At 38.2% G+C, this 553,114-nt stretch overlaps 3 protein-coding genes across 8 annotated transcripts; 2 read left to right on the top strand and 1 right to left on the bottom strand.

Moving 5' to 3' along the window:
• Nucleotides 1–37,490: 37,490 nt before the first annotated feature.
• Nucleotides 37,491–42,522, top strand: LOC131075438 (uncharacterized). Its single transcript, XM_059220564.1, has 2 exons — nt 37,491–38,238; nt 38,567–42,522. The coding sequence occupies exons 1-2, from the start codon at nt 37,491–37,493 to the stop codon at nt 42,520–42,522; spliced, it is 4,704 nt and encodes a 1,567-aa protein (XP_059076547.1).
• Nucleotides 42,523–68,218: 25,696 nt separating this feature from the next.
• On the top strand, nt 68,219–392,869 carry LOC131035216 (uncharacterized). 5 transcript variants are annotated; one of them, XM_057966868.2, is made up of 24 exons: nt 68,219–68,444; nt 75,093–75,223; nt 79,255–79,339; nt 101,608–101,661; nt 117,425–117,513; nt 117,609–117,712; nt 149,120–149,192; nt 208,046–208,514; nt 210,337–210,675; nt 211,040–211,246; nt 211,470–211,565; nt 211,784–211,856; nt 245,161–245,288; nt 245,508–245,754; nt 245,966–246,135; nt 246,238–246,359; nt 275,773–275,896; nt 276,325–276,383; nt 353,168–353,261; nt 353,360–353,555; nt 353,643–353,744; nt 389,929–390,050; nt 392,355–392,414; nt 392,520–392,869. In XM_057966868.2, the coding sequence occupies exons 1-24, from the start codon at nt 68,406–68,408 to the stop codon at nt 392,613–392,615; spliced, it is 3,279 nt and encodes a 1,092-aa protein (XP_057822851.2). In that variant the 5' UTR covers nt 68,219–68,405; the 3' UTR covers nt 392,616–392,869. The 5 variants fall into 5 exon arrangements, with proteins under 5 accessions (XP_057822851.2, XP_057822853.2, XP_057822852.2 ...); XM_057966870.2 differs by lacking the exon at nt 68,219–68,444 and adding an exon at nt 73,817–73,987; XM_057966869.2 differs by lacking the exon at nt 68,219–68,444 and adding an exon at nt 73,817–73,990.
• Nucleotides 392,870–404,911: 12,042 nt separating this feature from the next.
• LOC131035237 (uncharacterized) lies at nt 404,912–497,154 on the bottom strand. Of its 2 annotated transcripts, none has more exons than XM_057966900.2 (6): nt 496,955–497,154; nt 496,734–496,834; nt 469,013–469,103; nt 420,484–420,568; nt 420,222–420,378; nt 404,912–405,267 (listed from the first exon to the last, which is right to left on the bottom strand). In XM_057966900.2, exons 2-6 carry the CDS (start codon nt 496,795–496,797, stop codon nt 405,155–405,157), a joined length of 510 nt encoding a protein of 169 aa, XP_057822883.2. In that variant the 5' UTR covers nt 496,798–496,834; nt 496,955–497,154; the 3' UTR covers nt 404,912–405,154. The 2 variants fall into 2 exon arrangements, with proteins under 2 accessions (XP_057822883.2, XP_057822882.2); XM_057966899.2 differs by having other exon boundaries at nt 496,734–496,821; nt 496,955–497,153.
• Between the last annotated feature and the right edge of the window lie 55,960 nt (nt 497,155–553,114).

The raw sequence follows: 553,114 nt of genomic DNA, 5'->3' as shown, positions 1-553,114 counted from the left end.
GACCTCTCTATTACATAAGCAATTCTTACGTACCTCGAGCACCCAGACTGACTCGATCATGACTACCCTTGGGTCTTGTACCTACAAGGAGTTCCAATCAATCATGTGTGCAAAATCATATAATACTTCTTCAAGTAAGAAACATGAAACACGTCATGCAACCGAGCAAGAGTTGGAGGTAAAGCAATTCTATAAGTGATCGAGTTGATGATCTCCAAGACTTCAAATGGTCCCACATATTGAGGTGCAAGTTTGGAAGACTTTCGAAATTTAATGGCACTTTTGTTGGGTTTAACCCGTAGAAGCACTTTCTCTCCCACTTCAAATTGTCTGGGTTTGCTTTGCATCTGCATAGCTTTTCTATCAATCATTAGCTTCTACTAACCTTTTTCTGATCAGCTTCACTTGCTCTTCCATTTCTAAGAGCATTTCTGGACTGAGGGTTATCCTATCTTCCAGCTTATCCCAGCTGGTAGGAGTTCTACACCTCCTTCCATGTAGTGCTTCAAAGGGTGTCATCTTAATGGATGACTAATAGGAATTATTGTAGACAAACTTAACCAAGGGAAGTAATCTTCCCACTTATATTGTTGATCCATGCAATACATTCTTAGAAGATCCTATGACACCTGATTGACCCTTTCTCTCTAGCCATCTATCTCTAGGTTATATGCAGAGTTGATATTCAACCAAGTACCGAAAGTTGCAAACAAATTTTGCTAGAACCTGGATGTCATTCTAGCATCCCTATCTGAAATAATCTTTTTGGGTATCCCATGAAACCTAAATATCTCCTATAGAAACTTGTAGGCAATATTAGGCGCTCTGCCTGGTAGGCTTCCTGGTATGAAGTGAGCTACCTTGGTTAACCTATCAACCACTACAAAAATGGCATTATGCTTATTCTTGGACATAGGAAATTATCGGACAAAGTCCATACTGATTATCTTCCATTTCTAATCGGGAACTACATTGGGTTGCAATAATCCTGTAGGGTGTTGATGCTCTGCTTTAACCCTTTGGCATTATTCAAAACAACTAGCCACAAACCTTGCAGCATATTTTTTCATTCGTTTCCAAAAATACAAGGATTTAGTATCAGCCAGGAGTTAATTAACTCTCGAATTTCTAGAGTAGGGTGATGAGTGTACTTCTTTCCATACTAAATTCTTTAGTTTGTAAGATTTAGGTACATACATCTTGCCTTGATACCTTAGTAATCGACCATTTTCTATTTGAAAACCCTCGTATCTTGGATCTTGAGGGTTAATTCATAGGGCTTCTTTAATCTGTTGGTAGTATTTATCCCCATCTAACTGTTGAAGCGCATGATTCTTGAAATTAGTATGTATTGTAGTCATGGCATTAATGTGGCATCAATGGCTCAAGGCACCTGCCACTCAGTTTTCTTTATTTTTGATGTAGTTAATCTCAAATTCATAGTCGAAGATCAAATCTAACCATCATCTTTGTCGTGCATTGAGATTGGGCTGAGAAAATATATTTCAACCCCTGGTGGTCAAATCAAAGCTCAAACGATTTGCCTAACAAATAGTGATGCCACATTTGTAAGGTGTGTACTATTGTAGTGAGTTCCAAATCATGAGGTGCATAGTTTTGTTCATAGTTTTTAACCTTTCAGGGTTCATAGGCTATAACCTATCTATTATGCATTAGGAATTCACTCAGTCCTTCCCCTGATGCATCAATTACTACCATGAAATGGCCCTTGGGATCCAACACTTTTACAATTGGTGTCATGGTCAATTTTTCATATAGGAGTTCAAAAGCCTTCTGACACTTTTTCAGTCCACTCAAATCTCCTTCCCTTCCTCTGAAGTGAAGCAATGGGGTAAGCTATGTGTGAGAAGTTCATTACGAAATTCCTGTAATAACTTGCTAGACCCATAAAAATCCTCACTTCGTGCATGTATCTTGGAGTTGGCCACTCAAAAATTGATTTAATTTTCATTAGACCTACTGATATTCCCTTAGCTGAAATAACATTTGTGCCCTAGGTATTGTAATTCTTTCTGAAAGAAAGTACATTTGGATAACTTCCTATACAACTTATTTTCACTCAAGCACTAAAGAACAATGTGCATATGTTGCAGATGTTCTTCTTCATTCTTGGAATATATCAAGATATTGTCTAAGAATACCAAGACAAACTTTTCAAGGTAATCCTGAAATACAGTATTCATTAGGTTCATAAAGGCAGACGGGGCTTTGGTTTGCCTAAATGGTAAGACAATGAACTCGTAATGCCCATAACGAGTCTTGAAGGTTGTCTTGTGGATATCTTCATCTCTCAGTCTCAACTAGTGGTACCCTGAGTGCAAGTCTATCTTGGAGCATCCCATAGCCCCACACATTTGGTTTAGAAAATCATTGATGTAGGGTAAGGGATATTTATTTCAGATGGTTAGTTTGTTTAACATCCTATAGTCGATGCAAAGATGGAGGGTTCATGTCTTTATTTTTTACTGAAATCATTGGCGCACCCCATGGAAACACATTAGGTCTAATCAATCCCTTACTCAAAAGTTCTTGCAACTGTGCTTTTTGTTAGCGTAAAAGTTTTTATTTACTTAATTAATTTAATCATATTGATTAATTAATTAAGTCACTTTTTTCTTTTTTCACTTAAGCTAAATTTAGGAGCTTTTATTTTTAGGCATTTAATATGCATGCATCCCTTATGTATATTAATAATTAATTTATTATTAATTAATAATTGTTTTTTTAGGGTTTTTATCTTTAGAATTAGATTTCTTTATATGCATGCATCACATATTTACTATGGGTAGATGCACTTTTCATGCCCTAACCTAGACCCATGATGCAGTTAGTGAAGAAATTCTGGCATTATCATGCCCTAGGCGGTTACAAATTAAAAATTTGCCACCTATATTATGAAATTTTATCCCACAGATTATCGAACCCATTGGGAGGGTCATAAGGATGGATAATTATCCCAGCCTTGTCCCTCATTTGGATGCCAGAGTTCTGGTTTCCATTAACCCTAGTTGTGATATTCCTAGATTCATCGATATTAAAATCGATGAGGATCCCATCTCTTGTCTTATTGAAACCCTACGCAAGATCAATGTGTGTTTCCTCTGTAGAAGATAAGGGCACATTAGAATAAATTTCCCTATCATGTCATCTAGAAGAGGAGTCTCAAAAATCCCCAACGATGGAAATGTGAATTCTGACCGAAGCAAAAAGGATCCTCCCCTGCCAGTGTCTAAACCCGATGATTCTTTGACGTTGATTTCCAAGCTTAATTCCTTGAGGGAGGTGGTTAATGAGACTATATCTGAGCCTCCCAAAGAGCTTCTTGTTCTTGAGAATAATTTGGACTTTGGAACCTTTAATGTCGACCCCCCTCCTCACTCTGCAATTTTTGAAGCACTCTCTCAACTTCAGGAGCCTCAAAAAGATGGCTTTAAACTTGTTGTGCCTAAATATAAAAAGAATAGAAAGAAGAATGCTTAGCAATTGGCTCTTGAGAAGATTAGGGAGTCCATTAGATGCATAGGTGAAAACATTCAGGATATCCCAATGGGTAAGGATTCTACCTCCATGCCCATGGACGATGATGTGTTTGTTACTCCGCTTGAGATTAAATTTGTTGGTACAAATAAGAAAAAATCTTTGGTTAAATCTATTGTTCGTGAATTTGAGGGTTTAGATCATACCATCAATGAGCTAGGTGGGGTTGGGAACTCCCCCCCCACCCTTGGCGATCCAGAGTCCATTAAGGTCTCTAACAAATTTGACATTCTCTCTGATTCTTTGCCCCTAAATGCGGACTCGGTTGAACATCGTGATACTATGGATTCCCATGGGGAAGAAGGAATTCCTCTCCCCCCATCCCCTTGATGATATGACACTTACCTCCCTTGTGATTAACATTTGATTTGATGCAGACATTGCCTTTTTTGAGATCATTACAGTTGACCCCTTTGTTGGCAAAGACAACCCTAATGGCATTCCTACCCTCTCCAACTTGAGAATCTCTTATGCTAATATTAATGTAGAAGGCACAATTGATGGTGTCTAAGGGTTCAAAGTGGAAACTGACATGGCCTCCAACTTCTTGGTCACAAGTGGGGAGCTTGACAATGGTAAGGATACCATGTATGATGGTGAGACTGGAGGAGGAGAGATTGAGGATATGGATGGTGATGATCTCAATCCTCGTCCTAGGAGGAAGGGGGAAGACCTAAAAGGCTCTAAGAATAAGGTCTCTCCCCTTCCCAAGAAGATCGATGGGAAGGCTGATCTCCCCAAGTGTTTCAGCAATTTTAAAACTGCCAAGGAGTCAAAGTAAATACCCCTATTTATGATGAAATATATATCTTGGCACATTTGTAGAATTGAATCCCCTGACAGGAAGCAAATCATTAGGATATTCCTTAGCTAGCATAAGGATGTTGATTTAGTAATTTTGAAAAAGGTTAAAGCTATCAACTTCACTTTAGAAGTGAATCTAAACTTCATCTGAAGAGATGCAATAAAAAAATTCACTAAGCATGATAGAAGGAAAGGAGGGACTGCGTTGCTAATCAATGTTAAATGGAGGGACTCCATTCTTAGCTATGGTCATTCTCCATGTAATATAGTGGCTTGGGTCTCTCTTAAGGTAGGAAACTCTACCTTTGGAGTCTGCTCAGTTTATGCACCTAATGACTATAGAGAAAGGTTGGAGTTGTGGAAATGGTTATGCACCCTTCCTGATATGCCTTGGATTTTTTTTTTGCGGGGGGAATTTAATATGATTGAGAATCAGGTTGACAGGATGGGTGGATTTGGCTTCGAGTGGAAAGGTGGTGAAAGGCTTCATTGGGATAAGATTAAGAACATGAGGAGGCTTTTTGACCCCCTTGAAGGCTTGAGACATGTTTACAAGGGGATTTGGTTCACTTGGTGCAATTATCAGAAAGGTCGTAATAGGATCTACTGTAGACTTGACAAATTCTATGCTGACAAGTATTTCTTCTCCTGTATACTTGATAGTCAAGGTATTTCGATGGTGGTGTGGCATGTCTCTCTCTAGGACCACCATCCAATTTTTGCTCAAATTTTTATGCGGCATGTCTCTCTCTAGGTGCATGGGGCTATGACCAAAGCCAGGGTCCAATGGCTATAATATGGTGACAAAGGGTCTAAATTCTTCTTTAATTTCCTTAGACAAAAACATTGCAAAGAGAAAGTGGACAGACTATGGGTTGATGGTAGAGATATTTCCAATGTAGATGATATCAAGAATGAATTCTTGTTTTTTTTATCAAATTTTTTTTTCTGAAGAGTCACCCTCCTCCTAGGTAGCCAGGGAGATGTTTAGAAATCTTACCCCCAAACATCTAACCAATGAGGATAGTCAGAAACTTAAAAGGCCCATCTTAGTGGAAGAGATCAAAAGGGACATCAGGACCCTTAAGGATGACAAAGCCCCAGGTCCTGGTGGACTCCCCATAGAGTTTTACAAGGCAAACATTGACTAGGTTAGTGATGATCTCCTGGATATTTATGATGAAGCCTTAAAACAAGGTTCTCTAGGCTTTGACATTAATAAGGGTATCATTAAACTTCTCCCCAAAGATCCCAACAAATCCTTGATTAAGAATCAGCATCTCGTCACCCTTTTGAATGTCTCATATAAGATTATGGCAAAAATCCTTGCCCTCGGACTTGAAGGTGTTCTTCCTAAGTTTATTTACTCCACTCAAACTAGTTTCATTAAGGGCAGATATATCCTTGAAAATCTTATTACTAGCTGGGAAGCTATGGAATAGGATAAGATGTCCAATCAAGAAGTAGCTATGTTTTTACTAGACTTTGAGAAAGCCTATGATAGAGTGGAATGGGGGATTCATCATGATGATGCTAGAAGCATTTGGTTTTCCCAAGGGGTTTTTCTAGTTTGTTCAGGTCCTCCTCAAGGGTGCCTCTGCTCAGATAAAAGTTAATGGTTCGATGTCACAAGATTTCAAACTTCGCAGATCCATTAGACAAGGATACCCTCTGGCCCCTACCATGTTCGTCATTGCCTCAGATGCACTTTTCTATTTGTTAAGAGAGGGTAATATTTCACCAAGAATCAGAGGGATTTCATTACCAGACAATTCTGACCTACTCAATATTCAGTTTGCCGATGATACTACCCTATTCTTAATGATATTACCCTATTCTTAGAGTTGTCCAAAAATAATATGGACTCCTTGGTCACTAAGCTTAGAATTTTTGGTCAAGCCTTTGGGGCCGAAATCTCACAGTCTAAATCCACCCTATTGGGGTGGAAAGAGAAACCACCTAACTGGTTGTCTCACTATGGCTATCAATGGGGCGTACCCAACAAACCTGAGATACTTGAGAATCTCATTCTCTATTTCCCCTTGCTTAAAAGATATGTGGTTGTGGGTTAGAAACAATATTGAAGGTAAGTTGAATAAATGGGATAAGCATTATCTCTCCTTAGCAAGGAGACTTTAGGTTTGTCAGAAGATATTGTCCTCTTACAACATATACTATGCCTCGGTGTGGATGTTTAGCAACTACCAGGTTAATGAGATTCAGAAAGTTATAAGGAGATTTCTATGGTCTGACGGGAAAGGCAATATGAAGATGCACTCTGTTAAATGGGACTTGTTGCATGGAGATAAAAGTAGGTAGGATGGGGTTGAAGGATCTTAGAGTCCAAGGGATTGCTCTTGCTGGGAAATGAATTTTCCATGCCCTAGAAGGGAATGAGCCCTAGAAAGTGCTTGTTAGGAATAATATTAGTATGACGGTTACTAAAGTGTCTAAGGCTTAGAAATCTCTCCCCTAGCTGGTTGCTTTCTCGTCTCCACAGTGAGATCTCTTGTCTTCAAATCCATACAAAGAGCTTGGGAACTTGTTCGGTGTTAGATTTCTAACAGTAGGATTAGTAGTAATAATCTCATTAGCAGAGAAAGATCTGTTTGGTGGAACCTTTACCACAATTCTAAGCCCCTTGCACTCACTCAGAGCTACTCTACCAAAAGGTGGGCTAGTAAAGGTATTTGTTGTTTTAAGGATATTATTATTGATGATCATCTCATTTCTTGGACTGAGCTCTCTAGTAAGTTTGATATGTTTGCCTCCAATAGGAGGACCTATAACATGATTTGTGATGTTTGTCAATCCTTGCATCTCCCTAAGAAGTGTATGGTTTGTAATGACGGGTTCCTTACTTATACTTGGATGGATGGTACATTGTTTTGTAATGTTAAAGATAAATTTGTTTATAATGTTATGACTCATAATGATAACATTTTACTTCATATCAATTCTATTTGGCATTCTGAATTTTCTATCTCGCATTGGCATAAGATGTGAAGTAGCTCCATTGCTCCCAAGAAGAAATGTTTCAAGTGGTTCTTTATGCTTAATAGGTTGTCTGTCAAGCTTGAGCAACATAGTGGAGATATTTGCAGTATTTGCAAAGTTGTTGAGAATACCAGACATATATTTTTTGATTGCATTATTGCTAGAGAAACCTGGCTTATGTTTGGTTTCTTTGTTCCCTTCCCTGTTAATATTCTGGAAATTGTATTTGGCTACATTCATGGTGTTGGAAAAAATAATAACCTTTCTTGGTTTATTCTCTCATGTGACATTCTTTGGTATATATGGAGAATTAGGAATCATGACAAATTTCAAGGCAGAGCTAGGGTTCTTACTGAGTTTTTTCGTAGACTCATTTACTATTCTATTGTCACGTAGGTCACAATGGTTATGTGGATTGAAAAGAGGAAATTTCAGAGATTCCTCCAAGACAGACACACCGAGGTTTTTATGTATGAGCTCTCCCATGGCTATACTTGGGGGAGAACCAGTAGGGAGAGGACCCCATTTATAAACGCTCTTGATACACTCGTGGAGGAAATCCAAGGAAACAAAGAAGTGGTATGACAACATATTGTTTAGCTGGCATACATGGGTGATGGCAAGAGGATCATTTGGATGGAGGGACTGATGGGGTGGACAACATGGATGGATCACTAGCCCCCATGCCTCCCTACAACTAGACTTTTTGTCTTGTATTTTGGTGCTTAGATGGTCATATTTTTTAAATTTTCATATATAATTTGTATACTTGTTGTACAATAGACATATGAACTGTATAGTTGTAGTTTCTCCTAGGATTGGAGGCAAATAAGTTTGTCTGCCTACTCATTTTTTGGACCTTCGTATGGTTATGTATGTTGTTGATCACCTTATATCTAATGTAAAAAAATTATCATTATTACTTAAAATATATTAACATGTTTGTAATTACTATTTTTCATAAGATGGTGCAAATGTATAATATGTTTTTATATAATATGCTAAATTATGATAATATTGAATACTTTTAAATTTTATGCAAAATAAAATTTAAAAAATATTACAATTAAAAGAAGATTTCTAAATTGATATTACAAAATTAGTTTAGATAATGTTGTTACAAATATTCTATAAATTTAAAAATATATATTTATAAAAGGTATGTACTATCTATTAGGTGACTCATGTTTAATTATTTATTTTTAGGTTGAAATTTCTCATCCCCTTAAATACGTGTTTGTAATATTAATTCTTATTTTTTATTATTATTAATTAATTTAATATATTTAAAAAGTAATTTATATATTATTATAATGATAATTTTAACTCATTATTGCTGGAGTGCTCTCTAAGGAAAGAAATTAAAAATCTAACTATATTAAAACCCTTAAAACAATAAAAGATTATCGTTTACCTATTTCCATAATTTACGTGCAAAAAAACTTGGATGTCTTGCAGATAATTTGTTAAATATTTGTTTATTTGATGTGTAAAATAAATTTGATAAGAAAATTTAAACATATTAAAGATTATGTTAATGTATCTAAAACTTTGCCTAAAAAAATCATTTAGATTGTGGATCCCTGAAATCTGTGTAAAATTTTTAGCCAATTAGATTAGAGAAAAAATACTTTCTATAATTTAGAAACTTAAAAATCATGCATCTTAATTTATTAAAAATTGAAAAAAATATCAAAAAGAAAAATTCATAATTTTAATTGGTGAAAACACAATTTGAATAATAACAAGTTAACCAAAATTGAATGCAACTGATAGTACTAACCTAATAAAATCTTTAAATCGGCTATAAAAATGTATCAGTATAATGAAAGGTGGATTTGTTCAGTTGTGAAAAATATGGAACAATTCAAATATCTATTAATGAACTTCATAGAAAATGTGCTTATTAACGGATGAGAATATCCATCTCAAATAAAACTTATTAGATTTAAACAGAAACGAGACAGAAGCAAAAGAAAAATCGCATGGTATTGAAAGGCAAAACCATTTGTTGAGGAATTTGAATATTGGTATTGGTATGCAAAGACAAAACCATTTGTTGAGGAATTTGAATAAACTGGTTTTTCTAGAACCATTTTCACTTCAACTCTTGCACATGGAGATGCTATTGAATTAAAAAAGGGTTTATTTTAATTATTAATTTTTCAAATGGTTAAAAGTTAGTTATGAAAAAAAAATGTTATAAATAATTTTTTTTAATGTCATAAAAGTTCATTTTTTGGATTTTTAACTCTTAGTTATTGGTTGGGGAAGGGTATAAATTTTTTCACATTATACATATAATACAAGAGTTTATAGATCTCCTTTTGAAATTGAATAAAGAATAGATTTTGCTAGTTTGTATGTCTATTGATTTTCTTCTTCATTTCATTAATTATTTGAATGTTCACTTTGCAAGCATACAAACCCCAATTGAATTCTTTATACTTCAATAATATTTTTGGAGAATGAATCTTTGTGTTTGTTATTCTTATTTTCTATGTTTATAGTTATCTTTCCTATTTCTATTTTAATATAATTATATTTATTTATTTTTTGGTTAAAAAAAAACCCTAATCTTATATTATGTGGGAGCTACCCCTCTCAAACTCAAAAGAAGATTGTTAACTCAATAATAATCTTTCCAATAGTTGGGACATTGTTGCTACCCATTGGATGAGTCAAGGTTGTTTGTAGTAAAATATCATGTATTGAAAAATCTATTTAGTAGCTACCCATTGGAAGAGTCAAGGTTGTTTTATAGTGAAATGTCATATTGAAAGATCTTTTTACCAACAACTATCAAAGTGTGTATAGATTTTGGGGACACCAATAGGTATGCCCTAAAGATGACTCCCCTTACCTAATATTGACATAATTGTGTTTGACGATAGGGAATGTGATTTCCTCTCTTTCATGGATGGTTTTTTAGGTATAATCAAATATTCATTACACTTGAAGATCATCAAAAAATACCCCTTATCACCTTACGGGGCCATTTTCTACCAAGCCATGCCTTTCAATTGTTGGCATTATACACTTAGATGAGAGTAGTTGATGTTGTCATTGATGGCAACCAACTAGTAGCATGGTTCACAGGTTACACCGGCAACAAACATCATCTACCGACACCGGCAGGCACTACAAGTTTATTCACACCAGCATCCAATCTACACCGACAACAGATTATATCGGCACTCTAAGCTGACTTGAAATAATATTGTTTTGTATTGTAATTATATTTGTATAGCCAACATGATGTATTGTAAAGACTCATATATGTATGAGATCTTGTAGGTCATTATGAAATGTAATTAGGTAATGTAAGGAAGCGATATATGAGATGTGATAGGTTCTGATAGCGAATGAACTGTATATGCATTGTGATTTAATTATCCTATGAGTGAATAAGAGAAGAGCAGAGTGAAGCAAGGTTTATGGAAGAGGTATCTGACAGAGCTTAAACTGGTACTGAATCCAGCATTGCAGATGTTATTTTGAGCAGTACATTGTTATTGGATTTAACCATCCAATTGTAGTCAGTGAGACTCCATTTTTGTATTGAACAGTGCGCTCTAGGCTGTTGGTCTTCCTGCATGTGTAGGCCCCTATTGTACAAGTAATATTTATTCATATTGGCTAGTGAGTAAATATTGTGGATCACAAATCTCATCGAGGTTTTTCCCCTATCGAGTTTCCTTGCCAAAAATATTTGTGTTATGGTGTGCATTGATGGTTATACTTTTGTTTCTCTTTACTGCATTATTATTTGTTTACCGGTATATTAATTTGGGTTGTAAAGTTGCAAATAAGTTTAAATATTTCATCTACCGGTTAGACATTGATTCACCCCTCCCCCCCCCCCACCCCCCTCTCAGTTTCTTTGGGACTATCCTAGCATCTAACATCAACTTGAATTTTTTTGTGCAACCTATCAAAGAGATATGATAATAATATTTCATGATATGCTCCATGAAATAGTTGAATATTATGTACATGACATATTTAGTAATTTCAAGACCACAACTAAACATCCTATTATCCTCTAATTAATTTTTGATATTCAGAGAGAATATAAAGTTTATATATATCCCAAATAATTATTTATTTGATCTCACATCTAGAAAACATACTTGTATTGTTGTATCCATATTATAAATTTAAGTGAATCCATATAAATTTAAGTATATCATAAAGATACCTCCTCCTAGAAATCTTAAACAACTTCAGAGTCTGCAAGGTAAACTACAAGCTATTTGTAGATTTATTTCGTAGCTTTCCAATAAATACCAACTTCTCTCACACTTGTTAAAGAAGAAAATAGTGTTCCATTAAGATGATCAATTTCAAAAATTATTTGATTTACTCAAATAATAAATTATAAATAACCTAGTATTTATCTCACCTACTCCAAATATACCTTTGTTGTTAAGTATTCTATCCAGTCAAGTTGGCATAGGAGCTCTCTTAGCTCAACAAGATGATCAATGAAAATAAAGAGCTATATATCATAGATTTAGTACATTGGTTTCTCATGGAATCAATTATGCCCTCATGGAAAAAGTATGTTTGGTTGTGAATTTTGAATCCAAAAAATTATGATAATGCTCAATAACAAAAGATATCTTGTTTCTAAAAGTTGATCCTCTCATTTATACATCCTCTCCAAAATAGCTCTTACATGAAGAAGTTTCTTAATGAATTTAACATTAAATACACAAAGCAAAAGATAATCAAGGAAAAAGATCTTGTAGATCAAATATAAAAAGCATCTTAAATATTAGATCACCAAACTTTAATCATATACTTTCTAGACAAGCTCATTTTATCTCTTGAATAATTGTTAGAGTTAAAATAATATTTTAATGGTTCTGTCTTTATTGGCTTAAGGTATATAATCCTTTTCCTCACACTATAAGATCTCATACCAAAAGTCTAAAAAATTATTCCCTTTGTGTAAATTACAATATAATTTCCCAAGTTGATACACCTAGGAAAAAACTTGATAGAACAACTTTTTTCTTTAAAATAACAACTAAGATGCAAAAAAATGTCACACTACACAAAAAGTGCACATAAGTGTTTTTTTTAAATACAATAGAACAATGATACAAACCACACAAATGAACTCACCATTTCTAAAAGAAAAGTGGAAGTAGTGGTTCAAATATACCAATTATAGAACAAATCCACCACAATGAACTTATGAGAGGAGGAACAACACCTAAACAATGATCAAGTACTCACTAATGATAATTCTCATGTTCTACACAACACAATGGTAGGATGAGTAAATCATCAATCTCTAATAAACACCAAAACACACTAAATAGATTCTTACAACATCCACAAGAAACCCACATGAACAATGCAATGACTAGGAGATAACACACCTCAACTAGTGAACCAACCACAAGTTTTTAGAGGATGGAGTATGATGAGGGTACATTCACCTCCAATCCATTTATCAACAACCACAAACATTACCTAAACACAAGGGCCAACCTTCACAAGAGGTTAGCTAATAAGAAGAAGTTGCATACCCTCTGCCAATTGGAAGGATGTCATGTTGCTTCCAAGCCACAACACACTTCCCTAAGATAAGGAGATCCCATAAAGTTTGATGTATGACACTCATTGATGAAACAATAACATAAGAATAATCTTAAGGACAAGGAGAACAACTTTCATGTACATGATTTCCTTAAGAAATGATTGAAATACATTTCCAATGATGAATGAAGGGAAAAAAAGCACTAGAGGACACTAGCACATATACTTGAAAGTGACTTAGTTTAGCATTAGAGTCCCAATATAGCACTAGAGTCCAATTTTGGTGTTGGATTCCTTGCCAATAATTGTAGTACTTCCTAGGTGTTGTAGTCTTATTTTAGTTTTGGATTTCTTGCCAGCTCCCAAATACATGTAAAATACTAAAGAACTACTAGGAGAGTACCACGAACAAAAACAAACTCCAAAATAAAGAAAATAAATGGATTGATAAGGTCCTAAATATCCAATGTTGCCTCACACTAACCTACAAAATAGATCACTTCTAAGAGCCAAGGTGACTATAAGAAGCTTCAACATGAGGCCAACAACACAAGGGGTAAAGGTAAAAGGTTTTCAAGACCTTCCAACCCCACCAAGACCACTTGGATAAACCTAAATGACCCTCTATGAGGTAGTTTTCTATAAAACATTACACATACAAAAAGAGACCTAAAGGCTCCAAGATAACAATATGTTTGATCGAACTTGGGATTCATTTTAAAGCACAAATTGAAGTGCACTCCATTCATTCTTAACCAACATTGTAATGACATTAAAGATAATATCTAACAAGTATGTTCAACACCAACATCAAAACCGCATAAATACATCCAAACCACAAACCTTTCCTTCCACTTAAGGAGGTTCAATTTACATATAATAATTACATAGAAGGATTGAAATAACCTTTAAATTTATTTTATAATATCTTGCAGTAATGAAATGAAACCTTTACCAACTGCATCAAATCTTGGAACTCATCCCAAGATCCTTCATACCCAATGGTGTTTTCCATGCTACCTAACCTTGTGGAACCCTTAGGTCCACTTCCACCATACTAGTAGATATTAGATAGTCACACGAGCCACAAGTACATTGCCAACAAACAAAATAGGAGAAGATTACACGCATTACACTTAACATACACATATCATACAAAATCACTCAATCAATGTCACAAATTGGATTGAATATAAATCCTCATTGAGAACAAACAATAATTTCATATAAAAGAATATAAAATTAGGCACACTCACTAATGGAGCAAAAAAAATATCATCATTGGGTATAGTCACCAATGACACAAACCTAAATTCCTTGTTGGGTTAAGTCACTAATGACACAAACATGGAATCATCATTGGGCACAATCACTAATGGTGTAAACAATGCATACTCATAGCCACATGCACACAAGGAATAAGGATAAGATTCTGAGGAGGGAAGGATTTTCATCATTAAGATTGAAGGGATGTCTAAGAAAAGTTGCATATAATCATTATCGAGCCTTACTAGACCAATTGAGATTTGAGACAAGTTATAGATCTTCACTACTCAAGGACATCTATCCATGTTGAGAAATCCTTCATGACTTAAAGGTTACACTTACTTGTCAAATCGGGGGTCGTATAACTTGAAATGGGACAACACTATATGTGCATTGAAAATCTATCTTGGGTTGCTAGATCCTATATTGACTACAAAAACTACAGTGAAAGAGAGTGTTGTGAAACAACTATTGAAAATAGTTTATTGAAATAGAGATATCAAACAAAGAGCAAGTGCAATGTAAACAAAAAAATATACCAAAGTAATGCAGTCCCAACAAAGAAAGATTTACAATTTGTTGAGGTTCTTCAAACCCAATTATGGATAAAAATTTGAAGCGTCAAGCTAATTCAAGAAGCTTGAGACCACCAAAATTTAGTGTTGAATCAACTAAAATTTCCTCTCAGATTGTCCAAATATTGTCTCAAAGGGTTAAATCTCATTGCATCAATCATGCAAATTATTGTGATACTTTTTGTGAAAATCTTCTCATATGGGCACCATAGATTCAATGGTCAAGCATCTTTCATATACTTTAGTAAATGATGAGGATTCCCTCTTTTTTGAGGTTGAGAGCGTTACTTCTCAAGCTCTACATCTTAAGGATCTAAATTTGGAGATGGAGTTAATGAATGGCATACTATGCAGTAAAAGAAAAAGAATGCCAACATATGTGTAGAAGGTAGCAACATAATGCATCTTCGATCTCACACCTAATCTGGTGCTAAAATCAAAACTCAAGTAGTTCAGTGGTGGGAAATATTTAATGATATTAGAAATATTTAGATAAGCCATTAAGATTGATGGTTGAGTAGAGTAGTCTTTTGCACCCCTTTGGCAAGGTTATGCACTTTATCATGTATATTTCTAACATAATTTTATGTGGTAGAACTCCTTTATGCCCTTCTTGTAGATAGAAAAAATAAGTGACATGCATACATCTTTTTGTGCTTTTTATAACTACCTTGTTTTCTTATTTTTTGGGGTACATAGGTCAAATATATTATAAATTTATAATCCTATTATTGTTGTATGATTAATTAAATCAAGCAAAAATAATATCCTCTATAAAGTATGTTATCTTATGATGATTTTGCCTCAATCTTGTTTTTAAGCACCACAGATCCATTATAAGATTATTAAATATCAAGCATACCAACAATGAGCACATGCATAATTATTTGCAAGCAAAGTTAACTTTTTTGGGAAATCTTCGGAAAAAATTAGAGGATCCATAGGTGTGTCTCTATCAAAAAATTTAACATCTTCATGATGCATAGATAAATCCATTGGATTGACTAAGGAAAGTCCATTGGAGTATGTGGGAGACGTAAAAGCATCATTAGTCAATATGTCTTCATATTCATCATGAGAATATAAAGAACTATCAGTGTATTCGTCATTACACATATCATCAATAGAACATAAGACACAAGATAGGAAAAATGTCTACCAACCTCATGTGAATGTGATAATGTGTAAGGAGGAATCCAAAATCAATGCCAAATCCTCTAGCATGGATTTTTCATGTACCTATGAACTTACACTATGTGATCTAAAAAATCTATTTCTTCATTTCGTTGGATTTGCCTTGACTTATTTTGTGCTTCCTAACAGTTGGGGGTTTTTAGGATTATAAATACACTCGTAAACTATTGATATTTCAACAAGGAGACATGTTCTCCTAGTTCAACCTACAAAAATATGTAGAAATGATAAAAAAAAAAAAAAAAACACTCCTCAATCATGCACATGCTTGTTAAATGTTTGTGCAAAAAAAGATTCGTTTAAAGTGTGTAAACTGAATGATAATCAAACAATATCTCAAAGTGTCAATGATTAAATGAATGCATTGAATGTTTTTAAATACAAAGGCATTGAGCAATATAGCACACAAAATCCTACTTAGTTGATTCTTGCAAAGAAATATTTAACTTTGAATTCTCAGTCTTGAAATTAAAAATATGTGCATAGCTAAATGTAATTAGGATACAAATGAGGATAATGTATAGGAATATGCAAACATAAAGGTGATATAAGCATAAATATGAATGTGTAAATCATAAGAATGAGGTAAGAAATAAATGTTTAGGAATATATATAAGCATAGAACAAGAAACTCAACTTTATTAAATTTATGCCATTTGTCAATATATCCTTGTACCTAAGCACTATCCTTCAACTAAATAAAAAATGACACAAACATATAAATGTTCCCATTACAATATTAGAAAAAAAAACCATTAATTTTAAGGATGCATTAAATGTTTTGATCCTAAAAATAAAAGCCACCGGCGCATGGCACTACACTACAAATATAAGAAAGCGAAATTCGTAAATATAATGAAATATTAAATGACCTCTAATAAACTTTTGCCGTTGTTTTCTTCTCATTGTTCATCAAAACTACTTCTGTTAAAATAACGAACGGATTTGTCCAGGCCTATCCTTTTCCCTAGCTTTCTGTGTTTCTGAAGGTCGCGAGTTCGAAACCTTGGGGGTCAGAGAGAGCGATCTAAGCAGGGCAGAGGAAATAATTTCTGAAGGTCACGCGTTCGAAACCTTTGGGAAAGAGAGAGAGATCTGAGCAGAGCAGAGGAAATAATCATGTTCATGAAGAAGTTGATCACTAGAAGATCAGAGAAAAAGGTGCACCCTGCTATATTTAACATTACTCGCTTCATTTATTAATTGTTTACTTTTGCTGTTTTTGAAATATGTTTTGCTTTTATACGATTTATGCAGAATTTGATTTTGAGTAGATGAAACTATTTTTCTTGCCTTTAACCAGTAGTAAAAATAAATTAATAATCTAGTGATTTATCTGTTCTTTAGGTAAATATTTCGATGAATTGAATTTTGTTTGCTTAATTTTTTTCCGTATCGAGCTCTGTGTGAGACCTTTTATTTTCTCAGAAGCCATGAAAACATACTTGAGTAGACAGGATGGTTCCTGTGTGGATAGCCATAATCTTTAAAAGGTTTTTTCGACTTTTAATTACCAAAGTTGCAGACAAAGAAACACGATACACCAGTCAAATATCACAATATTTAAACATAAATTATAATTTAAAATAGTGAACATTTATTCTGTTTTTATTAAACAAAATTGATCAGTGACTGTAAACTGATTATGTTTAAGAATAGCTGTCTAACATAATTCACATCAAAACAAATATAATTTAGATCAAAGCAAAGTAGTTAAACCCCACAACTCAGCGCAGTCTCAAAATTAATAGACAAATATTATTTTTATAATGCACTCTTATAATATATTTTCATTGTTTGGCATTCCTTTGAAATCATTACAGTCGGTCATTGAATTAATTTTAAGTTATATAATTTAACAAGGTATTTGTGAAGTTTGTAGAAAGAGAAATTTTCTAGATTTTTTTAGTTATAAAAGAAGAGAATGGAGATCAAGTAAACAAAAAGAAAATATAAAATCATTTTCAAAAGATCTTTAGGGGTAGATTAATTAGTTAATGTCAAATAAAATCTACTTTTAGAAAATAGATGAGAATATGCTTTTCAAAATGAAATAGATGGATTCAAGTTACTTAGTTGTAGGTGTGTCTTGATGTTATTGTAGTACAAACTACCACATTGTAGTATAAAATGATGATGTACTATTAGCTCTATATCTATTATGCTCTAACAAATAACGACTTCAACTCTAATTTGATATTAGAAAAAATTACGGTGCAAAAATGATCTAGATTGATTATGTGGTGTGAAACAGGCCTTTGTGCAATAAATCAATTTGTACTATGCAAAGTCAACATGACATGTCCAAGGATCCAAAAACTAGCTTGCATTGCCTTCTTATGTCAAAATCATGTTCTCCTTAGTCAAACCCCTAAGTAGACCAATTCAATAACTCGCGAACAAGGATCAAAGATAACAAGAAACCAAGAAACCATGCAATATGTCTATCGTTCATTAAGTATTTAGATGGTAATGCCGCGGTGAATGCTCACATTTTTTCCTTCAATAATGATGTGAGTAGTAAGTTAGAGCTCAATGGATCTTGATTTTTGAAAACTAAATTTATCCTTATATACAATACCCTAGAATACAATCTAAAATGTTTCACACTTGAATTAACACATAATGGTTAGTTGGAGGGGGATGACATAAGCTCAATTTGAGTTTTTGAATTTTAATAGGGTATAGGTTAATATTGTCCCATGGAATTGAACTAGATTCAATTTAATGCCACATAATTGAACCAAGTAAGTAGAAAAATAAACTATGCATCACTTCGTTGATTCTTGGAGATACTTGGAGGTCAAATCAATATAGGTTTATAGAACATGTCACCCATTAGTAAATATCAAATTCTAAAGAACATCGGTAATGTAACTTGCAAGGTGGAGTTACTATCTACAATGAAGATACATTGATTTTTTCATGTTTCTTGATTAAATAAGATGATTGGTTAATAAATTCCTCCACAAATAGTGTTACTAGAGTTATATGATAAAGCAAAAAAAAATTGAATTTACTAATTAAATATTCTACATGGGAAGATGAAGATTTTATGAAGAAACGTCCACACTTAATCAACAATGAGTATAATGCTTCTCTAAATGGGGGGCATATTATTCTCCCAATCTTATATAGCATGCATAGGGTTATGGGCAATCAGTTTATGGCTACCATAACTTAATTAATTCATATGATCATTCTTGTTTTCTTATCTAGTTTATTCGGTTAACTTAAGTGTTATATTTCAGTATCTAAGTCAGCCTAAGCGATATTTAAGGTATAAGTAGGGTATATATAAGAGGTAGTGATTTTTATTGGATCATCATATTGTGAATTGAGTTATTCATTGGAGACTTATTGAGGTTGCACCCTCAAAATGGCTTATTCAACTATCTATAACATGTTATCTATTATATTTCTTCTCTTATGTGGGTCTTTTTATTACAATATCCCCAAAAAAATATAGACACAATGTTTTTGATAATTTATTAAGAAAAAAAAACTAGGGTGTTGACCCTTGAAACACAAAAGTCCCCTAAGATAGACAAAATGGCTAGTAGCCCTTTAACATCACATTAACAATGCATAATTATCAAAGTTTTTAACATAGTTTCCATCAAAAACAAAAGAAAATAGGAAAATATGGAGTTAATGAAACAATTGTCCCTAATATTTAGTAAAGAATTTGAAGAGTTCCTTATGGTTGCTAGAGCTATCTTGAGCTAGCTCTATTATCATGACCATGTTTTTTGAGTTTCATCTCTTATAACACACATAGAGTATTTGTAGATCCATGCATCATGAATTTTGAACTGAACTTAGAGAGGGTGACCAATTTTCCTTCGAGATCATCAACTTTTTCTTTGAGGGATGCAACCTCCACAACAGTCTAGGTGCACTTATGATAATTATTTTGTGCGGATTAAGTAGATTGACTAATGGGTGTGATATCCAAGCTCTTTGATTTGGTAGTGGGGGCAATCATCTCTAGGAAAAGACTATCAGCTTCATTATCAAAATCCTCATCATCATACTTGGAGGCCTTATTTTACTTTTCATTTTCTTTTTTATCCATAGTGCTAGATAGAAGTTTCATTGATTCTAGTGTTGGGGTTTGGGCATCTAGCAAGCCTATTGGACCGCCAGGATCGATAATTCATAATGTCATTCATAGTGTTAGAAATAGAGACAGTTTTATCTTCCTCATCTTTATCCTCTAAACCCTTAGTAGACCCTGTCTCCACTTCAAAATTAACTTCCTCAACATAAAACAAAGGTTTTTGGTTTTCTTAGTGTGCCCCCTCTTGCCAAAAATAAGGGTCTTTAAAGGATTTTCATCATGTTGAAAAATCTTTCAACAATTGTCTTTTTGAAAGAGGAGCAAGGGGTTTTATGGTATTTGGTTAACATAGGAAAAGGTGGGGGCTATGGTTAGCAGTAGTGCCTAATAAAGAGTGGGTGGAAATATGTTGGCGTTAATTTTTTTCTTTCCTTTAATAGCCAGAGAGGAATTTCAAAAGTGACATGCCAGGAGGCAATTTATTTCTTTTCTTTTGCAATTTACAACCCTTCTTTTGCAAGTAGAATCTCCCATGGGAGGAGAAAAAGGAGGAGTATTACTCAGTCGGTATTGGTCAATTAAGAAAGCCTTGATGATTTTTGGGGGTTGAGAGCTAGGTGAAAAATGAAAAGGTAGAGAATTAGCCTCTAATGGACATAATGTTAATCATGTCATTACTTGTAATTTTCACTAATTCTCTATAGGTCTCATGAGTTAGTTGCTAATTATATTAAATATTATTTAAAAAAAATATTAGCTACATCTAATTATTATTTTTATATTTATTGATGTTTCATATAATGTTACAAGTGGTGCTACATAAGTAGGCATCAATGTTTACAACCCAAAGAAAATCTATAATGGACTTTGTAATATGGGGCTACTGAGAGCTCAATATTAATCATCATGGACATATGGAAAGCACTCGTTCATGCATAAGGATGCTTTGAGTGATACATTTATAGAAAGCATGAAATCATGTGATTTAAACATATGTTTATCCGTCTTTATGTTATAGATTTCGGTAATTTTAACCATCGTGAATCATAGAAAAAGACCAAAATAGTTAAGAAACCTATTGTCCCTTTTAACACAATAATATATGGTAAGTTAAAATAAACCCATACATTTTAAAAGAACATATTAATAGTGCCTTTTGTAAAGAATCATTTTTTGTAGGGCATCATAAAGGACATATTTGAAAACCTATAAATGGCAATGTATACATAATCATGACCATGTATTCTCTCAAGGAGAACCTAGTGATGGTGGTTTTATCACAACCAACACAATTAGAATGATAGGAAATCTATTACATTAGGATCAAACTTTAAACTTACCAATAGCAAGATAATTTGTTAATGAAATCCTTAAAATTAAAATTTTGAAAATTATAACTAAGAACTAATTTAGGACTAGAGTTTGGAGAAAACTCTAACAAGGTACCACTATAAAGACATTCCAAAATAATGACTTTGAAACTAATAGAATAGTAACTATAGATTCAGATAAAATTTTAGACTAATCCTTAACAAGGTATCTCAACAAAGTAATCTTGAAGGAGAATGATGCTAGTACAGTGCTACCATGATGTCAATATTAGATCACCATACTATGTCTCAGTAGGTTTATGATGTAAATGTGGCATAAGCATGATGCCATTAATGTATGACACAAAGAGGGTATTTAAATAGTTTTTGAAAATCCTAGGCCACCTCTTACCCTTTTTGGCAGATCGTCTTATTACTCTCATCTCCTTGAGCTCATCAAATTTCTATATAACTTTAGATAATTATTTTTTATTGACCTCCTATTTTTCATCATTTTATTATCTCCATGGTTACACTTATCTTTACCTCCTAGTGATTCTCCTATATATCTCTAGTCATATTTTCTTACTACCTCCAAGTCATCACTATGGTATTTAGTCACCATTCTAGAAACCCAACAAATATTACTATGCAATCTCTTGATGAATAAATTGACCAAATTTAAATCGAAACCAATATAGAGATGAGGGAAATCAATGCAGAGATACAAAACACCAACAACAAGATCTTCATACCAATAGAATAGGTGACACTTTTTAACAGTCATCTTTAGTTCAAATAAGAACTAATCCTCTACTATTACAATGGGATCCCCCTCCCCTAATTAGGGAGGATTTTCATACCCCATAAACTATATTTCATCAAATTTTATGTTGTAGATCCTACAAGTTGTTTGTATGGGGTTGACCAATATTTTACATTACATTAAACTCCTCACTTATATCAAAACATACCATTAATGGTTATGTGGGACTCACCTGTTTCTCATATGGACATAATTTTTCAAGGAATCCCTCGTCTAATTTATCCCTAGCTCCTATGAATAATTCAATGGTGCCCTCATTAAATTATACTTAACATAATCAATACATGAGAATATCAATTTGAATTTAATAAATTGATTAACTAGCCTCATGGCCTCAATGAATCATTTTTTAATCTATTTCATAAGTGACATCAAGGAGGACCTTTGGATAGAGGTTTAATGTTTAAATTGGGCTTTTATTGTGATTCTCTAGCTTTGGCTCAACTTTTATATGATATATTTGTAATACAACAAAAGTTCTTAAACGTCTCCTCTTTCAAACTTGAAAAGGAGGCATCAAATTATAGAAATAAACCCATCACAATTTATTGACAATTCTTATTAGAAATAGAAAAGATATATGCAAATAGTTTATGTTTTAACTGTGATAAAAAGAAGAAGAAAATATTCACAGATATGAAGAGCAACATTTATATCCCATTGACTCTACATTAATGTCTAGTTGATTCAAATTTTAGATGTGAAACATGAGTTAGTTTCCATATAACAAGAATTGACTCCTAGTCTCATATTTTTGTTCATTCATTGATATGACGCATCAAATGCTAAAACATAGTGTTCTTGATAGATAGTGGTAGCACTCATACCTTTAAGTAAAAAACTTGTCAACCAGTTCTACATTGTTATGTCCATGGTTGCAATAATTTATAAATTATGGTGACCAATTCTAAAAATGTGTTATATGGAGTGATTTTTACAATTTAAAGATTGTTCTAAGGTATCATCAATGTACCATGCATATTTTTTCTCCTTCCTTTAATGGAGTTGATGTGGTTTTGGTTGTCTAGTGGTCACAAACTTAGGCTTAACGACTTGTGACTAATTCTAACTATGGCCCAAATTCCACCATGATGGCCAAGAGTATACATTACAAGGATCAAGTGAGTTTTATATCGTAGTATTTCATCATATGGAAAAATTATTCTAACACGGGTGTTCTAGCATCTTTGTCCAATTTCACTCTACAAGTTCAAATTCTTCCTGAATCTTCTCTATCAAAATTACAATGCCTTCTTAATAAGTATCAAAATGTATCTAAGGAAACCAAAAGGTTTCCCCCTCAAAGATCCCATGATCATACCATTCCTCTCCTTTCTCATAGCCATCCTCCAAATACCCCTTTGAGAAAAATAATTGCAAAGATAGTTAAAGATCTCTAAGAGACAAGGGTCATTTTTCCTAGTACTATATTGATTTTGAAGGAGTACAATAAGTATTATAGTTTGATAAGTAAGACAAGAAACCATGAGAAAGGGGTCAAGAATGAGGCCAACTATATAAATTAATTATGGAAATCCATCTAAGAGGAGCTAGTTATGCAAACTATTCAAATAATAGAAGAGACATACATTTGGCTCTCACTGCAAAGAATAAGCTAAATTGGAAGTGAGAGGATAGGTGGAACTACCAAAGAGTGAGAGTGGAGAAGAACCAACAAAACCAAATAATATTAGTGATTAGAGTTCAACCCTAAGAGGTCAAGGATTCAGTAATATAGTAAAAGAGAAGGCCAAAGTTACTATTGAAAGGAAAAAAAATATGATATTAGCTGTCATGTCAATTAGGGAGATGACTTAACAACTACAAGGGTAGAAACAATGGTGAATTAACCCCAAATTTAAAGGAGTACAAAGTACCTATCACAAAGAAACACAAGAGGAGCAAGGACAATATTTTTAGTAGGATAGAAAATGATGTGAGATGAAAATGCAAAGAATATTAAAAGGAACCCATTTTAGGTGTGGCGAGGAAGGAGACAAAGTGTTTGAATGCTAAGAAAACTAGGTATAAGATGGAATTTTGATCACATTCATTGATGAGAGGTCATCTACTTTAGAGAGGAAGCCTAAGGATTGGGACTCATTGGTTTTGTAGAGAGCTTTAAGGTTTGACAAGAGAGGTGAGATGGTAAATGTTATGATATGGTGGTGTACAATGGTATCCCAAATAATTTGTTGTTTATGGAAATTATTGATGAGTTAGGGTTGAGGATGAGACACGTGCATTAGTACCAACTTGGTTTGTTTCAATAAGGAGACCATTTTTCAGAAGAGGAATAGTGTTGAGTAAGATTCAAAAATGGATTGTACCATGAAGAGGTGGTGTATGATATTATGCTAATGGATGCATGTCATTTACTATTGAGAAAGTCGTGGAAATTTGATAGATATGTGATCCATGAAGGGAAGGATAACATCTATAACATATAAATGAAAGTATGGTTAGAAGAATAGGTAAATATCATTGAGGGAAAGTGAGAGATAGTTTTAGAATTGCACAAGGGTGTTTTAGGAAGGAGTAGTATGTTGATTCCAAAGATGTGTGGAATTATTGGAATAGATGGCAACATACACATGCAAAATAAATTGTGTAAATATTTATATTTCAAATGGGAAGACACGAAATGGATGTATTTAAAGGATGAGATAGAGGAAAACAAGGATGGGGACTTATATTAAGGATCCAATAGTCACTAGGGGTCAAATAGAAGGATATATGATGGGTAGGAGGGAGTTTAATGATTGTGAGGGATTGGTAAATAGAAAAAGAAGTGGTTCGTGACCAAATACAAGCCCAAGGTGAGTAGAGTGGAGTATAATTAGTAGAAAAATGACATAGAAAAGGGGTAAAAGTAGTAGTCAAGGTGGGTTGCTTCAAACATACCTAAAGAGGTGGAAGAAACAAGGTGAGGAGGAAACAAATTGGCATTCCCAGGGTGGGGTAGATTGCCCTATAAATTGAGGAACTAATTTTTTATTTACCCTAAGTGTCTGATGTATGAGCATTGTGATGAATTTACATAGCGTCTGGAAAAATAGAAATTTAATATAAGTTGTGTGTTTTAAAAATAGTTAACAATCTCTATTATAGATAAGTTGATGCTTTTCATGACGCTGATTCTTTAGGTGTTGCAATTTCAATAGTATTTTTGTGTGTGATTAATTGTTTATTGACAAATTTTTAGGTGATTTGGATGGGTCTACCTCCCCAATGTAGTGAATGTGTTTTTGTGGGTTGATAGATATGCTCAATCGAAAGTGTTCTAAATTATAGAAGGTTATTTTAGGTTTGTGACAAAGGATAGATATTCAATTAGTTTGTGTGGACCATTGGAAAGGTGTGTGTTGAACCACATTAATATTATTAACTACTAGGCAATCAAAATTCATATTTTTTTTTAACTTTCTGGCATATTTCACATGATTTTGAGTTTTGTGCCATCTTGAGGCCAACATATATTACTTGGTAAGTTGGACAAAGGAATAAATATGTGATCTCACTTATTAATTAGAAGAAAGGTGAAGGAGGTTGAGGATAACATACATGTAATCTAGGCAAGGTGGAAATAAGAGAGCAATTTTTAAGAGATGAATGAGATAACACGAAGTGTAATGTAGTCTTCCATCATGTGAGTAGGTCACATAAGAATTATGTAATGTTATATTGTAGCACATGTGGCAGCTATGGAAGTAGTGTTTCTAAGTTATATGTTTATGTATGTGATAAAATTCATTGTGGAAATTTGTATTTATGTTTGATTTAATAAAATAAGAGATCTTTTGCATTGTAGGTTTTTCTCTTGCTGAGGGTTTTCCCAACATAATACTGAAATGTTATTTTGGGATATTCTTCTATTTTAGGTGTGTTTATAAATGTAGGTTTCATAATTAAATATCCTTTGTTGGTACAATTTTTTCATGATTGCATCAACATCAAAAAGAGAAACCATTTAACAAGGGGAAAGAGTGACAAGAAATAAAAATAATCATTCACAACCAAAACATTACATGTATCATCATGATAGATCATGCACAAAGAAAGGGGTTCATCATCAAGACAATTTTGTGCATCTATCATGAATGAGGATATAGATGAATCAATATAATAGATTTACTTTCATATCTAAATAACAACATAGGGCAAAATATTAGGTGGGCTTAAAATGTCAAGTATCATCAAATGATGTAGATAAATAAAGTGCACACTAGTGCAAGAGCACCCCTTCAAGATGATAAGTTAGACTTAGAGGAGGAAGGATAAGGCATAAAACATGTCTTTAGAATGTTTTGTATTTTTTTCAATCATGCATTGTGTGCTTCTAATAAAGAGCCCCATCTTGTGAGCCAAAATCCTATTTTGGCATTTCTATAACCCAATTAGGACTTTTGGACAATAGGGGATCAATTGTGTGTAGGACATAGTTATCCTAGTTTTTTTAGTGCTTCTAGGATGTTTTAGGAGGGGTTAGACTTGACCCAAGGCATTAGGAGGTGAAAGATGACATTTTCACAACTTTTGCAAAAGTTGTCAAAAGTTGTCATGAGCAACTTTTTATGCACTTTTTGCATTTTTATTTGTTTGAACTCCTCCAACGGCTCTAACCTCTTGTTTATAGTTGAGGGAAGTTGTGGAGTTGTTTATACACCTTGTGGATCCAATTCCCAAGGAGAGACTGTACGAAGGAAAGTTGTGGTGACAACAAACTAATAAAATTCTAAGTTTTTCCTGTAATACTGGAGTTTTGGGACGGGGTACAGTTCTATACAGATTGGGACCAATTCCCAATGATGTTAATTGGTTGGAGAGGAGATTTATCTTTTTTTTGGCTTTGTTTTGAAGTTCTAATTGTGTGTTTTTCTCCTAATATTCAAATTTTGTTGTAGGTGCCCGGAAAACCAGGGTTTACCTTGGGTATTTCCCCCTCCATGGCCATAACTTGCAATTTATCAATCTGAGACCCATGGGATTTGGTGAAAGGAAAGTATGTTCAGTGTATTCTAGGGTTCCTAAAGTGTTTTTCAGGAGGAGAAAGGGATAGGTGTGTTTTAACTGACCCTAGGTAGACATCTCTATGTGGCTACCTAGACCTTGAATAGTAAAATTACCCTTGTATGCAAATGGTGATGATTCCAGGCATGTAACCCTGGAATCCATTATGGTTTATGGTTCCCCACATATCCATGGGGTTTTAATTTCCTGGTCTACTCGTCTAGATATAGGTGCTTCACAAATGGAGGCCTAATTAGCCCTTTAAGACAATCAACATCCTACCGGTTCAGACCTTTGTTTGTTAGAGCTTGACCCTTCCTTTTGGGGAATTGTGTAACTTCCAAAAGGGTATTTTAATCCATAATTTTTTTCTAGGGTGTTTGGTAAAGTTTGAACTTAAGGTCCCTTTACTCAATAAAAAGGGCTACAAGCAAATAGGCCTAATTGTGAAGGTACTATGGGAAATAGGGTTGCATCCTCAAAACCAATGTTGTATCTGGTTCAATTGAGTCATGTTTGACCCAAAAAAAAGTGTGCTAATGGTCCATAACCCTTGGATATCTCAAAGTGTATGTTGGAGCCATTTACCCAAGTTGAGTAGGTATGAGTCTTGAAGATGGTGAGATGATTGAACTAATGTTGTAGAGCCTTGTCTTGATAGGATCCTATTATTGTTTTGAGGGGTCAGTGTCATACATTTTGAGGTGTTTGGCAGGTTACAAGGAGGGCTCTGCATCAAGTGGTATCGAAGCTAGTAAAGGCTTTGGTAAGGAGATAGACAATTGAGAGATGTCAGAGGGACAAGAATAAGAAGTCCCTAGAGGACCAATCACTAACATGGAATTGGCAAATATTGTGAGATAGCAGGCCACTTCTTGCAAGGCAATGCAGAGGGAGATAGAGAGGTTGAGAGGCAAAGTAGATGGGAAGGAAGATGGAGGAACATGTAGTGGTGAAGAAGGGGATGAGGATGAGATCCCTATGCCGAAGGAAGAGGCGATTCCTCTTGACCAGAGGGACTTCCTTAATGCCCTAAAATCCATGGAGCAGAAGATTGATCTGCCAACTTTCACTGGGAAGATGGAACTAGATGTTGTGGTAGATTGTATAGACTCCATGTCTAGTTTCTTTGAATGTGAAGACATTCCAAGACACCATAAGGTGAAGATTGCTAAGTCCATGTTGAAGGGAGAAACCCTAACTTGGTGGAACTTTGTCCAAGAGGAAAGAGAGAAGGACAACAAGCCCAAGGTTGTTTCTTGGAAGAGGATGGTTGCCTTAATAAAATAGGCCTATGTACCCAAAGACTATGAAATACAACTCCATAAGAGGAGACAAAATCTCAAGCAAAAGGAGATGGATGTGAACTCATACACTGAGGAGTTCCAAAGGCTATGTATGAAGTCTAAAACAAAAGAGGAAGAAAATGAGAAAGTCGTCCGGTACCTGAATGGATTAAGGTACAACATTCAAGAAGAACTAAACCTTCTTAGCCCGGATACCATTGGTAGATGCCATCAAGTTGCCATCAAGGTGGAAGAGAAGATCAAAAGGAGACAAAAGCAAAACAATAAAGGAAGAGGAAGACAACAGAGGGGTGGAAGAAATTTTTCAGAGGTAAGGGAAATGGTTTTGGAAACCAAGGTGAAACCAGTCAGGAAGGCACTAAAGGAGAGAGTAGTTCCAATAGAAATGGAGGATACAATAAGAGAGGTAACTTCAGAGGAAGAAGACCACCATTTAGAGGGAGATCTCAAGGTAGAGGTCCGATCAGATGTTATAACTGCAATCAAGAAGGACACATGGCCAATAGATGCACTATTAAACCTACTAGTTCCATGGGAGAAAGGAGAAGTAACCTGGTTTTAGAGGCTGACTGCCAAAGTGTGGCAAGTGCAAATACATACCAACAATCAGATGTTATAACTGCAATCAAGAAGGACACATGGCCAATAGATGCCTTGATAAACCTACTGGTTCCATGGGAGAAAGGAGGAGTAACCTGGTTTTAGAGGCTGACTGCCAAAGTGTGGCGAGTGCAAATACATACCAAAGATTCAATACCCCTGACAGCTATGGCTACCCTAAAAGAGGTGAATCTTTGATGATCAAGAGAGTAGTAACCACTATGAAGATGTCTAATAAAGAACCCCCACAGAGGATTTCTCTATTCAAGACCACTTGCAAAGCGGGTGGAAAAGTATGCAAGGTCCTAATAGATTTCGGTTCAATTGAAAAAAATTGTGTCTCTAGAGATGGTGGAGAAACTAAAGTTGAGGAGACTGCCTCACCCTTTCCCCTACAAGGTCTCATGGCTCACACAAGGACATCAAGCTATTGTGGAAGAGCAGGCTTGGGTAGAATTCTAGATTGGAACCTATAGAGATAGGTCAATGTTTGACATTGCAAAGATGGATGCTTGCCATCTCCTATTTGGGAGACCATGGAAATTTGATTTGAAGGCACAACATGATGGTGCTAGGAACACATATTCCATCACCAAAGATGGTAAGGTGATTGAGTTGTTACCTTTGATGGAGAATGAGGAGGAGACCAAACAAAAGGAGGCCAAGGTGTTGGTGTTAGGAGGGAAGCAGTTCATGAAGAACATGGAAGATGAAGGCATGGTTTGTTATGCCCTTATCCCTGGTCCAACAGTAACAAAGGTGGAGAGGTCTGAAGACAAGAAAGAGGACAGATTGAGGTTGATTGACCCTATAGTACAACAGCTATTAAACAAATACAAGGGTATCATCTCTGATGGCATGCCAAGGTCACTACCTCGCATGAGGGACATAAACCATTGTATAGACCTTATACCTGGATCCACTTTTCCTAATAAAGCAGCATAGAAGCTCACACCAGATCAAAATGTTGAGATGGAAAAACAGGTGGAAGAATTGTTGGAATCCGGATTGATTGGCAAAAGTTTGAGCCCATGTGCAGTCCCTGCAGTCTTGGCACCCAAAAAGGAAGGCACTTGGAGGCTTTGCAATGACTCAAGAGCTATCAACAATATTACTATCAGGTATAGGTTTCCAATACCTAGGATTGAAGATTTATTAGATTGTTTGGGGGGTGCTAGATATTTTACAAAGGTTGACTTAAAGAGTGGCTATCATCAAATTAGGATTAGGCCTAGAGATGAGTGGAAGATTGCATTTAAAATAGATGAGGGGTTGTATGAGAGGAAGGTCATGCCCTTTGGCTTATCCAATGCACCTAGTACCTTTATGAGGTTAATGAATGAAGTCTTGAGGGATTTCATAGGGAAATTTGTTATAGTCTACCTAGGTGACATTCTAGTTTTCAGTCGAACCAAAGGAGAGGATCTAAAACATGTAGACCTAGTCCTAAGAAGATTGTATGAAGAGCAAGTAATGATCAACTTGGAAAAGTGTTTCTTTATGCAAGAAGAGATCATTTACTTGGGATTTGTAATCTCATATGGTGAGTTGAAAATGGATCAAGAAAAGGTGAGTACCATATTGTCTTGGCCTACACCTAGAACAATGAATGATGTTAGAAGTTTTCATGGCTTAGGTACCTTCTATAGGAAGTTTATAAGAGGCTTTATCCATATTTGTGCTCCTATGCTTGATACCATAAAGGGAGGACAAAAGTGTAGGTTTAGTTGGACAGAAGAAGCAGATAATTCCTTTGAAACATTGAAGAGAAAGGTTGCAGAGCTGTCGGTCCTTGCCCTACCTGATTTCAACAAGATCTTCCAAGTGGAGTGTGATGCTAGTCACATGGCTATTGGGTCAGTGCTCAGTCAAGAGGGAAGACCTATTTCCTTCTTCAGTGAGAAGTTGAATGAGGCAAAGAGAAGATATTCATCCTATGACCTAGAGATGTGTGCTCTAGTACAATCCTTGAAAAAGTGGAGACACTACTTGCTACCAAAAGAATTCATAGTCTTCACAGACAATCAGGCCCTTAGCTTTATAAATAGTCAAGAAAAGTTGAATCACCGACATATGAAGTGGGTAGAGACCCTACAAGCCTTCACTTTCATTCTTAAGCACAAGAAAGGGGTCAAGAATAAGGTGGCAAATGCTTTGAGCAGAACAGTCCTAACTGCAAATCTGATCCAATTGGAGAGTGTTGGAATAGACTCCTTGAAAGCCATCTATGAAGGTGATGAAGACTTTGGAGAGGCCTATAAGGTATGTGCTTCATTTGATGAACGGTTTCATGTTGAGTACTCTAAATTTTTTATTCAAAATGTATTGTTGTTTAAGGGTGCACAACTATGCATACCCAAATGCTCTATGAGACTAAATATAATTAAGGAGAAACATTGTGGAGCAATGGCAAACCATTTTGGTCTTGAAAAGACACTAGATTTGGTGAAGAGACACTACTTTTGGCCCAAACTACAGACATATATCAGGAGATTTGTGGAGACACGTGTGATCTGCCCAAAGGCAAAGGGAAATTCCACAAATGCAGGCCTATACCAACCTTTACCCATACCTTCAAGACCATCGGAAAGCATAAGTATGGATTTTGTTTTACGATTGCCTAGGACAAGGAAAGGATATGATAGTGTTTTTGTAGTGGTGGATAGGTTTAGTAAAATGGCACATTTCTTGCCATGCAAAACCACTTGTGATGCTTCTTATGTTGCAGACTTGTTCTTCAAGGAGATTGTCCGGATACATGGTTTGCCTTTGACCATAGTCTCTGATAGGGATGTGACATTTATTGGTCACTTCTGGAGGACCCTTTGGAAGAAGCTTGGTATAATTTTATCCTTCTCCTCAACCTAGCATCCCCAAATAGATGGCCAAATTGAAGTTGTAAACAGGTCACTAGGAAATTTGCTAAGGTGTTTGACTAGACAACATGGAGAAAGATGGAATAGCATATTGTCTCAGGCATAATTCTCCTATAATGATACAGTGAGTAGGAGTGAGTAGGAGTACCAGTAAGTCACCCTTCCAGATTTTATATGGCATCCACCCAAGGGGTGTGATGGAGTTGAGAGAGCTACCTCAAGGAGAAGCTATTAGTGCAGATGTGGAAACCTTTGCGACCACCATAAAGGAAATCCATGACCAAGTTAAAACTCATCTTCAATAATCTGCAGAAAGATATAAACCTCATGCTGACAAAAAGAAGAGAGATGTTCAATTTGATGTGAGAGACTTGGTGTGGGTTCACTTGAAGAAGGAAAGACTTCCAAAAGGAAGATATACAAAGCTTATGCAAAGAAAGATTGGACCCTGCCAAATCTTGAAGAAATGTGGTACAAATGCCTATGAACTTCAACTCCCACCTGATCTTGGTTTGTCACCCATCTTTAATGTATGTGACTTAACTCTTTATAAATTTAGTGTTGATGCATGAGAAGACACAATTCAGGTTATTGCAGATGATGACATTCCCAAGCATGAACCACCAAAGTTGCATAAGGTTCTAGACACTAAGGTTGCAAATCTAACAAGGAAAAAAGTCTACATGGACTATTTGGTGGCTTGGAAAGGACAACCTAATTCTGAAGCAGTCTAGATGATAGAACAACAGATCAAATACTATGGTGCAAACCTACAGACTCTCATCTCAAGTGAACTTGAGATTTCTTCTTCCAGGGAGTATGGTGCAAGAGCACCCCTTCAAGATGATAAGTCAGACTTAGAGGAGGAAGGATAATGCATCAAACATGTCTTTAGAATGTTTGGTATATTTTTCAATCATGCATTGTGTGTTTGTAATAAAGAACCCCATCTTGTGAGCCAAACTCCTATTTTGGCATTTCTAAAAGCCAATTAGGACTTTTGGACAATAGGGGATCAAATGTGTGTAGGAAATAGTTATCCTAGTGGTTTTAGTTCTTCTAGGATGTTTTAGGAGTGGCTAGACTTGACCCAAGGCATTAGGAGGCGAAAGATGGCATTTTGACAACTTTTGTAAAAGTTGTCAAAAGTTGTCATGAGCAACTTTTTATGCACTTTTTGCATTTTTGTTTGTTTGAACTCCTCCAATAGATCTAACCTCTTGTTTTTAGTTGAGAATAGTTGTGGAGTGGTTTATACACCTTGTGGATCCAATTCCCAAGGAGAGACTATACGGAGGAAAGTTGTGGTGACAACAAACTAATAAAATTCTAAGTTTTTCCTATAATTCTAGAGTTTTGGGATAGGGTGTAGTACTGTACGGATTGGGACCAATTCCCAATGATGTGAATTGATTGGAGAGGAGAGTTATATTTTTTTTGGCTTTTTTTTAAAGTTCTATTTGTGTTTTTTGCTCCTGATTTTCAAATTTTGTTGTAGGTGCCCAGAAAACCAGGGTTTACCTTGGGTATTTCCCCCTCCATGGCCATAACTTGCAATTTATCAATTTGAGACCCATGGGATTTGGTGAAATGAAAGTACGGTCAGTATATTATAGGGTTCCTAAAGTATTTTTTAGGAGGAGCGAGGGAGAGGTGTGTTTTAACTGATCGTAGGTAGACATCTCTATGTGGCTACCTAGACCTTGAATAGCAAATTTACCCTTGTATGCAAATGGCGATGATTCCAGTCATGTAACCCTGGAATCCATCATGGTTTATGGTTCCCAACATATACATGGGGTTTTAATTTCCCAATCTACTCATTTGGATATAGGTGCTTCACAAATGGACGCCTAATTAGCCCTTTAGGACAGTCAACATCCTACTGGTTCAGACCTTTGTTTGTTAGACACTGACCCTTCCTTTTGGGGAATTGTGTAACTTCCAAAAGGGTATTTGAATCCATAATTATTTTTTAGGGTGTTTGGGAAAGTTTGAACTTAAGGTCCCTTTACCCACTAAAAAGGGCTACAAGCAAATAGGCCTAATTGTGAAGGTACTATGGGAAATAGGGTTGCATCCTCAAAACCAGTGTTGGATCTGGTTCAAGTGAGTCATGTTTGACCCAAAACAAGTGTTCCAATGGTCCATAACCCTTGGAGATCTCAAAGTGTATGTTGGAGCCATTTACCCAAGTTGAGTAGGTATGAGTCTTGAAGATGGTGAGATGATTGAACTAATGTTGTAGAGCCTTGCCTTGATAGGATCCTATTATTATTTTGAGGGGTCAGTTTCATACATTTTGAGGTGTTTTGCAGGTTACAAGGAGGGCTCCGCATCAAGTGGTGTCAGAGCTAGTAACGACTTTGGTAAGGAGATGGAGAATTGAGAGATATCAAAGGGACAAGAAGAAGAAGTCCCTAGAGGACCAAACACTAACATGGAATTGGCAAAGATTGTGAGAGAGCAGGCCACTGCTTGCAAGCCAATGCAGAGGGAGCTAGAGAGGTTGAGAGACAGAGTAGATGGGAAGGAAGATGGAGGCACATGTAGTGGTGAAGAAGGGGATGAGGATGAGATCCCTATGCCGGAGGAAGAGGCGAATCCTTCTAACCAGAGGCACTTCCTTAATGCCCTGAAATCCATGGAGTAGAAGATTGATTTGCCAAATTTCACTGGGAAGATGGAACCAGATGTTGTGGTAGATTGTATAGACTCCCTATCTAGTTTCTTTGAATGTGAAGACATTCTAGGACTCCAGAAGGTGGAGATTGCTAAGTCCAAGTTGAAGGGATCAGCCCTAACTTGGTGGAACTTTGTCCAAGAGGAAAGAGAGAAGGACAACAAGCCCAAGGTTGTTTCTTGGAAGAGGATGGTTGCCTTAATAAAAGAGGCCTATGTACCCAAAGACTATGAAATACAACTCCATAAGAGGAGACAAAATCTCAAGCAGAAGGAGATGGATGTGAACTCATACACTGAGGAGTTCCAAAGGCTATGTATGAAGTCTAAAACAAAAGAGGAAAAAGGTGAGAAATTTTCCCGGTACCTAAATGGATTAAGGTACAACATTCAAGAAGAACTAAACCTTCTTAGCCCGGATACCGTTGGTAGATGCCATCAACTTGCCAACAAGGTGGAAGAGAATATCAAAAGGAGACAAGAGCAGAACAATAAAGGAAGAGGAAGACAACAGAGGGGTGGAAGAAATTTTTTTAGAGGTAAGGGAAATGGTTTTGGAAACCAAGGTGAAACCAATCAAGAAGGCACTAAAGGAGAGAGTAGTTCCAATAGCAATGGAGGATACAATCAGAGAGGTAACTTCAGAGGAAGAAGACCACCATTTAGAGGGACATCTCAAGGTAGAGGTCCAATCAGATGTTATAACTGTAATCAAGAAGGATACATGGAACTATAGGATGTGGATGTGGATTGCCTAAATGATAGGCAGTTTGTGTAGTATCTATTATTGCATCAAATCTCTTCAATGATCAATCATAATAATTAATATCCTAGAACTATCCTTAAACAAGATCTTAGGTAGTTCATTCCAAAATATGTTAATATACAAAACAATGGATAAAAAATAGAATCCTTTGAACAATTAGCAAAAAAGTTATAAAAATTTTTTTTTTTAAGAATAGGCTAAAAATATAATCTAAACATGTAGCCTAATCTAAAGGATTGGACCATACATACTACTCATCCCCCAAAAAAATCTTTAAAAAATACTCTTATTTATACATTTCCATGAAGATGATTTGCATCCTAAAGAAGGATAAAGTATGATTATTCATTTGATGGTTGATTTACTTCTTTCATGTTGTCATTAACCAAAGACATTTGTATGTTTAGCCACTTGGATGGCCAAAAAATGCAAAAGATGTCTCTCATAGTCTTATTTATTTATCATTTGTACCTATAAATTCAAAGATTCACATTCATCATAAGTGTGTCTTAGTATCTTGTATTTTGTGTAATTCATAGAGTTTGTAATTATCCAATTCATAGTTATATGAAGTAATTTTCTTTTATCACCTTGTGCAAGTAAATTCAAAAAGTAATTCATATTTCCATTCTATAATTGAGTTGATGTGTAGCCATCTAATGAAGTATGAAATTAGACGATTCAAACAAAAAAACACTCGCATTGTATGTAAATGTATTAATTCTAGATAGTCTTTCATTTCTCAATGCGCAATCAATATCACAACATTGTACTTGACATATTTCTATATCTATAATTACTATTTCTTATGTCTATTGCTCCTTTTGTCCTTTCATTTTTTTCTTCAAATGATCAATCTTCTTTTTTAACCAACAACCAAACATGGGAAAGAAATTATACCTGTGACCTATAGTAAGTCAATCCATATTGAATTGTTTATTATATTGGCTCTATAAAAAAAATATATCATTCTTATTTTGGGCTAGATTTTTTTCCTTATGTAATACAACATTTATATTATTTTTACAATTCCATTGAAATTCAAATTGAAATGATAATCAAGCCTATCGATTAAGTTTTGGAGATCAAGGACTGCGATGGGAGCGTTGGTCGGTGTCTGTATTCCGTCGCCGAGCTAGGGCAGTCGTGCCCTAGCTCCTTCTTGTTGTGTCTGCATCTGCGTAGGGGGGGTGTTCGATCGCGTGTGTGGGGGGGGGAGCCATTTTTTGCTGTCGTAGGTTCTGTTTCTTCTTTTTTGGCCGCCGATCTGTGCTGGGACGGGATTGTTTGGGCTGTGCATGCGTGCGGGAGTTGTGCGTCTGTGCTTGACGCATCTGATCTCTCTTTTTCTGATTGCGGATTTGTGTAGCGCCTGCGATTTGGTTGTAGCGCTGTTGTGACGGGTCGGGGCTATGTTGGGCCTGGACGGATCCTATCGCTGTGGGGTGTCCAGGGCTAAGAGGGCTAATGGCCAAGGGGGAGCCGCCTAGGGCGGTGCCTGGTTCAAAATTTCAAGAAGCAGTGGGTATGAATTTGCCAGGTCAGGAAGCAAGGGTTTTTGAAAATGCCCTCTTCTCACAGAATACAAGGGCTACGGATCAAGGCTCGCCTGTGGGATCTCGGATCACGAAGATTAACGGATGTCTTGAAAGGTGCAAAGATAGACCCAAATTGGTAATTCCCTTTGAAATGATTGCTGAAGATGTTGAATATTACTCTAAACATTCATTGTATTGCAAGTTCCTGGGTTTAAGAGTTTCTCTCCAATTTCTGGAAAACTGGGCTAAGGAAGTGTGGGAACCAGAGGGCGAAATGGAGGTTACGCTACTAGCAAATAATTTTTTCATGGTAAATTTTCTTTGTATGGCTGATCGGAATAGGGTTTTTGAGGGTGGACCCTATTTTTATAACCAGGTGGGGCTATTCGTCAAACCATGGCATGCAGGATTTAATCCTTCTGAGGAGCTTCCAAATCGGGTTCCGGTGTGGGTTCGGTTACCCAGATTTCCTATAGAATGATGTCGCGAGGATGTTCTCCATATGCTTGCATCGATGCTCGGGAAGCCGGTGGGTCCTTCATCACAAACCTTGGGTAAGAAAGTTATGACTTTTGCTCGAATTTGTGTGGAACTTGATTTGAGTAGACCACTGCCTGATGCGGTAGAGATGTGTGCGGGCTCACATTCCTGGGTGCAACAACTGGATTATGAGACCCTTCCTTTTCGATGCCGCCTTTGTCATGAATATGGCCATCTTGTGAGAAGATGCCCAAAGGCCAAGTCAGTGGAACAGCAATTTTCGCCTCCTTCTCGTGATATTCCTAGTGTGGACAAAGGGAAGAAGCCTGTTGTTGGGGAGGGCAAAGATGCTGAGGGCTTTGTTCAGGTTAAGGCTCGTAATCGGAACAAAGGCCAGAAGCGGACTCTAAGGGAGCGACAGGAAGAAGATACCTTTAACAGGTTCGAGATCTTGGATGAATTGGGTCAGCCAGAAGTTAATCCTGGATTAATTATTGAGGATGAACATGTAGGGGATTATAGAATGGGGACTATTTCTTCCATCCCTCCTGCTGATTCTCATGTGGAGCCTGCCATGCCTATGGTCACGGATGGGCAAACAGGGGTTCAGATGATATTAGAGCCAAATGTTGAATTGGGACAAGGGGTAGAGAATGTTTCTATTCCTGCACAGACTGCAGCTCCAGAGTCGGATAAGCGAGGTAAATCTTCTCCTCATCTGGGCATTCTTCAAAAACATGGCAAGAAGGGGGTCTCAGAGAAAAATGTTAAAATGGGACGAAAGAAGGACTTAGAAAAGATTAAGATGATTGGGGAGACATTGGTGGAGTCAGGTTCTGTGAAGACCTTGGATTCCCACTTTTCGACCCCTTCAAAATGATGGTTATCTCATGGAATGTAAGGGGCTTGAACAGCGGCCCTAGACTAAGGTTTCTGTGGAATGCATGATGAGTATTGCATCTAAGCTATGGAGGAATGGTCTATGTCAGTGTATTGGAGCTCAGGGATCTTCGGGGGGTGTGGCATGTCCCTGGAACCCACGAAAGATCCAACCTGTGTCCTAGATTTCCTTTAAGTCCTCCTTATCCTTGGTTGCTCTGTGCACTGAGTCGGGGGAATCTGTTCTCTTTTCTAATGTCTACGCTCCTATTGACTTCCAAGGTAAGCTCCTTGTCTGGAATAATATTTTTTTGGTTCGTAGTTTATTTCCTTACTTGCCATGGATTGTTGCTAGGGACTTTAATGCTATTCTTGATCTAACGGAAAAACGAGGAGGTAATAAAAGACTGGATCCTTCTTCTTTCTTGCTCCGAGATAATATCTCAGCACTCAATCTCGTGGATATCAAGCCTAGCAATGGCTGCTTCACTTGGAATAATAGAAGGGAGGGTGACAGGTGCATTGCTGAACGCTTAGACCGCTTCATGGTTTCCTATTTTTGGGTGGGTGGATTGTGGTCTTCCAGTTCTGAAATTTTGGATTGGAGAGGCTCGGATCATTGGCCAATAAAGCTTGTCATTTCTTCAGCTCATCTGCCTCAGAAGCTGCCTTTTAAGTTCCAGCTTATGTGGCTTCGTGACCCGGACCTCTATGGTTGTGTTGCCGAATGGTGGCAGGTTGGCAGGCCGGCTTTTGGTACAGCAATATATGTTTTTGCTAAGCTTCTCCAGTATGTTAAGTATCAGCTCAAACGGTGGAATCGACAAAGCTTTGGAAATATCTACCAGGCAAAACATGAAGCTCAAGTCGAGTTGAATGGCATTACCAGATTGATTAGGGAGGAGGGAGTGTCTGAGTACTTGTTGTGGGAAGAAGCCAGAGCTTTAAGAGCTTTGGAGGAATGGGAGTTGAGAGAGGAAATCTTTTGGAAACAGAAAGCTCGGATTGAGTGGCTTCAGGAGGGAGACAAGAACACTGCCTTCTTTTTCAATTCAGTGAAAGCCAGACAACATGGTAATGCTATTTCATCTTTGGTGACTGATAGGGGGGAGGTTATTTCTTCTACTCAGGGTATCGCTGATGAAGCAGTGCAGTATTTTGCTTCTTTATTTAGAGAGGAAGCACAGGGAGACTCTGTTGCAGAGGCCCAGGTCCTTTCCTGTATTCCTTCTTTGGTTTCTTTGGAAATGAAACAACATCTTATGAGTGTCATAACTTTGGAGGAGTTAGAAAAAATTGTTTTCCAGATGAAAAAAGGTAAGGCTCCTGGTCCAGACGGTTTCCCGATTGAGTTCTTCCAGGAATTTTGGGACATTATCAAGTTTGATTTATTGGCAGTTGTTCAAGAATCCCAGAAGAATAAGCAAATGCTTCGGGCCCTGAACTCTACCTTCTTGGCACTCATTCCCAAGGGGGAGGGGGCTGACCGGTTAAGTCAATTTCACCCAATTTCTCTTTGCAACGTAACTTATAAAATTATATCTAAATTGATTGCTGAAAGGTTGAAAAAGTGGCTTACTGTGCTAATCTCCGAAGAGCAGAGTGGCTTTGTGGAAGGTCGTCAGATTTTGGATGGGGTGGTGGTGGCTACTGAGACTATCCATTCCATGGCCAGCTCTAAAGCCAAAGCTATGTTCATCAAGCTGGATATGGCCAAGGCGTATGACAGAGTTCGTTGGTCCTTCCTGCAAAAGGTTTTGAGTGCCTTTGGTTTTGAGGAGGAATGGATTTGTTGGGTTATGAGTTGTGTGGGGTCGACTTCCTTCTTAGTTTTGATGAATGGGGAGCACTCCAACCTCTTTGGGGCCTCTCGGGGTTTGCGGCAGGGTGACCCCCTTTCTCCTTACTTGTTTCTTCTTTTGGTGGAAGGTTTGGGTCGGTTGATTAAAAGGAATGTTGAAGGAGGCTTTATTCAGGGCTGGCAGTGGGGAGGGGGTATTCCTGTTCAGTCTCACCTACAGTTTGTGGATGATACAGCTTTGATGGGTTTGGCTACTATTAGGGAGGCTTCTAACATGCGCAGAGTGCTAGATGTCTACCTTGCTGCTTCTGGTCAGTTAATTAATGAGGGCAAGTCTTCAATTTTTTTCTTCAACACTCCGCCTTCAATTCAACGAAGAATTGCTCATATTCTCAGGTTCCAAATTGGAAGTCTTCCTTTGCTATACCTTGGGATCCCCATCTCTACTGGCAAGCAGTCTAGGGATTCCTGGCAGGTTATTCTGGATAAGTTCAATGTCAAAGTGAACCACTGGACTCATCGTTGGCTGTCCTTTGCTGGTCGGGTCCAGTTACTTCAATCTGTGGTGCAGGCTCTTCCTCTTTACAGATGTTTGATTCAGGTGGCGCCGATGAGCTTTGTTAAGAGCCTTGATTCCTTAGCCAGACAGTTTTTATGGGCTGGTAATTTGTCATCAACTAAGTGGAGCCTTATTAAGTGGGAGACTGTTTGTAGTCCTAAAAGATTTGGTGGTCTTGGATTACGTCAATCATTGCTTTCTGGTACTGCTCTGGCAGCTAAATTGTATTGGCGATGGTGTGTGGAACAGGATCGGGCGTGGGCTAGGATCTTGTCTCACAAGTACTTTTTTGGGATCCCCCAGCGTGATATCCCTCGATATAGCTTGGCAGGGAAAGGCTCAACGATTTGGAACACTCTCAAGAAGGGGGCTGCGCTCATTAAGGGTGGTCTCTTCTGGATTTGTAAGAGTGGGACAGAGGCACAGTTCTGGCATGACTCCTGGGATGGCTACCCCCCCATAGTTTCCCAATATCCTCACCTGAGTATATTGGCCCAGAGGTTTTGCGAAGCTGGTTGGACTAGGGTGTGTGACTTCAAGTCATTTTCCCTTCAAGGGCAGGTTGTGGAAGCAAGATGGAAGACTTCAAGGGAGTGGCCTATTCTTGGGTTGGAAGTTGAGTGTGCTGAGCTTCATAACATCCTTTCGGGTCGTAGCTGTAGCGCCCTGATGGATAGTGATGTGTTGGCCTGGTCCCCTAATCCCAAAGGTACATACACTGTGTCTTCTGGTTATCAGGCGCTGCTCTCTCAACAATTTGTTGGGGGGGAAGTCCATTGGTGGAAGAGAGTCTGGAATAATTTCTCTTGGCCAAAATGTAATTGCTTTTCTTGGACTTTGGCTTGGAATAGATGCTTGACCTGGGACAATATTCAGAAGAGGGGTTTTGCTGGACCTTCAAGGTGTGTTCTATGTGGTGGGGGGGAGGAAGATTCTCCACATTTATTCTTTTGCTGCCCATTCACACTGCAACTATGGCACTTCTGGTGGGATGCCTGGAAGAGTCAGTGCTTTCATGCATCCTCCCTGGCTGAGTTTTGGATGAGACTGAGAAGGCCCCCTTCCTCGGCTCCCTTCTTGCAGGATGTCTGGTATGCTGGCCCTATCTTTTTGCTATGGCAAGTTTGGTTGGAAAGGAATCGTAGAATCTTTCGGGGTGAACAATTGGGGATTCAACAGGTTTGGACTAGAATTATGGGAATGGTCCAGGAAACTGTGAAAGCTAAGAGTGAGATTATTTTGCCGATGGAGGAAGGCGATGCGGAGATAGTTAATAGGTTTGGTATACAGGGGATATCTCCAGCCTCAGCTTGCGCCAGGAGAGGTAGGCGTGTGAAACATAGAGTTCAACGGATGGGGAAATGGCTCCCCCCTCCTGCTGGCTTTCTGAAAATTAACACGGATGGTTCTTCTAGGGGTAATCCTGGTCCAGCTGGGATTGGTGGGATTGGTAGGGATTCTTCTGGATCTGTGGTCTTTATCTTCTCGGCTAATGAGGGGGTGCAGACTGTTAATAGGATGGAAGGCTTGGCTATCCTATATGCTTTGAAGCGAGCTTATGCCCTAGGGTGGCGGAAGGTGATTTGTGAAGCTGACTCTCAAATTCTAGTTAATTTGCTCCTTCAGAGGAAGATGTCTGAGGTTAGGTGGCAACTATCTGTGTTAGTACAACAGATATTACAGGTTGGCTCTGTAATGGAGTCGGTGTCGTTTACCCATATTCCAAGGGAATGGAATAGGGCAGCTGATTGTCTGGCTAAATGGGCGTCAGAAGATGTTGATGGTCGGAGGATTGATGAGTGGGAGCAGTTGCCATATGAGCTATGTCAGGATTTGGAGAGGATTCTTGTTGAAGATGAAAGTGGTGTTGGGGAATGAATTTCTCGTTCTTGTTCTTTCTGTAATCTCTTGTAGTTCCTAGGGCTTTGGCCCTTTGTTGTTTTGTACTCAGCTATTCTAAATTTCAATAAAGTTTTTACCCCTATTTTTCCAAAAAAAAAAAAAAAAAAAAATTCAAATTGAAATAATTGGATCTACTAATATTTATGTAGAATTGTATAATATGTAATTTCTACAAAAATTTAAAACATTTTATTTATATACACTAATTTTGCATGCCTATAATATATAGTTGTTTAACATGTTGTATATGTTCAATTAGTAATGTGTATACAACTTGTAAACACAATTTGTGTGCTTACCAAAAATATAAAGAATGCATAATCATATACAAATTAATATGTTTGTTGATATAGCTCTAAAGAAGAATGCAAGACTTTAAGATAGTTAAGAAAATAGACAAGGCAACAAGATTTTTCCAAGCCCAACTCAAACCACTGCAACCCAACAATTTTCTAATCCTAAACCAACATAATTGTTCTACTAGATCAAAAAATATTACTATGTCACATTTGTTATCAGAGAAACAAGATCTATAAATATTATCTAATGGATTCTTTCTAATAAAAATATTTTCTAGTCAATGGTGTAATATTTGGCTATGAAGGTAGCCACCCAAGATCTAGAGGCCTAATGGAAAACACAATAACAAGAGAAATAATATGACAAGAATAAATTGTATTCCTATCAATAATGCAAATAGAATCAATTAATTGGTTTGAATCACAAAGGATGAAAGTACATAGGATTTCCCTTGATTAAATAGGCAAAGGTGAGACATAGGAGTGCATAACATTATGACAAGTGTCATAATCTAATGACATGAGACAAAAAAGGATAAATTATCATCCCACCTAAAGTGGAAAAGTGATAGTGTGATACGTCCACTAAAGGTGGATCACCAACCAAATATGGAAAAGTAATCACATGATAAAACAACTAAAGGTGGAAGAACCATTTAACATGGAAAATGATAACATGATAACACCACCTAAAGTGGAGATGATCCTAAAAGATCCTATGTGGTCCCTAAGTGAAGAATAACCAAGTTAAACACCATAATTACATCAACACCCCCCCTTAAGCGCAACTTAGGGAGAATGTATACAAAAGATAACAATGCAAGACGAGTCTTGACAACCAGGACATGTTTGATACCCATGTAAAAATGCAATTTAATCTCTCACAAACAAAGAAAAGAAGAAAATCCAATGGGAAAAAACTCCTCACCAAAAAAGAGATGAAAATAAAAAATACTCTCAATGATGAATGAGAAGAAAAAATCTCATGTGAGAAAAAATCCCCCCATAAGAGAGAAGAAGAGAGAGCATGTAGCTCCACCTTAATGTAGAAGATTCGCCAATAATCGATTTTCCAAGATGGATGTAGAAGATGCTCCACAATCATCAAACAATGTTCCTCCCCTTAGGAAGAAACAAAACCAAAGGTGTATATATGAAATCTTCCCAAAACTCAAGATGTATGAAATCTTTGAAAGTGTCTCAAGTGTCCCCATGTCAATGCTGGAAGTTGCCCCTTCCGAATTAGGTGTACTAGGCCACATTGCTGAAAAAGACAATCTAGGATCTAGTGAAGATGAATGTAGAACAAGATCCAAAGACTCAAGTATCTCCTTTTAAGATAAAGAGACCTCCTTCAAATGTTGTACATAAGTATCCATAGTCATGTCAACCTTCAAAGAATTATCATGTAGAAAATGAACAAGAGGGTCAAAGTACTCCCTCACAACAATTGAAGAAAGATCATCTCCACCAAAGAAAGGATGAATCACTAACGATGTCTCCCAAATCTGGAATGTAGAACTCCACAAAAAAACTTGCAATGTCTATCAAGTAATCATCCCAAGGAACTATATTTGTGAGACAATATATATCCTCCTACACTTAATCACAAGAAGCCAAAATTGTAGCAACACAAGCATCATGAGGAGCAACAATAGATGTAATATCAATAGGAGGAGATGGAATATAAGGCTCGGGAACTAGATCACATGTGATAATACCCAAGTTGAAATAGCCAAATTTCTCCTTAATAACCAAATCCACACTAGAAGTGTGATCGTCATTTGAAGAATCATAGTCATTAATAGAAACAAAGTTTGAAAATGAGTACAATCGAGATGCATGATCCACCACCCAAGTAGCAATGATAGCCCTAACCTCCAAGTCTCTAATGACAACTTAATCAAGAGTGAACTCCACAGTTTTCCTTGTTGCACCACGAGTGATTTGATAGATGGAAAGGAGATTATTTGTCAAGTGAGGTACACGCAACACATGATTGAAGGTGTCATCCCAAATATAAATAGAACCTTTCTCAATTACATTGTATATATGTATATTTGTCCATCAAAATTGGTGGCATGTTGCAAGGCTCAAATGAAGAGAACATAGACTTCAAAGATGTCATATGATGTGAAGCTCCTAAATCTAAAATCTATCTCCTTGAATCATGAATTATAGTAGCACAAAGAGCTTGTCCTTTGTTCTTGTCCCAAAAGTGTGGCTCTTTTCCTTATCAAATTCTATTTGTTTGGAAGAAGAAGTTGAAGTAGACATTTTATAAGGAAATTTGATTATATTCTTATCAAGAAGATGATTATATTCATCAATATCCTTCTTATAATAATAGTGTTCTTCGTGTCCTATCATCTTACAATATGCACAAGTAATCTTCTCCTTCTTAGATGATTCCCCTTGAGAGGGAGAGGATTCAAATTCTTTGTTTAGCTTGTTATTTTTCTTCTTTTTCTTCTTATCAAGATTCCTTGTTTCTTTCTTTGCTTTAGGCTCCATTACCATAAATTATTAGTGTGTAGAAGACTTTATTATACTTATGTGAATTAACTTTGCTTCCTCTTGGATTAGGACATTTTCCAAATCATCAAACTTAGGATCAACAAATAATGCTTCCACAAAAAGCCTGTGTAGAAGCTAGAAACAAACACTGAATACTCAGGACAAATCTTGGATAACACATTGAGAACCAATTGTAAATCCTCCTTTTTAATATTGCATTCCTTTAGTTGTGTTCTTTATTGCTTGATTTTGAAGATATAGTATTGGATGTGGTCAAACCTACTTAGACCAAGATTCATCAAATAATTATCAATCTAATATCTCCTAATCTTATCAATTTTACCATACAATATTTCAAGAGTCTTTCATGCTTCTTTAGGTGTTTTACATGATTCAATATGAAACTGCAAATCAAATGAGACTAATGAACATATACAACCAAGTGTATTCTCTCTTTCAATCTCCCATTTTGATAGTGCATTAGGATCGATTAATTGAGAAATGGTTTCTAACCCTTTGCCATGAGATAATTTGATACCCATTTTTTCCATGATGCATAATTATGTGATGTTAGGAGTTCGGTTTGAGATATCCCCATCTTTAGAACACACAAAAATGCAAAACAATGCAATCAACCACTGCAAAGTTACCTCCCAAATTCACTCAACAAAGAACCTTCCCAATAGCAATGATTTGACACTTTATACTTGGTACAATTACAATGGCCACTTGCAAAACAAAGGCAAAGTGGACTTCCAATTTTGATGTTTACAATACCCACAATTGGGCTAGATTAGACTCAAATCAATCTGTAAAAGACCAAACTATGATCTATAATTACAGTACCAAAAATAAACCAAATAAGGTCACGTATTGAAAGTGAAAATTCTGAATCACAATGACTGCAAACTAGTAGTGCCACTACAAAATAAACAAAAATCATGCACTTGCAAAAAAAAATTGCACTTGAAAAGGAGTCCACATGAGATCGAACGAGGCCCTAAAAGTTGAAAAAATAGAGATCTTGTAATTTTCTAAAAAATTTGTAGACAAATCATAAAAAAACCCGCACTACTATGAAGAGCACTAACTTCTACCCCAAATTAAAAAAAAAAAAATCTCGCAAAAAGGAGTTTGGATGACTGAGATAATGTTGTCTGAAAATCACATGTGTAATATTGATGCATGTATCATTGCAACACCTCGAAACTTCAAACTTTCATAGATTAGACATACGATGTTCAATTTGTAAAAACAAAAGGCAATCTTATCTTTCTCAAACCTTCTAAATCTGATGGTGACCTCTCATTTGACCCCTCAAGCTTTAACTATTAACTGCAATATTAAGCCACAAAAATAAAACCCCAAAATGCACTAAAAATTTCTCAAAAAGACTAACCAATGACACTCTAAAAGATCTGATATCATAAAAGATTTGGCTATGAAGGTAGCCACCCAAGATCTAGAGGCCTATTGGAAAGCACAATAACAAGAGAGAAATAATATGACACAAACAAATTTTATTCCTATCAATAATGGAAATAGAATCAATCAATTGGATTGACTTATAAAGGATAAAAGTACATAGGAGAGCCCTTGGTTAAATAGGTCAAGGTGAGACATAGGAGTGCATAAGATTATGAAACTTGTCATAATCTTATGACATGAGACAACAAAGGATAAGTTATTGTTATCCTCGTTTTTAGCATTAGCAAAAATTAGGGTACCCCAAAAAATTTGCTCGTCTGTGGTTTTTCCTACTCTATGGTTCATTTTTCGAGATGTTTTGTGTAGTTGAAAGCATTTTTTTTCTTGTTTTACCCCATTTTTGCTTTTTGTGAAGTCTAGGTCTAAATCGGGTCCATAAACTTGATTTATAGCAAGTTTCACAATTTAGGTGTAATTTGGGTCCGTAGACCCGATTTACACCTTTTGGCTAATTTCACCTTTTAGATGCAACTTGGGTCTATAGACCCGAATTACACTTCATAGGTGCAAATTGGGTTCATAAACCCGAATTGCACTTATTTAATGCACTTTCAGTCTTTTGTGGGATTTTTGAAGTGTTGGATTAAGAGTCTAATTTCCTCTTTTAAAGGCTAATTTATCTCCTTAATTTCCATTTTAATCCCTCTTAGATTGAATTTGTGGCTAGAAGGAGAAGGATTCTCAACTTCCATTTCTAGGTATGAATTTATTCCCTTTGATTTAGGGTTTTTATAACCCTTTTCATTTAACTCTTTTCATGAATTTATGTGTTTATTAAATTGTTTTTTCATAGCTTTTCATCCAATCGGATCTTTGATCCAAGTCAGGTTTTTGTTTTGATTCATCGATTTATATCAGTATGGTGTCATGATGGGGCCATAGGGCTGCCACGCACCATTTCTTGGTTTGTGGTGGGTATGTGACTTCACCATGATAGCAAGTTTTCCCTGCATGTTGTATTTTTAATATTGTGGAGCTATGGAGGGCCGACAACCCGCCACACACTTGTCGACCCACCACATTGTTTTTATATCACAACCGTCATTGTGGTGTTGACAGGGCCTTCGGTCTTCCATACACTTGACGGGTTGGTGACCCTGACCAACACCCCGTCATGCCCTAGTTTACTTGCAATACTCCCGTGGTGTTTGGCGAGGCCGTAGGCGACCCGACCCGACACCACTTCAAAATATTTTAGTTGCAGTGCGGTCTTATGAACATGCCCTACCTTATATGATATTTATGCCATATTTTAAGTGTATGGTGGGTCTATAGACTCGACCAACACTTTGGTGCTTTTTTTTTAATATGTGTATTTTGGATCTATGGGTCCGAATTACATTTGTTTTTGGGGATTTTTTCCAAAGTGTAATTACATTATTTTAAATAAATTTTAATTACTTTCATTTTTTCTACACTTTTATAAATGGATTTTTTCCAATAATTTTATTTGAAATTCGTTTATTTGCACACACGTAAATAGTGTTTTTTCATTTCATTTACTTTGGAAATATTAAGTTATTTAAAAATAGGTTTTTGGTAAACCTAATTATCTCAAATGTACTATTGTTAGAGTTTGTTCAAATCATATGAACAAAAATTAATTTATCAAGTGTATCGTGTTGATACTAATGAATTTCTCTCTCTCAGTATTGTTATCATAATAACGACAGAGGTATCTCCAAAGAAAAGAGGGATGAAATTCAAGAAGCAAGACCTACATCCAGTTTTTCCTTCTTCTTCAGTTACTTCTAATATTGATCATATTAGAGACATGGAGATAGGTCATGTTGACTTGGAAGAATTTCTCAAAAGAATCAAGAAACCACCTTCATGTTGGGATATGGAAGCAGTTATCAATAGTAGTATAGACTTAGTTGCAAATTTTCCCATCACCACAGGATCCTGAGTTTGTGATGGCAGTAGTGAAGCATTTTGATCCTGAAAAACAGAAGCGTGAAAGATGAATCTGGAAAGAAGTTAATTAGGCTTGATGAAGAGTTCTTTGATTCAGTGTCAAGTGTTCAAGTATTGAGAGATATTCATATATCACTATGTAGTCAACTATAGTTTACTTTGACAAAAAAATTGAGAAGTGTAGGCGTAATATGAATGACAATTGACTTAAAACTCCAAGGCCAACTATTGCAAGATGATCGAAAACTCTTCCCAAGTGTGAATTCATTGAAGAAGTGAATGATTTGACAACTCTTTTAAGTAGAGTTAAAGGACTCCCCACTTCTAATACTTTCCATAAGTGGATGTATCAGTACATCCATGTGATCAGACAAAATAAAGAGAAGATATTTTGGGGAAAGCAAATCAGTGGTGTCATTTGTGAACTCACCAAGGTTCCCACTACTCTCAAGTTCTACATGACTTCTTACTTGGTGTACATTGTGGCTTCAATGAGACACTTTCCTCGCTTAACTACTACTGGTGACAGGAGGGAAGTTGAGGTACATGAATACTATACCTAGTTGGTCTTGAAAGAAAGTCATAGTCATTTCTCAGGAGTCAATGATGCCTTCTTTAGTTAGTAAATGGTTATGATGGATAAAAACCAATATAATAAGAGGGTATTTGATCTCGCTTGGGAAGTTGTCAATCAATATGGATGCACGTTTCTTCAGTTTCCAACTTTTACCTATATTAGGGTTGGATGTTTCAATGGTGAGCCCTTCATGCTCCCTAGATATCCTTCTGACAAGATTGTGCTAATGAAGCTTGCTCATCAGATGACTTTTGTACATGAGTCCCAATCTGGTTCTCATAAGATAGGTTTGAAATTCTCTATCTTGATTTGAATATATTCCATCAATTATATTTTCAAGGCCAGAGCCATGGAGGATGAGATGAGAAGAGTCACTATAAGATTTTTCAAAGCCAAAAAGGACTTTGACTATAGGGGTATGAGAAACAAACTGAAGAAGGCCTATGTGCATGTTCATCGGATCAAAGATTTTTGGGCTGATTTTAGATCCGAGCATGATATAAGGAAACTTGATTATTGTTGCTTGACAGTTGAGAAAATTGAGAACTTTGGTCTTGTCGATGTTCCTGATGATCTCGAAGAGGATGGTGATATCTTGGACCCTTTATACGAAAAGAACAGGGTTTATTCTACTCCTTTGCCTCTTATTTAGTGGTCGCAAAAGGAGTTTATTTCCATTAGAGCACGTTTTCAGAGTATTCTCATGAATACTAATATTTGGTTATCTTTGCATGGTGTTCCTCTAAAACCTTTCTCCTCTGGTTCTGATGATGATATTGTTGGCCCAATGGGAAATAGATCTGAGATTAGAACTAAGAACAAGCAGGATGTTGTGGTTCCAGTGAAAGCTCCTAGATTGAAATTCACAGTTGGATCCAAGAAAGGTAAATCTCAAGAAGAGCCTTCAAGTTATAATGTTCAAGAGATATCAAAATTAGATGTAACAAATGAGCAGGAGGAGGGTGAACTTATCGATGAAGATTTAGTTCATGAACAAGAGGTTGATCAGGAACAAGAAGAGTTGAATGTAGAAGAGTTTACACAAACAGATGAACCTTTACTCCAGGTATCTTCTCCTACATCTACATTGCAAGTTCCTGTCTCTACTTCTGATCCCGAGCCTCCGATATTTGCAAATGTTGTTTCATCAAGTGTTATTCATGTATCTTCCACAAGTGGTAGTGAGTCGGCCCTAGAAACACCCCGTAATAATATTGAGAATGTCTTCTTGGCTTTTCCCACGTTGTTTAGAGTGTCTACATCTATATTAGATTATTTTGATAAGTTCATCAATGAGTCAGCTCCTAGGTCAAATGAATCTTCATTAGAAAATCCCATCAATGTGATCACCATAGCCTCTCCTTTTGTGACTACAACCGTTCATGATTCTATTAATCCTTACCAAGATGTGTGTGGTTGGTGGGGAAGATGATTCTACCTTTCCATCTTGGTTGTTTTCTAATGCCCTGAAAAGGAAGAAGCAAGTTGTTTCCCCTAAAGATTTTGATTTTAGTCAACTTGTTCCTGTCAAACCCAAAACTACTAAGAAGGCTAAGACTCTATCAAGTGTTAAGGTCATTAAGGATAAGAACAAGTATGTTGAGGTTGTTATTCTTCCCCAAGATGCAATTATTGGTCAAGTACAGGATACCGATTATACTATTCAAAGGGTTGAGTTGGGAAAACAAACTCACGATTCCTCTTCGGGTGATGCAATATCAACTTTGAAAGCTCTTGTTGCCAGATATGATGAGTAAAGACCAGCTCAAACAAGGATCGAGAAACTCACTCCAATCTTGATCAAGGTAAATAAATCTTCTGAGACTGTTGAGCCAATAACTTCTTCCTTGGATGAGTAGGTTGTTAAAAGAGCCGAGCAAGCTTCATCTCGTAGTAGAGTTGTGGCAGAATGGATGGATTGTATTTTGAGTCAAGGCACAAAAATCATAGGCTCATCTAGTACCATTGTCAACAACCTTGATACCGTAAGGACAAAGATAGAAAGCACCATAGAGGCCTTCTCCCAGGAGCTTGAAACGCAAGACAAAAACTTTGAGGCTTGGTTGAAATTTGAAGATTATGATCCTGATGAACTCATACAAAATAATGTTATTCCTTCATGATGCATGTATGTGGAGCAGTGAGAAGCCTTAGAACACAAAATGAACATCCTTGAGCATCCAGTCAAGGATATGAGGAAGGCTTTAAAGGAATGTGTTGACAAGAAGATAGAGATTGTTACAAAGGTTTCAAAAATTCCATGTGTGGTCCTTGATTAGGATGGGAAAGTGCTACAAGTAAATGAGGTTATTAACGAATTCAGTTTGATTGTAGCTGTGGAAGTTGACAGGGAGGATTTCTCTTTATCTTTGATAGATAAGTTGGTCGACCTTCAGTTTGTGTTGGATTTCCTGGACACTATTCTAAGGAAGCATAAGAAATGTTGTACTGATTTAGAGGATTCCACTACTAGAGTCAAGATCATCACCAATAATACCCAGGGACCTGATGGAGTTCAGATGAAGCATGCTTTCCAGAAGTTTGAGGAATTTCAGAAGAAGAATTCTACCTAAGGAAAGTGACACTTAGTCATTTTCGTGATTCTCTAGTGGCTTTTTGTTTTATCTAGCGACACTTCAAGTGTCTTTTTGTAATTGCTCTTGTGCACCTGTTGAGTGCATAAGACCTAAGTCAAATCTAACTCTTCTTTGAATTAGTCATAGTTTAGTTATATTTTCCTATTTTCATGTTGTACCCCTCTTCTATATATATAAGGGTTATTATTGTAATAAGGATCTTTTTTCATCTTTTTTTTATGCAACAAAACTCTGCCCAAGTGAAGAACAAATTGTGACTTTGTGTTCTTTTTGTGAATTTACAATTTAATCGAGAAGGATTGAAGCTTGGCATTCATTCTTTGTTTTGAATTCAATCTTTGTGTGATATTGATGTTCTTATGTCATTTAATATCATATGCTCTTAATTGATTAAAGTTGGTGAAAGTTATTGGTGATAGATATTCAAGAACTTTGGATTTTTACAAGTAATCTTTGATTTACTTTGAAGATTCCATAATTGGAATCTGGTTAAGATAATATTGTTTCAAGTCTTTGTGCTTTTGCAAATTATCCCTCAAGTTAAATTTTAAAAGATAGAAAGTGAAGTCTTTGTGCTGCACAAACTATTTAGTTAGAGTAGAATATCTTTCAATATATTTGTTAGTCTTTGAGCTAACGGTATATTTGGGTTATAGTGGTTGATAGGAGTTATAATACATAAAAAAAAATTGTTGAGTTCTTAAGTGTGTGAGTTCCCGTTCGTAGGTCATTTTTAGAAGAGGAAAGTAACATGAGATTTTGTTCTTTCATGGACACTTTACTTTCCAAAATAATTAGTTTAACTATTACTGCAAGTTTTCAAGTTGTTTAGATTAGGGAAAAATTCTATTCTTATAAGAGAAATGGATGGAATTGGTTCTAAAAAAAGAGAACCAAGTTGGTGTTGTACCTTTGATTAGTGCAAAGTTAGCATGTAGAAGAAAGTAGAATAATTGCAATAGAAAGGGAGAACCTTCCCTTATAATTAGGAGGGGGTGTATCTTGCATTTTGAGAGATATTATCCTGAGTGTTGTCGTGAAACACTCTTTTTGTAACCCTTTACAAGCTTACAAAATTTTCACCCAATAGTTATCATCCCACCTAAATTGGGAAAGTGATAATGTGATATGTCCATTAAAGGTGGATCACCCAACAAAGGTAGAAAAGTAATCACACAATAAAACCACTTAAATTGTAATGCTCCTAAAAACTCCTATGTGGTCCTTAAGTAAGCTTAAGTGATGTGTAATTAGGACCTAGGTGATGAATAACCAAGGTACAACACCTTAGTTATACCAACAAATGGGCCAAATACTTTTAATTTTGTAAATTACTTATCTAATTGATCTAATGAGCCAAGAAAGACACTTGAAATAAATTTAGTATCAATTATTATATTGAATAAAATGTTGACTAAACTTACTAGTGTAAGTAAACATATTTATTCATGTAGAAAGCTTTATGTCAAAGCATGATACTCTAAATGGAATTATGCCACCTATAACAAGATGCACATGAATTAAAACATAATGCAAGGTTTTTTTTGCCACATATTAGCCATGAGATTGATACACACATAGTAGTTAAGAATTTAGGCCTAAAATGACTTTGTTAGTAACAACCACCCTCTCAACAAGGAAAATAGCTCAACCCAAAAAAAATTATGTCAAAAAAATGCTCTTAATCCATCCAATCATGAGTGAATGTATACCTAGAATACAAATTCATTTTATCATAGCATGAATACATATTCTACATCTACAATCTTTCATATTTGCACACAAAATAATCACTTTTATTGCAACAAACAAGCAATTTAAAAAATCAAATTACTTAATTGCATGGACCAACAATAGTTTTATCATAGTTACAATAATTTCAACAATAAAGTCAATAATTTTACACCTTGATTATTGACAATGTTGGTATTAGACTCGTCGTTGACACCTCACAATAATTGATTTACATAAAGTTTTGATTGATGTCCATTTTGAATCAAAGTGTTTTTCCCAATACTAGTCATGAATTTAATAACCATACACTCAAGAATTTGATTATGAAATAATTGACGTTGTTGTTGTCAACCGCCTTCTTAATTAGGAAAAAAAGCTTCAAATCTATAAACCATGTAGGTGCCACAAAACTACTCTTGGTCCATGCAATTATGTTCTCAAATTACTTATTGTGGTTCTATGAGTGTAAAAAATAATTGACAAACTTTTGTTTTCACATATTTGTTCCAACAATCCTTTTTGGTCTAGATAAATGATACTAACAAATTATAGATTTTTGGTTTACATCATCTCATAACTGCATTAACTAGGCAAAACATGTTTTAGAATCTTTCTTTTACGTACACACTAATTCATAATTGAACACAACAAATAACATATTTGACAAACTTCATATCCTAAAAAATAACAACACAAAGTGCAAAACCAGATCTCATTTGTACAAAATCCTTTCCAAAATTTAGAAAAACTAATAGTTTGTATTTAAAATGTCTCTCAACAACTCCTTTATAATTTAAAGACCCAAAATTGTTTGCTCAAATTTTTGGCCTTCTTCTTCTAGAACAATTTACCCCACCACTGAAAGTCTGTGTAAAATGAAATCAACACATTTTCCCTTTAGACTACTAACGTACATAAGTCATAAAAATGTGGGGAGACCTCTCCTCGGAATTGAACATGACGTATTAGATGAGCAATGCGGGAGATCATGACACGTGTGAGAATACGATGACATATCCTGATACGCGACAAAGACAACGTCCTTTTCCTGAAAAAAGACGTGCTTACACCGTCAATCCACTGAAAACTTTTAAAGGGGTTGGTGAAAGGATTTTTGAAAGGTGTCAGATGACCATGCTAGCATCACAAGATTCGTTAATTTGACAAAGCGAATGCTTTGAATTTATTTATTTTTAAATCCACAAGGGGATGTGCTGGCTCTGATAACCCAGTGTTCCAACAAATTGCTTCGGCCGATCTTTGACTCTTCATTTCTATTTCACTAACGATATGACCTAATTTTGGGTAAAGGACAATCTAATAATAATAATAATAACCGACTTTCATTCTCTAAGCTTTTTTTGGGTGGGAATCCTTTCGGTTCTATGATCATGTCGAGTGTGTGGTCTAGGTAATTATTGATTGACAACCCCAAATCATATATGACTCTAGTAAACATCAATGTATATTAGTTTTCTGTATATAAATGAATTGCATCTTTCTAATTATAATCTTTTAGAAATGATTTTATGTACATTTAATTTTATTAATCAGAATTTCATTTTTAAACAAAGTTTCAATGTTAAAATTTAATTTATATTGTTTCTTTACATTTATATCCATGTCTTATCTTAAGCATCCAAGCAAGTAAGGTATGAATGTTCCATAGTCTTCAAAGGTAATTCTTCAACCAACTTTTGTGACATGAGGTTAGTTTGTAAGCTTGTATCAAATAAAGAATCCGCCTTCTTACCCTTAATTCTATTTTTTTTTCATAAAAAACTTGCCAACTCTTCATTTTGATTTCTATTAAACATTTCAGCAACCATACAAGAATCCTTATGCATCAGACAATAAATTATATCTTTGAATAATTATATATTCAAAATTAGAATCATTGCTAATTTCCTTTGTTCATGAAGGTTGAATTGGTGTCCTTCTACCACAAAAATCCAATATCTAGATGAAGCTTCTAACACTTCCCTTTTCAATGACCATCCTTTTTTACAATGTGAAGAATGCAATTTTCTTTTAACTTACCCCTTATCTTAAAGTATTCACCTTTTTCATAGATTTTTCACACTTTTTCCTTACTTTTGCCCCCATCTTCTTATTGTCCTTATTTTCTTTACCTTTTTGCTTTTAAGAAGAAACTCTCTTATTTTCCAATTCAAGATAGTGTGCTTAGGTGCATGTTTCATCAATGTCTTCTATTTTTACCATTAGAAAAAGTCTTTTAAGATGCATAAATAACCCTTTGATGTTTCATCAATACTTCCCTATCCATGCCATCATTTTCCAAATGAATAAACCCACTTCTATGATTCACTAGTTTTCACTTGTACACATTGTCCTTGCCTTTATGGAAGTATTGTCATTGCATTACACACTCCTAATGGCAAATGGGATAAAATTTCTTCTCCAAAAATGATATGAAGTCATCGCAATTATAAGTAGTTGCAACTTTATGAGATTCAAGGATAGCGTCTAATTTTCATACCATGTCCAAAAGATACTTGTTGGTGTAAAGCGAGTTTATGAAGATTGAAATAGATAGTCATTTGTAAAATCCATTAGTCCAACTTATTGACATTGATTTCCCTACCATGTGGATGAATATCCATTTTAGCTTCAATATTAATGAAACTATCCTTAGAATATTTTCCCATTCCAATTTAATTTTTTGGCTAACTCCTCTTCATGAGTTTCCACCATCCCTAATATCTCTATTAGGAAAACTACAATAGATTGTAGCCTATATATTTTGTCTATCATGCTAGAATTTCTTGCACTACATCATCTTTAGGGCTCTTAAATTTCAATCTTCCTCTTTCCTTACAATGCTCTTATTTGCCTTGTCTAAGTTTTAGAGCCAATATTACCTTTATGGAGTTCAATATCATCACTTCTACTTGATCTAATAGATGTCATACCATGTTCACAAACTTCTTTTTAATGACATTGTGCTCTAATTCCATCTAATTAATTAAGAGTTGAATTTTATGCTTCTAATTCTTAATAACAAATGGATAGTCGTAGCTCCATTTATCTCATAAAAATATTGACTATTATATACACCATAATGTTAAAAATATACAATGAATATAACATGCTCAAAATAAAATAAGTACAAGGAAACATATAAAATAGAGTCCACAACATGAAAATAAGACAAGCATATAACTATATATCTAGAGAAACACTCCAAGGGAAGAAAAATATAAGAACACACAATTTCTTGGCTCATGTCACTATATAATCTAGGTTAGATATGAGTGTTACATCATAGGTTCATTGGAACATACAAAACATGTCTATTTTCTCCTTCACACCTATTATGCTTCCAAACTTGATAAAAAATTATCCAATCTCCAATGAAACTCCTTCCACAAGCATAACTAGTATTTCATGCCGAGATCCAATCTTGCAAACCTCATGAAACAAACTCATATTGACCATTCCCAACCTCCCATAGCTAGTGGAGGGCTGAAATACATTTGTTTGAAGCATTCAAACTTCAAAAACCTTTCAAATTCTAGTCAAACCTCTCATAGAATGAGTTAATTAATTTACCAACAATTACTTTCCTACTCAAGAGGTATGTTCATTAATGTCCAGAAAAATGAATTTTCCTTCCATGTAAGTATTGAAAATGTCAAACTTATATGTCTAGGTGTACATTTAACATCACCCAACTAGATCAATGTATAAGGAGATGTTATGGACTACCCTTTACACCTTCTCAACCATTTTGCCTACTATTTTTAACTATTTAAATTAATTTGGTGATAATATGGTTATCGATGTCAACCCAATGATCTATTTTACTTTGATCTAATTCATAGTTCACATACCTAACTAATTAAAAAAAAAATGCATATGCTACTCCTTCACACCAATTATGCTTCCGAATTTGAGAAAACTTAAGTCCCAACTCCAAGAGAACTCCTTCCACAAGTGTAACTAGAAATTTGAAACAAGATCCAACCATGCAAAACCTCATGAAACATACTCATATAGACCACTCTAAACCTCTCATCATTAGTGAAGAGCCAAAAGAGATTTTTTTAAGCATTTCAACTTTAAAAATATCTTAAAATCTAGCTTTAGCCTCTATCCGAACAAGTATACCACTTTACTAGCAATTATTTTTCCACCTTAGACATGTCTAGTGATGGTAAATGATGAATTTACCTTTTTTGCATAGTGAGGGGACATGCCAAACCTACATTAATAGGTTCATTTGACATCACCTAATTAGATCATGATCAATGGGATGTCTTGGACGACCCTTAAACACCTTCTTGACCATTTTGCCAAACTATTTTTATATTGCTTCAATCAATTTGGTGATGATTTTTTTCTCCTAAGTCAATCTTGACTAGTGACCTCCATGTCAAGCCCAATAGTCCAATGTGTTTGACTTGATGCACATACCACATACCTAGATAAATTTAACAACAATGTTAATATTTAGATACTTCAATCTCTATAACAAAGCCTTCAACAATATCTTTTCTTAACCCTCTATTGGTTAACTATATTTATTTGGCTCTCACTTCAATATGTGTGTGTGTGTGTGTGTGTGTGTGTGTGTGTGTGTGTGTGTGTGCGCGCACACACACACACAAATATATATATATATATATATATATATATATATATATATATATATATATATATATATATATATATATATATATATATATCAAAACTCTCTTTTTACTAAATAATATTCAAATAATTATATATCAATGGTTATAACCCCATATAATTATTTATATTCTAAAGGCATTTTAGTAACATCTAACATGTAGTCCTTATACTCAATACACATCTTATATAAGACCTATAGATACTTAAATTGATTAATTAATTTAATCAAATTTAATTCATTTCGTCGCCTATATTAATTGAATAATTAACATTTTAATTAATTAATTCCCTTTACCCTTCTCATAATAAATAAAATAAATGTATCATTTATTTTATTTTATTCATATTTCCTTTTTTCCTCCTAGTCATCTTATTTGAATATAATAATTTAAATAATTTAATTAGAGCGCATGGCTCCTAATCTTGATCCTCATCTAACATCTTATCTAACCTAACCCATTAACCACCTCTGGGTTCTAACTGACCCTATCACTTCAATCACCCTTGTCACATGTGTGCACATTCCTAATTTTGTAAATACTTGGAAAAAAAATTAATTTGTTTGGGTGTTTCTCTCCCAAACCGACATGTGGCTTATCTTCCACTTGTCATTTCTTGCAATGATACTTGCCCTCTTAGAGGACACTTGGAACTCCTTGCATTTCCACTTGTCCTCAATTGAGACAAGTGGCACATTCTCAAACCTCATCTCAACTCCAATAAATGTTATTTAAACTTTCCAATTTCCTTCATTAAGCATCCATTTTTTGTGCTATTGTAACGACATAATGCTAATTTGATTACTCTCATCCATCCTTACATCCATATTGTAGCTTAATTTGCACCTTGCATTTCATATTCACATATCATGGAGCATTTTCAAGCACCTTTGAAGATGTAGCATCGAGCACACATTCAAATCAAACCTAACAATCAAATCAAGGAAAATGAGTTTGCGCTTTTTATTGTTTTTATAATTTTCTTATTTGGTTTCCTTTTTAGGGTCCTGATCATGAGTTTAGGCTTGATAATTGTGTAGTTTTAGGTTGTCATTTTCATTTCAATCTTTTTAATTTGCACAATTTTTTGCTTACAAGACCAAGTTTCAATGATAGACAAACACTCAAATAAAAGAATTAAGCATATGAATACTAATAATTTTGTGTTTTTTATCATTGAACACGTATGATAAAAACAATTGAAAACATGTCAAACACAATTTCAATCTGATGAGGAAATACTAAAGCATTTAAAGTTGCTCATTGGATTTTATTAATTGTGGACTTACAAAAGGGCTAAATACCTTTAACTTTCTACCCCCTTTGTTACATATTTATGACAATACCCTCTTGTATGACACTTTACCTTCATTCAAGAATGATGTACTTCATAAAACTTGGCAATCAACAAGTTAGTCATCATCTATATATGTGTGTGTGTATGTGTATCTCTGTCTTTGTCTGTCTGTCTATCCGTCTGTCTCTCTGTCTCTATCTCTGTCTCTGTCTCTGTATATATTTAAATATATAAAATCAAGATAATCAAGATATTTAATTATGACACAATTAACAATCATTATGTTTTTTAATCTACCATGTGTAGAAGTTAGATATTATATTATTAAATCATTTAAGTCAATAATAATCATTTAATTTTTCTCAAGAAGTACTACAAAAAGATGTTACAGTACCATATTGAGGTGATCATGAATCCTACATTTACTTTTTGTGACATTTTTGACTTTATGAAAATGAAATTAGAGGTCATTTAAATATTACAAATATTATACAAACTAGACATGTTTTAAATTTTTTTGGCATGTCTTACCCTCTTAAAATAATTATTTGATTAAAATTTAGAAGGGTAAGATGAAAACAAGGAAGTGTTAGAAGAGTCATACCTTAATGCATTTTCCTTTAAAACTTAAGCTCAATAACTATAACATTTGCGCATGAGATTGAGTATAGCATAACTAAAAAGGTAAACCTTGTCATTTATTTTAGAGAGCAAATTTTGGAAAATAATGTTTGTAACTCATAATCAAGTATTGGGTAGTTTGTCTTAGCAAAAAAAAGATTGGAATAATGTAATCAATGATTCCCTCATTATCAACTTTTATTTATTCAACCAACTAAAAATAGCAATCTTAAGACAAATTTTGTACAAAATCATTTGCATGTTCTACATATGAGTGAATGAAACCATGCAACAATGAATATAACCAATCAAATGCATAATCTTATGTATGTAGAAATAATTCAGCAATAAAATAATCATTGTTTATACAATCCAAACATATAGCTCTAAAAGATCAAATATGGGTCATAGGATCCCCTTACTATTGCATTTATATTTGAAAAAATGGAACTAGAAAACCCATAAGAAATGGATATGTCAATGTGTCATAAGAAAGAGTATTATGCATAATTTCACTAGTAATGTCATTTGTACTTAAATCCAACATACTCACTCTACTTTGAAAATCAAATGTTGAGTAGTCGATATAGGAAGAATTATAGTCACAATAGGTTGTGTATATACATAACATTTTTATGGAGTGGTGGAGGAAGGAATAATAGATTTAAAGGCATGAGAAAGTATAATGAGATTGTGTGGGAGGTAGGAAAAAATAGGGGAGAAGTGATGGTGGAAGCAATACAAGGTGGATAAGATTGATGGAATATGTGAAAGGTGTAGATTCTAAAGAAGTGAAATGTGGAAAGAAGTAGGTGGGAAATTGATTTTGGGAGGGAACAACATGGATGAAGAGGCTTATGAATTAGGAGGGAGAGAAGTACCATGGAGAGAGCTTGAAGCAATCATATTTTGAGTTATGCATTTAAGATATTTCATTACATAAGATTTAGACATGAGTATATTATCAAGAGCATTAGCTAGGTACAAAGGATAACCATTATCATTAAGATTGGAAAGATCCTCCTCAAACATATGAGTTGTATTAGAAATACCCCTTTGAACCATTGTAGCAAGATGTATTTCATGGTCAAAGGAATCTTCTTAATTCAAGTAAGCTATTTTTATTGTTATTATATAAGCCATGATTTGATTTTTGTCTATTTTTGCATTAAGTCTGTGACTTATCCTAAATAGAAAGGAAAATTTGTTAATGTTTTGGAATTAAAAAATTTAAGAAATGAGAGGAAGAAATGTATGTACAACTAAGTTAAAATCTAAAATATAAATATAAATTAGATTATAAAAATCTATAAATTAAAACAGGTTGAAAACCACATAGTAAATCTAATAGGAATAAAAATGTCAAGGTTCACCAAAATTTAGGAAAGGAAATGCACCTTAAGGTCCTTAGAAGTAATTTGATGTTAATCTAGTCCTAACAATGATAAAAATTAATAACATACTAATCAAGCCTAGACAATCACAATGAGCTAAGGCTAGTGAATGCAAATAGAATGGTTTAGATTTCTTAGCTCTTTGATGATGTCAAATACTAATACATAATGGATTAGACTATGTAGAGGCATTCCACAATAATTATAGAATTTGCATATCAAACTTGAAATATAGTTTATCTATCTTTTATGTATTCTTTACTAGCCATACATGATTATGTAGTTTTATCCTTATCTAGTGAAAATTTGTCTTCATTATTAGGTTTCCATATGTTGCAGTACTAGATCCTTTTCAAACTCGTGGTCATGTGTTGATATCTATTTTTACACATGTAGTATTATTGAACACCTTTGGGTATCAATTATATTAGGATTGAAGATTCAAACTTATTTAAGCTTTGGTCAAATCCCTAATGTTGTTTTTCACAATAGTTGAATGTGTAGAAGACTTACAAATGCAAGATTACTAGTGTAGTATATGTTGATGTGAATTCAAATTACTCTATATGATATCATGGTGCTATTGAGTATGATGATTCTAAGATAATCTATTAAATTCTCTTTACTAATGATTGGATGATTTTAGTGTCCTAGGAACTATCTTTAATATGGCATCCTAGGCACTAAATTTAAATACTTTGGCACACATGCAAGCTTGTCCACATGCAAATTTATGCCATGTGAGTTCTTGTGGAATTTGGTAGGAGACCTAAATGATGAACTAATCCTAACTAAGGTAGTGAATAAGGAAATCCATATTATAGATTTGAGTATGGAATTGATATATGAATCGATTTGAATTAGGCACCATGACATTATATTATGATAGTAACTAAATTGGTGTAAAAGTGAATGATATGCACTTTTATCCCTTAATATTTTATGCAAGCGTTTTCAATTGACTTAAAAATTTGATTTTAATTTAATCAAATTAAATTACTCCATATTACAAAAATTTAAGAATTGTATTTTTAACTAATTGTAACTTGGGTAAGGGTCCTAAGACCTTTGAAAAATGCCATCTAATCACTAAGTTCTTATAATATTACTAAAGGCAATCAATTCCAAAAAGTGTTGTGACTTAAGAGTTGTCAAGTTGTACACAATTCTAGGTAACCATATGCACACAAAACCATAAATTACAATTGTTTATGGCTATTTGATTTAGTATATTCTTAGGTCTAAGATTAAATTTTATCATAGGAGAAGGAAAATTACTTAACCATACTCTAGGCTTAAGCCACTAGTATACATAATAACTACAAATTACATATCCCATCCCTAACCTTGATTCACCCAAACTTTATAAAAAAATTGTTTATAACATTTTATTGATATTATCCATATTAAGTCATCATATTCAAACACTTATATGGTTGCAAACAAAAGGAAGAAATATTTTCTTTCATTCCCTTAGAAATTCTTACCAAGTTCAGGTTTAATGGGTGAAGGATATCCTTAAAGTCCCCTCTAGCATTTCCTTGTGAATCTTGCAATATATGCATGAATTATAAAGGGTCATGCTTGATAACAACGATGCATAGCGAAGGCTCTATGCCATGTGAAAAATGTTTCATCTACCAATCAACTATCCCAAGTCCATCAATATGTTTTGATAATGCTTCTTTCACCATCACAGGATATTTGAAATGCATTTCCTTTCCTACAATTCATATTTGCATCATCCACATTTATAATTATGGTTTGGAATCTCTTTGCGAGTACACTCCATAGTTTATAAATATGTTAGACATTATCAACCCTTATTTCACCTTCTTGTATTCCTCAAACTCTCCCTCTTTGCTTCATTCCTCTTACTTCCTTCTCATTCCTCCATGTCTTGGGTCAATTTACATCCTAATATGTTATGTATTCCCCAAAATTATATAATCTACATTCACTTATTTACATTACCCAAAAACTAACCTAAGATGGTGGCCCAACAAATTTAGAATATATTCTCTCAAATTTGGCAACTACATCAAATATGACATACTCTTATAACTTTAGAGATATACTCTACATGAGTAGAAATTTTAGAATTTTTTTTTATTAGTTTAATAAATTCAAATGGCAAAATTATAAAATTGAACTATATTGCTATTTTTAACTATTTGTTTTAGATAGAGGCTTTTCTATTGGATTTTTACTTCTTGCACCTAATCTTGAATGGGTAATAACTAGGCATAAAAGCTCCAAATTCTTTGCAATTTTTTTGGCTAATTTTTCTTCTAATTTATGGTGGCATAGGTATTTTTTCTATTAATGCATAATCTTTTTAAATATTATATATTTTCACAAGGGTTGTTGCATAGTTTTAATTTTGAGAGCTTTAGATGCTCCATTTAGGTTCATATGATCTCCTTTTAAGAACCTTTTTTTGGCATCTATAAAGCATCGTTAAAAAAATTCCACTAAATATGGCAAATGGCAAATGTGCATGCACTAAATATAAATTGTTAATTTGTGTTGGCTGGTTTCATGATTGAATAATTTTGGGGGTGTTGTTATGGTTATGCATTTCTTTTATTGGAACCATTTGGTGATAATTGATAATGGGTTGTTAGATTCATCCTTCCATCATCCCCTTAAAAAAATGGAACTATAAATCTTGGCAAGATGGTGGCTTCAACTCTTTCTTTCTTTACATGTTCTTGAACTAGGTACATTGGCCAAAGACTATATGATCTACTAAGAATGATAATGTTCTAGGTTTTATCAAGGTTATAATGGTAACAATGACACTTTGTGGCTTGTCTCACATATTCAATTCCTTTAAACTCTTTGGATCATAGTTTGGAGATGCGAGAAGATTGTAATAAACTCCCATCCTTAAATGGTGATGCCATGAATTGAATTCCATTAGTGATTATGAGAACCACCATGTGATGATGTTATAGAAGAGGGGCTTGCCTTTTTACGGATTCTTAAATGTAATAATGACACGAAGACTTAAAAAAATACCCTTTCTCCTCATATACATATTTTATCTTATTATTTAGATTTGTTTTCTCCTTAAGGTAGATTCAAAGGATTTGGGTTCTACATCTTTGAGACAACAATATGAGGCTAAGGATCACCTTTACTATCATACTTTGTAAAACAAGGTGCCACAAATCCACTTGCTTTAGAATTAGTGAAAATGTCACATACTAAAAGGTTATTCAATGCCTCGTTAATATCATATTCAACTCATAAGAATCAACACAATTTTATATATGATTAATCATATTATTGATTGAGCAAAAATAAAGGGAAATAAGATTCTTGATATTTCTTGCATCCATACATATATGCATGTCATATGTAATAGTGGGTGAGGATGGGAATCAATATGTTATCAACTAGTGACAAATTATTCGCATGTTGCTCTTCCTACTCACACATCTCTAAGTCATGTGCTTTCTTAATAGGTGTAAAATAATGTACTCCACAATGACTTAAGGATACATTACAAGGAATCAAAAAATGATGTAACAAAGGGTTTCCATAAAAAGTAATATATCATCATGATGCATTTAAAAAATTATTGGATCCAAGTGAGAATGAGAACCATGAAAAAAAAGGATTTAGATCATTAAAAAATTAATTATTAAAGCACATGAAAAACTATGGAAGGATGCATAATAATTAAACATGAATTGAATCATTGTTTAGCTTTATCAATCAAAGTAGCACCAAACACAAGCATCCAAGTGTCATCTGTTATGTATTTAAACATAATATTATTAACATGCAAATTTACATCTTTATTACCATTAAATGATTTTATCACATGTGTAGTCAAATTATGTGCATAAAGAAAATCATCATAGAACAAAGAGTGATCAATCACATTATGAGAAGATAAAATTTATCACTATGCTCATTAGAGAACATACCATCAATAAACCAAGAGCCACAAGAAAGGGAAAAGGGAATAATAGGTGCACGTGGATGTGAAACATGTATATGTCAGTAGGATCCTTAAGGCAAGAAGAAGCAATAGAAGAACACGTAGGAAAACTCATCAAGTGAACTAGGAAAGCTAGCATATGAGGTATGAAGTATATGCCACTAGGTATATCATCATCACATAAAGGGAGATTCGTATGTGATCGTGAGAGGTTAGGGATAAAAGTATCATCAACATGAAGCAAAGGATGAGGGTCAAAGCTAGAAGATCATTGCATTCTTATGAACATTATTATCACTAGTCATGGGTAAATTAAAGGTAACATGAAGCATATGGACAATTAAATTAATTATTTCTAAGAAACAAGGAAAGATAAAACTAGATCTATGAAGGAGGAACAATAAAACATATGATTCAAAATATTGCTTCCATAAAAAAATACAACCTTAATCCATAGGATAAAAATACATACAAGTGAGTATTAAGGATGGGGGAATCATATTTAACAAAACATAAAAAAGATATCAAAATCTATAACATAGCATGGATGGAGGCTAAGGATAATGAACTATGGGAATCCATGATAAAAGACAAATTAGTGATGTCCAAATAAGGGTAGATGGTATGAATCAAAGAGAGATCAATAAATAAAGCCCAACCCCTAATAAAGATAAATTTATGGGTAAAAAAAAGTTTGGATACAAGCCTTAATTAGATTTGATATAACAAATAATAATAAATATCAACTCTAAAACCCTAATGAAGATAAAATTTAAACCTTAAGAGGATTATCTTATGAGATGTAGGGAAAAATTCTACTGAACATGCAAATATTGAGCAAAGTACACGCCTCACATAAAAATATGTAGGCTACTTAAATAATTTAATCATCTGCACACAAAATTGACCTATTTAAACATGACATAGTCCACTTAAACAATAAATATTGAATTAAATGAAGTTAAATGTGATACTTGGTTGGATTTCAAAGGTGGGAAAGTAATGTAGAAGACATAAGTAATTGATTCAACATAATGATGGATTTTAGAGCTTACTATAATGACTACCTGAGAATCTACAAACTATGTTTTGCTCTAATTTAGGTTGCTACTTAAAAAGTCAATATCTATGAATATAGAAATTATTTTAGCATGTAGGCTATAACTTATACTATGTAAACCAACTAACAAAAATCTTACCATTAAAAATCACTTGCCTTGATCTTTTGGTATTTGAATTTTGTTAAAGAAAAATAATGTTTACAAACACCTTTGGGGAAATTGTTCACTTGCAAGGCTTGTGTTTTTCTCAATCAAGCCCTTGGTTAGATTGATTCGTTAGCTTAAGATCAATAATCAAAGACAATAAACAAGAGACGTTCAATGAGTCTAGAATGATGTCACAAGTAAATAATGCAAAATGAACTCCTTTATTTGATTCTTTGACCTAGATTTTTTTTTTAAAACTCCAATATTCCTAAATAATCTCAATATCGAATGAATGTATGCCTTTGTACAATAATGTAATACATAAATCAATTCAAACATCACTAAATCAATTTACAATAATTTTTACAAAGGTCAACAATATCTAAATTTAATTTTTTAATTTAAAGAAATAAAATTACAAATCATTTTTATAATTATGGATCACGAAGATCACACAATCAACTTAATAGATTGTGGAAATCTACTATAATTGATTGACTTTAATCAATTAAACCTAAGATTCTAATTCACAATAATAAATAAATAAATAAATTATTTACATAATTAATTTGGAATAATACCATAACAATGAATCCATTAAAAAACATATTATTGAAGAAGAAGACAATTTTAATGTTCATGAGGCTAAACATAGCCTATGAGATAGTCTGTCCAATCAAACTGACTTGCAAATTGATCATTTTCCTGTGCAATTTGATGATGAGCATTCCCAACTTCTCAATATACTCTTCGCTGAATAAATTATACCATGAGCTAGTTGTTAAGATACTAACAAGCTCATCCCTCTGTCCTTGAAAGCATCACACTCTAAAATGATACCATGAGAGTGAATCCATCGAAAAACATATTATTGAAGAAGAAGACAATTTTAACGTTCATGAGGCTAAACATAGCCTATGAGATAGTCTGCCCAACCAAACTGAGTTGCAAATTGATCATTTTCCTATGCAATTTGATGATGAGCGTTGCCAACTTCTCGATAGACTCCTCACTAAATAAATTATACCACGAACTAGCTGTTAAGATATTAACAAGCTTATCCCTTTCTCCTTGAAAACATCACACTCTAAAATTAAATGTGATTATAAAATTATTTTAACAGAGGCGGGAAAAGGGTATGATCAGTTTTCGGATCAATTTTATCTTCAACGGATTAATTAACCCATTAAATGATAACTTACCTCGTTACCCCGGGCCTCCAAAAGCGCGATTATCAAAAGCCAAATAGCGTCTGACACGTTGCATAGAGATACTTCGGGTTAAGTGAAGGAGACCAGCAAGATAAGTGATCACCTTAGCCTTTTAAAAGATATGGTTAACCGGCTTAGGCCAAATCAAAACCAGCACGTGTCAGTATTAAAAAGTTGACGTTAAGCATCAAAAAGAAAGGCGTTCCCGTAAATTTGAAACGAACTAGTATTTCTGTTCTGTTTCCTCTGTAACAAAGTATTTCTGTTCTGTTTTCCTCTGTAACAAAGTTTTCGTTCCAGTTTTATTTCTCAAAGTTGCGTGTTCAAAACCTCGGGAGATTTTATTATTTAACGGCAGTCTGTTGAAGAATATTTGGAAGAAGATAAACATGTTTGTTAAGAAGCTGATCGGTAAATCAGAGAAAAAGGTGCACTTTACTAAATCCATTACATGTCAATTCTTGATTCCGCGTTATTTGCGAAGTTGTGTTGATTCTGAAAGCTTTTCCGATTGATTTGCATCTTTGATGAATGCAATGTAATGTGGATGAAAAACCTCGCGATTAATTTTTTTGAATGCCTGTAATGTTTGATTTCCTAGTTCAGAAATGTTAAATATCTGTTAATTTGTCATCAAATTTTTCCTATTTCGAGCGCAGAATTAAAAGGTTATTGCCGATTTGATATCCTACATTGTTTCTTCATCTCTTTAAATGTACTTAAATTTTTTTTCCTAGTTTGAGCTCAGAATTTAACGTCTTTTCGGCCGATTTGAGACCCTAGGGTGTTTCTTCTCTTTAAAAGATTGATTTAAACTACAATCTTATAGAACCTTTGGTTTTGTCCGTTAGAGAATAACTAATGTCATACGATCAACATGCTGAAAATACTAATCCTCTGCAAGACTGCATTCCAGTACATTCTATTTAGGATAAATCTGAAGCTTAGTACTCCTGACTGTCCCATCTGGCGATCTTTGTTATTTGAAAGTGAATATACAGTAACTATAGTCAAATTTAGCGCTAATTTAAAGTGAAAAAATAGCGTCTGTACTCATATTTTGGTGCTAATTGAAAATGAAAGAATATTGCCTGTAGTCAAATTTAGGAAAATGAAAGTAGCGACAGTAGTCAAATATAGTGATATTTTTTTAGGACGGTGATTACACCGGGGGGCGCGGCATTTTATGTTGATACAAGCTGTTGATGTGAGCAGCTTGTCTGTTGCGACGGTTTCGTTTATGGTTGTTTTCCGAGGGTATTGGAGGCCCCGTTTCACGGGAGGCAGTTTTAGATTGAGAGAATAAATTCATGTGAGATTGGGCGCCGTATGAAAATGACGAGTCAGTTTGGACTTGTTAACAGTATGCTTTAATAAAGTCGATTGCACATTTTCAATGTTGAGTTATTACCTTTAGACGAAAAAGGTGGGTCTAAGCATTTTTTTAATTGTAAATGTGAAAAGTGTATTTTAGTATATATGATATAGAGGAAGGGTATTAGTAGTGGACACTTTTTTGTCAATCCAATTCTCTATAGTAGATTGTAAAGGAGCCCAAAAAATGTAATAATAGTGCACCAGTAGTGAATATCATATGTATCAATAGTGGATTTTTTAATAAATTTTTTGCCCTTTTTTAACTCATTTGTGCACCACTGACATTTGTTCAAAACTACTGGGGCATTTGTCCATTACTACTAGGCTACTACTGGATTATGAGTTATGAGTTATCTACTATTGGCGCAAAGGAGTTCATGTATGGGTAGACACTTTGAAATGACCACTTTTTGAGCTTTCGACACATAACGATTTCTACAGCATGCATCGTTACTACCTAGAAGTCGGATCCTTAGTTATAAGAAGTTAAGTTGTATACGTAGACAACCCAAAAAATAAAATTGAAATCCGACGTACGGTTTGAGAGTTCTAAGCGTGTGAAGTTAGCTATGTCCACTACTGGTACCCTTCCCCTAGGTATTCTTTTTTTAAATGAATTTTATTATTTTAAGATTTAATTGCATTCAATTTTGTATATTTTGAGAATTTAAAATTCATTTTTTCGCTTAATTTTTTTTGGTCCAGAGCCAAATTCATAGAAATTTTTTCAAAATTGTAAAAAAATATATCATTTCATAAATATCTAAATAGTACGAAATGATGTCTTTTTTTAAATAATATTTTAATAATAGTTAAGATAAGCAAACTAGTGTGTATATTTTAGAATATTTAATTATTTTAAGAAATAATCATTTTTTAAGATTGTCTTTAAGAAATCATGTATGTTAATGAAAACACTTATTTTAAACTCTTAAAAATAAAAAATTAAAAGAAACGTTTATAATATTTTTTTAACTAATTATACAAAATTGTAAATTAGGTAATTGACGTAATGCCTCATTAAGATGAGATAAGATAATGATATTATTGCTCATGGAAGAATAAAAATACTTAGGTTTGAGAAATTATGAAAATAAGAAATATAGAGGGCAAGTCTAGCTCCAAGTTCAGGAGAACAAAAACAAGCACTAAAAAGAAAGTATTTGAAAATTAGTGGGAAACATTTTTAGGCCCACCTCACACCCAAATACTGAAAACATAAAATTTAAAAAGTAGGGACTTGTATTTTCTAACATGAAATTCTTATTTGTCATGTTGGTATATTATCCTCATAAAAACATGTCGCTTTATAATTATAGATCCTAAAGAAACAACTCTCAATAAGTTAATTTAGGATGTTTATCCTTTCAATTAAAAAATGCATCATCCCTAGGTAAGGCTCTTATTGGAAATGGTTTCATGGATAGGGGGCTTTTGAAATATTTATCGATTATCACTAGAACCTTTTAGGAGCCATTTAGAAATGGGTAGTCCCATATATTTTATAGAAATTGACAACTTTAAGCATAAAAAATTAGGAATTTGTTGGCCCCATATAAAGGAATGAAAAATGGCTGAAAAGGGATAAAAATGCCCTCCAAATTTTATTAAAATTGAAGTGTCGCAAATTGTACACCTTTAACTAAGGTGTACAATTTCACTCTCCTAGCACTCATTTTAGTATTTCTTATTCCCCTATGCATTATGGGACCTTTATTATGTGAAATTAATATTTAATTCAATATCATGAGTCCTATTTCACTTTTATGCATCAACACTTTATCATTTGGGCCCTTAATTAAAGTGTGCCCTTTATCTTATTTCATTTCATGCTTATATGGGTCATATGTCATTTCAAAGTGCACCTAAACATTATTATTTTTCATATATATTATATTTTTGGTATTAAAGCCCTATTATCTCATGATCCTAAAAGTTCGGGCTTAATTTTTGGGACAATGTCGCTTGGGACACCATTGTCTGATGCTTTTTGGCTAAAATTTTGGGAGGATAATATGTTGGTCTTGCCATTTCTAGAGCTATCTCCAATGTGAAAATATGATAGCTCTAAGTCGACCAAAAGGTGATTTTACTTTGAGATCCCTATATAAGATATCTCTCCTAATTCATTAACACATCATATTCCTATCTCATCATTATCATCTCACTATTATCATTTCAATTCAAGAGCATATCCGAGCCTAAAGAGCAACGAGCTACATCAAGGCATCTTCAATTATGTTTCATGATGGATTTTATGACGATTTATCATGTTATTGCATCAACACATTGAGACTTATCTTAAGAGAATTGCATCATCAATTGAAAGTATAATAATTTCAATTAAGCATTTCCATTCAAGCATTTCGTTTCAGATTTCTACTTCCACTTCATCATCATTGTCGTTGTAGGGTTGAGTCCCAACCTGAGGTTTGAGTAAGTTAAACCCTTATATAGCCCCAAACACCACTTTCTCCTCTCGTGTGTAGATTTAGGTTTAGCTACATGCTTTTGACATAAACCAAAGACGAAAAAGCGTTTAGGACCTAAAGCAGAGGATTCCTCCAAAGCTCATCAAAAGCCACCTAGACAAGGGCATTTAGGGTGCCATTGTCCTAGACAAGGGTGTTCAGGGAGCCATTGTCCTCCTAGTTTAGGCTAAAATTTGGCAGGAAGTAGGCACATGATCTCAGGGTTTCAGATCCAATTTGGTGCTAAAAAATTCACCAATTGGATAGGGGTGCCTAATCATTATTGTCCACTACATTTCAAATCAATTTTTTGTGATAGGTTGCTCTCCATATCCCCTTTCTAGTTTTTGGTTGGTTCCATGGTTACCAGTTCTGCATTTAGTTGTTTATGTTGTACATTGCCAATTTTACACCTTTTAGCCCTAGGACTCACATTCAATTCACATCTTTTCAATTGCTCATTTTCAACTCAATCAAGGAGTACTAAAATCACCTTGTGCTTAATCCTTCCTAATAAGTTTGAGGCTGAGCTTATTGAGTTTGTTATCCTTCTAATGTAATCATTATGAAATAGGTTTAGTTCCCAGCTTTCATGCATAAACTAGTGAACCCTATTTCCCTCCATTACAAAAAGTAGTAACAATAATACAAAAATTGTAGATGCACATAACTCGTGGCAAAAATATCTCCTAATTTAATAGATGATTCCCAAAGACAGCCATTAAATATTTAGTTAAAAAATAGGAATTCCTATTTATCTAATGTTAAATTAAGTCATTTTTTTCTAATAAAATTCTGATTTATCATGTTATATATTCCCCCCCATCTTATACAAAATCTTGCCTTACGGAAATAAATCTTGAAACCTTCATGTGAGACTACTTTCTTATAATAATTTTTTTTAGAAAAACTACGACACTTTTACGATTAGCTTCTCAAGTAGGAATTACAAATCATTACTAGTCAAGTGCCTATTTGATGTTTAGTTATCAAAATAATTACTTATGATCAATTATCAAAATTATTTGGAGTGACAAATTAGTAGTTAAATTTGCTTCTTAAAATGGTGTCAAAATTTTTACTACTCAGTAAACAATGTCATCGTAGAGGATAATTACTTAATGAACTTTTTATCAAAATTATTTAGAGTGACAAATAAGTAGCTAAATTTGTTGCTTACTGCTTAGTAAACAAAGTCATTGTAGAGGATATCCCAATATCTTTACATATTATAACAATTGACTTGTTATTATGTTGTCCTTTGCATGTGTTTTTCCCTTGTAGAGATCCCTCCAAAAATCTCTTAGAAGTATAGCACTAGGAATAAGATGATTTTAGTTTTTTTTAGCTTGGAGGGGCTTGAGTCTTTGTAGTTCTTACTTAGGTGGTAGATGAGACATTTAGTTCTGATTTGTTTTTCCAATAGTCTATAGTTAGCTTCTCAACAACTTTATTTAATACTATTGATTGAAGATGAATAACCTAATTAGCTGTCATAAATTAAGATGTGATTTCTTTTGATTGTGGATCACCCAAAAATAGGGACTATAAGAGCTGCTAGAAGGAAAGAAGACTTATGCTTTCTATTTTAATGTATATATTTACATAAAGATATAGAAATTAAAAAAATATCTATTCTTAAATTCTTAAAAATTTTATATAACATTAAATTAAGACCTTTATAAACCTTCAAAATCTTAGTACTTTGAATAGATTTCTTTGAATCTCTTGAATGACTTATGAATTTCTTATTACTAAGATTTCTTTTTACATACATACTGAAATTAGAGCCATTAGTATAGAGTTTAACACCCCTAAAATAGTCAACATGAACAACCAAATTGATTTCTAAATTAAGTCGCCACACATGTAATAACATGCTACAGTTTAAAATTCGGTGATAGCGCTATAAAAATTAGACCCTAAAAATATATGTGATAAAACTCGAAAAGAATCCTACGACAAAAGACAGCCAACAGTTCTAAAAGCAATGACAAATTTATAAGTGAAATCTCGTAAACCATTATTTTTAAAAATAGCTGCACTTGGATTTCCGGCGACTTCAGCTTTACAGAACTTCGTCAGCAATTGAGACAACTTCAGCAGCAACCAGGTCTTCAGAAGTAGTAATTCACCTTCGTCAACCTCAGTAGTTTGATTTGTCAATATCACTTCACTCTATTCTTTATTTTGTCTATATTTTGTCGTTCAACATCGGATTTCCTACACCCAATACTAGTTGATCCACTCCACAATCGGCAGCTAGGTCTACCACTTAAATTTTTTGATTTAGGGCTATATTTTAAGGTTATTTCATGAATCTTCTCCAGCGAATATTAAATATAACATTGTTTTAATAAACAGAATTAAGCCTCCAAGTCAGATAGCTCTCTCTCTCTTACAAGAGACTAACTAAGTTTGGAAGATAATAACAGAATTGAGACTTCAAGTCAGATATATCTCTATCTCTATCTTAAAAGATTAATTAAGTTTGGAAACTTCTTCTATAATCAAGATGCTCATCCTTTTTCTAGAGCTAATAATTCTTTCTTTCTTCAAGTCCCCTTTATCTAAGTTAGTGGTAATTACTCCCAAATGGGCAGCATAAATTGGCATGGCTTGCCCTTTATGCTTTCTTAATAATACCTTTGGTGAGGTGGGGATTTCCAATTGACAACATGATCTTGGACTCTATTTGATCTAGCCCAATCAGCAGGTAAGTGTTCCCATATTTATATTGTAAGTTTTTCTATTCTAGAGATTGGAAACTTTGTCGACCATATTTATGTAGCATCTTTTATTCCCACATTTTTTTCCTCTTTGGTTGTGGACTAGTATTCTATACTAAAAGGTACTCGATACAACCTTCTGGCTGGCCTTAACTTTATATTTATCATAGATGTAAATTTTAAATTATCTTATTAAATAGCGTTTTATTGTAGCTGACCAGAAGGCAATGTGGACTGTTGTCTTGTCATAATGCTTGATACATATTTTTATAATGTGCTCTTCTTGGAATTCATGATTGAATAAGAGAGAGATCACGAATCCTAATTTCTTAGATGGATTAAATCATAGTTTCTTACATGCCGTGTATCTTTGTTTATAGTGATTGATAACTATATGCAACATTTTTGTAGTCTGTGAATGTTTGCGCCTTTATTTTGTATAATTTATAATATATAGATATTAAGCCTTAAGATCAATCTTGTGTTCTTTATTTTCCAGTATCAATTACCTGAAGGGACTTTGAAGTCATCTGATCTGGAGCCACGATTAGCAGGACATTATGGGATCCCAGCAAAATCAACCAACTTGGCTTTTGATTCAATCCAGGGCATTCTTGCTATAGCCTCAGGGTAGAATATCTATTCTCCTATTGTAAACTTGATGTGAGCTTACAGAAGTACTTTTTAAGGAATGTGAAAAGAAAATGGATTTATAGCTATGTATTTCAGTCAGGATTGCATTTAATTTTGTATCAGAACATATTGTTTAGGTTTAAGGGTTGAATTCATCTAGTGGTTACATGTTAATTGAAGTGCTTTTTTGTCATGTGCATAATCAGTTCTGTAAATTGTGTGTAACAGATTTCCCAACGAGGCTATTGATAATCTTTGAAACATCTACTTTATGCATTGTTTTAATTGTTTTAGTCCGAGATCTGAAATCTCAAACAGATGTGTTCCATCCAAACAGACAAGACCAAAACCAGAACAGAATCATATCTAAAATGATAAACAATTGAATCCTGAAAACACATTGGTATTTGCATCATTAATATCTTGAAAATAAATTTGTGTTTTGCATCACTAATATCCTCCCCTTTCCATATATTCATGTATTATGAGGCACTAGTTATTATTATTGTTTTATATTTATTTTTTCGTAAGTGAATTTGGCCATGGGGGATCCCATAAGCTCAAAGAATAAAAAGGAACCATTGTAGATCAAAATCCTTTAAAGGAGAGACATAATTCTCTATGTTACCTCGAGTTTCCAGGACAGGGGGACGGGGAAACAGGTTTCCGGGACGGATTTTTTTTTCCCAGAGTAGGGGACGGCAGGAGACGGCAGTGGGGACAGCTATATAAAAAATAGGGAAAATTTAAAATATATAGGGAAATTTTAAATATTCGTATAAAAACATGGATAAAGCATGCTTATATACATTATAAAACCTTAACATATAACGTTTGTGTTAAATAATTAAAATTGAGAGTTTGCTTGAGATTGGAAGTCAAACAAATAATCAAAATTCAATCATTAATTTTATGGGACAGCCAAAGTACGTGTTTCCGAAAGTTTCCGAGTTTTCGGGACGTCCCTGTTTCCGGGATGGGTTAAATTATGCTGGAAACATGTCCCCGGGTAACATTGATAATTTGTCATTTTGACAATAATGCCCCTGAAACAAAATTTTCACAATGGGATACATGATACATCCATTAAGATAACTTTATAATATTATATTGATGATTTCTTTTTTACCAAGGTTGCCCCAAGTTTCCCAGATGACGATTTTTTTTGCCAATTTTAGGGACGACTATACAAAATAGAGGGAAAATTTAAAATATATAGGGAAATTTTAAATGTCCATATGAAAAATGGACAAAGCATGCACATATACATTATATTCATACGAAAACATGAATATATACATTAAAGAACTTTAACATGCAACATTTATTCATATGAAAGCATGCATATATACATTAAAGAACTTTAACATGCAACATTTGTGTTTAAAATTCATTGTTAGTACTCGATATACATTCACAATTCATTGTCAATATGCATGCAATATTAAAAAATAACATACAAAATGCCCGAAGGCTACACTACTGCCATATAGTTTCATTTTCAATTACGTATGAAAAGACAATAAAACAAAGTAAATAGCTGCCCCTAATTTGCCCCAACACTGCATCAAAATTAGAGTCCTTTGAGTCATTGCGACTGTCATGGTCCACCTTATCCAACGGAATTCCAACCAATCCTCTTGGTGTCTCCTCCTCGTCAACCCGTGCCATGTCTTTGGGATCAACATCCCATCGTAAAGCTGGAGTATGCCAATACTCGGGAGTCTAACGATTTTGAAGTCGAAGAGCGCTATGCACAACCACTACCTTCTCTGCTCATCTAAGGTAAGCCTATTCCTCTTGATGGAGTGGATAGATCCATATGTAGACCAATTCCTCTTTGCAGCAGAGGAATTGGCAACTTGTGCAAGGAGGCAAGTGGCAAGCAACTTCAATTGTGGTTTATCCCTCTTGTGCCATATCCACCATCCAATAGGGTCTCTTTGAGCTAATATAGCTCTATCCATCCTTGCCTATGGTTTCTTCAATGTTGGACCACAAAGATTGTAGAGTCAAGGAATTGTGTGCAAAGTATTGAAATCTACTCCTCTGGATACATCTTATCAATGGCCTGAACCCATCTCCCATGTGTTCCATCTAAAATCTCTGGGTCATCACATGGAGGCACCCTTCTATCCTTTGGTGCATACCATTTGGGATTTAGAGCATAGGCTGCCATATGAAGCGGGGTGTTCATTGTGTTCCACCTCCACGTCACAATGGGCTTAATATGCTGTTCATATAACTGCAAAGTAGGATCTTTAGCCAAAATTGTTTGCTTTATCTTCCCAAGCATACTATCAAATGTCTCATATATCTCTCCAAGACTAAGAGAGTCTGTATTGGCATATCTAATGACATCTACAATACATGAGATGAAAGAGAAAACATATTTGCAAAATGCAAACAAAAAGTTCAAAAGAATTAATTGACATGTTAGAAATTTCAAAAGTTGGAACATTGGACAATAGATAAAATATTAAAATCAGAAATTTAATATGAAAATCAACAATCTAGTATTTAATTTTTAATAAAATTGACAATTTAATAATAAAGTCAGCAAATATCAAGGAATTTGGATGCTCTATTATGATCTATTTGTTGATTGTAACTAGGTAGAATGTGGATTCCAATTGCCTTAAGGCAACATTGGAATCCACCAAGGGCTGGGCCCTTCTCTCCCTTCTCACACGCCACTCTTAGGGCTGGGCCCTTCTCCTCCCACACGCCACTCTTAGGGCTGGGCCCTCTCTCTCAGCCAACATAAAATAGGGCAGACCCTATCCTCACGCCACTTGATGTGGCTTTATAAAAACATGATAAGGAATAATAATAAATAAAATAAAGGTTATTTTATGCTAAGCCGACTTCAGAGGTTTATACCTAGAGGAAGATATATATATGAGTTCATCAAATTAAGTAAATATAATTTTCATATCACACATACAATGCGATCTGCTCTGCTCCTAAATGTGATCTGCCCTCCTACACTTGGCGAATTGCTTCTTGGTGAACTGCAAGAACATTTAGCTACATGCTGCTTCAGCCTATCGAAGTTATCTTCTGCTGGTGGATGTCTTGATCATCTACAACTAGGGCATCACTCTACATCACCTTGGCAACTTGCTGTTTGGACAGCAATAGAGATAAGTGTTGTAATCAGAATATTGTATTTAAGGCATAATCAGATCTGAGGATCTTTCTTGCTGGGTTTTTCCTCCTAGGAGGTTTTCCCAGGGTACTTGTGTGTTGTGTGTTCATTTTGTTCATTTCTTAACTTTTACTTAATTCTGGAAATTCCTAAGTACTAACAGCGATTCATATAATCTGGAAATTAAGTTAAATTCCTATTTTCTGAGTATTGAATTAATCTAAAAGACTAAAATCAACACTATTACGATCTCTTCTATCCAATAGCAAAAATGAGAAAGCTTGTCTATGTATCCTTATTGATGAAACTTTATTTACTAAAGTCCTTTTTCATTACAGAAGTTCTACTCGGTAGTAATCTGTTCATTCAAATTCAAATAAGAAAGAGGATCATGTTTTCTCTTGGATATAAATTTATCCATATCTTAAATAGATGTTCACTTTGTCATGGTGCAAATTGAATTCTATTTAGTTGGAATTTCTTTGTTATGGTTTGAGACCTCCTTTAGTATTCTTCTAGTACAATATGATATTTTTCAGAATACCATCAAAATTATTTTAATTTTTGCATTCATTTCAATGTATTTAATCACTGAGTGGGGCTCATGTGTATTTTTGATCAACATCACATACAAATGTAGACAAATGAGGCTATTTTAAATTGTAAAATAAGAGTTTACCAAAGGTGGTAAATACTTCAATCCTAAGTAGTTATTGCATGCTCTTGAATTATGTGTCATTATAATACAAAACTTGATGGCAACAATGAATTTCTCCCAGAAAAGATTTTGTATTATTTCAACTTTACTTACTATACTTTTCTCTTATGCATTAATACATTGAAGAAAATAAATGTATTGCTGTATTCTTGCTTGAAGGGATGGCATAATCAAGTTATTTGGTGGTGATGAGGCTCAAGTATTATTACAATCTGCCAGCCCAAACACTTGCAAGTTCTTGCAGGTTAGCATTTGCGTTTATCACTACTTCAACCTATGAAAATTGAAAAACTAAATGTTCTGTTAGAGATATGAGTGAATATTTGGTATTCGATATGATGAGCCATGCCAAGATTATTTCTCTTGCTACTTTTGTTGTTTGGCAATTATGAATTTCCATATTTAGAATGTGCTTTAGAGGATTAAAACAGAATCATTGTGAGGTCTCTTTTTTATGTCGTTCTTCATAAATATTAAGATTGTTTCTTAGTGCTAGCCCCATGGGGTACATAGGTACTTTCATTAAAACCATAGTTAAAAAAATGCTGTTGCTTGGTTCTAGCTCAATGTGATAGATTCATAGGTGATTTTGTTGAACCTAGTCTTATAAAATGCAAGGGAAATTTCACATTACCCTATTTCAAAGATTCTTCTTTACTTCACATGGTTAAAATTTAAAACATCACCCATTTGTGCTCACGGTCACAGCCGCTCTTCCATTTAATTTCCTCTTAGTTTTTTGTCTGAGATGGTTGAAATCCTGCAAAATATTGATTGACTTTTACTTGTAGGGATACTCATACAACCACTAAAAATTCAGTATAAAAGTGTACAGATCTGTTTTGGAATGCAGAGCACATAGAAGCATGCATCATTTTTCATCATAAATCAACAACACATGAAATAATACAATAGCTAACCTCTTAGCAATCATAATGCAGTACTATTGGACATTAGCAAGAAGACTTTATCTATTAGAAACTGGTACTATCATCACTGGTTTCCTTTCAAAGTACATCCAGTCTAACAACATTATGAGCAGAAAAAACCACTTCTTAAATTTTGCCTTTCCCAAATATTGGTTTTGTGAACCCTCATGAAAAACCAGTTTGTTTGTACACATTCAAAGAAAACAAAGCCTAACAAGTGGAATAGTAGCTCACTCTATGGGCTTGAAACAATGCAAGATCCATTTTGAGTATCTGTTGTATTTAATTTCGTTGCTTTTGTTTGCCTTATTATCTTGGCACAAGTAATCTTAAACATGTAACTTTCTTCAAATTTTGAATATATGTATTGCAGCTTGACTTCCCTTGGATCTAGAGACTTAAGGTTGCAGCTCTAATAATTTTGCTGTCGCATCAGATTATTGTTGATAACAACTTAGTTACACCGTCATCCTAAATTGAGCAACCTCTCTTTAATCTGAGTGCCTAAACAATCATATTTAATAAAGAGAATGGCCTTAGGCAGAGTTGAAATTGATCTAACTCCTGTATACCTTGGTTGGACGTTTAATATGCTGTTAGAAGAGGTCAGAATTCCTTCCAAAAACAATCAACAAAAAATTCAAATTTAGATCAATAACAAGAGTTTTAAACTTGAAAGTTATCACAAAATCAGCATTACCGATAGACCATTCATGATGTCCCTACATCAAGGTTATATTTAGGTTCTTTGGTTGCTACTTAAGATATCTCAATTACATTTATGTCCATCAATGGGAGAATAGAGAATTTCTAGGGATTCAGTTAGGCCTTCCATGGAAACCAAAAGCACTAATATAGGGTTCATATTGAATGAACCAACTAGCCCCACCATTTGATTGTCTTCATGCCTTATTGGGAAAGTTGAAAATATGAACAATTTTTGTTTAATTTTGACATCACTTGAAAAAGGAATCCACAATTGAATATAGGATAGCTATTTCTTGATGTCATAGGCAGGCAATCTATTAATAGGATGCAAGATGTCATACACTAGCTAAGAAGTTATATAAAATGATTTTGTGTAAGTGACTTTGGCCAATTGCCAATGAATTGAATCATCGATGATATGGGCCCATCTAAAATGGCTATGCTCTCAAAAACTAGTTTCATGAAAAATAATATCCAAGGGAGGAAATTATTTGTTTGGACCCCCATGACCTTGCTCAAGAGACTATGGCATGCATAAATTATTTTCAAATTCTTCCCATTTAGCACATTAATCTTGGAGCAATTCCTTCTTGTCATTGATAGCCAATCTTTACTGATGATCCGTTAGTTATCTGCACTCTTGGCACAAAAGGTATTCAAAGACCAATGCTGACTTCTACAACTGCCTTAGGAATCAGCAACATCACTTAGAAAAACTCTGGGTTGAGCTTGACAATCTGATTCTCATGAATTGTCTTGATGGTGTATAATTTTTTTGTGCAATGCATTTAAGCACCAAATTTGGGCATTTGATTGTATATAGGAAAGTAGTTGTACTTACTAGGCTAGAAGAAACGAGGATTTTCAGTTCTTTAGCTTAAGTTTTCATGTCAACTTACCTCAAATCAGTACCTCAGATATTTTTTAACCTTCTTGAGCATTTCTACATGTTTAGTTGCCATTTGGTATTTCACGATTTACTATTTTGTGGGCTATGGAGAAAGATTTCAAGAGTAACAATAATTGGTAGAATTAAGTAATTTAAACACCAAAGAGTAACAATAATTGGTAGAATTAAGTAATTTAACCTCTTAATTGGTAGATAATTTTTATTTTTTTTATCATTAGAAGAGAACAATCTTCCAAATGCCAGACCACATCACAAGGAGGAAATTTTGACCCTTAGGCAGATGGTTTTGCCAACCTTGAATTTGCTATTTAAAAGATTGAAAACTTTAGATAAAGACTTCCATACCGGAATCACCCATGCACAATAGAAAAATAGATGTGTGTTGATTTCCTCATTGTCCAACCATAAAACATAGCAAAAGGGGCCATAAAAGCCACTTTTTATGAGCCTGTTCCTAGTTAAGACTCTATGCTATAGTACCAACCACACAAAGAAACTCACCTTGGGCCAAATAGAAGGCTACCATACGAGTGAAGAAATCCTTCAATAGGTGGCAAGTAGTCTTTCTTAGAGCAACATAGCCTAAAGATATTGTATGTTCACTTGCAAGGCTATTTCCCCAAGCAAGGGAATTGGACATGGAAGTTGAAAGAGGGCGACCCAAGAGAATTGTATAAATCTAAGAAGGCTATTTCCCCAAGCAAGGGAATTGGACATGGAAGTTGAAAGAGGGCGAACCAAGAGAATTGTATAAATCTAAGTGTGCTTGCCTTACATGGATTGGCCATTCCAAAGAGGGAGTCCAACTTTGCCCAATCTCCCAAGCTGAGCAATGGGTTGATGGTAGTGAGCAACATTGATCCATCTTGCTTCATGCAAAGAATCCATGTTATTCTTTAATTCTAGGAGTTGAATAATAGCTGGATGTTCATCCCAAGAATCAATCCAGAAGTTGGCATTTTGACCTGTTGTGCATTTTGCACCCCATCCCCGTCTTTGACCGGGGACCCCCCATTGCCTTGGTGAGATAGAGGAGTGCCGTAATAGTTCAGTCAAGTCAGAGCCTTTCATTGCCAATAATGTATTGAGTGTGGGTTATTTGTGCTTTGTGATTCAAATGTCTTCTTCCAGACCACTGACAATCACCAAATCCCCTTAGAGCCCGGAGTTTGCAGAATAGCCTTGTAAGTCGAAAACAAAATAGGCTAAAAAAAAAATTCACAAAGTTCAAAAAACTTCCTCATAACCCGAAAATGGGGTGAGAGTTCAAATTGCGCAATCTCCTTGGAGATCGAAAGTTCAAAATCGCGCCATCTTCTCCTAGGCTGCAAATAAGGAGACAAATCGTGCAGAAAGACCAATAATGCCGAAAATAATAAGTTCGAGTTTGCAAATGAAATGTTAAACCCGAAATTTCACTTAAAGGCAAAATCAGCTCATAAGCCGAAAATGTGAAAAAGGACTTAAAACTCTCAAAATCTTCTTCAGACCTGAAAATGCCAAGTCCACCATTCGGCCTACTAGCTCGAAATGGTAAGGAGATAATTTCAAAATCGGCCTCCGAGGCCGAAGTGTGAGTTCGAGTTCACAAAAGAGCTTGTGAGCCGAAATACGTCAAGGCTCACCAAATAGTCTAATAGCTCGAATTTTATAATGGGGGGGCATTGGGCATTAAAATAAAATCACGCATTCTACACAAATGCGAATTCCTAACCCGAAAATAGTTTAAAAGAAGCTCTCGCAAAAATGAGTCAATAGGCCGAAGATGGCATCACTCAAAGTCGCCCAAACACTTCATCCAGGCCGAAAGTTCAAAGCCTAAGTTCGCATTTTAAGCTATTGAGCCGAAAATCATCTTTTAGCCGAAAACTTATAGCTAAAGTCCAAATTCGCGCCAAACACCTAGTATGATGAGAATGATAGAAAGCCAAGTCACGCTAAAAATCCTTAGTTAGCCCGAAGTCATGTAAAGGACATTTGGACGAAAATGAAAGAAGTTTGCCAAAACCTTCTTCAGGTCGAAAACCGCTTCAAGCCTGCAAATCGGCCCAAAAGGCCAAAATGTGAGGTAAAACTCCCGATATCGCCAAATAAGCCAAAAAACACAAAAGCTCAAAATCGCGCTATAGAGTGAATTTAGCTGAAAAAGATAACTTATGGTGTCAAAATCACAAAACGTCCAATAGCCTAAAAGTTCTCATAGTGTAAAATCACTCATCTTCCCATTTGGCCGAAAACACCAAATGAAAATGTAATCGCACTATCCAAAATCTCTCATTTCGCTTGAAATGTTTGAAATCCATAAGAGTGAAGTGTTCAAAATTAAATCTCTTAAATTGCCTAAGGGTCTCGAAATCCGAAAGAGAAGGCGAAAAACATATAAAAGATACATCTCACAAAGAGCTTCTCAAGCCCGAACTTGACCAAGACGAAGCTAGATGTTGAAAATTTACTGTTTGTTAAACTAATTAATTTTTCAAATTGATTTATTTAAGTGAAATTGATTGTTCGCAGGTCAAAGCTAGGCGTTGGAAGAACTAGGAGAAAGCCTGAAACGTCAAGGAGCCTTGATCGCGATTAAAGCTGGAGAAGAAGATGCAGAGCGCGAGATTGGAACCAAGCATTGGGAAGCGTGCTGCTGAACCACCTAGACAATGAGTTGAAGTCCACCACCGATACCAAAAGACAAAGAACACAGAATGTTACCAACTCTACACAGTCTTGAGAAATGCACTGCTGGATTTAATTCCAGAAATTCAGTTTTAAAAATTGAAATTGTTTAATGTAAAACTGCCTGTGGGCCCCACTCAAGATATTTTGAAACAAAGGGGAAACAGGTCAGTTATGGACAACTATTCCCAACCACTAGGAGGACCGAATTAATGCCAAACGGTTGTAGGCAGTTGAGATGGTGGCTGGGTAGATAACTGAAAATTGAGTGGGCATGGGTTAAGGCTGCCAGCTTCTGGAAGGCAAATCAGGGCCCTTGGATGCAGTCCATCTTGGCCATCAATTCAAATTGTAAATTCTATAAAGGAAGAGGCGTTTCTCTTGTAAAGGATTAGATTGTTAGATAGTTAGACTCTAGTTAGATTATTGTTAGATTTTTAGGCAGTTAGAATAGGCTAGATTGTAGAAGGTTAAATTTTAGTAGCATAGAGATGCTGCAGAAATTGTTGTAATAGGCAGCTGAAATCAATATATAGACATTGATTTGGTGTTTATCATCTTGTTTTCATCCGGTTTGCATGGTTTCTTTCAGCATTCTAGATAGATCTTTCTGTTTTGGGTGTGCAGGTATTTGATGGATTCAGGCTCATACCATTGAGGATATATTGATTGTGTATCCTTTTGTATGGTTAACCCGAGCCTTTGAATCGTGCTTAGTTCAATTGCAGGTGTCCGTCTGAGCTGCGCTAGAATTGGGTGCTTAGCCATTCTCATGCAGTCTAAAAATCTTCCAAGTCCCCTTGAAGATTGCACTGTTCCTCCAAGGTTGTGAGCTATTCTGGCCAAGCAGGGATTGGTTATGTTGAATCTGTCTACCCGCATACCAGTCTTGTTAGTTTTAGGTCTCCTATCCCTTCCCCTTTGCTTTTTTTTATTTCGCAGTCTGATAATCGCAGCTGACCAGCTTGTTGCAAAGCGTAAATCTCCTTGTGCTCCCAGTAAAAAACACATTGACCGTTGAGTTATCCCGCAGTCAAGAATTGACATTTGGAACCTTGAGGTTGTCCCCTTTGATCGATTGAAAACAACATTAGGGCTTCCTTATACAAGAGAGGATAGGATACTCGGCAAGATCATTCTATTCTGCGTTGGCCGGATAGAGTTGCAGCGATGCGACTTTAGCCACGTCAACAAAATTGGCACTAGAAGGAGGGTCCCCTTGTTAGGTTCCTTGTAGTAAGTTAGTCTATTGAGCCAATTTAAATGCTATATTTGGGATATGCAAGATCCCTGTTAAATCAAAAAAGCCAAAAAAAAAAATCAAAAAGTCTGAAAAATTCCAAAAAATTTTGAGTCAGTATGTATGGTCAGTCACTTCATGAAGACTGTTCGCAGTTCAAAATTTTCCAGATACAGCAAAGGCTAAGTCTGCAGCTATATCCCAAGCACCTGCCCGAATTTGCATTTGCAGGATTCATGTCACCATAGAGCATGATGAGTTGAGTTGCTTTACGTTTCTGTCAAGAGTTGAGCTCGCATTGCAGGGGCAGATATTTTTTTGGGATATCCCCAAACCGGAGGAGCTAGCACAGTCGGATATCCCCAGTCCTCTATCCAACACTGATGAGTTTACAAGATTTAAGGACTGGATTGAGAACCAATTTGGTCCCGATGATGAATTATGCTTGGAGAGCGTGCTATCACCTTGGTGGTGCAGAATTCACCGCCCCTCACATTTGGAATTCACTTGCTTGCTATGCATGGAGGCAGTCAGTCAAGTTAAAGCCCAATTTGGATTGCCAGAAGAACCAGAGGAGAGCATCACTAGCAAGGTGTGGAGTGCCTACCTTGCTGCAGACGAGTATAGACGGACGCAAAATCAATGCAGCGCCGCATTCCCCGATGATGAAAGGATGGAATTGCCCAATGTTGACCAAGATGAACTAGTCAATCAGACTGTGGCAACGAATGATTTTGCTATCCTTGTGCCAAAAGAAGATGTGACCCTAATTTTTCTCATTCTCAGGCAGAGGTTGTAGTGAACAAAGACGAGATCATTCATTTAAAAAAACTTTTTAAAATGTTTTTTTTGTCATTTTATTTAACCCTACCAATAGCCGAGTTTCAAGTATTGGACTCGCCGAGTTTGGCGAGTCCTGGGCGATTTTTTGATCTCTGGTTAGAATAGGCTAGATTGTAGAAGGTTAAATTTTAGTAGCATATAGATGCTGCAGAAATTGTTGTAATAGGTAGCTGAAATCAATATATAGACATTGATTTGGTGTTTATCATCTTATTTTCATCCTGTATGCATGGTTTCTTTCAGCATTTTAGATAGATCTTTCTGTTTTGGGTGTGTAGGTATTTGATGGATTCGGGCTCAGACCATTGAGGATATACTGATTGTGTATCCTTTTGTATGGTTAACCTAAGCCTTTGAATCGTGCTTGGTTCAATTTCAGGTGTCCGTCTGAGCTGTGCCAGAATTGGGTGCTTAGCCATGCTCCTGCAGTTTGAAAATCTTCCAATTCCCCTTGAAGATTGCACCGTTCCTGCAAGGTTGTGAGCTATTCTGGCCAAGCAGGGATTGGTTATGTTGAATCCGTCTACCCGCATACCAGTCTTGTTAGTTTACGGTCTCCTATCCCTTCCCCTTTGCTTTTTTTTTTTTTTTATTTCGTAGTCTGAGAATCGCAGCTGACCAACTTGTTGCAAAACGTAAATTCCCTTGTGCTCCCAACAAAAAACACATTGATCGTTGAGTTATCCCGCAATCAAGAACTGACATTTGGAACCTTGAGGGTGTCCCCTTTGATCGATTAAAAACAACATTAGGGCTTCCTTATACAAGAGAGGATATACTCGGCGAGATTATTATATTCTGCGTTGGCTGGATAGAGTTGTAGCGATGCGACTTTAGCCACGTCAACATGACCATTATGGACAATCCAAAGCAAATGGTTTTTATAAAGAGCTTCCCCCACTTTTAGAACAACAAGAATGGGTGAATACTTAGAGATAAGAGACAACTTGATGATACTCTCTAAGGTGTTATTCTTTGTATACTTAGCTCATAGATTAGCTACCCACAATGGAGGAGTCATAAGCATTCTCCAATAAAGTTTAGCTGCCAAAGTCTTATTGTGCTTGGTGGAGGATTGAAAACCTACTTCACCTTCCTACTTGGGTTGACAAAGAATGTCCCATTTAACAAGGGATCACCACTTTCTTTTTTCTTGCAAACCACTCCATGTGAATTTTTGGCAAAGGTAATGTTTCAAAGTTTGACCTAGAATAGTTAGGATAGAGAAAAAAATGTGTACAAGGCTTGAAGGACTTCCTTAACCAATGACATTCATCTTGTAGATGAAAGCCTTTTATTAGTCTACTTTTGCAATTTCATCATTGATTTGTTGATAATCCAATGCTAATCTTTAAGTTGTTTAGTTGCAGGAGTCACCTTGAAGGACTTCCTTAACCAATGTCATTCGTCCTGTAGATGAAAGCCTTTTATTAGTCCACTTTTGCAATTTCATCATTGATTTGTTGATAATCCAATGCCAATCTTTAAGTTGTTTAATTGTGGGAGTGACCCCTAGATATTGACATTGAAGAGATCCTCTTTTAAAGTGGAAGATGTTGAGAGTTTGATCCTCTATTCTATGGGATCAATGAAAGAAAATGATACTAGATTTGGCATGATTAACCAACTGATCAATAGCTCTAAAAGAAACATAAAGAAGCTTCTACAATTGTTGAGCTTTCAAGTAAGTAGCTTTACCTAGGAGCATAGAATCATCCACAAATTGAAAATGGGAGGGAGGACAGGAACCTTTGGCCAATCAAAACCAGTGATCTTTTTTTCCTTACAAGATTTAGTTGCCAATTTGCCAAGGCATTTTTCCCTAACGAAACCCCCTAGAAACCAATAAAAGCTGGAGGGAGTACCATTAACTAGGACATAAAAAGTTAATTGAAGACAAACAAGCTCTAACCTGTGCAATCCAATCCTTAGAGAAACCGAATTGAGCCAAATATTTACATAGAAATACCCAATCCACTCTATCATAGGTATGCTTTGGAAAAATCCAGTTGATAAACATAGAGGAAGATTTTTTGGTATCCATGGAATGTAGGGCCTCCTGGGCTAACACAATCTCACCATGAATTTGATGACTTGAGACAAAACTGCCTTGTTCTAGAGAAATGATCTTGTGAAGAAGAGGTTTTATCCTAGCTTACCGGGTTCGCCTCCCCCCCTCCCTGGGTCAGGTCCGGTCCGGCCTTGGTTCGACTAGGGTTCGAATTTCCCAGAGGGGGTTCAACCTGGTTCGAACCCAGGTGGACCAAGATTGAACCCGGGCGGACCCAGGTCGAACCCGAACGACTGGGCAGCCCAAAACGGGTTTTTTAATGCAAAATTTAATTTTTTTTTGAAATCCGCCATGTAAAAAGTCAATTTTATACCCTAAAAGTGACTTCTAAAACATAATCTTGACTCATTTCTCCTCATTTGTGTTGCAAACAAAAGTTTTTTGACAGCAGGTTGAAGAAAGGGTGAACAAAGTTTGGCTTCCAAGATCAAATAGGAGTTGAAGACTGATTTTTGAAGCTTCAACAAGTGTTTCAGCATCATTTCCATACATTTGCAAGCTCCCATTGGCTACAAGAGGTAGGTTTTTTAACATTTTTTTCCAACTATTTTTGTTTCACAAATTGTCAAACATGAAACATTAATTGTTTTTCATTATTTTGTTTTTGTTTTTGAATATGTTTATGTTATTTATTGCCATGGGAACTAGAATGGCATCTACCTCTTCCTCCGTTGGCAATGAACAAACAATTACAAAACAAAGAAATGATCCGAATTCTCCCTTATGGAAGTATGTTGACATTTTAAACCAACTTCCAAGAGGTGGGAGATTCTGTTGGAGCAGCCAAGGATGTGGTATTGAACGTAATAGTTCATATTATCGGGTGGTAGGCCATTTGTGTGGAATAAAAAGAAGAGGCATCAATAAATGCCCTGGAAAAGATAGTAAACCTATACCAGATGAGACAGTGATGAAATATTTTAAGGAGCATGAGGAGGCAGCAGAGAGAGAAGCCCGTAGATTGAATCAAACCGCAACAAAGAAAACAAGGGGAATGCAAGCCCCATGTAATCCCGATGTTGTAGTACAAGACCACCCCTTCTTTTCCACAACTGAACCTGAAAATGAACCACCCTTGACACGCAAAAGAACAAAGGGCCCTTTAGAAACCGCATTTCAAAATGAGAGTAGAGACATTGCTGACCAAGATATAGAAAGGTGCATTTGTGGAAATGGGTTTGCTTTCAATGTTGTTCGCTCCCCATATTGGAAGCAAATGATAAAAAGTGTTAATGAAGCTCCAAGAGGGTACAAGGGCCCAGGTTATGAGAAGGTACGTGGAACATTATTGGACAAAGAGGTGAAGAGGGTTGAAGATGGATTGAAACCCATAAGGGATTCATGGGCTGAGATAGGTGTAACAATTGTTTCAGATGGGTGGAAAGATGCTAAAAATCGTCCATTGATCAATGTCATAGTGGTGTCCCCTAAAGGGGCAATGTTTTTGAAAGCTGTGGATTGTGAGGGCCAAGTAAAAGATGGCCAATTTATGGCAGAAATTCTCATCTCCGCCATTGAGTCAGTGGGACCCCGCAATGTTGTCCAAGCCATAACGGACAATGCAAGAAATTGTAGAGCTGCTGGTTTGTTGGTTGAGGAACGCTCTGATCACATCTTTTGGACACCTTGTGCGGTCCATTCACTCAATCTTATGCTACAAAGGATTGGGACTAAAATAAAATGGATCAGAGATTTGTATGCAGAGGCTGAGGACATCCAGATGTTCATCACAAACCACCACATGTCTCAAGGGATTTTTAGATCCTTTTCGAATTTGGAGCTATTGAAGGTAAGTGAAATAGAAATTTAATTTTACATTTTCTGATTTTTTTAATTTCAATGTTCATAATATCATCGTGTATTCTTCTTTAAAGTTTGGCTTTATTTTTTAATCATTTTGGCATTAATTTGTGTTATAGGTTGCTGGGACCCGTTTTGCATCAAACACAATCGTCTTAAGACAACTTGTGAAAGTTAGAGTGGCACTATGCAATATGGTGATCAACAACAATTGGGCTATATGGAAGCAGAGTAGCAGTGAGAGGGTAGAAAAAATTAGGGAGAGAATATTGAATGAGAAATGGTGGGATCTTGTTACATATCTCCTAAGTATCACTGAGCCCATTATGAGTATGATTCGCTATACCGACATGGATAGGCCTTGCATTGGTGAGATTTATGATGGCATTGACTCAATGCTTGAAAAAATAAAGTTCACTATAAATGCAAAAGAGAATGACCCCGAGGAGAAATTCTTCAAAGAAGTGAAAGCAATTATTGTAGAAAGGTGGAATAAGATGACCACTCCTTTGCATCTTCTTGCCTATTCCTTGACACCAAAGTACTATAGCAATCAGTTTCTTGATAAACCAGGAAGGATTCCACCATGGAGAGATCTAGAAGTATCTGATGGGTACAAGACAACATTTCTTAGACTATATCCTGATGATGATTTGCGAGATAATGTTACAAATGAGTTCATAGAATTCGCAAATGGGAATGGTCTAAGTGTTGAGGCACTCCGTCATAGATCCAAGAAGGATGCTCATAGTTGGTGGTACTTCCATGGTGCATGCTTCCAACACCTACAACCCTTCGCTGTAAAAGTTTTATCACAAGTAAGTTTAATTAATTAAAATTTATCACAAGTTTATTTATAGTTTACTTTGTTTTCATAGGTTGATAGTAATTTTTTATTTTAATTTTATTAATGTATAACTTTAATTGTTTACTTTGTCTTCATAGGTTGCTAGTTCATCTGCTTCAGAAAGAAATTGGAGCACATACTCTTTCATCCACTCAGTAAAGCGCAATAGGTTGCTATCAAAAAGAGCGGAGATTTTAGTATATGTGCATTCCAACCTACGTCTTCTTTCACACAAACAACGTGACTACACACAAGGGGAAACAAAGATGTGGGATATAGAGCCAGAGCATACTGATTTGGATGCTCCTACTTCTCAGCTTCTTGCATTGACACTTGATGACTTGGAGGGCGAGCAAACTTATAGTGCAAGTGCAAGTGGCGTTGGCTCATCTAATGTCAATGTCAATGATGAGGATGAGGAGGAGGAGGAGGAGGATGAATTAGCTGATCCATTTGATGATTAAACTTTATATTGTTGAAAGTTGAAACAATGATACTTGAATATTTTGTCATTTTGATATTAAACTTGATGTATATGATGCTATTATCAATTATGGTATGATCATGATGCTATGATTACAAGTTTATGTTTGTTTTGTTGTTTATATGATGCTATGTGACATGCTAATCTTAATTCATGCTTATAGGCTGCACAAATATTAAAATATATATATATATATATATATATATATATATATATATATATAAAATTTACATGTTTTTGTACTAATGAACCCAAACAAACCCAAACCTCTTTTCAAAATTTTGCTGTACCGGCGTACCGGTTCTTTGAACCCGAACCGGTGCCCGAACCCGAACCGGCAAGCTAGGTTTTATCCTTTCTACCATATTTTTAGAGACTATTTTATTATCATACAAAACATTGCATAAAGCTATAGGTCTAAAACCTGAAATGTTCACCACTTTAGTTGCATTTGGAATTAAGAGCTATAAAAGTTTTGTTGATTTCTTTTGGCATTGTTTTTTCTGTCCTTACCTCTTCCACCACTTCAAGGAGCTCCCCTATAATAACGTCCTTGAATGTTTGATAGAATTTAATTGGAAATCCATCTAATCTTGGCATTTTGCCTTTCTTTGTATTGAACACCATTGACTACAATTCACCTTCTATATTTGGAATGTTTAGGTTTTCATTGTTTTGATCTGATATTATTTTAGGAAGGATATCTAAGACTATATATTGGGTCATCTCATCTAGAGGTTAGGCTCTAAATATCTGCTAGAAATATTGTTGGGCAATTTTCTGCATACCTTCCATAGAGTACTCCTTCCCATCTCACATAGTAAGAGCGTTGATGTAGTTATGAGCTCGTCTAGTCAGCAATAATTTATGAAAGAAGGCAGAATTTTATCACTTTGTAACAACCGAATCCTAGATACTTGCATGCACATAATTTCTTCTCTAGTTTCCCATTCTTGAAGAGAAGCTTTCAAAAGGTGTTCTTTATGAAGCATGCCATCAATGCTTCCAAAAGTTCTAAGGTTCCGATTGAGCTCTTCCAACTATTCAAGGATTTTTTGTTTTTTCTCCTTGATGTCACCGAATTCAGTCTAGTTCCAATTTTTGACCTTGAGATAGTTTAACATTTAGTAAAGGAAAACATGTCTGTTCCATACGTAGGTTTACCTTGCAATCATCATTGTTGAATGAGTTGACCTATGTTTTCATGACAGAGCCACATCAACTAGAACCAAAAAGGAGCGTGACACAAAAATGATTTACCCATGTCCAAAGATATCGGCTAGTGATTAGAACCAATGTTGTTTAGAATTTGAACCTTAGGGATGTATTCCTTTAATGACCATTCTTCTGACAAAAGGAATCATTCCATACATTCCAAGATGCATTCTAGTTCTTGTCTTTTATTGGTCCATGCCATTAACCCATAAGTATTGAGAAAATCCACTAAGTTAAGAGATTGTATGTAGCTAGCCATATTGGATGTGGTAGAATCCAAGAGTAACAATCTACCTTGTTTTTCCTATAGAGTAAGGATGGTATTGAAATCTCTACCAAGGAGGACAAGAATATCAAGAAATCAACAAATCATAGATTCTATATGTTGCCATTGCAGTAGCTTTTTCGTTGATAGCATTAGGAGCATAAACATTTATAAAGAAAAACCATTGTACATTCACTCAAGAGTAAGCATGTAGAAGAAAAATTGAATAATGTTGAGTATCAAGAGATATTGCTCAATATTCATTCATGATGATCTACCAAGTCTACAAGTGCAAGTCGAGGTGTCATCCCAGTCACTACTCCACCAAATCAAGGAGGTCCACATTAGTACATCCAAATTCACTGAACCAAACTCATCATATGGATGGTGCAAACTCCAATGTACCTACCCCCACTATCTATTGGTCGAATGTTCCAGAGATGACATGTGTCAAAGCGTTGTAATTATTTCATTGGCTAGAATAAAGTTTGTTGTAACAAACCCTAATTAGGGTTTTATTGTAAAATCTCGTCCATTGATCTCAAATCCATCTGAGCCATTCATTGTAAAATGAGCTCTCTATTTAAAGCTCAAGCTCTTCATTTGTAAAGGTTAATAGTAATAGAAGAGTTAATAGCTCAAGAATAGTAGAGTGAATAGTAATTAGAATAGAAGTTAGATTAGGAGAAGGCAAAGATTGTTGCCAAAACCTTGTTGTAAAGAACAATTGATTTCATTGAAGTTATGGTGAATTTGTTTTGTTACTTCAACAACTTGCATGTCTTTACTTCTCAATTTACTTTCATGTTGATTAGATTGAATGGAAAAATTTGTTGAATGCATTTGGGTGGAATCCGTTTAGTCCATACCACTAGCGTCTTGCTGATTGTAAGTGTGCCTTGCGTGGTCAACTGGAGTGATGTGAGCTTAACTTCAAATTGTTATATATCCGTTGTTTATGCATTAACTTGAATGCTAATCAATGTTTGATGATAGTGATTTGAACATCTCTGAATTATCCCTTAGAAGATTGCGCTGCGTTTGTGTCAAATTGTTCAGTTTGATGGCGAGTCCTCGCCCAGTAGGATTCCATCGATTCATTCACTCTTCTCTTGCATTCGTAGGATTAGAGTAGACTCCCTAAACCCCATGCCTTTTGCTCTTTCTTTATTCTCCAAGCAAGTTGATAGAATCTAAGTTCCAGTGATTCAAGCATTCAACAATTCAGCATAAGTCCCCTTGTGATTCCAGCATAATCACATCAAATCATTGAGCTTATCCACACTTCATTACCTGACATTCATGAACCTTGGAGTTATCTCAAGTGATCCTTAAGCTAATCTTCAGCATTTGAGTAACTTTGTTTAAGAGAGGATAAGATACTTTTGGGTATTTTATTCTATTTTTGCATGTGCATAAAAAACACATTAACAGGGTCCAAAAGGAAAAATTTACATGGCCCAAAAAATTAAAAATGTTGACCAAAACTGTGAGAAGCTTGTGAAAGTTCTTTGGGAATAAAGACAATATATTTTTTGATGGTTTTGAAATTATGTGTTGAAAGTTATTGAAAATCAATAGACTACAAAACAAACACCTGGACCCTAGTTGTGCAAAAAATAGAGCTTTAGCCATGCCACCAAGAAGTGGAGATTTTCGGGATTAAAAATGGTAAACATTTGAGAGTGAATATTTTAAGCCCTTGGAGAAATGTGTAGGTAGAAATCCATTAACCCTCATGCACACAAAAAAAAAAGTACAAAAATCGCATGACCTTCAAATTTTTTTGTGTCATTGACAATCACTAGAATTCTAAACTACCATGTGACCTTGGATACTCAAGTTGTTTTTTCTAAAACCCTAACTAGTAGCATGACCTCAAGAACTCAAGGAGTTGTTTTAAAAAAAACCCTAATCCGTTGAGTGACCTCTAAAATTCATGATGTTTTTTCCTATAACCATAAGCTATTGTGCAACCTTTGAATTTGGAGTCAGTTTTTTTGAAACAACATGATTTCTGAGTAAGAAATCTAAAAATTGTTTTGGTAAAAACCCATGCGAAAAAAAAACCACGCAATTTTACCAAATGAGGCTCACTATTTTTGTGTTTCATTTTGCCTTCCAAATTTCTATTTGAGTATCATGGCAAAAACTGCATGTTCTTGACTTAATTTTTCAGTCTTCATGGTGAGAGCTTTCTATGAAAATGGGATTTTGGGCATTTTTTTGCACGTTAGTAACACCACAAATGACTTAAAAGTTCAAAACTTGTATTCAAGAGTCCTTTCTGAAATGTGATCTTGATTTGGTTGATTCCTCATTAACCTTGTGAAACTACATTGCTTGCTTTGTGTTAACACATAGATGCTTATAGTAGACTACTCTAGAGGGGTTTTTAGTCCAACACATTGCAAGGTCGCCATTATTGGTTATGAATCTAGTGGAATCAGAACTGTTGTTTCCAATTTACCTAAGGAAGCCAGCTGCAAACCACCATGGAACAAAGAACATAATTATTAATGGAGTTGATAATTATTTTGTTGAGGTAATAATTGTCAATAGAATCCAAAGAAGTTAGCCCTTTACTAAATATTTGGGTCTTCATACTAATGTTCACTTCTTATTATTCTTCGATATTCCATGATGAAAGTGCACCCCTGATATGTATGTGTTAGATGACTGAAATTCTTGTTTATTGAATGTGAAATTGTTTTACCATCATCAAGCCAATATTTGGTGGTCACAAGATCAGCTAATTAATTATTTACCGAGTTCCTTGCAATAAATTTATCCCCGCACCTTACTAATAGAATCCAACGAAGTTAGCCCTTTGCTAAATGTGTGGGTCTTCATACTGATGTTCACTTCTTAATACTCTTCGATATTCCATGATAAAATTGCATGTAATGTCCCTCCTAGTTATGTATTAATCTTCCTGTCAAAACCGAAGTTAGAAGAAGATAAAATGGACAATATATATATATATATATATATATATATATATATATATATATAATGTAGTTAACAAATTTTGATTTAAAGAATTAACAAGTACATGGGGCGAAGTCTCAAGTTATGTCCCCAGGTCGGGTTTCATACACTCAGGCCCTCTAGCTTGGAGAATATAGGATCCATCCAAAGCGACCCTAGCATATTGACCGTCTTCCCATGGAGAACTACTCCCAACACTCCTCTTGGAACCATACATGGATCCAAGTCTACCAGGGAGGATCGATAGATAATCGATTCCCGTCTTGGATGTTACATCTTACATCCAAGCCTACCAAGGAAGAACGTCATATGTTCCATTCCTGTCTTGGATGATACATCTTATCTCCAAGTCTACCAGGGAGGATCATCAATGACCACGTCCCGACTGGGATGAGGCATTCCTACATCCAAGCCTACCACATATGCATATGATTAATCAGTATATACTGCCTACCAGAGATTATAATAATCCTGAAATTGGACTAAGAGAATTATGTCAATTCCCCTTAGTCCCCATAATTCATTTAATAATATCATATTACTATTTGTCAAGTAATCATCATTAACATTTATAGCTTCATAACATTTCCTAATAGCTTATTCAATATTGTGATCATCTGCTTACATCTTTGACTCTAAAATGTTCATTAATATATTTATATATATATGAGTGTGTATACACACACACACACACACACACACACACACACACACACACACACACACACACACATATATATATATATATATAATTCTCCATCTTACACAGATGGCAGGAATCATATATATATATACTGTGTGTGTGTGTGTACATCCACATACATACCAAACTGTATTAACAATTCTTTTACTGCGTTATCATTAATTCCCTACAAGACAGAACTTAATTATTGTCCCTATTCACCTCTATAATCTTTTACAGACTTAGACTCCCGAATTATTAATATTCTACTCACCTCAAAATTCAGTGCTGTGCTGCTTTGTCAGTTTGACTTCCACCGTGTATGCTCTGCCGACTTCCCTTTTCTTTCCTTTTTTTCCGTCCCCTTCTCTGCAAGCATTATCGGGTTATTCGTACCCATGGTAGGGAAGGGTTGTGTCCCACCACGGGGTCCCTTCCGCAGGAAAGGGTGTGATGGTGGTCACAGCCCCAGAGCTGCGATCCCCATCCCACCACTTCCCACGGGGTGGGAAATAAAAATAGTTGTTTTCGTATTATTAATATATTACTTCTTTATTAATATATTAACATTATTTTAATGTATTACTTCCACATTTAATATATTACTAATAAACTTATTAATATATATTATCATCATTATTAGTGTATTCTTTAGCATTTACATTAATAAAATTATTGATGCCAATTATCATTAATATATTCATATATATATTATCACTGATAATAAGCTTGTAAATTTCAATGAATGCATTTATAAAATAGAGATTAATTTTTATGATTCCTAAGAAAGTCTTACATCATGTGATATAATCGAGGGTTATCACATTGCACCCCTGCCATGCACATGTTAGGTGACTGAAATTCTTGTATATTGAATGCCAAGTTGGTTTATCATCATCAAGCCAATATTTGTGGTCACAATGTCAGTTAATTGAATCTTTCACCAAGTTCTTCCTTGCAATAAATTAATCCCTAAGATAAAGTGCACCAACTTAGGTTGTCCCCCTTTATCAACAAGACTTCAGATTTAAAAGTTGGTCCTTATTCATTGCTTGAACATTTATTGGCATTGGTAACCGATTTCAGGGAGAATGCCCAAGATTGACTTTGCAAATTGTAAAATTGGTTATTTTAACTGTTCATACTTGTTTGCAATTTGTGTTGCATGCCATGCACCACACATTTTGTCTTTTTTTGCCTTTTCTTTTAGGTGTTTAAACTTTAGATGTGCTCATCGTGTCCTTTCTTAGCATTGATATGGATGTAGGCTTTGGCAAACTTCAGTACTATTATTAGTATCACTTAATGTATCTGTTGCATTCACCTTATCTTCACTTTTTAAATTCAAGGCTGTCATCGGCATTATGTTGTTGGTGGTACCATCTTGACCTTCATGTAGTACTTTGGCCATAATTGCTCATTCACCAACCTTTCTTCAATCCATCTGTTGAAAGATTCTCTAAGTTGGAAATTGGCTCCTTAAACCTTTCGTATCATACACTGACTGTCATCTTTTCTGCTTGGTATTAAAGATTTCTGCAACAATCTTGTTATCCCTCAATGATTGAATTAGTTTTCAAATTTAATTCTCCACTTAGGCCATGTATCAATCATTGTCTACTGTTGATTTTTCTGTAGCCGTTGTGTTTGGCAGCTGTTCTCCTCCATCAGGACACACTCTCCGAATATGGTGCAGTAGTCAGTTTTTAAGTTTTTGTTTTATCTTTGTTAATTTTAGTACTTTCAGATTGAATAAAACTCAGAAAATCAGAATTAGTTTTAACTAGGTTAATTAAATTTATTGTTTTCCAGATTTAAGCATAGTAAAGGAAATGAATGCATAAAGACAAAACACGGTTACCCTGGGAAAACCTCCTAGGAGGAAAAACCCAGCCAGAAAAGATCCTCAGATCTGATTATGGTTTTGAATTCAACTGATAATTACACACTTATCTGGAGTATAGATGTTGCAGTCACAAGGAAGATGACATAGAAGTCTACACAATTAGTTTGCTAATGGAGATCATGATTTGCAGTCCTCCTAATCAGACTTGCTGTGTGTAACAAGGGTAGCAGCACCTTTCAAGTAGTTCACAGTCCTTCTATAGGGTTTGTTTGGGCCTTAATGGAGTTCACTATCTCTTGGTGGTGATCTGCTGCCTTTGATGAAGTTCGCTGTTATCAACTGCCTTGAATATATATTTCGCTTCCTTAGAATATATTTCGCACCTTCTTGCAAAATTGAATGAATGATGTTATGTGAAGTATATGCTTTATTTATAGGAGTAGTAATACTTCTTAATCATGTCGGCCTTCTTTGCAAATTAAGCATATTAATTTATTTAATTCCTTTTAAGCGAATTGGATAGGGTCGGCCCTATCATGGAGGCGAGTTGGGTTTGGATGTAGCGTGGAGACCTTTTAGGTGGAGCCGAGAGGTATTGGGCCTGGCCCTATATGTTGGAGGCGGATTCCAATGTTGCCCAAGGCAATTGGAATCCGCCAGCCCTAATTACAAACAACAATCTTTTCCTTTCTTTATCTGGCCACAGATCTCTTGTGTTTTTAAGGGTATGCTGTTTTCTTTTTCTTATATTTAGATTCAATTCTAAATTCTGAGAGAAGCTGAGAGAAGCTGCTATTCTTCTTAGTATAAGGTGCTTTAGTTGCTTTTTTGCTTTAGATTCTTCTTCTAGCCTAGGCAGTATCCTGAACTGGGGAATTTTATTGTGAATCATGGAGTTCTCTTGTTGTATAAAAGAGACCTAGGACACACCATCGAAAGAACAGAGATAGAGACAGCAGACAGAGAGTGCATATTTGAGTGTTGAATTTGTACAGTGTAATTCTTCCAGTTTTAATGAAAAGGTGGATGCAGTTTCAAGAGTTCAGATTTGTGAGTAATTGCTGTTCATATTTTGAATTTTAAGCGGTATGTGTTTGTAGATTAGCATACTTAGATCTGCTTTTTTAATTAGAATTTTTCATTTTCTGATACTTTGCAGCTAGGATTCATTTTCTCTGTGCACATGATACTTTCGCTTGACATGATACTTTCGCTTGTAATTTCAGACGAGGTCTTGGTTGGCATCTGCTGAACTTTGGTAGTTTTTGTCTATCTTGGGTATCAGATTTGCCTTGATGCTTTGGTTTTCCAAGTTTTATAACCCTTATCTGATTAAACTAGCTCTGCCTGGCTTAATTTCATCTTTTAACCTACAACCCTTGTCTTCTTTGGTAGAACTGGCTGATCTGTACTTTAGCTAGTATCTTTTGTCAACTTGACCATTAGTTGTCAAAATAGTAACACCCATTGTAATGTCAAATAAGGTCTTGGTTAACTTCTTCTGTGAGCTCTGGAATTTTTTGTCTTGTTGAGTGTTGGGATCACATGCTTTTTTTGGCAATCACAATGGCCTCAGTGATGAAGTTGTATAACCCTTCTCAGATTCTCTGATTAAACTAGTTTTTCCTAGCTTCCATTCCTCTTTAAACCTACAAATCTTGTCTCTTCTTATAGAATTGGTCTGTCTGTAATTGTTTTGGTTCCTTATCAGTTCTCCATTCCATAATCTCTCAGGAAAAATTAAAGCCTTACAACTTCATACTCTAAGTTGATGCTTAATATCTTGTTTTCTTCACTTCCAATCCTTCCCTTTCCTTTGATAGCCCTTTGATCGTGGAGCTACCCTCATTGTTGTTGAATCTCTCCTCTTCCTTTTCCTTATTACCCACAATCTTTTTATTGTTAGACTTACATTCATAATTGTTGGTTTTCCTTTCCTTAACAACAATCCTTCCCTTGTCATTGACCTTGTTATTTTTCTGAGTCCAAATGTTTTTTTCTTTCCATCTTTGGATTTAATATAGTTTTTTTTTTTTTTAATGTATTCTCAATTTTTGCCATATCAGGAATCACAAAATCTTCTTCAGCTGTCTATGTTAAACACTGCCAAATTTTGGTTCTTTTTCTGCTTTTGCAGTCTTTTTTGACCATGTCATTCCTCTTTGGACTTGTTTATATAGGGGTACATGTGTAAGTTATTATCAGTTATGAACACAAAACTTATTAACTCCTTTGATGAAATTGCTCTCTTTTCTTGTTTTCTTGGTTTTTTGTTAGACAGTCTTGGTATCAGTTTTGAATTCGATGTCTCTCAGCTTCTAGTTATTCTATTTCTATGCCCTATGAAGTCCATGCAGCAGGAAGCCAGATGTTGGTAATTTAACTAGTATTTGCTTGATAGGTTCATTTGATATGAGATTGTCTTACCTAGTATGGTATGAAAACTAAGAAAGAGATCCTTTCAGGATAAGGAATACTTTGAAATTACTATTTGTAATTTCCATTCTATATTCGAATATAATGATATACGTGTATATGGAACCCTTTTCAGCCAGCAGGAATTATTATAAAGACTTTAGTACCATGTTTATGGAGTACAAGTATTTGTTTTCTGTTCTAGTAAGTGGAAAAATCTTGAAGGGAATACTTTTTTTTAAGGATTAAAGGCATTTCTCTTTTTCTTTGAAAATAATATGTCTAGAGGAGAGGAGATGATTATTATAAACACAGTTCAAATTGTTTCATTAGTTATGATGATATATTACAAATAACTCTTTTATCCTAAATGATAACTTGAATCCTCTAGGGTTGTTGCCCTTTGTTGTTTGACAATTTTGTTATGAAGCTTACTCACTTGCTGCCATTACTATATTTATGTTTACCTCCAACATTTGAAGTTCTCTTTCTGAATACTTTGTGTTTCTAAGTTATTTAAGTATTGAATTTATGTTTTGTGACTATGCTCTAATGGAGATTTTACTTACAAAGAGAGTTTCTTTTTGTTTTTGTAGTTTCTTGAGAACCAAGGTGTCCTACTAAACGTAACATCAGAGAATGCAATTGAGGTAAGTCTTCTTCTCACTTACATTACATGAAAGAGTTTAAGGCAACTAGATAAACTTTGAATTCTTTTCTTATCATACATATACCTACTATTATGTCGCCTTCTCATACCTGAAAAATATAAATAAGAGCTCTTCATAAAGCAATCACTAGATCTTGGATTTTCTTATTGAATTGGTCTTTTAATTCTCCTCAAAATGGAATACAAAAATGGCACACTTTGTATATACAATAATGAATTAATTTGTGGTGCTGGGTCGTTTATTCAAAGCTAAGACACATTTTATAGTTGAGAGATTAGAAGGTATGCAACCTTTGTCAAGCACAATAAACAATGAACTGACTTAGAAGAAAAGGATAGGCACAAAGAACCCAAAAGGAAGCTAGGATAACAGAGAATAGACTCTAGGGAATGAGAACACAAAAGAACTTGAAACTATACAAACTGAGAACCCCCAATAAACTAGAAAAGGCCATCACTTCCATTTGGCTAAGCCCTTCCTTTTGCTCTTGGTAGAAAGGGCATCCATGGACCATTGAGATCCATTATCAACAGTATCCCTATCTTCGATCCATAAATTCTCTGCTTCAGATTTTTGTCCTTTCTTCTAATATTTGGTTTTGGGATGCAACTTGTAGTTTGGGCAATGGAGCATTTCCTTAATGGGACAACCACATCAACATGGTCATTGAAATCTAGAAACTTTGCCTCGAGATCTTCCATAAAAGGAAAAATACCCTCTATGTGATGTCCTCACTTTGAAATAGAATTTAATGGCAAATAATAATAATATTAGTAAAATTCAAAAGAATAATAAATAAAATTAAAATTTAAAATATAAAAGAATATAATTAAAATTTAAATAAGTCAATGAATGGTCAAAAGATATGGAATGAAAAGTTGTGACTTACTCAAACATGAGATATAAAAGGGAGAAGAGAACCTCATTAGAGAGGGGATGATTTGGGAATCATAAGTGCAGATCAGATTTAAATAAGAAGTGCAGATCTGATTGTGAAAGGTTGTGTCCCTTTCAAAGGGCAGAAATAATGAAGAGTTGCGCTCTTTCAAATGGTGCTAATGGTGAAATGGTGTGTCTCTTGCCAAAGGGCATACATGATGAAGAGATGTGACCTCTCCCTCAGTCACATTGAGAGATATAAATGAAAGGAATCAAAAGCCTCTAGTGACATCACCATAGATCAGATCAGATCAGATCAGAACTGTTATTAAGTTACAGGCAGTAACATCTTTGTTCTGGATGGTATGCATGGGGATGTGCTGAATATGTATGCTTAACATATGAAGCCTGATAATGTTCTTATGCAGAATTTATTAGTAATATTAATATAGACTGCAATATGTATTACAGTTGTACTTAATTTCATATACATTAATAATAAATGAGTAGTTAGTATACTCATAGCCTAATCCTTGTTTTTTTGCTAATACCTATGCTAGGATTGGATGTGGAATTGTTAGGGAAGGGCGATATTAATACCTCGCAAGGTAGATAAGACCTGCAGTGGAATGGACATGTGCTACATCATACAAAGGCAATGGATAAGGCCTACGGTGGAATAGGCATGTGCTAAATCATACAAAGACAATGGATAAGGCTTGGGTGGAATGGGCATATGTTACATCATACAAAGGCACTACTTGTGGAGGATGGTTTTTTGGCACCCTAACAAAGATACTTCGCAATCTCCACTAAGCTTGATCATTAGGATTGATTAGGGATTAGACCGGGCTATGTTGATTATCCCTTGTACGATATATACTAATTGTTCCCCTAGAGCTAACAAATGCATAATAAAATATAATAAGTATGATGAGTTGTGTTTAATTATTTGAAAATTCAAAATAGGCTATCTCCTAATAGGGGACCTTACACTCTATGTCTAAACAAGTGGCCTCCCGCTCAACAAGTTGATTAATTCCAAAAAAATCTTTTGTAGGAGGGTTATGAGAGTGGGGAAGTTTTGCAGAGATCGTGATATCTATTAAAATCGTAGGTTTAGGCCTTGTCTCCATTAGAGATTCCATGGACTTACCCTGATTATGCTAGATGAAATCCACGTTTGGGGAGCCAAACTTCTTAATCCATTTTTTGAGTTAGATCTTCCTTGATCCTAGCAATTTAAATTATTTAATTGAAGAGAAACCAGTGATTTTATGTCCAATCACGTTGGATCAAATCCATCTAAATGGAAGGTTTTCATAGTTTAAGAATTGAGTCCACGTGTCAAAAGAGGAATGAATTGTGATAGAATGAGGTACAAGCTGTTGATACATGACAGCTTCGGTAAGATAAATGATTGAATGAGAGACTTCGGTAAGATAAATGATTGAATGAGAGATAAATGAAGTCTCTCATTCAATCATCTATCTCATCGATAGACTATAATAGATTTCACTTATTATTCTTTTGTTCTATCATCTGATATTACTATTATAATTGCTCTACTTATATATATGGTGCATTATCGGTTTTTTTAAGATTATAATCATACAAACTGATGTTAAATTTATGATCATGCTAGGATCGTATTTCACTATCTGTGTTAATATATAAACATTGCAATCTAACAATAAACAGTAATTTTGATATCCCTATTGTTATCGGGCTTCATTGTTAATGCTACCGATTAGTTATTGGGCTTCATTGCTAATGCCACTGATTAGCTATCGGACTTCATTGTTACACATTGACACCGATTAATATCGGCATTAGATTGGTTACGTATTGCAAATGAAAAGGCACGATCAAGTGGCATCTTGATCGGCCATGTCTAATAGACATGTCCGATCAAGGTGTCACTTGATCGTCCCTATTTTTTTATATATACCGATTAATGATAAATGGAGAAGACATCGAAATTATTAATGCTCTATCTCCACCTGCAATACACAGAATATAATTAATCACCAGAACAATTATATTGTGATAAACATTTACATTGAAATACAACAACATTATATATATACCTTGATCATTGAATTGGAATTTGAAAAATATTTACATGGTATCAGAGCGCCGATAGATCGAACCCGCGTCTTTCAAATTTGTGAAAAATTCAAGTCAAGAATATATCTAACATTGCATTTCTCCAAATGGCCAACACTATTAGATTTGAGGATAGGCTTGAAGGAGGTGACAATTTCTCAGCATGGAAGTTCAGAATTAAGATGATTTTAAGAGAGAATAAAGTTGAATCATTTGTAAAAGCTGAATCTAAAGAACCTGAGAATGAACCTGACAAAACGACATGGATCGAAGGCAATGAAAAGGCCATAAAAATCATAGTTGATGGGGTGAGGAATAATATTATGCCTATCATAAAGAAACATGAGACGGCCTACCATATGTTCAAAGCACATGAAAATGCATTTGAGATATCCAATGCAAGTAGAACCTTGGCCTTAAAAAGAGAAATAAATCATATAAGTATGATCAAAGGGGAGTCAGTCAATGCCTACTTCATGCGGATATCAGCCCTAAGGGATGAACTAGCAACACTTGGATATGAGATCCAAAGCAAAGAGTTAACACTCATTGCCCTAGATGGGTTGCCTAGTATATGGGAAATGTTCGTCCAAGGTATTAGTGCAAGGGCTAAATATCCAAAATTTGAGAGGCTAAGAGCAGATTGTCTTCAAGAAGAGTCAAGGTTAAATAAGAAAGGGATCAAACAAAAGAATATAGATGAAGATCTCCAAGTCCTAAATACGAACTTCAATAAGAAAAGCAAGAAGAAACAATTTAAGAAGAGCAAAGGTCGTTAAGGCAAGAATACCTCCAAGAAGGATCTCTCCCATATTCAATGTTACAGGTGTGACAAATTCGGGCACTATGTTGCTAAATGTCCTGAAAGGGCTAAACAACAAGCTACATTTGCCAAAGCTGGAAAATCAAAGGGAGAAGATGACTCTGAGAAATATGTACTCTACTCAACACTTTCAAACCAAGCATCAAACAAAGCTAACTCATGGTTGATCGTCAGTGGCTCATCCAGACATATTACAGGGTTTAAAGAACTCCATGATAGAGGAGACTGATGAGGAAGTGACAATCGGGATGACTCTGCACATCCGGTCAGAGGAATTGGAACCTACACCATCAGACTGAAGTCAGGCTTATCATTACAACTTACAGGAGTACTATATGTCCTAGGCATCAAGAGGAATCTAGTCTCCATCTTAGCACTAGAGGATAATGGGTATAGGGTGACCTTCATGGACAACAAAGTATTGGCTTGGCCAAAGAATTCGTCCATTAAGAAAGCCAAAACCATTGGTCAAAGACAAGGCTACCTGTATGAGCTGTGCACAGAGCCCAACCTAGCCCTAATCCATGAAGGTGCAGATGCTAATGAAGTTTGGCATAGAAGACTAGGGCACCTGAATTTCAGAGCTTTATCATCTATGGAAAACCTTGTCATAGGTTTACCCAAGTTAAAGCAGTATCATTCAGGGGCATGCAAGGGATGTGCCCTAGGTAAAAATACCAAGGGTTCTTTTCAAAATAGTACTAGGAAAACAAGTAATGTTTTAGAATTAGTCCACTCTGATGTATGTAGACCTATGTCTGTGCCCTCTTTAGGAGGATTTTTGTATTATGTAATATTTGTGGATGACTACTCTAGAAAGACTTGGATCTACTTTCTGAAATGTAAAGAATCAGAAGAGATCCTTAATAGGTTCAAAGAATTTAAATCACTAACAGAAAACTCCTCAGGAAATAAAGTTAAAACCTTAAGAACTGACAATGGGGGGGAATACACCTCAGATTTGTTTAAGGATTTTTGTAAAAATGTTGGGATTAAGAGGGAGCTTACTATACCTTATAATCCTCAACAAAATGGGGTAGCTGAGAGGAAAAATAGGACAATTGTAGAAGCTAGCAAAGCTATGCTCCTTGATCAAAACCTAAATACCAATCTTTGGGCAGAAGCCACCAGCACTGTCGTGTATATGCAAAATAGATGTCCTCACTCTCATATTGAAGACAAAACCCCTGAGGAAGTTTTTACTAAAACAAAGTCAGATATCAACCATCTTAGGATATTTGGGTACCCTCTTTATATTCATGTACCTAAAGAGAAAAGGTCAAAACTAGAGCCTTTTGGAAAAAGGGGAATACTTGTTGGGTATAGTGAAACCTCCAAGGCTTACAGAATCTATATACCTGGTCAAAGGCATGTTGAACTTAGTAGGGATGTAATTTTTGAAGAAGACTTAGCCTCCAAAAGATCCCAAAGTTCCATGGAACTTGAAGTCCATGTTCCTACCCCTAGCATAGATGAAGATCCTGGCCCCCTGAGCTTCAGAGGGAGAATCTTGAGGAAAATGAAGGTGAGATTCAAAACCGACGTAGAGAAAATCTCAAGAAAAGACCACTATGGGCCACCAAAACTGTAGAAGAAGCTCAGAAGTATGCTGCCCCTTCACGAACCTTCAGAGAAAGCAAAAGGCCTAATAAATTCACCAGCTATGTTGCCCTCATGAATGATCTTTCAAAAGCTAAACCTACCAATGTATCAAATGCACTTAAACATCAAGTATGGAAGAATGCCACGTTTGAGGAATATCAGTCCATTATGAAAAATGATGTTTGGGAGATTGTTCCTAGGCCATCTGGAAAATCTGTGGTTTCCTCCAAATGGCTTTTCAAGATCAAACATGTTGCAGATGGCAGCATTGAGAAACACAAGGCCAAATTTGTAGCCAGAGGGTTCTCACAAAAGGAAGGAATTGATTATGAAGAAACCTTTGCACCTGTAGCTAGATACACCTTAGTAAGAGCAGTCTTAGCCATTGCAGCAACAAAGGGATGGAAAGTACATCAGATGGATGTAAAGACAACATTCCTTAATGGAAAGATTGTAGAAGTAGTATATCTAGAGAAACCTGAAGGGTTTGAGAATCATGATGCAGAGTTTCATTTGTGTAGACTCAAGAAAGCTCTTTATGGGCTTAAACAGGCTCCCAGGGTCTGGTATGAAAGAATTGACAATTATCTCACAGGGCTAGGCTTCTCAAAGAATGATGCAGGTCCAAATCTCTACTATAAGCAAGACAAAGGTGATATGCTGATATTGATTCTATATGTTGATGATTTGCTCATCACAGGAGAAGATCACCTCATAGATCAGTGCAAGAAAGACCTTGCTAAAGAATTTGACACGAAGGACTTGGGACTCCTTCATTACTTCCTAGGATTGGAAGTATGGCAGAATTCTGATGGCATTATACTAAACCAGGGTAAGTATACCTTGGACATTTTGAAGAGATTTGAAATGTTGAACTGCAGACCTATGACTTCTCTGATGGAAACAAACCTTCATAAACTTAAGGAAGCAGCAATAGAATCACAACCCACAGATCCTACTCTATACAGGCAAATGATTGGGTCCCTAATGTATCTGGTAAATACGAGACCAAATATTTGTTATGCAATTAATGCTTTGAGTCAGTTTATGTGTGATCTAAAGGAGATACACCTGGTAGCAGTAAAACATATCATGAGATACCTACAAGGTACTCTAAAGCTTGGTCTCAAGTATGAGAGAGTTGATCTAAATTTACACGGATTCACAGATTCAGATTGGGCTGGAAGTGTAATTGACAGGAAAAGCACCTCAGGATGCTGTTTCAGTTTAGGTTCAGCCATGATATCCTGGATCAGCAGAAGGCAGTCATCAGTAGCACAGAGTTCCACTGAGGCCGAATATATTGCAGCTTCCATGGCTGCTCGAGAGGCAGTATGGCTTAGGAAGTTGCTTGTGGGATTATTCGGTGAACCAATGAAACCTACAGTTTTTCATTGTGACAACCAGAGTTGCATAAAACTTTCAGTGAATCCGGTGTTTCATGACAGATCCAAGCATATTGAGATTCCTTACCATTATGTGCAAGATATGGTAGACAGGAATGTGATCCAGTTGGAATACATTTGTACAGGAGATCAGACAGCAGATATTCTTACCAAACCACTTTCTAGAGTCAAGGTTGAGCACTTCAGAAAAGGTCTTGGTATGATTGAAAGGTAATTTTCTTTGTAATCTGTACTTATATATTAATAAGATGTTTAATGTGTAAACTTCTTTGTCGTGCTATGACTTTTATGGGCTCCACCCCCTGTGTACATTTCTAAAGGGTGACGATCTCTCAGATAATGAACACTTGTATGAAGACATTATAAGGTGACGATCTTATAATGATCAAACCAGATATCATGTGTGATTCCTAGTATGTCATGGATGTGCCATGATTATATTGTGGTAAAGACATTTGAAAATGTCAGTGCACATACCACAATTTGGATAAAGTGAGGATTTAATTATTCTCATGCATTTATCCTTAGTATTGCTTGCTTTGCAACACTGATAGCACGTGCGTAGGTGATATCTTGTCATCACAAGTTAATGTGGTGAACTTCTTGTATCACGTGTTTAGGTGATACTTCATGTCACGTGCTTAGGTGATATGACTTCTTGTATCACGTGTTTAGGTGATACGTCATGTCACATGTTTTAGGTGATATGATCCTTTGGAGAGAGTGAGATTATAAAACTACATAAGGAATATTGATCAACATGAGAAATGTGATGCTAGATATGTTGTTTGTCATTCATCTTCCCGAGCTAAGAGGGAGTGTTGATACATGATAGCTTCGGTAAGATAAATGATTGAATGAGAGATAAATGAAGTCTCTCATTCAATCATCTATCTCATCGATAGACTATAACAGACTTCACTTATTATTCCTTTGTTCTATCATCTGATATTACTATTATAATTGCTCTCCTTATATGTATGGTGCATTATCGGTTTTACCGATTATAATCATACAAACTGATGTTAAATTTACGATCATGCTAGGATTGTATTTCACGATCTGTGTTAATATATAAACATTGCAATCTAACAATAAACAATAACCTTGATATCCCGATTGTTATCGGGCTTCATTGTTAATGCCATCGATTAGTTATCGGGCTTCATTGTTAATGCCACCGATTATTTATCGGGCTTCATTGCTAATGCCACCAATTAGCTATCGGACTTCATTGTTACACATTGACACCGATTAATATCGGCATTAGATTGGTTATGTATTGCAAATGAAAAGGCACGATCAAGTGGCATCTTGATCGGCCATGTCTAATAGACATGTCCGATCAAGGTGTCACTTGATAGTCCCTATTTTTTTATATATACCGATCAATGATAAATGGAGAAGACATCGAAATTATTAATCCTCTATCTCCACCTGCAATACACAGAATATAATTAATCACCAGAACAATTATATTGTGATAAACATTTACATTGAAATACAACAACATTATATAAATACCTTGATCATTGAATTGGAATTTGAAAAACATTTACACAAGCTTCAAAATGTCAACCATGGCATAAACCCTTGTGTATTTGCATGAAGATTCCACTAAGTCAAAGTCCCACTTAACAAAGGATCCAACTTGATCAATCATGTTTTGGATGAGATTTGAATCCCAAACAATTACAGGGAGATTATATAATTTGTTCCAGAGAGGAATAGAACTAATTTTTGTAGCTATTGGATCAAAAAATGGGGACCGAGGGGTTAAGAAAAGGCTTGACTAATCATAGAACCAAGGGTCTTTCTGCTTCACAAAGTTGCAATCATCTATTGATTTAAAGCAAAGAAGAAAGAAACCATAATCCAAAATTTTGATAGCAATAGGAGCTAAGTTGCTCAAAGTTGACTTTGTCAATTCCACAAATAGATCAAGAGGCAGGTGCTTCCTCAAGAAATTTAGGATAAGGGAACGGATCCTAATTGTTTAGCCCTTAATGTGAGGTTGTGTAAACTCACGGGTAAAACAAGGATTTCCCACATGTACCAACTATTCATGTAACAAAACATTCATATATCAAAGCATAAGTAACAACAAACAGCTATACCAGAAGAATGATATCTTTATTGAATTCTCGAGAATATGTCTGTACAATACCATCCTTGCCGAGGTTCCATCTGAATCATATATAGACTCGACGGTTGGCCAAGTTGCCAACCGTCACTAACTACCAACTACCCACGGGAACCTCTTAGTGACTCAAACATAAACACCCATCCCAACTACAAACTAACATGTAAAATGTTTAGCCCTTAATGTGAGGTTGGTAAACTCACGGGTAAAACAAGGATTTCCCACACGTACCAACTATTCATGTAACAAAACATTCATATATCAAAGCATAAGTAACAACAAACAGCTATACTAGAAGAATGATATCTTTATTGAATTCTCAAGAATATGTCAGTACAATACCATCCTTGCCGAGGTTCCATCCGAATCATATATAGACTCGACGGTTGGCCAAGTTGCCAACCGTCACTAACTACCAACTACCCCACGGGAACCTCTCGGCGACTCAAACATAAACATAAACATAAACATAAACACCCATCCCAACTACAAACTAACATGTGTTATTGACCCCTAACACTAGTGTTGATGAAGTTGCTTGGACAAAGGATTTAAAAATGTGGAAATCAATGGGTTCATTTGCAAAAGCCACTTTAGATTCACCTGAGGAGAATATGAGTTTTTTTGAACAAGGGGAGGAATTAGGATTTGAATTGGAATCAAGTGCCTGGGTGATATCTTCAACCAAAAGCTACGAGGGCATTTTGGGAGGGTTAGGGTTCACCATCTTGTTCTATTCCTTGTAGAAATCACTCCATTTGTGGTATGGGTTTGCCTTATTCTTGCAAGCCGCAAATGATAGAGGTGTCAAGAGGGGAAAGGACACTGCTAGGATGGGTTCATTTGATGCTTGGAGATCTAAAGGATTTCCATCCTTTTGCAAATTATTTGCCATTGGCTCACAAGGGTCGAAACCCAAGCCAAAAGTCATAAACTTGCCCTACAACTTCTTTGTACCCTTTTTTGAATCAAAACAATGTGGAATATGCTTTTGTTTTCCATTCTCCCCATCCTCCTGTCATTTGCATGCCTCCATTCGCCATTCTTCCCATTGTCATTTGCTCTGTTTTGGTCATTGCACTGCACCCTTGTGGGTATTTCTTTACACATGATCTCTATTTTTTTTCTGCATAGTTGCAACTTTCCCTTGTGGATTTAACTAAACCAAGTATAATAAAAAGTGCCTAGAGAAATAGGTATCCATATGGATTAGTATGATATAGTGTAGATGCAATTTATGAGTTTATCCTTCAACACAGATTAAAAGTTTGATGTCTTATTGTTGTGACCTAACATTTAAAATGAAACTAGTTTTGTCCAAAATATAAGCTTCTCTCAAGTAAAAGAAGAATATATAGTACTAATACTTGTATCCAAAGTTCGCAGACTTGGATTTGAACAGTACTTGGCAAGCTCAAAATTTTTGACTCCGCAAAAACTCGGCAAATTAGAAAGTCCTAAAAATTATTTTTTTGAAAAAAAACATTTTTTTGCAATATTTAATTATACAATGTATTAAATTGAAAACTGATGTCTCAAAAGAGAAAATACACGGTTTTATAGCCAAAAAACATGTGAAAAATGTGTGTTAACCAGCGTTTTACCGTGTTGGCGTTTTTACCCATGTTTTTCTTGTGTCTAAAAATTCATGTGTTAAAATTGTAAAAACTCGCAGAGCAAAAAAAAATAGAGTACTTAACAACTTGGAGAGTAATCACAGAGTTTGCAAATTATGCTTCTATCCATACTAAAGGGTAAGGCTGTCTATGGTTACGCAGCAACAAATTGGCTTTGTTTGACACATTCAATAAAATCACTTAAAGCTTTAATAACATCTGTAACTGAGACAACATGATAGATTTTTTTTGATATCTCAAACACTACTCAATTTTGCTTTCTGCACTTTTTATTTTTGACTTGCATCTATCCCTAATGTTTCTTTTTGGCTTAAGTTCATATTCTTATATTACATCAAGAAATGATCATTAATAACTATAATTCACTGACAAATAAATACCCTAGACTCTAGAGCAATATTGTAATGTCATTGTCTACTTGAACGTGGGTTGCCGTTGGCAATATTTTCCTTTTAAAATTTTCTCTATGAATGTGTCTTGATCTGATTGTCACCTTCCAATATTATTGGTGTACTTGGTGGATTGTACAAACAACCCCTTCAAGGCTTGCCTTTGATCAATAAGAGAGATAATGGATGCAAGGATTAATAACACTGAAAATATTGATAATTCACTGACAAATACTCTAGAGAAATATTGTAATGTCATTATCTACTTAAATGAGGATTTCCATTGGCAATATTTTCCTGTTGAATTTTTCTCTACACATTTCTGCTTGAATGTGTCTCTATCTGATTCTTACCTTCCAATATTATTGGTGGACAGTAGAAGCAACCCTTTACGGCTTTCTTTTGATCAATAATAGAGACAATGAATGCAAGAATTCATAATAGATGCAAACTACAATGTTGTATGTCTGCAGGAAATGATATATAACATTTACACAAATAATAGCCATCATATTTACCAAGTTGACAATATTTCTAAAGGTTGGGAATGTGATTGTACACACCTTTGTGATCTACTGCTATATCAATTTTCACATATTGAATAGAACATTATTTTTGACTTTTACGTTGTTGTCTCTGTGAACATCAATGTGAAAAGTTCAACTCATATATGTAATCTTTGTAATCTTATAACTTTGTCGATGAACATTATCAAGGCTTAATTGGTTGGTTTGGAAATCATTAAAATTGTTTAAGATATTAAGACTTTGTTTATTTGTTGATGCCTTGATCTATATGATCAAAATTGAAACCTATGTTTCTAAGTTCACTTCCGTTTATAGTTGTCACAATTTCTAAGTTTGCAGCTTGGAATTTAAGTATCTTTTCTCTTGGAATGAAAAAAAAAGAGATGCTGATCATTAAGAAGAAATCAAAAAATATGTTTTCTGCCAATGAGGGAATAATGTTTCAAGATCAACACAATCTAAGATCTGCGTTTACAAGGCTCTAGCGTTTCTGCATGGAAGGGCCAGGCCAGAAGTCTTGGACCTAGTCTTTTCTATTTGTTAAGCTCCATGATCTTCACTTTATATGGTTCAATGGAAGATGCTATATTAACCACATACACAAACATCAAATCCTAACTCTAATTGTGGTCATGGTAAATGATTGGAGTTGCAAATATTGACACATTCAACTCATGTGGTTCTAAAAAAGACAATGTGATCTATGAAAGAAACTGACAACTCATATGATATGCATGTGGAAAGATTTTGCCAATATTTTCTCGTGCATTGATTTGATTGTGTTGCTTCAAGATGATAGAGTATGAATACAATTTACATATAGACTCGGAACTTGAATATCCAAAACCTGCAACACTGGTAGTTCAAGTATCTATCCATCACACCGAAATGAGTGAGCAACCCCACTCTTCAGTTTCATAACATTGAAAGGGGTATTTCCAAATCTGTATCAACTATTGTGCTTGCTTACTAATTTAGCTACCTGTCTGTGACATGTCAAGCAACATACACCAGTAAATGTGTGGCCTTTAAACTCCTGTAAATCGCCATTCTACCACCAATTTCTACATCAGTTTCTATTTCTCAGTTGCTGGATAGTTGTAATGTCCCCTACTATGTTTTAACCATAATTAATCCATTTCAATATACTTATGACTCACACTAAATATATCAGGAGACATTTCCATCTTAACATGAATCCAATCAGTGATATTCCACTGCTCACTCGATTAACTATAAATAAATCATTCATCTATCATACATCCATAATTCTTAATGCAAGTGTCAAACCAACTGTAATGTCCCCAACACGAAAACACCTCCTTTCCCAAGTTCTTAAACACTGACAGTAGTAACATACTAACAAGGATTAGGCATATGAGCATATTCTCCTTACCATGTATTATCTTCTGAGCTCTTTCTGATTTACAATCTAATAAGGCTATTTGTCTGATTAAGACATTATGTGTGTATATAACATTATTGATATTACATCATTATTAAATATATATACTTATCCTTATTCTGGTTTGAATATATACACATAAATAAATATATTAATTAAATAGTAGAACCAATTATTGAAGTGATTGCTAAATACCTATTATATACATTATTGAAACTATCACGACTTAAAACATTAGTTATAAATATTTTTAATGGCTGGTAACAGGGCAGACAGATCTGATGCATGACAGATCTGGTCTGCCACTGTTATGAATTAAGTATTACTATTGTACATGTTGCAGTCTATGTAATATTATTATTAAATTCTGCATACAAACATATTCGGGCTACATATATTAAGCATACTTACTAATCACATCCCCTATGCATACCACCCAGAACAGGGATGTTATTGCATGTAACTCAATAACAGTTCTGATTTGATCTGATCGATGCTGCCAGATCATATATATTCCCTTTCCTAATCTACTCTAAACTCAGAAAAAAATCATTGAATTTGCCCCTTGTTGAGCCAATTTATGTTTTACCTTACTTTTAATGGTTAAGTGTCTAATATTGCCAATGAATCAGTGATCTCCAAGAGTTGTTTTGCTTGGTACAAATGATTATATGAATATCTAAATGTGTTTCATTAATGGCTTAGTAAAGGAATGATGAATTCAATTAATATTATCGCTAAGTGATCTTATGATGGCAAGATCTGAGTTTAATATAGATTCTGCTCTCAGTAAGAAATCTGAGATGCATCGCAATCTGAGAAAGGGAAGGATGACTAATATATCTACCAATCAATCCTTCCTAGATGCCAATAAAATGGTGTGGATTTGTGAATGTATATCTATATATGAACAGATCTATGAATTATATAGATGGTCACTGTCTTAGATTAATATTAATGTAATCACATGAGTATTTGTATGAGAGACACTAGTCTCAGTCTAATCGCTATGACTGATTATAATTCTTAATTCCTGTGAGAAAGATGATGCTGTCTCTTCTTATCAATTTATTTATTTCACGGGTCTTTTGGTCTGCAAGGATGGATTCACCACTCTTATTCGTCATCTTTGTCCAGTCAGCTATCGATTCCCCTAAATAGTTAATCCCGTCATAGTTCCACACCCCCTGCTGTGGACGATTTCAGTGACTTCTTATATCTTGGCAGAGAAAGGGTTGCATCGTTCCAAACAGATCGCATCTCCCTATAATATAAACAAATCGCATCCTCTACAAAATGATTTGGGGTTAATGATACAGTTTTTCTTTCCTTTGGGGAGTCTTATTAGGATAGCAATATATACGTGATGCCTAAATAGGCTTCTTATTAGTCATTGTCTATTCTATTGTATTTTAATATTATTGTTATTATTTATTATTGATTGTGTAAATTATGTGTATTATTTTAAATAAATAAATGGTGTTTACAATTAAGAATATGTAAATTATGTTTATGATTTATAAGATATAAATATGTTAATAATATAATATTAATTTATTTTATTTGAATATTAATTAAATAATAATATTTAATATATAAATAAATCTCAAATAATCATTCTTTGGTAATTATTATATTAATTAATAATAATTGTTTTATTTAGGATATATATATATATATATATATATATATATATAACGATCAAGGAGGGGACATGACAATAGTTTTCCTTTTCTATCAGTTTTTCTTAGGCATCATCTACAACCTGATCTCATTTCATAGAATCTGAACCATTAACAAATATGAATTAACTGATGCAGGTCAACCAAATAACCAACATCAACAATAAAACTGGAAAGGTAAGGAGTTTTATCGATAGGGCAACAACTGAAAATAGAACTCCTAGAAGTTTGAAGTGTTTTAACTAGCTTCAAAATTTGAGTTCTTGTTGCCATAACATAGGAAGTGTTGTGATGATAGAGGTAAAAAGTCCAAAGTGCAGAGTGATGGGTGGGCAGTCTTGCCAGATTCTATTTAAGCGTAAGTACCAAAATAATTGAACCAAAAATGATGCTTCAGGGTGTGAAAGTGGTAAAGCCACCATCCGTATTATTCTTTAATTCATCTAAACATCACTGTTTTGAGAATGGATGTCTACTGCATGGTTGAGTACAGAAAGAATCTCTGAATTGTATTCTAAATCAAAACGTCTACCAGTGTACCTTAAAAACTTAAGTATTTTTATTAAGTGGTTCCTACTTTGTTTTCAGGTCCAGTCAATTGATTATACATTCTTTGATAAAATATAGACACTATGGCAAAGTTGGGTTAACTTTTCCTTCCCTCTCCAAAGTTGCAATTTATTAAAAGATCCTCCTAACACCATTAATTCTATAGATCATTTGGCCATCAGACTGAAACCCATACCCTTCCAAAACTCCATGTAAGAATCCAAAGAATTTACTATCTGACTTTGACTCGCAGGTAATTTATGATCATTTTAACTACAAATTTTTTTCAAAAACTGAGCCTGTCTTACATTGATAGCAACTTTAATCTTGACAATAGCAATCTTCATGCCCCATATATCTCGAGTTTGACTTTGAGTTTTATCACAATGTTGAGTGCAACTCAAGTCCAAACATATAAAGTTTAGTATTCTCTTTCTTTGAGGTTAATGCCCAATTAGAAATGATTCCAAATTTTCAATTAAGTCTTGATATATCCTTTACTTAAATTGAAAGTGAGGCAGGGAATAAAGAGTTGAAATGCATGACCCTTTGGCAACTGATTACTCTTCCTATGCTGACTATATTGACTAGGTGTGGGATGTGCAAAAGAAAGAGTTGGCTCATGTATATCGCTGCAAGGGGATTACTGCATTTACAGTCCTACAGGGAAGTTCTTTCATGTATGTAATAAAAACTTAAATTTGAGATACAGAAAATTAATAAGGGATTTATTAGAATTTACGAGGGAAAGTTGAATGCTGGTTTTAATTGACAGGTATATTGGAGATGAGAAAGGGAATGTTTCTGTTTTGCAGTTTGAACAAGAATCAAACAAGATTTTGTGTATGCAGTATTCCATTCCCTCATATGTTACTCATGGTAATTCATATTTCTTAACTAGTACATTTAGTTTAATTTGGCTTCAGCGTTCTATATCTAGCATTGCATAGTATTACAAGCAAAAGAATTTGACAATATTTTGGGTGTGCATACATTGATTGTTCGTGTCTGTAAAATAGTAAATGTGGAGATGTGGAGGACTAATTTGACAATTTTTTGGGTGTGCATACATTGATTGTTCGTGTTTGTAAAACAGTAAATGTGGAGATGTGGAGGACTTTTTCTCTTGCACCCATAAATTCCTCAAGAAGCACAAATCAAATTAAGAACTCACCTCTATAGTCTTAGAATTATTATTTTCAAATGTGACTTGTGTCTACCTATTCCATTGCCACTAATGTGATCCCTGTTGTCTTCCAAAACAGCTCTAGCAGGTGCATCAACTTTTTCTCCTTTAATTGTGGTAAACTGTAACAAAATTGTCACAATATCTTTATCACCAAATTTTCTATTATCAAAAATTTCCATCCTCAAAAGCATTTATATTATTTGAACCTGAGATGTTTGAATCAAGCTCAGACATTTTATAGTTTTTCCTGTTTGATTCAAAACAAGTCTGCAATCCGCTAGATGTCTCATACAATGACTTCAAATTTAATCCAGTCCTCACTCCATTTCTCTAATCTGTTTATTGAGTTATTTTTATTAACAAAATCAACAAATTGTTGATTGATAAATCTTCAATATGTTTTCATGCGTGATCGTTTTATAAGTTATGTAAATTAGTGTTACAAGACTCTCACTCGTATCAGACTTGGCAAGCTGATTTTTGACTCAAACTTGGTGTCGAGACTTGGCAAATTGAGAAAACCATAAAAATATAGAGATTTTTAAGGATTTAAAACTTGTTTCATGCACCCTTTACTAAATAAACTTTAAAATCGCAATAAACTAATCAAATAAAAGCTACCTTGATTATATACAAAAGTATATATTGAACACATGTGTAAAAGATAAAATTGGATTTGAATTTTACCTGAACGAAGCAACATCGTTAGACATATAAAGTTAAAAATATTGTCAAATGTATAAAAATCTCATGGATTATGAAATCCACAGCATCAAAATAAATATCAAAACTGAAAATATATCTCTATGGCTCAAAGGATCCTACATCACTTGTACCATGTCCAACATCATGACAAGTCTTGGATAATGTTGCAGCCATGATACCTGTCTGTGTCTCAATGAAGCTAACATCCAAGGGGTCTCCTCATGCTCTGTCCTCCTCCTCTGCCATGGCTACTTCCTCTACTTTTGATCCACTAGATTAACCCATGAAAAGTCATCATCACTGAAGATAGGATTGTCAACCTATATATATATATATATATATATATAGAATTAAATTTAGAATGTCATATACCAATACATATGCTAAACAAAATCATTCCAAATTTCAAAATTTGAAACATAAGTTAAGTTTAGAATGTCATATTACCAATGCATATGCTAAACAAAACCATTCCAAATTTCAAATTTTGAAACATAACATACTAACTTAAATTCAGTTTTCAATATCAGAAAAATCAAACTTGAATGTCATGATAAATAATTATTGTTTAACCTTTAAATAATAAAATTACTAATCAATTCACTAATCAGTGCCATATAGCTCATCATCAAGACCAAGATCATCATCAACATTAATGTTAGATGATAGTACCCCACTGCTACTTGCACTAAAAGTATGCTAGCTACTTGACTCCTCGATAATTGAAGATTGTGCAACAAAATAAAGATCCAAGTCAATGCACTCTAGTTCTACATCCCACAACTTTGTTGCCCCTTCCTTGTATTCATCATTTTGTGAGTAAGAAGGTGCAAATTGGAATGCATGTAAACTAGCTCCTTTGCTTTGCTCGATGTCAATTGATTGCGCACTGAGTGGATGAAGAAGTATGTACTTCAATGTCGTTCAACTGAAGAACTAGCAACCTATTGAAACAAAGAGAGATTTCATTAAAAACTAGGGAGCTTTCATTAGAGTTTTTGAATTAATATTTTTATAAATCAAACTTCAAATCCAAAACTAGTAATTTTCAAATGGTAACCAATTTTTTTTTTTGAAAAAGGGGTAAAAATTTATTAAATCGGGAATAACATTACATAACAGAGAGCCTACCAGCCAGGAAAAGAAAATAAAGCAAGAGACTCCATCAAAGAGCGACCCCTAAGGGGTCAAAAATATCCCATCTTGTCCTCCCGAACAATCCTCTCTAGATCCTAAACATAATCCTGAGGCAATTAGCCCCAATCTCCCACATTCCAACCATCTAATCCTTCAGAGGCCCACCTGCCAAACAATCAACAACCCTATTCCGCTCACGGGGAACATAATGAAAGGAAACAAACTCAACGGAATCTCTCGAACTGAGAATCTGACGACCCACCATAGCCAAATCCCAATCAACATCATCCATCCTCTGTTTATTCAACATATCTACAACCACTTGGGAATCAGACTCACAAATAATCCTTCTCCAACCAAGAGCACACCCCCTTTCAAGAGCTAAGAGAACAACAAGAGCCTCCATATAATTATTAGTCTAATGTCCCCTATACTTCGAGAGTAAAAAGATAAGATCCCCAAAGTTATCCCTGCCAACTCCTCCAACTCTAGCATGCCCTGGATTTCCCCTAGAAGATCCATCAGTATAACTCTAAGAATTTCCAAAGGTGGAGGAGACCACTTACCATCCCATTGAACCTTTTGCTTATCATGTCTACACCTTGCCCGCTATCGCTTGAGGGGACCAACTCCAGAAATCACACCAAAAATGTTTAAATTCTGAACAACTTGCACATCTCCAGGGTCAACACTCTTACATTGATCACACTTAGCCATAAGAGTTTCTCGTATCATATGAGCAACCCGCAACCAAACTTGCTCCACCAGCATCCTCTTATCTTGAAAAACCCTTCGGTTTCTTTCAAGCCATAACTACCAAATAATGAAACAAGGTTCAATATCCCATGCAACCTTAAGAAATGAAGTCTTAGCAGGAGGTTTGCTCAAATTATTCCAGAAGTCAACTAAAGAGTTGGCATGAACACAAGAGTGCCTCCAAACACCCCACCACCAATGCCAAACCTCTCTAGTAAAAGAACACTGAAAAAACAGATGAGGGCTAGTCTCCTCACTTTTTCCACACAAAAAACACATTGAAGGGCCTTAAAACCCTCTCTTCCTAAGATTCTCCCAGGTAAGACACTTATTGTGCACGACTAACCACAAGAAAAAATTACACTTAGGCCAAGCCATCCTATTCCAAACCCGCTTCCCCCAGGGCGCATGTGATGTGCCAAAAGCCAGTTTGTCCAATTCTTGATAACTTGAAGCCACTATAGACTTACCCTTCGGATTTGGACCCTAGGCAAGAATATCAGCTCCATTGAGAGAGTTACACATTCTATCAGCCAAGATTTCAGAAAGCTCCTTCCTATCCTCAACGGAACCTCACGTAGGCCACTCATGTGGTTCCTTCCATCTAGCCCCCTGTCCATGGCCCAAGTTCATAGCCACCTTAAAATCCTCTACTCTAGTCCATCCCGCATCAAGGAAATACTTACACAAAGAATGCAAATGGGGAAATTGTGACAGAATACGAGGGAAGCCATCCCAAGAGTCTTTCCAAAACATAGCCTCAACACCTTTATTACAAATCCAAAATAAACCTTGCTTAACCAATTGGGCTCCTCTTTTGAGAGTATGCCAAATCATAGATCCACTTCCTTGAAGACTATACCGAGGCACTTCCTTTCTTTCCACTCCTCCCAAATATTTTATGTTAAGGATTTTAGCCCAACATTGATGTTGATTAGGACACCTTCTCCAAAATAGTTTAGCAGCTAGAGCACGACCATTCATTCCTACATTTCGCAGTCCAAGACTCCCATCCATTTTTTTTCCTACATATAGAGTCCCATTTGACCAAACTCCATTTTGATGAAAGTAGATTACTTAAATTAATGATATCAAGTTTCCACAATCCATAGAATTATTATCAAAAAATTTCTGGATTAGATTGTGTAGAATTTTTTTACATGAACGTTTCAGATCACACTCCGTGATCCATCATCAGGATGATAAAGAGAGCTGAAGGAGAAAAAAATCTTTAATTAAGCTTGCCAGAGCTGTCTGCACCAAAGTTTTAAAACTCGGACTCGGCAAACCAAAAAATTGGACTCGGACTCGGACTCGTGAAAGACTCGCGAAAGACTCGGCAAAAAAACAAACCCGTAGTTTTACAAAAAAACATAAAGTAATGCATTTAGAGAACCCAACCCCAACCATGAATTGAAGATGGGAAGAGGGGGGAATACCATGACCCCAATCCCAACCATGAATCAAACCCTGCCTAACTTTGGACTTTAAAAATCTTCCCAACCCTTCAGCCATTAGAATGAAGAGGTACGGGGAAAGGGGATTGCCTTGTCGAAGACCTCTCAAAGCACTAAATAACTCCGTGGGCTCACCATTAATAAGAGCCGTAAAAGAAGAGGAGGTGATGCAATTGATCATCCACCTGATCCATTCAATGCCAAATCCAAAGGCATTAAGCACTTTATGCAAAAAGGTCCATTTGACTCTATCATAAGCTTTAGCCATGTCCATTTTTATAAACATAGCCTTCTACTTAGAGATAGCCATAGAATGTACAACCTCTGTAGCAATTATAATCCCATCAAAAATCTGTCTTCCAACAACAAAGCCTCCTTGCTCCTCAGAGATTAATCTATTTAGCCATGGCTTAAGTCTTTCTGCAATCAGCTTGGTGATAATCTTGTAGACCACGTTACACAAAGCAATAGGTCTAAAAGAATTAAGGGATTTTGCTCCTTCCTTTTTTGGAATAAGTGTAAGAGAAGTAGCATGCAGAGCCTTGAGCATCTACTTGTTTCTAAAGGATTCCTGCACAACCTCATAGAGGTCTAGCTTATTAATATCCCAAAATTCCTGATAAAATTTTATGGGGAAGCCATCTGGCCTTGGAGCTTTACCCTTTTTCATGCCAAAAACTACTGCTTCAACTTCATCTAGTGAAATAGGTTGAATGAGGTCTTCATTCATCTCATTGGAAACTAGGGGAGGAATGCAATCCAAAACAAGTCTTTCCTCCACACTATCAGGAGCAGAATCCTTAGTGAATAAATTCACAAAAAAACTCATGATCTCTTGAGTAATCTCCCTATTAGAGGATAAAAGAATACCCTCAGAGGAGACGAGAAGTAATTGAGCTTCCATGCCTTCTATCTTTTATTGTATTGTGAATTTTTTTTGTGTTTTTGTCACCTTCTTGTAACCAATCCACCCAAGCCTTTTGCTTCCAATAAATCTCCTCCCTGAGTTCCCATTCTTCTAAATCATGCACCGCTGCAGCCTCCTCTCCGAATAAGGCTTCAGACAAACCCTGATCCCTAATTTGGTGGGTAATAAAATCAACTCGAGATTGAGCATTCCTTTTTTCTAGGAAGATATTACCAAAGCTCATCCTATTCCACTGTTTCAACCTATATTTAACAAATTGCAATTGCTTGACAAAAGAGTACATTGCAATTCCATAAGTAGGTCTCCCGTTTCTCCACTAGTCTGCCATGAAGTCATGAAGAGAAATATCTCGAAGCCACATGAATTGAAACTTAAAAGAGGGCTTCTTTGAAGTGTGAAACTTAGTAGTAGAAAACTTAATTGGTCAATGATCAGATCCTCTCCAATCCTAGATCTTTGAACAAGTATCCCAATTATCCTCCAGCCAAAATCAAGAAACCAGAAATCTATCCAATCTTTCTGCTATCCCCTCCTCTCCACACCTTCTAATACTCCAAGTAAACAGACCATTGGAGGGCTTAATGTCAACTACCCTTAAAAACTCAATATTGCTCCTTAGAAGGCTAGCAGCAAGATCCAACTTGGGAATTCTCCCCCTTTTATCTCATAAACTAGTGATTGCATTAAAGTCCCCTGCCAAAATCCAAGGGAAAAACAGAGCAAGAGAACGAACCAATCTTATATGTGCCCAAAGTAGAGACATCCCCAAAAAATCAGTTCTAGCATAAACAATAGTAAAGAGAAGGGTCTCACCAGATTTATAGCTTGTGGCCACCAAAGAGATAGAAGAGCTGCTAGAGATCCACCAGAGTGGAACAATCTTACGTGGATCCCATAAGAATGCCATACCTCCAGAACTGCCTTGAGCTCCAATGCACTGACATTGACTTTGGGACCAAATTTTTTGCATCTTATTGAACATACCATCAATAGATAATTTAGTTTCCTGAATAAAAACCGCTTTTGGAGAATAAGAGATAATCAACTCATGAATGGATGAAGATAAATTTTTGGGATGCTATTCAACCCCCTTACATTCGATGAAAGGACAATCATTTTTGGGACGGAGAATCAATGGTCTTCATCGATCCAGACTCCACCAAAGTCTCATCCACTAACTTCACCTTTTCTTGATCCTTTTTCCTACCCACCTTTTGCGCCTTCTCCTGAATGCCTTTTTTGAGAGCCTTTTTTTTGGATTCCTAGCACAGGCGGGGTCCCCTTACGATCGCTACCTTCCTGTAAAACTTTCTCGCCAATGGGCCCAGAGCATATGAGGCTTAAACTCTCTTTAATCTCTATACCTCCACTCCCTCTCAATTCACCCAAGGCCTCCAAAGGAGCATTTGTGTCCATTTGCACCCCTAGAACCTCCTCCTGTGATCCAACTTGAGCACAATTACCTTGCTCCCCATTTGGATACCTTGAAGCCAACATCAAACTTATTGAAAACCTCATCAGATTGCCGATCATGAAAGGTTTGCTTCATACCTCTTCCCTTATTCTGGGTTTTGACCGGGACAAAGCCCTCCTTATCAGCATACACAGGATCCTTCCCCTTATCCTGTTTAGGAGGAGGAACATCTGATCCACTTCTAGAAGTCCCTGCAAATTTAGATTTAGGACAGCCCTCCTTATCAGCATACACAGGATCCTTCCCCTTATCCTGTTTAGGAGGAGGAACATCCGATCCACTTCTAGAAGTTCCTGCAAATTTAGATTTAGGACACATCCGTTGTAAGTGTCCATATTCATGATAGATCCGACAACGAAATGGCAAGGTTTCATAATCAAGCTATTGAATCTAGGAGTATGATCCTAACTTGATTTCCATAGAGTTTGGTAATGGCTTGGATAGATCAATTTCAACACACATACAGGCAAAGGTAACTACCTTTTTGTCCATAGTCTGTTGCGAAGGGCCAAACAGGTACCCTCGAGGGTAGCTCTTCAGTAGGCTTAAAACCAACATGTCATGGTTTAATAAATAGACCAACCTGGTTATAGAAATAGGGTCCCCCTTCAAAAGCCTTGTTCCAGTCAGACATGCATGAGAAAATTACCAAAAAATATCCATTAGCAGCCAACAAAACCTCCATTTCCCCTTCTGGATTCCATGTGCAAAACGCCCATGACTCTAAAAAGGGCAGGGACACCCTTATCCCCATAAACTTGCAAATCAAGGCATGATTAGAAAGATAATTAATATCTTCTTCCACGAAATCGATCTAGATCACAAGAACCGATCTAATCTCACTTCTGGCTACGCAACCATCAACCTTTGAATGTCTAAAACCCTTTGTTTGTGAGGAAGTCTCACCCATGCCCACACTAAATGCTCCAAACACAGGATTCTCATGCATGCGAGGAGCAGAGCTACCCTCCACTACAACATCCCTAAAAGGAGACTTTTGATTTCCAGAGCTACCTGCAATATTCGCCATGCACGACCAGATCAAAGCTCCCACCACCCAAGCCGCAACAAAAACAAAATTTGTATAGAAACGTGTGAGACCTACTAATACACGCAGAATGCCATATAATTAAACCATTTAATAATTTAATTGTCAAAACTATAAATTAAATTTAATGTATAATCATATTTATTTAATATAAATTATCAATGCTATTTTTGAATAAGTTTGATTTATTTTTATGATCTTATTATATGCTTTCTAATGAATTTGATATATTTTTATGGTCTTATGTATTGTTTGGAAATAATTCTTTGATGATTTAAATATTATAAAGAAAACACAATTCACTAAAATATTGTGCAGGGTAATTAAATAATGTTAACAATAAACATACAATAAATGTAAATAGTGGAATTGGGTAAATTTGTAATAATATTAACTTTAAGAAACTAATTGTGAAGAAATAATACATTTAATTCTTAAAACTTTTTAAATTTATATTTTTACATTTAATTGTTGAGCCAGTAGTCTTCTTTCCTGAAGTATGGCTTCTTTTTGTTCTTCTTCTTAGCATCTTCTCCTTCCTGGTCTTGTAAGGCTGCCTCTCTACTTTTTAGATATTCTTTGATATGCCACCATTCATCTTGTGCTTCAGCCCTTCTTGCTTCCCAATCATCATCAGCGCCCGAGACTAAAAATGGTCTCAACGATGGCTCAAATTCAGCCATATGCACCCATTAACCACCCTTGGTCACAAAACCTTCATTTGGCCTTGCAATCACTAAGAAGGTATTCAAACCCTCTTTCCACTCCTCTCGCACATTCTCTCATTACCCACTTCACATCCTCCTTTGTTCCCAACTCCAAACACCAAGCCAAAAAGATGGAGGCCACATTTGCATTTGTTTCAAATTTAAAGGAAGATTTCATGCATTTCTCTCCCAACATCATGTCCACCATGCCAAGGAATTTAGGATCTTTGATTTTGAATATGTGCCTCATGTGTGCCTTTGTGATAATGCCTTTGAAGGCACCCTGCCAATTTTTTTTCTTCCATTGTGTTCTTGCAAAAAACCTCCTTCCTACCAATCCGTTGAGTTCGTTGAACAAAGTTTTCATGTGCTCTCAATCGCCCCGTCCATTGTTTCTAACTGTCGACAGAGATAGAATTCTGATGGGTTTTAACCCTCTCCATCCAATCTACCTGATCTTCACTGTTATTATCCCCCTTACGGATTCTCTACAATCATCCCTTCTGCAGTGTTGGCGTCCTCTCCTAGGGAGAAAGGAACTCTATTTAAATCCTCCCACCATTCTGTCCTCTCTTCGCTATCTAATCCACACCCCCAATTCGAAGCTTTGTTAGCATGTACATTTCTTTCCCTTGAGATATGGGACTTATTAATCTTCCAATTTTGAGCTTCTCGCCAAGCCATCACATTTATCACAATTTGTGAATCACCCTCAAGGTGAGTCTTAGAGACACCAATACGTATGGCTAGCCTTATTGTGAGTAGAGCTGCTTGAGCTTTTGTTTCATTATTTGTTCCATCTTTTAGTCTTTGTGCTCCAATTGTTAAGATTGCTCCATATTCATTCCGTGTGACACACCGAAAATTTGATCTTCTGGGGTTTCCCTTAGAAGCACTGTCAAAATTTATCTTCACCCATCCTTTACTTGGTCTCTCCCAAAACACCTTTCTCATCGGCACCGAGCTAGGATCAACCCGAAGAGGCTCATGAACAGGCCTTATATAAAGAACTTTCTGATTTTATATTTTATTTCTATTTTTATAATGTAAATTTATTTTTAAATAATATTATAATTATATTTTCCATTACTTCCTTCTTCCATTAATCCTTCCTAGGTTCACATGCTTCATTACTTTCTTCCCTCCTTCTCCCTTTTCAAATGATCTCTTCTCCCTCTTATATCTCATATTTGAGAGAGTCACAACTCGTCATTCCATGCCTTTTGACCGTTCATTAACTTAATTACATTTTAATTATATTATATTTTAATTATTTTATGTTTTAATTTATTATTATTATTAAATCCTATTTCAAAAAAGGAATATTACATGACTTCATTTTAAATTTGAATAATTAACTTTATTTATTTTCATGACACTGTTTTAATGTGGCATAACTGAAATACTACTATAACTAAAAATTCCAAAATCTGAATGTTTAAAGTTGAAACAAAATATGGAATTGCTTGTTTTTTAATATGTGTCATGACCTTGATGTTTTGATAAAAGCTCTCTATGCTAACTTTTTTTTTTTTTGTTGAAGCTACAATTCAACCGAGACACTATTTATTGTCGTACTCGTTAGTGGTAGTGGTCTCTTGTCGAGGATTTGGGAAATTATTTGGATATCATCTTGCATTTTAGATTTTATTTAAGGTCATGTGGTGTTCAGTTCTCACTTCTCAAGCTTGATTTGGAATATTTGATTTCGTATCTTCTATGGGTTTAGCTGTTTCATCTTATTAGGAGTTTGTATCTTCTGTGGGTTCCCTTGTGAATCTGCCTGGCTCAAGAGCCTATGACAGTTCTTTTTTACTATAATGACGTGACACATGGATGAAGATAAGGCAGGATTTAAGGTGCTTTTGAATTTAGAAAGAGTTACCATTGACATGCACAGCTTAGTTGATAGGACCTAAAAAAAAAAATGTTTGTTTGTTTGAATTAAAAAAATAATTTTTATTTTTATTTTTATTTTTCTCATAATCAAATTCTGTACTTTGAAATTTTAGATATTAAAGTTTTTTTTAAAAAAATGTTATCAACATTCTCTTTGAAAGTATCACCTAGAAATAATCTTTGACCTTGTAGGTTTTTAAATTGTATATGTCTTACCTTATCCTTAAATCTCCTTGCACATACTTGGCCGCTTCATACTCATTATGCCTATTGACTTGGATCTTAGACAACATTGTTAGAATATAAGATGAGGAAAGAGAAAAGCAAAATAATTTATATTTCATTCGAAATTATAATCTTAAAACTGGGTCTAATTTTTGATATCCTATGAGCTACAGTTCTACATTGTCTTTTTCTTAATAGCTCTCTTTTAACATAATATTTGTATAGGACTTTATTCATAACATAATCTCATAATCAGGTCTGGAATTTGGAACTTTTTTTCACTTTTAGATTGACATATTATATTTCTATAAAATTGTATATATGATATTATAAGTTACTAATAAATTGTAAAAACTTTTATTATAAGTAAATAGTAATACAAGATAGTAATCTAATCTATAATTCTAATATATATATTTTTTATAATATATTTCTTTTTTTTTGATAGGTAATTGGCTGAAGCCTGACAGTGGGGCCACAGTAGAGGGCCCCATCCCCATTACATATCTTTGAATTATTATTATTATTATTATGTTTGATTAGATTGACCCCAAGACCTTCCCCATCCTATGGAAGGCCAAGAGTCATAGCTTAGAATTCTACTTTAGATGTCCCTATTGGGAATTGAACTTGGGTCTCTAGAATGACAACCCAGTGTTTTAACCAATTAAGCTCAACCCCTTGGACATTTTTTATAATATTATTATAGAAATACAAATTGATTTAGAGTATTTTGAAAAGATAGAATTTAATTGTTTCTAACTTTCAAAAATATTTTGATATGAATTTTTAAAATAGTTTCTATTTTCTTTGTCATAATAGTTAAAATTTAAGATTTTGAAATTTATTATTAATAATTATTAAATAATTATCATTTGTTATTAAAATTTAATATATACCATTTATTATTAATAATTATAAATTGATTATCATCTTATTTATTTTGTGTTATTTAGTTCAATTTAAAATTAATAAAATAGAATGCTTAATCTTTTTTTTTTTTCATATTAGATTGTTATATATTTTATTTTTTAGTGATATTTAAAAAAAAAAATAGTTTCTACTAAAAAATTAGTTAATTTAAATTATACATAATAATATTTAAAACAATAATTAAATTATTTGCAATATTTTATTAAAAAGAAAAAGTATTTTTTTTCATATTTAATATGTAGGATTGAAAAAGTTGATAAGAACATTTAAATATAAAAGATTTTATGTAAAATTGTATATAATTTAAATATTTATTTATAATTAATATTTTTCTTAAAATATCAAATGAAAGATATTAAAATGACCAAACCATCATAAAAATTTTGTATGATAGGTAGTGGTGACTGTCAAATTCCAGGCTTGGCCATAATACTTGATGGATTTATGAACTCAAAATATAATTATTGCTCTTCATACGTCATAAACATCCATCTAAAAATATAACTCAAAATATCCATCTCTTCATTATTCCTCTTCCTAATGATGGATTGTTTGCAATGTGAAACCTGGATTCAAAAACATACACAATTTTTTCAAAAACAAATCTCACTCGTACTTGATGACTTTATGAACTTATAATATAACTATATAACATATATTTATCTGGTATTACTCATACGGCAAACTAGGTGGAAGGAAAGGCAATGAATACAGTTTTACATAAATATTATTTTCTCATTGAGGGTCTTGAGCTCTCCATTGAACAAAGAGTTTCTTTTTCTTACTAGTGTTTAGCATTGACTTCTGTGGGAGCTAAGGCAAGGGCAGTGAATTCAAGATAGGCTGGTTGAATTCTAAATTTGAACTCCGCAGTTGGACTTCTCTAGGTCAATGAATTGGATTAACTGCCAAATAAGCATTTGAGTCCAAATAAAGAGTCAGTAGGGGTTATACAACATCTCCACTCTTATAAATATACAACCTTTATATAACAGTTGCTCATTTTAAATGCCTCTATAAAATCTGGTAGAAAAATTCTTCTTTCTTTATATAAAGGTGAATTGTTTCTATGTAGAATTTTATTATGAATAAATAAATGAATGATTTTAATGGCATTCACAAGATTAAACAGTCTACAATCTAGAAAAACTTTTTTAATTTATCTTCATGCTCTTTTTCATTTTGTTGACAAGTAAGCTGGCTGTCTGATTGATCTTTTCTTACTCAAATAACTGATACATATTGTTTTGTATTAAGTATCATAAAATATCGTTACAAAATTCAGAAGTCTTGGCTGGAGAACACACAGCCAGCTAGCATTTAGATCTCATAGTGCCAATAAAACCATGTCAGGAAGGTCAGTGGGCCATATTATGAGGCCATATACACAGGATGCGGCTGAAATACAAAATTATAGAGTTGGATGTCCCATAAACAAAATATAACATAGAGGATTGTCAACTAACTAAATAGGAAGGAGGAGTCGGGATCAATATTGTCTCCCACCTGGGGGAGCCACGCAGTCCATCCTAGCTCACCCTCACACCATACCAGTACATTTCCTTCAGTGAACTAGTCTCTAAAGGGGTGGGAAGGCAGACCTTCCAGTTCCAGCTCAATAAAATCCTCTCTCTTCTGTCTTGCCTCCATCTTCTGCATAAATCTCATGAGTGCCTGCTCAAAGTGTGTCTTGTTGCTTCCCATACGGTCCCAAGTAAAGCCATGAGACAGTTCTCGGATGAAGACAAGAGTTGTTCCATCATTCAGCCATCTGCCAAATTTGTCCTCGTCTAGCCTGTTGGTGTCTGTTTTATCATCTACCAAACATTAGAATAGGATACCCGAAGGTATTCTATCCTCTCCTGAAAAATCACTACTGATTCCAAGGTCTATATGTGCGAACAAGCGACTTTAGTGGAATAGCTTCTTGGGTAGTGTATGCTGAAAATCTCAAGGGGGACTTACGTTTAACAACTGTCTTGAACTGCTGGACTTAGATGGATTTGGCAATTTAGGCTCTTCTCTTTTTTTGATTTTTGGGGATTTAGATGTTCAAAAGAAAGGAGAAAAGGGGTAGGGTTTAGGAAGGCTAATCTAATCCTATGAACTCCGGAGACGGTATCAATTGGGTGCTCTCGAGAAACCAAACTCTGCTTCGCTACAGTAGGGACAACTACACAAAGCCGGTACAATCTTCAGTGGGTTGTGCTTATGATCGAGATATCGGGATGCACATGGGATAAGCTCAGACTAACTTTGCACGGTAGAACAGAAATCATCCATTTACCAAAAGTATGAGCGGAGATACACAATCAATTGATACTTATCAAATCCTTCACTCAAATTAACAACAATGAAAGTAAATCTATATCAACTTTAACTAGGTGTTGAGGAGATTGAAACCATGCAAATCATTCAAACAATAGTGATTACAAAGCAGCGCACATGCAATATATTATTTGGAAATGACCTTAAGCAACAATATATCAAAAACCTCACACTCTCCAAATGAGAGGAGGCAACCTTATATAGTTTTTCGAAAATCAATGAATGGTCGAGATCGAACAGTGATCAAGGGCCAAGATTGATAGCTACAAACCCTAATTAGGGTTTCCCCAAACACTATTAGTTCAAATGAATAAGAGGGTGACACGTGGCGTAGCTGCTAATTTGACTGTCGTGAGTGTCCACTTTCCTCTTTCAGAGATTCGACGTATTTGGACACAATGAGCTTGACCTCCTCCATGGCGACACTTGGCAAACTGCCAATTTGGAAGTCGATGATGTCCACATCATCGGTACAGGTGGCGAGGATGCTCTCCCACTCAACGGCTTGGGCAAGAAAATTTTCATCGATGAAGAGAAAATTTGCAATTTTCGAGAAATCGCCTTTGTCAATCATCCTTGAATCCTTGAAGAAGCTAGACTGGATTCTGGTTCTTAGGTTTTTTGCCTGCAGATGCTTCTCCCTTATGCTTTCGTTCTTCCAGATCTCTGACACCACATGGAATACCTTGCCCAGGATCTCTCTAACAATTTCCTCTGTCTCTGAGCACTTGGTCTCGGATTTCTTTAGAACTTCAATCCGAGTGACCAAGGCATAGTACCATGTGCTGAAGTCGTACCTGTCTCCGGTCTGTATGATACCCGCATCCACTAGGCTTCTCTTCGACAAGCCTCGGATAACCTTCAGGTGTGGGAGTATTTCATTCTGAATTTCATTCATATCCTCCTAATTGATGGCCAGATCTTGGATACGATTGATCAGGGAAAAGGTCGAGTCATGTGCTGATACTAAATTCTCTACCAGTGTGTCAGCACGCGCCGAAGTGTCTGAAATCCACTCCTTTGCTTGAGTGTATGAGCCCTTCATATCATCATAATCTTTCATCGATCCCTGTTGAAGAGGTTGTGGCGGAGTAACCGGGATCTCATGGTCAAGTGGTCTGGTAAGATGGAGAACGTACCTTCTCCACTGCTGGTTCTCCTCTTCGACCTTCTTCCTCTTTTCCTTTTCATGGGCTAGACTTGCCTTCAGAACACTACAAGAGTCGTCAAAATACTGGACCTCTTGGTCCTGGGTGGGCTTACCCAGCTCTATGGTAGTGATCTTGTAATCATCTGCGGCGACATTGTCCCTAGTCTTTCCTTCTTTGGGCACCGCTATCTGGATTGTCCTAAACCCTGCACTGTCTCTCTGATTTAAGGAAAACTTCCTAGCCGGCTTGGGTGGTCTGATCACGACTGGCTCATTCACTCTCTCCAGGAATGCTGCAGTGACCTCTTTGGAACAGGCCTCCTTGGGGACCTTTGTCTTTATTCTTTCCCTTAGCCAATCCGGGACAGTTGATTGCTCGACAGTATTATGGTCAAATTCATCATTTGCCTCTCCTGGGTTTGCTGGTATGCCATCCAAGAAGACTGTAGGTGTTTCCACTTGCTCTCTGTCTGGACTTTGGACAACTTCCTTCATTACTTCTTCAACCGAAGGAGAAGGCATTCTCTCTTCATCATCAACCATGCAGATGTTCATCTCTCGTTCTTTAACTGCATTTTGATTAGGCATGATAGAAGCGACACTTAGAATGGATTGGCCTCCGCTGGACTCCCTTCTTTCTCCTATGATCTTCTTCCCTGTGATTTTCACAGAGCTCCCCACTAACTCCTTCCTCTTCCGAGACCCAACACTTTCTAGATTTCGGGCATCACCGACAGAGGTACAAGGATCGATGGACAGCGTATCATCTACTCCCATTGATTCGTAGGTCAGGGTCACACCTTTGGCTTTTAACTGCTTTGTCTTTTCAGACGTTCACCACTTTGAATATTCAACCACTGACCTCATGAGGTCTGCTAGATCTAATTCTCTCCCTCTGTCCAATCTATCAAAACTAGGGGTTCGTTTTTCATCTTTTCGAAGCCCGGCTAATGAAGCTCTAAGCTTTCTTCCACTTGATCGGCAACTTTAAATACCTCCGTTGCTCTCACCATGCTCAAAGGAATTCTCGACCAGAATCTTTTCCTGATCTCGAAGCCATCGGCTGCATTAGCCCAGTAATCTTCTAAGTCCGGTTTGTGCTCAAACGCCGTTCCGTCGATCTTCTTTATCCTGTGGAATGGATCGAAATTCCTTCTTGCCTTGTATTGATAGAGGGGATAACAGGCTAGTTCCTTCTCAGTGGTCGCAAAAGCTTGGGATGACGGACATGTTTCCAGCCCATTGCCTATTGTAAGTGAGGACGTCCCTGCCTTCTTTTGCTTATCCCTTTGAATCACTATATTTTCCTCTAATTGTCTCACAACCTCGAGCAACACCACTCGGTTGGTAGGGTAAGCTGGAAGCTTGTATGGAGGTCCGGAGAATCCTTGGATTCAGAGGTAAGTGAACTTCGGATATTGGATGTACCAACATCCAAACCGATTGATGAAGTCCATAGACTCTTGAGAGAGTCTCTGGTGCAGCCCGCTTTGCAATGTCCGAGTGATGTGCATAAGGAAAGTATCATTCATTCTTTTGTAATGGACTTTCTCTTCCATGTGGAGCTGAGGATAGCAATCATATACTGGAAACTGGTTCTCCTTGCTCCCTACTTCTCCTCTACAAGTGAGACCTCTGTATCTGTAGGTCCTGGCCAAGGAATACAAGTAAGAACTCATGAAGAAAGTCCTATTCGTCTCTAGGTTCCTTAGCTAGCTGTCTAGGTTCTCGCTAATCATCCTGGCCCAGTCTATCATCTTTACTCCATTGATCATTTCATTAATGAAATAATACATCCAGGGTTCGAATGGACTTCCCAATATTCTGTTGAGCAGGACGATCATGTCTCCGATGTCTTCCTTGAAGTATGCTCACACTAGGCTCTTCCTCTGAAGTTTGGAGGCGCCCTTCCTTGGCTTGTCTAGCCAAGAATGGTTAACTATGGCGTCATATTCTTCCAGGTGGTCCTGATACAGACTGTCTGCTTCGTCCTTTGCCATATACACTGTGTTGTGATACTCTGGGATCCTGAAGGCCTCTCTGATGGCCTCATCACTGTGTTGTGTTGGAAAATTTTCATTTTTATTCTCATACTTAGCCATAAAAATCGAATTTTTACCTCAAAACCCCCAGTCTTGAGGTTGGTTGTGGTTACCACCAAGTGTTAAAACTTTCAAAAATTTTCACTCTTAACCAAAAAAAAAGATTTTCTTTCCAAAAATTTTGAAAAAATATTTGTCAAGTTCCGGAAAATATTCAGAAAAAATCCATAAATCTGTATCATGAATTTGGTTTCACCTTCGAATAGGTAGAAGTAGGGCTAGAAATTCTCTCAAGAATACTCAGAAAATTCAGTAAAGGTTAAATAATCTTCTTGTATTGGTTGCCTTCCAAAAATCTGCGAAACTTTGGTCAAAAGCGATTATCCAACTTTCAGAAATGTCAAAAACTTTTTCCAGATGATCTTTGAACTGAAATAATTTACTAAGCTCTCCTTAGTAACTTCGAAATTGTTGGTGTAGAAATGAAGTCTGAAGTGAAGTATTTGTAAATAAAATTAACTCTTCAAGTAGAAACCTTTAAAATCTTCCAACTCATACTTCTAATTTCATCTTCAGTCTTTTTGGAAAGCGTTGTCATGTTTCCAGGTTTGAAGAAAATATCTTTCAAAGTTTCCAATTTGGTTTATAAGTTCGAAATATCTATTAATCTTCCAATATTCTTCTTTCGAAAACTTTCTATTTCGGATTCAGGTTCGAAAATATCCACTAATCCTCAAATCTTCCTTTAGAAACTTTCCATTTTGGTCTTAGGCTCGAAATCCTTACCAATCTTCCCTTTCGAAAACTTTCTATTTTGGTCTTTGAATTTGAAATTTTGGAGGAGTTTTGAGACATCATGTTGATTTTGTTTGACTTTTCACGTGTAGGTGGACTTTTGGAAGTTTATCCTCATCTTCTTCAAGTTTTGGCGGACTTTGCCTACCTCTCCAAGGTATGGCGGAGTTTAGAGAGCCTTCCCATGTGGTATGGCGGACTTTGGAGGCTCTCCCTACCTTGGGCGGACTTTGGAGACCTCTCCTCATGGCCCTCCTAACCCATGGCGGACTTTAGACTTGGCTCCCACTACTTGAAGACCTTGGGCGGACTTTAGACAAGGCTCCCACATGGCTATGGTGGACTTTGGAGGTGGCTCTATCAAGGCGAATTTTTTGGCTAAGGCATAGGGCGGACTTTAGAGTATACCCCCTATGGTGGACTTCTAGACATCTCCCTCATGTTGCTAGGGTAGGGTGGACTTTGGAGTGTTGGCCACCAAGGTGTTAGGGTAGAGAGGACTTTAGACTTCCCTCCCCTTAGCCTTCCTAACCAATGGCGGACTTTGGAGGTTGCTCCTCACAGCTCTTCTAACCTTGGGCGGACTTTGGAGGATGCTCCTCATGGCTCTCCTAACCTTGGGCGGACTTTGGAGACCACTGCCAAGGCTTCTCCAAGACAATGGTGGACTTTACACTATTGGCCTTCATGAACTCCCACACACATGGCATCATTTATATAAGGCTCAAGGCGGACTTTGATGGGTCCTCAACACATGGCGGACTTCTGGAGGGTCTTCTCCTCATGGCCTCCCGCATCGTGGTGGATTTTGAACCTGCAACAATACTTCAAAACCCTTGTTATCCAGACTCAGCAAAATCTTTAGAGAAATTTCAAAATTTCACAGTTTAATCAAATTTAACTGGATTAACTTAAAATTTGAAATCCATGCCTAGGTGGATCATCTGAGGCATCACACCCCCTAAAATGTAGGGATTTGGCCTTTTAGGTCGGAACTTGGAAATTTTGGATCCCGAACGAGGCAGGTCAATGGCAGCAGTGCAAACCCTAAGTACCCATTCTGAAAAAGCCAAAAAGCAGACTTTCTAAAAATAGCCATATTGGGGATTGGGCCAGAAATGCCAAAAACGAAACTTCCTAAAAATAGGAAAAAAGCAAAAAAACAAACTTTCTAAAAATAGAAAGCTGTTCAAATTTGTCCAAATCGATTGCGATTTTCGTCCTTTGGCGTCCCTAAGCGCTTTGAAGGTGTTTGCACTCTGGAATCACATAATTTGCAAAAACTAATTTTCAACCGTCAGGGCTTGAACTGCTCGAAACTGAGGCAAGGCCTGGTAAAACTGAAGCGAAAGGTCATGGGCGCTAACAAAAACCCTAGAAAGCATGAAAAAGAGAGGGTCCCCATTTGCAATGGGGCGATGTGTGAAAAAGGTCACAACACAGTCGTAGAACCACAATGACCTGCATAGCAACAAGGTAACGAATGAGCCTCCTAAGAGACTCAGTGAGGTATCTACCCTTTCCAATAAACACATCATCATTCCTAGATTTGCAAATGATCCAAATAATTTCCAAGGAGAGAACAGACCAAAAAAGATTAGCACATTTCTTGCCACCTTTAACATAACCAAGTACCACCTCTTCAATAGAAAGACATTTATTATCAACTGAGATGCCAAACAATTTCCATACCTCTTTGGCAAAATGTCATTCAAAGAAAATATGAAGCAAAGACTCAGGGAGACGACAGAGTTTACATAGTAGGGGGTTGCCATCATTATCTTTAAGCGGGAGCTTGTGAAGCAAAAGTTTCTAAGCAAAGAATTTCTTTTTTGGTTCAGTCGGATTAGACCAGAATCTCAAGAGACTAGTGTGCCATTTTTTAGAATCCCAGGTGAGGTTCCAGATGTTGTTGAGATGGGTCAGAATATCTTCGGAATCAACAAGGGTAGAGTAGATCAGTTTGGCCTTTATTAGAGGAAGGGGGGAGCCATCTTTCCAACAGAGGGAGGAGATTGGGGAGAGTGAAGAAGGGGCATGTAAATGTAAAATAGACTGTTATTGTTTCTGTGCAATCAGATTTGCTGTAGCTTCAATATCTGGTATGTTAGAGTCAGATCGAAGAAATGAAAATCGATTATGTCTCTTATCGATTTGCCTCTGTAGGTACGAAGGCAAATGTATATATGTCACCGATATCTTTTTGGTTTTGTTATCCACGTCGAACGCTCAGTTCAATAGGGAGGATGTTGTATATATGCTATTGTCTTCATGGAATCGTGCCCCCACACGGGGGTCGCGATCCTATGTGGAACCACGTGGTTCCACATAGGGTCGTGACCTCTGTGTGGAGCCACAATCCTCTACACCAGCGTTCATTACTTTAACCAAACTTAAACGTTTGTAAAGCGAATTTGTTAGTTAACACTAACTAAATTCCAATGTTAATTAAATCGTAAATAACATAATTAGTATTCTGTGCGCTGATACAAACAGATTTAGTTTTTTGTGTTACGACTAAGACTATAATTTAACACTCCCTCTTAGTCTTAGGAGTATAGGCCTAAAATTTTAATTGAGCTCATCACTAATCTCATGAGAATCACATCACCTAGGTGTGAAGTATCAACGTGTGACACTAAGGATATACTCACTTTGATATCCAAGTTTAAGTATCAGCATGTGATACTAAGGATATACTCACTTTGATATCCCTGTTATAGTATGTGCACTAACATTAATCTGCTTACATAATGTCTACTATAACTTATCATATTATTGATATTCAAATTGTCTGATTTTTAGTTTATATGATCTTCCAAACATTTATAAGATCGTCACCTTACAATGTTAAAATACAAGTGTTCCTTAACTAAAGAATCGTCATCCTTTAGGAATGAACACAGGGAAAGGTTACATACTTCATATACTCAAATATATGACCAAGAAGTTTACATAATTTTAGACATCAATTACATTTTTACCATACCAAGATACCTCCTGAAGTGATCAATTTTCACTCTTGCTAGGGGTTTGGTGAGAATGTCAGCTGTCTGATCTCCTGTATTGACATATTCCAGTCTTATTACCTTCCTCTCTGTCATGTCTCTTACATAGTGATATGGGATCTGAATGTGCTTGGATCTATCATGGAAAACTGGATTCACTGAAAGTTTAATGCAGCTTTGATTGTCACAATGAATGATAGTAGGCTTCAGACTTTCACCAAACAGTCCTACTATCAATTTCCTCAACCATACGGCTTCCTTAGCTGCCATGGATGCAGCTATATATTTAGCTTCTGTGGAGCTCTGAGCTACGGCTGATTGTTTTTTGCAGATCCAAGATACCATAGCTGATCCTAAGCTAAAATAGCATCTTGAAGTGCTCTTCCTGTCTATCACGCTTCCAGCCCAGTCTGAATCAGAGTATCCATGTAGGTTCAATGCAGTGTGTTCATAATGCAGTCCATAGTCCAAGGTACCTTGTAGATATCTCAATATATGCTTTACTGCAACCAAATGTATTTCTTTGGGTTCAACCATGTGTTGGCTAAGTGCATTTACTGCATAACATATATCAGGTCTGGTATTGACTAGGTACATTAATGATCCAATAATCTGTCTGTATAATGTTGGATCTGCAAATTTGGAATCTGCTATAGCTTCTTTTAGTTTATGTAGGTTTGTTTCCATAGGAGATGACATTGGCTTACAATTCATCATTCCAAATCTCTTCAGAATGTCAATGGTCTATTTACCTTGATTTAGATAAATACCATCTGGTTTTTGTCATACTTCTAATCCAAGGAAATAATGGAGTAGACCTAAATCCTTCATCTCAAACTCTGAAGCTAGTTCCTGTTTGCATTTTGCAATGAGATTATCTTTGCCTGTAATTAATAAGTCATCTACATATAATATGAGTATCAACATTTCACCTTTGATTATTTTGAAATACAGATTTGGATCAGCAATGTTCTTAGAGAAACCTATCTCTAATAAGTAACTGCCAATTCTTTCGTACCATGCTCTGGGAGCTTGTTTTAATCCATACAGTGCTTTCTCTAACTTGCATACATGCGTTTTAGCATTATTTACCTCAAATCCCTCAGGTTGCTCTAGATATACTTCTTCTTCAATTGTTCCATTCAAAAATGTAGTTTTTACATCCATTTGATGAACTTTCCATCCTTTAGATGCTGCAATAGCCAGGATTGTTCTGACAGAAGTGTATCGTGCAACAGGTACAAATGTTTCTTCATAGTCAATTCCTTCTTTCTATGAGAAGCTTCGAGCAACAAATCTTGCCTTATGTTTTTCTATACTGCCATCAGCAGCATGCTTAATTTTAAAGAGCCATTTAGAAGATACAACTGATTTTCCTTTAGGTCTAGGCACAATTTTTCCACACATCATTCTTTAAGATAGATTGATATTCCTCTATCATGGCATCCTTCCATACTTGCTGTTTAAGAGCCTCTCTGGCACTTGAAGGTTCATCATTTATGAGGTCTGTCATTAGAGTAACATAGCTAGAAAACTTTGAAGGTCTTTTGCTTTCTCTAATTGTTCCTCTAGGTGCTGCAAAGGATTCTGCTTCCTATATTGTTTTAGTGGCCCATAGTGGTCTCTTCCTAGGATTCTCTGTTGTAGTGTTCTCAAGTTCCAAGGTGTTATCCTCAGGATGCTCCCTCTGAGTTTCAAAAAGAGAATTTTCTTCCAAGTTAATGGAATTAGTTGGGATTTCAGGTGTGATGGAACTCCTTGTTTTGTTAATAGCTATATCTTCCTCAAATATGACATCTCTGCTTAATTCTATTTGTCTTTCAACAGGGATGAATATTCGGTAGGCTTTAGATGTTTCACTATATCCTACAAAAATCCCTTTATATCCTACAAAAATCCCTTTATGTCCAGTAGGTTCTAATTTAGTTCTTTTCTCCTTAGGTACATGAATATAAACAGAACATCCAAATATTTTGAGATGGCTAATATCAGGTTTAATTCCAGTAAAGACTTCTTCAGGAGTTTTGTCACCAATATGAGAGTGAGGACATCCGTTTTGAATGTATACAGCGGTATTAGTGGCTTCTCCCCAAAGTGCAGTTTCTAGGTTTTGATCTAACAACATAGCCCTTGCCGCTTCTACTATTGTTCTATTTTTTCTTTCAACAACCCCGTTTTGTTGAGGATTGTAGGGTACAGTGAACTCCCTCTTAATCCCAGCATCTTTGCAAAACTCTTTAAATGCTTCTGATGTGTATTCCCTACCATTGTCAGTCCTAAGAGTTTTGATTTTCCTACCAGAGTGATTTTCTGTAATAGATTTGAACTCTTTAAATTTCCTAAGAATATCTTTAGACTATTTACTTTTAAGGAAATAAATCCATGTTTTCCTAGAAAAATCGTCTACAAAGATTACATAGTATAATGCGTTTCCTAGTGATGGTTTAGACATAGGCCCACATAAGTCAGAGTGAACTAGTTCTAGTATTTCTTTAGTTTTTCTAGAACTTCAAGGAAAAGAGCTTTTAGTGTTTTTTCCCTAGTGCACATCCTTTACAAACATCTGAATGAATTGGCTTTAGTTTAGGTAGTCCTATGACTAATTTCTCCATAGAGGGTAGAGCACGAAAATGTAAGTGCCCTAGTCTTCTATGCCAAATTTCCGCTTGGTCTATGACTTCATGAAGTAAGGTTTGATTTGGCTCATTACACAATTCATATAGGTGTCCTTGTCTGTAACCAATCACTTGTGCTCTTTTGAAGGTGAATGTTTTTGGCCATGCCATTACCTTTCCTTCTATGAATGAGACTCTATATCCGTCATCTTCAAGTGCAGAGATAGAGACTAAGTTCCTTTTGATGCCTGGTACAAATAGTACTCCGGTGAGTTGGATTGAGATTCCAGACTTCAGTCTGATTATACATGTCCCGACACCTTTTACAGGATGTGCAGAGTCATCCCCTATTGTTACCTCTTCATTTGATCCCTCTTCCATTGAGTTTAGTAATTCTTTGAATCTGGTGACATGTCTTGACGATCCACTGTCTATCACCCAAGTGTTAGACTTGTTTGAAGCTTGACTTGATAGTGCTGAATATAATACAAATTTCTTAGATTCAAGTTCTGTGTTCCTCTCTACTTTGGCGAATGATGCCTACTGTTTTACTTTGTCAGGACAATTAAATGACATGTGTCCGTACTGATCACATCTATGACATTGGATTTTTGACATGTCTTTCTTATGCAAGCTTTTCCCATGATGGGATTTTCTTTTCTTGAAGTTTCTCTTCTTGCCTTTCTTACGGGAGTCGATATTCAGAATGTGGGAGTCCTCATCTTTAGTTTTGTGATTTCCCCCTTTCATTTGCCTTGACTCTTCAAGGAGGCAGTCATCCCTTAGTCGATCAAATTCTGTAAATTTATCCCTTGCATTTATGCCTTGTTTGAATGATTCCCAGGATTCAGGTAATCCATCTAGAGTAATCATTGATAGTTCTTGCTTCTCGACATGATAATCAAGTTTTTGCAGTTGATCTCTGAGTGAACCTATCCTCATGAAGTATGAGTTTATTGTTTCACCTTTATTTATACTTATGTGGTTCAACTGTCTTTTTAGAGCTAGGGTTTTGCTCGGATTGTTTATCTCATACGTCCTTTCAAGGGTTTTGAACATTTCATAAGCGTTGTCATATTTTAATAGAAGTGGTATTATGTGATCCCTTACTGCGTCTATCACAATTTTTACAGCTTTATCATTTCCTTCATTCCACACAGTTTTCTCAGGTTCGTTTGTAGGTTCGGGCTTGTCTTCTTTTATGAATTTGATTACTTTGTTCTATTTTAATACTATCATAATTCTGACTTTCCAAGCCACAAAATTTGCTGCTCCTTCGAGTCTGTCCTCGAATCTGATTGTGTTCGCCATTTTAGAAATCTTTGATTTGCAATGTAAACTTCGCTTTTAGTCTATTCGGATCTTAAGTAGTTAGGCTCTGATACCATGTAAATGTAAAATAGACTGTTATTGTTTCTGTGCAATCAGATTTGCTGTAGCTTCAATATCTGGTATGTTAGAGTCAGATCGAAGAAATGAAAATCGATTATGTCTCTTATCGATTTGCCTTTGTAGGTACGAAGGCAAATGTATATATATGTCATCGATATCTTTCTGGTTTTGTTATCCACGTTGAACGCTCAGTTCAATAGGGAGGATGGCGTATATATGCTATTGTCTTCATGGAATCGTGCCCCCATAGGGGGTCGCGATCCTATGTGGAACCACGTGGTTCCACATAGGGTCGTGACCCCTGTGTGGAGCCACGATCCTCTACATCGACATTCATTACTTTAACCAAACCTAAACGTTTGCAAAGTGAATTTGTTAGTTAACACTAACTAAATTCCAATGTTAATTAAATCGTAAATAATAGAATTAGTATTCTGTGCGCTGATACAAACAGATTTAGTTTTCTGTGTTACGACTAACACTATAATTTAACAGGGCAGGTGAGGCGAGGATGGGATCAAGTGCAGACTTGAGGACATTGTAGGTTCTGGCTTGGGAGATGGGGAGGCTGAATTTGGAGCTAAGGGCATCCCAAGAGATCAGGGTACCATCTTTCAGGATGTGTTCAAAAGCAACGAGTCTTAAGTTGTGCCACTTCAAGGCAGAACACCCTTGAAGACAGGCCAATTGCTTTCCATTATGAAGAGTATTCCACCATATAGATCTGCCCAAGTTGAGAGATCCCTTATTATCAACAATGTTCCCGTTGCAGATGAATTGTTTGACATGGTTCCAAGCCCTCCATATAGACTTGAAGACTTCTGATCCCGTAGGAGAGATCTCAAAATTACCAGCAATCAGGTCCCCCATGGGCAAGTTCTTCCAATTTTTTGCCTTTTTAGGGGTGGAGCATTGTATATTGTGTTTGATCAGAATTTTAGGTTCATAGCCATCAAGGGCTTTACAAATCCATTTGGCAGCCAGGGCAATTCCCTGGGTTTTAAGGTCTTTGAGGCCCATACCCCCCTGTATCTTAGATCTAACACACCAATCCCATTTAACAACATACTGTTTCCTGTTCCCCTTCCCATCTGACCAAAGAAATTTCCTGATTTGTTTTTGCAGATAGTTGAACTGGTAATTACTGAATAGCCAAGCTGAGGAGCAATAGATGTTATATGACGACAAGATCTTTTGACAGACCTGAAACCAACCTGCCAAGGAGAGGAAGTTCCTGTTCCATTTGGTAAGTTTTTTATCCACCTTATTCCTGAACCACTCCCACATTTCTTTTAGATTCAGGGAGACAGAGAAGGGAATACTCAGATATCTAGTGATAGTGTTCGGTCCTCCCCATTTCAAGTCAAATTTGGACATCCAGTTAGGAGGGGAATCGGTCCATCCTAGCAAGGTAGATTTATGGAGAGCAATTTTGCTGCTTGAGGCCTTACATAAGATTTCAATATTATGTAGCAGAGAGGATAAATTTTCCTCATCCAAGGTTAACAGAATAGTTGTATCATCTGCGAACTGGATTGATGATTTTTTCTTTATTAGGGAGAGAAATGCCTTTGACCCTGGGGGTTATACTGAAGTCCTTAAGAATATAGTGCATAGCATTAGCAGCCAGTACAAATGGGGCCGGGGCAAGTGGGCAACCCTGTCTTATTGACCTGGAAAGATCAATATTACCAGATCTGTTTCCATTTACATCAACAACAACATTGGCATCAAAGAGTAATGTTTGCACTACCTTACAGAATGTCTCCGGAAACCCCAAACTTACTAACATCTGAATTATGAAGCTCCACTCTATTCTATCATATGCCTTTTCAAAATCAATCAACAACATGGCCCCATTCTGTCCTGAATCCTTAGCACACTCAAGGGATTCCCAACAGGTTACCAAGTTCTCTAGGATATATCTGCCTTTAACAAAACCTATTTGGGTGGGGCTGATTATTTTTGGTAGAATTTTAATCAACCTGTTAGCTACCACTTTGGCCAATATCTTATAGGATACATTTAGTAGCGTGATAGGCCTCCAGTTCTTAAGCAATGTCTTGTCCCCCTCCTTAGGGATGAGCTTGATGACCCCTTGATTGATTTCTTTGCCTAGGGTTCCTTTGCTAATAGCTTCCAGATAAAGGTAATGTTGGTCACCTACAATCCACCTAATGTTTTTCATATAGAATTCCACTGGAAAGCCGTATGGTCCAAGGGACCTGTCATTGCCCATTGAGGAGATGGCCTTTACAATTTCCTCTTTTGAGATGGATTTCCCTACAAACTCGTAATCCTCAGCATTAAGCTTGATTGGGGGTCAAATCCTTAATGAGCTCCCTGGCAGCCCTATAGTCATCATTTAACTCTTCTGCAGTGAATAGCTTTTGGTAGAAGTGGGTGAAGCACTTTAGGATCTCCTTTGAGCCCGTAATATGGGTATTGTTATCCCAGATAGCATTGATGTTCTCTTTTGCCTCTTTGACTTTAAGCAATTGGAAGAAGAATTTTGAACCCTTGTCTCCCGAGTCTAATCAATTTAATTTGGTCCTGGTTTTCAACCCTCTAATTTTCTCATTTTGGATCTTCCTAAGGTGGTCTTTGATTGACACCAGAGTGTTAGTGAGGTTTTCATCATTAGGGGAGTTCTGAAGATTCATCTCTGCAATACAAAGGTCTTCCTGTAGTAACCTTTCTACCCGCCTGGCATCCTTGGCTTTCTTTTTCCCCATTGTTTGGCAGAGGGTGGTCCAGCTTTTAATGTTCAGGTTCCATTTATCAATCTTAGAGAGTCGGTTGTGATCTTTCATATTAAAAGTCTGGTGAAGGCCAGGGCAGAGCAAAGATCCTCATCCTCCAAGAGTCTAGTGTTTAAGGTGAAGGAGGGAGGTTTTGAAGAGGGGACGTGGTCAGATGGAGAGAGGCAATTCCCATTATTATGGGGTGGTGATCTGACAGTGTGTATGGGGAGATAGAGTAATGATCTCCATTGGCTCTTTTGCCAATATCAAAGTGGCATTTATTGAAGTAAAGTCTGTCCAGCCTGCAATAGATCCTTTTATTCATCTGTTGGTAGTTACACCAGGTGAACCATATAGTGTTCAATTGGTCTTTTCCAGCAATAGGGTCAACAAGATGTAGTTTATTGATCATTCTGTCCCATTGCAACCTTTCCATTCCCTTCCATTCAAATTTGTTGCCACCTTTTTTGTCATTGGCTGATTCAATCATATTGAAATCCCCCCCTATAATCCAAGGGATGTCTTCCAGCCCTGTTAGCCAGTTCCACAGACCCCCCCGCTCTCTATAGTCATTAGGGGCATATATAGAGCAAATTCCAAACTTTTGGTCTTCCAATTGAATAGAAACCCAGATAGCTCTGGCACAGGGGGATTGCCCCCAGTTGATCACTTTGCTAGCCCATCTAGGACTAAGTAGTATGCTTGTGCCTCCTTTACCCTTGGTATGGTTAGTATGAAAGGAAGTAGCCTCCCTCCAGATACATTTAAGGCCGATTTGCAGTGTGAAACCCACAACTTTTAGCTCTTGAAGGAGGAGGCAATCCATGTCCTTATGTCCATTAAGGAATCTTTTGATGATATATTTCCTATCAGGGGCCTCAAGGCCCTTGATGTTCCAAGAGATTGTTTTAAGCATGACTCACTTAGTTGGGTAGTGTCCGTTTGGGATTTAAATCCCTCAAAGCATTTAGGCCATTCCTCTTTATTTGTGATATTGCTAGCATCAAATGCAATAGAAGAGCAGGTTCTACCTCTCTTCTTCCTTGCCTTGGATATTTGTTCAGGGCCAAGGGATTCCTTCCTAGAGGCACTATCTTTACTATTCTTGGGGGATCTCTTCCTTCTAGCTTTCCTGTTTTTAACCATAGTAAACCCTTCCTGTGTATCTGTTGAGCCTTGTTCAAAGTTAGTGTTTCCAGGAGTGAAGGGGTCCATGATGATCCCCATTTCTTGTGTGGCAGTTTGCTCTGCCTTCAGGGCATCAATAGGGGTGCTAGAAGTACAATAGGTATTACTAGCAGGGTCTCTCCTAGTGGCCTCTGAATCAATGGATGCATCTAAAGGGACTACTAAGATCTCATCCATAGTAGGTCCACCAACTTCCACTTCCAGGGTAGAAATCTTATCAGTTTTGAGTTCAGTAGGACCCCTACATGTAGACAATTCAGGGTCCTGGTCCGAGGCCCTGCTAATGGTATCTGTTATAATTGGAGCACCCCTATCCATGTCCTCTAGGTCAGGTAACTGCCAACGGGAGGCTTCAATTTCCAATTTCTACTTATGAAGCTCTTGCTCAAGAACTTTCCTAGCTTCAACAGCTCTTCTCAATTTTTCCAACACCAGTTGTTGTGCATTCTAGGATCTCGGACCCGAATGGAGTTCAGGGATGCCAACAAATTCAGAGGGGTTAGAAGGCGGGGGATGGGCGGCGAAGAGGGCTTCCTTAATAGCATTACTGTAGTTCAAGATGGAGCTAGCCATCGAGGGGGCTGAGGAGGATTGGGGGGGGGACGGGTGGGTGAGGGGTAGGTGGCGGCTGGGGAAAAAAATCAGACTGGGGGGGAGCGGAGGAAGGATCATGAGTAGGGACAGACGGAGGAGGTTCAGAGGGAGCAGCCCGAGGCTCGGAGGGGGGAGGACCGGAAGAAGGGGTCTTGACTTTATTGGATTTTTTATTCAATAAAGGGCATTTGCTTCTAAAGTGACCACTTACTTTACAGTAATGACAGGCATCTATGCCACCCATGTATTCAATTGGACAGCAAAAGGTTTTATTGTCAAGGCTGATAGCAATTTCGACGGGGTAAACAATACCCGGTTTGAGGGCTATGAGTAACCTAGTGTCAAGATGAGGGAGAAACGAGGAGGAGGAGTCAATTTTTACAATTTTTCCCAAGGGTTCAGTAATTCTATCTATACAAGACTAGAGAAATGGGGGATATTTTTAATGGTTATCCATTTTGGACAAGATAGGGCGAGAATTTCATTATTACAAGCCTCAGGGTCCCAATGTACAGCCCTGAAAGACGAGTTCCCCACCGACCAGAACTGTTTGTTTACAATCTTGCTTTGGCTTTCTTTATTATCAAAAAAAATTAAGAATAGGCCCTTTTGAATCATTCTACAAAATGAAAAATGAAACCCTAGTTTATTGACCCACACATCTTGCAGCCATTTGTTCATGTATTGACGAGATGGTACATTATTTACATCAAAAGCGGCACAAATAATAGCCGAATCCCTAAGCCTCGAAATCTCAGAAGAAATGGCAGAAAGCATTGAACCATTAGGTTTAATGATGATGCGCTTGGAGGGGGAGACCTCACCTTGTTTTCTTGTGAGATGGGCTTCATCTTCATGCTGCTTCACAGTCTCAAATTTTGCATCATCCGGGAATAGAAACCGCTTGCCCTCCACCGCCTGGCTGAAGGTCTTTCGTCTTGCTTGCTCGTTCTCGGAGGCATGAGGAGTGAACGGTTTATCTTTGCCTTGGGCATCTATATTGGCCTCCATCAATGGCTGTACGCCCGCAGTTAATGCTCGAGGGCTGCCCAGCGAAGCCAAGGAGCCCTCGCATGCGGTGGTGGTTTGCAACCAGTGGCACCTTCGAAACTTGTGCCCTCTCATTCTTCAAAATTTGACTATAATAAATGAGTTATTTCAACTGATTTTTTTTGACTGATACATATTGTCAACTTTCCAACCCTCTTTATATTGAATACAAATATTTTCATATGCTGTGTATTTCATGATGTAGTGCCAATATGCAAGAATCTTTTCTCCCAAATTCCCTTTAATATCTTCTACTTACCAGTCTCACAAGAAAAATAAAACAGGATTTTGTCAAACAAAATTAACAATACTTGGTGAAATTAATCATACTTTCCCACATTTACCTTATTCAAGATAATAGAGTCCTCTCAAGAAAAACGGCTTTAGAAAGAACAAGGGATATGAGTGGAAATTACCTAATCGCAGTTAATGGCGAATTTGGATTAAGCAAAATGTATTGCATATGGTGATTTTAGGCCACATGAACAGTGAATTTTCTATTTTAAATCAGCTGAGATACATGAATACGAAGCGTAGAAGGCTGTTTTGCCTAAGCATGCAGTAATAGTATGTTGAGAATAATTAATTCAAGAGCTGAGGAGTTAGTAATGAATTTGTGTGTTTCTAAATATAGACAATATGTAGAAGAACATGTCGTTTGTCCGATGTATGTGTCATAGGTAGTATACATGCGTATGCGATAGCTTTGTTAAAAATACTGTACTATATTAAACGAATTTCTTAATTAATAGCTAACTGCATCTATTTAGTTCAAATAGTAGAACTTTTATAATTTACTTTTGTGCTTTCCTTCTCTCTTAATCGATGATTAATGTAGCAATATAGATATTTTCATCTTAGAGCGAAGTTTAATTTTTTTTCGAGTTTCTCTCATTGATAAATAATTGTATTCTTTATATAGGGGTTGTTGCTGAAGTGATTCAGGATCGTTCCGTTGTTTGTATTTTGCCTCAACCATCTTATGAATTTACTAGGTAAGGGCACAACTATTAAATTTATTTACCTACATACATTTTACAATCCTTATATCATTGTATGCTTAAAAACCGTCTTGAAATGCTGATATTATTTGTTGTTATCAACAGTCCCATTAGATGATGGTGGGCAAATTAAACATTTAGCCATAATGAATTCAATGAGAAATGCAACATAAGTTGTAGTATTCACCCTCAATTTTTTTCCAAGTTAATGAAACCACAATATGAGACCAAGCATTGAGCATGCAAAGTCACTTTTCACTGTCATAAATTTCTGCTATTAAGTTTTCATTGGTGGGTGAAACTGCTGTTCATAAATCATAGGAAATTGTCAATGCAAGATAGCCTTTTCAATTCAGTAAAGATTGAACATTGAAATTCATAAACATTAGTTAATTTGAAAGGAGAAATAATTAACATATCGTCCCAATCAATTGTGATTAACAGTCCCATGGCTGGCTGCAAATTGTCTTCCGTGATGATGGCTCAAAACTTTATATAAATCAACTCCATACGGGATCAGCTCCTTCCCAATCAACAACATTCTAGCATCACACTTCAACCCCTCATTAAAGCACTCGATATCCTCAGAGAAAGACCAAGTTACAGGACTGAAAATATTCCCCCAGGCTGCTTTTTGGACACTGAGGAATACTTACTTCCAACCTCAAAACCTCGTCCTATACAATCAGAAAGTCACCAAACTGGAAATGTATCACCAGCTGTGTGTTCCACCTCTAGAATAGCAAGAAATTGATTCCAGAACAGGTCTGATTTAGACTGAAACAGAGCTTATGCAGCAGAGCTACCCCTGTTAATCAACACCACACTGTTCCTAGATACCTTCTGGAGGTCACACAACATTCAACTATCGTCCAGCATCACTGTGCACAAGCAAAATGATAAGGAATGGCTGATTTCAGGTCCGTAATGGCTTCCTGTTACACACAGCATGTAGCAGCATTGGAAATAATGGCCCAGCTAATCAGCAAACCCTCCAAAACACCTTCAAACCTAGTGACACCAGCAAACAAAGATCTGATAATGCTTGCCCAACCTTAGGCGTCTACTGTGGACCCCTGATTTTTTTTTCTTGAAATGTTTGCCAAATAGAAAGAATTTTCTTGGTCAAACTGATTTTGTGTAATATTCCCTTTTGTAAATGCCCTAGTTTTTTGTCCTAAAATCACAATTCCATTCCAAGTAAAGCAAGAAATGAAATAGAGCGAGAGATATCATTTACCAATTTAAATTGTTGAACAAGATAGATCCTGGTTGAGACCTTGCAATTGTGTTAGGTAATCATTGAAAGCATAATCCATAAAATAGATCTTTCCTACTAAGGTTAGAAGCATTATCTTAATCATATTATATATCTAATTCATTAATGGAGTTCAACTAAAAAGGGTTAGGATCATAAGACATGATAGGGTGCCTAGAGCGATCCTCCACCCTAGGTCCAAGAGTGGATATACCATCCCTCTTGGCCTCATGTAGCCTCCCACCATCTCATATGAGGTGGTGTACCTAGTGATGTGTCCTACAGCCTTTCCCCCTCATCATACCACCCTCATTCACCTTCCTATGATAGGGACTCCCTAACCCAATAATCAACCATGGTGGAGCTTGTGGGGAAACTAAAATAGGGTGGCCGGAGCATCCTTCCCTTCTAAGACCAAGGGCAGGGCACCTCTTGCATTCCCTTGGCCTCGTGGGACTATCAGTCTTCCACCATGAGGTGGTGTGCTTAGAAGAGGACCTCATAACCGTTTCCCCTCCTTGTATTCCCTCACTATTCTTATCATGGTTGTTTGCAACATTTAAACAAATATATATGTATATATATATATATATATGTATATGTATATATATATATATATATGTATATATATATATATATATATATATATATATATATATATATATGTATATATATATATATATATATATATATATATATATATATATATATATACACACACATACACACATAAGAGATTATATAATAATGTAATATCATTAGGTTGCATACATATCATGCGTACCACCGTTGAACAAGAATGATATTGCCTGCAATAGATAGTAACCTCTGATTTGATCCATCTATGTGCCTGATCACTGATCTGATACTAATTGGATTGATTGTCTTGATTGATCATCTGATGCAACCTTTAGGATCTGTTATAAATCTGTTTTTAAAGGTCTGTCCCAAATCAGCTTGAAGGGCTGCTCTACTTCTGCCTTATATCTGCTCTTAGTTCTACTCAATTTATCCTTATAGATCTGATTATCAGTTTTCTATACTCTTGCCCTTAGATCTGCTAGAAGTTTGCCTTTGATTAACCTCCCTCTTCTCACACAAGTCTGCTGGTAATATTAGGTTAAGTTCTGCTCTTAACTTCTTTTATTTCTAACATTTTCTTTTTTTCATTTCTCTCCAAATTCCTATCCCTTTCTTGCTCCCATCTCATCTTTTATTTATATTATATCATTACCTCTATGAAGAGAGGCGACAGTTTGAAAGGATATACCCCTTCAAAATAAGATGACTGTTCATTCTTTTGTACCCTTTAATAACAAACTTTGGCACTCCATAATGGGTCGGCCCATAGAATAAATTAAATATAATTTGATTTAATTAAAGAGGGCACCAAACTTGAGAAGGTCGGCTCTGTTGTGTCTATTCCTAGGTTGGCCTTCTGATTATTTGTAACTACCCAGGTTTTATAATTATTTAAGGGTGTAATTTAGTTTTGTGAACACTATGATATGTATTTTGCCCTAGTCTCAGAAGGGGTATGACCTTAGTTGAAAAATCGGACTCGACAAAAACTTAGCAAGGCCTGAAAATGTGACTTGGCAAAAACTTGGTAAAAAATTTGGCAACTTAAAAAATTGATTTAAATTTCATTAGAAATGCAATTTTTTGTAAAATTTAATGAGGACATGCATCCAATGAGTCAAATAAATGAGTACACAAAAGAAACAAGCTGAGTTTAGTTATATTTGATTGATTTAAATGCAAGTTGGGTACAAAATTTCATCCTCATGTGGAATGCTGATGTTTGATAGTTTGAAACAAAATGAAAATAGCAAATTATCTTTATAAACTAAAAGTAAACACTACATCAAAACATTTTACATCCTCCTCTTCCTAGCTCTAGTAAAAACTAGGGGAGAGGTATCTCTAGTCTTGGGAGTCCGCTATGGCTTTGACACCTCGCTCGGCATGACAAGTTATGGCTCAACCTCCATCCTGGATGCAGATGTTGCTAGCACTGGCAATAACTTATCATTGTCAACTGCCTCATGCTCCTCAATGCTATCCAAGATGTATCCAAATCAAAGTAATGGGACTTGAGACTCTGACCCGACTCGGCGAGGCCTACTTGTCTCGGGACTCGGAGTCGAAACTCGACTGGTCTTGGGAAAGTGAAAAAATCAAGAAATTTAGAGATTTTTAAGGATTTAAAACTTGTTTCATGCACCCTTTATTAAATACACCTTAAAGACACAATATTATCATCAAATAGAAGCTAATTTGATTACATACACAAGTATACATCAATCACATAAGCATAAACGCAAATTGTAGCTGAAGGAAATAACAAACATAGATATATAAATATTGTCAAATGTATACAATATTACAAAACTCATGGAATAAAAACCCATGTCATCATATGATCAAATGAGATGCAAACTCTTCCTTTCCAACTCTTGATGCACCAAATGAAAGTATATGTTATATGGAGCCTAATCAAACTCAGAGGTTAAAATTTCCCTACTTTTATCGGCGCAGTTTCCCCTCTAATTTTATGACGGGGGTTTGGGGCAGTGCCCCCAAATTGGGGTCAAGGGGCAACGCCCCTGGCACGCTCGCTGTGACTCTTATTATTTGATAAAGGCGTCGAGTGTTATTTTTCTATTGTTTCTCCTCACAACTCACTTTTCTCCTCCTATTTTGCCAAATGAATGAAATGAAGTTCACTTTTAGGGGCAAAGCAAAATATAAACAAAAAAATAAGTTAAAACATTTTAAAACATGTTTTTTTTTTGTCTTTAAGCCTTACGCCAGTCGAGTTTGGCGAGTCTCAACTCCCAAAGATACCCCATTGGTGTTTTCTCCCCATCTATCATGTAGATGACTCTAACCAAGGGCTTCGATACTTATAATTTAAAAATACAGACGTCATAAAAAATCCACCACCACCATATCTGAAGTAGCTGAAGTGGTGCCAATGGTGGTGGTGGATTTTTTATGACATCCTTGGACCATTAGTGAGAACCGATCAAAGATATGTTCCATGGACCAGCGCTGCCCTAGTTGATCAAGGGAAAAACAATGGAATCATGAAATGTGAAGTGTTGTCTTGTAGGGAGGTGGAAGTCATAAACCTCGAAAACCCAAGTTTCCCAAGTCTTCCAACCCCAGAAACCCAAGTTTCCCAAGTCATCCAACCTCGGAATCCTAGGTTTCTGACTTGCAACACTTCCAGATGGCGTGTTAATACTCAAAGCTCTTAATGCTCCACCAACTCTTGCGACTTGTACACTTTCATTCATGGATCTACCGTGGCGCATTTAATGTTTTGTAAGATTACCATCAAGTGGAGTTCAGGGCAATGCTTCTTTATGGTTACTTGATGGCCTTCATGTTATGCTTGCATGCTTTGACTTTGGAATGCCAGGCAATCCATCTTCTAGCACTACTTTTCTTCTTGGGATTTCTTTGTCAAGGTATGGCCACGTTGCTTGCATGTACACCATGGCAGGTTTGTGCACTTCCCTGCTTTCCCTGACTAACAGACTTTGTGCACGCCAGGGTCAAGGCTTCCTTTCCTTGACCATTGGTCTCTCCTCTACGACCAGTTTGCTATATATAGGTTGTTATGCTTCATTGCAAAGGGTTCTCTCCCTGTTGGCTTGAGCTATTCTTATGATCTTTCACTTCTCTTGAAGACTTGTACATTTCTTGCATTTCTTCAATTGTAAGTTTGGCCATTGACCTTTGAAAGAATTGAAATCATCATTATTGCCTTCTTTCAACTTATGCATGTTGTGTATGTTCCTTACCTTCATCATGGGTGTATGTTTTGTGGCTTCTCTCTCACATATATGCTGTGCTAACTTGTTTATGAGTGTGACTTGTGGGAAATCTCAAATCTTCTCCCCTTTGACATTCAACAAATTCTAACCTCCATACATGTGTTGGGGTCATTCATGCAATTGAAGCTTGTGCATCTCCTGGGTATTTTGATTGTTTCTTTGTGTCATTTCTAGGTGGGGAGAGAAACATCTCTTATCTTGGTGCATCACTTCCTTTCATTTAAGCATTTCCTTCTTCCTTTTTCCTCTGCAAGTCGTTAGGATAGGTTTATAAGTAGAATTTGGAGTCTTAAGTTGGTTCAACACCTGCACTTGGATTGAGAAGGAAGCCAACTTTCTCCGAAGATTCAACCCCCTTGCACAAGGTCCCACACTTTGGGGTTGTTTCCATGTTTCACAAAGTTGCTCTGTTGATAGCTCAACAAGGGTACAAAATTTTGTGATAACAGTAACTATGGCTGCTTGCATGGCTAGCCTTGTCCTCACCCTTTGCAATTTTCTTTCTTTTGGAGCTGCAAGTGTGGCATTCATTTCTCTTTTTATTTCTTCATTTCCTTCTTCCTATTTCCCCAATGATTTGCTGTTGCTACTCAGATCTGATATTTTCTTACCTCCAAACCTACTGTGATATCTTATTTAGACCCGAACAATGAAATCACAAGCATTTCTAATTCCCCAAACCCTCCAATTATTTTATTTGGAACCCCAGGCTGCCCAAAATGGTACGGCCAACTACCTGGAGTAGTACAGCTGTAATAAATGCACTTATTTTGCTGTAGAGACCCTCCAATCTGCTATGATCTGTGGTTCTCACCCTATAATTTCTGTTATAATCAATAACCTCTGATTTGTGACCCCAAATGGCCAAATATGAGGTGAATTCTCAGTGCTGATGTAGTGTGAATGGTTGGGGTATCGTCCAACCAGGCCCCAAAGGTTTTCGTCTCCAATCAGGTTTCCTCAAGCTGTTCCTGCAATGGTAGACTGCTGCAAGGTAAAAGATTCAATAATTTTCCAAAAGCATACCTCCCCAATTGGCACGTACAAGTCTTATAAGCCTCCATACCCTAGATCAAACCCTACATGGCATCTTAGAAGATTCCAAATGGAATATTTGGGCTTCATAATGGTTCGTTCAACTTGAAGGGTCAGCTTATCATTGAATGGGGCCACTTTTTAAAATATAATTCACTTAGGAAAGTGTGCCAAGGGAGTAATATAAAGGTATTTAAAATAAATAACTTATAACTTAACTTTTTCTATTTTTAGAAAAAGTTACTTTTAGAACTTTAAATTATAACGTTACTCTATTAACTTACCTAAGTCATAAAAATGACTTAAGTGTATGATTCCCTTTGGCAAGTAAATCATCCCCAAACACTAGAATTCACATGCGGAGGTGGGTGTCAGGTGAATTCCCCATCCTGATAGATCACTCAGGAAGTGGGGACATTACAGTCCTCCCTTCTCGGGATTAGCTTGCCCTCAAGCAATATCAAGCAACATGTTGCTCCACTCTAATAAAATTTCCCAAGCAAATCAATTCCCGGATCCAATAGCAAGATGAGAAATCCGCTACAGTACCTGAAGTAGGAGAGCATGATGTCAAATAACCCTTCACACAGCAAGGATAACATTGCCACACTAAGAGTAACCAGCAATGCCATGATGAGGTGAATTCAACACTGCAAAATTTCTATGGCTCACTGCCCCGTGATTATATGCATCAATGCCATGATGAAGGAACAATAATTCACCGTTGTTATAAATCTGAAGATTAGAACTTGTACCCATACCCTTGGAGTCCTCAAAGCCGGTACAAACAAACTTACTCTTTGCTGTCCATTCTTTAATCTCATATTCAATTTCATCAACACTAGATGGAAATTGACCAACACCAACTGGAAAATCAGAATAATACAATTCCAATTTCTCCTTATCATCCGTGTGGCAAATGTCATGAATATGAAGGAGACGCTTCTTAGCTTGTTGGGCTATCAATTTGGCATGTCGTGCTCTTGCCAACCAATCCTCATTCAACCTCTGAGATTGCTCTATACCAGCAGTTCCAAAGTGCACAGAATCTGATTTACTACAAGATGCATCGATATTAGCTTCCAACCAGCATGTTGTCATTCTTTTAGGGTTTCCTTCCGTTGAAGCTCTCAACACCACTTCCTTCCCATCCACTGAGAACTCTAACTGCATCTTATGATAATCAAATGTGTACCTACCAATGGATTGTAGCCACTGCATACCAAGAACCACATCATATTGCTCTATTGGTATCATATAGAAATCATCAATCAAGAGATAAGTTCCCAACTGAAGGCTAACTTGAGAAACTCTCATAGTGCAACTCAAGGTATTACCACTAGTAGCTGTCACTCTAAATCCTGAAAATTTCTCGTCCTGTAATGCAAATTTCTCTACAGTCTGCTCACTAAGGAAGATGTAAGTAGCACCAGTATCCACCAAGCAATCCCCTAGCTACCCCCTAAGAGTTCCTTTCAATCGAAAGGGGTAATACCAAGGTACTCCAGATAATGATGCAATCGTAACGTTGGCAGAAGCCAATGTATCCTCATCACATGTATCTCGCACATGTATCTCGCATCTGCTCATCCTCACCATCAGAAAAGGCCTCTATAAGATGTGCTTTGCCTTTTCCAAGGCATTTATGACCTAGTTCCCATGGCTCCTTGCATGAGAAACACAATTTCTTCCTCGTTAATTCATTCCGTGACTCATGATCTATCTTAAGAGGAGGTGGTGCACCGGGTAACTGTGTAGATGAACTCTGAGAAGGTTTAGAACCTTTGAAAGATTTCATGTTCTGCTGAGATGTAGAAGGTGGAGGTGTGGTGTCCAAATCCAAGGTTAGCTGTATAGCTTCTTGCAAAGTCTTAGGCTTCAAAGCCTTAACCAAACCACGGTATCTCTCATGAAGTCCCTCTATGAAGAGCATAATTACCCTCCTAAAAGGCATCTCAGGTACCATCATTGCTATACGCTGAAATTCATTAATATATGTATCCACATGTCCTGATTGTTTCAGGAGAGCTAAATCCCTGTAGTAAAGTTCCATATCCTTCCTATCAAATCTGGAAATTAGTCTCTCTGTGAACTTTGCATATGAATGAATAAGGGCGTGATTCTGCGTGACCAATCCATGATGCCACCAGTCATATGCGACACCCTCCAAATGCAGGACAACAATCTGAATGGCCTCATTTTCAGCCATGGGTTTCAAGGAGAGGTATATATCTAGCTTGTGAACCCACACACGTGCACTAGTGGAATCGTTGCCATCAAAAGTGGATAAAATCAGCTTATCTGTAGCCTTCTTCAGATCATTATTCCACCACTGTTTGGGTCCCCTGTCATTCTGTCCCCTCATGGAATCACGACGCTGCATACAATATTGATGCAACAGGAATGCATCTTGAACATGTGCTGGTAGACGTGCCCACTCATCGTTGGCAGCCATAACTGTGTCTTGGAAAGTGATTCCATTATGAGGCTCCGCCAATGGTGGTGCATCTCTAGAAGTGAATCGTGGGAGCATAGGCCTATCCGCTGTCCTAGTATGGGTCCTGTCCCTCCGTGGTGAGATGGATGCATTACTTAGGGAAGATGGAATTCTACTGCTGCCCCTACTTCCTGCAGCTGATACTGTCGTGCTACGGCTCCCGTGCCTTACCCTATTATTTCCCAAATCCAATCTGTCAAGTGTGTTTTGTAACTTGTTGATTGCCTCAACAATTCTTGGCTGTGCTTCAGCCAAGCTCCTCATAATCTCATCAGGATTGAGTGGAATCTGTCTATCCTGTCTGGGTGGGCTCCTCTCTCCTTCAAGTATATCACCCATATCAGTCTCAAAGGGTTGTTCTGTGACAAAATTTAAATCCACCATAGGTCTCCTGCATGTGTAATATCTGTAGGTACCAAATCTGCCCCGCTGCATAGAATTAATCTGATGACCCCCAGGCTGATAGAATCATCGCTTTGATACCACTGAAAGATCCCTGACTAGAAATCTGATTCAATCTACTGTTTGTTGACAAATTCAAACTCTTTGACCGGCGAATTGTTTACTTTAGAATTTGATGAGGTTTTGAAATTTTGAAGTTTTGATGTTTTATGCGAGAATGATAGACAATGCTTATAGGAAAATAGATGCCAAACATAAAGAATATCAACTGAACTAAATTCAAGATTCTGATATTTATTGTAGCTTTTAAAGAAATCAGAATAATTTACCAAATTAGAGATATCAAGCCCAATTGTCTTACCAGGAGTCCAACACCTGCTTGAATGAGCTCCGTTTATTGACCTAAAATGAATTAACTATTGAAATGGAAGCTTTCAAAGCACTACAACAGTTCCAATGAGCTTTATTTGACTAATAATGAATTACCAAAACAAAATATGTTAAGAAATAGCAAGTTAGCTAAGAATTTCAAAATGTTGCCAGGCAAGATTCCCAAATTGTGACCTTTTTCCCCAATGATTTGCTGCTGCTGCTCAGATTTGATATTTTCTTCCCTCCAAACCTACTGTGATCTCTTATTTAGACCCCAACAATGAAATCACAAGCAATTCTAATTCTCCAAACCCTCCAATTATTTTATTTGGAACCCCAGGCTGGCCAAAATGGTACAGCCAGCTACCTGGAGTAGTACGGCTGTCATAAATGCACTTATTTTGCTAGAGAGACCCTCCAATCTTCTATGATCTGTGGTTCTCACCCTATAATTCCTGTTACAATCAAAAACCTCTGATTTGTGACCCTAAATGGCCAAATATGAGGTGAATTCTGAGTGCTGATGTAGTGTGAATGGCTGGGGTATCGTCCAACCAGGCCCAGATCAAAGGTTTTCGTCTCCAATCTGGTTTCCTCAAGCTGTTCCTGCAATGGTAGACTGCTGCAAGGTAAAAGATTCAATAATTTTCCAAAAGCATACCTCCCCAATTGGCACATACAAGCCTTTTAGGCCTCCAAACCTTAGATCAAACCCTACATGGCATCTTAGAAGATTCCAAATGGAATCTTTGGGCTTCATAATGGTTCGCTCAACTTGAGGGATCAGCTTATCATTGAATGGGGCCACTTTTTAAAATATAATTCACTTAGGAAAGTGTGCCAAGGGAGTAATATAAAGTTATTTAAAATAAACAACTTATAACTTAACTTTTTCTAACTTTAAATTATAAAGTTACTTTATTAACTTACCAAAGTCATAAAAATGACTAAGTGTATGATTCCCTTTGGCAAGAAAATCATCCCCAAACACTAGAATTCACCCGTAGAGATGGGTGTCAGGTGAATTCCCCATCCTGATAGATCACTCAGGAAGTGGGGACATTACAGGACAAGCCCTAATATCATGCTTATTGATGCTTGCAAGGTGGTATTTGAGATAGTTTATGCCTCCTTAAAGCATTCTTTCACATTTTATGCAAATTTTTTTACCATGTTCTGGTCCTTGATAGGCATACTTCGAAGCGAGGTCTCTAGCTCCTTTAGGACGAGTGCCTACAAATGATGTTGGAGGCATTGACCTTGAAGCTGAACTTTTGGCATCTCTATTTGCCATTATATATTAACCTACACATACAAAGTGAAAGCCCAAGTTGTTAATATTTTAATAAAAAAATTAACAAACAAACTATTAATTTAAATGATTATAGATTAGTTAAAATCAGTAAAAATTTACTCTAATATAAAATTTTAAACATTTTCTTCCAAGAAAAGGATTCAAACTAAAAAAAATTGGTAAGGTTTGAAAAAATTGTGAAACAATGAAAAAGTTGAAAAGAAATTGTCAAAAAATGGTGGAAAATCTTGTTCTTTACAATCTAAATGTGATTTAGAGTGGTTACCGAATGACATTGATGTTTTTTGTTAAACCTAGATGTAGCAAAACAAACCAAAATTTTAAAAAAAAGAAAGAAAAAGAAAATCAGAAACCCTTCCTGGAAATTCAATTTGCTTTTCAAATTCATTCCAAATCCTCTTCAAATTTCCAATTTTTAGCTCCAATTAGCTGTAATCACACTGAAAACATGTCTCAAGCACTAGAGGAGCAAATAGAAGTTAAAAAAATACAATTAAGTTGACTTTTTGATGTTTTGGGCCTTTTAATTTACTTTGGTTGAGTTTTTTCATTGGATAGTGAATTTTTGGCCAAAAAAACTGGTGAGGTTTTGTGTGAGTTAAACTTGCAAAAACTCGATGAGCATAAAAACTTGCGATAAGTTTGAACGGAGGCTTTTGCATTCATTCATAATGCCATTTTACAGTGCTTTGAGTTTGAAGCATACTCATGGCTCAAATTAAGACAACAATAATAAAGACTTTGCAATCAATACGCTAATTAAAAAGCACCAAAGTACTTTGATTTATTGCATTCCTAGATGGTGCAGGTTTGATGGAGGACATTTGAAGTTGGACAATAACAAAATCAGCAATAAAGAGGCCCTTTTTGGTTGAAATCAAACATCCAAGGCAGGGATTGAAGCAATAACCTTCTCCACATAAGTCAAGGTATCGAAGGAGTTCTCAAACTTGCATACTAAACCACACCTACCCCAAACAACTCCTCCAAAATGCCAGGAAACAAACTCAAGTCATTTTGCTGTAGTAAACCGTGTGTTGCCCAAGCAGGGGCGACTTAGCCTTTTAGTTTCTCTTGGCCAAAATAACCAATCAAACTGTCATCCAAAGCTTTACGGAACTTTCCCTCATCATGGTTTCCATTTTAATGTGTATCCAACCACTCTTGACCTTCAATATTTTTTTTCCAACCTGAATATTCCTTGCAAAACCTTGGAAGCTAGTTAGAATGAGGCGACCAACTATAGAAATTAATAACAATAAAAAACTTCTTTAAATCCTTCATACCTTGAACACCTAGACCCTGGTAATCCTTCCAAACAATACCCATAAAATAACTTCAATTCTTGGATGCCTATGAACATTTTTATGTGGCTCAACCTGTGAAAAGGAGTTAGTGTGACTAGCTAGAAAGAGTCTTTGAAATCCCTGCAAGAAGCAATAATTTTATTTGCAAACAATTACTAGCTAAACTCAAATGAGAAACATCAAAAAAACACGAAAAGCTTCATTTTTTCCTTTCAAACCTCAAAACCAAAATCTTCACAAAATCACCACAGTTGAAAATCAAAGCATAGCCTCTATGTGAGACTATCAACAATCACCCATGAAGGATCTTTCATCTCCGCAGATGATATTCTCCATGAAGGGTTTAGTCTTGACCAAGGTCTGGAAGAAAACCAATAGCATATCTCTCTTCTCCAAATATTCATGCAAACATAAAATGAGGTCCAAAAACCCTTTATATTTCTCCAAACTTCAATGCACCAAAAGGGAATAAAATATTAATTTATTAAAGTCCCTTATGTCTATCGCACTTTATTTTATTAAAATATTTCATTTAATATTACTTGGGCACTATTTCCAAAGTCACCATAGAAATATTAAATTAATGCTTAGTGAAACATTAATAAAATAATATATCATAAGGGCTTAGTGAAACATTAATAAAATAATATATTATAAGCATTAATTTAAAATTACTCTCTTGATTTACAAAAACCACAACATAGCATTCAACATCGAATTGGAATGTGTCAAGATGCCATTGAAGATGAGGAGACATGACCAAGGCTGAAACGATGAGTTTCTATAGATAGACATGAGCTCCAACAATTGTGGAGCTCAAGTCAGGTGGTCGAAAATGCTTTTGAAAGTATCATTGCGTAACACACTAAAACAATCGAGCTCAAAATCAACCACTAAAAATATGAAAAGAACAAAACTACAACGACTTCCAAAACCATGGAGTTCCTTAACCAATCACATTGGCCTATGGGAACCAAGGGATAGGCCAACGCTCACCAACTGTTTAGGCCTAGAGAGGGGACATTACATTCCTCCCTCCTTAGAATTGCTTGTCCCCAAGCAATTTCAACTTTAGATGTTATAATATCTGCGCACTCTCCTAGGTGTCAATCTCAACTGGCAAGTTCTTCCACTTCACTAAGTACTTTCTAATAGTCCTCATTAGAGTACGTTCTTTGATATCAATGATAGCCTCAAGAATAAGTTTCCCTTCCTGGTTCAATGGTGGCAACTTAGAAGAGGGAACTACATTATGACCCAATGCCTTATCGAGGCAAGATACATTAAAAACATTGTGCACCTTGCTAGTTGTTGGTAGCTCAAACTCATAAGCCACTTCTCCAATCCTCTTGGATAACTTAAATGGACCATAAAACCATGGCTTAATCTTTTTTGACGTATTCTCCTTGAGAGTGGATTGCTTGTAGGGTTGTAATCTCAAATATACCATGCCACCAACCTCAAAAGTTCGCTCAGTGCGATGTTAATCTGCATAGATTTTTGGCTGATTTTGGGCTTGTTGCAGGTTTTCTTTCAAGGATTTCATGACATCTTGACTCTGCTGTAAAATATCCTTGGCATTTGGCACCCTACTATTTGCAAACAAGTCCATGAAGCTAGGGGGCTCATAACTATATAAAGCCATTAATGGTGACATCTTAATCAACATGTGGTATGTAGAATGGTAATAGTATACACCAAGGTGTAATTATCTGAGCCATGCCTTCTTCTGTCCTGAAATGTAGTTTCAAAGATACACTTGCACCTACTTATTAACAATCTTAGTTTGCCCGTTTGTCTGTGGATGATAGTTGGTACTAGGAGTGAGCTCTATCTCACTCAACTTGAAAAGTTCCTACCAAAACAATCTCAAGAACTTGCTGTCCCTGTCATTGTCTATGTTCCTGGGTAACCTATGTAACTTAAAAATCTCAATGATAAACAAATTTGCCATCTTTGTTGTTGTATATATTGTTGAGATAGCAAAGAAATGAGCAAATTTGTTAACCTATGCATAACAACATAGATGCTTCCTTCCCTTAGACCTTGGGTAACCTTGCATTGGAATCGATTGAAATACTTTCCCATTTTTTACTGGGAATTGGTGGGGGCTGCAATAAACTAGTAGGATAAGTATGTTTATGTTTGTTTTGCTGACATGTGGGATACAGATAAACATACTTAAGGACTTCGTTCTTAAGTCGTTTCCATGTAAACCTCTCTCGAATCTTTCTATATGTCTTGAAAAAATTCAGGTGACAAGCCATATGAATATCATGGAAAGATCTCATATCTATCATCTTAAATTGTGAAGTGGATACCAAATATATTCTACCTTTGTAAATGATAAGCTCGTTAATTACAGTACACCTTTCATCCTATGTAATACCCTCAATGATGCTGGAAGTCCACTGCTGAAATTAGCTTGCTATAATCTCCACCAAAGAGCATAAATGTGGTCTCTTGGATAAAGCATCAAGCACTCTCTGCCTCTTCCCCTTGACATATACAATGTTAGTTGTAAGCTTGGAGTTTAATTGCTCATTTCTATTGTCTATCATTCAAGTCTTGCTGATTTTGGAAGTACTTGAAATAGATCACATAGAGGTGGAGGTGGTAAACCACGTAATTGGGATCTACAAAAGAAGGTGGGCAAGTTGACAATTCCATACTTTGATGGTTTTGTGCTGGAAGTCCAAGAGTTTGCATGCTCTGCTGAAATTAGCTTGCTATAATATCCACCAAAGAGCATAAATGTGGTCTCTTGGATAAAGCATCAGGCACTCTCTACCTCTTCCCCTTGACATATACAATGTTAGTCATAAACTTGGAGTTTAATTGCCCATTTCTATTGTCTATCATTCAAGTCTTGCTAATTTTGGAAGTACTATTTTGATAGTGAAATTGAAATAGAGCACACAGAGGTGGAGGTGGTAAACCACATAATTGGGATCTACTAAAGAAGGTGGGCAAGTTGACAATTGCATACTCTGATGGTTTTGTAAAGACAACTGCTAGAGCTTGGATGCAAAAACTTGACACATACTTTCAGCTCAACTCTATGGCGAAAGATAACCTTGGCCAAGTAATCTGGAAATGGCATTTCAACTTGAAATTCATCTCCCAATCCATTCCAATCCCTCCAAACCTACCTATGATATTATTGATCAATTGGTTCATTTTCACTTTGAGGGTTATTTCTTTGGTTAAAGTTAGGCATAAGAGGCCTAGAATTAACTATCCAACTAAAGGTTTGCAATTGAGTAGCCCTATTATTAGCTTAGTTTTGCCCATTGCTGCCATTGATTCCAACATTATTGTTTTGCATTAATTGAGCAACCGTTTGGGTCATTTTTTTGTTGTGCTTGGGTCATCATGTTCATTTCCTGATGAGCTCTGGCCAAGTCACCTAGCATACTTTCTACACTTGCCATTTTTGCTCTCCTTTCACCCATTCCATAAGGTTCCTTACTATTTTTACCATATGTATACCCCATTGTCCTAGCAATTCCTCTGCTTGTTCAATCTCAAGTTGATTTTGTTAGTGTAGGTTTTTATTCTCTTATGTTAGTGAATATTTATTTTTCCTACTCACATTATTAAGCTTGCTCAAGTTATAACATCAATCTTTACTTTTTCCAACTTAATACTTCAGATACCGGGTACGGGGATCAAGGGCTAGGAGCAAGTGTGGGTTCGGCCTAGGTCTGGGTCGAATATGAGTGTAGGCCTGGGTTCGTATTGGATTCGGCAGTGTAAAAAAATTAAAATACAACAATTTCATATATTTTTTCTTGTATGATTTCATCTCTTTCTACACAATTTTATTCCAGTTTTGGGCATTATATGGTGTATAGTCTGTAGAGGCTTCTAGGCGTGGGCTACCTAGTGTGGGCTTTAGTACTTTTCATTTTCAAGCTTCTACTATTTTTTCCTTGTATTCCTCCAACGGCCAATTTTTTTTAATAAAGGTAAATACAAACAGAAAGTTGATTATGAATGCTTTTGTGCATTTAATATAATGTTAAATTGATAAGAAGCATTCATTGTAATTAATTTAACTTTATACTTTATTTTCTTTAATATATATATATTTTTAATTAAATTTAAAGAATTTAATTATGAAAATATATTTTGTGAAAGTTTAAATTATTATTTTTTATTTGAATTTTAATGTTTTAATATAATATTAACAAATATTTACTTGATTTATTTTAAAATTAATTAAAGCTAAATATGAAAGTTCAAATTTATTTTTAATTTTGCATATTCTTGTAAAAAGAAATTTATTTTAAAATTGTGTTATATATATATATATATATATATATAGAGAGAGAGAGAGAGAGAGAGAGAGAGAGAGAGAGAGAGAGAGAGATTACTTTTCTTATGAATAGACCTATCTTGCCATATCCTTATTAAGGGTCTTGAAAAATAGTTGTATTTGTATCCGTACTAGTATCCGTGTCTGTGCAACTTTGCCTAAAATAAATTGTTTCTATAGGTTCCAACATCATTGGCCAGGTCCGTGCCTTCCAAACTCATGCAACTTTTGTGCCTACAACATCATCCTCACTCCTCCAATGGTAGTGATGTGTTCATTATATATATATATATATATATATATATATATATATATATATATATATATTGGCGTGTCTATACCCGTACCTAAGGAATTTGTTTTTGCCATACCAACAAAACCGTATCCGAATCATCAATGTAGCTTAATACCATAAACATATCAATTGCATACTAACAACAAAATATGATGCAACAATTACACAACACAAGTAGAATGCATGATTTACGTGCAAATCCCTTACGGGAGAAAACCACGGCAAAAATATTATTTTTGTTTTAGAAATTTTGTAGGCACTAACCCCTCATTCAATTTGTTAGCACCAATCCACTAGAGGCACCGACCCCTCGTTCAATTTGTGAGCACCAATCCACTAGAGGCACCAACCCCTCATTCAATATAATTTCTCTTTACAAATTATGCTATAACTCTCTTCTCCAATCTGCTATTATGTTGATCATAAATCTCCCATAAAAACTGGTTACGATCTTCTTACAAACCTGCCATAGAACTTCTCACAATCTCCTTATATGTTTGCTTGTGAAATCTTCATAGATTTGCTTCAAATCTTCTGTAGAAACTTCTTATTAAATCTGCTCCAAATTTGCTTTTCTTCTTCTCTTGAATCTGCAATATCTCCTTTTACTCCTCTTCTCTCCTCACCAATGGCTGGTGGATGTATGATAGACTTGCACAAAACACTCTTTAAATCTGCTATAATACTCTTCACAAATCTGATCTCAAAAAATTGAATGCTTTCCTTTATATATCTGCCTAAAGTCTGTTCTAAATCTGCATTGTCTTTGTTTCAAGTCTCTCAAAAACTCTTTTATATCTTCATTAATCTTGCTCAAATATCTCTTTTGGATTTGCATATATCTCTAATGGTTTATTAATTTATAATTTAATATTCCACTTTCATTCTTTTCACATTTCACTTTCACCTTTTATATCTTCATATTCTTATGCGTCTTAATGAAAAAATGACATCTCATTGAATAGAGGTGACCTTTTCCTTTTGATTGCCTTTTTAAAATGTTTTTATTTATTTACAAATCAATCTGATTTTTATATCTGCTATATTTATTTTTGCACACACAACTCACACTACCATCTCTCACTGAATTTCTCTTTATATCTTCCCAAGAGAGTCAATTTCATTTAGAGACATCTCCTTTCACCTCTTAAAATTATTGTAAAGGGTGAAGAAAAATTAGGGTTTCATCCAATTATGTGGAAAAACCACTAATTTTTACTTAGGGACCAATTCCATTAAAGAGGGGTGAATCCAATAGATCTAACCTCAATCCAACAAGGATAGGGCTGAGAATTCTGATTAGATTCACCAGTTGGAATTGAATACCCTCTTTTTAATTTGAACTGTGAAATGCCGAAATTAGGGCTGATATTGAAGAGATTATGCATAAATTGTGAGCTACAGTCGTCAAACGGAACCACGGACTTGAATCTGAGAAATATGTGAATGTTCGGATCTATTCCTAGAAGGTTGTCCTGAATTGTTGGGACGAGAATGCCTATCGCTCTGGTCCTCTGAACTTTCTGTTGTCCAAAGGGGAACCTATTCGTCTTTGCGAATAATGTCAATGTTAAAAGTTACAGCTCTACACTTGTTTCTTGCACACAAAAAGAAAGGGAAAATGGTTGGGAATAGGAGTTTGCCTAAGTCAAACCCTGGTTTAGGAATTAACCTTGAATGAATAATTCCAAATATTGAAATAAATAATGGAAAGGTATACCTTAGATCTGTAATTGTTGATGATGATGTTTTGCTTCATGAATGGAATCACATATGTTGCATGAAATGACATGAACATGACAAAACCCTCATCACACACACATGCTTGCATATGAATTATGTAATTTTGCTCCACAATGATTGAATGAAGAATATGCAGCCTTGAAGATCTCTGAAAATGCTTGATGATGAACGCTTCACAGATGCAAGGATGCTAGGAATTGATTGCTTGGAGTCTTAGATGAAATTAGGTTAAAATGAATTGATTAAATGTCTTTATATATGGGTATCTAGGTCATTTACCGATTAGGCCGACCTCTGACGGTCATGCGGAGCCGCAACATTGAATTTCCGTTGGAGAGATAGGACCCTTGCCCCATTTCAAAATAGGGCCCAACTAAGAGGGACCAAGGCGAAGGCGCTTTGGTCTTAGGACCAAGTCATGGGCACCCTAGTCATTCTCAGTTAGGGACCATCATTAAGCCCTATGGAGACTGACACCCCTCTAGGAAATCAATTAGTGGGTGTACATGGTATCAAAACTGGAGAATAAGCACAAAACGGACCTAAATAGGAGATGAGGATGGGACACAGTAAAGAAGGGGCACAAACATGAGGCATAAATTGGCCCGATGACAATTTATGACACTACATTTAGCCTCCACTTTAATGGGAGTATGAGCCTATACAAATACTCACAGTAAAGTAGACAAAAGAGATGAAAGAGAGGAGCAAATAGGAGCACAATCACAAGGAGTATAAGACATCACTAATTTCAAGGAACCAAGCCCCCAATCTTAGGATCTTAACTCACTCAAACGCATGCAAGGGCACACAAAACAACACAAAAACAAAAAGGCAAAAGACAACACAAAAGCTGAAAACCAAAAACAAGACCTCAAGTCAACTAGCCGAAGAGACTTCAATATCAAAATGTCTCAACCACCAATATCATTCTTGAAAAATGCCATCTCAAGAACACAAGTGCTCACATAAAAAGAGCAAGAGCACGTAACATCCATGAACTACAAATAGTAAAGCTATGAGCTCATGAGAAGAAAGAAAGAAAGCATGGATACACATTCTAGATGTGTTTTTCTAGGTGATCCACGCTAGGGAGGAGAGTAGGAATAGTCTAGCTGTGTTTTGCTAGTTGCACTCACCCTCGTGCATGTGTGCAAGTGATCTCTGGTTTCGGGTGTTAAGCATCTTGTATAAGAGTTTGTTTTCTTTGGTTTCGAGCATGCAACAAGGTGTGTAAGACATGCAATGAAAATGCAAATGTGTCTGGTATTGGAAACATCTTGTGTAAGAGTTTGTTTGCTCTGGTTTCGAGAATGTGTAATCCCATGTAAGACAGATATATGCCTGGTTTCAATGACATCTCGTGTAAGAGTTTGTTTGCTCTGGTTTCGGGAATATGCACCCCGTCTAAGACATACATGAATGTTTCATCTGGTTTCAGGCATGAAGCATCTCGTGTAAGAGTTTGTTTTCTTTGGTTCCGAGAATGAACCCCCATTTAAGACATGCAAAAATATAGTATAATATAGTACAAAGAGGGCGATTTGTATGCCCCCTCCTTAAGATGTCAACATAGCCCTATGTTGATGTCTTAAGGAAGCTAGAAACAAGGATACCCACCTTCAACACCAAGGAGATATCCTTTAGGCAACAATGTTCATAAATCCAAGCTAAAGAAGCAAGGATAAGATAGTTGAAAAAAAGATATCTTGCAACAAGTTTAAAGAGGATCCTTGGAGAGAAGAGATCTTTGCTCAAAAGACTTCTACCTCCAAGAGGAGTTCTTGAACAAAGATAGCATCTTCTACCAAAGGAAAGGAAGGAGAACAAGAATGCCTATCTTCCCCCTATTGCTAGGTAAAAGAGATTCTTGATGAAGGATGACACACTTTTGATCCAATGTGGGGTAAGTTTATAATAGATATACATTGCCAAGTGAAGAAGAGGTTGTAGTCAAGGATACACACCTCTTGCATAAAAGAGAATCTTTGAGTAAACAACAACTTCACACAAGGAATGACATCAAATTATAAGCAAACACCACTCAACAAGGGAAAAGTGGATCCTTAGAAAGGATAAGATAGATCAATGCCCCCCAAGCGTAGGGACAATGAGAAGAATTACACAACCTCTAAGGAGAGATTATACATAAGCAAATGCACAATGTACTCACATGAAAGAATATTCAATGCAAGAAAAGACATCAAGATATGTAAAATGCATCTCTAAAGAAGAGGTAATCTTCAAAGAGAGAGAGAGAGATTGAGATGAAAAATCACATACTCTCCTAAGGGGAGATTAGTCAGAAGAGACATATCATCCACGCAAGAAAGGATATCAAAGTATGAAAAATGCAACCCCTAAAGGGAATGTTGAGAAATTTAGATAGAGAGATGAAATAAGATTAGGTTCTTGCCCCCCAATTATAGAAGCAAGAATGAATTGTGTTGCTGCCCCAAGATGATTGTAATTGAAATAGCATCACCTCTTATGACAGAGAGCCCCCAATGAAGTTAACTACCGGTGCCATAGGGTGAGGAGCAACATGAAGGGTAAATGGAGTGCTAAGGCACTACCTCTTCACCAAGGAAGAGTGCAACATCAGTTGTAAGAGCTATGTGAGCTCTATCATATTGGTCTCGAACAAATATTTTAAATGCTTTACATTTTCCAAGAGAAAGAGAGTAACTACAATGAAAAAGACAATGTTCATTACCTCCCTTATGCTTAGAATTATGATTAATTTTAATGAAAGGAAAGAAAATGTTCTTATCATACTTCAGTTTTCCAAAAGATTGTAGTAGCTAATTTCTCTTGGTCATCAATAGGATTAGGTCTTATCTCTTGTGATGTAGGACAAGGGTTCTTAGAAGAAAATGGATTGTCATCTTGTGATTTTAACTATGCTATTATCAACTAGTTCTTGCATAATTTTTTGAAAATCCGGACAATCATTAGCATGATGGTCATGAGTTTGATGATATGAACAAAAATGAGTGTTTGAAGAAGAAGCACCTTTAAATGGACGATAAGTCTTATGTTTTACAAGATAATCCTTAAAGTTTTGAATTCTAAAGAGATCGTCCGTAGGGGAATCATGATAATGTCCTAGCCCTTCGGTAGTAATTTGTGTAGGAGGGTTTATAGGGAATCTAATTCCTTGTTCAAATTTTCCAAGTCCTTTTCCTCTAAAACCTTGTTTTGATATTATGTTATTGCCACTCCTATAAGAATTTCTTAATTGAGAAGAGGAACATTATAATGAATCTCTTTAAAATTTGTAGTGTAAGTGTATTTAGAAGGAGCAAAGGGAAAAGTAAATGAAGAAGTAATATCTTGTGTAGGGAAATTTTCCTTTCTATCATCATGCATATTCTCTTTGATGGGTTGGGAAGCAAGATTGTTATCATCTAAGGCCTCATCTTTACTTAATGTTATGTGGGGAGATAGATCATGAATGAAATGCATAACATCATCTTCTCTACAAATGTTTTGATGATTAAGATAGGCTCTAGCAGAATAAGGGGGATCTAGAGAGATTGAAACACCAACATTTCGATCTTACTCCCCTTGCGCTAGGGTATGTGTATGAGAAGAAGATGGTGCCATGTTGCTCTTCAATGCTTGCTCTCCAATAGAGAGATCATTGATAGGAGTATTAGCTCTTCCTTCATTCACATTAGATGCCCTAGGAAAGGTACAAGTATTAGGTCTTCCACTAGCATCTCTAGGACTAGGATCTACAAAAGCTTTAATGTGATCAACATATGTAATGCATTTTTCTAAAAATATCACCATAAAGCAACATGCACTATGGATAAAAGCTTTGAGATTTAATTGCTTAATAGAAAGCAATTTGGAAAGTCTAAAAATGCAATATGCCAAAGCGTTATTAGTGAAAAGAAGCAATGTGAAGTGAAAGAAACCGTTATCTAACACATAATTATGATAAATATAAGTGACAAGCAATGTAATCATATGCGAAATAGCAAATTTTAAATTCAGATCTGAAAACATAAGTTATGAATAATGCAACCCACAAATCAAAGTAATCAAAATAAATTAAGGGTTTTTGTGAATTTAAACTCTAAATTTATGTAATTTGATTAGATAAGATCTATGAAGGCAAAATTTGAAAATTAAAATGTTCCCAAATTAGATCTTAAACAAATAATCCAAATTAGGCAACACAAAAGTTCAATTTTAGAATTAGAAATTAGGGTTTGTGTGATTTTAACATCCAAATTTGTCATGTCCCCTCTTTAGCTCTGTCTAGCAGAGACATGTGAGTTAGCCTATTATGGAGTCTTGTAGGTTGGCAATGGTGGATAGAGACTCAGACAGGATATTCAGTGTTTGGATTTGGTGTTTCCGGCAGTAGTAGACCAGTTTGGAGCAGTTCCTAGATTTTAGGAGGTAGTTCCTACTTTTTAGGAGGTTGTGACAGCATCCAGGGTTGGGGTTCCATGAGACCATTCCTTGGTTTCATTTTCAGGAGATTTGGGTGTGTTTCCTAGTTTCTAGGAGCATCCCTAGATTTTAGGGATGAGACTGCCAGTTGATCCATGATTTCCGACATCAGTCACAGACAGGTGACAGGTTCCGTTTCAGACTTTTGGAGTCATTTGAGCCTTTTGCAACTATTTGGGTTATTTTTTTAATATATTTAAATATTTCCTAAGTTAGCGTTTAATTAATTAAATAAGGCTATGTTTATAGCCATTTTGGAGTAATAAGGGGTTTTTGGCTTCATCTAGATGCATATGCCCATGTGTTATAGCTCGTTGGAAAGGTCTTGAACTTTTCTAAATGTTTCCCATTTGTCAAGGACCCTTCTGATGAACAGTAAAAAAGTGGCGTTTTCTCTATACTTGGCGACTAAAAATGAGAAATAAGACTTTATAAGCCTAAGCGCACTTTTCATACACTTTTAGGGTTTGAGCTAGAGGGAAGGAGTTATAAGGAGATGGTAGCCTAATTATCAAGTATCTTTTACACATTTCATCTTTGATTTGGAGAATTTGCTCTGGAGAGCAATTCAGCATCTGGGACGAATCTTGCCTGTCTGGGACGTAGCCCCCAGCATAGTGGTTATTTGGTTCTTGAATTCAGTTTTCAGTGCCTTAGAGTTGGTACGACATCTTTTCTGGAGGATTCAGTGAATAGAGTTAGGGTTCAGCGTGGAGATTGGGGTTTTCAGCTTGGCATCACCTAACAGCCATACGACTGTACTTTGCAACCATTTCTCTTCCCACGTGAAGCTATGTAAGAGCTTTGGATGTTTGTCGCAGCCTCCTTCTTGATTACAGTATTCACTCTTCATCCAGGTTGGACTCATTGTTATTGTAATCTTCCTGGAATTGTTTGGAATCACTATCTGGATAATTATTTGATTTAAATAATCAGAAATCTGTTTGGTACGATTCTGATTTGGCTGTGTATTAACATTTATTTCCAGTACTCTTTTCATGTACTTGTTCTTCAATTATTACTTGCTGAAAAACTATCAAAAACACAAAAATAAACAAACCTTCTGCAACTTCTGTCTATTCTCTAAAACCATCAAAGGAAACACAAGAAAATACAGTTTATTAATTTAAAAACTACAGCAGATCAGAAAGGGGATCCATCAGGGATCTTTCAAAATTTATGAAATGCAATTGAAAATTAAACTTCTAAATGTGAATTTGAAAATGCATAAACAATTAGATCTAAGAACTTAAATTTGAAATAAGGGTGTAAGGAGTCGGATTCACCAAAATGTAAAGGGTGAAGAAAAATTAGGGTTTCACCCAATGATGTGGAAAAACCACTTTTTTTTTTTACTTAGGGACCAATTAAACTAAAGGGGTGAATCCTATAGATCTGTAATGTCCCCTTACTAGCATTTATAGCATGATGTTGTCGTTGGCCTATTTCCCCATGGTCCCGTAGGCTAACCAAGACATTAAAGAGACTTAAAGGCCATTTGGCCTAGAAAATTTTAGTTGCAGGCCATTCTGAGGGGTTTTAAGGTAGTTTTGGGCACACTTACTATTTATAGTAAGTCATTTTGGACATGGCTGGAAATCCACTGGTAGTGACATGTCGATGGTAAATGTTTAAAATCGACAAGATGATTTATTTATCATTGATATAATTTATTGTGCATTAATAAAGTTATTTTATAAAGTTAAATTTAATTATTTAACTTTATTAATGCATAGACTATAGTTGTGGGAAATATTTAAATAAAAGAGTTCCCCTTTATTCTATAATACATTGGAGAGATAAAAAGGTGTTTGGGGACTTATGTTGAAGGAAAATCATGTTACATGGCATGAGAAATATTAAAGAAAAAGCAATCGCAATAAAATAGGGGTAAAAAAAAAGCAATCGCAAGAAAATAGGGGTGAAAAAGCAAAAATCGCGAAATTATAGGAAAGGGAAGAGAGGGTGATTTTGTTTATCCTACATTGACAAGAGGAGTGAATGAGTTCTTAGAAAGGGTTATAAAAGAGATTGAAGAGTCCTCTTTCAGCATGCAAGGGAAATATATGAGATTTATGAATTTGTTTGGAGAATTTATATTCTTGGGCTTGGAGTACGAAAACCTTTCTTGCTATCACTCTCTTCACTATTTCAAGGCATAGTTAGGAGGATTTGGGAGCTTAATATAAAAATGAGAGTGTTGCATACTTGTTTTTATCATTTGGATGTATTTGCAAAGTACCTAGAGGTTCGGATTTTTGAAGAGAGGTGATAAGGGTTTAAGAAGAGGTTGATGTTCTAGCATTCTAATAGCTGGATAAGCCCTTTGAAGTCTGAAACTGCAATTTATCTAAGTTTTTTTGTGAGTTTGGGAATGTCGTACATACTAGGGTTTGATTAATTGTAATGTCCCTACTTTGAAATTTAATTTAATAATAAATAACAATAATAAAATACAAAAGAATAAATATAAAAATTAAATTAAAATATAATAGAAAATAATTAAATATAATTGAAATTTGATTAAAGTTAATGAATGGTCAAAAGGCATGAAATGATAAGTTGTGACTCCCTCAAACGTGAGATATAAAAGGGAGGAGAACCTCATTTGAGGAGGGGATAATTTGGAAATGAGAAGCATAGATCTGATTTAAATAAGAAGTGCAGATACGACTGTGGAAGGTTGTGTCCCTTTCAAAGGGCAGAAATAATGAAGAATTGCACTCTTTCAAAGGGTGCTAATGGTGAAAGGGTGTGTCTCCTGCCAAAGGGCATACATGATGAAGAGATGTGACCTCTTTTTCATATTGAGAGATAAAGGGAAGGAATCAAAAGCATCTAGTGACATCACCATGGATCAGATCGGATCAGAACTATTATTAAGTTACAAGCAATAACATCTTTGTTCTTGGTGGTATGCATGGGAATGTGTTTAATAAGTATGCTTAATATACGAAGCTCGATAATGTTCTTATGCAGAATTAATAGTAATATTAATATGGATTGCAATATGTATGACAGTCGTACTTAATATCATATATATATTCATAATACATAAGAAATTAGTATACGTATAGTCTAAATCATGTTAGTACTTTCAGCATTTAAGAAGATGGGAATGAGTTGTTCCAAAGAGGGGCAGTCTAAATCCAAGCAATAGGTTATTTCCCAAGATAGGGTGGGGATCAGCGACCCATAAGCCTTGAGGGTATAGACCCAAGATAGTTAAGGGCTTGGATCTGTAAACTATGAGGGAACCTATTGTATTTGGTCTCTAAGCACTTTGGTAACATACATAGGCCCTTCTCCCTTAAAAATGAAGTAGTAGTAGGGTTTGATATCTGCATTAAGAACTATGAATAATGAAATCAATCATCTAATGAGGAAAATAAATAAGCACTTGTTAATAACTAATACATTGAAGAATATCAATGACTGGCTTCATGATTAGTCTCTCAATCAATTTTAGTATATTGAAATAGATTAATTATGTTAATCAGGTAGGGGACATTACATTAATAGAAGCCATACAAGACTTGGAGCTGCTACAGCAGTATTGTACCAGCTTATAATTCTTTCTAAAGGTGCTGTTTCTAGACAAATATCTGCTACAAGAGCAGCTTTGGGTCTGCAGATTCATTTGGGACAAAACACAGTCATCATATTATTGCCAATCTGCTGTATGGGGTTAGGAGTGTAGCCGTACAGGTCTGAAACTGTGGCTTGGCAGCATTATTGGTATGCAGCTAAATGTTCATTGTTTTGTACAAAGTAAACAGCATGGTGTAATATTTTCTGAGCATACATGAAAGGGATTTTATAACAATGTGTTTAATCTCATTTTGCTTTTGATGTATTTCAAAATCATTATGTTTCAGAATAGAATATATTTGCATCCGGATTTAATTATAGTATTGCGGTTGTAAGTTGCATTTCAAACAATTTATGTATGCCTAAATTCATCTTCAAAACTATAAACTCATAACCAAATAAACTCAGATAACTCTGTAAACAGCCTGCTTGCAAACTGTTTGACAAAATCTCAGTGAGGGAGGAAAGCAAAAAATTGGTACAAAAAGGGGGTAGTTACTACAATGGTATCAGAGCAGTGTATCCTACCATCCAGAAGGGTATAATATCAGCAAACAGTGACATGTCAGGTTATGATCAGCAACCCTTCACCCACCATTACAACACACAAAGAAATAGAGCAGTACTTAGTATAGGCCCAGAAGAACAAGGAGTTATAGGAAAACAAAACATTGATAATATGGCTGAGAGAAGGGATCCTGGTGAGGAGAGATTTATACAGTTAATGGACACACTAGTTTAGGGATAGCAGTTAGCATAGCAAAGAGCACAGTAATAGAATTAGTGTTTAGACTTATTGACATAGATGATAGCTCGCCAGATGGGTATTAATGTGAATAATTTGGGTGGCGAAAACAATGGTGGAAATAATGGTGGCAATAATTGGAATGAAGGTAATAATGGACAAAAGGTGGAAACAATGGAGGTAACAAAAGGTGGACAAAATGGAAATGGGGGTAATGGAGGAGGAAATGTGGACGACAACTTTGGTCATGTAGCTCAATCCACTAGAACGGTGAGTTCTAGATCGCTTGTACCCACCTTCCCACCTAGGGCACCAACACAACTTATGAATGAGCCTTAGATCACCGACTTACAGGATCAATTCAGAAGAGATTGGGACCTGATTTTCAGGCAGTTGTGAGGATGAGACCCATGCCTCATGCAGGAGATAGGAACCAAAACTTTGAGTTACGGAAGAAAGTAGGGAAGTTGTCTCTACCATATTTTGATGCTTATGGGAAAACTACAACACGAGCTTGGGTTCAAAAGGTGGATACTTACTTTCAGCTTAATCCTATGCTTGAAGAAGAAGCCATTAAATATGCTGCTATACACCTGAATGGAGTTGCACATGAGTGGTGGCACCATGGCATGGTGACTATGGAACATGACCAAATCACTTCCTATGTTGAGTTTACAAAACGATTGATAGAAATATTTGACAAGAAGGATCCAAAGCTACATTTCAAGGAATTGGCACAATTGAAACAATGGGGACCACTGGAGAACTGTATCTCAAAGTTCCAGAGACTCAGTATTAGTTACAGATATATCAAAGAGGAGGCTCATGGTGCTTTTTATGGATTGATTGGCTGATCCATTGAGAGGGTGGATTAAGGCCCTCAACCCCCCTACACTACAAGAGGCCATTAAGAAAGCCAGGGACATGGAGGCTTTTAGCTGAAAAAGACGATTTTAGTCTAAGAGTTTCCCACAGAAAAAGTAAAGGACAAGAAATTAGAGTGATTCCCACCCATCACGAGCCGACTCAAGGAGACTTGACAGTGATCAGTTGAATGAGCTCAGAAGAAAGAAACTTTGTTTTCACTGCAAAGAGCCCCGAGACCTGTTGTGAGGTATTCACACATCGCCCCATTGCAAATGGGGACCCCCCACTTTTTTTTTGCTCTCTAGGTAGTGTCGAGTCTTTTGCTATTAGCCTTTGCATTAGAGAGCTATAGGCGCGTAAAATGGCCAAGAGTCAAGTGAATAGCCCTATGTGAAATGTGAAGTGAGTAGGTTTATAAGGTTTGCATTCTATGTCAGTTGATTAAGAGTCTAGTTAAGGAGTTCATCAAAGCTCTCCACTTCATGTTGAATGATTGATGAGTAAATTTTTCTTGAGTTTTTTGCTTGAGAATTGGTGAACGAATGAGTTTGAGCATTTGAATGAAGTGATCATTTGTAATACGCCTCATCTCTAAGTCTTCATTAGGTTTTAACTTCATGACTTCATTGGAGCGAACTTCAAGTGTGAGGAGAGTGTAGCGAACTTCATGTTGGAGATATTTAGAGCGAACTTCATCCTTGAAGGATTTGGGGCGAACTTCTTCATGGTGAAAATGGAAGAATGGAGAAAGATGTGAACACTCACTTCATGTTTGGGAGATCAAGAATCAACTTCATGAGTTGCATGTTTGAGGCGAATTTTACAATTTCATCAAGATGCAAGATGATCATAACAAACTTCATGCTTGAGTCTACTTCATGAGTCAATAACTTGAAGTGAACTTCAGGAGTGACATATTTGAAGCGAATTCCATGATTTCATGAAGATGCAAGGTGATCAAAACGAATTTCATGCTTGAAGCCTATAAAGGAATGTCAACTTCATGTTTGAGCAAGTTGGAGTGAAATCCTCTACTTCATGACTTGACCAAGAGGAGCGGACTTCCAACTTCATGAGTTTGAGTTTTGGAGCGAAGTTTGATAACTTAATGAGTTTGAGTTTTGGAGCGAAGTTTGCTACTTCATGAGTTTGGGTTTTGGAGCAAAGTTGGTAACTTCATGAATTGGTGTTTTGGAGCGAAGTTCATGATCTTACAAAGCGGAGCGATTTCAAGAGTGAAGTTGGGTATAAATAGGTGAAGTGAATTAGAAGTTGACAACTTCATGAATCATTATTTTGGAGCGAAGTTGATAACTTCGGTAGTTGCAAGAGTGGAGCGAAGTTTTCTACTTCATGACTTTGCATTTAGGAGCGAACTTGATGATTCCACCAAGAGGAGCAAACTTGAACTTCGTGAGTTGACATCTAGGAGCGAACTTCATGACTTTACTTCTTGGAGCGAATTTCATCAATGACCATGCATAAGCAATCAAAACATGAGCGAAGTTGAGAGAGAGATGAAGGATGATCGCCTTGAGTAGATACAATGCCAAATGAACTTCATGAGCTGCCAGTTTGAAGCAATGTTTCAACTTCATGACTTGAAGGATTGGAGCGAAGTTGACAAACTTCGGGAGTTGAGTGATTGGAGCGAAGTTGACAACTTCATGAGTTGCTACTTTGGAGCAAACTTCATAAATTGGGGGTTTGGATCGAATTTTGCCTTCAAGCACATGAATGAAAATTGGAAATAAAAGAATGAAGTAAATATGAGATGAATGAATTTCATGAGTTGGTGAGATGAATGTCAACTTCATGAGTTGACAATTTGGAGCGAACTTCATGTTTGGGAGATTTAGAGTGAAGTTCATAACAAGTACACTTCATAACTCAAGGATTTGGAACGAATTTCACATAAGCAAGCTTCACCCAAACGAACTTCGTGAGTTAGAAATCATGAGCGAACCTCATAAGTTGGAAGGGAAACACAAACTTGGTGAGCAAGATGAGAGAAACAACTTCATGAGTACACCAACTAGAGCGATCTTCATCTTCAAAAGCTTCATGAGCAAATATCAACTTCATGAATCAAGCTTCATGAGCAAGTTTCATGTTAAACCTTATGATTTGATCTACATTAACAACTTCATGATCTCAGTGAAGTGAGTGACTTCAAAGACAAGGGGAACTTAATGAACATCAAGAATGGAATACACTTCAGAAGCTCCTCTTCACGAGAAAAAAGCAACTTCAAGTGTTACTTCATGCTTTAGTTAAACCTATATATATCAAGTATGTTTGATACTTGTTTGTTTGTTTTGTAGGAGATGAAGAAAGAAATCGAGGAAGAAGGAGAAGGGCAGTGGTGACATCAAGAGGTCGTTGCAGGGCAACATCAATACTTCAAAACTAAGATCTACTCCTTGCACTTCCATGATCAAGGCGTTCGAGAGGACGGTTTTAGAAGAGTTAATCAAAGTTAGAAGATCATCGTCATCATCGCTGAAGCTAGATAACGTTGAGTGTCAAGAGATATTCCTTCATGATGCATCAAATCGAGTCTATGAAATGCAAGATTGAGGTGGCATCCCAGTCACTATCTCTACCAATCGAAGGGGTTCCACATTAGCATGTCTAGATGCAATGTACCTGACTCACCAATGATGACACAAACTCTGAGCCACCTACCCCTGATATCTATTGGTCCACACTTTTTGAATGTAATTTTCTCATTGTCTAAGGAGAGTTTGTTGTAACAAACCCTAATTAGGGTTTTCATTGTAAGATCTTGGCCATTGATGGAAATTCAATCTTGGGCGTTCTTTGTAAATGAGCTCTCTATAAAAGCTTAGACTCTTCATTTGTAAAGTTTAATAGCAATAGCTAATAGTTGACTACTAGGGAATAGAGAGAATAGAATAGCAATTAGAATAGAAGTTAGATTAGGAGAGGGAAGAATTGTTGGTATGACTTGTAAATGAGATACTCTTTTCATTGAAGTTACGATGAATTTTGTTATTTCAACAAGCCTCATGGTTCTACTTCTCAATTCATTTTCATGTTGATTAGATTGAATGGAAGAAATTGTTGAATGAATTTGTGTGGAATTCATTTTGTCCATACCACTAGCCTCTTGTTGCTTGTAAGCGCGCCTTGTGTGGTCAACTAGAATGATATGAGCTTAACTTCGAATCGTTCTACACTCATTGCTTATGCATTAACTTGAATGGTGATCAATGTTTGATGGTATTGATTTGAACATCTTTGAAATGTCTTTAGAAGATTGCATTGAGCTTGTGTCAAATTGTTCAAGTTGATGGCGATACCTCGCTCGGTAGGGTTCCATATAGTCATTCATCTATCTTCTTACATTCTAGGCCTTAGAATAGATTCTCTCAACCCTTCATCTTTTGCCATTTTTTCAATTCAAGATAGTCTAGGACAAAGAGCATCGCCATATTGAAATATCAGATGATCAAGTTCCAGCAAATCAAGCATTTGGGCATTCGAATGTAAGTCCCCTTGTGATTCCAGCATAATCACATCAACCAACAGATCTTATCCACACGTAGTGACCCTACATTCATGAACCTTGGAGTCTTCTTGAATGATCCTTAAGCTAATCTTCAGCATCCGAGAGATTTTGTTCAAGAGAGGATAAGATACTTATGGTATTTTATTCTGTGTTCGCATGTGTGTAAAAAACACATCAACATGACCCTTCGCATAAGCATACTGTTAAAGCAAAGGCAAAACAGTTAGAGTATTTTTCTGCTGAAGAATCCGCTTCAGAAAAGTCAATTGAGCAGTCTAATTCAAAAAGTAGTGATGAAGAAGATACTACGATAGAGGAGGCTGGAGAAGATAAGACCATTGCACGACTTACTAGTACTAAACCGTCAATAACCTACAAGGTAAGAGGTGTGATATAGGGGCAGCGAGTGGTTTCGTTGATAGACACAAGAGCCACCCACAATTTCATTGATGAAAGCTTCGTGAAGAAGCGAGAACTTTAGACAGAGGAGCATGAGGAGTTCAAAGTGATGGTAGCCAGTGGACACAAGATTCTTAGTACTCGGATGATTCCTAATCTTCATATGCGGATGGGAGATTGATATTTTAGGCAAGTTCTATGTTGTTGATATGGGAGATTATGATGTCATCTTGGGCATGACATGGATGAGATCTCTAGTGGAGTTCACCTTCAACATGGAAAAATTGGAAATGAGATTTGAGCATCAGGGTCGGAAAGTGGTTCTCAAAGGATTATCAGATGGAGGACTCAAAGTACTCTCACTTGAGAGGATGGAATGTTTGTTTAGACATGACCAAGTGGAGTGGGCAGCAAAATATATGATCATGCCTATAGTTACGGAGCAACAGCTTAAGGAGTATCATTCACACATTCAGGAGGTCATATCTAAACATACAAAGGTGTTTGGAAGCATTCCACCAGGTGTTCCTCCAGAGGGAGGAATAGAGCATGTAATTGAACTAGAGGAGGGGGTGAAACCCGTTATTACCACCCCCTATCGTCATCCTAAGGTGCACAAGGATGAGATTGAGAAAGCGATAAAAGAATTGCTAGAGATGGGACATATTAGGCCAAGCAAAAGTCCATTTGCTTCAGCAGTGATGTTAGTGAAGAAGGATGGGACAATGCAAATGTGCATTGACTACAGAGCACTTATTAAGAAAACCTTTAAGAATAGATATCCCATTCGTAGGATAGATGAGTTGATTGATGAGTTGCATGGAGCTTGTTATTTCTCGAAGATAGACTTGAGATTTGGGTATCAACAGATCAGAATGAGAGCAAAGGACATTGAAAAAACAACATTCAGATGTCACTTAGGGCATTTTGACTTCCTGGTTATGCCTTTTGGGCTAACCAATGCACTAGCTTTTTTGCATAGCTGCATGAACCAATTCTTCCAGAGACAGCTGAGGAAGTTTGTGCTTATAGTTTTTGATGACATCTTGATATATAGTAGGACATGGGAGGAGCATTTGTAGCATTTGGAGGAGGTATTGAGTATTCTTGAGAGTGAGACCCTTTATGCCAAAGAATCTAAATGCGAATTTGGCATGTCAGAGTTGTACCTTGGGTACATCATTAGCGCAGATGGAGTGAGGGTGGACCCAGATAAAATCAAAGCTATAGTTGAGTGGCCTACTCCTACTAATCTTACCCAGCTCAAGGGGTTTTTTGGTCTATGTGGTTTCCATTGAATGTTTGTGAAGGGGTTTTCATAGACAACAGCCCCACTTACGGATTTGACCAGGAAGGGAGCCTTTGTATGGACAAAGACAACTTAGAAGTGTTTTGAGCACTTCAAATAGTTGATGACATCTTGTCCAGTGTTAGCACTTCCAGACTTCTCCAAACCATTCGTGCTTCAATGTGATGCATCTGGAGATGGGGTGGGTGTAGTCTTAATGCAGGAAAAGCATCCCATTGCTTTTGAGAGGAGGCGAAGGGGAGTAGAGAAGAGCTATTCTACATATGATAGGGAGATGTTGGCTATCATGCATGCATTGGCCAAATTTAGGTCTTATCTAGTTGGAGGTAAATTTTGTGATTAATACAGACCATAATAGTATAAAGTACTTTATGAACCGATCTTAACAATAGGTAGCAAAAATGGATTACTTCTGTCAGGTAGGCAACCCAATGTGGATGATTGAAAGTCTGCCCTCAGTTGGGCCAAGGGGGAGTGTACTGCTCTTGGGCTTGATAAGCGCTACGGGCGTCTCGTTGTGTCTAAATCTTTTCTCTTTCATTAATGGCGAATAGGGGGTTAAGCATAGTCCATTTAATTAATACTTGAGGCAAGTATCCAAACATTGTGCTATCTATACTCTTTGTCGATATGGCTAATCAGACTCATTATATTTACTCCATTTGAAATTCTTAAATACTCTACCTGAGATCACAAACTAGATTGAGTGTTTATGTTTTTGCATCAAGCTGGTGTTGATTTGTGTTTCTATTCATAACAAGAAAGAAATTTCACAATGTGTGTATTCACATGTATACTCCGTGTTTGCATATATGTATGCTTCGTGTTTTCCATGTGTATGCTCTGTGCCTTCCACGTGTATGCTTCGTGTTTCCCATGTATATGCTTTGTGTTGTTTAACTCATGTTGGTAGATGACTTAGTTGAAGAAATTAAAATAAACATTTGCTTGAGGACAAGCAAATTCGGGAAGGGCGGACTGTAATGTCCCCACTTTGAAATAAAATTCAATAGTAAAATTAAAATATAAAGTAAAATAATTAAATATAATTAAATAAGATTAATTAAAAAATAATTAAGTTAATGAAAAGTCAAAAGAAATGAAAGGAAAGGTTGTGACTCCCTCAACAATGAGATATAAAAGGGAGAAGAGAACCTCATTTGAGAGGGGGGATAATTTGGAAATGAGAAGTGCAGATCTGATTTAAACAATAAGTGCAGATCTGATTATGAGAGGTTGTGTCCCTTTCAAAGGGCAGAAATAATGAAGAGTTGCACTCTATCAAAGAGAATGGTGAAAGGGTGTGTCTCTTGCCAAAGGGCATACATGATGAAGAGGTGTGACCTCTCCCTCACATTGAGAGATATAAAGGAAAGGAATCAAAAACATCTAGTAGGATCACCATGGATCAAATCAGATCAAAACTGTTATTAAGTTACAGGCAGTAACATCCTTGTTCTTGGTGGTATGCATGGGGATGTGTTTAATAAGTATGCTTAATATATGAAGCCCGATAATGTTCTTATGCAGAATAAATAGTAATATTAATATGGACTGCAATATGTATGATAGTCATACTTAATTTCATATATATATTCATAATACATAAGAAATTAGTATACGTATAGTCTAAAACATGTTATTACTATCAGTATTTAAGAAGTGGGGAAGGAGATGTTCCTAATAGGGGACATTACAATTGGTTTGATACTTACATTAAGAACTAGGGATGTTTGATGGACGAATAATTTATTTATGAATATTTAATTGATTGATTTGCGAAATATCATTGATTTGATGCATGTTAAGGTGGAGTTGTCTCCTAATATATTCAGTCTGAGTCATAAGTATCTTGAAATTGATTAATTATGGCTAAAGCATCCCTAAAGCCATAAGGGGACATTACAAATGGTATCAGAGCTATGATCTTGCCATCCTGTAGGGTAAAATTGAATCAATGAATTATTCTACTCAATAAACAGAGGCAAATACCATGACCGATAAGCAACGAGGGTTCCATCTCGTAAGATGAATTTAAAATATATTATTATTAGCAAAATAGATATTGAATGGGTATGACTTCAGAGTAATTCAAATTAGAATAGTGGATAACTAGGCATATCCATGTGGCATTTAAAATACTAAATATATATATAATAATAATAAGTTGGCATTTAAATTGAGAATAAATTGATCATAAATTCCATATGGACCATTAGTGAGGAAATGGGGTAGAGCAATGAGGTCAGCAGATGTTAGGCCTCTGTCAAGTACATCACCCGCTATGGCAATTGTAGGTTTGCCATTAGTGAGGCCAAGGGGGAGTAAACCACTCTTGGGCTTGATAAGCACTACGGGCATCTCATTGCGTCTAAATCCTTTTGATCTCACTGGGGAAGTGAATACGAAGAAGGCTAATGCATGCACAAATATTTATTGAAATTACAAGTCAGTATTAAATTGCATTATTAATGTGATTTTAAGATCACAAGGATTAGTCCCATAAAGAAACCATGGATTAATTATTAAGTAATAATGAATGGATAAATTGCATACCCAAACCCAGTAAGATACAAGGGAATAGGGCCATGGGATAGCAGGAACTAGGCCTCTGTCAGGTAGGCAACCCACTGTGGATGACCGAACATCTACCACAAGTTGGGCCAAGGGGGAGTGTACCGCTCTTGGGCTTGATAAGCGCTACGGGCATCCTATTGTACCTACTTCTCCTTGGTCTCGCTAGGGAATGAGTATGGAATTATCTCATTGATAACAGTATAATCTTAAACAAATTGACTAATAATAGATGTATACTTCACGTTCACCACTAGTGTGGGAGAGAGATAGAGCAATGAGGTCAGCAGAAACTAGGCCTCTGTCAGGTAGGCAACCCAATGTGGATGATTGAAAGTCTGCCCTCAGTTGGGCCAAGGGGGAGTGTACTGCTCTTGGGCTTGATAAGCGCTACGGGCGTCTCGTTGTGTCTAAATCTTTTCTCTTTCATTAATGGCGAATAGGGGGTTAAGCATAGTCCATTTAATTAATACTTGAGGCAAGTATCCAAACATTGTGCTATCTATACTCTTTGTCGATATGGCTAATCAGACTCATTATATTTACTCCATTTGAAATTCTTAAATACTCTACCTGAGATCACAAACTAGATTGAGTGTTTATGTTTTTGCATCAAGCTGGTGTTGATTTGTGTTTCTATTCATAACAAGAAAGAAATTTCACAATGTGTGTATTCACATGTATACTCCGTGTTTGCATATATGTATGCTTCGTGTTTTCCATGTGTATGCTCTGTGCCTTCCACGTGTATGCTTCGTGTTTCCCATGTATATGCTTTGTGTTGTTTAACTCATGTTGGTAGATGACTTAGTTGAAGAAATTAAAATAAACATTTGCTTGAGGACAAGCAAATTCGGGAAGGGCGGACTGTAATGTCCCCACTTTGAAATAAAATTCAATAGTAAAATTAAAATATAAAGTAAAATAATTAAATATAATTAAATAAGATTAATTAAAAAATAATTAAGTTAATGAAAAGTCAAAAGAAATGAAAGGAAAGGTTGTGACTCCCTCAACAATGAGATATAAAAGGGAGAAGAGAACCTCATTTGAGAGGGGGGATAATTTGGAAATGAGAAGTGCAGATCTGATTTAAACAATAAGTGCAGATCTGATTATGAGAGGTTGTGTCCCTTTCAAAGGGCAGAAATAATGAAGAGTTGCACTCTATCAAAGAGAATGGTGAAAGGGTGTGTCTCTTGCCAAAGGGCATACATGATGAAGAGGTGTGACCTCTCCCTCACATTGAGAGATATAAAGGAAAGGAATCAAAAACATCTAGTAGGATCACCATGGATCAAATCAGATCAAAACTGTTATTAAGTTACAGGCAGTAACATCCTTGTTCTTGGTGGTATGCATGGGGATGTGTTTAATAAGTATGCTTAATATATGAAGCCCGATAATGTTCTTATGCAGAATAAATAGTAATATTAATATGGACTGCAATATGTATGATAGTCATACTTAATTTCATATATATATTCATAATACATAAGAAATTAGTATACGTATAGTCTAAAACATGTTATTACTATCAGTATTTAAGAAGTGGGGAAGGAGATGTTCCTAATAGGGGACATTACAATTGGTTTGATACTTACATTAAGAACTAGGGATGTTTGATGGACGAATAATTTATTTATGAATATTTAATTGATTGATTTGCGAAATATCATTGATTTGATGCATGTTAAGGTGGAGTTGTCTCCTAATATATTCAGTCTGAGTCATAAGTATCTTGAAATTGATTAATTATGGCTAAAGCATCCCTAAAGCCATAAGGGGACATTACAAATGGTATCAGAGCTATGATCTTGCCATCCTGTAGGGTAAAATTGAATCAATGAATTATTCTACTCAATAAACAGAGGCAAATACCATGACCGATAAGCAACGAGGGTTCCATCTCGTAAGATGAATTTAAAATATATTATTATTAGCAAAATAGATATTGAATGGGTATGACTTCAGAGTAATTCAAATTAGAATAGTGGATAACTAGGCATATCCATGTGGCATTTAAAATACTAAATATATATATAATAATAATAAGTTGGCATTTAAATTGAGAATAAATTGATCATAAATTCCATATGGACCATTAGTGAGGAAATGGGGTAGAGCAATGAGGTCAGCAGATGTTAGGCCTCTGTCAAGTACATCACCCGCTATGGCAATTGTAGGTTTGCCATTAGTGAGGCCAAGGGGGAGTAAACCACTCTTGGGCTTGATAAGCACTACGGGCATCTCATTGCGTCTAAATCCTTTTGATCTCACTGGGGAAGTGAATACGAAGAAGGCTAATGCATGCACAAATATTTATTGAAATTACAAGTCAGTATTAAATTGCATTATTAATGTGATTTTAAGATCACAAGGATTAGTCCCATAAAGAAACCATGGATTAATTATTAAGTAATAATGAATGGATAAATTGCATACCCAAACCCAGTAAGATACAAGGGAATAGGGCCATGGGATAGCAGGAACTAGGCCTCTGTCAGGTAGGCAACCCACTGTGGATGACCGAACATCTACCACAAGTTGGGCCAAGGGGGAGTGTACCGCTCTTGGGCTTGATAAGCGCTACGGGCATCCTATTGTACCTACTTCTCCTTGGTCTCGCTAGGGAATGAGTATGGAATTATCTCATTGATAACAGTATAATCTTAAACAAATTGACTAATAATAGATGTATACTTCACGTTCACCACTAGTGTGGGAGAGAGATAGAGCAATGAGGTCAGCAGAAACTAGGCCTCTGTCAGGTAGGCAACCCAATGTGGATGATTGAAAGTCTGCCCTCAGTTGGGCCAAGGGGGAGTGTACTGCTCTTGGGCTTGATAAGCGCTACGGGCGTCTCGTTGTGTCTAAATCTTTTCTCTTTCATTAATGGCGAATAGGGGGTTAAGCATAGTCCATTTAATTAATACTTGAGGCAAGTATCCAAACATTGTGCTATCTATACTCTTTGTCGATATGGCTAATCAGACTCATTATATTTACTCCATTTGAAATTCTTAAATACTCTACCTGAGATCACAAACTAGATTGAGTGTTTATGTTTTTGCATCAAGCTGGTGTTGATTTGTGTTTCTATTCATAACAAGAAAGAAATTTCACAATGTGTGTATTCACATGTATACTCCGTGTTTGCATATATGTATGCTTCGTGTTTTCCATGTGTATGCTCTGTGCCTTCCACGTGTATGCTTCGTGTTTCCCATGTATATGCTTTGTGTTGTTTAACTCATGTTGGTAGATGACTTAGTTGAAGAAATTAAAATAAACATTTGCTTGAGGACAAGCAAATTCGGGAAGGGCGGACTGTAATGTCCCCACTTTGAAATAAAATTCAATAGTAAAATTAAAATATAAAGTAAAATAATTAAATATAATTAAATAAGATTAATTAAAAAATAATTAAGTTAATGAAAAGTCAAAAGAAATGAAAGGAAAGGTTGTGACTCCCTCAACAATGAGATATAAAAGGGAGAAGAGAACCTCATTTGAGAGGGGGGATAATTTGGAAATGAGAAGTGCAGATCTGATTTAAACAATAAGTGCAGATCTGATTATGAGAGGTTGTGTCCCTTTCAAAGGGCAGAAATAATGAAGAGTTGCACTCTATCAAAGAGAATGGTGAAAGGGTGTGTCTCTTGCCAAAGGGCATACATGATGAAGAGGTGTGACCTCTCCCTCACATTGAGAGATATAAAGGAAAGGAATCAAAAACATCTAGTAGGATCACCATGGATCAAATCAGATCAAAACTGTTATTAAGTTACAGGCAGTAACATCCTTGTTCTTGGTGGTATGCATGGGGATGTGTTTAATAAGTATGCTTAATATATGAAGCCCGATAATGTTCTTATGCAGAATAAATAGTAATATTAATATGGACTGCAATATGTATGATAGTCATACTTAATTTCATATATATATTCATAATACATAAGAAATTAGTATACGTATAGTCTAAAACATGTTATTACTATCAGTATTTAAGAAGTGGGGAAGGAGATGTTCCTAATAGGGGACATTACAATTGGTTTGATACTTACATTAAGAACTAGGGATGTTTGATGGACGAATAATTTATTTATGAATATTTAATTGATTGATTTGCGAAATATCATTGATTTGATGCATGTTAAGGTGGAGTTGTCTCCTAATATATTCAGTCTGAGTCATAAGTATCTTGAAATTGATTAATTATGGCTAAAGCATCCCTAAAGCCATAAGGGGACATTACAAATGGTATCAGAGCTATGATCTTGCCATCCTGTAGGGTAAAATTGAATCAATGAATTATTCTACTCAATAAACAGAGGCAAATACCATGACCGATAAGCAACGAGGGTTCCATCTCGTAAGATGAATTTAAAATATATTATTATTAGCAAAATAGATATTGAATGGGTATGACTTCAGAGTAATTCAAATTAGAATAGTGGATAACTAGGCATATCCATGTGGCATTTAAAATACTAAATATATATATAATAATAATAAGTTGGCATTTAAATTGAGAATAAATTGATCATAAATTCCATATGGACCATTAGTGAGGAAATGGGGTAGAGCAATGAGGTCAGCAGATGTTAGGCCTCTGTCAAGTACATCACCCGCTATGGCAATTGTAGGTTTGCCATTAGTGAGGCCAAGGGGGAGTAAACCACTCTTGGGCTTGATAAGCACTACGGGCATCTCATTGCGTCTAAATCCTTTTGATCTCACTGGGGAAGTGAATACGAAGAAGGCTAATGCATGCACAAATATTTATTGAAATTACAAGTCAGTATTAAATTGCATTATTAATGTGATTTTAAGATCACAAGGATTAGTCCCATAAAGAAACCATGGATTAATTATTAAGTAATAATGAATGGATAAATTGCATACCCAAACCCAGTAAGATACAAGGGAATAGGGCCATGGGATAGCAGGAACTAGGCCTCTGTCAGGTAGGCAACCCACTGTGGATGACCGAACATCTACCACAAGTTGGGCCAAGGGGGAGTGTACCGCTCTTGGGCTTGATAAGCGCTACGGGCATCCTATTGTACCTACTTCTCCTTGGTCTCGCTAGGGAATGAGTATGGAATTATCTCATTGATAACAGTATAATCTTAAACAAATTGACTAATAATAGATGTATACTTCACGTTCACCACTAGTGTGGGAGAGAGATAGAGCAATGAGGTCAGCAGAAACTAGGCCTCTGTCAGGTAGGCAACCCAATGTGGATGATTGAAAGTCTGCCCTCAGTTGGGCCAAGGGGGAGTGTACTGCTCTTGGGCTTGATAAGCGCTACGGGCGTCTCGTTGTGTCTAAATCTTTTCTCTTTCATTAATGGCGAATAGGGGGTTAAGCATAGTCCATTTAATTAATACTTGAGGCAAGTATCCAAACATTGTGCTATCTATACTCTTTGTCGATATGGCTAATCAGACTCATTATATTTACTCCATTTGAAATTCTTAAATACTCTACCTGAGATCACAAACTAGATTGAGTGTTTATGTTTTTGCATCAAGCTGGTGTTGATTTGTGTTTCTATTCATAACAAGAAAGAAATTTCACAATGTGTGTATTCACATGTATACTCCGTGTTTGCATATATGTATGCTTCGTGTTTTCCATGTGTATGCTCTGTGCCTTCCACGTGTATGCTTCGTGTTTCCCATGTATATGCTTTGTGTTGTTTAACTCATGTTGGTAGATGACTTAGTTGAAGAAATTAAAATAAACATTTGCTTGAGGACAAGCAAATTCGGGAAGGGCGGACTGTAATGTCCCCACTTTGAAATAAAATTCAATAGTAAAATTAAAATATAAAGTAAAATAATTAAATATAATTAAATAAGATTAATTAAAAAATAATTAAGTTAATGAAAAGTCAAAAGAAATGAAAGGAAAGGTTGTGACTCCCTCAACAATGAGATATAAAAGGGAGAAGAGAACCTCATTTGAGAGGGGGGATAATTTGGAAATGAGAAGTGCAGATCTGATTTAAACAATAAGTGCAGATCTGATTATGAGAGGTTGTGTCCCTTTCAAAGGGCAGAAATAATGAAGAGTTGCACTCTATCAAAGAGAATGGTGAAAGGGTGTGTCTCTTGCCAAAGGGCATACATGATGAAGAGGTGTGACCTCTCCCTCACATTGAGAGATATAAAGGAAAGGAATCAAAAACATCTAGTAGGATCACCATGGATCAAATCAGATCAAAACTGTTATTAAGTTACAGGCAGTAACATCCTTGTTCTTGGTGGTATGCATGGGGATGTGTTTAATAAGTATGCTTAATATATGAAGCCCGATAATGTTCTTATGCAGAATAAATAGTAATATTAATATGGACTGCAATATGTATGATAGTCATACTTAATTTCATATATATATTCATAATACATAAGAAATTAGTATACGTATAGTCTAAAACATGTTATTACTATCAGTATTTAAGAAGTGGGGAAGGAGATGTTCCTAATAGGGGACATTACAATTGGTTTGATACTTACATTAAGAACTAGGGATGTTTGATGGACGAATAATTTATTTATGAATATTTAATTGATTGATTTGCGAAATATCATTGATTTGATGCATGTTAAGGTGGAGTTGTCTCCTAATATATTCAGTCTGAGTCATAAGTATCTTGAAATTGATTAATTATGGCTAAAGCATCCCTAAAGCCATAAGGGGACATTACAAATGGTATCAGAGCTATGATCTTGCCATCCTGTAGGGTAAAATTGAATCAATGAATTATTCTACTCAATAAACAGAGGCAAATACCATGACCGATAAGCAACGAGGGTTCCATCTCGTAAGATGAATTTAAAATATATTATTATTAGCAAAATAGATATTGAATGGGTATGACTTCAGAGTAATTCAAATTAGAATAGTGGATAACTAGGCATATCCATGTGGCATTTAAAATACTAAATATATATATAATAATAATAAGTTGGCATTTAAATTGAGAATAAATTGATCATAAATTCCATATGGACCATTAGTGAGGAAATGGGGTAGAGCAATGAGGTCAGCAGATGTTAGGCCTCTGTCAAGTACATCACCCGCTATGGCAATTGTAGGTTTGCCATTAGTGAGGCCAAGGGGGAGTAAACCACTCTTGGGCTTGATAAGCACTACGGGCATCTCATTGCGTCTAAATCCTTTTGATCTCACTGGGGAAGTGAATACGAAGAAGGCTAATGCATGCACAAATATTTATTGAAATTACAAGTCAGTATTAAATTGCATTATTAATGTGATTTTAAGATCACAAGGATTAGTCCCATAAAGAAACCATGGATTAATTATTAAGTAATAATGAATGGATAAATTGCATACCCAAACCCAGTAAGATACAAGGGAATAGGGCCATGGGATAGCAGGAACTAGGCCTCTGTCAGGTAGGCAACCCACTGTGGATGACCGAACATCTACCACAAGTTGGGCCAAGGGGGAGTGTACCGCTCTTGGGCTTGATAAGCGCTACGGGCATCCTATTGTACCTACTTCTCCTTGGTCTCGCTAGGGAATGAGTATGGAATTATCTCATTGATAACAGTATAATCTTAAACAAATTGACTAATAATAGATGTATACTTCACGTTCACCACTAGTGTGGGAGAGAGATAGAGCAATGAGGTCAGCAGAAACTAGGCCTCTGTCAGGTAGGCAACCCAATGTGGATGATTGAAAGTCTGCCCTCAGTTGGGCCAAGGGGGAGTGTACTGCTCTTGGGCTTGATAAGCGCTACGGGCGTCTCGTTGTGTCTAAATCTTTTCTCTTTCATTAATGGCGAATAGGGGGTTAAGCATAGTCCATTTAATTAATACTTGAGGCAAGTATCCAAACATTGTGCTATCTATACTCTTTGTCGATATGGCTAATCAGACTCATTATATTTACTCCATTTGAAATTCTTAAATACTCTACCTGAGATCACAAACTAGATTGAGTGTTTATGTTTTTGCATCAAGCTGGTGTTGATTTGTGTTTCTATTCATAACAAGAAAGAAATTTCACAATGTGTGTATTCACATGTATACTCCGTGTTTGCATATATGTATGCTTCGTGTTTTCCATGTGTATGCTCTGTGCCTTCCACGTGTATGCTTCGTGTTTCCCATGTATATGCTTTGTGTTGTTTAACTCATGTTGGTAGATGACTTAGTTGAAGAAATTAAAATAAACATTTGCTTGAGGACAAGCAAATTCGGGAAGGGCGGACTGTAATGTCCCCACTTTGAAATAAAATTCAATAGTAAAATTAAAATATAAAGTAAAATAATTAAATATAATTAAATAAGATTAATTAAAAAATAATTAAGTTAATGAAAAGTCAAAAGAAATGAAAGGAAAGGTTGTGACTCCCTCAACAATGAGATATAAAAGGGAGAAGAGAACCTCATTTGAGAGGGGGGATAATTTGGAAATGAGAAGTGCAGATCTGATTTAAACAATAAGTGCAGATCTGATTATGAGAGGTTGTGTCCCTTTCAAAGGGCAGAAATAATGAAGAGTTGCACTCTATCAAAGAGAATGGTGAAAGGGTGTGTCTCTTGCCAAAGGGCATACATGATGAAGAGGTGTGACCTCTCCCTCACATTGAGAGATATAAAGGAAAGGAATCAAAAACATCTAGTAGGATCACCATGGATCAAATCAGATCAAAACTGTTATTAAGTTACAGGCAGTAACATCCTTGTTCTTGGTGGTATGCATGGGGATGTGTTTAATAAGTATGCTTAATATATGAAGCCCGATAATGTTCTTATGCAGAATAAATAGTAATATTAATATGGACTGCAATATGTATGATAGTCATACTTAATTTCATATATATATTCATAATACATAAGAAATTAGTATACGTATAGTCTAAAACATGTTATTACTATCAGTATTTAAGAAGTGGGGAAGGAGATGTTCCTAATAGGGGACATTACAATTGGTTTGATACTTACATTAAGAACTAGGGATGTTTGATGGACGAATAATTTATTTATGAATATTTAATTGATTGATTTGCGAAATATCATTGATTTGATGCATGTTAAGGTGGAGTTGTCTCCTAATATATTCAGTCTGAGTCATAAGTATCTTGAAATTGATTAATTATGGCTAAAGCATCCCTAAAGCCATAAGGGGACATTACAAATGGTATCAGAGCTATGATCTTGCCATCCTGTAGGGTAAAATTGAATCAATGAATTATTCTACTCAATAAACAGAGGCAAATACCATGACCGATAAGCAACGAGGGTTCCATCTCGTAAGATGAATTTAAAATATATTATTATTAGCAAAATAGATATTGAATGGGTATGACTTCAGAGTAATTCAAATTAGAATAGTGGATAACTAGGCATATCCATGTGGCATTTAAAATACTAAATATATATATAATAATAATAAGTTGGCATTTAAATTGAGAATAAATTGATCATAAATTCCATATGGACCATTAGTGAGGAAATGGGGTAGAGCAATGAGGTCAGCAGATGTTAGGCCTCTGTCAAGTACATCACCCGCTATGGCAATTGTAGGTTTGCCATTAGTGAGGCCAAGGGGGAGTAAACCACTCTTGGGCTTGATAAGCACTACGGGCATCTCATTGCGTCTAAATCCTTTTGATCTCACTGGGGAAGTGAATACGAAGAAGGCTAATGCATGCACAAATATTTATTGAAATTACAAGTCAGTATTAAATTGCATTATTAATGTGATTTTAAGATCACAAGGATTAGTCCCATAAAGAAACCATGGATTAATTATTAAGTAATAATGAATGGATAAATTGCATACCCAAACCCAGTAAGATACAAGGGAATAGGGCCATGGGATAGCAGGAACTAGGCCTCTGTCAGGTAGGCAACCCACTGTGGATGACCGAACATCTACCACAAGTTGGGCCAAGGGGGAGTGTACCGCTCTTGGGCTTGATAAGCGCTACGGGCATCCTATTGTACCTACTTCTCCTTGGTCTCGCTAGGGAATGAGTATGGAATTATCTCATTGATAACAGTATAATCTTAAACAAATTGACTAATAATAGATGTATACTTCACGTTCACCACTAGTGTGGGAGAGAGATAGAGCAATGAGGTCAGCAGAAACTAGGCCTCTGTCAGGTAGGCAACCCAATGTGGATGATTGAAAGTCTGCCCTCAGTTGGGCCAAGGGGGAGTGTACTGCTCTTGGGCTTGATAAGCGCTACGGGCGTCTCGTTGTGTCTAAATCTTTTCTCTTTCATTAATGGCGAATAGGGGGTTAAGCATAGTCCATTTAATTAATACTTGAGGCAAGTATCCAAACATTGTGCTATCTATACTCTTTGTCGATATGGCTAATCAGACTCATTATATTTACTCCATTTGAAATTCTTAAATACTCTACCTGAGATCACAAACTAGATTGAGTGTTTATGTTTTTGCATCAAGCTGGTGTTGATTTGTGTTTCTATTCATAACAAGAAAGAAATTTCACAATGTGTGTATTCACATGTATACTCCGTGTTTGCATATATGTATGCTTCGTGTTTTCCATGTGTATGCTCTGTGCCTTCCACGTGTATGCTTCGTGTTTCCCATGTATATGCTTTGTGTTGTTTAACTCATGTTGGTAGATGACTTAGTTGAAGAAATTAAAATAAACATTTGCTTGAGGACAAGCAAATTCGGGAAGGGCGGACTGTAATGTCCCCACTTTGAAATAAAATTCAATAGTAAAATTAAAATATAAAGTAAAATAATTAAATATAATTAAATAAGATTAATTAAAAAATAATTAAGTTAATGAAAAGTCAAAAGAAATGAAAGGAAAGGTTGTGACTCCCTCAACAATGAGATATAAAAGGGAGAAGAGAACCTCATTTGAGAGGGGGGATAATTTGGAAATGAGAAGTGCAGATCTGATTTAAACAATAAGTGCAGATCTGATTATGAGAGGTTGTGTCCCTTTCAAAGGGCAGAAATAATGAAGAGTTGCACTCTATCAAAGAGAATGGTGAAAGGGTGTGTCTCTTGCCAAAGGGCATACATGATGAAGAGGTGTGACCTCTCCCTCACATTGAGAGATATAAAGGAAAGGAATCAAAAACATCTAGTAGGATCACCATGGATCAAATCAGATCAAAACTGTTATTAAGTTACAGGCAGTAACATCCTTGTTCTTGGTGGTATGCATGGGGATGTGTTTAATAAGTATGCTTAATATATGAAGCCCGATAATGTTCTTATGCAGAATAAATAGTAATATTAATATGGACTGCAATATGTATGATAGTCATACTTAATTTCATATATATATTCATAATACATAAGAAATTAGTATACGTATAGTCTAAAACATGTTATTACTATCAGTATTTAAGAAGTGGGGAAGGAGATGTTCCTAATAGGGGACATTACAATTGGTTTGATACTTACATTAAGAACTAGGGATGTTTGATGGACGAATAATTTATTTATGAATATTTAATTGATTGATTTGCGAAATATCATTGATTTGATGCATGTTAAGGTGGAGTTGTCTCCTAATATATTCAGTCTGAGTCATAAGTATCTTGAAATTGATTAATTATGGCTAAAGCATCCCTAAAGCCATAAGGGGACATTACAAATGGTATCAGAGCTATGATCTTGCCATCCTGTAGGGTAAAATTGAATCAATGAATTATTCTACTCAATAAACAGAGGCAAATACCATGACCGATAAGCAACGAGGGTTCCATCTCGTAAGATGAATTTAAAATATATTATTATTAGCAAAATAGATATTGAATGGGTATGACTTCAGAGTAATTCAAATTAGAATAGTGGATAACTAGGCATATCCATGTGGCATTTAAAATACTAAATATATATATAATAATAATAAGTTGGCATTTAAATTGAGAATAAATTGATCATAAATTCCATATGGACCATTAGTGAGGAAATGGGGTAGAGCAATGAGGTCAGCAGATGTTAGGCCTCTGTCAAGTACATCACCCGCTATGGCAATTGTAGGTTTGCCATTAGTGAGGCCAAGGGGGAGTAAACCACTCTTGGGCTTGATAAGCACTACGGGCATCTCATTGCGTCTAAATCCTTTTGATCTCACTGGGGAAGTGAATACGAAGAAGGCTAATGCATGCACAAATATTTATTGAAATTACAAGTCAGTATTAAATTGCATTATTAATGTGATTTTAAGATCACAAGGATTAGTCCCATAAAGAAACCATGGATTAATTATTAAGTAATAATGAATGGATAAATTGCATACCCAAACCCAGTAAGATACAAGGGAATAGGGCCATGGGATAGCAGGAACTAGGCCTCTGTCAGGTAGGCAACCCACTGTGGATGACCGAACATCTACCACAAGTTGGGCCAAGGGGGAGTGTACCGCTCTTGGGCTTGATAAGCGCTACGGGCATCCTATTGTACCTACTTCTCCTTGGTCTCGCTAGGGAATGAGTATGGAATTATCTCATTGATAACAGTATAATCTTAAACAAATTGACTAATAATAGATGTATACTTCACGTTCACCACTAGTGTGGGAGAGAGATAGAGCAATGAGGTCAGCAGAAACTAGGCCTCTGTCAGGTAGGCAACCCAATGTGGATGATTGAAAGTCTGCCCTCAGTTGGGCCAAGGGGGAGTGTACTGCTCTTGGGCTTGATAAGCGCTACGGGCGTCTCGTTGTGTCTAAATCTTTTCTCTTTCATTAATGGCGAATAGGGGGTTAAGCATAGTCCATTTAATTAATACTTGAGGCAAGTATCCAAACATTGTGCTATCTATACTCTTTGTCGATATGGCTAATCAGACTCATTATATTTACTCCATTTGAAATTCTTAAATACTCTACCTGAGATCACAAACTAGATTGAGTGTTTATGTTTTTGCATCAAGCTGGTGTTGATTTGTGTTTCTATTCATAACAAGAAAGAAATTTCACAATGTGTGTATTCACATGTATACTCCGTGTTTGCATATATGTATGCTTCGTGTTTTCCATGTGTATGCTCTGTGCCTTCCACGTGTATGCTTCGTGTTTCCCATGTATATGCTTTGTGTTGTTTAACTCATGTTGGTAGATGACTTAGTTGAAGAAATTAAAATAAACATTTGCTTGAGGACAAGCAAATTCGGGAAGGGCGGACTGTAATGTCCCCACTTTGAAATAAAATTCAATAGTAAAATTAAAATATAAAGTAAAATAATTAAATATAATTAAATAAGATTAATTAAAAAATAATTAAGTTAATGAAAAGTCAAAAGAAATGAAAGGAAAGGTTGTGACTCCCTCAACAATGAGATATAAAAGGGAGAAGAGAACCTCATTTGAGAGGGGGGATAATTTGGAAATGAGAAGTGCAGATCTGATTTAAACAATAAGTGCAGATCTGATTATGAGAGGTTGTGTCCCTTTCAAAGGGCAGAAATAATGAAGAGTTGCACTCTATCAAAGAGAATGGTGAAAGGGTGTGTCTCTTGCCAAAGGGCATACATGATGAAGAGGTGTGACCTCTCCCTCACATTGAGAGATATAAAGGAAAGGAATCAAAAACATCTAGTAGGATCACCATGGATCAAATCAGATCAAAACTGTTATTAAGTTACAGGCAGTAACATCCTTGTTCTTGGTGGTATGCATGGGGATGTGTTTAATAAGTATGCTTAATATATGAAGCCCGATAATGTTCTTATGCAGAATAAATAGTAATATTAATATGGACTGCAATATGTATGATAGTCATACTTAATTTCATATATATATTCATAATACATAAGAAATTAGTATACGTATAGTCTAAAACATGTTATTACTATCAGTATTTAAGAAGTGGGGAAGGAGATGTTCCTAATAGGGGACATTACAATTGGTTTGATACTTACATTAAGAACTAGGGATGTTTGATGGACGAATAATTTATTTATGAATATTTAATTGATTGATTTGCGAAATATCATTGATTTGATGCATGTTAAGGTGGAGTTGTCTCCTAATATATTCAGTCTGAGTCATAAGTATCTTGAAATTGATTAATTATGGCTAAAGCATCCCTAAAGCCATAAGGGGACATTACAAATGGTATCAGAGCTATGATCTTGCCATCCTGTAGGGTAAAATTGAATCAATGAATTATTCTACTCAATAAACAGAGGCAAATACCATGACCGATAAGCAACGAGGGTTCCATCTCGTAAGATGAATTTAAAATATATTATTATTAGCAAAATAGATATTGAATGGGTATGACTTCAGAGTAATTCAAATTAGAATAGTGGATAACTAGGCATATCCATGTGGCATTTAAAATACTAAATATATATATAATAATAATAAGTTGGCATTTAAATTGAGAATAAATTGATCATAAATTCCATATGGACCATTAGTGAGGAAATGGGGTAGAGCAATGAGGTCAGCAGATGTTAGGCCTCTGTCAAGTACATCACCCGCTATGGCAATTGTAGGTTTGCCATTAGTGAGGCCAAGGGGGAGTAAACCACTCTTGGGCTTGATAAGCACTACGGGCATCTCATTGCGTCTAAATCCTTTTGATCTCACTGGGGAAGTGAATACGAAGAAGGCTAATGCATGCACAAATATTTATTGAAATTACAAGTCAGTATTAAATTGCATTATTAATGTGATTTTAAGATCACAAGGATTAGTCCCATAAAGAAACCATGGATTAATTATTAAGTAATAATGAATGGATAAATTGCATACCCAAACCCAGTAAGATACAAGGGAATAGGGCCATGGGATAGCAGGAACTAGGCCTCTGTCAGGTAGGCAACCCACTGTGGATGACCGAACATCTACCACAAGTTGGGCCAAGGGGGAGTGTACCGCTCTTGGGCTTGATAAGCGCTACGGGCATCCTATTGTACCTACTTCTCCTTGGTCTCGCTAGGGAATGAGTATGGAATTATCTCATTGATAACAGTATAATCTTAAACAAATTGACTAATAATAGATGTATACTTCACGTTCACCACTAGTGTGGGAGAGAGATAGAGCAATGAGGTCAGCAGAAACTAGGCCTCTGTCAGGTAGGCAACCCAATGTGGATGATTGAAAGTCTGCCCTCAGTTGGGCCAAGGGGGAGTGTACTGCTCTTGGGCTTGATAAGCGCTACGGGCGTCTCGTTGTGTCTAAATCTTTTCTCTTTCATTAATGGCGAATAGGGGGTTAAGCATAGTCCATTTAATTAATACTTGAGGCAAGTATCCAAACATTGTGCTATCTATACTCTTTGTCGATATGGCTAATCAGACTCATTATATTTACTCCATTTGAAATTCTTAAATACTCTACCTGAGATCACAAACTAGATTGAGTGTTTATGTTTTTGCATCAAGCTGGTGTTGATTTGTGTTTCTATTCATAACAAGAAAGAAATTTCACAATGTGTGTATTCACATGTATACTCCGTGTTTGCATATATGTATGCTTCGTGTTTTCCATGTGTATGCTCTGTGCCTTCCACGTGTATGCTTCGTGTTTCCCATGTATATGCTTTGTGTTGTTTAACTCATGTTGGTAGATGACTTAGTTGAAGAAATTAAAATAAACATTTGCTTGAGGACAAGCAAATTCGGGAAGGGCGGACTGTAATGTCCCCACTTTGAAATAAAATTCAATAGTAAAATTAAAATATAAAGTAAAATAATTAAATATAATTAAATAAGATTAATTAAAAAATAATTAAGTTAATGAAAAGTCAAAAGAAATGAAAGGAAAGGTTGTGACTCCCTCAACAATGAGATATAAAAGGGAGAAGAGAACCTCATTTGAGAGGGGGGATAATTTGGAAATGAGAAGTGCAGATCTGATTTAAACAATAAGTGCAGATCTGATTATGAGAGGTTGTGTCCCTTTCAAAGGGCAGAAATAATGAAGAGTTGCACTCTATCAAAGAGAATGGTGAAAGGGTGTGTCTCTTGCCAAAGGGCATACATGATGAAGAGGTGTGACCTCTCCCTCACATTGAGAGATATAAAGGAAAGGAATCAAAAACATCTAGTAGGATCACCATGGATCAAATCAGATCAAAACTGTTATTAAGTTACAGGCAGTAACATCCTTGTTCTTGGTGGTATGCATGGGGATGTGTTTAATAAGTATGCTTAATATATGAAGCCCGATAATGTTCTTATGCAGAATAAATAGTAATATTAATATGGACTGCAATATGTATGATAGTCATACTTAATTTCATATATATATTCATAATACATAAGAAATTAGTATACGTATAGTCTAAAACATGTTATTACTATCAGTATTTAAGAAGTGGGGAAGGAGATGTTCCTAATAGGGGACATTACAATTGGTTTGATACTTACATTAAGAACTAGGGATGTTTGATGGACGAATAATTTATTTATGAATATTTAATTGATTGATTTGCGAAATATCATTGATTTGATGCATGTTAAGGTGGAGTTGTCTCCTAATATATTCAGTCTGAGTCATAAGTATCTTGAAATTGATTAATTATGGCTAAAGCATCCCTAAAGCCATAAGGGGACATTACAAATGGTATCAGAGCTATGATCTTGCCATCCTGTAGGGTAAAATTGAATCAATGAATTATTCTACTCAATAAACAGAGGCAAATACCATGACCGATAAGCAACGAGGGTTCCATCTCGTAAGATGAATTTAAAATATATTATTATTAGCAAAATAGATATTGAATGGGTATGACTTCAGAGTAATTCAAATTAGAATAGTGGATAACTAGGCATATCCATGTGGCATTTAAAATACTAAATATATATATAATAATAATAAGTTGGCATTTAAATTGAGAATAAATTGATCATAAATTCCATATGGACCATTAGTGAGGAAATGGGGTAGAGCAATGAGGTCAGCAGATGTTAGGCCTCTGTCAAGTACATCACCCGCTATGGCAATTGTAGGTTTGCCATTAGTGAGGCCAAGGGGGAGTAAACCACTCTTGGGCTTGATAAGCACTACGGGCATCTCATTGCGTCTAAATCCTTTTGATCTCACTGGGGAAGTGAATACGAAGAAGGCTAATGCATGCACAAATATTTATTGAAATTACAAGTCAGTATTAAATTGCATTATTAATGTGATTTTAAGATCACAAGGATTAGTCCCATAAAGAAACCATGGATTAATTATTAAGTAATAATGAATGGATAAATTGCATACCCAAACCCAGTAAGATACAAGGGAATAGGGCCATGGGATAGCAGGAACTAGGCCTCTGTCAGGTAGGCAACCCACTGTGGATGACCGAACATCTACCACAAGTTGGGCCAAGGGGGAGTGTACCGCTCTTGGGCTTGATAAGCGCTACGGGCATCCTATTGTACCTACTTCTCCTTGGTCTCGCTAGGGAATGAGTATGGAATTATCTCATTGATAACAGTATAATCTTAAACAAATTGACTAATAATAGATGTATACTTCACGTTCACCACTAGTGTGGGAGAGAGATAGAGCAATGAGGTCAGCAGAAACTAGGCCTCTGTCAGGTAGGCAACCCAATGTGGATGATTGAAAGTCTGCCCTCAGTTGGGCCAAGGGGGAGTGTACTGCTCTTGGGCTTGATAAGCGCTACGGGCGTCTCGTTGTGTCTAAATCTTTTCTCTTTCATTAATGGCGAATAGGGGGTTAAGCATAGTCCATTTAATTAATACTTGAGGCAAGTATCCAAACATTGTGCTATCTATACTCTTTGTCGATATGGCTAATCAGACTCATTATATTTACTCCATTTGAAATTCTTAAATACTCTACCTGAGATCACAAACTAGATTGAGTGTTTATGTTTTTGCATCAAGCTGGTGTTGATTTGTGTTTCTATTCATAACAAGAAAGAAATTTCACAATGTGTGTATTCACATGTATACTCCGTGTTTGCATATATGTATGCTTCGTGTTTTCCATGTGTATGCTCTGTGCCTTCCACGTGTATGCTTCGTGTTTCCCATGTATATGCTTTGTGTTGTTTAACTCATGTTGGTAGATGACTTAGTTGAAGAAATTAAAATAAACATTTGCTTGAGGACAAGCAAATTCGGGAAGGGCGGACTGTAATGTCCCCACTTTGAAATAAAATTCAATAGTAAAATTAAAATATAAAGTAAAATAATTAAATATAATTAAATAAGATTAATTAAAAAATAATTAAGTTAATGAAAAGTCAAAAGAAATGAAAGGAAAGGTTGTGACTCCCTCAACAATGAGATATAAAAGGGAGAAGAGAACCTCATTTGAGAGGGGGGATAATTTGGAAATGAGAAGTGCAGATCTGATTTAAACAATAAGTGCAGATCTGATTATGAGAGGTTGTGTCCCTTTCAAAGGGCAGAAATAATGAAGAGTTGCACTCTATCAAAGAGAATGGTGAAAGGGTGTGTCTCTTGCCAAAGGGCATACATGATGAAGAGGTGTGACCTCTCCCTCACATTGAGAGATATAAAGGAAAGGAATCAAAAACATCTAGTAGGATCACCATGGATCAAATCAGATCAAAACTGTTATTAAGTTACAGGCAGTAACATCCTTGTTCTTGGTGGTATGCATGGGGATGTGTTTAATAAGTATGCTTAATATATGAAGCCCGATAATGTTCTTATGCAGAATAAATAGTAATATTAATATGGACTGCAATATGTATGATAGTCATACTTAATTTCATATATATATTCATAATACATAAGAAATTAGTATACGTATAGTCTAAAACATGTTATTACTATCAGTATTTAAGAAGTGGGGAAGGAGATGTTCCTAATAGGGGACATTACAATTGGTTTGATACTTACATTAAGAACTAGGGATGTTTGATGGACGAATAATTTATTTATGAATATTTAATTGATTGATTTGCGAAATATCATTGATTTGATGCATGTTAAGGTGGAGTTGTCTCCTAATATATTCAGTCTGAGTCATAAGTATCTTGAAATTGATTAATTATGGCTAAAGCATCCCTAAAGCCATAAGGGGACATTACAAATGGTATCAGAGCTATGATCTTGCCATCCTGTAGGGTAAAATTGAATCAATGAATTATTCTACTCAATAAACAGAGGCAAATACCATGACCGATAAGCAACGAGGGTTCCATCTCGTAAGATGAATTTAAAATATATTATTATTAGCAAAATAGATATTGAATGGGTATGACTTCAGAGTAATTCAAATTAGAATAGTGGATAACTAGGCATATCCATGTGGCATTTAAAATACTAAATATATATATAATAATAATAAGTTGGCATTTAAATTGAGAATAAATTGATCATAAATTCCATATGGACCATTAGTGAGGAAATGGGGTAGAGCAATGAGGTCAGCAGATGTTAGGCCTCTGTCAAGTACATCACCCGCTATGGCAATTGTAGGTTTGCCATTAGTGAGGCCAAGGGGGAGTAAACCACTCTTGGGCTTGATAAGCACTACGGGCATCTCATTGCGTCTAAATCCTTTTGATCTCACTGGGGAAGTGAATACGAAGAAGGCTAATGCATGCACAAATATTTATTGAAATTACAAGTCAGTATTAAATTGCATTATTAATGTGATTTTAAGATCACAAGGATTAGTCCCATAAAGAAACCATGGATTAATTATTAAGTAATAATGAATGGATAAATTGCATACCCAAACCCAGTAAGATACAAGGGAATAGGGCCATGGGATAGCAGGAACTAGGCCTCTGTCAGGTAGGCAACCCACTGTGGATGACCGAACATCTACCACAAGTTGGGCCAAGGGGGAGTGTACCGCTCTTGGGCTTGATAAGCGCTACGGGCATCCTATTGTACCTACTTCTCCTTGGTCTCGCTAGGGAATGAGTATGGAATTATCTCATTGATAACAGTATAATCTTAAACAAATTGACTAATAATAGATGTATACTTCACGTTCACCACTAGTGTGGGAGAGAGATAGAGCAATGAGGTCAGCAGAAACTAGGCCTCTGTCAGGTAGGCAACCCAATGTGGATGATTGAAAGTCTGCCCTCAGTTGGGCCAAGGGGGAGTGTACTGCTCTTGGGCTTGATAAGCGCTACGGGCGTCTCGTTGTGTCTAAATCTTTTCTCTTTCATTAATGGCGAATAGGGGGTTAAGCATAGTCCATTTAATTAATACTTGAGGCAAGTATCCAAACATTGTGCTATCTATACTCTTTGTCGATATGGCTAATCAGACTCATTATATTTACTCCATTTGAAATTCTTAAATACTCTACCTGAGATCACAAACTAGATTGAGTGTTTATGTTTTTGCATCAAGCTGGTGTTGATTTGTGTTTCTATTCATAACAAGAAAGAAATTTCACAATGTGTGTATTCACATGTATACTCCGTGTTTGCATATATGTATGCTTCGTGTTTTCCATGTGTATGCTCTGTGCCTTCCACGTGTATGCTTCGTGTTTCCCATGTATATGCTTTGTGTTGTTTAACTCATGTTGGTAGATGACTTAGTTGAAGAAATTAAAATAAACATTTGCTTGAGGACAAGCAAATTCGGGAAGGGCGGACTGTAATGTCCCCACTTTGAAATAAAATTCAATAGTAAAATTAAAATATAAAGTAAAATAATTAAATATAATTAAATAAGATTAATTAAAAAATAATTAAGTTAATGAAAAGTCAAAAGAAATGAAAGGAAAGGTTGTGACTCCCTCAACAATGAGATATAAAAGGGAGAAGAGAACCTCATTTGAGAGGGGGGATAATTTGGAAATGAGAAGTGCAGATCTGATTTAAATAATAAGTGCAGATCTGATTATGAGAGGTTGTGTCCCTTTCAAAGGGCAGAAATAATGAAGAGTTGCACTCTATCAAAGAGAATGGTGAAAGGGTGTGTCTCTTGCCAAAGGGCATACATGATGAAGAGGTGTGACCTCTCCCTCACATTGAGAGATATAAAGGAAAGGAATCAAAAACATCTAGTAGGATCACCATGGATCAAATCAGATCAAAACTGTTATTAAGTTACAGGCAGTAACATCCTTGTTCTTGGTGGTATGCATGGGGATGTGTTTAATAAGTATGCTTAATATATGAAGCCCGATAATGTTCTTATGCAGAATAAATAGTAATATTAATATGGACTGCAATATGTATGATAGTCATACTTAATTTCATATATATATTCATAATACATAAGAAATTAGTATACGTATAGTCTAAAACATGTTATTACTATCAGTATTTAAGAAGTGGGGAAGGAGATGTTCCTAATAGGGGACATTACAATTGGTTTGATACTTACATTAAGAACTAGGGATGTTTGATGGACGAATAATTTATTTATGAATATTTAATTGATTGATTTGCGAAATATCATTGATTTGATGCATGTTAAGGTGGAGTTGTCTCCTAATATATTCAGTCTGAGTCATAAGTATCTTGAAATTGATTAATTATGGCTAAAGCATCCCTAAAGCCATAAGGGGACATTACAACCACAAACTCTGCCAAGTCTATTCAATTTAGTGAACACAAAATACAACTCAGCGTAAGTTAAGTTGCCAACATAAATATCCATGGACATGCCATTATGTCACATTAACCATGTTTCCAAACACAAAAGATGGAGCGACAATAAGACAACTGGCCATGGAAGCAAAGGGTGGGATATAGGTTTTTTCAATATGCAAGAAAGATTTTGCATTTTTTTAAGTCTTCCAGTCACATTCTATTTTTGGCAAAGGATTTCCCCTTTTTCTGCATTTTTATTTTATTACTTATTTAAATTAGATTTGAATTAAAATTTCTTTCTTCCCAACTTTTTTTTCACAGCATTTAAGAGTTCACTTTTTGAGATTAAAATAAGATTATTTTTAGGTCCCAAAGACTAGGCTTTTGTAACCTACAAATAAGTGCTTTGAATACATGAAATTTAAAGCATATTTGATGCCAGACTTACGCTGCAGAAAATTTTGTTCAAGCTAAGTGTATGTGCAGTTCAGTTGATTGAATGAAAATGTATTTTACCATCAGATTTTGTATTGAGGTTGTCTCTCTATTTACATTGTGGCTTTGCATATGACCTAACTTTTAATTCATGGAATCATGTGTCTTTTTTGTGTTTTTATTCCTTCAAATCTTGTTTGTACTAAATGGCTAGTCTCTATTACAGTCAAATAAAAGGTGTCATTTGCATGTGTTCGGATTAGTTGTTTCATCCTTCATACCCAAAAATCTTGTATGCAAGGCATGACTCTTAATAGTCATGTGCATTGAACATATCTGATTCAGAAGCATAGGAACCTAATCATTTTCATTAGTGCAAAGCCCCATCAATGAACCTTGTATAGTGTGCATGTTTGTATATCATGTTTCTAGTTCTTATTGTAGGGTCAATTTAGCTTAAGTTTAGGTTAGTTTGGATCTGTTTTGCAGTGTCTTGCAAAAGACAAATTAAAACCCTAACAGACATGTGACAGCTCTTGTTTCTATGCCCTAAATTTAAGCTTCTGCATCGACCTTTGGCTCCTATTTCTGATAGAAGAAAAATATTTAAGCCTAAAGTCAAAGATGGTTTGTAATCATTCCCATTGACTTCGTAAATGTATGTGTATTCCAATGTATGTGACTGCAAAAATGATATGTCATCTTAAATATAGGAAATAGGAAAATAGATAAGAAATATAATGGAATATGTTATTTGAAATAAGCTGGTAATTTAGGGTACAACATGCTAGTTGGGTAACTTATCTCCATTGTTTCATTACATTTAGATTGTGTCTAAATTAAGCTAAAAAGGGATTGAGTAAGAAGCACAATGTGCAGTGAATTGTTGTTGGAAATTTTATTTTCCTATCAGGGTAAGCATCACTATAAATTCATATCTTAGTTTTTATTATTTTGGATTATGTGTGGATTTATCATGGAATTGACACTTATTTTCTGGCTTGACATGCAGGGTTCTCATCATCTTTAGAAATTGTTTACTTATTTTGTGGGATATTCTAGAGAGCAAGGTTCTTGCAATAGGAGGCAATGAAGAGATTCAAAAAACGGAAGTTCTTACAAAAAATTATCACAGAGGACTTCAATCATTAGATCCACTTGAAAGTAAAGATCTTGAAAAAGAGAAAAACATATCATCTGCATGTTGGGCATCCTCTGATGGGACTAGGATAGCTATTGGCTATACTAATGGAGACATCGGGTTGTGGAGTATGCCAACAATAAGAAAACCGAAATCCAACTCTACTACTAAAGGTTTGGAATCATGTGATTCTCAAACTTCATCAATCTCTAAATTACAGCTTTTCAGTAGCAAGAGAAAAATGGCCATAGTTTCAATCAAATGGTATTCAAGCAATGATAGCTGTGGTCATCTCTATGTCTATGGAGGTGTTGATTCCAACTCTTCAAATGTAATTCGGGTATCACTCTCATCTTTGAGCTGTTTTCTATTACATAAATGATGATCTGAATGTATTATTGCGAGAGCCACTTTTGGAACTCTGGTATAATATAGCATAAATATGATAGGATTTTAATTGCTTTGACATTTTAAACATCTGATTAAATGGTTACCATTAATTGGGGCTGAAGCAAATTTCCATATTGGTACTAGCACAAATTTCGAGCAAACTAAATAAGTAATGATCCATTGAAGAGTCTTTTATCCACTCCGTAAAATCCTTCTTGGACCTTATTTTAACAATTAGAGTTGCTTCCATCCTCTTTTTTTTTTTAAGTTTGTTCTTTATATTTCTTGTTTATCTTTAATGCACCACTGTCTTATATTATAGCAAATGAAACAAAGATAGGATCCACCTGTAGCTTAATAGAGACTAGCAATATTATGTGTGGACTGATATATTATTTCTACGTATAATCCAGGCAGATGCATTTCTACTTAAGCACCAAGGAAAATGCAGTTATCCAATAACATTACAGAATGGTTTTATAAATCCACATCATAGGGAATATCAAGACCAACTGAAACCTTCCATGCAAATTGACCCCATGTCAGCATCAATTAAAAGTCATAAACACTCAAGGACTTACTGAAGGATATCAAGTGGCAGAAGAGAAGAAATTGAAGCAGACACAATTTTATTTGAATTTGTACTGATTACTAATAAAGGCCTGTACATTGATGTTTTGTTGGAGATAAGATGATTCGGTAATAGTGGACCTAACCTTTAACTACCTTATATGAGTTTATTACATAACTCGACTTTGTTAGCCTCACTAAAAGGATTTTTTATGGCTAAATAAGCATTACATCTTAACACCTCTTTGATATTTGTGTTACATCCAACAGGCCTGTAAACTCTTCAAACTAATCTTTGTGTGCTTTTGAAATATATCTATTTGGTGTTATGCCTGAGAATGAATCAAACTGATCTCTTTGTTCTGAAATTCTTCCCTAATCTAATGATGCACTTCTATGGTGATTTTGTATATGCCTTTGAGGATGATAATGCATCCAATATAACCACATATTTGCCATTACAATTCCATAATTTCCTTCCATAAGCAATAGTCAGATTATGTGTATGGAGAATCGTTAGATAAAAATAGAGATAGGAATATTCATAGCTTGGGGAGATAGTAAGAACATTATGTGGTAACTAATTTGACATGTAGATTTGGCTTATGTATTTCTTTGATAGTCTATGCAAGTTTTCCATTTTGTTAAACATGCAACTGTAATGGCATTGATAAAAATGAAAGATAATACTCCAAGCATCAAAAAGCCTTTAATGAATAGCATTACCCTCCCCACCCTATAACAACAGAATAACAGATCTCTAACAATTTTAGGCAAAAGCTAAATGAGGAGAAATTGGAGAATGATAAATACATGAATTTCAATAATTGCATTGAGCTCTCCCCCAGAAAGAGGGGCATCCTGCTGCGAAATCTGACCTCTCCAATCTCATTAAGGATAGATCCCTCACAAGATGTTCCTTACCCAATCATGTAGAACTGCTGCCTGCTTGGGTGGCATTCTTGTGGGCTATCTGTCCTCACAAAGGTTTTCTTTTTTCCTTTTTGTTGGAGCCAATTGGAGCAGGGGTTGCTTGGACTTTGGATACTGGCTCCTCTTACTGAATCCACCCTACTATTTTTTTTGGAACACCATATTGGTTAGGTTCACCAAGTATCATAATGCAAAATTAGAGGTGTTGACGAAAACAATCAGTTTTTTACCTTATATGTTGTTAATAATATTATTTGTTTTCTTGGCAGGTTATTCGTCTCCAGATTGGTCTAGGAGAGAATAAAAATAATCAATGTGAATTGGAGCTTGTATTGCCTGAACCTGTAACAGAGATTGCAATACTCTCAAGAATGCATTCAAAAGGAATTGATTCTGGGGCATCTCTTTTGGTTTTATCACAAGAAAGTCATCTATATGCCTATGATGATTCTGAAATTGAAAAGCGGCTTATTGATGCGGATCACAATTCATTGCTGTCTCTTCCTAAGCCCATTATGATCAAGCCACCTTTTGCAGACTCCAGTATAACAGTTGCAAAACTTTTTACAATTCCAAATAATAATGAGTCTTCTCATGCTTTATCACAGGTGATCTCTTGAAATATCTACATGCATTGGCATACTGTTGATACCATAGTGTTGAGACTTGAACTCAGTGAGTACTCAGCAACCTATTTTTGACTGACTCAAAGTTGAACTTGGCCAAGACCAAAACTCAAGATTTTATTAAAGTTTGCTTTTAATTTGTCTTTCCATATGTTTTATTCTTCTGCCTTATCTAATTTTTTTAGTAGTCTTGGCAATAACTTGCCTAGACTGCCTTGGCTCATGACTTGACAAGACTTGCCTGTACTCCTCAAGCGTCAACACTATGGTTGATACCCTCTTGATGATTTACAACTTACAAAATATTCTGGATAACCTAATATTTCAATTTTTTTTTGCAATTCAGCTTCATAGAGTGTCAAAACAGCTTTTTCCACCTACATTACCAGTAGGCACAAAAAAATCTACAGTGGATAATAATCCTTATTCTACATATTTTGACGGACTAATGAAGATCAGGAGTCTGTATATAACTGGGCATAGTAATGGAATGGTCAATGTGTGGGATGCATCATCTCCTCTCATGTTTTTACTGCTTTCCATAAAAACTCGGGTAAAGATTCTCTTACAACCAAAAAGTCTCTTTCTTCTCATTATGTTTTAGCTTGTTTGTTCTTCAGATGGCTTTTAACTGCCTTGTTAAGGGGTTGCTTTGAAAAGGGATTATTTTATCCATGTCGATGGCTGGCATGATCTGATTATGTGAAACATAAACAGTTTAATCCTGCAAAGCATGTCAAATTGAAGTTCTTTATTTAATGCATTACATTGTGCAGAGTGATGTCAAAGCTACTGTAAAAAGTTGTGCAGTTACAGCTATGGATTTTTGCCCTGTCTCCTGTTTGCTTGTTACCGGTGATCAACTTGGAATGGTAAAGACTGCTTCTCACTTGGAATCCATCAAAATATATGCATTCTTTCATTGTTTAGCAGCTATCTTTTGAAGTGAAAACAAACTCTATGTCTTTAGAAGGAACTCATGACCAACCTACTCATGGATATGGGTTCTTAACAAAAAGATTAAACTTGGTACCTTGACTATTCATCATTTATTCATGTCCAGTTCTTAATTTTTTAACGTTTTTTCTAGGTTCAAATCTACAAGATTGTCCCTGAGCATCAGAAAGTTAACAACCACTTGAACAAGGGTTCAAGTCATCAAGGTAAGTGAGCAGCAATGATTATGATATGATTAGACTATTATTAATGTATAAAATAATGAATGAATATCCATTTCCTCCAACTTTTGACAACTGGTATGTAGTTTAATTGACAACCTGACATTGTGGAGTCTAATAATACTGGTATATCTGGTGCTTCAAAAGGTAGAAGGCACAACATCCAAATTAAAAAATATACAGAAGACAATGATATCAAAATAATATCATGATATTTAAAGATCAAATGTGGTCAGTCAAAATGTTTATACATGTTTGTTCAAAAGCACCAGTTGTATCCAATATCACATGTCTTCTCTATTATCTATAACTCTAAGTTCATCTATTTCATAGGTTCCTCATTAGATAAAATCCCAAACTTGTTGAGTCAAACTGGGTTTCCAGGATTTGACAAATTCAAAGTGGAAGAACACATGTCTGTTCAATTTGTTGAAATTATAGCTAAGTTCGGATTACATGTAATTATAGCTTGCTATGAATATTGGGCAAGACTTATATAATGTAACTTGTGGATAGGACAAGACCTATTGAATATAACTTGTATTAAAACGTGTTGGAGCTGACCTATATTAAAATCAGTTGTAACGTGAGGTCTATTTCAGTTTTGGCACCAACCTTAAAGCATTGAATTGTAATTAAATTCTTCATGCAAGCCGACTTGGGAGAATGAAAAGGCTAAGTCTCCTATATATACAAGGCTATCAATCATTGTATGACACGAAAAACACTCAAGCGAATTACTTCTCTAATCTGCAAGTCATCTAAGTATTCAGCGAATCCTTCTAAGAGATCAGCGAATTTTTCTTGAAGACAACAACCATCATCTAGAAGACAGCGAACACCACTAAGTGACTGCAAACTGGTTTCAAGTGGCAGCAGTCATCATTTGAAGATCAGCGAACTATTCTTGAAGGCTGTGAACACCATTCTAGGATCAGCAAACTTCATCCCTGGGACAACAACCTTTGTATTGTAGATAAGTTCATCATTTCAGCATGCCCTAGGTTAGAAGTATAACTGTGATTAGGTTGCTGTTAAAGAGTGAAGCTCATTGTAAATTGAATTGGTGTTGCCCAATAAAGATCTGAGATTAGTGGCTGGGTTTTTCACCTCCAAGAGGGAGGTTTTTCCAGGGTATCTGTGTGTTGTGTTTGTTCTTCATTGCATTCTGATTTCTGTTGTTTATTGTTTAATCTGATTGCTAAAATTAACATGGTATCAGATCAGGTTCCTTCTATAAAGCCTAACAGCTTGAAGGTAGATCTTGTATTACTTCTTTTGCAAGACTAGGGCTAGCATGAATCAACAACGAATCTGGACAATATACCTGCTTGTCAAATTGAGGGCATCGATGGGGCCATAACAAGAATATGAAGGCTTCAATTTTTGTATACAATTGTTCTTACTCCTCTACCTTCATTTGCTTACCTCTGTTAAGAAAGGTTTGGAGACTTGTATTTGCCTGCGTTGTCGTTATTGGTATTAGTTCTTTCCTACAACCCTAGTTTGGGATCTTAACTAGTGCTCAGGGTTCTCTTGCTTGTTAACTATTTCATCAGAGAGTGCCTTCATATGTTGGTTTGTGCACTTGTTTCCTTCTAGCTTCAGATCTTTAAGTATTTTTTTTATTCCATTAAGGGTGGTATAATTGTCATCCTAAGGTTTGTAACTATCACCCTAGTTTGAGCTTTGTTCTTGCTTTAAGAATTTGTTCTAATCCTTAGTTCGGATTGTTGAAGTTGGTATTCAGATTGTCTTACTCTCTATTTTGAGTATGTTTATCTCTCATCCTTCTTGATGTGATTTGCTATGAATATGCAATGATCCAAATTGATGCATTGATCTGAATATATCATCTTTGACACTTAATATTATCAGCATCTGTTGCATATATAAAACTAGGAGTATCTTGACAGATATACCAGCAAGCATAAATAGGAAGATTGAAAGATGAATGAAATTTATAAGAGATTTAAAAATATGGAACATTAGTTGAAAACATATAATGAATAGTGTCCTTTAATCATTGGTGTGATAGGCATGTAAAGGTAAGATGCCTTAGTCATCCTATTCAATAGCTATGCCTAATGATGGCGTTACTATCTTCATATTATGATTTGATCCTTTATGATACTTGCTGCATAGTTCTGATGCACCATATTCTAAGTCTTGAAATGCTCAATAGTCTTGCTGCTTTGGAATTATATACTCTTATGGTGTGTCTCTTCATTTGCATCAAATCTTTTAACATCGTATGGACTATATTTTCTGTTCTATGAGTGTTTTATGTTTGGATAAGGTTGTCATGTAGGGTTGTGACTGTGCAACTCTTGGTTCTCATCAGCTTTTCGTAAAGCTCTCATGATCCTTGTTATACTTTTATTATAAACTTGCTCTACTCCTTTTGTGTAGAGGATTGCCTTTAGCTCTAATGCATTTTCTGTCATGGCTTTCACTATCCTCACATAATATTCATTGTGATATTATCTCTTCAATTTGAGCATACCGCCTTTTACAGTTTTTGAAGTAAGTATTCTCTTGATGATGAAACCTAAGATGAATGAGGTATCTAACTTATTGAAGTTGTCTTTTGATCATATGCTTGTGCTCAACTACAATGTGTATCCTTTTGAGTGGTTGATACTCATATTTGATTTTACGTATTGGCTGGAAAGACAATTTGGCTTATATACCTTGCTTATGGATTTTGTAAAATGTTAAGGTTTTCTGAAGTCATACACTTGCTTTAGTTTTTTGATATGATCAAGCACAGCTAACTCTCTGTTCTTCAACTATGGAAAACAATTTTACATTTAAAGAATGTTGTGTAGCTTTACACTATGATTGAAGTTGATCATAGATTGGCAATATCCTTTTGAGCAATCTTGGCATATGTTGTTAATGGTGGAAGTCTAGTCAATAAAGAGATAAGTTATTTTACATGTTAATTCTCATGTTGATGCTTCTCTTCAAGATATTCTTGAATTACCATGCCTTCAAGCTTAAGAGGGAGCTTGGTTTCTTCACTTGAAGGTATGTCATGATCATAATAATTGTGCTATGGGTCCATTTCGTAAAAGTGAAGTAAGAAAAAGATTGGCATTTCTCATCTTTGATTTATGGTAAGTTATGTTGGCTGCCTTCCTTAATTGATTCTTATATTATGCAATCTTCATGAGACTTGATTACCACAATTTTATATTAAGAATCAAGAGGGAGTTCCATATGGAAGTTTTTGAGAAAATATGAAGCTAGATGTGTAGCTCATAGTTAGAAGGAAACATTTGCTCTTGCTGCTAGATATACTAATAGGAGAACCATTATAGCTAATGTTGCAAGCTGGAAGTTGAATATAAAGAGTGTTTTCTTAATGTTGTCTATATTGAATAACTAGAAGGTTATGAGAATCAAGATAGAGAATCTCATGTGTGCAGATTAAAGAAAAGCTCTTTACGGCCTCAAGCAAGCTTCTTGAGCTTGGTATGAGAAGATTGACAAGTATTTGATTAGTTTAGGATCTTGCAAGAATGATGCTGATTCTAATCTTTACTTTAAAAGTTTTTTTTTTTTTTTGGTGAAATGCTAATTCTGGATGATTTATTTCTAACTGGTGAAAATAGTATCATCTCTAAATGAAGAAAGAATTAGCTTTAAAGTTTGAAATGAAGGACTTAGGCTTAATGCATTATTTTCCAGGGTTAGAAGTATGGCAAGATCTAATGAAATTATTTTAAGTCAAGGAAGTATATTGAATAGATTTGGAATGATGGATTGAGAACCTATGTCTACTCCTATGTGTTGACGTGTCTAAAGTCGCGGAACTACAACTTCATCTGGCCAACGCAGAATAGAACTTGCTAAGAATCCTATCCTCTCTTGAGATAAGGAAATCCCTAGTGCTATTTTTAATTGATCAATGGGGACGACCTCAATGTTTTGGTTGTTAGGTCTTGACTACAGGATAGCTTAGTAGTTTGATGTGTTTTGCTGGAAACACAAAGGGGACTTATGGTTAGACAGAATTGGTTTCTGTTGACGTGTCTGAAATCGCATTGCTGCAAACTCCATACGGCCAACGCATAATAGAATGACCAGCTGAGTATCCTATCCTCTCTTGAGATAAGGAAGTCCCTAATGCTATTTTTTTTTTTGTATTTGATCAAAAGGGACGACCTCAAGGTTTCTTTTGTCAGGTCTTGACTGCGGGATCTCTTAGTGGTCTGATGTGTTTATGCTGGAAACACAAGGGGGACTTACGTTGAATGGGTAATTTATAGGTAGGTTCCCCGAAACTTTCATAATCTTTCTATCAAATGATTTCGGTTAAGTTGATACTGTTTTGGTGGGACTGCAAATTTTCTGGATTAAAAAAGGGGAAAAAGGAGGGAAGGATAGAGAGAGAGAGAGACATGAAATGTAAATTCTAACTAAGATAGCAAATTCAGTCAAGCAGACAAACACGTCCAAGAAACTAGATTAAACATCACTAGCTACTTAAGCACAATGTTTGCATAAATCCAGTGCAATCTTCAAAGGAGAAACAAGATTTTCATGTTATCAAGTACAGTATTAGAATTTTTACATTCATAGTATGTGTTTGATAACCAAACTAAGCATGAAAGGTCCAGATTAACCATGCAGAAAGGCAATCAGCCGTTCCCTAATGGTGTGGACTGCAAAGATTCTATCAGATGCTTGCTTGAAAAACGCTATGTAAAGGAAATAAACATAACTGAAAGATTTCTAAATTAAGCGAAGAAGGAGACCATGCACTCACAAGGAAACTTGAAAACAGTCTTAATCTTTTGCATTAATTCCTGTAAAATTTCGCCGGAGCTTTGCAACAATCCAAGAACTTCTTTTTAAAATGAGGGAAAACCAGTCCCTTAAATAGACTTCAAAAAGGATGAATGGCCTAGATTTAATCTAAACAAGTGGCCCAGATTCATCCATAAAGCATGGTTGCCCATACCCATAAATGGGATGCAAATATCAACAACCACCCCAAAAAGGGCAATAACTACCCAAAAAGGTATAATTACAGCAATTTGAAATAATCCAAAAGGTGCATCAATAAAGTTTTACATTTGTTGACCAAAAGTCAAATGTCACTTTTTGGTGCAAAAGTGCACTTTTAAGATTTAGAGGGAAAAAAGCACTTTTGAGAAATTACTTTCTCTACTTCAGTCTCACACTCCTTTTCTAGAAATTGATCTTCGCCATGCAAGTATTCCAGCCATAAATCACGACCTGCTGCCCGTTCCTCGCGAATGTATTCCTGAAACCTGATACATAACTGGAAGAGCAGACTGAACGGAGGCATGGGAGGATGGCGAATTTTGTATTGCATGCCTTCGAGATACTGGTCCACGTGCTTTAAACCGTCCTTCCAACTGGAGTGATTACGCTCAAAGCATAATATGTCTGAATGGAACTGACCAGCAAAACTCAAGTCCTTAGTGGAATAGGTAATCCTATCTGTTCCCAATCTTTCTTCCCAGTCCGGCTGGATTGCATTATCGAACAAGTCGTTTATCCATCCCGAAACCATTGATCGGAGGATGGTCTTACCTAGTTCTTGCATGTTTCCCAGAATCACTTCACATGCATCACTCTCCTTGTCAATAATTTCTTTGGTGTCGTTCTTCATGGTGATAGTCCAGTACCATTCCTTAAGAACACTGATGCTATGAGGATCTAGGATGGCGGACAATGTAGGAATCTGCGCGTGTGTCCAAAAAAGAGCTATCATGAGGGGAAGGGTAGTGGCTGCCACTTCGTGCATGTGAAGGGATTCCCTCTTTACCTCTAATAACTTGACTAGAGTGAGCTCTCGATGGAGGGCCATTTCTTTTACTTCCTTAAGGATTTGCTCTCCCCTTTTCTTGATGTCTTGTATCAATTCCCTGACAGCCTTTGCGGTGTCCCGTACTCCTTCAAATTCTGTTGTGGTCCTTTGCGCCAATGCCGTCGAGGGAATATGGGATTCGGAGGCATTGTGTAGTGGCCTTAGGAGTTGATCGATGTATCCCTCAGCTTGCTCAGCACGAGCCCGGTACATGTCCTTTTCAGCTGTTATCTCTTCGAGTTGCCTGAGTATATTCTGCACTGAATCCTTAAATTCTTCTTTTTCTTGCTCTTTAGTGGCTCGTCCGATGGGGATAGTTGTGATGCTCTAATCTGCCAGTGTAATCTGATCTGCTGGCTTGTCTACAGACGGGGTGGCAGTGTGTAGCGTGCGGTTTCTTTGCTCGTCTTTGGTCACTTTGGAATATGCCTTGGGCTTTTTCTTCCCCTTAGCTTTTGCTTGGTCCATGCGCTAGAAGATATCCTCTAGATCAATAGGTGGTTTGGTGGCGGCCTTACGTCGGGCTCTGGCAATCAACCATTCTTGAGGCACTGTCTGGGCTGATAATAAGGTTAAGTCTACATTCTGTTCTCTGACGTTCTCAGCCGACTCACCACAGATTCGCAGCTGCTCTGTTACTAGAGGAGTGAAAGAGGTGTGAAGCTCTTTGCTTGCAGCTGAATTCTCCCCTATTTCACTGAACAACTGCCTGACATCTTCATGTGATGGTCGTTCTTCAACTCTTTCGAGCTCATGAGTCTCATCTATCTGTTGCTCTCCTTCGACGGTGGAGTCATCTTTGGCTGTATTGTGGAGCAGCAACTCGTGATAGCTTTGTTGAGTAGGTTCATGTACTTTGACCCCCTGGGTGGATGGAATCTCTCCTTCCTCTATTTGGTTGCCCAGTTCGGTCAATTCGAGGGCTCTTAGTTCAGTGTCTAGCACATCGGGCGCAGGGGGATCATTGGCTTCAAATGCATCGATGTCGCTCTGGGAAGGCGAAGCAGGTGTACAATCCAATTCTACTACATCGTCGGACGAACTGGGGTCTTTTGAAGATGAAGTGACCTCTGGTCTCTTTAGAGGAATCTTTTCCCTTCTTGTCTTTTGGACGTCCGAGTCCCTCTGCAAGCCTTAGCCTTTTTTCTTTTCTCTGGTTTTTCAGTTTCTTCCCGGGGTGCACTAGACGTTCCTTCATCTTTTGAAGACTGAGAATCGAGGCTGCCCATTAATTGGTAAGTGAACTGGACTCCCTCATGGATTAGCCTTTCAATCTGCTGATGTAACCATTGATCTATGTACCTTGCTGGGGCTGCCATGACTGCCTCAAAATTGGTGTTTGGGTCCTGGGACCAATCGATGCTTGGCAAGAGATGCCTTATTGCTTCAAATTCCCTGAATCTGTGAGCTGATCTGGGACCCGACGGTATTCAAAGAGTCGCATTTGCTGCACACTTAGTCTAGAATATTCCCCCCTCTTGACCTCGTAGTCATCAGCACAATTCTTCCAATAGTCTTCAACTGATTCCTTTGCTCTGTACTGCCTACCGTAGGCTCTTTTCGCTAGATTATCATGATCGAAATATTTTATTGGAAAATGGTCCTGTAGGCCATAAGAGGCCAACTCTGCAAGGGACTCCTTTGCTAGGGTAGGGGTCTTCAAGTGGACATCATGGTTACCTATGATCATAGGGAATGTGAATCCAGCCTGCTTGCTTTCTCGGAGTAAGATGCCGGCCGAGCGTGACTGCCTTGCAACCTCCATAAGAATTACTTTGTCGGTTGGGTACTGTTGACGTGCGTTTTGTACACAATCAAACACAGAATAAAATACCCAAGGGTACCTTATCCTCTCTTGAATAAAGCCTCTGATTGCTGAAGATGTCGCAAAAAAGGATCAATCAGGATGACTCCAAGGTTCTTTGATGTAGGGTCTCTACGTGTGGATAAGCACCAGTGGTCGTTGTGAATGCTGTTTCATCAAGGGGCCTTATGTTTCCGTATTGCAGGAACAAAATTTCCTAAAACTAACAAGTTCTCAAAAAAGGATCAAAAGGTGGGGTTTGCAAGAGATGAATTCTAATCTAATCCTAAGAATGACTTAATGTAGGCTAGCTTTGGTAAGATTCTACCAATTTCAGTATTGCCAAGGAATAACAACTCTACTGAAATTGATGCGATCTTCTAAGGTGATTAGTGATTTTTCGAATCATCAAGAATTATAGATACTACCATGAAGATACGTATCAATAGTTCAATAATGATCGAAGGTTCAAGCAATCTAGATATCTCCAGTTGACCACACAAGGCGTCCTTACAATCAGTAAGAAGCTAGTGGTTTGGAATGTGAATCTCACCAAAGATCAGGCCCAACACTTAGTCCTTCAAATTTAAATACTACTTCGACCAAGAATGATTCAAGAAAGTAAGCAACCATGAAAGTAGCCACAAGAATTGCAATAAAACACCATAACTTCAATATTTTATTGATCTCAAAGCCAAATAGACAACAATTGCTTGAAATTCTTTCTTCAATGCTCAACCTTGCTACAAAATAACTTTCTTCTCTCCAAAAGCTCTAATCTTCTAATTTCTAACTTACTACTCTAAAAAAACAAAATGAGTGAGGGTATATATAGCATCCTCAATTACAATGAACGACCCAGATCAAAAGAAGATCAACGGCTGAGATTCTGACACCTAAACCCTAATTAGGGTTTATTACAAAAAGTTCCCCTTTTATTGAACAATATTAAATGCATAGCCAAATATTTAATTGGCACAAAAATCTAGGAAACATAGACCAATGATAATTAAGGTGCCACATCATCTATAACAACCTCTCTTCTAGAACCTTGTTCCCTTTCCAATGCTCCTTCTTAGCATATGCAATGAATCTGGACACAATTCCTTCAATCTCAGCAATAGGAATCTTGGGAAGATTCCTCATTCGTTCCTCCAAGTGGATAACTTGATCGAAGGCCTTGAGAAGAGCTACATCCCATCCAGGTTCGAGTTCCTTGATTTTCTCAATCAGGAGCATAGTAGCGAACATTTGATCCCTATGCTCATCTGTGATAATATTCTCATCTTTGCAAAAGATGACTTTAACCTTCTCTTCCAACTCTTGAAGATTCACATCTGTCTCATCTTCAATCCTTCTGCCAAGAATAGAACATAACACCTCAAACACCTTGTCCTGAATTGGATGGATGACCGCCTCAACTTGATTGCATTTGGTGCTAATGTCTTTGAAAAGAACTTCCTTCATCTGGAGTAGAGTTGACCACTGGAGTAAATTATGAGCTCCTCCATCCATTATCTTTTCTTGTGCTAGGATCTGCCTTGGTGTTTGCCTGATTACTTGTAGAACAGGAATGACAACATCTCTTGTAGAACAGGAATGACAACATCTCTAGTGTGGGCAAAGGCGGCTACTGTTATCATTAGGTTGTGAATGATCTCAAGGACCTGGATAGCTCGATGGGTGGTCTGCATCATTCTTGTTGCGAATTCAACGGTTACGGTATGGGATTTGTCAATCCAAGAGCTTATAAGCTGAACCAAGCTCTTAACTCTCTCTGCCTCGCCAACCGATTCAAGGGGAAGTGCTTGCACGGGAGACACTGCTGGATCCTGACGTCCCAAAGGTTGACTGAGATGGCTAAAGTAGCCTCTCCAAGCACCTCTCTCTCTCTCAAGCTTTCTATTCTTTTCCATTTCTTCTTTAAGCTTGTCTTTAAGTGCCTCAAATGAATCAGTTACCTCATCCAGCGTCTGCTCGGCAGTGAGTAGACCAAGTTCAAATGTTTCTACATCATACTCCTCTGCAAGGATTTCGCCTTCATATTTGTCCACTGCCGGTGTAGCTATCTGTAACTTCCTGGACCCTGTCTCATCTTTGATCATCTTGGACATCTTGGTGGCCTTCTTCCTTTCCATTACTCCCTGAGAATTTCCTACAAGGCTCTCTAAGTCAATTACATTATCTTCATCTTTGATCACAATCACCCTTGTTAACCTCTCCTTCAACCAATCTGGAATGGCGGATCTTGTCTCTCTAACTTGTATCTCTTTAGGCAATGGTTCTTCTTCTCGGAGAGGAGATGTCACTTCATCATTATTCTTGTCTTCATGTAGCTCATTAACTTGAGGAGATTGACTTGATGAACGTTGAGACGCCTACCCTTCTTCGTGTGTATCATTCTGTACCATTGATTCCATAGATTCCTCAACTTTAGGTACCCTCTTCTCTTGTCCTACATTCTGACTTGTCCTTTTTTCATGCCGAGAAGATGTACCGGATGAGCGATCTCGATTGGCCTCTTGTTTCTTCTTGGAGGGTTCTCTTTTCTCAGGTCTTTCTTTCCTCTTCGCACCTCTAGGATGAGGATTGCCTTCACTCGCGCTTCGAAGATTACCTTCACTTGTGCTTCTAGGATGAGGATTGCCTTCACTTACACTTGCTCCTCCTTCCCCTGGTCTTTCCTCCAAATTAAAAGTCATAGGTATGTTCTGTTCTCTCAACTTTTGATGTTGCACATCAACCCATCTGCGAGTACAAGACAAAACTGGAGCCATCAAAGCTTTTAAGTCAAAAACCTCAGGCTCATTCCAATCTATCTTCACTGCTTTGTCTTCTCGGTCATAAGATGATTGGAGATGTCTGCCACTGTCCTGAGCTTGATCAGCCACTCTGTAAACTTTGCATTTCCTGATGAGATCTAAAGGTAACCTAGAATGCATCTTTCTTTTCACTTCTAAATCATCTGAGAGATTCATCCAAAAGTCCTCTATCTGAAATTCGTGCTTGTACTTTCTACCAACTGTTTCTTCTATATACCCATAAGGGTCAAAATTCTCCCTCAAGGCAAAGAATGAAAATGAATATAAGGCCAACTCCTTCTCTGCGTCATCCATGGCTAGAGCATTAGGACATACCTCAACTGAATTCCCTAGTATGATAGGCACAGGAATTCCATTTCCATGCCTGTGTCTGAATGCCTTCGCATAAGCTGCCAACTGCCTAGTCACCTCAAGTAGCACTATCCTGTCTGTCGGATATCTTGGCAACATATAGGGAGGCGAAGGACACCCATGAACTCTAATATATGTAAATTTTTGGAATTGGATGAACCAAGCACCATACCTCTTCACAAGCTCCTGTGCATCTTGAGACAGCCGATTGTGAATCCCGCCTTGCAATGTCCTAGTGATGTTCATCGTGAAGGTATCATTGACTAACTTGTAGTCACTTCCAGGTGGATGATGCAAATGGACATAAGAATCACAAACTCTGACTTCTCCGGGCCCTCTTCCGATCACTCCTCTGTGAGGTAGTCCTGCATATTCAAAACTCCTGATCAAGGCATATATGATGTACGAGCTCATGTGGAAGGATTTGGTAGCCTTCAGTCTTCTTAACTGCACATCCAAGCAATGGCTAATAATTCTAGCCCAATGAATTGTTCCTTTTCCTTGAACTATCACTTGGATGAAGTAGAACATCCACTTCTCAAAATAGAAGGCTTGAGGAGCCCTTGTAACTCGATTGAGCAAAGTTATCAAATCTCTGTACTCCTCCTGGAAGTCGATCCTATGTGGTGTGTTGGGAATCTTGCTCAGGCGAGGACGACTTTTGAGTAACCAATTCTTATTGATGATGCTCAAGCAAGTGTCTGGATCATCTTCATACATGGACCTGGCTCCTTCTAAGCTTTTGTAAATCATATCCCTATGTTCTGGAAGATGATGAGCCTCACTTATAGCCTCCTCTGAAAGGTAAGCCAAAGTGTTTCCCTCCTTGGACACGATCGATCTTGATTGTGGGTCATAATGGCGGGCGCACTCGATCATCAGCTCATGGCACTGGACTGCTGGAGGGAAACCGGCCGCCTTGATAATGCCACTTTCAATTATTCTCTTTGCAACAGGTGATGGCTTTCCAATGTAAGGGACCTCTCGAAACTTCTTCACACTGAAGTTTCCCAAGTTGGTATCTCCAATGTTGCTCCATTTTGACACGATCTTGGTCTCCAACTCTTCACTCCTTTGATCTTCCTTCATGAGAGCTGGACGACTAATGGATGCTCCTGCCTTTGGGGTTGCCATCTTGACACCTACACAACATTTCATAATGAGTAATATATTTTGCAATTTAAACATATAGAGTAGAAAGGAAGATTGAAGCTTTTAATTTAGGAAACTTCATGATAAATCTTTGAATTATCATTTCCTAAATTTAACTACGTAATTTGAAATTCAAAATTCAAAATTTCAACATTGGACTAGGAAGATCTCGCCATACCTCTACTTGAGGATTAATTCTAAGAAATGATGCAAAATTAGGAAAATTCGCTAGGGAAAAGGTAGATCGAAGTCTTCAAAATGCGCTTCCTTTATCAACTCCACCACCCCTAGCTTTCAACAAAATTCGCTCCAACTTAGACCAGATTTCGCACCGTTTATTGCTTCTCCAAATCGCACTTGAATGAATGATTGAATGATTGATTAAAATGGTTCAAAATACCCATGTTATATAGGCGCTCACCACTTCCTTTTCACATAGGCCGACTTGGTAAAATAAAACCCAAAATAAACAAAAAAAATAATAAAAGAAGAGGCCGACTTTACAAAAAAATTAAAATGATACCTCAAGCGCTCTATCTTTTAATTTTTTATTTAATAATAATTAATTTCGAATGCCTTAATAATAATAAAAATCGATTTTCCAAGGCTTAAATTAATTATTAAATACCAACGCACCCTTATTAAATGCCAATTTAATAAAAAAAAATTACAAAATATTTCGAAGTTTTAGCGAACTTGACATCTAACGTGGTTTGGAGGATATTGGTGCCCAGGCATGGTGAAAAATGGTGGATGTCAATAACCTCGCTCTGGTCCCTGGGAGAGGGACAGGAGCGCCTTTTCATTTTTGTCCTCAATCCTTCATTTTTTTACGTTCAAAACTTCATCCTTGACGTTCAACATGGCATTTTATCTGGAAGTTTAAGTTCGATTCATGTGATCTTTGGAAGGAGCTTGCCTTAAAGCATTTTTGCCTTGGTCCCTTGGTGAGGGACAGGAGCGATTTTTGTCTTTTGTCCTTGATCTTTATCTTCTAAATTGCCAATTCAAGTTTGGGGTAAACAATGATCTTCATTGTTCGTTCTATGCATGTTCAACTCGCTTTCTCAAGACAAAATGGGCTCTCCAAAGATTTTCGCCCTGGTCCTCCAATGAAGGACAGGAGCGATTTTTGTATTTGAGCCTAGGATTGTTGATTCTTGGAGGCGATTCCTTGTTCACTATCTTTCGAAAGGCATTCCCCATCTTGTATCACCTTGTCTTGGCGTGGTTTTGGAGGAAAATTGTTAATTTTATAGAAAATCGCCTTGGTCCTTCAGTGGAGGACAGGAGCGCTTTTTTAGTTTATTGCACAATCTCTTGACCACATCGACCTTCAGTTACTCCTAAGGCATAAAACATGATTCCCCATTTCATCTTGAGTCTTGGAAACAAAAGTAGCATTTCAAAATGTTAGGCGATTAGGCATATTTGAAGATTTCGCTCTGGTCCCTTGGAGAGGGACAGGAGCGCTCTAGCCAATTTTCATTGAATTTTATGGTCTTTGCAACTCAATTCCATCTTGAAGCACTATAAATATCATTGCAATCTTGTGCCTTGGCGTGGATTCGTCCAAATTTGGAGGGGGAAGCTAGAAAATGTGTTTTTCGCCCTGGTCCCTTGCTGAGGGACAGGAGCGATTTTGCAATTATAAGCTCACTTGTGCTTTGCTAGTCTTCAAAATTATCTCCAATGGACCGATTACGTCCTCTTTCATTCATCTCAAACACAAAACTTGCCTTAACTTTGCAAGATATTTGCCTTGTTAGAAAATCGCTCTGGTTCCTTGTTAAGGGACAGGAGCATCCTTTGAAAATCGCCCTGGTTCCTTGAGGGACAGGAGCGCTTTTGTTTCTAGGTTGATTTTCTTCATTGTGGCCCACTCAAGTTATATTCAACGGACAGAACACACTCCCCTTGACCTCTTCAAATCATAAAATCACTTAAATCTTGCAAGGATAATGCAAATTTGGAATTCAAGCTCCGGTCCTTCAGTGAGGGACAGGAGCGCCTTTTGCCCTCTAGGCCAAATCATTACAATTTTCATCTCGAAATTCCTTCGTTGGAGAAGATATCATCCTTTTACAAGCCATGAACGAGAGCCCAAGTCCAGGAAAGGTCCCAAAAGGTGTGTGTAAAGAAAATCGCCCTGGTCCCTTGGTGAGGGACAGGAGCGAATTTATCTTGCTAGGCAAAAGGTCCAACCTTTCATTGCTTTTAACTGAGTCTGGATGCTCCATTATGCTCATTTCATCCTTCATTGTGTCCTTAATGCTTCAATCTGATCAACCAAGGCCAAAAATGACCAAAATAAATCATTTCGCCCTGGTCCTTCAGTGGAGGACAGGAGCGAATTTATCTTACTCCTTCAAATTTCATCATTTTCAAATCTTCAAAATCCTTAAAATCTTCAATTCACGTCCAATCACCTCCCCTGGAGACCCTGCACAAAACAATTTAAACAAGTCAGTAACCAATATGCACCAAATAACATTTTCGCCTTGGTCCCTAGGAGAGGGACAGGAGCGATTTCACCTTTATAAGCCAAAATATCCACAATTTAAGTCTTCAATCACTTCACCAGGCAGGGTTAGGTCATTTTCAAGGCCAGGGACCAGTTAGCAAGCCTTCAACAAAATTTAATCAAAACTTACCTAGGCAAGAATACACAATTCCATCATCAAAATGCTAACACTTAGACATAGCTTGAATTTGCCTCAAAATCCTGATTAGACCTAACCTGAGACATACCTGACTTCCTGACAGGCTCATCCTATTTCAAAAATTGCAATCTTCGGGAGGATGCTTAATAATCTTCAAAATTTGACTGGACTCGGCTTGAAAATATCCAAAAAAAAAAAAACAAAAAAAAAACCCCAAGGCTTAACCCTAGTCCAGACAACTAACTCACTTACTCAAAACCCTAAAAGCAGAGAGAAGAACAGGCAAAACAAAAGCAAAAAGAGGGGGTCCCCATTTTAATGGGGCAATGTGTGAAATGGTCACAACAGGTACCGTGGAAGTCGAAGAGGGGCACCATCAAAGCCTGCTATTCGGATGTAGGAGAACCTTGGGAATTGAATAAACCAGGCTCCATACCTCTGTACTAGAGTAGTAGCTTGCTCTGAGAGCCTTATGTGTAATCCTCCCTGCATTAGCCTGACCAGGCGCATTGTGAAGGCGTCATTGACGCGCTCATACTAGCCAACTGCATAAGCTGGGCTGCTCTTTTCCCTCTAAGCTATATCTTGGTAGTGCAGTTGCGGGTAACAATCATAGACCTTCACCTGACCAGGCCCATTTTCGATTTGTCCTTTCATTATCAAACCTGGCAGCGGCTGGTTCTTGGCAAACATATAGACCAAATAAGAGGTCATGGTGAAGTACTTCTTCGTTTCGAGCTCAATCAGCTGAGTGTGGATGTTATCGCTTATGATCTGGGCCCAGTCAAACTTAGACTTCCCAGCGAAGACCTGCTCTGTAAAATAGAACATCCACTCTTCAAAGTAGTTGGACTTAGGAAGTCCCATGACTCGGCTGAGTAATGTGATCATATCCCCATGCTCATTATGAAAATCACTTCGTGGGGTCTTCTTCCCAATTCTGGCACTTGAAAGCCTCTTCTCTTTGTACCATTCTTCATTGATCAGTGCTTTGCATCGGGCCCGATTCATATCATATGCCCCTTGTGCTTCATCTATGGTTGTAGCTGTGGGATTGTTTGGAAAGGGGATGTCAAATGCATCGCCAATGGCCTCGGGAGTGAAGTTGGCGATGGTCATGTTCTCGAGGAGCACCAATCTAGAATTTGGCTCATAATGCCGGGCAGCCTCTACCACTAGCTCATAGTTCTGTACTGCTGGAGGAAATCCTGCCGCTTGGGCGATGCCACTTTCCACCATCTGTCTAGGCTTGCCATATGCGTTAGGTGAGAAGACCCGATTCCTGAAGTCTTGAATGTCAATATGGCCAAGGTCGGTATCACCGACATTGTCCCAGATGCTCTGCACTTTTGACTCCCTCAATCCTCCCCTCTGATATTGATACTTCATCCTTTCTACCTTGCGCGGGATATCTGATTTGGATGCTCGCGATGTCTCGGCTGGAGGGGGCGTTTTTGATGATTCTACCGCCGATTTAGGCATTTATTCTGCACAGTCGAATGCGGATTACGAGGTGATACAAAAGAAGTAAGGTGGGTTAGATGGAAAATACTCCAGCATGCCAGGATTAATTTAAAATTTAGATTGGACATTAAGTGACATTTCTACCTAAAAGGGCTTAATCAATTTTAACCACAGCATTCATGAAGATTTTTGATTGCGAATTTATACTTAACGCTTTCTGGATTTTGAATTAATTTTCAATAGAGACAAAGCATGAAAAGTTCTCCTAAGTTTCAAAATGCAATTTTTGGTTAAACCTTAGGAGTGAATTCTAAATTTTGACTACTTTGAACAACGTTTTACAAGCGAAAGAGATGCAAATTTCAAAAAATTCAAGCATTTTGATCAAATTTCACTCATTTGTCTATTCGATTTATAAGTATTTCAGATGATCATACGAGACAAAGCGTACCTACCTGATGAGCGTGGATGGCGAGAGATTGCCCAGCCTTGCCGCGTGAAGACGAATGGACGATTCTGCAAAGTTTCGAATTCCAACAGTTATCTCCTTGATTTAAATTTTTCGCAGTTGTTGGACGAAGGAGAATTTATCATTTTAAATGGTTTGTTTTTACCCTGGGTAATTGGCAATTTGAATTTGAATGATCTGGAAAAGTTAATGCAGCGCTTTACCTTGAATGCGATTTACGCGAAATTGGCTCTGTCTCCCTTTCAAATCTGACGTGGTCTCCTTTGCATGAAATGCAGCAGCATGGAGGGGGTTTTACAAATTTTGAATTTCCAAATCTGGGCCTGTGCGCAGCGATTTCGGAGAAGTGGAGGACTTTAAAATTTCAAATGATTTCATCTTTCAACTTCGGACCTTTTGGCGAATGCGGAGGCCCTTCAAAATTTAATTTTGGCTTTTATTCAATCCCAAGGGCAAACTTCAGAGTCAATAACGTCTCTTGCGAGCTTGGAGATTTGCAACCCTTTGGCGAATTTCAGAGGTCTTGGGGTTTTTCGAACTGGAGACTTTCGGAGCACTTAGCATGCTTTGTGAATTTTCAAAACTTTGGACCTAAACGCCTATATTCGCATGCTTTCGCCCCTTCGAACTTCGGAGCTTTAACACCTTTTGTGATTTGGAGAGTTCGCGATTTTAACCCGCTGGAGCTTTGGGCGTTTTGAAGTGTATTTTGCGATTTTGAGACAAACTTCAGAGTTCTCAGCATTTTGTATTTATCGAAATTTCGGACCTAGGGAATGATTTTGCAAATCTCGGGGCTATTGGATGTTTTCGCTAATTTCATCGCCTTTTACTTTCGGCTCCAAGGTCCAATTTTGAGGACTTAATGTGAATTTTGGACCAAAAGACGTATTATGCAAAATCGATGCACTTTGAAATTTTAGAGCAAGGGTCCGAATTTGGGGTTATAAAGCGAACTTCGGACCTGGAGGAGCGTTTTGCAACTTTCAACTCTTTTCATATTTTTCAAATTTTCGCCCCATGGTCCGAAAATGAGGACTTAAGGCAAATTTCGGACCTAGAGGGTCCTTTTGCAAGATTTCATGTTTTTTTTTACATTTTCGCCCCAGGGTCCGAAAATGAGGACTTTAAGTGATTTTCGGACCTAAACCATCCTTTGGCAAATTTCGGAGCTCTCAGCACCTTTTGCAATGTGTCATATTTTGAAATTTCGGAGCTAAGGTCCGAATTTGGGGTTTAAAGTGAATTTCAGACCTGGAGGAGCTTTTTGCAATTTTCGCCTTATTTCACATTTTCCAGTTTTCGCCCCAGGGTCCGAAAATGGACGCTTAAGTGTTTTTCGGACTTGGGGCCACCTTTTGCAACATTTAAAAGCATTTTACATTCTCTAGTTTTCATTCCAAGGTTCGAATTTGAGCATTTCAAGTGAATTTCAGACCAAATAATAGATTTTGAATTTCGAAATTTTCGCCCCAGGGTCCGAAATTTGGCCCCCTGGGCGATTTTAGCAACCTTTTAAACCTTGTGAAATTTTAACCCTTTTGGCCCCTGGGTCCGAAATTTGGCCCATAAGGCAATTTTGAAAACTTACGTAAAAATTCAGACCTCAAACCAGTTTTCGCTAGATTCTACAAATTTGGATTTCAAAGGTTTCAGAATTTCAAGGCATTCGGGCAAGTTTCGCAGCCTTGGCATTTTGGTCAGGAAATTCGATCCTTCATCAGCAGGCGAAAATCATCCTTTACTCCAATCCCACAAACATCACGGAGACAAACCTTACACAATCTACTTCATAGCTCTTCGTGTGAAAAAACGACGACTTTGGTCCTCGTGCGACCTTTAGACATACTGCTCTTGCTTGGTGGGCCTCGCCAATTTCCATCACCTTACGCCTATCCAAGGCGATTTTCAAAATTTCGAACAAACTCTCGACATTCGCACCCGAGGGCTAGACTAGCCGGATGGATTCATCGGCTCATTTCCTTGACATCATCACTTTACGGACCAGTCGCAGACTCGCTCAAAAAGACGCGAGACACGCTGCGCGAAACTCAGCAGGGCAAAGACGAAAGGCTCAAAACAGGAAGGGGGACCCTGTCGGCGACAGGGAGTGTGTGCAACGCACAATAGTTTCATACAGGTTCCCTAGAGTTTACAGTCCTGTATCATCTAATTTTGCTTCTAATTGATGTTATTTCAGCTTGACTGGATGGTTTCTTTAATGAAAAAGGAAAAAAGGAGAGGGATAAAGAGTGAATAAGAACAGCTAACTAATTCTAACTAAGACAACATATTTCAACACATAGACAGAAGTCTTAATATAACTAGAAATTACTTTGCCAGCCAATCAACACAACTAGGTAAAAACCAGTGCAATCATCTAAGGATTTCGAATTTTCAAGCTATTTAGATATGAATTATAGACTCTTACACCTAATTATCCAAATCTAATAACCAAACTTAGCACAAAAGGGGTTCAGACTAACCATGCAAAGGAAACAATAATCAACTATTTCCTAATGGTATGAACCAAGATTTTCTATCAAATATATGGATAAATAATTGTCTAAAATTAAATACAATTGCAGAAATATGAAATAAATGGAGAAGAGGACCATGCACTCATAGTAGAACAAACACAACTTTAACTTCCATTAAATCCTGTATATATTTCGCCAGAGTTTTTGCAACAATCTTTGTTTTTTCTCCTTTTTACAAAGAGGAACTGATTCCTTTATATAGAATTCCAAAAACGGATGAATGGCCAAGATTAAACTTAAACAAGAGGGCCAGATTCATCCTCTACCAAAACTGCCCATACCCATAAATGGGAGGCAAAATATCAGCAACAACAAAAGGAGAAACAATAACTACCAAAAAGGTGATTAATAACTACCCCAAAAAGCTGCTCCAAAAAGTGCACATGCACGGAGCTCAAGATTTACAACTGTTTTGGCAGTTTAGAAATGAACTTTATGCCTAAAAAGTGCTTTTAAAGATTTTTAAAAGAAACTTGCACTTTATGAAAGCACTTTCTCCTTTTCTGCTGTAGACCCTTTTTCCAAAAATTCATCCTTGTTGTGCAAATACTCCTTCCAAATGTCCCGACCTGCTGTACGCTCTGCCTAGACATATTCTTGAAATCTGATGCATAGCTGGAACAACATCATGCTTTGGGGCATGGGAGGATGGAGTATTTTATATTGCATACCCTCCAAGTGGCGATCTACATGCTTTAACCCATCCTTCTAGTCGAACTGATGAGCCTCAAAACTTAATATGTCCGAATGCAACCCACTGGCAAACTCTAGGTCCTTGTTGTGATGTATTCACACATCGCCCCATTGCAAATGGGGACCCCTACTTTTTGCTTTCTGGGGTTTGTTTTTATAAGTCTTTTGGGGTTTTGTCTATCAGCCTTTGCATGCTGAGTGTTGCCAGAGGGATCACTAGGATGGTAGGCTCTGCTTGAGCCAGGGAGAGTCAGTAGGTGCTCTAGGTTAGGGTTTCTTTGAAAGTCTCCCTTAGGCCTAGTTTTGCTCTTGTTGCTAATAGTGTCTTGTTTGAGTTTAAGGAGCTCAATGAAGCTTGGTGAGTGAATATCGTCTTTGAAGATCTGAGTTAGGTCAAATTGGTGAGTGATGAAGTTTGGAATGTCATCCTGATCTTCAAATGTCCTGAAATTTGGCTGTCTGGAATGTCATCCCGATCTTGAAATTTGACTAAGCCTGGAAAATTGAAGAATCCTTCAAAAACTAGATTTTGTATTATAACTCCTGGAGGTCCGAAACCACTCTCAAACATCCTGACAGTATATATGGAATATAACGTAAATGTTATATTCCATATATGAATCCTGACGGAGAGACCAAAGTGAATTTCAATTTCGCTCCTAACCCTTCCAAAGGGTCCAGAGCGAATTCCTCTATAGGACATTCTACTTTGATCCAAACTTAGAATTAACTCATTCCCAAGCATTATTGAGGGCAAAACACTTATTTGGAGTGAAGAAATATGAAAATGAAGTCAGGATTTGAGCATAAGGAGGAATTTCACTCCTGACCATTCCAAAGGGTTCAGAGCAAAATTCATATGAGACCCTTCTTTCTTCACAAAACCTTGAAGTGAATGCTAACTTGGACTGGAGGATGATCAGGAGAGGCCTAGCCTAATAAGTTATATCCAAGCCAAAGAAGGGAGGAAAAAGGTGAAAATGAGCCTAAAATGAGAATTTCGCTCCTGACCCTTCCAAAGGGTCCAGAGCGAAATTCACTTTTCCTCTATTTTGCTCTTTGATATGGCCAAGTTTTGGATTTTTGAGGCATGGTTGAGGAGGCTTTGATGCATATTTGCCTTTGAGAAGAGGTTTGAGGCGATGAAGTGGTAGAAATCAACCTAAAAGGAGAATTTTGCTAATGACCCTTCCAAAGGGTCCAGAGCGAAATTCTCTATAGGTCCTGTCCTTGGCCTAGGTCCAGAGTGAAATCCTCAGTTTGACCCCCTATCTTGCCTAAAATGATGAAAACGACCTTTTCTTGAGCTAGTTTGATGGTGGATTCACTTAAATGTGGAGAAAGGAGCTTGAATTTGATCAAGTTTGAAGGAGAATTGGATGAATGAAGTGGAAAACCAACCAAGAATGTGGATTTCGCTCCTGACCCTTCCAAAGGGTCCAAAGCAAAAATCCCCATAGACCTCATTTTCTTCCTTGTTTTGGCTGAGTTCGTAGTGTCTAAGGCATGTTGGAAGGTAGGTTGATATGTTCTTGCCTTGGGGAAGTGATTGAAAACATTAAAAGGTGGGGATTTTGTCCTAGATTGTGAATTTTGCTCTTGACCCTTCCAAAGGGTCCAGAGCGAAATTCTTCATAAACCTCATTTGTTTCCTTGCTTAGGCTGCCAACCTTGTTCCTTGGGCATAGAGTGATGCATTTTTGCCTTACAAAGAAGATTGGAGTTGAAAAGATAAAGATTCAAGCCTAGAGTGAGGATTTAGCTCCTGACCCTTCCAAAGGGTCCAGAGCGAAATTCCCCAAAACCTCTCTTTTCTCTCAATTTTATGCCAAGACAAGTGTGGGTTAGGGTGAATTGAGATTGGGGATATCCTTAGGCATGACTTTGAGTTGCTAGTAATCAACAAATGTGAAGGAATTGAGCAAAAACTAGGATTTCACTCCTGACCCTTCCAAAGGGTCCAGAGCAAAATTCCTAAGAACACCTATTTCCCCTTCAAAACAAGTCAAATTTTTGGTTTTTTTTGCCTGGATAGGAATAGATTGATATGTCCTTGCCCTTTTGAGGTAAATTGAGTTGAAAAAATGATGAAATAAGCTCAAGAAGGTGAATTTCGCTCCTGACCCTTCCAAAGGGTCTAGAGCGAAATTCCTAAAATCCACCTTTTCCTTTCATTTTTGTGTCAAGCTAAGTGTGGATCAAGGTAGATTGAGCTTGGAAAAACCCCTAGGCATGCCCTAGAATTGATTGTGGCCACCAATGATCAAGATTTTGAGCTTAAATTAGAATTTCGCTCTTGACCCTTCCAAAGGGTCCAGAGCGAAATCCTAAATAGGTCCTGTCCCTGGCCATGATTCTTAGTGAAATTCTCCTTTCTAGCCATTTTGAGGGTCAAGCAAGTTTTGTCATGTTGAGAGAGGGATTCAAAGATAAAAGTCCATGTATGAAATGTGAAAAGAGTAGACCTTGGTGAAGGAAAACAAGCAAGTCAAGAATTTCGCTCCTGACCCTTCCAACGGGTCCAGAGCGAAATTCTCAATTTCACCTAATTTGCTCATAATGAAGGTCAAGTTGTGGATTCTTAGGCTTTGGTTAAGAGAAGGATAGCGTATGCTTGCCTTGGAAGGCATTTTGGAGTAGAGACATGATGGAATTTGTCCTAAAATGCAGATTTCGCTCTTGACCCTTCCAAAGGGTCCAGAGCGAAATCCTTAAAAAACTCCATTTTGCTCCAATTTTGTATCAAACTTGGTGCTGGTTGAGATTAAGGGCATCCTTAGACATGTATCTGAGCAAGTATGGTCACAAAGTAAGAAGAATTTGAGCCAAGAATGCAAATTTCGCTCCTGACCCTTCTAAAGGGTCCAGGGCGAAATTCCTAAGTGGTCTAAATTTTGCCTAGGTCCTTGAGCAAAACCTATTCCTTGGCAATTTTGGAGGTGAATGACTTGATCTTGGTGAAGTAATGTTGAAAATGAGGTCTAATTGAGCAACTTTGTCAAAATTCGCTCCTGAACCTTCCAAAGGGTCCTGAGCGAAATTCTAATAGGACCTGTCCCTGGAGAGGATTTTGAGCAAGCTTCATTTTGATGTCTTCTTGTTGATGATTTAAGGTAGAAAATGCTATGTTAGTTAGAATGAATTCATTATGTGTCCTTAATCACCTTTTGGTTGGTTTTGCAAATGGAAGAAGACCAGGCCAGGGTAAGGACGACCTCTTCCAGTCCATCATCATCAAGGACGTTCCACATGCAACAAGGGAGGACTCAAGGTGCTTTGAAGCGTTGGAAGACTAGGGGTGTTCAAGGAGTTCAAGTTAGCCTCAAGACCTCATTCTACCACAAGATGACAAAGAAAGGCTTTGCCAGCACTTTAGGGCGAGATATGCTACTAGAGAAGGAAGACTTGACAATAAGGAAGCTTGGTCAAGCAAAGGAAGTACATCATTCATCATATCAAAGACAGAGGAGGATCAACCAAGTCACAAGCATTAGGCAAGGTAGCATCCCAGTCATCATTCCTCCGGTCGGATTGGTCCACCTCAGCAGGACCAGATTCGACGTTTCTAATCTATTGGAGGCGGCACAAACTTTGGTCTACCTACCCATGCTTCCTATTGGTCCTCACTCTTGGAATGTAATTTTCTCATTGGCTAGAGGAAGTTTGTTGTAACAAACCCTAATTAAGGTTTCTATCTTGTAATCCTAGCCATTGATTCTAAGACAATAAAAGCCGTCTGTTTGTAAGGGGTTCTGTATATAAAGCCCTAGCTCCTCATTTATAAAAGCTAATAGTTAATAGTTAGCTAATAGTTAATAGTCAGAGAATAGGAAATAGTTAGAGAGAATAGTCAATAATTCGTAGCATTTTAGAGTAGAGTAGAAAGAGAAGGCAAAGATTGTTGCCAAGACATTGTTGCAAAAGACTTGTAAACTTCATTGAAGAAATGGTGAATTCTATGTGTCGATTCAACAATTTGCATGGTCTCTATACTTCTCAAATTTGATTTCATGTTATTAGGTGAATGGAAGAAATTTGTATGACCAATGGTGAAATTCGTATATCCATACTACTAGTGGTTTGTTGATTGCAGACTTGCCTTTTGTAGTCAACTGGAATCATTCAGCTTAAGCTTAACTTCAATTATCGCTTCTTCATTGATATGGATCAACCTGACGGTGTCCATGTTGGTAGCGGTGATCTAAACATCATAAAGCTTTCCTCAGAAGATCACACTAACCTTGTGGAGATGATCCTAGGATGTCAAAGCAAGACTTAGTTAGAATTTCATCAAAGGTCATTCATTGCTCTTACGTTCTTAGTGTTAGAAATAGATCGCGTTCCAACCCTTATCCTTTTTCCTTTTTTTCAAAATCAATGGCCAGTGAAATTCCACGTTCCAGTAATATCCAAAGCAAATCAGACGTTCAGGTCGTCGAAAGTAAGTCCCCTTGTGATTTGAGCAAAATCACATCGTACCGCAAAGAGCTTATCCACACATAGAGAACCTACATATCAGAACCTTGGAGTTACTCCGACTGATCCTTCGGCGAGATCTTTAGCAGTCGAGAAACTTTGTTCAAGAGAGGATAAGGTACCTTTAGGTATTTTATTATGTGTTTGGTCGTGTACAAAAGACACATCAATAGTCCTCCATGGAGTATGCGACCTTATCAATTCTCAATCTATCCTCCCAATCTAGTTGTACTTGATCATCGGACAAACTATTTTTCCAACTCAGAACCATTGATCAGAGGATCTTTCCACCAAGATCCCTCATGTTTTTCAAAATTTCCTCGCATTCCTCCTGCTCTTTATTAATGGTGTCTTTTGTGTCACTCTTCATGTTGGCAGTCTAGTACCATTCTTTAAAACCGCTGATGTCATAAGGATCCAGAATAGCGGACAATGTGGGAATCTGCATGTGGGTCCAAAAAAGAGCCCTCATGAGGGGAAGAATTGTACCAACCATCTCATGGACCCTGAAACACTCCTTTACCTCGAACAATTTGACAAGAATGGTCTCTCGGTGGTGGGCCATTTCCTTTACATCTTCAATGATCTACTCTCCCTTTTCCTTAATGTCTCGAATCCATTCCTTGACAGCTTTGGCAGTATCACGTACTCCTTCGAACTCTGTTGTAGTCCTTTGTGCCAATGCCAATGGGGGGAAATGGGATTCAGGGGTATGTTGCAATGGTTTTAGCAGGTGATCAATATATCCCTCATCCTGCTCAGCACGACTTCGGTACATATTTCTCTCAGTAGTCATTTGGTACATATTCTTGCTCTTTGGTGGCTCGTCCTATCGGGATGGTTGTAATGCTATAATTGGCCAATGCAATTTGATCTTCTGGCTTATCGACAGGTGGGGTAGCGATATGGATGGTGCGGTTCCTCTACTCATCCTTGGTGATCCGGGAGTAGGTCTTGGGCTTTTTCTTTCCTTTGGACTTTGTTTACCTATGCGAGAGAAGATATTCTCCAAGTTCATAGGCGGCTTGACGGTTGCTTTCCGCTGTGCACGAGCAATTAGCCAGTCTTGAGGGATGGTCTGTCTGGATGTTACGGCCAAATTCCCACTTTGCTCCTTAGAGGATTCAACTGGCTCACTACCTATCTGCAATTGATCTGTCATAGAAGGAAGAAAATGTAGTATCCAGTCCTTTACTCATAGCTGAGTTCTCCCCTACCTCACTGAACAACTGTCGGGTATCCCCTTGTGATGGTTGCTCTTCAGTTCTGTCGGGCTCGTGGGTCTCATCCCCCTTTCGTTCTCCTTTGATGGTGGTGTCATCTTTGCCGGTGCTATTCAATTGTAATTCATGTCGACTCCCCTGGGTGAGCTCATGCTTACCAGCCTCTTGATTAGGCGCAATTTCTCCTTCCTCAACTTGATTTCCAGGTTCATTAGAACCAATGATCCCGACCTCTGCATCTGGCTCACCTTGTGCTGGAGGATTATTATCCTCGAATGCATCAACATCACTCTTGGAAGGCGGAGCAGGTATATAGTCAAGTTCAACTACATCATCCTCCGAACTGGGGTCTTTGGATGAAGAACTAACTTCTGGCCTTCTAATAGGGATCTTTTCCCTTCTAGTTCTTTTTGATGCTCAAGTCCCTCTATTAGCTCTGGCTTTCTTCCTCTTCTTTTTGGGTTTCTCAATCTCTTTTTTCGATGCACTTGAGGTTCCCTCATCTTCCGAAGACTGGGAATCGAGACTGCCCATCATATGGTATGTAAATTGAATTCCTTCATGGGTTAGTTTCTCAATCTGCTAGGATAACCAGTGATCGGTATATTTTCCTGGAGCTGCCATAACTGCCTCAAAATCAGTAATCAGATCTTGAGACCAATCAATGCCCGGCAAGAGGTATTTTACTGCCTCAAACTCTTGGACGTGCAAGCAATTGCCAGAATCTGTCACCTGATCTGGGACCCAACGGTACTCATAAAGCTGCATTTGCTGCACACTTAGCCTCGAATACTCACGCCGTCAGACCTCATAGTCATCGGAACAATTGCTCCAATAGTCCTCAATTGATGCCTTTGCTTTGTAGCGCCTGCCATAGGCTCTTTTTGCCAAATTGTCATGATCGAAACACTTCCTTGGGAAATGTTCCTGTAGGCCATAAGATGCTAATTCAACAAGTGACTCATTAGCTTGTACTGAATTTTTGAAATGCACATGGAGGGTACCCAAAATCATAGAGAAGGTGAATCCGGACTGTTTCTTTTCTCTGAGTAAGTTGCCCGTTGGATGTGCCTGCCTTGCGACTTCCATAAGGACTATTTTGTCTGTCGGATAGCGTGGAAATCATAATGGTGCTCCCTCAAAGCCGGCTATTCTAATATAGGTGAACCTAGGGAATTGAATAAACCATGTGTCATACTTTTGTACCAAAATGGTAGCCTTCTCTAAGAGCCTTATGTGCAATCCCCCCTGCATCAACCTGACTAGGCGCATTGTAAAGGTGTCATTGACATGCTCATATTGACCAATTGCATAAGCAGCGTTGTTCTTTTCTCTTTGAGCTATGTCATAGTAATGCAGTTGAGGATAGCATTCATACACCTTGACTTGATTTGGGCCGTTCCTGATTTCACCCTTCTTGATTAACCCTGTCAGCGTCTGGTGTCGGGCAAACATGTAAATCAGGTAGGAGGTCATGGTAAAGTACTTCTTTTCCTCAAGTTCGACCAGCTGTGTATGGATATTATCACTTTTGATCTGAGCCCATTCGAACTTGGATTTCTCGGCAAAGGCCTACTCCGTAAAGTAGAACATCCACTCTTCAAAACAGTTAGATTGAGGGAGTCCCATAACTCGGCTGAGTAAGGTGACCATATCACCTTGCTCGTTATGAAAGTCACTTCTAGGGGTCTTTTCACTGATCCTAATACTCGGAGGCCTCCTCTCCTTATACCATTCTTCGTTTATCAATGTCATGCATTTAGCAGGGTTCATGTCGTAAGCATCTTGTGCTTCATCTATAGTTGTAGCAATGGGATTATCGGGAAACGGGATGTCAAATGCTTTGTCAATGGTTTCAGGTGTGAAATGAGCTAGCACCATATTTTCTAGAACCACTAATCTGGTCTCTGGCTGATAATGTCGGGCAGCCTCAACTACTAGCTCCTAATTTTGCACGGATGGAGGGAAACCTGTTGCCTGAGCGATACCACTTTCCATCATCTTCCTAGGCTTGCCATAGGCATTAGGAGAATATACCCTGTACCTAAAATCCTGAATGTCTATGTGGCCCAAATCAGTATCTCCTATGTTCTCCCATATGCTCTGGACTTTTGACTCCCTCACTCCTCTTTGGTACTGGTACTTCATCTTCTCCCCTTTGCGGGGAATGTCAAATTTAGAGACCCGAGATGTTTCGATTGCACTAGGTGTATTTGAGGATTCTACAGCCGATTTAGGCATTTATCCTGCACAACTGGATGCAGATTACGAGACGAGATGAGGGAAGTGAACAGGTTAGTCAAAATAGAGGATGATGTTAGCACACAAGGATCAATGGGAAAACTGAAATTTGAAGAAAGTATGATGCTTTAGTAAAAGTGTCTGCTTATCTAGAAGCAAAATGCTATGAAATAGGAAATTAGGCTGGATTGTTTAAATCTGTTTATTGGAGCGATCTTCAAAAGGTGCCACCTCCGACTAACTATGATGGTGCGGACAAATGCTCATTCTTGCAGCTAAGGGTTTGGGTCTTTTAACAATTGCCAGAAAAGTTTTGCCTAAGTTCAACTTTTCCAAAATGTTCAAAATTTTCCTGTCTGAATTTTTTGCTTTGCCTTTACGCTATGTTTAATGCTTTGCTTAATACCTTTCAAAAGAGAATTGTGATCTACAAAATTTCATCTGATTAATTTTCCATTAACCATTTAAGCATAGTGACCTGTTTTGCATTTATTTAATGACTTTAGAGGAGACAAAACGAGTCATACCTGGTTTACAAGGTGTTTATCCTGCGATCTCTCCAAACTTCGGCTTAGAAAAGATTTGTGCAAGTTCGGCCTGCAAGGCTCTTTTGTAAACTTTGAAAATGCCTTCCTTGCGATTTTTGGACTACGGAGGGACTTTGTAAATTGCGCGGGTCTAATGCCTCTTCCCCACGCGATTTCTAGCTGGGAGAGGTGCTTGGCAAAGCCCTTTAAACTAAACGCCTTACCTTACTTCACGTTTTCAGTACAGGGAGGGTTTTGCGAACTTCAAATTAGAAAAACTCCCTACTTCTGATTTCATGATGTTTGGCGATTTTCAGACTAAAAAGAGATGCAAACATTGGAAAGCTTACGCCCAACTCCCTTATCTGTGATTTTCGGACTGAAAAGAGGCGATGCAAACATTGGAAAGCTTACGCCCAACTCCCTTATCTGTGATTTAACTTTGCCTGACCAATTTCGAGCCTAAAGACAAATGCAAACATTAAATCGCCCTTCACACGATTTCCAACTTCATCAATGCTTGCCCATTTTCGGGTTAGGAGGTCTATTTGCAAATTTATAAAATCTAACGCCTTCCTATTTATCGCGATTTTCACTCTCTTTGGCGATTTTCGGGGCAAAAGAGAGTTTTGCAAACTTTGAAAATGCCTTCCTATTTATCGTGATTTTCACTCTCTTTGGCTATTTTCAGGACAAAAGAGAGTTTTGCAAACTTTGAAAACGCCTTCCTATTTATCGCGATTTTCACTCTCTTTAGCAATTTTCGGGACAAAAGAGAGTTTTGCAAACTTTGAAAACGCCTTCCTTTTGCAAAGTTATGCTTCTTACTTGTTATGTCAAGTTTTTCGGCCAAAAGACATTTTTCGAAAAGGTTTACTTCTTACGCCTTCACTTATACCTTGCGCGATTTCAATGTTTGCCCAATTTCGGGCTGGGCGTTACTTTTGCCAACTTCGCCATTTTCGGCCCAGGAAGCACTTTTGAAAAGTTTCTTAGATGTTTTAACTCTTTGTTTAGGCGATTTTCGGTCCATGAGGCCTTTTTGAAAAGTTTTTAAGATTTAACGTTTTCACTTGCTTTGCCCAATTTCAGGCTAGAATCCACTTTTGCCAACTTAAAACAAATAACGCCTTTTCCACATTTAGCGATTTTCGGCCCATGAGGCCTTTTTGAAAAGTTTTTAGGACTTAACGTTTTCACTTGCTTTGCCCAATTTCGGGCTAGAATCCACTTTTGCCAACTTAAAACAAATAACGCCTTTTCCACATTTAGCGATTTTCCGCCCATGAGGCCTTTTTGAAAAGTTTTTAGGACTTAACGTTTTCACTTTATCATGCAATTTTCGGGACAAAATGGAGTTTGAAATCTTAGAAAGTAGAATGCCCTTTATGCTTGCAATTTCGGGCTAGAAGGCCCTTTTGAAAAGCTTGATCTTGAAACCAAATTTGGCCTTTAAAGCGATTTTGCAAACCCCGGGACAACTGACACCCTTGCCTATTTAGCCAATTTTCAGGCTTCTGCTAAAACTAGTCTCTCTTGGATTGATTTTGATCGTTCTGATCACGAGACTCTGCACCATGACCCTTGGCCGACGTGACTTAAAACTCAAACACACCCTTTCTCCTAATGGCTATAAAGCTCATTGCTTCACTACTACTTGTTGGATCCCAAAATGGCGGATAAAAATTCAAACTCGAAACTCAGCAGGACGAAGGCTGGAAATGAAATAGGGGGACCCTGTCGGCGACAGGGAGTGTGTGCAATGCACAACACTATGGAAACTAACTTGAAGAAATTGAGTTCATTTTTGCAGATCCATCAGAGTACAGACAGTTGATTGGATCCTTGATTCATTTGTTATTAGCCAGTTTATGAACAACCAAAGCATGTTCATCTTGTTGCAAACAAGGATATCCTGAGATATTTGCAAGAAACAGTTGTCTACGGGCTGAAGTATCCAATCAACACTATCATTTCCTTGGAAGACTACTTTGATTCTGATTGGGAAGAATGTATTAGTGATAGGAAGGACACTTTAGGAATCTGTTTTAGGTTGGGTTCAGCCGTGATCTCTTGTGCCAGTAGGTATCAGTCCTCAATTGCATTGAGTACAGTCGGCGACAGGGAGTGTGTGCAATGCACAACACTATGGAAACTAACTTGAAGAAATTGAGTTCATTTTTGCAGATCCATCAGAGTACAGACAGTTGATTGGATCCTTGATTCATTTGTTATTAGCCAGTTTATGAACAAACCAAAGCATGTTCATCTTGTTGCAACCAAGGATATCCTGAGATATTTGCAAGAAACAGTTGTCTACGGGCTGAAGTATCCAATCAACACTATCATTTCCTTGGAAGACTACTTTGATTCTGATTGGGAAGAATGTATTAGTGATAGGAAGGACACTTTAGGAATCTGTTTTAGGTTGGGTTCAGCTGTGATCTCTTGTGCCAGTAGGTATCAGTCCTCAATTGCATTGAGTACAGCAGAAGCTGAGTACATTGCATCAAGTGTGAAGCAATGTGGCTTCACAAAGCTTCTTGCTAGGTTGTTTGGGCAACCTTGGGAACCCACAGTCATTAATTGTGACAATCAGAATTGTATTAAGATGTTTGTTAATCTTGTGTTTTATGATAGGTCAAAATATGTGGAATCTCATTATCACTACATTTGTGATATGATACAGAAAAGTGCAATTCAGCTGAAATATGTCAGCACTATTGCAGTTGTTCTCACCAAGCCTCTTGCTCGAGTGAAGTTTGTGTACTTCAGAGAGAGACGTGGAGTTGCGGAGAACACAGCTTTGGCTGAGAGGGAATCTCAGTCCTAGTGATGCATTAAGTTGCATCGTCCACCCTCTGTGGGCAATGCAAGTTGGAGTCACCCTCTGCGGGCAATGCAAGGTGACATTGGATCCTTCTCTGGGAGAAGATTGAGGTGAAAGACCTCCTCCACCCTCTGCGGGCAATGCAAGGTGGAACCTGGCAGGTTATTCTTCTCAGTAGAGAAGTTTTGAGGTGTAAAACTCTTCTCACCCTCTGCGGGCAATGCAAGATGGATATCATGAAAGAAGTTCATGATGTGTATTTAGATATTTGTGTGTATTCATTTCTTGTAGGTGTGCCTAATAAAGTTTTGAATCCATCCTTTGTGGGCAATGTAAGATGGATATCATGGAAAGGTCCATGATGATTTGTTATTTGGCTAGAATCCTCCCTAGCTAAGAGGGAGTGTTGAAATTATAGCTAAGTTCGGATTACATGTAATTATAGCTTGCTATGAATATTGGGCAAGACCTATATAATGTAACTTGTGGATAGGGCAAGACCTATATAATGTAACTTGTGGATAGGACAAGACCTATTGAATGTAACTTGTATTAAAACGTGTTGGAGCTGACCTATATTAAAATCACTTGTACCGTGAGGGCTATTTCAGTTTTGGCGCCAACCTTAAAGCATTGAATTGTAATTAAATATGTTCTTCATGCAAGCCAACTTGGGAGAATTAAAAGGCTAAGTCTCCTATATATACAAGGCTATCAATCATTGTATGACACGAAAAACACTCAAGCAAATTACTTCTCTAATCTGCAAGTCATCTAAGTATTCAGCGAATCCTTCTAAGAGATCAGCGAATTCTTCTTGAAGACAGCAACCATCATCTAGAAGACAGCGAACACCACTGAGTGACTGCGAACTGGTTTCAAGTGGCAGCAGTCATCATTTGAAGATCAGCGAACTATTCTTGAAGGCTGTGAACACCATTCTAGAATCAGCAAACTTCATCCCTGGGACAACAACCTTTGTATTGCAGATAAGTTCATCATTTCAGCATGCCCTAGGTTAGAAGTATAACTGTGATTAGGTTGATGTTAAAGAGTGAAGCTCATTGTAAATTAAATTGGTGTTGCCCAATAAAGATCTGAGATTAGTAGCTAGGTTTTTCACTTCCAAGAGGGAGGTTTTCCCAGGGTATCTGTGTGTTTTGTGTTTGTTCTTCATTGCATTCTGATTTCTGTTGTTTATTGTTTAATCTGATTGCTAAAATTAACACAATTGATTAGGTATCTCATGCTAGACTCAAATCATGGGAGTTTGACTTTGTGATTCTTAAAAAGTCATGAAAATCAAACCTTAGTTTCATTGATTTATAAGTAGTAGCATTGAATGTCTCTCCCTCTTATATGCCTATGAGGACATAAAATAAAGAATCTTAAAGGGTTTTAGCCCAGAGGTCAGTGATTGGTTATCTAGATAACATGTGCATAAGCAATCTTGCTAGAGCTGCCACTGATGATGACAATGAAATTTTTTACCTGGTGTTGCTAATATATTACAGGGGCAGAGAGAGGAAGATGCTTAGTTTAACATTAATCCATTTAGTTTTACTGTTTTGGCAATTACTAGTGGAAGGAATGCATATGAGATGACAAAAACAAACTATTCCAACCAACAAACAGAACAAAAGAAAAAGAAAAAATATCGATTTTACAATAAAAGAAACAGACTTTCTCTAAAAAAAATACGACAAAAGCAAGGAAAGCTATTTTTCCAAAATAACTGCACAACTGAAACACAGCCTTCAGTAAGAAAAGATAGGCACTGGTTTTTCCATTGCCAGAATAATTTTAGCTGCTACATAAAGCCCATAGCATTCTCTATGGCATCCCATTTAATTCAAGAGCTTTGTTTTAAGAAAGCCCATGTCAAATATGATCTTGCTTGAATCTTCACTTGTTATCAGCTTTGTGTGATTCCAGTTTCAATATTCTGATTTTTAGGAAAAGACATAAAGATGAGTAGAGAGAAGTTCAAATCTTAAACATCCTAGCTATATTTTTTCTCTAAGATTACTTTGTTAAATATTCTTTTGCAGTTCCTTACAGATCAGTAAAGTATCTTTTGTTTCTAGGCCTTATAGTTACAACAAATATATCCCTCACGGCCTCTACACAATAATAATCTGCACTAGTGCCAATTTTTAGTATTTTATTTGGTTTCTTATATACAGGAGCTTCCTGGGACTTTGCTACTGGGTTTCAAAAACTCGGGGTACTCAAAGTTCACAAGTCGAAAATTTGCTGCATCTCTATTGACAGGTCTTCTACACGTGTTGCTGCTGGCTGCCAAGAAGGCTTGGTATGTCAAACTTGCAAGCTATGATAAAAAATGCCATAGTTCTTTTGAGGCTTTGCTAAACAATATTTCTATATGCTTTCTTGTAGTAATCCTAGGATATGTCAAAAGTATCTTTATCCTTACAGCCTAAAGGTTTGCTAATTAAAGATGCTTTTGCAGACATTCCCTTTCAAAAACTATTTGTTTGATTCTTTCAAGAATACTTTCATTTACTTGCAGGTTTCAGTCATTGATACAAAATCGTGCACTGTATTATCGCATAAATCTTACTTCTCTGGATCCTCTCCAAGTATATGTGCTCTGCAGTTTGAAAACTGCATACTTCACAGTTCAACAACATTAATTTTATTTGTAGCAGCAAGAGATGCATCAGTGATAGCTCTCAATGGAGAAACAGGAGATTGTCTTACTTCATCTATTCTGCGACCTAAGAACCCATCTACTGCAATATTCATGCATGTTTTAGGTTTGATTTTGTAACAATTAGAGCTAGTCATGTTATCTGATTTTCTCTATTGTATAAAGATGCAGGTATTTGGTTTCCTTTTGCATATATTTCTAGAAGAAAAATACATGGAACTCAGTGGGTTAAGATTTTCTACAAACTTGAAATCAAATGCTCTCCCCAGACTGCCTTATAGAACTTAAGTTCTGTATATTGTGACAATGAAATGCAGAACCGGATATCAATCATGCAAATGGAAATAGGGATGACAAATTGGACTCGGCTAAACAATCAATTCATTGTGAACAAACTAATGTCTCACGTACTGATACACCTCAGACTTTATTATTAGTCTGCTCAGATAACTGTATGTGGTTATATTCTGGATCAGCCATTGTACAGGTCCGGTATATTTCAAGACTACTGTCATAACATTATGTTTTGCAGCAGTTCTAGATTTTAACATTTCATTTACTGTGTTCAATAGAGTGTTTGTAATTACAGGGTATGAAGAAGGTATATCTGAAAGAAAAATTTCAAACTACCTGCATATGGGCATCAGCCTTTCACAGTTCTAGAGGTGTTGGTCTTATTCTATTATATACAACTGGGAAAGTTGAGATAAGGTGAGGAAAATGTGTGATCAGCTTGTTCAATTATTTGGAAATCTCAACAGTAATTAAATCATTTAGTCCAAATAAAAAATTGTTTCTATATGAAGAAAGAAAGAGAGAAAGAAATTACATTAATGTCAATGGATGACCAAAAGTAGGTCAAAATTATCTACCACTAACTGACTATTTTAAAAATTTTGCAGCCTTTACTATTAGTTGTTACAAGCATGCTTTCAATGTAGAATTTCTTTTACCAATTTGGTTTTAATCCACTAGGCACACCTTGACTGCATTTCTTGGTAGAGTCGTATCGATATATAATGAGCCTATGCTGGTTGGGGCCCCATTATCGCTACTAAACCGCCAATGTTCATACTTTTACATGCATCTTCAGTGGTGCTTTAAAATTTGCAAGTAAAATTCATAATGCAAAGTCGCTAAACTCATGCTTGACAAGCAGGTTAGTTTCTATCTATCTATGATGTTACATGACTAAACCTAGTGTGTTGGATGCTCCAATCTGGTGTTTGTTTACCAATTTCAACACTTATCGTGTCTCCTAGGGTTTGGATCCAAACCTCTACTTTGGAACCCCATTTGCTTTTAGCACTTAACATCATTTCATATGATTAATATATCTATATATTACAACAATGCTTTTGGGAAAAGAAAAAGTTTTGCTGCGGTGAAGTTTAGAGTTATCAGTTGTGTAAATATAATTATAGGACTATGCTGGCATACATTCTGTTGTAGTGCTAAAAATGTATAATGGTTTACCAAATTAGAAAAAGTGAAAGGGAAAGTGAATTATTCTCCTCTTCTGAGGGATGGCTATTCTAGAATTCCTCTTTCATCATGGTAACTATGAAGATGAATGGATGGGTTTTATTTAGAGTTTTTTCATATATAATATTATGCATGTTCATCTTTGTTGTTATAGCAATAAGGTGGTCATTAATGTGGCTATCAATGATGCTTTACTATAGTAATAACCTATGTTCTATGGATTCTTGGGACAAGGGGATACATGGGATAGGTCTCAGGGATGACGGAACCAAGGGCCTAGATTTGGGAACGGTGAGGGAATGGCAGTGAGGTGTTGGTAGGTGGAGGTTGGGGATGGAGCCCATAGTATGGTTGAGGGGCAAAGCCCTCATTGAAGTCTAGGGGTAGAGACCTTAATGGGGTAAAGAAGCAGCTCCTCTCATGAGGCTCTAGGGCCAAAGACCCCATTTAGGTTGAAAGGTAGAGCCCCTTGTGTGGTTTGGTGGCAACACCCTTAGTATGTTCCGTATTGTGATAGAAGGCGGGGTCAAGGGGCGGAGCCCCCATCACCAATCACAAATAATGGCCTTCAAAATCATGCAAACCTTCATTGTTTTCACAATTTCATCACTTTGTTTTTGGCAACACCAAGCCCTTACTATTACTAAAACTTGGGAGTAATTTGGAATAAGGCTTAGATGCCTATTTTAAGTTTTTTGCAAGTCCTTAAGGTCTAGGTGGGGTCATAGACCAAAACATTATGTCCCCTAGACGACCTTTATAAAGTCACTTAAATACTTAATTTAACTTATATTTTTAACGTTATTTAAAATAATTCCTTTGATCACTAAATATCACCAAATAAACATTAAATGCACTAACCGTCCATGCCAGGAGGTAAGTGATGTTGAGGGACCAAGTTGGTTCCAAGAAGGAGACTTACTAAAAATAGTAATAATGGACTAATTGCCCGAGACCACCCTTAAAAGTGTCATAATGCATCTCTTCCTGAATTGAGCTCAAAGAAATAGTTGTAAATACCAAATAAGCTGAACTACAAAGTCTCCAAGTCCCAAGGAGTTCCCTAACCCAACCACATTAGTCTACGGGAACCCATCGAATAGGCTAATGGTCACCAAGTTGTCAGTGCTTAGGAAGGGGGCATTATAGTCCTCCCTCACCAAAATTGCTTATCTCCAAGCAAATGCAATTGTAGATGGTGTAAGATCTTTTCACTTTCTCATTTCACATCCTCTACCGATAGATTCTTCCACTTTACCAGATACTTTTTAATGGTCTTCCTCCGTAGTGTATTCCCTAGTGTCAATAATTACCTTAGGATTGAAATAAACTTCCCCTCGTCTAGTGGTGACATCTCAAAAGGGGTAACTACATTATACCCCAATGCCTTTGTGAGGTGTGATACATAAAAAACATTATGAACTCTATACTATTAGTCCATGATTCTAACTCTATACTATGGCTTAAGTTTCTCCGACCCACTCTTCTTGAGAATGGACTGCCTATAGGCCTCTAACCTCAGGTATACCATGTCACCAATCTTAAAAAAAAAAAATTGCGATGCTGATTGTGTACATCTTCTATTGATTTTGTGCTTGTTGCAAGTTCTCTTTCAAAGACTTCATTATGTCTTGAATTTCCTGTAACAAATCCCTTCCCTTAGGCACCATACTGTGCCCAAAAAGTAGATCAATAAAGTTTGGAGCTTCATATCCATACAATGCCATAAATGGTGACATCTTGATAGACATGTGGTAGGTGGTATTATAATAGTACTCATCAAGGTGCAGACATCTAACCCATGTTGTTTACCACCTTGAAATGTCATTTTTGAGGTATCCCTCCATTCATTTGTTAACTATCTATGTATGTTCATTTGCCTATGGGTGATAGTTGGTACTAGGTGTGAGCTCAGTCCCACTCAACCTAAAGATTTCCTGCCAAAAAAGACTCAGGAACTTGTTGTCTTTGTCATTAACAATGCTCCTAGTCATCCCATGAAGTCTAATATCTCCCTAAAGAACAAATCCACTACCTATGCTACTGTATAAGTTGCTAAAGTGGCAAAGAAATGTGCAAATTGTCAATCTATCTACAACAACATATACACAATCCTTACCCTATACTTTCGGGAGCCTTGTAATGAAGTCCATAGAGATACACTCCCATTGTTATTTGGGAATAGGCATGGGCTGCCATAAACCAACAAGGTAAGCGTGTTCATTCTTGTTTCGCTAGGATGTGGGACACTCTCGAACATACTTAAGGACTTCATTTTCAAGTCCTTTCCAAGTGAAAATCTCTTGGATTTTCTTGTAAGTTTTGAAGAAACCTAAGTGACCAAAAATAGGTGCATTGTGGAAAGTCCTCAGAATCATTGCCTTAAGCTCTGAATTGGGTACTAGATATATTCTTTCCTTATGAATAATCAGTTCATTAATCACAGTGTACCTATTATCCTATATAGTATCAACAATAATGGTTGTAGCCCGTGTCCTTAGTATATTTTGTTGAGATCAATTCCCTCCAATCAGCAGTAATCACTACTAAAGAACACAAATGAAGTCTCTTAGATAGTGCGTCAACAACCACATTTTTCTTTCCTTTGATTATACAATGTCAAAGTCATATACCTAAAGTTTGCTAACCCATTTTTGTAGTTCATCATTAAAATCCTTCTATTTCAATAAGTATTTTAAATTGTTGTGATTGGTCTTAACAATGAACTTGCCTCCAACAAGATATGGTTTGAATTTCGCCAAAGAATGCATAATAGCCAACATCTCTTTGTCTTATATGGATAACTCTTTTTTATGCCACTCAACTTCCTGCTTTTGAAGGCAATCAAATGCTTATGCTGCATTAGTACAACACCTATTCATTCTCCTGAGAAATCACACTCCAACTCAAAATGTTTGGAGATATCAAGAATAGAAAAGACTGGGCAAGCACTCATCACCTGTTTGAAATGGTCAAATGTGATGAACCCTTGCTGGTTCAACTCTTCAACCTGCTGTAATTTGTAGATCTTCTTTGTAATTTTGATTATTAAGATGGTCTTTCAGAAATAGACAGAAGTTGCAGAAGGGGGTTTCTTTAATTTGCAACACATATTGAAATAATACATGAATTTAATCAATTGAAACAATAAACTGGAGAATTTAGAAGCATACCCGTAGGTCCTTAGCCAATTTATTGAATTAAAAGAATTCAATCAGCAACTTACAAAGTTCTGATTTTTATTCTGAAACAATTCAGATCTGCTCTTATTTAATACTAAGACACCCAAATAGTGGAAGATGGCGCCAATAAATGAGCAAGCTCTGTGTTTCGGAAAAGAAGCCTCCAAACCACAAAAGAGTTAACAACAAAACAGTAAATAGGAAACCTACAACAAATCTGCCTTGTAAGAAGCCAAATCTGCCCCAATTCAATTCAATTTGACTTCTAAATGAAGCCAACCAAGCTGCAACAATTCGATTGATCTTTCACAATCTCAAAGCTACTGAATTCTGAAGAATGCATGCTCTCCAAAACAGGTCCAAACCCTAGCCACCATAGGCAAGTGCTCAGAAGAAATGTCAAATGCTCAATATCAATGAATGAGGTTTAATTTCCATCTTGTCTGCCTAAATACCCAAAAAGTACGATTTTTGGCAATTAGGGATTTAAAAATCATAACTTGCTTTTAAGGTTCCCAACTTAACCCTAAAAGCAACGCCTAGCTTAGGAGATATTAATTTTTCACTTATATAAATTTAAGTGATTCCCTTTGTGATTTTATATTAATATTTCTTTAAAATATTAATTGCCTGTGGAACCACTAAAAAATTCATATCTCTCTCATTATTGCTCGGAAACTGAATCTGTCAGAAGTTGGGGCCACAGTTCGCCACACCAATGAAAATAGGACCATGTCTATTTTTAGCAGTTTTTCCCTAAAAATTAGGAAATCCTCATATAATGTTAGAAACTGATGAAATGAAGACCAGAACTGAACTCAACATTGAACTAGAACAAATAGATAGACCACTCCTCAAGATACTGCATTACTGACCCCCTTATCCATACCCTGTTAGCCTACAAGGGTCCAAAAATAGGCTAACTCCTCAAACTCCTCAAACCAATGTCCCTGACTAGGATGGGGACATTACATCAAAACAACTTTGTGCTACATCTAACCACACAAAAGCTCCTTGGTCAGATTTGTGAGTGTTGTTGTTGTCTATGAAAACCCCTTATCAAACCTTCTATAAAATCTACATAATCCAAAGAATTCTTTGAGCTATGAGAGTTTCATGGGTGTAAGCTAGTCAACAATTGCTTTAATCTTCTCAAAATCTATTCTCACACTCTTAGAGCTAATGATGTGGCCAAGGTAGATAAGCTCTATCATGCCAAATTCACATTTAGATTCCTAGACTTATAATGCTTCCAATTGTAGAATGCTCAATACCTCATCAAGGTGCCTTTTTTGTTCTTCCTATGTTTTGTTGAAGATTAAGATATCATCAAAGATATAAGGACAAACTTCCTAAGTTGTTTATGGAAGACCTAGTTCATACATGATGTAAAATTCCTTACTGGGGACTGACTGTAATTAAATGCTTATGACCAGATTATGCAGAGGTGTATGGTTTAACTTAGTTATTTATTGAGATGTATATGAATTTCATTCATCAATATATATCATGCAGTCCAACATTAGCTTTCATGTTTATTGATCATTTTACCATTGATTGAGCAGACATTGTACACATTCAATAAAATATAATTAAATGTCCATGGTGCACCTGTTAGTTCGCGGGGTTGGCAGTGCCAAAGATCATCGCAGTAGTCCTCCGGAAAATCTCCGTATGTCCATTGGTTGTCAACGTGGATTATATACCTGTGGATGCCGACGTTTCACCATCCGAACTCTATTCCCGCTGATCTTTCGTGGATGCCGACGTTTCACCACCCAAACTCTATTCCCGTTGATCTTCTACGGAATAGACAATAAGACCACGATCTGCACTCCCGTCACAGCCACTGCGCATTGTCTGCAATACCACGCTGTAGGGAATATAACCTGATATCAAGCCTTCTTGTCACGAGATACACAATGTTCGTATCGTCTTGTCATTGTGTCAGTTGCCACCCCGATATGAGCGTAAAGAATGTGAAATCGTCTGGTCTCTTCGTCAGGAGATCTCCCTAGATACGAGCATGAGGAATATGAAAGATGCGCTCTGATCTCACGATATTCCACGGAGATATCCCAGCATGACTTCGCTCCCAGTTTCACGTTGCCACTTCTCTGTTCACGCTATCATGATTCCACCAATAGGCCAGTCTTCACTGACGAAAGGACGATTGAATTTTGTTTGTATTCCACCACACAGGAATGAAATTATCTTCTCCACCATGCTTCGACATCTCACACTATGTCAATTTATTCACCTACAAAGTAGTTTTACGAACTACCTTTATTCAAAGTGCGTTAATTAACCATATAAGTTAACAATATTAATTATTTATATTAATCCCAGATTAGAATATTAATATAAAAATAATTAATATCATGCTATCTTTATTTTCATGGTTTATTTATTAATTTGGGGAACATTACACATGACTAGAAAATGGCTGAGGCATTAGTCAACCTGAAAGGCATCACCAAGAACTCAAAGTGACCTAAATGACATCTGAATGTTGTCTCCTCCACATCCTCCTCCTTCATCCTAATCTAATGGTAGCCTAAGCTCAAATCAATTTTGGAAAAATAACAAGTGCCATGTAACTCGCCAATCCAAGGAATGGGATATCCAGTGCCCTGTAATCTATGCACATTTGCATTGTGCCATCCTTTTTCGTAACCAGCATTACTGAAGAAGTAAAAGGACTCTTTCTTGGTCTTGTGTGCCCCATATCAAGAAATTTCTTAATAGCCTTTTTTAATTTCATCCTTGTGCCTCTTTGGATGTCTGTATGGTGTAGTGATCACCAATTTGGACGCCTCCTATAACATGCTTAATGCCTCTATCTGGTGGTGTTCTAAGATGTATACTACAAAACACCTTGCTATGCTAGGACAATAGAATCTGAATATCTGGATGATAGTTGTTCTTCTGCTTTAGTGTAACTGTAGGCATTATGATGCACTCTACAACCCATTCCACTTGATCATGCCTAATTAGCCTCTCTATTCTCTTGAAGAAGAATACCCTTAGACCACCATCTAGCATACCTCTGAGCGCTTTATTCTTACCATTTGACTCAAACCTCACCTCCATGGTATGCAAATTCATAGTAAACTCTCCAAGGGTCCGCACCCAGTGCATGCCAAGAACCACATTAGTATCTCTGATGCTCATCACATAGAAAACCATTTTCAACTCTTACTCACCGAGTTTTATACTCAGGGCAAAGATCTTTTGTGTGGAATTAAGTTTAAATCCATCTGCAACCATTACTTTAAACCCAAAATTTTGAGTCCCCTCTTGGCTACAAAACCCTCATCAATGAAATTGTGTGTGGCACTTGTATCAAAGAGAGTGGTTTTTCTAAAGTTGTTTCATCCGCTCAAAAATACTCAATTTGTTTATCCTTTGCTTTAATAGCACACTTATGAGATGGGTCCCATGGTTCCCTACATTGAAAACATAATTTTTTTCTTTCTAAGTTCATTGAGTTGATCACTCTCCAACCTAGTTGACTCATGTCTAGACTGATTGGAATCCTTCTGAAAATGCCTTTTTGTCTTTGTGCTTATATAGGAATCCTTGACTGCAATTTACTTTTAGAAGTGGAGGACTCGATGCCCCTAGCTTTCATGATTGCATCTTGTAACATAGGTGGACTAAGAACCTTAATCCAATCTCTCAATGGGTCTAATAGCCCATCCTTGAATAGCACAATTAGTCTCCTCTCTAAAATATTTGTCACCATTACCGACAACCTCTGGAAATCAACAATGTATATATCCAGAGAACCCCATTTTTTAAGTTGTGCCAACTCATTAAAATGTAATTTTGGATCCTTTCTATCAATTCTCTTGATTAGCCTCTTAATGAATTCAGTATATGAATCAATCCAACCATGTTCTAATGTGACCATCCCGTGATGCCACCTCTCATGAGCACTGCCATATAAATGAATAGCTACATATTTGATAGTCTCATCTTTTGGCATGGGATTGAGCTGAAAATAGGTATCCAATTTTGAACCCAAGCCCTTGCTCTAGTTTTCTCAAATCTATCATAATAACGGATCGATAATTTACTGACCTTCCTCTGGAGATCTTGGTTATGAGGCCTACCACCTCCACCTCTATGTGGTCTATGTTTCAAGCAGAAGGACGTTTCATTTTATCTACACTTGAATCCCTCAACTTTGTTAAATTTGATCTTGCAACTCTTGTTGTGTTGGTTCATTTTCAACCTAAGGGTTATTCCTTGAAGGAAAGTTATGAATTAGGAGCCTTGAGCTAGCTGATCCAGCCCTAGTTTATTGATTTGGCCCTGTCATTAACCGAACCATCCCCATTTCCATGGTTCCTATCATGTGCATTGTTACCATTATTGTTATTGTTATAATTAAAGGTTACCCAAGGATATGTCCCTAGGCCCAAATCCCCTGTCCCCATCCCGAGGACATGGGGACAGCTAGGGGATGTCCCCATAGTGTCCCCAAAAAGGGGGTTTCAGTAGGAAATGTCCCCAAAAAAGGGGACAATGTTCCCAGTTGTCAAAGACATCCCCCCATCCCCGGGATGGTTGGGGACGCCTCTGACATCCCCTAACTGTCATGGGGACAGCCAACCATCCCCCCTTTCCCAGCACATTTAAAAAAAAGACTCACGCTTAAAAAAAAACATTTTTTTATTTCTTTTTGTGGGTCCCCACACCTCAGAAATAGTGCACAAGTGTTTGCAAAATTTCATACATGTTAAACTACATATGTCAGTTCTAATTACAACAAGTCTGGAAAACACTGGGATAAGTGTTGCAACAGATTTGGGCAGGAAGCACAACTCAATTTCACAAACCCCTGAAACTTGGTAATGCTTATGAAAGTGATTATAGGTCTGTAAACACTAGATTTTTCATTGATATGAAGGGTAAACATGTCTGAATCATTGCCAGAAGCACTTAGAAATAATGAACAACAGCCTGGAAATAAATTTCACAAACACTCAGAACTTGGTAGTGTGTAAAAATGTGGTTGCAAGTCTACAACATTGGACGTTTCATTCATATGAAGGATAAATAGGTCTGAATCATAGCCAAAAGCACTCAAAAATATGAACAACAATTTGGTAATCAATTTCACAAACACCCAAAACCTGGTAGTGCATAAAGAAGCGGTTGTAGGTCATAATAGTAATAGAATACTATCAAAATATCCTCCAACCAGAAAGAAACAATGAACTACTTGCAAACAAGTGTTGGAATGATTAATGTCAAGTTTGGAAACCACTGTGCAAAGCTCAAACTTAATTGCAGGTCTGATATTCAATTGTTTGCAGGTCAAATCTGCTACAAAAATCATCAAACACCTTCCGAAAACATCAAAGAACAACTCTCAAAATTATCCAGCAGAAACATACACCACTAACACCACCAAACAGCAACAAAGGGCCCAAGAAATGCAGGGAATCATACACAGCAAATCACGTCGGGTGTGCAAGAGGTACGTCTTGTACTGGACCATACTTTTCAGGCTGGAAACCACTCATACTCCTTCAAATCACGTGCTTGGGCTGGAAATGAACATCAATGGGAACGGCTAATGTAGACTAATCAGTATTATCAATATTGGTTGTCAAACAAGGGCATCAATTGAATATAATGTTTTCATATGAATATAATGTATATATGCATGTTTTATCTATGTTTTCATATGCATATTTTAAACTTCCCTACATTTTATATTGCCACCCCCTAGCCATCCCTAAAATTGGCAAAAGAAATCGCTGTCCCAAAAACACGTCCTGTTGCCCCCTTCCTGAAAATTTGGGATAACATAGTTATTATTATTGTTACCCAAAATATGTTGAGCCATTATGTTGCACATCTAAGCAATATTCTGGTGTAACTCACATTGTCCTCTAGCCAAGTCATTGAGAATGTTTGTGGTGCTAGGTTCTTGGTGGTCCCTATGCACTTTGTCTCTATGCTCTTTATCACCCATGTTTACTTCAACCCTTTCACCTTCCACAATGAAGGCAATTTTTGGTTGTTCTTCAATGTTTGGGTTAGATCTATTTCTTCTAAGGTTGTAATGGTGTGTATAAGGTGGGTGTGTATAAGGCTGCATTAGTCATACCCAAGTCATGCCAACTGTTCATTTACCTTGAACCCTTCAGGATGGCAAGATACATTGCTTTTATACCACTGTAATATGCACCCTACTTTTTTTGTTTTGAATATTGTATAGAAGTGTTTGCAACAATACCCAAATCAAATAAACATTAATAAACATTGATATTTTTATTTTTTGAAATACCCACAAGCTGCAATTTATTTTCAGAACTGATACAGAGTTTGGTCAACAATATATCATTAAAAATAAAAATACTCAAATGGCCAAATTGACTCAAAAAGACAATACCAACATACCCATTTGTTGTTACAAAATAAGATCGATATTGGTCTGATATCAGCAAACTTAGACTCCAAAATGGTGTCAAAACCCTGCAAACCCTAGCTGCTCCAACTTCAAATTGTCATTTGTGCATAAAAGACTCCTAGGCACCCCTTTTCTTGCCTAAATCTGCTCCAAACCCTAGGCATTTGGCCCTTGGATGCTCACGCACTTCCCTAAGCTGTACAATCTGCCTCTGGGATGGTATGACCAGCATTAATGCTGGACAAATCTGCATTTAGTGCTCCCAAATCTGGTCTTTCGTCCTTTTATTATTCACAATAAACCCTCCTCCAAAAGATCTGGAAATACATTGAAATCTATGCAAATAAGACCTTACGTAGTTCTTGGGTTGAAACCACCTACACAAATCCACTAGGAAAGATCTTTCACTTTCACAATGGATGGACTATGTGAAGGTTTTCATTCTCTGAAAGATCCCCAACCCAATTCTAACCAAATCTGATCCAAATTATGAGGTTATGTTCATTGTTTGTTTGCTGATAAATCTTTGGCCAGCGTATTTTGGAAGGGGTTTAACTGATTTTTTTTTTGTTTTGATTGGTTTTGAAGTTTATGCAAGATTTTTTGAATATGACATATAGAGATTGCTGATGTAATCTAATATAATGCATAAGTTATAACACACAAGCAAGGTAATTAAGAAACTGTCATTTGTTTAAAAGAGCAGAGTACATACCATTAACATGAACTCATAAGTCTGATGCAAGTTTCCAGCCAATAGAAATATAGAAATCAGCTCCAATTAATGTCAAAACCCTCAATACACTCTAGGGTTTGAAACCCTTCTACCCAAAATGGAGCGGCTAGCTGAAACATGGCTAGAAAAAGATGGAAATGACCTCTAGAAGGTCGACCCTGCAACTGATTAAAGAAAATCTGCCCTCTAACTGATAGATCTACTCAAAAATCCCCCAAGAAGGCTGCCATATGCACTCTGAGACTTAATTATGATGGAAATTGACACCCGGAGAGATGGGTTTTCGTCCAAATCCCCCAATTCTTCTGGAAGTTGGCGTTCTTGGAAGCCCAAAGCTGCTGAAACCCTCATGCAAGCTGTTGATCTGAAAATGGAGATGTAAGAATGAATCCAAATGATAGGCAAAATGTCTTTTTATCTATTTTTGGGTTACTATTTGGCCTTAAAATCATAAAATATCCTCGAGGGTCTAATTTCGCATTGTGAACTTGGCCCCCTTTTAAAAAACAACTTAAGTTACTAGGATTGGGGGGCACTTTTTACTATTCATTTTATGTTTCTCTGTTACTATCCACTTTTTACTATTCACATAAGGCTAACTTTAATATCTCAATTTAACCATGGAAGCAACCCTAGAACTCCAATCTAAAAGGCCCGAAAAGCTCCTTGTTGAGTTCCACAACCCTCGGCTGGGTCCCCAAACCACATTGCTGACCTACGAGACCCTAATAGTAGGTCAACCTCTGCTCAAGTCTAAGATGCCTAAGGAAGGGACATTACAATCCTCCCTTCCCGAGATTGCTTGCCCATAAGCAAACACCAAATAGCCCGTTGCTCCACTCTAATTAAAATGCTCAAGCACCACAAACCATGAAGCAACATATTGGAATCCATGTGGAATAATTGACCAAGCAAATCAATGCCTGGATCCCATATCAAAATGAAAAATCTCCTGTAGAAGATGAAGTAGGGGAATGTCAAATGATCACCTTGAAGTGACCATACAAGCATGTAGAATATCAAAACAATGTGAAAGCAAACCCCCACATGCCAATGAACCAACATAAATGGCCACTCAACTTCGCTGTTATAACTCTGATCAGCAATAAATGAGATATCAAACATGTCAGCAAACCAATGCCAATCAACGAAAATCACTCCACACTCCAACTCTATCCTAAAGGTATACCTCCAAACAGTACCATACCACTGGGAAACTGATGTAGACAATGAAAAGTTTGGATATGCCATATGATTCCAACTAGGACAGTCACTAGTCTATAAGGAATCGAAGAATATGAAGTCACCAATCAACAAAGATATCGCTGCCATATCAAGTGAAATAGGTGACAAACTCAAAAATGAAGTATGTATGCCAACACTGTTTCAACACAGACAACTCTCAAGTGGCTGGCCCACTAAGAAAGTCATCAACCAAATCACTATCATCACTGAGAGAATGAGCAAATACCTCAACTGGAAATTCTGAATTAAGCAACTCATGTCTCTCATCATCAAATGAATGGTGAACATCATGAACATGTTGAAGATTGATCTTGGCTTGTTGAGCCAATAACTTGGCTTGCCTTGCCATTTCTAGCCAATCATCATTCATCATTTGGGTCTGAGTTATATCAGCTGCTCTAAAGTGTTTAAACCTAGTCCTAAAATGAGATATACCATGTGACTCATCATGACCAAAGCATTCTTCATGAGTACCCACCATAATAAAATTATTATGACTCATTTCCCAATGATTAGGAGTGCCAACGTCATGAAAAGGGGAGGATGAATCACTGCTGTTATAAGTCAGAGAATGAGGACTGAATTGTTCGCTTGTATTCATACCTTTGGAGTCATCAAGCATATTGGCTACATCAAGGGCTGGTTTTAAAGATGTACCCACTAAAGTTACCAAATGATGATGCAATTCCTTTGCTACCAATGAATTTTCTGAATGGATACCTTTATTAAGTCCCATTGCCAAGCATGAAGTATCATCACATGAAGATATTATACCGCTGCTAGCACAATGTTCCAAGGTTGCCATGTCATGAGTATAAGGAGACATGTTGCTGCTGTCATAAAGGGAATAATCCGATTTATCCCCATACCTCCAATTCGTATTATCATCATCAAAGTATGCTTGCATACACTTGGCTGCCACAATTTTTGGGTTATCATTATTGGTAGCCTTCAACACAATTTGTTTACCTCCATGGGTAAACTCAAGTTCCATGTTGTCTTCTTCCCTAACCAAATATGCCTTCCAAGTGTGATCAAGGAATAATATTGTTATGAAACAAAGGCACAATGTCGAACCCTGCATGCAATGGGGCTCTTTAATTCTTATCACATGCTCTTGCATAACAAGATGAATGAAACCATGTAAAAATGGGAGATGGTTAATCATCAACATGAGACCCACCTTTATTTTGTACCTTCCAAGTTTGCCTTCATAGATGCTTTAATAGCCTGCTGTCCAAAGGTGTGTGACATACTGAAAACTCCCCTCATGAGCTGTCAAATTTATCACCTCAAGGCTTCTGTTATAAATTAGACCAGCAACTACTAAAGTGGCGTCAATGATTTCCGTATACCCATGCATAAGAAAGAAACCCATCTCATACACCTTATCTATCGAGTAAATGTGTCTCCACACACTTCAATCCAACCCATAAACTGATGTAGATCCAAACAATTCTGAAAATATAGTGAACACACATGCAGGACAACCACTTGTCACTAAATAACCCATGTCATTTGGCTCTAATGCCAACCAATAAGCAGTTGTACAGTCATAAGAATTAGGTGCCAACATTAAATTGGAAATGTAGATGTCTTCCTTAACACCCAAAAGTAATTCATGAGTGGCTGATCCACTAAGAGTAACACCCATAAAATCATGCTCATTCATATTGTTGTCAACATCAACTATAAACTCAGAATTATAGAAGTCTTGCTTCTCATTATGTATGGAATGGTGTATGTCACGAACTTCATTGCACTGATTTATTACTGTTGTTCTAAAATAAACAAATTCAATCCTTTCGGAAGAAGCATCATAAAAATAACCATGCTTAGCCAATGCATCATGTATGCCAACATTTTAAAACTCAATTTCACTAATTACTTCATGAATAGGAGCTGCAAATTCATGTAAAGGAAAGAGTATAATGCTTCTATCCTTAATCAGAGATTTAGAACTGATTGTGCCCTTTCTTTCATTACCTTGGGAAACATCATAAAGGTGAGGCATCAACATACAAATTGATTTATGTTCTTCTCTAACTGCTGTAATAAAATTAGGTTGTTGGCAAGTAGAAGTTCCCACTATTGCCTCATGCTCATTTATTCTCTCATGAATGTCTACCATGCTACATTTCTTGTCACCACTATCCCTCTTGGATTTGTGCCCATATGATGTCACAATATTTCTGTCCCGACTCAAAGAATCAAAATTATGCTCATACCTTTCCAAGGTGTCTTTATTGCTCTTTCTTGTATCTTTTTTGAGGGAAGATGGTTCCTTCATGAGTGCTGGCCTATGAGGTGTGACCTGCTGCAAGTAACATAAATTTTTAGCTGCTAAAGCTGATCTGTCTTTCATTACTAACCAACTCCATGGTATAGTATGCAAAACAAACCAAACATTATCAAATTGTAAGATCTTACTATTAGGGAATTTCTTAGTCTCTATAGTCAGTTGTCTGAGACAAAATGCCTCATGTGATCTTAGCAATTGTTCTTTCATTGTGGATGATGCATGTTCAATGAAAATGGAATCAATAATGTTTCCTTCTACACAAATAGGTATAAAACTAGTGGCTGGTCCACCAAGTGTGTGTCCATTATCATCATAGTTTTGAACCTTGAAAGAACTCTCTAAGAGAGGAAATTCATGATTCTCATAATGCAAACTATATAAACATTCTGAATTTTCTGAATTATACCCCTTCTCTTGTTCACACACAACAACATGTTCTTCTTGTTTGTTTACCTCAAGAAGATCTTCCTTTGCATGCTCCACTTGTATACATTCTTCTCTTGGAAGAAATAATGATCTAATGTATGATTTCCTTTGTTTCCTTGTATTATCTAGCTGGTTGCATAGTTCTTTGACCTCTTGTAGGTGCTGTCTTGCTTGGGCAGCAAGCATCTTTGCCTTCTTAGCTCTTTGTAACCACCCATCACACATATCTTGTGTCCTTTTAACATCTTCCATGGTATGATGTACAAGGTTAGAACCTTTGTGGCTTGAATCCACAATATATACTTCATGTTTGACTCCCAAATCTAGAGTGCCATGTTCTGATTTTTCTTCATGTGTAGAAATTTTGTCATCATGGGAATGAACTATCACACTACAAGATGCATTGTGGTCACCTAAAGAATCCATACCATCATTATCCATACTAATCTCATGCCATACATCAAGGGGAGCCATGCTTATCTCTCCTATAGAGTCTTCTTGTGGATCTTCATGCAAAGATGATGAAGCCTCATGTGAGTCACTCCCCAATGCTATCATTTTGTCTTCATGAACCGGATTTGCATGCTTATCAAATTCTTCATGTAGATTTCTGCATACTTCATTTGAATAATCTTTCCTCTTACATTGTTGATTTGAACTTATACATACCAACTCATCATCATCCTCTTCGGGTATACCCATAAATTTTGTGAAGGAAAGGAGGTCACGTACCTTCTTAGGAAGGGAACAATACTTATGATAGCTGTTCATAATTACATCATTTGCTACCATGGCATCAGGTCTCTTAATTGACCTTGTAGATGGAGATGAACCATTAGTGTGCCTAATTTTCCTTGAAAGGGAATCTTCGACATGCTGCAATTTTCGAAGTATCTTTTGTTCTGAATGGTAAAGGCTCCTCAACATTTGTTCCCTGCTAGGCACCTTTCCCGTAGTTCCCATTTCGCTGTCCACAATCACAACTCAAACCAAACTAAGGTGAAAACAACTGATCTTTACCAACAGGCTAGCAAGATCATGGCTCTAATACCACTTAAAGATCCCCAACCCAATTCTAGCCAAATGTGATCCAAATTATGAGTTTATGTGCATTGTTTGTTTGCTGATAAATCTTTGGCCAACGTATTTTGGAAGGGGTTTGACTGACTTTTGTAGTTTGTTTTGATTGGTTTTGAAGTTCATTCAAGATTCTTGAATATGACATAGAGATTGCTGATTTAATCTAATATAATGCATAACACACAAGGAAGGTAATTAAGAAACTGTCATTTGCTTAAAAGAGCAGAGTACATACCATTAACATGAACTCATAAGTCTGATGCAAGTTTCTAGCCAATAGAAATATAGAAATCAGCTCCAATTAATGTCAAAACCCTCAATACACTCTAAGGTTTGAAACCTTTCTACCCAAAATGGAGCGGCTAGCTGAAACACGGTTGGAAAAAGATGGAAATGACCTCTAGAAGGTCAACCCTGCAACTGATTGAAGAAAACCTACTCTCTAACTGATAGATCCTCTCAAAAATCCCCCAAGAAGGCTACCATATGCACACTGAGACTGAATTCTGATGGAAATTGACACTCAAAAGAGATGGATTTTCATCCAAATCCCCCAATTCTTCCAGAAGTTGGCGTTGTTGGAAGCCCAAAGCTGTTGAGACCCTCATGCAAGCTACTGATCTGAAAATGGAGATGTAAGAATGAATCCAAATGAGAGGCAAAATGTCTTTTTATCTATTTTGGGGTTACTATTTGGCCTTAAAATCATAAAATATCCTTGAGGGTCTAATTTCTCATTGTGAAGTTGGTTCCCTTTTAAAAAACAACTTAAGTTACTAGGATGGGGGGGCACTTTTTACTATTCATCTTATGTTTCTCTGTTACTATTCACATAAGGCCAACTTTAATATTTCAATTTTAACCATGGATTCAACCCCAAAACTCCAATCTGAAAGGCCCGAAAAGCTCCTTGTTGAGTTACACAACCCCCAGTTGTGTCCCCAATGTAAGAACTCTACCGGCTCTAACTTGCGTCACTGCTGTGAATATGTTATTTTGGTTTTGTGGTTTTATAATTTTTTTGCTTTTTTGTAAGGGTTTGATTGAAAACGCAAATGTCAAACAACAAAATGGAATTAGTTTTCAATTGTAAATGCTAAGATTGCTCATCTATTAACAAATATGACTCATACAATGCCAATATATGTATAATATCAAACTCCTACAACTCATGCATACCCAGAAGAAATGAATACATCCGCTGTTGGAAATTTCTGCCAAAAAGCAGCTCCAAGATGGTTTGATTCCACTCCAATATGGCTGATTTTTCTAATGAAATGCTTGCAGATTGCTCTTCCTTGTATGGCGTCTTCAATTTTTTTCTGGAATTTATTACTCCTAATGGCAAATCGCCCCCCCTTAACCTAGACGCCTTGTTTGCAGCTGTTATTCAGTAATACCAAAAGTATTTTGCAGCTTGAATATGATAGATAATTGCTGGGATAATATCACCTGTCTTAGTCCTCCAATTGGCAGCAATAACCCTTCTGCTGATTCAATTCGAAGCCTCAAACTTCACCGATTAAGCACAAATGGAACCTCTGATTGAAAATCCCACAGGTAGCCAAATTCACTGGATATTGCACCAATTCAAATGGCTGCAGCACTGAAGATTTTCATGTTCTCCAATGGCGAAGAAAACTAAAACCCTTGGTCTCTGCTCCAAAGTAATGAAAGATGAATGCCAAAACAACAATGAATCGAACTTCTTCATTTCAAAAATATATATTCCTCAAGGAAGTTCGATTTCTCCTAAAAAGCTCATTTAATAACATTAAATGTTATTACATTAAATTGGCACTATTAAATGTAATTTGGACCTTGGGTTATGTGCTCTCAATTAATTAAAAATACGCCCCCCTTCTCATGATGCCAAGACCCTCAACTTAAGTCACTTTAAGTTATAATATAAAATTATAATATAATTTTATAATATGACTCCAAATAATTAATTTTTAATTGAACCAATTAAACATTAATATCTCCATGAATACTCTGTATTTTCGAATGTAGTCTGAACTGGGAGCTAACATGAGGAGACTGTATGTGACTGTACCCCCTTTACTAAAAATAGCAGGGGTCCATCTCTAACATCCAAGACTTACTAAAAATAGTAAGTAGAACAAATGATGTCCAAATGATGCCAAACGAAGACGAAACTGAAGCTCTCTGCACACTGGAGACGATACAAATCCACAGAAGACCCTCTAACCAACCTCATTAGCTTACGAGGGTCAGGATGATAGGCTAATCCTTCTGAAGACAAGAAGGGGACATCACACTCCGCCCTCCCTGAAATTGCTTGTCCCCAAGCAATCTCAACTCAGGATGCTGTAGAATTTCTTCATTCTCCCACATAGCATCCTCTACCGGCAAATCTTTCCATTTTATCAAATATTCTCTAATAACCCGTCTTCGCAGCTATCTCTCCGGACATCCAGTATAGCCTCAGGTATCAGAATCAATTTCCCCTCATCATCTAGGGGTGGCAACACTATAGATGGTACAACTCGATGGCCCAACGCCTTCTTGAGGCGTGATACATGAAAAACATTGTGTACTCTGCTATCTGCCGGTAACTCTAGTTCATAAGCCACTTCCCCCACTCGTCTGATTATTCTGAAGGGAACATAGTAGCGTGGCTTAAGTTTTTCTACACCACTCTTTCTAAGAGTGGACTGTCGATAGGGCTGCAACACCAAATACACCATATCTCTTACCTCAAGTGATCGCTCAGTCCTCTTCTGATCGGCATATTGTTTTTGTTGGTTCTGTTCTTTCACCATATTCTCCTTGAGAGCTTTTATGATGTCCCGACTCTCCTGAAGTAAATCACCAGCACTGGGCACTCAACTATCACTCAGTAATAGATCCAGGAAGCTAGGTGCCTCATAACCATATAATGCCAAGAAAGGTGTCATCTGGATCAACATGTGGAAGGTGGTGTTATAACAATATTCACAAAGGTAAATCCACTTTACCCAAGCCTTTTGCTGCCTTGCAATATAGTTCTTGAGGTATCCTTCCACCGATTTGTTTACTATCTCTGATTGCCCATCTATCTGCAGGTGGTAACTCGTACTCGGAGTGAGTTCAGTTCCACATAGCCTGAATAGCTCCTGCCAGAAATGGCTCATGAACCTGCTATCTCTATTGTCGACAATACTCTGAGGTAGAACATGTAGTCTAAATACCTCTAGAAAAAACAGATCTGCCACCTGTGTAGCTATGTATGTAGTTGTTATCGGGAAAAAGTGTGCATATTTGGTCAATCAATCAACAACTACATAGATACAATCTCTGCCTTGGGCTTTCGGCAAGCCCGTAATGAAGTCCATAGAAATACGTTCCCACTTCCTGTCTGGAATCGGAAGTGGCTGGAGAAGACCTGTAGGGTATGTGTGCTCTTGTTTATTTTGGTGGCATATAGGGCACTCTCTAACATACCAGAGGACATCTGCCTTGAGCCCTTTCCATGTGAAAGTCCTCAGTACTGTTTTCTTAACATCCAATCCTGGGGTCAAATAAATCCTCCCTATGTAAATGATGAGATCATTCACAAGGGAATATCAGCTATCCTAAATGGATCCATCAACAATGCCAGAAGCCTTGAATCCTTCGCATACTCTACAATTATCAAATGCTTCCAGTCCTCTGAAATATCTGTCATTATGCTCAAGTGTGGTCTACGGGACACTGCATCAGCTACTACATTTTGAATTCCCTTCACGTAAGCAATGTCAAAATCATATGATTGTAACTTGCTCACCCATTTCTGTTGTCTATCGTTCAAGCCCCATCGTCCAAGGAAATGCCGCAGACTGTTATGAACAGTTTTAATACAAAATTTGCTGCCAATGAAATACTGTCTAAACTTGGCCAATGCATGCATTATGGCCAGCATTTCCTTGTCATAAATATTGAAGCTACGCTCAAGCCCCCTGAGCTTTCGACTCTCATATGCGATAGGTTGCTTATCCTGCATAAGCACAGCTCCAATTCCTTCGCTCGATGCATCACACTGGAGCTCAAATGGTTTACTAAAATCTGGCAATGCTAAGACTGGACATGTTGTCATTATCTGTTTGAATTTGTCGAAACAGTGCTGCACCTCAGCAGTCCAAATAAACGCACCCTTCTTCATCAAATCTATCAAGGGTGCCGCATGGCGTGAATATCCATTTACAAATCTGCGGTAAAAACCACATAAGCCAAGGAATCCTCTCAACCATGTCAGGTTCTTTGGAGTGGGCCACTCAATGATAGCACGGATCTTTTCAGGATCCATACATACACCCTCTGCATTGATAATATGACCCAAGTACAACAATTCTATCATACCAAGCTCACATTTTGATTCCTTAGCATACAGAGACTCCTTGTCTGGAATGGCTAATATTGTATCCAAATGCACCAAGTGCTCATCCCATGATTTTCTGTATACTAAAATATCATCAAAGAAAACCAATACATACCGCCTCAACTATGCCTCAAACACCCTTTTCATTGTGGACTAAAAGGTGGCTGGTGCATTGGTTAGCCCAAATGGCATAACCACAAACCTAAAGTGTCCACAGTGACATCTAAATGTTGTTTTCTCTATGTCCTGCTCTCGGACCCTGATCTGATGGTAACCTGATCTCAGATCAATCTTCGAAAAATAGCAGGCGCCATGGAGGTCATCTATCAACTCGTCGATCCGTGGGATTGGATATCTGTTTTTGATGGTCCTTCTGTTTAGAACCCTATAATCAATGCACATACGTAAGATACCATCCTTTTTCTTCACTAGTACAACTGATGATGCAAATGGCGACTTACTTGGCTTGATATGCCCCATAGCAAGTAGTTCCTTGATTGTTTTTTCTATTTCATCTTTTAATCGCTTTGGGTGCCGGTTGTTAGGGGTAAAAACGTATGTTAGTATGAATAATAATTATAAGCGTGTTATGTGTGGTTATGTTTTGTTGTTGCCGAAAGGTTCCCGTCGGGTAGTTGGGAGTTGGTGACGATTGGCAACTTGGCCAACCGTCGGGTCTATATATTGTTTGCTTGGAACCTCGGCAGGGGGGGATCATGTATGGACAATTGGAGACATTGGAATAAAGATATAACTTTCTGGTCTAATTATTATCAGCTGTCATTTATATTATGATGTACAATTGCTCTGTTCTATGAATGCTTGGCACATGCAGGTACTACTGGGTTACTGATTATTCACCACTATACATTTAGGACTAAACATTTTGGCGTCGTTGCCTGAACGAACCTGGAGATAACCATGGCGGCAGGCGGAAGCAATTAATGGGCAGACCATTTAACCAGCAATTAATTGTCGTGGACAGCGACACGCACGAAGAGAGTACCGCGAAAGAGGAACGAGAGGATTAGTTGATGGAAGACTTGGTGAGGTTGTGGGACGTGTTGGTCACGCAGTATGTACAGCGAGAGGCTCAGGAGAGAGCCGTCTCGGAAGGTACGGTACGTGGTGAACTCACCGTCAGCACCCCCATCTTTGACCTACTCGGAAGTATTCCAAGGTTACTCGCTAGAAATTTGATTGCACTCCAAGACCAAAGGGAGGAAACGGCAAAGGAACTTCGGCGGCAACAAGTTCTCTGACGGTACGAGGAACAGAGTCGTAGGGAGGAAGAGGAGAGGGAGGCCAGTCAGCGTCGTACCTCTGACACTTGATACCCCTACGACCGAACAAAGACAGACGTACCACTGCTACCGAAGGAGTAAACGAGGGAACTGTACGACGATCTCTCCATATAAAAGAACAGACCGAGAGGAGATGACAACTAAGAGAGGTTGCTGACTTGAGGAGTCCAGAGAAACACAACAAAAGTCAGAGTGTGAGTCGGAGTCATAGTCGGGAGAGGCAAAAACCGTGTACGTGGAAGGAGTTGGCCGAGGTCGCCAGGAACCTGCCACTTCCAGACGTAGCGGAGGAAGATCTCGTCGACTAGGCCCCACACTCGACGTCAAGTGAGGAAGACTCTAGAATTGAATCTCAAAGCACCCAATCGGAATTTTCCGAGCAAGGAGAGGAGGCGGTACGAGACCTGCACAAGCAAATCGCCACTATTTTCGAAGCAACGTTGTTCGGCATTAAAAACTTGTCCTTGTCGGAGGGCATCAAAATAGGAAGATCGGATCCAGAAACCCCGAGAAGGAGGGACTATAGAAGTGAAGGTGACCAAAAAGCCCGGTTGGCAGGGGCCCAACCAAACCAGGAGTGTACGGTACCCTCCGGACACACAGTACCTTTCCAGCATATAGCCATTTCCAGGCACAGCATAAAACTGCACGGAAAAGAACGATGGCACACACCCCGGAGAAACAAAAACTTCCAAAATTCATGGGCGACGGGTCAGAGGACCCTGTATGGCATTGCAAGACATGCGTCACCATCTAGGAAGCAAATGGCCAGGATGACCGACACTACTGGGTGAAGGCATTTCCGGCCACTTTGCGAGGAATAGCTATTGACTGGTACACAGACCTTGATGCCCAGCATAAAACATCCTGGACCAATCTGAAGAAGGCCTTCGAGGAAGAATTCAAACTCCTCCGGGATGACAACGAGGTTGTGGCAGAAATTTACAACACCAAACAAGGAAAAAATGAAAGTGTGCGCGCATATAACAGAAGGCTGACGGAACTGCTTAACAAAATGGAGAACCAACCGGCAGATGGCCTCAAGAAGCGGTGGTTCGTGGAAGGATTGGTACCATCCCTGAGAAGGACGATGAAAGTGGTCCCTCCGCCATCGTACGATGAAGCATACAACCGCGCCATGGACATTGAAAGTGAGAACAAGACATCCCGGGGGAAGCGACAGACCAGCGATGGTGATAGCACAGACGAAGACAGCGACAGGGATCCAAAACCGTGCAAGCACTCCAGAAGGATATGATGAGGATGATGGAGTTAAAAGGTGACAAAGAGAGTGGTAAGGAAGGAAAAGAACTATGGTGTACTGACTGCAAGACCGAAGGACACACTAAAGGAAGTTGTCCCTGCAAAGTTTTTTGTGACATCTGCCAAGTAATGGGACATTCCACTACGGAATGCCCATACAACTTGAAAGCACAGAGCACACAAGTGCTCTACACCCAACCCGACCAAGCCACATCGTCGGCGACACCTCCGAAGCCAACAACAAACTTTGACGCCTCCCCTGGAGGGTACAATCGGCAGGGTGACAATAGATCCAATAATTACACACCAAGGAGTAGAATTCAATACGACGGGAAGGGACGACCCATGATTCAATGTAGGAAGTGCAACGAATTGGATCACTTTGCCTGAGAATGCCAAAACGGAGGTGATGCAGGAAGGTTGCTGTGCAGATGGTGCGGTCCAAGAAATCATGAGGACATAGATTGTCCAAAGCAAAAAGGGGTGAACATGCTGGACGTGGAAGGATCAGGAGAAGACGTACTAGCAATCACAAGGTTGCAAAACAAGAAAGCCATGTATCCTGACCCTCGCACAGAAAAAGAAAGGCTCCAGGAGGCAAGGGCGAATATCGAGCGGGCGATGGCCGAAGAGCGGAGGGCTTCGCACCTGGCTGCCTTACACCAGTCCGGTCAGAACTAGAGAAAAATATCCTAAAGCAGATGTTACAAACCACAATACCCGTACAGGTGTCTGAGCTTCTGCAGACCATGCCACAGCTAAGGATGGCTCTAACAAATGTAACCGAGGACACTACCATCAGTCAGGAACACCAAACGTTGACAAAGTTTGGTACGGACCCGGTTTAGGGATCCGATACGGATGCTATGAACCCTATGCTACTAACGGTGGGAGTCGGACGGAAACCCGCAGTGGTAGAGATGGATATATTGGGACAAAAGCTTACAAACACCATCGTTGATGGTGGGTCTGGAGTCAACGTACTGTCGGAAGAAACTTGGTGAAACCTCGACAAGCTGACACTATGGCCACCAACCTTCCATCTGGTTGGGGCGGATCAGCACGACATCAAACCCCTTGGCACCCTCATGGCACAAAAGGTGATAATTGGGACGCAACAATTCCTTCTCGACTTTGTAGTCATTCCTCTGGAAAAAAAAGCGTACGATGCTCTTCTAGGAAGGGGGTGGCTGATCATGGCCAAAGCTAACCACAACTGGAAAAGGAATACGCTCTCAATCGAGAAGGACGGGCATAAGTATGTAATTGATCTCAGGAACCAGTCTATTAGCGAAGAGCTCGCGTCATCGGACTCTGACTCAGAAGATTCCAATCGATGGGAGTGGAGTTCTGAAGGAGACAGAGGAGGGAAAGAACCCGACAAGGAAGGAGTGCTGGAACTAGACGAATGCTCCAAGGATGGAACCAGTTCACTGGCAAGACTTTTTCATTGGCAAATGGAGGACTATGAGCTCTTCCACCCGGAGTGTCACATACTTCAAATATGTGAGATAGGAGAATCAAGCGGCGGGATGGAAGAACAATCATTTCCCTCGGAGTACGGTAGATACCAAGAGGGAATGGCACGGATGGACGACACGCTAGCACACCAATTTGAACGGGATAAAACCATCAAGTACAAGGAACAGGGTGTGGAGAAGGTTAATTTGGGCAATGAGGCAAAACCACAGGTGATACTTGTAAGGGAAAAAGCAACTAAGTCCAAGTCAGCAAGTACTAAAAAATTGAAATATCAGGAAGATGAACCTGACAGCCAGACAAGACTGAGCGTACGAAAGGAAGTAGTACACTGTACGGATCAGTGGCATGCTACAAGGACAGAAGAAACAGTACGGAGCACGTGCACGGACACCCAAGAGGGGACAATTCCGTATAGGGTATGGAGTGAACGATCAAGAAGGCACGAAAATCTGAGGGCTATACCGTACGGCGTACAGTTTGCAGAAGATTACTAGAGTCTATCGAACAACGCAGAAGTCATACCGTATGACGTACGGATTTAGGGCATGAGAGACTGGAGCCACTGTACGGTGTATGGTGTACTAAATATAGGAAGGGAAAGGCTTAGGCTGCCGTACGTGTACGGTATACAAAACTCATCTGAAGGGGAGCAAGTGTACGGCATACATGCTTCGTACGGTGTACGACACATAGTGACTAGAATTGTGGCACGAGGAAGAGCAGACCATTCGTCGTACGAGTACGGCTTAGGAGAAACATGGGGTTGTCAACTTGTAGTACCGTACGGCGTATGGAGCTACCGTACGACCATAACCCTCGAGGGTATACCCCCGTCGTACGGTGTACGGCCCACTTCCACCAGTACGTACAGAGTAGAGATATCTGTACGACAACCAGCATTAACATTTGCCAGACAAATAGAGACATCCGTACGGCCAACATCATCAACATCCATACGACAATCAGCATCAACCACACCCACAAGGCAAAGTCCGTATGGCATACGGGATCAGTCAGGCAAACAGGGAGATCTGTACGACATAAGGTACCAGGTGGACAGGCAGAGACATCCGTACGATAGGCACTTGTTAGGACAATCAAGGAGACCGTAGAACAAGGAAACGAAGAGTGACACAATGGGTCGTACCAACTGGTGAGATAATCTGTCAGGCGGTTATAATAACGACTCAGAAAGGGGTATGGGCAGAAAAGCAAAGAAAGGCAATTGCAGTACAACCATGACTGCCACAGAACTTGCCAGCAGCAGGAAAACCAGGAGCAAACTGAAGGCAACAAAGGACGCAAAGGAACTCACGGCAGCAAACGTAGCATTCGAGAGTGTGGCTGGCAGTGAATGCCGTACTTGGTGGGAGGAAAACCCTCCAAACCATGTGACGAAGGAATCGCTTAAAAAAGCACAGGTCGACCACGTTGTGCAGATGCCCATATTTAACATTAAAGAGTTCGAGCCAGTCCTACGGACCATGGTATCCGGTTATAACCCTCACGAACGAGCTTCGGTCATCCAGTTCCAAGGGTACACAGTACGGGTTTCATTCAAACCAGAAGATTGGCATGGAGGGCTACGAGCGCAATGGAAGAGTACGAGCGCAATGTTCCAGAAGATTGGAGAGGGGGAACCGTCAGCACAGCGACGGATATCGTTGCCACAGATCAGTTTGGTTGTACTTGCAGCACGAACAGAAACTAGTACGGCGGTAACAAAAACTGGTACGACGGCAGCAGAAACTGGTACGGCGGCAACAAAAACTGGTACTGTGTCGGCAAAAACTGGTACGGCGGCGGTAGAAGCTGGAACGGCGGCAGCAGAAACTAGTACGGCGATGATAGAAACTGGTACAGTGTCAGCAGAAACTAGTACGACGGCAACAAAAATTGGTACGGCGGCAGTAAAAACCGGTACGATACCAGCAAAAACTAGTACAGGTGACTTGGAGGCAGAAATCGGTACGGTACCAGCAAAAACTGGTACGGGTGACTGGGAGGCACTCGCAGCCCAAGTGGCAGAGCTCACCTTACAGCTGGAACAGAAAGATAAAAAGCTACTGGAAGCTGCTCACATGGTAAAGAAAGCACGGGAACGGCAACTGCTGACAGAAAAGAACCTGAAACTTCAGGCCGGACAACAACCTTCTCCTGCGGCCACTACAGGGACGCCTCCTCCCTCTTCTCGGTCTTAGCTATGTTTTATATAATTCAGTTTCTCTTGTCTGAGTCATCTGGAAGACGACTACGTTTTTGGGGGGGCTAATGTTAGGGGTAAAAACGTATGTTAGTATGAATAATAATTATAAGCGTGTTATGTGTGGTTATGTTTTGTTGTTGCCAAAAGGTTCCCGTTGGGTAGTTGGGAGTTGGTGACAATTGGCAACTTGGCCAACCGTCGGGTCTATATATTGTTTGGTTGGAACCTCGGCAGGGGGGGGATCATGTATGGACAATTGGAGACATTGGAATAAAGATATAACTTTCTGGTCTAATTATTATCAGCTGTCATTTATATTATGATGTACAATTGCTCTATTCTATGAATGCTTGGCACATGCAGGTACTACTGGGTTACTGATTATTCACCACTATACATTTAGGACTAAACACCGGTAAGGAGTAATCATCACGGGTTTTGCACCCTCCTCCAACTCTATGATGTGCTCAATACCTCTATCTGGAGGTCTGCCATGGGGAATGTCACTGAATACTTTCCCATGCTTAATTCTCAACTCTTGAATATCTGGATGATAGTTTGATTTGTGTTGTCCCTCTGATGGTGGCATCAATCTATATTCTGCTGCCCACTCAATTATTTCATGTCGCATGAGTCTCTCCATCCTTCTAAAGGATATCATTCTAAAACTACTGTCATGGATGGCTTTCAACACATGAGTTTTGCCATCTAATGTAAACCTCATCTCCATCTCTCGAAGGTTGAGAGTGAAGATCCCTATGTCGTGAAGCCATTTCAAACCACAACAGTATCCCCCATAGTCACAATATAGAAATCTGCCTTAAACGCAAAATTGTTGATGCATAAAGGAAGTCATGTAATCATTCTATCGCACTTGAGGGTGTAACCATCAGCTACCCTCACCCTTATGCCTTCAAATTCTTCAGTTGGTATTCCATGTCTCTCAACCAATCTGGCATCTATGAAACATTAACATTATATTAAATAATTCCCCTTATCACCAAATAATCATTAAATGCAATAACCGTCCATGCCAAGGGGTGACTAATGCTGAGGGACCATGTTGGTGCCGAGAAGTTGAATTACTAAAAATAGTAATAATGAACTGATTGTTTGAAACCGCCTCAGAAAGTGTCATAGTGCATCTCTTGCCGAACTGAGCTCAAAGCAACACTTGTAAATACCAAATAAGTTGAACTGCGAAGTCTCCAAGTCCCAAGCAGTTCCCTAACCCAACCACATTAATCTACGAGAACCCACTGAATATGCTAACAGTCACCAAATTGTTAGTGCTTAGGAAGGGGACATTACAGAGTTCTTGTTAGATTATTTGACATAGTCCTCAAAGGTATGGTGGTCTTGAAAGAAAGAATGCAGCTCCTAAGGAAAACAGCTTCATTCATTATAGATGTTTACCAGTTATTTTTTGAGTTGAAGCAGTTAATTGTTATGCATACATTCTAAATATAATTCTTAGTATAGCACCAAAGGTTGATATCCGCTAGTGTCTTATTGGTGGTCAACTATGCATGATACCCACATGGATTTCTAACTGACATTTATGAATTATAGGATTGTGGTATCGATCAAGAATGTTATTACAGAACAATGCGGATCTGAGGAATTTTGAGTGGCTTCAATCATATGGGTTGTATCCAGTGGCAGTTGTGACAATAATCATATCAATTGTCAGCAAGAACTGAATTGTCACAAACTCTTAGTGCCTGATTAGGTTACATAAAATTCAAACATGATTCTTTTTTCCCTTGTCTTTAGGTTTCTATGTAGGTATAGAAGGGACAGACATAGTGGCATGTGTGGATCAAAATTATGAACAAAGAATACAGTATATAATTCCATAGATGCATTCTATTTCACCACACATTTTGTGGATTAGGATAACCAAGGAACCAATACGAGGTAAACTGATTATAAGAGAATTGAATCTTAAGGAGAAATGTGCCAAGGAATTGAATCAACAACAACAGTCCCATGCAGGGGTGTGATTAAATTTTTTAATCCAGTTGCTGCTAGAAAATTTAGAAGCAGTTTTTTTTCAGTTGGTCTCCTGTGTTTCTTTTATTTCTTCTTAATTTTCAATCTGACACTTAAGATTTGGAGGAAATGTATAATCTCCAACAAAAAAAATTTAGTCACGTAGCAAAAAAATCATAAGCAGTGGCTGCATAATTTCAACCTCCCCTTATTGCCCACAACTAGCAATAGCAGCTCCTATTTTCTAGGAGAAAATTCTAAAAACTCATATAAGCTAGAAATGAAATTTGCATTGAATCACATTTACTTAAAATATAGAAGCGCTAGTCCCTAGCATGGGATCATTGCTATAAACCTATAAGTGAAGAAACAGTAAACGAGGAAGGAAAGTTTATGTTAAGTACTACACATGTTTTTAAAAAGACTGGAAATGGTCTAGGATAGTACAAAGCATCCTAACAGTAGTGTATAGCAACTACTGAATATAATTCTTTTTATAATTAGAGCTGGAGAGTAATATAGCTTTCTTTTTTGGTTTGATCCAGGAATGGTATGATAGTTTGAATTTCTTTTGGAAGGCAGTACTATGATCAAAATCAATCTGACAGATGTTTTTTTCTCTTATCAGATCATTGCCTGACCTATCTATTCTTAAAGAAACCAGCCTAAGAATATGTTTGTCATGTGATTTGAAACCAAGCACATACCTTCTCAGCACACTCTCTTGTGCGTCAAATGGTCGACTTATCATGGTAAGATTTAAAAGTTGGAACTTGGAATAGTGTTTTCATCCCATAATTATGTATCCTAGTTGCATTTGTTTTTTGGAAGATTAATTTAGTTTCTTCTGGATTTGATTGTATAACTTTTTTAGCATCAACGTTTCGGATCACTCCATGATTCATCATCGGGATGAATTAGAGAATGCCAAGATATGTATGATAGTAAATTGCCATCTTACATATCCTGGCATTCTCTAATTCATCTTGATGATGGATCATGGAGTGTGATCCGAAACATTGATGCTAAAAAAGATACACAATCAAATCCAGAAGAAACTAAATGAGTTAGCATGGATTGTGGAAATCTGATAACATTTTTGGAAGATTTTAATCGTGTTATGTTCCTACATGCTGCACAAAGTAAACTTTAAAGACTAACTGTACTTCTCTGAATATAGATTGATGAAGTCAAAGAGTTGTTTCACATTTCACTTCTCAATGATGATAATGACTTCAGGTACATTGAAAGCTTCTTTTTTCTTTCTGTTTCATCAATTCTTGATTGAATCTTTATGCCTCCTTGTGAATCTATGATGCTGTAAACTATAGTAAGGGATAATAAAATGAGAATGTTGTGGTCATATTTTTGCAATGGTTTCAGACAATGGTACTGTGCCTTTTCATTTGAGATGCAGGAAAGTTCTTTACTATTGTTTCTTGCAGTGACCTTGTAAAAAAAAGTCATGATGGCCATTAAGTACAATTTTAGATAATTATAACTACAACCAATGGGGTATAACATCAAACTCATTTCTTAATGACCCTTAAGCACACCATAGTGATAAAGCGAGAACTTATGATGATGCATGGGAAGAATTTAATCTAATTAGAGAAATTAATCTAAGCGAGACCAAAATATTTCTTCCCATGCATCAACATATTTTGGATAGAAATATTTTCTTCTCCAAGTTCTCGCTTTATTCAAGCAAAGAAATACTTTCAATTGATCCATTCCCTATTTTGGATAGAAATATTTTCCTCTCCATTAGAACATGGAGATGATTTTCACAAAGTAGTCACCATGGAATGAGAATGTTGAGACAATTATATATTTCCAAAGAAACCAAGCAAAAACACGAGAGAATTTGAAAGAGATAAATACTTATTGTATCGATTATTGAAAGAGCAGTGATCACTTTATAAGAACATAAACCCTAAAACTAGGGTGACACAAACCTAAACCCTAGAATGACTTAAGTAAACAATATTGTAGTTGACCATTATAACTTTATTACTAAGACAATCATTAGGACTAGTCTGACCATTATAACTTTATTACTATGACTATCATTAGTACTAGTATTTCCATTATAACTTTATATTAGAGACACTAACATCCTCCCTCAATAATCATTCTAAAAAATATACCAAGTTTATATCTAAATTTTACGAATTTATCTAGACCAAGAGGCTGGGTGAGAATATCTATAGTCTAATCTTGGATTGGACAATATTGTAGTTCAACTTCTCCATCTACTAGTTGTTGAAAAAGTTGACAATGTAGTTCAACACATTTTGTTTGCTTGTGAAAGATGAGATTCTTTACTAGTTTGAGAACTTCTTGGTCATCACAGAAAAGTATTGTGGACTCAATTTGATGAAGTTGTAAATCTGCAAGCATTTTTCTAAGCGAAACAACTTCATGAGCCCATTTTACCACAACTCTGTATTCTACTTATGTAGAGGAAATTTAGCATGTTGTTTCTTGTTGGTCCAAAAAATTGCTTCTATACCAAGACTAAGCACATTATTGGGAATTAATGTCACTTCTAGGTTAATAATAGAACAAATGTTAATTGTAATGCCTTCCAAGAATACCCTTGAGAAAACTAACCAACTAACTAGAAAATAGAAATTTTTTTTTTAAAGGATCTATTACAATACATATATCTCAAGATAACAATGTACATCATCTAAACATGATCTTATAAAACATAAATGCACAAGCAGAATCAATTTGAAACATTTAATTTACATTCTCTAGGGTAACTCAATGTCATTACTTAACATAACATGAAGATATGAACATCATTAAATAACACTAATACATGATATCCTTAATCTAACATACATTCCATCTCAAAACATAGGAGAGTAACCATTTAACCTAAACCATTACTTAAATCATATTATATAATCCCATCTACCCCTCTAATACCATAGGTTCATTTTAATGCACCAAAACTAAATGTTCCTAACCATTATTTTCAAGAATTAGGTATTCCATAACAGCTATAAATGAATGAATGCCAAAAAAGACTTCAATTAACTTTTTATAATCCTCTTCAAAACTCACAACCCCTAGGTAATTAAATGCATTTAATAAATTACATTTATTTTCACTTAATTGCATTTAATAAAGTTGACATCCCAATTAGTCTTATTAATTGACTTTATATCATTAATATAATTTACGCAATAAAGACCCCTTATGATTAAAGTCATTAATTTGATTAATATTATTAAAGTTGAAACTTTAATAATTTAATATTAATCATTTACTGCAATAAATGCCAATATCGGGACATTTATTTAATTCTGCCAACTACCCATTAATAGTTGGGGTACCATCCAAATGACTTACTATAAATAGTATGGGACCCAAATGCTTAAGAGACTTACTATAAATAGTATGGGACCCAAATGCTTAAGAGACTTACTAAAAATAGTATGTATGTTCAAATGGAGCCTGAAAGACCTCTGGAAGGCAAACCACCAAAAAATTGAATCTTTGAGATGGAGAATACTGAAATAAACAACCCAAGGGTGAGTTGAAAATCCCTTAGTCACCCACAAAGGTCCCCCTAACCACCACATTAGCCTACGAGGACCACTAATAATAGGATAACCTTTGAAAATAACTGATGCTTAGGAAGGCACAAAAGTGGGGGCATTACAATATGTATATGGCCTAATAACTATGCATTATGAAATGTTAGATATTATCTTCTTGCTGATTGTATGTAGATATTAATATTTTTGGCCATATCTCTGCCTTTATATATGTAATACATATGACAATTCCCTTAATGAATTCCTATCCATTGGGCTATCTCATTTTGGAGCGGAGACATGGTACATATGAAGGATTGCAAGTAGCTAGGAAGCCACACTAGTAGAGACACCCCAAGTGGGGCTAGGTAGCAAGAATGGAGCTTGTCATTTTATGCTCCTGGGTTGGGTGGAACGGCTCGAAGTGCCTTGTATGGAATCTCAACTGGTGCTCCCTAATGATGATGAGTTGGTTGAATAGAACATCAAAGGGAATTCCATATGTACATCTTGGATGTTATAATAGTAAATTTGAATTCTATTTGTTCAATATTCGTTTATATGTTTATTTATCTTGTGATACTAACCTAGTTGTAGGCCCTACAATAGGATACTAAGATAACAATTTCCATTTCCAAGCATTATTCAAACCCTAATTGAAGAATTTTTTACGGCAGATTAGGTTAAGTCCTGGTGGGGGACGTTACATATGATTATTAGGATGATGATTAGAATCCTATTTATATGTTTTTCTCTTGATAACAAATCTGATTGTAGGTTCTAAATCAAGAAACTAAGTTGACAAGTCTCCATTTCCAACACAATCCAAAACCTAGTTGGAAATTTTAGGGAAAATCAAGTAGAGTCCTAATAGGGGACATTATAAAAATCTTTCAATCCACCATACTTGCAAGAAGCCATTAAGATGTCTAACACTAGAGACCTTAAAACCAAAGAATAAATTCTATTGAAAGATACCACTTTTGGGTCAATAGAAAAATTCATTCTAGAAATGTGCCATAAATAACAAGTAAAGAAGTAATTAGGAATGAGTTCAAAAGAAAAAAGTTATGTTTCTCTTGCGAGGAACCATGGGAACCAAATTACATGTCTTGGCTAAGGATAGGTGCACTATATAGAGATATTATTCAATGAAGAATTAGGATTAGAGGAACCAGAGCTAAAGATTTAAACAAATGAATCTCTAGGATCAAAGGAAACAAAGCTAAAGATTTAAGCAAATGATATTTAAGGTTTAAAAAAATACTACCTTTCTAAAATTCATTCTATGTTTGGACTTTTTTAAATATATCTTTTGATTTTAATAATGTTTTCCTTCATATTTTTTATTTTTTATAAAATATCATTTCTCCTATCTATAAAAGGATTATATAATTACTGTTGTCATTTTATGACACCCTTAGTCCATCAGTGAGAACAGATCAGGGATATGTTATATGGACCTGCGCTGCCGCAATTGATCAAGGAGAAAAGCAATGGAATTATGAAGTGTGAGGTGTTGTCTTGTTGGAGGTTCCTTCCTTCCCTTGCCTTCTTTCTTCTGACCTCGGAACTCTGGAACCCCCAAGTTCCGAAGTTCCTTGGCCTTCTTTCTCTTCTTCCTTTCTGGAACTCCGGAACCCCGAGGTTCCGAAGTTCCTTTTCTTAGGCTTCCCTTCCTCAACCTCGGAACTCTGGAACCCCGAAGTTCCCAAGTTGCTAAGTCTTCCCAACTTCGGTGACCCAAGTCTCCGAAGTTCCCCCAACTTCGGTAACCCAGGTCTTCGAAGTTTCCCCCAACTTCGATGAACCAGGTCTCCGAAGTTTTCCAAGCTCCTTCTGGCTTGTAACACTTCCGGATGGCGTGATCAACACTCAAGGCTTTAAATGCTCCGACAATTTTTGTGACTTATGCATCTTCTTTTGTGGAGCCACAAGGGTGCATTTAATGTTTTTGGTAGGATTTCCATCAGGAGAGGTACGGGGCCATGCTTGTTGTGGTGACTTATGCCATGTCTGCATGCTCTGACTTTGGAAGGTTAGTCAATCCACCCTTCTTAGGGTTGCCTTTTGTGGGTATGGCTAGGTTGCTTGCATGTACAAAAGTCAAATGCATGCACTTCCCTGCACTCCCAAACTGACATATTGGGGTCATGATCACTCTTGTAACCATTTTTTTATATAAAGGCTATTAGGCCTCATTGTAAAGGGTTCTCTACCTGCTGGCTTGAGCTATTCTATGCTCTCTCACTTCTCTTGTATTATTCTTTATTTTGCAACTGTAAGTTGGCCATTGGCCTTATAATTAATTGAAATCACCATTCTTGCCTTCTTTCAACTTATGTATGTTGTGTATGTTTTCTTACCTTCATCATAGGTGTATGTTTTGTGGCTCTTCTCTCATTTATGTTGTGTTAACTTATTTCTGAGTGTGACTTGTGGGAAACCTTCTCCCCTCTTGGCATTCAACGAATTCTAACCTCCATACATGCATTGGGGTCACTCATACAACCGAAGTTTGTGCATCTCCTGGGTTTTTCAATTGATTCTTTGTGTCATTTCGGGTAGGGAGAGGAACAATCTCTTCTTGGTGCATCACCTCCTTTTATTTCAAGCAATTCTCTCTTCCCTCTACCTCTGCAAGTTGTTAGGATAGGTTTAGGAGTAAGTTTTGAAGTGTTGAGTTGGTTCAACACCTGCACTTGGATTGAGAAGGAAGTCATCCTTCTCCGGAGATTCAACCCCTTGTGCAAGGTCCCACACTTCGAGGTTGTTTCCATGTTTCACAAGGTTGTTGAGTTGATATCTCAGCAAGGGTGCGAGCTTTTGTGATAACAGTTTTTGGCACGCCCGGTGGGACTTGTGCGACATACATGCTAAGGATTCAGTGCTAATTCTTAGTGTTTCAGCCTTTAGAGGCAATCACCTTTCAAGCACTTGGCGACTCTGCTCATAGTCTAGTTCTTGTTCATACGAAGTTCCTAACTCTGGGACCCCGGAACCCCCAGGTTCCCAAGTCACCAACTTCGGAACCCCCAGGTTCCAAAGTTCGCAAGTCCAGAACCCTGGAACCCCCAAGTTTCGAAGTGCCCAAGTCCTCAACTTTGGAACCCCGAGGTTTCGAAGTCATGCAGTCCTAAGCCCAAGCCAATTGAAGGTTCGGTGTGTTCTTCAGTTCATCAAGCCTTTGGAGGCATTATCTTTCAAGAACCTGGCAACTCTGCAATCATTTGGTGGATCTGTGGTATGTTATCAGTCTCTGGTTGAGAGGGTCCGTCGGCTCTCTTTAAGCATTTTGATAAACAAGCTCCATCTCTTCAAATGCTTTAAAATGAGTTCATATCATGGGTGTAACTTCTATTCACCCCCATTCTATGAGAATGCCAGCCATTTTTCCCCTCCTTACCAACAGGACCGAACTAGGACTGCTCCTAGTTTCAACCCAAATAACTTCACTTCAGCAACAGGCGGGTACTTTCCTAATGCTTGCCACCCACCCACCCCTGCTCAACCTTCTTGGCATCTCACCTAGCCCCAAGATGATGAGAAAAGGCAAATTGCAGAAATCAAAAGTGTTGCTTGATTTCACCAAGCAGTTGGACGAGTTGAAGAGGCAACAGGAGTGGGATTTACAGCAGGATCAGCTTGCTTATTTGGCTTAGCTTCAGCAACAACAAATGGGAGCCCAAAGACAACATAGGGAGTTCCTTGCAAAGCAGCTTGCCTCTGCTAGGAAAAAAGAAATTGAGCAACTAGCAGCCATAGAGATGCGGCTTATACAGGAGGAGGTTTTTGCCCCTAGGGTTCCTAAGTTTGAAATCCCAAGCTTCAGGCAGGGGAGACCTCCCAAGCCTTCAACTTCCCCCCCTACTTTTAAAGTTCCAGGTTTCAAGGGAGCTCGAGTTGTTGTTATACAAGAGCCTTCTCCTCAGTACCTTTTGCAAAACACCCCACCACCTAGGCCCTTTCCTGATGCTATCTCCCTTTATAAGGGCGGACCTGTTGTATGGAGGACGGAGGGTTCCCACCCTCATCATGATGAAGGGGTTCAATAAGCCATTGGGGAGTCTTCATATGCTCTAAAGGAAGAGGAATCGACAATGTTGCAAGAGGATATTGAGAACAATCAGTTGCAGCAGCAAGTCATTGAACATGAGGAGTGTGAAGGTAAAGAGGAGGACACTATCATCTCATTTGACAATCTTCCTTTCTTTATTGATCATAAGGAGAAGGATATGTCTACACCTCCCCCGGTGGTAGCTCTAGAGCAACATGCTAGTCTTGAGGAGGGCACAAGGGGTAATGTTTTTACTACAGATTGCATGGCAGATGGATCGTACCATGAACCTGAGGTTGTTGCATTTTGTTGCTAGGAGGAGGAAACAAAAACAAAGAGACAATCTAAAGATTTTAGTTCTTCTTTTGAGGTGCCTCATAAGCCTAAGATTTGTGCTGATGAGTTGGATATCAGCACATGTGATTATGATGTATGTTGGTTCTCCCCTGTCCCTGAAAGTGATGATGTTGAATATGAGGTCTTCATTCAAGCTATAGAAGTTTCTTTTGGCATTAGGGATGATGTGCCTGAGCTTGAATGTTTCACTTGGGACCAACATGCAAAGTTTGATGATGTTGAGCAACAACATGTTGGTCATGCCAACAGTCTTTTGGTTGCTCAACTTGACAGTATACTGTTGTGCGTATTGCACACACACCCCATCAGTTGATAGGGGACCCCCCCTAAATTTTGTCTGCCTGTGCGGGAGAAATAAGACCAAGTCTTGTGAAATTCGCCAGTAATGGGTAATTTGCAAATTTTTTTTTTAAAGGTTTGCAAAAGGCCTAAAAGGTCCGAAATTGGCAAAAGGCCTAAAAGGTCCAAAATTGGCAAAACACCTAAAAGGTCCGAAATTGGTCCGAAATTGGCAAAACACCTAAAAGGTCCGAAATTGGCAAAACACCTAAAAGGTTCGAAATTGGCAAAAGGCCTAAAAAGTCCGAAATGGGCAAAAAACCTAAAAGGTCCGAAATTTGCAAACTGGCTAAAAGGTCCAAAATTTGCAAACTGGCTAAAAGGTCCGAAATTGGCAAAAGGCCTAAAAATCCCAAAGTTTGCAAAAGTGCCCGAAATCCCAAAATTCACCATACAGGGGTGAAAATGTCAAAGTTTTAAAAACCTTGCAATTGCTCTCAAACCCCCCGAAATTGTGAAAATAAAATAGTAAGGCGTTAACTTAAAGTTTGCGGAAGTGCCATTTAGGCCGAATTTCTAAAACGTCGAAGTATGAACTTTAAAAAAAACAAACTTTTCGAACGCCCCTCTTGCCCGAAATTATCAGGAACAACTAAATTCGCGGAAGGAGTAAAAGCGTTAAAACTTGGGAAATTTTCAAATGACCCTCCAGGCATTAAATTTTAATATTTGTTAAATTAAATTAATTAATTTTTCAAATTGATTTATTGAAATGAAATTGATCGTTCGCAGGTCACAGGACGTCATTAGAGAACCAGGAGAAAGACCTGAAACGCAAATTGTAGAAGGATCGCAATCAAGGCCAGGCGCTGAAGACTGGAAAAGAAAAAAGATGTGGGAATGCACTGCAAGAGCGCAAGAGCAACCAAACATTGGGAACTGTGCCGCTGAACAAAGATGAAGTCCACCACTGGGACCAAAGACCAAAGAACACTCTGAATGCTGCAAGTTTATGCCTTCTCGAGAAAAAGCACACAGCTGGATTTAATTCCAGGAATTCAATTTCTAAAAAGTTGAAATTGTTTTATTGTAAAACTGCTTGTAGGCCCCACTCAGATATTTTGAAAGAAAGGGGAAACAAGTCAGTAGTGGACAGTTATGTCCAACTACCGGATAGACTCAAATTGAAGCCAAATAGTGGTAGGTAGTTGAAATTGTGGTTGAATGGATGAGTGAGAATTTAATGGGCATGAGTTAAGGCTGCTAGTTTTTGGAAGGCAGATCAGGACCCTTGGATGCAGTCCATCCTAGCCTTCGATTCAATATTGTAAATTCTATAAAAAGCAGAGGCCTTCCTTTTGTAAAGGGTTAGATGGTTAGAGATTTTTGTTAGATAGTCAGATAGTTGGTTAGAATTTTGTAGTTAGATTTTAGAAGGTAGATTAGGTTAGATCTTAGCAGTAGCATAGAGATGTTGCAGAAATTGTTGTAATAGGCAGCTGAAATCAATAAATATATAAACATTGATTTGGTGTTCATTGTCGTGTTTTCATCCTGTTTGCATGGTTTCTTTCAGCATTTTAGATAGATCTTTCTGTTTTGGGTGTGCAGGTATATGATAGATTCAGGCTCATACCTGTTGTGACGTATTCACACATCGCCCCATTACAAATGGGGACCCCTGCTTTTTGCTTTCTAGGGTTTGTTTTCTAGGTCTTTTAGGGTTTTGTCTGTTAGCCTTTGCAAGATGAGTGCTGTCGAGGGGATCGTTGAATTACAGGCTTTGCTTGAGCCAGGGTGAGTCCACAGGGCCCCAAAATTAGGGTTTCTTTGAGAGTCTTCCTTAGGGCCTGGTTTTGCTCACGGTTGCTAATTGTGTCTTGCTTTGTGAGTGGGTATCATTCTTGAAAGTCCGAGCTAGGTCGAGTTGGTGAGTGATGAAGTCTGAAATGTCATCCTGACCTTCAAATGCCCTGAAATTTGGCTAAGTCTGGAATGTCCTGATCCTAAAATTTGGCTAAGTCCGGAAAACTGAACAATCCTCCAAAAACTAGATTTTGCAATATAACTCCTGGAGGTCCGAAACCACTCTCAAACATCCTAAAAGTATATATGGAATATAACTTAAAGTATAAGTGACATTTCCTTCTTATACTTAAATGTTATATTCCATAAAATGATCCTGACGAAGAGTCCAAAATGTCAAATTTCGCTCCTGACCCTTCCAAAGGGTCCAAAGCGAATTTCGCTCCTGACCTTTCCAGAAGGTCCAGAGCGAAATTCTCCATAAGACATTTTAGTTTGACCCAAACTTAGAACCAACTCGTTCCCAGGCAACTTTGAGGGCAAAACACTTGTTTGGATGGAAAAATGTGAAAATGAAATCAGGATTTTGGCCAAGATTAGGAATTTCGCTCTTGACCCTTCCAAAGGGTCCAGAGTGAAAATCCTTATACACCTCAATTTATCACTTATCAAGACCAAGTTCCTAGTTTCCAAGGCACGTGTGGAGGTGTTTTTGAATGTTCTTGCCTTGAGAGGGAGTTGGATGATTTCAAAGATCAAGATTTTGCTTAAAAAGTGATTTTCGCTCCTGACCCTTCCAAAGGGTCCAGAGCGAAAATCAACCTAGGACTCATTTCTTGCCTTATTTGACCAAATTTTGATTTACAAGGCATTTTGAAGGGAAAAGCGGACATGTTTGGACTTTGGAAATGTTTGAAAACCTTGAAAAAATGATGGATTCTAGCCTTAAAGGAGAATTTCACTCTCGACCCTTCGAAAGGGTCCAGAGCGAAATTTATCATAAACTTCATTTGCCACCTTGTTTGAGCTTGAAACCTTGTTCCTAACTTGGAAAATGGCCTAACTTTGCCCTGAGAGATGGTTTGAAGCTTGAAAAATGAGCAATTTTGGACAAGAAGGGAAATTTCGCTCCTGACCCTTCCAAAGGGTCCAGAGCGAAATTCCCAAAAGCTCTTACTTTGCAATAAAGGAAGTCAAGTTTTTGATTTGTAATGACATGGATGGAAAGAAAATGACTTGCTTTTGCCTCTTGAGGTCGTTTTGAAAGGGAGAAATGAAGGATTTAGCCCAAAAAGTGATTTTCGCTCCTGACCCTTCCAAAGGGTCCAGAGCGAAAATCTCTCTAAGAGACATTTCTTGCCTCATTTGGCCAAAATTTGATGTCCAAGGCATGATGAGATGAAGTATGAACATGGTCTAGCCTTTGGGGATGTTTAGAAGCATTGAAAATGAAGGATTCTAGCTAGGAAAGGAAATTTCGCTCCTGACCCTTCCAAAGGGTCCAGAGCGAAATTCCTTATAAACACATTTTTTAGCCTTTCTTGGACATAAAATCCTATTCCTAGCACAGTGCAAGGTGAAATCCCACTCAACAAAGAAGTTTCAAGGTGAAAAATAAAGAATTTTGGCCTAAAATGAAAAAATCGCTCCTGACCCTTCCAGAGGGTACAGGGCGAAATTCACATTTTCACCTAGTTCCTGCATGAAAAATGATATAAATTCGAAATACAAGACCTTGAGTAGGTCAAGACACACATAAACTCACCTTCCAGGAGATTTTGGAGTCAAGAAATGAGAGATTCGGGACCTAATTGAAAAAATCGCTCCTGACCCTTCTAGAGGGCCCAGGGCGAAATCATCAGGAAGCTTCATTAAGCCTCAATCAAACCTCCATATTCCTAAATTTTCACCAAATTTGCCAAATTCAAGACATTTGGGAGGTTGAATTAAATTCGCATGAATTAAGGCATTTACAATTTAATTAATTAATTTCTAGGCCTTGAAATAATTGAAAAAATCCACCTTTGAGCTTTGGAATTAATTTAAAAATTAAAAAATTATGCTTAAGCGCTCAAAAATCATTATTGTGCCTTTACAAACAAGTTGGCCATCTTTTGAGAGGAGTTTTATTTTATTTTATTCCCTATTTGCCAAGTCGGCCTTGAGGGAAATCAAGGTGAGCGCCCTATATAAGGGAGGTGTATTGTAGCATATTCAAATCATTCTTTCATTATCTCTCATGCGAACTTGAAGAGCATATTTGGAGGTGCGAAATTGAACAAGTTGGAGGATAATTTCCAGATTTTGGAAGGTGTTTGAAGGCGAATTTCCAGATTTTGAGAAGCTAGTGGAAGGCGAAGCTTTTTGAAGGCTAATTGAGGCATAATTCATCCAAAGGAAGACCACAATTCAATCCTTATCCAGCAAAATCTGATCTTCTTCCTTCATTTTTCAAGGTTCATAGTTAGGCTTTCAAAGGAAAATATGAAGAATCCTTTTTGAAGTTCTTATTCAAGACTTGTTTTGATTTCATAGCAATCTTTTAAAGTCTAAAGTCTTGAAAAATCTAATCTCCATTCATAATTAATTTGAAAATTTAGAATTCTGGATTTATCATGTCATTTTCAAATTAATATCTTAAATCATTCTCTTGGAAGGTCCTAAATTCTATGCTTTAAGGTTATGATGCTCAAAGACTAACTTTAATCTTTTGTGTAGGCATCAAATGGCGACCCCTGGAGTCGGAGGATCAACTACTTGGCAGACCCTCATCAAAGAAGATCAAGTCAGGACAAGGACGACCTCCTCCAATCCAGTTTCATTAAGGACGACCTTCTCCATCTATCTTCTAGTCCAGCATTTGAAGGAAAGCATCACCAAATTGAGCATCAACCAAGTGTTAGACAGGGTGGCATCCCAGTCATCACTCCTCCAGTCGGATTGGTCCACCTCAGCATGTCCAGATTCAATGCACCTGACTCATGGGAGATGGCACAAACTTCGATGTACCTACCCTGGTTATCCATTGGTCGAATATTCCAGAGAAGACATGTGTCCAAATAATGTAATTATTTCATTGGTCAGAATTAAGTTGGTTGTAACAAACCCTAATTAGGGTTTCATTGTAAAATCTTGGCCATTGATCTCAAATTGATCTAAGCCATTGAATTGTATTGTGGGCACTATATAAGCCCTAGCTCCTCATTTGTAAAGGCTAATAGTTCGTGAATAGTGAGTCAATAATAGTTAGTCATTAATAGTTAGAAGGTGAATAGTTAGTTTATAGAGGTTAGAATAGCAAATAGAACAGTAGTTAGAGTAGAATAGGAGGACAAGGCAAGAAATTGTTGCCATTGATTGTAAATAAACTCCATTTTCATTGAAGTAATGGTGAAGTGTGTCGTTTCTTGCAATATGCATGGTTTCTTGTTGAATCTTCAATTCTAGATGGTAGATGATTAGATTGAATGAAGAAAATTGTTGAATGCACCTGTGTGGAATCCGTCTAATCCAAACCACTAGCCTCTTGTTGATGGTAAGTGCGCCTTGCGTGGTCAACTGGCATAAAATGAGCTTAATCTTAAGTCGTTACACATCCATTGTTCATGCATTATCTTGAATGGTGATCATTGTCAGATGGTGTACGATTTGAACATATTGGAAGCATCCCTTAGAAGATCGCACTGAGTTGGTGTTGAATTGTTCAGCCTGATGGTGAAACCCAGCCCAGTAGGACTCCACCTAGTCATTCATCCATCTTCTCGCATTCTAGGTAGTAGAGTAGACTTCCTGAACCCTGCATCTTTTGCCATTTGTTTGTCTTCCAGTTAGTAAATAGGACTCGTGATTCCAGCAAATCAGACGTTTAGTCATCAAGTCTAAGTCCCCTTGTGATTCCAGAAAAATCACATCATACCACAAAGAGCTTATCCACGAGTAGAGAACCTACGTACAAGAACCTTGGAGTTGCCTCGACTGATCCTTCGGCGAGATCTTCAGCAGTCGGGAAACTTTGCTCAAGAGAGGATAAGGTACCTTTAGGTATTTTATTCTGTGTTCGCATGTGCATGGAAAACACGTCAACAATACCATTGAGGATATACTGATTGTGTATCCTTTTGTATGGTTAACCTGAGCCTTCGATTGTGCTTAGTTCAATTGCAAGTGTCCGTTTGAGCTGCGCCAGAATTGGGTGCTTAGCCGTGCGTTTGCAGTCTGAAAATCTTCCAAGTCCCCTAGAAGATTGCACCGTTCCTACAAGGTTGTGAGCTATTATGGCCAAGCAGGAATTGGTTATGTTGAACCTGTCTACCCGCATACCCGTGTTGTTAGTTTTAGATCTCCTATCCCTTCCCTTTTGATTTTATTTCGTAGTCTGAGAATCACAGCAGACTAGCTTGTTGCAAATCGTAAGTCCCCTTGTGCTCCCAGCAAATCACATCGACCACTGAGTAATCCCGCAGTCAAGACCTGACAATCGAAACCTTGAGGTCGTCCCCTTTGATTAAGCGTGAGAAACAACATTAGGGATTTCCTTATCTCAAGAGAGGATAGGATACTCAGCAAGTACATTCTATTCCGCGTTGGCCGTATGGAGGTTACAGCAATGCGACTTTAGACACGTCAACATATACCCGAGCTTCAAAGTTTCCAATTTGATGTGTCTGAAGAGTCCCTTTGTGCTGGCCAAGATAGAGATATGGTATACTTTTCATCACCATGTGAGTTGGAGGCCTTTTCCTTTGGTTTCGACTCATGCCAAGAGGAGGCCGGCTATTGTGAAAAAAATGATGCCCCCTTGTATAAAAGAGATGCCTTCTCTTTTGCAAGGAGTAGTTCTTTTGATGATAGCCAACTCCTAAAAAACTCCCCCCTTGCTACTATGTGTATGCTTCATGCATCCCCGGATGTCTCAGGTGGCTATTTTCTATGGCTTCCCTATGCTGGCAAGGTGAATGGCGAAGTGTTCTTTCACCACATGAGTGTGGTCTAATGCATGCATACAAGAGATTTCAACCATTGCAGCTAGATGGTGAATGTAAAAATGGTATGAGGGGGATAAGCTCCTTCAAAAGGTTCCTCTTTGACAAAGGCAAAAGCATCAGTTGCCTCTTATTGTAACAATGTAAATATTAGTTAGGTTTCTTGTTTTCCAAGAAGTGCACGAGCACAGGTTGTTCCCCTTTAGAATGGCTGATCTTGATCCTTTGCAGGTTACAGAGGAGAGATTTTTTCTTCTTTATTGCAGTTGTGACCCAGTGCCCAATGGATGCTCAAGGCTTTTGGACTTAATGCTTAGCAAGAAAGCATCCTGCAGAGGTTGCCAAAAATGTTGTTATTTAATGACACCCTTGGTCCATCAGTGAGAACCGATCATAGATATGTTCTATGGACCAGCACTGCCTCAGTTGATCAAGGAGAAAAGCAATGGAATTATGAAGTGTGAGGTGATGTCTTGTCGGAGGTTCCTTCCTTCCCTTGCCTTCTTTCTTCACCCAGTGCCCAATGGATGCTCAAGGCTTTTGGACTTAATGCTTAGCAAGAAAGCATCCCGCAGAGGTTGCCAAAAATGTTGTTATTTAATGACACCCTTGGTCCATCAGTGAGAACTGATCATAGATATGTTCTATGGACCAGCACTGCCTCAGTTGATCAAGGAGAAAAGCAATGGAATTATGAAGTGTGAGGTGATGTCTTGTCGGAGGTTCCTTCCTTCCCTTGCCTTCTTTCTTCTGACCCCGGAACTATGGAACCCCCAGGTTTCGAAGTTCCTTGGCCTTCTTTCTCTTCTTCCTTTCCGGAACTTCGAAACCCCGAGGTTTTGAAGTTCCTTTTCTTAGTCTTCCCTTCCTCAACCCCGAAACTCTGGAACCCCAAAGTTCCCAAGTTGCTAAGTCTTCCCAACTTCGGTGACCCAAGTCTCCGAAGTTTTCCAAGCTCCTTCTGGCTTGCAACACTTCCGGATGGCATGATCGACACTCAAGGCTTTAAATGCTCTGACAGCTTTTGTGACTTATGCACCTTCTTTTGTGGAGCCACAGGGGTGCATTTAATGTTTTTGGCAGGATTTCCATCAAGAGAGATACGGGGCCATGCTTGTTGTGGTGACTTATGTCATGTCTGCATGCTCTGACTTTGAAAGGTCAGTCAATCCACACTGCAAGTTGTTAGGATAGGCTTAGGAGTAAGTTTTGAAGTGTTGAGTTGGTTCAACACCTGCACCTGGATTGAGAAGGAAGTCGGCCTTCTCCGGAGATTCAACCCCTTGCGCAAGGTCCCACACTTCAGGGTTGTTTCCATGTTTCACAAGGTTGCTGAGTTGATAGCTCAGCAAGGGTGCGAGCTTTTGTGATAACAATTACTATTAATTTTAATTTTATTATAATATAATTTAAATATATAGTATAATATTTTATAATTTATTTTCATACAATTGTTATCTTTTGGTCAGTAATAATTATTACGAAGTAATTGGTAAAATATTTGCTTAATATTAACAGAGATCAATAGATCTTTATATACAAGAAGAAAGACGATGTTTCCTTAGGAAACGATCGTGAAGAATAGAAACATTCTATTCTAGCTAACAGCTAACTAAGTATTTACAGAATATTACAGTAGATAACCATTAACAATAAATAGAAACTATCTATTATCGTAATACCCTCCCTTAATGGTTAATCTATCCACTACACCAAGTTGTCCTCTGAGTTTGACAAACTTATCTGGACCAAGTGGCTTGGTGAAAATGTCTGCAGTCTGATCCGCTGTAGGAACATATTGCAAGTCTATGATCCTATCTTCAACCAACTGTCGTATGTAATGACAATGAACATCTACATGTTTGGTTCGTTCATGGAAGACTGGATTCCGTGCTAACTTGATAATGCCATCGTTATCAACAAACAAGGCGGTTGGTCCTGCTAGTGACATCTGCATATCCCCAAGCATCCAACGAAGCCAGACAGCTTCACAACCTACCTTAACTGCCCCTCTGTATTCGGCCTCTGTAGAGGAGAGAGAAACAACCTGCTGCTTCTTACTGGTCCATGTGACGGCACCGAATCCCAAACTAAACTTCTTACTGGTCCATGTGACGGCACCGAATCCCAATCTAAATTTGTGAATCCATGGAGTCTAGGATTAGAACTCCAAGAGTAGAGAATTCCATAATTAGTAGTGCCCTTCACATAACGAAGCACACACATTGCGGCTATCCAATGATCAGCCTTGGGAGCTGTCATAAAGTGTAAAATGTAGCTGACTGCGAAGCTGATATCAGGTCTAGTAGTAGAGAGGTAGATGAGACTACCTACTAGTTGCCTGTATGTAGTATCATCAACGGGTGGAGAATCAGACTGGGCTGATAACTTTAGACCTTTCTCCATAGGTGTAGATGCAGTCTTGCAATCCTATATATGAAACTTGTCTAACAGAGCCCTAGCATATTTAGACTGAGAAATGAATATACCAAAAGGTTGCTGCCAAACCTCAACACCTAGGCAATAATGCATGAGCCCAAGGTCAGTCATGTCAAAAGGCTAGCATAAACTCTGTTTGATTCCCTAAATCAAAGATGCCGAACTGTCGGTGATGATCAAATCATCCACATAAATGACCAGAAGGATGATATCACTGTCAGTAGTTTTGATGTACAAGTTTGAGTCTAAAGAACTCCTCTTGAAGCTTTGATCACTGAGGTACTTATCAATTTTCATGTACCATGCCCTAGGGGCCTGCTTCAAACCATAGAGAGCTTTCACCAGTCTAAGAACCTAGTGTTCTTTATCTGCAACTTTGAAACCTGGAGGTTGCGTCATGTAGACATCTTCTTGTAGGTCACCATTCAGGAAAGCACTCTTGACATCCATCTGATGGACCTTCTAGCCAAACTGTGCTACCATGGCTAGGACTAATCTGATAGTGCTCATCTTTGCGGTAGGAGCAAAGGTCTCCTCATAATCAATACCCTGACGCTAAGAAAAGCCCTTTGCAACTAAACGAGCTTTGTACTTATCCAAAGTACCATCGGACTTGTATTTGATTTTGTAGACCCATTTGCAGCCAATGGGTTTCTTCCTTGGTGGAAGATCAAAAAGTTCCCAGGTTTGATTCTTCAACAGGCTTTGGTGTTCAGATTGCATAGCCTGTTCCCACTTTGGAATACCTTTGGCCTCGGAGTATGTCTGAGGTTCAAACACACTGTGAATGTTGGCCATCAAAGCAAAATTAACTGTCCCTGCAGGTTTGCTCTTTTTCCGAGCAGTTCTCCCATCGATGAGTTCATCATCCCGAAGATCAACAAGTGTCTTGGCCCACCATTTAGGCCGGAGAGAAGGACCAACATTAGCATCAAGAGATGCTCTATGATCAAGTTCCTCATCAGAAGAATGCGGATCAAAATTAGGTGAAGCATCTACAAATCTGGGTGATCCTGCAGGAGAAGCCGAAGGTGTATGTACAGGAATCACCGAGATAACTGGAGCTATTGGAGCTGCAGGAGCCCTCCCATCAAGTGGACATAATGGAAGTCTAACTCCCAAATCATGAGCCTTCATAGGCTGGTCTGTTGAATCAGGAACAGGAGAGATAGGCATGAAGGGTCCTCGCTGCTCATCAAAGACTACATCACAATTATACAGGAGACGAGATGTCTCAATGTCGATCAAGCGGTAGGATTTGTGAAGACTATTGTATCCAGTAAGCATAAGTTTTTGGCTCTTGGCATCCAACTTGGTGCGTGAAGCATCAGGGATCCAAACATAAGCAAGGGAGCCGAAAACCTTCAGATGACTAATTTTGGACTTGCGACCTGACAAGGCCTCTTTCGGAGTCTCGCCTTTGACTGCCACAGTGGGTGACCGGTTCAAAAGGTACACTGCAGTGTTAATTGCTTCTGCCCAAAACTGCTTCGGAACATGTCTGTGGTCGAGCATGGATCTAGCCATCTCAGTGATTGTTTTGTTCCGATGTTCAACTACATTGTTTTGTTGGGGTGTGTGGGGTGCGGTTAACTGGCACTCAATGGCATGAATATCACAGAAGCTAGAGAATTGTTTAGAACAAAATTCCCCCCCATTATCTGATCTAAGAGCAATAATAGATTTCCCAGACTCTTTTTCAACTAGAGGTTTAAACTTCTGAAATACAGTAAATGCTTCTGATTTCATTGCAAGAAAATAGACCCACATTTTTCTACTGAAATCATCAGCAAACAACAGAAAATACCTAGACCCAAGAACAGAACGAGTAGCCATAGGGCCGCAGATATCAACATGAACAAGCTGAAGTACCTGAGAAGCCCGCCATGAATCGCCACTTTTGAAGGGTGTGCGATGTTGCTTCCCAACCTGGCATGCATCACAAACTCCAAGCTGCTGAGTCTGAATCTTTGGCAATCCAAGGACAAGCGCATCCCGAGCAAGATAGCGCACATTTATGTGCCCATATCGTTGATGCCAAAGTGTACTGAGAGAAGACTGTCGAGCGGCCATAGCGAGGTCTTGAGAAACATCAGAATCTGCAAGTCTAAAAAGACCATGATCCTCAAGACCAACTGCAAAAACTGACTGAGTCTCTCAATCAGTGATGGTGCACTGATGTGAACTGAAGGTGACATCCAACCGTGGAGAGTGTCGCAGCATCTGACTAACTAAGAGTGGATTGAGTTCCATCCCTGGAACGTGGAAGACATCGAGGAAAATGAGATTTCGCCCAGCAGACTGAATCTGAATGTTGCCTTTGCCGACAACCATGTATTCTTCCCCGCCACCAAATATAACAAAATCTGAACAAGGCTGGTAGTCAGTGAACCAGTCTTGATGGTGGGTGAAATGACGAGAGGCACTTGAATCAATATACCAGGCAGACTATTTGACATGATCTACAGGTCTTTTAGCCATGAAGGCGTAAAAGGTAGATTATGTCTGCTCAGTGTGCTCTGCACTATTCACTTTGGGCTGCGAACTAGATTGCTTAGCTTGGGCAGCTAAGCGCTTCCGACATTCAACCTTCATGTGACCATACTTGTGGCAGTAGTTGCATTGAATGTTCTTTTTCTTGGAGCCTTCTAATGCATGAGCAGAGGGTTTCTGCTTAGAAGACTGCTGAGAATGAGACTTGCCCTTATCCTTGTGAAAAGAATTAGCAGCAAAGGCTTGTTCTGTGGAGGTGGAGTTGGAACTACTACCGAGCTGTGTCCATCGATCTTGCTGAAGCAGAAATGTACAAAGATCTGTGAACTTCAGATCAACACCAGTAGAAGTGATGTTGAGAGTTTCGATAAAATGTGCATAGGATTGGGTAAACTTTTAAGGGTGATTACCACCATGCCCTCTTCCTCCATTTTGCGTCCAATGGCAAGCAACTGATCACGGATTTCCTAAATCCTATTCAGGTGATCTTGGAGCAATTTCCGCTCATCCATGACAATACAAAACAGAGTGTTCTTGAGAAAGAAGGCCCTGCTTTTATCAGAAGTCTCATGTAGGGTTTTGAGATGCGCCCATATCTCGGTAGCTGTTTTGTCGGATGGAATCTGAGGGAGCTGATCATCAGCTACGGATAATTTGAGAAGCATCACTATCTCTTGATTATGCTAGTCATATGCAACCTGATCAGGACCAGTTGTAGTCGGACGCTGAGTAGTACCCAGAACCACTTGATTGTTGTCGCAATATTCGAAGATGTTTAGCATTCGCTGCTTCCACGTGCTATAGTTCTGACCATTGAACTTTTGATTTCCCTCGAGCAGAATATTCGTCAGAGATGCCATGGCACGAATTTCTGTGAAAAACATGAAAAATTGAGAAGGCACGTACTTCAAGGCAAAATGTTGGAGGACCCAGAAAAATGAAGAGGCACCTAAAAGAGAGCTTGAAAACCCAAAAAGAATATGTTGTCGGAATCTGGATCCGTTGGCTCGAAAATCGAAGCACCTAGAAAAAACGGACGATAGCCCAGTTGAGCTCTCGAAAAACCCACCACGAATCTGTGCTCAGAAAAAAAAATCGACTGAATCTGGAGGGTCAAAACCCTAGCCGAAAGTCAGAAAATGAGGGTTTGACCAAGTTGCAAGTTGTAGAAAAAACAAATGGCAGGTTTATACTGCGCCGAAAAATGTTGAAAACCCTCGCCAGACAAACGCGCGAGGTTGCCGCAGGAACAAATTTTGAAAATAGAAGATTTAAAAAAAAAAACGGATTGAAAATCTTTTGAAAACAAAAAATTTCCGAAAATCTGCAGCCAAACCAAGAGGCCCGAAAAATCTCAGAAAAATCTCAAAAAAGAATTCAAAAATTCTTTATTCAGGCTCTGATACCATATTACGAAGTAATTGGTAAAATATTTGCTTAATATTAACAGAGATCAATAGATCTTTATATACAAGAAGAAAGACGATGTTTCCTTAGGAAACGATCATGAAGAATAGAAACATTCTATTCTAGCTAACAGCTAACTAAGTATTTACAGAATATTACAGTAGATAACCATTAACAATAAATAGAAACTATCTATTATCATAATAATAATATATATTTTATGGATATTCAAAGCAAGAGTACAATAGTATAGTATCATCTCTCCCACATCAAAAAACGGCACCAAAATTTTCTCCAAAAAGAAGTTTCAAATCAAACAAACATTCAATCGAAACTCTACTCGCCCCCATCCAGTATTTTGCCCTTTATACCCATTTATACATTTTAACAGTTTGGAACATATAACAGTCAGTTATGAAACTACATAAAACAAACATTTAACAAAATATACAACGATTCTCATTTTATTTCTTTCTCACTACTTTCAATGGCCCATTGACCCACCAATCTTTTAGATCGAAACTTGCCCTTGATTCATCCACCAACCCTGCCTTCCTCTTTCCTTTGGCTCGCTCTCGTTCCTTCACTCATAGGAAGTGCATCAATGTATCCCAACCAATGTACACCTCTGCTCGACGCTCATCCTTATCAGTCCTCTTCGCCCAGCAAGGGAACGACATTAGTTATTGAGGAGTCTACTTATCTGAGCTCTTCACCTCCGCAAACATAAACCCTCCCTCCCAAATTGCCCATTCCAACACCAATTGCAAGCCATACAACCAATCATTCTCCACACAACACTTCAAAACCCACTCAACATCTTCTTTCCGCCCAACCTACAACCCCCACGCTGCCACCATTGACACAATGTCTATATTCATTTTGTACTCGTGTTGAGTTATCAAAAATTCTTCACCAAGATGGATCTCCATGGTTTGTATGAAGATATCCTCGTCAAATTTGAAGAGATTTTTCATTCTCTTCTCTGTGATTTTACCCATAAACGTGAGCTATTGCTTCGGCGTTATCAAAAAAAAGGTAGCCTCCATTTTATATTGCAATCGCCACTCGTCTTCATTTGTGAGCACCCAGTGCTATCTCCGCAAGTTTTATTTACCGCCTTTGCAACCTGTTGACGTGTTTTTTATCACTACGTCGAACACAGAATAAAGTTGCCTAACGGTCACTTCACTCTCTCTTGATCAAAGTGCAATTGCATGCTAAGATTGCAAGAAGTTCAAACAATCGACTCCAAGGTTATTTTATGCTACGGACGTGACTCAGTTGGCTGATGTGATTGCTGGTAATCCAAGGGGCCTTACGTTTGCATCATTCTTTTACTTCTTTGTTGTGGCTGGAACTCCATCATTGGATATGGCAATTCTGCGATGCTGCATCTTTGAATGGACTAAAATGAATTGAAAGTAAAAGGGAAAGGGCTTAGAAGGATCTAAATCTACTCCTAAGGGCAGTGATAATGATGAATAGTGCTTTCGTGGACAAATTCCAAATAAACCAAGCTCTGCTTCGCCAAGATCAACTACAACTCCGCAAGAACCAGTGCAATCTTTTGGGGATGCTAGAGGATTTTCAAATCGAGAAAGTACATTTGAATACCCAAAAACGACACAATCCAAATGACTATCCACAATCGAACTTAGCACAAATTTAGGGGGCTCAGACTAACTTTACACTGCAACTTACAATCAGCAAGATGCAAAAAGTATGAACCATGGAAATTCATCAAATATCATTACATTTTCCATTGAAATCAAAGCACTATACTACTACTCTAAGTGAGGAAGGTTTTTAAGTGGACACCATCAGAGAACAATGTTTCATTGTTATTATCTCAAAACTTATCGCAACAATTTCATACAAGTCTCCCTCCTTTTCAAATGAGGGGGGTTACCCCTTTATATAGGCCTCAGCCCATGATTACATGCAAATCCCTAATTAGGGTTTCACCCTAGAAGATTCCCCACTCAAGATGCAACAAGGTGGGAATCAGCAATAAATACCCCATAAAGCCCATATACAATTAATTACAATTCTTCCAAAAATGGCACCCATAAAGCATTAATTAACCATTACATTCAAAAGTACCCACTATGCAATGAATCTACCCTCATGCAAAAAATCGCCCATGATGCCATAAATGCACCATCATCTCCTAAACGTTACAACTGCATGTAGAAGGAATCTGCAATAAATTCAACATGCAATGACTGGGTCACCATTTGGTCAAATATTCCGGTAATGAATGCGCCACCCTATTGCCATGTGTTCAATAGATCTTCGCCATGCAAGTGGACCCCGCCGTCATATATCCACTCTTGTGCATCTGGAATTGTTGGAGAGGGAAAATTCATTTCAGGAAGAATTTTCTTGAAGTCTCCTCAACTTTCCTCGCTTGAAGAAGGTTTTCGATCAATTTTCACCATCTCCTATTTTTTAGGAATTTTTCACAAATTAGGGTTTCAAGTCCAGGAGGGAGAGAATTCTCCTATGAATCTAAATCTATAAAAAAATTGAAATTTGGATGTGATTTGATGCCCAAGAATGCATTTTTCAAAAAAATTCTTGGGGGGAAATTTCTTATTCAATTCATCCTTAATTTCTTCCTTGCCTTAGAAATTTTCATGTCTTAGACAAATTTCCTTAGTTTTCCGACTTGAGCATGGAATTCATTTTGCATGGTGGAATTCATCATTTAAACCTTCCTTTCCTGTCTTTGAACTTGGGCAATGAACTGGCTTGATGAAGGAATTCATCCTTTACACATTTTCCAAAGCCTATGCATTTTGGCGCCCTTTCATATACATGGGCGGAATTTCACACTGAAGAAGGAATTCATACTTTGTTTGAACCAAAGAAGCATTAATCGTTTGGGGAATTAATCGGCAAAACAAAAGTATAAGATTTTTTGAAAAAATCGGGAATTAATCGAGAAAAAATCGGCAAAAAATCGGATTTAAAAAAAGGTAAAAAATTATAGAAAAAGAGAGAGAATACTTTCTTTTTAAATTTAAGGGCATTTCCGTAGCACAAAGATGTAGGTAGGTTGCCGAATTGGAATCAGAATCGGAGTAAGTGGGTACATTAATACATCGGTATGTCAAAATTTTTTGGAGGAACTCGGTACGTTCGGTACATCTGTACAAAAAACATATTTAAAAATAAATATATTTTTAAAATTAAATATAGTATAAATTAAATATATTAAACATGATATAATATACATTATAAATTAAAAATAAATATTATTATATTTACATTTATTAATGGTCTATAAAGATACAAATTTTTAATTTTTAATTTTTAAATTATTTATATTTCTAATTTACAATTTTGTTAAATTATATAATTATTGTATATAGTTTAATAAATGACACACTAATATAATATATAATAATATTAATTAACAAATTATTTTATATATATATTAATTATATATTAAAAATTAAATAATATACATTATAAATTAAAAATAAACACTATTATATTTACATTTATTAATGGTCTATAAAGATACTAATTTTTAATTTTTAAATTATTTATATTTCTAATTTACAATTTTATTAAATTATACAATTATTCTATATAATTTAATAAATGACACACTAATATAATATACAATAATTTTAATTTACAAATTATTTTATAATGTTAGTTATTAAATTATTTTTAATTTTATATATATATATATATATATATATATATATATATTTATAGGTAATTGGCCGAAGCCTGAATAGCTTTTGACTGGAGCTATGAACCAGTGGGGCCACAGTAGGGGGCCCCATCCCCATTACATATCTTTGAATTATTATTATTATTATTGTTTGATTAGATTGACCCCAAGACCTTCCCCATCTTTTGGAAGACCAAGAGTCACAACTTAGAATTTCACTTTAGATGTCCCTATTGGGAATTGAACTTGGGTCTCCACAATGAGAACCCAGTGTTTTAACCAGTTAAGCTAAACCCTTGGACATTTTTAATTATATATTAAACATATAGTAAATAATAATATAAATGAATGTAAGGATTGTCGCTTATAATTTTTTTTATAAATATATAAAGTTTATAATCCCTCAAATTAGATGTCATAGTTTTTAATTTAGGGTTCAGATTTTAATTTAAAGTTCTTGATAATATAAAGTTACCAAAAATAAGGAAACCACGGAAAGCTTATTCTCGTATTTCTCAAGCTTTATCAGTTGCAAAAACGTTATTTCTGATTTTTTATTTATAATTCCTAGGTGAAACAGCGAGACAAGGTGAGGCTCTTATTCAGAATGCAAACAAAAATATTTAAGGTTTCAATTTTCAGCGATACAAAAAGTCATGAAGGTTTTGTAGAGATCAAAACGTCCGGCAAAAAATTAAGGACAAAAATTTTGAACCCTAACTAATTCCACGCAAACTATACCCAGAATCGGTCTATTTTCACAGGTGATTTTTAGGGTTTATGTCATTTTTTTAGCCGAGCAGATATTTCGCAATTTTTAAACACGATTTAGACACGATTTTGCAGAGTTCTACCCACAATTAATCGGCCAAAGTCGTTGACTAATAGTCAACGATTTTTTGGCCTGACTTTGGGAAAAACTCGGCATTTCTGACGATTCGCAATTATTCACAATTAATCACGACTCAATGCCGACTTTTGCTTCTTTGGTTTGAACTATCCATCATCCCTTGAATCTTGAATTTTCTCCATCTTCCACGCCTTGTGTGTTTTGGCACCTTAATGAACCCTTGGGCGCAAAGTCTCCAAGGAGGAATTCATGAGTTTGAGCATTCTCCAAGGTATATCAAGTTTAGCGCCCTCCCTTGGCTTGGGGCAGATTTTTGTATTGGTCAAGGAATTCATTGAATTTTGAATTCTCCATGACTTGCTGACTTTGGCGCCTTCCTGAGTGCTTAGGTGGATTTTCACCATGGAGGAGGAATTCATACTTTTTCTTTCCTCCATGACACTTCAATTTTGGCGCCCTCCTGAGGGTTTGGGCGGAAATTCAACATGGAGGAGGATTGCATCATTTTATCTATTGTCCGTGAGCATACTACTTTAGCGCCCTCCTTTGTTCCTAGGCGGCATTTTGACTTGGCCAAGGAATTCATGATTTTCAAAGTTTTCCACGAGTCATCCATTTAGCGCCCTCCCTCATGTCTAGGTGCTATTTCTCTCTGTGGAAGGAATTCCATTCCTTATCCGTCTTCCCTAAGCATTCTATTTTGGCGCCCCTCCTTGGTCTAGGGCGCAAATTTGCCTCGAAGGAGGAATTTGATGTTTTTGTGAATTCCAAGGCAAATGAACTTTAGCGCCCAACTTTATTTCATGGCGCCATTTCACCATGTGGAAGGATTCACTCGTTTTTCAAACTTTCCAAGTGCACTTAGATTTGGCGCCCATCTGCACATCTGAGTGCTAAACTCATATGATGGAGGTTTCTTCATTATTTTTATGAATTCCGGATTCAATTGGATTTGGCGGCTTGTTCCAAGTTCATGTGTGGATTTCTCCCTGGAATGGAAATTTATCATTCAATCTTCCGAGCTTAGAACATTTTGATCTCCTTGTGATTTTGAAGTGTCTTCTTGGACTTGGATGGATTTTTTAGCTTCTTTCGGATCAGGACACCATATAAGAATGTGGGGTGATTTCCCAGACTTTAGACAAATTTCTCGAGCTTTCCACTTCAAGAATGGGCTTCCAGCACAACCATTTTCTGACTCTCCCTATCTACTTTCTGACTTTCCAAAATTAGAAGTAGTTGCGAATGCTTGATCTTTGTCACCTTGCCCGAATGGTCCTGCCAGAACAAACTTACCAAAAATAGAAACCTTTAAAACGTCAACATTAGATCCCTAGACAGGACACAGGAATGACTTACTATAAATAGAAACTTACTAAAAATAGTAAGTTTGATTTTTGGCAAAATGACGACATTTCGGGATTCAGTAAAATCCCTAAAAATAGGAACTTTCTAAAAATAGAAAGTTGCTCTGTTTTGGCTCAAATTTTACTAGGAGTTCCTTGAAGGGTCCTGATTCCAGTGGTATGTTTAGTTTCTTCAAAACCCTAACAAAAACCCCTAAAATAAAGGCAGAAACCCTAATATTGACAAAGCAAGCCCTAGACTGAACCAAATTTGCTCAAACGAAAAGTAGACTTAATCAATTTGACCCCCGAACACTTGTAAACTAAAGAGACTGGAGAGACTGCTGCGAAAAAGACCCAAAAAACAAAGCCAAAGACCGGAAGGGCTTAAAAAGTAGGGGGTCTCCATTTGCAATGGGGCGATGTGTGAAAACATCACAACACAACACAACCCATTTCACATCACCCCACCACCACACCCTTTCATTAATGTCTACTGAAAACGACAAGTGTACTATACCAACTCAAAGATCAAGATCAAGATTTTGAAAATTTTCCACCGTACTATTCAGCACATCATTTAGTGTCAATGCCCATTTGGACAACCTGTCCACCATGTCATTCCCTAATCTCATCACATGCCCAATTTCAAATTCATCAAAAGCTTCTAATAAATGCTTGGCAATGGATATATATTTATTTAAATTCCAAGCATGTATTTCACCCTTTTTAATGGCATTTATAATAATTAATGAATCTCCTTCAAGTTGTATTTTCTAAAAGCACATTTTTTCCCCCATTTTTAAATTCTTCAATAGCCACCTAAGCCTCGGCTTCAATGTTTGTTCCCTCTGAGAGTTTGGAAGCACCAATTGCTACAATTTTACCTTCCCAGTTTCGTGCCACAAATCCAACCCTTGATGGTCCTGGGTTGCCCTTTGAAGCCCCATCAAAGTTAGTTTTATACCATCCTTCCCTCAATTTGGACCACTCCACCACTTTTGCCTTACTGGACTTCAGATGAACCCAAACAAGCATTTTCATACAATTATTATAATAATATAAATTTCTAAAATATTAATAATAAATATTAAATTAACATAATTAATTGTATATAAAAATTATGTTATGTATTGTAAAAATTTAAAATATATACCTCGCTTCTTATGCACAACTTTTTAAAATTCCATTTATTCTTCCATTGTCATTTTCGTCACATTTCGCGTTTCTTATTTTTAGTAAGAAACACGAAATGGATTTATTTGAGGAGCAATGCTATATAATATATCACATCACATGTCCATTGGCATGACACCATTGAGGGCTTTATTTGGTTATTACACTTAAAAATTTTATTGATTTGGTCATCATAGACAATAGATTGAGAGGAGGCAGAGACTTGGTTAAGCAAAGCCACAAAATTTTGGAATTACTCAAGAAAAGATATATTTAGATCAAAGTTGCATTGAATGAACTTTTGAGGTTAAAGACAGAGACTTATTGAGATTATAGCCACACAGATAGGCTAATCTCAAGAGAAGTGTAGTCGAGAAGCTCTTGACCTTACAAGATCAATCGTAGGATTGGGGAGTATGCTTTTGAGCTTGAGTTACCAAAATATACTAGGATTCATTGTGTGTTTCATGTTTTGTGCCTCAACATGACACTTGGGTAACATATCACTTTTTTAGCAAACTTGCTTCCTTTGGATGATGAAGGTAAGTTGATCATGGTTTTAGAAGCTCTCATTGATATTATTTGAATCATATCTTTATTATTTATTATTAAAGGTCAATAATGTAATTTTATGTAATTAGCTCATTTCTATTTTGAACATTTGTTTCTTTATGGAAACATCATTTTTGTAATTCTTTAAATGATTGTTTGATCATTTCATTTAATTCATTCAGTTTTTTACCAAAACGTGGTATCTGAGTAGAAAATTTTCAATTTGTGTTCTGGGATCTGCACTACAAGTTGCATGTCGTCTTTGAAGGGTTTTTCGCGTCATTTTTTTCACATATTTTTTCTGCAAAACCCCGCGTTAACGACGATTTGCAGCTCCCGGCTTTGTTTTTCTATGATTTATTTTCATGGGATTTAAACCTACGAACAACAGGAGTCGTGAAATTTTGACCGCACGTTTTCCATCTTTCTCTTATTCTGGACAAGTTTGTAAAAGTTAGGGGGCAACTTGGTGTAGTTGATAGATTGACCATTAAGGGAGGGTATTAGAATAATATCTTTATTATTTATTATTAATGGTCAATAATGTAATTTTATGTAATTAGCTTGTTTCTATTTGGAAAGTTTGTTTCTTTATGGAAACATTGTTTTTGTAATTCTTTAAATAATCGTTTGATCATTTCATTTAATTCATTTAGTTTTTTACCAAAACAGATATAAGAGAGAAAAAGATTGAGGAATAGGAGCATAATAGAATATCTGGTGTGCTGGAAAAATCTTTCAACTAAAGATGCTACATGGGAAGGTGTACATATACTTAGCATTCAAATGTGCAATTGCTTGATAGCAAGCAATTTTGGGAAGGGCAGATTATTATGTGCCCTTTTAAGAAATAAAATAACTAGGAGACCTGTAGCTTATTTCTTTATTTTCCATAGACTAGGAGATAAAAGAGAAATAATTTAATAATAATTATTTAAGCTAGTCCTAGTAACTTTATTTTAAAATATTTTTTTTGATAGGTAATGGGCAGAAGCCGATAAGGTGTACATACTCTACCCCCTTTGTGGGATTTGAACTTGTGGCCTCTATTTCAAGAGCACAAGTTCTCCACCACTAGGCCATCTCAAGTTGTACAGCATTATTTTAAAATATTGTAACAAGAAAATTTAAATATGATTATTGTAAAGTGAGTAGTCCAAATGGGAGATAATAAGACATTAATTAATATTTTATTGAGGTGTTTGAAGTGAGCACTTTTGGAGACAAGTTTTAGTAAAAGATAACTCAAATTAAAGGGAAGAAAAATGGAGTTTATAAGAGGAATATACTTGCTCAAAGGAGAGCATCCATTGTTTATGGAATCAAACCCTTTTACAAAGAGCTTGAGCAATTATGTTCATCTTCTCACCCAAAGACAACCTTTGGAAAGTACGAATTTGAGGGACAAAAACCCTTCTAAATTCCAATGGGAATTGGAGGATGAAAGCCCTATTGTTCTGATGGCACACCTAGCTAATCACCAAAACATTGGAACACACAGGAACTTACAATCAAATGATGGGGCAATAATGATAGGAAGTTCAGGAAATTAACCAATTTCCACGGACTACCTGTCCAAATAGTGATAGGAACAGAACAGAAAATAACTGAATTCTGTAACAAACATATAGGAGACAGGAACTATGAACAACTTATTCTTCTTAACCAACCCACTTGCTAGTAGGTGGCAAGACTTCAAGAAATGCAGTCAATCAACATAGCGTCACAAATCACAATTCATTATCAATTCAGAAGTCGGATTACAAAATGAATATGCAGAGATTCTCTGCTCACACATTGATGCTCAAAGCCACTAAGAAGAATCAACTACATTCTTTTTATTCCTATAAATATTACATACTAATTATGGGCCAAACCATGTCCTCCCTCAGTTCGCTTTACACTTTGGCCTTGCCATTGGAACATACAGACCTTGCTGGCAGTCTTTAAGCCTCCTTCCATTTCATGTCCATACTTCTCTCCTTTCCTCAGTTGCTGAAGCTATACGACACCCAAGTATGCACAATTATTTTTTTCCTTTTTTAGCCAAACCTCGATGTTTTGCCCCTTCGATGCCTCATCCTTTCTTCTACACTGAAACCGTACTGTAATGGATTTGCCCTATTCCCAAATTGATTGAGCTCTCTATATTCAGAGTGGGACTTTCTTTCCCATCGAAGACCATTCCATTTGTTTGGCCTATCTAGCCTCTTTCATCCAACCATCCTTCTGCCTTTGTTTACCCCTCTTATTTCTTGGTTCGATTTCTCCTGCATAACCATCCATTCCTAACTGTCTTCAACCAGTCTTAACTAATTCTTTTAAATTGCTCATAAATCCTTAATTGTTCATCTCCTTCTGCCAAAGGCAACTAACTCGTTTTGTCCAACTTCCTGCCCATGTGGCAACAGGAACTATGACCACCCAAACTGAATCCTGGCTACACAAAGCTAACAAAACACTAAACAAATAGGTTTATAGAATGCTCTTGGATTAGACTCCCAGGGCACAAAAGAAAGCATGTGCTCCTGCACGTGGGAGTAACAATTCAAAACTCCCCTCGTTCATTCTTTTTATTTCGCTTCTTCCAACATCATTCTGGCTCATCTACCATATTCATCCAACATTGATGTCCACGTCTCCACTCTTCTCTTATGAAGTTATCTCCATTATCTACCATCCTTCCCCAATCTCTCCTCATCCTTTCTTCCACACACAAAACATCATAAATGAATAGATGGAGATTAAAGTTTGCCATGTCTTAAAAATCACTCACCCCATAAATCTGCATTACATCATCAACAATATGTACTACCGCTGCACTTCCATTTCAGTTTCATACTCCACCTCCTCATCTAACATCTTTTCTAGCCACTCTTCCTCCATGGTCAACTCTTCATGCATCATTGTAATAACTTCTTCCTCTGTAGCTGCAATATACAAATCTAAGTCCTCCATAACTCCACTTGTCTTCATGCCTTCCAGTTGGTCTTTCCACTCTTGCTCTATTGCTGCAAATTGGATCCACAAATCTTCCTTATCATTATTGGTTGCACCTCTTTCTAATTCCTTAGTTGCAATTTCTTCATCTTGCATCACTTTGCCTTCATTGTCTTTAATCAATGCTACTCCAACATCTACTTCTTTACTTTTTGCTGCCCTCTCTTCCAATTCCTTCATCTTGATCTTTCCATCATGAATTTCTTTGTCTTCTACTGCTGCCCCTAAATCTGCTTTTAGCTTTGCTTCTGCATCTTCTATTTCACTTCTTTTTCCCTCATCATCCCTTGTGTCTGTTGTATATTCTTGAGTTTTGTTGTTCTTATCCAAGTTCTAACCCCTCGTTCATATCCATTCCCAACTTGTAATTGTGCCTTCTATTCTTTCCAACCCGTCTATGTTTATTTTCCATCTTCTTCTTGTATCTGCTCCTCCTCACTTCTTTTTCATCTACAAGCCTCCATAGCTTCATTTCCCATTCAGATATGTCATCTTCATTACTTAGTGCCACATCCTTCTCATCTTCTTCCTTTAACCTCTTCCTCCAACAACTTCATCTAAAGATTCAAAAATATCAACACTATTTAAAAACTGAAATATTACCTTGTTATCTTCTACATTTTTGACAACCTCTATCTTAGCTGCAATATTTTCCATCAAGTCTGCATTCTCTCCTCTGTGATCTTTGCCAACCACAAGACCTCCACAAGTTTCTATAATTCCTCCAAACTCTACAACTGCTGCAATTTCATGCTTTACTTCTTCGTTTCAGCCACTAATACCCTTATCTTTTCATCTTCTTTTGTTTTTGTCATGCCCTCTATAAGACATGTTCCTGCTACAAATCCTTTCTCTTCTTAACCCACAAATTCAATCTTTGTAATATACCCCTTAATTTTTTTAATTTTTTTTCTCAATAAAATCACAAAGCAACACAATAACCCATTAAGGTTAGAGAAATAATCCAAAACAACTGAAAGAGAACCCTTCCACATTTTGTTCACCGAGAGCCCAATCTGGGAGGGTGAGGGCATACGGTGTTTCGTTGATCGTTAGCACCAAAAACTGAACTGAAATTACAATGCATGGGCGGCAAGCCAGCCCCTTCTACTTATCCAGCAGGATAGGAACTAAACTACTTGGCGGTGAACTAGCCAAGGAAAACAACAAGGAATTCAAACACAATCACTCTACCGCATATTTCAATGGGAGGATAATACATAGAAACTATCACTCTACCGCATATTTCATCGGGAGGACAATATCACTCAAATCACTTACTCAGTGGGAGGACAAAAGTTACAAACTGAAATTACAAACACTAAGGCGGCCAAGCCAGCCTCTTCCACTTATGCAGTGGGGATTACAATGAGCGCTCCAAGTTCAATAATAGAGGTTAGTACTATTAACCAATGATACAAGGATGATTACAATGAAGTACTACAAGCTTACAATAATAAAATATAGCTGATTTCAAGCCACAAACATAAAATAACCAATCTGATATAAAATACTAGCAACTCCAAAACTGGACCAGCAACACTGAAAAGCTCACAACTCACTCCAATCCACTCTAAATCTCACCAAATCTGAAAAAAATGAAACTAACAACAAAGGCGATCAATCTCAAACCTCAAACCCGCAACATGGAAGCTTCAACAGTAATGCACGCAACCCGAGGCACCTCCCAAATGGTACGGCCTGCTGTAGAATTCGACTTGTAACCAAAAATCACAAAGACCACATCCCAATCTGCAAATTGGTGAAGTATATCACCCAGGGAATATGGTTGGATAGAGCTGATACGTAGAATGTAACAATCAACAGGCAGGGAGATATGAATAAAACGATGCTTGAACCACCACGTCCAGCAACACCCAAAATCACAGTAGCAAACAAACTCTCCAAATCCACACGAAACACAATCCACAGGAACACCAAGCAATTTACAAAGTCGAACCACAACTAGGAGTGATGTCTCACACTCAAAACTACAAAGGATAATCTAGGAGGTTTTCACCCTCGAAGAAATCCGGAGTCATTCTGACATCAAAACATTATAATTTCTTTGGATGATCAAATGAGGAACCAACCACCTATTTAAATAGATTTCCAAGTCTGAAATTCAAATCCAAATGCTTCCAAATTCACCCCTTCAAATTTGCATTTCATTTCCAAGGTGGACCCAAGTATGGTGTCCCACTTAAGTGAAAATCACGCCTAGCAAGAAGACCACGATTTTTGGCATGAAAAAACACTTTGTTAAATAAAATAAAGTCTCCACATTCACTTTTGGCGTCCCCCTTCATAACATCAATATTTCACCTAGCAGACTTAAGAAAACACATTATGCACAATTCTCAATAAAATTAATCAGTAATAAAATAATTAAATATTAAACCGTAGGATAAGGAAATAATATTTAATTAAATAACTTATAACTCCAATACTGATTATCATTAAAATCAAGGATGAAGTTGAGCGATGAAAACCACTGAACTAAACTGGATCAGAACCCTATGCAAGACTGCCAAAAATAGTAATGCTCAACTACCACTTACTAAAAATACTAAGTCATGAAATACTGCTCCAAAAAGCGTGATCTTCGCACCCAAAGAAAGAGCTTGGAAAGCTCAGTAAAACTGTACCATCTAGTCCGCCAAACCCTAACTTACTAAAAATAGTAAGTTCGCACTGCATCGTAGAATCAAATGCATGTTATGCCACCCTGAAGTTCATGAAAAACCCAGAAGGAAACCATAAACAGAATTGAAGAATTCCCTCCTGACAAACCCTAAAAAGCTCGTGCAGAACTCCACAAAAGTAGGAAACCCTAATTCTCCTTTCCAAATAGCCTACGGGTCTCTAGAATAGGCCACTGGATCACTGAATGAGCATCACTGAGAAGGGGACATTACAGTCCACCCTCCCCAAAATTGTTTGTCCTCAAGAAATCGCAAGCCAGGATGTTGTAAAATCTCCTCATTCTTCCATGTAGCATCCTCAACCGATAAGTCTTTCCACTTAACCAAATACTCCCTGATGGTCCTCCTCAACAATCGTTTTCTGACATCAAGGATTGCTTCAGGAACTAGCACCAATTCTCCCTCTCCATCCAAAGAAGGCAAATCAGAAGAGACTATCACATTGTGCCCAAGCGCCTTTTTGAGGCGTGACACGTGGAAGACATTATGTATTCAGCTACTCGCTGGTAGCTCCAACTCATAAACCACAACTCCCACTCTCCTGATGACCTTGAATGGTCCATAAAAACGTGGCTTAAGCTTTTCCGCTCCACTCTTCTTAAGCATAGACTGTCTAAAGAGCTATAGCCTCAAGTAGACCATATCACCAACCTCAAATGAACGCTCAATATGCTGCTGATCAACGTACAACTTCTGCTGATTTTGTGCAATCTGGAGGTTGTCCTTCAATGTCTTCAGAATATCCTGACAATGTTGAACCATATCCCTAGCATGGAGTGCTCTACTATCTCCAAATACCAAGTCAGCAAAGTTGGGGGCCTCATAACCGTAGAGTGCCATGAAAGGAGACATCCGAATGGACATGTGATAAGTGGAATTATAGCAGTTTTCACCAAGATGTAGCCATCTCACCCACACCTTCTGCTGTTCTGAAACATAGTTTCTCAAGTAACCTTCCAACCACTTATTTACTATCTCTGTTTGTCCATTTGTCTGCAGATGGTAACTTGTGTTTGGGGTAAGCATAGTACCACACAATCTGAAAATCTCCTGCCAAAAAGAGCTTAGGAACTTGCTATCCCTATCACTCACAATGTTTTTAGGAACAAATCAGCAACTTGAGCTGCTGTAAATGAGTCGGTGATAGCGAAAAAATGAGCAAATTTTGTTAATCTATCTACCACCACATAGATACAATCCTTCCCACTAGCTCTGGGCAACCCAGTGATGAAATCCATAGAGATACTTTCCCATTTTTGACTGGAAATCGGCAATGGTTGCAACAAACTGGCGGGTGTAGTGTGCTCGTCCTTATTCTTCTGACAAGTATGGCATTCCCTGATGTACTTCAAGACATCTTTTTTCAACCCTTTCCAAGAGAATCTCTCTCGGATCTGCTTGTGTGTCTTGAAAAACCCTTGACGACAAGCAAGAGGAATGTCATGAAAAGTCTGTAATACCTTCTCCTTCAACTTAGATTCTGGTAGAAGAAGGATCCTCCCCTTGTACAAAATCAAACCATCAACCAAACTATACTTTTCATCATGAAAAGTACCTTCAATAATGCTAGTTGCAAACTGATTTTTGGCATAATCAGCAAGGAACAAGTCCCTCCAATCAGCAGTGAGCTCACATATAGAGCTCGGATGGGGTCTCCGTGAAAGTGCATCTGCCACTGTTGTTTTTTCTTTTGACGTACTCAATGTCAACGTCGTAAGCCTGAAGCTTACTAACCCACTTCTGCTACCTTTCATTCAAATTTTTCTGGTGCATGAAGTGCTTAAGACTGTTATGATCAGTCTTAACAACGAACTTACTCCCCACAAGATACTGCCTAAACTTCGCAAGAGCATGCATTATGGAAAGCATCTCCTTGTCATATATTGAATATAGTCTTTCAGGTCTTCTCAACTTCCTACTTTCAAAGACAATAGGATGCTTGTCTTGCATAAGGACCGCACCAACGCCTTCTCCTGATGCATCACACTGTAGTTCGAAAGGCTTGGTGAAATCTGGTAAGCCCAAAACAAAGCATGAGCTCATGATCTCCTTGGACCGATCAAACATTGTTTGTGCCTTTTCTGAGCTCCTCTCATTGGACCGACCAAACACTGTTTGTGCCTTTTCTGACCACTCAAAGGCTCCTTTCTTAGTGAGATTTGTGAGGGGGGCAGCCAACTGAGAATATCCCTTGACAAACCTCCTGTAAAAACCACATAGACCCAAGAATCCCTTCAAGTGAGTTATGTTCTCAGGTGGTGGCCAATCAAGGATAGCTCTAATCTTCTCAAGATCCACCTTCACACCTTCTACGCTGATGATGTGACCAAGATAAAGCAGCTCTCTCATTCCAAATTCACATTTGGACTCCTTAGCAAACAGGGATTCAAACTCCAGTATGTCGAGCACTTCATCCAAGTGCTACAAGTGTTCCTTCCAAGATTTGCTGAAGATGAGAATGTCATCAAAGAATATGAGCACAAACTTCCTCAACTGCTTCTAAAAGATCCTATTCATGCAAGACTGGAATGTGGCAGGAGCGTTAGTCAAGCCAAAAGGCATGATTAGAAATTCGAAATGCCCAAAGTGGCATCTGAAAGCAGTCTTCTCACTATTAGATGCCCTCATTCTGATTTGTGTTGTTTATAACTAGGGAGGCGGATTCCAATTGCCAATGGCAACATTGGAATCCGCTTTAGGGTTGGGCCCTTTCTCACGCCACACTTAAAAGATTGTGTGTTCCCTTCAAATAGGGCCGACCCTATAAAAGAACACGCCACACATTAGATGAAATAAAACATAAAATGGCGCCAAGTTTAAATTAAACCAAGCCGACTTAATAAAGGTCAAGCATCATATAAGTAAAGTACTTTTGGCAAGCATCAAATATAATCTTCATTCGTTCAACCCTCAAGCGCATTAGCTTTGCAATCTAGTGTGAAATCTGATTGGAGAAGTAGGCGAATTCATCTATCTACTACAAATTAATTCTGTGCAAATACATCTGCACCTTGAAGGCGAATTCCATCCAAATGATCCAAAGTATGTTTGCTGTTTGAAGGCGTAATACTTCTGTCATATGAAGAGCTAGGTCATCAAGATGCAGATCTGAAGATGACATTTCCATTGATTTGAACAACAAAGAAGTGTTGTTTACCCTAGGTGTTTTCATCAAGCTACCTAAGAGATAAGTATTGTAATCAGAATATGGAATATAATCCATAATCAGATCTGAGGATCTTTTTTGGCTGGGTTTTTCCTCCTAGGAGGTTTTCCCAGGGTAATGGTGTCTTGTTTCATTTTGCTTATCTTCTATGTTTGTTCCTAAGTCTGAAAATGATTAATTCTAACTGCAAACAATCTAATTTAATAGTTAAATTCTGATTTCTCAGTCTTCCATTAATCTGAAAGTATAAAATTCAACATGGTATCAGAGCTCTAGGTTATATATTAACTTTCAGATTTCAATAGTCTTTTATTTCCAGTTTGCTGTTTCATTTTCAGTTAGGACAATGACAGGGCTGAAAGTTGAAGATAGGCTCAAAGGGGAACTTAACTTTGCTGCCTGGAAGGTTCGCATCCTACTTGCTTTTGAGGAAGATGATCTCCTTCAGTTTGTGCAAGACAAAGAGTTGACTGCGCCCACAGGTCAAGAAGAATTAAAACAATTCAAAAAGAATGCCCTCAAAGCCAAAAAGCTCATCATTGACTCAGTTAGAGATCACCGTGTCACCTCCATCTCCAAGTTCACTACAACTAGAGAGATATTCAAACATCTAGAAGGTATTTATGAGATCAATAACCTCAGTAGAGCAATTGCATTAAGGCAACAATTACTTCATATTAAAATGGCAAAGGAAGATTCAATTATATCTTACTTCATGAACATCTCAGAACTAAAGGATCAACTAGGCACAATTGGACATGACATAGAAGACAAGGATATTGTCATGATATCATTAAATGGTCTTCTAGACTCATGGGATTCCTTCATTCAATCCATAAGTGGGAGATCTGAATTCCCAACCTTTGATCGTCTTCGGAACGATTGCCTTCATGAAGAATCTCACCTTGCCACAAGAGGAAAACTCAAGAGTCCTCAAGTGTATGATCAACATATGCTTGCAGCCCAATGCAAGAAAGGTGGTAATTGGAAAAAGAATAATCCCAAGAGGAATAGAGATTTCAGACCACCTAGTTCTCAGTATTCTTGGAGGAAGCCAAGAGATCTCTCTCGTGTTCGATGTTTTAGATGTGACAAATTTGATCACTATGCTAAAGAATGTCAGAATGAACCCACGCAAAGAGAAGCCAACCTAAACAAAGTCTCAGAACAAAATGAAGACTTCTTATTCATCGTTTTCTTGTCAAGTAGCATACCCACAGATAGTAACACATGGTTGATTGATAGTGGTGCTTCCAGACACATCACAGGCTATCATGAACATCTTTCAGACTTAGTAGAAAAGGATACCAGTCTACATGTGACAATTGGTGACGATGCTCAATATTCGGTAAGAGGTTCTGGTACTACTTCTTTAAATTTAGACTCTAGTATTTCACTTCACCTTAGTGATATCTTATTTGTTCCTAGAATTAAAAGAAACTTAATTTATATTTCCGCTCTAGAAGATAAAGTTTATCAAGTAGCATTTTCTGAGGGTAAAGTATTTGTTTGGCCTAAGAAATCTAGTTTTAAATTTGCTCGTGTTATTGGAAATAGATATGATAGTTTGTATAAGCTTTCCACTAACCCTGTTCAAGCCCTCATTAATGAGGCCCCTGAATCCTGTGAGCTATGGCATAGAAGGCTTGGACACTTACACTTTCAAGCTCTTCCCTCTCTTGGAAAGATAGTTAAAGGTATGCCTAAACTCAGTAAATTTCATGATGATTCATGTAAAGGTTGTGCTATGGGTAAAAATGTTAAAAGTCCTTTTCATAAAAGTGAAAGTAGAGCTAAAGAAAAACTAGAACTTGTTCATTCTGATTTATGTGGCCCTATGTCTATAGCATCTCCTAGTGGATTTTTTTATTATGTAACATTCATAGATGATTTCTCGAAGAAAACTTGGATCTATTTCTTAAAGTCTAAAGAATCTGATGAAGTCTTAAGTAGATTAAAAGAGTTTAAGGCATTGGTTGAAAACATTTCTGGTAAAAGAATTTAATGCTTAAGATCTGACAATGGAGGTGAGTAGACCTCTGGCAGTTTTCATGACTTTTGTGTTGAGACGGGAATTAAGAGGGAGTTTTGTGTTCTCTACAATCCCCAGCAAAATGGTGTTGCTGAAAGAAAGAATAGAACTATTGTTGAGGCTGCAAAGGCTATGATTCATGACCAAGATTTGCAGACATTTCTATGGGCTGGCGCTTCTAGAATAGTAGTATATATTCAGAATAGATGTCCCCACCGCGCTCTAAAGAATATGACTCCTGAAGAAGCCTTCACAGGATCTAAACCTGACATCAGCCACTTAAGAATTTTTGGAAGTCCTGTATATGTCCATGTGCCCAAAGAAAAAAGAACCAAGCTGGAGCCTTCCGGAAAGAAAGGAATGCTAGTTGGATACATTGAATCCTCCAAAGCCTTCAGGATCTATATTTCAGGTCAAAGGTATGTTGAGGTAAGTAGGGATGTTACCTTTGAAGAAGATATTGCTTTTAAGAAATCAAAAGGTTCTCCCTTTGTTGATGAAATTAATGATAATCAAGATATGAATGTTGATACTAACCTTGAGATTCAGACGGAGCCTATTGAGCCTCCACCTCAAGAAGAGCATAATGATCCACCTGAGCCCATGGATCCCACTGATATACCTAGTGACATTGTTGTTAGCAAAAAGAGGCCACTTTGGGTGAGAAACACCATTCAAGAAGCTGAAAGATTTGCAGCTCCCAATGGCACCTTCAGAGAAAGCAAGAGACCTCAAGTATTCTCCAACTATGTTGCATTGACGAACAATCTCATTGAGTCTGAGCCATGCAATGTTGAAGAAGCCTTGAACCATCATGCCTGGAAGCTAGCTATGGATGAAGAATATCAGTCAATCATCAAGAATGATGTTTGGGACATAGTGCCTAGACCCAAAGATTGAAGAAAGCTCTATATGGCCTCAAACAAGCCCCTCGTGCTTGGTATGAAAGAATTGATAAATACTTGTTAAGTTTAGGGTTTTGTAAGAATGATGTTGATTATAACATTTACTTCAAAGTATCTAATAATGAGATGCTAATTTTGGTTCTATATGTGGATGATTTGTTTCTTACCGGCAAAGATGAGCTTATTATTAGATGTAAGAAAGAATTAGCTTCAAAATTTGAAATGAAGGATTTAGGTCTAATGCATTATTTTATAGGTCTAGAAGTATGGCAAAGATCTATCGAAATTTTTCTAAGTCAAGGAAAGTATACTATTCATATTCTGAAAAGATTTAAAATGATGGATTGTAAACCTATGTCTACTCCTATGGAATCTAACTTAAAGAAGTTGAGTGTTTCTGCAGCTAACTTTGATTTTGCAGATCCGTTTGAGTACAGGCAGTTGATTGGATCATTGATGTATCTAGTTAACACTAGACCAGATATATGCTATGCAGTGAATGCTCTCAGCTAGTTCATGAGTTTGCCTAAACATGTTCATATTGTTGCAGCCAAGCACATCCTGAGATACTTACGAGGCACAGTTGGTTATGGGCTGAAGTATCCAGTTAACACTCCAATAACCCTGGAAGGTTACTCAGATGCAGATTGGGCAGGAAAAGCACTTCAGGCATTTTTTTCAACTTAGGATCTGCAGTGATCTCTTGGGCTTGCAGAAAACAGTCCTCAATAGCACTGAGTACTGCTGAAGCTGAGTACATTGTAGCAAGTGTTGCTTCTAGAGAAGCAGTGTGGCTTCGTAAGCTTCCTGCTGGTTTGTTTGGACAACCTTGGGAACCTACAGTTATTCATTGTGATAATCAGAGTCAATCTTGTGTTTCATTACAGGTCAAAACATGTGGAGACTCGTTATCACTTCATTCGAGATATGGTGCAAAGAGGCGCTATTCAGTTGAAGTATGTCAGTACTAATGATCAGATTGCAGATATTATTACCAAGCCTTTGTCCAAAGTGAAGTTTGTGTACTTCAGAGACAGACTTGGTATTGTGTAAAAGATCCTTTCCACCCTCTGCGAGCAATGTAAGGTGGATTAGTACTAATGTTACCATCCTCTGCAGGCAATGTAAGATGTTAGAAAAGATCCTTTCCACCCTCTGCGGGCAATGTAAGGTGGATCCATTCTATGCTTGTGTGCGAGATGGAAGATTATGCTATGTAGTTCCAATCTATGCTTGTGTGCAAGATGGAAGGCTACAACATTCTGATTATGTAATCCATTCCTTGCTTGTGTGCAAGATGGAAGATTAAGATATTTTGATTATGTAATTGTTTCCTCCCTAGTTAAGAGGGAGTGTTGTTTATAACTAGGGAGGCGGATTCCAATTGCCAATGGTGTCATGTCCCCTAAATAAACATTTGACATATATTGTTAAGTATTAATTATCTTATATGAATTTCCCCATTCCGTCATATAAATAATTAATATCTCATTTTGGGTTAAAGACATGTTTGTATTTTATTACAAGTGTTATGATTTAACTATTACGGGATTATAACTACCCAGTGGTCTTAATAAAGAATGGGCATGATCGATGGAGGGCATCGAAGGTTTTGTAAAAAGGAAAACAAGTTCGTAGAGGAGATACAACCTATAAGAGAAGACAAGATCTGTATACAATCACCTTTCGTCAGAGATATTGACCTATTGGTGGATACGTGGTGGTGAGAGCCATGAACCAGAGAAGTGTGCTATTGGACGCATAACCTTACTTTGGCATCAACAGTGTGCGGAAAACTTCGTATCATCTCCCAATTCGCGCCGTGTATTTTTCCCGAGCGTAGTATCAGGGGTTTGCAGCCTAACAGTGACGGAGGTCGACGGCTGAGGCAAATCGGGGTGTGAAAGACATTCAAAGGGCGAACTGACGAACACAGTGCGGGGAAAAGCATTCACGGGAGAGTCGACGAACACAGTGTGAAAGACTATTTCCGAACAAGGTTTGTGCTTTCACTGATCAACACCACAAACATATAATCCCGATATCGGGAAGGCCATTATTATGGAATGTGGCACTGATCATACCAGAGGTTCAAACAATTGCAACACAGCCCAGTGATGGCGTCGTATTGACATGGAAACTACAGGTGCATAATAAATTCCCTGAAGTATTTAGATTTACAGTAAATGCCATGTAAATATTTATCTACACAATGTTTACAAAAAACTGCGTAACAATGCTATGTGGGAACTTTGAAAGTCTGAATTACATTGTTTAGGGACTTCCTGAAGTTTTACAAAAAAACCACTAGTTTAAGCAATACCCACTACATACTTTGGAACACACAAACCGTCCTAAAATAAGTGATTCTCTGTATAACCTGAAATGGAAATGAGCACTTTCGAAATGTCCTAGTAAGGAATTTTATAGTGGTATCAGAGCTTTAAGTCCTACCAGCCTGTAGGGTATTTTTCAGATAATTTAATGCACAGCTGAGTATGCACCAAGGAAATTATAATTTCCGAAGTACTAGGGCCCGTCAAAACAGATTTACAAACTCTCCTTTAGCACAGAGTAGTACGTCTATTCCGTTTGAAATCGAGGATAGCCACACAGAAACTGACGAAGAAATTATCTTTGAAACCAACATGGGGGACCCAGATAACAATAGGGATCTTTTGGCTGCATTAATCAGAAGTCAGCAAGATATGCAAGATAATGTTAACAGAATGACCAATTTGATGACCCAGTTTATGGCCAATAATTTAAATCAGCACCAGAATAATGGAAACCAAAATCAAAATAATGGTGGAAATAATGGGGGTCGAGATGAACAGTCAGTTAATAATCAGCCAGAAAGAACAGGAACAGCTAGACCATTTATGCCCACTTTTACTGCTAGAAACCCGCCACCAGAAAATGAACCAATAATAAGGGAAATATAGGCAGAAATACATCAGGATTGGTTAGACTCCGGTGAAGAATTCCATTCAACAATGACATTTAGAGAATATTTAGATGTCAGAATGAAACATAGGACAAGAGGACAATGGGGAAATAACAGTGAATTACAAAGAAAAATTGGAAAAATGTCCATTCCTTATTTTGATGGTTCAGGTAAAACAACTGCTCAGGCTTGGGTGCAAAAATTAGATACATACTTCCAATTAAATCCTATGTTGGAAGAAGAGGCAATTAAATATGCTGCGTTACATCTTGACAGTGTAGCACATGAATGGTGGCATCATGGACAAATAACCTCGGGTCATAATTTGATAGGCACTTATGTTGAGTTCACTGAAAAACTTATTGATAGGTTTGATTCTAAGGATCCTGAATTACACCTTAAGGATCTAACTCAACTTAAGCAAACGGGAACTGTTGAACAATATATCTCTAAATTTGAAAAATTGGTAGTCCTAGTCACTGAAATTTCTGAAAGGCACAAGATTGTGATATTTTTTAGACGGATTGTCTGATTCCCTCAAAGGGTGGGTTAAATCTTTAAACCCCCCTTCTTTACAAACAGCCGTCAAAAGGGCCAGAGAATTGGAACCATCCTCAAAAGGAAAAATTTTTAACAAGGGACCACCTCCTAAACCGGAAAAAGACAAACAACTTTCCAACAAAGATGATTTCCCTAAAAACAAGCTAGATAAAGAGGAAAGAGAAGAACTCAGAAGGAAAAAACTATGTTTCAGTTGTACAGAAGCATGGCAGCTTGGACACGGATGTTTAGGGAAAGGAAAAATTCATTATATTGAGGTTATGTCTGATAGTGAAGATGACGAGAATGTTGATCCTAACATAGAACACACACCACATAACTCTGAATCAGAAACAGGTACCAAACAAAAAGTAGTAATAGCATCCATGATAGGAACCCCACATAATAATATCTTCAGAGTTAAAGGAGTTTTAAATGGACTGCGGGTAATTGTTATGCTTGATAGTGGTTCTACACATAACTTTATAGATGCGGCACTTGTGGAAAAATGCGGGTTGCATACTGAAAAACATCAAGGATTTGATGTTAGAGTCGCAGGTGGAACTAATTTGTCTAGCACTTGTTTACCTCACTGGGTAAACAGGAAGAATACAGAAATCGAACAGCAATGTACAATGCAAATATAAAAGAAGTACCAGAATAAGCTTTCCATTAATGTCAAAGGATGTTCATATTATATCTGTCGCCAACATTACATCTGACACGGCTAACATTACATGTCTCAACACCCGAAGGTGGTACAATATATGACTGCCGAAGGGGTGCGACCCAACCGTCGCGACTCCAACTACCTACCCGTCGGCTAACTAACTATTGATAATTAACATTACTAACTATACACTTTTTCCCGATAACATCATCCCCCCCAAAAAAGAAGTCGTCTCCGACGACTAACAACAAAATGGAGACAATGTAATATAAATATACAACCAAGTGGAAGTCAAGGAGGGGGCTGAGGAAGCGTCCCTGAAGTCGAAGGGTGAGATGCAGGTGTCTGGGCCGCCAGGCGGGCGCGGAGCTCATAGACCTGCTGGGTGCGCGCTGCCACATCCCGCTCGACGACCAACACCTTCTCCAAGGCAGTCTTCACCATAAGCGCAGCCTCCAGTAGCTCCCTCTCCTTGGTATCGGCGGACTCTGTCATGCGAACCAACTGGGCCTGAACACCATCTAACTCCTGCTGGACTAGACTCCGCGCACTCTGTTCCTCTGAAAGACGGGCGTCCACCGCAACCTTCTCTGCGCGGGCTGTCTCAAGCTGTTCGACCAACTCTGATCTCTCGGCTGCCCACGAGGCTTGTTGCCTAGCCATGTCCTGCTCTAACTCCACTCGAGCAGCCTCGCGAACTACGGACTTATGCTGTGTCTAGCGTAAGGTATAGTAGGCCTCCCTATAAACCTGCTCAATCTCCCGGACGAGAGTCGTCACCCTACTCTCCACGACGGGCTGAGGCACACGCCAAGCCTCCAACATCGCCGCCGTCTGGGTAACTGGCCACCCTCGTGCCTCAAAACATGAGGTGAAAGCTGCGGGACAGCCCTCTCGCATAAACTGGAGGACCTACTCTAATTCCTCCACAACCTGCTGTAGAGACCGTGTCTGGGCCGCGGCCACCACTCGCCGACCCCTCGTCACCATATCTGCCAGATAAACCTCAATATCCTCTCCCTCTAGCCCCGATGTAGGTGCAGGAAGCCCTCGTGGTAACTCAAAAGTCTCCTCAACCACCCCAACTGCATCCTGCTGGCCCAGAACACCCTCTCCAAGGACCTGTCCCTCTGCTGGTGCCTGCGTCTCCGCCGAGGAATCCTCCAGATCCACCACCTCAGTGGGAGGCTCTCGCCGAGGTGAGAGTACAGCTCCTATGGGTGGCGTCACTGTCATCTGGAATCTCCGGGTCAGCCAACTCCCCATAGCCGCCACTGATGGAACTGCACTCAACACCTCCGACCCTCTCTCCCCCTCGGAGACATGTCCCGTGACGGGCTCCTCCAACAAGGAGGCCGCAACCGTCACCACTGCATCGGATCCCACGACGTCCAGTCGTACCTGAGGCTCCGTCTCAACCATCTCCTTTGCCACGCCTCCTTGCGGTGGACCACACAACTCTGCCGTGCTGTCAGTACATGCCTCTGCGGGAATCGGTCCTGCGGCTGGTATGACGGAAGGTGCTGCGGCCAGCTGCATGGGCCTGAGTGTAACGGGCGTGCGGCTCTGTCCAAATGCCGAAATCGAAGTACTGCCCGCGGACGACCCCACAAGTGTGCCAAGTGGGAGTGTGGGTGGTGCAAACAACACTTGCTCTCCGGCGGGCTCCATCCTCCCCTCGTCTGTGGCCCGACTACTACTGTCGTCCTCATCCTCTGAATCCTCGGAATCCTCTGCACTGCTAGAAGTTTCTCGCCCACTATCTGGTTCTGCTGCGGTGGTCTCTAATACCCGTTTCCGCTTCGCGAAAGAGTGTCCAATATCCAGATGTCGCCAATGCATGATAGGAGGCTCACCCTCCGCCAAGGGTCCCTGTGGCCGTACCTCCAACTCAGCCTCTGGCACTGCTTCCCGCGTAGCCTCCAAGAACAGTCCAATGGCATAGTGGGGCATGTAAAAGGTGCGCTGCTCCATCATCAAGAAGGCGCACATCCGCTCGGATAACAAGGTAGCCCAATCATAGACGACTCCGTTCATCACCCCGTTCATCAATACTATCTGTGGTAGAGCGATGTCTGATGCCCTACCCGACCCTGTCAACCTGCTTTTGATGACGTCCATAATGCATCGCCAGTGACCCTCTGCGACAAAGGACCTGCGCATCCCACGACCCTTCGTGGCGTCTACGATGCTTGCCAACTCTGCGGGGGTCAAGTCTCGGGACACTCGCCTAATCCAATGTTCCTTTTCTTCCCGTGTCATCTTCTTCAGCTTCAAGTCCACTTTTTTGCCATGTGTGCCTGGGATGCCAAATACTCTGGTGAAATCTGCAGGTTTGAAGGATATGGTGATATCCTTCCCCAAATACTCAAATGTGCTCGTCCGTGAGTGGCTATCAAAGGTATCAACCATATACCGCAATGCTCCCTCGTACTCGCGAATGGCGAACACAGGCATCCGTATAGCCCATTCTACCCCTGCTCGGCGAAGACTTGTTTTCACCAAATTATCATCCGGCGTCTCTTGCCACCATTTCCGACATTCCACCCCATTCAATCCCTCAAAAGTGATATTCTGTGAAGTGGAGGTGTTCTTCCCTCGTGCGGTGGACTGCTGTGGTGTCTTTTTCTTCTGCCTGGCTTCCATTGTGCCACCTGCTATTCGAACACCTGAAGGGAGAATACGTGCATCAGGCTTCCTATGGTTGCTATCCTGCAATTGTTTTTTCCAGTTTCTTTTTCCCGCAGACTCCATTAGCTTCCTCTAACTGATTCTTGATTTTAGCTGTAGTAAAAAAAACGGCTAACTGCCTCAGGCACCGAAGAGCGAAGACTGTGCGGTGCGTTTTTTTTTTTTCCCAACAGAATCCCCCTTCTTCCTCCTGCCGCACGGTAGCTACCTCCGCCCAAAATTCTTCCTTTACCGCACGGTAGCTTGTCTTGCTCCGTTTTATTTCCTTCGACGTTTTTATCTCCCTTCGGTAGGCGTGGCTGTGCGGTGAAGGCACGGCTGTGCGGTGAAGGCGTGGCTGTGCGGCGCTGTTGCTTTTCCCTTCGTTCGGTAGGCGTGGTGGTTGTGCGGCGTTTGTCCTCACCCTCGGTGGCTGCGTGCGGTGCCTTTGTCTGTTGCTTCGCATGCTTCGCGTGCTTCGCTGTGCGGTGTTCTCCGTTTTACCTCCTTTGCGCTTTGTGCGGTGTTCCCATCTTTTGCGCTTTGTGCGGCTTTATAACCCTCCCGACTACCACCGCACGGTGGCTTCCACCTACGGTGGTGTCCACCGTCGGTGGCTTCCACCGTCGGTGGTCCCACCGTCGGTGGTGCCACCGCACGGTGGCTTCCACCTACGGTGGTCCCACCGTCGGTGGTGCCACCACGTGGCCACCACACGGTGGTGCCACTACGTGGCCACCGTGCAGTGGTCTTTTTCTCCCTTTTTCTAACTTTCTTTTTTCAATTTTTTTTTTTTCCAATTTTTTTTTTCCAATTTTTTTTTCAATTTTTTCCTTTATATATTTTTTCAAATTTTTTTTTTTTTTCTCTGAATTTTCTAATTATTTTTTTTTTTTCCCTTTCTTTTATTTTCATTTATTGGCTGACTGCGACTGTGCGCCTCCTGTCGGGCTGCTCCTGCGCGCTTCCACCCTCTGGTGATACACTTTTAGTTTCGACCCATTGACGCCCTCTGGAATTTTCTGTCCGTCGAGGGTCGAGAGCTTAACGGATCCATTGGCTGCGACCTCTTGGATCCTGTAAGGGCCTAGCCACTTCACTTTAAACTTGCCGGGCTTAATCTCGTTCCTTCCGTTATACTTCAGGACTAATTGGCCCGGCGTGAACCTCGCCCGCCGAATGTGTTGGTCATGCCAGTATTTCCTGCGTTGCTGGGCCACGTCTGTCACCCATTGTGCCATCGTTCGTCTTTCATCCAACTTATTTAAGGTGTATAGTCTCTCTCGAAGGCTTTCCATGTCGCCTAGTTTGTTGTCAATGGTGATTCTGAGACTTGGCACCATGAATTCGATCGGCACTACAGCTTCTTGGCCGTACATCAATTGGAAAGGTGTCTGCCCTATGGTTACTTTGTAAGTTGTGCGGTACGCCCAAAGTACCGAAGGCAGACGCTCTTCCCAGTCTTCCTTTTCCACACCACAAGATTTATAAATTACCGACACGATGATTTTGTTGGTTGCCTCGGCCTGACCGTTTGCCCTGGGATAGTACGGACTCGATAGAGAATGAAAAATTTTGAACTCGGTTGTCAGTAGTCGAACAATATGATTTACAAAGTGCCCCCCTCTATCACTTGTCAGTTGAATCGGTATTCCGTACCGGGTGATAATCTGTTCATAAATGAATTTCACCGTGCTGACGGCGGAGTTGTCTGCCAACGCCCTGGCTTCGACCCATTTGGTCAAATATTCTGTCGCCACGACAATGTATCTACATCGTTGGGCGCGACTCGGTTTTAATGGACCAACGAAGTCTAACCCCCATCTTTCGAACAATTCTTGAGCATGCGCCGGGTTAAGTGGCATGAAATCTCTTTTTAATGGTCGCCCAGCACGCTGACATGTATCACAACTTGTCACCCATTCTCTGGCGTCATTATGCAGTGTCGGCCACCACAAGCCAGCTAGTAGGATCTTCCTTGCTGTCGTATCCGGTCCCATGTGCCCTCCAGCAGCCCCTTCATGGGCTTCTCTCAATACTCCTGGGATTTCCTCTTCCAAGACACATCGTCGTAGGATCTGATCAGGTCCCATTTTGTAGAGAAGACCATTTATAAGTTGGAATGTTCGGCTTCTTAATACAAGTTTCCGTCTTTCACCTGGTGGCATTTCCTTCGGAAATTTTGATGTTGACAGATATTCACCCACACTGGTGTACCAATGAGGAAGGATGGCAATGCGGAAAAGATGGGTGTCCGGAAAATCCTCGCTAATGCCTTCGGCTGGCTCTCCCGACTTGATCCGTGATAGCTGGTCGGCTATGACGTGGCTCCTGCCAGGTCTGACAATGATGTTGAACGTAAATTCTTGTAACAGCAACAGCCATCGACTAATCCGCCCCTGGATGATTGGCTTGTTCACCAAATACATCAACGCCTGGTGATCCACATAAAATGTGAATGGTGTCGCCAGTAAATAATGTCTGAATTTTTGGACGGAGTATACCATGCCGAGGGCTTCTCTCTCCGTCGTGCTGTAGTTCCTCTCCGCGTTTGACAAGAGTCGACTTGCAAAATATACTGGGTGGTCCAGCCCGTGGCTGCCGACCTGTGCCAGGGTGGCCCCTATGGCGAAGTTGGATGCGTCGACATGTACATGGAACTCTTTGTCCCAGTCTGGGTATGTCAAGATTGGCGCACCCACCAATCGTGATTTTAACTCTTGAAAAGCCTCTTCCTGGGCCGTCCCCCAGACGTACGGCTCCCCCCTTCGTGTCAGCTTATCAAGTGGGTATGATACTTGGGCAAAGTTCTTAATAAACCGCCTATAATACCCGATGTGTCCAAGAAATGACTTGACGCCGGTGACATCGTCAGGCGCCTCCATCTCTACAATGACTCGTATTTTGTCAGGGTCCGTCTTCAGTCCAGCCTTACAGACGATGTGCCCTAGTAATTTGCCCTGAGGCACCATGAATCTGCATTTCTTAGGGTTTAGGGCGAGGCGGGCTCGTCGGCATCTCTCCATGCATTCGCCAAGTGTGGCCAGATGTGCCTCCTCCGTGCTGTAAATGGACCAATCATCCAAGAATGCTTTGAAGTTTCCTACGGACATTTTATCGAAGATATGGAGGATTATCCGTTGAAAGGTAGCTGGCGCATTGCACAACCCGAATGGCATTCGGTTGTATGCATAGACGCCATCTTCTACGACAAAGGTGGTCTTCAATTTGTCCTCCTCTGCAATGGAAATTTGATTGTATCCGGAGAATCCATCCATAAACGAATAAATTTCATGACCCGCAACTTCCTCGAGAATGGTGTCTGTGAATGGTATGGGAAACGGATCTTTAATTGTGACAGCATTCAAACACCTGAAGTCTACACAGATTCTTATCTGATCGGCCTCCTTTTTCAAAGATATCACAATGGGTGATACCCATTCACTCGTCTGGACCTTGAAGATAATCCCTGCTTCCAGCATGCGGTCAATTTCATTATTTACCCTGGCCGCATAATTTTTGTTCATTCTGTATGGCCTCTTCCGTACGGGCACGGCTCCGGGAACCAAAGGGATCCGATGTACACAGAGTTCTTGTGGTACCCCCTTGAGGTCCTTATATGTCCAAGCGAACACGTCTTTGTATTCTGTAAAAATTTTGAACGCCGCCGTCTTTAAGACGGGATTCCAGTCGTCGCCGACCAGAATATTTTTTTGTTCTGAAGGTTCTCCAAGGTTTGTAACTTGAAGTGCGGATTCTTCATACCTTATGGGCTTACTTTTGTCAAACTTGTGCGCTGGTGCGTCATCCACAGGGACATCCCCTTCCTTGTATTGTCCGTACTCTGGCGGAAACTCGTTCATGTCAGGTCCTTCGATCCCCAACATATTGCACCCGTACAATAATTCATAGTCTTCCATTTGCCAATGGAAGAGCCCTCTCAAAGAATCCGTCTCATCCTCAGAACAGGCTTGAATTCCTAAGATGCCTTCATCATTTGGTTCCCTGCCCTCCTTCCCTTCGTCGGTATCGTCTCTGTCGGACTCTGACTCCGACGCCAACTCTTCACTGACCTGTTGAGTTTTGAGGTCAATGGTATACCTTCGGCCAGCCTTTTCCATGGACAAGGTGTTTTTCTTCCAATTGTGATTTGCTTTGGCCGCCACCAACCAGCCTCTGCCGAGGATGGCGTCGTACGCCTTCTTCTTCAATGGGATGACCACAAAATTCAGGACGAATGGCTGTGTTCCGATCGTCACCTGTTGCGCCATGAGTGTGCCCAGCGGCTTGATGCCGTGTTGGTCTGCTCCCAATAAAGTAAAGGTGGACGGCCAGAGAGTAGGTTTACCCAATTTTTTCCATGTTTCCTCTGGCAAGACATTTACTCCCGACCCGCCGTCGACAATTGTGTCGGTCAGGATGGTGCCCAATATACCCATTTCCACCACTGCTGGGTGTCTACCATTGTTGATCGTCAGGGTTAATGGGTCTGCTGCTGTCTCGCCAAGGTTGTCCTTGCCATGTATTGGTTGGCCTACTGGGGTTACTATTGCGGATTGCAACAACGTCGCTCGCAAGTGCGGCATACTTTCCAGGAGGTCCTTCATTTTGACAGGTATCTCGACCTGTAACAGTTGGTTTATAATGTTTGTTTCTCCTTCAGAGCGAGAAGTACCCGCCAGCTTTTGTGCACCCTTGCTCCTCAACATCTCCCTCTCCAATTCCGCTCGTGCCTCCAGTGCCTTTTGTTTTTCCGTACGGGGGTCTGGATAAGTGGCTGCTTTCGTCTTAGACCTTGTTATGGCGAGTGCATCCTCCGTTTCTACATTCAATAGGTTCACGCCAGATTTGGGACAATTGCCATCATCATGGTCCCCGGGACCGCACCACTTGCAAAGTTTTTGTGGTGCTTCCTCCACCGTACAGTCTCTAGCGAAATGCCCCCAGTGATTGCAAGCTCGGCATTGTATCATCGGCCGCCCTTTAGCGTCGTATTGGATTCGGCTTCTATTATTCGTATTGTTATTATTGCCTCTTCCTCGCCTGTTGTTTCGGTAGCCGCCAGACGAAGCGTTGTTGCTCGCAGGCTGGGACGTGCCAGCTGACGCAGATGGTTCTGCAAAGAGAACCTGTTGGCTACGAGTCCTCATATTGTACGGACACTCCTTGGTAAGGTGTCCGGCAATCTGACAAATATCACAAAATGCTTTTTTCGGACAAGACCCCTTGGTGTGTCCGTCGGTACGGCAGTCCGTGCACCATAACTCCCCTTCGTCGCCCTTGCTTGTGCTTCCTTTTGTTGCCTTTATCTCTCTCATCATTCGCTCCATATCTTTTTGGAGAGCCCGTACCTTCCGATTAGAGTCGTCATCACTACTATCACTTTTGTCCGAAGAGGAATCATCGTCCGTCGAGGATTTATCTTTCTTCTTCTTGGACGTCTTCTGTTCACTTTCTAAATCCATTGCCCTGTTATAGGCGTCCGAATATGAAGAAGGGGGTACTATCTTCATTTTTCGTCTAAGGGATTTCTTCAAACCTTCCACGAACCACCGTTTTTTCAATCCGTCTGCCGGCTGGTTCTCCATCTTTCCTAGCAGCTCTTTGAGCCGTCGGCTGTAGGTTCGGACAGTCTCGTCCTTCCTCTGTTTCGTGCCGTAGATTTCAGCTACGATCTCATTATCGTCTCTTAGGAGACGAAACTCTGCTTGAAATTCCTTCTTTAGGTCTGCCCATGTGCCAATTTTGGCCTTGTCTGTATCCGAAAACCAGTCGATGGCTACGCCCCTCAATGTTGCGGGAAACTGTGTTACCCAATCGTCCTCGTCGGTAACACCATTCGCTCCCCAAATTGTTTCACACGTGCGACAGTGGCGGACAGGGTCTTCTTTCCCATCCCCATGGAACTTTGGAAGTTTTTGTTTTTGTGCCATACCTTGCCTTTTTACTACTGGTGGTGGCTGTTGTCCTACTCCTGATGGGTCAGATCCTATAAGGGGTGCTTGACCGCCGTGCCCCAGTGTCCCTCCGACACTCCTGGCAGCCCCGGTGTCTTCTCCCTCTACTGCCTCCTCCCCACTCCTTGGAGTTTTGCTAGCCTCTAGTGTGTGTGGCAAGTCCCTCAACTCCCTCAACTGAGTTTGGGTACACTCTATCCTGCGGCGGGTTTCCGCAAGTAACTCCTCCCGACTCCGTGGGTGGCCTCTGGCCTCACCGTCCCCGTCGGAGCGTTCCTCCTCTCTTCGCTTATACCTCTGTCGCCTTTCCGCTTGCTGTTCAAGGATCAAGGCACATTGGGCTACTGCACGTTCATCTATATATTGTTGCTTATTTTTGTCTTTATTCAGTGTATTGGGCATTAATTCCCAGACCGCTTTAATGACATAAAAAGTAGAACACTTTTATTCATTCATAATGTGGAAGACAAGTTTATGCCAACAATATGACATAATTATTACAGTAAGTGTTCTTTATTCCGTCCCGTATGGGTCACGGTTCAAATGCCCCTGGCGCCATCTCGTTCTGCTTCCCGTTCCTTGTACTGTTGCAAAATTTCTTGGCGTCGGTCCTCCCGGGCAATCTCCTCCAGGCGAGCTTGTTGTGCCAACGACGCTTGTGCTAGCAGTCGAGGGAGATGGTTCATCAACCGATTTACCTCCGGACTCACTTCCAACGCTGTCCACACGGCACTTGGTGGGACTCCTGCCTCCGCCGCCTCTCGTCGCACGTGGGTCTGAATGGCTACTTGGAGTAGAATCGAAAATTCTCTCGTCGCAGTGTCTTCTCCTATATAGAGTTCTGTTTGGGCATCGTCGACCTCGGGATTCACCTCACCAACGGGTAGGCCCATTGTGTCTGTGCGCCATCCGTGTCTTCCGTTCCTGAGTTCGTGTCGGCAACGGCGCCAAATGTTTACCTCACTGGGTAAACAGGAAGAATACAGAAATCGAACAGCAATGTACAATGCAAATATAAAAGAAGTACCAGAATAAGCTTTCCATTAATGTCAAAGGATGTTCATATTATATCTGTCGCCAACATTACATCTGACACGGCTAACATTACATGTCTCAACACCCGAAGGTGGTACAATATATGACTGCCGAAGGGGTGCGACCCAACCGTCGCGACTCCAACTACCTACCCGTCGGCTAACTAACTATTGATAATTAACATTACTAACTATACACTTTTTCCCGATAACAGCACTCATAAAGTTCCTAAATTGAATATTACTCTTGGCAATTACACTGTTACTGATGATTTCTATGTAATTGATTTGGCTGACACTAATGTTGTTTTGGGCATATAGTGGATAGAAACATTAGATGAATATACACAGAGCTTTAAAAGAATGGAATTCTCTTTTAAAATTGATGATAAGAAGGTAGTCCTTCGTGGTATGTCTAACAGTGGGCCCAGGATCATCAATGCAAGAAGGATGGAAGCTATTTTCAGACATGGAGATGTGGCATGGTCAGCACAATGTTTAGTTTCCAACAAGGTATTAGGTTTTGAATCTAAAACTTATCAAGCTGATTTGTTAATAGTATTGGATTCACATCATTTGGTTTTTAATGATATTCCTCTTGGAGACCTGTTGTGACGTTTTCACACATCGCCCCATTGCAAATGGGGACCCCTGCTTTTTGCTTTTTAGGGTTTGTTTTCTAGGTCTTTTAGGGTTTTGTCAGTTAGCCTTTGCATTTTGAGTGTCGCCAAGGGGATCACATGGATAGCAAGTCCGGCTTGAGTGATGTCCTGATCCTAAAATTTGGCTAAGTCTGAAAGTCCTGATCTTGAAATTGGCTAAGTCTGGAATGTCCTGATCCTGAAATTTGACTAAGTCTGGAAACTGAAAAACCTCAAAAAACTAGATTTTGCATTATAGCTCCTGGAGGTCTGAAACCACTCTCAAACATCATGAAAGTATATATGGAATATAACTTAAAGTATAAGTGACATTTCCTTCTATCTTTCTTCTTTCTTATACTATATTCCATAAAAATTATCCTGATAGAGAGTTCAAAAAGTCAAATTTCGCTCCTGTCCTTCACTGAGGATCCAAAGCGCATTTCGCTCCTGTCCCTCTCCAAGGGTCCAAGGCGAAGCGCTCCTGTCCCTCACCAAGGGTCCAGGGCGAAAAAGCTTATTGGAGTCATTCTTGACCTTGTTTGGTCAAATTGAGACATCAAAGGCATGATGGAGGACGAAATGAACGTGATAGAGCATCCAAACTTGATCAAAGATGATGAAATGATGGAGTTTTTGTCTAGAAAGGTAAAAGCGCTCCTGTCCCTCTCTGAAGGACCAGAGCGATTTTCTTTATATACACATTTTTAAACCTTTCTTGGGCTTGAACTCTTATTCATGGCGTGTAACAAGATGATATCTTCCCTAGCAAAAGAATTTCGAGATGAAAGATGAAGCATTTTGGCCTAGAAGGCAAAAAGCGCTCCTGTCCCTCATTGAAGGACCGGAGCTTGAATTTCAAATTTGCACTATTTTTGCAAGATTAAAGTAATTTTACGATTTGAAGAGGTCAAGGGAAGCATGTTTTGTCCATTGAATATAATTTAAGCAGTCCACAAAGGAGTAAATCAACCCAAATGACAAAAAGTGCTCCTGTCCCTCACTGAAGGACCATGGCGCCTTTTCAAGTTTCTCCTCTTTTTTTGATATTTTATGGCAAAACTTGACTTGGATGGGAAGGACGAATGATGTTTTATGCCTTAGACGCAATTGAGAGGTTTAAAGAACAAAGAAATACACCAAGATGTAAAAAAGTGCTCCTATCCCTCTCCAAAGATCCAGAGCGATTTTCCAAAAAGTGTAAATTTCCTGCAAGGCCAAGGCAAGTTTGTGATTGAAATGAATGGAAGAGGACATGATTAGCCCGTTGAAGATAATTTGGAGAGCTAGCAAAGGACGGATAAGCTTGAAATTGAAAAAGTGCTCCCGTCCCTCTCCAAGGGACCAGGGCGAAAAACATATTATCTAGCTTTTCTCTCCAAATTTGGGCAAATCTAGGCCAAGGCGCAAGTTTGAAATAATGTTTAAAATGCTTCGAGGTGGAATTGAGATGCAAGAGTTGCAAATTTTGATGACAATTGGCAAAAGTGCTCCTGTCCTTCACTGGAGGACCAAGGCGAAAATCTTTAGAACACCAATTTTGCCTTGCAAAAACAAGTTAAGCATGCATAGAATGGACAAAGGGGATCATTGCTTACCCCACAACGAGAATCGACAAATAAAAGGTGAAGGATCAAGACCAAAAGTGAAAAAGCGCTCCTGTCCTTCACTGGAGGACCAGGGCGAAAATGTCCTAAGGCACTTTCCTCCTAGAAATCAAGTGAAATTAAACTCAAAGCTCCAATTAAAAATGCCATTTTTGATGCCTAGATGAAGTGTTGGCAATTAAAATGAGGAATGCAAGGCCTAGATTGAGAAAGGCGCTCCTGTCCCTCTCCAAGGGACCAGAGCGAAGTTAATGGCATTCATTATTTTTTACCATATTTGGGCGTTAATATCCTCCAAATCGCATTAGATGCCAAATTGCTAACTTTGGAATATTTGAAAAAAATTAATTAAATTGGCATTTAATAAATTAATTTTGGGCCTCAAAAAAATCGAATTTCTATTATAAAGGCATTTAAAATTAATTTTTGTGAAATAAAAAATTAAAAGTTGAGCGCACAAGGCATTATTTTGCCTTTATTTGACAAGTCGGCCTACTCCATTTGAGGTTTTATTTATTTATTCACCTTTTATTTGCAAGGTCGGCCTCATGGGTAAATAGAAGGTGAGCGCTCTATATATTGGAGGTGTTTTTTCACAATTTAAATCATTCAATCATTCTTTCAAGTGCGAATTTGGAGAGCTAATAGAAGGGCGAAGTTCATCTTGAAGGCTATTGGAGAGGTGAATTTCTTGCTAGATTGGAGGATAATTTCCAAAAATTTTGAAGGCTAAAGGAGGCGTACTTCATCTAAGGGATGGCTATAAATCTTGCCCAACAAAATCCGGTCTTCTTCCTTCATTTTTCAAGGTTTTGTACTTAAATACTCAAGGGAAGGTATGAAGAATTACTTTTTTGAAGTTCTTATTCAAGACTTATTGTGATCCCATTGCAATTTTGTAAAGTCTAAGTCTTGAAGATCCGAATTCCATTCATTATTAATTTGAAAATGTGTAATTCTTGATTTATCATGACTTTTTTCAAATTAATATCTTAAGTTTTACCTTTGAAAGGTCTTAAATTTCATGCTTTGAGGTTTGATGCTCAAAAGACTAACTTTAATATTTTGTGTAGGCATCAAATGGAGATCCCGGAGTTGGAAAATCAAGCCAGATCAAGGACAGTCTCCTCCAGGGCGATCAAGCAAGGATAAGGGCGACCTCCTCCAGCCTAGCATCGACAAGGACAACCTTCTTCGATCCAGCCTAGCATCGACAAGGACGACCTTCTTCGATCCAGCCTAGCATCGACAAGGGCGACCTCTTCCAATCCAGCATTCCAAGGCGAGGTACATCATCATCCTGCAAATAAAGGACACAAGGAGTTAGAGCAAGGGTTCGTTGAAGAAGCAGATAATTCCAGATGAATTAATTAAAGCTAGCTTCTCAATAACATCAAGTTGAATATCTACCAAGTTACAAGTGTCAGACGAGGTGGCATCCCAGTCATCACTCCTCCAGTCAAATTGATCCACCTCAACAATGTCCAGATTCAATGTACCATACTCATGGGAGGTGGCACAAATTTCGATGTACCTACCCTAGCTATCCATTGGTGGAATTTTCCAAAGAGGACATGTGTCCAAGCAATACAATTTATCATTGGTCAAGCATTAAATGTTATGTAATGGTTGTAACAAACCCTAATTAGGGTTTTCATTGTAAAATCTTGGCCATTGATCTCAAATTGATCTTAGCCATCGAATTGTATTGTGGGCACTATATAAGCCCCGACTCTTCATTTTGTAAAGCAGTTAGAAGCAGTTAATAGAAGATAGATAGAGAGTAGTTAGAAGGTGATTAGAATAGCAATTAGAGTAGAGTAGAGTAGAGAGAGAAGGCAAAGATTGTTGCCAAGATGTTGTTGTAATAGACTTGTAACTTCATTGAAGAAATGGTGAAATTTATGGGTCGATTCGACAATTTGCATGGTCTCTATACTTCTCATATTTGATTTCATGTTATTAGATGAGTGGAAGGAATGTGCTTGATTGATGGTGAAATTCGTGTATCCATACTACTAGCAGTTTGTTGATTGCAAACTTGCCTTGTGTAGTCAACTGGAATCATTCAGCTTAAGCTTAACTTCAATTGTTGCTTCTTCATTGATATGCATCAACCTGATGGTGTCTATGCCTGCAATGATGATTTGAACATCATAAAGCTTTCCTTCGAAGATCGCACTAACCTTGTGGAGATGGTCCTGGGATGTCAAAACAAGACTTAGTTAGAATTCCATCAAAGATCATTCATTGCTCTTACATTCTTAGTGTTAGGATTAGATCTTTTCCTCACCCTCGTCTTTTTTCCTTTTTTCAAATCAAAGCTAGTAAGAGCCTGTGTTCCAGCAATATTCAAAGCAGATCAGACGTTCAATCATCAAATGTAAGTCCCCTTGTGATTCCATCAAATCACATCATACCACAGAGAGCTTGTCCACACGTAGAGATCCTTCAACGAAGAACCTTGGAGTCATCTTGATTGATCCTTTTTCGCGATATCTTCAGCAATCAGAGGCTTTGATAGTGTACAAAATACACGTCAACAAGTCCCACCCAATAGAGGTTTTGAACACATTATTGAATTAGAAGAAGGTGCTAAACCAGTGATTACTACTCCTTATAGACATCCTAAAACAGTCAAGGATGAAATAGAAAAAGCAATTAAGGAATTATTGGATATGGGGCACATCAGACCTAGTTCTAGTCCTTTTGCCTCCTCCGTAGTGTTGGTCAAAAAGAAGGATGGAACTCTTCGGATGTGTATTGATTACAGAGCTCTTAACAAGAAAACAATAAAAAACAGGTATCCAATTCCTCGAATTGATGAATTGTTGGATGAATTGTATGGTGCTATCTATTTTTCTAAAATTGATTTAAGGTCAGGGTATCATCAGATTAAGTTAAGAGAACAAGACATTCATAAAACTGCTTTCCGTTGTCATTATGGCCATTATGAATTCTTGGTTATGTTGTTTGGTTTAACAAATGCTCCGGCAACATTTCAGTCCTGTATGAATCATATTTTTAACAAACAGTTAAGGAAATTTTTGCTTGTATTCTTTGATGATATATTGATTTATAGCAAAACGTGGGAAGAGCATTTGAAACATATTGACATAATTCTTGGAATTATGGAATCACAATCATTGTATGCGAAGGCATCTAAATGTGAATTTGGAATGACTGAAATTTTGTATCTAGGGCATATGATCAATGCAATAGGGGTCCATGTCCATCAAGAGAAGATAAGAGCCATTTTGGAGTGGCCACCACCACGAAACCTCACAGAGTTAAGGGGATTCCTTGGTTTATGCAGTTATTACAGGAGGTTTGTCAAAGGTTTTTCACAGCTTGGGGCACCCTTGACGGATCTTACCAAAAAAGGGGCATTTAGATGGACTGAGGAAGCCTAACAGGTATTCGAGAAACTCAAAGAGGTAATGAGTTCTTGCCCAGTACTTGCACTTCCAGATTTTAATCAGCCTTTTGTGTTGGAATGTGATACCTCCGATGATGGAATCGGGGCAGTTTTAATGCAAACCAAACATCCTATAGTTTACGAAAGCAGGAAACTTAATAAACTTGAGAAATTATATTCCATCTATGATAAAGAAATGTTGGCTATCATGCATGCATTAACAAAATTTAGACAATATTTGGTTGGTAGTAGATTTGTGGTGAAAACTGACCATAACAGTTTGAGATATTTCTTGGGGCAAAAAGATTTGAATGACAGGCAACAGAAATGGATCAGTAAAATTCAAGCTTATGATTTTGAGATTGAATATGTAAAAGATAAAATAACGTCGTTGCTGATGTTTTATCTAGAAGGCTTGAAATCAATGCATTGTTTGTCGTAACAGCTGACTGGAAATCTTTATTGTTAGTCAAGTATTCAAAGGATTCTTTTGCATGTGATTTGTTAGATGGTAATATACAGGATGATAAATATAAAATTGTTAATGATGTTATTTATTACAAGGACATGATTTATTTGACTCGAGGATTGAAGTTACAAGAAAAAATTCTCCAATCCATGCATGACATTCCTCTAGCAGGGCATCATGGATACGTCAAAACATATCGTCAGGTAAGAGAAAGGTTCACTTGGAAAGGCTTAAAAAACGATGTCCTACGCTATGTTAAGGAATGCACCACCTGCCAGCAAAATAAAGCCGAGCAAACGCATCCTGTCGGGTTACTACAACCACTACCTATACCGGATCAGAAATGGGAAAGTATATCCATGGATTTCATCACAAGTTTACCGAAATCCCAAGGTAAAGATTGTATATTTGTCGTGGTTGATAGATTGACTAAATATGCGCACTTCTTTCCTATCACTACAGAATTCACAGCAGTTCAGATTGCAGAGTTATTCTTCAGAGAAGTTTTCCGATTACATGGTTTACCAAAGGCTATAATCAGTGATAGAGATAGCAGGTTTTTGAGTATATTTTGGGGGGAGCTCTTCAGATTGACAGGTACAGAGTTGAATCATAGCACTAGTTATCATCCGTAGATAGATGGGCAGACCGAAATAGTGAACAAGTGGATTGAAGGTTATCTCCATAACTATGTAGCTAGTCATCAAAAGGCTTAGGTTCGTTGGTTATATTTGGGTGAATATTGTTATAATACTACCTTTCATATGTCAACTAGTATGTCTCCTTTCAAAGCATTGTACGGCTATGATGTACCTTCCTTTCTTGACCTTGCTTTTGAACAAAGCAACGTATCTAGAACTCGTGATTGGCTTCAGGAAAACCAAGCAATTTTGTCAGCACTTAAGGAGAATCTGCAATGTGCTCAAAATCAACAAAAACTTTATGCAGATAAAAAGCGAATTGAACGCCATTTCGAAGTGGGAGACTTGGTATTTCTCAGGTTGCAACCCTATCGGCAATCTTCTCTCAAACGTAGTGGGTCTGAAAAATTAAAACCTCGGTTTTATGGGCCATATCGGATAGTCCAGAAGGTTGGTGTTGTAGCTTATGAACTCGATCTACAGGTACATAGCAAGATACACAATGTATTTCATGTGTCTTGTCTCAAGAAAGCTTTGGGACAGCAGGTATCAATTTCCGAAGATTTACCTCCTCTGAATGATGAAGGGAAGCTTGAATTGGTTCCAGAAGTAATTTTGGAGACCCGCGATAGGCATTTGCGGAATAGAACAATAAGGGAATATCTCATTAAATGGCAGAATTTACCATTAGATGATGCTACTTGGGAAAATGAGCAGGTGCTTCAGCATCCAAAGTTACAGTTGCTTGTGGGCAAGCAACATTTGGGCAGGGGCGACTGTCAAGTCCCCTAAAAAAACATTTGACATATATTGTTAAGTATTAATTATCTTATATGAATTTCCCCATTCCGTCATATAAATAATTAATATCTCATTTTGGGTTAAAGACATGTTTGTATTTTATTACAAGTGTTATGATTTAACTATTACGGGATTATAACTACCCAGTGGTCTTAATAAAGAATGGGCATGATCGATGGAGGGCATCGAAGGATTTGTAAAAAGGAAAAAAAGTTTGTAGAGGAGATACAACTTGTAAGAGAAGATAGGATCTGTATACAATCACCTTTCGTCAGAGATACTGACCTATTGGTGGATACGTGGTGGTGAGAGCCGTGAACCAGAGAAGTGTGCTATTGGACGCATAACCTTACTTTGGCATCAACAATGTGCGGAAAACTTCGTATCATCTCCCAATCCGCGCCGTGTATTTTTCCCGAGCGTAGTATCAGGCGTTTGCAGCCTAACAGTGACGAAGGTCGATGGCCGAGGCAAATCGGGGTGTGAAAGACATTCAAAGGGCGAACTGACGAACGCAGTGTGGGGAAAAGCATTCACGGGAGAGCCGACGAACACAGTGTGAAAGACTATTTCCAAACACGGTTTGTGCTTTCACCGATCAACGCCACAAACATATAATCCCAATATCGGGAAGGCCATTATTATGGAATGTGGCACCAATCATACCAAAGGTTCAGACAATTGCAACACAGCCCAGTGATGGCGTCGTATTGACACGGAAACTACAGGTGCATAATAAATTCCCTGAAGTATTTAGATTTACAGTAAATGCCATGTAAATATTTATCTGCACAGTGTTTACAAAAAACTGCGTAACAATGCTATGTGGGAACTTTGAAAGTCTGAATTACATTGTTTAGGGACTTTCGGAAGTTTTACAAAAAAACCGCTAGTTTAAGCAATACCCACTGCATACTTTGGAAAACACAAACCGTCCTAAAATAAGTGATTCTCTGTATAACCTGAAATGGAAATGAGCACTTTCGAAATGTCCTAGTAAGGAATTTTACAAATGGCAACATTGGAATCCTCTTTAGGGTTGGGCCCTTTCTCACGCCGCACTTAAAAGATTGTGTGTTCCCTTCAAATAGGGTCGACCCTATAAAAGAACATGCCACACATTAGATGAAATAAAACATAAAATGACACCAAGGCTAAATTAAACCAAGCCGACTTAATAAAGGTCAAGCATCATATAAGTAAAGTACTTTTGGCAAGCATCAAATATAATCTTTATTCGTTCAACCCTCAAGCGCATTAGCTCTGCAATCTAGTGCGAAATTTGATTGGAGAAGTAGGTGAATTCATCTATCTGCTGCAAGTTAATTTTGTGCAAATACATCTGCACCTTGAAGGCGAATTCCATCCAAATGATGCAAAGTATGTCTTATGTTTGAAGGCGTAATACTTCTGTCATATGAAGAGCTAGGTCATCAAGATGCAGATCGAAAGATCACATTTCCATTGATTTGAACAGAAAAGAAGTGTTGTTTACCCTAGGTGTTTTCATCAAGCTACCTAAGAGATAAGTATTGTAATCAGAATATTGAATATAATCCATAATCAGATCTGAGGATCTTTTCTGGCTGGGTTTTTCCTCCTAGGAGGTTTTCCCAGGGTAATGGTGTCTTGTTTCATTTTGCTTATCTTCTTTGTTTGTTCCTAAGTCTGAAAATCATTAATTCTAACTGCAAACAATCTAATTTAATAATTAAATTCTGATTTCTCAGTCTTCCATTAATCTGAATTATAAAATTCAACAATTTGATGGTAGCCTGATTTGAGATCTATCTTGGAAAAGTACACAGCACCATGTAGCTCATCAATCCTCAGAATAGGGTACCGATTCTTGATGGTTTTCTGATTTAGGGCTCGGTAATCCATGCACATACGCATGGTCTCATCCTTCTTTTTCTTCAATACAACAGCCGAACCAAAAGGGCTCTTGCTTGGCCTAATGTAACCCATGACTAGCAGCTCCTTAATGGCTTTCTCAATCTCGTCCTTCTGCTTCTTTGGGTATCCGTAAGGTCTAGTCATGATAGACTTAGTGCCTTCTTCCAACTCAATGATGTGTTCAGTACCACGCTCAGGCGGTCTATCAGGGGGTGGATTCTCAAACACCTTACTCCTCTTTGAAATCAAAGCTTGAATGTCATCAGGATAGCTTCTCTTCTCTTCAAGTGAGTTAGATGGCATGACCATACACTCGGGAGATCTTCTAAGAGGTGGATTTCCAAAGACCTTACTCTTGTTTGTGATTAGAGCTTGAATATCAGCAGAGTAGTTGCCCTTGTCTTCTAATGGATTTGACGGCATAATCAAACACTCTGCTGCCCACTCCACTTGGTTATGGCGGATCAGCCTCTCCATCCTCTTCAAGGATACAATCCGCGGGCCTCCATTAGACATCCCTCTCAAAACTACCTTCTTTCCTTCAAAAATGAACTTCCATGGTTTGCAAGTTAAGGGTGATCTCTCGAAGAGATCACAGCCACTGAATGCCAAGGACCACATCATCAGTCCCTCCAATATTGACAACATAGAAGTCATCCTTGACTTCATAGTTACCAAGCTTCATTGACATGTTTGAAACCATCCGTTTGCAACAAATGGTTGATCCATCAGCCACCATGACCTTGAAGTCTTCAACATCATCAGTGATAAGGCCTCTCTTGGGGACAATTCTAGCATCAATGAAGTTGTGAGTTGCTCCGGTATCAATTAGAGCAACAAGTCGATGCTCTCCCAATGCTCCTCGAACTCTGAATGATTCATTCTTGTGGAAACTCAAGAGTTGGGCAACTATACCCCTATCTTCATGGTCACTTTCAGGCCCTTCTGGAGCCTCTTCATACTCACTTCCCTCCAAATCAAGCTGCTGTTCTGAATTTTCAGAATCTGATCCATCAGCTGAATATACTTCCATTTGACGAGCATTACTCTTCCCATGGCATCTATGACCCGGAACCCAAGGTTCTTTGCAAGAATAACACAGATTCTTTCTCCGGAGCTCTTAACGGAGCTCATCATCCATCCGGGAAGGGAACTTCTTAGGCTGATTAGAAAATTTCTTCTTGTCTTTACGGAATGAGGAAGGCTTCAACTGAAATTTGGACTTAGGGGCAGCCAACTCCATGCTCCTAGCCTTCTTGATTTCTTTAGCCAAGGTGGGCGAGTCAAAGGCTTTTACCCAACCTTTCAATGGTTCTTCAAGTCCTTCAGTAAATAGGACCACTAACCTCTTCTCAGAGATACTACTAACCATAACTGAAAGACTTTGAAACTCGGTTATGAAAGTATCCAAAGAGCCCTGTTGTTTGAGTTGTGCAAGCTCTCTAAACTTCACCTCTGGATCCTTGGTATCAAATCTTTCAATCAATTTGTTGGTGAATTCAGCATAGGTATTGATCAAGTTATGGCCAAGGGTGACCAACCCATGGTACCACCATTCATGAGCAGCTCCATCTAAGTGCAAGGTGGCGAACTTGATGGCCACTTCTTTGGGCATAGGCCTCAAGGACAAGTAATTGTCCAACTTTTGCACCCACACTCTAGTTGTGCTCTGAATGCTTCCATCAAAATGTGCTAGAGTAACCTTCCCAAGAGCTTGATGATAGTCTCTTGGAGTGGAGTATCGATTGTCATACCTTCCTTCCCTCCTCTTCTTCCGATTCATGTATTGATCAAGAGACAAGACATTTCGAATCTCTTGGGGAAAAGTTGCATACTCCAAGAAACTAGCCCGGATCTCCTCAGCTACAGGGATTTCAACTTCAGGAGATGGTGTTTCCGTTGGAAGGAAAACTGGTTGCAATGGCCTTATCACCGATCCAACAGGCATTCCACTACTATTGCTGCCATTTCCATTACCACCAGAGTTGTTGGAAGTGCTAGCGGCATTATTGCCACTCATGTTCTGATTCTGATCTTGGTTTTGCCCTCCTCCAGCACTCTGTCTAAAAGTGGCTCTCATCTGGGACATCATGTCCATCATAGTGTCAAATTTCTTTTCCATTTTCTCCACAGCCACTGCTGCCTCATTCTGACCCAACAACCTTTCTCCCATTGAATCTGCTGAATCAATCTCTTTCTCTCTGTTTTTCAAGACCTCTGAAAAGGTCTCTTCCATTGGTACTAACGGTATTTGATACTGCTGCCTTCTCTATTCCTAGTGGTAGTATCTGATATCTTTGTCACTCATGGAACCCCTCTGTCACACAAGCTGGCAGGATGTGTGGCTCTGATACCACTGTAATATACCCCTTAAAATTTTTTTTTAACTTTTCTCAATAAAATCACAAAGCAACACAATAACCCGTTAAGGTTAGTGAAATAATCCAAAACAACTAAAAGGCAACCCTTCCACCTTTTGTTCACTGAGAGCCCAATCTGGGAGGGTGAGAGCATACAGTGTTCCAGGGATCGTTAGCACCAAAAACTAAACTAAAATCACAATGCATGGGCGGCAAGCCAGCCCCTTCTGCTTATCCAATAGGATAGGAACTAAACTACTTGGCGGTGAACCAGCCAAGGAATTCAAGCACAATCACTCTACCGCATATTTCAGCGGGAGGATAATACATAGAAACTATCACTCTACCGCATATTTCAGCGGGAGGACAATATCACTCAACCACTTACTCAGTGGGAGGATAAAAGTTACAAACTGAAATTACAAATACTAAGACGGCCAAGCTAGCCTCTTCCACTTATCCAGCGGGGATTACAGTGAGCGCTTCAAGTTCAATAATAGAGGTTAGTACTACTAACCAATAATACAAGGATGATTACAATGAAGTACTACAAGCTTAAAATAATAAACTATAGTTGATTTCAAGCCACAAACATAAAATAACCAGTCTGATATAAAATACCAACAACTCCAAAACTGGACAAGCAACATTGAAAAGCTCACAACTCACTCCAATCCACTCTAAATCACACCAAATCTGAAACCAATGAAACTAACAACAAAGGCAATCAATCTCAAACCTCAAACCAGCAACATGGAAGCTTCAACAGTAATGCACGCAACCCAAGGCACCTCCCAAATGGTACGGCTTCTTGTAGAATTCGACTTGTAACCAAAAATCACAAAGACCACATCCCAGTCTACATATTGGTGAAGTATATTGCCTAGGGAGTATGATTGGATAGAGCCGATACCCAGAATGCAACGATCAACAAGCAGGGAGATATGAATAAAACGATGCTTCAGCCACCATGTCCAGCAACACCAAAAATCACAGCACCAAACAAACTCTCCAAATCCACAAGAACACCAAGCAATCCACAAAGTCGAACCACAACTAGGAATGATGTCTCACACTCGAAACTGCAAAGGATAATCTAGGAGGTTTTCACCCTCGAAGAAGTCTGGAGTCATTCTGACAGCATAACATTATAATTTATCTAGATGATCAAATGAGGAGCCAATCACCTATTTAAATAGATTTCCAAGTCTGAAATTCAAATCCAAATGCCTCAAAATTCACCCCTTCAAATTTGCATTTCATTTCCAAGGTGGACCCAAGTATGGCGTCCCACTTAAGTGAAAATCAGGCCTAGCAAGATGACCACAATTTTTGGCATGAAAAAACACTTTGTTAAATAAAATAAAGTCTCCACATTCACTTTTGGCATCCCTCTTCATAACATCAATATTTCGCCTAGCAGACTTAGGAAAACACATTATGCACAATTCTCAATAAATTTAATCAGTAATAAAATAATTAAATATTAAACCTTAGGATAAGGAAATAATATTTAATTAAATAACTTATAACTCCAATACTGATTATCATTAAAATCAACGATGAAGTTGAGTGATGAAAACCATTGAACTGAATTGGATCAGGACCTTGTCCAAGACTGCCAAAAATAGTAATGCTCAACTGCCACTTACTAAAAATAGTAACTCATGAAATACTGCTCCGAAAAGCATGATCTTGGCACCCAGAGAAAGAGCTTGGAAAGCTCGGTAAAACTGTAACATCTAGTCTACCAAACCCTAACTTGCTAAAAATAGTAAGTTCGCACTGCACCATAGAATCAAATGCATGTTATGCCACCGTGAAGTTCATGAAAAACCTTAGACGGAAACCATAAATAGAACTGAAGGATTCCCTCCTGACAAACTCTAAAAAGCTCGTGCAGAACTCTACAAAAGTAGGAAACCCTAATTCTCCTTTCCAAATAGCCTACGGGTCTCTGGAATAGGCCATTGGATCACTGAAAAGGGGACATTACATTCTTCTCTTCACATCTTCCACACACTTGAAGTGTTTTTCTACCATCATATCGTGCAGCACCACTTTCAACTATCACACGTTTGGCCACCCACACTTTGTTTTCCTTAGTTCCGGGCTGATGTCTTTTTATCTCTACACTTGTTCTCCATAACCCATGGTCTACTTTCTACCTTGTAGCGTCTTCTTTATTTTTTGTTTCTTCACAACTTGCCCTTTGTTCTTGCTTCCCCTTAAACTCTATCATGCCTTTCATCTTATGGGCTTGTTGGCTAGCATCAACACTATTGAAAACACCTCCTTATTTACACTAACCACTTCCTCTCACCAACTTGTTTCCTTTTTCAATGCGGTACCCTATAACCATGATCCCAACCAAGATTTGGAAACTCCTTTCTTCTTTTCTCTTCAACTAGTATATCTACACACTTTGTTCCACTTTCAAGATAAAAATTAACACTCTCGCTTCTATTTACCTCTGCAATAGGCTGCTTTCTTGATTCTCCTTCATTCTTGATTTCACTTCTTATCAATTTCTCCACTTTAAGGATTTCTTCATCTGCAACATCTTTTGAAGCATCATAAAACTCTAGGGCCTCTTCAAATCCTTCATTATAATACTGGAAACTATCAACATCCTCCTCCTCATTTTTAGATACTTTATGATGTACCTCTAATGTGTATGGTTTCCCCATGGCTTCCTGGCAAGCTGCTACAACTTGTCTTCTCTCATTCTCAACACCTTGTACGGTTGGTTTACTTTCCCTTTCTCTCATCATCTTCAAGGTCTTATTCTTTACCTTTCTTTTCAGGTTTCTCATACCTGCAAACACACTTAAACACAAAATTAGCAAATAGAGCAAGAGACCAACATGTCTCCCTAAGTGCCTCCTTCATGGACACCATCCTTTCTTGGTTGCTTCCTCTTTTGAGTGCTTCTTCCTGCACTACTCTGCATTCTTTCTTACTTTCTTTCATGTTCTCCACAATGAGAACTTCTTTAATATCTTCCTTGCATGATTCTTACTCAACAACTTTTTGTTGTCCAAACCTTTTCTATCTTTTCTCTTCATGGCAGCCATCTCTGCCTTCTTCTTTCCTTGACCATCTCCTTTATAGGCCACTTTACCTTCTTTCTCATTGGCCAAACCTAGACATATTTTTGGCTTCTCTCCTCAAGCCATTCCATCACCATAATCTTACACTTCTCGATATCTCTTCTCAAATATGCCATTTCTTTTTCAATCTCTACATCTTGTCTTGCCATAGTGACTTTCATCTTGTCTTCTCTCCTTTTACTCTGCCCAGTCTTTTAGTACCCATTCTGCAACACACAAAACTTTTCAAGAATATATGAACATCAAACTGTAATTGTCATACTTCTCCAAAGTTCTATAACCATGCCCAATTTCCTTGCCCAGATCTTTTGGGCTCTGATACCAAATGATGGCACGCCTAGCTGATCACCAAAACATAAGAACACGTAGGGACTTACAATCAAATGACGGGGCAATAATGATAGGAAGTTTAGGAAAATGACCAGCTTCTACGGACTTCCTGTCCAAACAATGACAAGAACAGAACAAAGAATAACCAAATTATGGAACAGACATATAGGCGACAGGAACTACGAACAACTTATTCTTCTTAACCAACCCACTTGCCAATAGGTGATACCGTGATAGGACTTCAAGAAATGCAATCAATCAACATAGTATCACAAATCACAATTCATTATCAATTCAAAAGTCGGATTACAAAACAACGATGCAGAGATTCTCTACTCACACATTGATGCTTGAGGCCACTAAGAAGAATCAACTACATTCTTTTTATTCCTATAAATATTACATACTAATTATGGACCAAACCATGGCCTTCCTCACTTTGCTTTACACCTTGGCCCTGCCACTGGAACGTACAGACCTTGCTGGCCACCTTTAAGCCTCCTTCCATTTCCCGTCCACGCTTCCCTCCTTTCCTCAGTCGCTGAAACTATATGACACCCAAGTATGCACAATCGTTTACCTCCTTTTTTAGCCAAACCTCAATGTTTTGCCCCTTCGATGTCTCGGTCTTTCTTCTACACTGCAACTGTACTATAATGGATTTGCCCTATTCCCAATCTGATCAAGTTCTCTTTACATTCAGAGCAGGACTTTCTTTCCCATCCAAGACCATTCCATTTGTTTGGAACTTTTGCCTATCTAGCCTCTTTCATCCAACCATTATTCTACGGTTCGATTTCTCCTGCATAACCATCCATTCCTTACTGTATTCAACCGGTCTTAACTAATTCTTTTAAAATTGCTCATAAATCCTTAATCATTCATCTCCTTCTACCAAAGACAACTAACTCGTTTTGTCCAACTTCCTACCCATGTGGCGACAAGAACTATGACCACACAAACTGAATCTTGGCTAGACAAAGCTAACAAAACACTAAACAAATAGGTTAACACAATGCTCCTACATCATGTCCTTTGAGGTAATTTCATCCAAGAATCACATTGGTGTTAAAAGATTGAAGTCATTTCTAGTTTCAATTTGGTAAAGGACTTTAGAGATTTTCAGTTGTGTTGAGTTTGCAAATCAAGTGCTAGCTTCTAAGTGTGAAGATTGGGTATCGCATTTGCTGCTGCACAACAAATCCTCATCACTAGTCATTTTTCTGTTTTCATTTGTAGTTGTTGAGCACATCTATAGGCAGCCATACAAGTTGCAATGATGTCATACACATTGCAGTGATGTACACTTTGTGCACCCTGCCACACCCTTTTTATGATCCTCATTAGCAGTTGTGAATTAGCAACTAAGTCTAGCGCATCCATATAGTTTTGGAGTAGGCCATACTTGTTCAAGTTTGCAATCCATTCTCTATAGACACCATACCATTTAATTCCTACTAGGATCACAGTTTTATAGTTTTTAACTAAGTTATTGGGTTCACCTATATACGCCCTCATATTGCCTGAATATGGTTCCAGTTTGTGGTTCGTATATAGTACGAAGTTTGGTTCAGCGACTCCAGCTCCTTGACCTCTTGCTACTAACATTTTGTGTCTGACTCAGCTGACATGACGCAGCTCTTAGTCAAAGTATCTCAGCACCGGTCAAAGTAGCTATATGCTAAGTCACAGCATTCGCCTAAAATTCATATGGCTTTTGCGTTTTTTTCCTATAAAAATACATTTGATAAAAAGCCCTTATTTTTGCGTTTTTTTCCACGTCGAAGGAGAAGAATCACTCAAATGATTCATAGTGATTTCCTGTGGCTAGTAGTGAGGCTGTTCTTTATCCACCAACAGCTATAGTTGCGAGTCTAGTTGATTCGAGAAGGAACGAAACACAGTCTGTCTGCTCCAGAGACGTGTTGTGCGAATCACACACCCATCCCCGTCTTGGACAGGGACCCCCCAGTTTGTGCCTTTCTGTCCTTGCGGAGGAAGAAGGGGATATGAAGGGTCAAGTGTCGCTAAAACCAAATTCGGCCTCTAGGGCCATATTGCGAACTTAAAACTCCCCAATACTCACAAAATCGCCTAAATGTGAAGAAAGAGTTAAAGCCTTCAATGACGTTGAAATGCCGATTTTCGCCAAAGGATACAAAGGAGATAAAGAATAAAAAGTGCCAAGGTTGACAAACTCGCCCAAGTGCCAAAACTTGCACCTTTAAGTGAAAATCTAAAAAGTGAAAAGTTGGCAAAAATGCCCCAAATGGCCAAATTCGGACCTTTTAGCCAAAATGTTAAAAAGTGAAAGTTGGCAAAAGTGCCCAAAGGGCTGAATTCGGACCTTTAAGTGAAAATCTGAAAAGTGAAAAGTTGGCAAAAATGCCCCAAATGGCCAAATTTGGACCTTTTAGCCAAATTGTTAAAAAGTGAAAGTTGGCAAAAGTGCCCAAAGGGCCGAATTTGGACCTTTAAGTGAAAATTTGAAAAGTGAAAAGTTGGCAAAAATGCCTCAAATGGCCAAATTCAAACCTTTTAGCCAAAATGTTAAAAAGTGAAAGTTGGCAAAACACTCCAAAATTCCAAAATTCACCATTAAGGGGTGAAAATGTCAAATTTTTTAAACTTTCCGAACGCCCCTCTTGCCTGAAATTGCTAGGAACAACTTGGGAAATTTTCAAATGACCCTCCAGGCGTTAAATTTTAATATTTGTTAAATTAAATTAATTAATTTTTCAAATTGATTTATTAAAATGAAATTGATCGTTTGCAGGTCGCAGGACGTCATTAGAGAACCAGGAGAAAGACCTGAAACGCAAATCGAAGAAGGATCGCAATCAAGGCCAGGCGCTGAAGATTGGAAAAGAAAAAAGATGTGGGAACGCGTTGCAGGAGTGCGAGAGCAACCAAACATTGGGAACCGTGCCGTTGAACAAAGATGAAGTCCACCACCAGGACCAAGGACCAAAGAACACTCTGAATGCTGCAAGTTTATGCCTTCTCGAGAAAAAGCACACAGCTAGATTTAATTCCGGGAATTCAATTTCTAAAAAGCTAAAATTGTTTTATTGTAAAACTACCTGTAGGTCCCACTCAGATATTTTGAAAGAAAGAGGAAACAAGTCAGTTGTGGACAATTATGTCCAACTACCGGATAGACTCAAATTGAAGCCAAATAGTGGCAGGTAGTTGAAATTGTGGTTGAATGGATGAGTGAGAATTTAATGGGCATGGGTTAAAGCTGCTAGTTTCTAGAAGGCAGATCAAGACCCTTGGATGCAGTCCATCCTGGCCTCTGATTCAAAATTGTAAAAACTATAAAAGGCAGAGGCCTTTCTTTTGTAAAGGGTTAGATAGTTAGAGATTTTTGTTAAATAGTTAGACTCTGGTGAGAGAGTTAGATTTTAGAGTTAGAATAGGTTAGATTTTAAGCAGTAGCATAGAGATGCTACAGAAATTGTTGTAATAGGCAGCTGAAATCAATATATAAACATTGGTTTGGTGTTTATTGTCTTGTTTTCATCCTGTTTGCATGGTTTCTCTCAGCATTTTAGATAGATCTTTCTGTTTTGGGTGTGCAGGTATTTGATAGATTCAGGCTCATACCATTGAGGATATACTGATTGTGTATCCTTTTGTATGGTTAACCTCAGCCTTTAATTGTGCTTAGTTCAATTGCAGGTGTCCGTCTGAGCTACGCCAGTATTGGGTGCTTAGCCGTGTGTCTCCAGTCTGAAAATCTTCCAAGTCCCTTTGAAGATTGCACCGTTCCTGCAAGGTTGTGAGCTATTCTGGCCAAGCAGGAATTGGTTATGTTGAATCCGTCTACCCGCATACCCATGTTGTTAGTTTTAGATCTCCTAACCCTTTCCTTTTGCTCTTTATTACGTAATTTGAGAATCACAGCAAACCAGCTTGTTGCAAATCGTAAGTCCCCTTGTGCTCCCAGCAAATCACATCGACCACTGAGTAATCCTGCAGTCAAGACCTAACAATCAAAACCTTGAGGTCGTCCCCTTTGATCAAACAAAAAACAGCATTAGGGATTTCCTTATCTCAAGAGAGGATAAGATACTCAGCGAGTTTATTCTATTCTGCGTTGGCTGGATGAAGTCACAAGTTCAGTGATTTTAGTCACGTCTACAAGACGGAGAAAATGAATGCCAGCACTCTTTTAATGATAACATTCGGTTTTAATTTTTAGGTTTGCTTTATTTTAAATTTTTCTTTTTAAAATAAAACTTATATCTTTATATTTTATGTTTCAAACTATGTTCATTAGTTATTAATTTTAAAGTTTTTTATAAATTGAAATTCAATGATATATAATATAATATATATATTTATTTAAATTTTAATTGTTTTTGTACTAACGAACCCAAAACAAACCCAAACCCCTTTTCAAAATTTTGCCTAACCAGCGAACTGGGTTCTCAAACCCGAACCCAAACTGTCAACTTAGGTTTTTAATGCTACCTATACCATAGCCAGATTGTATTTTCTGAATAGTGAGTGGACCTCTGATGTTTATCTAGGAATTTTCAAATGATAAATGCAAAGAGTTTCTGCTATTTATTCTTCTGGTGACATTACTTATAGATTGTTAGTTTCCTGCAAATAATAAATGCATTTAGTCTGCAAGGATTTGAATAATAATTAATGGGTATTCATGGCTACAATCAAGTGTTCCATTTATATTGCATAAAAACAATATAAAAACATTGCCAGGTTTATAAATTTATTGAAAAGGGACATTATAGTCACATCTTCAAACTGTGTGGTATCATGTGATATCAATTTCATATTTTGTTCCATAGGTGTGCTGAGTAGTTTATGGTTCGTCATTACAAATTTGCTCAAATTTTCACCAACATACTTTTGTTGTGTCATGAAAATGTTCTTAGATTTTTGAATCACTTCAATAAAAAAATAGTAATGAAGATTACCCAAATTTTTCATTTCAAAACCTTTCATTGATTCTACTTCGACTTTTGTAGTGTATTTTTCATTATTTCATTTTAAGAGTTAGTTGATTTTTTGAGTTGCTTCTACTCAGAAGTGTAGGTTTACTCCTTTGAAATACAACATTGCCTCAACCATATTCAGCACCAGTTTGTTCAGCCTTTGAACCACTCCATCTTGTTGAGGAACTGTGAGATGATTCTTGATTGCATGTTTCTCAAGATAGTCTGCAAATACCTTTGATTTGTATTCACCACCATTTTTAGTTTTCAATGTGCCAATATGGGATTGTGCATCATTTTCAACCATGGTCTGAAAATTCGAAAATATTTCAAAAACTTTTGTTTTTCGCTTTAAAAAATAAATCCAAACCATTCTGCTATAGTCATCAATAAACATGAAATAATTATTACCACTGGCAGAAGGAATTAGAAGGCAACCACAGAAATGAAACTGGATCAATTGCAATTTCCTTTCAACTCCAATTTGATTTTTGAAATGGCTCTCTTTATTGTTTAGTCAAGAGCCATTCTTCACATTTTTCAATCATTTTGGGCAAAGTTGACAAACCTACAACATCATTCTTTTGTATTGTGCAAACGTTGTAATAGTTGGTATGCTCAAATCTTGCATGCCACAACTGAAAAAAGATCATAGGACCCACAAGCCCTCCCATGCCCTCTATGAAACCTTAAACACACCCTTTATGTAACCCACTAACCCATGTGCATTCACTTACAATAACCACAATCATTTTTGCACTTACTACTGTGAATTCAAGAGGGAGTGTGCATAGTTTATGACTGGTTATCTCCAGTAATCACATTGTTCACACAAATGAAACTCATGGCTTGAAGGCATATAGTTTAAAATACACCAAAATTGATATTGAATATGATGATTTCTTACAAAATCTGTTAGTAGCCCCAAAGACACCGAAGGAAAGTTGAATACAATAATTTGCTTGATATGTTTTGATGCTTTCCGAACAATGTGCCATTTTGATAATATGCTCACACGCACTTATTCTCATTGTGTTCTAAACTTGAAACATAGTGACTGTATGTTCATGGAAAAAACAAACTGGATTTCTGAGTAGTTTTTTTCAGTTGTTTAGTTCTACAGAACTTAGTGTTGAGACTTCGACACAGCACAGAATCGGTAGGCCATTTTTTGCCTCAGAATCAGATTCAGAAAAACAACTCTGCAAAACTCGGGTTAAATTAAATATGATATACAAAAAAGTAATTTTAATAGATTTTTATGAAAATTTAAGTTTTTTTTTCAGACTTTTTTCAGACTCAAGCGAGTCTGCAAGTTGAGCCTGCAGACGTGCCAAGCCTGACTTGGACTCAGATTTGTGAGTCCTTGCCAAGATTCTCCAAGTCTCAACGTTGAGCTACAGAATGACTGATTGGGCACATCATATGTTGAAAGCTTATATTCTATTTCCTGCTAAAATCTGGGGCCGTTATATTTATGAAGTATACATTCTATTGTCTCTTTAACCATTCATTATAAACATACTATTTATTTTTGTAGCCTGATATGTTTTATCTGTTTATATATATTTATATATATATGGCCTCTTGGACTGCTATCCCCATTCTGGAAATTCTGTGGAACATAGAATATTCAAGCTTCCCTCTACATTCCAAGCACAATGATACTCTATGGGAGTCTGCTCTCAGCACAATACAATTCCTACTCTCACACTGGACCAATCAATGATTTTCTTCAGTTGGCAGAATCTAACTTATCCTCTTAAACCTATAGGCAATCCACATATATCTATATCTTTTTCCTCTCCCTCCCTCCCTATCTACCCAATTCAAGTTGATGCAGAGGAATTTTTATGGAAAGACGGTGATAAGCATTTCAAGAATTCCTTTAATTGCTAGGAAAAGAGTTTGCAGTCCAAATTCTGTCAGTGAAATGGGGATAAGAAATTTTCTTAATTTTTAAACCAAGCTTCAATTATCAAAGTGGCTTGGGACTTCCAAAATATGAAAATATCAACTTCACTCAGCATGGTATAAGATACATATGAAAAAACAGATCTGGATCTGCTTATTTCAACTTATTTGCAGACTCCGCTTGCTTCAACAGCCATGTTTATCAAATAATGCATGGACCAGTTCTCTCATTGCCTACCATTGAACACGGGGAGAGGTACTGAATTCATATTTTGGGAAGATAAACGGAACAACTTTTCTCCTTTGCAAAATCCTTATATTCATGGCCTCCAATCTTTTATGCAAAAGAATGGAAAAATCACAGTGGCCAATTACTGCAGTTCGAACCTTCAAATACACAAGATTTAATCGCTTGGGATTATAACCTTTGAATGAAGTTCCTGATTATCTCTACCAACAAGTTTAGAATCTAAAATAAGATTTATATAACAGATGTATGTTATTGTCCACTACCAAAACATGTTGGCCGTAAACCTCCACAGCCAATTGTGCAGAATTCCCAGCATATGAATTCCAAGTCAGCAAGGAAAGTCCACCTAGTACAGATGGAACAATATATGATCCTCCTCATATTGACCTAAACTTAAGAAAATCTCTGTATTGTGTTTCATTGCTAGATTCTGACAACTGTAACTTGATAAAAACAGGGACATATGGATGACTAGATGTCCCAATTGCCAAAGACATCTACAACTATATCTCATTTACTCGTATTGCCTTCTCACTCAAAAGAAAAGCCAACACTCATCTTTATTACAAATCTTCATAGAAAAGATTGTTGTTGATATTGATTTGCCAACCGCAAGTTTATGCACATAACAATCTGTATTTAAGTGATATTTATATGTACAGATTGAGTTATTACAGGTACAATATTCTGAAGGAGACATTTTGTTAATACTACCAAAAAGCTAACTGATGTAAACTAATAGAAAGTTCAAGAACCTTTATGTGAAATAAGATAAAAGAATTCAACTTTACTGTTTGTGCTGCAATATTACTCTCACTAATGGAAGCAAGACATTGAATTATACTTGATAGTTGATACAATCCTTTACAATTTTGTAATAGATGATTCAATTTTGTTTTCGATGAAACAAATTCTCTGTTTTTAAGCCACTTAATGCAATTAATGATTTGCTAATATTCATCGAAAGATTGAAAGATTTGATGTTCCTTCAACCGCAGGTTGTTTGATTCCATGCTCCATGTATATAATAAAGACATTCAAATTTCTTTATATCTTCCAGCAGCTCATCCTCCACACATGCCAAAGAAAAAGGTGGAACCTATATTTCTACACCAATGGATCTTGCTATTGTTTTTTCCTATAACATAAATACTTAGTGGCCTGATGGTTTTATGCATTTTTACCTCTAGACCATTTTTGGAACTCTAATCAAGGTTAAGCGTGGTAAGACAAAAAATTCTTCGAAGAATGAAGATCAAGAATGTGAAATGCCTCTTGGAGTCCTAGAATTATCTAGTATATTTTCAACCTGCAATTTCCCCACATCAGAAGCTGGCTTGGGTGAAAAGCCTACCTCAGATTCCAATGACGAAGAGTTAGATATTGGTATGTTGTTTTCAATACAATTCTTTCCATGTCATTGCAAAATCAATGAGCCTTTACTCATATACTGTGTGTTTCTCTATGTTATAGATGATCTAGATATAGAAGACCATGATGATAGCTTCAAACATGAACCTAATGGCGCTCCTAAGACCTCAAGCATGGTCAAAAAAATTCGCGGAAAATTAAAAGGTGTTATTTTTTGGACTTGAGCAGCAATCTTTAAGAAGTTCTTTACATTCAGTCTTCTTTTGCATTTCTCATTATACATATGAACTGTTTTTTAGAATCAAAAAAGATGAAAATGTCAGAATGGGGACAGTACAAATGTTTTTTAAAGGAATGAAAATGAAGTGCAAATAAATGCAATTTTGTTGCAACGTAGCATGTAAATGTTCTGAGCACACAAATATTTCCTGACAATATAAGGCATACATTTAGTGGACCAGCCAGAGCAAGAGGAAGGTCCTACCACAGAAGGTCTAAACCTTTTCTAATTCCTTTTTCCCATCATACTCCAATTGATATGGGGCTAATATTAACTTCTGACACCCACTTACTTCCATCCTTATCGTAGGAACATTGCTACAAGGGACAATGGAAGCACCAGCTACCTACAACCTGAGAAGAGCTGGGCCATTGAGTAAATGCTTTAAGGGCTAGTAAGTGACATGATTCCATAAAGAACCTCAAATTATGATTCACTCAACCATCCACTTGTCAAAGAGAATTATGACTCATGATACCCTTAAGGAGAATACTGACCTCTCAAGATTTTGAAACCTTTCCATGATTTACATAATCAAATTTTGAACTATGAATTTTTGTATCCTCTGATGAAAACATCAAATATAACAGATGGTAGTCTGAACTTCTATGCTGCATATTCTCTTTTTGGCATGCCTAATGATAACATTATAGTCTTTAAATTTTCTGGTTTTCATGAATTAGCAGTCATCCGTCCACTAAGTTCCTTAGGTTTTGAATACCAAAGTAGTAGTTCCTACAGTCGGAAACTTTACAATCTTGTTACGAACCTTGGAAGTTCAACTTAACTACTAACCAGGTATTTTGGAAGTGTCATGTACATCTGATTCTTGGTAGCATCTTTCAAATATAATTAGAACATTTTAGATTCTCAAAGATATATCGGTCTCAATGCAGAAGGATTTGTTGTCTTATGTCAGGTCAATAGCGAATGTGTTTGTTTCCAGTATAAAATGTGTCGTTTAAATAAAGTTTAAATAACAGATATTACAGTTCTGTTTCTGTAGATAGAAAATATCTTTGGATATATCAACTTCTAACACACCATTATTATTCTCATCTTATCCAAGTGAGCACATTTACATGCGCTACAAAATTCTGATGGTATTGTCACCACTGTTTACACACAATCCCTAAGCATTATATTTCAGAGTGGCCGATTATATAAGCCCAAAGGTTGAACCTACAATGTTAAAAATTATAACAAAAGGACAACCTACGTGAGCTGTGCATCAATGTACTAATGACAGCAGAATCAAAACAATGCCTAACAAAGATTACAAGCATTTCTTGACATTATACTAAAACCATTTAATTAATCTGAAACCCCTTAAATTTTGATACAATCCCAAATTCATCTCTAAACTTGACAAACTTGCCTCCAAGTGTTTTATTCATTATGTCAACAATTTTTTCTATCGTAGAACAACAATAAAGACAAACATTTTCATTATCAACCAACTCACTAATATAATGGTGATGAACTTCAATATACTTGTTTCTGGCATGATAATTCAGTGAAGCTTCAGAATGCTTGGTTATTGCTGAAAGGTACGGTCGGTTTTGTTTGGTCAAGTTGAAGATTGACTAATATCCTTCATAACCACATTGCCTCACAACTAGTATTAACGGATGCCTTGTAGCTTTCTTTGCCAAGAAATTACTTCTGAAGAAAAAGATACCAAATAACTTGCTGAATACTTTCTCACATCAACGGATCCAACCCAACTAGAATGAATATATCCTACTAGCATTAGATCAATAGATCTCTAATATGAAATGCCAAAATTGATGGACCCTATGGAATATTGAAGGACGTGTATTGTAGCTTACCAATGTTTCTCTTGAGACTTAGACATGAATCAAGAAAGACAACTTATTGGAAAATGTAAATTTTATCGGATGGTACCTACCAATTGCAAATACAGTATTTCATTGATTGGTGGTGAAATAGTGTTAGCTAAGAGCTTGATCCCAACTTCCATAGGTCTAGATAATAGATCACAGTTATACAGTCTGAATTTGTCTAAAAAAAATCTTCGGTAAACCTAGTTTGTGATACAAATATAATATAATCACACTGTCAAAATTATACACCTAAACAATATTGGAGTAGACCTAGATTTTCCATTTAAAAAACGAAAATTTCATTAGACTTCACCCATTGAATTAACTTCACATTGTTTGTGATGATTGCAAGATCATCAACATATACAATTAGGATCACTTTGTCATCAACAACAATTTATACATGTTGGTTTAGAATAGCATTTTCTGAAACCAAATCCTCTTAAAATAATTATCAATTTTTAAATACTAGGCTTGAAGAGCTTGTTTAAGTCCATACAAGGACTTTACCTACTTGAAAGCCTCTGAACTAAGCAGCAATGGAGATAAACAATTGAAAAGGTTACCATCTTTACAATAAGGTCAAAGGTCTCTTTATATTTTACCCCTTCCTCTTATTCATATCCTGTAGGAGCATGATGAGCTTTGTACTTTCAAAGCACCATCTTGTTTACACCTTAATTTAAATCCATTAAGAACCAAAGGATATTTTTAAGGGGGCAGTGTTGACAATGCCTAAGTCTCATTTTTCATCAAGGCATCATATTTTACCTTCATGGAAGTTTTCCATGCAAGCTTCTCTTTGGTTTTTTAAATTTACTTCAAATACATGCTAAACAACAAAACTTAAATCAAAATTTCCCTGCTCACAACCTTGCACAAGTTGTTTCCTTAATTGTGTAGATTGATCTTACATGTCCTCTGGCAATTCATCATCCTAAAAATCATTAATTGTAGTATAGTACAACTTAGATTTCTTTTCTTGATGCAAAGACTAAGAATCATGCTCTTCTCGACAAAATCTCTAATCTTTTTGTGAAGATTAAGAATGTTCACTGTTTTTTTCAATAGATTCCCCTTGGGATTTGACCCCTTTGATGTTTCCTATTTGATTTTAACATCATAACTTGTTCCAAAATCAAGAATTTCTGCCCATGCCTACCCTCTGTAGAATTACAATAATTTAAATGAATGGTCTTTTTCCTTTCTAGAACGTCTTTGTTAACTATAATTTTGTTCGTATAAACCAAGGTTACCAGGAGACGGGGGTGCTTGGAGACTTTGGAGACTAGTACTGGTACTGGTATGACTAATTTTCAAAAATAGGAGACGGGGGGTACTTGGAGATGCCAATTTTTTTAATAAATAATATTTAATAAATTTTCAAAACATCTCATGACAAGGAACTTTGAAAACAAGAACAGTGGTAAAGTTTAACATTAACTTTAAAACTGAACAAAAATTGAAATTAAAATTGCTTATATTGCTGATACCATAGCCAGTCTAAATTGTTTAGTGAAAGTAAGGTAATATAGATGTTATGTACACTCAATATTGTCGGCTAAATAGTAAAGACAATTTCTCTTTAGACTATTACAATGATAAGAAATCAGTCCTCTCAAAAAGTCTACACTGTCAATAGATCCAATCACTATAACTTTGCATGGTTTTTTTGTCTTCCTGTCAAACAGTTTCCTTATTAGTCATTTCTCTACGACTTTTCTTTGTTGCAAGCTTATTTTATTTGTTTGCTTTTTTTTTTTTGCCTTTTTACTGCATTTTGCACTAAGTTTTCTAGGAGGAGACGTCAATTTTTAGTTGGGAGACTTTGGAGACGGCAGCCAAAAGCACCTTATGCGTCAAGAAGTTTCTGGAGACACGTCTCCAGTACATCTCCGGTACTGGTACAGGTCTCCAGGGGTAGGAGACGGGTCTCCTGGTAATATAAACATTTAATAGTCTAGGACTCTACACTCTATATGCATTGAATTGCTCACTATAGCCAACAAACATATATGTTTCATAGTTGAAAAAACCTGAATTTTTGTCAATAGATCCCCCTTAGATGTTTCCTATTTGATTTCAAAATCAAAACTTTTTCCAAAACGAAGAGCAATTAACCATGATCTACCATTTGTAGAATTATCTTAACTAAAAATAATGGTATTTTTCTCATCTAAAACATTTCTATTAACCACATTTTGTTCATAAAGACATTTGATAGTCTATATGCATTTGGATTGCTCACTATAAACAACAAAGTTATATTTTTCATGGTTGAAAAAAGTAGGTACTTGCAAGATTTGAGTATTCGCCAACCAAAGCATGAAACAAGTAATTGCCAATAAAACTCAATCACAAGTTTTTCCTTGGAAAATATCAAAATCACACAAAACTTACCAGATATCATGTGTTTCAAAAAACTAAATGAGTTAAAGTGCAAAAACATGAAGTGAAAATCATTTTTCCTCATTTTTTGTATGAACTCTTGGACAAACAACAAGGCAGATGGCTAGGGAATGATTTGAGATTGCTACGAACAAATTTTAAGGTTATTTAGATTTTTGTGGGCCTATAGAAATTTTGCATTTACAATCTCCTATTTTCCAACTACATCTTCGTAGGTCAATGACTTTCATTCCAAGTTCTAGCTTCCAACTTTCACTTTCAAGGTCACCAAATCAATTATGTGCAGTTCCAACTCAGTAATCCTCCCAGACCATCTCCCAATCTCCTAAAAAATAGGAGACTGCATCTGCATATCTGGAAATGTAGTGTCCCTGGCTAAGTTCTGATTTAAAATCTTAATATTTTTCACTTAAACAATTCATCGAACACTTGGCTGTCATAGTTTAGTCTGCTATCCTTAGTTTTAGGTAGATATCAGGGAAATCTAATACTGATTCTTATGTAATGACATTCACCATGGAAAGATAATATCATAGAAATGTTTGGAGTTTGGACAACAATCACAAATAATTAAGGAGCAAATAGAACTTGTAATCAGACATATATTATTGCTGTCATTCTGTCAAATGGTTGGCATACAACCTCAGAATCAAGTAATATAAGATGCAGCCCTATATGGTTGGAACCCTTATTCATTATCTTACTTCAAGACTTGTTACAAGCTCTAATACAATGACTGATAATGTAGCCTAATTCTCAGACTGTGTCTGAGGACAAACACCATGCAATACTGAAAATACAATGGAAGAGATGTCTTGGAACCTGTTATGATTGCGCCCACGGAAGTGATGAAGAATGCAAGTAATATCCACAAATTAAGGCCTCCCTAATGCCAAATCGAATCACTCCTGGGTTCGGCCCTGCTGCTGCATGAGAGATGACTGTGATGTTGATATGGTCTGCCAATAACCCTTCCAAATCACCTCCAAGTTGATCAGACTCACTGCTAGATGAAGGCGCTTCACTGAAATGTGAGCCTCAATGCTCCATCATGATGATAGCATCCAAATCGAGGGTTTCATAAGCTCAGGTACGTTTTCTGGTCCACATTGAATATGTCTCCAAACTATTACCAAAGCACATACTAAATGTCCCAAAGGGGTCGCCTTGCTTCCACGGTGATGTCGCTGTCCTCCAAGATGTAAATCGATGCTCAAAGGTGGTGTAGGAATCAAAATCGTGGGAAAGGTGAAATCTGCACCAACTGATAAATGTCTGCACCTCAACTTGATTCACCTCCAAATATATCAAAATAACGACGCCTTTTTCCTTAGACAATATCGCTACCCTCAAATATATGTAAGCTTGTATTAACAATGACCCAAGAATAAAATCGTGGCAGCAAGTAGGTCTGAAGCAAACTCCTCAAGACTGATATAATAACTCCATAAACTCGATGTGAAGAACTGAGTGCTCCTCACTCACAAAGAAACCCTTCAGAGGATCTTTCACCTCCTCAATTATGCGGATCGAAGGGATGTATCGTTCCCTAGGACTAATTCTGCGGACAACCCTTGGCTCCACAACTCAATTCAAGAGATAACAAACAACTGATGCCCAACATGTCTCTCCTCTCTTCTATTTATCCATTACATAATACATCACAATCACCTTCTAAAAGATAAGGTTAGGTACACTTTATATTATTTAATTAAACATGTTATTTTAATGTACCTTTAATTTAATAATTAAATAATATTAACACGTCTCCTGATACGTGTTATCTCCTTATAACATAATAACAAATAATAAAGAGATGTGAAGTCACCAATCACTGCCATGTCGACCCCCTAAACAACTCCTTGGCCTATGAGGGTCAAATATAGGCCAACCTCGACACAACTGCACGTGCTAAGGAGAAGGGGACATTACAGTCCGCTCTCCCTGAAATTGCTTGTCCTCAAGCAATCTTAATGCAGGATGCTGCAAAGTCTCCTCACCTTCCCAAGTAGCATCCTCAACCAGCAAATCCTTCCATTTAAACAAATATTCCCTAATAGCTCTCCTCCTCAACCGCTTCTCCCTAACATCCAAGATAGCTTCAGGTACTAAAATCAGCTTACCCTCATCATCCAAGGGTGGCAAAGTCGTGGAAGGAGTCACATGATGCCCTAACGCCTTCTTGAGGTGTGAAACATGGAAGACATTATGCACTCTACTATCTGTCGGTAGCTCAAGCTCATAAGCCACCTCTCCCACATGCCTGATAATCCTATAAGGTCCATAGTATCATGGCTTAAGTTTCTTGGCACCGCTCCTCTTGAGAGTAGACTGTCTATACGGCTGTAGCATCAAATATACCATATCGCTCACTTCAAATGTTCTCTCTACTCTCCTCTAATCTGCATACTGCTTTTGCTGGTTCTGTGCCTTATGAAGATTCTCTCGAAGGGCTCTCATGATATCCTGACCCAACCCTTCTACTGCCCCGCAATGTAATTCCTGAGATATCCCTCCACCCATTTATTCACTATTTTTGTCTGTCCGTCTGTCTGTGGGTGGTAGCTGGTGCTCGGAGTGAGCTTGGTCCCACAAAGTCTGAAAAGCTCTTGCCAGAAATGGCTCATAAACTTGCTATCTCTGTCACTCACTATACTCTGAGGTAGACCATGCAATCTGAATATCTCTCTAAAGAACAGCTCTGCTACCTGTGTAGCTGAATGTGTAGTGGCGATTGGAAAGAAATGGGCATATTTAGTCAAACGGTCAACCACTACATAGATACAATCTTTACCCTACACCTTGGGTTAACCTGTAATGAAGTCCATGGAAATGCATTCCCACTTCCTATCAGGAATCAGAAGTGGCTGAAGTAAACCTGCAGGGTATGTGTGGCCCTTCTTATTCTGCTAACACACAGGACACTCTCTAACATAACGAAGAACATCTGATTTCAAACCTTTCCATGTGAATCTTTCCCGCACCTGTTTATATGTCTTGTAGTAACCGGGATGACCTGCCATGGGTGTATCATGAAAGGTTCTCATCACTATGTTCTTTACTGTCAATTCTGGGGTCAAAAGATCATTCCCTTGTAAATGATTAGATCATTCATATTGGTATATCTATCTTCATGAATCAACCCCTCAATGAAACCTAAAGCCCAAGAGTCCTTTGCATATTTTGCCACAATCATGTGCTTCCAATCTTCTGAAATTTGTGCCATGAAGCTCAAATGAGGGCGGCGAGATAGTGCATCAGCCACTACATTTTGTGACCCTTTGACAAAAGAAATGTCAAAGTCATATGATTGCAGCTTACTCACCCATTGCCGTTGTCTATCATTAAGATCCTACTGCCCAAGGAAATGTCTCAAGCTATTGTGGTCTGTTTTTACTATAATTTTGCTCCCTACCAAATACTGCCTGAATTTGGCCAAGACATGCATGATGGCCAACATTTCCTTGTCATAAATGTTGTAGCTCCTCTCAGGACCCCTCAACTTCCTGCTCTCAAATGCAATCGGATGTTTGTCCTGCATAAGGACAGCCCCAATCCCGTCACCTGAAGCATCACACTGCAACTCAAGGGTTTACTAAAGTCCGATAATGCAAGTACTGGGCAAGTGGTCATAATTCGTTTGAACATCTCAAAGCACTCTTGTGCTTCAAGTGACCTAACAAAACCTCCCTTTTTGGTCAAATCAGTGAGCGGAGATGCATGTCGGGAGTATCCATTAACAAACCTGCGATAGAAACCACATAAGCCCAAGAAACCTCTAAGTTGTGTCAAATTCTCAGGTGTAGGCCATTCTACAATCGCCTTGATCTTATTGGGAGCCATGCGTACACCCTCTGCACTGTTGATGTGACCCAAATAAAGCAACTCTGTCATGCCCAAGTCATACTTGGATTCCTTGGCATAAAAAGACTCCTTGCCAAGAATACCGAAAACAGTATCTAGATGTGCAATGTGTTTTGCCCAAGTCCTGCTATACACCAAAATGTCATCAAAGAAAACTAGCACAAATTTCCACAGCTGAGAATGAAATATCCTGTTCATTGTAGACTGGAAAGTGGCAGGTGCATTGGTTAACCCAAATGGCATAACCACAAACTCAAAATGATATTGGAATGTTGTCTTCTCAATGTCTTGCTCCCTAACTCGTATCTGGTGATAGCCCGACCTTAAGTCAATTTTAGAAAAATATTGTGCACCATGGAGCTCATCAATTCTAGGAATTGGATACCTACTCTTGATGGTCTTCCTTTTCAGCAATCTGTAGTCTATGCACATACGTAATGTTCCATCTTTCTTTTTGACCAAAACTACAGATGAAGCAAAAGGTGACTTACTAGGTCGGATATGTCCCATAGCTAACAGCTCCTTGATAGTTTTCTCTATCTCATCCTTGAGCCATTTGGGGTGTTTGTAGAGAGTGATTATCACTAGTTTAGCCCCTTCCTCTAACTCGATGTGTTCAATTCCTCTATCAGGAGGTGCTCCAAGTGGAATCTCACTGAAGACCTTGTCATGCTTAATCCTCGACTCCTGAATGTCAGGTGGATAGATGGGCTTTTGCTGTTCCTCTTGCATAGGTTTCAAAACACATCATGCTGCCCACTCGATCATGTCATGACGCAAGAGACGTTCCATCCTCCTGAATGAAATATACCTGCAGCTGGTGTCCCGGAGTGCCTTCAACACGTGTCTTTCCATCCATTTCAAACCTCATTTCCATCTCACGGAGGTTGAGAGTAAATATGCCAATATCATGCAGCCATGTCATGCCTAGAACCATATCGATGTCACCCATATTCACAACATAGAAATCTGCCTTGAATTCAAAATTATTCAAGCGCATAGGCAAGTTAGGTATCATTCTATCACACTTAAGAGTGTAATCATCAGCAACCTTAACTCTTATTCCCTCAAAATCTTCAGTGTGTATGCCCCGTCTTTCCACAAGCCTTGCATCAATGAAATTATGGGTTGCACCAATGTCAAGAAGTGTGATGACTTTCTACCCAACAAGAACACCTCTCATACTGAAAAATCCCTCATGATGAATGCTAGTGAGGCAAACCTTCCTTGAGTTTCACCTCAGGTTCAACTTCTTCTTCTGGTTTTGACTTCTCTGACTCAAAATCTTCATCATCAGTTTGCTGGTCAGAATTTGAATCCTTCATATAGTGTCCACATAGCTCTGTTTGCTTTTCCCTTGGGCCTTAAGGGACAATCATGATTAGCATCATAAGGCCCCTTACAATAGAAGCATAATTTCTTCTTCCTCAAATCATTCAATGTCTCACGATCAAGAGGGAAAGTGGACTTCTCCTTAGCGTTGTCATCCTTCTTTTGAAACTTCTTATTATCGCGATAGGAAGAAGATCCTTTCGAAGAGAACTTGCCGGTAGGCGCTGCAAATTCCATCCCTCTTGCCTTTTTAATTGCTTCTTGCAGAGAGGGGGGGTCAAAGGCTTTCAACCAACCTTTGAGAGGTTCCATTAGCCCTTCAGTGAACAGGACTACCAATCTTCTTTCGCTAATGTTGGGAACCATGACTGACAACTGCTGAAATTCAGTGATGTATGATTCAAGGGAGCCATGTTGCTTAAGTTGAGCTAGCTCAAGGAAGCTTACCACAGGGTTCTACACATCAAATCTGTCAATGAGCTTCTCAATGAATTCCGCATATGTGGTAATTAAGTTATGACCAAGGGTTACTAACCCGTGGTACCACCACTCATGGGCAACCCCTTCCAAATGCAAAGTGGCAAACTTAATTGCATCTTCCTCCGGCATTGGTCTTAAGGAAAGATAATTATCAAGCTTCTGCACCCAAGACCTTGCTGGACATTTATTGCTCCCATCAAAATAAGGCATAGGTATCTGTTGACGTGTCTAAAATCACACTGCTGCAAACTCCATACGGCCAACACAAAATAGAATAACCAGCTAAGTATCCTATCCTCTCTTGAGATAAGGAAGTCCCTAATGCTATTTTTTATATTTGATCAAAGGGGACAACCTCAAGGTTTCTTTTGTCAGGTCTTGACTGTGGGATTTCTCAGTGGTTTAATGTGTTTATGCTGGAAACACAAGGGGGACTTACAATAAGATAGGTAATTTATAGATAAGTTCCCTGTAATCTTTGAGTCTGGCTTAAGGGGTATGGTATGAGTTATCATTGAAGTGTCATAAGATTTGAGATCCTCATACCCCCAAGCAATGATATTTGGGAATTCCCTCATGTTCTTGAGGATTCTGTTTCTCTCCTAAGATGTACATACTTTGCCAATCAGCACGTTCTTTTGATTCTCTTGCGTGCCAATGTTGATTTTATCGCAACCGCCTCCCTCAGAAGCACCTTCCTTGCGAGACTTGAGTTGGTCCCAGTCGAAAATCCTTTCGAACTGTACCATACCTCTAGGAATGGTATTTGTCCTGAGATTCAGGACTCCTATGTCGATCTCGGCTTCTTGAGGTTCTTCCTCATCAATAATTTGTGTCACAAACACATCTGAGCTTGTAATGAAGTCAATGATGTGCTTATCATCATCGAACACCTGGAAATTAGTGACATTGTCCGGAACTGATGGGACTGATGTCAGCTCCACTGTGAATATTTTTAAACTTTGCATTGAGAGAGGCTCGAGCGTACTTGCGGCCTGTGCCAATGAATCAACAACCTGGTTTTGTGATCTGAATATGGCCTTGATGTTGAAAGCATTGAAACTCTCTATTATGTCCCACACGCGGTTGCGATAGGCGCTGAGTCTCTTGTCATGGCAGGTGTATTGTTTTCGAACTTGCTGGACTACCACTTCGGAATCTCCGAAACAATGCAGGATCTGAGCTCCCTTCTTGATGGCTAGCACCAAACCATGAATCAAAGATTCATACTCTACTATGTTATTAGTACAGTGAAACTGTAGTCGGTAGGAGGCCAAATAGGTTCACCGGTAGGGCTTATCAGTTCTACCCCTGCTCCAGCTCCTCGCTTGGACTTTGAACCATCAAACCCTAGAGTCCAAGTCTGATTTGGGTCGGCGGCCTTATTGGTTGCAGTTGTTGGACCTATCATTTTATACTTTTCTTGTTCAGGAGGCCTCCTTTCAGGAATCTCAGGGAAAGCGGTGTCTTCTGACCTGAGAGTGTGGGTTTGCAGCACCTCTGAACGTCTCTTCCATACTTGATTTAATGCTGCTCTGCATAATGAACATGTTATTTCTGAATGGGCGGCATTGTGAACTCTACACCAGCTGGTCAAAAGTAAATCCTTAATAGAATCTTGACAGTTTAGATGGAGCATCTGCTCCATGTGCTTGCAGAAAAACTCCCTAAAGCTACTGAACAGCTCACTTTCTTCTGGTGACGGGATCTCTTTATCATAACTCTCTACAATTCCTTCCAAATTTTGGACTAGATTTGAGCATTGTACGAACAAAACTTTGATTGTTGAGCTTATATCAGCCCGATACGTGCCCATATCGAATTCCAGAAACAAAGTCTCATTGGCCTGGTAATATTCGGTGATCATTAGTTTAAGCCTAGGCTCAGACTCAATCCGGATCTGATTTGCTACCCCTCTCCACGGTAGCCACATATGAGTGAAACTGGAATGGAGCCAACCGTTGAGGACGCGGGTCCAGTCTCGGCTAAGCAGCATGCCATATGCTCCCGGGATGTCTACTACTTGGATATCAATGTACATCTGGATACGCGGATCTGCTGTCAATTGCATGTGTATATTGTTTAACTCCCCTACTACCGTCACTTCAGATTTGTCTAATTGAGTAACCTTTCGGTTAGTCTTGGTGGGGGTTAGGCCTAGAGCACTGCACACTGATAGAGGCATAACATTAGCTGAAGCTCCTGAGTCTATTAGGCAATTGTGCAAGTTCTTACCAAAGATTCTGAGAGTTGATAGGAAAGGCGGGGGTTCTAGCTTTTCAGTGAACAAACTGATAGTAGGCTCTGATGGCAGGGTGTCATTGTTCATGATTGAGATGTCCTGAGTTCTGCCTCGTGCACGCACTCCAAAACCAGTCTCTAGAGGCTGATCATTTGAGAACTCAGGCGGTGCAGCATAATTTACTGTTGCACCCCTGGGATTCGTTGGTCCTCTTACCTCATTGCTGATCTTCTGGGGTTGTCCTTGCGGTACTCTCTGACCGGAATTCTCATCGGTTCCTTTGGACTGAACTGGCGAGGGTTCCCTAAGGCTGCCCAAGACCATGTCCCTGACTTCGGAGACTTTCATTAATTCAGCAAGGGATAAGCTGACCTTGACCTTCTTGAATTCATCTGCCACCAACTGGCCTAGTTTAGTAATCTCTATATTGCTAGATGGCTTGTCACTAGAGCCCTGAGTTGTGGCAGCGGTCGGCTGATTCTGAGGAGTAAGTATTCTGGGAGGGGCTTGCGCCTTTTGCCGGCTGACCTTGGCCAGCATACTGCTGTGATGCCCTAGGATAATTTGGGTTGTTGTTGGCATTCTGATCTAGAGAAACTTGAATATCCTTAGGAGGCATGGAAGTAGTGTAAGGGCCACTATTGTTTTTCTGGTTATTATTGTTGTAATATCCCCGATTGTCGCGTTGGTACTGCTGAAATGCATTCACATCAGCAGGCTGATTTGGGTCTGCCACCTCATTTTCATCCTGATTAGGGAAGAACGGGGGGATGTAAGGGCCACTATTGTTGTTCTGGTTATTATTGTTGTAATATCCCCGATTGTCGCGTTGGTACTGCTGAAATGCATTCACATCAGCAGGCTGATTTGGGTCTGCCACCTCATTTTCATCCTGATTAGGGAAGAACGGGGGGATGTAGGTTTCTAAGACAAGCGTTGTATCATACCTTGGTGACGATACTATTTCAAATCCGGTGGGAGGAAGCACTGGCTGAGGCATTGTGTTCTCCACTTCTCGTTGGAATATATTTGCTGCAACCTGAAACTCGTTGCATTGCAGCTCTGAGTGCTGGTTAGTATTATGCAACTTGCACCAATTAGAAAGAGCTGCCTCTGCCAAAAATACCCTGTCCGTGTGCCTGTTTTTTGATGCTGGCGGGTTATCAAGTGGAGTGGGGACTCCTCCATTGTTGGGACGAGTGTTCCACGTCCTTGTGGGTCGTTGATACCCTTGGTTTTGGTATTGACCTTGGTGCTAACCTTGTTGCTGGTTTCTTTGACTATTCTGCAATTGATTATTCTGATTTCGCAGATAAGTGACCTCAGAGGAAAGCTTCTTCATTTGGTCAGTCAGCTCTCGCATCTCATCCTTCTCCTCTTGGGTTCTAGACGACACTGTAGTATTTTGCAGATATATGGGTTGTTTAGGAGGGATCTGGGATATAGGTGGTCCTGGATGTAGAACTAGCTGATTGGTAGATTGCTGAGGCTGATATGCCAATTGCGGAATTGGATTCATAATAGGCGTTTGGTGAGCCAAAGCCTGGCTGATTTCTTGAACTTGATTAGGCATAGCGGGAGGTCCTAATTGCACCAATGGTCCGGCGATGTTTTGGCCTAGTCCCTTGCTGATCTCCATAGCCTTAGCATAGGCTTCAGTTAATGTGGTCGGTGCAAGGTGTGACTGTCGGACAAACATAGCAGTTAGGTAGTCCAGAGCTGAATAGTAGATTTCCCTTGCCGAAGCATCACTTACCACATACGGATCTTGCAATCGGGTAAAGGCTTTATGGAACCTGTTGTTGAAAGAATTGATTGGCTCATGCCCCTGCCTTTTGACTTCGACAAACTACTTGTATAGCTCTGTCGGGGTTATAGGGATACCATACTTTCCCGTAAAAGTTGTTTTTAGCTTCTCCCAAGAGTCAATAGAGGATACCGGCAAATAGATAAACCAGTAAAATGTGTCTTCTCCCAATGAATAAGGGAAAAGTCTACATGCAACGTCTGCATACTCAATCTGTCTATTGCGTAACGCATCTTCGAATATCTTGATATGTTCTTTTGTTGTTTTGTTCAGATCATTTGCATGAAAAATGGAACAAAACCTGTCCAAGCTCTTAGGCATATCATGGTACGTTGGGAAAATGATGGGCAATGGATTGTCCACCAACCAAGTGGCACCATTTGGAGCGGGTGGATTGTGCGCCATCTGTGGCTGATTTACCTGAGTTACAATAGGAACGGGAGTTCTAACTGCTGGAACTATAAAAACTGTACTTGCTAGGACAGCAGATTGCTGATTTGCAGAGCTGGACTCACTGGGATCTGCAGCCCGACGATAACTCTTGCGTTTGTAGAACTGAAATCCGGCAAATCTTTCCCACTTTGGGCTTGACCTTAGGACTCTTTCGAATCTCTCCGGAGACAAGGATCCAATTCGTTCCAGCGTGAGTTGTTTTTAATGTCAAATCTGTTGGTGCGGTGCGGGAGCTAGATTAGCCTCTTCTTGATCTCTCTGATTCTGTGCGTCGATACGATCAACAATATCCTGTTCTTCTTCGAGGATCATGCACATTCGAAACCAGTCTAGATAGTTTCTTTTTACTGACCAAGCCATGCTATATAATTCAATGATAAGGCTCTCTTGTTCGTCGCTGAAATTCAAATCTGGTTGTATCACTGGTTGAGGGTCTCTTTCTGGCTGAGGAGGATTAATGGGTAGGCCCATTGTTCACCATATTAGTGGACCCAAAAGAGAACTGTTGGATTTCCTTAAGAACTTGCTTGTGAAGGGCAGCAATCCTTTGTCTTTGTAAATTTTCCCTGATCACAATCTCTATTTGCAAACCCTTTTCTTCTTCCTGGTTAATAGTGTGACTTACTTGTCTGAAAAGAGGGTGATCTACTTCTGATTTCCAAGCAAGGGATCGTAACTGGTCTGCAATATACGACTGGTTCAGTCCTTGATCAGGCTGCTCAAGGGGAAGGTTGAGCGGGAATTCATGCAGCAGTTCCATACTGCATCATTAGCCGCCCTCTTAGCGCCACTTCTGTTGCGTGCAGAAGAGGGTAAAAAAGTCATAGGGCTACTTTTTACAAATATGGACTAATATGATGCAGATTTAGCTGTTTAGACATTCATCATACGGCCCTCCTCCTAGCGCCAATTCTGTTGACGTCTCTGAAATCGCATTGCTACAAACTCCATACGGCCAACACAGAGTAGAATAACCGAGTATCCTATCCTCTCTTGAGATAAGGAAGTCCCTAATGCTATTTTTTATATTTGATCAAAGGGGACAACCTCAAGGTTTCTTTTGTCAAGTCTTGACTGTGGGATTTCTCAGTGGTTTGATGTGTTTATGCTGGAAACACAAGGGGGACTTACAATAGGATAGGTAATTTATAGATAAGTTCCCTGGAATCTTTATGGTCTTTTTATCAAATGATTTCGGTTAAGTTGATACTGTTTTTAATGGGACTGCGGATTTTCTTAATAAAAAGGGGAAAAAGGGGGGAAGGATAGGGAGAGAGAGATACATGAAATGTAAATTTTAACTAATATAGCAATTTCATCAAACAGACGGACGCCTCCAAATAACAAGACTAAGCATTACCAACTACTCAAGCACAGTGTTTGCATAAATCTAGTGCAATCTTCAAAGGAAAATAAGATTTTTCATGTTATCAAGTACAACATCAGAACTTTTACATTCATAGTGAGTATTCAATAACCGAACTTAAGCATATAAAAGGTTCAGATTAACCATGCATAGAGAAAGGCAATCAGCCATTCCCCAATGGTGTGAACTGCGAGGATTCTATCAGATGTTTGCTTGAAAATGCTATGTAAAGGAAATAAACATAACTGAAAGATTTCTAAATTAAGTGAAGAAGGAGACCATGCACTCACAAGGAAACTTGAAAACAGTCTTAATCTTTGCATTAATTCCTGTAAATTTCGCCAGAGCTTTTGCAACAATCCAAGAACTTCTTACAAAATGAGGAAAAACCAGTCCCTTAAATAGGCTTCAAAAAAGGATGAATGGCCCAGATCTAATTTAAACAAATGGCCCAAATTCATCCATAAAGCATGGCTGCCTATACCCATAAATGGGAGGCAAATATCAACAACCACCCCAAAATGAGTAATAACTACCCAAAAAGGTAATTATAGCAATTTCAGAATAATCCAAAAAGGTGCATTCATAAAGTTTTACATTTCAATTGACTTGGGAGTCAAACATGACCTTTTGGTGCAAAAATGCACTTTTTTAAGATTTTAAGGAAAAAAGCACTTTTAAGAAATCACTTTTTCTACTTCAGCCCCACACTCCTTTTTCTAGAAATTCATCTTCACCATGCAAATATTCCCGCCATAGATCACGACCTGCTGCACGTTCCTCACGAACATATTCCTGGAACCTGATGCATAATTTGAAAAGCAGACTGAATGGAGGCATAGGAGGATGGCGAATTTTATATTGCATGCCTTCGAGGTGTTGGTCTACCTGCTTTAGACCATCTTGCCAACTGGAACGATTACGCTCAAAGCACAACATGTTCGAGTGGAATTGACCGGCGAAGCCTAGGTCCTTAATGGAATAAGTGATCTTATTTGTTCCCAATCTTTCCTCCCAATCTAGCGGTATCACTTCATCGGATTGGTCATTTACCCATCTCGAAACCATTGATCGAAGGATTATCTTGCCAAGTTCCTGCATGGTTTTCAGAATTACCTCGCATGCATTGTGTTCTCTATCGATAATTTCCTTCGCATCATTCTTCATGTTGACAGTCCTGTACCATTCCTTAAGAGTGTTGATGTTATGAGGATCTAGGATGGCGGGTAATGTAGGAATCTGTGCATGGGTCCAGAAAAGAGCGTTCATGAGGGGAAGAGTAGTGGCAGCCACTTCCTGGATGTGGAGGGATTCCCTCTTTACCTCTAATAACTTAACCAAAGTGGTTTCTCGGTGGCGAGCCATTTCCTTCACTTCCTCAAGGATTCGTTCTCCTCTTTTTCTGATGCCTTGTATCCATTCCTGGACGGCCCTTGCGGTGTCCCGTACTCCTTCAAATTCTGTTGTGGTCCTCTGTGCCAATGCTGTCGAGGGAATGTGGGATTAAGAGGCATTGTGTAATGGTCTTAGGAGTTGATCGATGTACCCTTCGGCTTGTTCAGCACGGCCCCAATACATATCCTTCTCAGCTATTATCTCTTCAAGCTGCCTGAGTATATTCTGCACTAAATCTTTGAATTCTTCTCTTTCTTGCTCCTTAGTGGCTCGTCCAATGGGGACAGTTGTGATGCTATAATCTGCCAGTGTAATTTGATCTGCTGGCTTGTCCACAGGCGGGGTGGCAATGTGAAGAGTGCGGTTCCTTTGCTCGTCTTTGGTCACTCTAGAATATGCCTTGGGCTTTTTCTTCCCCTTAGCTTTCGCTTGGTCTATGCGCGAGAAAATGTCCTCTAGATCAATAGGCGGTTTGGTGGCGGCCTTGTGCTGGGCTCTAGCAATTAACCATTATTGAGGCACTGTTTGGGCTGATGATATGGTTAAGTCTGCATTCTGTTCTTTGAGGTTTTCAGCCGACTCATCACCGATTTGCAGCTGTTCTATTACCGGAGGAATGGGGAAGGTACCAAGTTCCTTACTTGCATCTGAACTTTCTCCCATTTCACTGAACAGTTGTCTGGTATCTTCACGTGATGGTTGTTCTTTGGTCCTTTCGAGCTCGCAAGTCTCCTCTATCCTTTGCTCTCCTTCGACAGTAGAGTCATCTTTGACCGTATTGTGGAGCAGCAATTCATGGCGGCTCTGTTGGGTGGGTTCATGCACTTCGATCCCTTGAATGGATGGAATCTCTCCTTCCTCTATTGGGTTACCTGTTTGGGTTGATTCAATGGCTCTTAGCTCAACTTCTAGCATGTCGGGTGCGGGAGGATCATTAGTTCCAAACGCATCAATGTCACTTTGAGAAGGCGGAGCAGGTATATAATCTAATTCCACTACATCGTCGGACGAACTAGGGTCCTCTGACGATGAAGTGACCTCTGGTCTCCTTATAGGAATCTTTTCCCTTCTCATTCTCTTGGACGTCCGAGTCCCTCTGCAAGCCTTAGCCTTCTTTATCTTCGCAGGTTTCTCAATTTCTTCTCTGGGTGCACTGGACGTTCCTTCATCTTCGGAAGACTGAGAATTGAGGCTGCCCATTAGGTGGTAAGTGAACTGGACTCCCTCATGAATTAGCCTCTCAATCTGCTGATGTAACCATTGGTCTGTGTATCTTGCTGGGGCTGCCATGACTGCCTCAAAATCAGTGATTGGGTCCTGTGACCAATCAACACCTGGCAAAAGATGCCTTACTGCCTCAAATTCTCGGACTTGAAGGCAATTCCCTGAATCCGTGAGTTGATCTAGGACCTGGCGGTATTCAAAGAGCCGCATTTGTTGCACACTCAGCCTAGAATATTCACGTCTCCGGATCTCGTAGTCATCAGAGCAATTTTTCCAATAGTCTTCAACTGATTCCTTTGCTCTGTACCGCCTGCCATAGGCTCTCTTCGCCAGATTATCGTGATCGAAATATTTTCTCAGAAAATGGTCCTATAGGCCATAAGAGGCCAGCTCTACAAGGGATTCCTCTACTAGGGTGGGGGTCTTTAGGTGGACATCCTGGTTTCCTATGATCATGGGGAACGCGAATCCTGCCTACTTGCTCTCTCTGAATAAGATGTTGGTCGGACGTGACTACCTTGCAACCTCCATAAGAACTACTTTGTCGGTTGGGTACCGTGGAAGTCAAAGAGGGGCACCATCAAAGCCCGCTATTCGGATATAGGAGAACCTTAGGAACTGGATGAACTAGGCTCCATACCTCTGTACTAGAATAGTAGCTTGCTCTGAGAGCCTTATGTGTAATCCTCCCTGCATTAGTCTGACCAGGCGCATTGTGAAGGCATCATTGACGCGCTCATATTGGCCAACTGCATAAGTTGGGCTGCTCTTTTCTGTCTGAGCTATATCTTGGTAATGCAGCTGTGGGTAACAATCATAGACCTTTACCTGACCAGGCCCATTCCCGATTTCACCTTTCATTATCAAACCTGGCAGTGGCTGGTTCTTGGCGAACATGTAGACCAAATAAGAGGTCATAGTGAAGTATTTCTTCGTTTCAAGCTCAATCAGCTAGTCGCTTATGATCTAGGCCTAATCAAACTTACTTCCCAGCGAAGACTTGCTCTGTGAAATAAAACATCCACTCTTCAAAGTAGTTGGATTTAGGAAGTCCCATAACTCGGCTGAGTAATGTGACCATATCCTCATGTTCATTATGAAAATCACTTCTTGGGGTCTTTTTCACAATTCTAGCGCTTGGAAGCCTTCTCTCCTTGTACCACTCTTCGTATATCAATGCTTTGCATCGGGCTGGATTCATATCATATGCCCCTTGTGCTTCATCTATGGTTGTGGCTGTGGGATTGTTTGGGAAGGGAATGTCGAATGCGTCGCCGATGGCCTCAGGAGTGAAGTTGGCGATGGTCATGTTCTCGAGGAGCACCAATCTGGAATTTGGCTGATAGTGCCGAGCGGCCTCTACCACTAACTCATAGTTCTGTACTGCTGGAGGAAATCCTGCCGCCTGGGCGATGCCACTTTCCACCATTTGTCTAGGCTTGCCATATGCATTAGGGGAGAAGACCCGATTCTTGAAGTCTTGGATGTCGATATGGCCTAGGTCGGTATCACCGATATTGTCCCAGACGCTCTGAACTTTTGACTCCCTAAATCCTCCGCTTTGATACTGATACTTCATCCTTTCAACTTTGTGTGGGATATCTGATTTGGGTGCTCGCGATGTCTCGGCTGCAACGGGCGTCTTTGATGATTCTACCGCCGATTTAGGCATTTATCCTGCACAGTCGGACGCGGATTATGAGGCGATACAAAAGAAGTAAGGCGGGTTAGATAGAGAATACTCCAGCATTCAAGGATTAGTTCAAAATTTAGATTGGAAACGGAGCGACATTTCTAGCTGAAAGCTTGATTGATTTGAACCAAAGTATTCATGAAGCTTTTGATCGCGAATTTACACTTAAGCATTTTGGATTTATTTTCAACACGGACAAAGCTCGAAAAATTCTCCTAAGCTTGAAAATGCAATTTCTGGTTAAATCTTAGGAGCAGATTCTAAATTTTGATTGCTTTGCACAACGTTTTACAAGAAAAAGATGCAGATTTCGAAAATTTAAGCATTTTAATCAGCACATACATCTATTTGATTTATTAGCATTTCAGATAATCAAGAGAGACAAAGCGTACCTACCTGATGAAAATGGATGGCGAGGAATTGCCCGACTTGCTGCCTAAAGATGAATGGACGATTCTGCAAAGTTTTGAATCCCAACGGTTATCTCCTTAATTCAAATTTTCGCGGTTGCTGTTTGAAAGGAATTTATCATTTTTAAACGGTTTTACCTTGAGCAATTGGTAATCTAAACTTGAGTGTGAATGGTTTGCAGCGTTTTACCTTGAATGCAAAATGCGCGAAATTGGCTCTGTCTCCCTTCCAAAATCGGACGTGATCCTCCTTTATATGAAATTCGGCAGTATGGAGAGGGTTTTCAAATTTGAATGGCGTTTTATCTTCTCATTTTCGGACCTTCTGGCGAGGAATTGCCTGACTTGCGTCTATCTTCCAACTCACGACCTTGGGGATATGGAGGCCCTTCCAAAACTTAAACTTCATTTTATCTAACCCTAAGGGGCGAACTTTGGACTATTTAACGCTTCTTGCAAGTTATACAAACCTCAAAGCTATGGCGTCCTTTGCGATTTTCGCATCTTTGGCGAATTTCGGAGTTTTAAGCGTTTTTGTTTACTAAGGCGTTTTCGGACTATTAGCATGATTTTGCAAATTTCGAAGATTTCGTGATTTGAAAGACTTTGGAGCGTTTAGATGTTTTTGCGAACTGAAAGGTGATTTTCGGACCATTTAACACTTTTCGCAACTAAAAAAAAACTTCGGACCCTAAGAGTTGCCTCTATCGAAAAACGATATCCCAGCTCCATTTCGCAAATTTCAGAGTGTTTTAGATGTTTTCCAAATTTCGGACCATTTGGGGTCTTTTGCAAACTTTTCCAAATTTTTAAATTTCAGCCCCAGGGTCCGAAATTGGATGCCTTAAGTGAAATTCAGACCTCTGGGGGCTTTTCACAACTTTTTAAAATACTTCGGACCTTAACCACCCTTTTGCAAATTTCGGAGTGTTTTAGATGTTTTCCAAATTTCGGACCATTTGGGGTCTTTTGCAAACTTTTCCAAATTTTTAAATTTCAGCCCCAGGGTCCAAAATTAGATGCCTTAAGTGAAATTCAGACCTCTGGGGGCTTTTCACAACTTTTTAAAATACTTCGGACCTTAACCACCCTTTTGCAAATTCATACAAAATTTTGAATTTCGGCCCCAAGGTCCGAAATTGGATATTTTTAAGTGAAATTCGGACTATTTAGGGGTTTTTGCAATTTGAAGGTAAATTTCGAACCATTTGCCATTTTTGAGAAATTTCAAAGTTTTTGAAATTTAACCCCAGGGTCCGAAATTCGGCCCCCTGGGCGATTTTAGCAATCTTAAGTGAAATTTCGGACCTTGGGTCAGTTTTCGCCAGATTCTACAAATTTTGGATTTTGGATCAGTTTTTGCCAGATTCTACAAATTTCGCGGAGACAAACCTTATGCAATCCATCTCATTGCCCTCAGGCGAAAAATGACAATTTTGGGTCCTCGTGCAACCTTCAAACGCACTATTCTTGCTTGGCGGGCATCGCCATCCTCTATCATCTTGCGCCCATTCATGGCGATTTTTACAATTTCGGACAAACTTTTAGCGTTCGTGCCCAAGGGCTAGACTAGCCTGATGGATTCATCGGCTCTTTTCTTTGACATCATCACTTCATGGACCAGTCGCGAGCTCACTCGAAAGGACGCGAGACACTTTGCGCGAAACTCAACAGGGCGAGAACGAAAGGCTCAAAAAAAAACAGGAAGGGGGACCCTGTCGGCGACAGGGAGCGTGTGCAACGCACAACAATATCTTACCAAGTGTCTGTTCATAATCATTCCTTGGTGGATTGTAGTGATCATTTTTAGCTCCATCTCTTCTATTCCTTTGATTCATGTACTGATCAAAGGTCCACCGGTCCTTCAAATCAGCAGGTAATGCAGTATACTCTTTGTACGCTTGCCTTGCTTCATCTCCAAATCTGTTAGCAGCAACTACAGGAGGGTTCTCCCTTGGTGTGAAAGTGGGGAAAAGTGGTCTAGAGGCTGATCCCCTCGTAGTAGTCCTTTGGGCAGACATATCTCCTTCAACATTTCTGATGTTTTCATTGCTCCCGCTGTGTTCAGCTTCATTTCTTTGGTAATTGGTGTCATTGTTGGACTGCTCCATTTGCCCAACAATCTTGACATCATGTCCAACATGATGTCAAACTTTCTCTCTATCCGAGCATCTTTGTCATCTTCCGCCATTTTTGCAGCGTCTCTTTCCCTCAATGCTGCTGATAATGTGTCTACGTTAGGTACCTGTGGGTTTTGGTACTGCTGTCTCCGTTGTTCCCTGTTATAGTACCTTACTTCCCTTGCACTCATTCACCAATTTTGATCACAAGATGGCAGGATGAAAGCTCTGATACCACTATGTCCCTGGCTAAGTTCTGATTTAAAATCTTAATATTTTTCACTTACACAATTCATTGAACACTTGGCTGTCATAGTTTAATCTGCTGTCCTTAGTTTTCGGTAGATATCAGGGATGTCTAATACTGATTCTTCATGTAATGACATTCACCATGGAAAGATAATATCATAGAAATGTTTGGACAACAATCACAAGTAATTAAGGAGCAAATAGAACTTGTAATCAGACATATATCATTGCTGTCATTCTGTCAAATGGTTGGCATACAACCTCAGAATCCACTAATATAAGATGCAGCCCTATATGGTTGGACCCCTTATTCATTAACTTACTTCAAGACTTATTACAAGCTCTAATACAATGACTGATAATGTAGCCTAATTCTCAGACTATGTCTGAGGACAAACACCATACAATACTGAAAATACAATGGAAGAGATATCTTGGATCCTATTATGATTGCGCCCACGGAAGCGATGAAGAATGCAAGCAAGTCGATCGGATTCACTGCTAGATGAAGGCGCTTCACTGAAATGTAAGCCTCAATGCTCCATCATGATGATAGCATCCAAACTGAGGGTTTCATAAGCTTAGGTCCGTTTTCTGGTCCACATTGAATTTTGTTTGCCTCACAGGGTAAACAGAAAGAGTACAGAAGTAATGCAGAAATGAACAATGCAAGTACAAGATGAATACGAGAATAAGATTTTCATTAATGACTCAGAATGCATCCGATGTTCATAGTATTATCTGTCGTAAAACATCATCTCCCTTCAATACCTGCAGGTAGTACAATATATAACAGCCGAAGGGGTGCGACACAGCCGTCGCAACTCCAACTACCTACCCGTCGGCTAACTAACTACTAACAAATAACATTACTCCCAAAACATACATATTTCCCGACAACATCATCCCCCCAAAAAAAGAAGTCGTCTCCGACGACTAACAACAAAATGGGAGACAATGCAACCCATACAAATTATACATCCAACACAAAACTAAGGAGGGGGCTGAGGAAGCGTCCCTGAAGTAGAAGGTTGAGATGTCGGTGGCTGGGCCGCCAAGCAGGCGCGGAGCTCATAAACCTGCTAAGTACATGCAGTCACATCACGCTCCGCCACCAACACTTTCTCCAAAGCCGTCTTCACCATATGTGCGGCTTCCAGCAACTCCTCTTTCGTATCTGCTGTCTCTGTCATACAGACCAATCAATCTTGCAACAGGCTCCTCTCGGCAGTGACTACATCCAACTCCTGCTGCACAAGGCTCCTCACACTCTGCTCCGCCGAAAGGCGAGTCTCCACCTTAGCCTTCTCTGCTCGGGCCATCTCAAGTTGTGCCAACAATTGTGCCCTCTCTGCTGCCCACGAGACCTGTTGACTGGCCACATCCCTCTCCAACTCGACTCGAGCAGCCTCGTGAACCGCAGACTCATGCTGCGTATGCCTTAATGCATTGTAGGCGTCTCGGTAGACCTGCTCAATCTCTTGAATGACGACTATCACCCGACTCTCCACAATGGGCTCACGCACAATCCAAGCCTGTAGCATCTCATCCAACTGAGTAGTCGGCCATCCCCGAGACTCAAAGCATGTAGCAAAAGCTACGGGGCAGCCCACCCACATAAACTCTAGGACCCTCTGTAACTCCACCACAACCTGCTGTAACGCTCGCATCTGGGCCATGGCCACCACTCGCCTACCCCTCGTCACCATGTCAACTAAATAGGCCTCAATGTCCTCCCCCTCCTGCTCTGAAGGCTGTGACCGTGATGGAAGTGGCATCTGTGTAAGAGCGCCAAGGGGTAACTCAGAAGTCTCTGTCGGAACCGATACTACCGCATCCTGCTGGTATGAAGGTACCTCCCCCGCCACTAGAGGTGTAGCATCCCCCTGCTCCTGGATGGCAGAGACGACCTCTCCTGCCTCGTTCCCAACTGTTGGTACATGTGCCTCGGCAGATGAATCGTCCAAGTCTACTACCTCAGTTGGAGTCTCTCGACAAGGTGAGAATACAGCAGCTCCCACAGGTGGTACCACTGTCATCTGAAATCGCTGAGTCGGCCAGCTCTCCATAGCCACTACCGACAGGTCTGTACTAGGGATCCCCGGGACTCTCTGCATCTCTACGACCGGAGTGTGTGTCGCCATAGCCATGGGCTCCTCCAACAAGGAGGCAGGAACGGTCACCACTGCCTCAGGGCCAACAACATCCAACCGCACCTGAGGCTCCATATCAACCACCTCCCTCAGTCCCTGCTCCTCATCTACCACTACTCAATGCGGCGACCCATCTGTACACGACTCCACCATGTCTTCAATAAGTGCCTCCGTGGCCGAGGCCAGTCCGGAAGGTGGTGCTCGACCCTGCGGAGGTGATGCTACCTGCTGCTGGATGGGGCCAAGTGCAACTGGCGTGCGGCTCTGCCCAAATGCCGGAATAGAGGTGTCTCCCACTCCAGATGACATCACAGGTGTGCCCATCGGTAGCAAGGGTGGGGCAAAAAGGACCCTCTCCTCCGTCACCCTGCTGCTATCATCCTCCGCCTCCGAAGCCTTTGTACTACTGGAAGTCTCCCTCCCACTATCAAGTTCCCCTGAGGCCGTATCTACAATCCGTTTTCGCTTCGCGGAAGAGTGCCCAATGTCAAGGTGTCTCCAATACATGATAGGAGGCTCACCTAATGCCAACGGTCCCTACGGGTGTACCTCCAACTCTGCCTCCGGCACTGCTTCCCGCATGGCCTCCAAGAATAGTCCTATGGCATAATGGGGCATATAAAACGTGCGATGCTGCATCGTCAAGAACTCACACATTCTCTCTGCTAGCAACGCAGCCCAATCGTACACAATGTCGTTCATAAGCCCGTTCATGAGCATAATCTGAGGGAGGGCGATGTTCGACGCCCTAACAGATCCCGTCAACCTTCTCTTAATGACATCCATTATGCACCACCAGTGGCCCTCTGCAACAAAGGTCTTGCGTATTCCTCATCCCTTCGTGGCATTAGCCACGCTGTCCAGCTCCATTGTCGTCAAGTTTCTGGATACTAATTTAATCCAATATTCTTTCTCCTCACGCTTCATCTTCTTAGCCTTCAACTCGATTTTCCTGCCATGTCTGCCTGGGATGTCGAACACTCTGGTAAAGTCCACAGCTTTGAAGGATATGGTGACATCCCTCCCGAGATACTCAAAAGTACTCGTCCATGTGTATCTGTCAAAGGTGTCCACCATGAACCGTAGGGCATCCTCATACTCTCGGATAGGAAACACGGGCATTCGGATAGCCCACTCCACTACTGCCTTATGAAGGTTCTGCTTCACCAAATCATCGTCGGGTGTGTCCTGCCACCATTTTCGGCATTCAGACCCGTTCAGTCCCTCAAAGGTGATATTTTGAGGAGTCAATGTATTTTTTCCACTTGCCGCAGGTTGTGGTGTTTTTTGCTTTTTCTTCTGACTTGCGCTGGCATCCATTGTGCTGCCTGCAACACACACACCTGACGACAGGACCCTGGTATTTTTATTCATCTGGCTGCCACTAGAGGAAGCCTGCAACTGCTTTTTCCAACTCCGTTTCCCAGCCGACTCCATTAATTTCTCGTGTAACTGATTTCTGGTTATAGTCGTACGGTCGTGAAACACCTGCATAACCACCTTAACTACCTCCTGGATGGCTGTGTATGCTTTGCGTGTGCCTACCCTGTGCTTGCGTGGGTGTTGCGTTGTTGGGCGGATTGCGAGTGGGGTGGGCTGGGCTGGGGCTGCGTTTTTATGCGGGCTGCCTTTATGTCTTGTGGCGGCGCCTTTATGCCTTGCGGCGGCGGTATCCACCGCACGGTGGTTCCACCGTCAGTGTTGCCACCGCACGGTAGTTTCACCGTCGATGGTCCCACCGTTCGGTGTTGCCACTGCAGGTGGTCCCACCGTACGGTGATTCCGCCGTGGTTTTCTTTTCTTTTTTCTTTTTTTTTCTTTTTTTTCGTATGGTCCATTGTCGTACGGATTTTTTAATTTTTTTTTAATTTTCAAACACCCTGATTGGAGGGTCCAGGTTCCCTCCGTTCGTGGTAAACCTTCAATTTGGAGCTGTTCACGGCTTTGGTCACTTCGCGGCCGTCCAATGTCCACAGTTGAACCGATCCATTTGTTGCAACTTCACGAACTTTGTAAGGTCCTAGCCACCTCACTTTAAATTTTCCAAGTTTAATTTCATTTCGCCCATTATATTTCAACACGAGTTGTCCTGGGGTGAACTTCATTCACTTTAGATGCTTATCGTGCCACAACTTCCTCCTTTGCTGCGTTGTCTCGGTTGCCCATTGAGCCATCATCCGCTTCTCATCAAGTTTATTCAGAGCATAAAGTCGCTTCCTCAAGCTCTCCATATCGCCGAGTCTATTTTCTATTGCAATACGAAGACTCGGTACCATGAATTCGGCAGGCACCACTACTTCCTGCCCATACATAAGTTGGAAGGGCGTTTGTCCTGTAGTCACTTTGTACGTCGTGCGTTAAGCCCACAACACGAAGGGTAACTTCTCTTCCCAATCTTCCCCTTCGACCCCGCACGACTTATAAATGACTCCTACAAGGATCTTGTTCGTGGCCTCTGCCTGCCCGTTGGCTTGAGGGTAGTAAGGACTCGACAGAGAATGGAAGATCTTAAATTTTGTCGTGAGCAACTTAATAACATGGTTGACAAAATGGCCACCTCGGTCACTCATCAGTTGCATGGGGATACCATAATGAGTAATGATTTGCTCATAAATAAATCTGGCTGTACTCACCGCCAAGTTATCGAGTAGGGCCCGTGCTTCCACCCACTTAGTGAAATATTCCGTGGCTACCACGATGTATCTGCACCGCCTAGCACGACTGACTTTGAGTGGTCCGACAAAGTCCAACCCCCATCGTTCAAATAATTCCTGTGCGTGCGAGAGGTTGAGCGACATAAAGTCCCGCTTCAATGGTTTCCCAGCCCTTTGGTACATGTCGCAACCAACAACCCATTCGCAGGCATCATTATATAGCGTGGGCCACCACAAGCCCGCGAGTAGCACCTTCCGTGCAGTAGTGTCCGGTCCCATGTGTCCCCCTGCCGGCCCTTCGTGCGCCTCTCAGAGAACTCCTGGCACCTCCTCCTCCATCACACATCTTCTGAGTATTTGATCCGGTCCCATCTTATATAACAGTCCATTGATCAGTTGGAATGTTCGACTTCGTAAAACCAGTTTCCTTCGTTCTCCTGGTAGCATGCCTGGCGAGAAGACTGAAGTAGAAAGATACTCCCTGATGATCGTGTACCATGGTGGCAATGCAGCAATGTGGAATAAGTGGGCATCTAGAAAATCATCGTTCACCCCTTCCAGTGGTTCTCCTGACTCTATGCGTGATAATTGGTCCACTATCACATGGTTTTTCCCAGGCCACACGATAATGGTGAACGTAAACTCTTGCAACAAGAGTAGCCATCGACTAATCCTTCCCTGAATTATCGGCTTGTTGACCAAGTACATGAGGGCTTGATGGTCTACGTAGAATGTGAACGGTGTCGCCAACAGTTAGTGTCTGAATTTTTGCACCGCATAGATCATCCCCAATGCCTCCCGTTCTGTTGTGCTGTAATTTTTCTCCGCTTTGGATAACAATCTACTGGCAAAATAGACGGGATGATCCAACCCGTGATCTCCCACTTGGACCAGTGTGGCACCGATCGCAAAGTTTGAAGCGTCCACATGGACATGGAACTCCCTGTCCCAGTTGGGGTAAGCGAGGATGGGGGCAGCTACCAACCTCGTCTTCAATTCCTCAAATGCTTCACTCTCCGGGGTCCCCCAAGTGTACGTCTCACCCTTGCGAGTAAGCTTGTCCAAGGGGTGGGATATTTGTGCAAAGTTTTTTATGAACCTCCTATAGTAGCCGATATGGCCTACGAAGGACTTTACCCCGGTGACATCCATAGGAGGCTCCATCCTTACGATCACCCGTATTTTGTCTGGGTTCGTCTTCAGACCTGCTTTGCATACAATGTGCCCAAGCAATTTGCCTTGTGGCACTATCGACATTTTTTTGGATTAAGGGCCAGCCTTGCCCTTCGGCATCTCTCCATGCACTCTCTGAGGGCTACCAAATGCGTATCTTGCCCGCTATAGATGGACCAGTCGTCGAGAAAGGCTTTAAAATTCCCTACCGACATCTTGTCAAATATGTGTAGTATAATTCACTGGAATGTTGCAGGTGCATTGCATAGGCCGAATGGCATCCGGTTGTATGCATAGACACCAGCTTCGACCACAAAGGTGGTCTTCAGTTTATCTTCCTCGGCGATTGAGATCTGGTTATATCCGGAGAATCCATCCATAAACGAGTACATCTCATGGCCGGCCACCTCCTCCAATATACTGTCCGTAAACGGAATTGGGAAGGGTTCTTTAATCGTAACTGCATTGAGACACCAAAAGTCCACACAAATCCTTATTTGGTTAGCCTCCTTCTTTAATGAAATGACTATGGGCGACACCAATTCACTTGTCTGTACTTTGAAAATGATACCGGCCTCCAGCATTTTTTCTATCTCTTCGTTCACCCGTGCTGCATAGTTGCGGTTCATCCGGTACGGTCTTTTTCGTACAGGCTGGGCTCCGAGTACCAACGAGATGCGGTGCACGCACAGTTCGGGAGGTACCCCCTTCAGGTCTTTATACGTCCATACGAAGACGTCTTTAAACTCCAGAAATATTTTGAAGGCCACTGCCTTCAGCACGGGATCCCAGTCATCCCCGACTAATATATTCCGTGGGTCCTCCTCCTTTCCCAAGTTTGTTGCCTTCAGCTTGGACTCTTCAAATTGAATTGGCTTGTCTTTCTCGAACTGATGTGCGAGTGCCTCGTCCACTCGAGCTTCCCCCTCCTTATATTCTCTATATTCCGGAGGGAAGACCTCCAGATTGGCAGGCTCCTCTATCTGCAACATGTTGCATTGAAAAAGTTCGTAGTCCTCCATTTGCCAATGGAAGAGCCCATTGAGTGAGCACACCTCGTCTTCAGAACATCCCTCCAATTCGAGTACCCCTTCACTGGTTGGCTCCATCGCATTCTTGCCTTTGCTTTCGTCGAGACCCCATTCCCATTTATTAGAGTCCTCTGAGTCCGAGTTGGAAGAGGCGAGCTCTTCACCAACATCTTGGGTCCGTAGGTCAATGATATATTTCCGCCCTCCCTTCTCCATGGATAGTCTATTTTTCTTCCAGTTATGGTTCACCCTCGCGGTGATCAACCACACTCTCCCGAGGATGGCGTCATAGCCTTTCTTTTTCAAGGGAATAACTACAAAATCTAACAGGAAGGGTTGCGTACCAATTGTCACTTGCTAGGCTATCAATATGCCGAGTGGCTTGATGTCGTGTTGGTCGGCTCCCACCAGATTGAATGTGGATGGCCACGGGGTGGGTTTCCCCAGCCTCTTCCATGTCTCTTCTGGTAGTACATTCACCCCAGCACCCTCGTCCACAATGGTGTCCTTCAGAATGGTCCCAAGGATGCCCATTTCTACCACAGCTGGGTGTCTACCACTGTTCAATGCTAGTAACATCGGGTCAGTCGAAGGGCTGACGGGAACCTCCTCCTGCGGTGCACTCGAAGGTGCGTGTGCGGTGCTTAGCACATTGCTGAGGATGGCAGTCCTCAAATGTGGCATGGAGTTTAGAAGGTCTTTTACCTTTATCGGCACCTCCATCTACAAGACTTGCCCAATGATATTCTTTTCCGCTTTCAAGTGGGTTGAGCGACTCATCATCTCCGTGTTCTTTTGTCCTTCTGCCACCATCTCTCGTTCAATGTCGGCCTTCGCCTCCCGCAGTCTCTCCTTCTCTGTGCGGGGGTCGGGATACGTTGCCTTCTTCGCCTGCGCACGAGCGATCGCCAATACTTCTTTGCCTTCGCCCGTCTTCTCGATATTGAGCAAATTCACCCCCGGCTTAGGACACTTTGTGTCATCGTGATCACCGGGGCCACACCATCTACACAAGCTCTGGGGGGTTTCAGTATTCTGGCACTCCCGAGCGAAGTGCCCCCATTGGTTGCAGGCCCGACATTGAATTATTGGTCGCCCCTTAGCATCATACTGCATTCTGCTCCGATTGTTGTTGTTGTTGTTGCCTCTCCCTCCTCTTCGGTTACCTCTATAACCACCGGATGATGCAGTGGCGTCGGCTTGCAGCTAGGTAGAGCCCGCTGCTACGGACAATGAGGGTTGCTCCTGCACGAAGAATACTTGGTTCCCTTTTGTTTTCATGTTGTAGGGACACTCTTTGACGGCATGTCCCAACATTTGGCAAATTTTGCAGAATGCCTTCTTCGGGCAGGTGCCTTTTGTGTGACCTCCTTCCTTAAATTCCGTGCACCACACGTCTTCATTTTTACTCGTGCTTCCTTTCATGTTATTAAATTCCTTCAACATACGGTGCATATCCTTTTGAAGAGCTTGCACCTTCTTACTTGATGATTCATCACTACTGCTTTCTCCCGAGGACTCCTCGTCTGCAGAGGACTTGTCCTTTTTCTTCCACGATGTTTTGCCTTCACTTTCCAAATCCATCGCACGGTTGTATGCGTCATCGTATGAGGTGGGTAGTACAATTTTCATCTTTCTCCGCAGGGATGACCGCAACCCTTCCACGAACCATCTCTTCTTTAGTCCGTCAGCCGACTGGTTCTCCATCTTCCCCAGTAACTCCTTTAACCATCTGTTGTATGTTCACACTGTCTCCTGCTTTCCCTGCTTTGTGCTTAATATCTCCACCACGATCTCATTATCATCTCGAAGGAGTTGAAACTCCATCTCGAAAGCTTTCTGTAGTTCGTCCCATGTTCCCACCTTTACTTTATCCACATCAAAGTACCAATCAATGGCTACCCCTCTCAGGGTGGCAGGGAACTGCACCACCCAATCTGCTTTGTCAACCACCCCGTTGGCTGACCATATTGTCTCACACGTACGGCAGTGCCATACGAGGTCATCTTTGCCATCTCCGTTGAATTTGGGCAACTTTTGTTTGCCCACCATCGCGCTTCTTACCTTCGGCGCACCTTGCCCTCCGGAACCTCCAAGGTTCGTACCTCCCGAGATTGGCCCTCCAGGTCCACTACTGTCGCCTTGCCCTTCGGAACCTCCAAGGTTCGTACCTCCCGAGATCGGCCCTCCAGGTCCACTACCGCCAGGTACTCCGGAAACTGGTCCGCTAGGTCCCACCAGACTGCCTTGACTACCAGGGATGGCTGAGCCCGACCCAAACAGATTGCTTCTGCTACCGTGCCCCTGTGTCCTCCCGACACCTTCGGCTGCACCAGTATCGCCTACTTCTCTGGTCTCGGTTTCAGTCTCCTCCTCCTTCCAAGTCTCGTCCTCTCGTCTGAATGGTGTGTACGGTTCTACCGTACTTCCGTCACCAATTTCTTCCGACGCGAGGGAAAGGTCCCCCAGTTGCTTCCGTGTGGTTTCAATTAAATTCGAGACTTGGCCCTCGCCATTTTTGTTGTTCCTTCCGCTCAGTTCCTCTGCGATTCCCTTTAACCGTCTCCTACATTCGGCCTGTTGTTCGACAATCAATGCTCGTTGGGCTGCTTCAACCGCTTCCACATATTCCTTTTTACTTTTGTCCTTATTTAATAGATTGGGCATCAATTCTAATTCCGCCTCATGAAAAATATCACATTTAAAACAAGAACACCTTCTTATTAATTCATTCTCTTGTATACAATGTATGTTAACATAATTCCTATGACCATGACAGTGTTCTTCTTTATTTCTCCATTCGCAATTCAGGGATTGTTTGTCCTTTGTCGGGTTTCATCACGCTCCTCTTCTTCTAGTCGACACCTCTCCTCGTATTGCCGCAAGATCCGTTGACGGCGGTTTTCGCAATAGGTTTCCTCTCGGCGGTTCTGGAGAGCAAGAAATGCTTGAGCCAACAAATTGGGAAAGTTGGTCATCAACTGGTTCACTGCGGGGCTCACTGAAGCACTTTCGGGCACGTCTTCTTACGTGGCTTCCCTGCGTACGTGGGTTTCAATTGCTATATGAAGGATGCACCGGAAGTCCACCGTTAGTGTTCTCTCTCCGTCGAACAATTCTTCCGGCTCTTCTCCCTCAAGGGTGCTTGTCCCTTCATCCAAGGGTTGGCCCATTATCGTCGTGCCATACGGGTTACTCCCATTCCCAAGTTTGAAGTCGGCAACGGCGCCAAATGTTTGCCTCACAGGGTAAACAGAAAGAGTACAGAAGTAATGCAGAAATGAACAATGCAAGTACAAGATGAATACAAGAATAAGCTTTCCATTAATGACTCAGAATGCATCCAATGTTCATAGTATTATCTGTCATAAAACATCACATCCCTTCAATACCCGCAGGTAGTACAATATATAACAGCCGAAGGGGTGCAACACAGTCGTTGTGACTCCAACTACCTACCCGTCGGCTAATTAACTACTAACAAATAACATTACTCCCAAAACATACATATTTCCCAACAACAAATTTGTCTCCAAACTATTACCAAAGCACATACTAAATGTCCCAAAGGGATCGCCTTGCTTCCACGGTGATGTCGCTGTCCTCCAAGATGTAAATCGATGCTCAAAGGTGGTGTAGGAATCAAAACTGTGGGAAAGGTGAAATCTGCACCAACTGATAAATGTCTGCATCTCAACTCGATTCACCTCCAAATATATCAAAATAACATCGCCTTTTTCCTTAGACAATATCGCTACCCTCAAATATATGTAAGCTTGTATTAACCATGACCCAAGAATAAAATCGTGGCAGCAAGTAGGTCTGAAGCAAACTCCTCAAGACTGATATAATAACTCCATAAGCTCGATGTGAAGAACTGAGTGCTCCTCACTCACAAAGCAACCCTTCAGAGGATCTTTCACCTCCTTAGTTATGCGGATCGAAAGGAGGTATCGTTCCCAAGGACCAATTCTGCAGACAACCCTTTGGCTCCACAACTCAATTCAAGAGATAAGAAACAACTGATGCCCAACATGTCTTTCCTCTCTTCCATTTATCCATTACATAATACGTCACAATCACCTTCTAGAAGATAAGGTTAGGTACACTTTATATTATTTAATTAAACATGTTATTTTAATGTACCTTAAATTTAATTTTTAAATAAAATAACACGTCTCCTGATACGTGTTATCTCCTTATAACATAATAACAAATAATAAAGAGATGTGAAGTCACCAATCACCGCCATGTTGACCCCCTAAACATCTCCTTGGCCTACAAGGGTCAAATATAGGCCAACCTCGACACAACTGCATGTGCTAAGGAGAAGGGGACATTACAGGAAAGGTTCATAAAGCCCCCTACAAGGCTACACTAACCCTGGTTCGGTCCCCCAACCACTCTGCTGACCTACGAGATCCCCTGATTATGGGCCAACCTCTTTTGTAGTCTAAACTACCTAAGGAAGGGACATTATAGTATAATCATTAATCATTTATTGAATAATTAATCGATAGATTAGTGAATCGTTGGTTGTTACTTCATGATTAATATAATCATCTATGGCAAGGCACTTTCTTGATCACGTCTAATTAATCCTTATTCCACATCGATAATGAATGTTGCTTCTGCATAATGATGATATCGATTTGGATTGCCTTAATACATGATCGATGCATATAGGAGTTCTCCTTGCTTAGTGGAATCATGAATATCCTCTATGATGTGTATGTGTTTGAATCTATGAGTATTGCTAGATCAATATCCTCTACGATGTGTATGTGTTTGAACCTATGAGTATTGCTAGATCAATGTCAGCTCTTCAGTACGTATCATACTTCCTTTATGCTGTCTTGATGATGATTGATATGAGGTGCCATCTTATGGATATGCCGGATCATGGGTTTACTGTTTATTATGTTGATTACATTGGTTCCATGTAATTGATGATAAAGTCATGATCTACATGTTGATAAGATTGGTGACCACATGGTTGTCATACTTGACATCATGTGGGCTCAACATTCGGATCATATTTTGGTGTCATGCGAGATTCAGATATTATAGGCTTGAAATTGATGAAACCAAATATTTTGGGGAACAGCCTCATCGTCCAAAGTCTTCAATCCTTGAAAATATCAAATTTGCATGTCATCAATACGGTATTTTATTCTGTCCTTTATATTTGATGCTTGATAGGAAAATTGTGAAGTCTTATGAATAAGACGATTTTCCTCGATAGGGCAATTGGCTTTCTTGATGGAGAATATGCAAAACTATCAACTTCCTGATGTACAATTCGCCTATTTGTATTTGCTAATCTACTAGAAAGTGGTCAAGATCTGCCCCTCTTGTTATTACTAATTTGATCACATATATGTTTTTATTACTAATTTGTTATTAGGTATAGGATAGGGACATCACAGACCAGGCCCTGACTTTTGACCATTTTCTGCACAGTGAACTTACAGCTTCTACCTCCTTTTTTCTCTCACCAGATGCCTACAGTTAAAAGTAGTTTCAACATTCAGGCAATAGAAAAATCCATGCTTAAGCAACTATTCAGGCTCACAAGATTTGGTTCTGATACCATGTTAAATCAATCACACAAGCTATAAGCATTCCATTGTAGAGTGGCTGATTATATAAGCTCAAAGAATGGAACTACAATGCTAAAAATAAGGAATGACCTCATGAGAAAAAGACAATCTGCATGTATCAATGTGCTAAAATAGCACAATCAAAGCAATGCCAAACAAAGATAACAAACCTTTTTTGGCATCATACTAAAACCATTTGATTAATCTAATACCAAACACAAAATGCTTTGCTGTCTTATGTCAGGTCAATAGTGAACGCATTTGTTCCCAGTATAAATTGTCATGTTTAAATAAATGTTAAACAACAGGTATTGCACTACTTTTTCTGTAGTTAGAAAATGTCTTATGATATCTCAATTTCAAACACTGGTATTATTCTCTTCTTTATCGAAATGAGCACATTTACATTATCTTCCCTGATATGTGTGAAAGCTGTTTAGATATTGCTCGAGTGATCCCTAATATTTTTACAGTTATTGTTTTTCAGTATTATATAGGCAGAAGCTTCTTCTCTCAAACTAGGCACTGCTATTACAAAACCATATAGAAAGCAATGGATTTATGAAGTATCAAAACATTGATGACTTTTATTGGAAAGTACAGGTAAGAAAAAGTCTAAAGGTGGCCAGGCAACCAGCACACCAATTGAAGAAAATGAAAAAGATGTCAATAGGGTTCGAACAGTCACAGAGATTTATTCTGCTTATGGTCATCCCCAATTAAGGGTAAGTTAGCTTTTCTAAATTAGCACTTTTGCTGCAAATTACATTTACATAAGGGATCTCCATGTGTGGGCCTGTTAAATAAAACTCGCTTATGTTTATATATAGTCAAGAGGCACTGGCTTTTTCATGGATATGATTCTACTACAATGGACAAATTTCCAAATTTTCATGCAATCGGCAGAATAAGTAGAAATAATTGTTCAATAACCTATTGTACATAAAATGATTTGATTGTATCTTTGTAATTTGTCACATTTACATATCTAACTCCTATTCTAAAAATGTTAAATACCTAGAATAGATTGATTTTTAGGGCAAAAATAAATATTTAGACATGTTTGAGTAATTCTAGATTGGGTTAAACCAAAAAGCCAGATTGAGCATGGTAAAAGCTTGCTGAAGTAGCTGATAAAAAGGAAACAGGAATTTTGGTTTCTAAATGGAAACAAGCTTTAATATTTTTTTCTCAAAATGTATAAGTTAATCAATCTTTATGTGGTTAACATAATGGCATCACAGGGCAAACATCCACAGATTCACTTTTTCCCCTATTATTTAGTATTTTCACGGAGATATAAGATAAGGCTTTTCACAATATTCTTGATGAGCATTTCAGTTATTTCTGTACATATTTTTTTGGTTATTTTTATGTTCATTCTATCGTTTCTTTCTTTTGGTGGGTACCTAGGGGGTGAAAAGAAAACCCCGGAAATGTTTTACATTAAATGTGTATTATACTCCAGTGTGTTTTAATGTTAATTCTGCTTGTATATTGTAGCTTATGTCATCTGCGTTACATTCCATGTCTTATCTACCGTTGAGTCATCTCTGTAACTGCCACTTAAGGTTGCCCGTCTAGTAACATATTAATCTTTTTCAGTTTGAAAATCTGACAGAAAGTCAAGATAGGGCCTGCGTTTATTAGGATCACATTGATTTATTATGGGTAACATCCTAGTGTTTGAAAAACCAAGTGCCATATCACTCTTTGAACACCACAAATTTCGTTTTAGAATTAAACGTCTTGCTTAATTGCTTATCTTTAAATATGATCATAAATAATTTGTAGCTTTGAGTAGCTGGCTATGCTAGATATTTAGAGCTTTAATATTTTCAATTCATAAGTGTCCTGGTGCGTGAACGCACATGAATCATGGAAATGCTTTGTTAATGCTTACATTTAATATGATTCATCTGAATGACGTCTGAAATTAAGCATGTCAAAGATGACTACCTTTAAGGGAGTATGAATATTAGTTGGAGTACCCGTAGGATCTAGGTATGCATTTTTGTAAGTAATTAAGTCTCCTGTCTGTGAAGAAAAATTTAAGTCACCAGAACTATACTAGATATTTAGAGCTTTAACCATTCTTTAACATCCGTAAGGGTCCTGGTGAGTCAATGCACATGAATCATGGAACCAATTTGTTAATTCTTATATTTAATATGCTTCTTCTGAATGAAAAAAGAATGTCTGAAACTAAGCCATGTAAAGGATGACAACCTTGAAGGGAGCGTGAATATTAGATGGAGTACACCTAGGATCTAGGCATGCATCTTTGCAAGTAATTAAGTCTCCCATCTGTGAAGAACAATTTGAATCACGGAACTATTTTGGACAGCTAGGAACCAGTGATAATTTTGTTATTTGGAGACAGACTGCACCTATTATCCTCTGAATTCAGATGCCCCTACATTACTCTGATATAGTTTTTTGACGCCATCTCCAATAGTGCTACACTATCTAAATATGAGAATAATTCAAACTAACAAACAAACTAGCAAACTTAATATTAAGATATTTTCATCAAGCCAAAGGCCAGTAAAAAAATAAGGCCTGCAAGGAAACTTTAGTACTTGTCCTACAGTCACTAAGTGCAGTCATTAAATCATCATAAATGTAATATCATCGTATATTTATTGGAAGCATTGTTGCAATCACGATAATGATTTTCAGTTTTTGGTTTTCAAATTTGACAGTCAGAAGATGACATTATACACAACTTGTTTGCTTTCAAGTATTTAATATAAAATTGTCTACCTTTTCATTTAAATGATACTAATCATGTCATTGAAGTGCTGCTTTTCTTTTCTTGTGCCAGTCTACAAAATTATATTTTTCCTCCTTTTATAAGCCATGAGGAATTGATATGCCTGCAGAAACGTTGTTAATAATAGAAGAGTGAATTTGATCTCAAATATTATCTATATTGTTAGTTAAAGATAGGAAAAAAAAAATAAGCAACCCCTGATATTTTGAGTGACATCCTAATTTTTGTACATTCTTTGATACTTGGTTTCCAGGAACCATCTATCCATGAAAAGACAAAGGAGAAGCTTCTAGAAAACCAGATGAAGTTGAAGGTATTTATTTTCCAAATATCATATATAACTCGTGTAACTGTTCTTTGGATTGACATTACAATATACACAATTGATTAAGGACAACTTTTACTATATCATATGCAGGGTATTAATCAACATGCAACTGAGTTGGGAGAAGGCGCCCAAAATTTTCAATCTTTGGCAGAGGATATATTGAAGCAAGTGAAAGCAAAGAAATGATGACAATATTTGAAAATAAAATCTCATAAAATTGCAAATATTTAGTATTGTACTCAAGAATTAAATAGATGAGATCCTAGTGTAATTACAAACATTTACCTTGGAACTGTAAGAGTTGATACAACAAAACAGATTAGATCCTAATGTAATTACAAATATTTATCGTGTAATTATGAGAAATGAGACTTCGATTTGTTGAACCTTCTATCTTATACACAAAGGCCAGTCCAAGGAAACTTCCATTTTGATATCCACCTTGGATTGTCATCATAAATTGTAATATTGTAGCATTGCAATTGCATGAAACAAAAAAAAGTAATAAAGGGGTCATGGGGCAGGAGGGACATCCACCTTGCATCCCCAAGACATCTGATGACAACACATGGAATACATATCCACACAAACTCCTCTTGAAAAGGTCCAAAAATGGATGTATGAGATTTATAAAATGTCTAAGCAAAAGGAAAAAGTAAATATGAGAAATATTTTTAAAAAACACCCTGGTGAGGAGCCAACGACGGTGCTACCGTAATTGATGTATTCTAAAAAAAAATGTTCAATCCTCATATAAAGAAAATAAAAATGATATAGCGGTCTTTATTAAAGAAATATGCATATAGTAGCCCTCAATTATTTTATAAATTAAATAAATGCATACTTCCATTAATTAAATTAGTATAAATTTATTTAAATTGGTATACAGTGGCCTTATTTTGCAAGTGTAGTGCCAATTCATTTTTGTTTTTACAATGAACAATTTGTAACAAAAAAAAAAAAAAAAAATCATTCACAAAATGATAGAATTTTCATATTTAATTAAAACAAAAGAAAACTAAATGACATTGTTAAAGAGAATATTGATAGTGTCCATTAGGATTTTTGTTAAGCCAATAATCATTAGTACAAACTTAAAAATAATGAAGAAGAAAATAAAATGAAATAATTTACAAAATATAAAAAAGATCAACACATTATGTTATTAGACAATATATATAGAGTGTAAATCTTTTTGATTAAAACGTGCTATAAACATCATTTATCATAAAAAATAAATCTTAATCAATATCTAAAACAATTGAAACATACCAAGAACCTTCTTTTCAATGCATCCCTTTCCCTTTTTATTCCTTACAATGGCCTCACAAAATTTAGCAGATCCTTTACAATGCACTTTGCATACCTCTCAATATGATACCTCTCAATATGTTCACAATGTATTATCATGTGTTCTAGGTAAATCTCAAATTTAGGTGATCCATTAAATTGTCAGCTCTTCATTTAGGATTGGTAACTTTCACCCAATAACTAATTTTATATAAGAATATGATTTTAAAATATAAACATAATAAATGTTAAAATATTTAATACTACATCAATGATAATTAAAATCTATAAATATTTAAATAAATAAACAGTCTATAATCTACATATGATATATTTGTCAAAAACAAGAATTAAATTCAATATTAAAAATATTAAATTTTAAATATAATTGTATTAAGTATAAAAAATATAAGAATTAAATATATTATATTAAATATAAAAAAATTATAATTTGTTGAATAATTTTAAGACTTGCTAATGGATTGTGTAAGATTTAAGTTTCTAGTTCAGCTCGGACCTATCAATTCGATTCCAATCTAGATATGGATCTTGGTTAGATTCACAAGAAGACCATTCAAGGTTTTGATAAGGCTCTATTGATTCATCTAAAACATCCAAGTGAACATAGGCCAAATTTGGCATCCAACAAAATTTGTGATGACAAACCTGTCACTTTTTGGTTTTTTCTTTTTTTCAATTTTGGCATTTGCCTTTGACTATATGCATAAAAATGTCCCTTAGCCCTAAAGCATGGATTCCAAGATATGTTAAAGACAAAAACAAGGTGATTTCCCTCATTGTAAATGGGGAACATAAATATATTTCATCTTTGTTGAACTTAAATCCTTGCTTGTCATTGCATAAATATTATTGAACACTAATTGATGAAGGTTCTAAAAGGGTCAATTTATTATTCCTATGCATGTGGAAGGAGATCATCGCAAAAGAGGTAAAAAAAAAAAAATTCCAACTTTTTTTAAACAAATGAATTCTGTTGTTTTGTTATGAAATTCATGTTATTTTCATTCTTCTTGAATCTATGGCATATGCTTAATTTTTTTAAATGAAGTAAGTTGTATATATATTTGTTTTGAATGTGTTTATTAAATTTATTGTTATTGGGATTTTTATTTTTGTCGGTCAACTCTGTTTTAAAACAAAACCAAATTCTCCCCTTTGAAAATATGTTGGCATGGTACAACAGCTTTTCAAGTGGTAGGGATTAAATTTGGATTTGCAATGGATATCGTATTAAGTATAAGAGATGATATAATCAAGTGAAAGCCTATTTGTGCCACATCCTTAGACTAGGCATCAAAGAGTGTCCAAGAAAAAATAATGTACCCATTTCACAAGAGTAAATCATTGCATATATTAATGAGCAAGAAAAAACAAGATCAAGCAATAAGCTATAAATTAAATCATATTTTTTCAAATAAATTTTTTTGAGGAATGGAGCCCCTTTCATTGCCATCTAATCTTGAATCTATAGAGAGCCACCAATTTTCAGCCACACTTAAAGAACATATGACTTTCATACATAAAAGATCAAAAACTATTAGAAATGACATTTCACAATGTCTCAAGATTGTCGATCATATCATGAAATGTTTCTATGCAAATGAATTGGCTTTCAAAGTTATTCACACACCATATTAGCAAATAATGGTGAAAACAATTAATGAAGCTCCAAAAAGGTACAAGGACCCAAGTTTTGAGAAAGTGCATAAAGAGGTGAAGTTTGTAGAGGATTTATTAATCCCATGACAAATTAGTCTGCAAAAAAATAATCATTGATCAATGTTATTGCCCAGTTCCCTAAAGTGAATGATTTTCAAAGCAATGCCTTGTTTAAGGTAGGTGAAGGATGGTATATTTATTAATTTTCATGTGGTCCTAGTCTTCAAATTCCCGAAGGCTCTACAATTCGTGGAAGATGGTCGCAGCTTTCTCACCATCTCCTCAGCAAGACACTAGTTGGCCTGACACTAGCAAGATTTTTTGTGTGCCTCTTGCGATCTCTTTAGTTTGCTAGCAGCCACCACAAGAAGAAAATGTTGAAGACAGTGCTCTCATTGGTTGGGAGCCCATTGATGACTCTGCCCCAAGGATGTTTAGGGGAAACTAGATGATAATGATCCTTCACCACCTTCAAGAGTGGTTTTAGCAACATAACTTAATGTTAAGTTTGGTCTATTTATTTTGATGTTTTCAGGGCTATACTTTTGTGGGTGTCTTTCTATTTTCCACTTCTTTTTTTGAATATTATAATATTTTATTTTTATTAAATGCAAAGTTAAATATTAAATATTTGTCAAAAAGATACGTGCAGCAATATAAATTATTTTAATATTTATGTTTTACTTTAGGAATTTTTTTATCTAAAAAAGTTTGTTTTCTTCTTCAATATATTTTTAGTTTTTATTTTAATTTTGAGATAGATTGTTGCAACCCATTTTGCCTCAACATGATTGTCTTGAGACGACTTGTGAAAGCTCGCGAGGCACTTTATAATATAATCATCAACCAAAATTGATCCATATGGAGGCAATCCAATTCTACAAGGGCAACAAATATTGAATAGACAATCCTAGATGACATTTAGTGGGATCATTTTGAATATATCTTAAATTTCATTGAGTCCATAATGAGTATATTTTGTTATACAAACGTGAATAATTCTTGTTTGGGAGAGATACATGATGGCATTGACTCAATGGTCAAAAATATAAAGACCATCATAAATAAGGAAGAACAAAAAATGTCAAATAGCTACACAAAATTATTGAAAAAATGACAAAACAAAATGGCCACCCCACTACGTCTTGTCTTTGCATAGAGTTTCAAATAGTGATGAAATCTTTTTTGTGTTAATATGGATTGCTTCACATGGACATGCTAAAATCAACCAAAAGTACAAGGCAACACTTTGTACTTTTCATTGATCTTAACATGTGAGATGTAGTTAGGATTGAGTTCATTGATTTTGTACACTCATAATGACTTTAGTATTGATACTCTTTATGACAAGTTTAAGGTCGATGCTCATAATTGGTGGTACTTCTTTGCCCAAGCAATCACACTTACAACCTCTTGGCTCAATATCTTTTCACAAATTTATTAAAAAAAAACTTTTATCTTTCAAATTTTTCAATGTATAATTCTTTCTCTTTGATTTTATCTTAATAGATTGTTACTTCATCTACATTTGAAAGGTACTGGAACACATATTACATCCACTCAGTAAAGTGCAATCAATTACACATACTTCAACTTCCCACATTGTTACACTTGATGTTGAGAATGAGCTAGCTAGTGAGCATAAGAGTGTTAGTGTTAGTGTTAGTGTTAGTGTTAGTGTTAGTGTCAATGCCAGCAACATTGTTTGAGGTTCTAATATACTAGTACCCACATCATCTAATATAGATGGTAATTATGATATTTTTGAAGACCTATATGACACCAATGCTTGATTAGTGATGTCACATTTTTTACATGACATTATTTTTTATTCTATTATATCATGACATTCAAGTTTGACTGATTAACATTGTAATTTATTTTTTAGTCGTTTTATTTATTTTATGATGCTATATGGTATTGTAAACTTAATTACAATTGCAAGCATTTAAATGTTTCTAATTTTTATATATTAAACCCCAAAAATCTTAACTAAACTAACAAGCACAAAACCCCAAAACAATACCAAGGCCAATAACATAGTGTAAAACTCATCAATATAGCTAAATTATACCTTCGTTGCATTTGCAAATAATTCCCAGCCCAATTCATGTAAGCCTTCAACACCTTGGAAAATAATGTGGTAATATTCATATATTGTAGGTCATATTACTTTAACCTTGTGAATGGACAAGTTAAATGACTTTTGTAAGCCACTTAATCAATTCTTTATGTATGTCATTTAAACCCAAAATGCAAATACAAAACTCAAATGAGTGGTTATAATACAAAAACAAATTTGATGCAGGGGCATTACTCCTTCACGGGTTTTTGTTTGTTGTTTCATTTTTCTAGTTGTTTTTTAGTTGCATTTTGGTCTTCTATTTGCTTTCTATCACAAGTTTCTGGAAGTCAGCCTTTGTTTTTTGTTCATGTCTTAACTGTAACAAGAAGTTTTCACTTTAGATTTCCAAGTCACGAATACCGATCGATAGTTGCACTTAGTTGGAGTCGATTACTCAGTTTTGGTAGTTGGTTACCAAAAGCCATGTTGGCAACCGTTGGCCAACCAACTTCTCATCTATTAGTAAGGCGACAGGGGGTGTACTAGGGGTTGGATTGATCGAGTTAGGAGAGAGCCAGTCGAAGTATAGATTAATGGAGCAGTTGCAGACTGACTGAATGTGAGTGACCAAAAGGTTTGTATCGGCCCATAAGGAGATCGGCCAAGCAACCTACTAGGAGTTTTGTGTTGTAGATGGGTGATGAACCGATTCCAATAAGAATCAAAAAACTTTATAATAAGTGATGACTCCAATAAGAATATAAGTATCTTTGTTTTATTGGTGCATATGATGGTTGCCTGAATAGGTAATATTGATTCTCAGGCATATTTGACATAGAGTGTTGGTGTAATTTCTTCTTTGCTATACATGAACTTCCTATCATTAATTTTGTGTCGTTGCATGTAAGTTTTCGTTGTTTCTTCTATTAAACTGGTGATCAGCAAGGCGTGCCATCATATTGGTATCAGAGCCTAAAGAGATTGGGCTTGAGTTGTGTAGACAAAATGCCTCCAAGGAATTCGAATGGGCAGAGGTAGAGCCTGAAGAAGAGGCAGAAGAGTTCCTAGTGACGGAATTCAAGAAATATTGCAGCATTTGATGGCCCGAATGGATGACTTGGAAAGGGCGCGAAGAAGGGGAACCCCTGAAGATGATGTAAGTGAGAATGGAGGAGAAGAACAAGAACATGAAGGGAATGACGAAGTACATGAAAAACTTGAATGGTTTGAGGAGAGATTGTTGAGGATGGTATTGATTGTGGGTTCTAAACCTAAGATAGAGGCTCCTACATATTCGAGAAGCCTCAATGTTGAAGATTTAATGACTGGATCAGTGATGTGGATAAGTACTTTGAATATGAGAGAATGACAGAGGAAAGGAGAGTTCAATTTGCATGCACAAGATTGAAAGGCCACGTTGCTATGTGGTGGGACTTTGTCAAATCGAAGAGAAGAAGGAAGAACAAAGAGAAGATTAGTTCGTGAGATCGGATAGTTGCTAAACTGAAGGCCAAGTTCCTTCTTGTAGACTATCAAGCAAACCTATTCAAAAGATTGCAGAATCTAAAGCAAAAGAACATGACAGTCAAAGACTATACTTAAGAATTTAATAAGTTGGTTATTTGGTCTAGTCATAGTGAGGAAGATATGGAGAATATAGCCCGATACATGAATGGCCTAAAGTATAGTTTGCAAAATGAATTAAGTATCATGTCCCCTAGGAGTCTTGAAGAGGCTTATCAACTTGCCTTAAAGGCAGAAGAGAAGTTGCAGTGAAAGAAAATTCAACAAGAGAAAAAGAGAGGAAGAGGGTTTAGAGGAAGGGGGCAACAATATGGGAGAGGACAACAACATCATCAAGGAGAAGAGGCTGGGAAGTAGTAGCAAGGCAGCCAACAATGATAGAGGAGGCTATCAAAATCAAGGTGAAAGAACCTATGGAAGAGGAGGTTCACAAGGAAGAGGAAGAGGATTTGCTAGAAAATAATTAAGTGCAACCAATTCAAGCACAAGAGTTGGGAATACTCAAAGCCTTCTCAAGGAGGGCATTCAAAGTTTGAGAGGAGCAATCAGTTTGTTCATGCGGATCAAGAGAGTGTGGGGTCTCCAGTGCACCACAACGATGAACCAGAATCAGGTGAGTATTTATTGCTCAAGAGGGTATTGTTGAAGCCACAAAAAGAAAATCAAGAACCAGTCCAAAGCAGAGCATTATTCATAACTAAATGTAAGTCCAAAGGTAAATGTCGTAGATTGATTATTGATGGTGGTAGTACAAATAACATTGTTGCAGTAGAGATGGTAGATAAATTAGACCTTAAAAGGATCAAGCATCTATTTCCTTATAAAGTATCATGGTTGCAAAAAGGTCATCAATTGTTGGTAAATGAGCAAGCTTATGTTGATTTTCAGATTGGTAGTTACAAAGATAATGTATTGTGTGATATTATGCCTATGGATGTGTGTCATGTATTACTTAGAAAACCATGGCAATTTGATAGGAAGGTGGTGCATAATGGAAGGGAGAATACATATACCATAGAAAAGGATGGAATCAAGCATACCTTGGTACCTATGAAGGAGCAAAAAGTGGACAACAACAACAATAGCAGTAGTAAGGTAATGTTGGTAGGTGGTAAGGAATTCATCCAAGAAATGAAGAAGGAAGAAGTAGGATTTGCTTTGGTTCTTAAACCTAGGCATGTATTTACCTCCATGAAACTTGTTGATTTGTCTCCCAAAGTGCAAGGTATTTTGAATGAACATTTGGATATTGTTGCATCTGATTTACCCAGTGAGTTGCCACCTATGCAAAGCATTAGCCACCATATGGATTTGATTCCAGGAGCTAGCCTTCCTAATAAGGCAGCCTACAAGTTGACACCTATGGAAAATGAAAAGACAAGGAAGAAAGTGGAAGACCTTTTAAAGAAGGGATTGATAAGACAAAGCCTAAGTCCTTGTGTTGTTCCTACAATACTTGTGCCAAAGAAAAGAAGGGAATGGCGTATGTGCACTTATTCAAGGTCTATTAATAAGATTACCATCAGGTATAGGTTTCTCATTCCTGGAATTGAATACTTATGGATTGTTTGAGTGGTTCTATGTATTTCTCCAAGATAGACTTGAAAAGTAGTTATCACCAAATAAGAATTAGACTGGGTGATGAATGGAAGACAACCTTTAAGACTAGTGATGGTTTGTATGAATGGTTGATTATGCCTTTTGGTCTATCCAATACACCCAACACTTTTATGAGACTAATGAATGAGGTTTTGAAACCATTCCTTGGTAAATTTGTGATTGTATATTTGAATGACATTTTAGTGTTTAGCGGGTCCAAAGAGGTGCATATAGAGCATTTGAGACAGGTTATGAAGAGGCTACATGAAGAGAAATTGCAGATTAATTTGAAAATGTGTTTATGTAGACCGAGCTGATCTAGTTGAGTTTTGTGGTGTCCAAGGAGGTACTAAAGATGGATAAGGAGAAGGTTTAGGCTATCCTTGATTGGCGCACACCCAGAAGTGTAATGGAGATAAGAAGTTTTCATGGTCTTTCTAGTTTTTATAGAAAGTTTATAAGAAATTTCAGTCGTGTAGTGGCACCTATTCTGGAGACAATTAAGGGGAATAATAGACCATTTGTTTGGACCAAGGAGGATGGAGAAAATTTCAGATTTTTTAAGAAGTGAGCAGCCCATTCTTGCTTTGCCTGATTTTGACAAGGTATTTCAAGTAAAATGTGATGCTAGTGGTTAGCAATTGGGGTAGTCCTAAGCCAAGAAGATAAACCGGATGTCTATTTCAGTGAGAAGCTTAATGATGCTAAAAGGAAATATTCTTCTTTTGATTTGGAGTTGTATGCTTTGGTTCAGTCCCTATAGAAATGGAGACATGGTTTGTTGCCTAAGGAGTTTGTAATGTATTTAGGTAACCATGCTTCACAGTTCATTAATAGCCAACAAAAGTTGAATCAAGGGCATGCTAAATGGGTTTAGTATCTTTAGAGTTTTAACTTTCTTCTAAAACATAAAAATGGGTGAATGAATAGAGTTGTTGATGCTTTGAGTAGAAAGAATATGTTGCTTTATGAAATACAAACTAACAATATGGGTTTTGAAAGTTTGAAAGAATTATATGCGGAGCAGTGATCCTATTGCCAGGAATAGAGAGCCATGGGTGAACTTTATGATACAAGGTTTGTTGTTTAAGGGAAATAAGTTATGCATTCCTAAAGGATCCATGAAAGACAATTTGTTGAAAAAAAAACATTACGGTAGTCTTGTTGGTCACTTTGGGCACGATAAGACTTATTTGCAATTAAGTACTCATTATTTTTGGCCTAGGATGCATGCAGATGTGCAAAAGTATGTAGAGAAGTGCAGAATTTGTCAACTTGCTAAGGGAAGAAGCCAAAATGTCTGGCTTTACCAGCCATTGTTGGTTCCAACCAGACCTTGGGATTCAGTAAGTATGGATTTTGTGTTGGGTTTGCCTCATACACAAAGGGGCAATGATTCAATCTTTGTGGTGGTATATGGATTTTCAAAAATGGTGCATTTCATACCATGTAAGAAGACTAGTGATGCCACTAACATTGTTAATTTGTTCTTTAAAGAAGTTGTAAGGTTACATGGAATTCCAAGGAGTATAATTTATAATAGGGATACAAAATTTGTGGGTCATTTTTGGAGGACCCTATGGAAGAAATTGGGCACAAGTCTAAATTTTAGTTTTGCACATCATCCACAAACGGATGATCAGACCAAGGTTGTCAATAGAAGCCTTGACAATTTGTTAGGGTGTCTCATTGGTAGTTCACCTGGAAGTTGGGATCTCATGTAGGCACAAGCAGAATTCGCATATAATGATTCACCAAATAAAAGTACAGGTTTCAATCCTTTCTATGTGGTGTATGGTATGCACCCAAGGGGTGTCTTTGAGCTTTGTGATCTTGCCAGTATGAAGAAGAGGAGTGCAAATGGGGAAAACTTTGCCCAAGCCATTCATGATATTCAAGAGAAGGTGAAACAAAACATAGAAGAAGCAGTTGTAATTTCAGGTTCGAGATCTTGTGTTGGCTCATCTTCGTAAGGAGAGGTTTCCCACAAGAACATACAATAAACTGAAAATGAAGAAAATTGGTCCATGCCCAATCCTTAGGAAATTTTCTATCAATGCTTATCAAGTTTCCTTGCCTACAAATCTTTGTATATCTCTCACTTTCAATGTAGCAAATCTATATCCATATAAGGTGGATGTAGAAGAGGATGGGATTGAGACAACAATTACATCTCTAGAGAATAAGCCTACAATAGTCTTTGCTCCACCACAAATAGAATGCATTCTATAGAAGATGTTGAAGAAGACCCATAAGCATGAGTATTTTCAGTATCTCGTCAAATGGAGCAATCATTCCGTTGAAGACGCTTCTTGGCTCAGAGGATGAGATCAATAAACTGGGTCATTCAATGGCAGATCTCATGAGCAGGAGCTCATGAATTCATTCCACCTGGGGAGTCTAATGCAAGGGCATTACTCCTTCATGGGCTTTTGTTTGTTGTTTCATTTTTCATGTTGGTTTTTAGTTGCATTTTGGTTTTCTGTCGCAAGTTTTTGGAAGTCAACCTTTGTTTTATGTCCATGTCTTAATTGTGACAGGAAGAAGTTTTTGCTTTAGATTTCCAAGTCTCGAAAACCGACCAACAGTTGCACTCAATTGAAGTCGGTTACTCAGTTTTAGTCGATTTCAAAAGCCATGTTGGCAACCGCCAACCAACTTCTCATCTATTAGTAAGGCGATGGCGGGTGTACTAAGGGTTGGATTGGTCGAGTTAGGAGAGAGCCAGTCGAAGTGCAGATTAATAGAGCAATTGCAAACCGACTAAATGTGAGTGACCAAAAGGTTTGTATCGATCGATAAGGAGATCGGCCAAGTAACCTGCTAGGAGTTTGTGTTGTAGATGGGTGATGAACCGATTCCAATAAGAATCGGAAAACTTTGCAATAAGTGATGACTCCAATAAGAATATGTCTCTTTTTTTTATTGGTGCATACAATGGTTGTCTGAACAAGTAATATTGATTCTCTAGCATATTTGACATAAGTGTTGGTGTAATTTCTTCTTGGCTATCCCTGAATTTCCTATCATTAATTCCTTACCATTGCCTGTAAGTTTTCGTTGTTTGTTTTATTAAACTAGTGATCAGCAAGGCGTGCCATCAAAATTTGTGAAAAGATTATTCCTAAAATGATTTTGAAGTAGAAAATAATTTTAAAAAGGGACAAATTGTTATCAATCTGCAATAGATTCTTAAAAAACTCCTCAAAATTTGTCAAGGGTTCTCACAAGACAAACCCTTAAACTAAATCTGAAACCTTGGCCACACCCTTGCACACATTAAACTAGGATCTAAACCCAAAACAAATCCTATGTAAACCATCAAGGTAACAAGGATGAACCAATAACTTAGATTATAAGACAACCATATAACAAGTGAGAAAACTCTTAGCACCATTATACCTAAAACCAATCTCCAATTATTATCATGGACTAAGGAAATACTATATTTGTTATATTTGTTAATATTAAAACCTTGAAATATTTAAAGGACCCCTAATATATATTGTATAACCAAACAATGGAACTCAACCTTTTTCTACTATTGGTTCTACCAAAGTTGTTCAGATCCTAAAACATATTGCTTCTTGTCATGCTCTTGTTAGAATTTTGTCAAAACACAACATTCATTTTTAGCACAAAATTATTAATATGGATCTTTCTATTTCTCAATTTTTCACAATCATTTATCATCCTATAATAAATGGGCTTATAGTGTATCTAGATGAGTATTTCCCAATTCTTTTACAAGCCTTTTTATCCTACAACAGATGGGGACGGCTATTCTCCATACAAAACAACACCTGATCAGAAACACAAAATCTACAAATCACAACAGATTTTTACGCAATTTCTGCTGGTTTGATCCTCTTAATCTGTCTTCTCAGTGCTATAAAAATGCAAAAAATCCGCTGAAAACAATTGTGTTATGTAAATTTGTGTTTTTTATCAAGTGCCATTTTGTATGGAGATAGCTGTCTCCACAACACATGGCCATAAAAAATGTCTAAATGGTGTCAATCAAGATGATGTTAATCATGTATATCCAACATACCAATATCTATTTGGCATATAGACTTGAAAAATAAACTTATTTGTCTTTTTTGGAGTGCAAATTATTAATTCAGAACATTTTCAAACTTAACATCACCATGAAAAGCTATAAAGCATACAACTTAAGTTGAAGAAATTTGTGTCCTTAATCCTAAACAAGATGCAGATAATCCCCTTTTATACTTACATCCCTATTTTACTTGACCATAAAACAGCCAACTTAAAATGTCTTTCCATCCAGAGAGGGCCTTACAAAGTCAAAAAGCAACAATTGTGGTGCAAGCATTTATATATTCAATTTAGTTAGTGAAATTGTGGTGATTTAAAGAAAGGTGACTACAGAACCAATTGTTTTTATATCTATTTGCATTTAAGAAAAGGAAGAAAAGACTCCTCCAGTATCGAAGTTCAAAAAATAAAGCCTCACCGATTCATCTCTCGGTATAAAACAAAATGTAGCTTTCCAAAATTCCTAAATCTAGAAAAAAAACATCATAGCATCGATTACAACTCGTTACTTGCAACGTAGGGAAGATATAAGAGCAGATATTTGTTCTGTGATTCTGTCTCTGTTACTTTTGTCAAGTGTGTATAAAGCTGCATCCATGCGATTTCTAATACTTGCCACTGCATAAACAAATGCAATTGCTTGGTAAATACAAGGAAAAACATTTTTTTGTCTATAGTACCTATTTTTACTGTAAGTATATCCCACTATCTTATGACATTCTCCAGCACATTCAGAGTGCTAATATTGAATATAATCCATTTATGAAACAAATTGAAGTTACAAACTAGAAAACCTTGAAGCTTATAGCTTTGTTGTGCAATGTGCATCAAAGCTTACTCAAAACACTACAGGTATGTAATGATTACATATTGTTCTCTGCAGACTTCTATGGCTAGCCAAACCTTCCACAATCTCTTTTGCTAACAGTCAGCAATAAAATAGTTTATATGCATCCGGACACCCCAACAAAGATGTTAGTTCAGCCAACCTCTTTTCAATGCATTTTGCTACACTTTATAGGCAAAACATTGAAGAATAATTTATGCAGTAGTGCTTTTATAGTAAAATTTGCATGCAGCATGCCAAAAAAATCAAGAAAATTATGACTTTAACAGGGTTACATAAGTGATCAAGTGCATGGACACACGGGGTGCGAGTATGAAGCATTCAGTGTGGACCCACAAAACCTAGGTAGACAGATGAGTGCGTGCAGATTTGCATTATAAACAGAAGATAAAAAATAAACATACAAGTCAAATAATAATGACTTTTCCAAGCTATGTGTTTCTTATCTTTGCATCGGGTGATGAAAAACAGAGGCAAAATTGAAGCAAAAATAAAATAACACCAATCTTTGTCAAGCATGCAGTCAATGGTCACCAGGGAAGATACCTCCCCAATACATGTGCATAATCAAAAAATTTAGATAAAAGACACAAGCTTCAGCAAGCACGAGATAAAAACTACTGAAGTTCAAACAAAGAAATTAGATTTGATTTGTTTCTGTCTTCTAAAAATGCTCTCGATCTGCAGCGGAATGAAAATGGCATACATAAATGATGAAACTAAGAAAACAATTAATGGGACTATTTCATGAGACAGTGGTAAGAAAACGAGTAACTTTGGAGCTGCCTATGGTTGCTCTAGAGCTTCTGTTTGAGACAACGCTGATACAGGCAAGTTCAAATTAAAAAATGCGGCAACAGCAGAAGAGGGCCAGAATAGATACTAATTAATGTCATAGTTATCAGAAAGCATATACCCTGACCCTTGGTACTTGTCTCCCGTACCAGAAACACATCCCCATCTCAGAGACCCATATGGGGATGTCTCCAGAGATTAGGAAACTTCACATGAAGTTCTTTGCATCTCTATGTATTTCCTAGAAGCATCCCTTGAAAATTGGGAGACTTCCTATAGAGGTTACTCATATATGTCATATAAATTGCACCGAGATTTCTTCAAGTGCCGATATGTAGTTGACAAAAGCTAAAAGACATAAAGAAAAATACTAATAGACAGCTTGTAATTTCTATTTTCCGTTTTAAAATTTACAATTTTTTTGTCGCAGAATTTTTTGCATCAAATTCAAAAGAGGTAATAGTACAAAGAGAAACAATAACATGGCTAAAGATGTGTCAATGCATTGAGGTTTTATCGATTGATTGAAAATATAGTCATCCACACGGACCAGTGTACCTTAGAATAATGGCAATCCCCTTCCCTATCTATATCTGTCATCTCCAATTGATTATGTTTTAAAGTAACTTTCTATATCATGATTATGATTTTCAAATATCGATACAAGACCTTGGAGAACAAGTATGTAGCTCTGAGACTTGGCAGGCAAAACAAAGAGTCATCCTCCATTTGCTCTTGGAGCTCTGTCTTCTGCTGAGATTGTTAATGTGATAGCGTCGGTCAGAATCTTTGTGAGCCGACATAGACTATTAAATTGTCTAATTGGCCTTTCGGCCTTAGACACTTTAATTGTTTCGATTTGCTTATGGGTTATAAGACACATTTAATTAAGACGTGTTTGTAGTTTGTACTAAACTGATTAAGATGTGAATCGGTTCTAATATGAGGCGTGTTAATTAGAAGCCAACTTGTGGAGAAGTCGTGATGGTTGAAGGTATCTATGTTCGGGTATATATATGTGCTACATTTGTCTCTCAAAGGATTGATTCAATATATATATATATCCAGATCCATTCATTCAATCAGCGAATCAATACACACACAATCCTACAGCAGATCTGCATTATTTAAAAGAGAAGTGCTCGGAGGAGACAATAACCATTTATCAGAGCAGGTCGGTCTTAGGGATCTTTGGTGCTGAGCAGTTCACGTCGATATGCTATTGAAGGGCTGATTATAGAGATGACAAACTATGTGGTGTCAATCTGCGGTATCTTCTGTATCAATGATGTCAAACTTGACTATCAAATCAGCAGTGCCGTGACTCGGTAATGTGTCTGTGATAATGGAATGCCGAGACTCAGAAATGTATCACGTAAATGTCAATATTGGAATCCCAGAGTGCGACAGAGTGTTGACGGAGATGTATGATATTATCTCTGAATGTTGATATGATGGCCCTGTGAATTTGTTGCTCTGGAACAATATGTAATCGCCGTTCGCTCCTTTTAATATAGAGATCGATTGCAGTACAACGAATCGCAGCTAGGGTGCAAAATGCAGATGATAATCTCTATCCCTCTCATGTGGAACCAACTTTGGCATTTGTCCTTCAAAGCACTTGTGTTGTGCTCTTACATAATGAATTGGGATTTACTGCCAAAGATATTAAGGCTCTTTGTGATGTTGGGAATTCAACAAAGAAAGGTTCTAGGCTTTAAATAAGTTTTTTCGTGTGACAGATGCACCGGAGATTCATTCCAATGTTTTTTTATGTGAAATTTGATGTAAGTGAGGGAGAACTTGGTTTTATTTTGCCAAACCTTGTAGCTCCTCTCAGCAATCTTCACTCAATAAGTAAGGAGCTATCCGATGAGAATAATGAATTAGATAATTCTGTTTGGAAAACCTGCATTGTCCTTCCTTTCAAAGGTTCGTCTCTGAAGGGGATAGGAATAAGGTCTTGGGTGTCGAAATTTGCTGACCTTCATTGTTTTCTCATCGTCTTCGCTGTATAAGAATTAGGGATAGTGTGACAAATTCCTTAAATATAATGTGGAGAGAGGATCTTGGCACCATGTAAAAGTTTCACATGGTAAAGAGAGTACCACTTGGCTTATGGCAAGTCGTAAACTGAATGCTGGTAGCCTGCGGCCGGGTGTACAAATTACTGAAATTGCTATGGCCTTCACATTATATGAGGACCAAAGTGGAGAGTACAGGCCATGCCTTGAAAATCAACCAGTGTTTGCATTTCTTCCATTACGGGCATATAGTTTGAAATTTATACTTCAAGGGGACTTTATTTTGCCAACTTCAAGAGAAGAGGTTGATGGAGATGTTCACTTGACAGATCCATTAGCAAATGCTTTAAGTGTACATGCATATGGACCAAGAACTTTAATTGAAATCACTTTGCAATAATAGGGATGACTTAAGAGACTTGGGCTTGAATTGGTTAGGCTCCTTGCTTGCTGCTCTTTATGATTGCTTGAGGCATCGACCTAATGAACCTAATGTCTAGTTTGAAGTGAAACGAGAATCTGACTGCCTTAGTGATCTCTGTATGATTCCATTCATTCCACTTTCAGATGGATCATATTCATCACTTGTAGAAGATGCTATCTAGTTACCCTGTGACTGTACTGAACCTGTAATTGATGCACATATCATGAAAAGTGATAATGTTTCTAGAATGCTTTCTTATTGCATCTGTGTTTCTCAAACATTTGTTAGTAGAAGAGAGTACCGGTGTGAGGAAAAGAAGAACAATGCATTAGGAATGTGTGGAGGCATTTGTGCAGGTGATGGTAGCATCTAGGAGTACAAAGCAAAGTTGAGACAAGAGGGCTCTCCTAGTGAGAGGGAGCGGACTGCGAGGGGATTTTGTTCTAATCTCAGGATGGTCATATTACTGTCTGGTCTAGGGCTCGATCTTATGACAGTAGGTCCAAGTTGGTCTTGGACCTAGCACTTTCAGCCATATGCGGATCATACCAGATGATGAGAGTCTCATGGAGCAAGATATCTTCCATGATTGGGACCATGTGAGTAGAGTATGCTTCCGTGACAGAGGGAGCAGCTAGAGGATCTACGTCAGTTGACTTTCAAGGATCTTGGTCATATTGGTTCAGGGGGAGTAGACCATGTCGAGATGGTTTCTCTAGTAATCAGGAAACCGTGGCAGTCAGAGGACTATGATTCATGGGATGGAGTTCCATGTGTGTACGCTGAAAAGCCTTTATGCTGACACCTAGGTCAGGATATTCCTGAATAGATGGATACTTGGTGAGCTTGGGATTCACCAAGAGTGATGCAGACTCCAACCTTGTATTTCATATGGAGATCAAATATAACTATATTAGAGATATGGTGCAAAGGAATGCTATTCAGTTGAGGTACATTAGCACTGATGATCAGATGGCGGATATTCTCACCAAGCCCCTTGCCAGGATAAAGTTTGTATATTTCGAGATAAGCTTGGTATGGTGGAGAATGAAGCCCTAGCTGAGATTGAGTCTCAGCATCATTGATATATTTATATTTTATACTAATGCATTCTTCTCTTTGAGAGAGAAGTTTAAAGTGTAAGCTCTTGCTAATGCATTTCTCTTTGAGAGAGATTTAAGGTGAAAGCCTTATTTCCACCCTTTGGGGTGAGCCATGGTGGATCCACCCTCTGAGATGAGTCATGGTGGATGTCATGTATGTGACGCCATGACAACATCATGTGAGAGAGTCCGTGATAATTTTCTTGTACTTGTGTGTTCACCCTCTGGGATGAGCCATGGTGAATCTCATTGTGAGGTGATGATCTCACAATGATGAACACTTATGCATTTTACCATCATTGTGAGGTGACGATCTCACAATAATGGTTGATATCACGACACGGTGAGGTGATATCTATTCTTTCACCATCCATGGGAGAAGCCATGATGGTTAATATCACGGTGAGGTGATATCTTTCCTTTCCACATATGGGAGTAGCCATAGTGGTCAAACATCACGATGAGGTGATATGCTATCACAATGAGGTGATAAGCTTCCTTCATTCACATGAGTGTAGTCATTGTGTTAGTCATCACGATGAGGTGATGTGACTTGTAGAGATTGAGAAGGATTCCTCCCTAGCTAAGAGGGAGTGTTAATGTGATAGCGTCGGTCAAAACCTTTGTGAACCGACATAGACTATTAAATTGTCTAATTGGCCTTTCAGCCTTAGACAATTTAATTGTTTCGATTTGCTTCTGGGTTATAAGACACATTTAATTAAGAAGTGTTTGTACTAAACCGATTAAGATGTGAATCGGTTCTAATATGAGACGTGTTAATTAGAAGCCGACTTGTGGAGAAGTCATAATGGTTGAAGGTATCTATGTTCGGGTATATATATGTGTTGCATTTGTCTCTCAAAGGATTGATTCAATATATATATATATATATATCCAGATCCATTCATTCAATCAGCGAATCAATACACACACAATCCTACAGCAGATCTGCATTATTTCAAAGAGAAGTGCTCGGGGGAGACGATAACCATTTATCGTCTATGGTTGGGAGGGCAACAATGATCTGAGTCATTGCCCGTGGTTAAACGAGCACAACAAACAACAGAGATTAGAATCTAATTAGTATTCTTCACCACTACAGTCACACTTCACATTGTTCCCTCCAATGTACCATAAGCAGATGTTAGTTTTATCGGCAATTTTGTGTTGAGGATGCTTGGTAATTACTGTTCTATAAGTCTGTCTTTCTTTCCTGTGCCATGTTGTTTCAATAATTTGAATTTAAACTTGTCTGATTTGTTTCCAGGAAATTTTTAGCTATACTACCTTCATTTATTGCTATCTTGGTGAATGGGTAAGTCACATTCTCTCCTCTGCTGCTGCTTAGCTAGGTGTATGATTTATAGGCCCTCGTGGAAAGAGCTCATTCCCTTCATCCCCTGCAAGCATGTGAGAAGTAATTCAGCATTTTTTCTCCCTGAGTGTCACGCTTGACCACAAGAAAATTAATGGAAATTGGAAAGCCCCAAGGTCTGAACAAGACTGGCAATAATGACAAAAATCTCACAGATGAACTTGACAAGGGAATTGATGACAAAAATGATAAGAAATCTTGTAAAGCGCTTCTCAAAGTAGATAAACCAGTGGTCATGCCTGAAGCTGCAACTTTTGACACAAGCAATGATTATAGCAAAGGAGGTGACAACAACTTGAAAAATGGAAACCCCAACAGAGGAGGAGATGAGAATATTAAGGCATCTCCTCTACCAAAATTACTCTGCATCAAACCTGATTTAGATATGTTAAAGGCTATAAAAAGGAAGATGAAAAGATGAAAAATATTGTTGTATTTTTTTCTTGTCCTGACAAGGATTTCCTTCCATCAAGAAAATTCTTTGATGATAAAATTACCAGTTTGGCAAAAAAATTGGTTTATATGTATCTTTTTGTAGAATGATACAGCATGGATTATTTGTTGTATTCTTAAGAATCCTAACATGCAAAAAAGGGTTTTGAAAACAACTAGAACATACATAAATCAGTATTTAGGGCCATTTCTTGGAACCCAGCCACAAACCCATGTGAGGTCTTGGCCAATTCAGCAACACATGGTTGGAAATAAAAAATGTTTCTCCACAATTGTGGACCTTTAATCCCCAAGCCCTCAAGTCTCTTGGGAACATTTTGCAACTTGAAGAGACTAGGTGTATTCTACCCCATTTAAATGCAAGGTTTTTAATCTCTATAAACCAAGAAGTTTATATTTTGGGTCTTCTATGTTTCCAAATGGCTAGTCAAGAATTTCACCATGAAGTTGAATCATTGGGTGGCCTTCACGCATGTTTTTCTGCAAAAAGGATGGCCACCAAAGAAAAGATTGTCCTAAAATAGACAGATTGGTCTTAATGTGTGCTTTTTGTGTAATGCATATAGATATGTGACTGGCACAATTCGAATCCATAAAGAAGATGCAATTAATGCTGAAAAATAGAAGTGGGAAGCATTGCCCCCTAAAGAAAATGGTTGCCATACCTTTAAGGCCAAATTGATCAGTGATAAGACCATGGAGGACAAGTTTGATATTATGGATGAGAGTTTTGTCAAATTGGTATATACTTGGGATAGAGAGGATTATGTTGTCATTCATACTGAACTACCCAGTATCTATAGTTTAAGAGCCCTTGAAGTGTACCATCAAATTGAAACTCCATGGCGCATGTCAATTTTCTGAATTTTTGAGACACCAAAAACATTGTTGATGAAGCCAGGAATCGGAGATTTCACTCCTACCACCTACCTTTTTTGTCCTTCACGTACGGCTCCCCTCACTTCAAGTACGACCTGATACACATCATGTACGGTCTCATATAAATAATGTACAGTCTGAAACCTTATATACGGAGTTGACTACCTTGATTGGTTTCCACATACGGTTTAGTGATTCCGTACAATGTCTTTGAATTTGAGTACAACTCCACATCGCATAGCTTGTATTCTACTTCATACTGGAGTAACTTCTCCATTGTCAACTCCATGTACGACATCAACATGTATGCCCTCTTCTTTGTCCATTCGACACATGTAAATATGTTCTTGTGTTTACGTACGTACAACCCTCCCGATGTCATGTACGGCTTGTGTACCCTTCGATACAACTTACTCTCTCCCCCTTCATACGACATACTCTCTCCCCATCCATACGGCATGCTCCTTTCTTGTTCGTACGACATCCTCTTCTCATACCATTTCCTTCTATTCTTGTCGTACGGCCTTCCAATTTGCTCCTCATATGGTTTAATGTTCCTCTACGGTCTTGACAATTCTTCCCCGTACGGTCTTAACAATTTCTCACCCATCCTGTACAGACATTCTCCGTGTAGCCACTTTCTCTCTCTAGACAGCTTGTCATGTGCATACAAATTGCAGTTACCCTACGGACATCTGTGGAGTACAACTTCAACTCATACGGTTTCCCCTCGTACAACATTTTGATGTTGCTCATGTACGATCTTCCCTTCCCTCGTCCATACAACTCACCTCCACTCCCATACAGCTTCCTCCAACTTCTCTTCACCTTCTCATACGGCCTAACCCCATACAATTCCCTCGAGCTTGTCCCCGTACATAATGTTCAAACTTGGCCTATGTACGAACTTTGCTCTTCCTCAATTTTGCTAATCTGTAACATGTTGCAATCAAGGTGGAAGACTTCGTAGTCCTCCATCTGCCAGTGAAATAATCCATTTAGAGAACTTGTTTCATCTTCAAAACAATCTTCCAACTCGAGCACCCCTTTATCGTTTGGTTCCTTGCCTTCCCTTTCTCCATCCCAAAATCTCCACCCTCGAACTCTCAGTCGAGGGATGTCAGTTCTTCACTCACCGCCTTGTTCCTCAAGTCGATGACATACTTCCTCCCATCACTCTAGATCAAGAGTGTGTTCCATTTCCAATTAGGATTTGCCTTGGCAGTAATCAATTATACCTTCCCGAAGAGTGTGTCATATGCCTGCAATAGGATGACTATGAAGTCCAAGAAAAATTGTTGTGTCCCAATCATTACTTTTTGTGCCATCAATGTTCCCAACGGCTTAATGTCGTGCTAGTTGGCACCTACCAAATGGAAGGTCAGCAACCAAAGCGTTGGTCTTCCAAGGCATTTCCAAGTATCTTTTGGCAATATGTTTACTCCCAAGCCTCCATCAACAATGGTGTTTGTCAACTTCTTCCCCATTATTTCCATCTAGACGACCATCGATTTCATCCTGATGCTCACCATCAACAACATTGGATCACTGGCCTCATTCCCTTCACATGATAGTTTCCCTGTCGATTCCTCTTGTGGTTTGCATTGTCTTTAACTAATTGTGTCATCACTAACCATGTTCATAATTGTCACTCGCAGTTGTGGCATAGTTTGAAGGTCTATCATGTTGATGGGTATTGTTGTCTGTAGCACCTGCCTAACTATGTTCTTTTCTGACTCCCACAATGATGTACTTGCAATTCCATTGCAAGTTATTCATTCCTTTGCCAATACTTGTTTGACTACTACTTTGGCTTCTCAGAGTCATTCCTTCTCCGTACAAGGGTCCTAGTACACTGTTGTCTTCGTTTGTGTTCTCGTGATTGCCAGAACTGCCTCATCTTGTTTTGCCACATCCAGCATATTAATACCCTTTTGCTTTAGGCAGTCGGTGTCTTCATGATTCCCAGGTCCACACCATTTGCACAATAATTGTATGTTGTCTTTCTTATTCTAGAAGTCTCTCGTAAAGTGTCCCCATTCACTACATTGTCGGCACTGTATGATAGGACATCCTCTAGAGTCGTATTGTATTTGATTTCGCCCTCATTGATTTCCATAACCACCTAGCGATACATTTTGTGGTTTCAAAGGACTAGACTCTCCCTGTGTGAAGAGTACTTGCGTACTTCTAGCTTCAATTTATATGGACACTCCATTATTGAATGACCTATCACCTAGCAAATCTCACAAAACATCTTTTTAGGACAATTACTTCTCATGTGCCCCTCAATTTTGCACTCGATACACCATAGTTCATTACTTTCTTTATCGGTTCCTTTCTCGTCCTTCAATTCTTTCATCATTCTCAACATATCCCGTTGAAGGGCCTAAATTGTTTTGGATTCTTCACCACTGCTATCTTCGGTGCTCTCGTCATCGTCAGTCTTCCTCTTCCCTTGGGATGTTGTTTTGTTTTCACTCTCAATGTCCATCGCCCGATTGTAAGCATCAGTGTTCGAGGACGGAGGCGCTACTTTCATCTTCTTGCTTAACGAGGGGATCAATCCCTCAATGCACCACCTCTTATTCAACCCATTGGCTAGCTAGTTCTCTATCTTGTTCAACAATTCCTTGAACCTACAATTGTATGCTCGCATGTTTTTCGTTCTTCCCTTGCCTAGTGTTGTAAATTTCTGCAACAATTTCATTGTTGTCTCTCAGCAGTTTAAACTCTTCCTGAAATGCCTTCTTCAATTTGTTCCATGATGCTTTGTATTGAGCCACTAGGTTTGTATACCAGTCGATGGCAATTCTCCGTAGGGTGGTGGGGAATGCCTTAAACTAGTAATCCCGGTTGCCCTGACCATTCACCTCCCATATTGTTATGCAAGTCTTGCAATGGCGTATGAGATCCTCTGATCCGTCCCCTGTTAATTTAAGGAGTTTTTGCTTCTCCAAGATGTTCATCATTGTTAATCGTGGTCGTCGTGACCATTCACCTCCCATATTGTTATGCAAGCCTTGCAATGGCATACGGGATCCTCTGATCTGTAACCTGTAAATTTAGGGAGTTTTTGCTTCTCCTAGATGTTCATCATTGTTTTCACTCGGAAGGTACCGTGTGTATTCGACCAGACTGGACCGTCTTGCTCTTGCCCACGTTCTTGTGCCTCTCTTGCACTCTCAGCCACGTGCGAGCTCTCTACACATCCACCTTTTGTGTCTTCTACATCTTGGTCACCTTCTTTGTTTCTATACTCTCTCCTCCCCGAAGTCTTTGGCCCCCTTATTATTGGTTCCTTGGCAAGAAACAAGTTCCCCATACAGTGCAAATTGATTTCTCGCCTGCTTACTCCCTTGTGAGCCAGACCTAGGTGGATTGTTCCCACCACTACGTTCTAGTGCTTTCCCTGCACTCTCAGCCACATGTGCGTCCTCTACAGGTCTACCTCCAGCATCCCCAACACTCTGAATACTTATACTTCCAGGCTCTGACTCGTCCCTGTGCTCCCTCCGATCAAAGGTCAGTAGTTCAGATCCTCCAAATCTCAGTTCCTTTGAAATGAATAGATAGCGGAATATGTCTATGAGTTCAAGATTTCCCTCTTCGTACTCCTCATCCGACGTTGACTGTCGGACAGATGGTCTAATCGTCCGGCTGGATTTTCCTCAAATGTTCTCATAATCTTCTTCTTTGTTATGTTTTAAAACAATCCTTAAAGATCGCTTTGTCTTCACCACCCTATGGCCTCTTCTCATCTTTATGGGGTTCTACAGACATGAATCACTCAAGGCTAACCTGATTTCTTTGAAGGCAATGACACCAAAATGTTTATTGCTATATCTAGTAAATTAAATACAGGAAATAATTATACAAATAACAATGCATACTAGATACACAAGTAAAATATATCTTTATTTGCACATGAAATTATTACAAAGAAGAAGACCAGAGATGGTCGGCCAAGGATTACAATAGATCCGGCTATGCCATACTACCTTCCTTGGCAGTACACAACATATTTAAAGGACCCGACGGTTGCCGAGAAGAACACAACTGTCAACCAATGGGCACATAACTATCCAAGTGACAACCCACTTACTACAAAGAATTAATACATTGCTAGACAACAAATATTATCAAATATAACAATAGGCATTTTATGCCGACTATAGGGATGAGGTCCCTCGTTCGTGACCTCACCGGTTCATAGCTCAAAGTCAAAAGCATTTACCCCTTGAAAAAAAAAAATATATATATATATATATGTGTAGAGATTAAACACACAATGCTGGAAATTAAATATATTGAAATTAAACTATTTTTCTTGAAATGGAAAACATAGTTTGCATGGAAATTTGAAATACTTAAAAGGAAACAAATTGTCTTTTGTGGATATGTAAATGAAATTATTGCAGATCTCTAAATAAGAATATGAAATAAGAACAGATCTATGATCATGCAAGTGAAATAAACTATGTAATCAAACAATTAAACAAAACACTATTAACAGAAAGTACCATAGGATCTTCTCCTTTAGGTGAGTGGGCCCTACCCCCCTTCGAGATCAATCCTTCACTCCTTAGATGATATCAATATTGCTTCTTATTATTAAAAAATGATGAAAAACAAGCTCTCGCATGCTAACGTGGCTATGGAAATCTAAATACTGCTTGCTTCTACTTTTAAACTGAACAATGCTAAAAAAATGATTTGCCTAGATTTTTTTCGCTAGCTTCTCAACAAACTTTTAAAGAAGATTATTACAATCCTAAGACTACCAGATTATAACTCATATGGCAGTTCTTTTATTTTTTACACCAAAGCATGAAAGGGTGAACTTCAGTCTTAACTGAAAATTTCTCTTTCATCCTGGATAAGGGCAGTACTAGTACAGTTGAACTGGAGTACTCTGGATTCTTAAGGATTGGCTGCAGATTTAAAACTTCAGTTATTTCAAGTTAAAGTGGTCAAATTCTTTAAGATCAGCAGAAAACAAAGCATGTGGGAGGCATTTCCAAGTTAAGCAGCCAAGACTCACTTAACAGTTGTGCTTGGCTAGAATCACTTAAGATCAACTCAGACTCTACAAGACGTGCCAAAATTTTAAGTACAAGTTGCATGTGTTGACATTCATTGTTCCAAGTTGGTGGGATCATGATGTTGCACATTCTAAAACCATCTGGTCTAGTCCAAAGTTGACCAAGTTTAACAACTCTAGCAAGCTGAAAAAGTCTAGAAAATGTCAATCTCCAACTCCAGATTATTTTCTCTTCTTGGGCGCTGTGTTTATCACAAGGAAACAAAAATATATATAGAAAACAAGACTTGTACAGCTATTTAGCCATGTTTAGATGAAGAAATAAGTAAAGAAACACATCATACGTTCTACTTTATAATAGATTTAAGTCATTTAGTCCTGCAATAAGTTCACCACAATAGTTGTTTTAAGAGGAACAATAAAATATCTTTGAACAATTAATGAGACATTATTCTTGTCTCATCACTGGCTGGATAAGATCAAGAATATGCAAAAAGTCCAAGAACAAGGCATGCAAAGCGTCACTTTAGTGAATTGATGTTAGTAGCTAAAATGTTTAGTTAATTTTATCTTAGTTCGGAGTTTGTTTCTTGTAGGGTACTTTGTAGATTCTACTTCAGACAATCAATAGCAGGACTATTTAAAGGCCAATATCCCTTTGAGATCAAAGATTCCCATTGTCCAATTGAGGACTAACTCGCATCATCTTTGGTGTGAAACAGTGGATAGAAAAGGCCAAAAATAGTATGGGAAAAGAGAGTGTGTGTCTTTTGCACAATTGGGATAGTTGAAACAAAAAAACACTTTTGGAATGTAAAGCTTACAATGACATCCATGTCAAGTGAATAAGTAATTTGGTTGCAACTTCATTTCAAGATTTATTCAGTAGGGAGATGGTTGAGAGAATGGGAGAGAGTTCATTATTAAATTGAATGGCAGAAGATTAGTACTTCACAAAGCAAAATTAGTAGGGTCTACTGTCCCATAGGCTATCTTTGGCCTCATGGACAATAAAAAATCTTCTATTCTTTTGGGAATTTGTATGGGAATGCAATTCTTTATAAGCATTGATGATACATTTTAAAGGCACCCCAAATGAATAATAATATCATTTACATATTTTGTTGCTATCCTTTAGAGCAATATGGTTTATTTTTTATGATGGTTCTGCCTACAATTTTTAAACATAGTATCAGAGCATTTCCTGATCTTATGCTATGAAAAGAAGCCATGATTTCACAAATGGTTTTTTATGGACAAAAAAATTGGCAAGAAAGATGCAACATATTGTTAAGAATGTTGATGTGGGGATGTAACGGAAGTTTGAAATAAATTTTGGATTAAAAAAACAAAAAGAAAAACAAATCTTTTTAGATGGAGTTACAAGGAATTGATATTTTGTAACATTGGAGATATTTTTGTTTTTTTGAACAGAAACATGGAGGACATTGTAATTGGATGCAATAATGGTGGAATCTGACACCCTGTCTTTATTTCTATTAACCACAAGCATCTTGTATTTTGAAAGCCCTGCATGCTACATCTAATAAAGTGTTGAGGGTTTTTAGAGATTCAGATGCCCATTAAGCAGATAGAGAGTAACAAGGTCATCAAGGAACCTTGTGAACATTGGAGCTTGGAGGAATGTCATCATCTCGAGCTAGCTTCTCACTCAAAGATGGTGCTTTGCATGAGAAGCATTAGTTTTTGTTTTTGTGTTATTTTATCTAGATGCTAAAAGTGATGAAAATTTCATATAGTAAAAGGCCTATATTCTGAAGACAGGAAGAGATCTAGTGTAGATAAAACTCAAAATGGATTATTGCCCAGATAGTTTAGGAGTTAATGGTTCTTGCGAATTATGCGCTTATGTGGGTCATGAGACAACTTGATGAAGCAACAACTCAACATAAAGAGTTGTATAAGAATTTGGACCCATAATTCGAGAGTTAGGGGAGAATGGAATCTAGAAACTCAGGAATTCAGCTAGGGAGATACACCTTTACAAAGAAGCTTGATGGAGTTCTAACTGATCCAAGAACTATTTTCAAAATGAAGCTTCTAGATAAAATGTTGTTATGATTGGTCAGCATGTTTTGTTGTTTGTAGTTGTACTATAAACCTTGAGAGAGGTTGTTGAAAAATAAGGTTTACAGTTTACAATGAAGTTACCTTGGAGACTTTAGTTAGTTTTGCGTTAGTTGGGAATCAGTTTCTGTAAGGTAGTTAGGAGAATTTGTATGGGAATGAAAACTTTATAAGCATTTGCATAATACATTGTAGAGGTATTTCAGATGAATAATACTATATTCACATATTTTCTGTAAAACTTGAGAGCAATATAGTTTAGCTTTTATGACAGATATGCCTACAATTTTTCAACATATCTTACTTGCAGTCAGCAATGCTCATGTGTCTCTAAGTTTAAGAAGCCTAACTCTTACACCTAGGCAGGTATCGAATAGAAAACATCTCTTAAGCTGCTAATAAATGTATATGTAGAAATTTATCAATATTGAGCATTGATTGCACATACATTTTCATATGCCATTATTGAATATGTATTGAGCATTGACATCAGAGTGCTCTATTGTGCCACAAAATGGCCCAAAGACTAAAAAGTACCTTCAGGTATATCACGACCAAACTTTGGGATTGGTATAGAAGCCAAAACTGGAATATTTGAGTTGAGAACACGTAAAACAGCTGGAAAAAATGATGAGCTGAAAAGCTCCATCTTGCCCACCTCATCAATAATGTAGAGGCCAGTGCCTTCATTAATCTGAGATTACAAGAATTATCAATTATGCAAACATCTGTAAACGAAATTATTTCTATCAAGCACTGATTAGTGATTAGATATCTTCACAAGGCTCTTATGATATACCTGTAACTCAGGCAATGCCAAAGATTCAAAGCCTGATACATCAACTTTGTATTTTCCAACATTTGGCCACCTAGCACTCTCACCACTTTCATCCAGATAAGGTGGAATAGCAGCAAATGACACAAGACAATTAATTAAAACTGAAAACATCAAATAACAATATTAAATGTAAACTTTCTTTATTCAACAATGTGTAATTGGAGGCTCTCTATAAAATTATTGTAATTAAGGGAAAACAATCATAAACCAGCCTGAGTGTTCTATTTTTGGTTCCTTTTTGAAAAGAAAAAAGATATGTTAAAACCAAAGGAAGATCTTAAAAAACAGAAAAACTACTCACAAAGAAAATCGTAAGTAGGCAATCAAGATGTACGAAAATATCAGAACTTTTAGACCAGGAAGCAAAACTTCTTGCTTAGGGACCAAAGGACTGAAAATCTAGGACCTAACAAGTAATTACTGCATCTAAGTCAAAATACTATTGCTGGTATGACAATTAACAGGAAAGCATACATAATTGAGAAAAATGTCCTTCTGTTCTGTATACAATTACTGTGCCATTTAGCAAGGTTGAGTTTCTCTCCAGCTATCTCTCCTTGCATTTATTCAGATGTGCTTGTGATGCAGGCATCTACACGTCAAGCATCTAGATGGCAGATTGAATGACCTTGCATTCAATACCTCTACTTTATTCTGCACTTTCCTTCATAGCCTCTTTTGGATAAAAGGTCTAATCAAGTCATAAACAAGAAGTTTCTCAATGGTTTAAAGCATAGTTGAACTACTCGCCAAAACCAAAAACTCGCTAAGGCCCGAAAAAAAAACTCGGAAAAAACTCGGCCGATACTCGGCAAAAACTTGGCAAAAAACTAGGCAACTTAAAAAATTGCAAATTAGAAATGCATTTTTTTTTTGCAAAATTCAATGAGAAGATGCAGCCCATGAGTTAATAAATGAGAACACAAAAGAAACAAGCTGAGTCTAGATATATTTAAATGCAAAGTGGGTGCAAAATCACATCCTCATGAGGAATGCTGATGGCTGGAAGCAAAATAGTAAATAGTTTTTGTAGAACTAGTAAAAACTAGGGGAGAGGTAGAACTAGAGGGTCTAGTCCTAGAAGTCTATTGTGGGCGTGATTGTGCTTCCTCGCTTGGTATGATTGGCTCAGGCTGTGGCTTGTCCTCCATCTTGGATGTAGCTCTGCCTCTGGCTGCACCTGGCACTGGCAATGACTCCTCATCCTCCTCAATGTCATCCAGTGTGAAACCAAATCCACCCCCCTCCTCCTCTGTAGCCTGCCTCTCCAAATCATTGATGTCATCCTCTGTAAACAATGGAGGTTGCTCCTGCGATGTCCAATCACTGTAAGTATCTATATCATCCAAATCAATTGGACCAGTTGGTGCTTCCTCTACCTTCCTTATGTGCAACCAAAACAAAGACAAGGTCATTGAGGCATTTTTGAGCTAACTTGCTCCTCTTCTCCGTGTGGATGGCCTCGAACAAGCTCCAATTGCGCTCACAACTGGATGAACTACAAGGTTGACATAAGATTCTGAGGGCAAATTTTTTGAGATTTCGAGTATTTCCACCCCAACTTTGCCACCAAGCATCTACAAAACAAAATTAGGTTGACGGTAGCACCCCTCACAGGGGTCTAAGGGTGAGAAAGAGTGGGATAGAGAGATAGGTCTAGATCTTGGGGGAGAGAGGAGAGAGTGAGATGGAGAGTGGTAGAGAGGGGGATAGAGGAAGATTGATAGGGACATAGATAGGTCTTAAATTCGGGGCAGATAAAGTGAGTAAGATAGAGAGAGCGAGAGAATGTTGATAGGAGCATACTGATTACTGAAATTTGACTATCTGAAAATTTAAAAGATCTTCTAAAACCTAGAATTTGCATTATAACCCCTAGAGATTTGAAACCACTCTCAAACATCCTACCAATATATACATGAAATATAACTTAAAGTATAAGAAAGGAAAAAGACATACTTAAATGCTATATTTCATGTATACATTCTGATGAAGAGAATGAGATTGACTTGAAAAAAAATCAAAGTAAATCAGTTTGCAAGTGTTTGGGAGTGTGTGTTTCCCCTTCTCAACAAAATACAAGATAGAAAATGATGAAATGAAACTCATTTTTGTTGTTTTTTGCCTTTATTCATTGGCAAGTGAGGTTTTTTCATTGACTCGCCAAGTTTTTGGCAAAAAATCGCCGAAAACTTGGCGAGTTTTTCTGGCGAGTTAAAGTCGTAAAAACTCGCTAGGGAAAAATACTCGCAAGTTTTTTAAAACTCGCCGAAAACTCGACAAGTACGCTTTAAAGTATGTACTGCTGAAATACCAAGTTCTTTTTGTTTCTGGGCCAAGGCCAATAATTTCACTTTGTTTGGTCTTAATGGATGTGGCTTTTGCAATGCATTCTCCTAGAACCAAAAGAGTAGCCCCATAGTCTCCAAGCTTATTAACTAGCAGGTCAATTCTCCCTTCAGGTTATTTCTGGCTTAAGCAAGGGCAATGTAGATTCTTGCAAAATCAAGAAGGAAAGGTCAATTTGTGTTTGCCTAATGGGATTAGGGAGGAGAACAGATTTGTATATTCCTTGAAGCATGACAGGTATCACCTCCAAGATTACCATGGGTATTAGAAGGGATTGGTTAAATGTCCTTCCCCAAACTACTAGCACCATGGATGCTACGAGAAGAACCTCCAAAAAGATGTGGAACGGTAAAGAAGGAATCAGTCCTAGAAGTGATTGTCAAAGTGGTGAAGGATAGTGTAATGTCCCCGATTTTGGATTTTGGCCTGGAATTGTTTGAGTTAGATTTTTGGAGAAATAAGGGGAAATTATTTAATTTAATATTATATAAGTTGTCTCATTATATTCATTTAAAAACATATGTGAGATGACTTCATATTTTCTTAAATTAATAAAGTGACTTAAGTATAAAAGAAAAATAATTAAAAGTCACTTAAGAAAAAATAAAGTGTACCAGCCCGATAAGGAGGGGATCTTCTGGAAGGAATCTTATGATGGATATGAAAAGAACAAATAGAGGAGGGTAATTCATTATTGATCATCAGTTGTTTGTTATCTTCTCTTGTATTGTGGTTGTGGAGCCAAGGATTGTCCGCAGATTTGGTCTTAGGGAACGAAACCTCCCTTTGATCTGCATAACTGGGGGGGTGAGAGATCCTCCGAAGGGTTGCTTTGAGTGTGAGGGACAATCAGTCCTTCATACTGAGCTAATTGAGTTTTATATCAGTTTCATGGTGTACGATTTTGTTGAAGAGTTCAGCCATTGGGCGAATAACTAGTGATAGCTGTGTCTACACATTTGGAGAGGCTAGGCAAATCTTCTTGATGCACTTTGGAGGAGTTTTGTGTTATTTGCTGGTGATAAATCAGATCTGAAGACACCTTGTTTCAGACCCTCTTACATCACGTTTTTTCTCATAGGGCCTTGGGAATGCACCATTTCATTGGTATAAGGACAGCGTTATTTTTGGTAGAGTGAGGCGAGCCATTTGTAGACAATTTGGGGTTCATGGAGTAATCAAGGTTAAATCAGACTGAGACCGAAATCGTGGCAAGCATGCTTTGTTAGACACAATGTGCCACTGAGAGGGGGGGTGAATCAGTGGTTTACAAACTTTTCCCTTTGTCTACCCTATGTGTGAATACTGGTTATCATCCTAATACCTAGTGGGTCTACTGGTAAGATAAAACAAGACAATGCAATGCAAGCATACACAAGGGCACATCCCATAACACCAATATATATGAGGAAAACCCAAGATGGGAAAAACCTCGATGAGGAATGTTGTTGGAGACTACTCCTCCAATCCAGCCTCGCAATGAAACTCTGACTACAATGTTTAGGGCACCAACCCAAAGAGCACCAACCCCTGATTTTAGGGCACCAACTCAAGGAGCTACAACCCCTGATTTAGGGCACCAACCCAAGGAGCTACAACCCCTGCATCGAGCTACAACTCAGTGAATACAAACATAATCATTTACAAGTTAATAGCCTTATTACAAATGGATTTCATAACGCTTCTGCAAATCTCTCTGCTGGATCTTCTATCTAGTTCACTGTCGGTTGTCTGTCTGCCGGTTCTACTCTCTGCTCGTTCTCTCTTCTCTCAACTGCTCTACTGCTCTCCACCGGTACTATCTTCTGTCGATTCTCTGCTTGCCTACTCTGCACTTGTCTGCAACACTTCACTGCCGGTTTGGTCACCACCGGTTACCTCACTGTTGCTGGTTGAACTCTTCAACCCTAGTCTCTCTCACACTCAGTCTCTCTTCTGATACTCGTTCAGTACTTGACTGATTTCTTCTCACATGCAGCAACACCCTCTCATTCAGCAACACAAACAATATCTTTGGCTCGCATACTTATAGCCAAATTTTCCCGCCAAGACGTGAGTTTGAACTTGGCGCCTTTAAGGTTTCTTACTTTCTTCCACTGATCACGTTTGCTCTTGGACAGCCAACTATGGTTTAGTCCAACTATGGTTTCTTCCACCGCCATTAACGTGCCTTCCAATACACGTTTTCTCTGTTTAGCAAACACGGCCCTATTCCTCGACCTACTTTGTCAATCACATTTAGTGATCTCGCAGTTGCCCTTACCAAATTTGATCTACAGTAGAATGTCTTTCATTGATCATGGCATCACTCAGATCTTCGGTTTGCTTCGAGCCGCAAACCCTCTGTAACTCTCCGTGATTGTCGCAGTCAATGTTTATTGTCGACCACCTCTAGCTACCTCACCGACACAGCACTTCACCAACCTCTGCAAGCTTGTCACTTCAACTCCACGTGGCAACCTTGTTGATATCCACCTCAGCCAAGATCTTTATGTCGGCTAGACTCGGTTACCGAGAATCAACACACAACCGGTCCCTCTTTTATGCCAGTTCTCAAACCCTGCCGGTATTTCACACTTTACCGGTTAACCATCATGTCTGCACTTTGCTGATCTGCCGGTGGAACACCTTAACCGGTCGCCAGACATGCCTATCCATAGTATGTTCATTCTCATCAGGTAGGAGCACATCACTTAGCCTCTTTGCTCTCTTACCGGTTCTAATACATATCGGTAGGCACCTTGATGACACCATGTCATCAACCTTCAGTTGTTTCCATCTGAGGCATCTGCATGCCGGTTGCACTCTCTATCGGCAACTGCTCCACTTTGCCTTTATCATCATCAGACCGGACATTATCTCGGCTGGTTTGTCAAGGTGACAAACCCATCACTTCTTTACTCTTCCTTTTCTGTCCTAGTGGCTTATCATGCCTTCTATGTCAATCCAGTGCATATCCCTGATTTCATGCACTTGAGGCATCCCTTTGATTTACCGGTAGATCCGGTGCGATCCTTCAAACACCTGCCTTGACCTCCTCTTCCTTATCTCACAGAACTAAGATGCATACTTTGCATAATAGGAGATAAGCTCCACTTACCAGTGGGAGTGGATCCTTGTCATCTGCATCCTGCAATGCACTCATGTGGCTTCCCTGTTTGTGCAGCATATCTTCAAACAGGCACATGTGATCCAGTTGGGGCACATTCATTGTCAATCTTCTCTTCATATGGTGACTGCATCTCTATCCGGTGGGAGTCTTGTTGTTCTGCATCCACACAACATACCGGTAACCTGTACATCCTTCTCCTCCAGTGTTGATGTGATTTAGGTAATATTCCGCCTCTTCATCACAAACAACAGCTCAAGCACCTTGCTCATCTTGCTTGTACACTGGTCATATGCTTGCTGGTTGGCAACCACTCACTTGGTTGATTTGTCTTCTCCATGTCAACTCATCACTTACCAGTTGACATACTCTCCTTACCGGTGACAGACTATACCAGTAACCTGTCCATATCATCCACACAAGTCAAACACTAACTAGTTTACCAGTGACTCCAGTGGTCATTCCTCTGAATGGCATTCTCTTCTTTGTCTTACCGATGTTCTGCAACACAAGATGATATCAAGGATATCACATCCTGTATGCATTCATGATAGTGCAGCACATACATCTCTTATACCGGTATCCTGCGTATACTAGTTGACATCAATGACAACAATGACAACACAATGCCAACATGCTTTCCCTTCGATTTTATTCATAAGTCTTACAATTAGAAACGAATTTCAGCTATAAGGACAGCACCCCACTTGTTAAGGAAGGGCGATTAATTTTGACGGAGAGATAAGGATTTGCAGCCACCGAATCATTGTTATATCAGACCTCAGTTGCAGCAGCAGGGGAGATTCATGGAGGAGGCCGAACTGTCACATTGGAGGCACCATTGACTTTGATATTGCTTGTTTCTTCAAACGCCTTATCCCAAGTTCATTTGCAAATTGAATTCATTGTAAATTTAAGTTTGATGTGCATAAGTTTATGATTGCCATTTGTCCTCAAAAGTCTTAATAGAATATTAAAATAATGTTAATTTTAGTATTAATGCTCAATAGTGTATATTCTTTTTTAGTTAGATCATCTTCGATCTTCTCAGCAGTTTCTTATTAGAAACTTGCTATTCTTGTAAATATCCTTGTATTATTTATGAGCCTCTTGCTCATTCTGTTAATACATCAATTCTTTGAAATCCATTGCGTGTCTCGCATTGTTTTATGGTATCAGAGCCTGAATAAAGAATTTGTGAATTCTTTTCCAAGATTTTTCGGGCCTCTTAGTTTCGCTGCAGATTTTCGAAAAAATTGTGTTCAAAAGTCCGTTTTGGACTATGTTTATGCCGTGTAACGGGATTCTTCCTGTTCGAGTCTGTCTAGCAAGGGTTTTCGGCATTTTTCGGCGCGGTACAGACCCGCCATTTTTTCTGCAACCTGCAACTTGGTCAAACCCGCATTTTTTGACTTTCGGCTAGGGTTTTGACCCTCCAGATTCAGTCGAAAATTTTTTTCTGAGTACAGATTCGTGGTGGGTTTTTCGAGATCTCAACTGGGTCGTCGTCAGAATTTTTTGGGTGCCTCGATTTTCGAGCCAATGGATCCAAATTCCGACAGCAGATTCTTTCTGGGTTTTTCACAAGGATTTCTGGGTTGTCTTCAGATTTTTCAGGGTCAACCAGGAATTTTTTTGGGGGAAACGTGCAAATGGCTTCTCTCACCAACCTGATGTTAGAAGGCAGTCAACGCTTTAATGGCCACAATTACAACATCTGGAAACAGCGTATGTTGACCATTTTTTAATATAGGCGTCTGTTGTGCGAATCGCACACCCATCCCCGTCTTGGACAGGGACCCCCCAGTTTGTGCCTTTTTGTCCTGATCCTGAAATTTGGCTAAGTCTAGAATTCCCTGATCCTGAAATTTGGCTAACTCTGAAAACTGAGGAAACCTCCAAAAACTAGAATTTGCAATATAACTCCTGGAGGTCTGAAACCACTCTCAAACATCCTGAAAGTATATATGGAATATAACTTAAAGTATAAGAAAGGAGAAAGACATATGGAAATGTCACTTACACTTAAATGTTATATTCCATATGCTCAATTTCGGACCCAGAAGCCAAAAGTTGGAAAAGTTAAAAGTTGCCAAACGACCCTCAAGGTCCGAAATTCACTTTAAACATCATTTTCGGACCCTAGGGCCGAAAATTCTAAATATAACAAAATCGCAAAAAGTGTTTCCAGGTCCGAAAATCACTTAAGCACCAATTTCGGACCCTAGGGCCGAAATTCGAAGTTTCTTCTAAATTTCCAAACGCGTTTTTAGGCCCGAAAAGTGAAAACGCGATTTTACAAAAGCGCCTCCAGGTCCGAAATCACTTAAGTCTCATTTTCGGACCCTTGGAAGAAAATAAAAGAAAACGCGAAGTTTTAAAATGGACGCTTCAGGTCCGAAAGTCCGAAAAACCACTTAAAACCCCATTTTCGGACCCCTGCGTTTAAAGTGAATCGTGAAATGTTTAAAACACGCCCCAGGTCCGAAGTTTAAAACGCAAAAACGCCTCCACCCCCCGAAATCACTTAAAACCTTATTTTCGGACCTCAGGTCCGAGGTTTTTGAACAGGGCGAAAAGTTTTAAAAAACGGACGCTTTAGGTCCGAAAACCCGAAATACCCATTTTCGGACCCCTGGGTTTAAAAACGCGAAATAAAAAAGGACGCACTAGGTCCGAAAACTGACGATAGCGCTTCAAGCCCCGAAAATCGTTTAAAGTGTCCATTTTCGGACCACGGGGCGAAATCGAAAAAAAGGTATAAAGGTGCGAAATCCTACAAAGCTCCTCTAGATCCGAAGTTTGCCTTGGACACCCATTTTCGGACCCCAACCCCGAAATTTTAAAACTCAGAAATTTGTAAAACGCCTGTAAGCTCCGAAATTTGCAAAAGGATGGCAAGGTCCGAAATTCGCCTTAAGTCTTCAAAATCGGACCCATGAGCCAAAAGTGAAAGGTTTTGAAAACTTGCAAAAAACGTTCAATGCTCCGAGTTTGCAAAATCTTACAAAGGATCCGAAGTTGTCTTTAATTTGCAGAAGTGTTCAAGGTCCGAAAATTACCCTTCAGTTTGCATAAACTCCCCATGTTCCGAAAATATCTCCAGTTCAAAATGTCTAAATTCTCCAAAATTCACCAGAAAAGCATGAGTGTTATGATTTTAAAATTTGCAGAAGTTCTCCAAATCTCCGAATCACGCCATAAGAAGATTTCAAAACGTCCAGGACTCGAAAGGTAAAAACGCGTAGAAGTAAATCGCCCGAACACCATCAAGACCAAGGATCAGATTTCACAATCGAAAAGAAGGAGAAGCATTTTCAAGATACATCTCGCAAAGAGCTTCTCAAGCCAGACGTTGTAATTGAATTAATGTTTGTTAAAATTAAATTATTTAATTTTTTCAAATTAATTTAATTAAGTGAAATTGGTTGATCGCAGGACGTCATCGAAGAACCAGGAGAAAGACTTGAAACGCAAATCGAGGAAGGGTCGCAATTCAAGGCCAGGCGCTAAAGATTGAAAAAGAAAAGATGCAGGAGCGCAAGAGCAACCGAGCATTGGGAACCGTGCCGTTGAACATAGATGAAGTCCATCGGCGAAATTGAAGGCAAAAAAGCAAAAGAACACTCAGTCTATGCATTCTCGAGAAAAGGAGACACAGATGGATTTAATTCAAGGAATTCAATTCCTAAAAGGCTGAAATTGCTTTATTGTAAATTGCCTATGGGTCCCGTGCAAGATATTTTTGTGGATAACTATTCCCAACCACCAAGAAAATTGGATAAGCCTGAATTAAAGCCAAAAGTGGTTGGTAGTTGAGATATTTGTTGGTTGGATAACTGAGAATTAATTCAGCATTGGTCAAGGCTGCCAGCTTCTGGAAGACAGATCAGGGCCCTTGGATGCAGTCCATCCTGGCCTCTGATTCAAAATTGTAATGTCTATAAAAGGCAGAGGCCTTTCTTCTGTAAAGGGTTAGATAGTTAGATAGTTAGATAGTTAGATAGTTAGATTGTTAGAGATTGTTAGAAATTGCTAGATAGTTAGATTTTAGAGTTAGAATACGTTAGATCTTAGCAGTAGCATAGAGATGCTACAGAAATTGTTGTAATAGGCAGATGAGATCAATATATAAACATTGATTTGGTGTTTATTGTCTTGTTTTCATCCTCTTCGCATGGTTTCTTTCAGCATTTTAGATAGATCTTTATGTTTTAGGTGTGCAGGTATTTGATAGATTCGGGCTCATACCACTGAGGATCTGCTGATTGTGTATCCTTTTGTGTGGTTAACTTGAGCCTTCGATTGTGCTTAGTTCAATTGCAGGTGTCCGTCCGAGCTGCGCCAGAATTGGGTGCTTAGCCGTGCGTCTCCAATCTGAAAATCTTCCAAGTTCCTTTGAAGATTGCACCGTTCCTGCAAGGTTGTGAGCTATTCTGGCCAAGCAGGAATTGGTTATGTTGAATCCGTCTACCCGCATACCCGTGTTGTTAGTTTTAGATCTCCTAACCCTTTCCTTTTGCTCTTTATTGCATAATTCGAGAATCACAGCAGACTAGCTTGTTGCCAGTTAAACGTAAGTCCCCCTTGTGTTTCCAGCATAAACACATCAAGCCACTGAGAGATCCCGCAGTCAAGACCTGACAAAAGAAACCTTGAGGTAGTCTCCTTTGATCAAACTTAGAAAACAGCATTAGAGACTTCCTTATCTCAAGAGAGAGTAGGATAATCAGTCGGCTATTCTATTCTGCGTTGGCCGTATGGAGTTTGCAGCAATGCGATTTCAGACACGTCAACAGCGTCTTGACCAGCTTGTTTTGGGAAAAGAGCTCAGTCCTGGTACACCTGGTGCAGATCAAGATAAGTTTGATGAACGCAATCGGGAGGCAGTTATGCTTCTCAAACTCTCAGTGACTGATGATCAGTTACCGCAGATTCCTTTCGGCAAGACAGCTTCTGACATCTGGAAGCATCTGAAGGAATTGCATGAGACATCCGACAAGAGCCGAGCAATCTTTCTAAAGAATCAGCTGTTCTCCATTATGATGGACGAACGTATGTCCTTACAGGAACACCTCACGAGGATTAAGGACATTCGAGATCAGCTCGAAACTATTGGTCGGACTATGGAGGAAGAAGACATGATAGTAATCACTTTGAAAAGTCTTCCGAAATCGTATGAACACTTCATTGAGACCCTCAATATTACTTCCACTAATGTTGATCTGAAGTTTTCAGAATTGTGCACCAAACTTCTACAGCAGGATCGCTAGAAACAACAGTTTGGTAGTGGTACTACATCAGCCTCCTCGAAAAATGCCTTCACAGCTCAATCCTTTCAGAAGGATAAAGGCAAATTTCAGTCCTCTCAGTCTTCTTAGCAGAAAGGCTCTTCTCAGACACAGGATGGAGCTAAGAAGAAGAATGTGCAGTGCAATTACTGTCACAAGTACGGCCATATGAAGAAAGATTGTCGTCAGAGGCTCGCTTCTGAACAAAAGAAGCAGGGAGGGTCACACCAGAAGGCGCATGTTGTTGAACATTCCGAGCAGAAGGAGTCTGCCTTTTATGCCTTTATGGCTAAGAGGTCTTCAGATCATGCCAGGTCTTCTGCTTGGTACATCGACTCTGGTGCATCACGTCACTTTTCTCATCGGCGTGACTGGTTTACAGACTTCTCCCCTTTCAGTGATTCCGTTGTATTTGGCGGAGGTGAGGAGTATACAGTTGTTGGCAGAGGCACTGTTCAGATACAATCTGGTGGCAGGACTCTCCTTTTTCTGAATGTGTACTATGTTCCTGGAATGGAACTTAATCTGCTCTCTGTCAGCCAGATTATGAGGAATTCTTCTCAACTAGATGTGGTGTTCAGTGCTCACAAGTGCTCCATCATTGATCGGGAGACTCGTCTTACTGTTGCTGTTGGTCTAGAGGATCATGGCCTATATAGGCTTCTTGACACTGGTGATTCTCCTGAAGTGGCTCTGGCAGCTCGTGTTTCTCCTCTCAGCACTTTGTGGCATCAGAGATATGGACATCTCAACATTCAGTATCTCTCTCAGCTATCTCGGGAGGGACTTGTTTCAGGGTTACCTGATATTCAGACTCAGCATCTTGGAGTATGTGGCACCTGTCAAGCTGGCAAACAGCATCGGACTTCATTCACACATGGAAAGTCTTGGCGCGCATCTAAGGTACTTCAATTACTTCATGCTGATATTTGTGGTCCTATGAATACATCTTCTGTTACTGGTTGCAAATACTTTTTGCTTATTGTAGATGATTTTAGTAGAAAGATGTGGGTGTACTTTCTTAAACATAAATCAGATGTATTTAGTATCTTTCAGAAGTTTAAGTCCTTTGTTGAAAAAGAGTCTGGACATAGTATCATTACTCTTAGGACAGATAACGGGGGGGAATTTTGTTCTTCTACATTCTCCAACTTTTGTGATACTGTTGTGACGTTTTCACACATCGCCCCATTGCAAATGGGGACCCTTGCTTTTTTTGCTTTTTAGGGTTTGTTTTTTGGTCTTTTAGGGTTTTGTTAGTTAGCCTTTGCATTTTGAGTGCTGTCAGGGAGATCAATAGGATAGCAGGTCCTGAAAATTTGGCTAAGTCCGAAAGTCCTGATCCTGAAATTTGGCTAAGTCTGGAATGTCCTAAAAATTTGGCTAAGTCTGAAAGTCCTGATCCTGAAATTTGACTAAGTCTGGAAACTGAAAAACCCCAAAAAACTAGATTTTGCTATATAACTCCTGGAGGTCTGAAACCACTCTCAAACATCCTGAAAGTATATATGGAATATAACTTATACTTAAATGTTATATTCCATAAAAATTATCCTGATAGAGAGTTCGAAAAGTCAAATTTCGCTCCTGTCCTTCACTGAGGATCCAGAGCGAATTTCGCTCCTGTCCCTCTCCAAGTGTCCAAGGTGAATCGCTCATGTCCCTCACCAAGGGTCCAGAGCGAAAAAGCTTAGTGGAGTCATTCCTGACCTTGTTTGGACAAATTGAGACATCAAAGGCATGAAGGAGGACGTAATCAACCCATTGAAGATAGTTTTGAAAGTTAACAAGGCATAAATGAGCTCATAAAGGCTAGGGCGCTCCTGTCCCTCTCCAAGGGACCAGAGCGATTTTCCCTCAAGACAAGTTTTTGGCAAAAGGAAGGCAAGTTTCGCGTTTGAGGTGGGTGAAGGAAGATGCAATCGATCCGTTGAAGATAATTTTCGAAGCTAGCAAAACACAAGTGAGCTTATAAATGCAAAATCGATCCTGTCCCTCTCCCAGGGACCAAGGCGAAAAACACATTAGCTAACCTTCCTCTCCAAATTCGGACGAATCCAAGTCAAGACGCAAGGTCAAAATGATGTTTAAAAGGTTTCACGGAGGAATGAAGTTGCAAAGACCACAAGACTTGATAAAAATGGCTAAGGCGCTCTTGTCCTTCACTCAAGGACCAAGGCGAGATTCTTAACAAAGTGATATTTTCATCATGCTTAGGCGCCAATATCCTTCAAATTGTATTAAATGCCAAATTCGCCAAATCCTTGAAATATTTTAATTAAATTTGCATTTAATAAATGTGCGTTGGTATTTAATAATTAATTTAAGCCTTTAAAAAATCGAAATTTTTAATTGTAAAGGCATTTGAAATTAATTATTATTAATTTAAAATAAAAAGAAAGAGCGCTTGGGGTATTATTTTAATATTATTTATAAAGTCGGCCTCTTCTTTTATTTAATTTTTATTTATTTTTGGCTTATTTTCAAAGCCGGCCTATGGGAAAATAAAATGGTAAGCGCTCTATATATTTGAGGTGTGTTTTCATTATTCAATTCATTCACTCATCATTTCAAGTGCGATTTGGAAGAGCAATTTGAGGAGCGAATTTCTACGAGGAGTGGAGACTAAGAAGGGCGAAATTCATCTTGAAGGCTATTGGAGAGGCGTATTTCTTGCTAGATTGGAGGATAAATTCCAGATGTTTTGAAGGTATTTGAAGGCAAATTTCCAGATCTTGAAGAAGCTAGTGGAAGATGGAGTTCTTTTCCAAACTAAAGGGGGCGCATTTTGCTAAAGGGAGTCTTGATCTACATTTTGCCTAGCGAATTCTCCTATTTTTGCATCATTTTTTAGAATTAATTCCCAAGTGAAGGTATGGCGTAATCACCTTGGCACCATTTTTGAAGATTTAAATTTTGCTTTGAAAATCCTAAATTAGGAAATGATAACTCAAGATTTATCATGAAATTTCCTAATTAAAATCTTGAATCTTCCTTTTAAAGTTTAATTTTTAGATTTCAAGATATATTACTAATTTTGAAATGTTGTGTAGGTATCAAGATGGCGACTCCAAAGCCCGGAGGATCTACAAGCCAGATCAAGGACGGTCTCCTCCAAGGACGATCAAGCAAGGACAAGGGCGACCTCCTCCAGTCTAGCATTGACAAGGACGGCCTTCTTCGATCCAGCATCATCAAGATAAGGGCGACCTCTTCCAATCCAGTATTCCAAGGCGAGGTACATCAATCATCCTGCACATCAAGGACACAAGAAGTTAGAACAGAAGTTAGAACAAGGGTTCGTTGAAGAAGCAGACAGTTCCAGATGAATTAATTAAAGCTAGCTTCTCAACAACATCAAGTTGAATATTTACCAAGTTACAAGTGTCAGACGAGGTGGCATCCTAGTCATCACTTCTCCAGTCGGATTGGTCCACCTCAGCATGTCCAGATTCAATGTACCTAACTCATGGAAGGTGGCACAAACTCCGATGTACCTACCCCGGCTATTCATTGGTGGAATTTTCTAGAGAGGACATGTGTCCAAGCAATACAATTTTATCATTGGACAAGCATTAAATGTTATGTAATGGTTGTAACAAACCCTAATTAGGGTTTTCATTGTTGAATCTTGGCCATTGATCTCGAATTGATCTAAGCCATCGAATTGTATTGAGGGCACTATATAAGCCCTGGCATTTCATTTTGTAAAGGGATTTTTTTTTTAGAGAGTTAGAAGATAGTTGGAAGAGTTAGAATATAGTTGATAGAATAGCAATTAGAGTAGAGTAGAGAGAGAAGGCAAAGATTGTTGCCAAGATGTTGTTGTAAAAGACTTGTAACTTCATTGAAGAAATGGTGAAATTCATGGGTCGATTCGACAATTTGCATGGTCTTTATACTTCTCATATTTGATTTCATGTTAATAGATGAGTGGAAGAAATGTGCTTGATTGATGGTGAAATTTGTATATCCATACTACTAGCAGTTTGTTGATTGCAAACTTGCCTTGCGTAGTCAACTGGAATCGTTCAGCCTAAGCTTAACTTCAATTGTCGCCTCTTCATTGATATGCATCAACCTGATGGTGTCTATGCTTGCAGTGATGATTTGAACATCATAAAGCTTTCCTTCGAAGATCGCACTAGCCTTGTGGAGATGGTCCTGCGATGTCAAAACAAGACTTAGTTAGAATTTCATCAAAGATCAATCATTGCTCCTACATTCCTTAGTATTAGGATTAGATTCTCTCCTTGCCCTCGTCTTTTTTCCTTTTTTTGCAAATCAAAGCTAGTGAAATCCTGTGTTCCAGCAATATTCAAAGCAGATCAGACGTTCAATCATCGAATGTAAGTCCCCTTGTGATTCCAGCAAATCACATCATACCACAGAGAGCTTATCCACACGTAGAGACCCTACATACAAGAACCTTGGAGTCATCCTGATTGATCCTTTTTCGCGATATCTTCAGCAATCAGAGGCTTTACTCAAGAGAGGATAAGGTACCTTTAGGTATTTTATTCTGTGTTTGATAGTGTACAAAATACACGTCAACAGATACCCATGGCATCAAACGCCAATTGACTACACCCTACACTCCTCAGCAAAACGGTGTTGTCGAGCGTCGCAATCGTACGGTTGTTGAGATGGCTCGCTCTATGTTACAACACAGGAGTGTTCCAAATAAGTATTGGGCTGAAGCAATGTTTACTGCTGTCTACCTACTTAACCGTTCTCCTACTCAAGCTGTTAAGGGGAAGACTCCAAAAGAGGTCTGGTCTGGTCGGAAGCCGAAGATCAGCCACCTGAAGGTTTTTGGCTCTGTTGCCTATGTTTGGATTCCAGATGCTAAGCGCTCCAAGTTGGATTCCAAAAGTCAGAAACTCATGATGACAGGATACAGTGATCACCATAAGGCCTACAGACTGATAGATATAGACACTGAACGTCTTATCTTCAGTCGTGATGTTGTATTTGATGAAGACAGAGGATTTTTTCAGTCCCCTTCTTCTGAGCAGAGTTCTAAGGATCGGCCTCACAGTGTTCTTATTCCATTAGGTTCGCCTGATGGGAGGGATGATGCAGAATCTATTTTCGATGATGCACTACCTGAGTTCCCTCCGGAGAACAATCCTCCTCCTGCTCCTGATCTTGAGCCTCTTCCAGCTCCTCCAGATGTTTGCACTTCTACTCTCCGGCCTAAATGGTGGGCCAAGACCATTGGTGATCTCAGGGATACTGAGCTCATTGAGGGTAGAACCTCCCGTAATAAGAGCAAACAGCAGCATATAGTCAATTTTGCTCTCATGGCTAACATACACAGTGTTTTTGAGCCTCAGACATACTCAGAGGCTAAAGGTATACCTGAGTGGGAACAGGCTATGGAAGCTGAGTTCCAGAGTCTTCAGAAGAATCACACTTGGGCCCTTTCTGATCTTCCTTCAGGGATGAAGCCCATTAGCTGCAAATGGGTGTACAAAGTAAAATACAAAGCTGATGGAACCCTAGACAAGTATAAGGCTCGTCTTGTTGCTCGTGGGTTCTCACAGAAAGAAGGCATTAACTACAAGGAGACTTTTGCTCCTACAGCCAAAATGAGTACCATACGGCTCGTTCTTGCCTTGGCAGCCCAGTTCAGTTGGAAAGTCCATCAGATGGACGTCAAGAGTGCTTTTTTGAATGGTGACTTACAGGAAGAAGTCTACATGACGCAACCCCCAGGATTCAAGGTTGCTGGTCAAGAACAGAAGGTCTGTAGACTAGTCAAAGCACTCTATGGTCTGAAACAAGCTCCTCGGGCTTGGTACATGAAAATTGATAAGTACCTGACAGATCATAACTTTCAGCGGAGTCCATCTGATGCAAACTTGTATATCAAGCATTCTAGTAATGATATTTTGTCTGTGGTTGTCTATGTGGATGACTTAATCATTACTGGCAGTTCAGCACATTTGATCACTGGGATCAAACAGGATTTGTGCCGCACCTTTGATATGATAGATTTGGGACTTCTACATTACTGCTTAGGAGTTGAAGTCTGGCAGACTGAGAACAGTATCTTTCTCTCTCAGTCCAAGTATGCCAGAAGTCTTGTGGACAGGTTCAGAATGCTGGATTGCAAACCTGCCTCTACTCCTATGGAACCCAGGCTCAAACTTTCAGCTCAGTCATCTTCACCAGTTGTGGATGAATCTCTGTTCAGGCAACTAGTGGGCAGCCTCATCTATCTTACTGCCACTAGACCTGACATTAGTTTTTCAGTGAGCTACATTTCACGCTTCATGACAGCTCCCAAGGCTGATCATTGGATAGCAGCGAAGCGTGTGCTGCGTTATGTGAGTGGCACTCCTAATTATGGACTTCTGTACACTCGGAGTTCTGATCCTATACTCAGTGGTTACACAGATTTTGACTGGGCAGGTTCGGTTGATGACCAAAAGTCTACAGCAGGGTATGTGTTTAGTTTGGGATCTGGTGCTGTCACATGGACTAGTAAGAAGCAGCAGGCAGTGGCTCTCTCCTCGACAGAAGCAGAGTATTGGGGAGCAGTTAAGGCATCTTGTGAGGCGGTTTGGCTTCGACGAATGCTTGTAGATATGCATGTCTCCCAGGCAGGTCCTACTCCCTTATTCTGTGATAATCAGGGAGTGCTCAAACTCGCCAAGAATCCAGTCTTCCATGAAAGAACCAAGCATGTGGAAACTCATTGTCACTATATTCGACAGCTGGTTGAAGACGGATCCATCCAGTTGCTGTATGTTCCTACCTCGGAGCAGCCAACAGATATCTTCACCAAGCCCCTTGGTCCTGATAAATTTATAAAATTCAGGGGGTCTATAGGTTTAGTTAATAGATTGAGCATTAAGGGAGGGTAAGAGAATATTAAAATAATGTTAATTTTAGTATTAATGCTCAATAGTGTATATTCTTTTTTAGTTAGATCGTCTTCGATCTTCTCAGCAGTTTCTTATTAGAAACTTGCTATTCTTGTAAATATCCTTGTATTATTTATGAGCGTCTTGCTCATTCTGTTAATACATCAATTCTTTGAAATCCATTGCGTGTCTCGCATTGTTTTAAGTCTGAGAAATAGTAATTGATATCAGTCCATGTGTTTGACTATATCTCAATCATTGTAATGTCATATTGGGCTTTCATGTGAATAAGAGTGAAGGAGTATTGGCTGGATCTTATATAATTGTTTCTGAGGATGTCTGACAATTGTTTGTCATAATGCCAGTCCATATTTGGGAGTCAAATTTTTTATGTTACATCTCTTGATAGCTGTCTATGCATTTCATGGTTATCATACTTTCATTTACAAGACATATGTAGTTGTTCTTTTTGAGGAATTAGTGTTTGAAGTCCTTCATATTAAACTGAAACTACTGAGACATACATCAGCATAACACGCAAAATCAAAGTTGCATAACACACAGATTGAAGAAGACAGGCTGTTAGCAAATCTTCCTTACCTATTCAGTTTAAACACTACAAGGGACATTACAGATAGGAAAAAAAACATAGACATATGCATGTGAATGTAACTTGTAAATCAGCAGTTGACAAAACCTTTGTAGGCTATCTTATATAAAGAAGTGGGCAATTTACCCTAAACTGAGGAGTCCTGGGTGACTTTTATCAAGAGTGTTGGAGTATATCAGAAAACCACCTCGGAAAAGAGGAATGACTTGGGTGAAAAACCTTGATGAAGGTTTGGAGAAGCCCTTGGCTTTCTTCAATCAAACACTGAGAGATTATGAAGTGCGATATAACCCCATGGAAAAGCAAGTTTTTGCCATCATGAGAGCTCTCAAAAAATTCAGATATATGCTTGCAAACAATCCTATCAAAGTGCTGGTTTCTCATCCTTGTGTGAGAAATTTTATGATGGGAGCTGAGATAAGTGAAAAAAAGAGCTGGTTGGGTAGCCAAAATTCTGAAATGTGATGTCGCCAGTAAGGCTAGAAAACCGATCAGAGGTAGAAGCCTTTGTGAACAGCTTGTGAGGATGCAATAAATGAAGATTCATCTTTGGTTGTACAAGAAGGTACAGCTGTTATGAACTCTTGGACAGCAGGCATAGCCAATTATCTATCCACTCGTGAGTATCCTATGGGGTTAGACAAGACTAAAAAGAGACATTTCAGATTGCAATAGATACCATATGTGTTTGAGGGTGGTTTTCTTTTTAAGAGAAATCTAGATGGAGATCTACTAAGATGTGTAGAAGGAGAAATGAAAATTGGTTATGGCCACATTGGAAGAACACCAAAAACAAACAAAACAGTACTTTGACAAGAAGGTTAGAACATCAGGCCTTTAAAGAAGGTGACTTGGTGCTAAAGTTGGATGCTGCTAGAGCCACACCTGGAGGACATACTAGATTTGATGCTATCTAGAGTGGATCCTTATATCATCACCAACTGCAAGGAGGCCCGGGCTCGATGGCCAAGTTCTTCCCGTCCCAATCAATGGAATTCAACTCAAACCTTGTTTTTGAGGTTGATGGTAACAAAATCATGTACATAATAGTGTAATTTTCCCGTTTTCCAAGAAGCACTACTACACACTCTGCATTCTCATTAGGGGATTGCATGAGTTAAAATTTTGTTGTTTTGCTCTAAGTGCATTTTGTCTAATGTCCCCATTTCCAACCCTGAACATCAGCTATTTTCTAAGGATTGGCCTATCAACAAAGTCCCGTAGACCAATGAGATGGATACCGAACCCATCCAGGAGTTGCAAATTCACACAAGAAATCTTCTGACTGCACTTCAGGAGTTTATCTGATGTTTCCAGTGGTTAGAGACAATCTTTCCAGTGGTTAGAGACAATCTCCTAAATTATAGGAGTGGCTCCTATTTTTTAGGAGGGGACCTAATTTTATGGAGGAAACTGATAGAAGGCTCTGTGAACCGTTCTGGATGTTTGAAGACAGTTTCCTAAATTTTAGGGAGATCCCTATTTTTTAGGGAGGGACTGACAATTCAACCGGAGATCACCCGGAGCTTGTAGGAGCATATCAGGAGACCCTATGAGCATTTTCAGTTGTTCTAAGATTGTCTCCTATTTTTTAGGGATGTTTCTATTTTTTAGGAGCAGACTAGTAGTCACCAGTGGACCCACCAGGACGTCGGGAAGATTGGCAGAGAGCCAATGAAGCAAATTTCAATGGTCAGAAACAGTTCCTTAGTCTTTCAGGAGGATCCCTATTTTTTAGGGGGAAGTGGCAGTTGAAGCACTACATCCAGTCATCACCCTGGGTACCAGTGGTACCATCAGGTTTCAGTTTGGGGGTGATTGGGTGTGATTTCAGGGAAAAAATCTGAATATTTAAATAATCATTAAAAAAGTATTGATTTAATAAAGTTACTTTATATTATTTTAATAAAGTAACTAATAAGGGGACCACCATCGGTCATGATGCCTAGGGAGGCTCAAATAAATTTGTTTTAAAAACAACTTAATAAAAAATAAAAGGGGACTTTGAGAAAGTTCGATCAGCAAGGAGGGGCAATAAAGTGAGTTTTGGAGGGAAAAATAAAGTGAGTCTTTGGAGGGAGAATAAAAGTAACTTTTAGGGTTCATTTCATTGATTCTTTGGAAATTGTTTTGGAGAGCAGCAACCATGTGGAAAAGAAATTCTCAGATCTATTGTGGACGACAAAATTCCTTCATAATTTGGTGGCCTACAGAGGTAACAGATCCTCCAAAGGTCAGAATTATCCAGTTTATGCAGGTTATCAGCATCAAGGAGGGCATTTGCAGGCCTTATCAGGGTTTCTATCTGAGTTGTTGCAGATTTGTGTATACTGTTGCAGATCCAGCAGTGTTGCAGCATATAGGCAGGCCATACCTCTTCAAGGGCAGCCATACTAGGCCAGAGACCCACGTGGGAGTCTTGTGCAGCCATTGCTTAGTGTTTTCAGACTATAAGAAGACAGTTCAGACCTTGGGACTCAGTCTGATTTGCAGATCTGACCTCAGGGAGGCAATGCATGGTGATTTTCCAAGCTTTAGATGTCAAATTTGTTGTCCCAGAAAATTAAATCAGATCTGTACCTAAGTTGTACGGGTATGTGACTTGTACATTTGATACAATAAGCATTAATTAATTGTCCCCTTGTTGCATTTAGTATTTGTTTTAGTTACCAGCACTTTCCTTTGTTGCATGCATTGTAATTTGAGTCAAATCAGAAAATCATTGAAAACTCAAAAAAATCAAAAATAAAAACAAAAAACTTTCCAAAAATCAGAATTTTGGCAACAGCAGATTGGGGTGGTATACTATAGTGGTATCAAAGCACAGATATTCCTGCCATCCTATGCTTTCAGCAGAAATTCAAAATTTAATAATGGGTTCGTACGAGCAAAAGATGAGGGAAGAAATTCTTAGCAGGTTTGACAAATATGATACACTTCCTCAACCTATTAGGGAAGAATTACCTTTCAATAGTTTCATGAAACACCATTCGAGATTATGCTACAAGACTGTGTTTGCGAAGGAGTATCACATGATAGCTTTTGATCTATTTGCTCGGGAAGAAGGTAGAAAAACCACAAATGAGGAGTTTGAGAATGTTGATGATGATTCCTATGACATGCATGCACCTACCATTGATGAGTTTGTCCTTCAAGAAGAAGAAAAATCAGTAGTTGAGGTTGTGCATGATGAGTTCCTTAATGTTTCTTATGGAGCTAGTGACAGTGTCGAATGCACTCATGTGCTTTCAAGGTAGAGCGTATGAGGATTGTAGAAGATATGGACATTCAAATGACAGAACCATCTATGATGGAACAGCCACATGGTGGTATGAGTTCATTTGGGTTCCCTCTTATTGGGTGTAGTATTATTTCATTACTCTCTCCTCAGCTTGGCATGGAATCAAAACATTGTCTTGGAATTGTTGAGTGTAATGTCCCATTCCCAAAATAAGATTAGTTTCCCATAGGCGTTATCATTGAGATCGTTCAAATCTGAGAAGTCTCCCATAGGCATTGGTTTTGTGTAGTAAAAAGAAATCATTCAGATGGCAGAGACAAGGCAGGTGGAGAACTGTTTTAAAGACGATGAGCAAGCAAGCAGACAACAGAGATGAGGCAGACGGCAGTGTATGCTACATGGGACAGGGTCTACTGCGTGGGACAGGCGGATCCAACACAAACTCATCACTAGGGTTGCATAGATCACGACGACCTCGGATCCAGTAGAGGGGGTCCCAACTCCACCAAACAAAGAAAAGAATCTTTCAATTTTCAAAGTGTTTGTTGGGCCCAAAAAGAGATAAGGTGTACCAAAACCTATCCTCATGTTTTTCTTCTCTCCCATCTCCAATCATTTATTTTACACTTTCTTTCAAAATCTGGTAAATGGAAACTGGCACAAAACAACACTTTAACATTACACAAAACAACATTTGGAAACTGGCACAAAACAACATGTGGATCGACCAAGATGAGACAAAGGGAAACTTAACAGTAATATGTCAGGAACCTGGTATGAAAGGGTCCCATTTTTCAACAGGAAACAATTTTTTATACCATCTGGGGGTAATGATGGGGATTGATTTCAATAGTAACCTCCAAGCTCAGTGGATGAGCTCAATGTTAAACATTTTTTGCCAAGAGGGCTAGAAACATTCTGCAACTCGACCTATAGCGCCTCAACCTTTGGCAAATTTTGAGGGTTTAACAAGGACCTGGGAATCTGTCATGGCAGATTTTCTCCAAAAACAAGCAAGCAACGCAAAGGAAAGACTAATAAATGCGAAATAGTACAAAGGTATTTTAAGGCGTAGACAGATTCAAAAGCTAAAGCAAACGCATAAGAAACAATTTGCAACAATTCTACCGAGCGTGAACAATTTAACTCACCAATTCGGTGTGGTGCAATCGACGCATAATGGGAACAAAATGGAGGGGATACAAGAACAAACAGAAATTAATGAGAACCCCAAATCAAATTTGTTCCAAGCAGAAGTAGACACATCAAGCAAAGATGATGGCATGGAAGATAAACAAGGTAAAAAAAGATTCTACAGTCCAACAATAGCAACACTATTATGATCTTCTAAGTTTACACGTGGAGGAACTCGTGGACGTAAAAAAGAGGCTTGAGACACTAGAAGCGAGGAATTGGGAAGAGGAGAACAAAGTGTATGGAGCAATATAGTACACAAGCAAAATAGAAAGAGAGAACAAGTCTTAAAGAGAAAATCTCAAACATGCAAATCAAAATGGAAGGAGGACAGCAAGAGTTGGACACCATAAAACAAGAACTAGAACAATGGAAATTACATAAGGATAAGGGATCGAAATTGATAGAAGGAGAGGAGACTATCCAAATGAAGGAAATTCAATCAGCCTTAGCTGACTTGGAAATTAAAGAGTCCAAACCAAGGGAGCAGATAGAAGAGGCTAAATCTTGGTCTCAAGTTGTTAACGGATCAGCAAACAAACAAAAGGGAATTATTGAGCAGCAAGTCAAAATACAAATAAGGGAAGAACAAGATAGGCACGGCAAGGCAGCAAATATCATTATCAAAGGATTAAAAGACTTCGGAGAAAAAGAGAGAACTGACATGCTAGTAAAAGACTTTCTTCGTGATAAGTTGGAATGGACAGGGAGTATTCAGCAAGCAAATAGGATAGGAAAGGAGATAAATGGAGGAAGAGATAGGCATATGAAAGTTACCCTGAGAAATATAGAGGACAAGAATATGATCCTTATAAATAGAAGACTACTTAGAGAATCACATTTCTATCTAGATGAGGATCTGACTTTTGCATAGCAAGATGAACAAAGAAAGGAGTGGGATAAAGTAAAGACAGCGAGAAATGAGGGAAAGTGGGCATGGTTGCAGAATGGGAAAGCTCAAATCGGGGAGCATTTCCCAAATAAGAATAGGAAATAGGGGCCCCATAGGACTGCTTAAGTGTAGTAAGTTGGAATTGCAGAGCCTATCCATGGAAAAGAGGTCAAGGTGTGGGGCCCATAGCAAAGGGGAAAGATATTATCATTTTTGTTGAAACACATGAAAATGACGGCTGCAAGGTCCCGGATTTTGAAGGTTACAAGAAATTTTCAGTGTGGAACAAAGGGAACGAGACAGGTAAAGGACATCGCAGAGTCACAGTGCTTATAAATGAGAAGTATGGAATCGTAAAAGTTGAAAAAAGAGAATCCAAATTAACAATACATTTGGCTGCAAATAACAGTGAATGAGATAATTTTCAGGTTGGTTGCTTGTTACTTCATTGCTAAAAACTCCAAGTTTTACAAAAGATGGAATTTAGACAATGAAGACCCATATGCATCTCTAAAAAAGGATATCTCCTTATTCAGCACCTTAGGAGATATAATGATAATAGGGGACTTCAATGCAAGGACAGCAAATAACCAATCTTTAAAATTTGAGCAGTGGTGAGAAAGGAGAAAATAATCCTCTTTGGTTGGAAGAAGGGGGGGATCAATTGTGGGCAAGAGCCTCAAAGGATAATAATGGGGATGTCTCGCACTTTGGGGCAGAATTGTTGGGGATGTGCAATTTGTTTGGTATGGTTACTTGCAATCAAATGAGGGGCTGACCTACTTTAGGGGATAACCTATAATGGTCAGAGTGTTGTAGATTACGTTATTTGTTCTCAAAACCTTACATCTAGAGTGTTGGGGTTTGACATTGGAGAATGCCCCATAGAAATGAAATCCGAACATATGCCTCTTTTTGTTAAGTGAGACTTTGCACCAAGCTGCCCACAAAATGAACAAGTTCTTCACCTGCAAAAGAAAAAAGCTACTAAAGGCAAAATCCCCATAAATCAGGAAAACAAGGACATCTTCAATGCTGTTCTTAAGCAGCAATTTCATGCAATAAATAATACTATGGCTGATGAAAGGGTCATTAAAGAGAGTGACCATGTCCATAGCAGTTTGCCGATCCCTATAATCCACAAGGCTTTGAGCGAATGTAAAAGGACTTGCAGTAAGAAGAGGGCCACAAATACTTTTCCAACAAACCCATGGTATGATGAAGGATGTAAGGCAGCCAAAGGATCTTTAAAAGGGAAAGATTTGAGCAAAGAAAACAAGAAGTAGTATGCAAAATTGATTCAAGCAAAAAAAGAAGAATATGTAAATGCAAGGAGGAAAGAGTTAATCTATCTCGGTAAACACAACCCCAAAAAATTTTGGGAGCTACAGCAAAGGAGAAAGCAAACTAAGAACAATATCACAGATGCTCAATGGTTGGAATATGCTAAGCTTCTTTACAAGCGGTTACATGAGAAGAACTTCCCCCCCATAGTGAACACTTCGATGGAGCTATTCATAGTGGATGATATCAAACAAGGAATAAAGAATTTAGCAAGTGGTAAGGCGAGTGATATTGATGGGCTTCAAGCTGATTTTTTTAAGCAGGGAGTTGAACTTCTCGCTCCTCACATAAAGGGAATCTTCAATAATGTCATTTGAGATGGTTTCCCAACGGATTGGACAACTAGTGTGGTTATTCCCATTTTTAAAAGTGGGGATATCAATAATCCGTCTAACTATCGCACTATCCTAGTCAACCCCCTTCTAGGCAAACTTTTCGAGAGCATGGTATGTTGGTGTTGGAAATAAGCCACACCCGGACCGACGATGGACTGGTCCAAGAAGGGCCAGTAGCTCAGTGGTAGAGCACTCCAGCAGCGTATGGAAGGTCCTAGGTTCGAGTCCTAGCTGGTCCATATCTCAACATGGTATCAGAGCCAGGTCCAGGCTAGGAGCCTCAAGCACACAAGAGGTGTGGCTTAAGGGGGGGTGTTGGTGTTGGAAATAAGCCACACCCGAACCGACGATGGACTGGTCCAAGAGGGGCCAATAGCTCAGTGGTAGAGCACTCCAGCAGCATATGGAAGGTCCTAGGTTCGAGTCCTTGCTGGTCCATGTCTCAACATGGTATCAGAGCCAGGTACGAGAGGTGTGGCTTAAGGGGGGGTGTTGGTGTTGGAAATAAGCCACACCCGGACCGACGATGGACTGGTCCAAGAGGGGCCAATAGCTCAGTGGTAGAGCACTCCAGCAGCATATGGAAGGTCCTAGGTTCGAGTCCTAGCTGGTCCATGTCTCAACATGGTATCAGAGCCAGGCCCAGGCTAGGAGCCCCAAGCACACGAGAGGTGTGGCTTAAGGGGGGGTGTTGGTGTTGGAAATAAGCCACACCCGGACCGACGATGGACTAGTCCAAGAGGGGCCCCTAGCTCAATGGTAAAGAACTCCAGCAGCGTATGGAAGGTCCTAGGTTCAAGTCCTAGCTGGTCCATGTCTCAACATGGTAGAGCGCAGAATCAGCAATTGGGCAGAAAATGAAGGAAAAAGAGCCAAAGGCCAAGCTGGTTTCAGATCTAGGCATTCCACCATTGATCATTGCATCATTCTTCGTCATTTGATAGAGAAAATATGGGACAATCAAGGGGAACAAGCATATTGTTGTTTTGTGGACTTTAAGAAAGCCTTTGACACAGTGCCTACAGACAAGCTATGGAACAGAATGGAAGAATTGGGTGTTCCTGACATGTATAGAGCTGCAGTGCATAGACTCTATGAGAAAGTTAGAGCTAAAATCAGAACTAGTGAAGGAATGTCCAAGTGTTTTGGTGGTGATATTGGCGTTAAACAAGTGTGGCCTCTATCCCCCACTTTGTTCGGTTTATACATTGATAAATTAGAAGCATGGCTAAACAAAACGGATGGAGAAAGCGTCCAACTTGTGGGCTATGAGCTGAAATTACTTCTATATGCCGATGATCTTATCCTAATTTCTAAAACAGCTCACGGACTAAGAGATCACTTAAAAGCCCTAGAGAACTTTTGTCAGGAGGTAGGTATGCAAGTGAACATTACCGAAACCAAGATCATGATATTCTCTTTAAAGAGGAAAGGAAAGAAAAACAAATTACCTTCCTTTTTTATGGCAGCCAGTTGGAAATTGTGAAAGAATACAAATATCTTGGGATTGACTTCCGCTATAAAGCTTAGTTGGGAGACTTGTAGAGCAAAAAAGGGTACATGGGGGATGAAAAGCATCGTATCTACTCCAAAATAGGTGCTGAAAAGATGAACTGTGGGATTGGAAAACCAAGAAAACTCTTTTTGGTTTTTTGGTTACACATATGGTTGCGAAGTTTGGGGAGGCAGCATATCAAACTATGGATGGAGATAGTTAGAGAGAATTCAAAAAACACCTAATCACAAGCAATCTCAAAGTTAAAATGTCAATTGCATATGAAATCCTTTTAGCGGAAGCAAGTACTTTCCTAATCTATCTAAAGGTGGAAATCATGGATAACCAGCAGTGGCCTAAAATTGCCACGGACGAGGGTCTTAACCGTAGGAAGAAGACTTGGATGAAACAAAACAAAAAGTAGTTGAACAAGTGGAACATCAAGCTACACGAATGTCCAAACACCAATGAGGAAATAAAAAAGTTGGTCATAGGAAAGTTTCAAAGTGCTATGTGGACTAATTGCATTGGACATAAAAAGACATATTACATCAAAGAGTTTAACCCAACTTGGGACCACGGAGAGAAAGCATACTTAGGGGCAGTTATTAAAGGAAAGGAAAGGCTGCTAGTGGCACAATTGAGGACAAGTTCACATCATCTCAAGTGTGAAACGGGTAGGTGGAAAAGGCCCAAAGAGTTACAGGAAGAGAGAATTTGCTTGTTCTACGAGATGGGTGCAATTGAGACCGAAAGGCACTTTCTCATTGAGTGCACACCCCATGATGATATTTGTGCTCAGTACGAGATCATCTTGAAGACCGACAACATGCATCATTTATTTGGCGAGGATAAGATAAATCAGACTGCTAGCTTTCTGGTCAAGATACATAGCAGGAGATCTGGCATTGAAAAGAATATGAAGTTAGCTTAGGCTATGATTTCCTAGTCCCATAGATTAATCGATCTCGTGGACATTAGTAAAATCATTCATTCATTCATCCCATAGAGATGAATTTGTAAATAAGATTCAAAAAAGAAAACAAGAAAAGAAGAAAGACCAAACAACCTTTACATCAACCAAGTCAAAACATCTATTGACTTAGAATAGCGATTAAACAAGATTATATGTGACAGCGATGCAGTCTATAAAGAGGGACGACGATTATCTTGTGAATAGTCAAAATATTAATGCAGACGATGTTTGTATCTTCCAATATAATATCTTCGTATTCAAGCACCCTGGTAATAAGATTCAAACACTAGACTTTAAGGCGATTTGATGTTTCGAGCCTTCTGGGTGGTAGTCGAGATCAATATTACTGTCACTAGTATTGGCAATCTCCAAACAAACAATAACCATCCTTCCCGATGACAGGCACATAAACTTCCGCTACTCTATCGTTGGAGGGCAAGCGTACAGCGCCACTAAAGAATACATCTCTTCACCGAATATGACAATATGCAGGCAACAATTGATCTCTGAAAAAAGACATCAAAGATCTTAAGACAACGATTAACAAAACAGAACATGAGGAATAAGTCGATAAAGGAAGGATGAATGCAATCGTATGGGGTTTGGAATTAATCCATTAGGAATATTGAAGACAGTGCCATCAGCAATTATTAGTCACATAACAAATGGAAGTCGTTAATAGCTGGGAGAAGTTAGATTATGAACTAACTAAATAATTAGTTAATATTAGTAAAAAGGTGCAATATGACCTTGGGTTGCAACACCTTCATTCATGTCTCTTCTAGACTTATTAAAAGGACATTCACCGATCATTCCAAAGGACCCATTGAACATCTTTTACTTCTTATTCATCCTTTGTGGATTCGCTCACCTGGAGTAAGCAGCCCTTGACCTTTGGATGCACATTTACCAGTTAAACATATCAGACACATCGCCTATCAGGTTTGCTATAAGTCACAAGATAAAGCAAACAACCAACCATATCTAAAGATTGTATAGAATCACTACATCATCTTACACATCAGGCAAGCATTCATAGATTGAAGGTCTTATCAGACCAATACAGTATACTATCGCATACATTAACAGCCTGAAATCAAAAACAACAAATTAAGCAGCATAGTGTACGCCGTCATATCAAAGACAGCAGAGGTACTCTATCCATATTCAACATTGATTACATTGCACTAATCATAGCAGATCTGATCGGTACCAATTATCATTCCATTAAGCATTGATTATCAAGGTTCATAAGGAATTTTGGAGTTTGGATAAGAAAGGAGTGCCTTATTCTTGAGTATTAACAGAAAGGGGACATTACATTGAGTTAGATGATGTTCATACACATGATGAGCACTCAGAGAATGTGGTATGCAATGAACAGGAAGGCTTGGATCACATTGTTATTGAGCTGAGTGATCAGCAATTTTGCTCATGGGAACCGGGTGTGTTGGGTTCTACATATGACGTTGTTTCCACTTGTAATGTACTTATTTATGACCATACTGCAGCCCCTACTTCATCCACACAGTTGGGCTTGAAGAATGACATTATTAGCACTGATGAGTTTGATGCTAGCCATGGAAACAAATCTGATTTGACATTGTATAGTGCTGATCGTAAATCAGGGAATCTATATGGGGCTGATAAGTCACAGGGGTACCATTATTTGTCAAGCCAGTTAAAGATAAATGATGGACAGATCATGGCAGCCATCAGACATTTTGGCAACACTCATGAGTGGGTGGCAAAATGTTGTTGGTTATCTTCCAAGATACACATTGGGCATGTTGGAGAACTACTATTTTCTGATTTTCAATTACTTAGAGAAGAATTAGTGGGAATAAGGACCAATTACTTGCAGCTTCTTTCTGATAGAGATCACCTCTTCATGCTTGGTGAGATCTATTTTGATGGCATTTACAAGCATGGGTTGGAGGTGCATGAATATAATGACAAATCAGAAAATTTACAGAGGGGGGTTGAGTCACCTAAGTCGCATCTTTTGGGAGGTCAGTTAATGGTTAAGGAAGAAATGGTTGAGGCAGCTCTAAACCATTTCGATGAAGTTCAAAAGATAATAGCAAGGATGTCTTGGAGGGTCTTACGCATTATGATGGTTCCGAGGAAGGTCCATCACTTGACGATTTGCATGTACTCAAGGAGGCCTTAGTAGTGGTTAAAACAAACTACCTACACCTGCTTGCGGATAGAGGCCATCTCCTTGCACTTGATGAGATATACTTTGATGTTTTGAAGACGAAAGGACAATGACATGGGTAAAATTGACGAGGATGACAACATGACACAAGGGTATGATGACCATTCTGATTTTTGCAATAGCAGTCCTGTTTACTTGCTGATGCTCCATCATATGGTAGCATCCACTCCTCAAGACAAGTTGGGTGTATTGCATGGGAATGACGCATTGCATGGAGTTGTGAGTACTCATCATACCATTTTAATTCAAGGTCATGACCAGGAATGTGTGGCAAATCAAGGAAGTGAGGTCTTGGCATTAGAGGATAGTAGTTCACATGAACACCTAACTTGCAGCCATGTGAGTCCAAATCAGTTTGGTGCTCAACTTGATTCACTTGCACTTGTTGATATCCATCCTCTCCCAAGAGGAAAGATGATGAAGATTGAGGAGGATAACATATTTAATCCTACAAGGAAGAAGGATATGTCTGAATGGCATGATAGCTGCTCTGATTTTCTGTTCTGGGACAGCAGTCTTTGGGTTTCATGTGGTCATAGCTTGGCAACTTCTATTCAACCGGATGCTAGTGTGGAGTTGTCCACTATGACTGTCAGTCCTTTGGCAGTAAGAGATGAAATCTTATTTGTGTATCCAGGACACAAGAAGACCGAGATACTGTGGCAAAACATGGTAAAGGTAAGTTCTGATTTTCAGTTTTGTAACAGCAGCTCTCTACCTTTATGCAAATTTGGGACAGCAGCCTATGATTATATCTCTTAAGGCAAATTTGGGAGGCATCTATCTACACATGGTTTCACTTACTATGTTGGAATACAAAAACATATAATGAGGAGTAAAGCACCATATGGTCTACAATGTTTGTCACCATATCTTGGCTTCATGACAACCTCATTCCCTCATCACACTTGGAGAGGATATGTGATGTATGAAGAAAACATCAGGGAGCATGTTGAAGGCAGCAGTACTTCATGTTTGTATCATTGGGTTGGAACCATCACATTTATGTTAGATGGAGGTTTTATACTCCTGATCACAGAGGCTACAGCTTGGTTCTTAAGGACAGCAGCTGGATGGATGATTTGGGGAATTTGGGTTCATGCATTCTTTGTTAGAGATTGGTACAGTGTTGAGATTTAATCTTCTCCTACCATTAGATATATCAGTTGCATCATTGCTAGTGATATTCTCAGCAGGATGGATGTTATTCTAATTTATATCAGCAGCATAGAGTGGAGTGGTATGTCATCCTACACTCATATGGTGGATATTTCTTAAATCCTTATGATAGCATACCAATGTAGGCAGAGCATTAATGATGTTCCCATGATGAGATGCATTTATCTCCTCACCTCCAGCATGGGTGACAAAATGATTTTGGATTCCGGCATCAGCATATTCGGTGCACTATTTCTTTGGGGTCGGGAGGAGTTGCTACACAAGTCAGGACATGGTGTTATCAAAGTGGCGTAGCGTCCATGTGGAGCTTTATTCCTGACGATGATTTAGGACCGTGGGATCATTCTTGGTTTCAGTTTGTTTCAGGAAGTTGATTTCAGGATTTGAATTGGCTTTGCTTGTGGGCAAGCAATTTTGGGAAGGGCGGACTGTAATGTCCCCATTTTTTACCCTTCCTGAACATTAGCTATTTTCTAGGGATTTTCCTATCAGCAAGGTCCCATAGGCCAATGAGATGGATAGGGAACCCATCTAGGGGTTGCGAATTCACACAGGACATCTTCTGACTGCACTTCAGGAGTTTATCCTAATTTTGTGGAGACTGGTAGAAGATTTTGTGAACCATTTTGGATGTTTGGGGACAGTTTCCTAAATTTTAGGGAGATCCCTATTAGGGAGGGACTGACGGTTCACTCACCCGAAGCCTGTAGAGAATAGCAGAAGACCCTAAGAGCATTTTCAGTTGTTCAAGATTGTCTCCTATTTTTTAGGGAGGTTCCTATTTTTTAGGAGCAAACTGGTAGTCACCAATGGACCCACCAGGACGTTGGGAAGATTGGCAGAGAGCCAGTGAAGCGAATTTCAATGGTCAAAGACAATTCCTTAGTTTTTGAGGAGGATCCCTATTTTTTAGGCGGAACTGGCAGTTGAAGCACTACATCCAGTCATCACCCCCAGTACCAATGGCACCATCAGGTTTCAGTTTGGGGGTGATTGGGTGTGGTTTCAGGGAAAAAATCTGAATATTTAAATAATCATTAAAAAAGTATTGATTTAATAAAGTTACTTTATATTATTTAAATAAAGTAACTAATAAGGGAACCACCATGGGTCATGATGCCTAGGGAAGCTCAAATAAGTTTGTTTTAAAAACAACTTAATAAAAAATAGAAGGGGACTTCGAGAAAGTTCGATTAGCAAGGAGGGAAAATAAAGTGAGTTTTGGAGGGAAAAATAAAGTGAGTCTTTGGAGGGAGAATAAAAGTGACTTTTGAGGGTTCATTTCATTGATTCTTTGGCATTTGTTTTAGAGAGCAGCAGCTGCGTGGAGAAGAAATTCTCAGATCTATTGTGGAGGACGAAAACCCTTCATAATTTGGTGGCCTATAGAGGTGAAAGATCCTCCAAAGGTCAGAATTATCCAGTTTTTGCAGGTTATCGGCATCAAGGAGGGCATTTGCAGGACTTATCAGGGTTTCTATCTGAAATGTTGCAGATTTGGGTATACTATTGCAGATCCCGCAGTGTTGCAGCATTTAGGCAGGCCGTGCCTCTTCTAGGGCAGCCGTACTAGGCCAGAGACCCACGTGAGAGTCTTGTGCAGCCATTGTTTAGTGTTTTTAGACTATAAGAAGACAGTTCAGACCTTGGGACTCAGTCTGATTTGCAGATCTGGCCTCAGGGAGGCAATGCATGGTGATTTTCCAAGCTTTAGATGTCAAATTTGTTGTCCCAGAAAATTATATCAGATCTGTACCTGAGTTGTACGGGTATGTGACTTGTACATTTGATGCAATAAGCATTAATTAATTGTCCCCTTGTTGCATTTAGTATTTGTTTTAGTTACCAGCACTTTCCTTTGTAGCATGCATTGCAATTTGAGCCAAATCAGAGTATCATTGAAAACTCAAAAATATCAAAAAAAATAAATGAATAAAAACAAAACTTTCCAAAAACTTAGAATTTTGGCAACAGCAAATTGGGGTGGTATACTACATTTTGCACACATCTTCCCCTGCTCTGTTATGTTTTAAGCAAGTCATTTCAGTTACTATTATGCCCTCATGACTCTATGCCCAATGGATGCTAAAGCATTCAAGGTTCACATGTTTATCAAGCAAACATCCAATAGAAGTCACCAAAATTTTGACACTTTGTGCCACCCTTGTTTTCCCATTATCAATAACTGATCTAAGAGATCTTTGTGCGTATCTGAGTTGCATTTTTGTGTTTCCATCTTCCCTTTTCTTTTCCTTAGCCAAATTACCCAAATGCAAAAAATCCAAATTTTGGTATGTCCTCTTCCTTGTAAAATGCCCAAATGGGTATCTATGTTTCAAATTTGGTGAAGATTGGAGCAAAAATGGCCAAGCTATGGCTAGTCAAATGTTTTACCAATTCAAGGAATCGTCGTCGACACTAACGGCAACTACAGAAACAACCAGAACTATTAAGAGTGTTATGAGTTCCTCACCCACGTCCAACCACCGACAGAGAAGTTGTGAAGGAGGGTTAGTACCATGATGATGTCAGAATTGTTTTTAAAGCAAGCAAGACTAAATTTTTCGAAGGCAAGAGGACAATAAAGAGGCCAAAGAGGTAAAAGAGGGCAACAAAAAGAAAAAAATCAACCAAGTATGAAAGTTTGAGGTTCTAGTGGTTCCCAAAACCCTTGGAACACTTGAATTCACAATTGGGATGAATTGAGGGAGAGGTTGTGCAATCATTTCGAAGACAAAAGTGATCACCTATCACTCGTGGAGCAATTGACTACGATCAAGAGGGCACCTCATGAGTTCATGGGAGATTTCAATTTCAGAGTCCATAACACATGGAATAGAATTCCTGCTCTAGTGAAGCTATCCCCAAATCATGCCTTCATGTATTATCTTAGAGCTCTCAACAGCGATATTGTAATATCCCAGTTTTTTTTTTTTTGTTTTTTAGGCCAATAATAATCATCCACAAACAGATAACCCGTTAAGGTTAGAAAGCATAAACTGAAACTTGCTTAAAAAGCAACCCTTCCACTTTCTGATCACCAAGTGCCCAATATGGGAAGGTGAGAGCATACGGTGAAGAGGGGATCGTTAGATCTCAAATCTGCTGAAAGAAGAAGTGGAATACAATACTGGGCGGCAAGCCAGCCCCTTCCGCTTACCCAACGGGAAAACACGAGACTTGGTAGTGAACCAACCAAGAGGAACACACAAAGGCACAAATCACTCGACCCCGATATTTCAGCGAGAGAATTGAAATTACAAAACAATCTCAACTCAACCGCTTATGCAGCGGGAGGACCATTACAATCAAGCATCACTCGACCACTTATGCAGCGAGAGGACAATTACAATCACGCATCACTCGACTACTTATGCAACAGGAGGACTGAATTACAATTTACTTGAAAATAGGTGGCAAGCCAGCCTCTTCCACTTTTTAGCGGGGTGAGAGTTACAAGCCAGAATTGGTTAGTAGTACTACTAATTAACCTTACAGTAATCAAGATAGTGAGAGAAGAGAGTAATGTTGAACATCCAAATACTAAGCTTGAAATTTCTGCTAACATCAAAATCTGCAGGTTGGAATTGCAAAACCAGCAGCCTATGGATTCACTAAAACGCTCATAACTCTCTCATTACTCACTCAATCACCCAAAATCAGTTCTAAACTAATGCTATACCAGCTACAATGAAAACAAACCAAAGGAAGCCATCAAAACACCCATATTTATTTAGCACGCTCCGAATGCATTCACTAAACCCCATGCCTAACCTGGGAAGTTCGATTTCCATTATAAAATTCCACACACAAAATAAGATGCTAAAAACTTACAAGATGCATTGCCAGTGGTAGGAAGGAAGGAGGAGTTGGTACCCAGAATGATAGAATCGCCTGGCCAAGAGGTATGAGCAAAATACACTTTCAGCAGCTTCGCGACCAGCAACCCAAAAACACTCCAATCTCACACAAAACACTCTACAATCTACAACTCACTCACCAACAGCACTGGAAATACATAGACACAGCTAGGTACTATCTCGCAAGTATGAAACTGAAACTTAGCTAGGAAGCCACACTTCGAAGCTCAGATTTTTCAATCGCCAATTCGGCAGCATAACGATGCAAATTCATTAGACACCAAATGAGAGGCCAAGCACCTGTATTTATAGATTTTTCCCTCTGAAATTCAAATGCAAATGGCGCCCAAAACCATTGAAATTCAATTTCATTTCATGTCATAGCCTGCCCTAGACACGGCGTTAATTTTCCCAAACTCCCTAGGCAAAGTTAGAACTTTTTCCTAGGTGACAACTTTGCGATATAAAATAATATAAACATGAAATATTTCATCTTTCTCAACGCCACCTTTTTAATGCCACTGACTTAGGAAAATAACAATATTGTTGGCAGATAGATATTTTTCCTAAGTTGCCCCATAACACAATTAATCAGTAATAAATATAATTAAATATCAAATCTTAGGATAAGGAAATAATATTTAATTAGATAACTTATAACTCCAATACTGATTAATACCAAAATCAAGGATGAAGTTGTGTGATGAAGACCACTGAATGCACATCACTGAGAAGGGGACATTACAATCTGCCCTTCCCAAAATTGCTTGTCCTCAAGCAATGATATCACAACTCCCAAAAATTTTAAACCGATTCGCACCAAAGCAAGTACGATCCCAGGGTCCCATGCCCATCTCAAGAAGAACCCACCATGTCGATGTTGCGCCACTCTGATCACATCAATGAAAACATCACGCCCAAACTGCACTAACCTCCCTTGTAACTCCAAAATGTTACCATCCATGATACTCAAACTAAAAAAACCTTGAAGGACTGAAACTAATATCATACAGCATCTCATGCCCATAAAGCTCTAAGTAATGAATATCAATAATGTCATTGTCTATCACAAGCCTGAGCAATAGGAAATAAATCCTACTCAACTCACAATCAAACTACACAACATACCTCATCCCCATAACTCCGCATGAATCTACTAGGCCTCAATTGAATTATTATGATACAACCATGGAGATTTTTGAAATCTCTAATGGTTCCTACTCCAAGCACCTCAAAATGATGAACCATAGAAAGCAGAGGTTCACTGTCCCAATCATAAGTAGAAGAGAGGGCATAAGAATAACCACTACTTAGAGCTTGAACACTTCCCATACACAGATACTGATAGCCCCAACTCGCCATACCTCTCATCTGAGACCATAAACCCGTTCTGCCAAGAGACTGTGAAGTCTGAAAAAGAGTACACCAACAGCCCACTAAGTTTGAAATGATTGACTTGAGATCTGATTTTAAGAAAATCAGCATCCAAGAAGATGAACAACTGCTGCAACATAGGAAATCGTCATCCAAAACAACACATCTAATCACGTCCAAGGCTGGAAATATCTTCTCTAGTGACTCCAACTCCGCATGGAACCATCCTTTGCTCAGAATATCTTCCCATTCCACTAATTGATGAGCAAAAGGAACCATCAAATGGCTAGTGAAGAAGGGAACAACACCATCAAGTCTGAAAATGTGTTCCTTATCCCTCCAAAGATCCTTCTTTCCACATGTAATAAGCTCCATCAGACCATGTTGATGATCTCGAGCCTGGACACCCAACCGACAGTGATCTTCAACATACTGAAAAGAAAACTCCAAACATCCCCAAGTGCTAGTAAGAACCAAGAGCATACTTAAGAAATTGATGTCTCCTCTAGCAATTCCTTGAAGCCTAACCATGAAAACTTCAACAACATTGGAGTATGGAACAAGTGTTGCCCTCAAATCCAACTCCCAAAATGGACTAGTATGAGCCTTATTATTAATCAACCCAAGAAATGGGTTATTAAGCATGCAATCACCACGTTCTGGTCCTTTCTCCCCTACTTTGTGAGTAACACATCTGAAATCTTCACTCCTTGTTGCTACAATGAAACCTTGGACGACTTCTAAACTGTGTTTAGACAACATCTTGATGCCAAAGATGTTGAAATCATCCATCACAAAAAGAGGGTTTTCAAGAACTTGGAAGCCATCCCTTTCTTCTTGCTCACTTCCATCTTGCTGATCCAAATCTGCACATGCAACCTTTGTTTTTCTTGTGAAGTTCTCAAGATCAAACTCTTCTTGGAGACTATCAAGCTCACCAATAACTTGCTTGATTTCTTCAGATCTTTGTGCATTCTCTTGCTCCCTGAAAAGTTTGAAATCAGCAAACTGGTCTTCTAACTCCATTAGAGCCAATTGAGTATTTCCTAACATGTCCTTTGTTGACTCAAGCTCAAGAGTAAGCTCTTCAACTTTCCTGACTTCCCCTTGGAATGCACTAGTGGTCTTCCTTGCAAGTTCAAAGGCATAATCTCGATCTTTAATCAAGTGTATGTAATCTGATTTCAATATTTCCAAAGAGTCTTTGATAAGTTGCAGATTAGGGAGAGTAACTTCATCCTTAACCCCTTTCTGTCTCTCATCCATTTGAGCCTTCCAATAGAGTTCTTCAATCAAACTATGTGTGTGATCAAATTGAGATAGAGCTTGCATTTCTTTTTCAACAGACACCTTCAATTGACCATCCCACTCATAAGAATGCAGAGATGGAACAGATAGGCAACAAGAAAAAATCAGAACTTTGTTTCTTGCAATCGCTGCCCCCATAGCTGCTCCAAGATTCTCGTCTAACTCCACCAACTAGTTGCAATTGCTCAATATCATGAAGAGGATCACATTCTACTAAATCATCAACTCTTTGCTTACTACCAACTTCATGAATAGGTGAATCAGATTTGCATTTTAGAACCTCTTTAAACTTTGTTGTCCTCATTTTTGTTTCCAAAAATGAAGGACCACCACATAAATTTTTTGTGAAAAATGAAAAATTTTACTCTATGGCATGCTTCCCGAAGCAGAATTTTGACTAATCCTAGGACTGGCTTAATCCTCAGTCCATCGTCGAACTACGTTTCGAATTTCGTCAAATTCTGAGTTCGTTTGCTATGTCTTTCCTTCAATTTCGGGTTTTAAAATCCAGACTGCAGGTGGAGAATTTTCTTCAAACTGCAAGTTTTAATGATATTCATTGTTTTGGTCTTTGTAGGGGAATTTTCAGCTTATTACATGTGCACTTTTATTAAAAAATGTTACTTGTAATTTGTTTTGAATTTCCCTTTTATTGTTTTTATTATTTTTACTATGTTTTGGTCTTTTTAGTTAAAATAGGGATTTTTTGGGCTAAATTACAAGTAAACTTGTAGTTCTCTCCCAAAACCCCTACTTTAATGGTTTTTACATGTAATAGGGATTTTAAATCCCCATTACATATGTGCAAGCAAGTATAACTTGTTGTAGGGATTTTATTTCCCTTTTACAAGTAAGTAAAACTTGCATTTCTCTCCAAAAAACCTGATTTTACACATTAAGTGCATTTTTGACATTTTTAAACTTGCAGTTTGTTCCAAAAAACCCGAATTTGCTTTGTAAGTGAAAAAGTCAAAAATAAAACTTGCTATATGGCTAAAAAAAACCCGAATTTGGCTTTGTAAGTGAAAAAGTGAAAATTAGAACTTGTCATATGTTCTAAAAAACCCGATTTTCACATACTTATGCATTTCGAACTTGTCTTTCTCTCCCAAAAACCCGATTTGCAAGAAAATCATTTTTGTTGAACTTTTCAAGTCAAATTTTGTGGAAAATTTTTGGAGGAGGAAGGCGTTTTGGATTGCTCTCTATTTTCATGCATGATTGGACACCTTTCACGCCACATGGAGGTTGCTTTTGCTGGTTTTTAGCTTATAACAACCATCACGTTTTTCCAAAAAACCACGTTTTTAACCCTTTGGGATGCCACGAATCTTCAACAATATTAATCGTTTTGGCTAAGAGTGACAAGGCGTTGAGGGTTAAGGAGGTTCTAAGCATTTTCCATGCCATTTTATTTGCATTTGCTGTCACGTTTTTCCACATTAAACGTTTTTTCCAAAACGTGGCAAGGGTTTAGTGTTCCGGTTTGTCTCTATTTATTGGATATTCTTCTCCATTCCAAGTTTGTTGCATTTTTGGAGAAGCATTTTCAGTTTGAAGAAAGGTATGTTCTCTTTCCTTTCTTTCCTTCATTTTATTATTTTCTTGTTTTCTTAGTTTTCTTTCTTAATTGCATTTTTGGAAATATGTTGTTCTTCTCCCAAAAATCGGTTTTTGTGAGAGAGATCTTCCCCTTGGTATGCAATTTTTGAATTGCATTGTTCTTCCCAAAATTTCCCTCTTTACTTGTATTCGGGATTTTTAATCCCGATTACAAGTTCGCTAGAAATTCTTGTTCTTCCCTTACGGTTAAAGAATTTAACCATTTTTTGTTAAAATTCCAAGTTGAAAAGTGTGAAATACCCCTCCCTTTCAAATTCGGGTTTTAAAAACCGGATTACATGTTGAAGAGTTCTTCCCATTTTCATGAAAATGACATTCCCGGATTTTCCCATTTCTATTCATTCATGTTTCCCATATCCGTACTTTCCATTTCCGTCATTTTCCGCAAGTCAAATTCTCATTTTCCATCCATTTCTCCATTTGCAAATTTACAAGTGCACTTGCATTCGGGTTTTAAAACCCCGATTGCATGTATGTTCTTTCCAACTTGTATACTTGCGAAAATTTCCCCAAGATTCGAAATTGGTCAAAGTCAAGATTTTCCCATTTCCATATATTTCCCATCTTCCTCTCACAAAATCGTGAAGTTCAAGAATCGAAGTTTTTCCCATTTGGAGAAGGAAGAATGATATTTGCAGCTGACTATGATGTTGCCTTAACTCTTTTAAGTCTTCATCACAGTATTTCAGGTTCACAATCAATGTCAGATTTGTCGGCATCCCCAGCTCCAAAGAAGATGAAATACAAATATGACAAATATCAGAATGAGGTAGCACCTTCCCAGGTTTTTTCTCCTGGGATCACATCAAAGACATGGAAATAGGGCACGTTGATATGTCAGAATTCGTCAAGAGGGTAGAAGATCCACAAGATAATAACTTGCAGCGGCTGTTGGACAGCCATATCCACCATGCATCATCTTTCCCAATGGCTGCTCTAGAACCTGAGTTTGTTCTCGCCTGCGCCCATCATTTTGACAAAGAGACAAGGGTCATCAAAAATGATGATGGTGAGGTAATAATCCGTCTTGACGCAGATACGATCGAGAAGGTCTTTAGAATACCTCTGACACTTGTTTATATGGAAATCTCCAAAGAAAGTGCAGCGGAGTATTATGTGAAGAGGGAAAAAGATTGCAAGCAACATATCAATAGGTGGATCCAAGAGCCACGAGCCTCCTTCTCAAGGTGGGCGAAGTTGTACCGCTGCGATTTCAAATGGGAGATAGGAGACACCATAACCCTTCTCAGCAGGATGATGGGCCTTGAACATTCTAATGTCTTTGAGCCATGGATGTACCAGTTTATCATGTTCATAAGGCAGTCTCATCACATTTCATGGGGAGAAGTCATCAGTGATGCCTTGTGTGAACAACTTGCAGCAGTCCCTTCTACCATGACTTTCTACATGAACTCGTATTTGGTATACTTGGCAGCATCACTTAGACACTTTCCAGGTCTTTCTACCAAGGGTGATCCCTCACTTATACCAGTCTAAGAATATTATGATCAGTTGCCTTTGAGACCCAGCAGACTGCATTTCAGAAGAGTCCAAGATGCATTCTTCGAATATTTCATGTGTCAGTTTGACAGAACTCTGAGGAACAAAAGAGTATCAGATGAGGCATGGGAAAGGGTGAGCGAGTATGGATAATTGTTTCTACAATTCCCCTTCACCTATATGAGAATTGGATGCTATGGTGGTCAGCCATATATGCTTCCTAGATACCCGACTGACAAGATCATTCTTATGGAGTTGGGAAGACAGATCATGGCTGTCCACACTTTTCAGTCTGCTAGACACAAGGTTGGAATGGGGATCTCTACCACAAATCCATTGAAAATTGGCCGGTATTCCCTTGTCACATCTGTGAAAGCTAAGGCCATGGAGACTGAAATGCAGGAAATCAAGCTCAAAAGGTTTAAACCTAGAGTTGATTTTGATTACAGGGGTATGAAGGAGAAGATCAAGAAATCCTTTGTGCACGTGCATCGCATTGAAGACATCTAGGTAGATCTTCGCACAGAGGTCGAAGTTTTAAAGATGGATTACTGCAAGCTCACTGTTGAGCAAATTGTTGACTTGAACTTGGTGGATATCCCACAAGGGATGATTGATGATGGGCACATACTTGATCTTGAATACATTTCACAGAGGGTTGAGGAAGCTCCACTTCCTTTGATCCAATGGTCGCACAAAGAGTGCATATCTATCCTTGAGAGATTTCAGCCTATCTTGGCAAACACCAATGCATGGCTGAAAAGTAATGTTGTTAGACTTACAAAAATCAAGGTTGGTAAAGAAGATGATTCTACGGGGCCTCTTGGACGTAAGTCTGAGATTCAGGTTGACAACAAGGAGGGTGCATCATCTTCAGGCACAAGGATCAAGTTGCGAGTCAGTCATGCAGTAGTGCTTCCTCCTGAGGAGATGACAGTTCGTGGGAAGGAAAAATCACGATTTCATGTTCAGGTGATTGATCTGGATAATCCAGAAGAAGGGCAGCAACCTGATGATGCTCCTAAGTCTCCGTTTTCAGACTCGCCTCATGTGATCATTCCTCCAGTTTCCATTGAGACGCCTCTTTCTCCTCCCGATTTGCTTGTGGATGAGTCTCCTCAGAATGCTATTCCCATTTCAGCATACGAGCCATCTCCTGATCCTCAACAAAAGAGTGTGTTGGAAGTTCCTGAGGATATTCCTACTTACATCCAGTTATCAGAAATTGATACTTCCACTTCTGGTTTTGAAGAATTCATGAGGCAATCTTCATGCCCATTGGTAACTGAGCAAACTGTGGTCGCTATCCAAACAGATATTCCTCCCAAGATGACCACGGTGATTCAAACAAAAACTGCTTCTCCTTTGCCTACGGCTACTACTGGAGGGGAGTTGATGACTTTGCCTCCATGGCTCAGTTCTTTTACTTCAAAAAGGAAGAAGCAAGAAATCTCACTTGATGCCTTTGATTACCAGCAACTGAAACAGTCCAGATCCAAACTTGCTAAGAAGGCCAAGACTATCTCCAGAGTAACTGTTGACAACAACAAGATGAAGGTAGCTGAAATTGTAGAACCTATTGCAGATAGGCCACTTGAAGAAATGTCAGCTACCGATTATAAGGTTACAAGGATAGAGTTGGGAAAACAGACGCATTAGGTCATTAAACATGATGCTCAGTTTTTTGTTGCTTCATTGGTGTAAAGGTGTGATGAGCTTCTAGCAAAGAAAGACAAGCTAGAAGAGGAAAACCGACAACTTATGGCAGCCGTTCATAAAATTACAAAACCTGCTCCTGAAGGGAGTAACTCCATAGGTTCTTCTGGTTCCCAAGAATCAATTCGTGGAGTGGAAAAGGCTGCTCAGAAGGTACAAGCACTAGATTCCTGGGTTGATCAGCTTCATGATCTATGTGCACAGGTAATGAAAGGCATTTTTCAGATGATGTCTAAGTTGGAGACTATTGAGGAGAAACTGGATCAGACTTCTAATACTTTCAAAAAGAATTTGGAAAGTGTTGAAGAAAGTTTGACAATCTGGTGTACCATGCCCCAACAACAGCCGAGTGTTTTGTAAGAGCATGCCATCATCTCTTCCAGGGTCATGTACTTGGAATTTGAAGAACTCCTAGAAAACAAGACCCTTGTTCTTAAATCCCTCATTGAGGAGATCGGTGATACAAAGAGATTCCGGGGTGAAGTTTTCCGAGATATTATCTCACATTGTGAAAGGGCCTCTTGCAACATAGTAAGTTAGGATGGAGAGCTGATTCCAGAAGAAGAAGTTCTTGCTGATTCACAAATGAGGATTCATAATGAATGGAGGAGCAAACAATTCACGGCCGCTTCAATTCAGACATTGATGAAACACCAAGCCTTTTTGCATGAAATCCAGTCTATCCTAGATAAAAACAATTATGCGCTCCTCCGATGTCATGACACTATTGTGAAGACCATGGTTGTTGCCAAGAACACCCATGAACCGAATCCCGAGGAACTACAAACGAGCATCCATAAATTTCAAGGATTTGTGTCTTCACAAAATGCAACTTAAGTGTTTTTCAAACACTTAGTTGAATTTTCCCTCTTTTGTAATCTTTAGTTGTAATTTTGTTTTGACAAGTTACATGTAAAAGTATTTTTGTAAAATGCAAGTTACACATTACTTGCAGTTTTGTAATTACATGTAAGGCAACTACAAGTTGTGTCCGATTAGGGTTGTAGTTGGAATAAGTCTTAGTTAATTAATGAAATCTTAGTTATTGAATAAGTCTTGGTGGTTGAGAGATTCTCTCAAGTTAGTTAGGACCCTCCCACCTTTTTCTCAAGGCTCCTATAAATACTTGAGGGGTCTATTGTAATCTTTATCTTTTTGGAAAGCAAGCAAAAACTCTGCCAAATTTACAGTAAGAAGTCTTTGAGCTTATGTATGTGAATTGAAAGTTTTTGAAGAATAATAAAAAAGGATTACTCAAGTTTTGAGTCTTTGAGCTACATGTTTGAGTTTGAATCTTTTTATTTCTTCCATGCAAAGTGTTTCTAAAAGGAGCTTAGTTTAATCTGATTTAAAGTCTTTGAGCTACAAGTAGAGAAGATTAATTAAAATAGGAAAATCTCTAGAAGGAGCAGCAAGTCTTTGAGCTTGCGTCTATTCTCGAGGAAAATTATTGTTTGATAAGAAATAGCAGCAAGTCTTTGAGCTTGCATTAGTTCTTGTCTTTGTATTGAAAGAATAGATTATTCCAGTCTTTGAGTTGTTGTCTTTTATTCATTTTAAAATTTAGTATAGCAAAGGGTAGATAGGACTTCACATAATCAAGTTTTTGAGCTTGATATTGCTGTCCCGTCCCGAAGGAAGTAACGGAAGTTTTTGCGCTTTCAGGAAACTTCATTTCCTTTCTCTTATTTCACTTGAAAGTTTTTATTGTTGTTCATATTCAATTGCTATCCTTTTCTGTGAAGAGAAAAGGATATTGTCTTTCTTGAACGAAAAAGAAAGATTGTTGTCCCATCCTGTTTTATTTTCAAAGTTGTAGTTAGATAGGGGGAGCCTTCCCTTAATTATGAGAGTTTTTACTCATGTGTTGTGGTTGAAACCACAATTTTGTATATTTCCCCAAGTGAACAAAATTTTCAACCAACAAACTTTCCATCATCAAAAACCATATGGTCCTCTAACTCTACAACACAATATGCTTTTTGAGCTTCATCAGGATCAAAGGGAAATTCATCCCACATAGGTTCCTTGTCATCGCTAGGTGCCATCATACCCGGATACCAAGTGATAAAGGGCTGATTACTTTGTTTAGTTAAAAAGTGCTCACCATAGCTTCAAGTATCATCCAACTTAGATCTTGAATCTTCTCTTAAATTCCACACATTGCTATTCTCACCAAGAGCAGTGCTAGAAACAAGTGATGTTTTATCTTCCCACTCAAACAGTGGATTGTCATATGTTTTCACTTTACCCATCTCAAACAATGGGTTATCAACGATCTGAAAAGTATTTCCTTTTTCCAACTTAGACCAACAATCCTGCTGTCCTAAATCTGAAAACTCCGATTTAGGACATTGCTCAAAGACTTTCAGGATTTGGTCAAGCTCATTCTTCAAACTACGAGTCTCAACCCCATTATTCTGAAATGCAATTTCTGATTGGTCCTCTAAATCTGCCCCTTGAATGTCATCATTTTGGTATATTTTAAACTCACAAAATAGGACAGCCTCTTGGTCATTAGGAACTTCATCATTACATGCAATATTTTCAGCTTCATAACATGAATCTCCATCCAACAATTTCTTACTCTTTCCTTCTTGTTTAACATCTTCAATTTTCATCTGCTCTTCCTCTAGAAGCACATGAGTGCATTCAACACTGTCTCTAGCTCCATAAAAAACATTACGAGATTCATCATGCACAACCTCAAATATTGTTTTTTCTTCTTCTTGAATGACAACCTCATCAATGGTAGGTGCATGCATCACCAAAGAGTCTTCATGAAGCACTGTCTCAAAGTTAGGTGTCAAAACACCAACTCCATCATCTGTCTTTGTATTAGAGATACTATTTTTAGACTCTTCCTTATGTTTGGATTTTGCAAGAACCTTCACGAACCCCATTTTTATATCTAGATCCTTCATCAAATTAATCAATCCTTGCATTAACTCACAAATAGACTTATCTGTAGTAGACATTCTTCCAAACTCTGATATGCAACCAAAAAACAACGACCCAACAGGATCGCAGGGACAAGTTGTGCTCTGATCAATTTGAACACACAGGCTGGCAGAAAAACCAACTCTGATACCACTGTAATATCCCAGTTATTTTTTTTTTGTTTTTTAGGCCAATAATAATCATCCACAAACATATAACCCGTTAAGGTTAGAAAGCATAAACTGAAACTTGCCGAAAAAGCAACCCTTCCACTTTCTGATCACCAAGTGCCCAATATGGGAAGGTGAGAGCATACGGTGAAGAGGGCATCGTTAGATCTCAAATCTACTGAAAGAAGAAGTGGAATACAATATTGGGTGGCAAGCTAGCCCCTTCCGCTTATCCAGCTGAAAAACACGAGACTTGGCGATGAACCAGCCAAGAGGAATACACAAAGGCACAAATCACCCGACTGCGATATTTCAGCGGGAGGACTGAAATTACAAAACAATCTCAACTCAACCGCTTATGCAGCGGGAGGATTGAATTACAATTAAAAATAGGCGGCAAACCAGCCTCTTCCACTTTTCAGCGAGGTGAGAGTTACAAGCCAGAATTGGTTAGTAGTACTACTACTTAACCTTACAATAATCAAGATAGTGTGAGAAGAGAGTAATGCTGAACATCCAAATACTAAGCATGAAATTTCTGCTAACATCAAAATCTGCAGGCTGGAATTGCAAAACCAGCAGCCTATGGATTCACTAAAACACTCATAACTCTCTCATTACTCACCCAATTCACCCAAAATCAATTCTAAACTAATGCTATACCAGCTACAATGAAAACAAACCCAAAAGAAGCCATCAAAACACCCATATTTATTTAGCACGCTTCCCAATGCATTAACTAAACCCCATGCCTAACCTGGGAAGTTCGATTTCCATTATAAAATTCCACACACAAAATAAGATGCTAAAAACTTACAAGATGCATTGCCAATGGTAGGAAGGAAGGATGAGCTAGTACCCAAAATGATGGAATCGCCTGGCCAAGAGGTATGAGCAAAATACACTTTCAGCAGCTCCACGACCAGCAACCCAAAAACACTCCAATCTCACACAAAACACTCCACAATCTGCAACTCACTCACCAACAGCACTGGAAATACATAGACACAGCTGGGTACTATCTTGCAAGTACGAAACTAAGACTTAGCTAGGAAGCCACACTTCGAAGCTCAGATTTTTCAATCGCTAATTCGACAGCATAACGATGCAAATTCATTAGACATCAAATGAGAGGCCAAGCACCTGTATTTATAGATTTTTCCCTCTGAAATTCAAATGCAAATGGCACCCAAAACCATTGAAATTCAATTTCATTTCATGTCATAGCCTCCCCTAGACATGGCATTAATTTTCCCAAACTCCCTAGGCAAAGTTAGAACTTTTTCCTAGGTGACAACTTTGCGATATAAAATAATATAAACATGAAATATTTCATCTTTCTCAACGCCACCTTTTTAATGCCACTGACTTAGGAAAATAACAATATTGTTGGCAGATAGATATTTTTCCTAAGTTGCCCCATAAATCAATTAATCAGTAATAAATATAATTAAATATCAAATCTTAGGATAAGGAATTAATATTTAATTAAATAACTTATAACTCCAATACTGATTAATACCAAAATCAAGGATGAAGTTGTGCGATAAAGACCACTGAATGCACATCACTGAGAAGGAGACATTACAATCTGCCCTTCCCAAAATTGTTTGTCCTCAAGCAATGACATCACAACTCCCGAAAATTTTAAACCGATTCGCACCAAAGCAAGTACGATCCCAGGGTCCCATGGCCGTCTCAAGAAGAACTCACCATGTCGATGCTGCGCCACTCTGATCACATCAATGAAAACATCACGCCCAAACTGCATTAACCTCCCTTGTAACTCCAAAATGTTACCATCCATGATACTTAAACTAAAAAACCTTGAAGGACTGAAATTAATATCATACAGCATCTCATGCCCATAAAGCTCTAAGTAATGAATATCAATAATGCCATTGTCTATCACAAGCCTGAGCAATAGGAAATAAATCCTACTCAACTCACAATCAAACTACACAACATATCTTCCCAAGGTGTCAAGCAAAGCCATGACTGTAAATGTGACTTCTCCAAATCTCCCTACAAAGATGAAAACAATCCTTTGCAAGAGCTCAACAACCTCATCCCCATAACTCCGCATGAATCTACTAGGCCTCAATTGAATTATTCTGATACAACCATGGAGATTTTTGATATCTCTTATAGTTCCTACTCCAAGCACCTCAAAATGATGAACCATAGAAAGCAGAGGTTCACTGTCCCAATCATAAGTAGAAGAGAGGGCATAAGAATAACCACTAGTTAGAGCTTGAACACTTCCCATACACAGATACTGATAGCCCCAACTCGCAAATAGATAAGGGTACACCCACATCTCCAACTCCAAAAAGATATGAGATAAAGTACTAGGAATCAAGGATTATAGATAGAAGGTATTCATCTCACAATTCATGCAAACAAGAAAAGGGTCGAACTCTCAAACCCAATAAAATAATACAATGGGAATGTCAAGGATTGAGAGCCAAGAATACTTAATAACCCACGCCACAAGTACCGCATTAGAGGTATTCTTGCAACTCTTAACTCCAAAAATGTATATGAAGGGAAATGACGAAAGTTAGGGATCAAGGATAGCATAGAACTTGTGCCGTGTGGGTAAAGGGATGACCAAAGCTCCAACTTTGAAAGGTAATTTGGTATAATTTGGTATGGAGGATTGCACAACCCCCAAGATGCTCGTACATTACATAGGACTATGTACAAATCATAACTTACTCAAAAGCATATCTTTTAGCCATCATTACCTGTTTTCTTCACATTGAAGAATACATGAAACAGGAGATGATGACAATTTATTAGAACAAATGCAGCAATGAATTATTCAGAGAAATGCAAAAACGAAAAGAAATATTTTGCAACCAAGTCTTGGAACAATTTTCTACCTCATAGGTGTTGAAGATGCAAGAAGTGACGTATGACCATCTACAGTAACCACCTCGAAGCCCGTTCTTTCACTGTTATGTCTTATCTCCCCTACAAAATAATGGTAGAACCACAATTCAATATTTTTTGACATAGCTCATAACATTTTTCAATAACTTTTACAACCTTAATGTCTCTCATTATCTCATGAAACTCAGCGCAGGCATATCACAATGCAATTAGCACCATTTACATGAATTCCTATTGCTTTTACAAATACTAAAGAAAAATAAGGAGAAATCTAACATAAGTGCGAAGATTTAGATTTCATGAAAAGAATGTTTACTCACTAAAGTAAATGAAGGCGGCTTTCTGGCAACTATGGGGTAAGATGCAGCAAGGCAGGAAATGCAATTTAGAAAAAATATCCAGGTTGCAAGATATGAGAAATGCAGCATGCAAAAATATCCAACAACGATTATCAAACAAAGCATTGTAATATCCCCAACTCAAATCAAAATGTTTAACACCAGTTTGGCTGTTCTTTCCTTGGATTACCCAAGAGGAAGAGGACATAGAGCATCATTGGGTAAAATATGGAGTCCTTGGTGTTAATGTTGTAGCTGCAGGAGAATTCATTTTACCCACGATGGTTGTGTTACTGTCTTCATTATTCGTCCTTATTGTATTCTGTCGGTTCCTTCTTTGCTTCAATATAGCTGTATGTGTAACGGGTTCTTTGTTTAACGTCACCGACCTGCGTACTAGCTGGAAAAGCGTTTTCCTTCCTCTTCGTATCTCATCCGTTGAGAGGTTCAGTTATTTCATTGTCTTTGTGGCTCGGTTGATATCGGTTTATGAAACGTAATACAATGCAACTGCCGCTTTAGGTATTGCGCACGTAAAGTGTTGGCCCTTAGTCTACCTTTGCTATATTCATATTCAAGCCTTGCTTTGTCATTGTAGAGGATTGCGGATTGTATTTGGGAGATGCGTGAAGTTCAGAAGAGAGGATATAATTATTCATATGCAGTGGTGATCATCTGAGTGGGAAGGTTTTTGTTTCGTATCTTCTTCAGCAACTCTATTTGCTAGCAGTTTTGTAGAAGCCTTCAATTTTTTGAGATATTATCGGTTTATTCTCTTGTTTGTTAAGTGCTATCAATCTTGGGTTAGATGATCGCTTGTTAAGCTTGAGAGCTCTATATTCAAATTTGTGCCTTCAATAAAATTTGATTTTTGATGTGGCTGGATTTTTCACCCTCAGGTGGAGGGATTTCCCAGGATAAAATCCTTGTGTTTGCCCTCTCGGGTGAATAACTTAAAGCACACAGATAAAACACGTAATGCAGAATAATAATGCCATAGATATCAGATGTAATATAAGTGATGTTATTCCATTCATAATTGTTGTACACAAGTTACATTCAGAAGTATATAAAGATGGCGAGGGGGTGCGAGCACCAACCGTCGCACCGCAACTGCCACCCCTCGGTTGCCAACTAACCAACACAATTACAACTTAATTAACTAGTTTTATTTCCGTGTACAATATTGCCGCCAACATCATCCCCCCCAAAAGAAAAGTCGTCTCCAGGCGACTTACAACAAAATGGAGAATACATGGGGCTTACAAAACCCAAAATCAGAAAAAAAAACTAAGGGGGTGCAAAGGGCGTCCCTGATGAAGGCGGCGCCGGTGGTGGCGTAGCGGTGGACGCCAAGCGCCCACGGAGCTCATACACTTGCTTCATCCTCCTCTTTAGATCCCGTTTCGCTACCATCTGCCGCTCCATAGCGGTCTTTACCATATAGGCTGCCTCCAGCACCTCCTTATCCTTCTTGTCCACACTCTCCAATGCACTGACCAATCGAGTCTCCAACAGCGCTCTAGATGCCCTTTCCTCTTCCAACTGTATCAACAAGGTAGACTTCTCTGCTACTAAAGTGTCCATCGTTGTCTGGGTCTATGCCATGGTAGCCTCCAGGTCCCGAAACCTGATAGTCAGCTCCTCCCGAGCTGACATTGCAGCTACGCGCAAGGCCTCAACTGTGGTTGTCGTCTGTTGTGTCCTCCGAAGCTCAAGATAACCTTCGTGGAAGGTCTGCTCCACCTCCTAAAACAACGACTGCATCTGGGTCTCGCCAACCCCTTTGGTGAGGCTCCAAGCCTCCAGCATAGCCTAGTTCTCTATCTCAGGCCACCCGGCACACTCAAAACATCTCCCAAACTCCTCTTTGCATCCGGTGCGAGCAAAGGTCAACAGTCCCTCGATCCGCTCAACCATGGCGGCGTCCGCCTGGAGTGTGGCAGATGACACAAGCCGTTGTGCTCTCAAAGTCATCTCGCCAATGAACTGCTCCAACTCTCCTGTACCCTGTTGTACTCCCACAGGCACCTCCTCCTCCCTGTACGGGCTGGTGACTACAACTGCAGGGGGTGACGCAACCCTCTGAAATGCCCTACTGCTCGGGGAACTCCCTTCCTCCAAATCAATGATATCCAAGGAATGCATGGTCCTGGCTGGAGATAGAGCGGCCTCTCCCGCTGGTGCCATAGGTGTAAGCTGGTAGCGACTCAACCACGCACTAAGGTCATCATGAAGAGCGCCCGCTTCCGTCATTGCCTCCTGCATATAGCCTGGCAACCCTGGCACATCTTGTCTTGTCACATCCGGCACATCGTGCACCATGGAAGCCTCTGGCACATCCTGCACCATGGAAGCCTCTGGCACATCCTGCACCATGGAAGCCTCTGCACTCGCCAAGGTCTCCACCCGCGGTGCTGTCATTGCTATCGTCACCCGAGGCTGCCCAAAGCTAGGAACTGGCACTGTGGTGACTACGCTTACTGTCTCAAATGACCGCGGTAGTCTCCACAACGTCCAACCGCACCTGAGGCTCCGTATCCACCACCTCCCTCAGCCCCTGCTCCTCATCGACCACTACCCGATGCGGCAACTCCTCCGTCTATGACTCTGCCATGTCTTCGATAATTGCCTCTGTGGTTGGGGTCGGTCCCGGTGATGCTACCTGTTGCTGGATGGGGCCAAGTGCAACTAGCGTGCGGCTTTGCCCAAATGCCGGAATAAAGGTGTCGGCCACTCCAGATGTCATCACAGGTGTGCCCATCAGTAGCAGGGGTGGGGCAAAAAGGACCCTCTCCTCCGTCACCCTGCTGCTATCATCCTCCTCATCTTCCGCTTCTGAATCCTCTGTACTACTGGAATCCCTCCCGCTATCAGGCTCCCCTGAGGCCGAATCTACCCCCTGCTTCCACTTCGCGGAAGAGTGCCCAATGTCCAAGTGTCTCCAATACATGATAGGAGGCTCACCCGCTGCCAACGGTCCCTGCGGTCATACCTCCAACTCTGCCTCCAGCACTGCTTCCCGCGTGGCCTCCAAGAACAACCCTATAGCATAGTGGGGCATATAGAACGTGCGATGTTGCATCGTCAAGAACTCATACATGCGCTCTGCTAGTAACGCGGCCCAATCATACACAATGCCATTCATCAACCCGTTCATGAGCATAATCTGAGGGAGGGCGATGTTCGACGCCCTACCAGATCCCGTCAACCTTCTCTTAATGACATCCATTATGCACCGCTAGTGGCCCTCTGCAACAAAGGTCTTGCGGATTCCTCGTCCCTTCGTGGCATTCACCACGCTGTCCAGCTCTGCTGTCGTCAAGTTCCTGGATATTAATTTAATCCAATACTCCTTCTCCTCCCGCTTCATCTTCTTAGCCTTCAGCTCTATTTTCCTGCCCTATCTGCTTGGAATGCCGAATACTCTGGTAAAGTCCACCGCTTTGAAGAATATGATGACATCCCTCCCGAGGTACTCGAAAGTACTCGTGTGTGTGTGTTTGTCGAAGGTGTCCACCATGAACCGTAGGGCACCCTCATACTCGCGGATAGGAAACACAGGCATTCGAATAGCCCACTCCACTTCTGCCTTACGAAGGTTCTGCTTCACCAAATCATTGTCGGGAGTGTCCTGCCACCATTTCCGGCATTCCGACCCATTCAGGCCTTCAAAGGTGATATTCTACGGTTTTAACGTATTTTTCCCACTTATGGCAGCTTGAGGTGCTTTCTGCTTTTGCTTCTGTCGGGCGTTGGCATCCATGGTGTTACCTGCAACACGTACGCCTGACGATAAGACCCTGGTATTGCTATCCATCTGGTTGCTACTAGAGGAAGCCTGCAATTGTTTTTTCCAACTCCGTTTCCTAGCGGATTCCTTGCCCTGATTTCCTGGTTACAGTCGTACCGTTACGAAATCACCTTAACTACCTCCTCCTGCTTGGTCGTGTATGCCTTCATTGTTGGGCGGAGTGGGCTGCGTGGTTTACTCCTTGCGTGGGCTACGTATTTTCTTTCCTTGCGTGCGCTGCGTATTTTCTTCCCTTGCATGCGTGGGCTTTATGTTTGTGCGGGTTGTGTTTTGCACTTTGTTTGTGTGGGGCTTTATGTTCGTGCAGGTGTCCACCGCCGGTGGTCCACCGTTGGTGTTGCCACCGCACGGTGGTCCCACCGCCGATGGTCACACCATCGGTGTTGCCACCGCACGGTGGTTCCACGCCGATGGTCCCACCGTCGGTGGTCTCACCATACAGTGGTTTCACCGCCGGTGGTCCCACCGTAGCTTCTCTCTCTTTTTTTTTTTTTTAAATTATTTCTTCTAAAGGGTCCGGGATCAGTCACCCGTTCATGGTACTGTTTCAATTTTGACCCATTGACAGCCTCTGGTACCTCCTTCCCATCGAGCGTCCACAGCTTGATCGCCCCATTGGCATTGACCTCGCGTACCTTGAAGGGCCCAGCCGTCGCACTTTAAATTTTCCTAGTTTGATTTCGTTCCTCCCATTGAATTTCAACACTAACTGCCCCGAAGTAAACTTCATTCGCCGAAGATGCTTATCGTGCCAGACCTTCCGTCTTTGTTGGGCTGCCTCTGTGGCCCATTGTGCCATCATTCTTTTTTCGTCCAACTTGATTAAGGCATACAATCTCTCTCTCAGGCTCTCCATATCCCCGAGTCTGTTCTCTACCGCAATGCGCAAGCTTGGCACCACGAATTCCACTTCTTGCCCGTACATGAGTTGGAACGGAGTCTGACCCGTGGTCACCTTGTAAGTCGTTCTATAGGCCCATAGTACAGAGGGTAACTTCTCCTCCCAATCTTCCTTTTCTACTCCGCAGGACTTGTAAATTACCGATACCAATATTTTGTTTGTGGCCTCGGCCTGGCCATTGGCACGTGGGTAGTACGGGCTCGATAATGAGTGAAAAATCTTAAATTCTGAGGTCAACAGCCGTATGACATGGTTCACGAAGTGGCCCCCCTGGTCACTGGTCAACTGAATAGGTATACCATATCGCGTCATGATTTGTTCCTAAATAAATTTAGTCGTGCTTACTGCGAAGTTACTCGGGAGAGCCCTCGCCTCCACCCACTTAGTCAAGTATTCTGTCGCAACCACAATGTACCGGCACCGTCATGTGCGGCTAGCCTTAAGAGGCCCTACAAAGTCGAGTCCCCATCATTCGAAGAGTTCTTGTGCGTGCGACGGGTTGAGGGGCATGAAGTCCCGCTTCAGAGGTTTGCCCGCCCGTTGGCAAGTGTCGCACCCCACGACCCACTCCCTGGCATCATGATGTACCGTTGGCCACCACAGTCCTGCCAAAAGTACCTTGCGGGCTATAGTGTCCGGGCCCATATGTCAACCTGCAGGTCCTTCGTGTGCCTCCCTTAATACACTCGGGACTTCTTCCTCCATGACACAATGCCTTAATATCTGGTCTCGCCCCATTTTGTAGAGTAAACTGTTGATGAGTGAAAAAGTCCTGCTCCTTAATACGAGCTTTCTCCGTTCCCCTGGGGACATTCCCTCCGAAAATCGGGACATCGAAAGGTACTCTCCAATCTTTTTGTACCACGAAGGAAGTACGACTATTTGGAACAAGTGTGCATCCGGAAAATCATCATTTACTCCCTCTGGAGGTTCCCCCGACTTAATCCGGGACAGTTGATCGGCTATGACATGACTTCGCCCTGCTCTTACCACAATTGAAAATGTGAACTCCTGTAGTAGCAATAGCCAACGGCTTATCCTCCCCTGGATAATAGGCTTGTTTACCAAGTACATGAGTGCCTGATGGTCTACGTAAAATGTGAATGGTGTGGCCAATAGGTAATGACGGAATTTCTGTACGGCATAGACCATGCCGACGGCTTCGCGCTCTGTGGTACTGTAGTTCTTTTCAGCCTTCGAGAGCAACCTGCTAGCAAAATAAACGGGGTGGTCCAACCTGTGTCCTCCTACCTGGGCTAATGTAGCCCCGATGGCATAGTTTGAGGCATCCACGTGAACGTGGAATTCCTTATCCCAATTCGGGTATGCCAATATGGGTGCTCCCATCAACCTTGTCTTCAGCTCTTCAAAGGCCTTGCTCTATGGCTCTATCCAGATGTATGGTTCCCCTTTCCGTGTCAACCTATCCAACGGGTGGGACACCTCAGCGAAGTTCTTGATGAACCTCCTGTAGTACCCCACATGACCAAGAAAGGACTTTATCCCCGTGACGTCCATAGGAGGTTCCATTTCTACTATTACCCGAATCTTGTCCAGGTCCGTTTTCAATCCTTCTTTACACGCAATGTGTCCAAGCAATCTTCCCTATGGTACCATGAATCTACATTTCTTCGGATTGAGGACCAACCGTGCCCTCCGACATCTCTCTAGGCACTCCCCGAGGGTTTTTAGGTGGATCTCCTGTCCGCTGTAAATAGACCAATCGTCTAGGAAGGCTTTGAAGTTCCCCACCGACATCTTGTCGAAGATGTGCGAGATGATGCGCTGAAAGGTGGCAGGTGCGTTGCATAGACCGAAGGGCATTCAGTTGTATGCATCCACACTGTCCTCCACCACGAAGGTTGTTTTCAACTTATCTTCCTCCGCAATGGATATCTGGTTGTACCCAGAGAACCCATCCATGAAGGAATAGATCTCATGTCCAGCTACTTCCTCCAAGATGCTGTCGGTGAAGGGTATGGGAAATGGGTCTTTAATAGTGACAGTGTTCAGACACCAGAAGTCTACACAGATCCGGATCTGATTGGCCTCTTTCTTGAGGGAAATCACAACGGGAGACACCCATTCGCTTGTCTGAACTTTGAAGATTATGCCCACTTCCAACATCCGCTCAATTTCGTCGTTCACCCGTGCAGCATAATTCTTGTTCATACGGTAAGGCCGCTTCCTTACCGGCTAAGCTCCCGGTACCAATGTTATTCGGTGTACACATAACTCTGGGGGCACGCCCTTCAAGTCCTTGTATGTCCATGCAAAGACATCCTTGTATTCAAGGAAAATTTTGAAGGCTGCAGCCTTCAGCACTGGCTTCCAGTCATCTCCGACAAGGATGATCTTGGGGTCACTCATCCCCTCGATGTTTGTCTCCTTTAAATTGGCTTCCTGGTATTTAATGGGCTCCCCCTTCGGAAATTGGTGTACCGGTGTCTCGTTCACCGAGGCCTCCCCTTCCTTGTACTCGCCATATTTTGGGGGAAATATATCTGGTTCTTCCTCAATGCTCAATACATTGCACGAGGGTGTAAATATTTCATAGTCTCCCATTTGCCAATGGAAGAGACCATTCAAGGAGTCCTCGTCGTCCCCCGAGCATGCCTCCAGTTCTAACACCCCTTCGTCACTAGGCTCCATGCGGCGTCCGTCTCCACCCTCCCCCAACTGGTCTCCCTCAGATTCCGAGTCCAAGGAGGATGCCAACTCCTCACTCACCATCTGCGTACGGAGATCAATCACGTACTTCCTCCCCACCTTTTCCAAGGAAAGAGTATTCTGCTTCCAATTATGGTTTGTTTTTGCTGCATTGAGCCACCCACGCCTGAGAATGGCGTCATACGCTTTCTGCTTCAGGGGAATTACTACAAAATCCAGCACGAATGGCTGCGTGCCAATCATCACTTGCTAGCCCATGAGGGTACCAAGGGGTTTAATCCCATGTTGATCTGCCCCTAGTAGGTTGAACGTGGGGGGGGCCACAACGTAGGCTTTCCCAGTTTTTTCCATGTGGCTTTTGGGAGCACATTTACTCCTGACCCTCCATCCACAATAGTGTCTGTCAAGGTAGTCCCCAGTATGCCCATTTCTACCACCGCCGGTTGGCGTCCGTTGTTGACTACCAACAACATGGGGTTGACCGTGGGGCTTAGGACCTCCCTTAACGCAGGGTACGCTGTGGGGCTCACGACCTCCCTCATTTTCACCTGTGAGGGTATAGAGTTTAAGATAGCCATTTTTAACTGCGACATGGTCTCCAGGAGCTCTTGTATTCTCACGGGTACCTCCATCTGCAATATTTGTCGTAAGATTTCCTCTTCTCCCCTCATTCGTGGCGGATTTGAGGTCTGGTGGCTGTTCTGCCCTTGTGCGGCCATTTCCTTTGTGATCTCGTCTCTTGCTTCCCGCATTCTCTCGGTCTCCGTGTGGGGATTTGGGTATGCACCCTTTTTGGCCTGCGCCCTTGTGATTGCCAACACTTCTGCTTTCGTGGGTTCTATGTTTAGGAGGCTTACACCAGGTTTCGGGCAATTTGCGTCCTCATGGTCGCCTGGCCCGCACCATCGGCAGAGGTGCTGAGGGGTGGCTTCCTTTGCACAATCGCGGGCAAAGTGTCCCCACTGATTGCAGGCCCTACACTAGATCATTGGCCGACCCTTGGCATCATACTGGATCCGGTTTCTGTTATTGTTATTGTTGTTATTTCTTCCGCCGCCGCGTCTGTTATCCCGGTATCCTCCAGATGATGTCGTTGTGTTAGTTTGTTGGCCAGTACCTGCTGGTGCGGATGTCGTGGCCTGCTCCGTGAACAGCACCTGGTTCATTTGCGTACTTCGGGTTTTCATGTTGTATGGGCACTCCTTGGTGGAGTGTCCCATCACTTGGCAAATCTCGCAGAATGCTTTCTTCGAGCAAGTACCCTTTGTATGCCCCTCCTCTTTGCACTCAGTGCACCATATGTCCCCTTCGGTCCGACTAGTGCTTCTCATTGTTTTGAACTCCCTCCTCATTCGCTCCACGTCTTTCTGGAGCGCTTGCACCCGCTTGCCAGCCTCGCCGTCGCTACTGCTTTCCTGTGAAGAGTCATCCTCCTTGGACAAGCTATCCTTCTTTTTTTTCTTCGATGTCTTGGTCTTGCTCTCGAGATCCATTGCTCTATTGTATGCGTCTTCGTACGATGTCGGTGGAACAATTTTCATCTTCTTTCGGAGGGAGTGTTTCAGTCCCTCCACGAACCATCTCTTTTTCAACCCATCCGCTGGTTGACTCTCCATTTTCCCCAATAGTTCCTTCAGCCGCCGACTATAGGCTCGGACAGTCTCGTTCTTGTTCTGCTTTGTTCCATAGATTTCAGCGACTATTTCGTTGTCATCTCTCAGGAAGCGGAACTCTATCCCAAACTCCTCCTTCAGGTTGGGCCATGTGCCGAATTTGGTCGTATCCATATCTGAGTACCAGTCTATGGCCACTCCCCTCAAGGTTGCTGGGAATTGTGTTACCCATTCGTCTTGATCGGTAACACCGTTTGCTGACCATATGGTTTCGCACGTTCGACAATGGCGGACGGGATCTTCCTTCCCGTCGCCATTGAACTTCGGTAGTTTCTATTTACTCGCCATTGATGGGGGTTGTCTCCCCTAAGGTGGCTGTGGTTGTGTTTGAGCCCCTGCGCCGCTCCCTCCGGCGTCAGTGGTGTGTCCTATGTGGGTGATTGGGGGTACGGTGTTTTGCCTGTCGTGTGTCGCACCTACAGCCGTACGGTTGTCCTCCCCTTCGTTCTCACCCGCGCCCACTCATGGCTCCCTTTGGTGATCCCGAGTCTCCTCGACTAGATTCCGCCGTAACCTTGTTTCCTCCAGAAACTCTTCATGGCTCCGCACCCTACGGTGTTCTAGCAACGCGTAGAAATTTCCCTCAGCTTCTGCACCCTCCGTGACACCTCCTTGGTTCCCCTCGGGCCACCCTTCGGTAGGTCATCCTTCAGCAAGTTGCCTCAGCCTCCGTCTACGTTCTACTTTTTGTTCCAGAATCAAGGCCCTCTGCGCGGCCTCCCACTCGTCCGTTTCTGCTTTTTTATTTCTATCTTTATTCAATAGGTTGGGCATCAATTGTCGTACATTTCCATAATTCACAATACATAAACCAAAACACGTTTTTATTAATTCATTTTGTCAAATACAACTCGTGTCAATGATACTTTTATTTGAATATAGAAGGTTCAAGGTTCAATTCCATCCTGACCTGGCGCCATCCCGTTCCGCTTCCTGTCGGCTGCTTTCTTCGTACTGTTGAAGGATCTGTTGGCATCGCTCTTCCTGGGCAATCTCCTCCAGGCGAGCTTGTTGTGCCAGCAATGCCTGTGCAAGCAACCGAGGAAGATGATTCATCAACAGATTTACTACCAGGCTAACCTCCAGCGCTGTCCACACGGCACGGTGGGATTTCCGCCTCCGTGGCCTCTCGTCGGACGTATGTCTCGATGGCTACCTGGAGCAGAATTGAAAATTCCTTCGTCGCAATGTCTTCTCCGTTGTAGAGCTCAGTTTGCGCGTCGTCGGCCTCTGGGTTTATCTCACCAACGGGTAGGCCCATCGTGTCCGTGCGCCATCCGCGTCTTCCGTTCCCGAGTACGTCTAGGCAGGGGCGCCAAATGTTTGCCCTCTCGGGTGAATAACTTAAAGCACACAGATAAAACACGTAATGCAGAATAATAATGTCATAGATATCAGATGTAATATAAGAGATGTTATTCCATTCAAAATTGTTGTACACAAGTTACATTCGGAAGTATATAAAGATGCCGAGGGGGTGCGAACGCCAACCGTCGCACAGCAACTGCCACCCCTCAGTTGCCAACTAACCAACACAATTACAACTTAATTAACTAGTTTTATTTCCGTGTACAATATTGTCGCCAACACCTTGTGCCTCTTGTTTTGTGTTTTCAGATTCTGAATTTTATATCTTTTTGGTTCTATTTTTAACATGGTATCAGAGCCGGTCTAAAGAAAAGATCCAGAACCAGATTGCTTAGTTTTGAAATATTCTTTGCTTGAGCATTAGCTTGTTATTTCAAGTTTTCCAACAATGGTGAATGGACTCAAAGTTGAAGACAGATTGGATGGTGCAGCTAATTACACTTCATGGAAATTCAAGATCCTTATTGTGCTTGAAGAGAATGATCTTCTCAACTATGTGAAGTCAATTGTCGAGAATAATCATCATGTTATGTTGTCGTATTATGTTATATTGTCGTTAGTAATTATGGGGTACGGTAGTCAGTTAGTCTTCCCGAAGGGCAATTGGACGCGACGGTTGGTCGCACCCCTTCGGGTATTATATATTGTATACCTTTCCTTCTTAGTGGCATCATCATCATCATAGTCGTATCTGGGTATGATGTTATGAGCACTTGATGTACATGGACTGTTGAATTAATACAGAGACTAGTTCTTTAATATATTTCCATTATGTTTTGTGCATTTACTTTCTACATTTAATCGTTTACCCATATGTGGCAAACAAAGTCTGTTGTAGATGAACCTTAAGATGACACCGAGAAAGCACAATGGAGAAAGAATAATCTCATGGCAAGAAAGATACTAATTGATTCTGTTAAGGATCATCTGGTACTTGTTATATCCAAGTTGAATTCAGCCAAAGAGATGTTTGAGTGCCTTCAAAGTTTGTATGAATTCAACAGTACTAGTAGAGCTCTAGCATTGAGACGTCAATGCCTTCATATCAATATGGCTAGAGGTGAATCTATTGTTTCTTTCTTTATGAAGATTACTGAATTGAAGGATCAGCTCAATGCTATTGGAGATTCTATTGAGGATAAAGACCTGGTTATGCTAGCCATGAATGGCCTTCCTCACTCTTGGGAATCTTTCATTCAAGGTATTAGTGGAAGAAAAGATCTACCCAAGTTTGATCGGTTGAGAGTTGATTGCATTCAAGAGGAATGTAGATTGGAGGCAAGAGGAATTGATCGAAAATCTCATCATGAAGAAGATCATGTTCTTGCTGCCCATACTTCTAGAAGAAAAGGGAGGAAAGGTAACTTCAAAAGAAACAAAGATAAGAATTCTGATTCAGCTCCTCAATTTAAGAAGAGAAAAGATCTCTCTAGGGTTCAATGCTTCAGATGTGACAAATTTGGTCACTTTGCTAGAGAATGTCCTTCAAGGCCCAAGCATCAAGCTGCTGCAACAAATGTTGAACATGCTTCTCCTCTTAGAGAATCAAGTGAAAATCCAGAGGGTTTCTTATTTATTTCTGCTCTTTCAAGTAATGTTCCCTCTAATAGTAATACTTGCCTGATTGACAGTGGAGCTTCTCGTCATATTACTGGATATCGTGAACATCTCTCGAATCTGATTGAAAAGGATTCTCACTTACATGTTATCATTGGTGATGATGCTTGTTATTCTGTGAAAGGAGCTGGTACCACTTCTTTTCATTTGGATTCTGGAATTCCCCTTCATCTTAGTGATGTGTTATTTGTTCCTGGAATCAAGAGAAATCTGATTTCTATCTCAGCTTTGGAAGATAAAGGATATCAAGTTGCATTTGCTGAAGGCAAAGTTCTTGCGTGGAAGAAGAACACTAGCATCAAGACAGCTCGTGAGATTGGTGTTCGTCATGATAGTCTATACAGACTTTCAGCTCGTCCTGTTCATGCCTTAGCTCATGATTCAAAGACTTCTAATGAGTTGTGGCATGAAAGATTTTGTCATCTAAATTTCAAAACTCTTTCCTCCATGGAGAAGATGGTCATTGGTCTTCCTAAGCCCAATCAAGATCATGATGGTGTCTACAAAGGATGTGCTCTAGGTAAGAACATTAAAAGTCCTTTTCACTCTAGTGAAAGTAGAGCAAAAGAAATTCTAGAGTTGATTCATTCTGACTTGTGTGGTCCTATGTCTATTGCTTCTTTAAGTGGTTTTTGGTACTATGTTACTTTCATTGATGATTTCTCTCGTAAGACATGGATATACTTTTTGAAATCTAAAGAATCTGATGAAGTGTTGTCTAGATTTAAAGAGTTCAAAGCTCTAGTAGAGAATTTGTCTGAAAAGAGGATCAAAGTTTTAAGATCTGACAATGGGGGTGAATATACTTCTGGTTTATTTCAAAAAAATTGTATTGAAGCTGGATTAAGAGGGAGTTTTGTGTCCCTTATAATCCTCAACAAAATGGAATTGTTGAAAGAAAGAACATGTCTATTGTTGAGGCAGCGAAAGCCATGACCCACGATCAAGGCCTTCAAATATTTCTTTGGGCAGAAGCTTGCAGGACAACTGTTTATGTTCACAATCGTAGTCCTCATCAAATTCTAGACGATATGACTCCTGAAGAAGCATTCACAAATATTAAACCTAAAGTTAGTCATCTCAGAATTTTTGGGTGTCCAGTTTATATTCATGTACCTAAAGATAAAAGGTCTAAGTTAGAGCCTTCTCACAAAAAATGAAATTTTGTTGGTTACTCTGAATCTTCAAAAGCTTACAGAGTCTACATTCCGGGTCAAAAGCGGATTGAAATCAACAAAGATGTTTCATTTGAAGAAGATATAGCTTGCAAAAGATCTAAAGGGACTTCTATGGAAATTGATACTGAAGATCATGATATTTCTCAAAATATGGATGTCGATGCCCATGATTCCCCTTCTAAGATTCAGAGGGAGACTCCTAATTTAGAAGTTTCAATTGATCTTGTTGATCCTATAGATACCTCTGCTGAACCAAGTAATGTTTCATGTGGCAAGAAGAGACCTTTGTGGGCCAGGCATACTATGCAAGAGGCTGAAAAGTATTCATCTCCTCGTGGTACTTTCAGAGAAAGTAAGAGACCTCATAAATTTGCAGGATATGTTGCTTTAATGAATCATATTATTGAATCCGAGCCTTCAAGTTTTGAAGTGGCTTCAAAACAGCAAGTATGGAAAGATGCAATGTTAGAAGAATATCAATCCATTATCAAGAATGACGTTTGGGATATTGTTCCTAGACCTCAAGTTAAATCTGTTGTTTCTTCTAAGTGGTTGTTCAAAATTAAGCATGCAGCTGATGGGAGTATTGAAAACTATGAAGCTAGATTCGTAGCTAGAGGTTTTTCTCAAAAGGAAGGCATAGACTATGAGGAGACCTTTGCTCCCGTAGCTCGGTACACTTCTATCAGAACTATTATTGCTATTGCAGCTGTTAAAGGATGGAAATTACATCAGATGGATGTAAAGACACTATTCTTGAATAGTGTAATTGAAGAAGAAGTTTTTATTGAGCAGCCAGATGGTTTTGTGATTCATGAGAAAGAATCTCGTGTATGCAGATTGAAAAAGGCCTTGTATGGCCTTAAGCAAGCTCCGCATGCTTGGTATGAAAGGCCTTGTATACAAGAAAATGAACATGCACAGGCAGAACCGGTGGAAGAAAATGAGGATGCTGAAATATTAGCTAAATATCAAGCCCTAGGACCAAATTTTCAGTCAGCCATATCTTTCAAGGACTACTTGGAAGTCACCAAATGCACAAGGCCTAGACAAAATCAGAACAATCAAGAAAAACAAAATTATGGGCTGCACAAAAAGTTGGGAAATTTGTCTCTACCTAGTTTTGATGGATCAACTAGATGTACAGTGAGAGCCTGGATTCAGAAATTGGACACCTACTTTGCCTTGAACCAAATGAAGGAGAGTGAAGCCATTAAATTTGCTACACTCCACCTTGAAGGGGCTGCACATGAATGGTGGTATCACGGTTTGGTAACACAAGGACATGGTGCCATAGTCTCTTATGACTAGTTTTGCACTACACTAATGGAGAGATTTGACCGAAAGGATTCAAAGGCACATTCTAGAGAATTGGCTCGGTTGAAACAAGTTAGCACACTTGATGCATATATTTCAGAATTTCAACAATTATCAGTTATGGTTACTGATGTGTCTGAAAAGAGATTGATTTTTTGGTTCATGGAGGGTTTGGCTGAGCCTCTTAAAGGTTGGGTCAAAGCTTTTGACCCACCATCCTTGCAAGATGCTATTAAGTGTGCAAGGAATATGGAGTTATCCACACCACAGGCTAGGTTTCCCAGCAAGTTTCCACAAAGATCATCACCACAGAATTGGCCACAAAAAAAGCACAAGAAACTTGAATATACCAAACAGGCGAGAAAGATATCTAAACCAACTAGTGGGACAGCTCATGATACAAGGGATCAGTTGAGACGAAAGAGGCTTTGTTTTAATTGTCGTGAACCTTGGACACCTGGACATAGGTGTAAGAGTGGGGGCAAAGCCCATTGGATTGAGGTTTTTGAGGAATCTAGTGATGATGAGTTGGAAGAGACACAGTTTCAGGATGCACAGCAAAAGCAAATGGATGGAGATTCAGGCACAGATGAGCATCAAGATGACTTGGCAAAAATGGAGGGTACAATTGCAACTCTCTCTACCACTCCTCATTATAGTGCTTTCAGAGTTAAAGGTGTTTTGCAGGGGCAAAGGGTTGTTGTGTTAATTGATAGTGGGGCTACCCACAACTTCATTGATGCCTCCTATGTAAAAAAGAGGGGTTTGAAAGTGGAGGAACGTGAAGGTTTCCTTGTGAAGACAGCAAATGGCACATTGCGTTGTGCCAATCTTCTTCCACAATTGAGCATGGCATTAGGTAATTACACCCTTACTGAGGACTTTTATGTGATTGGCATTGAGGAAACTAATGTTGTATTGGGTGTTCAGTGATTGCATACTATAAGTCCATATTTGACAAACTTCAAGACTATGCAATTGAGTTTTACAACAAATGGTAAAAAAGTGGTATTGAGGGGCTTAGCTTTAGATGCACCTAGAATTGTTTCAGCTAAGAGGATGGGGAGAATTTTTCATCATTCAAAGACTAAGTGCGCGGTGCAGTGTTTTATTACAGACAAGCCCACGGATACAGGACAAGAAGGATATCACGTTGACATACAAGGCTTGTTGGACAAGCATAGCATAGTGTTTTCAAATTTACCACATGGTTTACCTCCAAATCGTGGTTTTGAGCATGTCATTGAGCTTGTGGATAGCAAGCCAGATGTCACAAATCCTTACCGTCAACCCAAGCGGTTCAAGGATGAGATTGAGAATACTATTCGGGAGTTGTTGGATGCAAGACATATACGGCCCAGTTCTAGTCCTTTCGCTTCTTCTATTGTATTGGTAAAGAAGAAGGATGGTACTATGAGGTTGTGCATAGATTATCGTGCACTTAATAAGAAAACCATCAAGAACAAGTATCCTATTAGGTGTATTGATGAGTTGTTGGATGAGCTAAATGGAGCAGTCTACTTTTCCAAAATAGATCTTCGATCAGGATACCATCAAATTTGAGTTCGGGAGCAGGATGTGCACAAAACAGCATTTAGATGCCACTAAGGACATTTTGAGTATTTGGTAATGCCCTTTGGATTATCAAATGCTCCAGCTACTTTCCAATCTTATATGAACCATGTGTTCAACAAGCATTTGCGGAAGTTCATGTTGGTCTTCTTTGATGACATCCTAGTTTATAGCAAAACGTGGGAGGAGCATCTTTGGCATCTTGATGAGGTACTGAGCATTTTGGCAGCTAATTGCCTTTTGCAAAAGCCTCTAAATGTGAGTTCGGTATGACCGAGCTATTGTATCTTGGATATGTCCTTGGGAATGGTGGAGTGAAGGCACATAGGGAGAAGATTCAAGCTATACTTGATTGGCCACCACCGAAGAACGTGTCACAATTGAGAGGCTTCATTGGTCTATGCACATATTATAGACGGTTTGTGAAGGGCTTCTCTTCATTAATCGCTCCTTTGACAGATTTGACCAAGAAGGATGCTTTTGTTTGGACAGATGAGTCCCAAGGGATCATGGATCATCTTCAGAAGGTAATGAGTACTTGTCCCATTTTGGCTTTGCCAGATTTCTCAAAACCTTTTGTGCTTGAATGTGATACATCCGGAATTGGCATTGGGGTTGTTCTGATGCAAGACAAGCATCCCATTGCTTATGAAAGCCGAAAGTTGAATGATGTGGAAAGGAGGTTTTCTACATATGATAAGGATGTTGGCGATCATGCACACACTTGAGAAGTTTCGCCAATATCTTGTGGGCAGCAGATTCATGGTGAGGATTGATCATAACAGCCTCAAGTATTTCATGGAACAAAAAGGATTGAACGAAAGACAACAACGCTGGGTAAGCAAGTTGCAGGGGTATGATTTTGATATTGAATTTGTTAAAGGGAAAAATAATGTTGTTGCTGATGCATTATCTAGAAATCCTACATTTTGTTCCCTTTCAGAAATTTCAGCAACTTGGAAGGATCACATACTAGCAGAATATGCCAAAAATCAGCATGCTTGTGACATTTTAGATGGTAAAATAGATGATGAAAGGTATAAGGTGCTGCAAGACATCATCTATTACAAGGAACGAATCTATCTAGTACCTGAAAGTAAATTTAAATATAAAATTCTTGCTGTTGTTCATAACAATCAGCTGGCTGGTCACCCTGGTTATTTGAAGACATACGGATGCATTCATGAAAGATTTTCATGGAAGGGAATGAAAGATGGTGTTCTAAAACATGTGAGACAATGTCTTGAATGCCAAAGAAACAAGGCTGAAACTTCTTTTCCAAAAGAGCTTCTACAACCACTTCCAATTCCGAATCAAAAATGGGAGCAAATATCAATGGACTTTATTACTGGGCTGCCTAAGGTGAATGGTAAGGATTGTATTTTTGTTGTATTGGACAGACTTACAAACTATGCTCATTTTATGCCTATGCCTTTTGAATTCAAAGCACCACAAGTTGCTGGTCTATTTTTTGAGCAAGTTTTCAGACTGCATGGAGTGCCAAAGAGGATTGTAAGTGATAGAGACGGCAAATTCATCAGTACTTTTTGGCAAGAATTGATGAAGCTGGCTGGAACGGAACTTGATCATAGCACTAGTTATCATCCTCAAACGGATAGTCAAATTGAAATTGTAAATAAGTGGCTTGAAGACTATTTGAGGAATTATGTTTCGGGTCAGCAAAAAGAATGGGCAGGATGGTTACATTTGGCAGAATTTTGTTAGAATACTACATATCACATTAGTATTGGCATGGCTCCTTTTAAAGCTCTGTATGGGTATGAAGCTTCTACATTTGTGGATTTGATCTTTTCAGCTTCTAGAGCCCCGAAAGCTCTTGAGTGGCTATAGAAAATCAAGATATCTTCAAAGCACTCAAGGAGGATATTGAGATTGCACAAGAGTAGCAGAAGAAATATGTTGATCGGCACCAAGTTGAGAGGTCTTTTGAGGTGGGAGACTTGGTATTTGTGCGTCTTCAGCCTTATAGGCAATCTTCATTAAAGATGAGTGGGGCAGAAAATCTTAAACCCAAATTTTATGGGCCTTTAAAGGTGACTAAGCGAATTGGTGAAGTGGCTTATGAGTTGGAGCTGCCATCTACCAACAAGATTCATAATGTATTCCATGTGTCATGCCTCAAAAAGGCACTTGAACAGCATGTCACACCTTCTATGGAATTACCTCCCATGGATGAAGAGGGTAAATTGATAATCATTCCAGAAACAATTTTACAAGGGAGAAAAGATTGAGGAATAAGGTAATTTCTGAATATCTTATCGAATGGAAAAACTTGCCCTTAGAGAATGCAATATGGGAAGGAGAGGAGATTCTTAAGCATCCTAGTCTTCAAATGCTTGAGGACAAGCATTCTTTGAGTGGAGAGGTGTAATGTCCCCTTTTTTAGGTGACATGAGATGAGCAGGGGTTGACCTACCATTCGAGTTCCCGTAGGTCAACGACATGGTTAGGGGACTCATTCTGAGGGTCACGAAGCTTTGCAGGGGTTCTATGAGCCGTTTCGGACCTTCAAACAAGGTCTCCTATTTTTTAGGGAGAACTGGCAGTTGACTAAATGACCACCTGGGGGACCAAGGAGTAGAGCAGGATCCTTTTGAGCAATTACAAGTGTTTGGAGAGAGCTTCCTACTTTTTAGGGAGATTCCCTACTTTTTAGGAGGTTGTGGCAGTTTCCATATTGGAGCTGACAGTGGTGGATAGAGACTCAGTGAGGATATTCAGTGTTTGGGATTTGGTGTTCTGGCAGTAGTAGACCAGTTTGGAGCAGTTCCTTAATTTTAGGAGGCAGTTCCTACATTTGTGGAGGCTATTCCTACTATTTAGGAGGTTATGACAGTATCCAGGGTTGGGTTTCCATGAGACTATTCCTTGGTTTCAGTTTCAAAAGATTTGGGTATGTTTCCTAGTTTCTAGGAGCATCCCTAGATTTTAAGGATAAGACTGCCAGTGGATCCACGATTTCCGACTTCAGTCACAGACAGGTGGCAGGTTCCGTTTCAGGCTTTTGGAGTCATTTGAGCCTTCTGCAGCTATTTGGGTTATATTTTTAATATATTTAAATATTTCCTAAGTTAGCGTTTAATTAATTAAATAAGGCTATGTTTATAGCCATTTTGGAGTAACAAGGGGTTTTTGGCTTCATCTGGATGCATATGCCCATGTGTTATAGCTCGTTGGAAAGCTCTTGAACTTTTCTAAACATTTCCCATTTGTCAGGGACCCTTTTGATGAACGGAATTCTTTTATATTAAAAAAGTGGCGTTATCTCTATACTTGGCAACTAAAAAATGAGAAATAAGACTTTATAAGCCTAAGCGCACTTTTCATACGTTTTTAGGGTTCGAGCTAGAGGGAAGGAGTTATAAGGAGATGGTAACCTAATTATCAAGCATCTTTTACACATTTCATCTTTGATTTGGACAATTTGCTCTGGAGAGCGATTCAACATCTGGGACGAAAACCCCAGGGTCTTGCCTGTCTGGGACGAAGCCCCCAGCACAGTGGTTATTTGGTTCTTGCATTCAGTTTTCAGTGCCTTAGAGTTGGTAGGACATCTTTTCTGGAGGATTCAGTGAACAGAGTTAGGGTTCAACGTGGAGATTGGGGTTTCCAACTTGGCATCACCTGACAATCGTACGGCTATACTTTGCAGCCATTTCTCTTCCCACGTGGAGCTATGTAAGAGCTTTGGATGTTTGCCGCAACTTCCTTCTTGATTTCCCTGGAATTGTTTGGAATCACTATCTGGACAATTATTTGATTTAAATAAATCAGAAATCTGCTTGGTACGATTCTGATTTGGCTGTGTATGAACATTTATTTCGAGTACTCTTTTCATGTACTTGTTCTTCAATTATTACTTGCTGAAAAACTATCAAAAACACAAAAATAAACAAACCTTTTGCAACTTCTGTCTATTCTCTAAAACCATCAAAGGAAACACAGGAAAATATAGTTTATTAATTTAAAAACTACAGCAGATTAGCAAGGGGATCCATCAGGGATCTTTCAGTGGTATCAGAGCCTGATCCTGCCAACCTGTGGTGTGGTAATTGCATTCACTTGGTGTGATTGGATTTGGTTTTCAGTTGGACAGTAAAAAGAATCATCATGACAGGGTTATGTAAAAATAAACAAGCAGGGAGGGAATTTGATCAAACACCTTCAAAGAGTTCAAGACACTCTAGAGGTACAACTACATCTAAAAATACAAGGAGGAGCCCCCCTGTTAAAGCATTCAATGATACAGTCATGAGCAACTATCATAAGTATTGCTCCCTTCCAAAAAAAGGTACAGGAAATGTTTACTTTCACCAAATTTATGGGTATTCCAGATGAAGCTGAAGATGCTATGAATTCATATCAGCTGCAAAGAAAACGAGAAGAACCGATTGACTCATCCATAAATGAGGTTTGTAAAAATCTCTATGAGGAATTTGATGAACGTGCTACAATGGATGAAGTGATACCTATGAATGCTGAAAACATGTCACAAAGGTATGGTAGCCATTCTGATTTTTATAACAGCAGTCCTTCATATGAACACAATGATGATTCACAGATCATGGCACATGAGGAGGAAGTTGTAGGAGGGATTCCTACAATTGGCACGCAATATATGAGTGTTAAACAAGAAGGATGCAAGGGGATAACAAGCCATAGCAGCCCTGACTTTTATAACAGTAGTGAGTCATTCTCTCCTTTTCATGTTGTTGGTGCTTCTAATTATTGGGAAATGAGTCATGAAAATTCTATTATGGTGGGTACAAATGAAGCATGTTTTGATCATGATAAGTCACATGGTATATCTCATGCTAGGACTGGGTTTAGACACTTTGGAGCAGCTGATACAACTCAGTCCCAAGTAATGAATGATGCTTGGCTAGAAAGAGCAAGGCAAACCAAGATATTGGCTCAACAAGCCAAGATCGATCTTCAACACGTTCGTGTTGTTCACCATTCATCTAATGATGAGAGACATGAGTTGCCTAATTCAGAATTTCCAGTTGAGGTATTTGATCATTCTCCAAGAGATGATATTGGTTTGATTGATGACTCTTTTAGTGGGCCAGCCACTCAAGAGTTGTTTGTGTGGAGAAGTATTGGCATGCATACTTCATTTCTGAGTTTGTCACCTATTTCACTTGATATGGCAGCGATATCTTTGTTGGTTGGTGACTTCATTTTCTTCGATTCCTTGAGGAATAGTGACTGTCCTAGGTGGAATCATGTGGCATATCCTGACATTTCATTGTCTACAATAGTTTACCAGCAATCTAGGAGTGTTCGGAGGTATACCTTTGGGATAGAGATAGAGTGTGGGGTGATTTTTGTTGATTGCCATTGGTTTGATGACAAATTTGATACCATCTATGTTGCTGATCAGAGTTATGACAGCGAGGGTTGGCGGCCACTTGTTTTGGTTATATGGCATATGGGGGTTCATTTTCACATTGTTTTGATATTCTACATGTTTATATGGTTACTTCACAGTGAACATTTGACATTCTCCTTCTTCATCTCCTACAACAGAATCTATATTTTGGTTTGGGATCTGGGTATTGATTTGCTTGGTAAATTATTTTACATGGATTCCTATACATTACTTCATGGTTTGTGGTATTCAGGCATGTTTATATCAGAGTGGCGCAGCGGTTGGGTGAAGCAACGTTTATCAGATTGATATGGGATCCAGTGAATTCGTTTTCAGCATGCAGGTGCAAATTGCTTGAGGACAAGCAATCTTCGGGAAGGGAAGATTTGTAATGTCCCCTTTTTTAGGTGACATGAGATGAGCAGGGGTTGACCTACCATTCGAGTTCCCGTAGGTCAACGACATGGTTAGGGGACTCATTCTGAGGGTCACAGAGCTTTGCAAGGGTTTTGTGAGCCGTTTCGGACCTTCAGACGAGGTCTCCTTTTTTTTAGGGAGAACTGGCAGTTGATTGAATGACCACCTGGGGGACCAAGGAGTAGAGGAGGATCCTTTTGAGCAGTTACAGGTGTTTGGAGAGAGCTTCCTACTTTTTAGGGAGATTCCCTACTTTTTAGGAGGTTGTGGCAGTTTCCATATTGGAGCTGACAGTGGTGGATAGAGACTCAGTGAGGATATTCAGTGTTTGGGATTTGGTGTTCTGGCAGTAGTAGACCAATTTGGAGCAGTTCCTTAATTTTAGGAGGCAGTTCCTACATTTGTGGAGGCTATTCCTACTATTTAGGAGGTTATGACAGTATCCAGGGTTGGGTTTCCATGAGACTATTCCTTGGTTTCAGTTTCAAAAGATTTGGGTATGTTTCCTAGTTTCTAGGAGCATCCCTAGATTTTAGGGATAAGACTACCAGTGGATCCATGATTTCCGACTTCAGTCACAGACAGGTGGCAGGTTCCGTTTCAGGCTTTTGGAGTCATTTGAGCCTTCTGCAGCTATTTGGGTTATATTTTTAATATATTTAAATATTTCCTAAGTTAGCGTTTAATTAATTAAATAAGGCTATGTTTATAGCCATTTTGGAGTAACAAGGGGTTTTTGGCTTCATCTGGATGCATATGCCCATGTGTTATAGCTCGTTGGAAAGCTCTTGAACTTTTCTAAATTTTTCCCACTTGTCAGGGACCTTTTTGATGAACGGAATTCTTTTATATTAAAAAAGTGGTGTTTTCTCTATACTTGGCGACTAAAAAATGAGAAATAAGACTTTATAAGCCTAAGCGCACTTTTCATACGCTTTTAGGGTTCCAGCTAGAGGGAAGGAATTATAAGGAGACGGTAACCTAATTATCAAGCATCTTTTACACATTTCATCTTTGATTTGGAGAATTTGCTCTGGAGAGCGATTCAACATCTGGGACGAAAACCCCAGGGTCTTGCCTGTCTGGGACGAAGCCCCCAGCACAGTGGTTATTTGGTTCTTGCATTCAGTTTTTAGTGCCTTAGAGTTGGTACGACATCTTTTCTGGAGGATTCAGTGAACAGAGTTAGGGTTCAGCGTTGAGATTGGGGTTTCCAGCTTGGCATCACCTAACAGTCGTACGGCTGTACTTTGCAGCCATTTCTCTTTCCACGTGGAGCTATGTAAGAGCTTTGGATGTTTGTCGCAACTTCCTTCTTGATTTCAGTATTCACTCTTCATTCAGGTTGGACTCATTGCTTATTGTAATCTTCCTGGAATTGTTTGGAATCACTATCTGGACAATTATTTGATTTAAATACAAAAATCTGCTTGGTACGATTCTGATTTGGCTGTGTATGAACATTTGTTTCCAATACTCTTTTCATGTACTTGTTCTTCAATTATTACTTGCTGAAAAACTATCAAAAACACAAAAATAAACAAACCTTCTGCAACTTCTGTCTATTCTCTAAAACCATCAAAGGAAACACAGGAAAATATGGTTTATTAATTTAAAAACTAAAGCAGATCAGCAAGGGGATCCATCAGGGATCTTTCAAGAGGACTGTAATATCCCCAACTCAAATCAAAATGCTTAGCAACAGTTTGGCTGTACTTTCCTTGGATTACCCAAGAGGAAGAGGACATAGAGCATCATTTGGTAAAATATGGAGTCCTTGGCTTGTTCTAATTTCTAATTTTAAGTTGAGTGCACGTCTTTTGATGCAACTTAAGTGAACTTTAGTTATTTTTTAGTGAATTTAAGTTATTTTAATTTGGGCACATCTTTTTAGGCAATTTTAAGTGATGCCTAGCCAAGGGACTTAAGTTGTCCCGTCTTTTATGTACTTAAGTGACTTAATTAAAACATGTGATAAAAGCCAAGGTGGGCCCCAACTTCAAGAGTTCTTATTGGTGCAGATTTTAGGTTTTTATTTTGGAGCTTGGATTAAGAGGTGGACTATCAAGGGTGGAGATTGATTCATCTTTCTAGAAGTTGTTTTAAAACACCCTAAAGGCTCATTTTGTGATTATTATGTGATGAATTATTCAGAGTATTGCTACAACAACTTGACTTGAGGAGTTACAACCTTGAGTATCCTTGTTTTCGGTGTGACACATGGGCTCACCCTAGGCAGAAGAGTGTGTTTCGGCAGAATAACCTCATGTTTCTGAAGCCCTAGCTCACTATCATTCAGAGATGCAAGTACAAATCAGGTTGGAGGCCAAAACAAAGGAAGATAACAGCGAACAAGCTTCAGATTGGTGATCATCTTCAGTTGTTTCTACCCATTAATAATCACTTTGTGGGAAGGTTGTCAAGGAGCAGTTGGGTAGACTGTTTTGGAGTCATTTTGGAAGCCTAGCACTGCGATCTCTGGATGTCTAGGGTTTGGTAAAACCCAGAAATAATTCTGAGGTATTTTTGTGAGTAGATCTGTTTGTTTATTTGTTTCTGTCTCAGGAAAAAAAAATTTTAAAAAACAGAAAGATGCTTTTCTGAAAATTTTGGGCAGTCATAAGGGTTTGTGTTGTAATTTTTTGGACACCGGTATTAATCAGAACTCTCTATCTTTTAGTTTTAAATCAGTTCTCGGATTTGATCAGAATTCTGGGTTGTTATGAAAATATTTACATGTAAATAAATTTCCAGATTTTGTGCCCTAGTTTGTAAAGGTGTTTTCTTTTGTCAGTTGTGCCCTATTTTGCAGAAAAAAAAATTTGTGTTTTTTTAGCACCCCTATTTGGGGATACTACAAGCATCCATAGCATCACTAAAAATGAAAAACTGCACTTAAAGGCTAGTTTATATTTATCTGCTAAATACATAGCCTTCTTCCTCCTGTCTGCTAATTGACATAATTAGTGACAACTTCGAAGATTGTATTGCTAATTTAGTTGAAGTTGACTCTCAAACTTCCAATTTTGGTTGTAATTGTCATCATGAAAGTCAAGTGAATTTTTGCAAATGCTATTAATTAAAAGTGACATGATAAATTTGAAAGTTAGATATTTTCATTGTTATTTGTCTTCTTTCTCACGTAGTAAGTTCCTTTTCTTATAAGAGGAATTGGAGCAGATATAAGAAATATTCCCAACATAAAAAGAAATCACTTGAAAACATAATAGCAGAGATCTTGATATTCATACACAGTAGTCTTCAGTTGAGGTCAAGTACAGATCCTCAGTAATAAATGTAGAGGGGGGGCTTCTGAGAAGTGGGAGAGGAACCCCAAGACACTGCTCCCAAATAATAGTCTACTATACATGGGCTCTTGTGATGATGATTCTCCACAAAATATTACCTGTCAGAACAGGCTCCCTTTTCATCCTCGAGATCTACTTATTACTTTCAAGACTGTTGTGATTAGACGTGACATTCTACTCCATTAGCATTCCACAGCATTCAATACACAAGCATACACGTGAACATGTAAAAATAAAGAGAGACACGCCCAAGATATGGATGGTACAAGGAGGTACTGATTATTACTTTAGAAATTGACCAATGGCTGATAGAGCGGACTATGTCTCTCTCTATTTATAGACATACGATTGCCTTAATCCTTGGGTGCTTATTTCATGCCAGCCTATAAATTCTAATTTATTTTGCTTACAAAATAGTTCCCTACAGCAACTATTTTCCTTAAAAAAAATATAGCTATGTATCTATTCTAAAAGATCTATTTTTTGAGGAAAAATAACTCCTCTAAATGCTTTTGAAAGAAAAAATTACACACATCACAATACAATTTTTTAATAGTGAGAGATGAGATGAGATGACTTTTAACCAAGGCCACCAAGACACAGGAAAACTTGGAGACTTTGGAGACTGGTACCGGTATTGGTATGGCTAATTTTGAAAAACAGGAGATGGGGGACCGGGAGACACCAAAAAAAAAGTTTCTTTGAAAATAACAACTCAAGAATGAATCCTCATTGCACTTTTTCCTCCTTTTATAATACTTTTCCTTTTTGAAAGTAATACTTTATTTTATTTCTCTTAAGTTACTTTTCCCCTCAAAAGTGACTTTATTTTATAATTTGTCATTGACATTATTATAAAGTCACTTTATAAAATAAAGTATGTCCAGCTGCTGATTAATTAAATTTAAATAATCCCATAGGACTTAGGACTATTTAACATTTAATTAATTAATTATCACTTCGAAGGAAAGGGGACATTACATCTCTAGATAATCATCACTCTCCAACTCAAGTTCCTCTGATGGTAGTAGAACTAGGGGTAATTCATTAAGGCCATTTGGTTCAACTGTTTCATCCACCATGGCTGTCGCTTCTCCATCAGGTGCAATTTGGTCCCATTTTGCTGAAGGACCTTTCATATATGCACATTGACAATGATAGCAATGTTTTTTTACTTGTTTGGGAGTCAACTCTCATATGAAATCTCAATTCAGCTCTAACATTATGTATTAAGGTTCTATAATGTATATGATAAATGCCTTATCAATGTTGTTGTATGAATATTTGAGCTTTTCTATATTTTAAAATTTTCGCTATTTTATAAATAGTCATCCCTTGGCATCCCCTAAAAAATGGCCTCTCAAAAAATATTTCTTAAAAATGCCCCATCCACTATTGTCCCTATCCCAAAAACTTAGTGTGACATAGGTATTTACTCGTTCAAAGGATTTGTTCCTATGGTGTCAAAATATAAAATATATTCTTGATTATTTATCTAATTCTCCCAATTAGAGATATCATGCACTAGGTTATGACTGCAAATATCTATATAGCTGTACCGAATCTCATAGGAGTGCAAGCCCATTTAGATGTCCACTAAGAGAATTGATTATGGGTCACTTTTAAGAAAGTAAACGATCGTTTTCACTAGACCATGTTAACACTGCAAATAGTATTATAATAAGTTAATAACAAAGTCTGCTAATTGATATAAAAAATCTATTAAATAGAAAATTAAAAGGCCTACTATTAAATTTATTCTATAAATATGAACGAACAAAGGCTAGAAACCCAATAAACCCATAAACTGCCCTAAAAGACAAATTAAAACATAAAGTCCATTGCCTCTTATTGATTTCAATGCATTATTGTTACAGATGTCGAAAAAATGAAGAGAAGAAATAATGAAAACTCGACCAACCCACAAAGCATAAACTACCCTAACCGATAACCTGAAAGAGAAAATTCATTGCCACTTGTTAATTCCAATGCATTACATTTTGTGACAGGAGAAAAATGAAAAGGAAAACATAAAAACTCAATAGACCCACAAGCATAAGTTGCCCTAACGGACATAATTCAAACAGAAAATTCCTTCGTCCAATGAAATTTTTACAGAAGTAAAAGAAAAAAGAATGCATACTTGTGTAAAAGCCTTGAACCTTGAGTTGAGGATGATCATTTCTCAGCTTATCCATGACTCTCATAATTAATGTTGTTTTTCCAACACCCTGTTAAACAAAACTAATACGTACTGTTCTTAGCAAAACCTGGTATGGATTTGCCAAACACAAAAAATGCGGGCTGATAAATTACTGCTACTAATTAAACAACTATAATTTTTTGTAAAATAAGTGAACTTACAGGAGGTCCAGTAACCAGGATACATTTCTTGGGGGGAGCAGCCATCATCATTTTATCATGACGAATGAAAAGAATTATGTGCAAATCAAAATATTGCAGATAGAAAATTTAATGATGATAATACGTGAAAGCTTGCCCAAAAATAAAAAGACATGGAGAAGACAAAATAACATATGGTTGAGGACAAAATAAGAGATGGATGACGAAATGGAAATCTATTTACATAGGTGTTTATGGACGACAAAGATATAAAGTTTTTTTTGTTATAATAGATAAATTTATAAATATATTTAAGTGTAAGGAAGAAAAAAGAATTATTATAGAGGAGTTCAATTTTATAAGTGATTCTGTTCAAAAAGTGTACATAAAGACTTGGAATTCTTGGAGAGTCAAATTTCTTATTGTTCAATTAAGAACTAATTCTCATCAATTTTGATGTACCAAAAGAAACTTGGGAAGAAGGGGTGTGTATTTTTTGCACTTATGTGGCAATTTAATCTAAAAGATGCTCCATTTTAGAGTGTGATGATTATAGATACATCAGGAGCAATTATGATACTGTCTTGACAACTGGTTCTTGGTACACTTAATTTTGAGTGTGATGCTTATAGAGACATCAAGAGCAATTATGATAATGTCTCAATAGTTGGTTTTTTCTACATTTCATTTTAGAGTGTGATGCTTATAGAGACATCAAGGGCAATTGTAATAATGTCTTGACTCCTCCTCCTCCTCCTATCACCCAAGAGTCAACCTTGAATAAATTGCACCTTTAAGGATTTCAATATTGATGGATGGCATAAAACATAGAACTACAAAATAATCATGTCATGATAAACATGTATATAGAAATATAAATAATGTGCCCAAAGGAAAAAAAACACAACAAATAAGCAAAGAAAATTTTTGGGTCAACAAAATGAAGGAGACCCTAATATGGAAGTTTTCTCAATACTTTAGATCATCCAAAAAATAATGAAAATAAAAGAGACAACAAAATAGAGGAATTCTTGCATGATGAGAATAAGGTAATGAGTTGATTGATTGCTTCAAGGGGATAATACATAAAATAAAATAGGGAAGCAATCAATATTACTTGGAGAATACACAGCTTAGGCACTAGGTTGCTCTATCACCGTGGGTCATTCAAATCACATGATACCTTCATGGATCACATGCATTACAAACTAGGTTGTAGAGTGACAACAAGAGGTGTAAAAAGGTAGGCCTTATGGTGCACATAATCGAGAAGAGTTATGATACTAAAGTATATTATGTGAAGAACACAAGCTAGCAAGCTATGTTTCTAGGTGACTCACAAGCTACTCAATTAGGTGTCCACATAGTTTCAACTTGGAAATGATGAAATTGTAGAAGAATGGAAGGTTAACATAACTGCAACATTAAGTTGACAAAAAAAGACCATGGGAGACAAGGCCCTTGCACCATGGGGGGAAAGGCTAAGACAAGGGCTAAATGAACTTAAAAACACACCAAGGGATGAACACCGAGTAAGCTTAAAAAAAGCTTAGAATTACAAGGGTATGCAATTTTATACATTGCATTTTTGCCCACACTTTAATGGGCTTATGAAACTACACTAATATGCAAGCTTAAGTACAAAAAGGGAATTATTGAAAGGAAGTAACATCGTGAAACCTAAACTTCTTTCCAATACCATGAGCTAATAAGTAGGAGCTTTGGCGTTAGGGTTTTAAGAGGTGAGAGTGTTGCAAGGGATGATGAAGATGTTGATCTGAATGATGATTGCAATGTTAGGGAAAGCTTTGTTGTGTCTTGTTTGGTTCTAGTTGTTGTGGTGGTTTTTTTTGGAACGCCTTCTTGTTGTGTTTGATGCCCCTCATGGGCTTCTCCCCCTTGCCTTATGCCTCAAGATGATTTTATCAACCATGTTTTTCTACAAAAAGCAGAGGACCTGTGTAGATGTGTTGGTGGAGTGGTGGGTTTGTGTGGACAAATGTGTATGATTGGTCTATGTGGGTTATGCTTAGTGATGGGTTTGTCATTTTTTGGGGGCTCCTATTTTAGTTAAAGAGGATGTATCTGGGTTGTTGAGAGTCCTTCCTTGGCTCTCTATTTTCTGTGGCTTTCGATGGTTTTTGTCTTTGTGGGTGCTTAGTTCTCATTGGAGGTTGGTTATTCAGGTGGCTAGTTTTTGTCTATGGTTGAGGTTATTTTTTACTACTTTCTTCTTTCATCCTCAGCAACCTTTTTGGCTTTTGGTGTGGAGTTTCTTTGTGCTCCTTCTCTTGGTTGCATTTTCCTCTTCCACGATTTCTTAGGGGAGGATGTTCTCCTCTCCTTTGTGTGTCATGTGTATGAGCTCTTTTGGAAGCCCCAGTCTAATTTGGGTGCCAATGTTTGGTGCTATCTGGGCATGTTTTTCTATATTTATGCCTTGGCCTTGATGGGTATGATGTTTACTATTCCTTTTCTCGCTATATCCATTTCCTAGTTTTGTTTATTTCCGTGCTATTGGATCGGGGCCATTTTTGCCCATATCATTCTTAGAAGAAGCAAAATGGTTGGGGAGGGGGGAGATTTTCAAGGTTCTCCTCGAGTTCAAGCTTGTTTCCCCTAAGTGTTTAGGGGTTGTTTGTATTAATTTTTTGTATTTTTGGTTGGGGGTTTCTTTTGTTGATATGGAGGAGAAGTTTATTATTGATGGTGCTATGAGGGCTCTATATTAATAAATTATTAATTTTCATATCACGGTCTATGTTGCTATTACCCTGACAGAGCTCTCTTCATGATTCTCCTATTGAGGCGAAGAGTTCTCCTGTGGAGGTGGAAACTATTCATGTAGAAGAAGTTGAGGGTTTGTTTCTTTTTCAGATGGCTTCCTCTCTTCCCTATCCTATTGGGGTGGTGACTTCTCCTATTGAGGTGGAGATTGTTTATGTGAGAAAGGTTTGGTGTTGTTGCAACGGGGCTATTTCTATCCTTGTTTTAGACTTCTTTCCTTTCTCTCCTATTGAGGTGCAGACTAAGGAGGGTAAAGGGAGCTTATTGTTGTATCATTTGAAGGTTATATGAACCTTTTCAAAACCTATTGTTATAATTTTCAAATTTGAGTTGTTAGATGCCTTCGCCCTTGTTCTTGTAGCAATCGGTTTCTAATGTTTTGATTCTTCTAATTTGTTTTTATTGGGTTGTTGTTTGCCTTTGTTCTATCTATTAACAATGTTTTGTAAGTTGGTTTTGGATCTTAGTAAAATTCATTTGTATAGGGTTTTGGGTCCCTTTAAAACTTGTTTTGCACCTAATCGGAAACATCACGAAACCTACAAAGGATATTGTAGATGAAGCAAAGATTTATCCAAGTGATGTGATGATTCCCCTAGAAAAAGAATGTATAAATTAAATATATTAGACAACAAAAACTCACACAAGGAAAATAGTTTTAGAAAACATAAACCTTAAAAACCATTGTGTTAGAATAAACACATATAAAAATATTAAAAAATATGCAATTTTTTTTTTAAAATAACAAATAAATAAGGGAAAAAATGGATCAATAAAATGAAATAAACCTTAATGTGTAAGTTGTCTCAATACTTTGCATCATCCAAAAACTGTAAAAAAAAAAAAGAGACTACAAAAATAGAGGAATTCTTACATGATGAGAATAATATAATGAGTTTATTGAATGCTTCAAGGAGAGAATGCATAAAAAAGACATGGGGAAGTAATAAATATGAAAGAGAGTACATGATTTAGGAACTAGCTTGCTATATCACTAAGGGTCACATAAATCACGTAATACAGGTACATGGATTGCATGCATTATAAACTAGGTTGTAGGGTGACTCCAAGAGGTTTAAAATGGTAGGTTATATGATGTAATAATCTAGCAAGATCAATGTGACTCATACAATATGAAAGAAAACCATGTGTAGCACAAGGGCTAGGAAGCTTTGTTTCTAGGTAACTCACAAAATACCAAGGAGTGTTTAAATAGTTTTAACTCTTAAATGATGAAAAGTAGAAGACAAGGTTAACACAATTGCAACATTGGGTTGACAAAAAAAGACAATGGGAGGCAAGGTTGTTGCACAATGGGAAAAAAGGCTAAGACAAAAGATAAAATGAACCTAAAAACATACTAAGGGATGAGCAACAAAGTGAGCATAAAATTGCAAGGGTGTGTTATTGTATACAATATGTCCTACCCTCACTTTAATGAGCTTATGAAATTGTACTACTATGCATGTTAAAGTACAAAAATGAAAGTATTGAAAGGAAATAACATCATGAAACCTAAAAAGGATATTGTAGAGGAAGCAAAGAGTTCTTCAAGTAAGGTTATGATTCCTTCAAATAAAGAACCTACAAACAAATATATTAGCCAAAAAAAACCTACACAAGGAAAATTGTGTTAGAATGCATAAACCTGCAAAACCATTGTGTTCAAATAAACATACATGTATAGAAACATAAACAACATGCATAAAGGATAAAAAAACATAACAAATAAATAGAGAAATTTTTTGGATCAACGAAATGAAAGAAACCTTGATTTGGAAGTTATCTCAGTGCTTTAGATCATCCCACAAATATAATTAAAACAAAAGAGACTATAAAATAGAGGAATTATTACATGCTGAGAATAATGTAATGACTTGATTGATTTATTCATGGAGAGAATACACACATAGAGATAAGGAATCACTCAACACGAATGAGAGTACATGAATCAGGCACTAGCTTGCTCTATCACTAAAGGTCATGCAAATCATGAAATACCTTCATGGATTATAGGTGTAGACACTTAAAAATAATTATTTTAATTATTTTTAAATTCCTCGCATAATTAATTTATTGATTATGCCAGATTTTAATTCTCCTCAATATTAATTAATATTAATTAATTTTGTCACTATAGTCTGTGATTGATTTATTTAATAAATCAACCCCCTTTTATTCTTCTAAAAATCCCCAATATTAAATCTTCTCAAAATCCTCCTCTTAACTAATTAATTTAAGTTGATTAGTTAACCTAACTGATTCCTACAAATCACCTTTTCCTAATCCATCATTAACCTAATGAATTCTTCTAGAAACTCTCGAAGCTCACTTAGTATTATTCTTCTAATTTTTAATTCTCTCTCCTAGTCAAATCCTCCTACAAATCTTATCTATCCTAATCCCACCTAACCTTTCCTCTAATTCCCCTCCCAATGAGTTGCTAGTGGCTAATCATCATGATTAGCCACAAAGTCAACTCCTTGTCCCTTCCATCCAACCACTCTCCTTAAATACCCTTTTCCTAGGTGAATGTGAGATTTTTCCTCTAGGCATCTCATCTTCCAAAGAATTTTTAATTCTTTCTTATTCCTCCAATCCCCATGATCATCCCTTTTTGATTTTTTTTCAATTCTTCCTCTCCATCCCTCAAGAAATGTCCCATCCCTTGCTCTTATCAAGGCACATTGGGAAGTCTTCCCAATGTACCTTGAGGAGTGTGGAGACAAGAAATGCCTTTAAGGCATATCTATTGGTCTCCACACCTCCTCTTGGGTCTTGTGTGATCTCAAAAGAAATCCTGACCCTCCATCTTGGGTCAATCCTAGCCCTTAATTATTTCTCTTCTCTCCCTATAAATTGAGGACTCCACCCCCTCACATTTCATCTCCAATTTTAGCAAGTTCATGTTGTTAGTTTGTGCCTAGGAAACCATATTTGCATCCTCAACATGCCAAAATTATCCTTCATCCATACTTAGTCATATTATCCATCCCATCTCTCAATCCATTTTATCCATTTGTGCACAATGTTGGAAAGCCAACCACATCAAACAATCTAGGAGCAAATTGACATCACGTTGGAGGCATTTGGGGCGCACTTCGACTTCATCCAAGCTCCATCCGAGGAAGAAGATAAAGGTCATAAGGTATAAGCATTTATCTTCATGTTTTTATGTGACTTGATTTATGCTTTATGGTTTTATATGTTTTTATGTTTTTGGTTTGCATATTAACAATCCAAATCCACCTTCCACACTTTTCCCCTCTCCATTCTGGCACGCCCGGTGGGACCCGTGTCCCTAAAAACTAATGTTTTTTGAGTTTTTGTAAATTTTTAAGTCGCAGGTATCAGAATAGCACGAGAGATTGCAAATCAGCACGAGCGATTCGGGTTCAGCGCGACAGACATACTCCTTCGGCGCGTGCACAGGCGCATCAACGCGACCGTTTACAACATTTAAAAAAATTTCCCACTCTGTTTTAATTTTTTTTTTTTTAAATCACTCTTTGTTTATCTGTTAGACGCATGCGCAGACGCATCAGCGCAGGCAGACGCATTTCAGCATGAGCGAATACTAACCAACGCAACTGTTTTCAAAAACTCCCGCCCTCAGCAAAAATTTGGTTTTTAAAATTTGAATTTCAAAATTTTAACTGCTAACTTTTGTGTCTTTGTTTTCAAGATTTCAACGCGGGCGGAGGTGTTTCAGCGCGGGCGCAGGAGTTTCAACGCGACCGACATAAACCAGCGTGATAGACAGGTATAAAATCCTAGTTCAGTCTGCGTTAAGTCATTATTATTTTTGTTTCTGTTATCTGCAGCGCATACGTAGGCGTTTTGGCACCTACGTAGGCACTTCAGCATGACTGACTGCACTTCAATGCGTTTGTTGTATGTGCAGGCCAGTGAGGACTAATTCTTTTTTTTTAGTGTTGCAGCTTTTCTCGATCGTCAAGACCTAGAAAACGGAAAAAAACTACTAATCTGAACTATTTTGCAGGTTGCCTAGGAGTTCCAACCAAATATTGTGTCTTTTTTTAACTAGGCACCTAGATTTAATTAAAAGATAAATGAACCATTATCTTGTGTGTTTTGTGAAAAGCGTAAAGGTAGGAGAGTATGCTCTCGTCTAGCTAGACGATCAGAAATCCAGACCCTCCAAGTTTTTCACGTTTGTTGCATGCTTACCTCTAGCGGGCCTGCCCTCCCAACTTGCTCTTTAAGAAGGTAAGAGGGGAACGACCCAAGTGAGTCACTCGGACCTGGGGTTCCCAACTCACTATAATAAATAGGTCATTGATGATGAAAGGGTCAATGGTTGGGGCTATATGAGAGTTCACTCTCACATTGGGTGCTTGGTAGGATCCTAAAGATCTCAATCACGCTTGCGTGACTACTAAGTTCTTGGTGCTTCGTTGGGCTATAGGCCTCAATTGCGTTTGTGCAACTGCGAAGGGTAGCTCCTAACAGGAAGACATATTAAACACCTTGTGCATAGTGGCCAAAAACCTTCTAGTCATTGGTGCAGGAGGTCGGACCTCCGAAGCCGCCCATATTTTAATGGCCCTTAGTAGAGACACAAAGTTCGCCATGAGGAGTTTTCATGGGAATTGATGCTTGGCTGCCTCGACAAAGTGAGTGTCGTGGATGGGAGCCAGTAGGGTCAAGCATCTAAGTGTCCACTCTGGGTAAGCGTAGCTGGGAAACCAATTGGGATCCAATGACTATTGTCCTTGCCAGCCTTAAGAATGTTGTATCATTTGATCATTGTATTTGCTTTGTTTGATTGTTGCTTGCCAAGAGTAGACTAAAAACACATCATTATACTCGAACACTTTGCAAAAACACTTGTATAAAAGCAAACAATCATCCAAGTCATTATCCACACAAAGTCCAAATTACATCAAAACTCTGTCTATTTTCATGTTTCATAAACCTAAGTTGTATAAGCATCCTAAGAAGTGAATCCATCGACCTATCAAGAAAAAGAAGCTCACACAAGCACAACTCATTAGGCGTCGGAAATTTTGGTATACAAACCGCAAACTCCTGCTTAAACATAGGACATTATTGCATCATTACCATGATTACGTTCATGGTCATAGCATTGAGTCTGATGCAAGTGATGAACTAAGAGTATGTGCCCTCCACCAAGGTTTAGGTTTGTCTTTCAACACCAACTATCTTCAAAATCAAGGTGTGCCATCCAAACCAATCATCTATTGAGTCATGTTCATGCCAAGGATAACCTAGTCATGAAATTTATTCTAATCATCACTATCATCCCTCTTCAATCAATCATCCTCAATCTTTTCCCAAGGACTTAGCAGATCAATCAATCATGAAATCAAATCAATTCTCAAAATCCAAATCCAAATCAAATCATTCTTTAACCCAATTTAACCTCACATTAAGGTTGCATGCCTTGTGAAGTTCCATTTAGACCTCATCATTAATCACTTGGCTTTTGTGCTTGAAGAAGAATCCTCTCCAAGTACCTTTTGCCTTATCCTTTGATTCAATCAAGACTCTTGACTTACGCCTTTGCTTTGCTTAGGGTCATTAGTCAACCCTTAGTGGAAGAAAGGCTTTTTAATCATCATTCCAAGGTCTAAATTCTACCCAACTTGGTCATTACCTCACTTTTGGTTTCATCTACCACCTAAGATCCTCATCCAAGGACTAAGGTGTCAATCCTAATCAATTTCGAGTTCTAATCCAAGGACCCTGCCAATCAGCAAAATCCCTTTTTCATCAAGGACAAAATCTAAAGAATCCTAAAGTCTTGCTAAGTCCTCTCATCAAAAATTTCTTCCTCCAAACTTTTTCTAAGGTTATTCTTGTATGGCCACAACTCGATCTCAAAAAAAAAAAGATGGTTGAACAACAGTATGGTATGTTGGACATTAGTGTCCTATACGAAGATCCTACGCACGATCCTACACAAAGTGTGCAACTTAGCAATCAAGATCAAACCCAAAATCCTAATATGGTTAACCAAGATGAACTCTCTCTGGAAGTGCAAACTTTCCTAGCAGATTCTTTTAACCAAGAGATGATTGAAAAATTTATCCAGCACAATCCTACTGCACTTCTATAGACCCTCCTTGAAAATGGAGATCAACTTCCACCTGATTTTGATAAATCCACTCTTGGCCAACAACCACAAGGAGACCTCGCTCCCACATAGAATGTTGCACCTGTTATTCAAACTCAATCAATTACACCCCCGCCAATCATCCAAACTCAATCAATGCCACCTGTGGCACCTCCCCACGTGGTCTCTGTCCCACCTTATTCCTCCTCTCCATCTATACCACTATCAAATCCGTTCTCATCTATTCTCCAACATGCCTCTATACCATCTTCTTCCACTCAACCACATATTTCTATTCCACAAACTTCACTTCCTGTCAACAATGTCGCCAATTTTATCCGGGTCGCACTCAATCTCGTCACAACAGTTTGTGGGCCGCAACCAACTATCACTCAAATCCCTGTGACATCGGTCATCACATCTCACATTCCCTCTTCCTCATCATATCAATACATTAGTGGTGGTGCACCTTCCTTGACTCATTCGATTCTAAGGGAAACTACAATCCATCATTACCAAAATCCCCAACAAGACCTCATTAAGGAAATTCAAGACATGAAAAATATCATCAATGATGTGAAAGAAGGGACTAATAAGAGAAAACCTTACTCGTTTGAGGAATTTTGTCATTGTCCTTACGACCCATCTATATCACTTGCACCCTACCCCCCAAGATTTGAGATCCCCAAATTCACCAAGTATGAAGGTAAAGGAGACCCCCGCAACCATGTCCGAGAATTTCACATCTTATGCCAAGAAGTCTCCTATAGTGACCTATACCTTCGAAGAATCTTCCCCAAGAGTCTCACAGGAGATGCCCTGGCATGGTTCTCATCTCTACCATGAGGTTCCATTATCTCCTTTCCAGACTTGGCAGAGAAGTTTGTAGCTCACTATGCCTACAATATGGCTAATTATGTTTCCATGACGAACCTGTGTAACACAAAGCAAAGGTCTGGAGAGACTTTTGCCAGCTTCTTGCAAAGACAGCGACATCTTATCAAGAAATTCCAATGGGACATGCCAGAACAACATCAAATTGAATTATTTCAAAAGAACTCGGTACCCTAACTTTCAAGACCTCTAACATCTCAATGCATTAAATCCTTCCAAAAATTGATTGATAAGGGCCTTGCCCTCAAATGTGTCTTGCTAGAGGAAGGAACCTTAAAACACTACCAAAGATCAACCCAAAGTTCTTCCTCTTATTATAATGATAAACCTAAATTCTGGTCCAAGAACAAAAACATAGTCAATGATGGTGTAACTGATGCAAAACGGGTCCAGATCATGGTCACTCCCCCAAAACCCACCACCACTAATCATCAATTCAACAATAAAAACAACCAAAATCAATCCCAAAAGCCTCACAACAATGTCTCAGTCTAGGGACGACCACCCCGATCCAATAACAAGACTCCAAGAGACTTCACTCCTCTTGCTGAGCCTATTGAAGTGGTGTTTCAAAAACTTGTCCAAGCAGGCGCAGTGGTTTTTTCGATCACTCGCCCGTTTGATCCAAATCAACCCAAACCTAGGTGGTATAATGATAATGAATATTGTGAATATCACCGTATCAAGGGACATGATACACGAAAATGCATGAAGCTTGAAATCTACATACAAGATCTCATTGATAGGGGTGAAATTGAAGTAGCAAATGCAAAACCTGGTAATAACAATGACAAACTCAAAATGTACCAGGAACCCTTCCCGAAACATGATAAGGGAAAAGGCTCATCATCTAACACAGTGAACTATGACTACACTAATCAAATAACTGGCTTTGACTCTTTAGTAGGTTTCATTGAGCCCACACACAATCATGTTAATGTCATAACTATCCAAGGAGATAATCCTCCCACTTCCCAAAGTAGAACTAATCCTTCTAGGATAGTCATTCAAGGCGTTGTACCTTCCACCCCCTATTTCCAGAATGACTGCAATGTAACCACATGCCTAGGTAAAGTCACCATCCAAGGAGCTCCTCCCCCACCAAACCCCCCACCCATGTCTTCCACCCACCGATATGATCTCCTTGACCAACTTGGGAAGACCCTTGCACAGATCTCCATTCTAGAACCTCTCAAGACTTGCCCTGTCCATAAAGAAATTTTGGAACAAGCCCTCCTTGAGTCTCGCATTCCCGATAATATCAATGCTACCCAATTCCAAGCTCTCATTGGAAACCTTGTTGCCCAGCAGCACCTTGTATTCACCTCCAATGATGCTCCTACAGATGAACACAATAAACCTTTGCACATCGAAGCCCTTATCCAGAAGCACAAGGTCAAATGTATCTTGATAGACGGTGGATCCGGACTCAATCTATGTACATACAAGTTAATAAAACAATTGGGACTTTCTGAGGACCTGGTAGACACATCAGGAAGGATCACAATAAAAGCATATGATGACGTGGAAAGAGTTTTAAAGGGCATGATCACATTACCTCTTCAAGTGGGCCCTATCACAATTGAAACCCCTTGCCAAGTACTAGATCTTGATCTCCCCTACAACATTCTCCCCGGTCGGCCATGGATTCACTCGAAAGTTGTACCCTCCACTTACCACCAATGCATCAAATTCCCCTTCAATGGAAGAGAGATCACTATCAAAGGTGATCCACAACCTTTTCAATATTGCAAACTCTTAGAGGGGAAACATCCATATCATTGCCCACTAAATAGACCCTTGCCAACTCCTCCATCTGACACATCAAATGTCGCCTCCACCTCATCCCAACCAGACACACAAATCAAGATCTTGGATAATGGTTGTGGAGAATACAAATTGGAGGATGTCTTATTAATAGGCAACCTCCCCTTGTCTCCTAAGTCATTTGGCAAACCAAAAGAGCTCAAAAAGACCAAAAAATGGTCATACAATGCAAAGATACCACCTTCCAGCAATGGGACCCACTTGATGAGGAGAGCCTCGACGTAGATGTCTCTTCATGGTTGTACCGGGAAGAAGATGAAGAACCAACAAAAATATCCAAAAAAATGTAGCCAAAAGCGTCAGCTATAGTCAAAAAAATGGGTTACAAAGGACACGGCTTTGGACCAGAAGAAAAAGGAAGAAAAGCACCCATAAATCCTATCTCCTACAAGTACAACATAGGCTTGGGGTACACCTTGGTGCCTAAGATTACTATCGTTGGTGCCCCTTCAAGTCCTTCTTTGGATATTGAAAGCTCTGACGAAGAGGAGTTCCATGAAATGCCATATGAATACGAAAATGATATCTTCTTTGACACTCACATCAATGCCATCACCCTCGTAACCTCTCCCATTTCACACGAGCTACATCTTGTCCATCCTGAACTCATAAACTGGGGCCAATGAGACAAACCCACTTCAGATATCTGCGTCGATGATAATGCTCTCATTACTCTCCTGACTATGAGAAACTTGGAAGACTGCAACCAAGTAGATGGTATTCAACTACATGAAAAGGGATACTTTGGTAGTCACGTCAATGCCCTTATCCACAAAAAAGATAATCAAAGCAAAAAACATGATTCCTTAGGTGAAAACCTCTCTGAGGCACCTTTGGATGAGCAAAAAATAAAAACAAAGGGCGTATCTGAAAGTGAAAACCTGGAAAAGGCACTTTAACGATGAGGGACTTGGCCTCCCTACCATTGGTTACCTTCCTCAAGACAGGTCAAATTTGTTGATAGAAGAAATAAACAGTATCAACATGGGCATCGAAGACATTCCAAAAAAATGTGCTCATTCCCAAGTCCCTCACAGAAAAAGAGAAACAAGACTTCATAAATTTCCTTATAGAGGTAAAAATCAATTTTGCATGGTCCTATGTCGATATGCCAGGTTTAGATCCTGACTTGGTGGTTCATAATCTCGCTGTCCGCCCAGACGCAAAACCTGTGAAACAGAAGTTGCGCAAAATGCATCCGCATATTTCACTCCTGGTCAAGGCAGAACTCCAAAAAATGTTGGACACAAAATTCATCAAACCAATAGACTACTCTGAATGGGTATCCAACATTGTACCTGTCAGAAAACCCATTGGGGGCATCCGTATCTATACTGATTTTTGAGATCTAAATAAGGCTTGTCCTAAAGATGATTTCCCACTCCCCAACATAGATATTATTATGGATCTTACAACAGGGCATGAGATGCTATCACTTATGGATGGATTCTTTGGATATAATCAAATCAGGATTGTAGACGAAGATCAACATAAAACTACATTCATGACACCATGGGGGACATTCTGTTACCGGGTCATGCCCTTTGGCCTCAAAAATGTTGGAGCCACATATTAGCGTGCCATGACGATAAATTTTTCATGACCTTTTGCATAAAATTATGGAGGACTATGTGGATGATCTACTAGGAAAATCCAAGACAAGACAGGAACAAATCCCTATCTTAAAGCAGATCTTTGAAAGATTGGAAAAATACAAATTGCGCCTAAATCCTAAGAAGTGTGTTTTCGGGGTTACATCGGGAAAACTATTAGGTTTCATTGTTTCCCGCAGAGGCATCGAGGTCGATCCTGCAAAGGTAAAAGCCATCATGGAAATGCCTCCACCGAAAACTCTCAGACAGCTGCGCAGCCTCCAGGGAAAACTCCAATCTGTTAGACATTTTATTTCACAACTGGCAGATAAGTGCCATCCATTTTCACACCTATTGAGCAAAGACACAAAATTCAAATGGGACTGCTTGTGTCAAAAGGCCTATGAAAAACTAAAAGAATATCTGGCATCACCTCCAGTGCTTATGCCTCCTACTCCTAGAAAACCTCTTATTTTGTACATATGTGCTACCGCAGTAGCATTGGGGGCATTGCTGGCACAAACAAATGATCAAGGGAAGGAACATGCCATTTATTACATCAGTCGGACACTAGTCGAGTATGAAATCAATTATACTCCCATTTAAAGAGCATGCCTGGCATTGGTGTTTAGCACACAAAAACTTCGACACTATATGCCGAACAACAAAACAAAACTGATTGCTAAGATTGACCTGCTTAAATATCTCTTGTCAAAAGTTGCCCTCGCTGGCAGAACCACTAAATGGGTCATGCTCTTAAGTGAGTTTGACATTGAATATGTAGACAGAAAAGCAATCAAGGGACAAGTCATCGCAGACCAGTTGGTTGACGCTCCACTTCTAGGTGACCATCATATTCTCACAAAATTACCGGATGAATTCATTATGGTTGTCACCACATCCTCCACATGGAAATTGTATTTTGATGGCTCTTGCACCCAAAATGGATCGGGGGCAGGAATACTACTGATCACACCTCAAGGAGATGGTATCCCAAAGTCATACAAGATAGGTTTTGCATGTACCAATAACATCGCAGAATATGAGGCACTCATTACAGGGTTACACTTGGCTATCCAGTGGAAGATAAGGGAATTACATGTCTATGGTGATTCCCAACTTGTCATAAAACAAGTCAATGATGAATACCAAACAAAGGATGACAAAATCCTCCCCTATCGTAGCATGGTTGAAGATCTTAAGCAATACTTCACATCAATCAAGTTTGATCAAGTCCCGCGAACAAACAATAGAGCTTCAGATGCAATGTCCACCATTGGCTCCCTCCTTCAGATGCCAGCACATAGTCAGAAGTGTGAGTTCTTGGTCGAGCAACTATTTATACTAGCATATGACCCACCGGAGTTTGAAATGGTGTGTGTACTCGTTGGTCCCGAGTCCCCTTGGTATCAAGAAACCTTCGCTTTCCTAAAAGACAATACCATTCCCCCATACCTCACAAAAACCCAACAAAAAACCTTCATTCGCCGATGTGCTCGTTACACCATCCTTGGAGACACCGTATTCAAAAGGCATTTTGATGGTTCCCTCCTAAGGTGTTTAGATAAACAAGAGGCGGAATGGGCATTATGCAAAGTAAACGAGGGCATTTGTGGGGCATACTCAAGTGGGCTTACCTTGGCTAAAAAGCTTCTGAGAGCAGGATATTATTGGCCTAAAATGGAAGTAGATGCATATAACTATGTGAAGAAATTCATCTCTTGCCAAAAACATGGCGACAAGATTCATGCGCCATCACAGGAATTGCAGCCGTTCATTACACCCTAGCCCTTCTCACAGTGGGGGCTCAATCTCATTGAGAAAATCCACCCCTCATCCTCCAACAAGCATAAATTCATTATCACCGCCATCAAGTACTTCACCAAGTGGGTAGAGGATATCCCTCTTACTTTTACCACTGGAAAGCATATATCCAAATTCATCCTGAACTACTTGATCTGTCAATATGGCATTCCAAAAGTTATCATTACAGAAAATGGCAGGCAATTTAAAAACCAAGATGTCAAAGAACTCTACCAGAAATTCAACATCCAACATCGCTTCTCCACTCCATATTACCCCCAAGGCAATGGTCAAGCTGAGGCTTCTAATAAAACCCTCATCAAAATCCTCAAAAAGACAGTCAATGAAGTTGGTCGTGATTGGTACCTCCAACTCCATCCTACTTTGTGGGCCTACCGCACCTCCATCCGCACCCCCACATGTGCCACCCCTTATTCCCTGGTCTTTGGCTTCAAAGCCATCCTTCCCCTTGAGATCGAGATCCCCTCTCTAAGGGTGTCACTGCAAAATATCCTACCAGATGAAGAATACAGGTGTAGCATCAAAATTAGGAATCATCACAACAAGATAAGTAGATCAAAACATTAAACATGATAGCTCAATCAAAAGAACACTCATTGCAAATGAACCTAATTCTAAGCGCACTCAATAGAGGTATGAAAACAAAGCATTCAAAATGAAAATTATGCAAACCAAATGCAGAATTGAATGCTCCTTCCATGCGGCTCCATTGTTCTTCTTTCCTCTCCAATGGATTTGTGGATCTCACCTACAAGTGCACATACAATTGAAAGCAAGATTGATGAAAAGCTCAAGAGTACTAGAAGCATAAGTTCATTAGTCTGATAGGAATTAGGATTGAAGGATTCAAGGGTCAAGGGTCAAGGAATCAAGGAATCAAGGGATTTGATTGAAGAAAATCATCCAATTTATAGAGAAATTGGAGAAATGAACAAATTAGCATGAAATGGATTCGAATAGAAATTCAAATCAAGAATAACAAAGCTATGACATGTTGCTATGTAAAGAGGCTTGTGACAATTTTATGACAGATTTTATGACAAATTTCCATGTCAAGACAAGTTCTATGACAAATTTCTATGTCAAGACAAGACTCTATGACAAGTTGCTATGTCAAGACAAGACTCTATGACAAATTTCTATGTCAAGAGTATGACACATGAAGCACACAAAAAGGGAGAACTAGAGACAAGTTAATTAGGTGGAATTTGAATTGGAAAATTAGAAAAATAGGTGGAAATTAGGAATTAGAATTTAGGAAATTAGGAAAATTAATGAAAATTAGAAAAATTAGAAATGAGGAAAATAGGAACTTAGTGAATTAATTAATAATTTCTCATTTATCAATTAATTCACAAAGAGGGAATAAAAAAATTAGGAAAATTAGATAAATTAATTAATAATTTTTCATTTATTAATTAATTTATAATAAGAGGAATAATTGATGAAAGATTAGGAAATTAATTAATAATTTTTCATTTATTAATTAACTCATAAAGAGAAGAATAATTAATTAGCCAAGACCTAGGATAAATAAATAAATTATTTAATCCTAGAGGAAGAAATGACACACAAGGTTAAATGATTAAATCACAAAACCCTGGAAGACGAATTAGGTCTTGAAAGATAATTGACTCGATTTGATTTGATTTTAGATTGACAAATGACCAATGTGATAAATGATTTGATAAAATACGCCAATTGATGAGGAACAATGACAAATTGATCCAAATTGACATGATTAAGACAGACAATGATCGATAGCGAAATGATCGCAAAATGACAAAATTGACAAAAGGATAAAGATCGACCAAAATCATGATTGTTGTTGATAAGACCAAATTCGAAAGCGAGATGAATGAAGAATGTAGAAGAATGACTCGATGCTCGCAAATGATAAAGATCAAGTGCGAATCATAGGAGAAATGTTAATGTGATGCAAAAACCTAAAATGAGGCAATGCGCAAATGTTAAAGTATGACCTCGCAAGCGTTGACCATTTTTAGGTGTCTACAATAGGATTGCCCACCTACAAGAGCTAGAAATTTTAGATGAAAGGCACCTCAAGGCCTTGAACCATCTCGGGTAGATCAGAACCATCTGCGCATGAGTTATCACAAGAAAGTCAGAACCTGAGAATTCCAAATTGGTGATCTTGTCCACATGGAGAATCGAAAAAACCTTCAAGAAAGAGAAAAGAAAGGCAAGTTCGAGCCTAATTGGATTGGACCATATATAATCACAACAAAATATGGATTAGGAGCTTATCGGTTGGCTACTCCTGAAGGCGATCCTTTGGATGATCAAATGATATCATGCACCTCAAAAGATTTTATGCCTAGTCCTCAGAAAGTCTCAAATTGTCAAAAAATCAAAAAAATCAAAAAATCATGAAAAATACATAAAAATGAGAAAAAGATCCTGAAAAAATCGTCACTTTGGTGAAAACCTGGCAAACATGCACCCTGTGACAGCCCCCCCCCCAAAAAATCCACAATTCGTCCATCAATGAAAACCATTTTGCGACGCTCTGGACAAGTACCTTGGTGAAAACCTCCATGCAGGCACCAAGGTAAATAAAACCGGATCCATTGTCTATCAGGACAGTACTACAATCACCCTCCCATCTAGTCCACCCATCGCAGCATTCCTCCCCTTCCACCTTCGAACAAATCACGTGTATGATGACGAGTCTTCGCCTAAATCATGAATAAGGAATGTCCCTTCAAAGTGAGCTTGTGTGCCTCTGCGTGAGCTTCACGAAGTCTTGAGAATAGTCCTAAGTCCACAAGTTAATCTTCAAAGCCATATGATCACTTGCCTAATCCAAAAGTCCACTTAGCCCTAGGGATGAATCCTTCCCTCATCTGGAAACTTAATCCTCCACCCTAATCCTACTCTTGGCAAGAGGTGTCAGTTGGTCATGAGTGAATGACTTATTTGATTTCTTGGGTTTTTCATTTATACTTGCATCTTTTGCCCTATGGCTGCATCTATCTACAACTGCCTGGATTTTCCATATCCAGGTATGTTTACAATAGGTGCATACTGGGGCATATTTTCATAGCATGGCATGTTTTGGATCTCTCTTGTATAAACCAGTGACCCGGTACTAGTGTTTATGAACACTTACCCTCTCGTGTACAAGAGGTATTGGTGTGTTTGAGGGTTTCCTTGCACGTACCCACAACTTTGTATTAGTGTTTCTCAACACTTGCATAGTTGTGTGTAAGGAATTCTCGTTCGACTGTGAGTCAGTCCATGCCTTGGGTTTCTCATGGCATCCTGATTCCTAGAATCAATAGTGCAAGTCACCCGAGGCAATATCAAACTAGGTTGGCTCTTTACATTTTTTGTGCACAACTTTCACCACCATTCCATAAAGTCCTAATCTAATAACCCCATGGAGTCCTCAATTTCCTCCATTTCCCGTCCATTCCACATTCTTCTATTTTGTATCTAAAATCATTGTGTTATTATTGGCATATTCCCTCATTATATTATTCATTCAGGTCATATTATTCATATAGATTACATTACTTATTCATTTCGTTACACTACTCATTTAGATTGTCATTCTTTCACAAACATTTATCACATAAGTTGCACTTAGATTTCATCACATGTATCATTTATAAATAAACGACATTAATTCATCCACATAACATTACATTAATTTCCCATATAGGTTGCATCATAAATCATTTTACATCTACATATCCATCATACAACTGCATATATACACATCAAAAAGCATAATCACTCATCCTGCATCCAAAAATGTGTCAGCAGCATGTCATAGGCATACATATATAAGCATCCACACTACATCACAAATAGGTCAGCACAACATATCCATAATTGCATCCATACATCACATCACAAGAAAAGTAAAGAGAATCCATCATAATAAAAGGTACACACATCATCCATCATCACAAAATCATATATATATATATATAAAGAGATGAATATGTCTGTCATAATACAATGATTGCCCCGAAGGGTCAAAATATGATACACAAGCCAAAAATGGAGCTAACTCTCCCCTCCTGTCTACCCACCCCCTATGTTGTACCTCCTCCACCTGATCTTCCTGCATCCCCTCCTCTCGGTGGCCGAAAACCCACTGATCCACCTGTTTGTTGACTCTGTGACGGTCGTTGACTCTGGGTCCTGTGAGATCGCACACTCTCAGTGTACGAGGTTGCTCGTTGTGCTACAGGTACTACTCCATGATATAATCCCCTATAATACTTTTCCTCTCGAGTTGCCCTCTCCACCCTATCCTGCTGCTGCATAATATGAGCATATATCTGCCCAAGCCCTGCAGGAACCAACGCCTAGCAGGCTGCATCCCTCTCCCCCTACAGTCGTGTCACATCCACCTCTGCCCTCTGTACTCTAGCCTGGAGCCCCTCTAGCTCGGCATCCTGTCGATGAATAACATCTTGAAGACCTGCTATAGTTGTTCCTATCTGGGCCTCCTCTAGCATTCTGTCCGACTCCTCCCTCTCCTGCCTCAGGGCATCAACCTCTGTCCTCGCTATATGGAGGCTCTCCGTCAAGTCTGTTATCTTCTGCATCAATCGCTCCACCTCTACCTCCAGACTCTCCCTACCAACTCTCTCTATTTGTAACTCATCCTCAAGAAAATGGAGCCTCTCCCGGGTAGTATCTCACTCCTGCTACACTCTGTCAAATTTAGCCCTTGATAGCCCTCCCCTCTCCTCCACCTATACCTCAAGAGCATCCATAGGTACAACATCCTCTCCCCTGCCACCCACGGCCTCTACGGCCTCTCCTACTAGTGCATCCTCTCCATCTCCCTCTCCCTCCTTCAGATCCCTCCTCCATACCACCCTGACTCTCCTCTACTGACCATCAGCACCACGCCCTACACCAATCACAACTCTCTCCCCTAGGCCATCATTCTCACCACCAACTACCTGGTCTACGGTTGGTTGTAGCTCATCATCCTCCAAAATCCAAGGAATGGTAAGATGTACTGGCAAGTGCCTCTCCCACTAGCTCCTGTATCATCTTGTCATCTCGGGATCCTCACTTGCCCCCATCCACTCATCCCAGACTAAATGAGACATTGTCTGAAAACTGGTCCTGCTCTCCAAGAGACTCACCGTCAGGCCCCAATATCTCACCTCCCGTGTAATCCGAGGATAAACTGGGATGTCTCCCACTATATCCTGAACCTGTCCGAGCTGTCGAGCCACTCTGAATGATGCATAATACTCCATAATATACACCGACCTGCCAAACATCCACATATCTACATCAGCCTAATGCAGCTGCTAGTCACCCCTCCATCTCTCACACCCCAAAAATGACCACCATATGAACTGCATAAGCTCATCCAGAATCCGCCGCCAAAACCATACAGACCCTATCTGTGTATAATGCAACAACCCCCTGTATCTATCCACATATGGTTGTCGAGCCCGCCTGTCCTGTACACCTAGTGGTCGAGTAACCGCAATGTGCTCCCAAGCCCAGATGTGAAGAAATGTCACTCCTACAGATAAACTGGCATACTCCCTATACACCACCAAACGCATATCATGGTACAACTGAGCTAGCATCGCTGCTCCCCACGCATACTGCTGGCCATCATGAACCATAAAATAAAGGCACATGCTCCATCCAACAGGAAATCCATGCCCGCCTAGATCAGGTATGATCCGCCCGCTCAAAAATCCACAAATCACTAGTACCAACCGAGGAATCCGCTGAATACTCATCGCCCTGCCCAAATGCATCCTACTCCTGTCTAGCATCGGTGGGGTCTCACACTCACAAACCTCCCAGAGATAAAAATCCACTGCATCCAAGCGGTACTCTGGGATAACACCACGAATGGGGATCTTCAAGATCCTCCATACATCCAAAAGGGTCATTGTCGCCTCGCCAGTAAGAAGATGAAAGGTGTTATACCGACTGTCCCACCTCTCAACTAAAGTTGTCATCATCGCAGTGTGAGCCCATATCCTTGACCACCTGCCCACATAGTGCAATCCTATAGCAGCTAGCACCTTCAACTCATCACGCCCCAACTCCCGAAATAAACTCATCGTAGCGGGCCAATGCTCCCTCGAAGCCAACGACCCCATCTCCGCCTGCATCCACCAAACAAATTCATTATTTCCATGTCTACAAGTTCTCTTATACCCTCTGGAACTAGCCATACTCTCATCTTATCCCAAAAATTCTACAAATAAACCTAACTCTCCCCCTCCAAAGTGCATGCGCTGATTTATCCAGCGCTCGTGCCAAAATCGTGGCGCTCACACCATTTTGCAGGCGCTCGCGCTAACATAATAAACCTACCCTCCTCGGCTCTCCCTATAGCCTCCGTCAACGCGAATGCCTGCGTAAACCCTTGAGCACTCGCGCATCGCTCAAATGTGAGCACTTGCGCTAAACATCCCCCCATCCCCCAAAACCCTACTTTACCTAGCCCCTCCTAGCGAGCGTCCACGCTATTCGCTAGCACTCGCACTAACCCATTAGCACATGCGCTGAAACAACGATCAACGCGTGCACCTCGCTAACTCTAAGCCCTAAATTTAACCCTAATTCTACCCCTACCCTAAAAATTCCAAAAGAGGGAATGGTCCTACATACCAGTGGTCCATAGCTAGTGGGTCTGTCGTACCGTTGAATCCTCTCAGCGCGATGATCATGGGTAGGAATGTGATTCATCTCTCCTTCTCTTCTTCTACACTCTGAGTGGCTCCAAGGCTTGTGTGTAACAATGACTCCTCATTGGGCTCTTTGTGGCTTATATGGCCCCTGTGAGGGCCCATTTCCTCCGCGGTCTCACATCTTTTATTCTATCTTCTGGTCTTTCTACATCTACTTCCTATTTCTTTCTCACTTATCTCCTCCACTCAAATTCTTTCTTCTTTATTTTTGAGAATTTTTTCAACAAAATTCTCGAGGGGGCATGCACCTCCCACGCTTTACGCTAGGGCATCTATCTCTTCTTCTTCTATCTTCTACCCATCGCCAAATTTGTCACTGCGTAAAATAGGGGCAAAATGTAGACACTTAGAAATAATTATTTTAATTATTTTTAAATTCCTCACATAATTAATTTATTAATTATGCCAAATTTTAATTCTCCTCAATATTAATTAATATTATCACTATAGTCTGTGATTGATTTATTTAATAAATCAACCCCCTTTTATTCTTCTAAAAAACCCCAATATTAATCTTCTCAAAATCCTCCTCTTAACTAATTAATTTAAGTTAATTAGTTAACCTAACTTATTCCTACAAATCACCTTTTCCTAATCCATCATTAACCTAATAAATTCTTCTAGAAACTCCCTAAGCTCACTTAGTATTATTCTTCTAATTTTTAATTCCCTCCACTCATTCTCTCTCCTAGTCAAATCCTCCTACAAATCTTATCTATCATAATCCCACCTAACATTTCCTCTAATTCCCCTCCTAATGAGTTTCTAGTGGCTAATCATCATGATTAGCCACAAAGTAAACTCCTTGTCGCTTCCATCCAACCACTCTCCTTAAATACTCTTTTCCTAGGTGAATGTGAGATTTTCAAAATCTCACATTCCTCTAGGAATCTCATCTTCCAAGGAATTTTTAATTCCTTCTTATTCCTCCAATCCCCATGATCATCCCCTTTTGAAGAATTTTTAATTCTTCCTCTCCATCCCTCAAGAAATGTCCCATCCCTTGCTCTTCTCAAGGCACATTGGGAAGTCTTCCCAATGTACCTTGAGGAGCGTGGAGACAAGAAATGCCTTTAAGGCAAATCTCTTGGTCTCCACACCTCCTCTTGGGTCTTGTGTGATCTCACAAGAAATCATGACCCTCCATCTTGGGTCAATCCTAGCCCTTCATTTTTTCTCTTCTCTCCCAATAAATTGAGGACTCCATCCGCTCACATTTCATCTCCAATTTTAGCAAGTTCATGTTGTTAGTTTGTGCCTAGGAAACCATATTTGCATCCTCACCATGCCAAAATTATCCTTCATCCATACTTAGTCGTATTGTCCATCACATCTCTCAAATCCATTTTATCCATTTGTGCACAATGTTGGAGAGTCAACCACATCAAGCAATCTAGGAGCAAATCGACATCACGTTGGAGGCATTTGGGGCGCACTTCAACTTCATCCAAGCTCCATCCAAGGAAGAAGGTAAAGGTTGTAAGGTATAAGCATTTATCTTCATGTTTTTATGTGACTTGATTTATGCTTTATGGTTTTATATGTTTTTATGTTTTTGGTTTGCATATTAACAATCCAAATCCACCTTCCACACTTTTTCCCTCTTCAATAGGCGTTACAAATAGGGTTGTAGGATGATCATGAGAGGTGCGAAAAGGTAGGCCATATGAAGATCGTGGGATAGCAAGGACTACTTGACTCATATACAACTAAAGTAGATTATGTGAAAGTGCATTTTGTTGAAAAGTTGTCATTGAGGTCATGTCATTAATGAACAAATTTAAGATTATATTCATATTATGTTTGAGGCATATTTAATCTATCATATATTTTTCATATTAAGCTACATAAATGTAGCAAATCGAGACAGTGATTAGTATAGGCAATGGGAAAATGGAGAAACAAAGGTTAAAGTGAATATTATCATGAGGAGCAACAAATATATTAAAAAGAGCATATTTCATAGTTTATAAGTACAATGATTTTATTTGTATTGTGGAGATTAGCAATATTATGTAAGACGAAGTCAAATAAGATAAAATATCAAATAAGACAATTTTGTCTTATTCACCTTGTCTTTTTCACAATAAAGAAAGACAGTGCTCTTTTTTAAAGACAAAACTATCCTTGTCTTATTTAAAGAAAAGACAAATTTACTTTGTCTTATTCAAGGAAATTTGTAGCGTTTTACCATGACAAAAGGTGTGATTCATTTAAAGATTTTGATTCATTAAGAGATATATTTTGTTAAGATATTCTTCAAAAGGTGCAATTTATCAATTAATTATTATGAGTATAAACCAAGAGACGTGTCTTTGTAAGGTTATCTTTCATACTAAGAAATGCATCCTTTCATGAAAGGGCATAAGGAAAGACATAAAATCAAGATTGTTTGAGAGTTGGAGATGTGTGTGTTGCGAGTGATCAAAGAAAATAGATCAAGCATATACACCAAATCTAGAGAGAGTAATATATGAGAAGATTATTTCATATTTGATGAGAAGAATATAAGGAGTTCATAACATATTTAGAAGAGGATATTGTGATCATTTTGTGGTAGATTCATGATCAATTTATAGAAAATTTGTGAAGGGGATTAATAACAATTTGAAGAAGAGAGTTATAACTCTTGTGAAGATAATTGGAATGAGGGGTTGGTGCCTCTAGTGAGTTGGTTCTCACGAAGAGAATGAGGGGTTGGTGCATCTAGAATTTATAACAAGTAGTATTTTTGTCATGGTTTTCTCCCATAGGTATTTCCACATAAAATTTGTTGTTGTTGTTGTTGCTCATTGTTTTCTTATATGTGCCAATTTAGAATTAAATCATAATTGAATTAAATAAGTTTAAATTTTTAAAAAAGAATATTAGTATATTGATTCACCCCACTCCATCTTAGTATAATTGTATGCTCATCAATGGGTGGACAAGACAGATTCTCCTCAAAAAAGCTCCATTGTTTGATGGGACATATTATGCTTTTTGGAGCCTAGGAATGGAGACTTATATAAGTGCCCTAGGTTTTGAAATTTGGTAATCAATGGTAAATGAATACAGAGATCCATCAAATCCACCAATAGATACAACAGGAAAGAAGGTATATGAAAGTAATGCAAGAACAAAAAATGCAATTTTATATGGATTAACAAAATCAAATCTTCTGAAGGTCATGTATTGCAAAACTACCAAGGACATATGGGATAAATTGGGAAACATATATGGAGGAGATACCAAAGCGAATAAAGTAAAACTTTAAACCCCTAGAAGGGAATTTGAAAGCCTCAAGATGTTGGATGAAGAAAATATTGTGGCGTATTTACTTCGAGTTGATGAGATAGTTAATACCATGTTGGGTCTTGGTAAATAAATAGAGGAATGAAAAATAGTTCGAAAGGTATTGAGCTCTCTTCTAGAGATATTTGATGCTAAAGTATCTTCTATAGAAGAAATGAGGGACTTGGATTAATTACCCAAGGATGAATTACATAGAATCCTTACATCATACTAAATCAGGACTAGAAAAGGGGATACATCTAAAGGAGAATCAACCTTCAAAGAACAAGGAGATCAAAGGATAAATAATCTATGAAAGGTAAAAGCTTCAAGGATGAAACAAATAAGGACAAAGATATTTTTGTTTGAAAGTTAAGAAGAAATAAAAAAACTTGCAATTTAAATGCTTTAACTATGGAAATGTTCAACACTTTATTAAGAATTGTCCATATTTAAGACAAAGTGATAGTGATAGAGAAGAAGAGTCTTATCCAAGGAAGGAAAACAAGTTTAGTCACAAATGTGATAAGAACAAGAATAAGTCTTATGACTACAAGATGAGTCATTATGCTTATAGAGATGATAGCTCATCCGACAAAAGTGATTGGGATAGCTATAGAAAAGAAATGCTTTTTATGGCATATGAAACAAAAGGCAATATCATAGAAAGTGATGATAAAGAAATCGATTTTCCACATGAAGATGAAAAGATCAAGCCTAACCTTGAAGACGCTGATGAATATAGTTTTGAAGAAGAGCTATATCGTGTCATAGATGAAATTGAGAGACTTAGGAAGAATAATTTAAAACACAACCACCTATTTCAAAAAGAATAAAAAAACACCAAGTCACTTGAAGAGACAAAAAAGAAATTATCAATTTAAAAGTTCAAATTGAGGAAGCAAAGAAAATTGAGGAAGAAGATAGATCTCATCTAAAGGTGAAGGAGGAAACATGTGATTGACTTGAATCTATGATTGTTTATGTAAGGAAGGAATTAGTGAAAACAACCACCAAGGTGAACACAAGTCTCAAATTTGAAAAGAGCTCTAAAATTTTACGTGATATCATCAATAGCCAAAGATCACCATCAAACAAAATAGGATTTGCCTATGAAGAAAAATAAAAGTAAAAGGAAGAATAATTCAAGGGGTTATCAAGAAAGATTAATGAAGGAAATCCAAGGAGTTATGTAGATGCACATAAAAGTCCTATCAAAGGAAGATGTAGCAAATCAAGAGAAAATCACTTTGTACTCAAACTAAGTGCACATCAAAGGAATAATAAGAACACTTTCAAGGCATTCTTGCCACAAAGGCAGGAACATATGACTAAGCTCCATCATCCTTTCATTGAAAATTGCTTTACATACAACCATTTTGGGCATAAAGAAATAAATTGCAGGGCTCCTTTAAGGAATTATCATTTGAACAACAATAAGAACATCACTAGGGTTGATAAAGGGAATTACAATTATTTTGCACCTCTACCTTACAAAGTTGAATGTTATAAATGTAATAACTATGGGCACACAACATGTTATTGTAGAACTACCTTTGTAGATTGCCCAAAGGAAGATAAAAGGAGTGAGACAAAAGGAGAAGAATTCAAAAGTATGGAGAAAGAAGAAAGAAGATAAAGTAGAAAGATCCATGTTGATACAAATTGCCTTAAATACTCAAGATGATGGAAAACAATGGTACGTGGATATCATTTCATTCATGTCACATGATTGGTGACAAAAGTAAATTTCTCAAATTAAAGAACATATATGGAGGAACTGTGAGTTTTGGAGATAATGCTACAACCAATATAATTGGAAAAGGAACTATAAGTCTAGACAATGTAAGAACTAAAATAAACAATGTTTTGCATGTCAAATAATTATAGCATAATCTTCTTAGTGTGAGCCAATAATGTGATCAAGGTCATAGTCTCTTATTTTATGCATAGGGATGCAAAATCAAGAAGGAAGGGAAGTTGATAGTAGAGCCATATAGGACACCCAATAATCTCTATATTATAAATGAAAATAGAGGCAACGATTTTTTTATGGAAAACAAAGATTAAAGTTGGATTTGGCATAGAAGGATGGGGCACATCAAATTTTACCAATCTTGTCAAAATCAACAATACCCAAGTGGTAAGAGAAATGCCAAGAATCTCCTAACCTTCAAACACCATTTGCAATAATTTCTAATTTGGGAAGCAAACAAGAGCCACCTTCAAAACAAAGGATTATTAAAAATCTAAGCCATTGTAACTCATCCATAGAACTTTGTGGACCAACTTGAACAAGAAGTATGCAAGGTGAAAGTTACTTTATGTTGTTAATTGATGATTACTCTAGATTTACTTGGGTCACCTTTTTTAAAAGAAAAATTTGAAGCTCTATAAAATTTCAAAATATTTAAGCCTTTTGTAGAAAATAAGATGAGATTAAATTAAATTCCTAAGATTAGATAGAGGGGGTGAGTTCACCTCAAAATAATTTGAGGAGTTTTGTGAAAAACATGAGATTAGAAGGCACTTATTAGTTGAAACAACGCCGCAACAAAAGGGAGTTGTGGAAAGAAAAAATAGGATTCTACAAGAGATGTCAATGACCATGCTTAATGAGTTTGAATTATCAAATTCATTTTGGAGTGAAGTAGTGTAATTCATTTTGGAGTGAAGTAGTGTGATGCTTAATGTTACAATGAGTAGTTGACAAGTGGATTTTCTAATCATGTTTTCTTTGTGATCTCTTTTGGGAAATGTAATATGTTCTAGGGCAACCCCTTCTATGTTCGTTCTTGACTATGATCTTTTGGACTCCTATTGACTTTAGCTGCATATTATCTATTAGGGGTAGGCATACTCAGTTGATTTAATGGTGGTGGTTTATGTATAATGGATCTATGTTTTAGGACATGACCATGGGGTGATGATTTATATGATCTTTTGATAGTATTAGGGTATGATGCTTTTGGTCACTTGAAGATTAGATGTGAGATGAAGTATTATGGTGATGATGTTTTATGCACATGAGAACTTATGGTGATGTTAGGGTTTTATGATATAATCCCCAATTACTATATGTTAGATGATGTTTTATGTCTATGATGGCGTATGATGTACTAACATATGTTTAGATGATTATATTTGAGGAATTTTTATGGTTACTAATAATATTTATCAGATGTGTATATGGATACGTATGTGTGTAAGTGTTTTGTGTTTTGTTTTGATGTAAGTGTCAAGCATTGACTCCACCTAGTTTCACATGTTCGAGCGACCTAACAATCCTCGGTGGTGGTAATGGAGATAGAATATAGGCCCAAGTTGACTTATCCCTAACCATTGTCCCATACTAGGACAATTATACGTGGTCTTGAGTTTACTTGTTCGAATAGCCACAAAGACAATATTTGAATCCATTTGTCAGTTGTCCTGATTATGTGATGGTTGGTGTCTTTTCTTGGTTATGTTTTATGCTTCATTGTGTGATATTTTAATTATGTAGTAATGTTATTTAATGTGAGTTCTTATGTTTATTAGTATTGTTATTAAAATGATCATATGACTACATGTTATAATTATCATGTATTATTATTAAAAGAGAGATTATTGTTATGTAAATATTATATAGTAATGGTTAAATAAATATATGTGTTGCTTTATTTATGCTATCTCTTTGGTATGGAGATGTTATTTGTATTTTGATTATGATATTTTTTTGCTCATTATTTGGTGGGATATTGTGATTCATTTTATTGAGACCTTTGATTTTAAGTTATTTTATTGAGTTTATTTTTGTGAGATGGTTGGCTTTTCATTTGATGGATTTTGAGAGGGAAGTCTATTGGTTTCTTTTTGAGTTTTTAGAGGAAGGCTTTTGATTTTCAAAGGGAGTTCTTGTTGGATTTTTTGTTGGAGTTTTTTTTTGGAGATTGAATGGCATCTTTGTGACAAGGTTTTTGGGGAAAAAGAATCGTGGATTGTTTTTACAAATTGGAAGGATATTGTTTTAGAGATTGTTTGGGATTTATGGTTGAGGAATTTACTAGTCTTTGAATACTATTTATACCTTGATAGCTGATTGTAATTCTTGCTAGAAATTTTGGGAGTTTTGGAGAAGTTTTGTGGGAAAAATATTCATCAATTGCATAGAGATTTTGAATTCGATTTGAATAGAATTTTTGGAATCAATTGGCTTTGACTGCAAGAGGATTTTTCATGGATTATTGTGGATTTTGGTTGTAGGATTCATTTCAATTTTCTTTTCTTTGATTGTAAGAGGATGTTTCATGGATTATTGTGGATTTTGTTATTGTTAGAGTAGATTTTGGTTGGAGAATTAATTTCAATTTTATTTTATTTCTTATTCTTTCATTGTTCTTAAAATTCGAGGTAAGGTTTCTTCATTGTGCTTTCATTTAAAAAATAAATAAATCTTTGTGTTGTTTTTAGTAATCATCAAGCATAGTGTGTGGATTTATTGTTGTGTTGGGTCTTGTTAATATGACTCAGAATTATGTTGTTGTTCTTATGGTTGTAATTAGATTTATAATCAGTTTGTGGTGTTTAGGGTGAATCAAGTAATGTAGTTTTATCACAATTTTGTGGGTTTGGTTGAGATTTTGGAAATAAAAGATATATAATTTTATATTATAGTAAATTAGATTTCAAACCTAATATTTTGTTTTTGAATGTCAAGAATTACATTCCCATGGTGTTTTATTAGATTGCATTCAATTTGGTGTTTCTTTGTGCAAGACTAGTTGACTAGCTTTGATTTTTCTATAGGTTTGGCAAGTTAATTTGTGAATCTATTTTCAGACCCAGTATAAATAATTAATATATTTTTGAGGGAATAATAAGATCTAAAATAATCCATAATATTCTTTTGGGGGCATTTTATTTTGTGTTCGTACTTCTTGTTTTGTTCGGTTGACTCCTAGTTAGCTCCAGAGGCTCGTTTTGGTCTTGTATCTGTTGATCATGTTTTTTTTGGTTTGTATGACTTGATTGGGATTGGTGACGATGTGCATAATCCTATGCTTTGATGATAAATAATCAGTTATTATATATGTAGTTGTAGATTCAGGACTTAACCCTTTGTTGATAGGGTCACATGAAAGTCCTATTTCAGTTTATGTGACCTTTTCTTATGAGATTGAATTGTGGTGATTATTTATGTGCAACATGGATGTTATGATGATGTAGTAATCCTATTTTTGAAACCCTAAGTTATAGGTATCTAGGTACAGTTTAGGGGGAGTGTCTCTTAATGGGGGTCGAGGCCCTAAAGTGGCTAGCCAAGATAACTCATTGGAGGTTGTCTTAATCAAGTGACAACTTAATTTTAATGAATCAGGGGGGAAATAAGCACTAATTAAGATAATTTTGATGCTATGCCCATGGTCTTAGTGCTTGTACAAAATAAGGATGGGAGTGGGAAGGCCTATCCGTCTAGGGGACATTTGGAGTTAGCATGATTGCATGTTTGTCCAGGGGACGTTTGGAGTTGGCATGATCAAACTTCTTGTCCTCGTGAAAAGATTGTTTGGATTTTCGTATGATTTCTCCATGGGGGTTAGGTTTGGAGATAGTAGAGGGTAAGACTGCCAAGGTAACCTATGTGAGGCTATGTGATGACACTCTTCCCTATTTGTATCTTATAACCCAATCCTATGTGATGTTATAGAAGCCTCTGGTGTAACCTTTTTATGAAGCATTGTTTGTTCATGTGTATCTTTTGTGTCTCTATGGATGTTGGTACTTTCAACCTAGTGTGCTTGTGTTTGTGTGGGGGCATTGTGTCTCTTAGCATGGTGGGGTGGACCTATGAGTTCCACATGGTCAGTAGGTTGTTGCCTTACCTCCATCGAGGACTGGTGGGTTGGTTTGTGTGCATCAATGGACCTTGTATATTCTTTCCAGTTTCTCTCTTTCCTTGTTGTAGATAATTCAGTGATGTTTCAGCAGATGTTATGTATATTAGATATCATTATAATTGTAACACTATCATTGTATATTGGATACTCTTTATGGAGAGTGATGTAATAGTAGTTAATGTATTGAAAATTTATGTAAACTTTAATGATATTTAAGTAGTGCAATGTTGGTATCAACTACTTTCTTATAAATGAATGCTTGATCATATTCTATGCTAAAGATTATCATAGGAACTCTTTGTTTGGTGTTTTTAAATGAACCTACTATTAGATGTGAATATGTTCTTACTTTGCCTAATGATATCATTAATGTAATATGGTTTAATAATCTTAATCTTTGTTTAGAGTGTTGCTTAGGTAGCAACATTAGGGAACCCACAAGAGGACTTAGTTTAGGTGAATGCTTATATTCCATATGTGCAAATGTTTAAATTAATTTCCTGATGAGTTGTTAATGTAATTTGTCTTATTTTATTTAAAAAAAATTATTGCTATGTTTCCTTGGTTAGTTGGTTATTGTCCTCTAGGGTTCCTTAGTGGGGTGTTACAAGTAGTGCATACAATAGTCCATATTTTAAATTGAGCACAACTTAGAGTCAATCATGATAATACTCCATGTAAAATTTAGAAAGGTAGGCCTAGCACGATTAATTATTTTAAAATATTTGGTAGAAAGTGATACATAAGGAGAGATGAATAAAAAATAGGGAAGTTTGATACTAGATCTGATGAAGGAATATTTCTAGGCTATTCCTCAAGAACCAAAGCTTTCGGGTGCTATAATAATAGGTTACACAAAAATAATTAAAAGCATAAATGTTTGCATAGATAATAATATGCATCATAAAGAAATAATTTAAGAAGTTGATCATGAAGAGGAAGAGAATTGCAAAGGAGAAGAAGAAAAATAAGTTGAAAATAATAAATCTACAACACAAATAAAGACACCCAAAACACATTCAAGGTTTGTTCAAAGAAATCATTTAGAAGACTTGGTCATTGGTAACATGGATACAAAATTTTAAACAAGGAGAATATTGGCCACCATATTAGGACATATGTCTTTACTTTCTAAGATTAAACCCAAATATTTTATGTAAGCTAGCAAAGACACGCATTGGGTAAGTTCCATGGAAGAAGAGTTAAGCCAAATCAAGAAAAATAAAACTTGGGAACTTATACCAAGACCCAAGGACAAAAATGTAATAGGTACCAAATGGGTTTTCAAAAAAAAACTAAATTAAGATAAGTGGTAAAAAATAAAACAAGATTGGTATGTAAAGGTTGTGTACAAGTGGAAGGGGTTGACTTTGGAGAAACATTTTCCCCAATCTTGTCACAAAAACTTAAAAGTTAAACAAATAGATGTCAAATTAGCATTTCACAATGGTCATCTAGAAGAGGAGGTTTATATTGGACAAGCTGAAGGATTCATCTATTCAAACAACAAAGATTATGCATGCAAACTCAAGAAAGCTCTTTATGGATTAAAGCAAGCTCCTAGAGCTTGGTATTTATATTGGATAAATACTTTCAAGATCAGGGATTCAAAAGAGGTGTACTAGACAACAATTTATATTTCAAAGTTGAAGATGATCATCAATTGATTGTTGTGGTATATGTAAACAATATCATTTTTGGAGGCAACAAAAATATAATTTATCGAGATTTTTCTCAAAAGATACAAAAAGAATTTGAAATGTCCTTGTTGGGTAAAATATGTTTCCTCATAGGATTACAACTCTCTCATCTTAGCAATGGAATATTTATTTCAAAAACCAAGTATGTTGAAGAGATGTTAAAAGGGTTTAGAATGGAGGATTGCAATCTTGTAAGTACACCAAGGTCATAGGGTGTAAGTTAAGTAAAGATTATGAATCTCTTGAAGTAAACCAAACTCTCTATAGATCTATGATAGAAATTTTTCTTTATGTGATAGCCTCAAGACTAAATATTATGCAAGTAGTTAGGATGGTAGAGAGATTTCAAGAAGTTGCTAAAGAAACACATGTACAAGCAATGAAAATAAGCTTCCAATACTTAAAAGGAACCTTGGATTTTGGCTTATGGTACCCAATACTTGAAGACTTCACCTGAGGAACATATATTGATGTTGATTTGGTAGGTATTATGGAAGATAGAAAGAGTAGTAGTGGTGGTGCATTCTTCTTGGGAAATAGTCTTGTTGCATGGTTTAGTAAGAACCAAGCTTTGGTATCTCTATCCACTACTGAAGCAAAATATATAGCAACAACTTCATGTTGTACTCAAGTTCTTTGGATGCGGAAAACTTTGAAAGATATCAAAGTAGAGTATGATCAACCAATATCTATTGGTTATGATAATACTTGAGTGTCTTTAATATATTTAAGAATCCAGTGATGCACTCAAGGAAGAAACACATTCCTATCAAATATCATTTCTTAAGGGAACACGTAATAGATTAACAAGTGAAAATGGAATATGTTACTATTAAAGAACTAGTTGTAGATATATTTACAAAACCTCTTCCCAAAGAGGCTTTTGAGTTTCTTGGACAAAAGTTAGGGGTGATACCCTATCATTCCAAGGAGAACTATATGTAAGGGAGAGTTCTTTATTGCACTATCATATAACTCTATAGATACATTTGTCATTGATGTCAAATTGGGAGAAGATGAGTAAGGGGGAGAATTAGAATAAGGGGAGCATTTTATATTCAAGATAATTTCATTGAGAGGTTCCATCAATGACAAAGGGGGATATTGTTAAAAAGTTATTATTGATGGCATGCCATTAATGAACAAGTTTAAGAATATAGTCATATTATGTTTGAGGCATATTAATCTATCTGTAGCGTCCTAAAATTGCGACACTTGCAATTTCGACCGCATTTGGGTCTTCACGATGGCGACGCAACACTGAACCTGAATGGAGACCCCGAAACTTGTTCATGACATCAAAAACTGCATTTCTCAGCACCCTGGCCTGATCCTCCTTGCACCCCGCTGTCCCGGGAGGTGGGACCAGAGCGCCCAGCGCCCTGGTCCTTCAGGACTAGGGCACCCTGGTCCCTGGCCCTATTTTGGGCCCGGTCTCCTATGGGACTTCGAGCCTTTTTGTTTGCAATTTGGAAAATAACATTTCCTGGTCGGCCTAAGGTCGGGAAAATCAGTCTTTTAACCCTAATTGGCAAGTATAAAAACTACATTTCCTCTCCCATTTGAGGAGGGAGGACAGATGTGTACAAGACGTGGAAACGATATTCAAACATTCAAGCATTCAAGCATTCAAGCATTTCCTTCAAGCAATTGAGCATTCTAAGTCTCCATTCAAGGCTAAGTGTTGCATTCAAGACAAGGATTCAACCATTGAAGAGGAGATCACATACTACAACATACAACATACAACATACAACAACATCTATACCTTCGCATATAAGGATACAAACATCCTTACAACAAGGTATTAGTACTTGTTTTACATTACATTTACAACATTTCTCATTTCTTGGTTAATTCCAAAACTGGGGTTTGACCTAAGGGCAAACCCCTAATCCCTAACCCCCCAATCATCTTCGCTTTTCTGTGTGTAGGTTGCAGGTACGCGGCTGAAATTGAAGATCTGGAATCCTTGTGCAGAGACGAACAGATCCCCCTTCGTTTCGCGGATTTTCCGGAGGACCGTGTGCACGCCGGGCGCCATCGTCCTGTCAACTTTTGCTCAAATTTGCAGGACAGTGCCGTCTCGACATTTTACTGCTAATTCCAGGTCCGCAGTTTCATATCATATTCCTATCTCTGTTTATAAGCGAATATTTCCCACTTTACATGCATTCCTAGTTCAATCTTTCTATCTACATTTCTTTACAAAAGAGGGTATCCTTGCTATCACAACCCTTGAAACTCATATAGAATCCAATCTTGCATTGCGTGGGATTGGATCTTGTGGGTTTCAACCCCTCTTTTGAATGTAAAGTCTCTCCTAAGTGAAAACCATCAACCCTAGTGACTCTCCCTTCTCTCTCCTCGGAGTTGGGGAGGGGAGAACGACTAGGGTTCGATTTTTCCGCTTTACACTATCATATATTTTTCATATTAAGATACAAAAATGAAACAACTTGAGGCAATGATTAGTATAGGAAACAATAAAATGGAGTAACAAAGATTGAAGTGAATATTATTATGAGGAGAAACAAATATATTAAAAAGATTAGATTACATAGTTTATAAATACAATGATTTTATTTGTATTATGAAGAGCAACAATATTACATAAGAAAAAGTCAAACAAAAATAAATAAATAAGACAAATTTTTCATATTCAACTTATCTTTTTCACAAGAAAGAAAGACAACACTCTTTTTTAAAGACAAAACTATCTTTGTCTTATTTAAAGAAAAGATAAATTTACTTTGTCTTATTCAGGAAAATATGCAACAATTTACTATGAGAAAAGGTGTGATTCATTTAAAGCTTGTAATTCACTGACAAATATATTTTGTTAAGATATTCTTCAAAAGGTGTGATGTATTAGTTGATTATTATTAGTGTAAACCAAGAGACATGTCTTTGTAAGGTTATCTTCTATCCTAAGAAATGCATCCTTTCATGAAAGGGCACAATAAAAAATATAAAATCAAGATTGTTTGAGAGTTGGAGATGTCTGTGTTGTGAGTGAAAAAAGAAAAAAGATCAAGAATATGCACTAGATCTAGAGAGAGAAATATATCATAAGATTATTTTAGATTTGATCAAAAGAATATGAGTTCCTAGCACATTTTGAAGAGGAGATTATGATCATTTTGTGGCAAAATTATGATCAATTTATAGCGGATTTAAGAAGGAGATTAATAATAATTTGAAGAATAGAGTTATAGATATTGTGAAGACAATTTGAATGAGGGGTTGGTGCCTCTGAGTGAATGAGGGGTTGTTTCCTCTAAAATTTGTAACAAGTAGTTTAAAACAAGTTGTAGTTTTGTCAATGTTTTGTCACGCAAGGGTTTCCACCTAAAAGTTTTTGTTGTTGTTGCTCATCATTTTCTCATGCGTTCTAATTTAGAATTAAAGCATAATTGTACTGAATAAGTTTTAAAAAGGTCAAAAAGAATATTTTTATACTGAATCACCCCCTCTCAGTATAAATATGTGTTCATCACATGTGTTTGCAAGTTATGTTGCTAGGTGACTCACATGATACTAACCTGTAAGTCACGCAAAGGGCACATAGGCTACCAAAATGTGTTTCAAATGGCTCACATGCTACCAAAAAGTGGGTGATATGAAGAGAATGGGATAGTAAATTCCATTGATAGGTGGCTCATATATAAGATAACAATATCCTCAAGGGTGTGTCTTCTAAAAAAACCCTAGGATCCCTAAAACGAAAAAAAATAAAAATTGTAGTTACAAAATATAATAAATTTATATGAATCATCTCCAAACCCTTTTAGATGCAATGGTGATTTCTATTTTTTACCAAGAAGCTCCCTATTAAATATCTTCTCCAAAAGTGACTAGAAACCTATAAGATTGAATTGGTAAAACCTACAAAAATGAAGGTTAAAGAGAGACAATGTCCCACCAAGTGTGTCAACAATGTGTATAGAAAGAAATAAGATAAATTTAAATCAAAACTCATTTAAAATATAACACTTAAATATAATAAAAAAATCATGAAAATGAATGAATGTACCAAACAAATCTCACCCACATGATTCCTATTACACCAATAAGCTTAGTTATGCTCCAAGATTTGTCATTAGAAGGTATACAACTCATAATGGTATCATGATAATGAATTTATTAGATTGGTTTCATTATAAAATGACTTATAGATGGATATATTTATAGGTTTTAGATTGTATTAATCAATGGACAAGATGTATGGAGAGATAAACAATTGACATTAAGTTGGTTAAGTAGGTGCGAGATGGAGATAAATAGAAGATTTTTAAAGTTATTTTATGGGTTTTTAGGTGTTGTTTACTCAATTATGAGATAGAGGTGGAGATAAAAAAGCAAATTTTATAATCATTTTATGATTTTTAGGTGGAAACGTGGGATTTCATAAATTAAATTTATTGAATCATGCGAAATAGGGGTTAAGAATAATTAAGAAATAATATAACATTTGTTTACCAGGACTTGAGGGAAATGGATTAAGATAATTAGATAAATTGTTTAATTTATCTAGTTTCTAGAAAAAAAGGATATATAAAAGGTGATGCAAGGGAAATCTTTATTTTTTAGGTATCTACACTACATGAAATCATTATGAACTAGCCCATACCTTTGAGATTACAACTTAAGTGTTCTCTACTGATTATTTCTCATTCCAATGAGGCATCTCATGTTATCCAAGTAGAATATTGCGTCATTTTACCATGGATCATCTTTCAAATAATAGAAGGTGGATGCACAATAAAAAGGTATCTCGTCAACCTTAGTTGCATCCATATTTACATCTATCATCAATTTGGTTGGTCTTAGACCTCTAACTAGTTGTGTAACTTATCTATGCATGTCATGCTCTTGTATTTTATTGATTGTCCATCCAGACTTTGACCCAAGGTCTTTTATTGAGTGAATATATCTTTTGCAATTGTGTGTGACATTATGTAATGATATTTCCACCTATCAAATATGGCTTAAAATATTTTATGCCTTTCATAAGGGGGTACACATGTTTTTTTCAAAATTAAATATTTTAATTTATCACCTTGTAAAGACTTGCTAAAAAATGTTGTAGGTTGCATATATCCATTCTTTTTGTTTTGAAGAAAAAATAATAATAGTATTGAATGAAGCAAACAAGAAGAGATGGAGATTTAGAATAACATAGACTCACAAGTATTGTTGATTCTTTAAAGTTTTCCTTAATCTGCACAATTGCATATGTTGATTCATCATTCCATGTGATTAATTATTCTTTCTTTAATATCTTGGAGATTGCCTCGATTTTCTCATGAAATTTAGGGAAGAACCTCCTAACAAAGTTGATTTTCCCAAAAAGGTACTACACGCCTTTGATTTTTTTATGCCTAGACATGAGATTAATTTCCTTTATTCTCTTTGGATCCATACTTGCCATATTCTTCAGTATAATATTTACCAACAACTTTAGCCCCTTCCATGCCAAATATTTATTTCATGGGATTACCTCCAACCCTAAGAAACCCATTGATTCTATCACCTGCGAGAAAATGATAAGCTCATGAATCACTTTCTAGAGAAACACCTATCACATCCGAGAAGAAAAGGCCATGGTTGATGCTATGTAACCTTGAGAGAGAGTTGATCTAAAAGAGGAATCTAATATTGAGATTATCTGAATCTGAAATTGAGATTAACTTGTAATGAAATTGGATAAATTACAATGAATGAATGACTTGATTTATACAAAGCAAGAGAAACCGAATCTAAATTTAGGAAACTAAAATTAACTCAAATAACTAATGATTAGATCAACTATGTGATGTTATTATTAGCCTAATCTACTAAAAAGATAAAAGCACCTAAGTTTAGCTTAATTTAATGAAGTAATTAAAGGACCTAATTAATTAAATAACCAAATAATGTCCTCATTAGTATAATACCTCCCTTAAGATTAACTTAGGGGTAATCTATAGACCTAAATATGAGTGCATGAGAGAGAAAATGAGGATATGAATCCCATCAATGAAGAAGTAGCTCCTATGCCAATGATGGAAGCCTGAAGACTAAACACCATCCATTGCCTACGAACAACATTCTCCCCTTAGGGAGAAAGAAATCCACTAGAGATATAAGAAGCCACACCCATAAATTGGAAGTAGGAATCCAAATCCAAATACTTTGCACCTCTTAAAACTGCTTAAATGTCACAATGTCCTTGAAAGAGGATGATGTCATAAATGAATTAGGTACATGCTCAATCAATGTAGGAAGTGACAAATTAGGACTTTGAAAAAAATAATTTAGAACATGAAATGAAGAGGGTTTGATAACACTAATGATGTTATCAACAAAAAGGTGATAATTTCCTCTAGATAATCCTATACATTTGCAATACGAAATTCCACAAGCAATGTTGATATGTTAGAAATATATGAATCCCAAGTAGTTGTTTCTATAAGAATAATGTCCTATGACAAGGAATCTGTGGGGGTCATGCAAGAGACAATGCCAATCTAATTAGGAACAACTGAATATAATGAAGATTGATATGGTGTCTCAATATAAGAAATGAGAACTTAGAGACAAGTCTTTGATCCTTCAAAACATAAAAGATTTGTGAATCACATAAGCATATCAAAAGTACCATTATTATAGTGTATGAAATCTGCATATGCAAGGGGAATAAGACAATCTACTAAAAGATCTTTTAGAAATGGAGAGATATGGGGGTCTCCATAGATTTCCCAAAGGTGATTCCAAATCATGTGGGAACAATCAATGTCCAATAAAGCACACATAGTATCAAAATCAAAACTATAACCAATTACTCCTACAACATTGATGCAGGAGCATCCCCAATTCACAACAATCTTACATCTACCAAAAACATTTTCTTTTTTGTTTTGTTTTCTGTTTGCAGTTCTAGTTTTCCTTTCTGCATGTCTCGATTTTGACTCACCGGATCATGCGGAGTTGGATTCTACTTGAAGACTTGATCATATTTCTTTCTTTCAAACCATATCTCTTTTTGATCACTTTCCGAAAAGATATCGCTACTGGTTTGCTTGACAATTTCTTGTTAGCAGTTGTTCCTTTGTTACCAGTTGCATGAGACCTATTCTGGTGATCTACCAGAACCCATTCTAAAGCTTGTGAAGCCATGGATGTGGATCTTTATGTTTATTAGCATGTGGCGGACCTTCTATGTTTCACCCTTTGGATTTTTCAGAGGAATCTCTTGGCGGAGGCCGACCTTGTTCATTTTTGCACGTTAGGTCTTGTTCTTCGAGTTTTGATCCCTTTTGGGCCGACTGGATTCTTTGGATATATATATATATATATATATATATATATATATATATATATATATATATATATATATATATATATATATATATAATCATGCTTTATAATGTAATGAATAAGAGAATTAAGAAGTATCAGATAGCTAGATTGTGCCTAAAAGATATATGTTTCGATTCAAGGTCCCAGTGTGACCTATTCTACCAAGCCTATGTGCCAGTATGTTGTAATCCAGTTGTTACCAGTTGGATGTAATCAAATCTCATGCAATAAAACTATATATTCTACATTGCCTCCATCATATTTGTGTGTTTTCATTTTGTTTACTCTTGCTGATCGGTTTGGATTGATCTCCTTGGGGTCCCTCCTCATCGGTGACTGCTTCAAAAATGTTTATTAATAATCCTCCAAGCATAGCCCGCACAAGTAGGTGATTGTCTTGGGTAGTGGGTTTTCTCCCCATCAGTCTTGAGTTTGATTCCCCTCCTAGGTTTATGGGGGGGACTGCTTGCGGGCTATGGATTCACCCCCCAGGGACTAGTCTCGCCCTTAAGTGGAAATTGTTAGTTTTTAGGATAAAAAATGTAAGCAATTAGAGAAGCAACACAATGAACAATGAACAGAGTATTTTACCCTGGGAAAACCCTCCTACTTGAGGGAGAAAAATCCAACAAAAAAACATCTCATATATATATATATATATATATATCAAATGAATAAGACCATAAATTTTCTTTACAATCAGACCCTTCTCAAGGGAGAACTTGATATAATAAATGAGGAGAATCTCTTCTTAATAAAATTGAGTATAAAACTCCTGGCAATATTATTTACTACTCAAGGATGGCCATCTGTTGCTAAAATATTGAACTACTTCTTGAAGGTGTGAAATGACGATGAGAATTGTTGATTATAGAATGAAATAACATCACCTTGTATATATACTAGCCTAGGTGACCCTTCATCTAGGTTGGCCCTTTTGATAAATAACAAATAAAGATATGATTTTTAATAAGGCCGAATCACCTTAATTATCATTTATTGTTTTAACTTAGGAGAAAATATCTCCCTAAACTACAAACACTAACACTCCCTCTTAGCTAGGGAGGTATTTTCCAGATATCCTCATCATGGAGTCTCTCAACATGACACCCACAATGGTTACACCCATTTATGAAAAGATCAAAGGTTCATCACAAATTCTCTCAACACGATGCCATCATGGAGTCTCTCAACATGACGTTCACCATGGCTACTCCCATGTGTGGAAAGAAACACACGTACAAGTCTTCATCACAAAGTCTCTCAATGTGATGTCGTCATGGAGTCTCTCAACATGACATCCAACATGGCTACTCCCTTGTGTGAAAAAACATAAGTACAAAGGGTTCATCATGGAGTCTCTTAATGTGATGTCATCATGGAGTCTCTCAACATGACGTCTCATCTTAGTCTTAGAGACGAACAAGGGCTCACACCTCGTATTTCTCCGTCTTGAAGAAATATACATTACAAGGGCTTTCACCTTATATTTATCCATCTTAGATAAATATACACTACAAGGGATTTCACCTCATGTTTCTCTGTCTTAGAGAAACATATGCTACAAGGGCTTTCACCTCATGTTTCTCTATCTTAGAGAAACATACGCTACAAGGGCTTCCACCTCATGTTTCTCTGTCTAAGAGAAACATATGCTATAAGGGATTTCACCTCATACTTCTCCATCACAAAGAAATATACATTACACAAATCTTCATGATGATGTGACTCCCTCTGGAGCTCCAAGTTCTTGCATCAACTTCATGACCTCCTCATCCAAGGTTGCCTCTAATGGTTTGTCAAAATCCCTTTGAATGTTAATTCCTCCTCTTCAAAGAAACTGATCATAATGACAATTTGAATAGATTCTTCCTCTTCAAGACATATCTCCAGTTATGTGCCACCAACTCAGTCCCATGGCAGAAAGTTGTGTCTCGACTCTTCATCTTATGTGACTTCCTCATAGGATGAATCAAGCTCCTCCTCCCTTGAATGTGATCTCTCATCATCCTTTTGCTCCTTTATCCGTCCTAGAAGCATTTTAGATAGAGATTAGTAATAATTCATAGAATTAAACTATCCTGAAGAGAGATACCAATGTTATTGCATGAATTAATAACTACATAAGAAATTCATGAACATTATTCAAAGATGTGAAATACTTATCTCTTTATTGATTAATCTTCCTTCCAATCCACCAATTGTTCTTTTCTAATCTTTGCAATTGAAGATTAAGACTTCCGGATACGCCCATATTTGTTCTTCACTGTTGACTTCATAAATTAGATATCAAGGATGGCAACATGTAAAGATAAAACATACACCACTCCATCGCTCAAGATGCTCAAAGATGAGGGATGGACTTCATAAACTCCTCATTCTAGAAGTATCAAGGTTGCGACCTAGGATAATTTCGGACAATAATCAAGCAATTGCTCAAAATCACACCAATCCTCCAATGAATCTTTGAACCAAAGGTTTCAAGTGATATAACTATTTCCAGAAATGGCCCCATGTCATCTCCTCATAGCCCGTCGATCCTTATAGAGAAACTTCACTTCAAGAACTACTTTCCCGATATCATAACAACAAGAAATACCAACAGTAGATAATCCTGCTATGTGTTAAGCCCGATACTAGTCTGGGTATTCCCGTCCAACCAAAAGCAGAAAAATCTGGGATTGAAGATAATGATCCCACTTCGGTTGTGGATAAAATATCACAAATGGCACCTGACTCCAGGATATTGATGATAATATTAAGAACAAGGCCAAATAAGAAGGCCACATCTTTGATTCATCTCCATACGATATTAATCTTCAATGCCATTACAAAAATAACTCAGCGTCATGAGAAGTTTAGTACTTCATGACTTCTTATTTGACACATATGAAGCCTTTCAATAAAGATTCAACTACGAACCAAAAAATATCAATAAATCCTTCACTTGGTCAACTTGAAATGATGCTTAGACAAATATGATTGGATTCTCATGAACCCACTCTGATACCATGTTAGTTTTTAGGATCATAAATGTAAGCAATCAGAGAAGCAACACAATGAGCAATGAAAATGGTATTTTACCTTGGGAAAACCCTCCTACTCGAGTGAGAAATACTGAGCAAAAATATATCTTGTATATATATACATCAAATGAATAAGAGCAGAAATATGCTTTACAATCAAACCCTTCTCAAGGGCGAACTTGATATAATAAATGAGGAGAATCTCTTCTTAATACAACTGAGTGTTAGGGTTTCAGCAGATCCGAAGCAAATATGAACTAACAATTATATGCAGATTTAAATACAAAAGATAAAGAAATAAAATAGGACACAGATAACATAGAGATTTTACGTGGTTCACCCAGAATAGGTTACGTCCACCATACACAGCCGTCCAATCTTTCTTATTATCTAGCAAAAAATAATACATCAACCTTACAATGCCTTAAGCATCCCAGCCGCTTATAACATGCATTTTTAGGGCAACAAACAAAGTCGGCCTTTTTAGGGTTTTATTACAATGTCAGTTTTCATCAACGAAAAATGGCAAAAAAAAAATTCTTGGGGGCTCCCGCCCCCGAACCCCTGCCCGAGGCCCGGCCTGACCTCGGACCCCGACGAGGATACATGCTCAGTGTATAGTACTTTGTTGATCAGTCACCACATTTCAACAATCTCCCACTTGGAGACTGATCAGGATCCACACCGAACAATCTCCCACTTGGAGACTGATACTATACGACACCACTGTACATGCAGCATCCGCTAGATAAAACACTAGGACTCGACTGGTATAAATTCCACAATTATCAATCAAGAAGACCAACAGAAACTGATGAAGAAATCAACTTCTCTTGTGGAACTGCCTTCGTGAACATATTGGCAGGATTCTCACTTGTGTGAATCTTCTCAAGCCGTAACTGACCCTCCTCCAAAACAGTCCCGATGAAGTGGTACCTGAGTTGAATGTGCTTTGTCCTTGAATGAAAAGCAGAGTTCTTCGCAAGATGAATGGCACTCTGGCTATCAGTATACAATGGGCTATCCTCTTGTGTTTGACCCAATTCCTCCAGAAAACATTGCAACCAAATCATCTCCTTGCTGGCTTATGTAGTAGCAACATACTCAGCTTCAGTGGTTGAAAGTGCAACAACCTTTTGCAGCCTAGAAATCCAACTAACTGCAGTTCCCCCTATAGTAAAAACATACCCTGTAGTACTCCTCCATGAATCAATATCACCCGCCAGATCAAAGTCAACAAATCCACTCAGAGCAGCATTAGATCCTTTGAAACATAATGCCTTCGTAGTAGTTCCTTTCAAATACCGAAGAATCCATTTCACAACATTCCAATGTTCCATACCCGGATTACTCATAAACCTGCTCACAACTCCCACTGCATGTGCAATATCTGGCCTTGTGCATACCATTGCATACATCAAACTGCCAACAACTGATGAATACGGGATGTTAGACATTTTATTAACCTCTTCCTGTGCCTTTGGGCACATCTCCTTAGTCATTTTGAAATGACTAGCCAAAGGTGTACTAACTGCTTTTGCATCCTGCATGTTAAATCTTTTCAACACCTTCTTTATATACTCACTTTGGGACAAATTCAAGGTTCTTTTTTTCCTGTCCCGTGTAATCCTCATACCGAGAATTTGCTTAGCTGCACCCAAATTCTTCATAGCAAATGACCTGGCTAATTTCTATTTAAGATCATTTATATGTTGCATGTTAGACCCAGCAACAAGCATGTCATCAACATAAAGCAATAAGATAATATAACTGCCATTATCAAATCTCTTAAAGTATACACAATGGTCAGAATGACATCTATGATAACTGTGTTTGGCCATGAAACTATCAAATTTTAAATACCATTATCGGGGTGCTTGCTTTAGGCCATACAGACTTTTCTTCAACCTGCACACCAAGTTCTCCTTACCTTTGACCTCATATCCTTGTGGTTGCAACATGTAAATTTCCTCCTCCAAATCTCCATGGAGAAAAGCTATTTTGACATCTAATTGTTCAAGATGTAAATCATCTGTAGCCATAAGACTAAGTACAGTTCTAATTGAAGTCATTTTTACAACTAGAGAAAATATTTCATCATAATCTATACCCTTTTTCTATGCAAAACCTTTTACTACAAGTCTGACCTTATATCTTTTCTGACCTTCTTCCTCCTCCTTTAGCCGATAAACCCATTTGTTAGGCAAGGCTCTTTTTTTTGCAGGTAAAGGGACTAAGTCCCAAGTCTTATTTTTCATCAAGGAGTCCATCTCCTCTTTCATGCCTAGCTCCCACTGTTGTTTGGCATCTACCTGCATTGCTTCTTTATATTCTTCTGGTTCACCAGAATCTGTTAATAAAATAGAATACAAAGAAGGAGAAAATCTTTTAGGGGGTCTACTTGTCCTCGTAGAACGTCTAACACTTACAGGAGTTTGTGGGACAATCTGTTGTTGCTGAGCATCAGGTACCTGTGGCATTTCATTTTCAGGAATCTCATCCAACACCACATATTCTTGTTTGTCCTGTTCATGCTTCTTTTCCTGCATCTGTTCTTTATACATAACCTTCTCATTGAATATAACATCTCTACTTCTAATTATTTTCTTATTTTCAAAATCCCATAACCGATAGCCATATTCATCTATCCCATATCCAATGAAGGTACATTTCTGAGATTTAGCATCAAGCTTGGTTCTGTTTTCTTTATCAACATGGACAAAAGCTTCGCAACCAAAAGTTTTTAGAAAAGAATAATTTACCTTTTTACCAGTCCATGCCTCTGCTGGAATACCACCATCCAAAGGGGTTGAAGGTCCTCTATTTATCAAATAGACAGCAGTATATACAACATCTACCCAAAAATGTAAGGGCAATCCAACATGCAATCTCATGCTCCTGCGTTCCATGATAGTCCTATTCATTCTCTCTGACACACCATTTTCCTATGGAGTTCCTGGAACTGTCTTCTACTTTCGAATCCCATTTAAGGAGCAGTAATCTTCAAATGCTTTGCTGCAATACTCACCTCCATTATCCGATCTGAGACACTTCAACTTTTTTCCTCTCTCATTCTCAACCAAAGCTTCCCATTTCTTAAAAGTTTCAAAAACATCTGATTTTTGTTTTAGGAAATATACCCATGTTTTTTTGGTTGAGTCATCAATAAAAATATCATAATAACAAGAGCCACAAAGAGATGATACCTGAGCCGGTCCCCATACATCTGAATGTACAAGCTCTAACTTCTTACTCTTCTTCTCTTTCCCGGCCTTGAGAAATTTGACTCTTTTCTGTTTACCATAAACACAGTTTTCACAGAACTCTAAATCAATCTTCTTTAGTCCTGGCAATAGATTTTTGGAGTGAAGGGTTTTCATCCCTTTCTCACTCATGTGCCCAAGCCTATGGTGCCACATTATCGAATCTGTTCTTGCAACATTTATTATTGTTGTCCCTGTAGTAACTTTATCTGTAGCAGCTAGGGTAGAGTAAGTGTTACCTGTACATAGATATAATGTGCCTACCTTCGCACCTTTAGCTATTACTAATGATCCTTTAGCGACCTTCCACATACTGTCTGAGAGGGTAACTATGCAACCTTCACTACCTAGTTGCCCTGTAGAAATTAAATTTCTTCTTAAATTAGGAACATGTCTTACCTCCTGCAGAAACCAGTCATTTCCATTCTGCAACTTGATCTTTATCTTTCCTTTTCCAACAATTTGACAGGGCTCATCGTCACCCAAATATACCTGTCCAAAATCACCTTGAACATAATCTAGAAAATATTTTCTATGTGGTGTAGCATGAAATGAAGCCCTAGAATCTATTACCCAGGAATCATTAACATTATCCAAACATAAGATTAAAGCATCTTGTAAAGTATTACTTGCAATATTAGCTTCCTTACTGTCATTTTCATTTTTGTCTCCTTCTTTGTTTTTCCGAGACCAACAGTCTTTCTTTAGATGACTAGGCTTTCCGCAGTACCAGCAATCTTTCTTTCCTTTTGATTGAGAGCATCCTTTCTTTGACTTCCCTCGTGACTTCTCATTCCCAGGGCCTTTTCCTCTTTCCTTTGATCTTCCTCTGTTCTCCACATTCAAAATACTACTCGATGATGTTGGAGTCGCACCTGTGCTTTTCCTTCGCATTTCGTCGCTTAGGATAACACCAACAATATCATCAAATACCAAAGTATTTTTACCAGAGATAGAGTTACTTACAGCCATAACCAAGCTATTCCAGCTTTCTGGCAAAGAACATAAAATCAAGAGAGCCCTAACCTCTTCTGCAAAAGTAATTTTTACCGAAGACAATTGACTGGTAATTGTATTAAATTCATTTAAGTGCTCCGCTACAGATCCTCCCTCACTCATTTTCAAATTAAATAGACGCTTCATAAGAAATACCTTATTCAAAGCTGAGGGTTTCTCATACAACTTAGCCAATGTCGCCATCAAATCTACAGTCATTTTTGCTTCTGTTATATTGAATGCTACAGATGATGCAAGACACAATCGAATGGATCCCAGTGCCTTTCTATCTAAAATGTCCCACTCTTCATCTGACATTGTGGTCGCTTTCTTTGCCTTTCCTTCCAATGGCCGCCACAAATCCTTTTGATACAGGTAATCCTCCATCTGCATTTTCCATAACTGATAATTCTGGCCGTTAAACTTTTCGACCTTGAATTTGGAATCCTCCATTGTTCCCACTCAAATCTGAAAGTCTTGCCAATTTACAGAAAACCTCGCTCTGATACCAATTGTTAGGGTTTCAGCAGATCCGAAGCAAATATGAACTAACAATTATATGCAAATTTAAATACAAAAGATAAAGAAATAAAATAGGACACAGATAACACAAAGATTTTACATGGTTCACCTAGAATGGGTTATGTCCACCATACACAGCCGTCCAATCTTTCTTATTATCCAACAAAAAATAGTACATCAACCTTACAATGCCTTAAGCATCCTAGTCGCTTATAACATGCGTTTTTAGGGCAACAAACAAAGTCAACCTTTTCAGGGTTTTATTATAATGTCGATTTTCATCAACGAAAAATGGCAAAAAAAACTCCTGGCAATCTTATCTACAAATCAAGGATGCCCATCTGCTACTCAAATATCAATCTTCTTCTTGAAGGTGCGAAATGAAGATGAGAATTGTTGATTATAGAATGAAATAACATCACCTTGTATATATACTAGCCTACGTGACCATGTAGGTCGGCCCTTTTGATAAATAGAAAATAAAGATATGATTTGTAATAAGGCCAACTTGCTTAATTATCATTTATTATTTTAACTTAGGAGAAAATATCTCCCTAATCTACAAACACTAACAAAAACATTGGGTCGAGGCCACAGGGATTGGGAATACCCTGGACCATACCAAAAAAAATTTAAAAAAATCCTCCTAGCTTGCTTAACCCTCTTTGAGGCTAGTCAAAGGATGACTCCATATAGATAAGGGAAAAAATCAAGCCACCTAAGATGTGTCAAGATGCCCTTTTTCCAAGATTCATATTTTTTTGTTGCTCTTAATCCTTGACCACCACTTTGTTACATCCAAGAATCCTTTCATCATAGATATAATTTATAATTTAGTTCGATTTTGTAATAGATAATCCATTCTTGGAAGTGGGTAATTATCTCTAATTAATTTCATGTGGAAGTTCTCAAAGTCCACATATAACTATACTCTTTATTCTTCTTCCTAACCAAGAATAATATTTGACACCCATTCAAAATATTAGATAGGTTTGATGATATATCCTTTTAATTTTGTGAATTCTTTTTATATTTACATAGTAAGAGTATGATTTATTGGCCTTTATTTTCATGAAAGGGATTTTTACTATGATGGAGAGGGATTGTGTGCTAAAACAGATCCTCCATGTAAGCTTTGAGTATATCATACAGGACCAAGCAAAACAGTTGTTGAATATTTTAAATAATATAATCAACCTATTATTTTCAGTAGTTTTCAACTTATTACCAATGAGAATCATCTCAGGGACTACTTAAGTACCTAATTTCAAACCTCAATATTATCCTTGTCAATGGATTTACTTCTCTTATAAAAATAAACACTTTCAAATATTTTTTCTAATGCTACTAGTCCTTTGGGAATGCTGTTGATTTTGTGTTGTAAAATTTTATCACCGAAAAAAAATTCATTTTCATCTTCAAATTCAATTGTGGGATTCCAATCAATCATATGACTATCAAGTTCATCAATTCAATTTATGAACCTATATATTTGTTGAGTATCATCAAATACTTATCAATTATGGATGATATCTTGTATACTTTGCCTTATAATGATTTTAGCACTAAAGCAACCATGAGAAGAGACCCATCTAAAATCACATTTTAATGCTTCAACAAATAAATCATCATGATATTTTTCTTGTATCTATCCATCCATAATATGATAATTGCATCAAACAACTCTACGATATTCCAAAATAACATTTTATACATTTTCAATCTTTAATATTTTATTACGCAATTTTTTACTTGAAAATAAATAGTCTCTAAGGTTTAATAATTCTTAAGCATTTAATGTCATGCTTGTAAGCAATATTTGGTCCTAAAACAAGAGATTCATACTCCACAATACTGGTACATTGGAAGATCAAATTAAAAGCATACCTAAAAAGTTCACTGTTAGGTGAAACTAGGACCACCCCTATGCTTAAACCACCCATTGATCATGCATTATTAAAGAAAAAAATCCATTAATAATACTTATCAATGGTAGTAGGCTAGTAGCATAAAAAGGGGAGACTCAACATTTTTGTGAATGTGTTCATCACAATATATAATGAAGTGGTTAGGACTAGCATCAAAGTATAACACTTCATTAGCGTCCTTGTAATCATCTTTAATAATGTGCAAAATCTTCCTTTCTCTACAATACTTGACCTCTTCCTTTTACAACAGACAATGTACCATATGATACATCCATTTGTATGCTACCTCTCATTATAGTTGTCTATTTTCTAGAGAGAAACATACACCATTTGGTTGTATAATCCATAATGTTTTATCCATTAAAAATGTTTTGTTCAAGTATACAACTGTTTTAAATTCCATGTTGGTCATAATTCCCATAGCATTCACATCTTTATAATTCATGAAAAATCATTTAGCATAGGCATCAAATACTTACAAACCTAGATCATTCATAATAGAGAGAGGTATGAAATTTATTGAAGCTCTAAAGTCCAACATGTATTTGTTAAAAAACCCATCTCCTAATTAGTAATGTGGTATAAAAAGGGTCAACATTGATTTGACTACTAACAAAAGAATTCCTTAATAAACCTCAATGTTGTCTTCAATATCCTTAACATTTGAAACATCATTAGGAACAAAATCAAGGTGGTCCATTTCTTTTATAGTAGTCATATAAGACAAAAGTATTTCCCTACATCTAGTAATTCTGATGAGTTCTCCTATTAGCACTAATATTCTAATCAAGATCGTGACCTAGGCTAATAGGGTTATAGTTGGGAAATGATGTATCTCATGAGATTATTAATCCATTTACTTGAGGAATAATATGTATTAATTGACCACAAGAAGTAACATCCTTACCTCTTGGTTATTTCTTATTTCATTTGTCTCCTCCCCATCCTTTCAATGCTTAGGAATAAAGTTGACATGTTTTATCATTCAATTTTTCCTCTTCTATAATATCTACTACAACACTTGAAGGTGTTGTATGTTCAAGGTCCTTAGGAATGTATATTTTCTTGACTACCTAATTTTCTACTATATTTTCCTTCTTCATCACCTTCTTTAAAGTGATGGTCTTCCTTCTCTCATTTTCTCCCATTTTCTTCTCTTTTTTAATGCTATGAGAATTATGACCAAAATGGAACTTTGATGATAGATCCTTCATTTCACCCATCAACCTATCTAACCTCTCTTCACTAGTGAGATGTTTTATAGAGATATTGATGTTTAGTCATGATATTTTGATACCTAACCTCTTGATATATTTATAGATGCTCATATATTCTTTTAATATTCATGATTGTAGTATTATATTTTTTGAATATTTTTAGATTCTCATCCTTAAGACAATACATACAATTTTGATATCAAAGGTGCCATAATAAAGGACTAGGAACATGGACTCATTTGGTCTAAGGTTTGGTGGTACTTTTTCTAGTTATGATGGTTTTGAGCTCATGCATATAAAATTTGAACATGGACTATTGAAGTCAACCATTATTTACTTTATCCATTTGTTGATGGTTGTGAGCTCATGCATATAAAATTTGAGATCTATTGTATCACATATTATAATTTAAAATTTGTTGTAAACTCATCTCATGTGTTTATATTATTGTTTGGAAGGGTTTTGTACCATTCTTTTGCACTCTCCTCTAAAATATTGTATAAATAAATTCATCATCAAATCCTCGTGAACACTCTCATACTCATTTATATATTAATGAAATGCCTCAAATATTACTCTCTTGTGACCGTATTATTAGTTGTTGCCCATGGCAGGATATTATTGCATTCATTCAATTATATTATTTAATTAGTTTAACAAATCATAAGAGAGAATTAATTTTTTTTAACCAAAATTCTATAGTTTAAATTTTATTATTTAATTTAAATAAATTTAAAAAATTATTTTTTTGAATTTCTATTGGTTTGAGTAAGCACCAAATTCATTTTTTTAGAAAAATCACAAATTTCTACATCAAATTAAATAAGATAGTACACTGACATGATAAGCCCGTAATTCTTTGTCTGCATGGTGGACTAGTCCCATTAATTCGTTACAGCCATGTGGGCATGAACGGAAAGCTAAGCATTAATTTTTAAATTTTTCCTACTTAAAATATACTCCTCTTTCGATACAATTGCTATTCAAATAATCAATATTATTACCAATTAAAATTATATCATTTTTACTTTTTATGGTAAATCTCACTTTTGCAACGTGGATTCATCTAAAGGAAAAATTAAATTTTGGCATTAAATCGTATCATTGGAAAAAGTGTAAATGTATTTTATTCATTTGTCACCAATTCTAATCCCATTTACTTATGAAATTTTGAGCATTATAAAAAAATTCTTCTCTCCATAAAAAATGGCAATCACCTTTTTAATGTGAGCTACAAATATATTAACAAGGCCGCGTTGCACCATAGTTCCTGCCAAATTTTGACAAAACCATTTTGCTAATTGAGTTTGAGAAGTAAAAAAATGAAAAGATAATTAATATAAGATATAGACAATGGATGTTATATTATAAAATTGAACACTCTAAATTTCACTCATTCACCCATTCCTAATTTAGAATTATGTGCATGTTCTACTCTGTCAATAGGTAATGATTGAATAGTAAGGAATTTAATAGGTTTGGTAGAATATAGAAGATTTGAAAAGAATATGTGAAACAAATCAATAATTTAATTGTTAAACATTTTATATTATTTTTATAATGTGGGTTACATTAGGTTTCATTTTTAGTATTTTAATAATTCATTATTCTTTTTTTTTGGGTCGGTGATAATATTGTATTTTATTAATATAAAATAAGGTAAAAATATACATACAATATAGACCCAAGCTTCATACACATATCCATGCTCCAAAACAACCCAATAGAATAGTGACACAAACAACCAACCCCCTACAAAAAAAACTACCCCCGACACCCTTGCTAACCAAAATATTTGTTATACAAATTAGAGAAGACAACCTAGACATAGAGAGAACTACATTTAGCCTTCCTCCTACATACAAGTCCACCCAAAGACTAAATTTTTAATCCATTACAAACACAGACTTCAACCAAATCCTCTCAACTTTGAACCTTTTCAAAATAATAGTCTATTGCATATTACAAAATTGTAGATAGGTGACAGAAAAGCCACTCCACCTTGTATTGTCTTTAGCTTGTCATGAAGGGTTCTTCTCCTTAGCTTCCTTCACCTCACGGGTTCCACGGATAGTCCTTTCCCAGCCCCGCCTTTTGCCTCTGTTTTGGGATAAAACTCCAACTTGCATTTAAACAAAACATGTGGCTCAATTATCATCAAAGAAATGATTAAAAATCAACACATCTTACATCGTATATCTGCCATCTAAAAAAAATCGTCATCCCTGGCTTATTGCATCTGCAACTAAATCCCCTCACACTATCATAAATATCTGCACTTCTATGGTATGAGATTGAAGTGACTGATGGCATTACATTAAGTTTGTTGGTATGATGATATTGAAAAGGTTGTTGGAGATTGATGATATAATTGATAAAGGTTGATTACTGTCTTAATGATATTATTTTGTCATTGATGTCAAGCAATTGATTTTCTGATTCAGTATGATGTTGCCATATCTTAAAGAGTATGTTTTGATGAGTATAAAGATGTCGGTGAGTGACACTGAAAGAATGAGAAAATGAAGGGGAGTAATAATTTATTCAATGGACAACTATTACCGAGTTAGACAGTGATGAGATTATGTTATTTTGATTGTTTTGATATCCTATATATGTGTATTCGAAGATTGAATAAGAAGCATAAAAGATTTCATGTAATAGAATGAGTAAAGGTTTGATACTATTCTATTTTACCAAGCAAGAAGCTAGTTGGTAAATTCTAAGGTTATCGATGTTGGTTAAAGAAGAAAGAAGTCACCGAGTGTCGTGAGCAAGCAAAGCTACCGAGACAGTAACCGAGACGAATACAGAATGTCTACCGAGTAAAGTTCAGAATTAACTGAGCATCAACCGAGTAGTAACAGAATGCATTGGATGAATAAATACATTATTAAATGAAGGATGCCAATGAGCTGGAGATTCATAGAAGATTGGAATATCGTGCAAGAAGTTTGTTAAGGATCAACGACAATAAAAATTAGAGAGTTAGATCTACAGCACAGATTGAACGGTCATAATCGAGCACAAGTACCAAGGAAGGAATACAAGTTTCAAGGCAAGATAAAATGTTTTTTCAGTTCGAAGGATTCAATGAACCTGTTCAAGTTTGAAGATCTGATGGCTAATATTAATCATGGGAAATGTGATTAAGGAGATTGAGCGGTTAGGAATCTTATAAATAAGGAATAGTTGATGAACAATGGGTGCGGGCAAATAGAAGAACAGTGATGCTGCTGAAGTGATTACAGAGTACAGAAGATTGAAGATTTGATTGAAAAACATAGTGAGAAGCCCAACAAGGAGGAAGATAAGTCTTATGATAAGATTATTTTGAGCACATAGAGTTTGCCATAACATTTCAGATGCAAAGTTGCAGATATATTTTATTACTGTTATTTATTTTTGTAAGTGACAGGAAATCTCTTAACCAAGTGGACCTAACAATATTATTTGTAAATCCTCTAGCAAGGTAACATTCTAATTGAGTGTTTGAAATCCTTTGACAAGGTCACTTCTAACAAAGTGCAAGATTCTAATGGATCTGAGGGAAATCCCTTGACCGGGTCACATATAACAATGTGTTTATGTAATCTTTAACAGGATTGGCTTTTAACCGAGCATACTCTAGAAGAGTATATTTTCTTTGTGGGTCCAAAATCCCACAGTGGTTTTTCCCTATTTGGGTTTCCACCTTAAATCTGGTGTTAAATGTGTTTTGATGTTTCAAGTTTATCAGTTTATGAGTTTGAATGATTTACAATCATAGTTGCATGTCAAGTAAGTTCTACCGAGGTTGAATCTGGATAGAACATTGAATTGTGAGTTTATCTGATTCACCCCCCCTCTCATTTAACTAACAGTGACTTGACACGAGACTCCTAGCACACACGCCATCACTAAAAAATGATTCAACTACACTATTGCCTCCATCTCACATGATCAAAAACTCATTTATGATAGGTTGTCCATTCAAGAGCAATTAAAAAGATATATGCCAACAAGACGTTCACACTCCAAGTTATCAAGATTTAAATTCGATAGTCCACCTCACGTAAGAAACACAATATAAGCATAAAAAGGATCCCAACCAACCAAATTTAAACATTAGCATTTGAATCTAACACATCCTCCATATCAAGAGCACATTGGAAATCTTCCAGTCTTGAGTCACCTGCCTAGTCAAAGGATAAAGCCCATTTAGATAATCTGTCTGCAAGGTGGGTACCTTCTCTTCTAATGTGGCTCACCTTAAAATTGTCAAAAGAATTCAAACCTTCAACAATCAAAGAAATATAACCCTAAAAATGCCACACTTTGATTTCCCCATTCATAATAGCTTGAATTATAATTAGAGAGTCCCCTTCCACGTGCAATTTCCCAATGCCTAAACTTTGAGCTGATCTAATAGCTAGAAGTGCAGCATGAGCTTCAACCTCATTGTTAGTGCCCTTCCTTAACCTTTGAGCTCCACACTTGACTAAATCACCTTTCTCGTCCCTTATAACAAAACTTGCCCTTGACAGGCCTAGGTTGGATTGAGCAACCCCATCAAAATTTACCTTGAACCATCCTTTCGTTGGGGGGCTCCAAGATTTACAGGAATTATCTCTCTTACTAGAATTATTGCGAGACCATGTCTCATATCTTATTTTTATGCCAAACCACAAATTCTGAATCCTTCTATCCTCCAAAGTGAAGGGGGGTGGTCATTGAAGAAGATTAAGAAGTTGCAGATCCAACAATCTCTTCAATCACATGATTAATTTTACCATGCAATCTTCTTTCCTCTTCCCATTTATCCAAGAAAATTATATGGTTACGCTCTTTCCAAATTTCCCATATGACTAAAGATGGGCTTATGAGCCAAATGCTTGAAAGAGCAGATTTCCTAGGGTATCTTGGCCAGCTTTCAAAACCCTCTTTAAGAGTGTGCTGCAATGGTCCATGCCACTTTAAATTTTCTAATAGATTGAATCAGTACCTCGATGCCACATCACATTGAAGCAGTGAGTGATGCATAGTTTCTTCTGCATTCCCGCACATCAAACATTTAGAAGGGCCCATAATCCCAAGTCGTTCCTTCTCTCCCTAGTAAGGATTCTCCCTTTCACTGCAATCCATGCAAAAGCACCAACTTTTGGTTGACAATATTTATTCTAGAATAGGTCATACAACCTTGAGGGATCGTCCTCCCCACCCTTTAAAAGTTGATATCCTAATTTAACTGAGTAATTCCCATCCCGAGAACCACACCAAATCACTCTATCATCTTTCCCTATAATGAGAA

The sequence above is a fragment of the Cryptomeria japonica genome, chromosome 5, assembly GCF_030272615.1.
Source record: "Cryptomeria japonica chromosome 5, Sugi_1.0, whole genome shotgun sequence".
Taxonomy (NCBI): domain Eukaryota; kingdom Viridiplantae; phylum Streptophyta; class Pinopsida; order Cupressales; family Cupressaceae; genus Cryptomeria; species Cryptomeria japonica.
Note: the sequence above shows the minus strand (reverse complement) of the source record. Positions and strands in the feature narration are given on the sequence as shown.

Bases quoted from the DNA above. Each gene is read 5' to 3' on its own strand.
- LOC131075438 (XM_059220564.1), top strand. From the start codon at position 37,491: ATGACTTTTGCTCGAATTTGTGTGGAACTTGATTTGAGTAGACCACTG. The intron at 38,239-38,566 runs GTTCTGTGAAGA...TTGACTTCCAAG, and splicing joins GGAGACATTGGTGGAGTCAG to GTAAGCTCCTTGTCTGGAAT.
- LOC131035216 (XM_057966868.2), top strand. From the start codon at position 68,406: ATGTTTGTTAAGAAGCTGATCGGTAAATCAGAGAAAAAG. The intron at 68,445-75,092 runs GTGCACTTTACT...TTTATTTTCCAG, and splicing joins TCGGTAAATCAGAGAAAAAG to TATCAATTACCTGAAGGGAC. The intron at 275,897-276,324 runs GTAAGATTTAAA...CTCTGAATATAG, and splicing joins CAAATGGTCGACTTATCATG to ATTGATGAAGTCAAAGAGTT.
- LOC131035237 (XM_057966899.2), bottom strand. From the start codon at position 497,005: ATGATGATGGCTGCTCCCCCCAAGAAATGTATCCTGGTTACTGGACCT. The intron at 420,569-469,012 runs GTAGAAAATTGT...TCTGGATGAAAG, and splicing joins GCATCTTCAACACCTATGAG to TGGTGAGAGTGCTAGGTGGC. The intron at 405,268-420,221 runs GTACTTTTTAGT...TTGTTTATGCAG, and splicing joins TGGTCGTGATATACCTGAAG to TGGCAAGTATTAGAAATCGC.